A 576716-nucleotide genomic window follows, 5' to 3' on the forward strand; every position below is an offset into this window, starting at 1 on the left:
TACTTTAAATTCTTTACGAGGCATATTGCCTATCTCCATTTCACTTAGTTCTTTGACTGTGACTTTGTTCTGTCCTTTCATTTGGTACATAAGCCTCTGTCTCCTCATTTTATCTAACTCTCTGTGTTTGTTCCTATACATGAGAAAGGTCAGGTACATCTCCTGATCTTGGCCTTATGAAGAAGAGGTCCTGTGGTATCCTATAACAAAATATCCCCAGTTCAACAAAACCAGGCACTTCAGGGGAGTCTTCTATATGGGTTCCGTGCAACCTGCTATTGTGGCTGAGCCTCGTTTGCCTTCAGTCCAGTCACTGTAATGACCCACTTTGCTTTTTGTGGAGGTACAGGCAGGGTTTGGTTCCTGCCCTGCTAAGCAGCCTTTCTGGGGCTGCGGTGGGCTTGTAGTTGGGCAGTGTCAGCAGTCAGACCAGATACTGACTTCAGTCCGCCTGCCAGGGCTGCAGTCACACTAATTGGGAGGGTGATCTCGCTGCATTGCCATTTTTTTTTTCTTTTAAAGATCTAACTTATTTATTGGAGAGAGAGCAAGCGAGTGAGTGCATGCACACAGAGGGAGAGGGAGAAGCAGACTCCCTGTTGAGAAGAGAGCCCGATGTGGGGCTAGATCCTAGGACCCTGAGATCATGCCTCAAGACAAAGGCAGACACCTGACTGACTGAGCCACCCAGGTGCTCCTCACTGTATTGCCATTTGTAAGTTTTTTTATTATGTTAATCACTGTACAGTACATCCATAGTTTTTGATGTAGTGTTCCATGATTCATGGTTCTTATAAAACACCCAGTGCTCCATGCAATAAGTGCTCTCCTTAATACCTATCACTGGACTAACCCATCTCCCCCACCCTCTCCCCTCTAAAACCTACAGAATGTTTCCCAGAGTTCATAGTCTCTTATGGGCAGGGATCTTTAGGGGAATTCTCCAAGAACAAAAGAGCCGACAGGTACCATTTCGCTTCCCCTCTCACAGTGTAGATAGTGACTTGGGGAAACCAGTGTGAACACTCTCCACCTAGCTTGCTAACACTGCCATGTCCCACCCCTGCATTCCCTGCCAGATATGCTTCATCCAAGCTACTCCACATAGCGGACATTTCTCCAGAGCAGCTCCTGTCCCAGCATACCCTGCAAACAACCCCAGCAGAGACTGATGCCACTCCAGTAGGACTCCTGTCCTGGGAACAGGGGAAGATAACCCCACACATTGGTGAACCTGCAGTCCCAGCAGCCAAATTTTTTTTTTAAGATTTTGTTTATTTATTTGACAGAGATCACAGGTAGGCAGAGAGGCAGGCAGAGAAAGGGGGAAGCAGGCTCCCTGCCGAGCAGAGAGCCCGATGTGGGGCTTGATCCCAGGACCCTGGGATCATGACCTGAGCTGAAGGCAGAGGCTTTAACCTACACTGAGCCACCCAGGTGCCCCTCCCCCCAGCAGCCAAATCTTAATAAGGGCCCCTTCTAGTGCATGTTCTGAGATTAGTAAATAAACCTCCACATATGTCCCAGGAACTTTTCAAAATGCTGCTTCTGTGCTCTGTCTCAGTAGGGTTGTTTATTATGCTGTCTCTTTAAGGGCAGACACTCTGCTTTCTGTAGCCCTCAGGCTCACCCAGAGCTAAACACACTGATGTTTAGAGTACCTGGAGTTAAGGGGCACCTGAGTGGCTCAGTTGATTAAGTGTCTGACTCTTGGTTTCAACCTGGGTCATGATCTCAGGGCCATGAGATCCAGCCCTGCATCAGGCTCTGTACTCAATACAGAGTCTGCTTGTCCCTTTCCCTCCCTCCTGCCCCTCCCCCTGGTACCTAGAGTTAAAGTACCTAGAGTTAAACCCTGCTGATTTTACAAACGTTAAGCCCCACTGGTTTTCAAAGCCAGGTGTTCAGTGGACTCCTCTTGCCAGTGTGGGACCCCCTTGCCCGGGGTTCCTGTTGTGGGATCTGCTCCTATCCCTTCTCTGTGCATGTGCTGTCCTTCCCATCTGTTAGTCTCACCAGGGTATTTGGTTCTCAGGGTGTGTCTGCCCATCCTACCCTTCCCAGTGTAGCCTCCTGTCTGTGACCAAGTATGGAAAGGTTGTTCTGCTAGTCTAGTCTAGCCTTTGGGTTGTTTTCAGAGTTGGCTGCACATGTGCAGCAGTTATGATGACGTGTCCTTGGGAAAGCTGAGCTCCAGCTCCTTTTCTGCCATCTTCCTTGAAGTCCATTTACTTTAATTTGTGTTTCCTCCAGAAGAAGAACACCTCGCTATATATGCTGGGCCGTGTTGCTTACTCTTCTGAATTGTCTATTCTTAGCATGTTCTTATTGCTCTATTAGAATTATCAATTGTAAGAAGTTTTTAAATGTTACAGAGACTAATCCTTTAAATGGCACAAATAATCAGTTTTCCCAAACTTACATAGTTTCACTTTGTTTATAGTATTTTGCTATCATGAAGATCTGATATTTGTGTAAACATATCCATCTTTTCATATCAGCTTTAGCTCAATTAGAAATTCTTTCTCCGTTATAGGTGGTATTTTATTTTAAGTGATCTTAAGTTTTTTTTACTTTTTTACTTAACTTAAGTTTACTTTATTTAACTTTACTTAACTTAAGATACTTAAGTATCTTTAAGTGATAGATGCATTTTATCAGAATGCATTTAAAACAAGAAAAAACAAGACCAACTACATACTATTCTGCCCTCAAGAACCCAGTTTAAATATAAAGATCCTTGTAGGTTAAAAGTAAAGAAATGCAGAAATATACCATGCTAACATTAATACGAAGAAAGCAGGGGTTGATGTACTGATAGCAAACAAAACTGAATTCAGAAAAAGGACAGCTATCAGGGATAATGGGGGGAATTACATAATGAAGAAGGTAACAATTCTGTAAAAAGGGATAAAAATGCTCTATGGATGAGTTTAACAACAAATCATAAAAATACATGAGGCAAAAATTTATAGCACTGGAAGGAGAAGTAGACAAATCCACTATTACAGTTGGAGACATCAGCATCTCTCTTTTGGCACCTAGAGATCCAGCAGGAATGAAATCAGTAACGATAAAGATGACCTGATCGGCACTATCAATCAACTTGACCTAACGGATATTCATAAAATATTCAATAATAGCAGAATACACATTCTTTCTAGGATTACATGGAACATAAACCAAGATGAACCCCAAATGGTCATACTGGTATGAGATAATAACAAAAGGAACTGGGTGTGTAGGGTTTATGGCAGTTGTCTATAATATGTTTACAATTTTTCACTAATCTAAAACTTCTAAAATCAAAAGTTATATTAAAATTATATATGAGAATTTAAAGGTATATTTAGGATTTTTAATATTCATATTTAGACACATTGCACATAGAAAAATCATAACACTGGATTAAAAAAATTTTTTTTAAGATTTTATTTATTTATTTGACAGAGAGAGATCACAGATGGAGAGGCAGGCAGATAGAGAGAGAGAGAGGGAAGCAGGCTCCCTGTCGAGCAGAGAGTCCGATGCGGGCTCGATCCCAGGACCCTGAGATCACAACCTGAGCCGAAGGCAGCGGCTTAACCCACTGGGCCACCCAGGCGCCCCAAAAATTTTTTTTTAAATGTACAAAATACTAAGTTAAAATTTAAATTTGTTATATATTTAGGAAGAAATGTAATTAAGTTACAAGATATAAAATTATTTTTTTTACATTAGCAAATATATGTCTTTTAACTGACGAAACAGATAATTTGTCTGCATCAGGGTTTAATTGTTAATTATTACAAAATATATTTCAGTGCTTTATTATTTTAACTATAAATGAAATGAATAATCTGAGAAAATATTTTTGATACATCTACTATGTTCCTTAATTTTCTTTTGATGCTTTCTTTAACACAAGAATTTAAAGATTAATATCAATGTTCATTAATAGTAGCAGGCAGTTTCATGAATATCAAATGGAACTATGAAGGATTATAAAGGATTTAATGTGAACTGCTAAAATGCATTCAACAATAAGAAAAATATCGCATGGAATGTCACCTAACATTTCAAATTATTATTTGTTGCAAGCCATTAAGAAACCAGTGAATAAACTATTTCATATAATGGGAGTATAAATATTTCATGACAAAAGTCACTGGTCACCTGCTGATGAATGATGATGTCAGCACATCCTCCCAGCCAGGTTCAAGGGGCTCTATGGCTTAATGTTTGCCTGATTTGACTATGAGGAGCTTTAATAAAGTTCATAGTCCTTCATGCAGAGGGCACAAATTAGTATTACCCTTCTGCAAAAATAATTTAATATTTAGTACTCTGGGACAATATTTTATCTTCGAGTACAATTCAAGTCTACTTAGAATACTTGGGAGTATGTAACTTGTTGAAAAATCTCAATCTTGGCATGTTTTTATGATTTTAGTACAAGAATTAAGAATTGTTTCGTAGGGGCGCCTGGGTGGCTCAGTGGGTTAAGCCTCTGCCTTAGGTTCAGGTCATGATCTCAGGGTCGTGGAATCGAGCCCCACGTCAGGCTCTCTGCTCAGCGGGAAGCCTGCTCCCCACGATCCCCACCTCCCCTACCGCCGTCTCCTTGCCTATTTGTGATCTCTCTCTGTCAAATAAATAAATAAAATCTTTAAAAAAATTGTTTCATAGATCAGACACATGCTATTGTTATTTTCTGAGGGTAACCAAATTAGTGAATATTATCAAAACACTCTTTTTCTGAGTCAGAAAAAGAAACATATTATATTTTTATTTTCAGTCATTGCTTTGCTGTCATTTATCCCTCATAAACAAAATTGTTGGCTTTTTGAAAATTTGCAAATTGCTTTGTTATTGCTGTGCAAAATATGATCAAGTTTGAAACCCTTATTTCATTCTTTGTATTTGTTACATATTTGATATAACTTATTCCTGTGGATGTAAACTAATCAATTTTAACTGCATTGAGTTTTAACCCTCATTGTGTTTACTGCATTCTGTCCTGTACTGCAGTTATTTGAGACATGGACATTTCCAGGCAGGGCATTTTTGTACATTTTGGAATCCTCCCCTCAGACACAGAATCCTGACATTGTAGGTATTTAATCATGATAAAAACTCTTGTACCTCTTGTATGTTTAACAGTGGCTCTCCCTCTGTCTTCCTTTTTTTTTTTTAAAGATTTTATTTATTTATTTATTTATTTGACAGAGATCACAAGCAGCAGAGAGGCAGGCAGAGAGAGAGATGAAGGGAAGCAGGCTCCCTGTTGAGCAGAGAGCCCAACGCAGGGCTGGATCCAGGACCTAGCATCATGACCTGAGCTGAAGGGAGAGGCTTTAGCCTACTGAGCCACCCAGGCACCCCTCCCTCTTCCTTCTTTAGGTCTCTCTATATAGCCTCTATAGAGAGGCTCCTGAATTCCCCCCTCTCTCTACTTATCCCCCTCCTCTTTCTCCCCTCCCCTCCCCTTCTCTTCCCTTCCCTTCCCTTTCCTTTTATCTTCTATGAGTAAGACATTTTACTATGAGCTGTGGAGCAGAGTTTCTCAGCAGCTCAGTGGTACACTGTGCAAGCCTGATAGAGAAGTCAGAAAATACTGACCTCAGCGCTTGGGATGGACGGGTGGGGCTTAGGGCTTCCGGAGACTCTGTCCAGTCACTTCCAGATTAAAGTAGGCTTGTCGCTAGCTTCTTTGAGAAAGATGGGCATGAGATGAAGTTAAATTCTACCCCCTTGTTGGCAGTGAGCACATCGATGATAATGAACACTCCCTGCTTATCTACAGGGTGCTGAGGATGACCACGAAGGGTTCCACCACGTGGCTGTCCACCTCAGTGGCCAGTGGCAGTGCGCACACAATCCATTACAGAAGGGCTGGGAGTTTCTTAAGGGCTTCCCCTTCCCAGGGCCCACAGAGCTTGCCACTCAGGCCAAGGTGCTGCTAAATGGAGGCCAGGGAACAGGGAGGCTGAGTGGGGCTCCTGACGGATGACTCTCAAGGTGGTCACTGCCAATTCTTGTCCTCACCTATACTGATGAGCTGGCCCTTGGCAGGGGGTAGCCCTCACACTGGCTTCCCGTTGGCGGTGGAGTGGCTACTCCTACAACGCTTGCGTGTTCTCGGGATCAAGAATCACTATTTAGAAATCTTGACCATGTAAAACTTTGATGATATCCAGATCCATGCCCCTTGTTAAAAGAAAGTGCAACACGAAGTCATTAAAGACTGACATTTTTAAGTAATTTCAACTTGGGAAATGTATTAAATGATTTTTTTTAGATTTTTTATTTATTTATTTGACAGAGAGAGAGAGAACAAGTAGACGGAGAGGCAGGCAGAGAGAGAGAGAGGGAGAGAGGGAAGCAGGCTCCCTGCTGAGCAGAGAGCCCGATGCGGGACTCGATTCCAGGACCCTGAGATCATGACCTGAGCCGAAGGCAGCGGCTTAACCCACTGAGCCACCCAGGCGCCCGTATTAAATGATTTTTAAATAAACAACTCGAAGTTTTATCACCTACCTCTGAAAAAAGTTTATAATAGACAAGAACTAACAAAAATGTGAAGAGATCACAACTAAAAAGTTGGGGAAAATTAATTTAGCTATTCAAAACATAAACCCTAATTTTTAAAAAATGTTCACAAGAAGCTCAAGTTTCTCCTTTAAAAATTGAATTCATGATTTACTATTTCCCTTATGACTCTATAGCTAATTATTCTTATCATAATTATTTAATTATTTAACAGTTGGTTGATCTTTTCTCCAAACCAATATGGCTAGGTTTGAGAGAACTTCATAAACTGAAATGTCTGCAGGAAAGTATGATGCTAGAAGTATCTAGGGGCTATAGAGATGCAGACAGCTGAGCAACTGCATTTAGCTGGGGAATCAGGAAAAGCATGAGGAGGAGGGGAAAGAAATTAAGGGAAAAGACAAATAGACAAGAGGAAAAAAAAAAAACAACCCTTGCTTTAAATAGAAAGACTTATGCAAAAACATAGAAGCAGATATTAACTTTGTCCATTTTGATTGATTTCCGTGCCCTCATCTTCCATTTCCCTTCACCCCCCAAATCTGATTTCTGTCCCTCACTGATGTACTAAAAGTGCTTTTGGAAATTTTTCAGTAGCTTTTCTTTTCTAATGAACAATCTTCAGACTACATTCTGTTTGATCTCTGGGGCAGACGACACAGTGACTATTCTGTCTTTTCACTTGAAATTCATGACAGCATTTTCTCCTGGCTGTCCTCTTGTCTGACCTGCCTCCATCCTTCGTGCGCTTTTTTTGGCTGCCTGCTCTGTTTCTCCAGGCTGAGTCCAAAGAGGTCCTCCTCTCTTCCCTCTGTACACCCTCTCTTTGAGCTTCCTTGTCCCTTCCGTGGTGTGAAAGACGACCGGCTGCCTTCTATTGAGTTTCGTGTCCCTTCCAGATCTCTCAGCTAAACCTCGGATCCCTTCATTCTGTTGCTAAGTAGACATCTCCATTGTGCACACTCAGGGCAATCAAGTCACAAATTAATATTCCTGTATTGCAACACATAATCATCAGCCCAAGCTAGAAATTCTGCAGACATCTTTCCTTCTCTTGATCTCTAAATATTATTCCCTAAGTCCAGCAGGTAATGCGTTCTTACCGGCGTGATCTCTGAAATCTGCTTCCTTGTGCCACTTTTTTTTTTAATCTAAAAATGAGAAAAATATAGTTTATGAAAATTTAATATATGGAGTTACATTAGAGGGGGAGAACGCAGACCTTATGTTAGCTGGCCATAAGTCTATGTGTAGTATCTGAGTTTTTCATAGAAAATAGTGCGATTTACAAAGCCATCTATGAAAAACCCACCGCAAATATCATTCTCAATGGAGAAAAACTGAAAGCTTTTCCGCTAAGGTCAGGAACACGGCAGGGATGTCCGTTATCCCCACTGCTATTCAACATAGTACTAGAAGTCCTAGCCTCAGCAATCAGACAACAAAAGGAAATTAAAGGCATCCAAATCGGCAAAGAAGAAGTCAAACTATCACTCTTCGCAGATGATATGATACTCTATGTGGAAAACCCAAAAGACTCCACTCCAAAACTGCTAGAACTTGTACAGGAATTCAGTAAAGTGTCAGGATATAAAATCAATGCACAGAAATCAGTTGCATTTCTCTACACCAACAACAAGACAGAAGAAAGAGAAATTAAGGAGTCCATCCCATTTACAATTGCGCCCAAAACTATAAGATACCTAGGAATAAACCTAACCAAAGAGACTAAGAATCTCTACTCAGAAAACTATAAAGTACTCATGAAAGAAATTGAGGAAGACACAAAGAAATGGAAAAATGTTCCATGCTCCTGGATTGGAAGAATAAATATTGTGAAAATGTCTATGCTACCTAAAGCAATCTACACATTTAATGCAATTCCTATCAAAGTACCATCCATTTTTTTCAAAGAAATGGAACAAATAATCCTAAAATTTATATGGAACCAGAAAAGACCTCGAATAGCCAAAGGAATATTGAAAAAGAAAGCCAAAGTTGGTGGCATCACAATTCCGGACTTCAAGCTCTATTACAAAGCTGTCATCATCAAGACAGCATGGTACTGGCACAAAAACAGACACATAGATCAATGGAACAGAATAGAGAGCCCAGAAATGGACCCTCAACTCTATGGTCAACTCATCTTCGACAAAGCAGGAAAGAATGTCCAATGGAACAAAGACAGCCTCTTCAATAAATGGTGTTGGGAAAATTGGACAGCCACATGCAGAAAAATGAAATTGGATCATTTCCTTACACCACACACGAAAATAGACTCAAAATGGATGAAGGATCTCAATGTGAGAAAGGAATCCATCAAAATCCTCGAGGAAAACACAGGCAGCAACCTCTTCGACGTCAGCCGCAGCAACATCTTCCTAGGAACATCACCAAAGGCAAGGGAAGCAAGGGCAAAAATGAACTATTGGGATTTCATCAAGATCAAAAGCTTTTGCACAGCAAAGGAAACAGTGAACAAAACCAAAAGACAACTGACAGAATGGGAGAAGATATTTGCAAATGACATATCAGATAAAGGGCTAGTGTCCAAAATCTATAAAGAACTTAGCAAACTCAACACCCAAAGAACAAATAATCCAATCAAGAAATGGGCAGAGGACATGAACAGACATTTCTGCAAAGAAGACATCCAGATGGCCAACAGACACATGAAAAAGTGCTCCACATCACTCGGCATCAGGGAAATACAAATCAAAACCACCATGAGATATCACCTCACACCAGTCAGAATGGCTAAAATTAACAAGTCGGGAAATGACAGATGCTGGCGAGGATGCGGAGAAAGGGGAACCCTCCTACACTGTTGGTGGGAATGCAAGCTGGTGCAACCACTCTGGAAAACAGCATGGAGGTTCCTCAAAATGTTGAAAATAGAACTACCCTATGACCCTGCAATTGCACTGCTGGGTATTTACCCTAAAGATACAAACATAGTGATCCGAAGGGGCACGTGCACCCGAATGTTTATAGCAGCAATGTCTACAATAGCCAAACTATGGAAAGAACCTAGATGTCCATCTACAGACGAATGGATAAAGAAGATGTGGTATATATACACAATGGAATACTATGCAGCCATCAAAAGAAATGAAATCTTGCCATTTGCGACGACGTGGATGGAACTAGAGGGTATCATGCTTAGCGAAATAAGTCAATCGGAGAAAGACAACTATCATATGATCTCCCTGATATGAGGGAGAGGAGATGCAACATGGGGGGTCGAGGGGGTAGGAGAAGAGTAAATGAAACAAGATGGGATTGGGAGGGAGACAAACCATAAGTGACTCTTAATCTCACAAAACAAACTGAGGGTTGATGGGGGGAGGGGGTTGGGAGAGGGGGTGGGGTTATGGATATTGGGGAGGGTATGTGCTATGGTGAGTGTTGTGAAGTGTGTAAACCTGTCGATTCGCAGACCTGTACCCCTGGGGATAAAAATATATGTTTATAAAGCTGTAAAAAAAAAAAAAAAAAAAAAGGATGAATCCCCAAGTTTTGTAGCAACATGGATGGGACTGGAAGAGATTATGCTGAGTGAAATAAGTCAAGCAGAGAGAGTCAGTTATCATATGGTTTCACTTATTTGTGGAGCATAACAAATAGCATGGAGGACAAGGGGAGATGGAGAGGAGAAGGGAGTTGAGGGAAATTGGAAGGGGAGGTGAACCATGAGAGACTATGGACTCTGAAAAACGATCTGAGAATTTTGAAGGGGTGGGTGGTGGGAGGTTGGGGGCACCAGGTGGTGGGTATTGTAGAGGGCACGGATTGCATGGAGCACTGGGTGTGGTGCAAAAATAATGAATACTGTTATGCTGAAAAAAAATAAAAAAATTAAAAAGTGGAAAAAAAAAAAAAAAGAAAATAGTGCGATTTACATAATCTCAAAGGGTTAATAATGATGCCTTAAATCATTGCTTTGTTCTCAGTATTCTGAGCAGCTTACATGCTCCAAGATGCGTTTGATGTAGTCAATTTTATAAAAATAATTCTTTAAATTCAAAAATATTTGCAGTTTTTATAAGGGAAAGGGGGCAGCCTATTAAAATCTTTCGTATGACACAGAGGTTTGCTATTTAACTAAGGCAAATTACTTAAAGAGTTGGAGAACTGTTAAAAAATGCAGTGTCCCTGGGGTGTCTGGGTGGCTCAGTTGGTTAAGTGTCCAACTCTTGGTTTCAGCTTAAGTCATGATCTCAGGTTCATGAGATCTAGCCCCACGATAAGCTCTGTGCTGGGCATGGAGCCTGCTTAATTATCTCTCTCCTTCTGCCCATACCCCTGCTCGTGAGTGCTCTCTCTCTCTAAAATAAATAAATGAATCTTAAAAAAAAAAAATGCAGTGTTCCAAATTGTTGACCTTTTGGGTAAATTATTGTCACAGGTAAATGTTAGATAAGTTATGCAGCATATTTTTAAAATATGTTTTTGTATATAATATAATAATATGTAATATATAATTTTGTATCAATAATATGTAAATATAGAATAGAGGATATAATTTTGTATATATACTATATATAAGTATATATTATATAATATATACATAGAAATATATATGTATATGTAATATAATTTTATATATATAAAAAAATTTTTTTAATATTTTTTGTAGTGGGTGTTTAGACACCATTAAAGTATAGATGACATTTTAGCACTTTAAAAATAACTTATTTAAACAGTTGAAACTCTTCTGTTATAGAAATATTGTTTTAAAAATGTACTCGAGAGTGTTTTTGTCATCATGTGGGAATTTGGCTGGAAAAAAAAAATATGCATAGGTCTCCTATGTACCAAGTCCACAGAATTGAAAAACTTGGGAATATCATAGTCAAATAAATAGTCCCCATATATTTTAAAGCTATTACTAAAATAAGACTTTCTGATCAGGGTATCATTGAATAAAAAGTTTCAACACATAAGCTTTGAATAATTAATGGATTGGACTGAAACATAAATGTAGTGACTGGGTGAAAACCCAGTGAGCCTCTTTTATTGGATGTGTCTATTTTGGTGTATTTTCAACCTCAATAGACACTAAAAGCAGTACCAAAACAAACCAACACAATAACTACATCTTTGACCATCTGTCTCAGGAAGTATTAAGGCAAAATTTCAAAGCTAATAAAGCACATTTGATTACATTGCCCTCCCAAGAATATCAATAAATATATTCAGCAATGTAAAGTACATAAGGTTGCTAGATTTTAGTAACAGATTATAAAAATAGTATTTTAGGGAAAATTAAAGCATTTTATCAAAATAAAATATACTTGAGATATTGTTTCTTACTTTTTAAATTTCCATACTCATGTCTTATCAAAATAAAATATAGTTGAGATATTCCTTATTTCCTACTTTTTAATTTCCATATTTATATGGTACAGTGTCCAATTATATTAATATGTTGGGATTATAATAAATACAGATCATTTCTGAATTACACTAAATATATATTGGAGCCTCTACTCATTTTTATTGTACAAATGGAAGGGTACAGAAAATATGGATGTTGCTATCATCTCTGAGAAATGTTAAAAGCCCTTCATAAGATCGGATACCTTATGGCTTCTTTCCCTATAGTCTAGCTCCCCAAGTCCTGGCTTGCTAGGTAGATATCAAGTCTACCATTAGGACATACAACCACTTCTCCCCACAATTTGTATATCCTACCTGACCCTCAAACTTCTCTGTCCGTTCGTTTTGATCATTCTCTGTCTTACCAGGGATATCACTTTTTTGATACGGTTCTATTCCAGTCAAGATATTCTGCATGCATTTATCCTTGTTCTAGAAATGTTTGGGTTGGTTTGGTTTTGTCCGTTTTACTTCCTCCAATTACAGCAAGCTTCACTCTTCTCCACCAATCCATGAACCTCTATATTGCATGTGAAAGTAATCTCCTATATTACACACATTGTCTTTATTTTCTTAGGGTGTATTTTATTCTCACTTACTTGGGGCTTTCCAAAAAGATCTCTCAAGTAGAATTGTGCATTTATGCCAAACAATCAAATATTTTACTTTCTGTACAGTACACATTACCCCCGCCCATATATCCCTATGAGGAACCTAGTGATCAATTTTGTGGCTGTCTCCTACTATTTCACAGACAGTAACAGAGCCATGGATATTATCAATCTCTAAAAACGTTACATAGAAGTGTAACCTATCTGATTAATGTGCAGTAGATTAAAATGAAATATTTTTTTAAAATCTACATTCATTAGGTATCATAAAGACTTTAAAGGCCACATAAACTAACAAGAAACTTTACTCTGAAGGTTGTTCTTTAGGAAACATTCAGCTAAAGTAAAGCTCCCCCCACCACGCCATATTTGAAAATGGTTTTATGTGTATATAAGCAATACAGATGAATTTTAGAAAAGTTTGAAAGTACATAAAAATATGCAAAAGAGGATACAAATTACCCATGAGCCCACATTTCCCAAATAACCATTAATAATTATTTATTATTAAATTATTATGTATAATTATTTAATACACATCTGATTTTATATGCAAAATTATATCACATGATATAACTGTATATATTTTCTTACTTTCAACACCATATTTTTTGTATTCTTCTAGAATAAAATAAAGGTACAGAAATAATCAGGTTTCAGCAGTATATCTGGAAATGATAGTAACTGAATACTTCCATAAATAATTTACCTATAATTCTGTCATTGGGCTAAGAGGTGTGCTTGGCAAACACACATTGCACAGGAACAGTCAGAAAAACAGGCAGGTTTGTGAACAGGATCATCTTGAAAGTGAAGTCATTATGCTTTATGTTATTTTTGTTAAAAATGCTATGCAAAATATATTCAGTCACAGCCAAGGATATTTTCAAGGGAAGGCAGTTGGATGGGGTGTGACTAAGTACACACAACTCAATCTTCTTAGGTGCTAAAAAAGGAAAAAAAAAGAAAAAAGAAAAACAGGAGAGAGAATCTTCAGTATATGACTTAAACTCGATAAACAGGGTGCATATGATTGATAATGAGAAAGAGGGGAACTCTAGAATAATCTCATCAGTTATTTGAAGTACGAGGTGGCTGTATCACTAGAGTGTCTGCCTTTATTTTCCTTTCTTTAGACTTTCTTTTTCCTAACCAAGCAAACATTTCTTTTTAAATGAAGGTAATACATGTAACTGATCTGACTTTGCTACTACAGCATTTGCGTTAAATGACTCAGTCAGTACTAATGTTTCTACAAAAATGCAAATGTACATACTTTTTCTTTCATTAATTTTTCTTTCATTATGCTTCAGCTTAAGTCAGAACCAAGGGAAAGATAATTGGTGCAAACCAAATGCTTGACTTTTCTCTTAAATATAGGTGAGAAATGGAAGAGTCAAGCAAGCACAGCCCTTAGGGAGAAAGATGTTGCTTGGAATCCTGCCAAGGCTCTGTGATGACTAGCTAGGTGAGATTGGGCTGGTTACCTAACTCCTCGAAACTCTTAATTTTCTCATCTCCAAAACAAAGCTGGGACTGCCTAAACTGAAAGGTTGTTTTAAGAACTAAAAATTACACTTCTGTCAGTAGTTGCTTACCAAAGGACAGTTGTAGCTATCACTGTTACATTGTCCAAAGTAAAATTAAATTTAAAAATACTGAATGTGGGGGTGCCTGGGTGGCTCAGTGGGTTAAGCCGCTGCCTTCGAGCTCAGGTCATGATCTCAGAGTCCTGGGATCCAGCCCCATATCGGGCTCTCTGCTCAGCAGGGAGCCTGCTTCCTCCTCTCTCTCTGCCTGCCTCTCTGCCTGCTTGTGATCTCTCTGACAAATAAATAAATAAAATCTTTAAAAAAAAATACTGAATGTGTATTTTGTGATTGTGTCTAGTGTAGATGTTTAAATTAGAAAACTTAATCTAACATTCACTTTTGAAAATGTGAATCACTGGGTACCTGGGTGGCTTTGTCGGTTAAGTATCCAGCTCTTGGTTTCAGCTCAGATCATGATCTCAGGGTGATGAGATGAAGCCCCGCATTGGGATTCTTGCTCAGCATGGAGTCAGCTTGAGATTTTCTTGCTTCCTCTCCCTCTGCCCCTCCCCCTGCTCACACATGCTCTCTCTAAATAAATAAATAAATAAATAAATAAATAAAATTTTTTTATAAATAAACTAAAAATCTGAATCATTTTGGAAAAGTGTGGTTATCCTAGTAACTTTTATCAATTCTCCACCAACTCTTTGTAGATGAGTCAACCCAAGCAAAATGGCCCATGGGTTCATCATTAGAAGAAATACTGTAGTGTCTGTTAGTAAACACGGTAGAGGAGAAATGTGTAGCTCAAGGCCCTATTTTTTAAAATATTTTATTTATTTATTTGACAGATAGAGATCACAAGTAGGCAGAGATGCAGACAGAGAGAGAGAGGCGGGGGGGGGGGGGGAAGCAGGCTCCCTGCTGAGCAGAGACCCCCTCCCCCAATGCGAGGCTCGATCCCAGGACCCTGGGAACATGACCTGAGCTGAAGGCAGAGGCTTTAACCCACTAAGTCACCCAGGCGCCCTCAAGGCCCTATTTTGAGTCACTTGCCAATTTATCTTTCCAGTATTTATTTAATATTTATATATGCCAGGCTCTTAGAGTCTGACTTTATTCAAACTTCTGGGCCTCCCTGACTACTAATCCCTTTCATGTGTCCTATCTCTGGGCTACTCATTGCTCCTAAGGCTCACTTACCTCTTCCCTCTGTCTGGAATTCTCCATTTTTTAACTAATGAAAACCTGTCATTGGTTTATAGTCAAGCTCAAATATCTACTTTCTCATGATGCTTTTCTTGGTCATTCCTATCCTGGGATGGGTAGTAAAATGAAGGGATAGAACTAGGGTAGATGAGGTAGATTGATGTTTAATATAACAGTATCCCTGCCTTAAAGGAGCTCACATCAAGTTTCTACCACTAATGTAGGGCTTATAACATAATTCTTTGTACTCACTTGTGTATGTGTGTGTTTGGGGATCCTGTCATTGTGAGGAGCAAATGCCATAATGGATAAAACACTCTTCCGTTCCATCCTGATACCGTGATTCGTGGTAAATGTTCTAGAAATACTTGATGAATGAAGGCGTGAATGAGGGAAAGACTGCCAGGTGCTTCTTGGTGACCTCTTTCAATTACAGTGACTCCAGAGAGGAATGAGGAACATAAAACAAGGAAAGTAATCTTTTTGGTGTAATGAGGATTCTGTGGTTCTGGAAGAGAGATAATTTATCAGCATTAAAGTCACGCACAATGTCAATCAGCTTCATGGAGAGACCATGTGAGGTGGATTGATGACAAAAGATTAATCAAGCAGCTGCTATAGGGCAAGATTAGTTTGCTGATTTCAAGCCAGGGTGACAGATAGATACAAAGGTAAAGCAGCACACTCCGTGAGGCACTCGGGTATTATTCCTGTGGCTGGAAAGTGACCTTAGCAAAATACATGAAAGTAAAAAACTGTTAATTGGGGAAAAATATATACACCTTCAAAAAGAAAAAAAAAAAAAACAAAACTAGGCCCTGATAAGAAATGATTTAGCTAATAAACACATAAATAAATTTATTAAGTTGTTGGCATTATTCTGGCTGATGCAGTATCTTTGTATAAGACAGAATGCCATGGACAGTGTCACCTATTTATTACCAATGTTTATGGGAGTCAATGTTTTCCAGGCATGCAGATAACTAGCAATAATAGGCATGGGTTTTCAGTAATCACCAGTATCAAAATATCAATTGCTTTTGGAAAACTTAAGTTCAGGTTGATATGATAAGTAAATGTTTCTTGATCCTGGAAGCCAGGTTTCTCATGATTAGAGAGAAATTATAAGCTGGTTCTATATTCTATAAAGCAAACCAGGAAGCCTTCTACCTATATTTTTAAAATCATCATTATGATGCCATGGATTCAACAGTGATGTGCTGTGATATACAAGCACAAAACACAGAAAGTAGGTTAGAATGAGCTCTGTAGTGCTGATTTGAGTTGGAGTGATCAGTGTGAACCCATGATTAGCTTAATACACATATAGATGGATAAAGAAGCAATGACAGAAATATATCGATACATGGGTTAGTATACTGGCTGCGTCCTATGTGAGAACCTGTGAGCAATGACATCCCAGTAACAATGAGCAAACCCGTTATCAAGATTTTGATTTTTAAAGATTTCATTTTATTTATTTAAGAAAGAGAGCACAAGCAGGGGGAGGGGTAGAGGAAAAAGGAGAAGCAGGCTCCCCGCTGATTGTCATGACCTGAGCCAAATGCAGGTGCTTCACCAACTGAGCCACCCAGGTGCCCCAAGATTTTGATTTTTAAACATCATTCTTCAATGAAAGGAAACAGGACTTCTTGAAGAAATGTATCATGCTGTGGCTGAGACAGGAAATACACATGATCATTCTGGGTCACACTGAATTCCCCCAATCGAATATAGAATGGAAACATAGTAACTGTACAGTGGAGAAACCTTGCAAACACACTTTAACCAACTGATGAAAGGTACACAAGCAGTATCAATGGTACTAGCATGGATCCCTTGAATATGAGGTGATAAGAACACTTAACCTCTATGGTATTCTTACCAGTAACCCATGACCCCAGTCTAATCAAGTGAAAAGCATCAGACAAATCCAAATTGAGGGAATTTCTACAGAAGACCCAAAAGTACTCATCAAACTCTCAAGGTCTAAAACACAAAGAAGAGGATTCTCAGAATAGAAGAGACCAAGGAGATATGGCAACTAAATGTAATAAATTATCCAGAACTAGATACTAAAACATGAAAATACATTAATGGAAAAGCAAGTAAATTCCAAACAAAGTCTGGGGTTTAGTTAATAGTAACATGCTAGCGCTGGTTTCTTAGTTTTGATGAATGGACCACAGTGATGCAAGATGGCAACATTAAGGGGAACTAAGGTGAAGGATATAGGGAAACTAGTACATTGGAAAAACTTTTATGCAAATCACAAACTATTCCAAAATGGAATATACTTGGAAAATGGAATATACTTGGAAAAAAAAATCCGAGTTGATTTCCTAATAAATAAAGAGACCAGTGAGGCTTCTATCTGTAGTTTTTAAATTATGATGTCATGGATTTAACAGGGATGTGTTATAATATATTTCAGGCATTATTCTTTTGATACCTCAGTTTTCCCATTTTCAGCCAATGTGAATATACTCCAGTTGGTTCCTGAAAACTTTCGACTTGATCTCAGTAATTATAACAGCTTCCTTGTTTTCTGTTGTGATACCGTGTTCCAGGGGCATCTTATATAATTCCTTCCCTAGGCTTGGAATAAGTCATTTTTTCAAGGAGCATGGATGTCTTTTAGTAGAAAATGGTATTAGGTACTACAAATGGTGTAAATGGGGCTGGGGGACGCTGACTTTTAATAGATTATTCATTATGTCTAAGCTATCAGCGTGTAGAACTGAAAAAATTGCATATTTTATGGAAAATACAAAATAAAACAAATCACAGTGCAGCTCCCAATTCAAATTGAGAACCACCAGGTTTTTTACTTACCCTCTGATTTTAAATATGTATCACTTTGCCTCAATGCTTTCCCAACACCACCAGCATAATCATTCATTTGCTTCATGCAACAGTATATACACAACATTCTCAGAATAGCAACGTCAATACTAGCATCAACAATGTGATTAGTGAAGGCAGTGCAGGCAGTTTTTTGCAATTATTTTTGTCTTTATGAGATATCCCACTGGAGAGGATAAGCCAGAATTATCTGTTTTAAAATAAATTGAAATAATGCAACTCTGAGTAGATTTATTTTCTTCTTTCTCTCCATCCTGATTTTCTGTCCCTAGAGGAAGTATTCCTCCTCCTAGGTAAATGCTAGTGTGCTGCACACTCGTCTCTGCTTGGCTTGCTCTCATATAGTATGTCCATGGTGATCGCTCCATGCTGGTACATAAAGGTACCCCTCTTTACTTGAATGACTGCTCAGCACCTCATTGTATAGATAGCCCATAGCTTAGTAAGATAGCTTCCCCTTGATGGACATTTGGGCTGTTTTGTGGCTTGTGGTGATAAATAATACTGGAATAAAAAGCTTTGTGTATGTATCTTTGGTAATTCTGGCCATGGCCATTTTTAGGCTAGGAAACGAAAAGTATGATTTCAGGGTCAAATGGTACATTTCACTTTTGCTGTTTTGTTCCCATGGTAATTTTTCACCTACACTGTTTCTCCAGGTCCCAGAGGTCTGACTCCGGCCTCCATATTCATGCCAGGATTTTCAATCTAAAATGCAAATCAGGTCATTTCTCCCCTTTGCTTATGGACTTCCATCATTTCTGCATCTCGAGGACATGAAGATGGACCTGTTGGGTGAGTCAGTTTGTAGCCATCCCTTCATTGCTTTGCTTTCTGGCCTCATTTCCAGCACATCCCCCAGTGCAACCCATACAGTCATGGTGAACTTTCAGAAGTTGCCAAAAAGACATATGTCTTCTCATGTGTTGCACATAATTTTTTCTCCACCTGATAATCTCTCCACATCCATAAACATTCTGTTCAACTTCTCTGTCTCTGTGAGTTCTTCCTAAATTTCCCTCACATCAGAATTAGCCTTCCTATTTTTCACACATGGCATTTAGTGCCTCCCTCTGTTGGAATCTTGATCACATTTTTTAGCAACTCCTTATGAATTAGAATTTTCTATCATGTGCCAAAACTGTGCTGAAAGTTTACGTAGACTCTCTCAGAACAGCAAGACTAAGTACGTGTCCAGGGTAATGCAGCCAGAAAGTGAAGGGCTTGTCATCTAGAAGCCCGAGGCTTTTTAAAAGTACACTGCACTGCTTTTCTAAGTATTGTGGATTCTTCCAGTTTACTTTTCTGCTTCCAGACCTCTCATTGCACCTGAAGCTCATCAGCTCCGTAGATTTTAATGGCGACAGCATAGTCTCTGAAATCAGCCAGGCGTGAGTTTTAGCCCTAACTCTGGCTTTAACATTTACTAGGACTACAACCTTGAATACGAATTTAACCTTTAGATGAGTTTCTTGATGTATCACAAATGTTCTGTAGACCCGGTGAGGTCTACATAGGGCTTCTGCACCACTCCAGCTCCTTGGTGGGGAATCTTCTGGTGTGCGCAGGGATTTTGCTTTGCTCACTTTTATTTCTCCAGCCCTTAGACAATAAACACATGGCAGGTGCTCATTATGTAATTATTTGAGTGTGCATCATCTATTGAAAAGCTCATTCCCAAGCATACTTGCTCGTCCCAGGTTCCTTTCCCCAGCTGAAGGCATTACCGACCTTCCGAAGACTGCGGCTGCTTTTTAGAGCAGTCAGGCTTCGAACTCGGGGGATATCCCTGACCTGAAGTATGAGGCACACTCTCCATGCCTCCCCAGCAGCTGAAGAGCCTGCCCTGTCAGCTTTGGCCCAGCAGTGCTCTTTCCCTTGCTCCTCCTCCTCTCTCTTCTGTATGATCCACTGCAATCCGGCCCCATCTCACCTGACTTTCTGAAAGGCCAGTCTTTAGCCTCAGCCCCTGCTTTTCCTGGTCCACAGCGACAAACCAGCCCCTGACTCTCACTCCCCAGAATGTGCCCTTTCTAAAAGTGTCATATCTGATGATACTATTACAGATTATACATCAGTCACGAGTTTAAAAAAAAAATCACCATGATTGTGTGTGTGTGTGTGTATGTGTGTGTGTGTTTACTCGATATCCCAAGCACTTAAATTGATATGCCCCAACCTGACTTCTGTTCTTATCTACCTCTCCACTCCCATGTTTGTGCCTCCAAACAGCTCAGCAATGTGTGCTTTATACTGCACTCTTCGGACACCATTTTTTCTACCTACTAAACTATATCTATCTGTATTTATCTCTTCTCATTGAAAAAGCTCCACAAAGCCCCCTTTGTTCCTTGATTCATTGACTCTCTGTGGCCATATTATGACACAGTGTGTGAGGGTTTTGAGTAGAAGGTTATGACTTACTCATCTGGGGATTCCCCCCACAGCACCAGGGCCTTTCCCAAAGCAGAACTGAGTTGACTTCGAAGGGTTAGAGATTTGGGAAGTGGTGGGGAATCTTAGAGATCTTCTGATACGATACCTTCATTTGTATGAGTAAATTGCAGCTCAGAAAACTGTGAAAATATTTACTTAAAATAGCCCAAAAGCAATAAAATCGAGTGTATGTGTATGTGTGTATGGTTTTTTGTTTTCTCAGCTAGTAATAACCTTTTAAATTTTTCATTCTGATGTAGCAGGATCTTTTACCTTACAAATGCTCCAAAGAAACACTCTGGTAGGGCGCCTGGGTGGCTCAGTTGGTTAAGCAACTGCCTTCGGCTCAGGTCATGATCCTGGAGTCCCGGGATCGAGTCCCGCCTCAGGCTCCCAGCTCCACGGGGAGTCTGCTTCTCCCTCTCACCTTCTCCTCGCTCATGCTCTCTCTCACTGTCTCAAATAAATAAATAAAATGTTTAAAAAAAAAAAAAAAGAAACACTCTGGTAATTGTTCCCTCTAATAGGAGGTATAACTCGAGTCATAATTATGAAATGGTTAAGAGGACCAGACACTCAGGACTAAAAGTGAAAGTGCCAGCCCTACCATTATTAGACACATTTTTATTTTTATTTAAAAAACTTTTTTTTTTTAGAAGGAGCAAGAGTTGGGAGGTGGGGGGTGGCAGAGGGAGAGAGAGGGAGAGAGAGAGTCTGAAGCAGGCTCCATGATAAAGACCTGAGATCATGACCTCATCTGACATTGTAGTTGGATGCTCGACCGACTGAGCCGTCCAGGCACTCCAGCCACACTTTTATTCGTGACTGTTTTGTCTTCAGCGTTCTCGATTATCATTTCTGTTATTTATGATACACATAATCTGCTACAACCCCACTTGCCTTCCTTGGTAACCAAGTCCAAATGCTTTCCCTCTTGGAACATCTTAAAGACAGGTATGACAGGAGGAAATATCTAGAGGTGTTTATGTAGAGGGATAGAGGTATACAGAGAAAGATCATTCAGATTTAGAAAATAAAATGGGGGCTCTCATTAACTGGACAAAGTAGAAACTAAAAAAATACCCAGATTCCTATCTCAGAAAAATACATTTAAGTTATCACCTGTGGTTCTGTTAGCCAAGGTGTCATCATGGTGGTGAGATGAACCCGAAAACTTCTCCTGAATCTAAACTGAGGGTGGCATTACCTCACAGGCGAGCTCAAGTCTTTTAGTTTTGAGAGTAAAAGTTGCTAATTCTCTCTGTGCATCAAGCAGAGCTTCCCTTGTTGCCCAGTTAGGTGATGAGTTTCATGATTTGGTGGGTTTTGAAATTTTAATTTAACTTAAGTTCAGCTTGAATTTTATGTGGTCTATTTATTGTCTTACAAGAGAAGCGGAATGCTGTCTACAGCCTTGTTTTTTTGTGCTGACAGAAAAGACAAAAAGAAAAACATTTCAACTCCCACTTGACTCCCAAGACCAAAGTCTTCTACACCGTGATGACAAATGTATGATACTGTAATCCAATTACTTACAATTACGTTGTTTTTTGTCAGAACGCTCTGTGGTGCAATGTCACAGCAAAGTGGGTAAGTACCAACAACCACAAAAAGATGTGACATTAAAAACAAAACTCAGAACTTAAAAAGAAAACACTCTGGAGAAAAGCACTCTGAAGTTTTAGCAGGGATGATGAAATGTCATTTACAAATTACAAATACAGGTAATTGGTGATATGTTGTATAAGGAGGCCTGAAGGGGTAAGGGTAGTGCATATGTCAAAAACACGTCTAACCAGGTGAGGCCCTCATAAGAATTCCACTTAACCTAAGCCATTCTGCTCTTTTCCCAAACGTTGCACTGCGTGAACATGGACACTTGCTGTATTCTTTTGAAAATGTAACGGGAAACTCAACTTCAGTTTCCTTAACCTTCAAGGAGAATCTTTACCTGTAATGATTGCTCAGAAGCTTAATGAACTCCTCTGACCCAGCTTTCCAGGCCCTCAAACAGTAGCATCCAACCAATAGCATCCAAAGAAGTGTAAAGATTTAAACAAGCTTTCTCTCACCGTTTAATCCATTAGTGGATTGCATTTACTGTGGACAGCAGGAGACCTCAGGCCACAGAGAGGAAATCAGAAACCTGTCTTTCCCAGCTGCCAGGGTCACTTTCTGGGGGTTCGCACAGACTCCATCCATCTGCTGAAATGACCTCGCCACGGTGCCCCTGGAGGAACACACCAGAGCCTGGACACTTGCTAGGATAATCCGCGTTCTTCTTCCCAGTCCACACAACCATGGACACCATCAAGGCAGCGCTGAAGTCTTCAGGGGGGTGAAACGGAGATGGGTGAATATTCCAGAGCCCCAGCTAAGAAAAGATGTGCCTGAAAAATACCCCCTTTTCTCGCAGCTCCTGTGCCCACTGCCCCAAGCACTGCTTGTTCTCCTTTGTCAGCCCCTGAACGCGTCAGGTTATTCTCCGGAAGTGGGCCACAGCACACAGAGAAAGTGTCCCCCAGAATGGGCTGCTAGAAAGAAAGGAGGCTTCAGTGTCTCTCCCCGCTTTGCACTCCACGCAGTTCTTACTCCTAGTCCTGCCTCGTGCCTTTCAAACAACGTACTGGACCCCCCACTCCACCCCCCCCACCCCCCCCAAGTTCTCATTTCTCAGGCTCTTCCCCATCCCGCTCATTACCCTCAACTTTGCTATTTAAATGAACTTTTCGGTCCTCCCTCTTTTTCCAAGGATGTTATCTCTGCCCTGGGTCTCTTCCCCTGCCTTCCCTCCTCCAATTCTCTCCTCCTCGGTGCCGGCCTTTTAAACCTGCTGGGGCTGCCCTTTGCCTTCTTGTCTCCTCCTCTGCCTCTCCGGGCCCCTTCACCTCATCCATTCCTGTCTCAGGCTCTCCAGATTCCCGGGCTGTTTGCTGGTGAGAAATCTTTGCTGCAGCGAGGACCGGAGTCCCCCGCGCGCAGCCCAGTGGCAGAAGAGGGCGAGGCTGGGAGAAGGGCAAGGGCTGTCGGGGAGCGAGGCAGCCGGTCCTCCCCGCAAGCCTGCAAGAATGCGGCAGGGGGCCGGGGGCCTGGGGAGCCACTAACTCCCCGAGCCCCTGATCCAGGCTTGCGCACCCCGCCCGCGGGGCCGATTTCCTGCCCAGTGCGGCGGAGACACCGAGGCGCCGGGAGAAGCGGAGAAAGGGGCGCAGGGGGTGCCCATCACCGGAGTAGGTCCCTCCGCGAGCCGGGGGAGAACAGAGGAGGGAGTGGGCGAGTGGTGAGCAGGGAAAGCCCGGCTCCAGCCCGGCCGCGGAGCGTGGGCGCGCGGGGAGCGCCGGCGGGGTGCAGCCGGCCGAGCGGGGGGCGAGGGGCGCGCGGAGGTAGCGCGGCGCTCGGGGAGGGGCGCGCGGGTGCGGGCGTGCGGGCCGGGCGCGCGTGCGGCGGCCGCGGCGCAGTGTCGGTGTGTGTGCGCGAAGGCGAGCCGCGGGCCGGGCGAGGGAGGCGAGGACAGGGCGCATGTCTCGTCCCGGCGAGCAGCCACTAGACACGCCACCACCATCTTCTGCATGTGCAACATTTGCAGCCGGACAGGAAACCGCTCTCAGGGCTATGGAGACTGCGGGAAAAAGCCGGCAGCTCGCGATGGATTGCTGAAGGGGAGCAGTCATAATCGCCAACCACCTACATCTCTCTCCTGTCCTTTTTTTTCTTTTCTTTCTTTTTTTTTTTTTTTTTTTTTTTTTTGTTGTTTTTAATTTTAGCGCCATCGTCGTCAATGCCTCTCTGAACAGCCTTTCGCAAGCGTGTGAGAGAAAGAGCGCGCACCAGGGAGAGGAGAAAAGAAGATGAGGATTATTTGCAGACAGATTGTCTTGTTGTTTTCTGGATTTTGGGGACTCGCCATGGGAGCCTTTCCGAGCAGCGTGCAGATAGGTAAGCTCTGCCCGGTGCGGTGTGCATGTGGGTGTCTGGGGCAGGTATCCGAAAGTGAGTTAAATGAGTTGCCGGTGAGCAATTCGGGGAGACCTTCGGCGGCTCCCTTTACCTCTGCCTCTCCCTTCGCGTCGCCCCTGTGCACAAGACTGCCTCTTCGGGCGCTGGTTCAGTTGGAATATGCACACCCTGCCCACCCGTTCCTTCTCCTCGCCATGCTCCCACTGCCACCTTGGGTTCAAGTCGCTTAAGTGGGGTTGGAATAAGTTGGAAAAAAAAAACCAAAACAAAACAAAACAAAAAACCTCCGTGGGGTTCGATTATATTGAATGTGCTGTCTCTTCTCATTCTTCTCCCTAGAGCATGAAGGGATGTCGAGTTTGTTGGGTTTTTAAAATTATTATTCTGTATTTTCAACACGCTTCTTCCCATGCTGAGCTTCTCCACTTTCTGCTCATTCCAGAAAGACACTGTTCGGGCAAAAAGCATTTCCACCCGCACCCCCCTGTCTTTGCTCGCTGTTGGTTAACCGATTCCAAAGTTAAATCCCTTTTCCGTGAAACGTTCTCTCCTTTTATTTTGTTTTCCTCTTGAGTCTCTCTTGCTCCTGTTCCTCCCGCTGGACTCCGCTGCCAGCGACCCTACCCATCGGTGGCTTTCCTTGCTGATCTCCTCTCCTGTCTTTTTACGGGACGCAGCTATTGGATTTCTTCCAGCCAGGCTCAGCCTCAACACTGCATCATTTCTCGTGAACTGTGCAACAAAACGGGGCTCATTAGGCTGAGTCCAGGAACCGCAGGAAAACAAAGTTCATGTCTCCTCTCCCATTCGTGTCACCACATCCCTTGATTTCTGCATTTTAATGCAAACCCTCTGTTCTGTTCATCTGCATGCCTCTTAGACAGAAATGCCCTCAGCTTGGCTGATGGAGCAGTGTGCTGGGAATCATGGGGAGGGCAAGAGGGAGGAAGGAAAACACGCTCAGTGGTCTCAGAGGTCATTGTGATCATGACAGATTGGGACACTAAAGCGCTGAGCTGTCCTAAAGACTAAAATACTAAGCATACACCTTAGGGACAAAGGGCGCTCCCAAGATGTGGCAGGGAAAGCTTCCTAATCCTGTGTGTTGCCGAATGCCGGTGGATTTGACAGTGCTGGGGGGTGGGTATTGCATTTCCAAGAGGAAACACCAAATATGCTTTTCCTGCTGTTTTTAATAGGTGGTCTCTTCATCCGAAACACAGACCAGGAATACACGGCTTTTCGATTAGCAATTTTCCTTCATAACACCAGCCCCAATGCGTCGGAAGCTCCTTTTAATTTGGTACCTCATGTGGACAACATTGAGACAGCCAACAGTTTTGCTGTGACAAATGCTTGTAAGTAAAACACAAGTTCTGGCTAAATTAGAAGAGAATTAAAATGAAGCAATAGAGTTCCCCTCCTCTCCTTTATTATATTATTTTAAAAATGGTTTTTGAAAGAAATGCAAGATTCCCACAGTTGACTGGTTCCAGAACAAGTCAGAGTTAAAAAAAAAAAAAAAGTGTGAGTGTGTGTGTGTGTATGAATGATTTAGTCTCGGGGATATTCAGCAGTCTTTCTCCCTTCTCTTCTTCCTTCCTTATTTATTTATTTATTTTTATTCTTGTCTGGATACTTCAAGTTGATTTCTCCTGCCACATTTCAGTGGTATTCCTGTTACCTGAATGTCAAGTTAGTGATAATTGAACTCCGTCTAGTTTTTTATTCTGTTCCTTTGTGTCTTCGTATTTACTTCTCCCTTGAGGAAGCCTGTGCCTTGCCTTTAAGGAAGAGACATGCTCTCCTGCCCTGGGGAGGGCGAAGGAAGTCTTGCTGAGAGTGAGGCAGAGGGGAGCATTGGTGTGGAGGATAGATACTCGGGTCGGTTGGTTGACGCTGCAGATGATCTGGTGATGTCACTTGAGGCTGCCTTGCTCTTATATCCTGGGTTGTAAATGTCTCTTACTATCACGTAATGCATCTGTCCTGTGGCTAGAGCTCCATGAATCCTTACCTTGGTGCCAAATCATGTTAGTCCACAATCCACCTGAATTCAGGAAACAACCCAGCTTGCTCTGTCATCCCGCTCAGTGGACTGAGCCAGTGACCTCACCTCATGCTGTAATACAGAGACCGTGGCACTGTGCTCCCTCACCAAAATACAGTCTAACTTAGTGTAAAAAAATATAATCAATGATATATTTACTTGAAACTCTCTAAAATGTAATCAATCAGTAGAGTATTCACATAGCATTTTCATTCTGAAAACACATTTCAAATATCTCCTCAGCTTGACGTGCTAATTTACTACTGTTCAGAAATTTTTGTGTTAAGATAATGTCTCTAGATTATGTAAAATGCGTAGGGATAGATTCTATATAAAATTTTGCATTGCAGTAATAGTGTTTCATTTGATTTGTATTTTTGTGATACCAAGTAGAGTCCATTTTGATTTTAAAAGTCCTGTCAGCACAAGAAACAAGTCAGTCATATAGAAAATAGAGTTTTTAAATATTTGGAGGATATCTGTTTCATTGATTTAATTATTTTAATTCATATTTATTTGCCATTAACTCGTCTAACAGATACCATGATCGCTTTCCGAAATTTTTGGCACCCAACTCTTACTTGATTTTAGAACCTGGTTTCCTAAGGAGGTCCAAGCATTTGACATTTTGTAAACTGCTGCGGTAATGTTACTTTGCAGAAATTCTATAGTTGCTCTGAACATTATTTAATTAGGAAAGATCATTTGTTGTGTTTAGTGAGAAAATCTACATTATAGCAGGAGGGAATCACCGTTCAGCAGAAACATACATGAATTAGAGCTGTCTTTGGGATAGTTCTTTTTGTGGGTTTTATCAGATATTAGTTTTCTGTTTCAAGTTTTGAAAGGGATGTCAACATTGCAAGTAGTTTTAGATATAAAGTATTCTGCTTAGTACCTGAATATATTTATTTTTTAAGTAGTTTTTTTTTTATCTCTCCTGAGAGTCTATCAACAAAACATTACTAAGTTTAAAAATAACTCAGGATCCAAATATATGAGATGGTACTTCGTCAGCAGTAAACTACTATTTAAATATTAATCTTTATTACTAAATTTTGGAAAGACTTTCTTTAAAATGGCACGTATATTACTTTTATGTTATCTTGGTTTTACAAATTAAGTTCTTAAGTATTCTAAAGTTTATATTGTGACTTCCATCTATAGAAACTATAAAACACTGATCTTTTCTTTCTCCATATCATTTGTTAATCTCCTTCAGGATAATGTTAATGGCATTATTTTATTTATGTTTTGAAAATATTATATAAAGTGTTAGTGGTAAAGCACACATGGGAAATTGAGATGAAGCTGCACACAAATGAAAAAGTAGAAGATATAAAAATAAAAATATGTTATTCTTTAACGTGTTGGGATTGAGAAAGTTGAAACTAGCTAAACTTTGAGGCTACTGATTTTGAATCCAGGCGTAGTACAATGTTAACAATATCATATTTTTCCATAATCACAAGTAATAGATTTTGTGTATGCTTAAAATATTAAAAAAAATAAATTGTAAATGAGGAAAAAACATTTTCTAGTGAAGAAAAGGACTTTTTTTTTTTTTTTTTTTGACAAATGAGTGTGCCAAATGTCCTCAAGGCAAATCTTAGTAGAACTTGGGGGAAAAAATCCAGTTGTCAGAGAGCGTGGGTCAAGGGATTGGTGTTTTTTAAGTGGACTGACTGGGAGCATATACATGTACGATTTTCCAGTCTGATTAAAGGTGAAATGTAAGCACTAAGTATGAGGCAGACTCATCTATCAAGTTCTCTGCCTTTGGGTACAAAAGGATAAAAATAGTATTCTGAAAGATTAGTATGGAACTCATTCCTCAGAGTGATACAGACTGGATTTTTAAATTTTTCATGTTAGATTAAATATAAAGATATAATATATGACTGGCTAGATTTACTTTAATTGTGATTTACCTACAGCGGGTTCTTGTCAAACCGTGGGATCTGGTCTGTCTGTGAATAAGGGCCATTAAAAGGCTGTGTATACTCACAAGACAGAAAAGCAGATTAAAGAAGGAAGAGTGTTGGTCATCTGCTAGACAGATATAATTTTCTGCTGCTGCTTCTACCTCAGAATTAATTTAGCACTCTAAGAATACTTTGGACAATCTGAACATTCTGTGTTCACTTTGCATACTATGTAAGTCCAGACCTGATTAACTCGAACGTACCACTTTGGGTATAAATCCCAACTTCCTGAGGGAGGACAAATAATTTTGGCTTATGTTTTATTTTGTCTTTAATAATATTTGGTAATAATCAATGTTAATCATTAATATTAATACTGTTTTCCTTTTAAACTGTTCACATCATTGGAAAGTCACATGACAATATAAAACTGAATTTATAAGAAATACAGATAATATAAAATTATGACCTATTACAATAACAATAAATAATAGGTATAATAAATAGCCCAAGTATTCAAATTTCACTATCATTTTGTCCTCTAGATCACTAATTCTATCTTCTCTCTCAGTTACCCTAGCTGCTAGAGAATTTAGATTAGATTGGAATTCATTGAGAGCATTTTTAAAATCTTCACTGGTGGCTTTCACTTCTTCCCGAATCGATTCCATTTTGTCATTCAAATTTCAAAATGTAATTGAAAGTATACCTTCCTTTGTTGTGGTTCATCTGAAGTATAAGGTATAGCAAAATGGATATTTGATAAATAAATTCAATATGGCAGTGCTCTTTTAAGAAAGTGCCATACAGTTGACCCAAATTAGCTATCCTTACAAACAGACATGCTATTTAAATTGGATATGTCCTTTGCAAAACACTTGAGACAATCTCAAAGCATGTTGTTTTCTTGTATTTTCAGTAGTTAATGAATGGAAGATTTTGTTTTGGAGGATGTTGTATATTAAATCCGACCATAAGCAATAACCAAAACACTAAAGTAGTCTATCACCAGATGTTTTCAAAGATAAAAATATTGGCGCCATAACAATTATTAGTTTAGTCCAGTTGCATCAGAAATCCTTCCTTCGGTAAGACAGCACCTTTGCAATGTAATCCACAAATATTCAGTTTCTGAAATGATTCATAAGTTTCAGATGGGCAATAGGAAATGCATAATAAAACAGATCAAATACTGTATTATAACTTCGGTGAAATAATAAAAGAATCTTATGACATATTTTCAACTTTTTTAACTTGGAAGAACCATTCGGTTAATACTTTTTTTTTTTTAATGATGTTTTAATCTTACTCTCCTTTCTCTGTCTAAGGTGTATCTATTTAGAGGTTTAAAAAAATAGTGGATTTTAAAATTGTAATAATCCCAAATAGAATGGGTATTATACCCTCATCGTGGTGGAAAAGTCATTCTTTTTAGAGTTAAATAATAGTTCTGTTTGTGGCCAGTTTCTTTGTCAGCTCTAAATATCCAGGGTGAGTGCTACTTGTAAAGGTAGGTTGGTCTGTAAAATATACGTGTTCAGTTAATCTAAATATGTTGAAAATGGGACACTATATCCAGTAGGCTCTACAGGCATTTCCACTTATGCAGTAGGTACTTGATAAAAATTTATTGAATATAAATGATACTTTCTCTTCACTCTACTTCAACAGTGTTTAAATAATTGTACAGTTTTCCATTTGAGGGGCATGAAGCCCTGAAAAGACATTCTAAGAGTTTACATTGGGCTGATATAATAATCTTAAACATGCTAAAAGTAAAATTCTGCTAGTTTGACTTGCAGAGTTGTTGACAGAGAATATAATTATTAAATACTGTTTGACTTTGGATTATTTCTTATGGAAATGAATGAAGTGAACTTACATGACTGTCTTTAAGTTTCTTTATTTTGAATTGATAGCAAAATTCTGTGTTGATTTGAAAAAATTCTATGATGCTCTTTCTTTCTTCCTCTTAATTTTCTATCATGAGATTATAGACAAAGATGAGTCATATTCCTATAGTTTGTCCCCTTCTTAAGGGATAAGAAAGTACATAATTTGCATTGCTGTATTTCAAAATTTTCACAGGATTAAGCTTTCATAAAATTATTAGGAAAAATCCATAAACTTTATTTCTACCAGATTATTCCAAGGGCTGTTTATTTCCTGAAGAGGAAATTATTTTGTGGCATTAGGAGATACTTAGAGATCTTATTTACAGAATTTTATTATTGTTCAGGAATTTAAAATGAAGAATAAATACGGCATGCCTTACATTTTATGACGACACATACTTTTTAAACTGCTTTTGTATATATGATTTTATCTGACCTCAAACGAGTATGAGAAGGAGACACTCTGAGAAGTGTATTGCGAATAGAGTATACATCATTATTTTGGTAGTTAAGCTAGCTTTAGCTCAAAGGAGTCACTTGACTTGGCAAAGACCAGGTAGCTGATATGCTGCAAGCCAGGGTTTGAACTTTGGTCTTCTAAATATTATCCTAAGTTCTTTTACAAGGACTCCGGTGGCGTGAAAAATACATCTATATTGAGATTACTTAAGAAAGTGAAAAGAATCACCATTTATCTTTTTCTCTAATTTACTTGCACTGTTTTGAAGAAAATAGGGCAAGATGCTTCTGGGCAACTTATTCATTAATCATATGACAGTGAGTGATACAGCAAAGGCTGAAGTCATATTATGTAATGAATTTTTCCATCCATTCACTAGATTAAATAATGAATGTAACTATGTATTCATTAAACCTGTTTATCAAGGGCAAGTGTATTTAAGACCCTGTGCTAGGAGCAAGGGTAGGAGAGCCTGTAGGGATAGTTGCTGCCCTCAAGGAGCTGATAGCCCAATGGAAAAGACAGACGAGTCCGTTAGTACAGTGGCAATGAGGCAAAGTGCCCGGACAGAGGAACAGAGAGCTGGGACAGAGATGACCATGGGAATAGTGCCAGACATGGCCTGGCATCCCAGGTGAGGTCAGCGGATCTGGCTGTTAAGGCTCTTGTTGAGTCATTTGAGAAGGAAAAAGGAAGGGGAGGCCAGTCGGCTAGGAGCAGCACAGGATGTGGCCCTAAGGTGTGGGAGAGCCGGGTGTATTTGAGCCCCTGAAGAGGGTTTGGTCTGGCTGGCTCTAGCACCCAGTGCGAGGGGAAGGAGAGGGGGACGGTCTGTGGACCCACGGAGGATCTTGTCGCTGCTGTAAGGAGACTCTTCTGAATGAAAAGGGGGCCCATCAGTGACGTAAAACACAACAGTGACCTACAGGATCAGATTTACATTTTACAAAGAATCGGCTGGTTGTGGGAAGGAGAATGAATTGGAAGGGGACAACGCGGCAGGAAAAGGCAAGTCAGTGGAGTCTTGAAGTCATACAGTTTAGTATGGTACATGCTTGAGGAAAAGTAGATGCCCTGAGGAGAGAGAAAAGATCCAAGAATACAGACTGTTGACAGAACTTAGTGATGGGTTGGGGACGCCTGCGGGGCTCAGTTGGTTAAACGTCTTTCTTCGGCTCAGGTCATGATCCTAGGGTCCTGGAATCTAGCCCCACACGGGGCTCCCTGCTCAGCAGGGAGCCTGCTTCTCCCTCTCCCTCTGCTGCTCCCCCTGCTTGTTCACTCTCTCTCTCTCTCTCTGACAAGTAATAAATAAAATCTTAAAAAAAAAAAGAATTTAGTGATGGGTTGGTATCTTTGTGGGTGAGGAGAAAGGAAGTGTGGTAAGAATTCAAGATGAGTTCTCTGATTTCTAACTTGGGGAGATGACTCGGGGCTGTTTCTGTTGACTGTTCCCCACAGGAGGGGAAGCAGCTCGGAAAGCAGGAGGTGAGGTTGTCAGAAGTCCGGACGTGGCGGGTGACGAGACACTGAGCGGAGCTCTGCCCACCTCTGCCCTAGACAGCGGGGCGGGTGCGTGTGCAGCTGCGGGGCTCAGTGGGAACGGAAGACGGGCATTTGGGGGTGCCTGCAGAGCTGTGGAGGTGGCGAGACCACCCACCAGAGCAAGAAGAGTAGAACTGCTGAGTGCAAAGTCCTAGGAAGTACCTTTACTTTGAGGGGCAGCAAGAGATAGGAGACTGAAGGACGAGGGGTCAGGAAGTTCTGAGGAAAATGAGACAAGAGCAATTTCACAGGCGTCAAGAGGTGAGAAAGCATTTCCAGTAAATAGTGAAAAGCCTTGTCAAAGCCTGCAAAATTTAAATAACGAATTGCGAGGATACTTGATCTTTAACATCAGGCTTCTTTTCTCTTTAGAGTGGTCTTTTGCGTTTTGACCAGATTTTTTTTTAAAAAGCAGCCTTTATTAATTCCATGTAGATTCTGTTAATAATACTCTTCTGTATGTAGGGGCCTAGCATATTCCCCTGTTTTCCTTAGAGGTGGGGAGATAGTCTTCCCTGGGCTTTTGAACCAGATGGGCTTGAATTTGCAGTCTGATAGTGGGGAAGTTACTTAACACTTCTGAGCCTCAGTTTCTAAATCTGTAGGGAAATAATATGTACGCATGTGAATTTTATGAATATTAGAAAAGTGTTTGGGAAATAGAATGCAGTTAGAACGCAATTTAGTTGTGTTAACATTTTCTGCGATACGGAGCATTTATCTCTGAGCTGATCTAACTTCAGAAGAGTTACATTTTCTGTTTATATTTTGAGAAAGCAATGCATGTGTTTGAATACCTATATTTTGTAGATATTTCATAAGAATATTTTTTACCTCTCATTGAATTGCTAGTTTTAATTTATGTACGCAAATCGAAATTCCTATTTTTCAAAAGTATTTTCACGTCCTAAGAGAGGGTGTCTTTATCTGGAGTCTGTGGGTGATTCAGAGAGAGCATTTGTTCATGGATGTATTAAAGAGGTTGATAATTAATTAACTAAACACAAAAATTAATTAAACACAAAAATTTTGTGTTCTTAAGCAGTGTGCGTGTGTGTGTGTGTGTGTGTGTGTGTGTGTGTGTGTGTGTCTAAACTTTTGGAAGACTTCTCAGTAAATCCCAGTCACAAAAAAAGGCCCAGGACCACAGCCTACACGTAAATTAGAAATAAACAAACAGTACTTTCCCTACTTTATCATTTATTTATCATTTATTTATCATTTATCAAACATTCCCTACTTTATCATTTTAGAAGCCAGTTGGATTTTATCCTTGAAGCTAACCAGGAATCCTTCCATAATATCCATCTCCATTAGCTTCTCTCTTGACATAGAAAATAATCAGTGCGTCCTGGCTGGAAACATGCTTGGCTTGGTCCTCTGCCTCTCAGACTGTCCTCCTATTATTTTTATTCCTTCTCTTACTATCCGAGGTTCTACACATTCCGCATCAGTTCCTATTTTTGTCATGATTTATCTTTTCCCTCACTATCCCCACTCCTGGAACACTGTGTTCTTGAAGGTCAGCACTGACTTACAGATTGGCAAGTCCAGTTGTTATTCCCCGGTCTTCCTTGTCCATTGGCGGTTGGCGAGATCCGGCGTGGCTGCCGACTTCCTGGCCTTTGACGCCCCTTCCTCCTCTGTGAGAGTAGTGACTGCAGGAGGGGCTGACGGTGTGCCGGGCCCTTCTGGGAGTTACCTCAAGCCTAACACAACTCTGAGAAGCCAGCATTATTGTGATTATCATCATCACTTTACATGCAGAGAGAGAAAAGATCTGTGGTTAGGGAGATTTGCCTGACGTAAAGGATCCGGGCCTTCAGTTAGTAAAGTCAGTTTTGCCTGCCATTCATACCGCAGCAGCTTGCAGCATGGTGTCCCGGCCCTCTGTGACAGCAGCCAGGCGCTCTTCTTTTAAATAGAAGGATGTTTTTCTCAAAGCTACCTCTTTCCTGGAACAACTGTGATTCACCCCCACGGATCCGTGTTGCGTTTCACATTGGACATCTCAGATTCTTCTGTGCGATTTGCAGTGTGGCCCACAAACGAGAGCGGTCTTGTTCTATTGACGCCCGCATTCCTGTCGGCTGCCGGAGCTGAGTCCTGAAGGCCACCCGGTGGCCTCTGTTAAGTGCCGTGCAAACAGGATCGGTCCCTTCGTCAGTTGGCCAACCTACCTATTTTATTTCTCTTTATAGGAATCATATTTGGTTTCAGGGTAACCTGTTCAAAACATACTTTCCCAAGTACTTCACTGTAAGATTGGTTTAACTCTCAGGCATTTTCTTTTAGGTTTTCTCTGGCTCGTTTTGGGGTTCCAAAAAAACACAGTGTTGACTGTGTTTTTAAAGAACATTAACCAAGTCAAAATTGCTCCACCATCTTAGTGCCAACACTTATTCCTGACTTAATAAAACTACTAGGATCACAAATAAAGAGTTATCTTAGAAATAAATGGTAAGAAAGAAAATGTGACATTGAGTGCTTTCCTCAAATAATAGCCATGTTTCTCCAGATGCAGGACAAAGTACACAGTCAGCTGTAGGTCGTGCTGGCTTACCTTTGTTGCTTATATGCTTCTTCTAAAATTAGCAGGTTTTCACCAGGAACTTCAAATATATTATGCCCTTGTGTTCTTCCCATTTTCCCATTTTTGTCTTTTTTTGAACAAACATATACTTGTAAAAATTTCAGATAACTCAGAAATCTTAAAAAGCCAAAGTGTTTTGTAATCCTACCCCTTAGAGATAATCACAGTGCAGACCCAAGTAGGGAGACAAGAGTACTGAAAACACACGAAGCTAATATATGTATATCTAAAGATAAAGGCATTTTAAAAAAATGGTAACGTTCTGTGCTTGCATGTTATTAATGGTTTGTCTCGCATACCTTAACAAATCAGCATGTCAGAGCCGTCTCATTTTCTTCTACTGCTACGTCATACGTCATCATGCAGTCACTATGATCAGCGTACTCCGTACCCTCTGGATCAACATTTGTGTGGTTCCCACATTTCTGATACGACAAACAAAACAGCAGAAGAACTGTTTATGTACCTGTGCGATCATTCCTATGGGACCAATTCCTGGTAATGAAATTTACTCTATTAAATAATGTGGGGTTTTGTTTTTAATAGATATTATCAATTTCTTCTCCTCAAAAACAAACTGCTACTTAAATTTACAACCACCAAAATGTGAGAATAATTCTTTCTCTATGACCTGCCAACACTAAGCCATTATGTCTCTTGAATCTTCACTTGTCCTGATGGGTAGAAATGATATCTAATTGCTCCTTTCATTTGCATGTTTCTTACTAATAGTGAGGCTGAGAATATTTTCTTCTATTTAGAAAATCTGTGTCCTTCTTTGGGGTTCTCCTCCTTTGCCAATATTTTCTTCTTCATCTGTGGGTGCACTTTATGTACTGTAAAAAATTAACCCTTTGTTGTCCATGTTAAGGACTATTTTTCTACCGTGCCTTTGGCTTCCAGCTCCGCGTATGATGCCTTTTATCATACAAACATTTTAAATTTTTATGTAGTCAGAGCTCAGTTATTTTCTTTACAGCTTATGGGTTTTTGGTTATACTTATAAAGGTATTCCTAACCTTAAATGTATAAATATATTGTCCCACATTTTTTCTAGTACTTTTATGATTTTGGGCATTATATTCATAACACTAACTCTTTGGGGATTTTTTTTTCTTATGTCTGTTAGGAACTTCCATTTATTTATTTTGATACTATTTCTTTGGATGAGTTATTCTTTGACAGCTGCTTTGCACAGATACATTTGTGCAAATCTCCTGCTCTTCCTGGACTGAATTTGAGCTTGGACTGGAGGCCTGCATTTTCTCTCTTCCCATGTTCTCCTGTTTGTTGTTCCTCACGTACCTTTCCTGTCTGGCTCTGGTGGTCACACTACTAGTTTTGATATTTTTATCATCCTGCTTTCTTGCTCCTCTTACTTCCTACTTTTTTTTCCTTCAAGTTTGTCACTCACCATCTGACCGAAGGACATCACCAGCATGTGTCACAAACATTCTCACCCTTCTCTGTTTCTGTCCCAGCATTCTACTGCAGTCGGTGGTCCTTTTCTCTTGATTTCAGAATTATCCTCCTGCTTTGACTGTACTTCCCTCCGTCCACTCGACGTACTGGAGCCAGGGCAGCTCCTCTGAACTTAAAAATCAGAGGCCATCTCTTCCTTTCTTGAAGCTTCCAAAGGGTCTTATTCTCGTAGAGTAAGATTGTAAGTCTAGTATGCTCCTACACCATCTGCCTCTTGCCCACCTCTTTGCCTTGTCTACTGTGTTGGAGTCCCCTCGGGTCTTCTTTTTGGTTCTTTAACCTTCTTTAACCCTTTCTTTTCTCTATGTCTTGTACTTGTGTTCCTTTTTTTTTTTTTTTTTTGACTCTTCCTATGCAGTTATTTGCTTCACTGGCTTGTTCTGAACCTTAGGGACTCAAGTCAAAATCACCACATCAGAGAAGCCTTCCTGATCAACCTCTCTGGAGTAAACCCTTTCCCTCCCAAATTCTAGCTACTCTGCACTGCATTACCAACCCTAGGATCATCTTTGCTTTGATCACAATCTGTAATTATTATTTCTACTTGTTTACTTATTTATCATCTATATTCCCTGCTTGAAGATCAATTCCCAAAACCAAGGGCTTCCTCTGCTTTAAGTGATACATCCTCATTACCTTGCCCAGTGCCTGACACAAAGTAAGTCAATGAATGTCTTTGAATAAATGAGTGAGCAATATGTGATGAATTTTCCTGTTGCTCAACTTTGGGGCATCCTTCAGACAGCTAAGACTATTTTATATGTTATTTTAGAAAAAAATCAAGGAGAGAGGGGCACCTGGGTGGCTCAGTAGGTTAAAGCCTCTGCTTTCAGCTCAGGTCATGATCCTGGGGTCCTGGGATCGAGTCCCGCATCGGGCTCTCTGCTCAGCGGGGAGCCTGCTTCCTCCTCTCTCTCTCTGCCTGCATCTCTCCTACTTGTGATCTCTGTCTGTCAAATAAATAAATAAAATCTTTAAAAAAAATCAGGGCGCCTGGGTGGCTCAGTGGGTTAAGCCTCTGCCTTCGGCTCAGGTCATGATCTCAGGATCCTGGGATCGAGCCCCACATCGGGCTCTCTGCTCCGCGGGGAGCCTGCTTCCTCCTCTCTCTCTGCCTGCCTCTCTGCCTCCTTGTGATTTCTGTCTGTCAAATAAATAAATAAATCTTAAAAAAAAATTAAAAAAAAAATCAAGGAGAGAATATGAAGGCAGTGAGGTAGTAGATCCAAAATAATTGTTACATATTTTCCTTATCATAAGTGTGGGTTTTTTTTTTTTTTTCTATTTGTTTCCATTAGATCTAAGTATGGGATGGGCTAAGTGAGGGAGAAAATAAGTCCTATAAGGAGGAAAGTGGGACTGTTAATGCAAATTAGCATACATTGGGCTGGTCAGATAGCACTTTGATAAATGTGTATATGGTAGAAGGGAACTCCTAGGTGCTTATACCATGTGGTGTCTGCTGACAAACTCACTAGAAAATGCTGATACAATCCACTTTCAAAGTAGAAGAAAGCCTGTTTGGGGAGCCAGGTGAACTAGTAAGCACACTCAGGAGAATCCCATCTGTTCAGACACTGACTGCTTGTTTGCACTTCTTCAAGTTCATGAAACCAGAAAACTTGTGAAAATAGGAGGCTGAAGTCAACTGCATTATGTTGTTCCTGCCAGTTCTTCGTTATCTCCACTGCACCTTCAGTAGTAAATTTCACAGTTTGCTAGTTGCTCTAACCCTGCTCCCTTCCTTTTCGAAACTAGTCTATCCTTGGTTAAATTATTTAATTTTCAGCTATGTACACAGTCTTTCCCAGATAAGACTGAAAGGCATTTCACCACTCCTCTGCTCCAAAGATGTATGAAATTAAGAGATTCTTTTGCTTCTGAGAAACATCCATGCTTCTTCCTTTCTTAATGGAAAACTTGTAAGTCAGACTCTTTGTCTTTTTCCTCTGTTAACCAGGGAGCTCAATTCCATTTTTACTGTTGAGTTACAGGACTCCCCACTTTAAACATTTTGCTTTGTTTTTATATCTGATTTTCCTGAAATCATATATATCATATAAATAATATATGATAGGGTTATATTAAATATGGTATAAACGTGTGTGAGGTAAATATACCTTGTAAGGCTATGCATGTTATTTTAGGAGAGGAGCATAAAGACACAGGAGCTATAAATTTAAAAACCTAGTTGATGCCTACTATCCCATCCAATATTGATGGTCAGCTTTTGCTTGAATACTCAGATTTCCTGTTTAGTACTTTCGGTATTTTGTGTATGCTTTGGGAAAAGATTTATACCAAGTGGGTAGGTAGCTAGATAGGTGTAGGTAGGTAGATGGTCTCTCAACTCCAGTAGACTTCAGGTTCCTTGAGAACAAGGATGATAGCTTGTGATTCCTCTGCTCCTAGGGCCAGTCACAGTGCGTGGAACATTTCTTTTCCCAACTCAGTAATTGTTTGCCGATGGAATATAAGAGGAAGGAGAGAGAAGGAGGAGCGTCTTTCTTTCTTTTCTTTCTTTTTTTTTTTATTTATTCATTTGAGAGAGACAGAGAGAGTGAGTGAGAGCATGGTCAGGGGGAAGGACAGAGGGAGAAGGACTATGCAGGACTCAATCCCAGGACCCTGAGATCATGACTTAAAATGAAGGTAGATGCTTAACTGACTGAGTCACCCAGATGTCCCAAGAGCTTATTTCTTCTTTGCATATTTGTCACAATGAATTCTTAGCCAGAATTGAATAACAAAACACAAGTCTAGCTCCTCTGTGTGACTCAAACCCTTCACATTTTTTAAAAAGCTTATCACATGTCCCCTTTGTACTACTTTTCCCAAGCTAAATATCATTTCTTTATATAACTTGATTTCTAAGACCTTTAACATCTAAGTTCTGACATTCTAAATAGCCTTTGGATTTATCATAATTTCATTAAAATATCTTGGCTTGAATTAGCCCCATACTCCTGTTATGATCTGTCCAGAACTAAACTCTACATTTTTGGAATCCATGGTCATGATCTAACATGAGCTAAGAGAGAATATTAATTTCAGTTACTTAGACATTTTACATATAAAATATATATACATATAGAACCCAAATTCTTTGGGTTTTAGTCCGTTACAACATTAGTCTGTTTGTGTTAATAAGTTCATGGTCAAAACTTAAAAGTCTGCTTTTTCCTTTTTTTCACATAAATTGCTATAAATCAGCCTCTCTGTAATGCATTTTGAGAAATACTAAATGAGGGCGCCTGGATGGTTCAGTTGGTTAAGCATCTGGTTCTTGGTTTTGGCTTAGGTGACGATCTCAGGGTCACAAGATTGAGCTCTGCCCTGGGCTCTGTACTGAGCTGAAGCTTACTTAAAATCCTCTCTTCTCTTTTCCTCTGCCCCTCCCCACTTGTGTTCTCTCTCTCTCTAAAAATAATAGTAGGTAGATAAGTAAATAAATAAAAATAAGAGTTGTGAATATTTTGAATTCATGAATATAGGAAAATCTCTAGTTATGAAAATGCTCATTAAAGCATTATTACTTAGTGATATTTAGTTGAGAAATGGTTAAATTAATTGAAATCCAGGCAGACTGTTTAAGGCGGAATGTCAGTTATGAGAATCCTCTGTCTGACTTGAGCCAATAGTTCTGAGTTCAGGAATTCTTATGCAAGTAGAGACTCTCTCTGCCTGCCTTTTTTTTTTTTTTTTCTTTTTTCTTTTTCTTTCTTTGTGTTACTTTGTTTTCTTACACAAGAGCCAGGGTCATAATAGGAAGGGAAAAAAAAGTATTCTAGTCAGATGTAAAAAAAGATGTCCTCAACCTATAGTAATTACTTATTTGTGGAATTGCTGGAACTAGCTAATGATTTCTTAAAATCATCATTTGTGTAGAAGAACACAGATCTCCTGGTTCTGGCTGATAGCTAGGGTGAGCTAGGTTCCATGTTTGTCCTAGAGGAGTATACTCTCCAGACTCTGCAGATATTTGGAATTCTAATCAAGGAATGACATGGAAATCACTGTTTTTGCCCTACCCCCTTCATCTTTCCTTTCATCCTCCCCAGCACAGAAGGCCTTGTGGGAAGATTCAGAAATTATGGGATAATCCACTTGGGTCTTGAAAGATGCATGAGATTCTGTCATGTTGTAAAGAGAGACCAAAATATTCTGGGTGGACAAAGGAGCATCATGGGAAAAAGAGTAGAGGTGTATGGACATCTCTGGGGACTAGTAACGAGGGGGGAAGTGGAGGCACCCCCTCCAGAGGGGGTCTGTAGAGTGGGAGATTAAGAGAGGATGCAGTTAGCTCTGCAGAAGCAGAGATGAGCCTTGCAGTTGCCTGGGGAGCTAGGATGAGGGCCAGAAGACAGCAAGACCATTTTAAGCAGTTTATGGCATAATTATATTTATGTTTTAGAAAGAATTCTAGAGGCACTGTTAATCATTCAAGTATATAGCAAAACATGGTTCCTTTCTCTCACCCAGTACACTAAGAAACCATTTCGTAGACAGGAAATACTGTATTGCTACTTGACTTCTATTTGTAGAACCCATTATTGTATGTAATTCTGCTCACTATTTTCCATTGAGAACTGTTACTTCCAGCAAAAATAATACTCAGCTTAACATCTCAAACATGTGTCTTCAGACTGCAAACCAAGTCTTTTATGATAATAGGCAGGTTGGAAAAGAGCTGGGGTTTCTGGGAAGAAAAAAATGAATAAATAAACATCATTTATGATATAGAGTAAAGGCAATTCTGTCTCCTTAAGGATCATTGTAGTTACTGATGGAGCACTGCATATCCCATTCCAGATTAAATCTCCAACTACCCCCCCTTGTGACTACTCTTCTTTTGTTATGTCTCTTGGTAGAGGTTTATTTAGTTCTGTTGGCTCAGATAACCATCTCTACTAAAACTGGACCTTGCCACTCAGTCACAAGCCAGTAAGAACTGGCTTTTAAAAAGTGAGTTGAGAGGTGCCTGGGTGGCTCAGTTGGTCAAACATCTGACTCTTGGTTTTGGCTCATATCATGATCTTGGGGGTGTGGGATTGAGTCCCGAGTCAGGCTCTGCATTCACCAGGGAGTCTGCTTCAGACTCTCTCTCTCCCTCTCTCTCTGCCCCTCCTCCTATTCCCCAACAAAATAAATAAATAAACCTAAAAAATTAAAAACTAAAAAGTTAGTGAGTTGAATAATTTTAAGACTAAAATAATAATTAGTACAAGTGCCACCACACATGTATGTATGGACAGCATATATGCATACAGATAGACACACAGAGCTTAACAAAGGAAAAAAATAGGGAAACAATAACATGTATACTTTGTAAGGTAATGGTTTTTTTCATTGCCTTCAAAGTAATGAATAATAAACATTCCGGTATATATTTTTGCCCGATACTACTTACGGATTTATTTCTTTTTTGAAAATAAAATACAGCAAAATCACACACTATTTCAGAACAACTTTGTAAATTACTTTCTGTCTTGTTCTGTATAGTACAGCATATACATTAAAATTTGTACGCATATATAATAAACACACGCCCTTAGCATTTGTTGCGTGTTGTTGTCACAAAATCTGATAATGATTATACGTCATGAAAATATACATGACTGTACAAATAAGCCTCATTTTACAGAAGTGATAAAATCACAGATTAGAAATCCAAGTGTGGATATTTTATTCAGAGACAAGTGTCACTAAAATATTTTTATTTTTTATTTTCAAAACAACAATGTCTTTACCTTCCTCACATTTTTTGCTTTGTTTTATTTCAATGGGAAGTTTTTCAGTCAGTGTCTGTTAGAGTCTTGTGCTGTTAAGTCATCTGTGTGTGGCCAGAGTGCTGTCTGTGAGGCAGAAGAGGGCGAAACTACTGAACAGCATGATTTAGAGACTTTCGGTGTGTGGGGTCTGAGAAGCGCACTCTCTGTGATTCCAATTCCATGAGAACCACCATGTGCAGAAGACATTGAAGGAGATAATACCGAAATATAATGATTATTTTTCTTTGGTGTTAGTATACAGTTATTATTTTTAACTTATTTTCCTGAGTTTTCTACATGTTTACAAAAAATATACATCTATGCTTCTCTGGCTAATAATATCTAAACAGAAGTAAATGTAGCAGCCTTTCCACCAAGTCTTGAGTTTGCCTTGCTCTGTCTAAATGGGCAGACAATCCAGGGAGCTCTGTAGACATTTTAGCCAATACAGGTCTTGTTGTCAGAATATCACGTCCACTTAGCAGTTGCTGGTTTAACCTCTTTGTTTACACTCTTTGATTATTTTTAGATGAAAATATCAGCTTCCATTAATTAATTAAAAGTATCAAATTAAGTCATTTGAAAGAATCAAGGGAACAGTTGGTCACTACGAGCATATTTCATTACTACTTGAAATATGAAACTTATATTAGACTTGCATATAATATGCTCAATTCCACAGAAAGGACAGTAGCTCCATGTGGGAGCTGATAGCTCTCAGATATCTAGTCACTTTCTCAGGTCAGTCCTTTCCGAGTACCTTATTAGGCTCCACTGGGCTGTGATCCCATGGCATCCTGAGCCTAGCTTGCTGTGTTACATAATCATTCTCCATCTGGAATGTGAGGTCCTGAGTCCTGAAATGCCATTGAATTTGTGAACAAAGCCATAGTGGTTGGCTTATGGCACAACCCCTGGCACATAAAAGCGCTATACTGATACCCACTGAATGTATGAGAATGAAGGGATTTTTTAAAAGATTTTATTTATTTATTTATTTGAAAGAGAGAGAGAGCATGAGCAGGAGGAGGAGCAGAGGGAGAGGGAGAAGCAGACTCTATGCTGAGGAGGGAGCTGGACCCCAGGGTCCTGGGATCATGACCTGAACAGATGTTCAACCAGCTGAGCCAGCCAGGTTTCCCCCCCTCCCAAAATAAGTCTTTTTAAACATTTTTATCTGGTTCTTTTCATTTCTTTGTATGTATTTGCACGTGGTTAATTCAATAAATATTTCATTAACCATTTAATAGACCTTAACCATTAACCTAGGAACAATGATTCATTCTTTATCCAGATTTTTTTTTTTCTTTTAAGATTTTATTTATTTGTTTGAGACAGACAGAGAGAGCACAAGGGACGGGAGGAGCAGAGGGAGAGGGAGAAGCAGTCCTTGGGGCTCAGTCCCAGGACCCTGAGATCATGACATGAGCCAAAGGCACTTAACTGACTGAGCCAGGCACCCATGGAGTGACTTTTTTTATTTTATTATTTTTTAAAATTTTAATTTCAGTGTAATTAATGCACAATATTACCTTGGTTTCAGGTGTGCAATATAGTGGTTCAACAATCCTGTATATTACTGATCATCAAGATACAGCTCATCTTATTTTTTTTTTTAATTTTAATTCCCATATAGTTAACATGCAGTGTTATATTCGGAGAATGGAGCACTTTTTAACTGATGGTTAGATATTAGCATTTTAATTCAAAATTTGGGCACCCATTTAAGGAATTAGGGCAGACTCTATGTTAGTAACTGTGGGGTCTATTAAAAAAATGAAAACAGTTTTTTATGGACTTCCATATGAGTAGGTGACTGGTCAAGGATTGTAAGGATTCTTGCTCATTAAAGCACATTGTGTCCGGGAGGTAGAGGTAAGAGTCCTGGAATGAGAGTCTCCAGGTGAGAATGGACAGCCGTACAGGTGGCTCTGCACCCTCCTTCTGAGTTCACGTGCCCCCCCGAGGACTGCTTTGGACCACTGACAGAGCCCGATGCTGCCCACGGACAGGGCTGTCCCAGCCCTCCACTGAGAAGTCTGATCCAAGCCACAGCAGTGCATTCTCCTTCTACCCCACCCTCCTGCTCTGCACAGTGCTGGACCCACTAGACTCCTCACTTCTCCTCTGTTTCAGAGGCAGTTTTCATGTGTCTGGTGTGCTAAGCAGGATTCACTCGGGGGACACAGGCCTCGGAGCCTCTAAGGAGTGTGTCTAGTGATGACCACTGACAATCTGAAGGCGGTGTGACATAGGCTACGATTACACAGGCGCCCTGCCGGCCGTGGTGTATGCATAATGTCCCTCAAAAGGCATTTCCTCTTTTCTCTCTCAGGGGTCAGAAGGACAGTTCCCACAACTCTTACAGGGCCAGGATAGTAGACAGAAGAAAAGGGCTGCCTTATGCAGACTTACTTGATTAATGAAGCAAAATTGGATCGATTTACTTAGATGCTTAAATTTGTGTGGAAAGAATAAAACCAAATCTTTGTCTACCGCAGGTATACTCAAAACCTGTGAATCTGTTGAGGTGCCTGGGGGCTCAGTGGGTTAAGCATCTGATTTCGGCTCAGGTCATGATCTCAGGGTCGTGGGATGGAGCCCCGCATCCGGCTTCATGCTAAGTGGGGAGTCTGCTTGGGATTTTCTCTCTCCTTCTGCCCCTCCTGCAGCTCATGTGCGTGCGCGTGCTCTCTCTCTCTCCCTCTCTCAAATAAATAAATACATATGATCTTTAAAAACCAGCCAGCCTATGAGCCTGCACCACCCATATAGTCTCAGCACAGCCACTCATCGCCGCGGTCTTCTATGTCCTTCCATGTCTGTATGTGTCTGCTACTGCATTGTTCTGCCCTTGTTAATATGCAGCTGTGTAAGTGTCCACTTGTCACCTTAATTGAATGTTTTTTGACACCTGTCTTTCCTCCTCCACTGTGCCACACATATTATTGGAAAGAAATATTAGATGTGATATTGGACCGTAAAAACCTGATAATCTTCTGGAAAGGCAGAAGTAACTTAATATGAAACAAGGGAATAAGTAGGCGTTCCATTAGAAGGAGCTGTGTACGGCATAATCGCCGAGGAAGGACTATCAGGAGAGACCAGACTTTATAAACAGCAACCTTAGTAAGGTGGAATTTAATCTTGTCATAAAAGGAATGAGGAAGAAGAGGAGGGGGCGTAAAACAGGGTTGAAGAGAGTGAGCACAGGCTAAGCTGCAGAAGTATGGGATGGCACAGGACAGCCTCTTGCTGGATCTGAGTGGAGATGGGGTGGGGGGACCTTATAAATTCATTACTTTAGGAGCTGAGACAAGAATCTGAACAGGGAAGGTTTGCGCGGGGGACTGGTGTTATGGGAAGGGGAGTGCCAGGACTGTCACTCAGGTATGGGCACGCAGCATCAACTGAGAGGATCAAGGAGGTAGATCCAAGAATGTAAAATGAACCAAATTAAAGGCTCGCTCATCAGTCATCAGCCCGCAGTGTTCTGGATTCTCTTGAGTCTGTAGTTTTAACTGACATTCCATCTTCTCTTCTCAGAAGATCTTCGCTAGACGTCTGTTTCTGCCTCTCACTCTCCAGCCTGTGCTCTTTCACTTACACTCAGTTTCAGAGACCAGAGCACTGCTTTGAACCTCTTTCCAGCTTCTTCCCATCAGTAGAAATACGTGTATCGGGGCACCTGGGTGGCACAGTGGGTTAAGCCTCTGCCTTCAGCTCAGGTCATGATCTCAGAGTCCTGGAATCGAGCCCCATATCGGGCTCTATGCTCAGCGGGGAGCCTGCTTCCCCCTTTCTCTCTGCCTGCCTCTCTGCCTACTTGTGACCTCTCTCTTTCTGTCAAATACATAAAATCTTTAAAAAAAGAAAAGAAAAGAAAAGAAAAGAAACACTTGTATCCTTCCATCATGTAGGGAGAGCTTCCTTAGGCTCTGGGTTTGGTTCCCACTGTGTTGCTCAAAAACTATGTGAATTTTCAAAAGGTTCATCAACTATACTGAGTTTCAGGATTCTAAATTATAAATCAAGGGGTGGGGGGGGAATCTTACCTTGCCTTTAATTAGAAACATAAAGCAGTGCATTAAAATACATTATGTAAAGTGTTTAAGTCCTCTGAGGATTAGTGTAACCACAGTCATCCCTGAAATAATACTGTGTTTCATTCACTCAGCCTCCTGGGCACCAGATGGCAGACCAGTGGTTAAAGGTGGTGAAGGAAAAGGGGCTTCGGGATCATGACTGAGAAGAGGTTGGAAGTAGCATATGAAATGCAGGTGGAATGAGAGACCCAGAGCAATTTTATGCATTCATTTTGGATCTAATTGAGTTAGAAATTTCTGTCTGATGGAGGACTTCTGTATGGAGTTGAATATTCAAGTAGCTGTAGAAAGATCTGGGCTAAAGATATGGGTTTTAGAATTACCAGCAGGTAGGTAAGAGTCAAAGCTGTAAACAAGGAGATTGTTGAAATGTATCCAGTTAGCATTAAACAAAATCAGGATTTCCAAGGAAGATCAACAACATGAGAAGAAAGATACAAACTGTGTCTGTTTGGCCCACAAAACTTTAACAAGTTTGAGAAAAAAGAACAGACAAAAAGTAGTTTCTGAGGCACCATGAAAGAACACACATCATGGCATATGTTTCGGATAAGGGTGGGGAGTGTGAACTGAAATGTCCTTGACTGGGGGCGGGGGGGGACTTTCCTGTTCGCAGATCACGTGCTCAGGCAATCTCTCCAACACCTCAGCTCCTTGCCATGGTTCTCCTGTGGGGTCCATGTTGTATTTTCTATATCATGGGAAATACTGGTTGCGGGGGTGCCCGTAATGACTAAAGGACCTTAGTTTTAATGTGTGCAGTCTAAATATAGGAACTTTACAATCCATTTTATGGATTTCTGTTTGAAAATGACCTTTAAACTCAAGATTCCTTTTCTTAAAAAGGAATGTGCTTTTTTTTTTCTTTTCTCTCTCTTTTTTACTGACAATATTACCATTTCTTAGAGGTTTTATAGTTTGGTACTTAGTACTCTTGAAAATGGTTTCTTTCTTTTTTTTTTTTTTTTTTAAGATTTTATTTATTTATTTGACAGAGATCACAAGTAGGCAGAGAGGCAGGCAGAGACAGAGAGGAGGAAGCAGGCTCCCTGCTGAGCAGAGAGCCTATGCAGGGTTCGATCCCAGGACCCTGGGATCATGACCTGAGCTGAAGGCAGAGGCTTTAATCCACTGAGCCACCCAGGCACCCCTGAAAATTGTTTTTGCCACTTCCTAGACATCATGACCTCAGGCAGGTTTCTAAACTCCTCTGAGCCTCCATTTCCTGATCTGCAGGGACTGTAGTAGGAACCTGAAGGGTCTGCCGTGAATCTTGAGGGAGATGTTGCCTGCAAGGTGCCTGGTATAGAGCCTACATGTGCATCAACCCAACCGTGGCCGTGACAGCTTTGCTGTCTGCCCAGTGCCCCTCAGCCAGGAAGTGGGCTCACATCCAAACCTTCTGAGCCCAGATTCCATATGTTGTTGTCCCCTTTTCACCAAGGACTACTTACACATGCTTAAGACTTACTCTGTTTAGTATCTCTGATTCTAGCAGTCCCCAAATTTCCTTGGTTTCCTCTATGGCTTATCACATAATATGTAGGATATTCTCTTTTGGACTGACTGCATGATTCTGAAAAGAAAACATTGTCAGTTATATTCTAGGTATGGGAGAATGTCAGAAAAGCTTTTGAAAATTCACTAGAAGGTACAATCTATAGAGCTTGCGCTGATATTTTATTAAATGATTTTTGGGCAGGTCCTTTGGGGTGGACCTTGACAAGAGTAGAAACCTTTGTCTACATACCTATGATAGTAAGACCTCATATATGTGTAGTACTTCACAGTGTTTCAGAAATGAGGCATAGGGGCACCTGGGTGGCTCAGTCAGTTGTGTCTAACTCTTGATTTCAACTCAGGTAATAATCTCAGGGTCGTGAGATCAAACCCCACATAGGGCTCTGTAGGGCTGGGCGTGGGGTCTGTTTGAGATCCTCTCTGTCCCTCTCCCTCTGCCCCTTCCCCCATTCATGCTCACTCTATTAAAAAAAAAAAATCTGTGTGTGTGTGTGTGTGTGTGTGTGTGTGTGTGTGTGTGTGTGTGTGTATAGAGAGAGAGCTAGATATAGGTATTCATAGGCACTGAGAAATTAATTGATATTCAGAGCTTCTGACAACTATATTGACAGTTAAACTGCGATTAGCATCTTTTTCTTAAAGATCCACAATCAAATATAGGACTCTTATATTTAAATATTACCTAAAATAATGATACCAGGACTTAGAAAATAAATTATCTTTAATTTTCTTTGGAGTCCAAAATAGAACTGGGGGAATTAACCTCTGCCTAGGAAACTAATAGCTTAAAAGTAAAATAAAATGTCAGTATTTGAATTATAATCATGCAAAGAAAGTTTAGTATAAATACACAATTTTTAACTTGGAAGCAAAAGCCGGATTTGAAGGGGAAAGGCATTATAAAGACCTGTCATAGTGCTGATAAATGATAGCCCCACAGTAAGTGTCAAGTGCGAGAACGTACATTAAAAATTTCATTGGTTTTACTTTAGGAAGAAAGGCTAGGTGAAATTGAAATAGAAATTGTGGAAATTACATTTTTGACCAAGGAAAATACTATGAGGGACATTTTAAAATTTCCGTGGGAATCGCAGGGATGAGTCTTGTCCTGGCTCATGCCATTTCACAGATCGTTAGTGTTCCGAGTGGAGGCTGCTCCGTGTCACCTGCCTAGCTATATGTGGCACTGACCTCACCATCATGCACAGGAAACCATGTCAGTGGCCGCGGGGAGATTTTGGCCTTGCCTTTGAAGACTTTCAAACTAATTCTCACACTTTTACTTGCAACCTAGCTGTCACAGTTAAACGAACCCTATTTACATAAATATTCTCACCTTCTTCAATTCAGTTATTAAGCAATCCCCCTCATGGAATGTCTAGTAGTGTAAAATGTTCACATTTATTAAAGACAGGAATGTTCATGAAATGAACATTTTAAGGCAACAAGGAACACAATCTGTGAACATGTGGATAGTATAATTCACTGTTTCCCATATAATTGCTTGCTCTTTTCATTTTATCCCTCAAGAATACTTTGCCATTTTTCATTTTTTTCAGGATCAGCATCTTTTCGACTTCCACGTGACTTTTTATTCAGAGTCTTATTTACTTTCTTTGCCCTACCTGACACCTGTACCAAATCAAAACCTCCTCTACGTTCATCCTTCCCCTTGGATATAATGATTAGGTACCTGTACACTGTCATGGCTGACATGGCAAAGACTGTCCCCTCCCCTTTTCCTAGCATCCTCAGGCTTACCCAACCCATAGTCCGCAAAGTCTAGTCTCATTTAGTACGCGCCATATGGTGATGCTTCCGCGCTGTTGTGAAAGTCATTGTAAACATGTGCCTTTGAAAAGGATGCTTATTTAATCCATGAACTCTTTTTAAAGAGAAATCTTGAAACAATGACACGGGATGACAGTATCTCTCAACAGTGATTTGTTTCAAGTAAACCACCAAGAAGCTCAGGTCCAAGTGTACTTGTCTAGAATTGAAGCAGTGCCCTATCTGTCATGACCATCCGGTTCCCCTCCCTGTGATGTGTTTGGATCTGACCACACAGTCGTTCGGTTTCTTGACTTTGCAGTTGGTTATCATAGGACAACGGCCTCAACATGTATTTACTATATAATGATGCTGTGTTGTTTTTTTTTTTTTACTCTAAAATCTTAAATACAGAGACAGAAAAGAATATAGAACATTTTTAAGATTAAAATTCTACAAAATGCAGTTTAATTTTGATATTTGTACTCCATAATATTGTTGAGAATATCACCAACCATTTGAAAATATTTCTCATGAAACTAGATCATCTTAATGGTACAAAGTATGAATAGAAGCTTTGTGGCCCTTAACACTAGAAAAGGAAATACGGAATTAATTTTAGTGCATTTTATGATATTAAAAATAGAATGCTATGTCTCTCACCTTTAAACAATCCTTTTGCTTGCAAAAGTATTATATAACATTTTATTAAAATTTCTATTTTAAAAGTAATTCTTTTAAATTGAATTGAATTTCTCTGGGGACTAGGAATCTCTGGATTTTGTGCATATTATGTGACGTGAATCATGTCAAAAAGCATTTGCGTTTGTTAACACCATGATTTATAATATTTACTGAAAGTCTGTCCAGTGCATCATACTGTCCTAGGCACTACCAAGGATTCAAAGAAAAGCCAGATAGATGCTCTGCCTACATGAAGTATTAAATGAACAAGGAGGAATACACGTACATAGATGACCATTCGTAGACAGTGGTGGATCCTGCTGTTTGCTGCCTCCTAAGGACGGAAAAGTTCCCAGGCAGGAACATGTGGCTTCACGTCTTAAACCCAGGCAGATACTTTAATAACTTGTATTTGAAAGTCATTATAGCATATTGTTGTTCTATAAGGTAGGTTAAAAAAAATGCAATTTGAACATGATGATTCTTAAAACCTAATCCATCTGATGGGGCACCTGGGTGGCTCAGTTGCTTGAGCATCTGCCTTCCACTCAGGTCATGCTTGGGGTCCTGGGATTGAGTCCCGAGTTGGGCTCGCTGCTCAGCAGGAAGTCTGCTTCTCCCTCTCTCTCTGCCTGTCCCCCCACTCTCGCTCTCTCAAATAAGTAATATCTAAAAAAAGAGGAAAAAAAGCTAACCCATATGAGAATGATCATGAAGGAAGATGGTTCGTCACCAGTGAAATACTAGTTCCAATTCAGAGGACGGTCTGAGATTCTGAATGCTTACACTGGTATTTTTGCTACTGAGGTGTCACGTAAGTTTGAACTCATTTCACTGAGTCACCTGGTAACTGATATAGGTTGCTTGTTTCTGGAAGAACTCGAATAGTCAGTCATTATGCCGGAGTGGGAGCGTGAAGCTCTTCCCCCAGAGCGCTGCTGAGGCTTGCATTGGAACAGGAATGGAAGTACTGGTGGTGATTGACAGGACACCAAAGGCAGCAGAGAGACCATGCTGTCAGGGACATCCATGAGGGCTCTGGGCCAGGGGCTGTCCACACCCACCCCCCACCACAGACTGTGTCTGCAGCTACCCAGAATCGGCCGAACACCTGTTGCTCTAAATCATACTATTTTATTCCATAAATAGCACAGAGTCATTTTAAAACATATATGGTATAAGTTCAGAGTACTGATATTATCATACAGTTTTTCAGGAATCTGCACCCTAGAGAATGGGTTTTTCCTTTATATTTTCTTGGTGCATATCATCTGTTTCCCTGTCTAAATAGCATCTGCTCATTTAGCCTGTCTTTCCACTAAACATCACTCCTACTTCGTTACCTGAGTGCTTCAAAGTCTCTTCGCTGCTCTCTGACTTTCACACTTTCTCCTCCATTGGATCTCTTAAGTTCACGTGCTTTTTTCTCTGTACTTCTGCCCCGTGCGAGGGATCGCTTTCTCTCTTTACCCGTCTTTCTGTCTTTCAGTGGGTTATTAAAACTCACTCCCTTCTCTTTCTCTGACTTTTCCAGGATAACATTCATTGTTCCCTTCCTTTTTCGATCACCTTTTACCTTGTTTATTAGTGAAGTGGCTCACATGTCCTTTCTGTTCCCTGTTCTCAGTTTGCAAATCAGCGTAGTGCACCTAGTAGTTAATCAGCGAGTGTTTACTAAATACTCAGTATTGCACTAAAATGTGTGAATTTTCTCTGAAAACAGTAAACCAGTGAGAATCAAAGAAATCCCCGTTAAATAAAGCAGGAAGTACGTCTTAGGCCCCTCTTATTTGGAAAGGGCCTACTTACTCCATGACATTAACTCCGCGGGGAGGAGGGAGTGTTTGGGCTTCGGCAGTCCTAATGCAGCTTTCTTTCTCCTCTCACTCCTGAATCCAGTGCATATGCGTTAAGTCCACCGATTTCGCTTTGGAAGAAAAGTTAGGGGATAAAACATTTACTAAGGGGACGAGTCCCTGAACAAGTACAGAATATGTTTTCAAAATTCAGTTGAAGCAGTTTCATGGATAAGGGACACTCATGGCCATGTTTGAGCAGTATACGTGACAGGGACCCAGGCCTCTGGCCCCACAAGGATCTCTGCCCCTTTTGTGGGGTAGGTAGCCTCAGCCTTTTCTGGGCTTTACAGCATTTGTGATAGTAAATTCAAAGAGTCTTATCTTAGGAAAGTTGAGGACCTCCCCCGACATTCAGTATAACATTTTACTTCAAAATCATACTGTATGTTTTTAATTTGCAATGTTAATGCCGTCGTATTATTATTCGTATTTAAACTATAGCCTTGCTCATCACAGGCTGGTAAACTGAAGATACTTATGAATCAGGTAGTTCCTGTCACCAAAAAAGGGAAAGTGCTCTCCTCAATTCCAGCGTGCCCTTCTGATACAGCTGGGGCTTTGAATCCAGTCTCTTTAATCTGAGGCCAAACTTCTGTAGTAACCTTGCTAATACGAAGAGAGCAGAGGATCGTAGAGTTGAAGAAAGCAATCAAGATGATGTTTTCTACATAACCTTCCATTTCTAGACTGCATCTTAATTTTCACTTAAATGCGAAAAAGAAAACGAGTGCCCTTTTCCTAGGTCCTCATGTTAGGTCCCCCAATAATGGGTCCGTGATTAAAGGAGCGAGACTGATACAAAGCAAAGGTCAAGCAGAGCTTTATTTCGCTCAAGCATCAAGAATCAAACTGAACATTCGGGGCCGCGCCTCTTACAGAGAGGGCGACCCCTCTCTGCTTCACAGACTAGCTTTTAAGGGCAAAGGCCATGCGGTTGGGCCTGGCCATGCACAGGTGGCCAGTGAGATTGTAACACACAGAGAAAGCTGCACAGTCATGTTAGGTCACACATAAGTGACCAGTTGAATTACAATTTACCCTCATAGATATTTGAACTAGCCTATCACCTTGGTCAGAATTGGCGCCCAAAAGGGGCCCAGAGGGCGAGGCCCATACTCCTTGGTAACTAGGGAGACAGTATGCGGATCAGATGTCTCCATCTTGCCTGACCCACCCTTGTATTTGGGCTTTGTTACCTGGGACTGGTTTCCGGGACTTCTATTTAAGTAAGTCCCCTAGGGGAAGAGGGGCAGGGACAGTTTAAGTTTTAAACAACAAAGTTATTGTTTAACCGGATGGAAGCGCTCTGGCTAAATAGGTCCTTACACTCATACTACTTACGTGTCATGCGATGTCATGCGACAGGTGCCATCACTTGCTAAATTCCATTACCAGGTACTATGAGTGTTAAAAATGTTTGGCATTTTGTGGAAATTTAAAAAAAATAAATAAATCAGGGGCACCTGGGTGGCTCAGTCATCAAGCGTCTGCCTTTGACTCAGGTCATGGTCCCAGGGTCCTGGGATGGAGCCCCGCATCGGGCTCTCTGCTCAGCGGAAGTCTGCTTCTCCCTCTCCTCCCTGCTTGTGTTCTCTCTCACTATCTCTGTCTTTTCTTTCTCTCTCAAATAAATAAATGAATTCTTTTTAAAAAATCATTAGAATTATTGCAATAAGTGATGAGAATATACAGCATCAACATTTATATTAATAACTACATTTTAGCTTTTCAGGAATAATCTGGGATTTATTTCTGACCAAGAGTCTGATGCAGATGTTTCCCTAACATTCAGAAAAGGAAAGTAAAGAGAAGACATTCTCTGACTTAAGAAGTTGGGTGTTTCATAACAATTTCAAACCCACAAAAATGAGAAAAAAATTATATTTTCCTTGTATTCTGTAAATTCCTTAGCAACACGTTTATACTTGTTGCTTTGTTTTGATAAATCTTTTTAATTATCACGGTAATGTGCCTGTAGCAGGCAATTTGAAAACTACAGTTATAACAAACAAAACAATTAAAATCACAGTAATCCTATTACCAATTGATAAAAATTTACATACTGGTTTTTCTTATTTTAAAAATATTTATAATATTTATTATGTTATTTAGGATTAACTTTTATTTTAGGCATTATCCTAATAAATATTATTCAAAAATACTATTTTAATGATCACAAAGTAATTTAGTTTATGGGGTGCCTGGGTGGCTTAGTAGGTTAAGCCTCTGCCTTCGGCTCAGGTCATGATCCCAGGGTCCTGGGATTGAGCCCCGAATTGGGCTCTCTGCTTGGCGGGGAGGCTGCTTCCTCCTCTCTCTCTGTCTGCCTCTCTGCCTACTTGTGATCTCTGCCTGTCAAATAAATAAATAATATCTTTTAAAAAATTTAGTTTATGGATGATCATTTATTTAATGATTTTGTTTTTAAATGTCTAATATTGTTTTAGTGTTTAACAATTATAAGTAACACTTTGACCATATTTCTACTTATTTCCTTTGGGTATGTTTCCAGAAGAAAAATTACTGATGAAGGAGCATGCGTATTTTTTTTATTTAAAAAAAAATTTTTTTTTGTATTGAAGTAGAGTTGATGCACAATGTTATATTAGTTTCAGGCAAACAGCATAGTAATTTGGCACGTTCTGCTGTGCTCATGACCAGTGTAGCTGCCATCTGTCACCATGCAACCCTATTACAATACCATCGACTACGTTCCCTGTGCTGTGTCTTTCATCCCCATGACTTACTCATTCCACAACTGGAAGCCTGTGCCTGCTACCCCCTTTCACCCATTTTGCTCATCCTCCAGCCTCCCTTCCCTCTAGTAACCGTCAGTTCGTTCTCTGTATTTATGGTTCTGTTTCTGCTTTTTGCTTGTTTCATTTGTTTTGCTTCTTTAGATGGAAGGAGAATACAAGTGAAACCATATGGCATTTGTCTTTCTCTATCTGACTTAGTTCACGCAACATAATAGCTTCTAGGTCCATCCATGTTGCTGCAAATGGCAAGACCTCATTCTTTTTATGACTGAATAATAATCCATCATATATATATATGAATGACACATCTTCTCTATTGATTCATCAGTTGGTGGACACATAGGCTGCTAATGTATCCTAGCTATTGTAAATAATCCTGCAATAAACATAAGAGTGCATGTATCTTTTCAAATTAGTGTTTTTGTTTCCTTTGGGTAAATACCTAGTAGAATTACTAGATTGCATGGTATTTCTGTTTCTAATTTTTTGAGAAACCTCCATACTGTTGGAGCAGCATATTGTAAAGGTTCTCAGTATACACCGTGAAATTGCTTTCTCTGTAGACATCCATGGCTCTCAGTAGTGTGTGCTGATGCCCTTTCCATCACAATGTATATTAACTTTTTCTCAATTAGGTAGATGACTAGTGATAGCAAAGTATTTTCATTTTGTTTTGCTTTCTTTGTAATATATTTCTTAAAATTACATTTCATTTGCTTAATTTTTAGTTTTCACTTAACATGTAAAAATAAATTAGATTAAATCAATATTTTGAAGCTTCAAACAGAGCATGTTTTATGACGTTATTCTTATCCTAATTATTATTTTTATGCCAAATCACTATGTTTAGATTCATGGAGCATTGCCTTACAAGTTTTTAATAAACACTTGCAGAAGTTTACAAGAGTATTTATCCAATACCTGTCATGAAAACATTGATGAAAGTAAAAGTAGAATAAAATAGAACTTTGACTTATCATTTAAGTCTAGAACTTTATTAGCATTTAATGAGTAAGTGATATAAGCATAATTATTCCCTGTGTTTAATACAGTTCTGAAATTAGTGACTATGTTAACTTTCTACCTGAGAGTTATAGAATTTAGATCTAGCAATTTAACCTAAATTATTCTGTGATATTAGCCTTTTTTCTCTCAACTCACCTTAGCTATTATTCTCCCTTCTGATGTTACTTTCCAGCTCAGTCTGGTCACTGATGTTCATTATAGCAGTTACTTGAGCAGAAAATTGAGAAGAATTTTCCTGCTTAATGACTTAGCTAAGACTAGTATAGAGAGATTTAAATGGCAACAGACTTGGCAGGTAAGACATCTCAGATTTTTTTTTTTCTTTTTTTAATCTCTGAAGAATCCTTGAGTACAGCAAGATCGATCATATCTCATGAACACAGGTGCAACCATAGAATATCATTCTGTGTCGGTCATGTGATTCCTGAGGGCCCCGTGCTGATGTCACTCACCTGTTTGAATTCCAGCCCACGTCAAGTTAGTCACCTGTCCATCCTTCGGTACCTTGTGGCAGGAAAAAGTTCTCCAGCCCATGTTGTGTTACTCGGCCACCAAGCAGTGCTGCCTGTAGTTTCTTTATTTCAAGATGGAGAACAGCTCTTTCTGACCTTTGTGCTTTCACAGGAGCCCACATGTGAAGGAGAAGGGGTAGCAGCAGGCAGGCTGAGAGCACAGCTGGGTTAAACTCAGTCACCTGTCGCTCTTGATGGAAACCCGTTATTCATTAAACAACCTTGTACGCTCTATCTCCGTTAAACATTCGAGTGAGTGACTTGGGTCCATGTAGTTGGGGCCCTTCTCACATCCTTGGAAGGTTAAAGGGTGACCTTGGTTCTTAAGTGGGAACCTAAATCTTGACTCATGTGAAGCCTCAAAGGTGTTTACCTAGTATATACTGTCAGCTTCTCAGTTTTTATGCAAAATTTTCAAAATTGTATGGCTCCAGCAGCCCTTTGTGCCTTTTTACCCCCAACTCCAATATTCCAGTAAAAAATAAAAAACCAAAAAATCCAGAAAACCCAAGATGTGTCTAAATTAATCAAGACTGTATGTCGTAGGTGTTGAGGTGGGCTTCCTGTTGGATATACTAAGTTTGCATGACTTTATTGAATAAGTAACTTCTGGCTTAATGTCTTATGTCTAGTTCTGATGTAGAGCCTCACATTCTATAACTATTCAGGTAATTTGTTTGAATGAAAGTAAGACATCTTCTCTTTCTTCCTCTGATTTTTGTTTTGGATATATGTCACATTTCAGTGCAATATGTTTGCCATGTTCACCGTATTGTCTGCTTCTTGCTTTCTGAAAATATGGTGGTCAGCATTCAGGGCAGTTATACCCATGTCGAGGAGGAACGTGAAAAAGCCAAGATCCTACAGGATCCTTGACAAACTCTTCCCTTTAGAAAAGTTGACCTCTTTCAACTGCCAGCACTCTAAATAGTTACTTCCCTGGTTAGAAAGCTCTTGTCTCTTCTGTTTTGATTCTGAGGATTTGTTCAGGGATTTTTAAGATATGCTGCCATATGCTTTACTGAGGGGCTAATGTCCTAGGTGCTCCTCCTTTCCTGGTTTCCTCCGGTGTAGCAGCATCCTAGTACCATCGTAGTAGTGCTCGCAGTAATGGCGGCCGTAGGATGGAAACAACAGTGTGCTAGATGCAGCTGTTCCTGCCACCCTTTAACTGAGTCAGCGATATGCCTGTATCAGACGTGGAAGTAACTGTGAGAAGAGCTCTGCATATACACATTTCCAAAGGACATTATTGAGAGCCGGGTTTTAAAACTACCTCACCTACTTCAAGGGCAGGAAAAAAGAATGAGGAGAAGGGATTCCTGAGGTGTGTTTTGGAGGCAGTGACTTCCATGCCATGAGATCCCGTATCCCCCACTTCCCCCTCGGAGCTCCATCACGCTTACTGGTGTCTGATGGTTGAGTCTAACTTTTTATCCTTTTAGAAAATCAGAATCTTATTTGCATAATTGAAAAGGCTATTTCCAGGAAGTATGTTAAGAGCACATTGGGATAAGATAAATGTAAGGTAAAGACACTGTGTTGATGCCGACTCTTAGAAACTGATAGCCCTAGCCTTGAATCATCACAGGTTCCAGGCAGTAGCTTCCCTAGGCCGGGAGAAGAACGCTGGCCCTTGGCCCTGGGCTCATGAACCCGGTGCAGGGTGCCCTGTGGAAGAAGCAGGTGGCTGTTCCGAGAGGCCCTGGTAACAAGGCCTCCGTAGATGTGCCGCGTGAGGCTTAAGCCCTGGTGGCCCCCAGGGGAAACAAACTCCTAGCTGAAGACTGACACCCCACCCCTCAGAGAATTTCTGCCGCAACAGGGCTGAGGGGAAGGAGAGAGGACAGATAGGAAGAACCCTGACTCTAGCGGTCCCTCACCGCGAGCCCCACTCACACACTCCTTGCAGCCCCGGAGTAACTCACCGCGGCTCCCAGTTCCCAGTTCAAAGAATAAGAAAATGGCAACAGCATCCATTGAAACATGATAGGAAAACAAAAAAGACAACATTATTTCAGAACAAATGACAGGAATGGATGGAACTGCCTAGATTCAGAGGTGAAGAACATAAAAAACAAAAGCAATGAAGAATATCACGGTGACGCTGTGGAATTTCTCTTAAAAATGATGAAAAGGAATACAGCATGAGAAGACTAGTAAGAACTGTGCATTTAAATGTATATCCTAGAAATTGCAGGGGGTAAGGAGCAGGTTTTTGAACTTGTAAGAAAATTAAAGAGACCATGAATTCTATGAAATGAATCACAGGAATAAAGAAAGAAGAAACCATGAGAGATTACAGGGAGCTGGCAAAATTGAGGAAACCATTTGATGAGAAAAGTGAAAATATTTCAAAATCAAAACAACCTGCATTAGCAATTTCAAGGAGTGGAATTAACATTTTTTGAAAAACCAAGTAAAATATCAGGAGGATAGAATGCAGAAAATAGTACCCAGTGTAGAGCTACAGAACCCAGATAAGGAGAGAGTGGATATTCTAGCTATTGAATATAATGTTGGTCAAATACATAAATAATTACCCCTTCTGAAGAAAGGAAAAATTGGAGCAAAAAAATATGCAAAAATGAATACAAGAAGACTTATCTGGAATAACATTCACATGACTCTCTGTACAGAAAGAGCTTTTTATATTCTAAGAAAATATATTTCAATAAACAAAGTTTTACCAAATTCTTTATTTATTTATTTGAGAGAGAGAGAGAGAGAGAGAGAGAGAGAATGAGAGCATGAGAAGGGAGAGATCAGAGGGAGAAGCAGACTTCCCGCCGAGCAGGGAGCCCGATGCAGGGCTCAATCCCAGGACTCCAGGATCATGACCTGAGCCGAAGGCAGTTGCTTAACCAACTGAGCCACCCAGGTGCCCCAAGTTTTACCAAATTCTTAAACTTGGTAGGAAACATGTTACTAAAATCTGGAGATAAATATAATTATTTAAGTAATGATTAGTCATGAAGCTCTATTATTTTTGTTGAGAAATGGAAGCAGGTGTAATCCTTGAAAGAAAGTGGAAAAATAATGTTATACTGAATATAATTCACTGTTACAAAAAAACAAACCCTCCCCAACCAAAAAAAAGCAATACGTTACCAAAAGGGACACTAGGGAGGAAGTAAAAGAGTGGAGTGAGGTGTGCTCACGGATACTGTGAATGGCTGAAATCCATGCACTGAGAAACAGCCATGTGATTTAGACGTGAAAAGATGACCACTGTTTCATTTCCCCTCCGCATTACTAGTGGGGAAAAGGCTAAAGCATAAAATAAGCCCTATCACAAGTGATAGAACATAGAAGACACATTAAGGAAATTGAAGAAATAAAAAATATAAAATAAGATGAAAAATTGAACATTTCTGTTCTAATAATAAAATTTATTATTCCCAATTATTAAAAATATTTCTTATATTGCATAAAAACTATATTCTGTACTCTAAAGAGGACAAACTATCTTCTTTAAATTTAAAATTAAATATTTGCAAACATATCAAGGAATGCAAAAACTAGCCAGGAAAGGAGGGAGGAAGAAGAAGACAGATTCTGAAGAGAGAGGAGGGAGGGTAGAAAGGAGAAAAGGAGAAAATTGCAATGAGAAAACTAATATAGATGCACTACTTTTTGAAGCTTTCAGTCCATGCATGGTAGCTCATTTCATCTTTTCAATACCCCCATGAGCAGGTACTACTGTTCTTGCTGTGGGCACAGCCAGCCTGCGGCATAGAGAGCTAAGGATGTTGCCTTGGGTGTCAGAGCGGGCGCTGGGGGGCTCAGCCTGTGGGGGTGAGGGTGCAGCCTACAGGCAGTGCCCTGATCATGCTGTAGTGCTCCCCAAAGTTGACTTCATGTAAAACATTCAACAGGGTAAGAGAAGTTACTCGCTGCTCACAACTGTAGAAATTATAGGTCACAAAGAAGTTCTTATAAATCTTTGGACATCACACATACTGACATTCAGAAAGCAAAAACTGTAAGGTAGTTGAGGAAGAAATCAGTATAAATGCATCGGTAGTAACAGACCATCCTAGATCAGGCAGGTGAGAAGTAAAGCTACAATGTATTTAAAAATGTAATTAATTTTTTAGTTTATCTCAGCTAAACATCCCTGAGAAGGTTTCCCCATTTTCATTTATAAAGTCTTTGAGTCTTTCAGTATAGAACTTAAAATCTTTCAGAAAATTATGTGTGTTACTAAAATTATTTCATCTAGTTCTTGGCCTTAGATTATATCTTAATAATGTTTATTATCATTCTATTGGTCTGATAGTTCTGCTATTTGACAGAAAAGGTTAAAGATAGAAATCAAGCACTTCGGCTTTCTTTTTGGTATGCATTAGCATTGGCCCATGAATGTGACCCTTTTTGCCTTGTCTAATAACTAAAAATATCCTATCAAAAGCAACATGCCTATTTATAACAATTTAGCCAAATTTTAAAAAGGATAAAATTTTAGCCTTGTGAGATTTCATACATAGGTTTTATCAGATCCTAGTAGTGGAAGTTTACATTGATTTAATCTTTCTGACAGCAATCTTATTATATGCATCAAGAACTTTACATTTTCCTAACCTTGACCTGTAAGTTAATAAATTATTTCAGCAACACAGTAGATTTCAGCATTATTTATAATACTGAAAATGCAAATGCATCCTAACTGTAGCAATATAGCAAAGTGATTACTGAAATAATAAATCCCTCATACACTTGACTCAGATGAAGTCATTAAAAGGATGATGCTAATAGTTTTGAATTATCTACGGAAATAGCTGTGAAAGAAGATATTAAGATAAAAGATCAGAATCTTAAAAACTTGTATATAAAATGATCTCAACCATATAAACAATTATATGAAGAGAAAACATTTAGAAAAAGATGCCAGCTTGTATTCCCTGAATCTTTCTGCGTTTGGGGAGGATAAATGAATGATGTTTCACTTAACCGTTTTATATCTACAAGTGTTCCAAAATTATAATTTGAAAATAGTAGAAATACTTCCTTTTACTTATATTTGTAAGTCTCTTCTCTTTGGCGGATTATGCATTCTTCCTTTTCATGATGGAGGCCTTGGAAAGTTCAGATCTCAAGAAGAGTATATTTTCAGAGGAATGGGACTTGCAGATGAAATAAAACAACTCGCCCTGTTTTCATGTCATGGGAATTCCTGGAGTCTGCACTCAGAGCAAAGTCCTGAGTATGGAAAATAGGACACCTGTTACAACACCATTCAAGTTTTAAACATTTTATTATGGGACAGCCAAATGAAACGAAAATCATGTTTCCATCAGTGAAAAAGTATTGACCACAAAATAAATCTCTTAAGCGTCCAGACACAGAAAAACTTCAGATTTTGACTGGGAAATATCAACATTTAGTACATCAGAATCTCTGGATGTAGTGGAGAGGCACTTTGAAAAATTTTTGAATTCAAGGACTTCAACTCTGAAATGTTGATCCACTTGGTCTGGGGTAGGGCACAGGAGCTAGATTGTGAGGAGAACTCTCAGGCCGTTTATTCAGATGGACTATGAAGCACAGTCACATTAAACCAACGAACAAACCAGCTTTCTTTTCTCTCTTGTTCGTATGATATTTTTTATAGTTTTATTGAAGTATGATTGACATACAGTTGACATATAATTGCATACAATGACACATATTCAATTGTGCACATATGTAAACACCCATGAAACAATCTCCATCTTAAAGACAAACAACATGGGGGCGCCTGGGTGGCTCAGTGGGTTAAGCCTCTGCCTTCGGCTCAAGTCATGATCCCAGCATCCTGGGATCGAGCCCCGCATTGGGCTCTCTGCTCAGCAGGGAGCCTGCTTTCCTTCCTCTCTCTCTGCCTGCCTCTCTGCCTACTTGTGATCTCTGTCTGTCAAATAAATAAATAAAATCTAAAAAAATTTTTAAAAAGGTATATCACCAGTAAAAATTTTCTCAGGATCATTGATTTTAAAGAATTCCATAGTCTCTTGATTATTATAGACTTGCAATAACCTTAAAATGTACGTCTTCAGTCATCTTTTCAAAGTTGGTTTAACTATTCTACCAATTTAGTTATTAATCAGATCCCAAAATGTCCTTTCAGAAACACCCAGAAATGTTTGATCAGGTATCTGGGCATCCTGTGGTCTAATCGAGTTCACACATAAACTTAGCCATCATCCTCACTCAGGAAAAAATACAAAACCTGAATAACTCAGTATCTGCTAACAAAATTGAATTTTAGTAACTAATCTTCCTACCAGGAATCCTCCATTCCTATATCTTTTCCTGGTAAATCCTACTAAACACGTAGGAAGAACTAGTGCTGATTTTATACAGATTCTTCTAGAAAATTAAAGAGGCCGAAGGATTTACCAACCCATTCTAAAATGCTGTCATTACTCTGATATCAAAATAATCAAAGATATTATAGTAAATTAAAATTACAGACCAGTGCCAAATACCAATGCAACATTTATCACACTTTTAGAAAATCATATATAACAATATGTAAAATGGATAATCCATCAATATCAAGTAGATTTTATCCCAGAAATGTAAGTTTGGCTTAACATTTGAAAATTAATCAATGTAATTTGCCACATTAAACAAAAAAGAAAAATCATATGATCATCTCAACATATACAGAAAAATTATTTGACCTGGGCCAACATTTCCTGATCAAAATTCTTAGTAAGCTAAACTTTCATATTACAAGTGGCTTTCTCTGTAGAATTCTCAGAAAAGAGATCATTCGTGAATATTCTCATCAGAATTAGACAGTATGTGAATAATACAGAATCTTCCATAGGCTTCTCTTACCACAAAATCTTATCAGGCAGACTTGGGTAGATCTAGTCTATTAACACAGATGGGCATTTGAGGGAACATTTTGCAATTTGATCAATTGAAGTCAGAAATGTATTTTAAAAATCCAGATCTTAAAACTTTTATATTTAAAAAATGAAACAGCAGGCAAATCGGCCTTTCACAATTAATTTTTCTTATGAATTTTCAAGCAGCTGATTAAATACAAGAAGAAAAAAGTAATTCCAGTTAACTTTGGTAAACACAGAAATTTAAAGAAGATGAATGTTTCTGCCTAATTAATAATCAATGAAAATACTATTCTAAAAGGACCATCAATACTATTTTCTTCAAATAATGTCACACCTTGACTTGGAACCAACGTCTTTGAAACACATAGTTAAACTGAGTGAGCTGAAGTGTGTCAGCACTTACATTCTGAATCTGTGGTTCCCTAGTCTGCATCACAGTCATCTGAGATACGCACAGAAATACTCAGATACACAGAACTCGGAAACTTGGGTGAGGAATTGGAAAGCCGGAGAGAGAAACACACAAGAATGTCTTGTTTTAGAAAAATATCCACGTAATTTTGGTGACCAGTCATGTTTGAGAACCACTATTCTAAATAACCACCTGGGATGTTCTTCCCTAATAGAGACCTGTATTTTGGCTTCATTAGATAACCAAAGGGAGCTTCTCATATCCACCCCAATGGCTCATGACACTTCAATAACACTCCACATTGTGTCCACATCACTGCATTTCTTTCTTCTGCACACTTCTGTTTGGAGTTGCATCAGTTGGACTCAGTAGATAGTAACAATTTTAGTAGCCTGTTGTCATTTGTCATTCCTCTATCAGCTTCACTGTAATGAGAATTGCTGCAATGCCAAAAAAATGAATAATGCTAGCCTTTGGGCTAATTAATGGGACTCTTGTCACTTTATGTCCAATATAGTAATTAAATATTGCTGATGAAACAGGTCCAAATTTCACACACAGTGTGGGCCATTTTACAGACCTTTAACTTAATTTGGGGCTTTCTAGAACATTGATGCTGGACTTGTCTGTTCCGCAAAGGAGGGGGATAACTTTCTTGTGCTAATTTTCTTGATATTTTAAAATTATTATCAGATATAAGGACATCTCTTCCATGAGGGCCAGTAAGCCAGTTACTAAAAACCCTGTACCCATAAAAAAGGATGGGGGTTGAATGGTATCTCAAGAGAAATACAGTCTCACTGCATTGAGAAGAGGACTCGATGATTTTATTTAAATCAATAATGAGCATATAAATCATAATCAGGTTCTAAATCATTTTAAGTTGAAATACAGGTGGATAGCAGAAGGAAGAAGAATAGATTGAGAGCATACTGGGGGAGAAAGACACCTGGGAGATCTGACCAGACCCTCATCAGGTTGTCTGTCTAAACTGACCATCGGTGGGCTGGCTGCCCACGGACTTGACATATGTCTAGAAGCTTCTATTTAATACAGGCTTCCAGTGTAACTAATATTATAATACGATTCCTACCTCTGATTTTTTTTTTAAATAGATGTTCCTTTATTTGTGTTTAATCTGAATGAGAACAGGAATAGACTTAGTTTTCCAGATGATGTGAAGCTAACAGCTCATTTCTGACGCCTCGTTTTGGAGAAGTGTGGCCTTTCTTCCCCTAGGAAAGTCGGAGCTTTTGTTTTTTTTGACTGTAGTACGGGGTCATGCGCTTTTAGACAGTCCTCTTCCTGGGTGAACCTGGTAGGGTCGGTCCTAGGATAGAAACACACCCAGAAAGTGAGAATATTTGCAAGGGTGGAAGAAGAAAAGTCAGGAAACAGGGAGTCAAGAAAAGCACCATAGAGGTAACGTATGGAAATCTTAAAAAAATGAGCAAAACCAGGGGGTTTGGAAAGGTGGTGCGGGCTCTGTTTTTGTTGTGGTGTCACTTAACTCATTTCACTTTGTGGAACAAATTATGGCCTGAAAGCAGTAAGAACAGTAATGTTCTATGTATAGGATAAGGTGTGTTAATATTCTGTTAACATTATGAACTATCTTGTCTACTGATCCTGGCTTCTGAGTTAAGTTTAGTAAAGGGGAAGACCAACAGTTCCAGCGTCAGACTGGTAAAATTGCTAGTCACCTGACTCGCACAGGGCCACACCACCAGGAGGTTGTCCCCGTCCAGGCTGTTCTTCCACGCAGGAGAGGCAGAGCAGCTGAAGTAATGCGTGTACATTTCTCACAATGACTGAGTAAGTCCTCAGGGGAAGTGATGGGTCTGAGTACTAGGAAGTCCCCAAACCACAAGGGCTCATAACCAGACCCCCAAGTACAAGCTCATGGCCACAGCTCTTCCTCCTGGTCCTTTGTCCCACTCTCACAAAGTCCTCTTAACATCCTCCTTTGGGACTTCTCCAAGCAGGACTACCTGGATGATTTATACTTTGACCCCTAACTTCTATTTACTGAATGTGCGTCTGTGTTTTCTCTTTCTAGCGTCACTGAGAAAAGGGTGGGTGCCTGAGCCTGGCAGCCAGCAGGGGGCTTGTGCCACTACAACTTCCTAGAGACTTTTTTTTTTTTTTCAGTCGGCAAACAGGGAGGCAGCCACATCACATCGCTGTCCAGGTACTCTGTCCGCAGCATCATTACCAAGCTCTCTTTTCCCTTTCTACATAGGCTTTTTTTTTTTAAATAATACAGTTACAATTTACAAGATTCTTCTCCTTTATAAACAAGACTGTTATTGTTACCTTAATACAGTGGGTTTCTTCTCTTGATTCTTTGGGTAATACCACTTAATGGGCATAACTGTGTAAATAACATTGTGACAAAGGGAGGATTTCTGTATCGCTAAGACTTTCAGAGTTACATCTATTCTTTTTGTACAATAAGAGATAATTTCTGATACTTTCAGATTTTTAAAGTTCTTTCCGCCGGTCATAACATTTCTAATTAGTGTAGGTACTGAGATCCCTTGCAGCAATTAGTTTATCAGAAATAGGTGTGTGTTTACTGTTTTACAGCGATGTTTTCTTCAAAAAAAAGAGTATCATTATGTGTTTTATATGCGTAATCATCCTAAGAGGAAGCAGCTTTGATGTACAAAGGGAAAAATGATGTGCCGGACTCCATTGGCAAATGGGAGAGCCTCGCTCAGAAGATGCGTCCTTCCTGCTGCAGCGCATAGACGCGCGTCTGCGGAGCGGACGTGACAGTTGAACGAAGTGGCTTAGAGTCCTAACTTCAAACTGCCACTTGACCTGTACAGTTATGAAGATGGGCTTCTCTCTCCAGGAAGCAAACGCAGTGTATGTTAATGACTGTGAACCCAGAAAGCTAATAGAGGCCACAGAAAATGTGTAGAGAGCCCAGGAGACAACAGTGGCAGCTCAGTAGTTAACTCCAGAACAAGCAAGTCTGCCCTGAGGAAATAGTTACAGTTAATTGACAGAAGCTTAACCTTTCCACTCTCTGTTCATCAGTAACAGTCAAGCTTTGTAAAAGTTACTCAAACTCTTCAGAAACATTTTTACAAATATTAGGACACTTTTTTTCTTTTCCTTAGTTAACAAAGGAAATAGCATGATTCTTAGATGCATTCTCGGTCTCCCAATGATTTGTACTCAATACTATTGGCAGGGAACTACCAGCCTTATCGTTCGAAGTGATTACAAAACGTGGAGGATGGGTGCATGGTGACAGTGAAAGCCATTGCTGAGGCAGGCCTCTTTCATTTGTCGCTACTAAACCATCTTTCCAGATCCCTTGGAAAATCAGCGCAGGTGTGCCTCCGAGGATCCTGACTGCTGTAACGCCTTTCAGGTTCACAATCAGCCACCCGCGAGTGGCATCCAATAATATTTCTCATTTTCGTCTGATTATCATCGTGTGTTCAGCTGTCATGTTGCCGGATGCACATACTCGGTGACCACACACTGCTCAGGAATTTGCGGAGGGGACACAGCAGTCTGAAATCAAGTCAAAGGACTAGCACCGGACTTTTTTTTTTACGTAGAACTTTGAAGTGCAAGGGCCACTCTAGGTCCTGGAAAACAAACAAACAAACAACAACAACAACAACAACAACAAAAAACCCAAAACTAGAAAGGCATTGTAAAAATAAATACCAAGTGTGAATGAATAGCAATAAATAGAGCCCAGTACTTTAGGATAAAATCTTCAAAATTGATTTTATTTACCTAGGAGACATCTATTGCCTTTTCATTGTGGCTCTCTTGATGTTGTCAGTCAGTTTGACATGACACCTTTCTTGTGAACTTGTCAGAGTCAGGAGTCTTCACATTTGCACCTTGACAATTTGCATGACTAAGATAATCCATCCGAGTAAGTACAGCTGCATCCCGCTGCTTCCACTTTTCAAGATTCACTCTTCATAGTACCTATTTGTTACAACTCTGACATATTCTTGAGACATCCCAGTAAATAGTAATTCTGATTTCAAGAAAATGAGCATCTAGGGCGCCTGGGTGGCTCAGTGGGTTAAGCCGCTGCCTTCGGCTCAGGTCATGATCTCAGGGTCCTGGGATCGAGTCCCGCATCGGGTTCTCTGCTCGGCAGAGATCCTGCTTCCCTCTCTCTCTCTCTGCCTGCCTCTCCATCTACTTGTGATCTCTCTCTGTCAAATAAATAAATAAAATCTTTTAAAAAAAAATGAGCATCTAGATGTCAGTCAACAACCGTTTTCTCTTTCCTTGGAACCAGCGGTGTGTTAGTATCCAGGTACCGGAATAGCTTCATGAGCTGAGGATGGAATTAGGGTATAGGCATCGTGGCTGAGTCCAAAAAGAAGGCTCTCCTCCTCAGGAAAGAGAACATTTTTCCTTGAATATTTATGTCCTCCTCAACACAGCAAGTTTATTCTGCATTTATTTCTATATTTGAAGAACAAAATAGTTGCTTTATCTGTATACAGTTTGTAAATACTGGCATTTTATCACATAGAGTTTCTTCATAGTCATTCTCTTTATAGGATCTATGTTTAGAAGGTGTGCTGAACTGCAAAAGACTGTATATATCACGTAATCATAATGCTTCACCGTGCTTTGGACAGTCACGAAATAGAGGCCAGGGACCAGGAAGAAACTGTGGATCACAGGACATAGAGAAAATGTGAATTTCATTCTTAGAAATAGTAGAATCTGTTTATCAGTTGCTCTTGGTAAACTCTTCCTCTGTAGGGAACTTTTTCCTTCCAAGGTTATAATTTAAACAACAGTTACAGAATCAATGAGTAAGTCCTGGCATTTATAGTGTGGGATGGGAAAACCAACATGTAAAAATGCACAACCACTTATTAGACTTTCTAACTGAGATTTGGCATAAATTTTGTATTCTATTTCATAAGTGCACAAGCAGCAATTTATTTAAGAGTCTAAATCAAAGTAGGCTATCTGAAAGGAATTTCAGTTGTATATGCAAAATTAGAGGAAGTTAAACATGAAAAGGAAAAGTAAGATTCAGATATTTAAAGAATATACAGATGGAAGCTTTTTTGTCATCAAAAATAGTTTTAGATTTTATTATATCTTTTAAGTTAATTAATTTTATCATTGAATACATTTCTCAGTTTTAAATGTTATTTTTAGAGAAAATGCTAACTAGCATATTTCATATATAGAATAAAAAAAGGAATATTGCTATGAGTGTCATATAGTCTCAACTTACAAAATGTTTGAGTATCTGGTCCTTCCTAGTTTCCAAGTCATCGGTAGTATTACTGGATTATGTATAGAAATTGATAGGAGATATATATATACATATATATATATGTATATATATATATATATTTCAATGTTCAAACCATGTGGCAGACATTATCATCATGCCCCAGAAAGAGTAAATGTATTCACAATTTATATACATAGTGTCATAAACTTTCAACTTACCATTAACAGAAATATTTCCAGTGATAAAAACATTTTTTAAGCTTTAGAAGAAAATCAGCAAACCTAGTGTTATAACAGAGAGACTGCAGTTTCTGAATTTTTTAATAAATAGGTTGAATTTATTATTTTTACTGTTGACTTTTGGGAATTGAAATGTGTTGAAAATTGCACTGTGTGCTGTGCAAGTATCTAGAAACCGGAAGCACTCATGTAGAGGGAGGATGCTAGGTTTGGATTAAGTTATCATTTATAAATGAGCATCATGATTTTTCACAGAGGGGTGTCTTTAATGCAACAAGATATTTAAATAAATTACAAATATTTGAGCTGAATAAATATTCAAGTTCATTTTTTGGGTTTAAGTCACACTGAGAGGGATGAAATAGGTCTTGGGATGAGTTTGCTACTTGCCATGAGTTTATAGGATAAAAAAGATGGAAGAACTGCATTATTACTTTTCATCCTGAATAGATTTTTTCCTTTTAAAACTCATCTGCAATGCAAAAATGAGGTTCAGAATAACAAGCAACTTACCTTTAAACAGGGTTGTTTTTTTTTTTTTAAGATTTTATTTATTTGACAGAGATCACAAGTAGGCAGAGAGAGAGAGGAGGAAGCAGGCTCCCTGCTGAGGGGAGAGCCCAATGTGGGGCTCAATCCCAAGAACCTGGGATCATGACCTGAACCGAAGGCAAAGGCTTTAACCCACTGAGCCACCCAGGCGCCCCTAAACAGAGTATTTTAAATGATCTGGAATTTTTAAATGATCTATTGTGTTAGAAAGGAAAATCTGGAGCTTGTCTAGAAAAGAAAAGAGAAGTGCACTCTTGTAGGTAAAGAGAAATAGACATGACATTAAGGGTTGACGTCCATGGGACCAACTGGTGGACGTCTGTGAATCCACTATGAATAATTTCATGCAGAAGGAAAGGGTGAGAAGGGCAAATTACTCATAAATTAAAAAATAGGTCAAAGAAATTATTTTGGCAGTGACATTTGTCATTGTCTGTATAAGAAGAAATTTATAGGAATATAGGATTCCGGTCTGAAGTGAAAAAAGATGCCCTTAGAAGTTTCTAAGAGAGGTTTTTTTTTGGGAAGGTAGTACATTGTAACAAACTCATCATTTTCTCCTTAAATGTGAATTGAAAAGATCAGTAGGTCATCACAACTGCTGTTAAAATGGAATTCTTCCATGCCAAGATGATAGACTGAATTCATCTTTTAATTTCTCCTCCCAAAAGCATTGCAAAATAATATTCAAATAATAAAAAGACATTAAGTCCACACTGATGAAGACAGTGGGAAAAGGCCATTAGTGGATGCTAGAATGTTCACAGACAGGAGGTTAAGAGGGAGCCAATGAACTTGGCCGAATTCTGAGGAGACGCAGGAAACAAAACTACCTGGGGTTTCAGAATAGTCCTTGACTCCTCCCCGAACCCTGTGTGACTGCTGCAGTGGGCTCTTTACCCAGATGACATCTACATCACCCTCCAAGCATTTCCTTGTTGACAGATCCTAGCCGTCAGCACTGAGGCTACAAGTGTCAAAGTCTTACTTAGGAAGACTCCTTCACTTCTCAGGAGGGAGCATTTGACTCAGACCTGAGCAGTCAGATATGATGACATTTTGAGAGACCTCTGGGGAAGGTTATCTCCCTGTGAATAAGGAGAGTACTAGGAGAAGCCACCCATCTTCTGCACCATATTCATTGCTTCTACTTAGGATACGTGGACTTGTATAGCCATTTGTGACTAAGGGACAAGTCTGTGAGCCTCTGTGCTAAATGACATCATTGAAATTACTGAATTAACCCAGGAGTAACTTATGCCCACATCTATAGATGTTCCACATTGTAAAAGCCACTTTATTTAAATATTCCGTTACTTGAGGCCCAAAGTCTTCTGACGGATAGACAGCCTCAAGTAAAGCTTGTCAGTTGACAAGCTTTCCTGTGCACCGAGCCCCAGGCACGTTTGTATTGCCCAGTTCTAAAATATGAACACATAGGGCAAGGGTTACCAGGCGTTTAAGGAAAGCCTCAGGGGGCACCTGGGTGACTCAGTGGGTTAGAGCGTCTGCCTTCGGCTCAGGTCATGACCCCAGCGTCCTGGGATCGAGCCCCACATCAGGCTCTCTGCTGAGCGGGGAGCCTGCTTCCTCCTCTCTCTCTCTGCCTGCCTCTCCGCCTACTTGTGACCTCTGTCTGTCAAATAAATAAATAAAATCTTTAAAAAAAAAAAAAAAAGGAAAGCCTCAGGATTGTAAGAATATCAGAAAAATTGCAACAAACATAAATTTAAAGCTAAAACCTCTAATTAGTATCCTCAGAAAATTCATTGCCTCTCAGAAATCATCTAAGAGACTAAAAACACAAACTAAGTAAATAATATGTGATATGTGCATCTTGTTTGAATTCTGATTCAAATAGTCTTTTGAGGGAAAAAAATGATGTTGAGATAAATAGGAAAACACAAATATGTGCTAAATGTTAGATGAAATTAGAGAATTGTGTTAGTCAGGAAAAAGGCATCACATTACGTGCTGAAAATACCAATATTTTAAGGAAATTAATGCTTAATTCCTTGTACAGGCTGATGTATAAATTGATAAAAGAACATTATGTCTGGATTTGCTTTTCAATATAATCCAGCTGAGACAGGGTGAGAAAGTAATATAGTAAATAGTAAGTAATATATAGTAACATATAGTAAATATAGTAATATATATATATATATAGTATATATAGTAATTAGAAATAATATAGTAAATTCTTGGTAACTGTTTAATATAGATGATGAGATATGGGAGTTACAAGAATATTTTTTTAAAACATAGTTGCTCCTAAGGGAAAGGACTGAGAAGGTTAAGAAAAGAAAGAAGAGATTTTCTGGTCATTTTAGGGCTTTCTATACTATTTGATTTTTTTAAATCATACATTTCTATAAAAAACAAATCTTAACGAATTCATTGTTCCAGCACAACTGTGAGGTTGAGGTAATAAGATTGCCAACCACACAAAGTGTGTGCGTGCACGTGTGCCAAATGAATATTAAAAATAAGAACTCAATCTAGTTGACAAGGGTAGAAGAATGTGATGTGGTAAATCAGGCAAGACATACCTAGGCACATGAGATTTTTTTCGAGTCCTAAAGAAATATTGGTGTGTGCATATTGGCTAGAAATTGATTAGAAATTTGGCAATTGACTATATTATCTTCTCTCACTGTAAAATTGTCAGTTTAATGGATGAAGACTGAGTCAGGTTAAGTTGAATAACTTGCCCCCGTTCACAAATTTCTGAATGTCAAAACTAGAAGTCAGACCCAGAACTACCTATCTCTTCCCCCATGCTTCTCCCTCTGAAACAATGCAAGTGAGAAATAAAGACATCGAGGGTGGCATTTCATGAGGATGAAAGGTGTGGACATGGGTGCAGTGACAGACGTGCAGCTGTCGGGGGGGAGTAGGCTGGAAGTGAGAGGCGGGCAGACCACTGCGGAGAGTTCAAGTTTGGGAGGGAAGAAGAGGATGAAGCCATAGTTACCAGGCCACGTAGTATTCACTTCATGAAGGAGTAGTGAATTTTCGAGGAGGAAAAAAGTTTTACTCTACCCATTCTGAAGTAGATTTAAAAAAAAAAAAATGGAATGTATTACATAACAGAACAAATGCTGCATAACAAAGGGATCCATTGTAGGAAGATACGGTGATAAAAGCAAAGTAGATGGGAGAAAGCGCAATTTCAGAGAAGATGGTGGTTAAGAAACAGGTAAAAGGAGTTCTGGGCTGAGACTCAGGTTCTCCCAGAGTCCGTGGGAGAGCCACCCACGTTCCTAAACCCCACCCGATGAGAGCTCACGGTGCCTTTCATGCCTGACTGCCCGCTTCTTGACCATCGTGACACATACAGCAAAATGTAAATAAAACAGTATCGAGAAACTTGTGAACAAAAGCAGTTTTGCCAAAACTCTCTACATAGCAGATAATTTAAAATTCCCTAATACCTAGATAAAGAGACACTGAATACCGGTCATTATTATAAACTCATGTATTTGAGAATGAAAAATTTTAAAACAAATTAACTGTCTAAACCCCGTAAACTCTTCATATCAAATTCATCAATAGAGTAAACCAGTTTTTATTACAGAGAAGTTTATATATTCCCAGCTCATAGTTTTCCACTTCAAAAGTTATTTGGTTAAGAAGATGCACTGTGAAGCTCTCTACATCGACAGTGAGATCTCCTTTTAGTGACTCATAACTGGGATTCTCCATCGATTTCTTCAACAAATATTTATAGCAAATCTGTGTTCTAGGCAGTGGGACTCTACGGGCAAATAAGGTACAGTCTCAAGGAACTCACAGTTTCTTGTGGAAAATGAGCACATGAACTTCAAATTGATGTCTTTGTGACCTGACATTGAAGCACAGAGGATGCTAGGAGGTGCAGAGCTCAAGTACTCCTTTGTCTTTGCTTGTAGGGTAGTGGGGAGAAGAACAGTTTTACAGCCAGACACAGCAGGTGGTGAGTTGTGTGGTTACTTACTATCACGCCATGATACTCCACACCTTGCAGTGTCCTTAGGAAGACTGAAGGGCAGGCAGTGTGCTTCACGAGCGGTATGGAGCCCATTGGGGAGTCCGTGCTTATTCCACGCTCAACAGATAATGTAGTGAGTGCCTAGCATGTGTGAGGAACTCCTCAAGATGTCAGGGAAACCAGAGAGAACAAGGCAACTGAGGGTTTTTGGAGCTGGGATTCTGCCAACATGAGTGGTTAGGGGAGGTCTCTAGGTCAAGACCATTTTCAGCAGAGATGTGAATGCCTAGGAGTCAGACAGTGAAAAACAGGAAAGAGAATGTCTGCACCAAAGACCCAGGGATTGAAATGAGCCTGTTGATTTTGAAACTGGCCAGAAACCAATGTTTCCAGCTGGACCACAGTGTGGCAAGCAGGTAAGTGGCACAAAGTGAGAGATCCAGGAGGTGGGAGCATATAGGAATTCTCAAAACCAGGCTGAAGGGTTTTGATTTGTATCCCAACTTGGGATATGAGCAGGAAAGCAACATAATTGGATGCATACCTTAAAATGAATACTTCTGCTAGGTTATATACAAGTTGTAGCTTTGGTACAGATTGACGTTAATACTGTCTGGCACTTTCTTCTGTAGCAGAACCAGTCTCTTCTGTTTGTAAAATAACCTGCTGAAACTAGCAATTAACAATCTTATTTTGTGAAACTTGTGTGATTCAATTAGCCCTCCGTACAAGACAGCAGTATTCTGGCCAGTCTTCAGAAAAGAAATCATTGCAGAACCAAGTGGTTAAATCAGATAAGGTGTCAAAGGATCTCAAATACAATTATTTTGTGAGTTGAGAAATAAGCTCAATTTTAATCTTTTTTTTTAATATGTACCCCACAACAGAATCAATTGGGTGATTCTCATTTTGTTTAATGATGCCCCAAGGATCCAAATGTTTGATTCCTTTTCAAAAAGGATAAGCAATTATAAGAAGTGCTTTCAATTAATTTATTCAAATTTAAACTGGCACTATTTGAGAGATAATTTGGAAATATTTGGGAGATAATTCAAAAGGAATTAATTTGAGGTAATGACAAAGGGTACCTGCCCGTACTTTAATTTACCAAATATTTTAAACTTTAGCAACTTCTAAAAAGAAAAAATATGGTCTGAATTTTATGAAGAGATAGTTTTAAAATTGGCTTGTCCTCTTTTTCATTAGTTAGAATTAAGGTTAAAAAAATTGATCTTATGAGAAGCAGATCATAATATAACCAATTTATTCACTTCTCGGTTCTTTGCTCAAGATCAAAAAGTACTACCGTGGTATGAACACAGAACAATGACCTCTTTTGGTGCTTCAGTATTTATCTGCTCCTTTCTAATGCATCAGTATTACAAACAGATGCATTGTTGTAATAATCTTTGGTTTTAGCATTAAATAAAAGATCAAATGTTAGTAGCATGGGCCCCCCAGGAGGGAAAGTAGGTGCTAACCTTTGCAGAATGAGTTGTTAGTACTTAGAATGAAGGCCTCTTGGCCTCCTGTGAGTCATGAACTTTTCTAGAAATGTCTTCCTTTAGCTTAGAGAATGAATCATTGAAAATTCTTTTATATGTTTGAATTAGTAAAATATTTCAGTTTGAATTATTTATCTGAATACTTTGGAAGTTCTTCAGTGGCACAAAAAGAATAAAAGCTTTGATTGTGGGATAAGAATCACGAACTAACCATTATATGGCCTTACTGTGTTCCAGGCACCATTCTAAGTGCTTTGCACAGAGAAACTTGAGACTCACTGCCTTCTAAGATCCTTTTTGTTCCCATTTGACATACACTGAGCCCCTGAGAGTTTCAGTTACCTGTCCTCATTGTACCCGTATTAAATGGCAGAGCCATGATATGCACCTAGCCAGGCTGGCTCTGATTCAAGGGTTTTAACCATCAGTCCCTACTGGAGGTGTCTTGGCCATGGAGAGTGGCCAGTGGTTAAGAGCAGGTGGGATGCTGCAAGGAGCCCGGGCAGAGTACAAGGCCCCGGGAGCTGGAAACGAAAGGAGCCCAGGAAGGAGGAAGCACAGCGTGAAGTGAAAGCATTTGGCTGAGTGTAATATCTCAGCAAATCATTTAGTAACTCCTGTTTTTAATGGAGCCAAAGTAAAACACATAAAGTCCTGCTAATTTCTCAATTTCTCACTTGGATTTTAAAAACCCTCTCTGGGAAACAGTTTATGTCAAAATGACTCCATGAGCATTCAGACAAAATTAGGAGTGTTACTACATTGCATCTATCGGTGAGATGCTTCCTACAATGGATTTAATGCTCATAAAACATTTTCACGGAAAGAAAGTATGCCAGGCTTGTTCCCTGTGCCATTTATCGAAGAACACTTATGCTTGCTTGCACACAGGTATGTGATGGATGGATGCTTTTGGCCAGGAAGGGTCTTAGTCATAGCTTTCATTTGGACAAGAAATAACAACTAGTGATCAGTCAAGTGAAATTCGGTTATTCATCAAAACCTAGTGCCTTTCCATCTTATTTTTGAATCTGTGTTATTTTAATGCAATGCACGATTTTAATGAGGCAAGATTGATAGCTATGAATAGGTAAGGTTGTGAACCTAAGTCACTTTGGACCAGGACTTGAGATTTTGTAAAATCTAGACACTAATGACAATGTATTAATAACCATTGTTTCTCTCTCTCAAGGGGCAAAAAGTGAAAGAAACCATTTTGGTCGAATATAACTTTCAGAGAACAATTAATTTCCATCAATTATACCTTATTTTTCACTAACCCATTCAAACAATATTTATTGAATATTTTTTATGTGCCAACTACTATGTTAGTGCTAAAAATATATTTCCATAAAGCTTTATGATGTCCTTTCCCAACTACCTATGGAAAACTGGGGGGACAGCTGGCCAGAAATAAACTATATTTTATCAGTGATTCATGATACAGATATTAATCTGAGTGTATTCCTTCATGATTTCTGAATTAACTGGTTATAAGACAGATATACTAGAAAATGTAATCTTAAAAAATAAATAAATATAGATAGATAAAATTGAGGCAGTGCTTGGTATGGAGTAAGCTCTCAATAAATGTTTGCTGCTATTTTTTGTTGGTATTTTTATTACTGAAGAGAATTCCTTAATACTTGATATGTGTTGTTTTGATCATTTGTAATTAGTTATTCATGGAAGAATAACTTTGTTTTGTATAATAAATGTTGTGGTAACCTTACCTAATCACCTAAAATTAAATCAATTTTTTTAACCTCTTAACCTGATCATCTTTCTGCCTTACATAAAACAGTGTTCGGTTTCCTCCTTTGTTTGATTTTGCTTCTGAACATCTCTTTTGACTTTTAAAAGAAATCGTGCTTTTTTTGGTCATGCTTAAACTGTCAGGTTCCTAAGCATCTTCCTGAATTAATTACCTGCTGTCTCCACTGAGTATCAAAACACATGGTCTCCAGATCAGTCAGTCTCTTCATTTGCTCACGTGAGAGCATGAAGCGAAAGACAGGAGGTGTTTCCTACAACAGGCTTCTCCAACTATGGCGCAGATCCTTTCAGAGCCACATATCATAACCACATGTCTTCACAGCCACTCTGAATACACACACACCACAGACAAGATCATTCCGATTCATAATATTTTCTATTAAACAAAGCCCAGAAACCTATGTACCTTGTGCTGGAATTTTTTTCCTCCCAGAAGAGAAACAAATTTGATGGCAAAGTACCACTTAGAAAACATCCTATACTGCCCTTCTCTGGATTTAACGTTCCGTGGAGGGTAGGATATAAACTATCCTGGTTGAGAAACATAGAGTTGATGACTAAAAAGGGCAGTGGGGTAGGATGGAGATGAAGTTGTAAGGACTGGCTAAAATCCAAATCATTTTGGGAAGAAATGGCCTCCTGCAGTTGGTTGTTTTTGTTTTTGTTCTTGTTTTTCCCATTTTAATTACATAAATAATCCTGTTAAGGTCTGAAAATATTAAAGGAGAATTAAGTCTCAAAATTAGAGCTTTTGAGCTCTACCTTATTCTAGTTTTCTCTAGGCCACCCACAATTTGTTTTAATTTTCAAGTAAAAAAGGGTTTATAAACAACCCCAGTAAAACTATAGTTCTAATAAAAATGCATGTTAATCAACGATTTATGTGTATCTCATTGATCAGTTCTTCACTTTTTTTTTTTTTTTTTTTTTTGCTATCCAGTTGTGGTTAAAAAGGTGAATAAGACATTGGGGCACCTGGGTGGCTCAGTGGGTTAAGCCTCTGCCTTCAGCTTAGGTCATGATCTCAGGGTCCTGGGATCGAGCCCCGCATCAGGCTCTCTGCTTGGTGGGGAGCCTGCTTCCTCCCCTCTCTGCCTGCTGCTCTGCCTGCTTATAGTCTCTCTCTCTCTCTCTGCTAAATAAATAAATTAAATCTTTAAAAAAAAAGTTGCCTCTATAAAAAAAAAAAAAGGTGAATAAGACATGAATTCTTTTTTTTTTTTTAAAGATTTTATTTATTTATTTGACAGACAGAGATCACAAGTAGACAGAGAGGCAGGCAGAGAGAGAGAGGAGGAAGCAGGCTCCCTGCTGAGCAGAGAGCCCGATGCGGGACTCGATCCCGGGACCCCGAGATCATGACCTGAGCTGAAGGCAGTGGCTTAACCCACTGAGCCACCCAGGCGCCCCAAGACATGAATTCTTAATCCCATCATTTTTCCTGAGGTTCATTGATCTGTTTCTAACCTTCCACTGGAAATGGTCAACTAGATGTCCCAGGCACCACAGTGTCCAAAAAAATTCAGCCTACCTTCATTTACTGTTCTTCTTAGAGTGTGTACTTTTCAGTTATGCCAGATAACTTGGGGCCATTTTTATATTTCCCACCCTGCTACATTTAACCAGTCACCAAATCCTGATTATTCCTGCTATAGTATCCCACAGTTTCTTTCTTGTTCTCTCTCCTCTTTTCCACTCTTACAGATTCTGTCCTAATTTAGACATTCTCTCTACCCTGGACTATTACAATGAGCTTTTTATGTGTACCAGCTTTACATTAATGTCTCTGGCCTTCAGTCTGTACTCCACACCAGAGTTAAGATATCTAATTATGTATATTATTATATATGTATATGTAATCATATAATAATAATACATATATAATCATGAAATAATAGAATAGATCAATGAAAGCAGTATCTGGCTCTTTGAAAAGATTAACAAAATTGATAAATCTCTAACCAGACTCATCAAAAAAAAAAAAAAAAGAAAGAGAAAAGAGAAAGGACTCAAACAAAATTACAAATGAAAAAGAAGAAATAACAACCAACACTATAAAATTCAATTATTAGAGATTATTATCAAAAACTATATGCCAACAAATTGGATAACCTAGAAGAAATGGATAAATTCTTAGAAATATATAGCCTAACAAAATTTAACCAGGAAAAAATAGAAAATTGGAGAGACCAATTACCAGCAAAGAGATTGAATCAGTAATCAGAAAACTCCAAACAAACAAAAGTCCAGGACGAGATGGCTTCATAGGTGTCTACCAGATATTAGAGGAAGAGTGAATAGCTATTCTTCTGAATGTATTCCAAAACTAGAAGAGGAAGAAGGACTTCCAAATTCATTCTGTGAGGTCAGGATTACCTTGAGACCAATCCAGATAAAAACTCCACTGAAAAAGAACCACAGGCCAATATCCCTGATAAACATGAATAAAAAAATCCACAACAGAATACTGACAAACAGAAACCACAGTACATTTAAAAAAGCATTCACCCTGAGTGCTGTGAAGTGTGTAAACCTGGCGATTCACAGACCTGTACCCCTGGGGATAAAAATACATTATATGTTTATAAAAAAATTAAAAAAATTAATAAATTTAAAAAAAAAAGCATTCACCCTGATCAAGTGGGATTTATTTCCGGGATGCAAGTGTGGTTCATAAGTCAATCAACGTGATCTATCACATCAATAAGAAAAATGATAAAAACCATATGATCATTTCAATAGATGCAGAAAAAGCATTTGACAAAGTACAACATCCATCCATGATAGAGCATCCATTCATGCCTCAACAAAGTAGGCACAGAGGGAACAAACTCAACATAATAAAGGCCTTATATAAAAAAAACCCACAGGGAGCATCTTACCAATAGTGAAAAACTCAGTGCTTTCCCTAAGGTCAGGAACAAGACGAGGATGACCGTTTTTACTGCTTTATCCAACATGATGCCAGAAATCCTAGCCACAGAAATCAGACAAGAAAAAGAAATAAAAGGCATCCATATTGGTAAGGAAGAAGTAAAACTTTCAGTATTTGCAGATAGCATGATATATAGAAAATCCTAAATACTCTACAAAAAGCTACTCAAACTGATAAATGAATTCAGTAAAGTCCCAGGATGAAAATCAATGTGCAGAAATCTCTTGCCTTTCTATACAGTAATAATGAAGCAGCAGAAAGAGAAATTAAGAAAATGATCCCATTTACAATTGCATGAAATATAACAAAATACCTAAGAATATACCTAACCAAAAGATGAAAGACCTATACCCTGAAAACTATAAAACATTGATGAAAGAAATCGAAGATGACACAAAGAAATAAAAAGACATTCCGTGCTCATTTGGAAGAACAAATACTGCTAGAATTTCTATACACCCCAAAGCAATCTACATATTTAATACGATCTTTGTCAAAATACCAACAGCATTTTTCACAGAACTAGAAGAAGTAATTCTAAAATTTTATGGAACCACAAAAGATCCCCAATAGTCAAAGCAATCTTGAAAAAGCAGAAGCTAGAAGCATCACAATTGCAGTCTTTACATTATATGACAAAGCTGTAGTAATCAAAACAGTATGGAACTGGCAAAGTAACAAACTTCTGCTTGGTGAAGGAGACCATCAACAAAACTGAAAGGCAGCCTGTCGTCACTCATCATGAAAACGCAGATCAAAGCCACAATGAGATATCACCTCACCCCTGTCAGAATGGCTAAAATCAACAACACAAGAAACAGCTGTTAGTGAGGATGTGGAGAAAAAGAAACACTTGTTCACTGTTGGCAGGAATGCAGACTGGTACAGCCACTCTGGAAAACAGCATGGAGGTTCCTCAAAAAGTTAAAACTAGAACTACCCTATGATCCAGTAATCGTGCTACTAGATATTTTCCCCAAAAAGACTAATCCAAAGAGATAAATGCATGTTTATTGCAGCTTTTTTTTTTTACAATAGCCAAGATATGGAAGCAGTCCAAGTGTCTATCTATAGAAGAGCGGACAAAGAAGATGTGGCAAATACACACACACACACACACACACACACACACACACACACAGAATGAAATAGTTCTCAGCCATAAAAAGAATGAAAATCTTGCCATTTGCATTGACATGGATGGATCCAGAGACTATAATGTTAAGTGAGATAAGTCAGAGAAAAACAAATAGATATGTGGAATTTAAGAAACAAACGAGCAAAGGAAAAATTTTAAAGTGAGAGAAAGACAAACCGAGAAACAGACTCTGAACTAGAGAATACACTAATGATCACCAGAGGGGAGGGGGATGGGTAAAATGGGTGATGGGGATGAAGGAGGGCACTTGCTGCGACGAGCACTGGGTGTTGAATGAAATTGTTGACTCTAATACTTGAAACTGATATCACACTGTATGTATGTTAACCATATTGTAATTAAAATAAAAATAAAATAATTGCATATATAATATATATTCTGATATGTATGAAGTAGCTTTTATATACATCAGGACTAACCACAGTGCATTGTACTTCATGGCTAACCTGTTGGTCTCCCCGGCTATAATCTTTTATCAAACTCTGAGATCAGAGACTGTGTGTATGTGTACATTCTTCTCTGTATCGGATACCTGGCTGGCTGCCTGCTCAGCTTAGGTAGATACTGTTCGTCAGTGAGTAGACATTCTGTGTCAAAATGTTGTGTATGCCACATGATTCCGTGTTGTCCATCTTTACTCATTCTTGAAGAACTCTCTCTTGTGGCACCAAAGGTGTACATTTTGTGGAGTTGTTTCTATAAGCTGCTGACCCTGCGTGAGTGGATCTGTTTTATGGATTTTAAATAGATGTCTGTGTTTCTATACCCAATGGGAGGGTTGTTCGAAAAACGCCCTGTGGACTCCCAACCCATCTTTATATTAGATGGGTATAGTAAGTATAAAGCATACTAAAAATTTAAGATAAAGAATGAGTAATTAGCATGTACCATTTATTGAGTAAATTTACTTCTAAATTCTGGGAAAGTGACCAAGAACCTTGAGATATATTGTCCCTCTGTATTCAATTAGAGCATGCACATAAAATCCTTCTGTTGTTTCTTTTTATGTTGATTTATTTTAAGGTAATTTAATTCCCATGGATACTTTACTGTGATCTTTTTAAATATCCTACATTTTCAGAATATTGTAAAGTTCCTCCATAGCCAGTGCATATATTGCCTCATTTTAAACAAATTGAGACCCTATGCATTATCAGACTGATTTTCCAGATGAGGAATGATGTGCACCCAGAAAGGGGAAGGGTCTGTCTAAGACCAGCAGAGCTAGGAGGTGTTAAGATGATCTAGATTGACTTTAAGATTAGTTGTACTTCTATTAAACAATAATCAGCTTCTGAGCAGTTGAAAGTCTATATGGCAAACATAATTTTGGTGATAAAAACTTCAGTTCTGAATACTTTTGTGTGTTACATGCATTACTGTTGTTTATTATAAACCTCTGACAACCTTAGCTAAAACTCCCAAAGCTGAATTTGTAATAACCAGAATGTCTTTCTCTCATGGCAGCTACTAGTCACATGAGTACTTCTGTTCTAACTAGACAAACACACCTGGGATCAAAGCCAGTGCCTTCTGTAATTTGTTTTCTATTTCTGCTATAACAGATTACCACAAATTTAGTGGCTTAAAAAGCAAAACCTCATTTTCTTACAATTCCAGAGATCAGAAATCTGGTAGGCATCTCACTGGGCTAACAGTGAATTGTCAGGAGGGCTTCATCCCTTTCTGGAAGCTGTAGGGGAGAGCCCTTTCCCTGCCTTCTCCAGCTTTCAGGGCCATCTGCATTCCTTGGCCTGTGGTCCTGGTTTCCATCTTCAAAGATACCAACAGTGCATTTCTTGTGCCTTTCTTTCATAGATCCATGTCCCTCCCTGACCACAGCTGGTAAAGAATCCTTGTTTTTATGCATTTGTGTGATTAGATAAGCCCTCCTGGAATAATGCAGGGTAATCTCCTGTCCCAAAGTCTTCAACATTGTCGTTTGTGCAAGGCCATTTTTGTGCTCTAAGATAACATCATCACAGTTTCCAGGAATCAAAATACAAAGATGTTTGTGAGACTGTTTTTCTGCCTACCATGACGCCTCTTACCGAAACAGAAGTGGCTTCGAGAAGGATGAGGCGTCATTAAGAACAACATATACAAGAGACAGTGAGCAGAGTTTTCTTTGTTTTTTGTTTGTTTAGTTTTGGTTTTTTACTTTGATAATAGACCAAATGGCTTCAGAAAAAGAATTTAAATAATTTGGGGCTTAATTGTGTAGTCACTGTCATTTTAGGGGAAGAAAAGGTAGACAAGATAATCATTGTAAAATCACCTACTTTTAAGGAAATATCTATTAATGTTAGTAAAGTTCTATTCCATTATTACAGTTGATCTTTAGGGTCTCAGTAAAACTGTACATCTCCAGACTCCACGTCCCCTGGGTGCTGACTCAGGAGGCTTCTGTGTGAGCTTGGATTTCTGCTTTTTAACAAACATATCGGGTGATTCTGATGACTGTGTCCATTTACTGCCACCCTCCAAGAAATGCTGCTGTAATGTTTATTTCTTTACCACTGGAGCTAGAATGGCTGACTCACTCTCACTGGAATTTGAAGCTCTTCTCTTGGAGAACATATATTATTCAAAAGTGACATTTAGTATGAGATAGCACAAACTCGAATTTCAAGCTAATGTAAATAGAGTGATTGGAGCTTATGAAAAATACAATTTTTCAAATCCTTTACTACACTTTTTTTGGTCATTTAAGCTTTGTATGCAATTAAATTGAGTTGTATCATCATAATTTTTGCCCTTATTCAAAATACAGTCTTTGATTCTCCAGTCTACACATAAAACAAGGTGAAATGCTATGGGAGGATCACAAGAGGATTCTCAGTAGCCTTATCTTTAGAAAGCATATTTGATCTCATCCATTCTGCTTTAAAGCTAAGCAGGAAGGCAATTCTCGATGTTAATAGAAAAACAAAGCTAGTACAGCTCATAAGTTACTAAACAAAATATGCTTTAATGTTACTATATTTAGTTTACTATAAATAGAATATAAATTGAAGGACACTTTTTTTAAAGATTTTATTTATTTGACAGATAGAAAGCACAAGAAGGGAGGTGGAGAGGGAGAAGCCCCATGCAGGGCTTGATCCAAGGACCCTAAGGTCATGACCTGAGGTGAGGGCAGATGCTTAACTGACTGAGCCACCCAGGCACCCCTGAAGGACACTTTCTAATGCTAAGGCCCCACTATGAAACTCCTGCAGGTAGACAAGTCCAGTGGTTCAGCAGAAACAGTTTGACTTTTTTTTTTTAATTAAAGATTTTATTTATTTATTTGACAGAGAGAGATCACAAGCAGGCAGAGAGGCAGACAGAGAGAGAGGAGGAAGCAGGCTCCCTGCTGAGCAGAGAGCCCGATGCAGGACTCGATCCCAGGACCCTGAGATCATGACCTGAGCCGAAAGCAGAGGTTTAACCCACTGAGTCACCCAGGCGCCCAACAGTTTGACTTCTTAACATAGAATTCAGAACTCTCCAATGCAAAGCTCAATATTGATCTGTAATGGCGATGCTAATGGTATCCTCAAAGTCAGACACTTGGTTATAACTTTATTTTACTGAATTATCACCTGGTATTTTAACTCAGAGTTGCAGCCATCCCCATGAGTTAGTTCACCTACAAGTACTGTAAGAAACAATACGTAAATTAACTAAAGGACTAATTACTAGGAAAATGAAATTACTTTTTTCCCATTTTTGATTACTTTCAATGCTGTAAAATTTGTGTTTTCTACTCCTGTATCTTACCAATTTTTATAACACACAGTACAGATATGTCATTTATTAAATACCAGAATTTATTCAACAATTTATTTTTAGAATGTGTCATTTCCTTATAGCCAAACTGAACTCTCCTAATTGTAAATGAATTGGATCCTTCACTTGAGTTCCCTGTATTCTAATACACCCCTTCACTCTCAACTTGAACGTGGCTGAGAAAATCTACACCATCAGCCTCCTCACCTTTCCAGCCTTGCTGCATTCCACTTCCCTGTGCCCACCTAAGTTCTAACTGCTGTGATTCAGTGGGTGAAGCCATGTTCTCTGTACCTCCTCTGCACCTGTGCACATGCTTTCTGTGCCAAAACACTCCGCTCTTTCTCCACATCTTGCCTGGACACCTACAGGTCTTCAGCTCTCACTGTTTCCTGCAGGAAGCCCTCTGTTTCATACCACGCCCAGATTAGGGCCTCACCTACATTTTCCTGTGGCCTTATCGTCTTACCTGTCTCACTCTACTGTATCTGCCTACCTTGTCCCTCCACCAGAAGCTTGTGGAAGTTAGCACCCAAGAGTAACTGGAGAAGAGGTGTCCTATGTGCTGAAACCACACGGGCAGACGCGGACGCCTGACTCCAAGGAGCTGACAAACTCAGGTACAGAAATAACGTGTAAACACAGACTGAAGGTCCTAAGGTCAGTAGCATGAGTAGAGAACTATACATACGCAAGTCAGCGTGCACAGAGACACGTGCCCTGCCCTTTACATTGAAGTCGGAAAATATAAAACCAGAAGGAACCCCTGTTTAAAATGATTTGAGGGGCGCCTGGGTGGCTCAGTGGGTTAAGCCGCTGCCTTCGGCTCAGGTCATGATCTCAGGGTCCTGGGATCGAGCCCCGCGTCAGGCTCTCTGCTCAGCAGGGAGCCTGCTTCCTCCTTTCTCTCTCTCTGCCTGCCTCTCTGCCTACTTGTGATCTCTCTCTGTCAAATAAATAAATAAAATCTTTAAAAAATAAATAAATAAATAAAATAAAATGATTTGAAAAAGGGGAATGTCTTCTTCTATATGAAAAAGTAGCAGTTTTACTCTTCACTCCTCCTTTTGCGAATTTTATGAATCGTAACAAGATAGCAGCTCCTAATTTGCCACTTTCGGGTTTTTTTCCACATTCATCTCACATGAAATGACTCTGTTTATTTTCAAGTTCTCAGTTTTACTTAAAAATAAATATGGACACATTTGTTTAATTAATTAAAGATAAAAAAATATTGAAAACACATGATTTAAATATCGCTGTATTCAGAATTTTTGTCACTGATGAGACTGTTCCTTAAAGTTATGCACATCAAATTACCAGATAAAATAAATATAGTTTTAAAGGCTTGACCTTTTATTTTGTTTACTTATTTATTTTTAAAGATTTTTTATTTATTTGCCAGATAGAGAGAGAGAGAGAATATAAGCAGGAGGGAGGGGCAGAGGAAGAGGGAGAAGCAGATTCCCAGCTGACCAGGGAGTCCGATGCGGGGCTCAATCCCAGGACCCTGGGATCATGACCTGAGCTGAAGGCAGATGCTTAACCCACTGAGCCACCCAGGCGCCACTAAACATTTTAAATAGGAGATTTATATCTAACATTTAAAAATTTAAGTGCATTTTTATGTGTTTCTGGATTTTTTTTCATGTACTGAGATTCAAAGACAGAAACTTAACAGTCATCTGCATATGCAACCAATTATATGTTACATTGTATATTTGAAGTATAATATGTTACTTACCTGAAATATGTGTAAAGCATGGAGAAAGTGAGAGTATACGTAGAAATGGAGAATTAACATTTTAAATATTTATCTCCTCTAATAGTGAAATATTCTACCAATGTGTTGAAATCATGTTTATGGAATATGGGTAGATGGATGGATGGATGGGTAGATAGATAACCTATATATTCCAGCATGTATTAATGTTTTACCATGAAGTCAATCAATTTTACCATTGATTTTAGCAATGTTCGACTAGGATGGGATTAGGAAAGCAGAGGATATGTGTGTATGAGTGTGTGGAAAGGGAGAGTGCGGCTTTCAAATTTATTTAAAGTAGTGAAGTTCACAGCTCTGTAGCTTTATGGCTACTAGATGATTTAGAAACCTGTCTGCTCAGGATGATTTCTGTGTTGGCTTAGTTCAAAGGAAGAGGATGGAGCCGATAACCTCTGAAGATAGTCGTAACCCTTTGGCCAAATATAAGCTATAATTCAGTCATGGACAGAAATTATGAATTTCTGTGCGGTTGGACAACATGGCTCTGGTATGCCAGCAAATTTGAAATTGTCTGCATAAGCAGTGAACCCAATTATTATAGTATTTCCATTAAGTTACACATTATACCTGAGATGCCTTTATACATTATTAATATGGTTGTGGATTAAAAAGGTGCATCATCAGAAGGAAAAGCTACTTTCCAGGTTTACGAAAGGGACATTGGGAGAAGAAAAGGAAAGTTTAGTATCCCTACCAGGCAATATAAAACAAATCTTTTACTCCATGAAAAGTAAAACAAACGCTGATTCAGGCAGAAGCTTAGTTGTAAAATCGAAACCTCATCTTACAGATGAAAGTATTAGCATTCTCTTCCTAATCCTCAGAGACTTGTAAAGAATTGAAGATATAAGTGCCTATGTGGAAAAGGAAATCCCTGTATGGAGACCATTTTTAAAGTACGAAAAGAACTCCTCGGGGGATATGTTCCTACAGTAGCTGACAGGCAGAGGGTTCATGTTCAAGATTTTCATTATACCTGAAACTCGGAAATTGAGTCAATTAATGGCACAGGCTTTGGGTTGGTTCCTACTTTCAAGTAATTAGATATGAATTGATGGCAACACAGGGCAAATTACCATGAATAATTGCTTCCCCCTTGTGCTGTTGCCGTCTTCGTAAAAAGCTGCTGCCATTTATTTATATGAAAAAACAGAAAATGTTGTGCAATTTTTGTGACCCATTCTTCTTTTAAAAAGATATTTTATTTATTTATTTGACAGAGAGCGAGAGATCTCAAGTAGGCAGAACATCAGGCAGAGAGAAAGGGGGAAGCAGGCTCCCTGCCAAGCAGAGAGCCAGATGCAGGGCTCGATCCCAGGACCCTGAGATCATGACCTGAGCTGAAGGCAGAGGCTTAACCCACTGAGCCACCCAAGTGCCCCTTTGTAACCCATTCTTAACAGAAATCTGCACATTTTGAATTCCACAAAAAGGTACTTACTGGAGTCATCTGTTTATTGACATGGTCAAAGAACAGTGGTTCCAATATTTAGGATTCAAAGCACAATCTCTTGATGAGTAAGTAGATTTAACTAATCTCTACAGTTTCTCTGTTGCTTAATTTTTTTTTTTTAAGATTTTTATTTATTTGTCAGAGAGAGAGGAGAGCGAGCGAGCACAGGCACACAGAATGGCAGGCAGAGGGAGAAGCAGGCTCCCCGCCAAACAAGGAGCCCGATGCAGGACCCGATCCCAGGACGCCGGGATCACGACCCGAGCCGAAGGCAGCTGCTCAACCAACTGAGCCACCCAGGCGTCCCTGTTGCTTAATTTTTAATAGAAGACTTTGAAGTAACATAACATGACACTTAAAAATTCTATCCTAAGGGTCGTACTCTTCCCCATTTGGAATTCAATTTTTATCTTTGTCCTGTTTCCTTACAAACAAGGATCATCAAACAGTAGATTCCATACCCAGTTAGCTTCAGTGTTTCCTGGGATCTTGAACTCAAAAAACCCATCTCTGTAATGTTTGATTGCCTATAATAGTTCGTAGGAATGGCTTACCATGTACTGTCTTTTATTCTTTCTGAACCTAAAAAAACTTTTTTTTTTAAATTTGGGGAATCACAGTTTTTGGGGAATGTGGACATTTACATACCCTGACATTAATAGCATTTCAGTTATCCAATTTTTAAAATGTAGATATATTCCAGATATTCCACATATTTTCATGTGTTCCTAGGCTGATGTAGTAAGCCTAATGGTAGAATTACAGCATCTGTGCAAAACCATATCAGTGCACTCCAGTCCTCTCACATCAGTCTTTTCACATGTATAAATGTATTAATTTATGCAACAAGTATTGAACAAACACCAGTGAACCAAGTAAATATGTTAGGCATAATGAATGTATTCATAAATAGAGAATATCCTTTTAAAATCTTTTAAAATTTAAAATCTTAGGGCACCTGGGTGGCTCAGTGGGTTAAGCCTCTGCCTTCAGCTCAAGTCCTGATCCCAGGGTTCTGGGATCGAGCCCTGCATCCAGCTCTCTGCTCAGCAGAGAGCCTGCTTCCCCCTCTCTCTCTGCCTGCCTCTCTGCCTACTTGCAATCTCTGTGTTTCAAATAAATAAATAAAATCTTTTAAAAAATTTTAAAATCTTTAAAATTCTTTTAAAATTATTATAAAATATATGATAACATTAAATATTGGAAAGAATAAAAGGAAATAGTTGAGTGCTTACACTGCTGATGGATATAAAAATCATTCGACTCCGTGTATAAGAACACTTCGTAGTGAATGATATAATTAAAAATCTACATGCTGTTCCCTCAGAACCAGCTCTTTGGGTCTACTCCAGAAAAATAACTATACAAGTACACGGAAGGCAGTTTCAATATTTTACTGCAGACTTATTTGTAAAGAAAACAGAGGAGCGAACCAAGTGTCCTTCCATCAATAATGGCTGAATAAACCATTTCATACTCATACATTGCAGTACTTTGCAACAATATAAGAGTAGAATAAGTTTCTGTTGGTTTATTGACTATGTTCATTAGTTAGCTCCTATGTTAAAAGAATCTACAAAAGATAAATCAAGGTATCTACCAGATGTATGGATACATACATGCTCAGAAAGAAGTCAGATAATGTATCCAAGAACTGCTCAGCACAGTTACTTGTGAAGAAAGAATGGGTCATGTGGGTATGGGAAAAGTGGACCTTAGCACTCTCTCTCTCTCATATGATACCATAATATTTGTGAAATTGAAAACAAATATAAAAATAAAATTTAGTGTGATGGACATAATTATGGGATCACTGACACATAATGTCAGTGAAAACCAAGAAGTGACTAATTTAGGCTAGCTCTAGAGCAAAGAAACAGTTCACATTACTGGGGTCAACAGATACTCATGAAGTTCGTATACATCCTTGTGTGCATTACCTTCCAAAATACGTTACCACGTTATATCTTCATTAACGTTTTCATGGAGACATGATAGAGGGTTTGTGAGTTTTTCCCACAGTAGAATTTCCGACATTGCCATTTAGATACTGTTTATCCCAAGGTCTCCCTGTGAGCAGCTGCAGGAAACCTCTTCCACTCCCCTCTCCACAGAGCCCTGACAGCCCATGCTCCTTTGTCTTTGGCATCCACCATTCTGGTCCTATGAATCTCACACAGCCCTCTCTTGTCCAAAGCTTCTGCACGTCACACACGGTCTTCCTACTGCAGTGTCATTTGGGAGTTCATGTAACCTAGCCCCTAGTCTGCTTGTCCCGTGAAGAAAAGCTCTACCTGGAATTCTGGCCACTGAAACTCTTGACGTCGTTATGCACTGTATCTGCAAAACATTGTACTAGGTGCTGTGGGGACCAGATGAGTCAGACACACTCCCATCTTCAGAGGCTTCATTTCTAAGAGAGGGGAAGAGACAGACCAAAAGTGTGCTAACGTGTAAATGTAGAAATAGAAGTATGTAAAGAAGACATTGCTCTCACGGGGATATGGTTACGGCAAGGATGGAAAAAGATTGATGGCAACATTAATTTGTTTTGTTTGATTCTGGTTGACACACAATGTTACATTAATTTCAGGTATACAACATAGTGGTTCAACTTCTATACCTGACTTTATTCACTCTAAGTGTATCTACAATGTCACCATGCAATGCTATTAAAATATCATTGACTATATTTCCTATGTTATGCCTTTTATTTCTGTGACTGGCTTACTGCATAACAGAAAGCCTGTGTCTCCACTGCCCTTTACCCGTTTTGCCCATCTTCCTCACCTCTTCCATCTGGCGACCACCAGTCTGTTCTCTTTATAAGTCTGATTCTGGTTTTTGTTTGTTTATTCAGTTGCCTTTTTTAGACTCCACATGAGTAAAATCATGTGGTGTTTGTCTTTCTCAGTCTGACTTATTTCACTTAGCATAATGCTCTCTAGGCCCATCCACGTTATCACAAAACACAATCTCATTGTTTTTTAAGGCTGCTCATATTCATATTGTATATAGAACACACCTTCCTAATCCACTTTTCTACTGGTGGACCCTTGGGTTGCCAGCATATCTTGGCTATTGCTACAGTAAACGTAGGGTACATATATCTTTTTGAATTAGTGTTTTCATTTTGTTTGGCTTAATACCCAGTAGTAAAATTACTGGATCATCTGGTATTTCTATTTTTAATTTTTTGAAGACTCTTGATACTGTTCTGCACAGTGGCTGCACCAGTTTACATTCCACCAACAGTGCAGGAAGTTCCCCTTTCTCCACATGCTCACCAACACTTGGTATTTCTTCTTTTTTTTATTTTAGCCATTCTGACAGTGTTAGGTGGTATCTCATTGTGGTTTTGATTTGCAGTCCCTTGATGATGAATGATGTTGAGCATCTTTTTATGTGTCTGTTGGCCATCTATAAGTCTTCTTTGGAAAAATGGTTCTTCAGGTCCTCTGCCCATTTTTTAATCTGGTGGTTTGTTTGTTTGTTTGTTTGTTTGTTTTTTGTTTGTTTGTTTTTTGATGTTGAGTTTGTAAGTTCTTTATACATTCTGGATATTAACCCTTTATCAGATATATCATTTGCAAGTATCTTTTCCCATTTAGTGGGCTGACCTTTTGTTGATGATTTCCTTCACTGTGCAAAAGCTTTTTATTTTGATGTAGTCCCAATAGTTTACTTTTCCTTTTGTTTCCCTTGCCTCAGGAGACATATCTAGAGAAATGTTGCTACAGCTGATGTCAGAGGAATTACTGCCTATGCTGCTCTGTTCTAGGATTTTTATCATTTCAGGTTTCACATTTAGGTCTTTCATCCATTTTGAGCTTATTTTTTTGTATGATGTTAGGAAGCAATCCAGTTTCATTCTTTTGCATGTGGCTGTCCAGTTTTCCCAACACCATTTGTTAAAGAGACTATCTTTTCCCCCTTTATATTCCCTTGCCTCATTTGTCATACAGTAATTGACCGTATAGGCATAGGTTTATTTTTGGGCTGTCTGTCCTGTTCCATGAATCTATGTGTCTGTTTTTGTGCCAATACCATACTGGTTTTTTGTTTGTTTTTTAGTACCATACAGTTTAGATTACTGTGGCTTTGTAACGTATCTTGAAATCCAGACTACTTGTTTTCCTTTCTCAAGATTGCTTTGGATACTTGGGTTCTTTTTTGGTACTATACAAATTTTAGGATTATTTGTTCTAGTTCTGTGAGAAGTATTGTTGGTATTTTGGTAAGGATTGCATTAAATCTTGCTCTGGGTAGGCATTTTAATAATATTTGTCCTTCGAATCCATGAGCATGGAATATCTTTCCATTTGTTTGTGTCATCTTCGATTTCTTTGATCAGTGTTTCATAATTTTCAGAGCGCATGTCTTTTACCTCCTTCATTAAGTTTATTTCTAAGTATTTTTATTCTTTGGTGCAGTTGTAAATGGAATCGCTTTCTAAATTTCTCTTTCTGCTTTTATATTATATTGGTGTATAGAAACACTATTAATTTCTGGGTATTAATTTTCGTATCCTCTGGCTTTACTGAGTTCATTTATAAGTTCTAGTAGTTTTTTTTGTGGAAAATTTAGGATTTTCTAAATGCAGTATCATATAATCTACAAATAGTGACAGTTTACGTTCTTTATGGATGCCTTTTATTTTGTTGTTGTTGTTGTTGTCTGATTGCTCTGGCTGTGACAGCCAGTACTATGTTGAATAAAAGTAATGAGAGTGGGCATCTTGTCTTGTTTCTGAGCTGAGAGGAAAAGTTCCTGGTTTTTCACCGTTGAGTACGATGTTAGCGGGGGCTTTGATATATGGTCCTCATTGTGTTCAGTATATTCCAAGTCCCCTTTGTTGGGAGTTTTTATCATGAACAGATGTTGAATTTTGCTGGGTGCTTTTTCTGTATATATTGAGATGATGATATGATCTTTTATCAGAGAAGATGATATTTTAAGTACTCATTTTAAAAGAGCAAGTAATGCTTTTTCTAGGTCCTGAAGGAGGAGCTAAGTAGTTTAGCTCAAGAGAATACATTTTAAAAACCAGAGAAATGTTGAATACTTCAGTATTGCTAGAGAAAAGAAGTCTTGGGGAGTAGAAGGAAGTGAACTTTTCCCTTTGCCTATCTGTTGTTGATATTTGGCTGTTCATATAAATATAAATAAATTACTCAAGTGACATGTTTTTGAAGAAAAACATGAATTCAGTTTTTAAATTCAGTTATTCTAACCACAGAATTCATAAAGCACAAAAGTAGCTCTATGTTACTGAAAAATAAATACATGTGAAAAATCATTGGGTTAAGATAAAATTATTGCTTTCACTATCTGCAGATGAGTGGCAAATGAGTGAGCCAATCTTTCTAATTTTTATTTATCTTTAAAATAGTTGCTAAGTTAATAATCAAGCTCTAAAACCTTAAAGACAAAGTGCTTCTCATCAATCAGCTTAACTCTCTGGTGTGTGCTCTGGTCAGTGACGGAGAAGGGCAAAGTGATAACCACAGTCCTTCCATGCACTCTTGATACTTCTCTCATTAACCCAGCGACTGGTTAACTGGGCAACAGTACCGTGAGGTGGCATTCTCCTAATTTTCCTGTAGCAGGAAACTTTCCTAATGAGCTTCATGACCAGTTCATAAAATACCATCAAATTAAGAAGATACTGAAAATAGGAAGTAATTAACACAATAGAACTAGCAGTTTTTTTTCAAAAGGTGTTTGCAAATTCAAACAAAGAAGCAGTTTATCCAGGTAATCCATCCTGAAACGAAAATGAAGCAAACTTCAATTCAGAACCTGGAGAACATGCTGGGTGTTTAACTGTCTTTTAAAATATATTTTAATATGTAATCTATTTTATATTTTAAATGTAATCTAGTTCACCACACACAGAGTCCTTATCTTTCATACCTAGTTTTCCCTTTGAACTTAAAAAAATAACACAGCCATGCGAGGATTTAAAGAGGATAACATTTGAGCTAAGACCTGAGTGAGAGGAAGGAACTAGCATGCAAAGATGTTCAGCAAGAATTCTGGGTTCAGGAATCGGCCACTGTGGCTGGTGTGCATGGACACCGGGGATACTCCTAAATGGTCAGGTCACAGGGGCAGGTAGACAGTGAAAGTAATTGCACATCATGGGCAGAAATCTGGATGTGTTACAGTGCCATCCCCTGTTTGCGCCTCCCACCAGCCTGTCTTTATGGTCAGTGAGTGCAGAGACCTCTGCTCCGTCTATCATGGATGCTTCACATTGTGCCTGGCACAAAGGAGACACTAAATAAATGTTTGTTGGATCAGATGATAGATGAGCAACCTGTTTTATTTAACTTGGCACTTCCATATGTAATTCCTATTCAGTGTGCTCTGAAAACTATGGTAGCGTATATATTTCATAGCCTAGGATCAAGCTCATGTTAAGCAGGATTTGGGTCACTAACACTAATAAGAAAGCCCTCAATGAATAAATGTAAAATTCAGGTGGGGGCCCAATTATGCTCCCGCTTTTAGATAAATCTATCTCAGCATTGATTATGATGTTTCTCTTCTCACTTAGAACTGTAATGGGCTTTGCCCATTATCATTAGCAAGCAAGCATTTCATAAGATGAAAGAGAGCGGTAATAGTTGAAAATTGTTCTTGCCTGTTTTATTCGCTCTAATTCTGTACTTAATTGGGGAAGCTAATGCTTGCTTTCAGTTTTCTATTCATAATTGTTGCCTCGTGAAAGCAGTGTGGTTTTGACACTTCTCGTAAGCAGCACTGACTTTATACTCAGCATTCATTTAAGCAACTCTCACAGCCTGTTGCTGCGTGAATAGGTTCTACGTGTTGTCTCCAAAATTTACCTCTGAACTCCAGCTTTTGAGATTAATTTCCAAGTGTTTTTCCACAGAAGCTCTTGTTGAAATTACCATTCAGACTGATGTCAGTGAAACACATTGAGAGATTATGGCTGGACGAGACTCTGAATAAGCCATTCCCAGATAATTTCCTCAAATATCTTCAGGCTAAAAGCATTTTATTTGTAGAAATAAATAAAAGGGAGCTAATATTTAATCATGAAGGGTAAGATGGAAGGTTTTGGAAGAATGGAAGGGTCATAAGTGAGCAGAAAATTGTAGTTAATTTTCCCACTTGAAGAGATTCCAACCCTGAATCATCAGAATGCCTTGGAGAATATTTTTTTAAAAGGAGAGAGTGAGAGAGATTTGGAGACTCCACGAAGGAAATTCTGATTTAGCTGATGTATTAGTCACAGCTCTCCAAAAAAACAACCAAATGAATGTGTGTTATATATAGCGGAAGAGATTTATTTTAAGGAATTGTCTCACATGATTATGGAGCCCAGCAAAGCCAAAGTGTGCGGGCTGGACAGGCGGGCTGAAGACCCTGGGAGAGACATGTTGCAGTTCATTTTCAGAAGGTGTCTGCTCCCAGAAGTCCCTCTTCACTGATGGGGGTCAGTCCTTGTTCTACTAAGGCCTTCAACTGATTGGACAAGGCCCACTCACGTACAACAGAAATAAGCTGCTTTATTCAAAGTCCATTGATTTAAATGTTAATCTTGATTTAAAAAAACACCCTCACAGAAACAGCCAGAAGAATTTTTGATGAATTATCTGGCAGCCGTGGCCCAGCCAAGCTCACACATAAGAGGAACCATCACGAATCCGCCCCATGTCCACTTGGCATCTACATGCATCCCTAAGTCATACTTAATCTTCGACTAAAGATAAAAACAAGCTCATACTTGTGCCTAACACGACACAGCTATCCTGCACACCCCTGCAAACAGCGAACACTTTCCCAAGAAATAATGCTAAGTCCTTGAGTGATATCTGCTCTTCTCCTTGTTGTCCTGTGGTTGAGACACTATGGTGTAAAGTGAGTAATACTGAAATGCTGTGATAAGAAATCTGTATATTTTATGTGACAGGATAGGATAGGAGAGGACAGAAAATAAAGATTTTCTATATAAATATAGACACAGACACAAATATATTCATAACAAAATAAGGAAAGTGCTCCTGACAGCTCTTTGTTTCTCTAACTGGTCACGTGGTCATAGCTAGTATCTTTCCTCTACCCACACCTCCGCTGGTGCTGGTTCTTTACCTGGGGCAGTGAAGGCAGTGACCCAGACCTCCGTTCCTGAGACATAGATATGTGGGTATTGTGTGATACACCCATGCACGTTTTATAGCAGCTTCTAACTAAAGCCAGATTTCTTCTTGACTTAAATGCTGCTTTCAATATGTTAAGAAGGAAGTACCATTAAAGGCAGAAAACAGTAAACGGATTGGATTATTCCATTTTTCATCACTTTCCAGGATGGAATCCCTCAGTGGCCAGAACAGAACATTTCTTTGAAATCTCTAATTTTAGCAACAAATGCATGCAAAACCTCCATAAAATTTTATTTGCTTTAAATAATAGTGGTTTTTAATTACTTTCTATGGAGTAAAATGAACACTTCAAGGATCATATGCTGCTCTTTTCATCTCATGCTCTAAGTAATTCTGGTCTCATTGGAAACTCCCGTATAAACAATGTGCTCAGAAGGCTATAGTTAAAATCTAACTACTTAGCAGTGGGATTTAAGCAGATAGCAACCAGCTCACTTCTTGGATAGAGTTGTGATCAGTCCTGCTCCCACTTAAAATTCCAGCCTTGAACGTTACCTAATCCTGTGCTCAAAAAGCAGTTATGCTCACATTATTTTCTGTCTCACACTTTTAACTCAGTGCTGTTGTTGGCTCAGATGATTAATTAACCAACACTCCAACTTAGAGAACAGAGCTTGGTATCCTAACACTAATATCTAGGAAATGAATGTCATCTTCTCAGTAATGAATGACTTGGACCAGTGATGTAGTTGTCTTTGGCAAAAACTGTATGCTTCAACTGATGATGCATGCTCCTGGTGTGAGGAATGACAAAACCCTCACCCCTCACATAAAAATATCCCGGAAGCCATCCATTATTTCTGATAGGTCAAACACATCCTATTCAGAGGGGGGAGAAATCTATCATCTAATATTAATTGTACCCCTGAAATCCATGAGCCATTCATAATAATGGTAGGTCTTAGGTTTTTCTGGTCTTAGAATTCTAAGGAAGTGAATTAACAAGCTAAAATTAAAACATTTAAGGTGGAGTATAAGAAATAAGAAAAGCCCTATTTTTCTCTGGGTCCATTAAAATGTGTATTAATTTTTTAGGCCTTTCACTTAACGACATTTAATACAAATTTAAGACATAAATGTTATTAATTTTGCAAATGAATCACATGGCTCCTAAAATAATAAGACCTTAGTTAATATTAATAATTGTTTTCTCTCCTCCTGCTCATAATTGATGTGAAACAGCAAATAACTAGCTTAATTTGCACTTTAAAAATGTATATTTTGAATGAAAGATGTGTGATAACAGAGAAAATGTACTCAAACTTGGAAATGAGTTTAAACCTAAGGCTTCTGAAGGCCAAATGAACGTTCTTTATAAAATAATATATAGTCCTCTTTCTAGAAACTTTGTAAGTTTAATTTGTGAATCAGTTATGAAATATCTTCATCAGTTTATAAGTATAAAGTACATTATTCATTGGAATATAAAAGAAAAGCCTTTGCTTGATTACCATCATCTTTATCACATAATATATAATATTTTGATTTGACATTTTGAGCACAATTTTGGAAGATACATGGTTGTTCAGTACAATATTCTTTGAAAACAAGGTGGAGAAAAATTAGAGCCTTCAGGACCTAAAGAGTGAAAAAAGGGGAAAGCAGATGATACTGGGGAAAAAGGGGTGGGGGAATACATGCATATTCTTGGAATGGGGGTTTGCCACACAGAATGTTTCAAGGAAAGCCCAGTGTCAGAGTATGATACATTTTATGTCCTCACAATAGTCTTGGCTGAAGAATTGTACCGATGGTATTTTACAGATAGGGAGCATTGGCGTTGTGTAATTTGTCCACCATGGCTCAGTCACAACTGTACACAGTCCTGGTGTCCTATGTCTCAGTCATTTATTTGGAGGAAGGAATTTGCTTTCAGTTCAGTTGCCTAAACAAAATTATACGAAGATTATGTCATCTTAGAGTGACCACACTGATAGAGAAAATAAAACAAAAGCAAAAGACCCTTAGATGATTCCTTTCCTGAGTAAAATAAGGTAAATAATGTAACATAGAAACAGAAGTCTATATTTCTCCATCTGATTTTAAGGACAAAGGAAAAAAATGAGGCTCACTAAACCCTGTCTATTCTGAAGGTGGGCACTTTGGAAATAGCATGAATGTGTTTTAGAATTGTTAATATTGTTTAAATTGATGTATCACTGTTTTTTTTTTAATATATTTTATTTATTTGTCAGAGAGCACAGCAGGGGCAGCGCAGAGGGAGGAAGAAGCAGGCTCCCCACTGAGCAGGGAGCCCGATGCAGGGCTCGATCCCAGGACCCTGAGATCATGACCTGAGCGGAAGGCAGACACCTAACCAGCTGAGCCCCCCCAGGTGCCCTGATGTATCACACTTTTTAATGCACCAGAAAACAATGCATTCACAGATGTTCTCATAAGGAAAGTTTTTTTTTTTTTTAAGTCTCTATCTTAGTAAGTTTCCTTAGAAGGATTTTTTGATATTTGGTATATGCTTTTTTTTTCCTATTAGTCATTTAAAGATTTGGAACTTTCAATAACTGTATTGGTTCTTCTTGTGACTATATATATATATATATATATATATATATATATATATATTTATTATTATTATTATTACTATTATGATATATAATAGTAATAATATGAATGATCTCCTAGCTTAAAAAAGGACAATATTCTGGTGTATCTGTGTGGTGGCATTTATGACGTCTGTATTGATTACTTGCCACAGATTCTTTGAGTCTGTGGTTTTTTCACCAAAATCCTGGCTACAACAAAAGAGAGAAAAGAAGGAGGGAAGGAAAGGAAAGAGGAAGGGATGGAGGGAGGGGGGAAAAGAGAAGAAGAAAGAAAGAAAAAAATTAAAGAGGGTTCCTCTTCGTCACTCAGCCAGAATGTTGAATATGCTACAGTCTGTCTATACTCAGAAATGTGATGACACTTCATTAAAGTGAGGTTCGCAGCCAAAGCTCTGATTTTCAAAATAAAATATAAACTTGAAATGAATCTATGATCCAGCTTACCAGACTTAGCCCCTGGCTTGAGTCCCCACCAAACTGCCGTCTGATAGCAGCACGTATGATGGCAAACCGGATGGACTTGCCATTTTGAGGGTCCACACTGTCTAGTATGAGCTGTATCCAAGTAGCTGCACCCGTACCACCTGTCATCCCAGCCAGTGGAAGAGTCTAGTAACGGGAGAGTGTGCAGAGACAAGTTGTAAGTTTGTCTGCTAATATTTCTTACTTACATAAGAGAGAGAAGCCACGTATGGAAAATTCTGACTTAACGTGTGATCAGAAAAGTCTCGAAGTGGATGAGATTGGACGGAGAGTGGGAGGGTGACGGCAGAGAAGGGCTAACCACTGTGGGAAGGCGGGGAGGCGGGAAGGCAGCGTGTGCGTCCGGAGAGCCGGAATGAAGATGAAGCTGGCTGCCAGTTACAGGTGGGAAAGCAGGAGGGCCTGGTCTGCGGGCAACGGGGGCCAGACTGAAGATTCTTGAGAGGTAAATGAATGCAAACCTAGCACAATAGAAAATGAAGGGTTTTCATTAGAAAAGTCACATAAGCTGAATGTTTTTTTAAAAAAGTGAACAAGGCAATAGTAGGAATCTTAGGCAGAAAGCAGTAAGAAAAGGCACTCCAAGCCGAGAAATAAAATTGAAGCTGTAGGAGAGAAATGCTGGAAAGCCAGAGCCAAGTGGTGGCAGAAGAAATGGGGAGGAAAATTTAAAAAATAAAAAATAAAAGGAAACGGGGATTTGAGTAGCCCTGTGAGGCATCCGTGTACAAGAATCAGCGTGTTTGGGGGCGCCTGGGTGGCTCAGTGGGTTAAGACTCTGCCTTTGGCTCGGGTCATGATCCCAGAGTCCTGGGCTCCAGCCTCACATCGGGCTCTCTGCTCAGCGGGGAGCCTGCTTCCCCCTCTCTCTCTGCCTGCAGCTCTGCCTACTTGTGATCTCTCTCTCTGTCAAATAAATAAATAAAATCTTAAAAAAAAAAAAAAAGAATCAGTGTGTTTGTTGCTGTCCTTTAGGGACAAGGCACCACTAAGTGCTGGGAAATCAGTATTCAAATAAGATGTAGACAAGGGCTCTCTGGACTGTGGAGTGTGGTGGAGAAGGCAGCCCATGTGTGTTAGTAGTGGTCCTAACGTGCCCGGCCCTTCCACGTGTCCACAAGTCAGGGCGCTCCAGGCGGAAGGCAGAGAGCGGCGCACGGACGCCCCTTATTCCCTTGTGTTTTGCTCAATTGCTGTTCATCCACAGTGAAGTTTGTTTGTTTGTTTTCTTTACAAATTAACGGTTGGTGGCAACTCTACAATCAGCAAGCTTATTAGCTCTTTTTCCAACAGCATGTGCTCACTTTCTATCTATGCATTAGATTTTGGTAATTCTTGCAATACTTCAGACTTTTTTGTTTTACTGTATTTATTATGGATCTGTGATCAGTGACTTTTGGTGTTACTCTAGTAATTGTTTTGGGGTGCCACAAACCGCGCCCATATAAGACTCCAGACGAGTCTGTAAACCCTGTGTTCCAGCTGCTCCACCAACCCACTCTTAGCCCTTTTCTCTCCCTTGCATTGGGCCTCCCTAGTCCCTGAGACACAACAGTATTGAACATGGGCCGGTTAACAACCCTACAATGGCCTCTAAGTGTTCAAGTGAAAGGAAGAATGGCACATCTCTCACTTTCAACATAAGCTAGAAATGATTGAGCTCAGTGAGGAAGGCATGTTGATAGTGAAGAGTGTCGAAAAGTGAGGCCTCTTGGGCCAAATAGTTAGCCAAGTTGTGAACGCAAAGAGAAGGTTCTTGAAAGAAATTGAAAGTGCCACTCCAGCGAATGCACGGATGATAAGAGAATGAAACAACAGCCTTAGGGAGCCTGGGTGGCTCAGTCAGTTGAGCGTCCGACTCTTGATTTTGACTCACATCATGATGTCACGGTCGGGAGATCGAGCCCTCTGTCGGGCTCTGCGCTCAGCCTGGAGTCTGCTTCAGATTCTCTCTCTCCTTCTGCCCCTCCCTACACCCACTTTCTCTCTCTCTAAAATAAAAAAAGGAAGGGAGGGAGGAAGAAAGGAAGGAAACAAGTCAAACAGCCTTATTGCAGTACGGAGAAAGTTCTAGTGGTCTGGATAGATCATCATACCAGCCAGTGTTCCCTTAAACCAAACCCTAATCCAGAGCAAGACTCTACCTCTCTTCAGTTTTGTGAAGGCTGAGAGAGAAGAAGCTGCAGAAGGAAAGTGTGAAGTGAGCAGAGATTGCGCATGAGGTTTAAGGAAAGAAGCCGTCTTCATGACATGAAAATGCAAGATGAAGCAGCAAGTGCTGATGTAGAAGCTGCAGGGAGTTCTCCAGAAGGTCTAGCTCAGAGAATTGATGAAGGTGGTTACACCAGACAAGAAAGAGATTTTTGATGTAGATGGAGCAGCCTTCTATGGGGAGAAGCTGCCATCTAGAACTCTCCTAGCTAGAGAGGAGAAGTGTATGCCTTGCTTCAAAGGACAGGGTGACCGTCCTGTGAGGGGCTCCTGCAGCCGGTGACTGTAAGTTGAGCCAGTGCTCGCGTACCGTTCTGAACACCCTGGGGCCATTAAGAATTATGCTCAGTCTCGGCCTGTATTCCACAAACGCTGCCGCAATGACAGCACATCTGTTTATAACATCATTTCCAGCATATTTTAAGTCCACTGTTTAGACCTACTACTCAAAAAAAAAAAAAAAAAGATCCCTTTCAAAATGTTATTGTTCACGGACCATGCACTCAGTCATCCCAGAGCTCCGGTGGGGACGAATGTTCTCATGGCTGCTGATGCATGTGTTCCACCGTCCGTGATCGAGGAGCTGTTTCAGTTCCCAAGTCTTCCTGTTGAAGAGACACACGTCAGAAGGCTGTAGCTGGCGTAGACCGCGATTGCTCCGATGTGTCTGGGCAACGTAAAGAGAAAACCTGGAAAGGATTCACCTGTCCGGATGCCAGTAAAAGCATTCATGATTTCTGCAGGTGGTCAAAACATCAACATTAAAAAGGGTTTCACAGCTGAGGATTCCCACCCTCAGGGGAGACTCGGAGGGGTCAGGAGCTCCGGGCGGGAGGCGGCTGCAGACGGGGTGGGCACAGCGAGGGCGCTCGAGTCAGACGCGGGTCCTGGACAAGGGCCGGGCGGCGGCCGTCTCGCGAGCAAACTCAGAGGAGGAGGAGGTGCTGCTCGGGGCTGGGCAGAGACGGTGGTTTTTCCGGCTGGAACCTCCCAGGGAAGGCGCCGCGCAGGTGGTTGAAACGGCAGCAGGGGGCTCAGTGTCACGTCGGCTCTGCTGATGGAGCCGCGCCGGGTCTGAGCGGGGGACCCCCGTCTGGAAAGAAGTTCTCCTGCTGCAGAAGGCGCTCGGCCGGCCTCCGGGGCGGCAGGAAGGAACTCGATCCTGACGGGAGAGCGGATCCGCGCAGCCGTTGCCTGGTCGTCTTGGGAGCCCGCCGCGGCCGCCCGGCCTTCTGCAGCCCGCAGCCCGGCCCAGAGGCGCCCTCAGCGCTGCGGGGGGACCCCCGCCCGCCCGGAGCTCAGGACCCACAGCCAGCGCAGATGATGGGTAGTATTTATTAGCAAGGAATGTACATTGTAGGTTTTTTTAAGGTAATACTGTTACACACTTATTAGGTTACAGTAGAGGGTAGACATAATGTATAGCTCTGGAAACCAGAACATTCATTTGACTTGCTCTCTTGCAATATCCCCTTTATTGTGGTGGCCTGGAACCAAGCCTGCTCCATGTCCAATCCTGCTATGCCTGGATTCCTGGAGAGCCAGGGCCGGGGAGCTGCTCCTGGGCAGGAAAGAGAAAGGCCGTGTGAAGAAGGGGAAACAGTACCCAGGTCTTCGAATAATTTTCGATCTTTGCTTATCAGGATGACTTGCAATTCATTCATTATGGGAGACTTGGCGACTGAAGAAGAATCAATGATAACTAAGTTTCCAAACTTGGAGAATGACTGTGATCTCAGGAAATAAACATCTCTTAGAGGGTGCTATAGTTCTCAGGGATGATGGTGACTTCTGAGGCAGCCGTGTGGCGGGGGGAGATGCCAACCCAAAAGCACGGTTGTGGGGATAGGGAGGGCTCAGAATCAGACAGAGACTCACTAAGACATTCCCAGACACTCTCATGCCCACGTTTCCCCTTAAAACTGCAGTTCAGCACAGCTGATCCCTAATGTTTCTAACCGTGGTTTTAAAATGATCTTTATCAATTTTGTAGTTCTCTTTGCTTCCTCCTCGTTTTTGTCAGCAGCACCAATGGAAGCATTTGTTTATAAATAAGTGAAGTTTTAAGTCACCATCCAAGAGTGATTTCATGTGCAGCACTAAGTAGAGAATAAGCCTCATGAAGAATTCAGGTAGTTCCCTTAGTTTATTTCCACCTCAGACCTCTTTGTCTCTCTCTCTCTCCCATAAAATATATATATATAGTGTGTGTGTGTGTGCGTGCATATATGTATATACACATACATATACCATCTACGTTTGTGGGTGTGTACATGTATATGCATAAATATTTCATGATATAGTAGCTGGCACATTTTATACATCTTCAGGGTCCAGAGAAATGAGAAAAATACGATGAAAATAAAGTGGAAGAGGAGATCCCTGCATTCAGCAATATGCATCCATGAACATGCAACGGGATTGTGTCCTGTGCCGGGGACACAGTGGTTACTGGAATAGAGAGTTGTGTTCTCATGGTGCTTACCTTTCATTCGTTATTCCTTCAACAGAGGTGCGTTCTGTGTGTCTGCTGTGAGCAAGGCATTCTGCTAGCAGAAAGGCAGATGGTAAACCCGTAACACAGACAATGTATCATTAGCAGAGATGGCGGAGCTAGGAAGAAGAAGGCTCAGGTGCTGTTTCTGTCGGGGAATCCGACCTACTCTAGGTGATCGTGGAAGGTTTCTCCAAGGAAGGGTCATGCAAGCTGACACCCAGACAATGACTTACCCAGTAGATTAATTGTGGCAAGAACATTTGAGGCAGATGAACAGCAGTGCTGGAGAGAGAGAGAGAGAGAGTGCGTTAGGTAAGGAGATGGAGAACAGATGTTTAGATTCTCCCCTTTAAGTTACATTTAACGAGATTATTTGCCATTTTAAGTTGAGAAATGTATTTTATGGTGAGGGTATTGAGTGTGTCGGCCATTACTCATGACCCTGGTTATTTGAGTGAGGGCACAAAGAGAGGTGGGATTTCGTTAAATTGGAGACATCTTCTTTGAGCAAACGGAAGGAGTCTATGAAACACTTCCACCTCATTTAAGAGACAACAGAAATGCTTTGGTGGCTTTCTCTAAGTCCCCGCCATCCTCTACCTGTTTCCTGATGCAAAAAATCAAGGCTCTAGCAGCTACCAAAAACCAAATGCCCAGGAAAGTGCTTGAGTTCTGTGCTCCCTTCCTGACGCGATTTATGACATAGTAGTTGGTGTCTCGGTTCTCCTGTAAAACCACACGATTATGAATTAAACTAAATTTTGTTTTGTAAATAAACCTCTAAAATTCTGTATCAAATTATTTTCTTAAGCATGTTTACTTTACCAAAGTAAATCATAATAGATACCAAAAGAATATCACTTTCAAGAGTGAGGTTTTTGTTTTTTTGTTCTTCAAATACATTGTCTCTCCTTCTCCTAAGTGTCAGCCAGTCCTATGATAAAACCCCTTCACGCAGCCAGCCCAGAACTTTGTGCTTCCAAGTCCAGCCTCTCTAGCAACTACCTTTTGCAGAGTCTGACCTCTCCAGATTGTGACCACGGTAGCTTCTCCAGGAAGCAAGATTATTGCTTAACTTCGAAACTTAGTCCTCACTGAAGAGCCATCGCGTTTCTGCGGGCAGCTCCTGGGCTACAAGACTGTAATCAGTGCTTATCCTTACACTGTGGCTAACCCCTTATCTAGAGCCGCCTTCTGCCATCCCTGGAGGAAGAATCATCTTATTGGCATTTCCCCTCATGCCTATCATTGTATCTTTTTTCTTCAAAGTCAGAGAGAGGGAGTGGAAGACTGAGAGAGATTGAAGAAATGCATTGTCTCCATGCCCCTTGATCCCATGGGTTTTCTGCCCTGTCAGCAGGAGAGTTTACCCTGATTTCCCTGGCAACCCCGTGACTCCTGCCCTTGGCAAGTTTACACTTAGCTTCCCCCTAGATTTAATAGTGTTGACCTTATTTTTCCTAACTCAGCTTACGTTCACTTGCTGAGAAGCTACTCTTCCCTCCCCACTCCCCCTTTTGAAGGATATGACAGTTTTTGGAAAGCTTTAATATTTGACTAGTCTGCAGTACTTGTGTGGTAAAATTTGCTCTGTGTGGGTTAATATATTAAGTAGCAGTCTGTCAGTTACATCCTCTTGGAAATTAACAGATGATGACGGGGCTACTCTTAATAGAGTTAGGGGACGAGGAGCTGAGTAGAACTGCTGGCATAGAAACGGTTTTCCTGAAACAGTATTCTCACAACTGCTGTGATCAAGATGCTTAAAATCACAGAAATATGTAAGTCTCAGAGAAAAAGATATGTGAATGCCGTATCCCAGAACTTTGAGAATATCCCCCGCCTACCATGGGTGTCAGTTTCCTGGCAGTGCCAGGGATCGATCCAGGTGACCTTTTCCAGAGCTAGAAAAAAATTCACATCCCAGACCCCAGTCATTTTTAATAAAGGCAGAGTTATTAAAGAATCATAATCAACTTCAAGATTAAATATTTAAACTATGTGGGTTAATTAATTTTCCTATCAGTCTTCTCTTTCTCTCTGCGAACGTGTGTGTTTTATTTTCAGTTTTTATTTCCTCATCTTTGAAATGAGAATGTTGAACTTGCCTTTGAATCCTGAGGTTTAAATGGAGATAAGTTAGTCAGAACCGGGCTCTCTAGGATGCCGTGTGGATGTGTGTAGGTGTGGGTGTGTGCGTCTATGTCAGGAAGGAATCCTTGTTACCGTATTCTTATACACAAATAACTGATGGTATCAGTTCTCTTCAGTGTTAAGGACTTTTTTTTTTTAATTTTTTTTTTTATTTTTTTTCAGCATAACAGTATTCATTATTTTTGCACCACACCCAGTGCTCCATGCAATCCGTGCCCTCTACAATACCCACCACCTGGTGCCCCCAACCTCCCACCCCCCACCCCTTCAAAATTCTCAGATCGTTTTTCAGAGTCCATAGTCTCTCATGGTTCACCTCCCCTTCCAATTTCCCTCAACTCCCTTCTCCTCTCCATCTCCCCTTGTCCTCCATGCTATTTGTTATGCTCCACAAATAAGTGAAACCATATGATAATTGACTCTCTCTGCTTGACTTATTTCACTCAGCATAATCTCTTCCAGTCCCGTCCATGTTGCTACAAAACTTGGGAATTCATCCTTTCTTTCTTTTTTTTTTTTTTTTTACAGCTTTATAAACATATATTTTTATCCCCAGGGGTACAGGTCTGCGAATCGCCAGGTTTACACACTTCACAACACTCACCATAGCACATACCCTCCCCGATATCCATAACCCCACCCCCTCTCCCAACCCCCTCCCCTCATTAACCCTCAGTTTGTTTTGTGAGATTAAGAGTCACTTATGGTTTGTTTCCCTCCCAATCCCATCTTGTTTCATTTACTCTTCTCCTACCCCCTCGACCCCCCATGTTGCATCTCCTCTCCCTCATATCAGGGAGATCATATGATAGTTGTCTTTCTCTGATTGACTTATTTCGCTAAGCATGATACCCTCTAGTTCCATCCACGTCGTCACAAATGGCAAGATTTCATTTCTTTTGATGGCTGCATAGTATTCCATTGTGTATATATACCACATCTTCTTTATCCATTCGTCTGTAGATGGACATCTAGGTTCTTTCCATAGTTTGGCTATTGTAGACATTGCTGCTATAAACATTCGGGTGCACGTGCCCCTTCGGATCACTACGTTTGTATCTTTAGGGTAAATACCCAGCAGTGCAATTGCAGGGTCATAGGGTAGTTCTATTTTCAACATTTTGAGGAACCTCCATGCTGTTTTCCAGAGTGGTTGCACCAGCTTGCATTCCCACCAACAGTGTAGGAGGGTTCCCCTTTCTCCGCATCCTCGCCAGCATCTGTCATTTCCTGACTTGTTAATTTTAGCCATTCTGACTGGTGTGAGGTGATATCTCATGGTGGTTTTGATTTGTATTTCCCTGATGCCGAGTGATATGGAGCACTTTTTCATGTGTCTGTTGGCCATCTGGATGTCTTCTTTGCAGAAATGTCTGTTCATGTCCTCTGCCCATTTCTTGATTGGATTATTTGTTCTTTGGGTGTTGAGTTTGCTAAGTTCTTTATAGATTTTGGACACTAGCCCTTTATCTGATATGTCATTTGCAAATATCTTCTCCCATTCTGTCAGTTGTCTTTTGGTTTTGTTCACTGTTTCCTTTGCTGTGCAAAAGCTTTTGATCTTGATAAAATCCCAAAAGTTCATTTTTGCCCTTGCTTCCCTTGCCTTTGGTGATGTTCCTAGGAAGATGTTGCTGCGGCTGACGTCGAAGAGGTTGCTGCCTGTGTTCTCCTCGAGGATTTTGATGGATTCCTTTCTCACATTGAGATCCTTCATCCATTTTGAGTCTATTTTCGTGTGTGGTGTAAGGAAATGATCCAATTTCATTTTTCTGCATGTGGCTGTCCAATTTTCCCAACACCATTTATTGAAGAGGCTGTCTTTGTTCCATTGGACATTCTTTCCTGCTTTGTCGAAGATGAGTTGACCATAGAGTTGAGGGTCCATTTCTGGGCTCTCTATTCTGTTCCATTGATCTATGTGTCTGTTTTTGTGCCAGTACCATGCTGTCTTGAGGATGACAGCTTTGTAATAGAGCTTGAAGTCCGGAATTGTGATGCCACCAACTTTGGCTTTCTTTTTCAATATTCCTTTGGCTATTCGAGGTCTTTTCTGGTTCCATATAAATTTTAGGATTATTTGTTCCATTTCTTTGAAAAAAATGGATGGTACTTTGATAGGAATTGCATTAAATGGGTAGATTGCTTTAGGTAGCATAGACATTTTCACAATATTTATTCTTCCAATCCAGGAGCATGGAACATTTTTCCATTTCTTTGTGTCTTCCTCAATTTCTTTCATGAGTACTTTATAGTTTTCTGAGTAGAGATTCTTAGTCTCTTTGGTTAGGTTTATTCCTAGGTATCTTATAGTTTTGGGCGCAATTGTAAATGGGATGGACTCCTTAATTTCTCTTTCTTCTGTCTTGTTGTTGGTGTAGAGAAATGCAACTGATTTCTGTGCATTGATTTTATATCCTGACTCTTTACTGAATTCCTGTACAAGTTCTAGCAGTTTTGGAGTGGAGTCTTTTGGGTTTTCCACATAGAGTATCATATCATCTGCGAAGAGTGATAGTTTGACTTCTTCTTTGCCGATTTGGATGCCTTTAATTTCCTTTTGTTGTCTGATTGCTGAGGCTAGGACTTCTAGTACTATGTTGAATAGCAGTGGTGATAACGGACATCCCTGCCGTGTTCCTGACCTTAGCGGAAAAGCTTTCAGTTTTTCTCCATTGAGAATGATATTTGCGGTGGGTTTTTCATAGATGGCTTTGATAATATTGAGGTATGTGCCGTCTATCCCTACACTTTGAAGAGTTTTGATCAGGAGGGATGCTGTACTTTGTCAAATGCTTTTTCAGCATCTATGGAGAGTATCATATGATTCTTGTTCTTTCTTTTATTAATGTGTTGTATCACATTGATTGATTTGCGGATGTTGAACCAGCCTTGCAGCCCTGGAATAAATCCCACTTGGTCGTGGTGAATAATCCTTTTAATGTACTGTTGAATCCTATTGGCTAGTATTTTGGCGAGAATTTTTGCATCTGTGTTCATCAAGGATATTGGTCTGTAGTTCTCTTTTTTGTTGGGATCCTTGTCTGGTTTTGGGATCAAGGTGATGCTGGCCTCATAAAATGAGTTTGGAAGTTTTCCTTCTATTGCTATTTTTTGGAACAGTTTCAGGAGAATAGGAATTAGTTCTTCTTTAAATGTTTGGTAGAATTCACCCAGGAAGCCGTCTGGCCCTGGGCTTTTGTTTGTTTGGAGATTTTTGATGACTGTTTCAATCTCCTTACTGCTTATGGGTCTGTTCAGGCTTTCTATTTCTTCCTGGTTCAGTTGTGGTAGTTTATATGTCTCTAGGAATGCATCCATTTCTTCCAGATTGTCCAATTTGTTGGCGTAGAGTTGCTCATAGTATGTTCTTATAATTGTCCGTATTTCTTTGGTGTTCGTTGTGATCTCTCCTCTTTCATTCATTTTATTTATTTGGGTCCTTTCTCTTTTCTTTTTGATAAGTCTGGCCAGGGGTTTATCAATCTTATTAATTCTTTCAAAGAACCAGCTCCTAGTTTCGTTGATTTGTTCTATTGTTTTTTTGGTTTCTATTTCATTGATTTCTGCTCTGATCTTTATGATTTCTCTTCTCCTGCTGGGTTTAGGGTTTCTTTCTTGTTCTTTCTCCAGCTCCTTTAGGTGTAGGGTTAGGTTGTGTACCTGAGACCTCTCTTGTTTCTTGAGAAAGGCTTGTACCGCTATATATTTTCCTCTCAGGACTGCCTTTGTTGTGTCCCACAGATTCTGAACCGTTGTGTTTTCATTATCATTTGTTTCCATAAATTTTTTCAATTCTTCTTTGATTTCCTGGTTGACCCATTCATTCTTTAGAAGGATGCTGTTTAGTCTCCATGTATTTGGGTTCTTTCTAAATTTCCTCTTGTTATTGAGTTCTAGCTTTAGAGCATTGTGGTCTGAAAATATGCAGGGAATGATCCCAATCTTTTGATACCGGTTGAGACTTGATTTAGGACCAAGAATGTGATCTATTCTGGAGAATGTTCCATGTGCACTAGAGAAGAATGTGTATTCTGTTGCTTTGGGATGATCTGTCCATTTCAGTGAGGGGAGTGTTAAAATCCCCTACTATTATTGTATTCTTGTCGATGTGTTTCTTTGATTTTGTTATTAATTGGTTTATATAGTTGGCTGCTCCCACGTTAGGGGCATAGATATTTAAAATTGTTAGATCTTCTTGTTGGACAGTTCCTTTGAGTATGATATAGTGTCCTTCCTCATCTCTTATTATAATCTTTGGCTTAAAATCTAATTGATCTGATATAAGGATTGCCACTCCTGCTTTCTTCTGATGTCCATTAGCATGGTAAATTCTTTTCCACCCCCTCACTTTAAACCTGGAGGTGTCTTCGGGTGTAAGATGAGTTTCTTGTAGGCAACATATAGATGGTTTTTGTTTTTTTATCCATTCTGATACCCTGTGTCTTTTGATTGGGGCATTTAGCCCATTAACATTCAGGGTAAGCATTGAGAGATATGAATTTAGTGCCATTGTATTGCCTGTAAGGTGACTGTTATTGTATATTGTCTCTGTTTCTTTCTGATCTACTACTTTGAGGGTCTCTCTTTGCTTAGAGGACCCTTTTCAATATTTCCTGTAGAGCTGGTTTGGTATTTGCAAATCCTTTCAGTTTTTGTTTGTCCTTGAAGCTTTTAATCTCTCCTTCTATTTTCAATGATAGCCTAGCTGGATATAGTATTCTTGGCTGCATGTTTTTCTCATTTAGTACTCTGAATATATCATGCCAGCTCTTTCTGGCCTGCCAGGTCTCTGTAGATAAGTCTGCTGCCAATCTAATATTTTTACCATTGTACGTTACAGACTTCTTTTCCCGGGCTGCTTTCAGGATCTTTTCTTTGTCACTAAGACTTGTCAATTTTACTATTAGGTGACGGGGTGTAGACCTATTCTTATTGATTTTGAGGGGGGTTCTCTGAACCTCCTGGATTTTGATGCTTGTTCCCTTTGCCATATTGGGGAAATTCTCTCCAATAATTCTCTCCAATATACCTTCTGCTCCCCTCTCTGTTTCCTCTTCTTCTGGAATCCCAATTATTCTAATGTTGTTTCGTCTTATGGTGTCACTTATCTCTCGAATTCTCCCCTCGTGGTCCAGTAGCTGTTTGTCCCTCTTTTGCTCAGCTTCTTTATTCTCTGTCATTTGGTCTTCTATATCGCTAATTCTTTCTTCTGCCTCATTTATCCTAGCAGTGAGAGCCTCCATTTTATTATGCACCTCATTAATAGCTTTTTTGATTTCAACTTGGTTAGATTTTAGTTCTTTTATTTCTCCAGAAAGGGCTTTTATATCTCCCGAGAGGGTTGCTTTAATATCTTCCATGCCTTTTTCAAGCCCGGCTAGAACCTTGAGAATCATCATTCTGAACTCTATATCTGACATATTACCAATGTCTGTATTGATTAGGTCCCTAGCCTTTGGTATTGCCTCTTGTTCTTTTTTTTGTTGTGAATTTTTCCGCCTTGTCATTTTGTCCAGATAAGAGTTTATGAAGGAGCAAGTAAAATACTAAAAGGGTGGCAACAACCCCAGGAAAATATGCTTTAGCCAAATCAGAAGAGATCCTGAATTGTGAGGGGGGAGAAAGGGGATAAAAAGGGGTTCAGAAAGAAAGAAAAAAAAAACTATTAAAAAAAAAGAAAGCCGATAAAGAAAAAATATAAAAAGAGGAAAAAATATATATATATTAGATAAACTATTTAAAAAACGTTAAAAAAAGAAAACGGTAAAAGTTAAAAAAAATTTAGCAGAAGAAGAGAAAAAGAAAAAAAAATTGAAAAAGAAAAAAAAAAATTAAATTAACTGCAAGGCTAAAAAATCATGGGGAGAAAGCCATGAGTTCCGTGCTTTGCTTTCTTCTCCTCTGGAATTCCGCCGCTCTCCTTGGTAGGTGAACTTGGTCCTGGCTGGGTTTCCCGTAGATCTTCTGGGGGAGGGGCCCGTTGTAGTGATTCTCAAGCGTCTCTGCCCCAGGCGGAGTTGCACCGCCCTTACCCGGGGCCGCGCTGAGTCATCCGCTCGGGTTCGCTTTCGGGAGCTTTTGTTCCCTGAGCGCTCCCCGTAGAGTCCGGAGGACGGGAATGAAGATGGCGGCCTCCCGGTCTCCGGCCCGGAGGAGCCGAGAGCCCGGGGCCCCACTCCTCAGTGCGCCCTCAGAGAACAGCGCCAAATGACTCCCGTCACCCTGGCCTCCGGCCGCGCTCCGAGCCGACCGAGCCTGCGACCGGTTCAAGGCAACCCTGAGCTGAGAGTCACTCCTCGGCTCTGTCTCTGCAGCCGGCTTCCCCGTTCTAATACCGGTAAGCTCTGCGACACTGAGACACCCCAGATCCTTCTGACCTGCGGGACCTGAGGCCGCGCTTACCCCGCCTGGGCTTCACCCCAGTTAAGCCTCTGGAGCGATGTCCCTCAGCGGAACAGACTTTTAAAAGTCCTGATTTTGCTCCGTTGCTCTGCCGCTCGCCGGGAGCCGGCCCCTCTCCCCGCGGTCTATCTTCCCGTCGCTTTGGATTCACTTCTCCGCCAGTCCTACCTTGCAGAAAGTGGTTGATTTTCTGTTTCTGGAATTGCTGTTCTTCTTCTCTTCAATCTCCCGTTGGATTTGTAGGTGTTTGCAATCTTTAGATAAGCTATTTAGCTGATCTCCCGCTACCCGAAGTAGTCTCAGCCTGCTACTTCTCCGCCATCTTGACTCGTGTGTTAAGGACTTTTTAAAGTCATCCTTAAAATATAAATTGATACCTTTCCTGGGGTCAGTGTCACGTATGTTACACCGTATGTTACTATTGTCCTTGGACAGCCAAGGGCAGGCAGTGGGAGGTCAGGAAGCTGAGTGGTAGGACCCTGAGGGAAATAAGCAAAATTGGTTGCTTCCTGGACAGTTTGTACTGACTTGGGAGTAAACAGTTTGGGGGCTAAGACAAAGATGACAGGAAAATTGCCTAGTCCCTGTCTGTTGAGAGTTTTTATTTCTCCAGTTATTTAGTTCACTAGTTAGTTAGCTCTTTAGTGTAAGCCTAGCCTGCTAAGTACAGACGGAGGTGATCGGGGTACAGACTTTTGTAAGTTACATTGGCCCAGTTAGAGAGACCGTCAGTGTGCCTGCTGAGCGTGACAAAATTGAGCAATCAAAAATCAATAAGTAAACTTCCCAGTAGTGATGTTTAAGTATGGAGAACAAAAGCAATACAGAGAAAGAGATTTCCTGCAAAGAAGTAAGAAATACAGTCATTTCTTTTGTTTATGTTAGCCAGAAGGAGAAGTTAAATTTCCATATGAAAACCAAACTTGAGTTCCACAAAGATGTCTGGATAGTAAACACTATGCTTGATTTAATTGAAAGTTAGCTCTAAAGCACTGGGCCTCAATGTCGTCATCCGTAAAATGAAGAAAATAATAGTATTATGTCATAGGACTATGTAGATGATTAAATGAATTATTCTTTTTTTATTGAAATGTATTTCAAAATTCCAGCACATAATGTTAAATAATAGATATATAAATACATTATCACTAGCTTATAAAACCACGCATTAAAGAGAATATCTAAAATCGACACAGAGTTACCAGGCAACTTGGTGCTGACCTAACTGAAAGGTAGCTCATCTCTAAGATGTAACAGAATCATGTTGGTGATACTGATGATGATGAGAACTAGAATGTCAGTCATCATTTATTGAGCACCTCTTGTGGGCTCGATCTGTGCCCAGAATCCTTATATATGTAATCACTTGTTCTAAAAAAAAAACAGATAAAGAATCCCGCTGCACATGGCATTTGTTGAGTGACGTCTCGGTCTAAAGCACCACTGTAAACATTCTTATTATTGGAAACACTTCACGTCCAGTGAAGCCTGTGCCCCCAAGGCACCCAGTGCTATGGGAGAGACATAACAGGACTGGGAGAGGCTGAATATTCAGGGAAACTTTAGAGCCCCCCACTTGACTGTTTTCAAATGTAAATAACATGTAAGATCAACCCAGGGGAAAAACCTGTCTTAACTTGCCCCTTGGAAATCTAAATCAAAAGGATAGAATCTCGCCCCCATTTAACTGCTTAACTCAGAAGAGTCATTTGTCTAAGGGTTTTCATAACATTTTGGTAACTCATTATTTCAGCTTTAAATTTTTACCCCAAGAGATATGGAATTCTGAAACTGGAGGCTTTGCATTCTGTAGGTCAGTCAGTGCACAAGGCCATCATCCAAAATGCAGTGATCTCACCTGTAACGTATCAAGAGTAATTTCTCATTTCTAAAATAATGCAAATAATATAAGTCACTAAGCTAATTTATAGTATTTTTCTTTCAGCTAAATAATGTAGTCTTGAGGACTGCTGAAATATAGAAATATACATGAGACATGCAAAAGAAGATTATAGCCTTTTTAGTGTATATCGTGCTTCTTGGAAAAAAAATAAAACATAACCCAGATTCTAGACTTATAGTATTCTGCTATTAAATAAGTTGGACATTATCTGCCTCCCACTTCACTGAAAGCATGAATTTCAAAGCTTTAGCTATTTCTATACCATTTTATGTTATTAATATTAATACATTGGGAAAAATATATATATTAATACATTGGGTTTTTAAAATATTTTCCATCAGCCAGTGATTAAGTCATAACCAAATAAAATAAAGGACCAGAATCAAGTCATCATTTGAAAAGAGCAAAAATATAGTGATGAAGTTTGCTACTTACTCTGCTGCAAACTGAACTACTTGTGTATGTTATGAAAACATTATTTATGACTACATTCTTGATCTGATCAATATGCAGTTTATCCAAAGAAGTGGCAGGTGACATCTGGCTAAGGGAAAAGAAGAACATTTCTTGGTGTTTAGAATTTCTAAAAATAGCTATTAAAAAAAATTCAATCACTGGTTTTGATTTAAAAGAGCAAAATTTTTAGAATTTTTTTGGGGGGTGTTGTTTCAAGTTTTTATTTAAAATCTAGTTAGTTAACATTGGTCTCAGGAACAGAATTTAGTGGTGCAGTGTAACACCCAATGCTCATCACAAGTGCCCTCCTTAAATGTCTGATTGTAGAGCAGTCTGTGTCTTAAGCTCCAGAACATAAGAAACAGAGCATGTCCGCGTGTCAGTATTCCTAGACCTGATTTCCTCGATGGCCAGAGAATCTGGCATTTCTTCCTGTGTGTCCATGCTTCCTACTCAGAAAACTCTGACGGTGTTCTTCTCAGTGTGGTGTTCACGCTGGCTTACCTGTTTGTTCATTGTAAACCCTGACACAGTACCTTGTATTTACTTCCTTCCTCCCTCCCTTTCCTCCCTCCCTTCTTTCCTTCCATCCCCCCTTCCTTAATTCCTCCCTCCCTCCTTCCCTCCCACCAGAAGCATGTTCTTGGAGACTGCTAACCCAGACCCCTACCTTGTTCCTGACTGCTGTATCGTACTCTGTGTCGGGATTCACTTCTTTTTGCCCATCCCTTCTTCCACTTGCTAACTCTGGGCTGATCCTATGTCTGAATATAGTGTCCTATAATCTAAGAATCTAAAAGTTAACTGCCTGTAGAAAATGACTTTTCTTAGAAAACATTTACTGAGAGCCAGCTCGGTGCCAAGTCGTCTTCCAGGTACTGAAGATACATCCGAGACAAGGCAGACAGAAATCCTGTCTCCAGGAGTTTATATTTTATTCGGTTGCTTAAAGGAGTCAAACTTGGAGCCAACTCTTATTTGTATTGTCCATGGTGTTTGTTTCTGAGTTCAATTTAGAGCACTTTTAAAAAATCCTAAGGCAGGGGCACCTGGGTGGCTCAGTGGGTTAAGCCTCTGCCTTCAGCTCCGGTCATGATCCCAGGGTCCTGGGATCGAGCCCCGCATCGGGCTCTCTGCTCAGCGGGGAGCCTGCTTCCTCCTCTCTTTCTCTGCCTGCCTCTCTGCCTGCTTGTGATCTCTGTCTGTCAGATAAATAAAGTCTTTTAAAAAAATTCTAAAGCATTTTTAAGTTGTAGCTCCCGTTCACTTTGGAAACTATTTTTATCTATATGCTCTGTCCATTAAATTAATAAAACGGAGGAATTATGTTAACCATGTCTTAAATAGAATGTTGTAATCTTAGAAGTAAATAAGATACTCTCTCTGTGTATATGTGTATGTTTATGTATTAAAAACAATTTTTTAGGAAGTTTTTTTACTTCTATGTGTGTAACCTTGGGTATATTAACTTTTACTAAATTTAATTTTCTTATCTGAAAATGTGGATGATAGGCTCTATTTAACAGTTCTATTGCAATGATTGGAAATAGGAAAAATGCCCAGTAACCAGCCACTTAGTACTCCCAAACATCTACACAGATGCGGAATCTAGGGACTGAGGTTAACACGGGAACTTCCGTGAGGGCGCCTGGCTGGTGAGCGGCAGTCCTGAACTCAGCATCTTGCTTTTTTTTTTTTTTTTTTTTTTTAAAGATTTCATTTATTTATTTGACAGAGAGAGATCACAAGTAGACGGAGAGGCAGGCAGAGAGAGAGAGAGAGGGAAGCAGGCACCCCACCGAGCAGGGAGCCCGATGCGGGACCCGATCCCAGGACCCCGAGATCATGACCTGAGCCGAAGGCAGCGGCCCAATCCACTGAGCCACCCAGGTGCCCCTCAGCATCTTGCTTTATCTCCAGCTATCAAACTCTGATGACTGCTAACTTGTACACACGAAAATGCCGTCTATTCATTTAATTTAGACTGAAAAATCGTTTTAAAAATTGTATACATTTCCCGCTTATGTATGTCCTCGCAAAATGCTGTGTTGGCATCTTAGGTTTTTCAGTTTGGTTTTGTTCTGTTTTGTTTTTAAAAAGCACGCTTAGTGGGGTGCCCGGGTGGCTCAGTGGGTGAAGCGTCTGCCTCCATCTCAGGTCATGTTCTCAGGGCCCTGGGATCGAGTTCTGCATTGGGCTCCTGCTTCTCGCTCTCCCTCTGCCTGCCGCTCCCCCTGCTTGTGCTCTCTCTGTCAAATAAATAAAATCTTAAAAAATTTAAAAAATAGCCCAGTTGCAGACCTTGTATGTCTGCCATGCACTTCCAGCCATTCTCATCTCTGCTCTAACAGCGTCTACCACTCTGTTCTGAGAATCATCCTCAGTTCACAGAGTGGCTGCGTGGCCACCGTCTCTGCTCTCCTCTACCTTGCTTTCTTCCCTCTTCTTGTTGGGTTCCTTATGTTTTTATCCTCACCGAGAAGTGTGTGTGTGTTGGGGGGGGTATCTTTTCTTGTCTTGCTTCTCCCACTTTCCTTACCTTAATTTGAAAGGACTGGTCTTTCCCAAACAGTGCCACTCAGTCAGGGTTTCTCTACTAACCTTTAGCAGACTAATCCATGACTGAGTTCAGAGCACAGTCGAAAAGTCCTCTCCTCTTTTTTTTTTTTTTAAGATTTTATTTATTTATTTGACAGACAGAGATCACAGGTAGGCAGAGAGACAGGCAGAGAGAGAGGAGGAAGCAAGTTCCCTGCTGAGCAGAGAGCCCGATGCGGGGCTGGATCCCAGGACCCTGGGATCATGACCTGAGCCAAAGGCAGAGGCTTTAACCCACTGAGCCACCCAGGCACCCCTAAGTCCTCTCCTCTTTATAGTTACATTTATTTGTTTTAATTTCCTGACAAAGGACAGCCATTCCTTTGACAGGAAATGGGAATTCAGATTTTTTTTTTAATTATTTTTTGCCTAGGTGCCATCCCTTAAACTTGAGGATTTTGGAAACCAAATTCTAGGGGTCTGAAGTATTCAAACTAATTTCGCTCAGCTGTTGACGTGTGAACACTTTGAACATCAGATAGCGCTGGTTTCTGGTCCGGAGTGTTGCATCTTCTGGTTTGAAGTCTTTAGTCCATGCTGTTGCCCTCTGGATGAGGGCAAACAAACTCTTTTTAGAGTGACCGGAAAGACTGACCCCTTTGGCATTTCAGTTCTCCTGATGAAATGTCTAGCTCCCCAAAGAAGCCAGTCTTCCTGACATGTCTGGATGTTTACATTGGCCGCCCCTGCCGGCTGGTGTGCTGAGTTTTCACTGTCTCTTTCCTCTCCCAACTCTCGGTTTACTCACACCTGCTACTCAGGAGTTCCTTTGTCTGTGAAACTGCTTCCAAGCCCCAAAGACTTGTTAGGCACTTGGCCTCGGTTCATCCAGAACCCCCGTACGCCCTCCTAGTAAGACTTTTCACTTCCATTTCTAATGCCTTTCTCCACCTGGCTGGACTACGACCCTATGGGCAAGGTCCCGTCTAATTCTCACTAGTTCTCACGTCTAATTCCACAGAGCTTACCAATGAGGGAGGACTGCAGAAAATACAGATTGAGTCAGTTAAACCGTTTGTCTCTAATGTGCAAATAGTTCTGTTGTATATGGTCACTATACCAGACTTGTGTGCTTCCTAGGTGCACCCAGAATGTGTATTAAAGGTGCTTAAAATTTGATAATGTAAGCATTCCGTAGTTTGTGAGATACTACTTCTTGTTAAAATTTAATTTATTGTGGGGCGCCTGGGTGGCTCAGTGGGTTAAAGCCGCTGCCTTCGGCTCAGGTCATGATCCCGGGGTCCTGGGATCGAGCCCCGCGTCTGGCTCTCTGCTCAGCGGGGAGCCTGCTTCCTCCTCTCTCTCTCTCTCTGCCTGCCTCTCAGCCTATCTCTATCTGTCAAATAAATAAATAAAATCTTTAAAAAAATTTTAATTTATTGAAATGCTCAGAGCTGATAAGGACTTTTAAAGTGTATTTTACTCCGCATGGAAGGCGGTATCTGTCCTGCTAACATAGTTTATGTTCCAAAGTGACTATCGTTTATGGTTTCTAGCATACTTAGTAGTTTATTATTTTCTGGAAAAAAAATTAAAAACAAGCCCTGAGAACACAGTGAGGGACTTTTTGGCGATGTGTGAAAAGGCACCTGAAGGTAGTTATTAACCTGCATTGGAAGACAGCATCCCTTTGAAAAGCTGATAAAAGCTTTGGGCTCTCTCTCTTTGCTCTGGAAAAATGCCCAAATGCACATATACTCACCAATTTTGCCTACCATTTTAGGACTCTTGCGTTTCACTCAAGAAAAGTAGGTTAAGAAACCCTAAGCTAAGATCAGCCTGAAAAAAGTATGGACTCAGCCAGCCGAGAGGCGGGACAAGGGTGGAAGGACCGTGTATTCAAGATGGTCAGGGAGCGTGAGCCTCAGAAAAGCAGAATGCACGCGCTTTCTGGACCTCGGGGAGCTCCTCCCTAACTCAAATGCTCCCTGACACGATGACTGGAATTGTTTGGAACTCAGACACTTGTGCTCCTTCATTCATCTGCTCATCCAGCTGGGGGCTTGGCTAGGGCCTGAGGGTGGGGGGAGGGGCAGCTGTAGAGGCCTTGCTATTACTGTAGGCAGGGCAGTGCCTTGTGTTCCCCAAGCTCCAGAAATAAGGAAATACCATTCTACAAATAATGAAAATGAATCCATCTGTGTAGAGGTTTCTGCTAACGTGGCACCGATTTTAACCCAGCAGCCATTTTTCATCTATCATCCCTGGTGCTATTATGGGCAAATAAATGAAGTCTTTAATGAATTTTAGAACCATAAAATATAATTTAATTATTTGAAAATTATTAATGCGACGTATAAACAGTGCAATAATAGTGTAAGGTTATGGTTTAAAGCATCTTAACAGTGCCCAAGATAGAATGAATATTTTTATAGAAACTTAATGAAAACTGTGGCATCTCTTCATTCCCCTGAAATTCTGTTTATATGCACATAGGGAAGCCTCAAATTAAGATAACAGTCTCGCGTGAGCTCCAGGAGAGCTCAGGTGGGGCTGGAGGGAATTTTCACCCTCCATGCCATTTACTGAGACTCAGACTTGAGTCTGTTTCCCTAGTAACGTGGAACTGCTTCCCAATGAGACACCAAGGGAGACTCTGATCAAATCAGTGTGGACGGAATTGCAGCCTCGAGGAAACTGCAGTGAGAACCCAGGAAAACTTTTTGCATGTCGTCTGTCAGAAAACCAGAGCGAATGTGCATAGACTAAACGGCCACCTTGGGAATGAGGGTATAGCACTGTGTGCGTAGAGTGCTGTTAGCAGTCGTCCTTGGTGATGACACTGGACGCTAATTCTGGCGCACGTGCAGGTGTGACTGAAAGTCTGATTTGTGAACAACGGGCCCTTTCAGTCTGCACATCCATGCTATGCTTCGCCTCTGCAGCTGCAACTGCTACTTGCAGAAGATGCTGCTGATCAGAGGATGTCCATTTCGATGTGAAGTCGGGCCCGAATCTTTGCCCAGAAGAGCACCCCGTTCCTGCATTTCTTGCATCCACTGGGTCTGTCCGTGCGGGTCGTCCTAACTTCCTTCAGCTGCATCGTACTGTTTGCCCGCGCACACAGAGCTCCCCCCCACCCTGAGTCCACCTGTCTTCCTTCCTACCCTTTATTAATGCCAAAACAGTCAAGAGTTGTGTTTTCAGGAATAGCACTTAAACTCTGGGCATTTGTTTTCTCTTCTGTGATCCGTTCATTCAGAAAATCTTTACTGGAGAGCCTCTCTTTTCCCAGGTGCTGCGTGTGAAGGATGGAGCAGGAAGAAGGCAAACGGCTCTCCCGCAGCCTGTTCCTGGGTGCTCCAAACTTGCTCTCTGATTTTATTACTTTTTAAAGGTTTTTAAACTATTCATTAGAGAGAGAGATAGAGCAGGGGAGGAACAGAGGGAGAGGGACAAGCAGACTTGATGCTAGGAGCTCAATGCAGGGCTCAATCCCACAACTCTGAGATCATGACCTGAGCCAAAACCAAGACTGCGCCACGCAGGTGCCCCCTGCTATTTGATTTTAAAGATAACCTACAAGGCCTGTTGATAGAGTCACTCAGGAAATGAGCAGTGCTCTCTGAGACAAGATCATATTGCGTGATAATCTCGCCATTTGAGTGTGACCCTCACTTCAGGTATCATAGGCTGTCCGGGTCATTTGGGTATGGATACAACATTGACCTTTCACTGCTCCGGTTCTTAAGCCGTGCTCTGTTTCCCAGTCCATTCTGCCAGAAGTGATACCGTAAGTTTTTCTTTATATTGACACCTCAGCTTTCTATCTCTTTCATCTCCTGTATTAAAGTGTACATGTTGTGAAGGCAGGGGCTGCGTTTATGTCTCTCTGTTTTCCTTGATAAACCTTGCACAGACCCTAGCGTACATACAGTAGGTGCTGTTCTGTGGGGACAGGAGTGTGTTCCTGCATTGATCCTGCAGGGTCTCTGCACTAGCTCCTCCTGCCTGAGACACTTGTCCCATGGGTATCCACGTGGCTCACTCCCTCACCCCTTCCCTCAGTTGGAGAGCATCTCATCAGAGAAGCTCATCCTAACCACCCTTTTTGCATTAGAAATTGCATAGCTGGCCACTGCTGCCCACACTTCCCTTTCTTCTTACCCTGAGTTTTCATTCTTCCGAACATGGTTCACCCTCTGGCATATTTGTCTATCATCGGTCTTCAACCACCAATGAAGGGGAAGGTGGGAACTTTGTTCAGTCACTGTTTTATTCCCAGAGCCTGGAGCAGTTCCTAGGACCTAGCGGGACACTCAATAAATGTTTGCTGAGTGAACAAATGGAAAACTATTACAAATGCGTGCACATCGTGTGCTGCCTCACAAAGCATAGAGATGTGACGGTCTGTCACAGGACGTGGGCAGAACAGGAGGAGGGCAGCCAGGGCCGCTCCTAGAAGTATCCCTCTGAGAGGATGACACAGATCACGGTGGCAAAAACATTTTTGACAACCACTGACCTGATGTGATGTATTAATTATATAACTGCAGAGAGAGGAATGAATCAGCTCATTTCGGGTAAAACACTTGAACCTTTGGTAGGTTCCAGAATTTTACCATATTGTCTTCATCTTCTTTACTAAGTGAGACTGTTGCTTTGGCAATCATGGGCCTATGCCGGGCACATCCTACTAGGCCAGAGTAAATCATTCTTATTACTAGTTTCCCTCTCAGGTGACCTAATTACTTCCCTCCATATTGGAGCCTCACTGCCAACAAAGGCGTGTAAATCCCATGTGACACTAAGGTGCTAGCAGATCTTCAGTGAATACATTTATGCACAAGGTCGAGCTAGGGGGCCATCCTCAACTCTTCTCTCCTCCTCACCACAAAATCCAAGCATTCAAAATGGTAAGTCAGCTCTGTCCAGAAAACCATCCTCTTCTTTTGGTTCCCACTGATATTAATGAGCTGAGGCCACCATCGCCTCTTGAGACCCACGCGTGACTTCCTCTCTGGTTTTCCTGCCTCTGGTCTGGCTCCTGTCCAGTGCATTCTCCTAACAACACAAATATAAATGCAGATGTGTATCGGCTTCTCCTTATCTTCAAAGCAAAGTCAGAGTCTTCGGCACGGCACGAGACAACCATCATGCGTGGACACCTGCTCGTTTCCAACTTCCCATCTACTCCCAGTCCCTTTGAGTTGCAGTGATTTTTGAATTACCTAGAAAATCCCTGAAGATATATTCTTCCCTGACTCTGAACTTTGCACACGTTATTCTTATACTTTGTAAAACTTCTCTCCCACTTTTAGTGGGGTTTATTCCCATTTCTGGTTTCATTCTGAAGACTGTTGTAGCCAGAGTTTTCCTGGTCCCCTGAGACTGAATTAGGCATCTTTTATCTGTGCATATTTGTCGAAATGTGGTCATCCCTCTCTTAGGGTTTAAAACGCAGAGTGCTGAAATGCTTTTCTTCCTTCGCTCTTTCCCCACTGGCCTACAAGTATGCCTTCTGTGCTCAGCATGGTGCTTGGTACACAACAGATGTTCAGCTTTGTTTGTGGAATGGGTTCGTTCTTAACTGCAACGCCAGTGTGTTTGTATGCACGGGGGTGGTGCAGGATGAGGATCCATATTATATCTACTTAGAAATCACTTTTGGAAGTTTACAGATCCTTCAAGACGGCTAGAGGCTTCAGAATATGTACCTGTGTGATTTTAAAGTAAAGCATTACTTTATCTCAAAGCAGAGTGTATCCATTACATGTTGATCAAGAATTCCATTCCATCGTAAAAAAGAGAGTTGTGTGTGTTCATATGAATGTGAAATGAGGTCTATTTAAGATAGTGGCTGGTACTTTCAGCAGGTGTGAAGCAAACATAATTTTTAACCTCCTTGAATGCAATTAAATAGTGTGGGGTGAGTCATTAAGATCGCACCTTCACTTAGCCTCTTCCACCCGGAAACTGTTAATTGTTAGATGTGTGACAGCACCAGAAAATGAAGAAATTAATAAGTATAATTCACATTCAGACCTGATACTATGGAATTTTAAGACAACTTCCCCTAAAGTTAGTGTGTGACTTAAAACTGGTAATTCTTCTGTTTATATTTTTACTGAAAAGTAAATATTTGATAACAGAAATATACTAATTTTTATCTAGCCACTTACATTCTCATATGAATACTTTTTTTCTAGTCATTGAAGACAAGTTACCTTATCACTGTCTACACCTTGAAGATAAACCACAAGTTCCAACTCATTATATATAAAATAAGACAATTGAAAATAGAATTTAATATCCAGGTATTGAGATGATTCTGGAGCAAAATAAGAAAATACAAAGATACAGGGATAAATATAATTATAAGACATTTTAAATGCACATTTATATATAATCAGAAAACAAAGCATATAATAATAATAAAGATAATAAGAAAACCAAAGAATGAGAAACATACACAACTAATGGCTAATGGAAAAGGGAATGGAAATAAACTCACACGATAAAATATTTTTTAATGTAATAACAAATCACAGTAATAATAAAAAATACGGTGGTTTTTAAAATGTTATTGAGATGTAATTGACATATCGTACTGTGTAATTGTGAGGGGTTCCATCTGTTGATCTGAGACACGTGTATTGCAGTATGATGACCAACATAGCTCTCACTAACACCTGTGCCACGTCCCATCATCATCATTTCTTCTCTATGACAGGAAAAACTAAGTAAAATCTCTTAGTGACTTTGAAATGTACAATACTGAATTGTTGTCTATAATCTCGATTCTGTGTGTTGTATCTCTAGGAATTATGTATCTGCTGGTTGCAACTTTGTGTCCTTAAATAGCATCTCCCCAGTTTTTCCATCCTTCACCTCTGGTAACCACCGTTGTATTCTGTTTTTATGAGTTTGGGTTTTTGGTTATTTTTTTTTTAATTGCACATATATGTGATATCATACAGTATTTGTCTTTCTCTGACTACTCTAATTTAGCATAACGCTTTCAAAGTCCATCCAGTTGTTCCAGTGGTAGGATTTCTCTTTTTCATGGCTGAGTATTACTCTGCTGTGTGTGTGTGTGCGTGCGTGCGCGCGCATGCGCGCACACACAAGATATACATAGATAGCTGTAGATACAGATATCTCACCTCTTCTTTATCCATTTGTCTGCTGATAGATACTTAGGTTGTTGCCGTATCTTAGGTATTATGAATAATGCTGCAAAAATACAGAAATGCAGATATCTCTTCTCTGTCCTAGTTTTATTTCCCTCCATATACAGGCATGCCTCAGCAGTATTGAGGGTTCTTTTCCGGACCACTGCTCTAAAGCAAGTCAGATTACTCTTTTGGTTTCCCAGTGCATATGGAAGTTATGTTTCTGCTGTACTATAGTCTATTAAATATGCAATAGCATTATGTCTGAAAATCAACATTCATATCTCAATTTTAAAAGACGTTTATTGCTGAAAAATGCTAACCATCACCTGAGCTTTCAGCGAGTTGGGGTCTTTTTGCTGGTGGAGGATTTTACCTGATGTTGATGTCTGCTGACTGGTCAGGTGGTGGCTGCCGAAGACCGGGGTGCCCATGGCAATTTCCTTAAATAACACAACAGTGAAGCTTGCCCCACTGATTGTTCCGTTTATGAACATTTCTCTATAGAATGCAAGTCTGGTTGATATCATTTTACCCACAACAGAACCTCTTTCGAGAATTAGAGACTTCGTAACTCTGCCTCTGCCTTATCAACTTAGTTTGTGTTGTATTCCACATGCTTCGTTGTATTCAACAAATCTCGTAGTATTTTTACAAGTAGATTCCATCTGGAGAAACCACATTTTTTGCTCATCCCTAAGAAGCAACTCCTCATCTGTTCAGGTTTGATCACAAGATTGCAGCATTTCTGTCCCATCTTCAGGCTCCCTTTCTGATTCTAGCTCTTTTTGCTGTTTTCACTGCATCTGTAGCTACTTCACTGAAGTCTTGAACCCCTTAAAGTCATTGCTGAGGGTTGGAATCAACTTCTTCCAAACTCGCGTTAATGTTGATATGTTGACCATGAATCTTGAATTTTTTTACTGACATCCAGACAGGTGAATTCTTTCCAGAAGGTTTTCATTTTCCCTTGCCCAAACACATCAGAGCAATTGCAGTCTATGCCAGCTATAGCCTTATGACATGTATCTCTTAAACAGTAAGACTCGAGGTTGAAACTTCTCCATCCACGGACTACAGAAGGGATGTTGAACTGGCAGACCCAAGAACAACACTGATCTCATCAGACGTCCCCACCGGAGCTCTGGGGCAACCGGGTGCCTTGTCCGCAAACAAGAACGTTTTGAAAGGGATCTTTTTTCCTAGCAATTGATCTCAGTAATGGGCTTAAAATATTCAGTAATATTCATGTTACAAACAAAGGTGCTGTCACCCAGGCCTTGCGGCGGCGTTTGTGGAATACAGGCCGAGACTGAGCATAATTCTTAATGGCCCCAGGGTGTTCAGAACGGTACGTGAGCACTGGCTCAACTTACAGTCACCGGCTGCAGGAGCCCCTCACAGGATGGTCACCCTGTCCTTTGAAGCAAGGCATACACTTCTCCTCTCTAGCTAGGAGAGTTCTAGATGGCAGCTTCTCCCCATAGAAGGCTGCTCCATCTACATCAAAAATCTCTTTCTTGTCTGGTGTAACCACCTTCATCAATTCTCTGAACTAGACCTTCTGGAGAACTCCCTGCAGCTTCTACATCAGCACTTGCTTCATCTTGCATTTTCATGTCATGAAGACGGCTTCTTTCCTTAAACCTCATGCGCAATCTCTGCTCACTTCACACTTTCCTTCTGCAGCTGCTTCTCTCTCAGCCTTCACAAAACTGAAGAGAGGTAGAGTCTTGCTCTGGATTAGGGTTTGGTTTAAGGGAACACTGTGTCTGGTTTGATCTTCTATCCAGACCACTAGAACTTTCTCCGTACTGCAATAAGGCTGCTATATATATATATATATTTTTTTTATCATTTGTATGATTTCATTGGACTAGCTAGCACTTTAAATTTCCTTCAAGAACTTTCTCTTGGCATTCACAACTTAGCTAACTATTTGGCACAAGAGGTCTGGCTTTTGGCTTATCTCAGCTTTCAAAATGCCCTCATCACTGAGCTTCATCATTTCTAGCTTTTGGTTGTAAATGAAAGATGTGCAACTCTTCCTTTCACTTGAACACTTAGAGACCATTGTGGTGTTATTAATTGACCTAATTCCAATATTGTTGTGTCTCAGGGAAGAGGGAGGCCTGAGGAGAAGGAGAAAAATGGGGGAAGGGGCAATTGGTAGAGCAATCAACACCAATGTCAAGGAACCAAGACCAGTGTCAAAGATCTTCTTTCCTGTGTTTTCTTCTAGGAGTTTTATAGTATCAGATCTTATCTTTGCGTCTTTAATCCATTTTGAGTAAGTTTTTCAATCTAATATGACATCAGGGTTCAGTTTCAAAGTTCTGCATGTGGTTATGAGTTTTCCCAATACCATGTCTTAAAGAGATTATCCTTTCCCCATTGAGTGTTCCTGCCCCCCCCCTTGTCAACTATTACCTGACCATAAATGTGAGAGTTTGTTTCTGGGCTCTCGATTCTGTTCCTTTGGTCTCTATGTCTAATGTATGGCAGCACCATACTCTCGAAATTACTTTAGCTCTTTAGTATTATAGTATGAAATCAGGAGGTGTGATGCCGCCATCTTTGTTCTTTCTCATGATTGTTTTGAAGATTTGGGATCTTTTGTGGATTCATTCAAATTTTAGGATAGTTTTATTTCTACGCTTATGGAAAATGCCATTGGAATTTTGATAGGAATTGCATGGAATCTATAGATGCCTTTGAGTAGTACGTGCCTTTTAACCATATTATTTTTTTGTGATCCATAAACACAGAATCTCCTTCCATTTTTTTTGTGTCTTCTTCAATTTCTTTCTTCCAAGTCTTGTCATCTTCATTGTATGGCTCTTGCCCTTCCTTGGTTAAATTTATTCCTAAAATTTTATTTTTTTTAAAGATTTATTTATTTATTTGACAGACAGAGATCACAAGTAGGCAGAGAGGCAGGCAGAGAAAGAGGGGAAGCAGGCCCCCTGCTGAGCAGAGAGCCCGATGCAGGGCTCTATCCCAGGACCCTGAGATCATGACCTGAGCCGAAGACAGAGGCTTAACCCACTGAGCCACCCAGGAGTCCCTATTTTATTGTTTTTGATGCTATTATGAATGTCATTTTTTTCTTTAAGAGAGAGAGAGGAGGTGGGTGGGGGAGAGGCAGAGGGAGAGAGAGAATCTTAATCAGACTCCCCCCCACCAGCCTGATGTGGAGCTCAGTCTCATGACCCTGAGATCATGAGTGAGCCAAAATCAAGAGTTGGACGCTCAACTGACTGTGTCCCCTAGACGCCCCATGAATGTTGCAGGTTTTAAAATTTTTTTTGCAGACGTTTTGTTGTTAGTATTTACTTGTTAGTGCTACTGATTTCTGTATGTTTATTTTATAGAGATGATACTGATACCTTTATATTGATAGTTTAATAGGAGTTCTTTTGTAGGTTATAATCTTTTAATCTCTGCTTGCTTTTGGAACTCTATCTTTGATTTTTAGCAGTTTTGTTATCATGTGTCTTAGAGGAGGTTTTTTTTTGTATTGAGATAATTGTTAGCTTCCTGAAGTTGGATGTCCAGTTCTGCCTCTAGGTTTGGGAAGTTGTCAAATAAACTTTCTGCCCCCTTTACTGTCTCTTGTTCTGGATCCCTGATTAGTCTAATATTTGTTCTTCTGATAGAATCCCATAGATCACATAGATGTTCTCTTTTCTGCACTTTTTTCCTCTGTTCTTCTCTAAATGGGTTATTTCAAAATTCCTATCCTCGAAATCACCTATTCTGTCTTCCATTTGCTCTGCTCACTGCAGATGTGCTCTGTTGGATTTTTCATTTCATTCATTGAAATCTTCAGCTCCAGAATTTGTGTGTGTGTGTTTTTTAATGATTTTTTTCAGTTGTCTTTTTCAGTTTTCTTGTAGTTCATTGAGTTTTTCAAAGAATTCTTCATCAGCTAGCTCATAAAATTTCACTGCTTTGAGCTTAGTTATTGGAGAATTATTATCATTAGTGATAATATGTTTCCTTGACATTTCATGTTCTTTGTATTTTTAACACTGCTGCCTCTGCATTTGAAATAACAAAAGTCTCTACTAGTTGCCTTAAGGTATGGGTATTCTGTTCATTGGTGCTGTTTTGATCTGGGATTTTCTGTCTTTCTATGAGTACACGCCACTCTTCTCGCTCCCTATTGTGGCAGAACTCCTCGGTTTTTATGTCTTCTCTGGGCCTTACAACTTAGTCAGGCCACTAGAAACCTCTCTTTTATTTTCCAGAAGGTGGCGCTATAGCTCAAGTCCGTGGTTTCTCCGCAGCCCACAGACCCTGGCCTGCTTCTGCTTGCTCTCCCTGCCTCTCACTAGCCGCACAGGAGTGCACCCGGGGGCCCACTCAGTGTGTGTTTAGCAGTTGGGCATTGAGGGTGCCTGCAGAACAAGTGGGGAGATCCTCAAGTGAGGGACTCCCAAGGGCTCATGGGAGGACTCCTTGCAGAAGTCCTGAGTGCAAACAGCGGGGACCTCATCCCTATGATGCTCTTTGATATCCTTATCTGCCTCTTAGCCCATCTCCTTCCTGTTCCCAGTCATGGAGGCCCTGCCCCAGTACTCTGGGTGTTGCTGGAGAGAAAGGGCAATCACTTACCACTCTCCTTTTCCTTGATGGAATTGGTCACCATCACCTGATAGTTCAGCTCTGTGTGTTGTTGCAGTGGAAGAGATCAACACTAGGAAGGTTATTCCTACCATCTCCACTGCTTCCACATGTATGTGTATATACATGGTTTTCTCCAATGGCATGTGAGGACCTCCCCTTGAGAAGCTGGACTTCTGAGATGTCTTTCTCACCCATTGCTGCCCAGGTCAGTGCTCCCCGGGTCTTTTCCTGATGTTGGCTAAAGGGGTTGTGCTATTCCACCAGCTCTAGGGCCTGAGCGGGGAAGGGTCCCCCTAGACAGAAAAGTGGCCAGTGTGCTTAAAACCCACAAAGTGCCCAGAAGATGGGGGACTTGAGAAGCCTAATTAGGAACTCAGTCTTCATCTTAATAAATGTAGAAGCTTTTCAAGCACTTGGAAAGAAAATGAGCACATTTACATTTTTAAAAGATCACTCTGGATTGAATGTAGAGAAAGGACTGGAGGAGGACATGGATGTTCGCTCAGAGTTTCTTAAGTTGCCTAAGAAAGAAAGATGTGGACGAGAGGGGCAAAGCCTCTTTAGCAACTACAACAAACAAGACGACAAGACGAAGGATGTAAAGAGAAATGTGTGATGAAGAACTTTATAAAGAAAACTAAAACATATCAGAAAGACACAGAAGGGGACCTGAACAAGAGGAAAGACATGTCTTTCTTTTGTATTAGATTACATGATATTATAAAAATGTCAGTTCTCCCTAAATTAATTTATAAACTTAATACAATCTTATCAAAATACCAGCAGGGTTTTGTTTTTTTTTTTAATGTAAGACAAACTGATAATCAAGTTCATATGGAAAAACAAACATCTAAGAAGAAGCAGGAAAACACTGAAAAAAAAAAATCTTATGAAGCGATATCAGCTACCCCCCTAGATACAAGGGGATAAAGATGTACTTCAAAATATCCATAATTAAATTAGTGTGGTGCTGGCATGGGAGAACACAGTGAGACCAGGAAACAGAATGGAAAACCCAGAAATAGATCGAAGTATGTAAGGAAGTTTACTCTGTGAGATAGGTGACATCTTTGGGGTATTACTAGGGCAAAGCTGAACTTCTAAAGTAATGATTGTAGAGCATCTGGGTAACCATTTGGAAAAAAATAAAATTTGGTACATTTCTCATACCTTTTACCAGAGTAAACTCCAAACAGATCAGGAATTTAAGCAGAAAAAAATGAAAACATATAAGAACTAGGAGAATAAAGAGATAAATTTCTCTTTATTCTCAGTTTGGGAAAATACTTTCCAGAGGAAATGATAAAATATTTCCAGAGGAAATAAAAGAAGACATTGATAAATTGGACTACATGAAAATTTAAAAAAAAAACACACAATATCATAGACAATTGACAAACTAGAGGAAAATATTTGCAACATGTGACACAAAGGGCTAATATTGGTTTTTTGGGTTTTTTTTTTTAAGATTTTATTTATTTTACAGAGAGAGATCACAGGTAGGCAGAGAGGCAAGCAGAGAGAGAGAGAGAGGAGGAAGCAGGCTCCCTGCCAAGCAGAGAGCCCAATGCGGGACTCGATCCCAGGACCCTGATATCATGACCTGAGCTAAAGGCAGAGGCTTAACCCACTGAGCCACCCAGGTGCCCCAGGGCTAATATTCTTAATATATAAATAACTCTTAAAACCAAAGAGAAAGAGATCAAAACCCAATGGTAAAATATGAAATAGACTTGAGTAGAAGAAGCTCACATATATTTTTTTAAAAAGATAAAAGTGATTCTTTATACATTTTTTGAAAGTTCAAACATAAATAGAGAAATACAAATTAAAATAATGTCATTTCTCAACCATCATATGGATAAAAACTAAAAAGTATGACAACATATCCTCTTGGTAAGCCTATGGTTAAACAGGGACTCTCCTGGATTGTTAGTGAGAATAAGAACTGGCACAGTCCTTCTGGTGGGAGAGTTAACAATATATAACAAGACTGTACATGTGCTTGTCATTTGATCCAGCAGTCCCACTTCTGGGAATCTGTTCTGAAAGATACACCTCCAACAGTAGGTTTGCACAAGGTTCTTCCCTACAGCGTTATTTGATTTGTACAATATTGGAAACAACTTAAATGCTTGTACACAGGAGAGTGTTTGATTAAAATATGGTACATCTCCCCAGCAGAGTACTAAGAAACTGTGGAAAAGAATGAGGAAGACCTCAATCAAATAATATAGGGTAATTTCCAAGACATATCATTAACGTTAAAAAAGTGTGGTATACAGACTGCCAGGTATGACCACTGGGAGAGGATGGAGGCTGCTGTGTCACACGAACAGTGCCCACGCAGAGGGAGCGATGCAGAGAGGGGACACAGGGTTATTGCTGGGTGTGCCCTTACTTTCTCCCGTGCCTGTCCAGGTTCACGCCCATAGCCCCCTTGCAGAAATGCTTGAGGACCTACTGTCTTTCACCAGATGAGTCCACTGTCCAGGGGACTGGTTCCTCATCTCACTCAGGCTTATGCCAAGATGTAAAATTTGGTGCAGATGTCTGAGCCTTAATGCTTCAAAGTATAGTAGACCTTTCAGTAGATGCTGGGGTGATTACTAGTGATTATTAGTGATTGAGAAGTCCCAAAATATGGTGGGACCATTGCAAAGTCAGTTGACCTAAGGGTAAATGTAACAATATGTGAATTATGCTTGTTCAACACATTGCCAGTGAGACAAATGAAAAGGCCAAAGATCCAAGACCACTGTTACCAGATCAGTATCCTGTTCGGCCAAGTAAGGCTTGGAGAAGGTTAGCAGAGGTGCTAATCCCGTGGAAATTGGAATAGGTGTGATGTTAGCTGTAGATGCTGTGATTGCTGAATTTAAGAAACAGTCCAAAACTGTGTTGACCCCCCAAAGAATTGCTTAGGTTGCTGTGATTTCTGCAAACAAAGAAATTGTCAATATCATTTCTGATACGGTAGAAAAGATTGAAAGGAAGGATGTAATCCCAAATAAAGAAGGAAAACACTGAATGATCAATCATAAATTATTAAGTCGAGGTTTCTCCATACTTTGTATACATCAAAACCTCAGAAATGTGAACGTCTATGTTATATTGAGTGAAAAGAAGATGTCTAGTGTCTGGTCCATTACACCTGCCCTTGAAATTGCCAGTGCTCCTTGTGCTAAAGATGTTAATGAACAAGCTCTAAATTCACACATTTTGAATAGGCCAAAAGGTGGTCTTCAGATTAGAGTAGTCAGATCTCCAGGTTTTGGTGACAGCAGAAAAACCTACTTAAACACATGGCTATTGGTGTTGGCAGTTCGATGTTCAGAGATCTTGATGATCTTGATGATGTTCAGCTTTATGACTTAGGAAAAGATGGAAATGTCACTATGACCAAAGGTGAATCCATGTGCTAGAAAGGAAAAGATAATGGGCTCAAATTGAAAGACCTATGCAGGAAATCCCTGAGCAGTGGCATGCCATAACCAACAGTCATAAAAAGGAAACACTGAATGAAGATCTTGAAACACTCGCAGATGGAGTCACTCTGTGAAGATTGGTGGGACAAGTGATGTGGAAGCGAATGGAAAGAATGAGCTGTGGGTGCCCTCAAAGCTGCAGTGGGGTGCTGTGGAAGAAGGCATTGTTCTGCGAGGGGGTCTGAGACTCACTAATTCCAGCAAATGAAGATTTTTTTTTAGATTTTTTTTTTTAAATTCATTTGAGAGAGATACAGAGACAGAGACAGCACAGGCAGGGGAAGAGGCAGAGGGAGAGGGAGAAGCAGACTCCCCACTGAGCAGAGAGCTCACCATGGGGCTCTATCCCAAGACCTAGAGATCATGTCCTGATCCGAAGGCAGACGCTTAACCATCTGAGCCACCCAGGTGCCCCAGTATTTTTTAATAATACAGAAATGTTTAAAAGAACACTCAAAATTTTGCAAAGATTATTGCTAGGAATGTAGATGTTGAAGGATGATCAATAGTTGAGACAACTATGCTAAGTTCCTCCAAAGTAGTTTGTGATGCTCTGCTTGGAGATTCTGCAAATGTGGTGGAGAAAGGAATCATTGATCCAGCAAAGGTTATAGGAGCTGTTTTATTGGTAAGTGGAATGGTCAGGGAGGAATATGTTCTGCTCCCTACAATGGTGCTACAGCAATGCTAATAAACTCTGACAGGATGCTTGGGGCAATGTTTCACACCAATAATTTCAGAGAAGTCAGTTAAAGAAAATGAAAAGGCTGGCTGATGTTAAGAAATTCACTATAATCATCAGTTTCTAGTTTCCATTGACAGTATATCATGATTTACCACTGTCATTGTCCATGCCTACAGATAATTTAATTTATTTTGTATTTTTTAATACGAGGTTATTTACACATTCACCAAAAAACATGCTGGGAAAGTGTCTACATCTGCTAGTCTTTAGGTTCAGAGAAAGGGGGTGTGAAAATACACGCTTACCCCTAACCTCTGCAAAGGAAATATAGAAAAACAAACCGTAAACTAATGAGACTGGTTGGCAATGTAAGCTGGTTAGGAGTGGCGATTAAAGAATGTGAAAGGAGTGAAACTTCCCTTAGTTTTCTGAGTAACACTGCCTTTTAGGACATATGCCAAAGCATAAAGAAATAAAACCAACCAGGATTTGGGGAGCCCAAAATAGAATACAAAAAAATACAAATGTACCTAACTATGTTATAAATGAACGACACACCTTATGGAAGGAGGTAGAGAAGAAAAGAATTAACTTGAATAATGGGGGAAAACAATATTTTGTTTGCATACCATATGCAAATATATACTCCACATCAGCCCTGTACTGTATTTTCTAAATTTGTTTTTAACAAATATATTAACTAGAGACTCTGAAGTCCTTTCTGTGCAGACTAAGATTTAGCAGAGAGGTAAATATATCGTAAGTAATGAGAGACAGGTTACAAATAAAAAAAGGGGAAAAGCTGGAAGGAGCCCTCTGGTATTGGACTGAAACTGGAGGAGTAAGTATGGACCCATGGCTTTAATGTATGGACAGAGTCTTAGGTACAGAAAGAAATACAAACGTGAGTGTGTGTGTGTGTGTGTGTGTGTCCATACATGTATTTCCTGAGAGCACCTAGAGGCGAGAACATTTCTATAGCTGTGAACGCTCCTGGCATCCAGATCTTAATTTCTGGATACCATTCTACAATTAAAGGAAAATGACTTTTAGAAAAAAGGCAGATTACAGGTAATACAGAGAAAATTTAGGATGAGACAGCATCATCTTGTGGTGTCAGAAAGCAAAGGAGTACTTACAGAGTGACAGGCTGAGGCATGCGAGAAGGATTCAGGAGCCAACTTGAAGAAACTGTTGATGGGAAAATCTGGGATGATGTGAGCAAAACAACAAATAACGGTCATAATATAAAACAAGCATTGAATACAATAAATATCCCTGAGTCCCAACTGGTATCAGTAAATAATTGAATAAATAAATAAATGGGGGAGAAGAGATAGCTCTTCTTTACAATTCAGCCACAATGAATAATGGAGAAGGAAGGATGCGAACAGAAAATCACCGTTAGGCAAACGACAGTAATAATTGTTGCAGGAAAGAATTATTATTATTACTTTTTAAATAGCTCCCTCTTTCACGAGAAATGCAGGTGCCATCTACTTCTTTTTTTTTTTAAGATTTTTATTTATTTACTTGACAGACAGAGATCACAAGTAGGCAGAGAGGCAGGCAGAGAGAGGGGGGGAAGCAGGCTCCCTGCAGAGCAGAGAGACCGATGCGATGCGGGGCTTGATCTCACGACCCTGGGATCATGACCTGAGTCGAAAACAGAAGCCTTAACCCACTGAGCCACCCAGGCGCCCCGCAGGAAAGAATTATTGATGATGCTAAAATTAATAGGTGAAATTGTGATGAGAAACAGGATATTTGAATCATCTCTGGGTACTTCTCCACAAAATACTTCTTAATTATTAAGGGAAAAATTATAACTTGCCCATGGAGAAACCTGGCAAACACCATCCTGACCAGGTGACTGAAGTTGACACCCCCAGGTCATACAGCCTGCCAGCATCGCACACCTGCACATGGAGACATGTCTGTCGTATTTCTGCTGTGTGCAAAGATGTCAGACCCCTAAGTTAGGAGACACTGCAGAAGAGAGAAGGAGGAAGAGAAAGGATAGCTTTGGAGTGTGGTTTGGGTTAAGAGGTCAACATTGCAGACAGAAGTAGAAGAAGTAAACGGGAAGAAAAACAGTAAAACAATCAATGCAAGCTGTAAAGGGTATGTTCTAGAGAGAGCAGAAGGCGCTTTAGAGAAAGACACTCATTGTGATGCTTGGTAATCCTGTTAGGCATGGCTGTATAACTTCCTGAGGGTCTTAAAACCTTCCCCGAGATTTCCATTGTAAATGAAGTCTTTTTGACTAATTAGTCCTTTTTATTTGGCATGTTAAGTTACTTGGGGAGGGCTGTCAAACAAATGGTGATAACCCTTAGGTTATGTTGCTTGGGTAGATGCTCTGTTCTAGAAATCCTGTGAAATTCCTAAAGTTTTAATATGTTCTGGTATAAGGTCATCACTTGACATTCTAATTATTAAAGTATTATGTGTCATGAGAAAAAGAAAAGAAAGACAGCCACACAGGTGGATAGTCCTGCCATTTATTAACCAGAGCAGGAGACCAAGTTTTAATAAGAATTATCCTCTAACTTGGAAAGACTATCATTTATTAATACTGTCATCCCAAACAGGTGGCATATCTTTACTGATGTTGTCTTATTTTTTGTTTTGTTCTGTTTTGTTTATTTTATCAAATGCATCCATGAGGAAGCTAGTTTTTGACTGACAAAATTTCACAGTTGGCAGGCCAGTTCACCTTGGAATACTTTGTCTTCATGAGACCTGGGGCCAATGGGTGAGGAGTCCTGTTCCCCCTGGTTTATTCTTTGTAGTAAAAAATGAGACCTGGGGCCAATGGGTGAGGAACCCTGTTCCCCCTGGTTTATTCTTTTTTTTTTTTTAAGATTTTATTCACTTATCTGACAGAGAGAGATCACAAGTAGACAGAGAGGCAGGCAGAGAGAGAGAGAGAGAGAGAGGGAAGCAGGCTCCCCACTGAGCAGAGAGCCCGATGCGGGACTCGATCCCAGGACCCTGAGATCATGACCTGAGCCGAAGGCAGCGGCTTAACCCACTGAGCCACCCAGGCGCCCCCCCCCACGGTTTATTCTTTGAAGTAAAAAGAAGTTTATTCTTTGTAGTACTTCACTGGCTTGCTCTTTGCAGCTTGTGTTATCTGTAGGAAGCAATGGTAGCCTCATGCGAGGCCTCTAAAAGGAATTTTGGTCCTCACAGTATTAATATCAAAAAAATTTCTGACCCCTGAACCCACTATCTCAGGAAGTTTTCTATTTGAAACGTGTAAAAGGGAAGTGGTACAAGATAAAAAATAATCCAGAATCCAAAGTCTTTCATGGTTTGTCCCATTCTCTGATCCCGACCCCCGCTTCAGTTTTCCCTCCCTTCCCCTGAGGTTCTCCACACTATTCTTTATGTTCCACATATGAGTGAAACCATATGATAATTGTCTTTCTCTGCTTGACTTATTTCGTTCAGCATAATCTCTTCCAGTCCCGTCCATGTCCATGCAAATGGTAGGTTACAGAAGGGAGGAGGGTGGGAGATGGGGTAATGGGGTGATGGGTATTAAGGAGGCCATGTGTGGTGATGAGCTCTGGGTATTAAATGCAACTAATGAATCATCGAACACTACATCAAGAACTAATGATGTTGGGCCCCTGGGTGGCTCAGTGGGTTAAGCCTCTGCTTTCTGCTCAGGTCATGATCCCAGGGTCCTGGGATCAAGGCCTGCATGGGGCTCTCCACTCAGCAGGGAGGCTGCTTCCTCATTTCTCTCTGCCTGCCTCTCTGCCTACTTATGATCTCTCTCTTTCTCTCTGTCAAATAAATAAATAAAATCTTTTTTAAAAAAACCTAATATGTTAACTATGTTGGCTAACAGAACATAAAACAATAATAATAAATAATCTAAAAACAACAACAACAACACCCAGCACAGAATTTAAAAAGAAAGAAAAAATAATAATACTGTCAAAAAAATGAAGACTGACTTCAAAACTTTCAATAGCTTCTAATTGCTCTTGGGATAAAGACCAAAATTCTAACCAAAAAACAACACAAAAAACTACAAGAGCAATATTTTGAAATTCTGAAAATAGTCAGGAATGATTCAGCTGTTTAAATCAGAAAATGTATTATGGGTTTAAAAGAAATCTTTTCTAATCACGGTTCTTATTGCTTTTATTTTCTGTAATAAAAAAGGTATAATCGGGACGCCTGGGTGGCTCAGTTGGTTAAGCAGCTGCCTTCCGCTCAGGTCATGATCCCAGCATCCTGGGATCGAGTCCCACATCGGGCTCCTTGCTCATCAGGGAGCCTGCTTCTCCCTCTGCCTCTGCCTGCCATTCTGTCTGCCTGTGCTTGCTCTCTCTCCCTCTCTCTCTCTCTGAAAAATAAATAAATAAAATCTTAAAAAAAAAAAAAGGTATAATCATGGCAAAGATAACCAGTGCAGAAGATAAAACAAGTAGATTTTTATTCCAGTTAGACTGTTTTTGCTAAAGTCCGGTTCCTTAGTATTTGGGTCCATGAAATAATGGGCTAAATTATGAAGAGTTCCATCTACATCTTATTTAGAAAAGGTTACATTTAATTATAACATCCTTGTGCAAGATAATGAAAATTAAACTCATGATGTCAACTAATCAAAAGTTGGATTTTTCTTTTATGCACAACAGGAAATATTTGCAGGTACCTTTCTATGCTGAAGTGTCTGGAGGGAAGAAATAGGACTTAGACCCATTAAACGTTGGTTCAAATTCCAGGGTGACCAGTTAGCCAGTAACAGGTCTGTGAGCCTTGAACATGGGTACAAATATAAGCCTCATTTTCCTAGGGAAAAAAAAATGGGGTAAAGGACTCACCTCACAGGATTCGTGGAGAATTAGTTGGAAGAGTTGCAGTACTGAGTACTGTATACTGTATACAGTGTACATGGGTTTTTTTTTTAAAGCAAATGAATTAAGTTTAGCTGATAGTGAACACATAAGTGGGCTATCTTTTCATTTTTCTTTACTATTGTTTCTAGGGAAATAAAAACTAAAGTCATCAGTACTGAGGTCTCAGAATTATTTGTCATAGAACGTCTTTTTCTTGGCCACACTATTAAGCAAATATCAGTTAATCTATTTATTTGAAGATCATAAATCCCAATATCGGGAACCAATGCTGAAGCAGACAGAATCATCCTAAAAGCTACACAACGTATTTCATTTGTGTGACTCGAATGTTTTTGCCTCATTTGGTTCAAAGATCTGTTCCACAGATAAAATTATGAAGAGAAGAAAGTGTTCCTTCCTGTGATGTAGCATATGTGTGTTTTAGTTTGCCCAGACTTTTGCTCATGTTATAGAACTTAATTTATATGAAGTTTATCTCTATATTCCTCTTGGGAAATAATATGAAAGTGAACAAAATAACAGCCACTCTTTGAAAATAAAATACTCTTCTTACAGTCTGAGCAGTATCGCGTGGATGATGATACAGGGAAGTGAAGAGAGGGTATTTCAGAAGAGTAAACATTGCTTGAGCATGTTCTGTGATTTCAACGGTATAGGCTATCTTGTTGCTACATTTTTAAGATGTGACACCTGTCCTTAGGATTTGGAACCAGGAAGGTCTGGCAAGGCAATTTACCAAAACATGGGATATTGGGCAAATTAGGAAGATCTCTGTAAATGGCCAACTCGCCATCTGAAAATGGAGACACCGTGATGTTTACTTTGCAAAGTTGTGAAAATTAAATGTAAAACATTGTGAAAATAATTGTCAGAAAATGTCAGTGCTTCTTTCCATCACAGCATTTTTAATGTAATATCTTTTATTTTATCACTTTTTAATTATTTATTTGCATGTGGTTGACCCACAATGTTACATTAGTTCTGGGTGGACAATAGAGTGATTCCACTTTCGTGTCTGTTACGCTGTGCTCACAAGTGTAGCTGCTATCTGTCCCAGCAATGTTTGAGAAGATTCCATTTTAAAATACATCAGTGTTTGAGGTTATATATAATAACGTAGATATAAATGGCTATTATGATGAATAATTAGAAAAATGGGTTCAGTTTGTTCTCATTTATCAAGAAATCCAACCTCACTAAATAAATACATATTTTGCTCTATGTACCCCCTTGGCCAACATCCTCTAAGACATTGGAAAGCAGGGTGGAATTTTCCTGCCATGGTAAAGAACTGGCTTATCTAATTCATGTTAAACTGTGCAAAGTAGATTTTCCAGATACAAAAGGGAAAACCTTCAGATAGTGAAGATAAACTCAAGGGAAGTGAAAAGATCTACAGCTGTATTCTTATACATATGTTGTCAGCTCTTTAATTTACTGGTATTTTCATCTTATTTAGAATGAGAAGGTATCATAGAAATGGAAAAGGGATAAATAATGCAGAAGTTCCACCGACATGCATGCAAATTACAAAGTCAGCTCATATTTACTTCCCAGTGAGAAGATTATCCCAACACTTTAGCCAATCCTAGTTGTTGGGCATAATTTTAAAAAGTCGTATTACTTGTACCTTTTACCATACGTAATGAATCTTTTTAATATGGACTTCTTTTTTCCTTTTTTTCCAAGGGGTTATGATTTTTTTTTAAGTCTAGCTGACATATGTTATATTAGTTTCAGATGTATAACATAGTGATTCAGCATTTTATACATTACAAAGTACTCGCCACAGTAATCCATCTGGCACAATACAAAGTTATTACGGTCTTATTGACGGCATTCCCTATGCTGTACTTAACTTCTCACTGTCTCATTTATTTTATAACTGGAAGTTCGTACCTCTTAATTCCCTACACCTCTTTCCCCTTTTCCCCCACCCAGCTCCCCTCTCGCAACCACTAGTTTGCTTTCTGTATTTATGAGTCTGTTTCTATGTTGTTTTGTTTGTTGTGTTTTTTAGATTCCACATAAGTGAAATTATATGGTATTTATCTTTCTTTGTCTGACTTATTTCACTTAGCATAGTAACCTCTAGCTCCATCCACAAATGACAAGATCTCATTTCTTTTTTAGAGTTGAGTAATATTCCATTGTTTATGTACACCACATCATTTTATCAATTCATCTATCGATGAACACGGGTTGCTTCCATATCTTGGCTAGTGTAAATAATACTGCAATGAACATAGGATGCATGTGTCTTTAAGAATTAGCATTTTTTAGGGGCACCTGGGTGGCTCAGGGGGTTAAGCCTCTGCTTTCAGCTCAGGTCATGATCTCAGGGTGCTGGGAATGAGCCCCACATTGGGCTCTCTGCTCGGCAGGGAGCCTGCTTACCCCCTTCTCTCTGCCTGCCTCTCTGCCTACTTGTGATCTCTCTCTTTGTGTCAAATAAGTAAATAAAATCTTTAAAAAAAAAAAGAATTAGCATTTTTTAGGTTTTTTTGATAAATACCCAGAAGTGGAAGGAACCTCCATGCTCTTTTCCACAGCATTTGCCTCAGTTGACATTTCCACCCACAGAGCACAAGGATTCCCTTCCTCCAACTCCTTGCTGACACTCGTTTCCTGTCTTCTTGATGCTAGCCATCCTGAAAGATGTGAGGCAATATTTCATTGTGGTTTTGATTTGCATTTCCTTCAAGATTACTCATGTGTCTGTGGCCATCTGTAGGTCTTCTTTGGAAGAATCTCTATTCAGATGTTCTGCCCATTTTTTAATCCGATTGTTTTTATGGTGTTGAGTTGTATGGGTTTTTAATATATTTTGGATATTAACCCCTTGTCAGACATATCATTTGCAAATATTTTTTCGCATTCAGTAGGTTTCTTTTCATTTTGTTGATGGCTTCCTTCACTGTACAAAAGCTTTTTAATTTGTTATAGTCCCAATTGTTGGTTTATTTTTGTTGCCCTTGCCTGAAGAAACAGATCTAAGAAAGTATTACAAAGACCAATGTCCAAGAGTTTATTGCCTGTATTTCCTTTTAGGTGAGTTTTTTTTTTTTTTTTTTCTTTCCTTTTTTTAACATAGAGAAAGCTTTGAGTGCATTATCTATAAACATATCATCGTAGTCCAGATTTAAAAGTATGTTTGGCCTCAGGCCATTCCGCATAACTAGGAAGTGCTCAGAAAGTGTGAGCATAGTGTAAAAAAAAAGGAAATAAAATTTTTTTTTTGAAAGAGGAGCACTGGAAAAAATGACTTCATAAAGAGAAACCATACATCAAATTTAAAAATATTTTAGAAAGGTAAATATTATTGTCTTTTTCAACATATAATGAGCTGTTGAGTTTCCTGATGGGGATATAAAAATAAGTATTAATCTTTAGAAATCTAAGTAGAGGGACGCCTGGGTGGCTCAGTTGGTTAAGCAGCTGCCTTCGGCTCAGGTCATGATCCCAGCGTCCTGGGATCGAGTCCCACATCGGGCTCCTTGCTTGGCGGGGAGCCTGCTTCTCCCTCTGCCTCTGCCTGCCATTCTGTCTGCCTGTGCTTGCTCTCTCTCCCTCTCTCTCTCTGACAAATTAAAAAAAAAAAAAAAAGAAATCTAAGTAGAGCTCTTCTACTAAGTAACAGGTTGCTACTACACTGTAAGATGGAAGAAATATTCTGAACACATTGAATCGTGTGCATATGGACACACCCGCAAAGGAAATTTACAAAATGAAATCATTTGTCAAAATGATAGGATTATGGGATCGTCTTCAAATTTTCCTCTAATGCTTTTATAAATAAGAGTCATGCTTAGTTTACAAAAACACCATCAAGTATTATACATTCCAATTTTGCTGCAAGTGTTCGTTCTCTCCTGCATGATCTGCAGGGGATAGAATCTTTCAATAAATTTTCAACAACCTGCTTCTCTGCCTCATACTAGAAGCTTTTTAATTTAAGGTTGTTGTTAAATTACTCAGAGAAAATAGTTCAGGAATTATTAATTAATTTATGCTAATTAAGAGCATAAAATATTTTAAAGATGCACAAACAGAACCAGAATAAAATTAAAAGTGGCTTGAGGCCATTGAAGTAACAAAAGGACAACTTAAAAATTATTAGAACTGACCCAGAGGAAGGGTGGTGAGTAAGCTGTGGGAAAGAATTACGTGGGTGCTGGCAGGCTTCGCACGAGCGTTGTCCTTCACTGCACCATGTGCTGAACTCACTGTCTTTGTTACCATCACAGTATAGAAACCGCCAGCCTCAGAAAGGCCTGGAGACTACAAGATTTAGGATTTACAAAATATTATTAGAGCCTCTTGTGTGTGAGAATTGTAGAAATTATGTCTCAACTTCCAAAGTGAAATTTACAGAAACATACTTATTTAGAGGTGACATTTGAAAAAACTAAAATTAATTTTTATTATTATTTTGGGGGTTGAATAAGTCTCTTAAGGGATTTTATTTTACTTTTTAAAATTTTTTATTTGAATATAGTTGACACATAATGTGACGTTAGTTTTAGGTGTACAACATAGTGACTCAACATCTCTATATATTATGCTGTACTGACGACAAGTGTAGCTACCATCTGTCATCATACACTGACTGTATTCCCTCTGCTGTATCTTTTATTCCCACGACTTACTCCTTCCATAACCCGGAAGCCTGTACCTGCCACAACCCTTCCCCCATTTTGCCCACTCCCCCCGCCTCTCCACTGCCCATTCCCTCTGGCAACCAGCAGTCTGTTCTGGGTATTTTACAGGTCTGATTCTGCTCTTTGTTTTTGCTTTTTAGTAATTAACTATCTCAAGCTTATTTTAGTAATTTTTAAACTAAGAATTACAAAAAGTAATCAGCAAATGCTTTAAACTTTGAAGAGCAAATAGAAAGAAAATTAACATATAATTGAGACTCGAAGTTATTGGTGCAATTTTTTTTTTAAAGATTTTATTTATTTATTTGACAGAGAGAGATCACAAGTAGGCAGAGAGGCAGGCAGAGAGAGAGGAAGGGAAGCAAAGCAGGCTCCCTGCTGAGCAGAGAGCCCGATGCGGGACTCGATCCCAGGACCCCGAGATCATGACCTGAGCCGAAGGCAGCGGCTTAACCCACTGAGCCACCCAGGCGCCCGATTGGTGCAATTTTTATATTAAAAAAATTGTAGTAGGGTTGCCTGGCTGGTTCAGTCGGTGGAGCATGTGACTCTTGATCTCAGGGTTGTGAGTTTGAGTCCCATGTTGTATGTAGAAATTTCTTAAAAATAAACTCTTTAAAAAATAAAATATACTAGAGAATATGTGTCATAAAATTAGACTGAATTCAGTTTCTTAGTATCTTAATCTGATACCACCTTTTTTTTTTTTTTTTTTAGAGAGAGAGAGATAGGGAGGGGGAGAGACAGGGGGAGAGAGAGAATCATAAGCAGACTCCACGCTTAGCACAGGGCCTGATGCAGGGCTCACTCTCACAACACTGAGGTCATGACTAAGCTGAAATCAAGTCAGCTGCTCAACCATCTGAGCCACCCAGATGTCTCTGATACCATTTCTATATGATCCAGTTGACTGCTTTTCTTACAGTCAATAGGAGGAAAGGTCCCCATAGAAAAACAACGATAGAATCTTCTGACACAAATTCGCAATAATCACCTCAGCAGTTGATCCTTGTGTCTAGATATTATCAGACATTAGATTGGTATAATTATAAAATAAAATTAATTGTCATACAAATATAGATGGTTCATATGCAATAAACCCATGTTAGGAGATGTATTTCCAAGAAAATATTTTATTTAAATTCATCAGGAGTCTATTTTGTTCAAACCAGACAGACCAATGCAGATATTTATTGAAATGCATTATCATCTGCCTTAGAAATGTAAAACAGTTCTATGCTACAGAAGAGCTCTGCACCCCTAAGCAAGTTTCAGGCTTTAAGTTGGAACAGACCCAGATGTGTGTGTGTGTGTGTGTGTGTGTGTGTGTGTGTGTGTCGGCGGTGGGGGTGGGGTGGCTGTATTCTGACATGGTCAGCAGGTGTTTCTGAGAGCCTTCTATTAGGGAAGAGTCCAGATTAGGTTCCCTACTGCACACAAAAGGTTAACAGTCGAACCATCTGCGTTTTTGCTTTCTCGTGTAATGCATTCACAATCAGACAGCTCAGACTTGCGGCAATCAAGGGCAGACTTGATGACAATCACGATCACAATCGATGGCTGTACAATTCTTATTTAAAAAAAAAAAAGTCTGATACACAAATACTGTATTTCACAGAGAATTTCTGAAGAGTGCTCTGTCAAACAAGTCTGATCTTTGGATTGAGGCCAAACGAAATATGGCAGTTACATATTAACTAAACCTTGGCACCCTAGAGAGCTGCCAGCCAGGACAATGGTTATAATTAAACCAGTAGATCCGTTCATTACACTCGCTTTAGGCATGCTGTTGAGGATATTTCTTTTATTTATTCATTTTAAAGATTTTATTTATTTATTTGTCAGAGAGATAGAGCACAAGTAGGGAGAGGGGCAGGCAGAAGGAGAAGCAGACTCCCACTGAGCTGGGAGCCCAATGCGGGGTTCGATCCCAGGATCCTGAGATCATGACCTGAGCCAAAGCCCGAAGCTTAACCCACTAAACCACCCAGGCGTCCTGAGTGTATTTCTTTTATATCACTGCCTTCCCTGCATGACGTCTGATGTTTTCAACATCCTTTTTTAAGAACTTAACATTAGAGAAAATGTTTCTTCCACCCATGAAATGGTACGTTTTGTCCCTACTGGAAGTAAGACTGTGTCACTATCCATGTTCCCTTTTTGTTTTGATGGCCAGCAAGCCTACAGATAGATGTTTTACTTCCATTAATAGTCAATGGATTAGCAGGAGAAATCCAGTCAGGAAGAGATCATTCACGTCAAGATGAGAGAATCAAGGAGAGCTGCACAGAAGGTACTGGATTCGAGCCAGGCCTTAGAATATGGAACATATTGGGACATTAGACAGGCATAAGGGATTCAATATAATCCTATTCTAGTTAGAAGAGGGTAAGCTGTAGGGACAAAAACACTCAAACATTTAAGAACTGATAAAAGAGAAGTCATCTCCCCAGTGGGGGATGGGCTTTCCTCAACGTGGTCTTTGATGACCCAGGATCCTTCCCTCTCGTTGTGGTAGCACCTTGTGAAGCACCCCCATCATCTGCTGTTCGCCGGCAGGAAAGTAGTGCAAGCCACACCTGAGAGGTGCAGCGGGTCAAGCCTGCAAGTGACTCACGTCGGACTTGCTCACTCGGTCCCCAAGTAGCCTAGTGAGGCCCAGAGGCATAGCACACCTCGGTTTCCGGAGGAAGAGGAGGACTGCACCACAGATATTAAAAATAATGAATTAAACTTAAAATGCAAGTAGTCTTGCACATAGTAAAAAAAAATTATTTTTCTATTAGACAGGGATGGAAATTTCTTATAAATTTTTTATCCATTACAACAATCTCTTTTTCCACTTATGCAAGAACTTCAGCTGTATTCTCAAGGGTTTCAGATATATCGGCCGGGCCGGGCACCATTCAGTACTGTGGAACCTATTCTAGCTATGATTAAGTGTCAATTTCAGGGGCACCTGGGTGGCTCAGTCAGTTGAGCGTCTGCCTCTTGGCCTAGGTTCAGGTCATGGTCTCGGGATGGTGAGATGAAGCCCTGTGTCGGGCTCTGCACCGGCGGGGAGTCTACAGGAGATTCTCTCTGCCCCTGCCCCACTCCCACCCTGCCATCATCACTTGCGCTCCACCTCTCTCTCAAAACCAAAACAAAACACCCAGCATGGAAAATTTAGTTTCCTAAATTTAAATTGATTACAGTCACTGAAAACCTAAAACGTCTGTACTGTACTAGAATGTGATGTCCAGGGACTCCGGTCAGGATAGAATGGGTGGGCAGTTTCCCAGAGACCTCTGGAATGGATAGATGTGTGTATTCCAGCTGTACGTGCTACCAGCATATCAGTGCACCCCAGTGTCCTCCCCTGGAGAAGAATCCTTGTATTTGACATCAATACCACTTTCTCTATACATGTCATATCATGAGGCTTCATAACTCAGCGGGGATATCTGTGTGAAGCAGAGAGCAAAAATTATGTAAAAATGGGGAATGGTTGAAAAATTCACACTCAGATGGACTGTAATTCAGTACTGAACTAGAGAAGATACTGCATTATAATGTAAATTACCTTGATGCATTGCTTTCAAAAAAGTAAATTGTTCTCACTTTTTACCACTTGATAGGCAGTTGCTCTAATCCATAAAATAAGAAACTGAATCTTTGCCTTTTCCTGCTCTCTGTAATCCTTATTATTCAGTTTTACATAGATATTTATTTTAGCAAAATTCTCCATGATAATTTATTCACTAATCTGTGGAATATCCAAGACGAGTGAATATTTTCCCCCTTATTTTGAAAATGAGGTTGGCATTATCTTTTACCCCATAGAATGAGGCTGTGCAGTCCCCTGAGCCACCTTTTTAAAATTAATTTTTCCATGCCAGATCGTGGCAAGCTTGATGACAGGTAATTTTCTGTGTGACCAAAAATACAGCGTATTTACTTAACAAAAGGTAAAAAGAAAAGAAATGTAAGTGGGAATCTTGCTTTTAGCTACGATACTTTAGTAGTTACCCTCTTAACTCTTCATTACAAATCCTTAAAGAATATGAAATAAAACTAGCCTTCACTATCTTCTAAGGTCAGAATCTACCCAAGACAGATTCTATCTAATTAACCCAATAACATGTTTCTGAATTCCTAAAAAGACATCATCGTGAATTAGTTTCTTTTCTTGCAAAAGTACAGTAGTCATTCTGGAGAAAAGAAATACAAATGCCAGTGATTTTCCCTACTTGCAGATCATCCTGGTAAGACAAACAATACCGACTAAAATATGCAAATACAGGCATTGTTCTCCTGAAAAGAGATGGGTTATTGCTTTTGTGTGTACTAAAGTGAAAACTGAAGTTACATGCTATGGTTCATCTCAGATGTATACCCTATATGTGAACACAGTAAATGTAGCCTTACAATATTTTGAATATTGATACCAATGTACATAATTCACTATCATCACTCAAGTATGTAGAATACATGTGTGGCACCAACTGAGGGAGAAATCAGTTGAGCTTTGCCAAGATTTCAAGAGTGTAATTATTTAAATGGGCACGATTAGATCAGTGGTGTAATTTGCAGGTGACCAATACCAGTGTGAGACTCCGTGTGGAAGTCCAACCACGAGTACCATGAATAACAGTCCCTCCCACCTCAGTGAAGATGCTTTGCATAAAGCCTGAGTCCGCAGATTGGTTGGTTGGTTGGATGGATGGATGGATGCGTGGATGGATGGCCTGGCAAATGGATGTTTGTGGCAGGTTAGGAAGATGTCAAAGATTTTGAAGCCAATGTAAATAATAAGGGGAAAAAAACTTATCACTGAACCATGGTAACACACGTAGAAAAAAATGAGGAAACTGTATTCGGCCCAGTGCAGATGGAGCAATCAGCTCACACACAAACATGCTCTTAAAGGCACATGATGCAGTGAAAATATTAACTATCAGTGTCACTGATCTTTTAAAAACATGGAAAGGGCGCCTGGGTGGTTCAGTCAGTTAAGCCTCTGCCTTTGGCTCAGGTCATGATCTCAGGGTCCTGGGATCGAGCCCCGCATCGGGCTCTCTGCTCAGCGGGGAGCCTGCTTCCCCCCTCTCCCTCTGCCTGCCTCTCTGCCTACTTGTGATCTCTCTCTCTCTCTCTGTGTCAAATAAATAAATAAAATTTTAAAAGAACGTATGGAAGATGTCACAGGTTGTGATATAACAGAATGCCATTATTCATAAAGACTTAGAGATTAGATCTTCAGAGATAGCATATGTATCTTTTGGGGGATTATTAATATTAAAATGGGTAGGCAAGTCTCTCTGCCTCTGTGCCTCTCTCTGTCTCTCTCTGTCTCTCTCTCTCTCTATATATATGTATATGTACCTTTTGCATACTCTCCACTGCAGTGAGAGAGCAATTCATTGAAAGAAATTTGAAAAGCAAAGAGTTAAAAAGGCCATACACCTAAAATAGAGTTGATTATTTTCTTACCAAATCATATGCATATTCAGGGTCCTAAGTATGGTCTTCTTTAGTTTTGGTGGTAGTGGCTGTATTATGAACTCACACCTCTCAAAAGGAGCTAACACGAAGGGCTGACTTCACTGTCCACACGGACCCGGCGGGAGGCGAGGGAACGCATACGTGCCTTTCCGCCCCGTTGCTCCGTTGGCCCCTCATTCCTTTGAGCTACGAGGGTGTTGAAATGGAAAGATTCGTGTTTGCTGCGGCTCCTCGAGCAGAATTCTTGTCCGTTTCAATCAGCCGCCTACTGAGGAGTTTGGAACCAGCGCGGGGACACACGGTGAGGAGTTACACATGAATGAGCTTATATCACGGGATGTCACTGAGCTCCATGTCTGAGGCATTAACAGTGTTGCAGCCCTAATTCTTGAACAGGTAATCTCTCCTCTTTCTTTCTCTTCCTTCCCTCTCTGTCTCTTTCTGTCTTATTTTTTTCAAGTCTTTATTTAAATTCCAGTTAGTTAACATACAGTGTAATACTGGTTTCAGGTATAGGATTTAGTGATTCATCACTTACATACAACACCCAGGGCTCCCCACAATAAGATCTGAGGAATTCTTTTTGAGTCATTTTTAGGCAGTTGGCTAATGACAATTCAATGGTATTGATTTCTAGAACAGGCAAGCTGAACCTCTTCAGGCATAGGTACCTGACCTTGGTACTCACTTATTAAACTATAAGTTTAAGAAGTGCTGCAAAGAGTGCAGTTTTAACCCAAAGGGTAACAATGACTGTGTCATTCTCTATCTTCCCTGACACTCACCACGTCCGCTGTAGAGAACTGTGATCAGCGTTAGGAGTTACCAGACCAACCAGGTAACTAGAAAGCTTTCCCAAGAGTGGCGATGTTTCGGGAGTTTAGGGTTCCTGTGCGCACACCCCTCAGCAAACCAGCAATTCTCTCTCGTGTGTGTGTGTGTGTGTGTGTGCTCCTGAGTTTTGCAAAGATCAGCAGCAGTTCGTCAGAGAATACTGAGCAGGCAGAAAGGCACGTGTCGTTGTGAACCATTTAGAGGGGTCAGCGAGCCAATGTAGTTCTCAGGGTGTGGCACAGTGGGCAGCAGGCACAGAACCAGCGCTCGAGAAGGACTTTCCTTGTAAATAAGCACACATGATCAGTTCGTCCTGAAAACTAATGAGGAAGCCCTCATCACGCATGGCAGTTTTTTCCCTGAGGGGCTTGAGTAAAGGGAGGTAACTGCACGCAGTAAGGCATTTCTTTTCCTTCACCAGCGAGTCAGATGAGCTGTGGCTAAGTGGGAGGGAGAAAATTGTTGATGGACAAAAAAAAAAAAATTGTTGATGGACTTGGCCGGGATAATGTTCCAGACAATGACTGTTGAAACTACAAATGTGGAGGGTTTCTTGTTTTGTACAGTATTATTCACGGCAACTAGCGTCCTTTAAAGCAGCATTTGCTCACATCACTATAAAAATCTGACGATCAGTCTTTCGCTCAGCTTCTTTCATTTTAAGATTGCTCGTAAGCAGAACTGACGATTTAATGTGTTGCAAAATATATTCGCTCGCCATCTGTGAAAAGGGCCTCTTCCGATTTTCTACACCAACAGTGCAAAATTGTGTCACTGGGCCACATTGGGCCTCAGACGAGCTTTTTCTTCTGCCAATGGTCATTATTTCATTTTAATTATAGGCTAATACTTTTAAGTTGTGAGCTTCATAAAATGCCAGGCTTCTGGCTGTTCCCAGCACTCTCTGAGATGCCACACGGCTGGGCTTCCATGTCCACACAGCAGTCTTTGGTGAGAGCAGAGTCCCGGCAAGCTGCTGGCCTCACTTGGCCAGGAAATTCCCAGCTTTCCCAGAGCCTCGTGCTACCCCGCACAATGCTTGAGCTGTGTTTTCATGAAGTAGACTTGAAAGGAAAGCGAAGTGTTGCTTGTGTCCATGATTATATCCACAGGAAAAAAGAAAATATTAAGCCTAGCAAATTTGGGATTTTTCAAAAAAAATAAAAATGTGTGTGTCTTGGTGAAAATGGTGGAGGAGTGAACAACAGAAGGCCGTGTCTCGAGAGCACACTGCATACTGTCAGTGAGGACCAAGTAGAGTAAGAAGTGGCTGGGCTTGACTGAAAACCAAGTTGTTTGACTCACATTTTACCAGGGTGGTCCTTAAGGCCTTTATGTTTTGAGCCAACGTTAGTGCACCTCTTGGTTCGTCTACTGTCATGTGACTTCAGGTCTCTGAGAAGCATGCAGAAAGGTTGGGTAGATAAACCTCCAACCTGTGTACTGTCGGACGGGCCACATCACAGATGCTGGGCTGCAGGACACTGGCCGCTCCTCTGGAATGTTGTTCTAATCCCTCTAGGACTATCAGGAACCAAGTATATTTGAGGATTGCCTGGATAGGAGCTAGCCACTGACTCACTAGCCTCTGGTCTTTATCTGTAGTTTCAAACAGAAGGAGAGGCTGGTTTCTGGAGGTCAAGTGGGGATGGGGCAGTCTGACTCGAAGAACACGTTTCCACAGGCGGTACTGCCTGGTTTAGGTCCTTCTTGACATTGGACAATTGTTTCTGGAATGGGGACCCACTCCCAGTTTTTCCTCAACTGATTGTAGTGAGATTTGGGCTCTATGTTTAGGGGCTCTTTACACTTAGGTAATGCCTTGCTAATTAAGGGACCCCTTGAAGTTCACTGGGAAAGTAACCTTTGTAGGGACAGATCACTACAGAAGGTAGAATGATTTAAAGACAGAGAAAATTCCATTTCTTCTGTTAGTGCATTAGACTTATTTCTGAGCACTGTTAACAAGCAGGAACTCTCCATCCCCTCTTCTTCCTCTCTGCCTGAATTTTCATTTTTCTCTTCCCTGCTCACATATGGGCGGAGGAAATCAACAGATTCAAAGACTCTCAGAGTTTAATTTCTGTTCTCAGCATAACATCCGGGAACATGTGTTGTGTTGTTTACAAAAATAATCTATGAACCTTGACTCAAACAGGCACATTAAGGAATATTCTATAATTGGATTTCTTTCATTGATTCTACAAATATTTATTAATGGTGAAAAGCGCTGTGCAAAGTGCTGCAGACAGATCCCTGCAGAAAGCCCCACCCTAGTGGAGTTTACAATCAAATAGAAAATAAAAACTTAATTAAACAAGTAATTGCACAAATTACTTGTGCAATTATTGATCCTGACCTTTATATTTTTCACTCTCCTGCCTGGAATACTCTGCCTCAGCTATTAGACAGTGAGCTAATTCCCAGCCTCCCCATCACCAGTGTTGGACATGAAGAGCTTCCCTCGTGCAGGATATGCTGCATCTGAGATGTTGGGGAGCCTTTGCTCTTGAGCTGAGAGACCGCGTCACTCTGTGGAAGAGCCAGCTGTTCCCTTCGTGCATTCAAAATAAAGCTTTTTCTCCTAATTGTCAAGATAACAAATGTCAATACTAGTAAACTTGCTATAAGCTTGAAATTACGAAAGAATACATAAGAATTTCCTCTACCCATTGCTCAAAGACAACTCGTCTTGATGTCTTGGCACATATTCTCCCACTGCCTTTCTTAATTTGAAATAATACTGTGAAATCTTTCAATATTGTGATGTTTGGAAGTTTCTAACTTCTTTCCACTACTGTATTTTTGAGATGAGACACCTCTGTGTACTCGTCTTTGCAGATCGCTTCCTAGAAGCTACTTGCTAGAAGCTACCTGGTGTAAAAGATTTTAAGATTGCTCATAGGTATTTATGTCCTGTGTTCCTTTTTTTTTTTTTTTTTAAGATTTATTTATTTTTTTTGAGGGAGAGATGGAGTGAGCATGAACAGGGGCAGGAGCAGAGGGAAAGAGACAGGCAGACTCCCCGCTGAGCATGGGGCTGGATCCCAGCACCCTGGGATCATGACCCGAGCCAAGGTCAGACACTTAACCGACTGAGCTTCCCAGGCACTCCAAAATATCTTGTGTTCCTTACAGGTTACACCAATTCGTGTTTCCATCAGCAGTAAACAGAAGTTCCTTTTACTTCATGCCTTTACCATTATTGACTGTTCTTTCTTTAAAATCTTCTCTAATTTCAAAAGTTAAAATAGTATCATTTAATTTGCATTTTCCTTGCAATTGTATGTCAATTTGGTTATAGCTGTGTACAGTCTATGTGTTTTATGAGGATATCCTATGTATACTATGTGTCCATTGAATGACACACATGGAAAACTAAACATTTAAGTAAATATTTAAAAATTTAAACTTTTCAACCAAATTTGCATGCTTTTTTAACCTCCTTTAATAATGAAATCATATCACCACCAAACATACTATAGTCACACAGTTAGATTTGTCACTTCTATAAATCAACTTATTTAAATGAATATTTTAAAAGATTTTTCACTTAAACATTAAAACTTTTAGAGCTATAAAAGCTCAGTTATGGTGATTCTGCAATTCAATTTCAGGAAAAAAAAAAAAACTGGACCCTGAAATCTGTCAATGAATAAGTTTGAACAGATAGAAGGATGAAAAAAGAAAGAGGGGGAGAAAATCTTTCTAATTACTCACAAACGTCTCAGCAGTGAGCAATCATGAGAAAGGAAATGCTGGAAAGTACTTGACATTTAAATGTCAATTTAATCAAATTATGCAATTTTTAAAATGTGGCTGAGTGTAATGGGCTCTTTAAATTGTTTAAACCATGCCTTTTTCTAAAATGGTCCAGAGACTGAGCACTTAGCTTCCTTAAGCTGCCTTTTGAACTAATATCCTTAAAGAATGATGTACTGAATTGTATCATTACACTTTTACAATGAAAACATAAATTTTGCTATTTTTCAAGAATAAAAGATATCAACATATCTAATGAAAACTAGTGATTGGTCAGCATTTGAAGTAACTTAATAACATGATGTTCAACGGGCACATGAGAAAGTTAGGATGTATAAATTCTAAGGGAAATTATTCCCTTAATTTTAGTAGAGATTAACCTCAACCCTAACTCCCTCTTCCTCCCTGGTCTGGACAATTCACTGGAAAACTGGACAATTCACTAGAAAACTAATAATTATCTCACTCAGACTTCCCAACACTATCAGTTTTTTATAGAACTATGAGAAATAGGTAGGAAATGATCAGAAAAAGATACTCAGGAAAATAGTTGACCCAGTTTAGCCCCAAAGCTCAGTAACATTTGAGCTCTGGGTCTGAACACTAATGATACAGAAGTAGACTTTTCTGCCTAGCTTGGTAGTCAAATATAATTAATATGTCACTGGAGAAAGACAGAACTCTGTATTTGATCACACTGTTGTCCCAAAAATAATAAAAAGGACGTCTGCAGGTACACTTAAGAGCTCCACATTTGGAGATCAGTGTCTGCATTTGGTTGTCATCTCTCCTACTCATTTCTGCAAACTTGGATAGATCTTTTCTTTCTGATCTATAGTTCCCTCATTTATAATATGTGAATAGTTGATACTTTGTGGGATATGTATGAGGATTAAATGTGATAATACAGAGAGTGATTAGAACAGTGCTTGAACAATTTAAGCGCTCAAATTTTCGCTATTTTTTTTTTAAAGATTTTATTTATTTATTTGACAGAGAGAAATCACAAGTAAGCAGAGAGGCAGGCAGAGAGAGAGGAGGAAGCAGGCTCCCTGCTGAGCAGAAAGCCCTATGTGGGGCTCGAACCCAGGACCTGGGATCATGACCTGAGCCGAAGGCAGCGGCTTAACCCACTGAGCCACCCAGGCGCCCCAAATTTTCGCTATTTTTAAGTCTTCTTGGTAGCAAGAAACAGAAACAGAAATTCTAGCTCTTTTAAGTAAAAGAAGAATTCCTTTAAAAGTTACTAAGTTACTTTCCAGAACTGCCAGGAGACCTGATTACCTAGATCTAGGAGAATAAGACATGACCATTGCCCACATGGACCACAAAATGGTCCAGTGAGGACAAACGTGCCATTACACAGCATACAGCCTCTTGCAGCAGACACTTGCTGGGGCTAAAACCATCACCATAGTCAGCGTCCTGTGGTTGCTCCTTCTACACATCATTAATGCCTACACGGATTGGCAGAATCCTGATCCTGACCTGTATTAATCGTGAATCCCAAACCACAGTTTATTTGTAGAGGGGAATTAGTATAAAGAATTTTTGGGAGAAGAAAATTAAGTCCTAAAAGGCATGCAAGAGGACTCTAAGGTGTCCTGAATTATCAAGTGCAAAAGAATAGCAACAGTCCCAAGGCTGAGGAAGAGCGAACAATAAGAATTAGAGACTACGAGAAGGTGCCTTGCCAAGGTTGAAATTGACGTCTTCGAAGCGAGTGTAGCTACCATGGGAAATTGCAGGCTGCAGGTGGCAAAGAAACTTGCCCGAGGTCTCGGGCCAGGGCTGGTTTCCATAAGCGGCCAGAACGCATCTGTGGATGGGGGATGTGAAGCAGCAGAATCGGATCTCTGGAAGCATTCAAAGCTGCCACTGAGTGGAGGGGGTGTGGGTCTATAGCAGTAGCCATGTGTTGCTGGAGGGTTCTGGTGGTATGGAGATGCTTGGAAGCCTCTGGAAGGGACAGTGTGGCCTGGGATGTGGTCGGAGCTTCTCAGGACCCCTGCATAGAAAAATAACAAAGGAGGACCACAGGCCAAAGGAATGTCTGCTCATCATCCCTTGGTAGGTTAATCCGGTGCCTTCCGTTGATGAAGGCTTGCATCCCACCATCCGGCAAAGGAAAATGTTAACAGCATCCAGCATCACAAAGCAGGATACAGAGCCAATATTACGCAAAAAGAAAAGTAATTTTGGAGCTGAGGGAGGTAAGTTGATCATTGGCACATGAGTCCACAGCTTAGTTGCCAAGGATGCTGGGAAAACAATATGCGGCATTTTCAGGCTCCAAGACTCATGAGATGATGAATTCCCAGAACACAGGCAAGCATTTCAGAGATCAGGCAGCCAAAAAGAATGACTAACATCTGCCTCGTTCTCTCTATTAATCACATAGTTACTTTATAATTTATGCACCGTGTTCACCTTTGTTATCTCAGCTGATGTGTCAAAGTGTCCAGATTGTGTATGCCACATTTAAACATCTTCTCTATAGCTTGGGCTTCATATCATCTTCTTTCTTGTGCATAAGTCAATGTCTAAGAGTAAGTTCAGAATACGGGCAAACTATCCTGAAGGTCAGCATCGCTGTATGTTTCAGAGTCCAGCCAGCTTCATACATTTGCATCTCATTGATACAGAGTTGTCAAAGTCTCAGCAAACAATCATAACCAGTGGTATCTTCAGCACGGCACTATTGGAGGAAATGCTGCTTTAGGTAAGATACCATATTAGTATATGGCACACAGGGATGGACGTGAGAAGACCGCACATGTATGTGATGCATGTATGAAACTAGTTTATTTGCAAATAGATGTTAATAGACTCCTCCATAATATGGAATTGATCTATTCGTTTTATCTTTAAGAATTTTTTCTTCCCATTACTTGGTTTTTCTTTGGTTTCCAATGCCTTGTGTTTTTCTCTGGCTTGATGCCCCCTGCAGCATTTGATACTAATGACACCCTCTCTGTTTTTGAAGTGCTTTTGTTCTGTTGGATTCCATGAGATGACATTATATTTTGTCCTTATTCTCAATGCCTTTCTTGCTAAGGTTACTTTGCTAGCCACTCTCTAAGTGCTTCTCCTAAATGTTTGTGTCTGCTCCTCTGAATTCAGAGGCCATTTATTTTTTATAAATCCAAAATTTCTGTCTCCAGCTTTGAATGTATCTGCCCAGTTGCCTTATTGGGTATGCACATCCGAAGTTGGAGATAGAAATTTCTGCAAGCATCTCAAATTCAGGCTGTCCAAAGCTGGACTCACTAGCCCTTATAGCTTTAGTCCACCTTGGTGAACACAACAGCCGGCATTCAGCCAGTTGCTTTAGTGAGAGACTGAGACATCAGTTTTGCCTCATATTCAAGTGTAATTAATCACCAAAGTCTGTCACTTCCACTTGCTACATTATGTCTTGAGTCCCTGTATTTCTCTCCCTCCTCATGGATCCAGAATTCTAACCTAGCAGCAGTTTTTCCCTGCCTTACTACGATACTGATCAAGTTCACCAGGATCTCTTCCTAGCCCACACAGCAGCTTGCCTTCTAAAATAACAGATTAGATTATTCTCCCTGTATGCTTCAGAACAGGAAGGTGGTTTCCCATCCGCCTTAGAATGAAGTCCCAAATCCATACTCTCATTACATTATTCTCTAAGACCTGGCTCTCTACTTCCTTTTCAGCCTCATCATTCACTCGCCATATCTCTGCCCTCTCTAGGCACCAAACAAAGTCATCTTCAGTTTTTTTATATCTCTTTGTAGTTTCCAGCTATTGTATCTGAAAATGTGTTTCCATACTTGTGAGTGCTGTACTCCTAGTTAACACTCCAACTGAACGCATATCCTCAGAGCATCCTTACTCCTCCCCCGCTTTTAAAAGCATTTATTCCACTTGTCTTCATTTGTTCAATGTGAGAGTAGAGGTCATATGTGAATTCTTTACTGGGACGCCCCCTGCACCACTTAGCACATTGCCCAGCTCAGAGTCAATGCTCAATATTGTTGAAATAAATATTCTAGCCTTGGTGGGGTTAAATGCTATCATATAAAGTTCTAATTGGCATATTCCCTAAGTTGTGGAATATATTTTACTTAGTTTTATTGTCTCAGCTTTTAACAAAGGACCTGAAACACACTACACAAATGAGTAATTAATATGCTGACTTAATACATAGCTACTCAAACACAAAATAGTATTCAAAACAACTAGCTTTTAGATTAAATCCCTAGAAACTTTATCCCATAATGTTTGTGAGTATTATATAAAAAAGAAAGAAAAAAAGAAGAGAAAAACCAAGTTGCAAAACAAAAATCTGCCTAAAGTTGCAATACATAGTGGACAGTGGCTTGTATGTTTATCTGCCTGTAAGTGACTAGATGACATAAACAACTCATTTGTCTTAATCATTAGAGGAAAAAGGAAAACAGTTTATATAGCATGAAAGCACTACTGATTAAATATTTGAGTAATTAAAATGTGCTCAGACCCGTAATGAAAGTCTGCAGAAGTATTTGTCATCTCGCTGAGCACAACGATTTCATGAAATACGGTTGAAATGCTACTGGCACACGGGATAACATATTCTTTCCTTGCTCACAGATCACATCCTTGCTCTATAAATGTTAAACCTCTATTAATTTATAGGTAGGATCTTACTGTTGTGTTTTTCCTCTCATTTGAATGGGCTTTTTATCTTTACTTTCTGTCTAAGCCAAGGATGTCTGCTTTACTTAGTATCTCAACGCCTTGGGCAGTGACTATGTACCTTGAGGATTCACTTTCCTCCTCTGTAAAATGAGATATTCTACCTCGATAGACAGCCATGAAATTCCATAATCCAGGAAATCCATGGTGTCTCTGTCCGTTGATCTCTGTTGGTTTGCAGAACACCTGGGAGCTTCTTGGGTGTCATCTGCAGCCTGCCCTTGGACATGGAGGGCAGGGAGAGACAGAAAAAAAGGGGCAGACTTCAATAATAAATTTTTTTAAAAGAAACAAAAGAAATAATACAAGAGGAAAAAAAAAGAAAAAAGAAAAGAAAAGGGCAGACCATTTCAGATTGGTGGGTGGCAGGGTTAATGAGCAAGGGAACGTACCTTCGAGGCTTGTCTTGGGTGTCCACAGATAAACAGATAGTCCCACCTGCCTTCCAGAATCTTAAAGGTTTCTGTAGCGGGTTCAGTCACGTATACTGTTCAGATGCTCTCAACATCACATCACTGTCTCAAGGTCATGTTCTTGGGGCAGCTTCAGGGAGCAGGGATGGCAAGTGGAACACATATTCCAAGGACAGGGAGGGGGTGAGGAATCTCTGATCTCCCCCAGGACCAGCTCATGGGTCAACCATTGGTCACATCCTCTTGATGACTTCCCCCCCAACGATCTCTTCAACACTTGGCATTAATTACTTTATATGTATAACAAAACTTTATATTGCATAATTGCCTTTTCCTTGGATAGAATGAATAAGCTCTTCATTTTATTTGCTAAGAAACAGACATACATAAATTTCAATTTTTTTCCAAAAGTCTGTGTTCTAATATAAAATCTGGTTTTTTTGGTCATAAGAGATTTTAACTATTCTAAGAAAAGTTAATAGGAAAAAATGCTATTTTAATGTAAAAGCAGGGAAACATGTACTCAAGTTTTAATGCTTTTAAAAGGACTGTGATTATAGTGATTATTGTTGCACCAAGTCATATTCTATTATTTCTCAAAACCCAAAAGTGTTTTCTGTTTTCATCTCTCTCTCTCTCTCTCTCTCACACACACACACACACACACACGCAGTCAGAACAATTATTAATAGTGTTCTTTGAATAGTGAATCATGGTTTAACAGCATAGGGAATGAAATAGTATTTTTATTAGACATCATTCTGTTCTATAATGTCCTAATAATTTAGAAGGATGAAGTAAAGTGATTTATAAACCAGGGTGTATTTAACTATGAAATCTCTGGAAAAAGTTCTGAGCGTTCAAAAAGCTTAAAAATGTAACCTTGACAAAGTAGCCAGAGTGGTTCATTATTTCTATTTTTGTGTTTTCCTTCTTCATGTGTGGCCCCAAGGTTTGACAATTGTTTTTTGAAATTTGGATATAGACACAATAACATATCACAACATAAAGGTTTCCCCATTCTAGAATATAAAATTAGAACCAGAAGTCAGGCACTAGTAAAAAATCATAAAACAACTGGTTTAATTATATGTTGTGAGATACATACTATAGATCTATATATCTATATACACTATAGATACTATAAAAATAGTATCTATTTTTATGTACACAGAAACTACACCATGAAGTTAGTTGTTCAGTATTTCCATCTAGTCATGGTTACCTGTAAATTCTCTTCCAAGATTTTATGCAGTGCATTTTAGAAAGGCACCATTACCCACCCCCCAGAAAAAGGCATAAGAAGCATTGGATACTATAATCTTACTTGTCTGAGTTATATGTGTATTTGTCCTTTTTAAATGACAGCTGAAGTTTGGTTTGCGTTAAGAGGTGGCTTTTTAAGAGAAAGCAATTTTCCATAATCCTTTAGGACCTCCGATTTCCATGAAGTATACATATTCTTATATTACCTTTTCCACTAGCAATCAAGGTGTAATGACCCAAACGTCCTCAGCAGAGCAAGACAGAAGAAATGTCTAACCAGTCATTTTCCTTCAAGGGGTAGAGTAGAATGAACTTTGGAATCAGACTTGGGCTAAAAATTGCCCTTTCCCCACTTAAATGTATAAACTTACACAAGTTGCATAACTTCACCAAATTTCATTTTCAACAATGAAAAAGAAAAATGGGGAGAATAATACCTATCTTATAGGCCTGCCGTGAAGTTTGATTGAGGTCATGCATACAAAATGACTATGGCAGAACCAGACCCACAGTAGATACTCACTAGTTGTAAGGTTTTCTTCCCACGCCCTTGCCCAGGTAGCTCCCTGGATGTTTTCTCCATGCTCTGGATGTGGCACTAGAATGCTGGGTGTGGAGCTTTAGCCTAAAGCACAAAGCAGAGAGTTGGTAATGGGTTACTAGTGTATAAGCTGTGACCTCGAAGGACATTGAATGTCAATTCTCTTTGCTAAATGGTCCCATCTTAAATACAACGGGGCAGTGTTTTCTTTTATCAAAACACAATTTTACATGTTAGATTTGCTTTTGATGGCTGTTCGTTGCACTTAAAAGATTAGGCAAATAGCTTCACAGATCTCGAATACCTTTCACACCCAACCCCACTTTGCCTCTGTTCATTCAGCAAATATTTAATGACCACCAACTCTGTGCCAAGCGTTATGCTGAATGCTGGAGATGGAAAAGCAGGATGAGAGAAGCGGTCAGTCCTTGCCGTTATGTCCTGGTAGGACAGACAGGCATGAAACACATGTCAAAATTCTGCACCCAGAGCAAGGAATGACACTCCAGTTATTCTACTGGGGAAGCACCATATTCATGAGAACAGTTGTTTGTGAACCCCACTCCCATAGCTGTCAGATATTATTCCATTCCATTTTTAGTTGAGGTTATCCACATCCATGATGTATTGAAATGATTTTCAGGAAGACAGTTGTGTCTCCTCTGATGAAGAAAAGCTTTCAACATATTATTTAGACCCTTGAAGAAGTTTCTCGAGCATACAAAAAACTCTGCTGCAATTACACCTTTCAGTTATATAGTATAAAATACAGATGATGAAGCGAATGTTTCCATTAAGGAGCCACTTAGAGGTGAAACTATGTTCCAAATCCTTCAATACCGAACAGTGTATCACTGGGTGTCTTGGACCTCTGCAGTCTTCTCTATGGCTGGAAGTTGACAACTGAAGAACCAAACACACCTGTTAGGATTTAGGTGCCCTTTGGAATTGGTTTCCTCCTCTCCTCTCGACTTCTTTCCTTCTAAAGACTTACTTGTTGGAGTCCTTATGGTTATATATTAGGAGTATAAAAGAATCATATGATCTTCATAGCACCCAGATTACTGCTAGGACAGCCAGTTTTACACAGAATGGAACCTTGCTTCTTGTGCTGAGTGTTGCAAATAGCCTTCTGCTTATTCCTTTATAGGCCTTGGAAGCAAAATGAGCCATGTGTTTCCATTATGATGGCCTGACTCTGGAAAGAAATGTGCAAACAAGCCTGTATATTTTTACTGAGCTCTCAATTAGTTTAATTTAGAATTAAAATATGCTTTCTAGCTGAGATGTCACAAAGCTGAAGGGGGAGCATGTGAGGGCTGTGCAAGTGATTATATCTCATTGTGGTCTTTGACGGCATTGTCCAGAAGCATCTTCAGAGAAGACATCTGAGAAAGTGGAAGTACTTAATTGTGATAGAATCAAAGTGAAATATTTTTGTGGTATTTGCATTTCAACTTGTCATTTATAGTGATTAGCTTCAGTAACTTTATGTACTGTAGCTAACCACCACTTACAAGTCTAAGAAAATTAGCTTTTACATATTAATAATCTATGATAATGTCTTAAGGGCATAAATTAATGAATTCTGGGCCCAGCATGCTCTATCCACCATCTGATTGAGCCTTTTCAAATCCAGATATGAGGAGTTCATCATTTTCATATCAAATAATCAGAGAAAGAGGGAAGATGCTTAACTAGTATGTCCTGACTTTGTAAGGTTTTCCAATACACTGTTGGCATTTTAAGAGACATTATTTTAAAAATCATATGTGACAAGGTGTCTTTTTGAAGAAAGATACATGGCAGGATTAAAAAAAAAAAAAAAGGTAGAAATTAGGTAGACACAAGGTGACAACAGTACCAGGACAGGCGAGGGCCAGGCGAGGAAGCATTGCACACACAGCTCAGGGTCCGCTGTGCTGGAGGGACTCCCCACCTCACCATATTCCAGCCAAGTCAGAATTAAGTGTATAGAAATGATAATAGAACATCATCACGATGAAAGCATAAAATATAGATGATTTTGTCAATGGTGAGAGAACGGTCTCATTACCCAAGTGTTAAACTGTTTAAAAAAATTAATGTGTAGTTAAGATTATAATTATTTTCCTTATCAGGAATCATGAAATGTCTATGTCATAATAGTGGGCAGTTTTCAGGAACTAAGCTTTAATTAAAAACAAATGGGGAGGGGTACCTGTGTGGCTCAGTCATTAAGCATCTGCCTTTGGCCCAGGTCGTGATCCCAGGGTCCTGGGATCAAGCTCTGCATCAGGCTCTCAGTTCAGCAGGAGGCTTGCTTCTTCCTCTCCTGCTCCCCCTGCTTGTGTTCCCCCCTCACTATTTTTTCTCTCTGTGCCAAATAAATAAATAAATAATCTTTTAAACAAAAAACAAATGGTGAGCGGATGTCCAGTCAAAAGAGAAGGGAGGATGCCCCTAGAGACCAAAAGTAAGTTACCTAGACTGTGGGGTGGGGGGACTTAGCCTCCAGAGTCCACTCAGCAACAAGGAAGTAGATTTTTGTGGTTACCAGCCAGTTGTTCCACACTCTCCCAGTCTCTCTTCTGTCCTTACTGCCTTTACCGGAGACCGTGATTACATTCACTCCGCCTGCATTCATGGAGCACTTTCCATATGCCCATTCCAGAGCCTGAGGTTGCCTCAGCGGATGGGCTGTCAGATTCCCTCTTCTTGCAGAACTCCTGACATCCTGAAGAAAAGAGGTAAATAAGCCATCAAATAAGTAAGGTAATTTCAAATAGTGGTAAGGGCTAAGCACAATATAAAATAAGGTCACGAGCAAGAGAGTGACTGGAGCTGTGGGAATCTCATTTCTTAGAGGAGTCAGGGAGAGGCTGTTAGGGAGTTGACATTTTCACTGGGACAGAAATGGTGGGAAGTGCAGCCAAGGGACAGTCAGGCCAGAAAGAGCAGTTAGAGCCAAGGCCCTAAAGTGGATGAGAAGGTATTTAAGTAACAGAAAAAGGGAGAGTCTGGCTTAGTCTAGTGGGTGAGGGGGGCAATGGTGGATGAGTTTAGGGAAGACAAAATCATTAGAGCTTTTAAGGCCACACGGAATTCATTAAATCGGATGAAAAGCCACTGGAACTTTAAGTCGGGATGGAGTGCCATCTTACCACACTCTCTGCTGAGTGGTCAATGATTAGGAAGGAATAAAACTGGGAACAGGAAGTACAGTCTGGAGACTTTACTAGTAGACTGGGCAGGACAGTGGCAGCATAATAGGGATACAGAGGAGTGAGTAGATTTTGATATATTTTAGGTATTTTAGAGATGAAACCATCAAGATTTGTCATGATTTCAATGTGGAGTAGAAGGAAGGTCAGAATCAATAATATTTTCACAGATGGTCATGCTTTTTATTTGGATGGGGGAAAACAGACACAAGATTCTGGAAGAAAAATAAAGGGTCCTGTTTTGGCCCAGCTGGGTCTCAGGTGCCAAAAAGACAACAAAGGAGAGATGCCAAGTATTGATGCTTGGGTCTAAACTCATAAGAAAGAACAAAGCTGGGATGCCTGGGTGGCTCAGTTGGTTGGACGACTGCCTTCGGCTCAGGTCATGATCCTGGAGTCCCGGGATCGAGTCCCGCATCAGGCTCCTAGCTCCATGGGGAGTCTGCTTCTCCCTCTGACCTTCTCCTTGCTCATGCTGTCTCTCACTGTCTCTCTCTCAAATAAGTAAATAAAATCTTAAAAAAAAAAAAAGAAAGAACAAAGCTGAAGTTATTAATCAGGGCATTCTTGGCGCATGAATGATATTTGAAGTCCTAGAAATAGATGACATTATCTAAAGCGTATAGAAGAAGTGCTCTCCCATTACTTAAAGATTGGTCAGACAGGGAGATGCAAGCCAGGAAACTGAGAACAAGCGTTCAGATAAGAGGAAATGCAGGAAAGAGTACTGTTGGGTAAACCAAGAGAAGATTTTGCTTCAGGGAGGAAAGTTGTAAACTCCTCATTATTATTCCCTTTGGTTACTCTTCTCATGTTGTGCCTGAAGGAAATCATGGATTTCTAAATTGTTGCCACCTCTAGTGCATATTTCCATATTTTGCCTTCTGTCAATATTCATTTAATCTTTCACTTTGTTTTGTCATACCACTCAGTAAGGTTTTACAGGGCACCTACCATGGCCCACATGCTGTGTTGTGTGTGTTAGGTTGGATATTGTTGTGGCTAAAATAGGAAGGGTTCCTTATTATCAGGCGGTTTGTAAGATATTTTATGTGCTCTTGGTTTCCTCTCCTACCCTCTGCAATTATTTGTAATGTGTGCCACTTTTCGACAGCTTTATGGAATCTCACTGTTGCAACCTTGCCTCTCATATTGATGCAAGTAGGAAACTATCAACCACACACATCTCAGCTTATCTTTTAATCTGTGAACTCCATGGAATGAAGTACCTTCCCTACACCTGCTCATCTCATTCAAGGACAGCTTTGTATGTGCCCTTTGGCCCAATACATTCTGTCTTTCTGGACCTTCTTTAATTATTACCCCTTTCTCTTCTGTATCCTTTCTCCTTCTCTGATGGCTCCATTCCTCAACCAGTAAACATGCTCATATTTGTCATATCCTCTCTCTCTGTCTCTATCTCTCACTCAGATAGACGATAAATATATGTCACTCTGTAGTCATGTTTCCTTGAAGACAAATTTAGCATTACATCGTTAATGAAGACCACGTCTTATTGGTATCTAATCCAATTGTTACTAGGATCATGAACCTAAAGATTTATTATTGGGAACTTACTCTTACTTATATTCTAGGATTATCTTTTAGAAGTTGGTATGTCCAGGGGCATTTGGGTGGCTCAGACTGTTAAGCGTCTGCCTTTGGCTCAGGTCATGATCTCAGGGTCCTCGGATCGAGTCCTGCATTTGGCTCCTTGCTCAGTGTGGATTCTGCTTCTCCCTCTCCCTCTGTCCCTCCTCTGGTTCACAAGCTTTCAGGGACTCTTCAAATAAATAAAATATTCTAAAGAAAGAAATTGGTACATCCAATAACAGGATCTCTATAGTACATGTTTGCACAGGGCATAGCATTTTGATGTTTTGGTGATAGGTTTTTGTTTTTTTTCAAAGTACCTAATAACCAAATGCCATATAGTGACTCTGTCCTCCAACTACTATGTTTATATCCAAGCAACTGGCATATATTTGTTTCCCTAACATTTCTAGATATTATTTGACTCTGATGTGGTTTAAATATGATCTTTAATCAGAAATAGAAATATTGGCAACCTACTTGTTGGTTTCTATATCTTTAATCACTATTCAAACCTAACTTGCATAGACAAGTAATATTTCCTTCAATCCATCTGCCCTATGGCCTATGGGCTAAGCTTAGGACTCCTCTGTGCTTCCTCATAACCTCTGCCTATCACTTACTGTGTTCACTATCTTGAAGTATCAATTTGTATCTGGCTACTTAGAATGTGAACCTCTTCTCAGTGGAAAACACTGTATTAATTGTATTTTGTTAGAAATGCTTAACACAGTGGCTGGAATAAATTAGGCAGCATATAAGCATTTGTTGAATGAAACGATGAGTGGTAGTGTTAAATCTACCTTTTTTTTTTTTTTTGCAATACATTCTTTCTACTACAGATTGATTAAACACCAACAAACACTTTTTACACTGCTTTATGCAGTTTACCCAAACCAGGAAACAGTTCTGTATACGTTGAAAAATGTATAGCTTAATCATGCAAATTCAAATATCTACAAGGCTGGAGATAAATAGATACATAGATATATAGTTTTGGGGTTTTTTTGTAGGCTGCATATCCAACATGGGGCTTGGACTCATGAACCTGAGGTTGAGAGTCCCATGCTCTATGACTGATCTGGCAGGCACCCTCACAGGGCTCGTTTTTATTATTTTTTTTAATATTTTATTGATTTATTTAACAGAGAGAGACAGAGAGGTCACAAGTAGACAGAGAGGCAGGCGGGGGTTGGGGGGGAAACAGGCTCCCCACTGAGCAGAGAGCCTGATGTGGGGCTCGATCCCAGGACCCTGAGATCATGACCTGAGCTGAAGGCAGAGGTTTAACCCACTGAGCCACCCAGGTGCCCCAGGGCTAGGTTATTAACAGAAGTACCTGGAGTGGCATAGTAGAAATAGGAAGTGGTTGGGTTTGCAGCCCAGCAGACATCTAAAGTTCCAAACCCAGCAGAGAACTCCAGTAAGATGGGAGTTTAAGGATGTTGGATTTAGGATGTAGTTGGTCATCAGCACACTTGATGAGAGTGGTTCTGGTGGCTGGGAAGTAGACGAGCCAAATCAAATGAGTTGGAAAACAGTGTAAGTAGAAAACCTTGTCAACAAAAGTGCCTGGAGAAGGGTAGGAGGGTAAGAAGCGGTAGGTGTAGAAGGTTGTTTGATAAAATGAAGGACAGCTGGGCTTATTTTCAGAAGTCGTATAGGGCGGAGGAAGCCTGTGGAGGCAGGAGAAAGGGAAGAGCATCCGATGGGGCACTGGCCTGTGCTCTTCCTACCTGCGCAGCGGTGGTCGGTGAAATTCAGCATATCACTTGGATTTATGTCCCATGACTTGAGAAACACTGAGCTAAGACCATGTCGTTTGATTTACATGTGACGGAGGGCTATAAATCATCACAAATTATATGACAAATTGACTTGGCTTGGCATCTGGAGTGTGGCATCTGGAACAGAATGGGGTGAAAGATGAAAAGACAGATCTAATTAATTGACACCATCAGGTAAAAGATGAATGAATTATTACGATGTGTTTATATTATGTGTTTATTTACATAATAACTTGATCTTAGTGATCTCATTAGTGAAGCAGAATATAGAATATGTGCTTAAAATTTTGATTGGATTATTTCCTTGGAAGTCTTATCCTGATTAGTGTTTGTATCCCAAAATATGTATCCATCTAATATCATCACATCTATATAGTGACTAAGCATTACATTAAAATTCAGCTTGCTCCCCTCTTATGTATGCATTTCTGAACACATTGATACTTACCTTATTTTATTTTCATTAATTCGTGTATGCATACAGATAGTTCAAGAAGTTCCATTGTTTGAATAATTATCTGTATACTAAGCAACAATAGACATCATAAGACATAATCAAGTGAATTTTGATTTGAGTGTTTGCAAAAGCTAGATTTCTAAAACTAAATCTGGAAATAATTATCTGTTAAAATTGGAATCTATTGATCAAATAAAATACTATCTAAGGGATCATATAGAGATAATATTGAACATTCGATTGACCATCTATCCACATACATAGGAAACCCAATAACCCTCACCTACCAAGCATATAATTCGAGATTCAACAGACCAAAAAAAAAATAATAATAATAATCAAATGAGTACTACTAAACCTGGACATTTGCAAAGGGAAACTAAAATGTGAGTGACAAAATACAGCCAAAAGCAAAGTTATTAGTCTAAGACTTCTTACATTTCTAAGTAAGTGTATTAGGAGAATGACAGGTGGCTGTGAAAAAGAGCAGTTAGATAGATATTTATGATGATGCAAATGAAGAAAGCAGACAGAAGATGATTAAATATCAGAAAATACTGTTTATTGAGGAACAAGTGGAATAAATTAAGTTAAAATGCTATAGCAAGCACCAGAGTAGTGGAAAGTCATAATGATTACATTGAAAAGAACACAGTAGGAAAGAAAAAATAATCAAGGAACTTTGTATATTAGTTGTTTTGGGCCTTCTTAAATAGCATAATACTATTTGCACATAAAATTTGATGTTGGAAGCAGTTCAATATTTGAAATAGAGGAAATCAGAAGTGCTGTTCGGCTTTTTGGGGGGAAAGGGGTGCCACCCTTTCCTGTCTCATCAAAGGTTCTCCTGCAAAGCTAATGAAGTCCTCTTAGGAAACTTGTGGGGTTCCTCGAAATGGAGTTTGGAAACCAAAACTTGACAAATGTATGGTTTTAAAATGCCATAACAAAGAATTAAGTATTTACATAATTATACTATGTATAATTATACATGCATATAATATATTATATGTATAACTGTCTTAAAGTACATGACTTGCTTACATTTTCTTTTCTTTTTTAAAGATTTATTTATTTATTTTTAAAAGAGTGGGTGCTCACCCTGGGGGGAGGGACAAAGGGAAAGGGAGAGAGAAACTCCAGCAGACTCCCTGCTAAGCCCGGAGCCCAACAAGGGGCTCAATCCCACGACTGAAGCCTTAAGCCACAGTCAGACACCCAACTAACTGTGCCACCCAGGTGCCCGCTGTTTGCTTAACAGTTTCTTGAACAACCACTAAAATCTGTGTTATGTTCAGCACCAAACTGAAAGCCAGTATCTTAGTTTTGAGTTCTAAAGCTCTTCAACTTTTTTCAATAAAGTGAAACAAAAATTATTTGAACCAGATTATTTGCTGACTAAAGATTAAGAGTGGGCCCTCAACTTGCATGAAAATCAAGGGAACAGGACAATATGAAAACTTTATAAGGAAGCCAAGGGACTCCTAGTTATACACTAAATGTACAGCAGTTACATAAATACATCCAAAGCCTTGGTGGAACTTTCGCACGGTTAACAGCTGATCCAGCAACTTGATTCATCGGAGAAGATCTCTCAAGTTATAGAAATTAATTGAATTGAAACACCAGGTACCCAAATGTTACATCATGCTGTTTCTTATACCTTGAAAGAAAATTTCAGCCAGTCACACTGTCAGAACAAGTCTTCCAGTTGGTCAGATTACTTAGGTGATCAAATTGTAGTTCCTGGGCGAGCATAGAATTAGAATTGGATGTTCTTCCTTCATGGAATTTCTTTATAAAATCTACTTACAGGGCACCTGGGTGGCTCAGTCAGTTAAGCATCTGCCTTAGGTTCAGGTCATGATCTCAGGGCCCTGGGATCGAGCCCCGCATTGGGCTCCCTCCTCAGTGGGGAACCTGCTTCTCCATCTACTCCCTGCTTGTGCTCTCTCTCCTTATCTCTGTCTCTCTCTCAAGTGAATAAAATCTTTCAAAAAAAAAAAAAATCTACCACTTACTAATTATCTCCTGTATAGGGTCATGGTTTTGTATGCATTATCTTATTTAATCTTTGGCATATTATGTATTTATAATTGAGACAATTAAGATAAAATAACTTAGCCAAGGTCACCTGGCTAACAAGTAAAAGCACTAGGATTTAAACTGTTTAGCTGAGTTTGCAGTCATTCTCTTCTATTTTAAAGTCTAGTCTATCCTAGTATTGTCCATTTGAATATAGATGCTGGTCCCTTAGTTAGGTGTTACTTTTTCCAGAACTTATACAATATCTCTTAGAGCATATTGTCTACAAAAGACCAGAAGCATCCATTTTCTGTTAGTTGGTACCTTCTGCTATAGTTATATTGCTCAGACTCTATCCCTAATTTCAGAGGTATAATAAACAAGAACAGAAGAAACACTGCCAGGTTTTATTAATTTATCTTATTTAATTATGTCTCATAATTTCCTAAAACCTGGATATTGTAGAATATGGGTATAAATGTTATTAGGATAATTTTTTTCCAAAAGCCTATTATTGCTTCAACAAAGCAAAATCTAATTTCTTTGTATCACAATGAACTACTCCTAATACCTCTAGATTATCTAATATCCTCGGCTTCTTTATAAACTTAGCAATTAAAAGTAGTAACCAAAATCAGAAAACACCATTTTCGAGAATTAAGGACATTTTAAACTAGCGGTATAAGACAAAGAAAAATGGGACCTTTCACCATATGTGGTAAGCTATAAGAATTTGGAATTCAGTGATGCTTTCCTTCTTAAACAGAAAAAGTATTTTTTTTAAAGATTTTATTTATTTATTTGACAGAGAGAAATCACAAGTAAGCAGAGAGGCAGGCAGAGAGAGAGGAGGAAGCAGGCTCCCTGCTGAGCAGAAAGCCCGATGTGGGGCTCGAACCCAGGACCTGGGATCATGACCTGAGCCGAAGGCAGCGGCTTAACCCACTGAGCCACCCAGGCGCCCCCAGAAAAAGTATTTTTTTAATGCAAGCCTGTATCCTTTAAAAGGTAAATTAGAAAAAGTTACCCAAGTTTGGACTAGGATTCAGTCATGCTGAAGGAGGGATCAAAATGATGCTAGGAAAGAATCTTGAGAAGAGGTGTTTGTGTGTGTGTGTGTGTGTTTGTTTCTCTTTATGTATTTGTCTCATTGTCCTTGCAACAACTAGGAGCATAGAAAGGAAAGACAGAAGGAGGCTGTGCACCTGTTCACCGCAGGTTCTTACTGCAAGAGGACTTGGTTCTGTTGGGTTTTGAAATTGTCTTGTCTTCGCTTTATAGCCTACCTATAAGCTGCACAGCTCGTCACAATTCCGCCAAGTATCCAGAGCACCCCAGTAGTGATTTTCCAGATAGCTTAACTTGTGTTCAAAGGTGGTTCTGGAGAACTCTAAGGTTATGAGGGGGAAAAAAGGACAACTGCCACTGCAAAAAACAAAAAAGCCACAAAGTAACGAATTTAGGTAGATTTATCTCCGTTTTATTTTAGTTCTTGTTCTTTCATTTGGAGCATATTCCTCTGTCTTCTCCTTTTGTTCGACTCCGCGTGTTTGTTTCAGTGAGTTAGGCGGACGACTACCTTTCCTAAAGTCGAAGGAGTGATCCCATGGAAGGTTGTCCCCAGTGTAGACTCTGTGTTGGGGGTCCCCGGTGGGATGGCTGCAGGTGAGGTGGGCACTGGCTGCGGTGGTCCCCCCGACTCTCTGCACTGAGGGTGCCCCGGGGGGGGGAGGTACTGCAGAAGCGGGATGCCTGCCCCTCCGGGAACTCGGCATAGGGCCGCGTAGGGCGGCGTAGGGCGTGCCCTGGTGGGGCCGCTGTCTGGAGCCCGAGGAGTGCTGGGCGCCTTTTCCACCTTCTCTCGTTGGCTGGGGGCGCCCCGCCGTGCGCCACGCCGGGCCCTCGTAGGTGAGACGCCTGGGAATGGCTGTGGGCTGGGGGCGCACTGCGGCGGCAGGCCAGCCCGGCGGCCCCGACCCTGCTCCGTGGCATCGAGGTGGAGGGGGAACGGAAAGCGTGGGGCTCGCCGGCCTCTGTCCCAGGGTTGTTCCGGCAGCTTCCCCCGCTGTTCAGTGGAGCTCTAAGGCTGGATCGTTTGTATGCTAGCTGCTCTTTTAAACTGCGGGGTTTTTTCCTGTGCCCGAGGGCATCTGGGGCTAGAGCCAGGGCTCGCGGAGGCAGCAGGCCGGCCGCGGCGCCGGAACCCGGTTCCCGTCAGCACCAGGCGCTCGCCAGGTGGACGCCAGTGTAAACAGTGGCGCTCGCCAGCCTCTGGAGCTGGAGAGGTTCCAGCAGCTCCCCCGCTGCTTGGCAGGGTTCTAGGGCTGAGGCCTTTCTGTGCCGGTTGCTCCTTCACACCCGGCCTCTGTCCGCGCCCTGCAGGGCACACGGGTCGGCTCCGGGTCCCTCCGTGCTCGCACAGCCGGGGCTTCCCCGTGTCAGCGCCTCCTCTCTGTCCCTTTCTGCCTGGGGTCCCTCTGGCCTCTGGGCAGGAGCGGCTCCCCGGCTCTCAGTTCTCCTCGCGGAGGAGCGGCTGTCCAGGTCAGTGTAGACGCGAGGGGCGGGGCGAGCGCGGGCTCTTCCTGCGGCGCCATCTTGCGCCGGAAGTGCAGATTGGCTCCTTGTGGAAGGACGCTCGTGGCCCCGGGTTACCTCACCCGGTGCAGGGCTGTGGGTGCGTGAGGACGCCTTCGTTGAGGACAGAATTAATTATACACTTCAGTTTTACTCTTTCCTGATGTTACATTACAGATGTCCGCATGATTCAGACTTCTTTTAGCCTCAAAACGGTTGATGTGGAAGTCAACAGGTTGAGGGTGTGCTCACAGTTGTGTGGTTTTTTTCTTTTCTTTCAGTCTGTTCCCAGTATTCTAGAGGAGTTTTTGCGATTTTCGGACTCTATGATAAGAGGTCGGTACATACCTTGACCTCATTCTGCAGCGCCTTACACATCTCCCTCATCACGCCCAGTTTCCCCACGGAGGGCGAGAGCCAGTTCGTGCTGCAGCTGCGGCCGTCCTTACGGGGCGCGCTCCTGAGCCTGCTGGACCACTACGAGTGGAATTGCTTCGTCTTCCTGTACGACACGGACCGGGGTAAGTCCGGCGCGGCCCGGCGCGGCTCCGCGGGTGCGGCTTGCGGAAGTGTTTTGAGCCACGGTGTGGCTGGAATCAGAAATGGGCGATGCGTATCACTAGTGAACTTAGCCTGACTGGGCCACAGTTCGTCATTAAACAAGCTTCAGACGCGCCGGGTTATGGGTGAGCAAACCATGCTCTGTCACGTAGCCGAAATAACAGTGATTCTGTGAAAGTGTCCGTGATGATATTTCAGGTATGATCAGGAAGTAAACAGGTCTTTTACCTCAAGTGCAGATGATTTAAGGTCATCTTAATGATGATTTAAGGTCTTGGAAGATCTTAAGAAAGTTGCAGATTGACGTTTGTGTCTAATTCTGTGTATCTCAAATTTTATTTAAAAAGAGAAAGTAGCAGGTGGAAGCATAGCATTGAGTTTGAAGTGTAGAATTTTTTTTTAATTAAATTCCGTTAGCCAGCATAGAGTACATCATTAGTTTCAGGTGTCGTGTTGAAATGTAACCTTGAGTACTTGAGGCGTCGTGTCAGTGCAGTACAGATTTGGTGGGAACGCTTGTGCTCTAGCAACCGTTACTTCATCAGGCTGTGGAGATTAGTAAGTGACACTGTACAACTCAGGCATTGGAAAAACGGGGTGAAGAATGTAGGATTATTAACAGTCCATTCATTTGTGGGCCTGTTGAGATACTTTGACTTTACAGTGTGAGACCTAACTTAAGAAGTTCCCATATTCATTCTTTTTTTCTTTTCTTTTCTTTCTTTCTTTTAATTTAGTGACTAGAATGGTAGCAACATATTACATTACAATTTAAACAGCAAGAAAACCCCTGTGGGGTTTTGTCTTCAATCTTTTTTCCTTAAAGACTTTGATTTTTTATCAAAAGTTGGAATAATTGAACTGGCAACATCTTAAGAATATCCTTGAATAGAATTCTATCTGCAAAGTTTATAAGATAATAAATATAAGACAATAAACAAGCAGGATAAGTCTTGAAAATATGATTACCTTCAAAAGTCCAAACATAATTTCCTATACTCAGAGATGGTATATATCATATAAGATGTCACAGTGGTGGTCTTAGTACATTGCTTATATTAGCATTCTTGGTAAATTTCCCTTTCTGTAACACATTCAGAAAATTTAATATCAGTGTTTTTGGGTTTTTTTGGTTTTTGGTTTTTGGTTTTTGTTTTTTTTTGCATGGTTGCAGCATGCAGTAATTCTCATTTGGAAATAAGGGAACCTACCCGTATCTCATGATAACATTTTCCAATAGCTAATTATCCAAAGCATTCTGCAGAATATATTCTAGGTTGGAGAAATGATCATTCTGTACATTTCTAACTTTTGGAAAAATCCTTAAGCAAGAGGACACTGATAATTGAATCATAATACAACTGAAAACAGCAATGAGATACCACTACATATCTATCAAAATGGCCAAAATCCAGATCACTGACAGCACCAAATGATGATGAGGATGTGGAGCAACAGGAGCTCTCATTCATTGTTGGCGGGAGTGCAAAATGGTACAGCCACTTTGGAAGACAGTTTGGCAGTTTCTTACAAAACTACGCTCTTGCCATGTGATCCAACAGTCCCACTTCTTGGTATTTTACTAACCGGAGGTGAAAAATTATGTCCACACAAAAAACCCACACACAGATGTTTAGAGCAGCTTTATTCATAATTGCCAAAATTGGAAAGCAACCAAAATGCCCTTCAGTAGGTGAATGGATAAACTGTGGTTCATCCAAATAGTGGAATATTGTTCGGAGCTAAAAGGAAATGAGCAATCAGCGCATAAAAAAACATGGAGGGACCTTAAATACATCTTCCTGCTAAGTGAAGGAAGCCCATCTGAAAAGACTACATGCTGTATGATTCCAACTGTTGGAAAAGGCAAAACTATGAAGATAGGAAAAAGATTAGTATTTTCCATAGGTTAAGGGGAAGGAGGGATGAATAGATGGAGCATAGAGGATTTTCAGGCAGTGAAACTATTCACTACAATTCTGTAATGGTAGACACGTCATTATACATTTGCTCAAACACATGGAATGTCCAAAACCAAGAGTGAAGCCTAGTGTAAGCCATGGACTTTCGGTGATAATAATGTGCTGATGTAGGTTTATCATTTGTAAAATATGAATGTCAAATGCAAAAAAAAAAAAATTATACTTCATTAAGTTAACTTAATGTGTTAAAAGATTGAATCATAATGCCAGGAAATATATACTGGGATCTGGATAAGATGGTTTTTAATGACACAGCCCAGTTCACCACTTTGGGCAGAAAATCCTTATTTTATGATGTCTTGATCTCACAGAAATATGGGTGGGACCTCTGTCTTGCTTTCTGCCTCTGTGCCTGAGTAAATCAGTCTCCGGCAAGGAGAATGGTGTAGGCATTCACGTGTTAGCCTCCCTACAGAGATTAAAAGTGGTGCCTTGCTTTTGTACTAGTTGGTACTTTCCAGGATCCTCACCCTTGCATAGCACATCAGATACTCCAACCCTGAGCCACGTCCCATCACCTCATTCCAGGGATCTGTCTAGTATAAATATACATACTTCATTATTTCAAGTATCTTTTTCTGGCTAAATTTAGGGTTTAAGTCCTTCATGGTACAAGCACTGTTTCTTCTAATATGGCATCTTGTCATCTATAACTTACTTACTGGCTTGCTGCACAAAGCCTGCTTTTTCATTGTTGTCTCCCTGGAGTGTAACTGTCCTGTTGTATTGTGTTTTAAAGTTCTTTTTTTTAAGATTTTACTTATTTATTTAGAAATTGCACAAGGCGGGAGGGGCAAAGGAAGAGGGAGTGGGAGAATCTCAAGGAGATTCCTTGCTGAGTGCAGGTACTGGGCCTCATTCTCAAGACCCTAAAATCATGACCTGAGCTGAAATAAAGAGTTGGGGATTTAACCAGCTGAGCCAGCCAGGTGCCTCATAACTGTCCAGTTTTTAACCAGTTGGTGCAAGTCACTCTCTCAGATTTCCTAATTTTCTCCAGTATTTGCTGCAGGATGAACAGCTAGTCCTTTGTATGGCCTTCTGTTACAGTAACCCAAGCCATTTGCAAAAGAGACACCTTTCTACCAAGTGGTAATTGCATGAATGACAAAATATCAGGAAGATGGCTATTTAAGTTGTTTTTTCCTGAAGTGTATTTGACATACAATGTTATATGAGTTTCAGGTGTACAACGTAGTGATTCAACAGTTCTGTGCATTGCTGAGTGTTCACCATAAGTGTAGTCACCATCTGTCACCAGACAGTGTTATTACAATGTTGACTCTACTCCCTACGCTGTACTTTTCATCACGGTGACTGACTTATTTTAGATTTGGGAATGTGTGGCCTTCCCTGAATGTTGAGATGGTTCACCCTACCATGGCATGATGCTGCTTCCCAATATTCTTGGTCTTAATTAAGTATTCAAAAAAGACAGTAACATTTTTTTCTCCCTTTGAAACTGTTGTGCTTATAAGTTTAGGATCACAAGACCAATTTATTTCCTCTTATTTACTGGGCTTAAGATTTTGTGTCACTGTCACCAACTTTGGCATGAACTTCAGTTGTGAACATGATTGCTTTCTGTCATAAACATAGTTGGCTAAGAGTCACCCATATTTTCACATCATGCAGAAAAAAGCACTTATCAACATTAAAGATAAGAATTTTTTTAATGTTCAAAACCAAGTGTAAAGAAATAAGATTTTGGTGCTTTTCTCTGATCTTGTACCATAAACTATTTAAACACTTTTCATGTTACAAGTACTGCCTTAATAGGACCCTGAATTTCTTCACCAACTTGAGTGAAAATGTCTTTCTGATGCATCCGAAATCCTTATTTTGGAATATGTATTTTCATTGATCTCCTCAGTTACTTCTGAAACCTTAATCTCCGTAGTGATATAATGATCTCATAAAACACAAGAGCCTCACTCTGTCATAACTTAAAGTAATGTTTTCATGTTGATTCTCGGTCAGTAAAAAGAAGGATGCTTTCTTTCCTCTGTCAGACTTATATTCAAGTTCTGTTCTGCTGTTCAGGAGCTGCATGAACCTACCCATATTTTTGTCTACATCTTCTAGGAAGACAGAAATACAGAGAAGGCGGAAAGTTAAACTCATTGTCTCTAAAGCCCATTCATTCTTTTACAAGGTTTGTTGTTTTTTTTTAAATTTTATGTTCTCAATAGTCTATTCCTAACCTGGAAATGGTGGTAGTAGGCAGCATCCGAGAAAGATAGTAGGCGGCATCAGCAGTCTCTGTACCAGGTGACTCCCTGCTTCTTTTCATTTGACTGCCTCTCAAAGAAGAAAACAAAAGTGTTCATTCATTTATTCATTTAGTTTATCCATTGTCATTCAGTAAAAATTTTTTGCTCAGTTTTTCTGTATCGGGCGCCTTGATAGGTACTAAGATGCAGTGGACAAGCAGGACAGTACTGAAAGTAAGTTAACTCACTTGGTATGGCTTCATTAGGAAAGAGTACACAAGATTCTACCTAACAGCCAGGAGCTTGCCTTTGATACATAGTTTAATGTTTTTACAATTTTAATTTGGAACAAAACTTCAGTAAGATTTTTGAGTTGATAAATTTAAGGCTAATGAGTACTTAAAATGTGACTTATGAACCTGAGGATCTGAATTTTAAATTTTAATTTTAATTGGTTAATTTAAGTAGACACATTTGCCTAATGGCTACTGTATGGGACAAAACAGTGTATCTAAACAACGAGTTCATTTGGAATAACAGATTGCACTTTGAGTGAAACATCTAAATCTTTTCTTGACTCATGTAGGAAAAGAACTTAGAGAACATTCTGTACAGATCCTTTTTATAGTAATTTTCACATTGCATTGTGTATACATTTACATATCTTTTCTTCTCCCAGAAATGGTCTTTTGCCAGTAATTATTATACCTTACTACGTTTATACCTTTTGTATGTAGCATAGTAACCACTGATAAGCATACCATAACCATGAAATGGACTAATGAATTCATCAAGTGAAGTCCTTGACATTTGGTATCAAATAATTTTAGTGCTCTAATAACTAATCATTTAATTCATATTTTATTAATGATACCATATTTTGTTTTATTTTTGATAATACCATATTTTGATAATACCATTTTGATAGTACCACTAGTCAGAGTTCATAGACTAGTCAAAATGAAAAATTCTCCTATGGGGTGGTCCTTGAATTAAATGCAGTTTTCTTATCATGAAAAAATGTGGAGGAGCCTGAAAAATAGCATTCTTGATTTGAATATAATTAAGCTAAATATTTATAGCATTTTAAAATAATCTGTATTTTTGGTAGTATGAAACCTTGAAAATCTTTTCAAATCTACTTAAAGGGAAGTCATTTTCCTTCAGTGAAAAAGACGTTAATTTAAGTACTATAAGCAGCGGTTATTTTCCCGTTTGAAATAGATCTTTTCAAAGGAAAATATTTTTTACTTGTGTCTCTTGCCCAGAATTGTATATACTTATGATGCATTTTTGGCCATTCCCAACACCACTGGTCACAAGGTGTATTTATGATCAACGGAGAGTTGAGGAGACATAAACCTAACATTTTAAAAATTCTAATGATCCCTGTCAGTGATTTCCAGAGAACTGATAATGAAAGCCAGCAGTTTTGGTCTCACATCCAGAGTAACCAGTGGCTGGCACTGACCATGTTTTACTTCTTCCTCCTTCTCTTTAATGCTTAATGTTCAATATTTTATCACATCAGTGCTTTCCAGCCTAGCAGTGTTATTTCACAGGTTGCTGAATATCTTGTATTCAGTATCTGAAATAATATTATAACATTATGTAAATTTTCCCTAGGAGAGATACATTTGGCAAGGCATAGAGTAGAAAACTTAACTTTGGTTTGTTTTAGCTTATTTCCTTTGGCCTTTTTTTTTAGCTTTTTTTTTTCCCCCTTTTTACAAAAATATATTCTACACATAGCATAACATACTTTGAAAAACCTAGGAAACAGCGTTGGGGGCTGGCATAATGTACATGTGCAGCTCCCCTGTGCTGAACAAGGAGGGAAGGCAGATGGAAAGACACCTTTGTATGGGGAGGGCAGGGATCTTGCTGTTTCATTTTTACTTTTTGGGTTTTGCTGCATACATTCTTTTTTTTAATAAATGACCTTAAATCCTTTTGCAAAAAGTCAAGATCTGCATAACAGAAAGAGGAACAAATGAAGAGGCATAAAATCCCCTTCAGTGATACTTCTCTTACTTCCCAGTAAATAAGGCTGAATGAAATGCTCCAGAGAACTCTCCTCTCTTCCCTTTGGGTTCTCAACTCCAGTTCTGTATTTCTTCTTTTACTTTTTGCCTCCTTCTCTTCCTGCTCTCGGAAACTAATTGGGATAGGCAGCATGATTCCAGGAAACTGGGAGCCTCAGCTCTCTGTCAGTCATTACCAGTTACGGACTTGTGGTAAACTCACAGCCAGAAATAAGGTAGGGGAGCAGGTACCTCCAAGGAATATGGCATAACGACTTCAGTTCACCTCAAAACAGTATTACTGGTTCTGCTCCCTCTTTGAAATTCCTTTCAGAGAGGTGTGAGTTGGGGAAGATTTTCAGGGGTGACTGGACACCTGTCATCTGGGCTCGACACCACTCAGAGGAACGATCAGTGTGGAGTGTTGCTTACAAGCACCCATCTCCAGTCTCCAGTTCCCATATGTGCTAATGTCACGCCAGCACACGTCTGCCATTAATTGTGCCACTTAAAATGCTTATGGTCCATTTTTCTTATTAAAAACAAAATTAGGGGCGCCTGTGTGGCTCAGTGGGTTAAAGCCTCTGCCTTCGGCTCAGGTCGTGATCCCAGGGTCCTGGGATTGAGCCCCGCATTGGGCTCTCTGCTCAGCAGGGAGCCTGCTTCCTCCTCTCTCTCTCTCTCTGCCTGCCTCTGCCTACTTGTGATCTCTGTCTGTCAAATAAATAAATAAAATCTTAAAAAAAATAATAATAATAAAAATAAAAACAAAATTAGAATCACAGTCGCAAAACAGATAATTGATGTATGAATTCAAAAGAAGTAAGAATCTTTCAGTTCCTAACTAGGTGCCATCCAAGAAGGGATTTAAAAAAATTTATGTTTAATTCTTCATATATTAAGCCCCATTTTCCATTTGTTTCCTAACCCCACGGGGGATGAACTTTGACGTCTAAAACCCCCACGCAGGTGAAGAAGATTCCCTTTCTATAAATGTCCCGTGATGAACCTTGGGCAATTATCTGTGTTTATAGTGAACTCATTAGGATTTAGACTGTTTTTAGAGCTCATCCCAATACTTTTGGTTACTGATTTTCCTGACATTTATAGTCCGGCTGACAATGCCAAATACTTAATTGTTGCCAGTTGCCAAGTGTAAGGACCACCCGTTCTACCAGGAGGAGAACAACACTTAACTGTATCTTTCAAGCATGTATCACTGCCTTCCTGCTGGAACCTGGCCAGTGGGAAAGCAAAGAAAAAAAAAAAAAAACCTGTATAAAAATAGCAATAGAGCTTCCTATAGAGATTGTGGCTTGTAATTGAAGGAGAAAAAGTAATCAGAGCTGGCAAAATGGCCCTGCTCCCTTCACAGCATCTCTTAGTGTCAACTGCAGTGTTTCTTCTCTGCCCTCATTAACCCAGATTCCATAGGCTGCTTCCACCATGGGTTATGAAGGGGAGCAGTGGGGTAAGGGGCAAGTGGATGGGATAAAGGCGCATGGGTGGGTGTTCTCATTAAGAGGGTTATGTGTCCAATCCCTTTTCCCTGGTTAGAGGAGGCAGAGGGAGGCACATGCCTGTTACCTCCTGCTTTCCCTGGTTACAGAAAGGAGAGGTTGAGGGCAAATGCTAGAAGTCATATCCTAAAATCTACAAGGAGAATGAATCAGAGCCACACTGCCAGACAAGGGGATTATCAAAGAACAATGAAGTAAAGCTACAAGGAGGGTCGTCTGAGGAGGGGTCAGAGCAAGGAGCAGAAAAGTAAGCAGTGTGAACAGATTAGAGAAGGTCTGGAGAAGGACAGAAGCCCGCGTTTGCTTTTGTGTACCAGCAGCCTTCTAGACATTCATGTGGAAGGTTAAAGAGGCCTGAGTGGAATGCAGGGAAAATAGACATGTAGCCTTCCATGAATGTTTTTGCCAGGTCCATGCAGTTGTCTGCTGGGAGGCACTAGACACATTGTTTGGCTCGGTGACACAGCCCCTGTCTAGATGTCCTTCCTTTCCCATTTGCTACCTGTTGTTGGTGTTCGGTCTGAATGGAAGAGCAGAGCAGATCTTGGAAGACCTTTGGGGATCCTCCTCACTGGAAAGGTGATTGTGCTCCCCCCCCCCATTGAAATTCAAAATTCAAACAAACAAATTACTAACTATTATATGGGAGTCCATCCAAATTCTGTCCACCCCCCCCCATGGAGACCCATATTAATGCTTTTATTGAAACATTAAATTTGCTTAGAAAATGTTGTCATGATAGAATCCTGAGCATAGACACAACCTGTCAGTTGAGTTACTGAGTCAGGCCTGAGGACTGCGGGGGCCAGAGGGAGACAGACATGCTCCTTGAGGATCCTTAGATTGGCAAAATGTGGATGTAATATATGAACAGTTTTCTTACCCTAAAAAAACAGATGGCAAAGATTTCTCACTGGCTCCATCTTTACAGTGACCCACACCTTTCTAAAGCAGTAAGTTTGCAAATGACTTGTAATTTTCTGACAACTTCATTTAAAAAAAAAGAAAAAGTTGCTTATCTGAAGATATGGGGGAAGATCTTTCTTTTCAACCTCCGACTGAACAGATTGTCTCAAGATAATGTATATTGTTTCTATGAACTGTTCCTTCTCTTATAAAAATGGAACAACTGTGTATGTAATGACAATGCACAATCAAGTTTAAATCCTTGTAGTGCTAAACTTCTGTCAGAGGTAAGGTTCACTGAAGTGATGTGCCCTGTAGCTTATCACCACGTTCTAACGTGGTATCATGGCTATGGAAGGAGTTACTATTTGTTATGGTGAAAAGTAGTCGTTAGATGTAAGTTGAGGCTATGGCAGGTCTGCCAGTCTTTTGCCTGTCCAAAGAGTAGTTCCAGCATTATTTGAGTCCTGTAACCCAGAAGCTGTCCATGGAGGATGGTGGCACACAATGGAAAGTGACTGGCTTCAGATCGCAGCTGTACCGCTGATTACACGTCTGACCTTGCGTAGGTTTCCTAAAATTGCTGGATGTCTGTGATCATCCCGGTCACCAAGAGTTGTATGTAAAGTGCTCACACAGTTCCTGGCACATAACGAAGTCTGTTTGTTTCAGGTGCTCTATTACTCATTATTATTATTATTGTTAGCAGTATTATTACTGTACTAATACCTTAGCAGTTGATGCTTAAATGCCAATAAATATTTATCATTTTAGTATCATTAATCCTTAATCTAATATATTTGGTTAATATTTTATATTGTATGACATACACCTTTTTTTTTTTAAGATTTTATTTATTTATTTGACAGAGAGATCACAAGTAGGCAGAGAGGCAGGCAGAGAGAGGGGGAAGCAGGCTCCCTGCTGAGCAGAGAGCCTGATGAGGGGCTCAATCCCAGAACCCTGGGATCATGACCTGTGCCGAAGACAGAGGCTTTAACCTACTGAGCCACCCAGGCGCCTCCAAGACATACACCTTTTTAATACAGGGATATATCTGAGTATAAATGCTAAATTGATGAAAACACAAACAGGCATAAATTTGTGGTTTCTTGAGGTTCATTTCCTCCATAAACTTCCCTTACTCTGACTTCTCTTAAAATGCTGGCATTCCCCCCTAGGTCTGTCCTCATGTTGCCTCTGTTGCCCATGGCCCACTCCTGATTAGAAAGATCTTAGGAAGGCATTACCCTTCCTCTAACATCCACATTCCTTAAAAGGTGCTGCCCCGCCCATCTCCTGATTACTTCTCCCGGCTTGTTAGGTCATCTGCATCTACTGAAACACCCAGCCCCAGTGGAAATGGCCTTTTCTAGATTCTGAGCACATTAGATGCTTTTGGCTTGTCTTGTCGCTGTGCACTTGGCATTCCCTCAGCCTCAAACATGAAGAGCCCAGCTCTGTTTCCGTGTGATGCGTAGTACTCATCCTTCAGTTCTGAGCATGATGTCTTTCAAGAAGTCTTTTTCTGCACATCTGCCCTGGAGTGATAAACCTCTTTCATGTGCTCCTGTTGCATTTTGTGTTATTTGCCCCAAACACAGGATTCTGTTCAATTCTTCTGTGCTTTTGTCACCAGACTCTTTGAGGTCTGTAAGAGCAGGGACTTGTCTTTCTCATTGGGAGTCCCTGAACAAGGATTGGACCTACCATTTAGTCACACTCAGTAAATATGAATGGATGAATCTTAGGGTCTCATCTTCACTGTATTTAGATAGAGCTCAGTCCTCACCCGTGAACCAGACTTGTTTTCATAGTAACCATTGGAAGTCCCATTGTATCTAAAATCTCAACATTTCAACAGTGCATCTATCAACTGCCCCCTGAAACTTGCTCCTTTTCATATGTTTCTGTCTTAGAAGGTGTACTCTGCCTTGCATGCTAGAAAAGGAAGAAGCTTCCTTACTCCTTTTTCTCCCTCATGCAGTCCTAGCCAAACCACTCATCAACTTTGCCAAATGTGTGCCTCATAGAAATATGCCCAAAGCATCCTCTTCTCCGTGGAAGTGCGTGGAAGAGAGATTTGAGGATAGCATTGGAGCCTCTGCCCAGACCTACTTCATTGTCCTGCATCAACCAGCTTTCTTCCTTGGCTCCACTGGGAGCCTCTCGAATCAGTCTCCTATGTACTTTGCCAGGGTGAGTGATCTGCAACATAGACCTCACATATGTCACTTCTGTGCCCTCGCATCTTCAGAAGGATCCAGAGATTGTCCATTTCACTTACCAAATACTTGTCAGGAAGACTTCTGTATGTATTTGGAAAGAATAATTTCAGAAGATACTTGTGTGATGTTATATTTCTAAGGAAAATGCTATGGAAGCTGATTTCTATCTTAGGTTGTGTATCCATAGGGAGAGTTTAGACTTCAAATAATAACAAAAACAAAGTAACAGTATACATAGGCACATAGGTATCAGTGTGAATGTATGTGTTTGTATGAGGTACACATAATGTGGAGCTGTTACTATCGCTGCTGTGGAAGCTTCATCACCTTCCTGCAGTCCAGCTTCTATTGTCGCTACATGTCGTCGACATGTGGCTTCACGTTAAGGTCCATGGTGGCTACTGAAGCCCCAGTCATGTCCACATTCCAGTCAGCCGGAAGGGGAGAGGAGGGAAAGTAGAACCACACCACCTCTGTGTACTATACGTGTCATTATCACATGTAATTACATGTGATTACACATGCAATTTTGTGACAAGGTTATACTGGCTTTCTGGAATATGCTGCAGAATATTACATTTTTTTTCTGTTTTCCGGTTGAATCTGTAGAATGGTAAGATTAACTCCTCCTCATAAGTTTGATAAAACATGCCTTAAAATATTTGGGCATGACGTCTGAAGAATTTTTTTAAACCACGCTTCATTTTCTTTCCTGATTCAGAAGCCTATTCACATTTTTCATGTATCCCTGTGTTACATTTGTTCAGATACACAACACGCATTGGTAGGAGGAACTTAATGGGTTCTGGCAGCAAATGTATTCTCTATGATACAGCTCTTTGAAACCTCTTAGAACTTTCTTCATGTTCCAATACGTGTTCAATTTTAATAATATTTCATGTAGTCTTAGCAAGAGTATTCACTTTCTTCTTCTTTTTGGAGGGTGGGGCACTGTTGCATTCTAAGTAATCATTTTATGTTGTTGTTTGAATCTTCTGTGTCTTTACTAAATTTCTGATTGCTTGACCTAATTGAGAGATAGAAGTTCCTGGAAATCTCCCACTTTAGTCTTAGATTTATCAATTTCTTATTGTACTTCTATAGATTTTTGCTTTATATGTGATACGTTTTCATATAAAATTCTTTAGACTTTTTAGTGTTTTCCTCATAAACTGAAACTTTTTATACCATATAATAAACCTTGCTCCCCTTAACGATGCTTTCTGTCTTGAGGTCTGTTTTTTTCAACATTAATATAGCTACCCAAGCTTTCTTTTGGCTCATATTTTTCAAGTATATCTTTTACCATCTTTTTAGTTTCAACTTTCCTGCATCCTTACATTTTAGGCATATCTTTTTGGCAGCATAACTACCATTATGCATGGGGTAATTTTCTTGTGTGTTGCATATTTAATTCTCCCCAAACCCAGAAGGTGAGTAGAATTATTATCCTATTTTATTCCCGAGACAGTTAAAACTTAGAGAATTTAATTAAATCACCCAAAGTCACCTAGCATCCAGTAACAGAGCTGGGACTTAGCTACTTCTCTCAGTCAACAAACGCATGCCTTTAGCCTCTGTGTTCCACTACATCCCAGGAAAGCTTAACTTATGTTCATTATGAGGGAGAATGATCTCTACTAAGAGTGAGCAAACTAGGAAACTTTTTGTAAAGAGCCAGACAGAAAACACTTGAGGCTTTTCAGACCATATGGTTTCTGTCTCAACTTCTCAACTCTGATATGGGAGTGAAAACCAGCCATTGATAATACAGTAGTGAAGGAGCATACCTGTGTCCTAATAAAACTATATATGGACACTGAAATTTGAATTTCACATCATATTCATGTGTCACAAATTCCTCTTTTTATTTCCCTCTCTCCTTTGAAACATTTTAAAAAGTAGAAACCATTCATACCTTACAAACTATACAAAGGCAGATAGTAGGTCAGATTTGGCCTGCGGGCTGTAGTTTGCAATATGTATGCAGATTTATATATATATATATTTTTTAAGTACAATTTTTAACATTGTATTGTTTAGTAGTTTGAACCTGGGTTTAGTGTAAAATTCGTTAATGTGTTAGAAGCAGTTTTCCAACTGCATGAGTAAATGCACACACATGTGTGAGCCTGCACTGCTTCCCAAGATAGCCCTTACTCATGTTCCTTTGGGAAATATTATAATTTAAAGTCTGTAGTACATGAACCAAACCTGCTTCAATAAATTTTTGTTTAGGGGGCGCCCGGGTAGCTCAGTGGGTTAAGCTGCTGCCTTCGGCTCAGGTCATGATCTCAGGGTCCTGGGATCGAGTCCCGCATCGGGTTCTCTGCTCAGCAGGGAGCCTGCTTCCCTCTCTCTCTCTCTCTCTGCCTGCCTCTCTGTCTACTTGTGATCTCTCTCTGTCAAATAAATAAATAAAATCTTAAAAAAAAATTAAAAAAAATTTAAAAAATAAAGTTTTGTTTAAAATCAAAGTTATAATTTTTCTGACAATTATTTTCTATGTGATTTTGTAATTGGTTAATGGCTAGAATAACCTTGTGATCTATCAAAACATTGGCATTGTCTCCATCTTGTATTGCACTAGTTTATTTTGGAAATATGTGTGTGCCACAGGTATTTTTGTTTGCTTCATTGACCACTTTTTTATATCCTAGCTCTACCTGTATGCTACCTGCCAACAGACTGTAGAATAGCAAACAAAAGGGTGTAAAGAGAAGTATTTGGGATCACGGTGACGGGACTAGTTGTTGAAACACGTTTAGAGATCGTTTTCCATCGTGTGGTATAAGTGTGGAGCTGTGCTACATGGAGCAGGGGCAGAAGTACAAACTGAATGGAGGGCTAGGGTAAATAGCAGGTTGAAAATAATAGAAAATTCTAATACTCTTTGGGGGAGAACAAAAAGAATGTGAAGAAATAGGATTTTTTAGAAAAAACGAGAGAGAGAAGAGAGCACTCTAAGTATAGCAGGCAGCACAAACCGAAGCTTGGGAGTGAGGAGTGCATGAACTTTTGCAGGTGCTGCGAGGTCCTTTGGACTCAAACCTTTGGCACAAGGGGAGGTGGAAGTAGAGGCCGGAAGTGTTTCATTGTGTTCGGTAGGGTTACCTGTTAGTCTCATGCCACTGTGTATTTACTTAAACTACCTTCCAAAACTCCTAAGACAGTTGGGAACATAACTTGATCAGTCCATGACAGACTAGATAAGGTCTACTGAATGAATGGAATAACACCAGAAGATGTTGGTATCTAAACATAGTAGTTATCATCCTGTAAGAGGTTACAGTCTTAGGGTTTTCTGGGGTTTATTTTAAGGATTTTATTCTGTTTTGATAGATGCCTGATTAAGATCATAACAAACAAGTTTCTTCCTGTATTTATAGGAAAACAGCATAAGCACTTATCTATCATAGCCTGTAGCTTTAATTTGGAAAGCGGAGAAAATAATTTTGTATATGATACTGCTTTGGGCCTTTTACATTTTTGCCTACCGCTACCCCGCCCAAAAGGATTCCATGTCATGAGTATTTTATTTTTTTTTTTAAAGATTTTATTTATCTGACAGAGAGAGATCACAAGTGGGCAGACAGGCAAGCAGAGAGAGAGAGAGGAGGAAGCAGGCTCCCTGCAGAGCAGAGAGCCCAATGTGGGACTCGATCCCAGGACCCTGAGATCATGACCTGAGCTGAAGGCAGAGGCTTAACCACTGAGCCACCCAGGTGCCCCCCATGTCATGAGTATTTTAGATGAGAGCACATTACTCTCTCTTTCTCTCTCACTTCATTGGGGATCTGTTAGCTCTTTTCTTGTGAATTTTAGGAAAAGCTATTTAAGAGATACATTTCTATCAATTCTAACTTAGGAAGGATTTGAACTATGACTCACTTAAAAAATTTGTCTACTTGTAAAATGTTTTTTTTTTTTTTTTAATTTATTTATTTGACAGAGAGAGATCACAAGTAGACGGAGAGGAAGGCAGAGAGAGAGAGAGAGGGAAGCAGGGTTCTCGCTGAGCAGAGAGCCCGATGCGGGACTCGATCCCAGGACCCCGAGATCATGACCTGAGCCGAAGGCAGCGGCTTAACCCACTGAGCCACCCAGGCGCCCCTGTTGTGTTTTTTTTTTAAAGTAGGCTCCATGCCCAAAGTGGAGCCCAAGGTGGGACATGAACTCACGACCCTTAGATCATGACCTGAGCTGCTATCAAGAGTCAGGTACTTAAGTGACTGAACCACCCAGGTGCCTGCACTTGTAACATATCTTAAAATGCCCCCAAACACAACCTTAAGAGGCCAATTCAGAAATAGAGTATGAAATTAAAACTAACATTTTATCCTTGATAAATTCTAATGAAATTATTTTTCTGTAGTCTCGTATTAAACTTGATGATTTATGTTAATCGATGTGTACATTTTTTACCTGAAACGTGTTAGTTGAAGCACTTCGGATACTTCATTTTGTGAATTTTATATTATCTGTTTTAGATATTTGCATTATCTGTTTTCACCAATCATTTGGGAAATAAATGTTACATAGAATCAATGTCCACATGCCCATTAAGTCTAAAAATAGAGCTTCCCTATGCCCCTGCAATTGCACTCCTGGGTATTTACCCCAGAGATACAGATGTAGTGAAAAGAAGGGCCATCTGTACTCCAATGTTTATAGCAGCAATGGCCACAATAGCTAAACTGTGGAAAGAACCAAGATGCCCTTCAACAGACAAATGGATAAAGAAGATGTGGTCCATATATACAATGGAGTATTATGCCTCCATCAGAAAGGATGAATACCCAACTTCTATATCAACATGGATGGGACTGGAGGAGATTATGCTGAGTGAAATAAATCAAGCAGAAAGAGGCAGTTATCATATGGTTTCACTTACTTGTGGAGCATAAGAAATAACACAGAAGACATTAGAAGAAGGAAAGGAAAAGTGAATTGGGGGAAATAGGAGGAGGAGACAAACCATGAGAGACTGTGGATTCTGAGAAACAAACTGAGGGTTTTGGAGGGGAGAGGGGCAGGGCTTGGGTGAGCCTGGTGGTGGGTATTAAGGAGGGCACAGATTGCATGGAGCACTGGGTGTGGTGCATAAACAATGAATCTTGGAACACTGAAAATATAAAATTGAAAGAAAAAAAAAAGAATCAATGTCCACATGCCCATTAAGTCTAAAAAAAATGGTTTAGACAGGAACTGTAGATTGTATCTTAAGGAGTTAGCATATTTTAAACAGTCAATTTGCTGTTCAACTACAATGATAAGTTTGAGTTGTGTTTGTCCATATTAAGTGTATATTGCTTCCATGTTACTCTAGTTGGGGAATGGCAGGTTGTTTTTAAAAGAAGAACAGGGGGAAAAATATTTAAAGAGCATTCTTAGTTTCTTAAGAAGCAGTCTTCTTCATAGCACCTGGACTGCAGATTACTGTTTCCTGTCTAAAAACATGAGAACAAGGTAGGTTTATTCTTAGTAGATACAAGGGACTTTTTTTTTAAGATTTATTTATTTATTTATATTGAGAGAGACAGAATGAGGAGAGGGGCAGAGGGAAAGGGAGAGAGAGTCCCCAGCAGACTCCCTGCTGAGCACAGAGCCTGATGCAGTGCTCAATCCTACAACCCTGAGATCATGACCTGAGCCAAAATCAAGAATCGGATGTTCCACTGACTTTATTGGCCAGCCACCCCTAGATCCAAGATACTATTAAAGTATGACATGCTGTTGTCAGAATGAGGCCAATACTACCTATTGGACCAGATGTTACTATAGCCAAGGAGTTCAGCCCCAAGAAGTGTGTGACTGATGGTGCCTTCAGTCCTATCACTATATAGAGTCTGATATACCCTTTAGAGGGAGAAGACCATTAGAGCAGTGCATAAAGCACTTTGCACTTTGAGAACCCTTGAAAGTGGATTCAGAGAGCATCCCATGTTGGAAAAGGTCATGATGAAGCTGAATTCAGTACAGATTAACATTAACATGGGGTGCAGAGTAGAACAGATTATGGAAGAGTCAAAATTTTTCTGATCCAACATCGAACAGTACTCCTGCTCCCGTTCAGCACTGTAATTTGTACAGGATATTTAAATTAAAAAGCATAATTTTAAAAAATAGCAATAGTAGAATTGTTGATACAAATAGCAAGAGTTAAGGTGCTGGTAATTAACGTTCATGAGACAAATCAGAAAGAGCTTAAAGAAGTGCCGGGACCAGCATATTGCTAAAGAAATTACTGATGAGAACATGAACTGCTTAGTTGAAATCAGTGTGGAATGGATGGAGCTGAGGAGCGTAGTCAGGTCTAAAGTTACTGCCCTTGGTCACGCATAATCACTAGAATTTACCAGTTACCACAGATCATCAGTGTTTTGAAGCTTTCATTCCTAACCTGTAGAACAAGAGTTGGCAAACAGCAGCTGGTGGACCAAATCAGGCGGACAGCCTTTTACTGCAAGTACACACAGCCACATTCGCTCATTATGCATCCTTGGTGGCTGCTTTCACCCTGCAGTGCAGAGTTGGAGAGTTGCCACAGAGACAGCATGCCCTGTGAAGCCTAAGGGGCTTTGCAGAAGCTTGCCCAGCCCTGACCTAGCAACTTTGTTGAAAATTGATTACTTCAATAGAATTCTCTTAACATAAAATGGATATTTAAGTTTGTTCTGTGTATCCATTCCTTGCTAAGTGAACCACATTTGCAGAATACAAAAATATCTCTTAAAAACTATTCATAAAAGTAACTCAGTAAATATTTGTCAAGTTGATTTGAGGATCTGTGCAAGAATATGAATATGAGTACCATAGAAACAGTATTATAAGTCCATAATATCATGGACACAGATGCTTTCTCCTGGTATATTACATTCCTGAACTAACAAAGTCTTCGTTTTCGTATCTTTTACAGTAATAATGAAATACTCCTTTCAGTTACTGGATAAATAGAACCAAAGTCTTTGTTGTTAAAGAATGGTATTTCTCTCTCTTGAGGATACCCTAAAATCATAGGCCTGTTCAAAGTCTCTGACATAAAGTATCAAAACTAGGGATTATACTAAATGCCAGTTGTTGGTATGCCATTATGCATACGTGTCTCTATAGAAAAACAAAACAATTTCCCAAGCATCAGAAGTTTTTATTGTTTATATATATGCATATATTAACCTTAGCACAGAGTCCACTGTTTATATATATATGTATATAAATAGTAAAAAATACATATATTCATATATGTAGTAATTGAAGTAAAACTACATAAAATGAGTTTTCCCTTACCTCACATCATATTTAGTTTTTTGTTGGTTTTAATGCCACCTTATGATTTATGTTAACTAGGTAATAGATAAGAAATTAATCTTGGAAGTTAATCTTGGAACAATTGCAATTTAGTAGCAGCACTTTTAACTTGAATTAGACTTATTTCCAAAACCCTAATTAGGTATATGGCTTAATTTTGTTGGATAGCTTGCATACTTACTGACTTTGTATATGGCTTAATTTTGTTGGATAGCTTTGTATATGGCTTAATATTGTTGGATAGCTTGCATACTTTGTATATGGCTTAATTTTGTTGGATAGCTTGCATACTTACTGACTCAGATAAAAAGTAGATCAGAGAGACTGTCATCTCTAAGCTGGATTGTTACCATAGACTGTTTTTTTAATATTAAAAAGATAGTCTCTTCAATAAATGGTGCTGGGAAAATTGGACAGCTATGTATAAAAGAATGAAACTCAACCATTCTCTTACACCATACACGAAGATAAACTCAAATGGATAAAAGACCTCAACATGAGGCAGGAATCTATCAAAATCCTAGAGGAAAACATCCTCGACATTGGCCACAGCAACTTCTTTCAAGACATGTCTCCAAAGGCAAAGGAAACAAAAGTGAAAATGAACTTTTGGGACTTCATTAAGATCAAAAGCTTCTGCACAACAAAGGAAACAGTCAACAAAACAAAGGGGCAACCCACGGAATGCGAGAAGATATTCGCAAATAACACTATAGTCAAAGGGCTGATATCCAAGATCTATAAAGAACTCCTCAAACTCGGGGTGCCTGGGTGGCTCAGTGGGTTAAAGCCTCTGCCTTTGGCTCAGGTCATGATCCCAGGATCCTGGGATGGAGCCCCACATTGGGCTCTCTGCTCAGCAGGGAGCCTACCTCCTCCTCTCTCTCTCTGCCTGCTTCTCTGCCTACTTGTGATCTCTCTCTCTGTCAAATAAATAAATAAAATCTTAAAAAAAAAAAAGAACTCCTCAAACTCAACACACACCAAACAGATAATTACGTCTAAAAATGGGCAGAAGACATGAACAGACACTTCTTCAAAGAAGACCTGCAAATGGCTAACAGGCACATGAAAAAATGTTCATCATCATTAGCCATCAGGGAGATTCAAACCAAAACAACATTGAGATACCATCTTGCACCAGTTCGAACGGCCAAAATTAATAAGACCGTAAACAACAAGTGTTGGAGAGGATGTGGAGAAAGGGGAACCCTCTTATACTGTTGGTGGGAATGCAAGTTGGTGTAGCCACTTTGGAGAACAGTGTGGAGCTTCCTTAAGAAATGAAAAACAGAGCTTCCCTATGACTCTGCAATTGCACTACTGGGTATTTACCCCAAAGATACAATGTAGTGAAAAGAAGGGCCATCTGTGTTCATAGCCGCAATGGCCACAGTCACCACACTGTGGAAAGAACCAAGATGCCCTTCAACGGATGAATGGATAAAGAAGAAGATACGGTCCATATATACAATGGAGTATTATGCCTCCATCAGAAAGGATGAATACCCAACCTTTATATCAACATGGATGGGACTGGAGGAGATTATGCTGAGTGAAGTAAGTCAAGCAGAGAGAGTCAAGTATCATATGGTTTCACTTACTTGTGGAGCATAAGGAATAACCTGGAGGACATTGGGAGATGGAGAGAAGTGAGTTGGGGGAAATTGGAGGGGGAGACAAACCATGAGAAGCTGTGGACTCTGAGAAACAAACTGAGGGTTTTGGAGGGAAGGGGGATGGAGGGTTGGGTGATCCTGGTGGTGGGTATTAAGAAGGGCACGTATTGGGGCGCCTGGGTGGCTCAGTGGGTTAAGCTGCTGCCTTCAGCTCAGGTCATGATCCCAGGTCCTGGGTTCAAGCCCCATATCGGGCTTTCTGCTCGGCGGGGAGTCTGCTTCCTCTTCTCTCTCTGCCTGCCTCTCTGCCTGCCTCTCTGCCTGCCTCTCTGCCTACTTGTGATTTCTCTCTGTCAAATAAATGGATAAAATCTTAAAAAAAAAAAAAAAAAGAAGGGCACGTATTGCATGGAGCACTGGGTGTGGTGCATAAAGAGTGAATTTTGGAACATTGAAAAGAAATAAAATGGAAAAAGTATATATATAGTATGTAAGTATTAACACACTACTGCAAAGTAATGGACCGAATAAGAAATAAGATGGCAAATCAAGTATGTCTCAAAGCAAGCAATATTCTAAAACCTATGGGATACAGCAAAAGCAGATGTTAGGGTGAAATTTACACTATAAAGCTTGTGTTAGGAAAAAAAACTCAAATAAACAACAATACACCACAGGAACTAGAAAAAGAAGGAACTTAGCTGAAATTTATCATTGTCAGAAATGAATGGAAGACTTCAGGGAGACCCTTATCTCAGAGATAAGAGAATAAAACAATCCATCAGAAATGAAGAATGCAGTAACGGATCATGGAAACAGGCCTGCTGCAAGAAACAGCAGCCTAGAAGAAGCAGAGGAATGAATTAGTGATCCAGAAAACACTAGTAGAGGAAAGAAATAACAAAGAAAATTCAGATAAATGAAATAGAGACTAGAATAAACAATAATATAACATTGAAAGTAACAACCAGTTCAGTCCCCCCCCCCCAAAAAAACGCAAAATTGGCAGTAATCTAACTGCATTAACTAAGAAGAAACAAGCCAAAAAAGCAAAATGAGAACTGCAAGAGAAAATAGTACAAGAAATGACCAAAGACATAACAGAGTATGGTAATAGATTAAGCAATTATATACTAACAAATCAGATAACTTAGAAAAACATAAAGGTAGTTCCTAAAAATGTACAAGTTACCATGCTTTAGTTGTGAATCCAATAAATGGGAAATCTTCTTAGACCAATAACAAGAATGAAAGGTGAATTAGGAAGCAGAAATCTCCTAGCATAGAAAATCCCCAGACCATGAGGCTTCACTGGTAAATTCTACCAAGTATATAAAAAAATGACTATCTTTATCAAAATCTTACAAATAATGGAATAGAGGGAATACATTCAAAATCATTCCATGAGGCCTGTATTGCCCTGATACCAAAGCAGAATAAAAATAATACAAGAACAAAAAAATTATAATAAAAATACAAGAACAAAAATGTCTAGTTTGTCTGTTTCCTTCCCCAGATTAGGGAAGTTTTCTGGTATTATTTTCTCACATAAACCTTCTGCTCTTTTTCTCTTCTTCTGGAACTCCTGTCATACCAGGGTTAGGATGTTTGATGGAATCACTGAGTTCTCCCAAGTGTATTCTTGTGTTCCATAATTCTTTCTTTTTTTTTTTGAAGATTTTATTTATTTGAGAGAGAGCACATAAGCGGGGTGGGGGTGGCGGGGGCAGAGGGAGAGGGAGAAGCAGACCCCTCACTGAGCTGGGAGCCTGATGCGGGACTTGATCCCAGGACCATGGGATCATGACCCAAGCTAAAGGCAGACGCTTAACGGACTGAGCCACCAGGTGCCCCACCATAATTCTTTCTCTTTTGTTCAGCTTCATTATCTTTCATTACTTTGTCTTCTGGATCAGATTCATTCCTCTGCTTCTTCTAGGCTGCTGTTTCCATGATCAGTTACTGCATTCTTCGTCTCTCACTGATTCTGTTTTATTCTCTTATCTCTGTAGTAAGGGCTTCCCTAAAGTCTTTCACTCATTTCTCAAGCCCAGTGAGTGTGCTTATGATCGTTGCTTTAAATTTTCCGTCAGATGTTACTTACATCTGTTTTGCTTAGATCTCTGGCTGTGGCCTTATCTTGTTCTCTGATTTGGGATAAATTCCTCCATCTTGGTATTTTGTCCAAGTCTCTTCCTCCTTCTCTGTGTTAGAAAAGCCTGTTACGTCTCCTACTCCTGAAAACAACGGCCTTCTGAAGAAGAGGCCCAGGGCCTGGCCCTTCAGGGAGTGTCTCAGGTGTGCGCTGCACACGCTCTGCGGCTGTGGTTTGGCTGCTCTGGCCTTCGGGCCCGCGGTCTGCACGGGTTCTCCTTGCCCGCTGTGGGCAGTGTTTGGTCCCTGGCCCGAATGTGGTGAGTTTTAATGAGGTGTGCTCGGGTCTGTTTGTGAAATGAGACCTGTCAGCACCTCCACCAGAACTGAGGCCTTGCAGAACTCCCTGGTTGGGAGACGTGGTGTGGGCAGGGGTTTCTGTTTGTCTTCTGGAGGAGGGGCCCGCCGCTCTGCGACGGAGGCAGGCTTGACCGGGAAGGGCTTTCCCGGCAGTGTGTGGGGTGGGGCGTGGGACCCGGTATAAGCGGGGTACGCAGCCAGTGTGGGCGCTGTGCTGTTTACTGCAGGTGGGTCTGTGTTTATGCTGAGGGGCGGGGAGGGAAATGGGGCCAGCAGGTGCCTTTGTACCCAGAGAGGCGTCTCTGTAATGCTGCCTCTCAGGGATGCACTCCAAGAAGAGCAAATGAAAATCTTCCTGCCAGTGCCCCAGGCATTTCTCAGGTTGCAATTTCCACACTGTGTTCCCTTGGGTTGTTTGCCTGCTCTCTCTCCAGCAATACGGAAGTGCCCTCTGTGTTCTATCCCAGCCAAACCCACTGGCCTTTAAAACTCCCGGCCTTGCGCCCCACTGGTTGCAAGAAGTCACGGAATTCAGCCCCTCTCATTTTTGACGCCAGTGACTTGGGGGAACCATTCTCCTTGTGCATTCCCTTTTGTGCTCCTCTCTCACCCTTTTTTGCATCCAGGGCTCCCTCTCCTCCACAGCAGCCACAATCCCTTTCTGCCCTAAACCATGTCTCTGCACTTCTACCTTCTTTGATAGGGCCTCTTCTCTCCCTTTAGGTGTGGACTTATTCTGGCAGTCTTCGAGCTGATTTCTGGGGTATAGTTCATCTGTTCCCTCGTTGCAGTTATGGGATGAGAGGAGCTTAGGGTTCAGCTGCTCTGCCACCATCTTGTTATATTGTCTACTATAGCTTCTTAACTGATTTCTGTGCTCCCATCCGTTCCCCAGTCTGTGCCTTTCAAATGAAATAACCAGAGTGAACCTTTTAGAACCAGCAGATCACATTTCTCTCCCCACAGCTAACTAATGTCTTCCAAATCACAGTGTCCCATCAGAGTTCTCATGATGCCATGCCAGGCACATCCCTCAGGGCCTTTGTACATGCCCTTTTTCCTGGAATATTCTTTCTGCAGATGTAAAAAGACTTCACCCCTCTTCTCCTTTAAGTCTTTATTGAATGTTACATTCTTAGTGAGATTCTCTCTGACCACTTCTATTCTCCTTGCTAATATCCCCATTCTTCTTTTCTGTTTTAATTTTCTCTACAGCAAGCACCACTACCCTACATTCTATATGTTTTACTTAACATAGGCTCCATTATAACAGGCATTTTTGTTTATTTATTCACTGCTGTACTTCAGGGTCTTCATAAAGAAGATGCATATGTATGGTACATATGTATCAAATGAAATTTGGTAAATGAATTTAAAAATTGGCAAGAATAATAATGAAAGCAAAAAAGGACTGGAGCATGCATAACAGTCTCGTAGCTATTACAGGGAAGGATGGTCTTGAGTTCCGTAGGCCCAGGAATGAATGACCAGAGTACTTTGTATCTAGGATATGTATGGGGTCCATGGAGTATCTGACATTCCCATCACTTATTAAGCTGTTTATACTTGAACTAGGGCTTTTTAAAAATAATTTTACCTCTTAACAGGTGTTGACGTTGTATAAACATGTTGTGGTATGCTCTTAAAATTCTAGAAGAAGGGGGGAAAACTCTTTAACATATATTGTTCTAATTTCTCCAGAGTAAGGTTTAAGCCCAATGTGTTTCTTTTTTTTTCTTTTTTTTTTTAAAGATCTTATTTATTTGACAGATAGATCACAAGTAGGCAGAGAGGCAGGCAGAGAGAGGAAGGGAAGCAGGCTCCCTGCTGAGCAGAGAGCCAGACGTGGGGCTCGATCCCAGGACCCTGGGATCATGACCTGAGCCAAAGGCAGAGGCTTTAACCCACTGAGCCACCCAGGCACCCCAAGCCCAATGTGTTTCTAATGACCTTTGTACATTTTTTGGATAAATCAGAAGCGTATGCCACACAAAATGCAAATGGGAAAAGAAAAGTATGGACAAGGAGAAAAGCTCATAGATTATAGTTATTATGAAAAAATTGCTTTCAAATTGTACCTGTGTATCTTCAAGAATTTATAGTCTTATAATAATAGCAAGGACTTCTGTAGTGCTTACCATCAATGGGCATGGTTCTAAAAGCTTTACATATATAAACTCACTTCATCTTCACAGGATTTCTGAGGTATGTGATATCATTTCCATTTTATAGTGAGAAAATTGAGGTTTTATAGAGGTTTAATAATCTGTCCAAGATTATACAGTAAGTAGTAGATCGAGGCGTCAAATCCAGGCAGTTTAATTTCAAAACCTCTGCTTGTCACTACTGTATTATGCTGCCAATGAGGACCTCCCCCCCTTTTTTTTTTTTTAAAGATTTTATTTATTTATTTGAGAGAGAGACAGTGAGAAAGAGCATGAGCGAGAAGGTCAGAGGGAGAAGCAGACTCCCCATGGAGCTGGGAGCCCGATGCGGGACTCGATCCCGGGACTCCGGGATCATGACCTGAGCCGAAGGCAGTCGTCCAACCAACTGAGCCACCCAGGCGTCCCAGGACCTCCCCCTTTAATTTGAATCAGAGGTAGCCAAAGAAGATAGAGTACAACAGTGCTGGACACTTGATATATATCACTCTGTAGCACTGGGCAATCCCAGCAGTTCCTGAAAGGCTCAAAAAAAGAACCAGTCCCAGATCCAAATATCTCAGCTTTAGAAATTTATTTCGGCGTGGACATCTGAGTCCTGCAGCTGCTATGTTTGGTCTTTGTGTGGCCACAGGTGTTGGCTGTACTGCTAGGGCACATAATGGAGGATGACAAGGCAAGCATAGTGGGGACTGCCAGCCCCAGGAGGTAATGCCAAGTTTAATACTGAAAGTCAAACATAGGCACGTGCCAATTTTCTTATAAATGCATTTTTATTGAAGAAAAACAAAGATGTCTTCTAAAAAACATCATCTGTGGATGGATAAAGGATATATTGGCATAGCAAACAGTAGCATTAGGGGGCTTAAGAAATAAAATTTCATTTAAAAACTGGGGGTTGAGAGTGATGAAATCAGACAGTTATGTCAAGGAATGACCACTTGAATATCAAGTAAACAATAATCAGAATCTACATAGTTCTAGGATCTCAGAGTGCTTAGGTTTTCATGTAAAAATTTTTTCTTAAAAAAGAAAATCAAAGAAATAAACCACATCCAGAACCTTAAAAAAACAAAACAAGAATACACCTGGCACTTTCTGTGAATAGATGCTTCAGTGACCATAACATGTGATGCTTTGGTGAGAGGGGCCTAGAGCCTTCCTTAGGTGGGTTGAGTCATTCACCTGAATTGAACAAATGCTTGTGGATGATCAGATACACGCACTAGCTCGATGACTTAGACTTGGATAGCAAAGAGAAGTCAGAACACAGATCACTGTAATGGAAAGTGCACTCGGTAAGTAACAGAATCACCAAGACAATGTTGTCACTCAAGGGAAGAAGACCCTGTATTAGATTTGAGAGCCAGACGGGCCCTAAGTAGAAGTTAGGATTTGAAATGGTGTCTAATAAGTTAATTTAGGCTTTCAACCAGAAGAGAGGGAAGGCATTCCGGGGAGAGGAAATTGAGTGATAAAAGGGAAGACGTGGATAGGTAAGTTTCAACATGATTAGCAAGCTGTCCACTTTTTCTGGAGTATAAGGTCAGTAACCTGAGAAGCTCAGAGTCTAGTAAGGGAGCTCTGAGCCCAGGGACAAGGACTAGCTCTTGTTCTGACTCATATAGCAGGTGTTTAGTTAATGTTAGGTGAAAGGAAATGGCAGGTAGGTGAATTGTTAGGTGGAACAGAATGTATAATGGTATATGCACAGATAGCCCTTATGCAGTGTGAACTATATTCTAAGGGAGGCACATCAAAGGCAGCAGAGGTAGGTCATTTTGCCTACAGAGTCTGGGGAGGCTTCAGGATGGTTGATGCTGGAGCTGAGTGGATCCTAAAAACTGAGAGGTTTCTAGATGAAGTGGGGGAGAAGGGTGTTTCTTTTAGGGAGCAGTGTGTACAAGAATGTGATCTGTCATGCAAATGGTAAATGACTGTGGCTCCAGAGAGGGTCTGCAGGAGAGGACTGGCTGAGAGAAGGGTGCTTGGGATGGATGAGAACAGATAGTGCCACCTGTGGACACCGTACCAGAGATCCTGGGTCCTGTGTCCTACGTATATGGGAGCCAGCATTTATTTTATTATTTTTATTTTTTTTAAATATTTTATTTATTTATTTGACAGAGAGAGATCACAAGTAGACAGAGAGGCAGGCAGAGAGAGAGGTAGGGAACCAGGCTCCCTGCTGAGCAGAGAGCCCCATGCGGGACTCGATCCCAGGACCCTGAGATCATGACCTGAGCCGAAGGCAGCGGCTTAACCCACTGAGCCACCCAGGCGCCCCATATTTTAAAGGAAAGTAGTGGCATGGGAAAAGTTTATACTTCAGAAATGTAACACTAAAGCGGTATGGAGAATGACCTGGGGTGGTGAGACTCTGCAGGCAAGAAAAACCAACCAGGAAATTACAGTGTGACATGTAAACAAGAAGATGAGCACACTAAAACCTATATCCATAAATGCTAAAAAGATGTCAAGTACATGAATCACCATAGTAGGCTGGCTTTAGTCAAAGTTTATCGTGTGGGATTTGGAACCAGATTTTATTTTAAAAGATTTTCATTCCTGTTTTAACTTAAAAGTAACAAGTTACTTTATCTCAGGGATTCCTACTATGTATTAGAATATCTACAAAAGATGCTGGTGATAATATCAATGTATTCATTTTCTTTATGTCGTTATACATTATGTTACTGTGTGGTGTATCTACACGATACATATTTATTGCATGGATGATAAAGTACTCTAGTTTGCTCTAGCCTTGTAATGCATCTAGTATCTTGATGCAGGGAGAGTTTAGTAGGTGATGACGCCATGATTACCTCCTAACATCCCTTCTTTAAGGTGACTCTTCTGATTTGGCCATTTAGCAATTTTATGGAAAAAAAATAATTCCTTCTCAAGACTTTAATGTGTGAAGTGTGATTACCAGTATCACTTCCCATTTACTGATGGTATATTTTTGTCAGATTTTATATATATTCTCTCTTAGTTTGTCTAGATAAATGTATTTGTGTAATTTAGATAAGTTTAGGTACTTGATCAAATTTTCTCAACCTCTTCACCTATCTGCCCAAAATTCATCTTGAGTATTTTAGTACATGGTTTAAAAATATTCTCCCATTTAAAATCAGTTTTTAAATAAATAAAATCATCCAAATTTTTCTTATTTCCAGGATTCTACCTAGTCCCGGATAAAGACATAAAATGGGGTTAGTTCATTCCATTACAAATTGACCTAAGCTTTCCCTGTGGTGAGCGGTTCTTCTCCTTTTCTCTATTAAATCCCTATTATTTTCTCCAAAACTCTTATTCCAAATGTTTTTCCAGTTTTCAGAAATAGCAAGATGGACTTTTCTTCCCCTTGACTCTCTGGAGATCAGGATACTTTTATTGAGGCCAATTGACATGAGCTCTCTCACTTTTCTATCAACATTGAAATGATCTGGATAGTCATTCATTTCCTCTGTGTTCTTTCTACCTTCAAGAAATCATCCTTGACTTAATTCAGGGCTAACCCTGTCCATGAGACCATGTTTTCCCTCATACTTGAAGATGTCTCTCTTCCATTATCTACTCCTTCTTTGACCATTAGCTTATCTCTTTCTGTCTATACAAATGACCAAAGTCTCCCCAAACTGTAAACAGTCACGCACTACCCTTTATAATCTGAACAGTCCTGAGCCCTTGTGCAAAGTCTCTCTTCATTACATTCTGTGGAATATAGTCCACAGAGTTCTCACTACGTCTTCATCCTGCAGCTGTTTGTGGTTTAGGTTCTGCCTGCTCCTACCCTACTCCACAGAACTTAACTTTTTCAAAAATTAAACTTCAGCTTTCGAAACCCAAAGATGTTCCTGATAGTTCATACTCTTAAATGCTTCCTGTTTTTTATCCTCTTAAATCCCTCTTTGGTACCTGACACTCTTTTGCGCTATTTTTTGAAATACTGTGTTTTCAAGATCATCTTCGATGGTGTGTGTTGTCTGCCTTATGTTCCTGAGCCTAGGCATAAGTACCTTTCCTGCTGAGTCCTTACTACTCAGCTCTGCTCTCGCAGCATTCTCTCTGGAGCCAGTGCCATTTCTGCTGTTGTTCTAACTGTAATTTTGATCTGAATGATTCCTGGATCCCAGTCTGTGAGCTCATGCTAAAGCTTCAGTCCCTGTTGTCAAACAGGTTCCTCTAAGAAGGTACAGTGAACGCTTTTATATAAACCAAATGCTGATTTATACAGCTTGTATACAGACACTGATATATTTAGAGTAAGGGTTCATGATGAAATGCATTTGTTTCAGAAGAAAAGTGTGTATGCCACGTGGAATATGCACACACACAAATTTGTGTAGGGTGTGTATGGGTCTTTGTTGTATTATTTTTATTCTTAAACTTTCTTCGAAGTTAAAGTTATTTCCAAAAAATAATTGTAAAAAAATAAGTGGGATATAACTAAAGTTGTACTGAGAGGAAATTTCATAGCTATGAAGACATTTATCATAAAATAAAAGAAGTAAATACAAATAAACTTTCAACTTAAGAGACAGAGTAAGGGAGGGAGACACACGTTATAGGCCTAAATTAAACATTCAGAAAAAAATGAGTAATGCAGACAAGGGTAAAAGTGAGCATACACAAGTAAGAAAGCTACAGGGACTTCTCACTTAGCTGTTCATTACTAAATAGGTCCCCATTATCTCCTCCACCTCTCCTGCTCTTCCTTCTTCTCCTCCTTTTATTCTTCCTTTTTTCCCCCTTCCTTTCTTTCCTTCTTTCTGCTTTAAACGTGCTTTTCTCCAAGTTTGCTCTCAAAATTGTACTTTCTTTAAAGTGCAAGGTATTAAAAGATACCTAATGGAGAGACATGACCTAGTTTGGAAATTGGAGAAAGTCTTTTCTGAGGCAGTGATGTGGGAGCCATCATTTAAAGGGTAAGTAAAGATTCTCAAGGCAAAAGTTCAGGAAAAGGTAGAAGAGAAGCAGGGATAAAGGTTTAACAAGAAAAAAAGCAAAATGAACATTCTCAAGAAAGTAAATTAAGTCCAAAGTAGGTAGAGCAGAGGGAGAAAGAAGAGATAACTCTAAAAGAAAAATAGCAGTGGTCCAAAAAAAGTAAGCTGTGTAACCATTTAGGAAAGCAACAAAGAAATAGCAGCTATATATTAATTTCATATAAAGCAAGTACTTTTACTAAAAAGTTAACCAATTCTGTAATAGTCAAATTCATAATTAAATTCAAACCATGATGTTTAAACCATAAAATAGTACATTAAATGAATATATAATAAAAAAGCTATCAAAATAAGGAAAAAAATTTTAAATATTACTTTTGGTTTTACAGACAGTAGAAAAGTATAGGGGATATTTGAATAATATATTTAATGTGTTTGTTTAAGAAACAAAATTAATTATAAGAGAAAATATTCTTTTATTTTCTTTTATGAATTTTTCATGGAACATTTATGAAAATAAGCTATATATTAAGTCCATATATGCAATGAAAACTAATAGATTAAAAAATAATTTCAATAAGGAAAGCCATATTTGTTGTAACAGAACATACTATATAGAGAATATAAAATATATGTATAAAATATATAGAAGTAAAAATATAGAAATATAAAATATTAAAATTTTTATATAATAGAAATATAAAATATATATTCTATATAGAAAATATATAGAAGTAAAAACAATTCAAATAAAAATTTATGTGAGTTTATAAAATAAAAATCTGGAAAAAGAACTTGTAGCAAAGAGGAAATAAAAAAAATTCAATGTCAAGCTCTGAAAAATAATGAAAAGGGGCACCTGTGTGGCTCAGTTGGTTAAGCATCTGACTTTGGCTCAGGTTATGATCTCGGGGTCCTGGGTTGAAGTCTGGCATCTGCATAGACCTCCACGCTCAGCGGAGAGTCCGCTTCTTCTTCTCCCTTTGCTCCTCGCCCTGCTCCTGCTCGCTTGCTCACTGTCTCTCAAATAAATAAAATAAAATCTTTGAAAAAAAATAAAAATAATGAAAACAATAAAATCTCAAAGGTGAACCAGAGCTATACTGAGATGTAAATTATAGCCTTAAATACTTTATTAAATAGTACAAGATTAAAATAACTTGACTACATACACAGCCTATTATATATACAATAAAAATGGTATTGAAGAGAAACTGGAAACATAACATACCAAAGATAAAAGCAGAAATTGAAGAAGTAGAAAAGCATTGAACTGTTAATGTCAAGAACTGATTTCTTCAAAAAGACAAATATGTTTTAACTCTTATCTGCAGATAGTATTAATATCCAAGGCTAATGAAAAAAATTTAACTTGCATTGGATGATAGATGAGAAGATGGCAGAAAGTAGATGCCTCCTTACCAGATGTGAAAATTTATAAGACTCAGACATTCAGAATACATACATTTGAGCCAAAATGTAGACAGCAATAAGTGAGAATATTATGTGTCTGGTCAACAAGTACAAGGATAATTTTCAACTTTACATGAGTCAATTAAGTTGAAATACCACGTACATCAAATTGGAAAAGGTCTTCTGCCGATAACGATTTTTAGCTCTGATGAGCATTTAGGAATTAGGCTCTCTTAAATATTGTCCCTGGTAGTTCTGTTCATGCCAGTTTTCTTGAGAAAATTAGGCAGTAGAGATCAAAACCTATACTCAGAACTTCACTTGTCAAAATTTTCCTAAGGAAATAATCTGAAATTTGCATGAGGACTAATAACTGAAAATGCAACAGAAATAAGATAAATGTTTTTAATTATTTAATAATAATTTTCATTGGGTATTTATTGAATCTTACAGTACATGCCAAGTGAGCATTTTATGAATAGTATCTCACAGTTTCATCATAAAATTACTGTTTTTCCCATTTAAGGAAAAAGAAACATTTAGAGAAGCCAAGAATGTTGTCCCAAATCATATGAGTGAATCAATGATCCAAGAATTGTTATTCTGACAATAAAATCTCACTTAATCACAATGTTAAAATACTCATCATTGTGGGGCGCCTGGGTGGCTTAGTGGATTAAAGCCTCTCCCTTTGGCTCAGGTCATGATCCCATGGTCTTGGGATGAAGCCCTGTGTCAGGCTCTCTGCTCAGTGGGGAGTCTACTTCTCCCCACTGCCCCCCGTCTGGCTCTCTGCCTACCTGTGATCTCTGTCTGTCAAACAAATGAATAATATCTTAAAAAAAAAAAAATACTCATCGCGGGGCACCTGAGTGGCTCAGTGGGTTAAGCCTCTGCCTTCAGCTCAGGTCATGATCTCAGGGTCCTGGGATCGAGTCCCACATCAGGCTGTCTGCTTGGCGGGGAGCCTGCTTCCCCTCTCTCTGCGCCTACTTGTGATCTCTCTCTCTCTCTCTCTGTCAAATAAGTAAAAAAAAAAAAATCTTTTAAAAAAAAATACTTGGGGGCGCCTGGGTGGCTCAGTGGGTTAAGCCGCTGCCTTCAGCTCAGGTCATGATCTCAGGGTCCTGGGATCGAGCCCCGCATCGGGCTCTCTGCTCGGCAGGGAGCCTGCTTCCTCCTCTCTCTCTGCCTGCCTCTCTGCCTGCTTGTGATCTCTGTCTGTCAAATAAATAAATAAATAAATAAAATCTTTAAAAAAAAAATAAAAATAAAAAAAAATACTTGTCGCTTATGACAGCAAGAGAAATATAAATATCTTAAATATACATCACCAGGATTTCAAAAGTTGTATTGAATCCATATACTATGTAGAAATGATTAATAATATTTTAGGAATATATCAAACTTGTCTCAACATTAACAAGAAGAAAAATTGGTGGGAAAACCAGTATATTCTTTGTGAGATAGATAGATAGATGATAGATAGATAGATAGATCTATACACCAGATAGCCTACAATTGAATTCTAGGTCTACCACTAACCTTATAGGGTTATGCAAATTCAATGAGATAATTTATGTAAACTCCTTAACTGCTTATCAGAATGCCAGACACATAGTAAATTTCAAAAAAGCATACACATCTCCAATGTCAACTATGCTCTCCCTGGTCTCTGAGAACTAGGTCAAGCTGCTTGGCTTGGAAGGTCTCAATGATTTTCAAACAGATCTGAGGACCTTAAGAGTTTCCCTACTCCTGCATTCAACATGCCACCCTTTCCCATGTGGCAGAGGGCCAGATGGGAAACCACTCTCACTAAACATTGTGAGTGGACTTTACTGAAGTACTTGGGGTTGCAGAGAGTGGTAATACCAAGTACCACCAGTTTAAAATAATAATTATCAGTAATCTCCAATCATATTTTAGACATGCCTATTGCACGATTTTCTACTACCACCACGCTAACTAGTCATCCTGTCCCTGCATCCACACAGCACCTTGTCTCATCCAAGGAGGACAGTGTGAGGCTTTCTCAGAGGCTTTAGTGCCAGCCAGCAGCTAGCATGTAAGCACACACCCGCCACACAGAATGTTACACATGAAAACCATGTACCAAGTGTCATCAGTGCTGCTTGTCTTTGGAATTGAGCTTATAGATGATTTTAATTTTTCCTCTATACTTTATCTTGTAATTTTTCTTCAGTGAATAAATAGTGCTTATAGAATTTGAAAAATAATAATGTTCTTTTTAAAGATTTTATTTATTTGCGAGAGAGAGAACAAGTGAGGTGGGGCAGAGGCAGAGGGAGAAGCAGACTCCCAGCTGAGCAAGGAGCCTGATATGGGACTTGATCCCAGGGCCCCAGGCTATGACCGGAGCCAAAGGCAGCCTCTTAACTGACTGAGCCGCCCAAGCACCCAGCAATGCTTTAGAATAAAGGGAGATGGTACATAATAAATTTAAGGAAATATTTTTTTGGAGCACATGTTTTGTTTTGTTGTTAATTGCCACTTAGTTACATGTTTAAGTTAGCTAGAACTTTTTATTTACACGGAATAATTTACGAAGTAACCCAATAATGGCCCGCAAATGACAGTATGAAAGTGCTTCGCTTCCCAGGGAGATGAAGCATTCTACTAAATCCGTATGTCTTGCCTTTCGATAAGGAAAAGCGATACTCATATGATTAAACTAAGTCCCCCTTCATTTTAATACATAACCATTCAGGGGGCGCCTGGTGGCTCAGTGGGTTAAGCCTCTGCCTTCGGCTCAGGTCATGGTCCCAGGGTCCTGGGATCGAGCCCCGAATCGGGCTCTCTGCTCGGCAGGGAGCCTGCTTCCTCCTCTCTCTGCCTGCTTGTGGTCCCTGTCTGTCAAATAAATAAATAAATAAAATATTTAAAATACATAACCATTCAGGAAAATCCTTAAAGTTGTTTGAATGGTGTCCAAAGTAACACATTATTCAAATAATACAGATGTTTTTAAGATCCCAGATATCATCAGGATGAAGCCCGTGTTCACTGAAGTATGAGAGAAGAGCTGGGAAAGTTCAGTTTCTAGAACCTATTCCGTGTTGTACAGTGACAGCTGCTCACTCCCTCGGTTTAGTCAGGAGCAACGGCGTACAACAACAATCCCCAAAGCATGATTTGTTCTGGCTCTTCACTTGAAAGTAACAGGAAGTGAGAACAGCTGGCAGATGGGTGTTTTCATGGGTCTGAGGGCAAGAATGCCTAAAACTCGGGAAGGGACGGGGACCCAGAACTGAAAACCCACGGGGCTAGGCAGTGCGAACCCCTTCTACTTCATTCATATTTTCAGTCACAGTTGCTGTGTTTCAGGGGAGGTCAAGGACCATCACTCCACCAATAATGATTCGTGAGACTAAGCCAGACGGAATGGGGTTAGATCCTCTTAGTTTTTATTCTAAATTTGTAGAAAAGAGAATTCATTTGGCCCAGATTTGGGAAGGAATTCCCTTTGTCCAAATACCTAAATTCAGTAGAATCTTCATGTATAGTTTATTCCACTCATGCTTTTAATAGCCTTCTAGTTTTGGGTACCTGACATCATTTCATTATAAATTCAGGGATTCTGTCTTGTAGGTTGGATGTTCAGAAAATGGGATCATTGTGTGTAATATGTGGATCTCTAAAGATGCTTTTTGCAAAGATGCATGCACATCTTTGACAAATGCCTTTCTGGTTTTATTAAGCAAATGCAAATAAAATCTTTAAAACACTAAGCAAAAGGGGAGATATTTAAGACACCAGTCAAACATAGGAAAACATTATTAAAAATCCCATCAATTTTACAGAATGTAGAGCTCAGCTCATGCTCTATTTATAAGATCATGGTAAGCTATCTACTTAAAAAAGAATAATATTCACATTTACATGCAATAGCTCACATTTACTGCATTTAAATCCAGTCATAATTTGAAAGCTATGGAATGTCTTCTTTCAGTGTGGCTTCGTCTGACTCAAGTGGTTTCTTAAAGCAACGTAAGCATTAGGAGAATGACGTTACATAGCTGTGGCTGCTCCTGGGTTTACCCTAGCTGCCGGCCTCAGTGGCCTCCTCCATGTGGTCTTCCCCCTGCTGTAAAAGCCTTCTAAAAATCCTTTTATTGGGAATATACACTTGACCACTTACCAAGAACAGGGGGAGAAAAGCCACGTTTATAGAATACCTTTGTAATTGAGGTGTGACAGAGGCTCTGTTGCTTGAAGAAGAAAAGCAGTAGACTGGAATAACAAACATGAAATATTCCAGTCTGATAGATTAGATTTAGTAAGATCAGATTTAAATAAATTTAATTAGATCAGATTTAATAATCTGATAGATTATTAAAACAAAATAATGACCTGATTCCTAGATCAGTGTTAAAATTGATCCTCTATTCAAGTAGCTGGTAACTGCTGATCTTTATTTGTACTGATTTCATTATAGGTATTTTAAAATTGGCATTTTTCTCTCTCTAGTGTAACATTGCAAGGGCCCTGGCAGGGAGGGTGCTCTCACCTCTTGTGTCCACGGTTCTGCCACTGCATGTGCTCATCCCGTCTGTGCACACTCCTGTACAATTGGAGTCTGAATTTTGTTTTTACAGGAGTTTCTGGATAAAAAAATTGCATACCTAATTTTATTTTGTTTTATAATTTCTGGGGTACATCTCATTTTGGTGATTATTTTGGCTTATGGAAAGTTAAGGTCAATAACTCTATATAGAATTATTGTTAGTTCCTAGAAGGAAAAAACAACTGTTCTCTTATTGGTGTTCTTTTCATTTATAGCTGTGTTTAATTCAACTCACAGTTCTTTTAAAAATCAGTTGTAAGGGGCGCCTGAGTGGCTCAGTGGGTTAAGCCTCTGCCTTCGGCTCGGGTCATGATTCCAGGGTCCTGGGATCGAGGCCCGCATCGGGCTCTCTGCTCAGCGGGGATCCTGCTTCCTCCTCTCTCTCTGCCTGCCTCTCTGCCTACTTGTGATCTCTATCTGTCAAATAAATAAATAAAATCTTTAAAAAAAAATCAGTTATAATCCCACAAGAATCAGATAGGCAATAAATATCCAGAGGAACTTCTTACCTTTGAAGTTCTAGTGAACTCAAGGAAAAATCGTATCCAGATGGGCTAGGAAGAATGGTTAGAAAAAGAACCCACCCCCCCACCTCAAAAGAGACATTTATTTATTATTGCGGGTTTCTTTTACAAGTAACAAAAGGTATTAGGTTCTTTAAGAAATTTTTGCTTTAAGAGTCAGAGGAGACAGTACCCTTTTGTTAATTGGAAAATAAACAAATCTGAAGCAGAAGATGATGCCCAGGAAAACTCAGTGTGTTTTCAGAGCATAGACGAAAGCTTGTAAACTCTTCCCCTTGCTGAATTTAAGACCTGTGGTGATCAGATCACACACGGCACATTTGGCTTGGGTCTGACTTATCTTTTCAGTCCCCACATCAGTTACCCTCAACCTGCAAAGTTCAGATTTTTTTCCCACAGAGAAATTTATCTGGCCTGTGCTTGGTTCCCTCTGGGCAATTGTAGATACTTACTAAATAATCTCATAAATGTATCAGTGCTGACTTTTTAATGCATGATGCAGAGTAAATATACAGCCTGCCAAGATATGTATTTTGTTATTAACAGTATCTTAGAAACAATATCCATTTCCCAAAGAAATTATCAAATTTATGAGACTTTTTAAAATGTGTGCTTTCGTTTCAATAATCCTAACAAAATTAGTTGAGTTTTATTGAGTTTCCCCTTATAACCAAGTGGTGCATGATTTCCCTTACACTGACGTCAAACCATAGTCAAAGTTAGAGGGGTCAGTGTTTAAGGTGGCACTTCTCATACTCAGATTCATAGGTTCCTGGAGACCTGAAGTACTCATTCAGGTCCATGGTTTCTCAAGTTTGGGAAAGAATCACGACCTTAACTTGAGGCCTGAATTGATTAGAGAGGGGCAGAGTATGGATTAGGCACGCTTGTTGGTAGATCTTTGTGTCCTCAGATCATACCAAGTAACATCCCACTTCTCCTCTGCACAAGACCAGCCTGACAGACGGGAGGGGCAGTGCTGGTGTGCTATGGAAATGTTAAGGACTTTGGGTTCAGACAGCCCTGACTCAGGTTTGGTTTCCAGCTTCCACACTTACTGGCTGCTTAAACCTCAGGTTGGGCTGAGGATTGAATGAAATAATAAACACAAAGTTATATCAGTACTCAGTACCTGGCCCATAATAGCTGTTTAATAAAGGTTATGCACTCTTTATGCACTCATAAATTAGCTTAAAATCAAGAGCTTCTGATACTAAACTCTGTGCTTTTACCTTTATAATGCTGCCCTGGGAAAACGTGTCAAGAGTAGAATAATTCAAGGATTGTCTTTTACAGTGTCTCTCTCTTCTTTTCCCAAATATTTAACTCTCAAAGAAGAAAAGACAATATATGACTAACACTGACTTCACCATTGCAGTTGACTAAAAGGCATTTTGATCTTACCTAACACGAACAATTTAATATAAGCAGTTCCCAAACTCTTGGAAAAGTTTAAATCCAAAATTCAGGGAACACAAAGTCACACAATCTTCTTGTTTCCAGAGTCACTTTCAGTCTTAGCTCCACACAGCTGTTACACTGGGAATTATCCAATTGCACACAGATAGATCTCTTTCCATTCATTCGAATAATTCTGAATTCCTTTCAGAGGAAGCATAATGGCCAGTGCAGAAGTATAAAGACTCAATAACGGTCATCCTAAGAAAGGATTCAACCAGCTCCAACAGCTGCTCATCAGAAACGCTGCAAAGCTTCCTTTATCATCCATATGTTTCTGGCTGACAGTTGAAATTTCAAATTATATTGGATATTTTTTATTCAGCCATAGTATTAAAATATTTTCTCAGTTGTGCTATTCGAAATATTCCAAGCCTTGGAAAAAGAGATGAAATAGCTTCCAGTTGTGTGGGTGTGTGTGGGTGTGTGTACAAAAGAGTAAAAAATTGTACCAGTCTGTATATAATTGAAACAATAAGGTATAAGGTCAAGAGACAAAGTTAATTTGAGAACAGGCACCAGCAGCTAGCTTCACATTACTGAACTATGTGAGACTCCATTGAAATGGATTATTTATTTAAATGTTGATTCAAATGCAGCAAAATTATGTGAGCATAGTGGACTTGAATACAAGTCTGCCTGGATCTATGTACTGATTTTACCTCTCGTATCTATGTGACCTCACGTGTCAGATCTTCTGCCTTCCCCGTAGAGTTCTTTTAGAAGATTGAGTCCATCTATGGCAAGTGCTTAGAGCAAGTGCCTAAGTCATCATAAGCACTAAGTTAGAGTTGTCATTATTAGTATTAGTAATGTTATCACAGAAATTTATCTCTGTATTGGTTTAGCAAGGTGATTGTAGTACAGTTTGGTGACCTTGTAATCAGGATTAATTTCGAAGACTATCCTGTAGACATCACAACATTTCTGTAATTTACATAACAGCCTAGATAAATAGCTATTAAAAATGCACTTTTGATAATAAAATTTTTAATTCCACTTGAATATGATCATTTTACTATTTAAATGACATGAGTGCACGAGTCTGGCACATCTTCTTTATCTCTGTTATCCTGTTAATTAGCACAGTGCTAGGCATGTGTGGCCACTCAGTCAGTATGTGTTCAGTGAATGAGCCGTTGAGTAAGTAGCGGGCATTGACTTAGACTTCTTGAAGTTTCTTAGGCTTTTTTGTGCAAATCATCTTTTCCACTATACCACAATAAAGTAGCAATTTTCCATTAGTAAGTTAGGCAAAGTTTAAATATTACAAGTATTTCTTGCACATAAAGGTCTAACCATGGTCATTTTTCTGGGATAAAAAAAGACCTATAAAAAAACAAAGTATAGGGGTGCCTGGGTGGCTCGGTGGGTTAACGCCTCTGCCTTCGGCTCGGGTCATGATCCCAGGGTCCTGGGATGGAGCCCCACATCGGGGGGGGGTCTCTGCTCCGCGGGGAGCCTGCTTCCCTTCCTCTCTCTCTCTGCGTGCCTCTCTGCCTGCTTGTGATCTCTGTCTGTCAGATAAACAAAATCTTAAAAAAAAAAAAAAACAAAGTATAACCTCTTTTGCAGGGAAAACAATTATCTTTAAAAAAAGGTCCCGTCACTTACTGGGAGGACCGCAGCTGTGATTCTCAAGTAAGGATGCTGATTCAGTGGCGGGGCGGAAATCTGTAGTCTCAGGCATCCTAGATGATCCTGGACACCATGCTTTGGGAGACTCTGCAGAAATAATAGTGAAATCTCTTCTGTATGGAGCCCATGCTTAATGTGCTATCTATCGTTTCAGTGCTTTATGTAGTTCACTAATTTAATGCCTCAGTATACCCATACGCCAGAGTTCAGACCAGGCCATCTGCTTCAGAAGCCTGTGTTCTTGTTGTTGCATACTTACTATAAGGTATTGTGGCTCAGATAATTATCTAGATTCTCTGAACTTCAAGTTCTTTCTTTGAAAATTCAAAATTTGGGACACCTGGGTGGCTCAGTGAGCTAAGTGTCTGCCTTCAGCTCAGGTCATGATCTCGGGGTCCTGGGATAGAGCCCCGTTGGGCTCCCTGCTCGTAAGGAAGCCTGCTTCTCCCTCTTCCTCTGATCCTCCTCCCCCTGCTCATGCTCTCATTCTCTCTCTCAAATAAATAAAATCTTTATAAGAGAAAAGGACATTCAAAATCTATTCATTTGGGGTAAGGAATAAATAAAGTGAGGTTTACTAGTACATATTGAAAGTGTTTTGCATACATGTATAAAGTACGCATTTATTAATTATTGCAATTAGATGCATCAGTGGTGTCAGTTTGAAAGGCAATACATTTCATTTTCAGTATGAAATGGGGAATGAGAAAGACATTACAGAAAGGTTGGAATGAAAAAAGTGATAAACAGAAAGAACCTTAATTAAGATTAATTTAACTTATTGCTATGAAGTACCAAAGGAATGTAAATTGTTTCTGGGGAAGTTGTGACTAGTGATCACCACTGAACATTTCTGAAGCATGACCTCATCGTATGTGGTTGTATCTTGCACTTACAGTATTTTTTTCTAGTTACAGTCCTTCCCATAGGAAACTTGCAGTATAAATCAAGCCATGCTCCTATCTTTAAACAGCAACAAAAAATTACTTCTTTCACATTTAACGTCTGATAGCTAACTTCTCTTGTCTGCTTTTTAATCTAATACTAAAATCAAGTAGCTGAAGCAGAAGGAAGTAGTGTAGACCTCTTGTCAGTGGTCTCAATTGACTTGTATACAGGCATTCATGCCTAGAATGAAATATTTGCTATTGACCAGCTACTAACGACAATGTTTTATAAAACAGCACTGCCCTTGTTATGACATTATTGAGTTGAATCTTTTCTTTACAGTAGATCATCTCAAGTTCTGGTGGAAGTGAGGCAGTAAATTTTTCCTTTTTGGGTTCATTCATTATAACAAATTCCAGAATCTAACCATTTGAGCATAGTAGATTTTACTTATCAATATATTATTGATTGGTAAAAAAATTTATCTTTATAACACTTTATTTAACTTCTCCCTCTGTGATTTTTTTAAGTGAAGGGATAGTATACTAAACAGAATGTTAGATGGAGTATGATAATTCCTTCATTCATTTAAGCAGAAACGGTCATATGCTGAGGGTGTGTTATGTAGTGTGCTACATTCTGTGGATGAAACAGTAAATAAGATACAGTGCATACTCTAGTCTTCTCTTCTAATTCAGTAGGGGGGAAAAGTCTTGCCCAAGGGCAAGGACTTTTATTAAATGAGGTTTGTTTGCTTTTTCGTAAGGTAAGCTTAAAAGTAATGTTGCTATTACTCTGCAAGAAAAGCTCTGTTAGAATCTTTAATCTACAAAACAGTGGTTTTAATTGAACCACTAGCAATTCACTGAGAATCAGCCTGTAAACATGCTGTTACGGCGCATCTTGGACTTTCGGAAAAGAGAAACGGACTCCTTCACACACAGAGAGAATTTCTCAGTGAGGAGGTAAACAGAAAGCAATCAGAGTCAACACTCACCCCCTTACAGATAGATTCATTGTTCTCTTACTCTCTCAGCTTCTCAGAAAATAGCTGAAAAGCATTCTTTTTCTCAGTGCACACTGTAAACATTACAGTGATTTCCATTCCTGTTCTGGTCAAAAGCACAGACAGACTCTAACCTGTTAGGTAGTTCAAGCCAAAGACAACTAATTGAATACTGGCCTCAGTTTAATTCCACAACTGTTAAATCTATTTTTCTGTGATTTAAGGAGTATAAAGGCATTCGACTCTTTAAGCTCATACTCAAAATCATTAGCAAATGTTTACATAAAGCTCTGTAATGTAAATTTGAGCAGACATAGTAAATGAGCAATGGTGATTATTTTTCCCCAATCAGTTAAAAGTACATAAAGCCTCATTGTTTGTGTCGGCTGTATTAGACCCTCTGAAGGATACAGGAAATTTGAAACATTGTTCCTGTAGTCAAAGAGTTCCAAGAAATTTTAAACAAGGAAAACATTTTGTAAACAACATAAGCCAGTCCACAAGAGGTGAAGAATTCTGTACATCAAGCTGTTGTACGAATTTGGGAACAGAAAGCTGGTAAAGACTAGGACAGTCATGCAGCGTCAGTGATGTCACGTAAGTTTAATATTTTCACCTGTTGCTTAGGTAGTGTTTGTAGAGTAAAAAGATGACTGTGACAGTGTCCCTGGTCTTGGAGGTTTTGTTTGTTTCATTATCTGTTTTATTAGCATTAGCACTAAAAATATAATGTCTTTACCATAATCTACTTCTATTTAATGAATAGGAATAGATTTACCATCCATTTCAAAGAAGAGATTCTCCCCCCACATCCAAGAAGGAGAGGCACATGGCGTTAGTCCATATTTGATCAGTAACACTAATACTACTATCGTTGATAGTCAAATAATATCCAATAAAAAATGGAATGATTGCATCGCCAAAATATTATTTTAGAAATTTGGTGTGCTATATTAAAATGACATTAAAATCTTCTAAACTAGCTTATAAAACTCTTTGTGATCATTCTAAAATTAATGGAATTAATGTGGTCTACATCACTGTTACCTTCAGTGAGAGGCTGCAAATGTCCATGCAGTAAATGGTAGGAAAAGAAAGGCTTTCCAGTGTTAGTCAATATTGGTATGACTGGTTGGATTAAAAACTAGGAATCAGCTCCTGGCATTAGGATACTCTGTTGAAGCCCTAGAAAATTCTTATACTTCTGACAATAATATTCATATAAAGACTAGACAGTGACATGAATATTATGTTAAAAAAATTAAAAGGTGAATGGTGGAATTGTCAAGCCAAAGGGAATTAGGCTTTAGGACTAAAATGTCCACAATCCAATGTGGGTGCTAGACAATTCTAGCCACATAGAAGTAGATGAAAGTATTTAATAGGTTCTATCCTGATTCTGAGGGTAAAATCTAACCCAAATGTAAATAAGCTTTTTTTTTTTTAACAAAGAATGTAAACTCTGTAGCTTTATAAATACGACTTTTATCAAGACCAAAAAGACATAAAAGTCATGCAAGACAAATTAAGATGTTCCTTCTTTGATGTGATGAAGTACAGATCTACAAGAACAGCAACGGGCTTCTATCAGGTGAACCGAACCCGTAAAAGGCCACCAAGGGTAGAATATTCTGGTGCTACAAGGTTTATGTGAGATCCCAGCCTGCTGAGGAAGCTTTCTGTAACTACTCAAGCCCCCAGTGACTTTGTATCTTTTCTCTAAACTCACCTAGAACATGAAGAATACAGCACCATGTGTAGCACATCTGGATGCCAAGGAAAAGGCATCTGTAAGCCAATGATCAGAGAATTCAGAGACAGAGTGTGTTTGTCCTGCTGCTCGGCTTTCTTCTTCCAACATCATCCCCTCAGAGCCGAACCTGGAGTGCCCTTCCCCGAGGCGCCCTCTGACCCTAAGCAGTTCCACCTCGTTGGACCTTGGTGTCTAGCCTGGAAAATAATTAGTGCCAGTCTTACACTTGGCTCATTACAGTGCCAACAATTCAGATGCTGTTCCTGAAATTACTCAAAAGGAAAATACAAGTTAATATTCTGACCTGTTGAAGTGAAATATAAGCTTTCACAAGCAGATTCTCTAAATGAATGTCTTTAATTCCACTGATGCTTAGAGTGACTTTACTGACCAAAAGAAGTAGCACAAAAAAATTTGCTAAGTGAAGTCATTGTGGCGTTAACAGTCCTAAATGTCAGTTTGAAAAATAGGCCGCTGCTTCTGAAGCACTCCTGTTTAAAACAGAGTGCAGTGACACTGATGGATGAGCGGGGCGGTCTGAGTCACACAAGGGGACTTTATGCTTCTGCGAGTGAGGAGGAAAATGCAGAATCTTTTCTCTCTCACACTCACACAGCTATGAAATGCGGTTAGCTATTCAAAATGCAAAACTGTCTACTAAAATCTGAGAGAAGATCATCCATTGTTTCTTTCCACCCGCATGGGTAAGAACCACAGGCTGGTTGGGTACTTCTCCAAATTTCTTTATTCTGTCTCCCCTTTTACATCTTTTTGCTATATAAACCGTTTTCTCTAGCTAACCTGTCAGAGAGACATCTGTTACCTTTATAGAAGCCAATGCACATGGGTGTGTCACGCTTTGGTTTTCCAGTGCCAACATTCGGAGACAAGTCTTTCTACTGCACTTTGTCTGGAAACTGTCTTTAACTCTGCCCCTCACTAGGGGCACATGTGTTACCCACCCTCAACTTCAGACACTGGTAGCAGGTGATCTATGAGCCTAGTTATCTTCTCCCGTGCTGCAAAAAATGACATGCTACTTCTGCGGCTCCCTTGCCAGCTTTTAAACTACCCTGTCAAGCACAGAGAATTAAGAAAAAAATATGAAGCATCCATAATATAACCTTAATGCCCCTGTGCACCATTCTTCCATTACTTTTCACCTTTCTGCCTCAAGCCAGGGAACTAAAAGGATTAGATGGAATGCTATAAATTGAAATGTGTGACAGTCCATGGAGGCCTTAGTCCAGCTTTGCAAGATACAGGAGAATTATCATGTTGCTACTGATACCTTAAATTTAAGGCTTTGATGTATCAAAAAAGTTTTGTGAGATTAAAAAAAAAAAAAAACGGTGGTGGAAGGAGCCAAGGCCTGAAAAGGCGAGTTAAAATTATGGTCATTGCCTGTGAAATCATGTATACTTCCATTGACTGCTTATGCGACTGGATCCGTTGCTTGCTTCTCTGCCCCCAAAGAACCTGGGCCATCCACGGCAAAACCCTCTTCATAGTGACAGCGTTCTGTCGTACGTATCCTCCCCTGGGGTCCATGTCAGCAGATCCAGTGGCCTCTGTGAGTGTTGTCCTCCAACCGAGTGGATGATGAGCTCCGCTGTTCCAACCCTGAAAGTGCCGAGGGAGCTTCCAGCCCAGATGGTCTTCTTGCTGAGTTTGCCTGAGGCGTGTTCTGTTTTGTTTTGCTCCTCCCTTACATTGACTCATTTAATATAGGATATATCTGAGGCGATTTGGTGTGAGCCAACAAAAAATAATGATAAAGTTGAATTATTAATTATTAGTTAAAAAAACCAAAGACAGTTACCAAAGTAAAGGTATTTTCCTCAGCGTTAAAGAGAAAAAATTGTGCTAAGTATTTATATGTATCAATACTAACAGGTCCAAGCATACTCTGTTTTTTTACTTGGTCTCAAAAAAACAGTGATTTTGCATTTAATACACCTCATACATGTTTCTATAGAAGACATTGGAATTGTTTTTCTGATTCACTTTTTAAAGGTTGAAATATTATGATAGATTCAGTATATACATGTCGTTAAGGGAGGGTACCCTCATTTTTCTTCTGAATTCTTCGTGGTGGGTTTTCTTCACCAGTCACTGAATGTACCTTGGAGCACCAAGCCCTAAACCTGTCCAGTCTTCTCACCTACTTGGAATATGTGTCTGCACAAAGACTTGCTCCTAGTAATATTAACCACTCAAGGATCTTTTCAGATGTTCAAAAGGATGGACCTGGCTCCATTTAGAGAGAGTCTTTCATCATGTAATGTACAGGACAGTGATATATCCAGTGTCTAAAGATACTATAGCAGTGTGAATTTTGCTCTCTGTTGGCTATCCATTTGAAATTAATATTCATAGAGATTTAATTCCAGAATGAATTACATTTGGGCAATGTCATCAATGTCCTGAAACACTAAAGCTTAGTAAAAGGATTTATCCCCATGTGATCAGTTAGAGATGTAGAGAAGGCTGAAGAGATTCTCAGGGAGTATATCAAGTAGGAAAGTTGGTTCACATGGAAGCAACCGGTGTTGCCTGAAATGGATAGAGAAGCAGCACTGTCACGTCCCCTTAGGTAGCTGAGTGCTTGGAAAGCAGGATTTGTAAATGCCATATGTTAAAGACATTAGAAACAATTTTAGGGATGCTAAAGAGTAAAATATCCTTGGTTCTTCTCATCTGAAGAACTTTATAGAACTATTTTGTCTGTAGGAGGAAAGTCAACAGCAGACTGTGGAATATGAATAAGTAGACATAATGCACATCAAGAAATAAACTGGCATCAAAATTGAGAACTTAAATTATTTTAAAAATATTTTAAATATATTCAGACATAAAAAGTAGTTTATAAGGAGAATGACCATAATCAAATATGCAAGTTATTTTGCCCAAGTTTTTCAGAAGAGTTCCTACGAGAAGAAAATATTTTTAGATTAACAGCGAAAACCCTCACACTTTACAAGCAAAATTTTTAGACTTTTATATCATAACACTTTTAGAGATTTCTTATCAAGAATAAATTAGGTCCTTTTCAATATGGGAAACTTAACACAGCACTTAATCATAACTTTAATACATATTCAGTCACCCCAATATAATTATACATTCATTATCTATATTTTGATGATGTTAAGTATTTAAAATTAGTAAGGCATACTTTTAGCATACCCGAAGGCATTTTTTTAGATTTTCCAAAAATTATCAATAAGAGGGAGGACAGACACTTAATGACTATACCTACTATTTTTCTGGGATCTATTTCATTTTAATTTTTAATTGAAATTCTTTTTTTTTTTAAGATTTTATTTATTTATTTGACAGACAGAGATCACAAGTAGGCAGAGAGGCAGGCAGAGAGAGAGGGAAGCAGGCTCCCCGCTGAGTGGAGAGCCCAGTACCGGGGCTCTATCCCAGGACCCTGAGATCATGACCTGAGCTGAAGGCAGAGGCTTTAACTCACTGAGCCACCCCGGCACCCTTTAATTGAAATTCTTATCTAAACTATTCAGTTCAGGGGTGCTTGGGTGTCAGTGGGTTAAAACCTCTGCCTTCCGCTCAGGTCATGATCTCAGGGTCCTGGGATCGAGCCCCACATCGGGCTCTCCGCTCAGCAGGGAGCCTGCTTCCCTCTCTGCCTACTTACGATCTCTGTCAAATAAATAAATAAAATCTTAAAAAAAAAACTATTCAGTTCAGCAAGTATGATTTAATGTGGTAAGACATGGTCTTCAGGTGGTTTATCGTCTGGAGCAGGAGACAGACAAACTGATACTGAAAGTCCTACACAGGCATGTGTTTGGCTGTGCCGGTTTACCAGCTGTAGTTTGTCTGACCTAAAAATGTAGGCTGTGTATCATCCCTGTTGTGTACACCAGAATTAAATTATTGAGACTTCAATCAAAAGAGTCAAAGTTCTATCGGATTGTCAAAAATTCCCTTTATTCCTTTATTTAAGGAGAAGCATACATTATTCACGGAAAAAACACATCCTGTGCCAGCAGGCTAGTAAATCTCATAATCTCATTAAAGTCACTTCAGTTCAGTTCAGGAAACTTTTATAGAGAACTACCGTATGCTGGGCACCATGCTGACTCCTGGAGATGTAAATAGAAGTGAGAGTGGGCTCCTACTCCCTAGGGTACTGAGGTTAAGACAAAGGCAGAGGTAAGTGAGGTCCAGCAAGTCTCGCCAGTGCATACCTGAGGCCAGTGCTATTTAACTTTCAAAGATAAACAGCCAGCAACAAGGATGCCACACAGACCCTGTCCCACTACTTCCTCAGGCGTAAAGAGAGGAAGAGGAACAGTGCAGAATGCCGATGTCTGGACACAGTCCTGCGGATTCCATCTCCTGCAAGGAGCTAGTGCCCTAGAATCCAACAGTAAGGAGCTCAGAAAGTGCATGTAACATCCCTTCTGAAAGGGTTTTGAGAACTCGATGATGCAGACAGACACTCTGCTACCTCTCTTGAAATTGACCTTTATACATTCTTAACAAAGTCAGAATGGATGCTTCCAGATCTGAAAGCCTCCTATAAGGTTTCCCTTCCCATTGGGAATTTGGAAACTCTGCTTCAGTGAGGAGAGGAGTGTGTCTGCTCTGCTGAAGGCTTTGTAGCTCTGGCAGAGACAGAAGGTCACATCATTTAGGGGAATGAAAATGAGGCTATGAATACACAGGCAGATAATTTCACTTCTGTCTATCAGCTCTCCAAAGAGAGAGAGATGCCTAAAGTGCTCTTTGAACACAAAAAAGGATTCCTACCCAGCTGCGGTGAAGCTCCATGGGAAGAAGTGGAGAGAAACATTCCCAGAGTAAGTGATGTCCCAGTCTTCAAGTGTTAGTAGTTAACCTGGAGCAGCAGGAACACAAGGATCACGGAGGGGAGAATTTCATGAGCTAGGACACAGAGATAGAGGAATGATAATTCAGCAAATCAGGGAGCCCTAAATGTAGCAGGCAGTTCAGAAAATGTATATTCTAAAGGGTAATAACAATCTCTCTCAATTTTTTAAATGATCTCTTTATTGTCAGCCAATTAATTCAGAACTTCAACACCTGCTTATAAACTGTTACAGCAGATGTTTGGAGATATAACTTATCTTAGAAGAGGTCAAGGCAGAGTACGAACATTCAGTTTCACAAATAGTATGGGTGTCTGTGATGTACTGGGCAGTACTTTCCTCTCCCACCAGAATGAATGCTCCATGACACAGGGCTCTTGTCCTGTTCGCAGCTCTGTCTTCAGCAGCTACAACAGCAGGTCTTATGTATACAGTTACGGTTATATGATGATAGAGTATAAAATGGGGTTCAGTGGTCCACGAGGCAGATCTGCTGCCTGTCCTCATGGAGTTGGCATACTAGCACAGGGGTTTCAACCTAGGATGGTGGAGAGGGTATTACAAACTTTTGTGGAGAAAAAAAAATATGATGTTTATTTTCCCTAACCTGTAAGTGAAATTCAGCATTCAATTTAATTATAAACATAGGCCACAAACCATATAGGTATTAACAGTACCTGTGACTTTGTCACCATTAAAAATCACAGATAATTTCATATTCTATTTCAGTATTTTAAATATCTGAGAATGTAGTTTTTGCTTGTCATGATTTTTTTTTTTAAGATTTTACTTATTTATTTGTATTGGGCGGGGAGCCCAACATGAGGCTTAATCCCAGGACCCTGAGATCATGACCTGAGCCAAAGACAGATGCTTAACTGACTGAGCCACCCAGGCACCCCTGGCTTGTCATGATTTTTAAGTTGTTTGCTATTGACATACCGCTAGGTTTTATTGCTTCTGTGTTAATAAAGAAGTAAGTATATTATGGTATCAATTTAGTTTTTAGTACTTTGAAGTTACATTTCAATATAAGTGTTTTATTTTGTTATCCTAGATAGTTTATGCATTTGAAAACAGTGTTTTAAGAACAGAGCTACAGAATATTACACCAGAATATTACACACATTCATGGCACCAAAATCGTTAAGAACTCCAGGTCTAGGGATGTCATTATTAAAGATTTTTATTTATTTATTTTGAGAGAGAGAGAGAGAGAGAACACGAGAGGGGAGGTCAGAGGGAGAAGCAGACTCCCCATGGAGCTGGGAGGTTGTGGGACTCGATCCCAGGACTCTGGGACTATGACCTGAGCTGAAGGCAGTTGCTCAACCAACTAAGCCACCCAGGCACCCTGGGGACGTCATTATTATTCAATGATAAGGCTCATGCACTGAGTGGAGAAGCACAAGCTGTTATCCCAGCACATGGAGGGTAGCTGGAGTGGTCTTGGAAGGATGGCCAGAGAAGGCAGGCCTCCGCTCCCCCTGAAAAAGTAGCAGGAAAATCTGACGTGTTCCAGAACTGGTGGAACTTTGTCAAGAAAGGAACTGGAGCTGCTGTGTGTGAGGAAGTGGGTGTTCGGGGGTGTTTGAAGAGTGTATTTAACTGGGGCCAAGTTAAATAAGACTCAGGAGAGTTTGTGCTGTATTCTAAGGATGATGGGAAGCTACTTGTGAGTTTTAAAAACTGAACGTAGGAAGATCACTCTGGAGACAGCTGATTCTAGGAGGGGCACAGAGTCAGCAGGGAGAGGAATCATTTGGGAAGATTGTGGGAGACCTGCATTGTCATTAGAAAAATACGGAAAAAAAGAAAACTAACATGGTTCTAGAACACCAATGTTTATTCTGTTTTTATACTCAACTTGCCTACTATCCTTAATAGTAGAAGCACAGGCTTTACTGCTGTTGCCTAATGCAAACCATGTGCATATCTTTTGGTGTCTCATGTAATTCCAAGTAAGTTAGAGGACCTTAGTTGTAAGGTGTTCAGCAAACAACGAATAGCATTTTAGCTGAAAGTCTGTGAGAAAGATGGTCAGCCAACTGTGTGCTGTAGGACCCTTTTCCCTCTTCTAATCATTATTCTAAGCTTCCAATTTGGACGTAGTGATTTCTTGATAAGCTATATCATTTTAAAGGACATTTATATCAGCTGCTTCTATTTTAATTTTATCTTTAGCCAAATCCTCTCTTTTCTGTACTGTTCGTTCCTCAGGATGCAATTCAGTGTTTTCACTGATTCCAGCCAACTTATCCATTATCCTCAAATCAAATGGAGTACACTCTTTGGCAAGAATATCCAAAATCTTGCTCTTTATAGCATGTGTTCACTTATGGGTACTTTCTATTGATTAAATGTTAAACTGTTGTGTTCTTCCCAAACCCTTCAAAATTTTTTACGTAGAATCATTCTTATATGGGATTTTTATACATCATCTATAATTTTTTTTATTATATATGTTGGAGACAGTGGGTGAGCTCTGGAAACTGTGAGCTGGCCTGTTAAAAGCATCTAGATTCCACTGTAACACCCTTCACGAATATCAGTCCCCACTGTAGTCCTACATTTCCAAAACTTGGTAAACACTGTGATTACATACATTTACCTGCAACCATTCTCTCTTTGTGTGAAGATTTCCATCAGGGTTCTAATTTCTCCATCGTCCTGTGAGGTATAAGAGAAGACAAGTAAGTAGTATCAACACATGAGAACTGAAGAAAATAACGAGAAAGAAAAATTATCTTTCTTACAAAATAAAGTGACTTTAAGTAAATAAAGTCTACTTTCCTCTGAATACTTTTTAAGGATATTTATTTTTTTTTTTTAGAGTGCTGCATGAGCAGCAGGAGGGGCAGAGAGAGGGTGGGGAAGAGAGAATCTCATGCAGAATCTGCACCAAGCCTAGAGCCCGATGCTGGGCTCGGTCCCACGACCCTGAGATCCTGACCTGAGCCAAAATCAAGCATCAGACCCTCCACCAACTAAGCCACAGGTGCCCCTGAACATTTTTAAAGCTGTTATACCAAACTTATACAGAGCAATAGATTAATACTTTCATAGCTACTCTTGGTTTTGTCTTATAAAAAGCTGATGAAAGTTTTTTATTTTTTTGAGTACAGGTGACACACAATGTTACATTAGTTTGTGGAAACATAGTGGTTCAACATTTCTGTACCTTAGGCTGTGCTCACCTCGAGTGTAGCTACCATCCGTCAGCATGCAGCACTATTACAATAGCCTTGACTATATTCTCTCTGCTGTGCCTTTTATCCTGTGACTTACTCAGTCCAAGACTGGAATCCTGTATCTCCCACTCCTCCTCCCTCATTTTACCCATTCTCCCACTGCCCTCACTTCTGGTAACCATCAGTTTATTCTCTGTATTTATGGGTCTGATTCTGCTTTTCGTTTACTTATTCATTTGTTTTTTAGATTCCACATATAAGTGAAACTATATGGTATCTGTCTTTCTCTGACTTATTCCACTTAGCATAATACCCTCTTGGTCCATCCTTGTTATTGCAAATTGCTTCCATATCTTGGCTTTTGTAAATAATGCTACAGTACACATAGGGGTGCATATATCTTTTCAAATTAGTGGTTTTGTTTCCTTTGGGTAAATACCTAGTAGTGGAATTTTTGGATCATAAGGTATTTCCACCTTTAATTTTTTGAGGAACCTCCATACTGCTTTCCACAGTGACTGTAACAAATGATATTCCCACCAATAGTTCATGAGGGTTCCTCTTTCTCCAACATCCTTTTTAATGCTTGATAATTCTTGTCTTTTTTATTTTAGCCATTCTGACAGGTATGAGGTGATATCCTGTTGTGCTTTTGATTTGCGTTTCCCTGATGCTGATGATGAACATCTTTTCATGTGACTGTTGGCCATCCCTGTGTCTTCTTTGGAAAAGTGTCTGTTTGGGTCCTCTGCCCACTTTTTTTTTAACTTAACTTTTTTCAGTGTTCCAAAATTCATTGTTTATGCACCACACCCAGTGCTCCATGCAAGCTATGCCTTCCTTAATACCCACCACCTGGCTCAGCCAATCCCCCACTCTGCTCCCCTCCAAAACCCTCAGTTTGTTTCTCAGAGCCTACAATCTCTCATGGTTTGTCTCCCCCTCCGATTTCCCCCAACTCACTTCTCCTCTCCATCTCCCAATGTCCTCCGTGTTATTCCTTATGCTGCACAAATAAGTGAAACCATATGATATTTGACTCACTCTCTTTGACTTCATTCAGCATAATCTCCTCCAGACCCATCCATGTTGATACAAAAGTTGGGTATTCATCCTTTCTCATGGAGGCATAATATATATCGACCACATCTTCTTTATCCATTCGTCTGTTGAAAGGCATTTTGGCTCTTTCCACAGTTTGGCTGTTGTGGTCATTGCTGCTATGAACATTGGGGTACAGATGGCCCTTCTTTTCACTACATCTGTATCTTTGGGGTAAATACCAGTAGTGCAATTGCAGAATCATAGGGTAGTTCTTTTTTTAATTTCTTTTTTTTTTTTTTAAAGATTTTATTTATTTATTTGACAGACAGAGATCACAAGTAGGCAGAGAGAGAGAGGAAGGGAAGCAGGCTCCCTGCTGAGCAGAGAGCCCGATGCGGGGCTCCATCCCAGGACCCTGGGATCATGACCTGAGCTGAAGGCAGCGGCTTTAACCCACTGAGCCACCCAGGCGCCCCTTTTTTTAATTTCTTAAGGAAACTCCACAGTTTCCCAAAGTGGCTGCACTGACTTGCACTCCCATCAGCAGTATAAGACGGTTCCCCTTTCTCCACATCCTCTCCAACACTTGTTGTTTACTGTCTTATTAATTTTGGCCATTCAGACTGGTGCAAGGTGGTATCTCAATGTGGTTTTGATTTGAATCTCCCTGATGGCTAATGATGATGAACATTTTTTCACGTGTCTGTTAGTCATTTATATGTCTTCTTTGAAGAAATGTCTGTTCATGTCTGCTGCCCATTTTTTGATGTGATTATCTGTTTGGTGTGTGTTGAATTTGAGGAGTTCTTCATAGATCTTGGATATCAGCCCTTTGTCTGTAGTGTCATTTATGAATATCTTCTCACATTCCATGGGTTGCCTCTTTGTTTTGTTGACTATTTCCTTTTATGTGCAGAAGCTTTTGATCTTGATGAAGTCCCAAAAGTTCATTTTCACTTTTGTTTCCTTTGCCTTTGGAGACATGTCTTGAAAGAAGTTGTGGTGGCCAGTGTCGAGGAGGTTACTGCCCATGTTCTCCTCTAGGATTTTGATAGATTCCTGCCTCATGTTGAGGTCTTTTATCCATTTCGAGTTTATCTTTGTGTATGGTTTAAGAGAATGGTTGAATTTCATTCTTCTATACATAGCTGTCCAATTTTCCCAGCACCATTTATTGAAGAGACTGTCTTTTTTCCCCCTATATATTTTTTTCCTACTTCGTCGAAGATTATTTGACCATAGCATTGAGGGTCCATATCTGGGCTCTCTACTCTGTTCTGCTGGTCTATGTGTCTGTTTTTGTGCCAGTACCATGCTGTCTTGGTGATCACAGCTTATAGTAAAGCTTGAAATCAGGTGATACGATGCCCCCAGTTTCGTTTTTCTTTTTCAACATTTCCTTAGCAATTCAGGGTCTCTTCTGGTTCCATACAAATTTTAGGATTGTTTTTTCCAGCTCTTTGAAAAATTCTGGTGTAATTTTGATCCGGATGGCTTTGAAAGTATGGATTACTCTAGATAGTATAGACATTTGAACAATGTTTATTTTTCCAGTCCATGAGCATGGAATGCTCATCCATCTTTTTGTGGCTTCTTCAATTTCTTTCCTCAACTTCATAAAATATGTCTATGAAAAACCCACAGCGAATATCATTCTCAATGGGAAAAAGCTGACAGCATTTCCTTTGAGGTTAGGAACAAGACAAGGATGTCCATTCTTGCCACTGTTGTTCACCATAGTACCAGAAGTCCCAGCAACAGCAATCAGACAACAAAAAGAAATAATAGGTATTCAAATTGGCAAAGAAGTCAATCTCTCTCTCCTCAGATGACATGGCACTTTATATGGAAAACTCAAAAGACTCTACCCCCAAACTACTAGAACTCATACAGCAATTCAGTAATGTGGCAGGATACAAAATCAATGTACAGAAATCAGTTGCATTCTTATATACTAACAATGAACATATAGAAAGGGAAATTAGAGAATCAATTCCATTTACTGTAGCTCCAAGAACCATAAGATACCTGGGAATAAACCTAACCAAAGAGGTAAAGGATCTGTACTGGATGAAATCCGCCCACTTTTTAATTAGATTATTTGTTCTCCTGGTGTGGGCATGAGGAAGTTTTTCATATACTTTGGATATTAGCCCCTTACTGGAAATACTGTTCACACATATGTTCTCCCACTCAGTAGATTGCCATCTGTTTTGTTGATGGTTTCCAGTTTTTATAATTTGCCTTTCTTTCCCAATGTAAACTTTGATATCTTATTTTGATAATGGGAAGAAAGAACCCTAAAGTAAATCAGAAATTGTGCAGAATGCATTAGAAGCCTTGACATATAAGAAATACTAAAGAATTTGTGTTTGGATGAGAAATAGGACACAAAGCTGACTAGCAATACAAGGTCACAGAATAAAGGTTTAATGAGTGGTATGGACTATTGAGAAGATAATTATGATATATGTGTACCTAAAAAAAAACAAAGTGGGTTTTTTTTCCTACATATACAAATAATCACAAAACTTGATTATATAGTGAGATTTGGGCCTGTGAGTATCCTCTGACTCTCAGTTTACCCCTGCACAGAGTCTCAGTTCTTCTCTTTTTTTCCTTAGAATACCACCACCATATTAAAATTTATTCTTGGGACGCCTGGGTGGCTCAGTTGGTTAAGCAGCTGCCTTTGGCTCAGGTCATGATCCCAGCGTCCTGGGATCGAGTCCCACATCGGGCTCCTTGCTCAGCAGGGAGCCTGCTTCTCCCTCTGCCTCTGCCTGCCATTCTGTCTGCCTGTGCTCACTCGCTCTCCCTCTCTCTCTCTGACAAAATAAATAAATAAAAATCTTTAAAAAAAAAATAAATAAAAAATAAAATAAAATTTATTCTGCAATTTCACTCTTAATCCATCCTAATTAGTCCTGTCTCTAATATCCTTCCAATTTAACTCATGCTTTCTTCCCATAATCTGGCTACATATCACCCGTCACTTAAATCAGCTTAATTATACCATGTTTTTGAAACTGTAATGGACTCCTTTGTATTTTGCTCGTTTCTCCATCTTAGGACTTGTAATCAGCACCACACCATTGACAATTAATTATAGACCAAGTTCTACTCTTTACTGCTGGCTTCAGTCACTCCCCAGAAAGAATGTAAATTTCCATGTTACCATGCCTTCTAGTGTACAACATGGAGCTTCATGCATTTGTTTTGGTGATTGCTGACTAAAATTTAAACAACAAAAATCACTTGAATTCTTGGAACAGGGTAATGCTAACTTTGAATTCTTTCTCCTCTACTGATTTATTTAACCAGTATTTATAGAGAACCTGCTGTGTCCCAGGAACTCCATCTATTCTAGATTGAGTAACAGAAGCAAAATAAATCCAACCACATAGCCACAACACCACATGTACAACAACAACACCTTCTATACCCATGGAACTTGCATTCATATAAAATAGGTAGATGATAAGAAGGATATGCCAGTGTTCAGTGATTCTTCAGTTGCATATAACACCCAGTGTTCATCACAACATGTTCCTTCTTGATACCCTTCACCCAGTTACCCCATCCCCCACCGCCTTCCCCTCTGTAACCCTCAGTTTGTTTCCTGGAGTCCAGAGTCTCTCATGGTTTGTCTCACTCTCTGATTTCTTCCCATTCAGTTTCCCCTCCCTTCCCCTGTGGTCCTCCACACTATTCCTTATGTTCTACATATGACTAAAACCATATGGTAATTGTCTTTCTCTGCTTGACTTATTTCACTTAGCATAATCCCCTCCATTTCCATCCATGTTGGCACAATTAACTGAACATATTTAAGTAAATAAATAAATAATATATAATAATAAATTTAAAAAAATTTTTTAAGAAGCAGCAGTAGAAAATTGCAGAGGACTCTTACCTGAAAATAAAACAAAGATTCCTTAAAAGTCTTTAAATTTTTTTTATTTTTCTCTCATTCAATAAATTTATTTATGATTTAAAAAAAACCTAATAGCCAGATAATAGTTTGGCAAGGAAAAAATATAATAGTAAATCAGGGAACAGGCATATGAAGGAGGGTGAAGTCACCTGTGGAGGTAACTCGGAGGAAGGCTTAAAGGAAGTGAGGGGGAGTTTATCCTGAGAACATCTGTGGGAAAGCTTTCAGGCAGAAAAATTAGTTGCAAATACCTCACTGAGAAAGCACCTTCCTTTGAGTTCTTAAGGAATAGTGACAAAGTAAAGTGGCAAGAAAGTGAGAAAAAGGAGGAGAAGAATAGGAAATCAGCTCAAAGAGGTAATAGATGCTTTATTACATGGGACTTTGCATGGATTCATTTTGAGTGAAAATAGAAATGATGTAATCTGACTTACATTTTAACAGGATATCTCTCATTACTGAAAATGGGACTGGGCAGAAACATGAGGACATTTAGGAGTCTGTGTCAGTAATCCAGGCAAGAAATTCACAGACTGGCACTGTGAGTGGTCAGAAGTGGTCAAATTCAGAATATATTTTGAAGGTAGAGCCAATATTATGGGGTGTGAGAGAAAGGGCAGAATCACCAGTGACATCAACCTTCTAGGCTCTAGCAACCAGAGATGGTATTGTCATTACTGAGAGGAGGGCAGACAGAAGAACAATTGTGGGGAGTGAAGGAGAGCTTAGATTCTGACATGTTAATTTTGAGGTGCTTATTAAATCACCAAGTGGAGATGATAAGTAGGTCTAGAATTCAGAGGAGAGGGCCAGGCTGAAGATGTAAATGTGGGCATTAGTCATATTGAGATGGTATTTAAAGACATCTCTGAAGACTATCAGCGCCTAGACAACAAGGACAGAAATGAAAGAGAAATTGAAATCATGAATTCTGCTCTGAGGCACTGTGATCTATAGAGATAGATTAGATGAAAAGAAACCAGCAAAGAGACTGAGAAATGAGTGGACAGAAAGAAAGAAAACTAGGTGAGTGTGGTAGTTCTAGATGCCTATCATCCCATGGTTGTAAAGAAGAGTGATCAACTGGGTAAAATTAGGTCTCAGAGATTCCCATTGGTTTTAACATGGTGGTCATTGGTGACCTTCACAACAACAGTTTCACTGGAAGGAGTGAAAACTTAATTTCAGTGTGATCAATAAAGCACAGAAAGAGGGAAATTGAAGACAGCAAAAATAAAGGACTCCTTCAAGGAGTTTTGCTATAAAGCAAAGAATAGAAATGAACAGTAGCTGGAGGTAAACTGGGATTAAAATATAGGAGAAACGGCAGCATATCTATTAGCTGATAAATGATCAGCAGAGAGGGAAAAAATGGTGATGCTGGAGACAAAGGAGAACATTTCTATAGATGTCCTTGAATAGGCAGGGTCAGAAGGGAACTAGGTTATGCAGAGAGTACTGGGTCTTACCTAGGAGCACAGATCATGAACCCATAGTAATAGAAGAGAATGTAGAATATTTGTACACAGAGATGTGTGAGTAGTATAATGGTACTTATATGGCTTGTGAAAATTCTTTTCTAAAAGATTCAATTTTAGGTAAAACTGAAGTTATGGTCATCTGCTAAAATTGAGAATATGGAAAAGTGGTGGTATATTTGAGGAAAGAGAAGAAGAGATTTAAATATCATCTAAGTACAAAAAAGAATGGATTAGGGAGGTAGAGTATTATTCTCAGACATCATTAAAAGGAGATGAGTTGATATGGCTGTGACTTTTTAATCTAGCTACATTCTACTCTGTAGATGTAGGCTCAAAGTGATGAAGAATTAGATTCCATCTGGGCTGGAATTTTGTTACATGAATATGATAAACTCAAGAGAGATAAAGGAGTCAAGGATGTATATACAAGTGTATAAAAAAGTATGAAATCTTGCCATTTGCAATGACATTGGAGCTATAGAGTATAATGCTAAGTGAAATAAGTCATAGAAAGACAAATGCCAATGATTTTACTCACATGTGGAATTTAAGAAACAAAACAATGAGCAAAAGAAAAAAAAAAAACAAAAAAAAACAAGAAACAAATTCTGAAGTCCAGAGAACACCCTGATGTTGAGCAGAGAGGAGGTGGGCCAGGGGCGGGAGAGAAGGGGAGCAGACAGTTGATGGGGATGAAGGAGGACACTTATCGTGATGAGCACCAAGGTGATATATGGAAGCGCTGAATCACTGTACTGTACACCTGTAGCTAATATTACAGTGTGTTAATTAACTGGAATTAAAATTAAAAATTTAATTAAAAAACTAAAAAGGAAACTGTAGGTCAAAAAATTTGTTGAACTGACTGAGGTCATCCAACAAGTAAAAGGCAGAGCTGTGATTTAAACCCAGGTCTGACTGAAGAGCCTGTGCTCAGATGTGTTATTATGACATATAAATAAAATCTAGCTAGATGTGACATTTCCTAGCTCAGATCTCTGTTCCTTCTCCACCTCTTTCACTGGAACCAGCCCTACATAGAACTGCTACATCTTTTTCTCCCACCTCCTGTGGCCCTGCCCTCATCTCCTCCAGAGAAGGCAAGAAGACACCAAAAAGCAATAAGGGATAGAGCAAAAACAATAGGAACAATGGACTGATGGCTCGGGGGGGGGGGGGGGGGGGGGACGGTCAAAGGATTGTTGGAGTACAGCTCTAGAAGGAATTGGTTAGAAGGACAGGAGGTAAATTTAGAGAGTGACTGATCAAAGTTGACATGATAGAGGGGTTGCAGTTTTTAATCAATGTTAAGACTATTGCTATTGGAGTGAATGGCTACAGTGTGATTGGGTAGTCAAGATCACTGGGGAAAAAGAAGCCTATGTTAATTTTGGGATCACAGTTTACTAACTATAACTTTTGGCAAATAACTTACACTTTCTTACCCTCAGTTTTTTTCTTTTCACTATGTTGTTCCCCAGGGGGAGAAAAACCTTTCATTTGAAAACTTTGAGTCCTAAGTAATAGTAGCTACTACTGCTTACTGTCTGCGGCGCGCAAGCACAGTGCTCACTATTACCATGGTTAACTAGGGAATAAATTTTCAGGAGGTTGACTTTGATTTAGAATAAGAAAAAACTTTGTAACAATAAGTGTACTAGAAGTGGAATTGAGTTTGTTGGTAGATAATTTTGCTTCTGATCACTGGAGTTGTTCAAGGGAAGATTTCATGATAACTAACTAAAGTAGTCTGTAATATTGAAAGTGTGATACTTAGGTATGAGTCACAGGGAGGGACACCTGTGGAATAGCAGTCTTATAAGGCAAGGTTGAAGAGAAGGCCAGCATCTGGGGTGCCACTTGGAACAGAACAAGGCAGGCAATTAGTGGAGATCCAAGAAAGAGAAGGACTTAAGAAAGGCCCAGATGGGCAGATGGCCTGCCTGGGTCCAGATGGACAGACACTTCCCCATCAAGGAGATTCATCAGTCTGGTCAATGACCCAAAACAAACTTACAGGGCATCTGAGTTTCAGAGACTATCAGTGGAAGGATGGTGCAGAAGAACAGAAAGCAGCTAGACAGAGGGTGGTGTTCCATCTGCTGCTGTTAGATAAGCAGCAAGAACAAAGCCAGAATGGCCAAGTGCTGGACAAGGAGCTTCTTCAGTGCATTCTTTTCTTTTCTTTTTTTTAAAGATTTTATTTATTTATTTGACAGAGATCACAAGTAGGCAGAGAGGCAGGCGGAGAGAGGAGGAAGCAGGCTCCCCGCTGAGCAGAGAGCCCGATACGGGCTCAGTCCCAGGACCCTGAGATCGTGACCTGAGCCGAAGGCAGAGGCGTAACCCACTGAGCCACCCAGACACCCCCACTGCATTCTTGTTTAAGAGCTGAGGCAGTCTCCATTAGATTTAGAACACTCTGACAGAAGTAGTACCTAAGGCCTACATTAATAACAGACAAAATCCAGGCACTTAGTTCATCTTACCAGTGACCCTAGATGTCAAGAGGTAGAAAGCAGTAGCTAATGGAAATCTGGGCCCAAAATGGAAAAAAAAAAAAAAAAGGTCTGAGATACAATTAAGCCTATCAATACAGGCAGTTTTTAACCATAAATATATTTTACTATATTACAATAATAAGGTATTTTCTCTCTTCTTGAAGCTATTGAAAGGTTTTCTAGATACTACTTATTAAAACAAAAAGATATTTTTACCGTATGATTTCACTCATATGTGGAATCTAAAAAACAAATGAGTAAACAAAAAGCAGAATCAGATATATAGATGTGGTGAACAAATTAATGACTGTCAAAGGGAAGAGGGGTAAAGGGTTGTGAGAGGTACAGGATTCTAGTTATGGAATGAATAACTCATGGGCACAGAAGCCACAGCACAGAGTATACAGTCTGGTGCTGCGATAGTTCTGTGTATGGTCACAGGTGGTAGTTACACTTGAGATGAGCACAGTATACTATACAGACAAGGGTAATCACTGTGCTGTACACCTGAAAATAATGTAACTATGTATCAGCTGTACTCAAAAAAAGTTTTCAAGAAACTTTTATAAATAAAAATGTTGGGTATTTCTCTAATGTTTACCAAGATTGTTTTTCTTTACAAGCATATTAGATACAATTTTCTTACTGAATTACATCCGGCATGTTAATTAATTTTAAAACTTATATCATTGAAAAATTATTTTTGCTTTGCCTGTTCAAAGTAGATTATTTGGTAGCTGTATTTTATTAACATGTTTATGACACATATTAGGAATCTACACATTATAGATACTATGTAGCTGTATGAACATACTACACACACAGGCATATGCACATATGGTAGAATCTTAAAATGGTAATACTCACTGCATCATTTTATTTAGGAAAAATTTTTTAGAGTCCGCATAACAAAAGAGCCTGGGCTTTGGCCTTCAGATAGAAAATAGGGTTGAATTTTGGCATTGTCATTTACTAGCTGTATCAATTTTTGCACGTTTCTTACATTTGCTAAAACTTAGCTTACTCATCTGTTAAGTGGGATGAATCGCTCCTACTTTATTGGGTTGTTGTTAGTGTCCATAGCTAATGCATCTTGTTTAGGATTTAATTATATATCACCTTCCTGGTCTAGGAGTCTTTTCCTTTTAACTGAATTTCTCTGTTTCTTCCAGTATATGCAAATATATTCAAAACAACTATCTTCCTCTAGCTTCAGGTATTGCTGTTTTGTTTGTTCTTTATTTTCATTTTGACCCCCTCACCCATTTCTTCTATCCCTCATCTTCCACCTCTGGCAAGCACCAATGTATTCTTATTATCTATGAGATAGGGTTTTTTTAGGATTTGTTTTGGATTGTTTAGAGTTTACATGTAAGAAAGATCATACTATGTTTTTCTCTTATCTGACTTGTTCTACTTAGTCTGATGCCTTCAGGGTACATCTGTGTTGTCACAGATACATATGCATAGATGTGTACATACCATACGTCATATATGTAAGAATCTTATGAATGATATAGTAAGTGTAACAAGTTATTTATTATACATGCTAATGTGAAAGTAAGATCACACAGAAAAGTTAATTATTTGTTTTAACTTTATTAAGGCTTAATTGAGGTAATTAAATCCCTACACTTTTCTGAGCAATATTTTAGATCACTGTTCATGAACAGCTAAATAAATTGAAGTGCCATTTCCATCATATAATTGTTAATTAGTTAAGCAACACACATTGTATATCTTCTGGATAAAGAATAGTCTATGAGTTCCTAACGAGTTTTATTTGAGGCTTCAAAAATGTGCAAAATGTGGTCCTAGTCTCAGGGTAAGCTAACAGTACAGTTGGTGGATTAAATAAGTAGATGATTCTGACTGGTGCTGTACCAAAGAAAACCAAAGAGCTATGGTGACTGATATCTTGAGGTTACAATGAGAATACCTCTCTCTTGTATGTTTGACATTTCCTGGATTTAAAAAAGTCTAAAAGCATATCTGAAGATGAGAAGGATATGGAATTAGAGCATAAAAAAATTACCAAACTTGTTTGTTTGCTACATTTGGAGACTTTATTGCAGGTGGCATTGTTACCTCCCCAATTTGATGTGACATTTATTTGTGGTGTAGATTGGTGATCTACTGACTTGTTCATACATTACACACATCATAAGTGTTAATGAAACATCCTAATTAGTAAATCCACATGCTATAACTTCTTAAAATAATTTCACTTAGACTTTGAAGAATATAAACCTGATTATTAGAGGCATATTATGATTTAAAGCTATCTTCAGTTTTTCAGGGCATCTGGGTGGCTCAGTCGGTTGAATGTCCAAGCCTTGATTTTGCCCCAGGTCATGATCTCAGGGTCATGGGATCTAGCCGTGTGTTGGGCTCCAGCTCAGCATGGAGTTTGCTTGTCCCTCTCCTTCGCTCTTCCCCTGCTTGCAAGTGTGTGTATGCTATCTCTTAAACACAAAAACAAACAAAAAAACTATCTTCAGTTTTCCCTAATAAATAAACACGATTTTCTGATTGTTACATATTGTTGGTTCCTTTTAATTAGAACACACACACCCCACCCCCCACCACACACACACTAGATGATTCTAAAGAAATGACATGTTTCCTTAAAGGAAAAAAGCAGAATTGCCTTTTCAAAGGTATTTTAAGCCATGAATTATATTGAAAAAGAGAGAAAATATATTTTAGTTGTGTACGCTTGCACAGAACAATGACAGTAGACACGAGGAGAATTTGGTAAGGATTGTTAGAGATGTCAAGAGGGTAACCAAGTTATAGCCAACTGTAATTGGTTGCAAGAAGGAGAAAACTATTATTTAAATAATTTTTACGTGGATGATTGCACAATTTTAAAATCCCAAGACCATGGTAGTAGCTGGTGGTAAGTTAATGGCCTTCATTTTTTAACCACTAGCTGCCTCTTTGAATGGTTGAAAAGCATGCTTTACTTGAAAACTATTCCTATATGAAAACCACTAGGGAAATGTATTTGATGTGAAGATCATTGCCTAGGTATTTTCAATTAAATGACTAGAACACAGTAGTATGCTTTTTTTCAAGGAGAACATAAAAATGACTCCATGGGGGAAAAAAAAAAACAGAAACTACTTTGATGTGTGAGTGTATAATAGAAATAAATATACACTTATAGGTTATCTGTATCTTCCTAAGCTAAAGCAGCTGATTTCGGATACAGAATTTTTAAATTTGAAGTAGTTTTATATTAGATTGAGAATTTGATTGCTAATACTTTAATACTTTTTTGCATTTTTAACTTTAAGCTGGCTTTTCTCATTCTTTTTCTGTGATGCTGCTGTTGTAATGTGATATCTATTTATGACATTAGGAATGAGTAAGAATGCTAATAAGGAATCAGAGTAGTGTTTTATTAAAAAATATATATTATTTATTTAATGTGTCATCTGTAAGAAGTTATTAGGGAACAGAAAATACATCATTCATGGAGCACCTGGGTGGCTCAGTGGGTTAAGCCTCTGCCTTCAGCTCAAGTCATGATCCCAGGGTCCTGGGATCGAGCCCCGGTACCGGGCTCCGTGCTCTGCAAGGAGCCTGCTTTCTCCTCTCTCTCTCTCTGCCTGCCTCTCTGCCTACTTGTGATCTCTGTCTGTCAAATAAATAAATAAAATCTTTAAAAAAAAAAAAAAAGAAAAGCATATACATCATTCATGATCTCATAAGATGACCCACTTGCCTGAAATTGATGACTAAGGGGGAAAACATGAACAATTAAGTCTAGAACGGCTTTTAAGGCACTCTGAATCTTCAAAATGCCCAAGTATTGTGAAGGTTAAGTTGATAGGAAGAAATTACAAAAGCAGTGAAAAATGGCTACAAGAAAAAGAAACTGTATCAGAAGCCAAACTTTGGAATAACGGAAGCAAAAAACAAAGGCACAGTCAGCATTGTCATAAGATAAATGGCTCAATTAAAGGAATACAATGTAAAAGTCAAAACCAGAAAAATTCTAGTATGTTAAAGGTCAATATATGTGAGCAGCTGCTTTTCCCTCTGGCTCTGGGGTTTCCTAACTATAGTAATTGCTCTTAGCTTGGGGGGTTAACCCATCTATAGACATTTACATTTTAATGTGGATTTGTGAAAATTTTAAAAGCCTTCTAGACACAAAGTGTATATTTCATTATTGAAGGACAGAATGTCAGACTATGTTAAGGTTACTTTGTGGCAGAGAGCCTTCCTTGGTAACTCATAAATGTGGCCTAACTGGAAACCAAAGGCCTGACCTAAGAGTTCCATTTAATCGAGAAATACAGGGGGAAAATGACATTATTGAAGAAGCAAAGATGAAAAGGAAAAAATTAAGCCTTAAAATAGTACAGAACCAAAGCAGTTTGTAATTGGAGAAGATGAAGTCAGAGCTATCCTGATTTTTTAATTCAATAAAAGTAATTCATCTATCTTTTTTCCTTGCCCTCCTTAGACCAATAATTCTGATATATATTTTTTAAATTTAAAACATTGAAACTTCTAGTTAAATAAAAACTGCACTTCTTTATTCACCACTATTTCCTCTAATGCCTTCCTTAAAATTACAGGCAAAAAGGTAAATGGTAAGGTTTTAGTAAGGTAAGGTAAATGGCCATAAGCCTACATGAACTGTGGGAATGGAGGGCAGTGAAATTGGGGGGTAGAGATTGTCAAGCGGGAGATTCCAAGGATTTGACTTAGCAGAACAGAGGGACCTGGTGCCCAGTGGAAGAGGAAGATAGACCAAAGGAGGGACAACTCAGAAGCACAGACTCCACCTCTTACAAAGGTTCAAGAATGAAGGCACCAATTCTATTGAAAAGAGAATACCTTTGGGGCTGGAAATAGGTACATTGGTTAAAGTCTACTTAAGAAAAAAATAGATAACTAAAAACTCATACTCCCCATTCCTTTCCTAAGTCAGGTAACTGGCATTTACCTATCTCCTACCCCATGCAAATCTGGATGTGTACTTTCTAAAGAGAATAAAACAAAAATATTCTGGGCTGGAGGACATGAAGCAGAGTTTAGGGAAGGTATGCCATGATGAAAACAGGCTGTGAAATGAAGTTCTCCATATTGAATGGCAATCCTCTTCTAGTCAGTGATTTAGAACCTTATTTATAAATATTAACACATATCCCTTGATTTATAAAATTTGTAAAATGCCCCAACTAGAAAATTATTTACCCAAACAAAGCCAAAAGGAAAATAATATCGGAGTAAAGAGATTTCAGTTCAGGAAGACAATATGTCAAAACACATTTGTTCAGAGATGAAATGATGCTATGTATACATAAAGCAAGAACAGGAGACTAAGGAAAAGGAATATTCAGAAAACAACAGAAACAAAGAGCTCTCAAAAAAAATAAAATGACAAAAACACAAAAAGAAATGTAAAAAAGAAGTATAACTTGGCAACATCTGTTAGAAGGTGCACCCAAAAGGCAAAAAAAGAAAAATAGGAGGGAAAAACAAGAAATTTAGATCAGTATGACAGATCAGTATATGACTCCCAATGTCCAAATAAGAAGTATTCCTAAAAGAGAGCAAACTAAAAATTTCATAGACTCCCACTATAAGAATTTCCCAACTGGGGCCCCTGAGTGGCTCAGTCAGTTGAGTGTCCAACTCTTGGTTTGGGCTCAGGTCATGATCTTGAACTGAGCACGGAGTCTGCTTGAGTCTCCCCCCTCCCCCCCGCCCCTGCTCATGCTTTCTCATTCATAGATAGATAGATAAGAAGAGAGAGGAGAGGAGAAAAAAAAAGAAAAGAATTGAATTTCCAGACTGAACAGACAGTTCAGCACAATGAATGGGAGGAAAAACGCTAGTCTTATTCATGTCTTCATATGATTTAAGAACACTGAGGATGAAGAGTAGATGTTAACAGCTTCCAGCGTGGGTAATCAAGTGGCCCAATACAAATAACCAGGAATGAAATAACATTGTGTATTGATCTTATCCCTAATTACGGCGATTATAGTAGGAGGAAGGAAATGGAGGTAAGGTAGGTGGGTGTATATTGAAAAGAATCCAGACAGCTCGGTCTTCATCTTTCATGGCAAAAAGTCAGTAGATAATATTTAACACTGCAAAAAAGGCCAAGAAAATAGCAGTAGAAGTATGATATTCAAAACGTGTATACATCCAGATATTCAGAATTCAGTCAGAAACTGTCAGGAGTTACCAGGGCTTTGAAAGGATTTTTGTTCTACTCTACCACTAATTATTGAGTTTCACTCTGTTCATTATTATTCAGAGACTTTGGTTAATTATAAAATAGCTTTCCTTATTCTTTCCCCACTCTGACCACTTTTGCTCACATTTTTGCTCACATTTTTTGGATTCTTTACTTACCTCCTTAATTTTCTTATCTTCTATTTAACTTCAGATATCTATTTCTTTTTAACTGTTCTCAATGTTAATTTTGTTTGGTTTATTTCAGGTTTTATGTTATCAGTTCTATTGGTGCTGTCTTATTCTGCTTAATTTTAAAAATAGCTATTAGTTTAATTATTTTTTAAAATCTGTTAAATGTAATTAAGGAGATATATCCGCCTCTACATTTCTACAATGTTGGTCATCTTTATATGTGTGTGCCCGAAGGATTTTCCTTGGATCTCATATTACCGTTTTCTATTTATTCATCCATGAGTTCTATTTGTTGATCTTCGTTTTGGGTTTCTATCGATCTTGAAAAGCTACTTTAATACTCACCCCCCCACACACTAAGTGTTATATACAATTAATGAATCACTGAACTCTACCTCTGAAACTAATAATATACTATATGTTAATTAATTGAATTTAAATTAAAAAAAAAAAAAAAAGAAAACTCACCCCATAGTCCTGGTTGAAATAGAAATTCCTACCCAGGGGTGCCTGGGTGGCACAGTCATTTCAAGTGTCTGACTCTTGGTTTTAGCTCAGGTCATAATCTCAGAGTCCTGAGATCAAGCCCTGCAAGGGACTCCACACTCAGCAGGGAATCTGCCTGAGATTGTCTCTCTCTCCTTCTGCCTCTTCCACTCATGCTCTCTCTCAAATAAATAACTCTTAAAAAAATAAATCCTTCCAAGTCAAGGACCAATAAAGGGTGGGGGGTAGCTTTTAATTATGTTTTTTCCTTATGGCCTAAGATCTCAGAGTCTCTTTTCTCTGGATCCAAGAGCAGAAGGCAGACTGGGAGAAAAAATGCAATTAGAGATCCATTTTCTTTTCTTTTTTTAAAGATTTTATTTATTTATTTGACAGAGATCACAAATAAGCAGAGAGGCAGGCAGGGGGTGGGGCGGGGGAGGGAAGCAGGCTCCCCACCAAACAAAGAGCCCAATGCGGGGCCTGATCCCAGGACCCTGGGATCATGACCTGAGGTGAAGGGAGAGGCTTAACCCACTGAGCCACCCAGGCGCCCCTAAAGATCAATTTTCACTGGAAAAAGTTATGGTACTAAATTCAGGATGTGTAACAATCTCTGTCCTTCTCTGTTGTCACTTGATCTAAAGTATTTTAATTATGATAAAGAAATAGGGGAATGGCAAGATACTCTCTTCCCTGTAATTCACTCCTTTCTCCAGAAACTACAAAACCAGATAGTTGGCAGATAATACACAAATTTAAAGTAAACTGATAAAGTTTTTTGATCAGAAGTATATTTTAGTCCATCTTCTCCCCAAATATGAATAAATGCCAGTGTGTAGCTTGCCTCCCAAGTAGTAAAATACATATTCAGTCTCTATCCCCTGAAATTTAAAATAAGTGCCAGGTTTAAAATATGTTGACTAATAAAAAATAAAATATTAGTAATAAATGGGGAACAAAAAGTCTACACCTAATTCATAATACAACAGCAAATGCATTTAATTAATTCTGAGGAAAAAAGTTTCACAAATTCATGGCATAAATGCACAAATTTAAAATTTCTTTTCCTATAATGATCAAATAAAGGTGACCTTAAATCACTTAGGCATCATTTCTAATAGTTTGTAAAGCAGTTGCAGGGATTTGAGGATAAGCTCTGTTACCTGTTAACAGGAATGTGCAGCTCACTGAGTTCCACGTTTTCTCAGTCTGTTCTACTGATTCCTCACCATTGACCTGCACAGATGAGGACAGGTCTCCTTTTGCTTTCCCTCAAGGCCTTCATCTGTCCGGCTTGGAGTTCAGTTGGGGCTTTCATGGTAGAGCAAAACTCAAACAACATAACTTCTGTATGCTTTCTTTTCCACCTGAAATAAAAGCAGTAATAATAACCATGTGTATTATAGGAAGTAGATTGATTCCTTCAAAAACATAGGGACTTAATAAATGTGAGGCATTATATGAATGTCACTAATACATTTCTTTTAAGAATTTAAATGTAAAGGCAGTTCAGGAGAAGTATTTTTGTTCCGTACAGAGGAAGATACTGTTTGTTGGGACACTGTTGGCTAGTAGAATTTGCTAACCATATGGACAACAGTGTTGTGGGGAGGGGGGCAGTTACAGTCATATAACGAGTTTTGCCTGGAAGATAGCTTGCCAGTCATTAACCACTTTCTTTGCTCCGACGGTGGGGGAGCAGAAGGGGGAGCTAGGTCTCAGCCTGACTGAGAGCCAGGGTCCATGCTGTTCTCACTGGGCATCCCGCCATCTATGGAAGGTGATTTCCAATGAAGCTCATGGAATGACACTTACCACACAAATCAGTTTAGTCAGCCTGTCAAAGTAAAAGCCCACCTTTAGAAATCTATTCCATTAGGTCCAAGAGCCATCAGTTCTTCCTGGGGCTAAGAAAGGTGAACATCCCTGTGAATCCTAACTTAACCAAGCAACATTTCATGAGGATGAGTGGTCAAGGCATGGGGGAAAAGAAATTTCCTGAGGGACTTTATAAAAATATATCTGTCTCCTGCCTCCTTCCTGAGGCCCAGCAGAAGGTCTGAAGAAGTTGTATGTAAATGTTACAGCTTTCCTGGGTATTCAAGTAAACATGCACTATCTCCCCGTCACTTTTCAGAGTTCCACCTGACACCTGAAGACAAGAATCAGCAGACTTTTTTGCATAAACCACAATAAGGAAAAAGCAAATGTTTGTGTGCTGCATTCTTGAGAATTATTTTTATGAGAAAGTGCAATATCTACAGTTGTGTTTAAGCATGTTTAAATGATTATTTGCTTTCTTTTAAGATTGCTATTTCTTTTTTTTTTTTTAAGATTTTATTTGTTTATTTGTCAGAGAGAGCACAAGCAGGCAAAGTGGCAGGCAGAGAGAGAGGAAGGAAAGCAGGCTCCCCACTGAGCAAGGAGCCCGATGCGGGACTCTATCCCAGGACTCTGGGATCTTGACCTGAGCCGAAGGCAGGGGCTTAACCCACTGAGCCACCCAGGCATCCCAAGGTTGCTATTTCTGAATAGTGATCCCAATACCACAACTTTTAGCAAATCACAGTGAGATCTTACAGATTTGAGAAGAGGCGGGAGGAGAATGAGTTCTTTGGGAATGATAAGTTGTGTTTTTACTAGAGTGCAGTCACCCCTTTTCCAAACTATAAAATTACCCATGCAGGGCTTCCTAGGTGGTAAGAGGAGAAAGGAGGCCACTGTGGTGACAGGTGGTTGAGAGGGAATGCAGCAGCACCCCTCAGAGAGTCTGTGGTGAGGGGACTGTGTTAATAACATGATGCAATTCAGTTTTCCTTCAAGAGTCTTAGCCTGTAACAGACAGAAATGAATAGTCTTTCTCCAACCTATCTCAGAGGCAGAAGCAGGGGACTTTTAATCCATTTTTTTATTCCTTTCTCTCTTCCCCATCTCTTCCATTCTTTTGGTGTGTCAGGTTCCAAATGTCCCATGTCCAGAGGCAGCCTGTGGTCGCAGCGACTTCCAAGACTCCATGTGGCAGTGAGCAAAGGGATGACCAGAATTGCACTGGCTAGGGAGGTTTCTCTTAATTTCCACCTATGAATGAGACAGAGACATTATTGGTATGCTTTATCTTTTTTTTTTTTTTTTTTTTAATGAGACTCAGAATCATTTGCCTGGTAAAATATAGGAGACCCAGTTAAATCTGAATTTCAGATTAACAATGAATAACTCTTTTTGAAAAACATAGTCCAAATGTTGCATGGAACATACTAAACTATTTTATATTTATCTGAAATTCAGATTTGAATGAGCATCCTGTGTTTTTACTGACGATGTGTGACAACATTACACTCAGACCACAGTACAAAGCTAAGCTGTGACAGAGCAGGTAGGTGACATCCAGAGTTTGTACTTACTCTCCTTAGTAAGGGCCTCTGCTGGGCCAGAGTTCGTAAAGATCATCATCTTCATGGTGCCCATCATGTCTTCTGTCCCTAGCTCATTTTGCTTCCCCTGAGCTTCCCACATGTTCCAGAAAGAGAAACTGTGGGCTGGGGTTTCAGAGTAAGCTGTTTCCCTGGTCCACCCAGAACGGGCACCTGGACTGCTGGGAGAGTGTGGAGGAGGGAAAAGGAAAACACCCACAGCAGACTTTGAAGATCTTACTGTTTTGCCAAGGACCAACTCTGTTACATGAAAATTTTTTTATTTACCCACAAGCATTTCTTTGTTTTCTCCACATTATTACATTGCCCTTTGCTTTCTCTGCCCTTCCCCATGTAAAATACAGGGGTTCATTCAGATTTATTTCGTAAACACACAGATAAACCAGACTCCATGGGTATGTCATGAACAATTGGCTACAGAGAATTTGAAAAGTTTGATTAAATGGAACGTCTAGAAACTCTGTTCCAGCCATCTCATTATCCAGATTGGAATACTGAGACCTAGACAAGGTTTGACTTGTCCTTACAACTCCCTGGCGCCGTCTTCCAGTGTGATGTAAAGGAACATGCCACCTACCATCACCTTTGTCGTTTCAGCAAATCTATATAATCATTGTGAACCTTTTCCCTCCTTACTGAAGCTGTGATAATAATACCCTGCTTGGGTTTTAGAGTAAATTACATAAGAACATGGATATCAAATGACTAATACAGCATAAAAACTCAGTGTCCCCTCCTTTCCTCTCCTTATCCCTTATAGGACCGTGTCACAGCTACATAATGTTACAACCCAAATTACAACTCCAGGCTTCTGGTTCTTACCTTCTTTGAAAATCATGTTTCTCATAAACAGATAATTTCATAGATGCAGGACAGGAAGATTAGGGTAGAGTGCTTTAGTTCTTATTTAAAAGATGATTACAAAAAAAAAAAATAGGAATGACTAGCTGGCCTCTTCATGTAGGCTAGAAAATAAATACCAGAGTTAACATGAAGACTGAGACATTCCATTTTTTTAAAAGGGTAGGAAGAAAGAGAGGAAGGAAGGAGTAGCATAAAGCCACATCTGGCTTATTCATATTCGGATAACGGGCTAATTGGAGGTCCTCAATAAGGAAGATTTCATCCATTATATAATTTCTTTTATATTTAGCAGTGCTATGTAGAGCTTGAAATATTTTCAGGAATTGAAAGGTTCTAATAAAATTCATCTGTTGATACTGAATCACTGAAGTGCCAAAAATAGTTCTGCAAAATAAAGAAAATTTCTAGAAAGAGTTGAAGGCAGAAACATTCCTGATTTATACTTTACAGATGACTCTAAGTAGATAAGCAATCAATATTTTTCCCCAGGAGGTGCATGGTGTGGGGATTAATCAGTTCCAGCTCTAGGTGGGATCTAGGAAGGCCCCAAACCAATAAGGTCAGTAAACAGGTAGGGTCAGAAGCCTTATAACCTTATAAGGCTTTGAATGCACACTCCGCCACTCATTAGCTATGGAATATTTGGACACTTTAAGCCCATCTAACTCCTTCTTTCCTTATTGGTATAAAGTGAAATTCTAATAGTGTCTGCTTCATAAGATACTGTGAACAATCCTTCTCTCAGAAAATGCTAAATGCCTAGTATGTGCCTGGCCTTGTGTTCAAAATGTTGAGGAAACGTGAATACAAAGTAGACATTTACAGACTATAAGAACCGTGAAGGAAACTGGGAGGACTTTTCCCTTCTTCCCTTCTAGGTCCCTTGACTGCCCTAGTAACTAAATTGACATAAAACATTGACAGGAGAAAAATTTAATTTTGAAAATATTGGAGCTCATGGAAATATGAAACTCAAAGAAAGTAGCTTTTATATCTTTTAGACAATGACAAAAGAAATAAGTCTGGGCTTGGGGTAGTAAATTAGTAAAGAAGTAACAGCAGACTCCTATAACTGGAGCTGTCCAGTGGAAGGTGTGACTTCAGCTATTGCTTGACTTAGAGTCTGAAACTCTGTCATCAGAACTCTCTTTACCCCTTTCTCAGTGAGCAAAAAGGAATGTTGGTAGCCCCAGACTCAACATATCTACCTGTTCATGCTAACAAAAAGTTTTTTCTTCTTGCTGGGGCACACAAGTCCCTGACTGGCCGAGCTCAGGTCACATGCTGATCTCACAGTGATACTGTGGCTAGGGCAGCGTATTGTAGTTTGTCCTTGGTAGAGACTCCCCATGAACTGGCAGAGATTTTCCATAGCAGGAGTAAGAGGAAAAGCTAGATGGAAATATATGACAAGAGATGTTCCCACTGATTGCTCTGTACTTATTTCTGTATATACTGCGTGCATTCGTAAGAATCCAAGGCTGAGGAATGTATCTAATTTTGTTGTTCCCCTTGTGTATACACTTAAAATGGTAGTAACGGGTAACATTTGTTATTTGCCTACTATCTGCCTCTCCACTAGGAATTTTACATCTGTTTTCTGGTTTTAATCCTACAACAGCCTTACCATTATTACCATTTTACAAATCAAGTCACTGGATTTTCAGAGAGGTTCATCTGCTCAAGGCACACAGAAAGCAACAATTGCTGCAAAAGAATTTATCCTACTTACTGGCACAGACCACGCCATTTTAATTTCTGTAAATGGTCAGTATGCACACAACACTGTCGTTGATAAGTAGAGCGCACATCGAGAGCAATGTCAACAATGATGATCCACAGATGTATTATGAATAAGTAAAAATAACATTAATTACTAACATTTACTGGACACTTACTGTGCATCAGCCACTAATATTCATTTTCTCTAGAGCAGCCACAAAGATTATTTTTTCACTATAAATTGGATCAGACCATCCCATTTAAAACTCTTCATTTATTCGACTCTGCACTTAAAATGAAACCTAAACTTTTTACTGTGGGTTAAGAGGCCTTGCTTCCCTCACTAACCTCAGCTGACACCCTCCCTCCTCTTGCTCATTTTGCAACATATTGAGCTCTTTTTCAGTTCAGCACATTTGTATTTGCTGTTTCATCCTCTGAAAAGATTTTGTCTTTGTTGTTTTTTGCAGGGCTGTTTCTTTCATTATTCAGGTCACAATGAGGCTTCCAGGAACACCTGTCTAAAGCAACCCAACCTCCACCCCCCAGGACCCTTACTCTCTCACTTCTCTGTCCCCCTGAAAGGAGGAAGTAAATCTCCCATGTGAAAGGTATCCTCCCTGTACCAGGAGGAAAGAAAGTAGACATTCTCATTGCCAGAGACAGGGAATTCATGGATGAGGATGTATAAACAAACCTTTTCCCCCTTTTGGCTTAAACCAGTGTCATGAATCAAGCATTCCTGTCTAATAAGCCAATGCAATTTAAAATCAGTTCTAGAAGTATATGCATTCATTTTGGGCAGAAATTTGCTGTTCTCCAGAGCAGATCCTTTACTCAGTTTGTAAAAAGGCCTTCAAAGATAATCAGCTAAGATAAGAAGTGTCACTATTAAGATTCTTTCATCTCGGGGCGCCTGGGTGGCTCAGTGGGTTAAGCCGCTGCCTTCGGCTCAGGTCATGATCCCGGGTCCTGGGATCGAGCCCCTCATTGGGTTCTCTGCTCAGCAGGGAGCCTGCTTCCTCCTCTCTCTCTGCCTGTCTCTCTGCTTACTTGTGATTTCTCTCTGTCAAATAAATAAATAAAATCTTTAAAAAAAAAAAAAGATTCTTTCATCTCATAGAAAGGTGAATGGGTATGTCCTTCCCTTCCTAGAGCCCTCTGCCCTTGCTACTCTTCATCTGTCCTCTCATCCTGACCTCCTTCACATGCCACATCACTTCCATTTTGAGAACTCTCTGGGTCATCTCGGTCATCCAGCCCATCTGCTCTTGATGCTGCTCCAGCTGCTCCAGCTAAAAGCTGATTTAGAAACTTAGATTCACTCACAGGTATATTTAAGAGGGTTATATGAATGAAAAACGACCAAAAAAAAAAAAAAAACCAAAACATAACTTTTGCGGGTGAGTCCTAAGAGGATTTCTTCTTCCTTATTTCCAAAGCATTGACAGAGTTGGGAGTTTGGACATCATTCCTGCTGTACGTGATTTTTCAGTAAATATTTTAGGAAGTCAGATAGCTTCAAGGAGTATATAATTTTAATGGGAAAATGTCAGACCTTCTTATGAAATCTCTATCACTTTAAAGTTGATTGAGTTTACTAATGCACCAAAATATTTATCCATGTTTCTAGGAATGTCTTAAGATGAAACTCCTCCTAATGTCCAGTAGCCCACTCCCATACCACACATACCAATCTAGGTGTGAGTGAGAGACAGCTTGATATAGCAAGAGTCAGCATAGCATAATGCAGAAAGTGTAAATATTGGATGTTCTGTATGTAGGGTCCCTGCCCACTCATCCTACATCTGTGACATTGGGCCAGGCTCTTCACTTCCCTACTTAGGAAAATAATACATACCCTTTAAGGTATTCTATATTTAGAAATATGACATGTGTGATTTCTCATAGGGTCTTACATATATTGTAAGTAATCAGTAAATACATTAAGTATTATGCACCTGCTTTTTTTTTTTTCTGCTCAGTTCTATTTTTATTGGATATAAACTAAGTGCCTATCAGCTCATGAATGGATAGGTAAAATATGGTCTGTCTATACAACCAAATCGTATTCAGTGTAAGAAGGAATGAAATACACTTGGGACACTTGGGTGGCTCAGTGGGTTAAGCATCTGCCTTCAGCTCAGGTCATGATCCCAGAGTCCTGGGATCGAGCCCCTCATCAGGCTCTCTGCTCAGCAGGGAGCCTGCTTTCCCCCCGCCTCTCTGCCTGCCTCTCTGCCTACTTGTGCTCTCTGCCTGTCAAATAAATAAATAAAATCTAAAAAAAAAAAAAAAAAAGAAAAGAAAAAGAAATACTGACACTTGCTACAACATGGATAAACTTTGAAAATACTGCGCTGAAAGTGAAAGAAGCCAGAGACAAAAGACCACATATGGCATGATTCCATTTATATTAAATGTTCAGAATAGGCAGACTATAGAAAAAAACGATTAGTGGTTGCCAGGGGCTGTGAAGAAGAAGGAGTAACTGACCACTGAATTTTTTTATGGAATGATGAGTATTTTCTGCAATTACAGAGTGTTGATAGTTGTACAACATTATAAATATATTAAAAATCTATTAAGTATATACTTTAAAAGAGTGAATCTTATAGTATGTGGAATACATTTTTTTTTTTTAAGATAGCATGTTCAGGAAAAGCAACATCACTTCAGTGCTTAGATAACCAAAATGTTATGGAATATTTATAGAGTTTACCTAAAAACATGTATCACATTCAAATTATTTTTAAATACAATAAAATAAAAGTAGTAGCTGCTTCTCCTCTCGAAAATTTCCCACAATCACAAGCAGCAAAATTAGAAATAGTCATAAAATCCATTATTGGTGAAATTAAAAAACAACAGAAACCTTAAAACAAAACAATTATTTATAAAAATTTATCCTAAGTGGTATCAAGCAGGGTTGTGGTGGAAGACAACGTAGAAAAGACATCAAAGCTGTAGATCTCAGAACCAGAAAACCATGTGTCTTAAAGTTAGAGGCACAAACTGAGGTATAACCTAAACTCGTTGCCAGAGTTAATTAACTGCATACATAGCATGGTAGTGAGGGCTTCCGTACACTCAGTTCTGGGACTGGAGGAGTCATTGCTAAGTAAGGACTGACACAGTCTGTATTTGCAAGGAGTCAGATCCCCACAGCTAGCAGAGGAGGGGTTCTGGTGGAGAAGAGGCTTTACATTGTCAGTAATTTAGCCTCTCTGTTTCTCCACTGGATGGGAAGAAGTACAAGGTAAAGAAGCACATAGGCAAAATCCAGGCTATTAAGGAAAATTTCTGCTTTCCTAGAAAAGAGCTCCACCCATCCCTCTCCAATACATATTGCCTACAAATAGCTACTTCAGGAAAAACTGGTCTCTTTCAGAAGTTAATAATCAAAAAGGGTACATGGGGGTGGGGTGGAGAATTGGATGAAATAAATAACAACTAAAAAATATGCAGCAACAAATTGAGTCGAGCAAAACTTATGGCAAACATTTTAACTTGATGTGAGCACTTAAATGAAGCAAGAACACAAAGCAGCAATACAGATTCTCAAGACCAGAGTTCAAGAAAGTAGTGTCTGTATGTATGAATGAAATGAATGAATGAATGAATCAGAAATAAAAATTGGACTGGATATTGCTGAAAGTACAGTATATGTCATCAAAAATGAGCAAAATAAAATGGTTAAACTAAAGATTTTTAAGAAATTAGGTAACAGATTGCAGTTACCAAAGACAGACCCAGAAAATACACCAAATGCATAATTAGAGTCCCAAGAATTGGGAGGAAAGGGTGGAGTTTGGTTTGGTGCCTAATGAGATAGAAATGCCTGTGCCGCCCTTATAAGGAGATGTTTCTTAGACAGCTAGAAGTATAGGTCTGTAACTCAGGAGACAGGTGAATGTAACTACTTGACTACATTGTTTTCACACTTGCAGAGTGGCCTGGATAACCTCCTGCATGACAGTAATCTGCATGTCACCTTGGCTGGTGATATTTCCACCCATTATAACCACTTATATTTAAAGGTAAATAGCGTACATTATTTTTCTCCAAATATTCATTTAATATTTTATTACACATGATAATAGTGACAGTTCAGATGGGTAACATTCTCAGAATGGGCACAAACTTCCTCTTTATGAATGCAGAATGCCTGCTGAGAGCAGTTTCAGGACAAATGCAACTCTCACATGCTGACATCTTCCCTTCACGTGTACTGAGGAGGGTATAATGGAAATCAGATGGCCAAAGAGCAAGCAGCAGGACAGAAAAAGCAGCAAAGGAGGCCTTGGCTAATAGCCCCACATAAGTGACCTCTACTCAGTGATGTCGACATGTGTTTGTTTAATATAGGCCTCTGAAAATTGCTACAAGTTTGATACGGGATTTTAGAAGTCATAGCTTTGAAAACTAAACTCTTTCTGTTTTAAATCTAATTGTTTTATGATTTTATAAGAGAGCCACGCTATGTGAATTAGCTTAGATTTCATGACCATGCATTTTAGACAAGGAAATTAGGACAATGGAAGAAACTTTTCCCTTCGTCTTTCTGAAGTACGTGGTTTAAGGACCTAAAAAGCAGCCATTCAAATTTGGATGCTGTCAGTTTATTTTAGTATATAATTTGTCCCTTGAGGTTTGGTGAAACATTTTATGGTTTCAGGAAGAACTAGGGCAGGTTAGGGCAGAAAAGTAGAAGGGGATTATTACGTATTTGTTTGCTCTGATTGTCACACTGGGTAGGATTCAAGAACCTTTGGTCTAAAATGCTACTATCTAGTGTTGGACCCTGGCTCTCCCTCTTACTATTTATGTGACTGTGTGCAAGGCAGTTAATGTCTCTGTACTCACTTTTCCCATCCATTGAAATGAGAATGATCATGGACCTATTTGGGTGACAATTAAGTCTTATAATTAACTCATAGCAGTGTTCAACATACAGCGTGCCCTCAATTTTTTTTTCTTTTTTCCAAGTTTTTATTTAAATTCCAATTAGGTAACCTATACACTTAACTAGTTTTATATTTTATAACATGCATACATTACTATATATCATCATATGTAAGCCTCTCAACAATGTAATGAAGTTAAGTAGATATGATTATCCCTCTTATGGGTTGAATTTTGTCTCCTTAAAAAGAAATGATATGTTGATAACCCTCAGAACCTGACTTTATTTGGATATAGGGTCATTGTGGATGCAGTTAGTTAAGATGAGGTCCTAGGGTACCCTTCTTCCAGTATGACTAGGTTCTTATAAAGATGACAGTCATATTAAGACAGAGACACAAAAGGAGAATATCATGTGACAACAAGGATGGAGATTGAAGGTATGCAGCTCCAAGCTAAGGGACACCAAAAATCATTAGCAAATCAGCAGAAGCTAGGAAGAGGTAAGGAAAGATTTCCCCTCCAGGCTCTCAGGGGTAATACAACCCGAAGACACCTTGATTGTGGACTTCACAGGTCCAGAATTGTGGAACGATACATTTCTGTTGTTTAAAGCCCCCAAGTTTGTGGCAGTTTTATTATCACAGCCTGAGGAAACTAATACAGTCCCCATCTTGCAAATAAAGAAATTCAGGCGTCCAAAGACTCATCCAAAATCACACATTTAGTAGGCAAAGGAACCTATGTGTTTTGTGTCTTTCCATCATCCCTTCCTTCGTCCCAGGTACGCTCTTCCAGCTAACCCTTTCTCACCCCTGCCAGGCACGCCCATGCTGTGTCTTTCATCTGAGGGAAGAAATAGTATCGGTTGACTGTTCCTCCATGCCCAGCATCACACAGGGCAGTGTTCATGTGCGGTTTTCTCGCAAGCTGAAATAAGTCCTCCTCCTTTTTCCTTCCGTGAAAATCCTCATCTTTCAGCTGCGGAGACAAACACCCCAAGTCCAAGTGTTTCATCCACCTAGTCAGAACTACTCCTTTCTTCCCTGCCCATTTCCACATCTATCAGTCTTTATCCCATTTAGCCCTCATGTCACGCAGCTGTGTCCGTAGATGACGGGTAGCCTGTAGCAGTCTGTCAACCTCACTGAAGTTTAAGTTTCTTAAAGTCAGGACTATAAATATAATAGTCCTTTAAGGAACAATAGATTAATACTTTGGGAATTTTATTTAGACCTCACAATTCAGAAACATAGCTTTTGCTACATATGTTTACGCTGCATGAAATCTCTGTTCTACTCTCCAGCCTGGAAATTGATCAGTGAGTGGACCATTAGGGATGAAAGGAAGATGGCCAAGATGTTAGGTGAGGCCTGGATCTCCAGTAGTCATTTTTGTCGTTGTTGTTTGAATTGGCTCTCCATTTACACCGCTGGTTCACCCTCTCCTTCCACCTTGGGCCTTCTGTTCAATTTGAAATCTCATGGAATCTTTTTTTTTTTTTAAGATTTTATTTATTTATTTGACAGAGAGATCACAAGTAGGCAGAGAGGAAGGCAGGGGGGGGGGGGAAGCAGGCTTCCCTTTGAGCAGAGAGCCCCATGCAGGCTCCATCCCAGGACCCTGAGATCACGACTGGGCCGAAGGCAGAGGCTTAACCCACTGAGCCACCCAGGTGCCCCTTGAAATCTCACTGAATCTTTAGAAGGCCCTGAACTAAGAGCTCACTTCCTCTTCATACTCAATAAAATGGTGAAATGGAAATTTAGACTAACAAGTTGCATTGCACAAAATGTTTTCAAAAACAATATGCTAGAAAAATGAAAAAGTCAAAATGTCAATGATTTAATTAAAATTGTTTTGAAGTTCTTTAATTTCAGAAGTATCACTCCTAAAGAAATTTCAGGTGGGTCTTACTAATTTGAATTGTGAAATTTTTACTTCTTTTTTTTTTTTTAAAGATTTTATTTATTTATTTGACAGACAGAGATCACAAGCAGGCAGAGAGGCAGGCAGAGAGAGAGGAAGGGAATCAGGCTCCCCGCCGAGCAGAGAGCCCGACGCAGGACTCGATCCCAGGACCCCGGGATCATGACCTGAGCCGAAGGCAGCGGCTTAACCCACTGAGCCACCCAGGCGCCCAAATTTTTACTTCTTATATGCAATTTCTTCATAAAATTTATGTTAAGAAATCACATTCGTGCACGCACAACACACCATATTAGGCCCGTGGCTGGCACAGCCATGACTTATCATATTAAGCACAATCTGGATGATTTTACTGCTGCTCTGAGGTCTCCCCCTAATGCAGCAGAGCTATTGCATGCTGTAGATGAGCTAGTCTCAGCTTTGTTAGCCATGAGGTTCCCAGAGCTGGGAAAATCCTGTGCTAGAGAACAATTTGCATTACAAAGGGACGGTAATACCTAGAGCTTAAGCGGAACGGAAATGCTTAGCTTTAAGCCAAGCCATCCCTTTGTAGACATAATGTTATTTTAACTCCTGTAGCATCTTTCATTCTTCAAGGTAATAAGGTACTTGACAAATAATATAAATATTATTTCATGACTGGTTTGCAGTAATAACCAAGATAAAGTTTAAATGCCAGATCGAAGACTTTGCTGGGAGTGCTGCTTCAGGCCTCCTCCAAAGGAAAGCAGAATGGGTCTTTGAGAAAAAGAAAAGAAGCTGAAGTTTATTGACCTTTCTGTTTTCTTTTGGTTTGATTTTAGAAGATTATTTCTCAGCGTGGGAAACTTACATTCTTCCTGTAAGTGTTTATACGTATGCACATCAGGGTCCGATCTTCAATTCTTGGGAAGGAAACATGTTTGAACCTCTTTTGTACTTGTATAGCATTTAGCATAATGTTGGCAAATAGGATGCATGGGAAATGCATTTTTTTTAATCTTATTTGCTCACATTGTTTTTCTGTGTCCTTGTAAGCTTATGTACATTTTGTTGTGTTTTAGTAAGTGAGTAACTAAGGTGTGATGAACTAGAATTTAAAATATCCTCTTCATATGATAATACAGTTTGATGGTAGGGAAAAGGGTGGAACCATTTGAAAAAAAAAAGAAGATGAAGTTATTATGTCCCAAAAGTATGTTACCCAAATGGATTTTTTATGGGAATGTATATTTGGGAATTACTCACAAAGCTTGCATACGGTATGAATGTTGAATAAATATAGTTTTGTTGGTCAGTCCCTTTCTCCTGCCTTTAATACAAATGATGCTTCTGAACATTTCTACTTTGATAATGTTCTTAATACTCTGTGCTTTTCAGTCCTTATAAGCTGCGCTCAGTATTTTCTTTCTTTTCAGAATGACAGTGGCTGAGCAACATATTAACTCTCTCTTGGTTCAATCCCATTTCATATTTCCCCATTAATCTTGTTTAGGATTTCTGTCAGAGTTTTCTCAAAGGCACTGTGATAAAGCAGGATCCTTATCACTGCTTACAAAACTTCATTTGGAATCACAGTGTCTGTTGGTAGATTCATATATGTCCTCCCAACAGAATAAACCAGCACTAGTTTTGACTTATTAGAGCACAGATCTTAAATTGCAGAATTAGTTGGAGCCCATAGAGGGGGATTTCTTTTTTTTCTTTTCTTGCTATAATCACTTAGCTCCTCTACAAGAACAGTCAAGAGTTCTGTAGTTATTAGGCTCTTGCAGATAAAATAAGATACTCAGCTAAAAAGAGAAGAGGTCAAAAAAATGGGGGAGAGAGGACAAAACAAATTTTAGAAACATGGATAAGAAGCTTGAGGAACTAACTGCTGGTGTGAACTTGAGAAAACAGGTGGTGCAAAGTGGTTTTGCAAGATGGAGTGGAGCCAGCTGATGGAAATAGTAGGGGTGTCATTTTCCCAGTATTATTGTGATTACTGCTATCCTGCTTGAAACCTGATCAATGAATCTTAAATTAAATGTTAGTCTCCCAAGTTCTGGCATATTCCGCAAAATATAATAGCACCTGTGGATATTGCAGCTGGAGCGGACAATAGTTTAAAGCGCCAGCTAACTGTTAAGTCCTACGCGGTTTACATCTGAAGGATATTTCTGAGATAGGATTTTTTTAAATTATTATTTTAACTAATACATGACTTATGGGCTGAATTGTCACCACAGAATTCATATGTTGAAGTTCTAGCCCACCAAACCTCAGACTGTAACCATATGTAGAGATAAGGTGGTTTCAGAGGTAATTAAGTTAAAATAAGACCACTGCGTGGGCCCTAACCCAGTCTGATTGGTGTCCCTATAAGGAGATTTGGACACATAAGAGAGACACCAGGGATCCACAGAGGGAAGGGCACACAATTAACATAGGGAGAGCAGCCATCTGCTTGCCAAGGAGGGGAGCCTCAGAAGAAACCAAATCTGTAGATATCTTGATCCCAAACTTTCAGCTTCCAGAACTGTGAAAAAAACATGTATGTTCTTTAAACCATCCAGCCTGTGGCATTCTGTTACAGCAGTCCTAGGAAACTAATAGGTGATTTGTATGGTTTTTAAAAGTCAGGTAGTTTAGTGAGGCTTAAAAACTTCCCATAGTCTTCTGCTCCACCCCTGCTTATCCCACGTCCCACATCCCAAAGGTAACCACTTCAGCTCTTTCCTTTTGCTTCCTTTTGTACCTCCTTATATTTAAATAGCATTTCATGTTATCTCTTAAATTTTTCATTAGGCAACATCTACTGACTTCCTACTAAGAAAGCTTATTCCAGTATCACAGACACATCTATCTATCTGTCTGTATCCCCCATCTTCACAAGATACACCCATCACAATATTTGGTGTTTTGATTTCTATGCTTGTTGAAATATTATTCATAGTTGAGCCATGCAGAGCACTATGGTTATAATTGTACAGTATTTTTTCCCCTGGAGTTAATAATTGCCTCATACATTGTGTACAAATAACAAGTTAGTTATTTCCCCAGGAACATCTTCCAATAAACCAAGGGTAGCCTCATTTTGGAGAGATCTCTATAATCATCTGAAGGCTACGTAATCTGCTTCCAATGTTTCCTTAAACCCTTGGATCTCTTCATGTCATGCCCCGTCTGGTGATGGTAGGTGTGATGCCGAGGTCAGTATAATGATGTGTCTAGGGAGCAATGGTGGCATTTTGAGTGGTGCAGACTCCATCAGCTCTTGATTCCGGTCTTATCGGAGAATGGGGCCATATCCATTGTTAGTCATTGAGGCCAGTGAGTGACTCAGATAGTTCATTGGCAGCCACAATTTGTGGTCTTCAAGAGAAGTAGGACTAATTTAGCAGATCTATAATTTTCCAAGTGTCAGACCAAAAATCCCAGTCATTGGTAACTTCCCCATGAGTCAGTAAAAATGTAACAAAGTTCATGGAGGGGAACTTTAGCCAGTGCTATGAGAATGAACTTGAGTTCTGCCCACTGGGCAAGGTGAGCACATCTATTTTTTAATTCTTCGTGGCCAGCAATGACTTTATACAGATACAACACAACAGCAGATATGATAGGGTTTCAACCTAACTGAACCACCAGTGGACGAGGCCCAGGCAATTAGAAGAACTGCAGTGAACTAGCAATTAAACAACAACAACAACAACAACAACAAAAAACATGGAGACAAATGAAAATGAAGGCATAACATTCGAGATGCAGTAAAAGCTGTTTTAAGAGGAAAGATTACAGCAATATAGGCCAACCTCAAGAAAGAAGAAAAATCTGAAACAACCTAACCTCACACCTGAAAGAACTAGGAAAAAAGAACAAACCAAACCCCAAGCCAGTAGAAGGAAGGAAATAATAAAGATTAAAGCCAAAATAAGTGAAATAGAGATACAGTAGAACAAATCAATGAAATCGGGAGCTGATTCTGTGAGAAGATCCACAAAATTGATAAACCTTTAAGCAGACTCATCAAGAAAAAGAGAGGATTCAAATATGTGAAATCAGAAATGAAGGAGAAGAAATAACAACCAAGAACACAGAAATAGAAAGGATCACAAGAGAATATTATGAAAAATTATATGCCAGCAAGTTAGACTACTAACAAGAAATGGACAAATTCCTAGAATTATCTCCCAAAACTGAATCAAGAAAAAATAGAAAATTTGAACAGACCAATTACTAGTGATCAAATTGAATCAGTAATCAAAAATTCCCAAGAAACGAAAGTCCAGAACCAGAGGGCTTCACAGGCAAATTCTAACAACTATTTAAGGAAGGGTTCATAGCTATTCTTCTCAAACTACTCCCAGGAAAATGGAAGAGCGAGGAAAGCTTCAGATTCACTCTGCAAGGCCAGGGCCAGCTTATTACTGATACTAAATCCCGCACGAGAAGAGAAGAGAACTGCAGAGAATTACAGGCCAGTATCTCTGATGAACATAGATACAAAAGTCCCTAACAAAATATTAGCAAACTGAATCCAAAAGCACATTTAAAAAATGATTCACCATGATCAAGGAAAAAAAAGAAAAGAAAAGAAACTTGTCCATGGGTCATCTGTGGTTTCAGATTAGAGTTCGTCTGTTTCAGGAAAATCTATCCAAAAGGGCCGAAGCTCCCTTTCAGGGGAAAAAAAACAAAAACAAACAAACAAACAACAAAAAAACCAGTCTTAAACCTTTTATAATCTTTTCCTGAATGGATCTCAGTTTGTCATGATAAAATGCAGAAAGGGCTAAGCCTGATGATAGACTGTTCTTCCTTAATAGGTATCCCATGCCCTCTCTCAGTCTTCCCAACAAACCAGTCAAGTTTGTAATAATTTATTTGGTTTCTGCCTAGACTAGCCGCAGATTTCTGTCCTTTCTCCCTCAGTGAGAGTACCCAGCTCTGAAACCATCATGCGAAAGGCAGAACAATCTTCTTCCCGCACAGAATGAATGTTAGTAATGTGTATTACCCTGGGCAGACCTGGGACCAGATACCGGATTGGCAAGGGAGTCTCCTATCTGGAATAGAGTTAGCCACAACCAGGGCACTATTTGGGCGGCTGTCTTTGAACCTACTTCCTGTTACCCCTAAAGCGGAGGATCATTTACTGCCTGGTTGGCCATACAATGTCATCAACATCTTTGCTCCTGATTTCTATGCATTTTCTTCACATCCTTTCAGTCAGCCTGTGAGACCCTTGTCCTTCTGCTTCTGGAGAGCCATATCTCTCAGCATCCCATCCTCACTGCGGAAACTGTAAACAGTTGTAATGGGTCTGAGATTTTACCCTATCTGTAAGCTAAGCAGTCTTCCTGCTACATTTTCATGGATGCTGGAAGAAGGCAAAAGTTTCTTGGTCAAAGGTGAAGGACAGTTTGAAAGACAGCTTCCAGAGTAGCTATGGTATCATTTCGTGTCATGTGTCCAAGTCCTAATTTCCAGAAGCTGAAACAAGGAGCGTCAGGTGACAGGTGCCTACAGAGGAGTTTGCCTCTAAAGAGAGGAGCACGGAGCTTCGGGTTCCCCAGTCTTTTATCAGGAACGGTAGGTATGCCTGCCCTGTGCTCCAGAGGGAGACGCTGTCTTGATCTTCCAAAACTATAAACAAACCCAGTTTTTGCCCCAGAGAGAGATGCTGTCTCTGTTTTTCCAAGGCTGTTTGCTGTACAAATATCCAGGAAAAGATGGTCTGGAACAAAGGCAGTCAGTCTCACAAGACATGCATAAGTTTGAGAGACCATGAAGAATTGTCTCCCAACAATTGGTACAAGATAAACAATCATTCTAGAATTAATGTTCTGAGTAAATTGTGTCACAATTCTTGCCTTTCATTTCTGGGAGATGTCCCTATTGTTTCTTTGGTAATGTCCTCATCTTCAGTTCTCTGTCTCCCTTTCTAAAGTCCTGACTGTTCGACATGGTTTTCAGGGTTAATCTTCTCATTTTCTTATGTTACCTCTGTTTTTTCTCCTTCTCTATCTGTTCTACTTTATGGAAGACTTTCTCAACTTTCTCTTCTAACTTAGTTACTAAATTTTTAATTTCTGCTGTAATTTTTAAATTTTCTAAATTTAGGTTTCTTCTTTTAAGTTTCTGAATGGTTCTCTTCAAAACTTACTCCTTTTTGTTTCATGGGTGTGGTATCTTTTCCTAGTTCTCTGAGCATACCAGTTGTGATGACTTTTTGTCTTCCAAGTCTTCTTCTGCATTGCCATTTTTCCTTTAAGTTCCTTTTGGTTAGTTTTATTCTGTATTTTTAATAATCATAAGGGCTTTCTTGAAATCTGTGATGTTCCTCACCTGTTCAGCCTTCTATGAGACTGAGAGCACCAGAAATCAGACTGGAAGCTCTTACTTGAATAGTTGGAGCTTGTCAGGCAGTTGGCCTCACTATGGGATGATGGGGTAGAAACCTAGCTATTCCTGCTTTCTACTTCTTTCCACTTGCATTAGTCAGTATCCCCAGAGAGAAATCATCAATTTTTTGCTTACGGTATATAACCCTGGCTGCCAAAATTCTTGGAAATGAAGGGACTGAAATTCTTTAGCTCTCAATAAATAGACTTTCATGTCATCCACTCTGTTCAGTTCAGTACCCTTACCCACAGCTCTGCTAGTGTCTTCCCGGTCAGTAAACCACCTGTATCTTGCCAGGATTAAAGAGAGAATCTGGATGCCTGACACATTCTCTTTCTCCTCCTTAGCCCTGCCAGTTTTCAGCCTTCAGAAGTACTGGGGATCTCTAAATCCTGAGACATTCTGGCATTTTACAGCATTAGCCTTGATTCTTGCTTCTTCTATTTTAGACACACAGCTTTCAGCTTTCCCTGCTAGAATGAGTGTCACCACCTGTCCATCTGCTTTCCAGCTTCCAATCCTGTCTCAGTATCTCTAGCATGCTCTCGTATCTTCTCCAGCTTTCTTTGATTTGTGGAATTTTTAACCTTAGTTTTATCTCATTACAGAGCAAGCAAAAATACACATTTGTACCCAATACACCATATTTAACTATGATAGACTTTTAAGGAGCTGCAAAGAAGTGCATTAGGAAAGGATTCTGACTTCCCATAGGTGAAATGGGAATTTCCTATGTTAACCATACATCATTGTTGGTAAAGCTTCAGAGATGTCAGTTACGAAGTTTTTAAGGTCAGCAGTTGTTTCCAAATGTCCTAGCAAAATAACTAGCCTGCCACTTAAAAGCATTTAGGCTTCCGTAATTCCAAAGTGCCTGCTTAAAATCTTAACAGATTCCCAAAACATTCACTCAAACCAAGAATTCACAAAATATAGCCATAGTAAAATAATGACATTTTGTTATATACAAGTGTTAAAAATAATTAAAGAATGCGATTTAGGTGATAAAATGAACTTTATTTAATCCTCAGTTAAGAGGGCAGTCCTTCTTCCCAGGGGTTCTGGGAGTGGAACAGTGGAACAGAAGATAGGAAGCTTTTATAGGGTAAAGAATAAAGGACCAGGCAGAGAAAAACAGAAAATGAACAAGGAACAAGGAAGTAAGTATAGAGCATAGACCTGGTTTGGCGTTTGAAGGCTGGTTGATTGGAGGTACCATGTTTGCAGTCCAGCAGAACGTTATCAGGGATAGGAAAGCTCCCTCCAAGTTTCCGTTTGCAGAATTGGCACCCCAGACAGACATGGCTCCATCTTGGGCCTAGAAATGTCTTTCAACACAAGATACCAATGCTAGTGGCATTGTCTAATGGGTATTTATTAAATTACATGGCTGACTGATTCCTAATTAAGCAGAATAGAAAATATTTTGTAGAAAAAAAAATCCAGAAAAATTACCCTGAAGTTGAATTTTATTTCAGAAATTTTTCTGTTACAGCAGCTTGTCTTAAAATCAATCTACATCACTTTGTAAGTTTACTAAAATATCCTATAATTTTATTTTACTGTCAGAGGATAATAGAGAAGAAAATGGTGTGGCTATTCTGGGACTGCTGTCTTTCATAAAAAGGGATCTATAATGAGAGCTAAAAAAAAAATGTTGAATTTTTTTCCATTCATCAGTGCTTTACAGCTAGGGGAGAGATAGAGCTTTATGATATTACTGCTGATTATTTTATGTTTTTCCTCATGAGAAGGACAGAAGAGAAATTAATGGTGGTACCAAAAGGAAAAATATGCATTTAGAAAATCTCCTTACCTCTTATTATACTTCACAGGTATTTGTAAATCAACAGTTCCTAGTTAAATCATAGAGTATTAACTAAATTTGCTTTCTTATGTATGTAGAGATTAAATAATGCCAAAAAAAGTTGGTATGTTTCAGGTGTAATGAAGAATTTTAGTGCACGTATTAAAAAACCATGAGGCAATTGCTTCTCCTATGTGGTACTTGATTAAGATATCATCAGTGAAACAGGGCTGCTCTTTGAGTTGGGATTTGTATCATGACACTATTTTTAGTCATTAAAAATAGACCTGCAAGATTTTTATTTTCTCTGGACGGTTGACATCACAAATGTGAATTAAATCAGATGAGTCATTTTTAAATACAAGTGAAGGGGAACAACTCCGGATATTTCTTTTTTTTTTTTTTTAAAGATTTTATTTATTTATTTGACAGAGAGAGATCACAAGTAGATGGAGAGGCAGGCAGAGAGAGAGAGAGAGAGAGGGAAGCAGGCTCCCCGCCGAGCAGAGAGCCCGATGCGGGACTCGATCCCAGGACCCTGAGATCATGACCTGAGCCGAAGGCAGCGGCTTAACCCACTGAGCGACCCAGGCGCCCAACTCCGGATATTTCAAACCTGTTTCTCTTCCTCCTCCACAGAACCTAATTTGTTTCTTTTTTTTTTTTTTAAAGATTTTATTTTTATTTATTTGACAGAGAGATCACAAGTAGATGGAGAGGCAGGCAGAGAGAGAGAGAGAGGGAAGCAGGCTCCCTGCTGAGCAGAGAGCCCGATGCGGGACTCGATCCCAGGACCCTGAGATCATGACCTGAGTCGAAGGCAGCGGCTTAACCCACTGAGCCACCCAGGCGCCCCCTAATTTGTTTTTTTTTTTTTTAATGTTTTTTTTTTAAAGATTTTTTTTTTTAATTTGTCAGAGAGAGAGGGAGAGAGAGCGAGTGCAAGCAGACAGAATGGCAGGCAGAGGCAGAGGGAGAAGCAGGCTCCCCGCCGAGCAAGGAGCCCGATGCGGGACTCGATCCCAGGACGCCGGGATCATGACCTGAGCCGAAGGCAGCTGCCTAACCAACTGAGCCACCCAGGCGTCCCCCTAATTTGTTTCTTAACTAAGGGAGTGCCTGTAGGCATTTGTAGACGGGGAATAAAATCTCCCAACCTGTTTTGTTCTATGTAAGAGCCACCGCATTCACAGTGAATCCAGAATGATTTTCAAAGGTGGACCAATGACATAGCCAAGCGTACATTTCTCATGAGTGAAAAACCATGGTTGGCACAGGAACCACCACTGACCCTGTATGTAGTATGTGCCCAGGGGATTCCGTATGTCGGGAATACTCCCTACACACTATTGGCAGTTCCTGCCCAAGACGGCCAATACAGAGTACCACTGAAGCTCCCCAAATGGATGAAAATCATAATTAGCAGAACTTGTACTTCTCAGTCACAATTCAAAATTCAAAATAAGGAGAGAGCCAGTCAGCAGACCTTCTGAAAGATAAAGGGCTGGTAAGACAAATCCCAGTGTTTTCATAAAGATAGTGTAAGGCTTTCAGATCTTCAATTTTTCTCTGGTCCGTGGTCTGATTTTCTCACACGTGGTGTCACAGAATTTCTAGAGGGTCATAGCACAGTTCTAGAGGAGCGGTTTATCTGAAAGCATCACAGCCCGTCTTTGGGGATTGCCTCTTGTTCTTGCAGGGTCAAGATGTGATTTCTGACATGAGACTGTAAATTCAGCCACCTTGAGTCCAACAGATGTTCAGAGACCGTTTTCAGATTTAGTGCTGAGGAGAGCTTGCCGACACTGCAGAGTGAGACTGGAGACTGAGGAGGACAGGTGGAGTTCCCTGTGTTCCCAGATGTATCCATAGGAGGCTGAAGAGTTACAGAACCACCTAGCGTAGTAGCTCCATTTACTGTGTGCTATGTACACTGACACATGTACACACACACACACACAAACCTGATCTCTAACTCTCCCCAGATCCCGCTATAACTCTTTCACAGATGAGACTAGCGGAGCTCTTGAAGTCTTCATAATGTGTGGAAGACCATCGAGTTAGTGAGGTGGAGACAGAGTCACGCTGACAGTATATCAGAAGCACCAGGTCCCTTGGAAGCTGATGGCCCGCCTTCTGGTAATGCAGGAGCAATAACGAGTTCTTGGGCAGGAGCTCCACAGAGTCGAGAAATGTTTCCTCATGTTTCATCTTCTCAGTCAGTCTGTCACAACTTGAGAAGACTTCACAGGAGGGCTGTGGAATGATTTTAATTATGAGCCTCAGCTGCCACTGACAAAAGTGGCAATGACTGCTGTCTTCCATGAGCAGCCCCTGCAATTGCGTGTGTAAAGGGAAGGGACTTTGCAGGTGGCTCACGGTGAATTATGATCAGTTCCCCACAGAGAAGGAGCCCTAGTTCTGAGGGAACGTTAGAAGACCTGCTCCCCCGGTCCATGTCATCGTGTACTCACGGAGGTGCTGCCGTCTGTTTGGGAACATGTTTGAAGGAAAGGGAAAGATGTATCCGACCCATTAGAACTAGTTTCACTTTCTTTCTATAAAAACTGAAGGGAGGGAAGCAGAAAGCTCTTTTATCCACATGTACATATAAGCTTCAAGTTAGGGACTCAGAGAGAGAGAAGTAGAGAGAGGGCTGAGCTGGGGATAGGACCGGACATCCACATGTGCCCTTGAGAATGGAGGAAGGTCAAAAAGAGGGCCCGAGAATTGATTTTGGTTGCTGTGAACTAAAACTAGCAGACTAGTAGACCTGGTTAAAACCAAAAGAAATGACTGATTCTGATTGAGAGGGTAGAGAAGACATTTTCAGAAAACTGATTTGTCTGTTCCTCTTCCCTTCTCCTTAGAAATCTTTATACAGTCCTGTTTCCTGCTATGTAAAATCCGAACTCCTCAGCCTGACAGCCAAGCTCTCCCATCCCCATGCTCTTAATGATTACCCCATTCTGCGTGTTGAGAAATTCAGTGGTGACTTTTCTAACTGGGCAGCGAGGGCACAGATTGGTGTTTTAGAAATACCGCTGGCAGCAGGTGGAGCATGTATGAAAAGAAATGAAAACTCCAGACTGGAGTTCACAAGTTAGGAAACATGTGTAGTGATTTAGTCTCAAAGATGAAGAGGATGTGAGTGCACATAGTCAAAGTGAGAATGGGAATTGCATTGGGCTTGGTTTTTAAAAGACTGACTGGGACTTAGTGCAGCTCTCCCAGATTCAGGATGACTTGTCTCCAGGCTCTTGGGATAAAACCTGGAGAACCCACCTAAGATGAGGACTTGGAAAGAGAAAAGCAGACTCCTCCTTCCTGGTTCACAGAGCCCACAGAGTTGGTAATGGGACTAGTGTCACGTGACAAGCTACATCTCAGCAGGTTTCCTGGCCTTACAGATGAGTGGCCAGGTGTGGGGGCTCTTCCTTTCAGGGTGGAAGAAGTGTTTCAGGTACCGCAGTCTTAAGTGTTGTTCACTTGAAGTTTTACTGACTCAGTTGGACATGAGTGTAACATTTAACAGGATAACCAGAAGCTTATATTATAAGACTCGTTGTCTGCACTTTTCTGTTCAGGATCTGATCCTGTTTTCCTCGTCTCTGGGGCATTCTCTTCTCTTCTTTTCTATTATTTATCCATGGTCTTAACAGACAGTCTTACTAAATATTGCCGAGAACTACCTTGGAAACTACTTCAACGAAAAGTATGCATACCACTTGTAGCTAATGGTCTTCTTTGCCTTTGTGTTAGGCTCTTTAAAGAGATTGGCTGAACGCACATTTGTATGTACACACACACATACTCTGTTTTGCTTCTCTGTCACTGGGTAACCACCCCAAATTTAGTGGCTTAAAAAAAGCATTTATTATTGTTAATGACTTTTTGTGGTGACTTGCTCAGTTGGGCAATCCATTATCTCCCTGTGATGAAGGTTGGGGCTCTGGTCCTTTGGTGACCTGACTGGGTGAGAAGGTGCAACATGGCTCATCCACAGGACTGGCAAGTTGATCCTAGCTGTCAGTTGAGATCTCAGCTGGGTCCGTTAACCAGTATGCCTTGGTTCTTCCCTTTGTATCTTTCTTAAAACATGGCAGCTGCATTCTAAGAAGGAGTGTTTCAAAGGACAAATCCCAGTGCTCAAGACTTAGCAAGAGTTCAGTTGCACCTTTCTTGGAAATATCCCATTGGCCATGGTGGTAGTCACAAGATCCACACAAATTCAAGGGGAGGACAAGTAAGTTCTACCTCTTGATGTGAAGAGCAGCATGAGCTTATGGAGGGAAAGGATTGCTAGGGCTACCTTTAGAGATTCTTTTTTTTTTTTTTTAAGATTTTATTTATTTGTCAGAGAGAGGAGAGCAAGCGAGCACAGGCAGACAGAATGGCAGGCAGAGGCAGAGGGAGAAGCAGGCTCCCCGCCAAGCAAGGAGCCCAATGTGGGACTCGATCCCAGGACGCTGGGATCATGACCTGAGCCGAAGGCAGCTGCTTAACCAACTGAGCCACCCAGGCGTCCCACCTTTAGAGATTCTTAACACATGCATGCACACTTGTATAAACAGTGTTAAAATAGATATGTTTAAATTAAACATAAACCTTCTGCATTATAATTTTCACACATAATAATCCATATTCACATACTGTCCCTGATTTATCAACTGAATTTATAACCATGATGAAGTGGTGTGAATGTTTAAGTGGAAGCCTCTGATAATTTGAGAGTTGTCCACAGATTCGGCTATAGAAAATCAAGGAATTAGTGACCACTGAAATAATGGGACAGGACTGCCATGTTTGGTTATACAGCTTGTACACTGCACAAGATTGGCTCCATTCACAGAGACTACTGTATGAATGCAGTTAACTGAGAGAAAAATGAGAAGAGAAAGTAGTGTAAGGAAAGTGTAGGGGAGAGAATGAATTCCATTTTGGACACACTGGGCTCGAAGTGCCTGTTCAACATCTATGTCCAAGTATGTGATAGATAGTAGGAAGCATTCATTTGGAGCAAAGTAAGACAGGGAAATAGATGAGATCATCAAAGGACAACAGGTTTGGAAAGAAGAGGCAGAGCCAGAAACAATAACCTTGTAATGTATGAGACAGAGCGATGGGAACCAGCAAAGCATTCGGAGACAGAGTGGCCAGAAAGCTGCCACAACAGGACACGTATCTGCTAGGATGAGACAGATCAGTAAAAGCCACTTAAAAAAAAAAAAAAAAAAAAAAAAAAAAACAACCATAAAAATCTCTACTAAAACTTTCCATCACCATCTTTACACAAGTTCTCTGAGTCTCCCAGAGACAAGGCAGTAATTCACAGTAAAGCGGCATTTTCTCTCTGGCTTTCCTCCTGCTGCATAGTATCCAGGATGACCTGAAATAATGACGAGTTTGCCTTGTGTTGTGCTTTGCAGTTTACAGAGCTTGTTCACTTCCTTCATCCAATTTGTTCTCTACCATCAGCCTCCGAAGTACACGGGGCAGGTATTAGTACCTTCATTTCATAGGCTTCATAGGCGAGCAAACTGAAGCCAGGAGTACTGATGAGTCCCAAGGGGAGCTCTGTCCTCTTGACTCCTACCTCCATTCTGTTTCCACTGAGCCACTCCACTAAATTAAAGATCAAGTCCTTGTTTTTCATTTGTTTGCGCAGGCGCGGGTTATCTAAACTGGGAGTTTCCCGTCTCGGAGTGAAGGGTCCTGGCAAGATGTGGCAGCAGCCGGGACTCTAGGGTGGCTGACATCTGGCCCTCCTGTGCATTTTTGTGGCCGTGCATTCCACTCCCTCTTTCTGCAGCGTGAATTTCAGAGTATGTGTTACTTTCTTCCACACCGTGAAGAAAATTAATCGGTTCTCTCTGCCTTTAGGAATACATTTGCACAAAGCTTAAAACCAGGAAATCAAACGTGTTTTATTGATAGAACACCTTTCATTATTTTTTCACCTCCCAAATTTATGTAATTATAAAACATATTCTTAATAGTTTAACAATACTATTTGCATTGAATTCCCACATCTTTCAGCCAGACCTTTTTTTTTTTTTTAGCACTGCCCCATCAAAACTTTATTCTGAAGTTGTTCACTGCTTTACCCTGTATTCCTTTTTTTTTCCCTTAAGATTTAATTAATTTATTTGACAGAGAAAGAGAGACACAGCTAGAGAGGGAGAGGAAGAAGCAGGCTTCCCACTGAGCAGGGAGTCCGATGCAGGACTGGATCACAGCACCTTGAGATCATGACCTGAGTCGAAGGCAGATGCCCAGTGACTGAGCCCCCACGCGCCCCGCCCTGTATTTGTAGGCAGGATGCGTCGTCCGCATCGCTCGCGTGGCAGTATGTATTGACCGTTAGCAGGTACCAGACACTGTAATACTCTTGAGTTACAACAGCGTTACCACCCGGAAATAACAGGTGTTACTGGCTGAGCATTATTTCAACTATTTCTGGATAAATATAGATCAATTTATAAACATAGCTATATATTTATAGATATATTTTCTGTAGATTTTTGGTTATATTTTCATACCCCTATTCCATATCTCAGTCCTTCCATCTCTTTGTAGTGTCTAAATTACTCAAGACAATCATTATCAACCTTGTGAATTAATTTGTAACAATGTGAAAGATGTGTATCTATGTATTGTGAGGGAGAGGAGGATGCAAATAACCTCACAACTGAGCTCAAACAGTAATGATATTTTTTATATAAAATTAAGTTATTTTACTGAATGCCTTAGAAGGTAAGGAAATGTAGAATGATGAACTTCTAATAAATTTCTTTATGATAAGTGGTATTACTTCTTCTTCTTTTTTTTTTTTTTTGTTTATTTGACAGAGAGAGAGAGATCACAAGTAGGCAGAGAGGCAGGCAGAGAGAGAGGAAGGGAAGCAGGCTCCCTGCTGAGCAGATAGCCCGATGCGGGGCTCGATCCCAGGACTCCGGGATCATGACCTGAGCTGAAGGCAGAGGCTTTAACCCACTGAGCCACCCAGGCGCCCCGTGGTATTACTTCTTATAAGACTTTTTTAATATGGAGATAAAGACTGAACGATCTTAAGAAGCGAGAGTAATTACTGTTGTTTTTTGCTTTGTGTTAGCTACCTATTTCTGTTTTTAAAGGAGCCAACTGCTCTGTGTTATGTAAGATGTGGAATCTCTTATATTTTGCCCAGCCATCTTCCAGTTCTGTGTATTACATTATTATTTTTACATGATCAATATTTATTACATTTATTTTGTTTTTCGATATAGTTCCTGTCCATTAAGTCTCAATTATTTATTTTAATGGAATCAGTGGTCATCAACAATCATTTTACTATGCCTTTTTTTTTCTAAAATATTTTACTTCCTATGTTGATCAGTTGATTGTGTCAAGATGGTCAATATGTAAAGGATAATTGTAATAAAAATTAATTGCCATGGCCTTGGAAATACAAGATATTATGCTACGTCAGGAGGAACAGCTAAGAGTAAATTATAGTTAGGTAAAATGAGAGGAAGAATGGAAGAACCAACACTGTTCCCAAAGTTGCTGCCTTTTATGCCTCTGTGCTATACATGTGTATGCACACGCACACGCAGTCCATCCTGCATATCTCAGTCTTTCAGTCCTTTTTTTAATATCTCAGTTATCCAAGATAATAATTATTAACATGGTAAATTAATTTGTGCAAATATAATGGAAGGCCAGTGGGAAAGGATGTGAGGACAAATGAGGTTTCAGGGCCCATATTGTCCTGCACATGCTGCCCATACCCCTGGGGTATGTACTACAAAGTTCTGACACTTCCCCTTCTGAAACCAACACACACACACACAGTGCCTACTAAACAGAGAGTGACGCAGTGGCTCGGGGCTGTACTCTGGCCCCACTAATGACAAGTGTTTTGGAATAGCAACGCTAGTGTTCTCTGTGGGAAGCATGCTAGCATTTTAAGGATAAGAAGACAAAAAAGGTCGTTAAGTGAATCAGAGAAATTATGGGAAAATGTGGCTTTCACCTAGAAATATGCAGTGAATCGTAAAGAGTTATTTAAAGAAACTTTCAGATCTGAGTATCGCTGTCCTGCTGCATAAAGACCTTCTCTTACCACTGTGCTGTGTGGCATGAGCCGGTAAGTCCAATTCCCTGCGGTTCAGACGGACACGCAGGCCTGCAGCAGGCTGATGTATAACAAAGAGCAAACCTATTCAGGCTGACTGTTCAAATGTCAGCCTGCTACAAATAGTCTCCAGGAAATTTTAACGTCACCCTAGTAAATGCAGCGTTCATTAGTATAGTGCATTTGATTCGTAAGTTTTCTGATCGATATATGGACAAGATAGGGAGATAATTCAGATTTCCAATAGTTCATGTTTCAGTATAAAATGCAAAGTGAGTCTAACATTCTAGAAATGTTAATATGAAGTTGAAAATCCCAAAGAGCTGAAACACTTTACTCTTTATTCCATACCCTTTATAATGTATTTAGGGGCACTTGGGTGGCTTAGTGGGTTAAGCAGGAGACTCTTGGATTCAACTCAGGTCATGATCTCAGGGTCTTGAGATGGAGCCAGGTTTGGGCCCTGTGCTCAGTGGGGAGTCTCCCTGAGATTCTTTCTCTCCCTCCCCCTCTGCCCCTCTGCCTGCTCACATGCTCTACCTTCCTAAAATAAATAAATAAGGTCTTTTAAAAAGCAGAAAAATATATTCAATCATTTACTCTAATAGTTTATTTAATTTTATTATTAAACATTGTAATTATTTAGAAATTTGTGCAAAACAAATAAAAGAGATTACCACATTTAAGTAGAAAATTTTATTAATCAATTAAAATATCCTCTGATCAGATGTGTAAAATTTGATTTATGCATGAGCGATACATGTATTGCATGACATAACCTTTACTACCTTTTCTACTATTTGTAGAACATTACATTATAAATCGAACAAAGCTCCAAATCCACTAAAACATAGGTGTATGTAATGTGGTATTTATTTAAATTACACTCGGCTATGATTTTCCATTCTCATTTTCTGTTATAATTAAGAAATAATGTTATGATTGCAGCAGCAGGCAGACCCCAAAATGGTACTGAAATGTAACCATGAGCATCTAAGTGAATATCTGTAAACCTGTGCGCTTTTATTAACTGATTATCGTGATAACATTTGGGATTAATTATCAGTTTAGCCATTTGGATTCCCAGGTGATACATATTAAATGCCATTATTCTTTGATAGTTTTCAACCAACATGGAAAAAAGTAAAAGTCATTCGATTAGAAGAGCAGAGACCATTGGTGATACTTGAGAGAACAGCGTCAGCTTAAGTGGGGGCTAGAAATGAAGTGGACTGCAGGAAACCGAATCCAGCAGATAAACCCTAGTCATTTGAGAAATTTAGTAATGAAAGAAAGAAGAGAAATAACACAGTGATTGACTAGGTTAAAAGAGAAAAGGATAGAACGGTCTATTAAGAAGAAAGGAGTTTTGAATTTGAGAGCAAAAGGTACAGAGTCAGTAAAAGGAGATTTTTAATATACCGGAGAAGAGGATAAAGTGGTAACAAAAATGTGTTGTGAATTAACAGAATTTCAGTTCAATAATTGTTTCCTTAGCTTTTCTTAATAGTAAAGAGTTGAAGCCCCTAGGCTGGTAGAGAAGGAAAGTCATTAGTCCTGACAGCAGGGGACTCTTGAAGGAGTGATTTTATTGTGCTCCCCTCCCCTCTTCCCTTAACCAGACCCAAAGCAAGAAAGGGGGAGAAGAGGGAGGAGAAAATACCGGATGCTGACTTGCTCTTTTTTTTTTTTTAAAGACTTCATTTATTTATTTTTTAGAGAGAGGGAGCGAGCATGAGCACAGGCAGACAGAGTGGTAGGCAGAGGCAGAGGGAGAAGCAGGCTCCCCACTGAGCAAGGAGCCCGATGTGGGACTCGATCCCAGGACGCCGGGATCATGACCTGAGCCGAAGGCAGCCGTTTAACCAACTGAGCCACCCAGGCGTCCCTGACTTGCTCTTTTTGACTCATTTTCTTGTGGGCACTAGGGGGAGGAGCTAACATGGGGACCACCTCATTTAATTTCCGTGAGATGTCTGCCTGTGGGGACATTAAATTTGGGGGTGGCCGACACAAAGCTTTAAGTCATTTAGCTGGGAATAACTATGAGTGAACCAGTGATAGGAAGAGCACAGATCTAGTCCTCCCCATCAGGCCATCCTCCCTCTGTTGACTCTGCCTCCCTCCCTTTACTGATGTTCCTCCTTCGTATTACCAGTGCTTTTCTTCACCTAAGGCTTCAGCTTCAGAGCACTCATTGCCAATGCTGTCTCTGCAGTCATATTAAGTCAATGACACCCAACCTCAATTTCCCATAGTAATCACTTGGGGAGTTTGGAAATCCCACACCAGGAGGTTCAGATTCAGAAGGTGTCCTGTAGAGCCAGGTATATTCCCTTTTAACGAGCACAGGAACATCACGCTTTTTTTTTTTTTAAAGATTTTATGTATGTATGTATGTATGTATGTATGTATTTGAGAGAGAGCAAGAGGGAGAGAGAAAGAGCTTAAGTGAGGTGAGGGGCGGGGGTGGGGGTGGTGGGAGCGGCTCCCCACTGAGCAGGCAGCCCGACACGGGGCTCCATCCAGGGACTCTAGGATATGACTGAGCTGAAGGCAGACACCCAGTCAGCTGAGCCACCCAGGCGCCCCTGAACATCACACTTTGAGAAACAGTCCTAAGTGATACACAAAGATAAGGCACCGTGTGTGTGTGCACGTGTGCATTGCTTCTCAGACTGGTAACTCTTATTCTATATTTTTTATGTATGGTAATCCATGTTCCAAACAGTATTTGCATAGTACTCTTAAAGTAGCAGCAGGATGATTTCGGGTGGCAGAGTGAAAATTAGTGCTTCCCACTAGCGAGGATGTTCCCACAGACACTTAGGACCACACCAGATCTTCACATGCTGATCCAAGATGGCAACTAGAGTCATGGGCATTAGCGAGAAGGAAATAGACCTAATCCTTCCATTATTAAAGAACGGATAAAGAGCGCAGCCTAGAGTCAAGGTTTGGAGAGTACTTAAAGGATATGCGTACAGATAGATGTCCTTTATCTTAGGTAGATCAGCAGGGCCAACTGCTGAAGGTGAGATTAGCCCAGGACAGAGGGACAGTAAGTCCTGGAATCAGAAGGGAAGAGAGAGGCGGCACACCGTGGAACTCAGAATCGATGAACGCGTTCTGTACTATCATGAAATAAGTTCTTCCAGTGTGAAGAGATTTTTCAAATCACGAATTGCTCAATTTTCTGTGTTTTCTTATGTTCTAGTAGGATATTTATCCTTATTGTCTTTTAATTAAGTTGAAAATATAGCAGATTTGCATGTTAGCACATTAAAATTTCCAAATAAGAACTCTCATCACGAGTTGCAGGCTAGGTGAGGAAACGTGACAGTGATCAATTCTGTTTCTGTTGCAATCACTTATCTTCCCAGTGCACTCGTAACGGGGCTCAAGAGATAAAGCCCACTCTGTTCCTCTCATCTGAAGGCACTTTATTTAGATTGGTTTCAAAATTATTGACCTATTTCTGGCAATTTTAAAAATTCACATTAAGGTTTTGAGCATTAGAATAAGCTAAACTTTGATAAGAAGCTGATTACAAACCTCAATAAAAGGTGCAGATTTAAAAAATGAGTATTTAACACTGGCGTGACTTTCTAATAAAGATGGAATCACCTAATCAAATAATTACAGTTTTCTTTTTGTGAATTAAAATGTTTTCAGTTTTAAATTGAGATCTGGGAGTTCTTTTCTTCTGAGTAGTAAGTGGTCAGGTGAGCCTGGTCCTTCATGACAGTGTGGCGCGGGTGCCCCCCTGGGACCAGAGGCCCCCTTTTACTCTGCGTGAAGTCGTGGGGTCCCTTCTGCTGTGGGGTTGGCAGACCCACCTGCTGCTTTGTAGTTGCTGGTCTCATAGTCCCCATGCTCACAGCGACAGGCTTGCCTGCTTGGTTCTGGTCCTGCAGAATGATCTGAGGAAGATGGGCTAGACAGAAGCAGAAGGGCTTACACTTATCTGACCCCTGCAACCGTGTCCAGTCTGAGCACTGTAAAAAGTACCACTGTTCTCCTGAGGACAGGATGGTGGCTGCTGGCAGACCCGGGGACCTGACCCCTCTATGAAATGGACATTTGGGCTCCGCTCCCACCATGCTTCTGGTGCTTGCTCCCTGCAGCTGTATCTCATCTGCTTCCTGGTGTCTGTGGTGCCCCCACACCCATCACACAGACCGGTCTGTCCTGCTGCCCCATGCGTGTGCCTGCTGTCCACTGCCATGCCTGGTGCCCTTCCTTTCTAATGTTAGCAGGACAGATGTATGGCAGTTCTACTCACTACAAAATAAGGGAAGTTATTTCCGTTGAACTTTCACAGAGGCATATCTGGAGCTCTTGAATTACAGCTACTACTTTCTTCTGCTTATAAATCAGAATTCTAGAACATTTTAACAAAAGTAGTGTTTTATGTGAATCCAGCATATCTAATCGCACACTGTTGACCAGCAGTTGTGAGCAAATAGAATTTCTTGGGGGCCTTCTGTAATATGCATTAACAGTTTTTATAGTTACCGTAATTGTTGTCTTCTAGAGAAATGTGTCTGCAGTATATTTTTAACCAGAATATTATAGCTATAATCATCCTATAAAAAAATTTCTAAAGTATATTTTTAAATACAATCAACTTTTCCTAAGTTATTTTGTTAATATTATTTTCTTATAAAATTTCATTAATAAGCTAAAGGAAATGTAAACCTGGTCCTGTCTCATCTAAATTTTTGACAGAAGCTGAATTAGGTCTGCAGTAAGTAGGCCTTTTAAGATTGTTATCATTGCCAAAACAAAAATTACATGTTTTAAAACAGTTAATAGTTGACAAGTTATTCTAGATATATATTATTATATTTCACACAGTTTTTACTTACTTTGAATAGTAAAGTCCCTTAGTACTTTCATTTATTTTGAAGTCAATACATTTTTATTTTAATAAATTGAACTGAACTTTTCAGCTATTATAGACTCTTGAACACGAGCTTTTCCTCATTGATACTATTTAAAATCTTTAATAACCAGATTACTACCCACAACAAAGTGGGTCGTATTACTGGCACTAAACTGTAAATACTCTTTCTGTAAACAGTGTTCCGAAAGTACATTATTTCTGTTTAAAATTTCAAGACTGTCCCTCAAAACTGACAGCATAACTTATGGGGGAGCTTAATAAGTATAATATGATAGGGGAACATGAAATGATTTGTTTTGACAGAAATCTCCAAGTATACCTACAGCATGTGTGCGTAGCATTTTAGGGTGCCCCACTAACAGAGTAATGAGCTCTGACCCATCATGTCGTACTGGTGGTGAAGGGCCATGCTCCCACACGCCTCCGAGCTTTGAATAGTGCAGTTTCTTCGCTACAGTCACCAAAATCACTTCAAAGGAATCTCTGGATTTCTGCACATCTTCTGTAAGGTTGACTTTTGACATCAAAAAGAACAAATATCTTATAGACTCAAAATATGGTGAAAAATGTGCATTTGTTATAAAGCCAGTCTTATAGAGAAATTGGAATCTGAACTGCTTCTCTGTTTCAGTGTGCGTGTGGTTTCATCTGTTATTAACCAAACGGTTTGACCTTTCCTTACATTTTGGGCTTTTTCATAATCAACCATCCTAAATCCTCAAAAAATATACCACTGCCCTCCATGACTTATGGAAAACTCTAAAAGCAAGCAAAGGAGTCAGCCTGTGGAGGCTTGCTTATTTATTAAGAAACCCTACAAATTTGAATTTCATTGTGGGCTTCGTTAAGCTTCCAGTTTATTCCATAGCAAAATCCAGATGATTAGCATTCCACCGCTGTTTTAGTGGATTCTTTTTAGCCCTCCTTTCTTAACAACGTGGTTTCTCATTCGTAAAGTCAAAGAAATGAGCATTCAGGTTTTTGAACTAAAAAGGGGAAGCTGAATGGATATTCCAAGAAAAGTCCTTAAATCTTAGATTCACTCTTGTCTCTATGTATAAAACCTTAACCCCAGCACCTCTTCTTTCATTTATATCATATTTAGGCCATATATGTACTATCTTTATACCGTGTATATACCATGCATATCCATCGATCTATCCTGCATCTTTATCCATTCATCTGTCAACAGACACCGCTTCCCTATCTTGGCTGTTGTAAATAATGCTGCAGGAAACATAGGAGTGCATATATCTTTTCAAATTAGTGTTTTGTTTCCTTTGGGTAAATACCCAGTAGTGGAATTACTGGATCATATTGTATTTCTCTTTTTAATTTTCATGGAACCTCCATGCTGTTTTCCACAGTGGCTGCACCACTTTGCATTCCCACCAACAGTGTAAGAGGCTCCCTTTCTCCACATCCTCGCCAACATTTGATATTTCTTGTGTTAGCCCTTCTGACAGGTATGAGGTAATATCGCACTGTAGTTTTGATTTGCATTTCCCTGATTATTAGTACTGTTAAGCAAGTTTTAATGGGTCTGCTGGCCCTCTGCATGTCTTCTTTTAAAAAAAAATGTCTCAGGGCACCTGGGTGGCTCAGTGGGTTAAGCCTCTGCCTTCAGCTCAAGTCATGATCCCAGGGTCCTGGGATCGAGCCCCGCATTGGGCTCTCTGCTCATCAGGGAGCCTGCTTCCTCCTCTCTCTGTGCCTGCCTCTCTGCTTCGTTGTGCTCTCTCTCTCTCTCAAATAAATAAATAAAATCTTAAAAAAAAAATGTCTCTTCAGGTCCTCTTCCCATTTTTAATTTGTTTTCCTGGTGTTGAGTTGTATAAATTCTTCATACATTTTGGATGTTAACTCTTTATCAGATGTATCACTGTAAATATTTTCTTCCATTCAGTAGGTTGCATTTTTGTTTTGTAGATGGTTTCCTTCACTGTGCAGGAGCTTTTTATTTTGGTGTAATCCCAATAGTTTATTTTTGCTTGTGTTTTCCTTGCTTCTAGAAAAGTGTTTCTATGGACAGTGTCAAAGAGATTGCTGCCTATGTTTTCTTCTAGGAGTTTTATGGTTTCAGGTCTCACAATAAGGTCTTTAATCTATTTTGAGTTTATGTTCATGTAAGAAGGTGCTCCAGTTTCATTCTTCTGCTTGTGGCTGTCCAGTTTTTCCAACATCATTTGTTGAAGAGACTGTCTTTTCCCCATTGTGTATTCTTACCTCTCTGTCATAAATTAATTGACTATGTAATTGTAGGTTTATTTCTTTGCCCTCTATTCTGTTCTGTTGATCTGTGTGTCTGTTTTTGTACTAGTACCATACTGTTTCGTTTAGTACAGCTTTGTAGTATATTTTAATGATCGATAATTCTTATTGCATATCTGTCCTTAGAAGAATGTGGTGCTAAGGAAAAAGAGTACAAAATTTTTTGATAATCCTTAAGAGCCTTCTTAAAAGATTTACTTATTTTAATGGGAACTCAATAGGAATATCCTTATTTTGTTCTTTTTCTTCCTTTGCTCTATTCTGCAAAAGAGTTGATGGGAGTTCACATCCTCTGGGAGACTGTAGACTTCCTCCTCAGCTTTGCCCTGTCCAGATTCCCCCAAGGACAATGACAGTGTTCTCAAAGACATGAGAAAGGATATTTTTAGATCCTTCTGTGTCAGCAGCCAGCTCTTCCCGTAACTAACTCTTTATCTTGGGCAAGTCCTGTAGGCACTCTGGCTTAGCTTTTGTCCCCATCAGAATTTTGATTAAATTGTCCTGTGATTCCTTCCAGCTGTAAAATGCTTCAATTCAACAACAGATTAGAACTGGAAGTGAAGTAGATTAAGTTGGTTAAGCATCTGCCTTCGGCTTGGGCCATGATCTCAGGATCCTGGGATTGAACTCCAAGTTGAGCCCCAAATCAGGCTCCCTGCTCAGCAAGGAGTCTGTTTTTCCCCCTCCCTTTGCCCCTCCCCCTGCTCATGGTCTCTCTCTCTCTCTCAAATAAATAAATGAAATCTTAAAAAAAAATAATTAGACATTAACTCTGTGTGCCTCATAGGGTCACTTGATCTTCAAATCCACTAGTTTAAGTTTTGTAAAAAATACTATTATGTTTATTTGTTAACACTTTTAATTTGGTTTGAAAAATATAAAAATAAAAAATAAATAAAAAAAAGAAAAATATAAAAATAGGCAATAAACATGAAAATTCAATACCTAACGTATCAGAGTATGATCAGACATACTCATATGTCTAAAATTTAATTAGCCTTTTTAGGAATAGAATCCACTGAACCCATTCTGTTAGTCTAAATGCATTACACCTTTCAGTGTCTTCCCAAATCAAGGAAGTTTGACTTGATTTCCATTGGAATTCCAATGCAGTTCCAATAATCTTGGTCGCAACATCCTGCAAACACTGGAGAGCCAGAATTCTCTGATCTCGAATATTAGATTCTAGTTCCTGACCCCCAGTTCTAGACATCTTACAGAATTTCTAATATTATCCTAACTTTCTAAAATTAAAAAAAAAAAAAAAAAGAAATGTTGATAGGATCATTGTAACTCCTCAGGGACATGGATTAACATCTGCCCAGATAAGAAGGAGAAAAGCAATGAAGATGACTCAGGACTGCCTGGACAGCCAGGACCTCTTCACAGACCATCCCTCTGGACTTGCACCTGACTTCTCCCCCTGGGCATTTTTTCTGTTCGTGTTTTTTGTTACCTCTCAGTTACAACACCGGAGGAGTGGGGAAACTAGGAGCTGCTTGTGCACAGTGCCTTCTTTATCTCTGTTTTCCCCCAGGACCTGCCCTGGGAGCCGGCCCATACATCTGGGCTTGCCTGCACAGTTCTGTTTTGCACCTGATAGCCCAGCAAGCGTAACTGTAATGGTGTCCCCTTTTACTGTTGAAAGGGTCTGAGTTTGTATGATAAGTTGTATAGTCACTCTACTTATAATAAGGAATCAAAGTTAAATATTGTTGGGCTAGAAAATTAATGAGATGTATATACCCCCCACCTTCCAATTCGTATAAAGTGACCAATCCAGTGTGAATGAGTTGGAGATACAGGTCACCTTCAGCGATGCTTGGAAAGATTTCAGATTATGCCATGGATAAATAGTCTACTATTAAGCATGCCAAATGGTTTTCTTTTTTATTCTTCTCTTCTGACCTCATCATATTCCAAGAGCCTCTTCAAATGTAATATTAAGACCCAGTAAATTATGAATTCTAGTGAGAGCTATGTTTTACAACTGTATATCCCAGACCCTAAACGCCCTTGAAGGGAATAAAATGAAAATTAATGAATTGCAGAGCGATTGTAAAGCAGGACCTTTCGCATCAGGAACAAACTATTCAGTAACAACTTTTAATAAGGTGCATAATGTAGTCTTTGTAACTTCTAGAACTTAGAGTACTGGGAAAATGCATTAAGAATATAAATATTTCTCCAAGGATCCTAAAAGTTAAACTATTCCATGAACTGTTTTTCTGTATCTAGCATTCTTTAAAAATAATATTCACTGTAATGCTATCCAGAGATCACTACTGTTACTATTACCGGTGCTAGCCAGAAGCCATTATTGCTGCTGCTAGTACTGTTGCCATGTTCCACACATGTGCACGCGCGCGCACACACACACACACAGCATCTCTCAAACCTATATAAAGAAGGCTGTCCACATCTCAACAGTTGACAGAAGGCAGTCGGTAGACATAGTACAGTGTAGGGTTAAAAGCATAGATGAGGTGATGAAGTAGGCATGCCGTGTGCAGGCTCTGGTAATCCATTGCTGTGCAGTCACTCACCCCACACCTAACTGACAGCATGTTAGATCACCTTCCATGGTCCCAGAGATGGCTGGGCTCAGCGAGGTAGGTGGTTCTTGCTCGCGGGTCTCCTGTGTAGTTGTGCAGTGAGATGGTCATTGGGGTGGGAGTGGTCTCGAGACTGTCTTGTTCACGTGTCTAGTGGATGGTCGGGGCTGTGAGCTGAAGCTTCGTGTGTGGTGGCCAGCTGTCACCGTCCCCTGGTAACCTGAGCACTGGCTGTTGGGCTTTATGGCTCCATGGTAGTCAGCGTCCCCAGGGGACAGGAGGAAGCCCTATCAACTTTCATGATCTAACCCTAGAAATCACACCGTCACTGGTCCACTGGAGCCAAGGGGAGGGAACTTGGACCCCCACCATTCAGTGTGGGAGGAGGCTCAGTTTCATGTCGAGTGAGGATGGATGAGAAGGGAGATTTTAGCGCAGCTCTCTCAGAGAAGACTCTGCCACCAAGGTTGCTAATTATGTTTTGTCATCTCAAAAAGTGTGGGTGAATACCTAATACGTATTAAACTTGTTTGGGGGATTAAATAAGAAAAATCCATGCAAAGTCCTTCACACATAGTAAGTAAGCCATCAGATGTTAGCTGTGGTATATGTGATTCCTTCTTAGAGGGATTGCTTTCGTTTGTCAAGGCAAAGAAGAAAGATAATTTTCATTCACTATTCAGTGTGTTTACCTGCAAAATGAATGATAAGTGGTTTCTGACAATAGTATTTGAATATCTTGGAAATCTACACATACTATTTCTTTTGTATGTGTATTTCCTTGTCATTAATTCTAAAAATTAGAAAATTTATGTTTGGGGGTTGCCTGGGTGGCTCAGTGGGTTGAGCCTCTGCCTTCAGCTCAGGTCATGATCTCAGGGTCCTGGGATCAAGCCCTGCATTGGGCGCTCTGCTCAGCGGGGAGCCTGCTTCCCCCCGCACCCCACCTGCCTCTCTGCCTACTTGTGATCTCTCTCTGTCAAATAAAAAATAAAACCTTTAAAAAAAATTATGTTTGGAATTTGGAAAACAAAGGCCATTTTAAAATAATTGATTTTTCTGATGTCCATTGTACATAAATTGTTTTGACCATACCTCTAGTTAATTTGGAAGAAGAGGTATTGACTAAAGTAACCCAGAAAGTATTTCCACATGTATTCACATCTTAATTCTTAAAAAAAAAATGGAACTGAGATGGTTTTATTACATAATGATGGCATATATGCATAATATAATATGGAGTATACATATATGGAATTACACATGTATATGTAGTTACACAGGTATGTCTATACATTATGTCTATATCTAAATATCACACACATGCACATATCTGTAACTTTAAAAGAAGTAGAAGCCAAGAGCATGGAAAGGAAGGAAAAATAAGTATGCAAACAAGGACTGATAGAATTATAATGATTGAACATCATATTTGCCCTAAACTGCTTGGTAATCAGTGTATGGGGGAGGGAGGAGATGATTAATTGTGGTCATTCTTGCTACTGCAAAATACTGCGTTTATAAGTTCTCCAGGAGGGAACATCCTGATGATGAATCATAAAGACAGGTTAAATGAGACCTTTTTCAGATAACACTGAATAAAATATATTTTTTCTAAAGAGGTAAAGATGTTTATAACAGATGAAAAAACAGTCTAGTGTTACTTACTGTAAAGATTCTCCATAAATGTTGAAGCCTTCGGGGCACCTGGATGGCTCAGTCGGTTAAGTGTCTGCCTTAGGCTCAGGTCATGATCCCAGAGTCCTGGGATGGAACCCCACGCTGGGCTCCTTGCTTAGTGGGGAGTCTGCTTCTCCCTCTATTCCTTCCCCTTCTCGTGTGTGTGTGCTCGCTCTCCCACTCTCTCCCTCCCATTAAATGAATAAACTCTTAAAAGAAGTTGAAGGTCTTCCATACAACATACCTTGTGAACTCCGTTCCATATCTGGGCTGGGCTGAGCTGGTACAAGCCAGTAAGCAGTCTGGCCCAGGCTGTAATGTAAAATGTACAGGCAACTAAAGGGGGAGACTAACTGCTTTATCTGTATCAGCATTTGATAAAAGGATGGTGGATTATTCAATAATATATTTAATGAGGGCCCAAGATATTGATTTATTTTTATGTGTGACTGAGTCAGCATCATGTGTTTAAAGAACCAGATGATCACATGGCTGGCTAAGATATTTTATTTCAGATATTGAAAAACTTACAGAAAACATAGTCTCATCTCCTTGTGGAAAAATATTTGTAGGCAAAGTCTAGGATGTTTCCTACAAAACATCTTTGTATCTTCGGGTCAAACATGTTCATACTTGTGGGATTGTGACCCCAACACCCTGTATCATATGGAGACATACTTAGATTTGGTAAATTTTAAACAACAGATATTATAACCAACCCATTTGAGAGGTGCCTGGGTGGCTCAGTCAGTTAAGCATCCGACTCTTGATTTCAGCTCAGACCATGATCTCAGGGTCGTGGGATCGAGCCCTATGTCCGGCACCGCACTCAGCAGGGATTCTCCCTGAGATTCTGTTTCCCTCTCTCTCTCCCATGCTCTCTCCCTCTCTCAAATAAATAAATAAATCTCAAAAAAAAAAAAAAATCTGATCCATTTGAGCCATCGTAAATCCCCCATAGATGTCCCTATAGAATCTGGTATGGACCATGTAACCATCTGATGTGCCCGCCCGCATGGGCAAGCTGGAAGGTGTACTCATGTAATTTAATGAGTAGACATGCATGCAGAATAAAGTTTTATAGAATTAGCCAATTGAATTTTGGGTAATGTCTATCCAAATAATACTTCTAAGTGTGACTTTTTTGGTGCGGTGGGGGGTCAAATAAGCCAGGCTTTGTGGCAGCGATCAGAAAAGCCTTTGTATTTCTAGACCTTACCTGGTTTGTATCACTAACATAATGGAAAACATTTGATTATTATTTATTAGAAAACCTTTGTCTAAAATGTAAAAAAAAGAATGCAAGATTACTAAGGTATAACCACAAAATAAAGAGGGCCAAGATACAGTGCCTTCTTTATACTCTTTGAAATTATAAACTGTTGTTAGGTTTTAAATTTTTTTTTTTAAAGATTTTATTTATTTATTTGACAGAGATCACAAGTAGAGAGAGAGGCAGGCGGAGAGAGAGGAGGGAGCAGGCTCCCTGCTGAGCAGAGAGCCCGATGCGGGACTCGATCCCAGGACCCTGAGATCATGACCTGAGCCGAAGGCAGCGGCTTAACCCACTGAGCCACCCAGGCGCCCCAGGTTTTAAATTTTGAAGCAGTATTAAAATGCAGTGTATTTGAAAGTAGTGATATCTGAGGACATAAGGTTAGCCTAGGCTTTTTCTGATAGAAGGAAAAAAAAGAAAGGATAACACAGTGAAAGTTACAAACTGTCTCATGCAATTTTTGGAATTTAATATGAAGGTGAGAGATGTAACAGGATAGGTAGAAAAAGTACACCTATAAGTTTCTTCTACTAAACGTATATTTCTTTGGATTCAAAGCTACTAACATTAGATGCCATCCTGGTGGGAGACGCATGACGTGCTCTAACAGGGTAATTGGTGTGGTCTGGATGTTTGTGTCTCCTCTGTTGCATCCCACGGCCAAACTTGTATGTTGAAATCTTAACTCTGTGATAAGAGGTGGAGCATTTTGAAGGTGACAGGTTATGGCAGTGGAGCCCTCATGATTGGGATTAGTTTCTTTTAATAAAAGAAACCCCAGAGAGCCGGCCTGTCCCTTCCCCCTTCCACTCTGTGAGGTTACCGTGAGAGACAGCCACCAGTAGGTAAGTTGGCCCATCCCATGAGCCAAGATCTTATCTTCCCAGTGCCATCATCTGAGACTTTCCACCCTCTAGAACTGCTAGAAGTCAACATTTGCTGTTTATAAACCACCTAGTTTGTGGTATTTTTGTAATAGCAGCCCAGATGGACTAAAGCCGTAATCAATAACTGCTTAATAATGGAACTGCTTTAAAAAGGTGTGAGTAGAGCCTAGAGACACCAATGAGAAAAGGGAGGGAGCTATATCGCAGAGCTAGCAAGAGCTGGGAGCCTTTACCACCATACACCTGAGTGGGTAAGGAAGTGGGGGATGTGTCTGTTTTATATAGAGAGTTTGACTGTATGGAGAATGCTGAGTGAAAGGGACTATGGCCCCTTATTTAAGGGATGCCATCACCCACACTGACTTGGCAGGAAAGGAATCGTGCAAAGAATACACTGATGTCACTCACCTCCAGCCCTTAGGTGTGTGGCATAGGATTTCTTTTAATCCCTTCAACCAGAAGCCAGAGATCATGGATGTGGACCATACTGATCAGCCTTCTTGACCATCAGCATTGGGAAGCGTGGCAAAAAATGAGCTGATCTGGATGTACCATCAGTAGAATTCATAAGAAGTCACCTAGCATAAACTCTGAGCAGATATAACCAGCAAAATGGAAATCTATATTTTGAATATATACAGGTATGCCTTTTGTAAGACGAATAGCTAATTGAGAATTCAAATGGCTAATTTGGCACGCGTGCTGTGTAGCCTGCAGAAATAGTGAGCAGCAGCATGGCCAGCACCATCTTTAGCGTAGAATGATGGATCAGACAAGAGAGGACCCGTGTATAAGCCCTGGATATGGAGAGCGCCTGACTGTATGAACCTGGAGGCAGCTGTCCCAGGACTAATTAAGCCAGAACAACCCGCATGTCACCCAACAGTGGTGATCCCAACCCTTCTGTTACCTTGACCCTTGAAGACAGCTCACGGGACATCAACATCTCAGACTTTTTGCACTCACAATTAGCCCTAATAATCCAACACTAGTACTTCCTTCAGGAATTTATCATTCTTCATTTTCTCTTAACAAGTAGAGCTTCACAAAAAGAACTATTCTAAAAAGATTTTAACCTAATGAATTACTCAGTGTTTTTTTTTTCCCTGTAGTGTGTATGGTTAACTGCCTTGTTAGCCTTTGCAGTTGTAAAAGGATGGTACCAGTGTTTTAAAGCAAACAGAACTGCCTTAGCATTATGAATATCTACTGACATGTAATGCAGAACTCCTTCCATGTTCCCTTCTTTAAAAAAAAACAAAGCAAAACAAAACAGTTGAAATGGAGCATTAGAAGCCAAATATACATCACAATATTGTTTACAAGAGCAAAAAAGGGAACAATGTCAACAGGGAGATAAGTGAGCTGTAGAGAAGCCTCATGTCACAATAGTAAGCAGCCCTTAACGTGGTGCTTGTTAAGTTTTGAATAGCATAGACAAGTGTTTTATGGAAGAAAAGTTTACATACAATATTAGAATTCTTCTTGGGGGAATATAAATGAAAAGAACGGAGAAAAATTCAACAAATATTAATAGATAGCTTTGGATGGTAGATGCATGGGTTTTTTTTCTACTTTATGTCTGACTCTTGCATGCGAGTGCTCTCTCCATCTCTCTCTCTCTCTCCACACACACACACACACACACACACACACACACACGAATTGCTTTTATAAATAAGAAAATGTTAAACAGCTATACTTTTTTAAAAAATCTGTGGAAACCTTTAAAAAGTTATTTAGTTATAAGAAGTATGCTTACAGATTTTAAACTACTTCTCAAACTCTCGATCTCGACATTATAGGTAGGATGGTTAGACAACAAGGCATAAAAAAGAAGCAAGTAAATGAGAAGGTGTACTTTTTTGAGCAAAGTCTCTTTTTATAAATTCTGTGCTGATTTGCCATCTGAGACCTTGTTGAGTGATCTGAGAAATGTTTGATTACCTGATCGGGGCAAGAAAGACCCAAGACAAAGCCTGTCATGGATGAGAAGGTATGCCATCTCACACTTCATCTGCTCTCAGTTCTAACTGCACATTAAAACTGAGATCAGAGCTCTTGAGGCACAAGAAAGACAAATTGGCAACAAGCACATTTATTTTATATGGTTACGTCTCTCAAATAGTACATTTGGTTTATCTTTAAGATATTCTTCATTTAGATGCAGCTACTACATTATTGAAGAGCCTTTAAAATTTTTAGGCTGATGCTTAAATTTAAAGACTTAAGTAAAGGCAAAAGGAAAGAAAACCACTAAGGAAAGGAGAAGTTAGTTTCATTTTATATGCAATTTTAAGTATTCATGGAAGGGATTTTGGATGGAAAGAGAACATTCCAGTACTACTTACTTTCTGTTTATAAAAGCCAAATAGCTATATTGCAATTTAGTAAGAATATGTTATCCATTAAACACAAACGTGATTTGTTACATTTTAGCTTTTTTTTGTATTCCTCATCAAGTTATCAGTGAGCATGGATTTGATCTGAATTACATTTTAAAAGATTGTATTTTTAAGTAATCTCTACACCAAACATGGGGCTCAAACTCAACCCCAAGATCGAGAGTTGTGTGCTACACCAACTGAGCCAGCCCAAGTGCCCCTGAATTACATTTTAAAATGAAAAATTAATATATTGTATACAATAAACAAAAATGGAAATAACCTAAATGTTACATAAAATACGAGGCACCATGCAATGGCATACTGTGTTACCATTAATAATTATGCAACTCTATATTTATTGACCTAAAAAGATACATATGATCTATTATTGAAGATAAATGGAGTTATAAAAAGCAGTGAGTAGATATGATATTCTTCCCTGCAGGACAGTGCTGCACTGATGATTGACCAATAGCAAATGAGTTGTTAAATATATTGCATATTATCTCTATAGGTACAGTAGATCTCATTTTGTAAAGTAAAATGTAATAAATGTAAATAATCTAAGTGTAGCAAGATGATAAAATGATACAGGAGAGATGGAAGGGGAGAGACAGAATAAGAGGAAAGAGAGGGAAAATGGAGTGGAGGATGAGAGACGGAGACAGACTGAGAAAGAGAGAGAGAGGGAAAGAAAGACAGGGAGAGACAGAGAGATAGACTTCCAGGTCCTCATTTCACAGGTGACTTTTTATACCCTCTATTCCTCCAGTACTGATTTCGCAACTGACTTCTTACAGGGGGCCCATCATTTCTTCTCCCTAAGACTCAGTTCCCTTAAATGTTTATAAAGGGAGAGTTGAGTTCTATCTTTAAAATTCTGTGATTGCTAAACATGAGAAGAGCACTCAGCCACATTCAGTAAGTGCTCAGCCATCTCCAGAAATTTTAAATTATTTTTCTACTGGGCTAGTTCATCTAAAAACACACCTTCCCATTCTCTGGGTCACTTGTGATCATCAGCTTACATTTGGTAGAAGAATAACACTTGTCTTGCACTTAGTCCAATAGTGTATGAAAAATGGTGTCATGAGACCATGGAATTATATTTTCCAGGAATAGATGTCCCATGACTTTGGATTTTACTCTTCTCTCTTCTGGATCCAAAGGAAGACAGGAGACATGATTGGCTAGATTTGTATTCATATTGTTTTATGAAAGGATCTAGATTAGATTAGGACCTAGATTAGGAGAGGCAGACCCTTTCCTTATTCTGTGTTATAAAAGGAATTTATCATGAGGGTTCTTTCTTAAATAAGGGATGTTAAGAATATTTTTTTAAAATACATGATTCTGCAGTCTAAATATAAAAATTCATGTCTGAGACTTATATCCTTGGTGATCACCTTTCTTTAGATTCCCTTCCTCAAATGGCAGTTGTAGAGCAGGATTTTTAATAGGAAGCAGTGAAATTCAGGAAAGTATACTAGTTTGGAGTCAGGAGACCTGTCTGATTTTCTACCGTACCTAACACATATCTTGGTAAAGCATTTTTGGTGGATGGAGGGGCATTCATATTCTCAAAGTCAAGAGTTTGGACTATGTTATCCCTCAAGTCTCTGGGCTGCAACTAGTCTGTGAGGGTTTAGATTAGCATGCTAGGGGAATTGGAATGCAGAAGCTTTCCATTTCCAATTACAGGGAGAGTTTATATGTTTTATGTAAAACATATACCTACGGCATAGCTGACATTCTATTACAAAATTCAGAATCCCAGTTTATACTCTTCTGCATACAGAACCACCCCACATGTACAAAGAGGTGAGTCCCAAAGAAAAATAAAAATCCTTTTAACTCTAGAGTTCTTCAATTTAATTTTTTAATGCTTTTTTTCCTTATTGTACTGAAATAGGTACTTAAGGGTGGTCAGTCGATGGAAATTGCTAGAATTATTAAACTTAGAAAGGGGTATCATAAATAAAGCTAACCATGCTTAAGGAGGTTAACAGTGTTTGGGGAAATATCCCATATAGATACTCCTTTAACTCTGAGTATCTAACTGCAAATGGATGTATTTTTCAGAAATGAACTATAATGTATGTTCACAAATACCCAGCACTAAAATCAGATCTTATTAGACAATAAGAAGCTTTCAACAAAACAATAGTTGAATTTAAGTATTGTAATTATATTAATATTATTTTGAACCCTGAGGGAACATTCAGAAATTAAAATAGAGAACTTAACTCAAATTTCACATTTTAAAAAGGTACATAATGAAGAAATGTGCCCTGACTTTATGAATTAATGTATGGAATGCCTTATAATAACTACACAAATAAAATCAAACTCGCTAGCACAATTAATTTGATTAGTGACATTAGTTTTGTCAAAATGAACCTGGAAAACCATGAATTTCAATCAAATGTCAGTGATACGTAGTTTAGCTTATTGACTCAGAGAGAAGCAGACTGATTTCCTGATTTATTGCCATATTCTAAGTATTTGATGTAAAAATGAATAGTTCAGTCTGATTTTTCAGCCTGAATTAACACATGTGGCTCAGATTTGTTACAAATATAAAACTGTGCACAGATGTTTCAATATCCATTTTAATTTTCAGGCAAATTTATTCTAATTAAAAATGCAGGTGCTTTTTGGTTTTACTATCATAATAACTGTTCAGAACACCACTCCCTAACCCCTGCATCAGCAGAAGCCACCCCATACCATGATTCGAATAGAATTTGTGAAATGATGACCTTGTAGGGTTTTGTGACTCTAGGAGGGAAGATCTTCGGCAAGCATGTAGATAGATCTAAGTAGTAATGCAAAAGCCTTCTCTCCAGATTCGACCTAATTCTGTGATTTAATGTTTGATATCCTTAGAGAAGACAGTTGTTGTATGTATGTCCTGAGCAGTCCCATCAGTAACCAAACTGAACCAGAGGGCAGCATTTGTAAACTGTTGCGAAGGAATCCACTGTGTTCATTATTGTAATCTTCTCATTTGGTGTAACGTTTGGCGCAGATCTGCCGGAGACTGCTTGGGGCAGGGTGGCGTGGGACAGGCGCGTCTCTTCTCTGTGAGGCTGGAGTGAAAGCCCAGAGCACACATCCCTAGCTTCTATGGCCGAAGCCATACACAGCGCTCCTGGGAGATCCCCCTGGTACCTGGAACACTTCGTAGGCAGGGATATTCCTAGGTCAAAAATGAATCCTTAATAGGGGAATAAAATTAATCCAAACAGAAGGGAATTAAGTGTTCAGTATATTACAGACGGTATCATTGAGGAAAATAAAAGGCAGACTTTAACATCAGACTGAACGAGGCTCTGCCAATTAATAGCAAAGCAATCTTAGCCAAGAATTTAACTTCTCCTTCATCCAGTTTGCTTTACATAAAATGAAGATAATAAAACTAACACCGTGCCCATAAAGCACTTAATATGATATCTGCTTCAGATTAGGTAGGGCTTCAATAACTTATAGGTATTTTTATTATCTTTATTATTATTATATTTAATCAGGTGGGGGAGGGGTATGACATAAAATAGGCAGAATTTTTACCCTTGCTGTGCAGTTCAGTCTCATTCTAGATTTTTTCCTTTGTGTTGAGACCAAACTAGGGAAACAAAAGTGAATAAGAATTCATGTCATGCTTAAAGAGAACTAGACAGATAAAAATAAGCAATTACGAATTATTAAAATCCAACATCTTCAGATCAGCAGCTGTGCCTCACTGTATACTTAGTACTTTCAAAAACAGCATATAGTGCTTGCTTGATCAATAATTTATTAATTAATTCAGTGAGATATGAGCTGTAATTACTGTACAAACACCTAGGGAAATTTAAAGAGAAAAGACAACTCCCTCTGAAAGGTCAGAGAAGTCTTCTTTTATTTTTCTTTTATTTTAATTCCAATATAGTTAACATACAGTTTAATATTAGTTTCAGGTGAATGATATAGTGGTTCACTTCCATACTTCACCCACCCATGTATCACTCCTTAATCCCCATCACCTGTCGCCCTATCCCCCACCCACCCACCTTCCCTCTTGTAACCATTAGTGTGTTCTCTAGAGTTAAGAGTCTGTTTCTTGGTTTGCCTCTCTTTTCTCCCCATTGTTTATTTGTTTTGTTTCTTAAATTCCACATATGAGTGAAATCATATGGTATTTTTCTTTGACTTACTTTTGTTAACATAATACTCTCTAGCTCCATCCATTTTGTTGCAGATAGCAAGATTTCATTCTTTTTATGGATGAATGATCTTCCATTGTATATATACACATATTTTTTAGCCATTCATGAGTCGATGGACACTTGGGCTGCTTCCATAATTTAGCTATTGTGAATAATGGTGCTATAAAACACAGGTGTGTGTATCTGTTTGGATGAGTGTTTTGCATTTTGGAGGTAAATACCCAGTAGTGTGATTACTGTATTGTAGGGTAGCTCTATTTTTTAACTTTCTGAGGAAGCTCCATACTATTTTCCACAGTGGCTGTACCAGCTTGCATTCCCATCCACAGTGTAAGAGGGTTCCCCCTTCTACACATCCTCACCAACACCTGTTGTTTCTTGTGTTTTCAGTTAGCCATTCTGACAGGTGTGAGAAGATATCTCATTGTAGTTTTGATTTGCATTTCCCTGATGAGTTATGTTGAGCATCTTTTCATGTCTGTTGGCCATCTGACTGTCTTTTTTGAAGACCTTTTGTTCATGTCTTCTGCCTATTTTAATTGTATTATTTATCTTTTGGGTGTTGAGTTGTAGAAGTTCTTCAATATTTTGGATACTAACCCTTTATCAGATATGTCATTTGCAAACATCTCCCATTTTGTGGGTTGCCTTTTAGTTTTATTGGCTATCCTACTCTGTACAGAAGATTTTTATTTTGATGTAGTCCCAGTAAGAGAAGTTTTCTAAAATGACCTAAAGCTGAGACTTAAAGTAAAAGTAGAAGTTGCAAGTGAGGCTGAAGAATACAGACTTCCTCAGCTCAAGGAATAGCCATCAGAACACAGTAAGCAAGAGAGAAAGAACCTGGTTTATTTGGCGAACTGCCAGTCTTCAGTGTGACTTGAGCAATGTGTAGCTCAGAGAGACAGTGAGAGAAATTGGTGTGGAAAAATAAGTGCTCCTCCCACCACCACCCCCAGTCATTTCTGTCCTATTCTTCCTTCATTTTTCTTCATAGAACTTACCACCTCTTTTGTTATGCTTTAAGTTTTGTGTATTTGCTTATTGTCTGCCTTAGTCTTGGAGTGTAAGCTTCATGGAGATGGCATATGTTACTGTTTTGGTTGTTCCTGTATCTGCAGATCCTGGAGCAATGGTCTGGCATACAGTAGACACTCAGTAAATATTCACTGAATGAAAATGAAAGAATAAGTAGGGACGTGTTTATGGAGGATCTTAAATACAGTATTTTAGGAGAAGTATCAGCAATGACATGACTTGATGGTGGAGGGTAGAGAAAAGTGATAAGTCCGAGAGTATCCCTTGGGTTTCTGACTAAACCGACTGAGTTCTTGGCTAGTGACCAAATATGTAATTCAAGAATAAGACTTAAGTTTTTGTTTTCGTCTTTGAGAGGGTATGGGATGTTGAGTTATACGTTATGAGTCTCCTAGAGTCATGGGGAGGAATTCCCTCAACTACCCAGAATTCACAAAGTACATCCCTCAAAGGGACAAAAGCATTCTACATTCACTCTGCCATGGAGAATAAAAGGATTTTTCTTAACAGCTATGGAGCAGATTACTATATGTAATAAAATCCTATATTCACCATCTTCATTGCATAGAAGTCAAAAGTGGTTGATTAAGAAATTGAAATACCTTGCCTTAGAACCAGATAGTTGAAATGAAAAACACAGTTGTTGCATTTGAAAGTAGCTGAGTTGACCACTGAATCCATCATTTGTCACTTGGCATGCTGTTCAAGAAATCACTCTTTCTTTAGATGATCACCTCAGTGTCATTTCCCCACTAAAGAAATTTAATAGTGAGTAATCAAATGTATTCACTCTCAGTCACTGACATGAGTTTACAATTACTTCTTGGAATTGAGCGAGCCTCAGTGGGATATAAAAATTAGGCTAATCATATGGTGAATACTTACTTCATCCTGTGTTTGTTCCCGCTAGGAACAGAAATTGTCTTGATAATTGTATGCAAATCCTTTCACCAGAATCATCTAAAGAAAATTATGTACTGCTACTCCTTTTCTAAAGAAAAGACAAAAGTAACGTTTTAAAATATCACTTTCAAATCAACCAAAATGAATGGTTTTGGCTTTGTGTGCAGAAGCCAGATCCAAATTAATATTATTTACAGTACACAGTCTGGCATGTGAGGGTAACAAACTGATATTTAATATGTTGTGTAACACTTCTGTGTGTTTTGTTGCTAGTGATTGCTTTCATGATTAATTAATGAGATCTATTGGACTCAGACTTCAACATAGGGTAGAATAAATTAATTGGGTCTCTTCAGAACGAGCATTCTATACGGAGCATTGGCTGTCCTCAACCAGTGAACCAGCTTTTCAGGGTTAGCTGAGGATTTGTTTTTATAAACCAAAAGTATTTCTGTGTTTAGCATTTAGAATAGAATTTTTTCTAAAATGGATTTCAGATTTCCTTTAATACTGAATTTTTTTGAGGCTTATTTCAGCCTTTGTTAATGACTCAAGATGGTTGCTGTAAAGATTGATAATGGAAAGTGTAGAGCAATTTCCACAGATACCCTAAGGAATGCTGAGATGTGCAAGGCTCTTGGCTCCTACAACTCATGACCTCCCTTGGGCCTGTTTTGGGAGTTTTTGCATTTACCTGCCACATTATTTTTGCATCTAAATGCATAAATTAAGTAGTTTTCAGGCCACTCTAATTCCTTTGAATATTACTGACCATCAATTCAGAAACCATTTCTAATGAAACAGAAGACATTGCTGAAATTCGAATATTTTAGACTAACAGAAATGACAGCCTCATATGGTTCCAACCTGATAAAATGAAAATCTCCTGGCTCTTCAGTGGGTGAGTACAGAATGAGGGGGAAAGGATAGAATTTGGAGAGAAGTGAGCAACTGACATTGTCCTTTCTTCCTGTTTGTTTGAGAACTATTGTAGATTGGAGGAATTACTGCATTACTGAATTACTGCATTACATTAGATTCATTTTAGTAGCCTCCTGTTTGGTTCCCTTTCCTCCTTTATTTGAGTCCATCATTATAAATGCTAATATTATGGAAGTAATTTTATAATCTGTCTCGTATCTGCTCCAAAACCTCCATGTTTCTCTGTGGCCCCCAAAGTAAAATTTAACTTTCCATTTTTAATTATTCAAATACATTCATTGAGTGGCTTTTAGTCACCAGGCGCTCTTCTCACACAGTGAGCAGCATGAAACTTGCCTCCCTGCATGAGCTTGCCCTCTAGTGGGGGCAACAGATGATACACAAGATGAATAAAATGCATAGTATATTAGGTGATGATGCTAGGGAGAAAATACCACAAAGAAGGTAGTGTGTCAGCTCGGGACAACAACATTGACACAGTGGAGAATGAGATGGGGATGCCCTCCTTGAAGAGGGCAGGTGGGTTAAAGACCTGACGGAGGTGAAAGGATGAGCCTCCCAGACCCGCCTTGCAGAGCGCACTGCAGGGCAAAGGCTGGTGGAGAACAGAACTGGAGGGAGGGCAGTTCGCCGGCTGTGTCTGAGAGCAAGTGAGCTGCAGATGAGGTCAGAGAGGTGGCAGGCCGTGTGCAAGCAACGAGAGGGCTGTGAGCTCTGAGTAGGCTGGTCTGCTGGCTCAGAGCCGTGCTGTCACCAGTCTGAAGGGGGCAAAGGCAGAGCAAGGACACCTGTCTCAGGAGAGGGCTACAGATTGCGGACAAGAGAGGGCGCTGGTTTGCACGTGGGTGGCGGCCATAGTGGTATTTGGGAAGGACATTCGATTCTCTGAGTGCTTTGGAGGAGCGCACTGACAAGACTACGCTAACATGCTAGCTGTGTTCCTGAGAAGAAGAGGGACCCCGGCAACACAGCCTTGACCTTACTTTCCAGTCTCATCTGCAGCTCTCCTTGTCCCCTAACACGGGGTTCAAGAGCCCCTCCACTTGAGAATGGGGACCTGAGTTCACATCGTAGTTCTGCCACTTGCTAGGGCTACCATCACATAGCTCACCCTTATCTCTGTTCCTTCATCTACCGGGTGGGGATGATCAGACCTACTTCACAGGGCTGTCCTGAGGTCCAGCTGAATTGTCAAAGGGTCATAAAGCTTAGTATCTTTCTGAACCCACCACACCACAAACCAGTCTCTTGACAATTAATAATCTGTGAGGCATTCCTCAAGCTTCCTGCCACTCAGCCCTTAGCTCCTGTGCTCCTCACCATCTCCGTCCTTCAGACCATCTTCACCTGTCATTCTCTCTGCAGAGAAGTCCTCTCTCTGAGGGCCTCTGTCCCTCCTCTCAATTCAACACTTTGCTTTCCCAAAGCATTACCATGTGGAGGAAGTTTAACGTACAAAATTAGGTCTTAAGTACTTTAAAGTTTTAATATGAGACAAACATTATTTGGTTGCCTCTTAATTCACAGATCTGCATTTTAATCTCCTTATAAAGATACAATACTTAGAGCACCTGGGTGGGTCAGTCAGTTGAACGTCTGACTCTTGATTTTGGCGCAGGTCGTGACCTCAAGGTCCTGGGATTCAGCCCTGCATTGGGCTTCAAGCTCTGTGGGAGTCTGCCTGGGTTTCGCTCTCCTTCTGTCCCTCCCCACCCTCCTAAAATAGATAAATTAAAAAAAAAAAAAAAGATACAGTGGTTGCATTTAGTACAAATTCAAATTGTGAATTTTTTATAGTGTGATATAAAAAATATATAATCAGAACTGTGACTTTTACATAGTGTGATATTTAAAATTGATAAAATCTCAACTTAGGAGCAAAATAATGACCATATAGAAATCATTCCAGACATTTATTCTGATTAGGAAACTAGTGTTTAGTTATTGGAGTTTAAAATTATTTAAAATTTTCAGGAATGCCTTTCTTACGTGAAAAGAGATTGTCGTCCACTATGAAAAGATACTAATAAATGCTCATAGTGCTGAGGAGATAGATGATTCTGGGGGCAAACTTGCAAAGATAACCAGTTTATTCTTAGAGACTATTCAAAATCTACAGAGACGGTCTTTAGAAAAATGGATGCCTGTAGCAAGAGAGAAAATTGGGTTTCTCAAGCCTGTGTTAATCTAGCTTACTGGTTTGGGTGAGGAAGGAGGTGGCTGCCAGGCCTTATCACCAGAAGTCACTTGACATCGGAAATCCAAGTAGAAAAGTATGTGCTTCTTCAGGATATCATAAAAGACCTAATTGCCCTCTGAAAACAGGATTAAATGACCACCAATAGAACAGATTGATGTCACGCCCAAATCCTCGTCCTCCATATCCCGATGTTACATGGATCACCACTAAGCAGAGTCATCCTTCCCCCGTCTAGCATCCACTCCCCTTCCCCTGTCATCTCAGCTGGGTGACTTCAGTATGGGCTCCGAATGGGCTTTCCTGTTTCCTGTTAACTCCATCTCCTGTATTCCCACACCTCAGCTGAATGGTTGTTCTGCAGCACATTTGTCATTCTCTTCCTGAAGTCCTTGAGGAATAAAGACCAAATTCTGTGATATCAGAGAAAGCCCTAATGACACAACCTTTGCCTGTTTCTCTCTGCTGCCTTTGGACCCCTTCCCACAGTCCACACCAAATCTGTCCATATCCTCCTTGTTCTTCAGAACACATGAGGTAAACTGAAGTGTTTGAGGTTCCCAGATGTGACCTGTCATGCTGCTTCTCACTGCCGAGCCTTGTAACATTCTGACTCCTGTCTGTGAAATTCCCTCTAATTCATTCGTGCATTCAGACAACTCTTTGCTGAGCATCCACTGAGCACAGGGACAGTCTCTAACTTCATGGAGCCTACAGTAGAGGGCAAAGACCTAATCGGATCATCATTCAAATACATAGAAAGTGAGCTAAAAATCTTGGAAACAAATGTACGGAAAACTATGAGAGCTTGAAGAGCTAAGGGGGAAAGTGATCTAGTCAGGGTTAAGTGATGTTTGCAGTGAGCTCTGAAAGATGAAAGAAAGCAAAAGTGGAAGGAAGCAGTTTTTTTTTTTTTTTTAAAGGGAATAGCAGCTTTTTGCAAAGGTACTAAGGTAGAAGATGTGTGGTACCTTCTAGAACATCTGAGAAGGGCAGTGTTGCTGGACGATAAAAAACAAGACATTAATGGTCTAAAATAATACTGGAAAGAGGGAGGAGACAAATATGATTTGGGTATGTATCAGAGAAGAGTAAGAAAATATGGGGCACTGCAGGGAAGTCCATAGAGTTTCTGTCTATAAAAATGAATCTAGTATGGAAACAAGTGATTATATAAATAATAGGTTCAGGCATTCTTTGTGTTGAAATGAAATTTTCCAGTGGCCTTGTTCTAGAAAAGCCCAAGAGAATGAAGAAAAACATGGTGTTAGAGCATGTCTGGAGGGAGGTGTTCAGGGCCTTGAACCTGTGGCAGATGGTTGAAAATACTTGCAGTACACCTGTATTCATGAGGGTTAGGCTCATTTGCAACTAACAGGAACTTTAAAGAGTTAGATGACCAGATTTACCTGTAAGATGGCATCTGAATTAAATATGCACATGGAGTGTCGGGTTCAGGAAACAATAAATGTTCTTGTCAGAAAATACTAGAGGCTTTAGGGAAAATCCAGGACCCAGAATGACCATCTTTAAAGATGGATTTTCTGTTTTTACTGTTGATTATAGACAAGGGAAAACTCAAGACTTTCCATCTCTGTCAGGTTTGCGTGTTTGGCCTCAAACTGCGTAAGTTAGAAGATCTTTGTTTATTATCACTCTGCCCTTCTTGAATTCTTTTTTTTTTTTTTAAAGATTTTATTTATTTATTTAACAGAGATCACAAGCAGGCAGAGAGGCAGGCAGAGAGAGAGAGGAGGAAGCAGGCTCCCCGCTGAGCAGAGAGCCCGATGTGGGGCTCGATCTCAGGACCCTGGGATCATGACCCGAGCTGAAGGCAGAGACTTTAACCCACTGAGCCACCCAGGCGCCCCCCCTTCTTGAATTCTTTTTTTTTTTTTTTTTAAAGATTTTTTTTATTTATTTATTTGACAGAGAGCACAAGCAGGCAGAGAGGCAGGTAGAGAAAGAGGAGGAAGCAGGCTCCCTGCGGAGCAGAGAGCCCGATGCGGGGCTCGATCCCAGGACCCTGAGATCATGTCCTGAGCCGAAGGCAGTGGCTTAACCCACTGAGCCACCCAGGCGCTCCCCCCTTCTTGAATTCTTGAATTCTTGAATTCTTGAATTCTTGAACTGTGCATAGAATAAATGCTGTAGTCACAGCTGCAGATCATTTTAACTGAGCTGCAAGGTTGGTTACTCCTCCTGTGTGCTGAGACCTTGGAGTCCAGACAGGAGGCTTTGAACAGGTTGTTTTGGTGCTAAGCTGCTTTGGAACGAGTCCAAACTAAAGGGCTGCTAAATCCGTTTGGCAGTTCCAGCATGGTGGCACTCAGTGCAATGCGGCCTCTGTCACCTCCATCCCTCTCAGACTTAGGTTAATACGTAGCACGGCGCATACTTCCAGGCCTACATGCTAGTGTATGGGGTGCCGGGAGTTGTGCCCAGACTGGAGACATCGGTAGTGCCGCGGTGGGTGCCTGCGTACCGGTTCCCAAGGTTGATGGGAGGGCTGGTACTTGGAGTAAGAACCCGCCACCGCTGCGTCCCTTTGCCGCTTCTCCTTTGGAAGCTCATCAACACTCCCCTCTCCCCAACCATGGGACAGACCCAGTCCTCTCTTTCCACGCTGGTTCCCACCACTCCGACCTTGATGATTCTCTGTCCCGCCCTTATCCTGCTGGTTCCCACAACGTAGGAGCTTCTCCATCCCATGTGCATCATCATGGTCCACCCTTCATGGCATTACTTCATTCTCCTGATGAGACTCCTTAGGAATGTCTGCACTCTCACCTCTTCTCATCTTCTCCTCAGTTTCTTAGCTGTCCGAAACACGACTTCTGTACTTAGCATTCACTGCTCAATGTACCCGTGAACTTCTAATTAAAAAGCACTATGAGCACTTTTCAGTCTTGATCGAAGGGAAGTCTTTTTAACAGCTTATCAGTAACTCTCTTCTGTTTGAAATTATATGCACCCTGACATAAATTTCTCCTGATTCTCCTCCTGCTCCTCTGTGTACAGATAGTTGAATCAAATAACTCTCGAAAGAGAGAACATCAAATAAAATAAAACCCAGCTCGTGTTGCTAGTAGCCACATCTCTGGATGGTGCTACTCATCCAAAATAGGTCATTCCCCATGGATGATAGAAACATTGTCGCTGTGCATGGATGCGGTCATTCGGGACAGCTTGCATCACTGTTATCAATTACCAGCATAATTGATAATATCATCACATCGCATAAAAACATTTTAAGCAGTGTTTTTATGTATAACCAATAGTGTTCTTTAACAACTATGAAAAGCCTTTAATTACTTACTATAATATAGTACTGTGATTTTCTCCATGGTACACTTTCACCACTATTCTGATAAAATTATTTTGGTGGTTTATACAGTACTGTCATTTGTGTAATGGTTAGTTATTTAGTAAGTGACTAGATAGTGAATTCCTTGTAGAAACCAGAATCTTGTCTTTATCTTGGCAAACCTTAAAGGATCTTGGATATAGTAGGTTTTTAGTAAATTATATTGAATTAAAATGTTAGGCAGCTTTTCTAAAGTCAAAGCGAGACTTAAAAGATCCTTTACAGTAGCAAAGTCTCCGTTAGTCTTTTGATATGCACCAAACCCTGCAGTATTCATAGCCAACAATATCACATTACAGATTTTCTAATAACTAGGAGATAGAAATCATAGCCGGATGTAGAATTAGTATGACATGACTTGTGATTTTCTAGTTTATGTAACAGCCAAGTTACATAACCTTAGACTCAACAGCAGTATTTTCTCCCAACTCACAACATATTCCCAACTATCTTGGCAAATAAATAAGACACACACATCTGAGTAACACTGAACAAGAGAGTATATGAAAATCAAACATAGCTTATAAAAGAATTCCAGCTTCCAGCCTATAACTGCATGTCCTTTGCACTGCACTGCAAAGATGCCATTTATTTCTGACTATGATTAATGGTTCTTCTTAGCAGCCAACTTTCTTTGCCATTTAACAAAGATTGTGTCCTAGGGTTTTCTTTTATTTCAGTTCTCGTGTCATTTGTAAATTAGACAAATTGTATAACAAAAATTTGAATTTGAATTACAGTTTGGTTTATTAGTGTGAATCTTGAAGTATCTCTTACACAACTGGGAACATACATTAATTTCATCAGAAGGTTTGTGGCTGTACAATCTGTAAAGGTCCTATAGGCAGGAAAATAACAACGTGGATGCCTAGTAGTGATGTGAAGCCTGATAACCACATGATGCCAAAAATAAAAAAAAAAATAAAGTAAAAAGGCAATATATAAAGAACACCGCCAAGCTGTGAATTGATCCTAGGGCACAGGACGACTACTTTGATGTGTGTGGTTAGTATTTATCATTTTTTTTTCAACATGCAAAAAAAAATCAAATGATATGTCTTTGAATTATTTTGGCATGACACTAAATAAAAGGAGAAAGAGGGAAAGTAAGATGTCAATTGGAATTTTTTAAAAGAACATGTTCATAGGTGTCAAAAATGAATAAAAGGAACATTGCCTTGCTTCCTATCAGAGAGCAAGTCCCTGTAACAGAATAAATGAGGCCTGAGCATGTACACGAAGAGAGCACTCAGACCATCCTGTTACCTAGGTATCAGACAGCAAACAAGGGGAAGAGTCCTGGGCTTGGGGTGGGGGCTAAGGGGAATCTAAGTCAGATCCAAAAAGACGGTTACAGGCATGCGTTACAAAAGGGAAGACTAAATGGAGCACTAGATAGACCAGAATAATTACAGAGTAATTAACATGCCCTCTGTCTTCCTCTGGGGGGAATTTTTTTTCATTTAGATAAAAATGAATCCTGACTGCTACAGTATTTAATTTGGCAGGATACCAGGTAATTTATATTTCAAATATGATCTCATCATCGGTTCCATCTGTTGATATTAACCAAGCAACCGTAACGTTTGAAGCTCTGCCTTGTAGAAAATTTACCTGAAAATCAGAATCCTTGAATCTGAGAGACTCATACCAATCAGAAACCTGAGTAAATGCCCTCTTATCTTACAAGTGTGTGCATTCATTTAAGTCTTCACTTTTAATCCACCCTGTTCTACACTCTGACTCCAGGGATCAAGGAAGGCAGAAACCACAGTCAGCTGCCATAGGATGAGCTCAAATCAGTGCTAGACCTTCTTAAAGAGGACCAGCATTTTTTTCCTTTTCATGCTAAGCAGCAAGTGGAAAAAAATCACTGGTTACCAGGCTCTGATTCTAACCTGTTCCTATTTATTGGCTATTCATAGTTTCAAAGACTTTTCCCTTCTTCTTATAAGCCAGTTAAAAACTGAGAGCTGGAAAAAGCAAGACTTCTAGGACAGTGTTGGCCTGAAGAAACACTCTAGGAGCTGTGTTCCTAAGTTTGCCCTAGCTTCCCTAACCCAGACCCCGAGACCTTTGACTGGGCTGGTTGGTACAGGGAGATAAGGACCAACAAGAGGGCACAGACCCCCCCATTCTCTGGAGGACTGTCTCCAGCTAGCGAACATTCCCTTTTTCAGCAAGCTTGGGTGAGTCTTCTCAACCTTCAGGACCCAGCGCAAGTTGTTCCTCATCTTGCTGATGCCCCAGCGGGCAGATTTAACCAAACCTTCTTTGGGCCCACAATGGACATTGAGTACAGCTTTCATTACAGTATCTTAAACTGAGTTGCATTTGTTTATTTGAATGTCTTTCCTCCTCTACTAGATTATGAGTTTGAGTGCCTGGTGCCTCGCCTAGTAGCCGTTCAGTTCACCCGCTTTCTGCATGACTCCTGCTAAAGAGGCGAAGCGTTAAATAATGCCTTCTCCCCAAAAGAGGTGGGGGTTGGGGGAAAGATAACAATGGCTCCTCTGTTCACAATAATGGATCCTCAGCACACACTGCTGCGTTAGATTTTAATATCCTCCTTTCCATAGCCGAGCCCAAAGTGTCGCTACCGCCTCGCTCAAGGGGAGCACCTGTTCAAAACAGATGTTCAAAATTAATTCTGTCCAGCGAGTAGAATTAACAAAAATAATTTATGAAATTTTTATTGCTTACAGTAGTACTGAGTTTGGTTTTTGGTTTATTTCATGAATATGTCTAAAGCAATGTGATGTTCTCTCTACTAGAGGGATTGTGAGAGTTTATTCAAGGCAGGCTGTTCTTCCTTCATCCAAGAAATATTTTTAAGGGGTGTTGCCCCCAAATAAAAGAACAACCACTCAGATCTTTAAATTTCTCAGCATTTATTGTATATTTGCAGCATAAAAATGTTGACATAGACTCAGTGCCTGCATAAGTTATTAAGGAGGAGGAGAGAAAGTATGTTTTTAGTAACCCTTCTGGATTTCTTTCCTCACTAGGGTACTCAATACTTCAAGCTATTATGGAAAAAGCAGGACAAAATGGTTGGCATGTCAGCGCTATATGTGTGGAAAATTTTAATGATGTCAGCTATAGGCAACTTCTAGAAGAACTTGACAGACGACAAGAGAAGAAATTTGTAATAGACTGTGAGATAGAGAGGCTTCAAAACATATTAGAACAGGTAAGTCCTGGATTTTATATTATTATTACCCTAGACCTTCTACAAAAAGTTGACTTTTGATTTACTTTTCTCCCATCAGTACTTTCTCCAAACCATTCAGTCTGAAGTACGGAGTTCAGGCATTTTCATTCCATGATTCATCTCTAAGACTAAATCGTAATCCTTTATCACCAAAGGCCATTTTGGTTCATAGGTCTCAGTACAGTGAGGAGCACTATTTCTCACACATTTTAAAGACCTACCACATAGTAAGGACCTTTTGTGAATCACCAAGAGCTCTTGGCCTCCTACGTTCATAAATAGAAGTTTTGAAGATTAATGCCATCGAGAATCTTAGAGAGTTTTAGTATTCATGACTGTGTGCCTTTTGTAACCTTTAGAAAAAGCGCTACATGAGAACGAACATGAAATAGTAAAGCATGAAATAAAACCAAGTTAAATGGCATACTTCTTCTAGATGTGTAGCTCATCTTCTTCTGATGTTTTAAGTGCAATGCCATCACAGTGAGGATGGTTTTCAACTCTCTTCACAAATGAGTCTTTCAACAAATACTCGTTGATTTGATTTGAAGTAGATAGGAAAAGGTAAAATTGAGCTTTGTTATTGTGTTAAATGATAGGAAAATCTCATCAAATAAAGGGTATCATTTGCCTTCCTCCTCACCCCACATCTCCATAAGCTTCAAGTCGTATTTGGCCAAAATTGCGGTGAATGAATGCCACCTAGTGGTTTTGGGAATGTTTGCTCCTGCCTTATCTATAGTAAGCCATTCGATCTGAGACAGTACTGTAGTAGCAAGATGTTTTGTTACTTTGCTGTGTACAGTATGCATGATAATATGATTGGATTTGTAGAAGTAAACTTAGCAATTTGTAGCTTTATTTAGAACAAGAACTTAAGTACTCAACTAGAAAAATCAAAACTGAAATATGTTTTAGAGATTCCTGTTTCATATTGAAGAGCCCTACACGAAATGCCTTCCAGTTTCCCTCAACCTTATCAGAATTTATAACAGTTAAAAGTAAAAAAGCATGGCGTATTTCTTTTCAAGGTCTTGTGAAGCCAGTCTATACTGTAAGAGGAAATGACAGTATTCAGTTTGTTAATTTTCATGGAAGAAGAAAAAAATCTTGATTGAAGAACTATGTTTATATTATATTGGAAGACAGTCATTATAACCCTGTATGTCACTTAGGTTTATTCCTAAGGGACTCCAAAAAAATCATTAAGGTTGCAACTATTCAAGGTATCTAGAAATTTTCAGCATGTATTTATGGAATCCAAGGAAAAACTTTCTGACTTGTCATTTCAGCTCCAACTCTGACTTTCTTAAGACACTCATTTCAGCTTAAACTGTGCTCTCCCTCCCTCTCACGGCTACCCGTGTTGAGAGTTTGAGTTGTTTGATATGAACAAATGAAGCTTTGTAAATACCTCCTCAGGAATCCCACAGAGCAGTTAGTTCTGAGAACTCCCAGAATTGCCAGGTTCCTGTCAGAGGGAAGGAAGGCTCAGAAAGACCCTCCACTTAGCACCTGTGCTTAAAAGACTGTGTCTGGAGAAGGCAGTGCAGGGCCTACAGCCCACTTACTCATTTCAGAGGCTTAGCTAGTTTCTAAGAAGAATATCGGAGTACCCCAGTGCTTTGGATAAACTCTTGCCTTAAATAAAATCTTGGCAGGGGAAATGATAGCTTTGCTTTTTTTTTTTTTTTGTCATCTCAAAAGCGTTTTTTATATTCTTAGCCTTGAGATATGACTAACATATAATGTTGTATGAGTTTAATGTGACAGTGTGGTAATTTGATAAATAATAGATCTCAAAGTGTTTACCACAGCAGGGCAGGCGAATGAACAATTCTTTCTCTTCACGTGGCTACCATTTTTGATGACAGGAGGGATGAGAATATTTAAGATCTACTCTCCTGACAACTTCCAGATACCTAATACAGTATTGTTAACTGTGGTCACTGTGCTGTACAATAGATCCCCCAGAACTTAGAAAATGGAGTGTCTGCCTTTTCTGTGTCTCTCCTTGCTGAATTCTAAAAGGTTTCTTTTCTCCCGTGACTGCATAGTAATCATGAGACTTTTTCCCTTTAAAATGCCTTTCAAGTATAAACCGAATCAGTTGTACCGTATCTACTATATTATGAGAATATAGTGTACTCGAAATTGTTCTATAAAGGGGCACCTGGGTGGCTCCGTGGGGTGGGTCTCTGCCTTCGGCTCGGGGCATGGTCTCAGAGTCCTGGGATTGAGCCCCACATTGGGCTTCCTGCTCAAGCCAGGAGCCTGCTTCCCCCTCTCTCTGCCTACCTCTCTGCCTACTTGTGATCTCTGTCAAAAAAATAAATCTTTTAAAAATAAATAAATACATAAATAAAATAAATTGTTCTATATAGTTTTCCCTAAGAAAAGATGTTTTCCTGATCCTGAACATGATTTTTTTTAACTACTGATACTTTAATTCCTTATAACTCTAGGCTAAATCATTTTAAATACTCCTTGGTTTTACTCTTGACTCATCCAAACACAAGAGCTGGTCCAAACTGTGTCAAGAGTTTCTACATGTTACCCCTGTATTTCTGCAGTCTCTTTAATAGTTGAGATAACAGTGGAAGACAATTTCACCAATGCCTTTTTTTAAAAAGTAAAATGCTAAATAATCTTGACTAAAAAAAATGCTTTTGAAAAGAAGTAGCCATCTTTCAGAAGATGATGAAGTTAATATGATGAAGATAAGGGGATGTGTTGGTAGATTCTAGAAAGATGAGCACACTTAATATTGGCATGCTACCAATAACAACTTTGTGGATATTTTAATTTGTATCATTTTTCAAAAACATAATGGAAATAGCTTCCACAGTTTTCTCTTAAAATCTGTAAATGGACAACTGTGTTTGGAGAACCACTTCATCTTCTGCACATGTTTTCCAAATTATTGTTGTGCCACAAACTGTTTAGTTCTTATAAGTGTATTACTGTTTGTTCTTTTAGCATCTCTTTTCTTTAATCACTGCCCAGAAGAGTTAGATAATGTATCAGAGGTTTCAAATTAATTACAATTTGTTGTTCTAAGAATTTTACAATATCTTTTTAACTTAATTACAAATATTCTAAGGCAGTGGATCTCAAACAGTAGTAGGCTTAAGAACCACCTGAGATGAGGTGTCAGCCTTGCTAAAAATGCAGAATTTTGTCCATATCTTTAGATAGTTTGCTTGAAAAAGTCTGGCCTGGGACCCAAAACACTACCATAAAAACAAAATTGTAACTAGAAATCTGTGATAAGTACAACACAGCTAAGATGTCCATTAAAGCTAAAGTTCTTTCTATAAAGGGTGAGTAAATTAGTGTTTCATATCTATAGTTTTAAATGTGTGCTTTACTTTTATTTTTTTGAGTTTCAGTGGGTTTATTTTTTTAGTATTTCAAGTTTTTATTTAAATTCTAGTTAGTTAACATATAGTGCAATATAGTTTCCGGAGTAGAATTCAGTGATTCATCACTTATATAATATATAATACCCAGTGCTCATCACAGATGCCCTCCTTAATGCCTGTCACCCTCCAGCCCATCCCCTACCTACTTCCCTCCAGCAACCCTCAGTTTGTTCTCTGTAGTTAACAGTCTGTTTTATGCTCTGCCTTCCTCTCCTTTTGTTTTCTTTCCCCTATGTTCTTCTGTTTTATTTCTTAAATTCCCATACGAGTGAAATCTTAAAGTATTTACCTTTCTCTAACTGCCTTATTTCAGTTTGCATTGTACTCTCTAGCTCCATCCATGCTGTTGCAAATGGCAGGATTCATTCTTTTTTATGGCTGAGTAATATTTGTGTGTTTGTGTGTGTGTGTGTGTGTGTGTTTACACCACATCTTTATCCATTCATCAATCGATGGACACTTAAGCTGAATAAATAGTTTCGTTATTGTAGATATAATGCTGCTGTAATCATCAGGCTGCATATATTCTTTTCAATCAATCTCTTCGTATCCTTCAGATAAATACCCAGTAGTGCAATTGCTGGGTCGTAGGGTAGCTCTATTTTCAACTTTTTGAAGAACCTCCATGCTGTTTTCCAGAGTGGCTGCACCAGCTTGCATTCCCACCAACAGCGTAGGAGGTTCCCCTTTCTCCACATCCTTGCCAACACCTGTTAGTTTCTTGTGTTGTTGAATTTAGCCACTCTTACAGGTGTGAGGTAGCATCTCACTTTTTTTTATTTGTATTTCCCCGATGATGAGTGATGTTGAACATTTTTTATGTGTCTGTTAGCCATCTGTATATCTTTTTTGGAAAAATATCTACTCATGTCTTCTGCCCACTTCTTAACTGGGTTATTTGTTTTGGGGGTATTGAATTTGATAAGTTTTTTATAGATTTTTTATACTAACCCTTTATCAGATATGCCATTTGCACATATGTTCTCCCATTCTGAAGTTGCCTTTTAGTTTTGTTGATTGGTTCCTTTGCTGTGCAGAAGTTTTTATCTTGATGAAGTCCCAATAGTTCATTTTTGCTTTTGTATCCCATGCCTTTGGAGACGTGTCTACTAAGAACTTGCTGCAGCTGATGTCAAAGAGGTTGCTACCTGTGTTCTCCTCTAGGAATTTGATGGTTTCCTGTCTCACATTTAGGTCTTTCATCCATTTTGAATTTATTTTGGGGTATGGTATAGGAAGGTGATCCAGTTCCATTCTTCTGCATGTGGCTGTCCAATTTTCCTAACACTACTTGTTAAAGAGACTGTCTTTTTCCATTGGATATTCTTTCCTGCTTTATTGAAGATTAGTTGACCATATAGTTGTGGGTCCATTTCTGGTTTCTCTCTTCTGTTCCATTGATCTCTGTGGCTGTTTTGTGCTGGTATCATACTGTCTTGATGACTACAGCTTTGTAATATAGCTTGAACTCCAGAATCATGATGACTCCAGCTTTGGTTTTATTTTTTAAGATTGCTTTGGCTGTTTGGGGTCTTTCGTGGCTCCATACAAATTTTAGGATTGTTTTTTCTAGCTTTTTGAAAAGTGTTGATGGTATTTTGATAGGGACTGCATTGAATTTGTGATTGCTTTGGGTAGCATAGACATTTTAACAATATATGTTCTTCAAGTCAATGAGCATGGAGTGTTTTTCTATTGCTTTGTGTCTTCCTCAATTTCTTTCATAAGTGCTCTGTGGTTTTCAGAGTACAGCTCTTTTACATATTTGGTTGGGTTTATTCCTAGGTATCTTACGGGTTTTGGTGCAGTTGTAAATGGGATTAATTCCTTGATTTCTTTTTCTGCTGCTATGTTATTGGTATATAGAAATGCAACAGATTTCTATATGTTGATTTTGTATCCTTAACTTTACTGAATTTGTGAATGTGTTCTAGCAATTATTTGGTGGAGTCCTTCAAGTTTTGTATATAGAGTATCATGTCGTCTGTGAATAGCGAGTTTGACTTCTTCCTTGATGATTTGGATGCCTTGAATTTCTTTTAGTTTTCTGATTGCTATGGCTAGGATTTCTAGTACTACATTAAATAACAATGGTGTACAGTGGACATCATGTGTTGTTCTGACCATACTGGAGAAGCTCTCCGTTTTCTCCCACTGGGGATGATACTAGCTGTGGATCTCCCACATACGATGTTGAGTTACTTTCCTCTTTCCCTACTTTGTTGACGGTTTTTATCAAGAATGGTTACTGTACTTTGTCAGATGCTTTTTCTGCATCTATTTAGAGGATCACATGGTTCCTGTCCTTTCTTTTACTAATGTGGTATGTCACACTGATTGACTCACAGAGTGAACCACACCCTTGCAGCCCAGGAATAAATCCCACTTGATTGTGGTGAATAATTATCTTAATGTACTGTTGGATTTGATTTGTTAGTATCTTGTTGAGAATTTTTGCATCCATGTTCATCAGGAATATTGGCCTGTAATTCTCCTCTGTAGTGGGGTCTTTGGTTTTGGAATCAGGGTAATGTTGGCCTCCTAGAATGAGTTTGGAAGTCTTCCTTCCTTGGATTGCTGTTTAAAATAGCAGTTAGCCATTCCAACATCTCAGAACATGAGTTTCAAAACAACTATTTGAGAATGTAGTTTAATATATATTGATTTTTCTATCCTAAATTACACCATAGGAAAAAATGGAAGAATTTATATAAATATTACCTACTGAGCTAGAAGGTAGTAGAAATGTAACAAAACTACAAAGTTAGATCTACTGTCATATTGTTTGTATGAGGCCACAATAAAACAATTTGGCATTTTTGGCCTTCTGACCCCATTGGGCAGTTTGGTTCACTCACCTACAGAAAATAATTCAGGGGGAAAAAAAAAACAAAAAACACCTAAAAGTACTTTTTGAATATTTGTTGAGTTCGTGATCAGTTATTAAAAGTGTCAATTTTTACTTTAATATTCCTCACTCTACACTTGTGGTATTCATCTTACCTAGTTTTCTTCCTCTAACAACAATCAATTATTTCCTAATATAGCTAAAAATAACATAGCTGGAATCAAGAATTGCTTTCATATCAAAATTAGTGCTTTATAGTGGGAGCCTTTTTATATTTTATTTTCGTATATATCCATTGATTTTAAATCCTGAACTCGATTACTTGCAGAGTCCTGATAAAGTCAAAGACCTTACCAATTGAATATTGAACTCCCAGTCAGATTCATATGTTTAACCCAGTGGCAAAAAGGCTACAACAGATTTTATCTTAACTGTCTTCTTAGCCTCAAAAATTATTTGAGCAAAATAGCACTTAAGGGTATTGGTTGCTCACACATTTTACTCCACCATGGGGGGAAAAAAAAGCAAGGGTCACACAGGTATATTTCTGTGTTCCTATAGTCTGTGAAACCCTTCTCTTATAACTCCCAGCTCATCCTCTGGAATATAGGCATTACACAAGTGGTGGGGTAGCTTGTACTCTCTGCTACCTCTTTTTTTTGCTCATTGGGCTTATATCCCCAAAATTATAATGTTTCCAAAAGAGGTGAATATTTTCACTTTTGAAGAAATGGATAAGAAATCTTCCATTGTTTATTTTTAAAAAGTAAATGGAATGATTTAATGTTTGTGATTCTACTTCTCTTTACTCTGAATAAGGAGCATTAGACCAAGATGATCTTAGAAAATCTTGATCGCTCTAGAAGTCAATAACGCTATTTCCAGTAAAAACTTCCTGATCATTGCATTTGATCCTGAAGCAGTTATAATTTTTACACATGGGATTCACCTTGAAAGGAAGCATAGAGTAAAAGCTCAGTCAGGTTGCCCTTTCTGTACATTGATTCATCCTATGAATATTTGTTGACTGCCCCCTTCAGGTGTGGCGCCAGGCCCTGCTGAAGATAAAGTGATGAGCAAAACAGAGGCATTTTCTCTTCTGATTAGGAACTCTACTCTGGCTAACTAAGGTTTAAACCAAAAGCATTTGCTAAAATCCTGCTAAAACGCATTCTTTCCTTGAGAAACATGGTACGTAGAAAGTGATCAAGGATTTCATAATGCCTTGGGGATTTTGTTACGAGTACGGTTCTTACTGAATACATTATGGTATCAGAGGCATTCAGGGGAGACCTGGAACTCTACTGGCCCTGGAACACGCCATGGGTATATGTAAGGAGCCCTACCAAGTCCATGTCGGGAGAAGATGACAGGGACTAACCTTGCAGGATGAAACAGCTATTAACCAAAGAGCTGAGAAAGTGGCCCATAGGCATCTCGAACTGCCTGTTTATTGCACATCTCAAACGTAATTGGTGCCTCTTTCAGCAATATTCCCCCTTCCACTTTATAAAAGGGAAATTGGGGTTTCCATTAGACTCAGTGGGACTCAGATAATTGGCAAAACCAGCGACCTTCCCATGTGTTGCAAATTAATAAGAAAAGCCTAAAAACCACAGTGACCTCTCAGAGGTTTATTGTCTCACCAGAGGAAACCAATAATCCTGCCTCGGGCACAATCAGTTGGAAAGAGGGAAATTTCTCACACACGGAAATGTGGTCACTTGCACCTAAGTGGTGAGAAGTGCACAAGGTCCCAGTTAATTTAATCTAAGTCCAATCCTGCCTCCCCGTCCGAGTGAGACGTTAGGTGCAGATGGTCATTTGGCAGCTTGCCAAATGTATGCCCCCAGATAATGTCTGTTTATCTAGAATCTGCATTTATACATTTTCAGACATCTCTAACATAAATGACTACACTAAATCTAGAGTTCCAGCCACCTCCACTTCCAAAAACATCTCTGACTTTGAATAAAGCATTAAAAAGAGCCTGCCCCCATATGCCCTAATGGGTTGAGTCATTATCTAGAAGGAAAGGAACATTCTGTTTACTTTCTGATAACCATAGGGTCATTTTTTTCCCTCACACTAACACCCCGCCCCCAAAAGAAAATCCTTAAAAACAAAAGTACAAGAGACAGAGGAGACAAAAAGAAGCACAGAGACAAGAAAAGCTAGCTTCAGTCATGAGGAATAGTCACTACAGAAAGGGCCTCATCACCGGGGAAAATGGCTTTGATTATTTGAATGGTGTCTGGAAAGATGAAGCCGCGTGCATTACGACAGCAGCAGAGACAGGACGGTCTGCACTTTATTTCTGATGCCCCCATTCAACACCTGTGTGCCGGACATCATTCCAGGCACAAGGGCGCTGTGCAAAGATGAGCAGAGCTGGCCCTGCACTGGGCGCGCACACACCCAAGTTGGGAGCTCAGAAGTGGAGTGCGGAATGGCTGTCCACGCAGTTCTTGATGGCTTCGGAATCAGAAACATTACAGCAGGTGTCAGGAACTCAGGGAATGTGGTGACTCAGTATAATCCAGGCAGGCCTCACAGGGAAAACAGACACTTACCGTTGAAAACGCATTGCATTTTCCCAGGAACAGTGTGGAGGGGTAAGGATAGTCCAGACAGAAACAACCTAAAAGGCAAAGAGTTCTGGAAAAGCCCAGAATGAGGACACTCCTTCTGTGTGATAAAAATTGGCTGGGGAGCAAAGGCAGAAATGGGAGCTGAGCAATAATCAAAGATAATGCTGCAAAGACTCGAGGTAGCCAGCATATGGATTCCTCCTATTGTGTTTAGCTACCTGTCTTTCTTGTAGAACTCGTATCTCCCTCAGAGCAGGGTCTGTACTTACCTTTACCAGTATATCCCCAGTGATATGAACGGGTATCAAAAATAATTGTTGAATAAATGAAAGTCAATCTCAATGAGCTTCATTTGAAGACACAGGCAGGTGGGATCTTGTTTCTGTGTTTCAAGGACGAGCAGCCAGAAGCCCTTTAAAGTTCTGGAAGTAAGCCGTCCATTCCCTGAGAAGCTTTCTTGTCCAGAAGACCTCCCCCGCCAACGATGGTGGGAAATCAAGGCTTTCTGGTGTTTGTTGTATTGGCTGAAAAAGCACAAAAGTTTCATTTCCATATATTAATGTAACAATGAGTGAGATGCAGTGGGAACAAACCGGGCACTCAAAGAAATTACTACAGCAGAGAAATCATATCAGCAATTTCCCACACAGGGGCACTTGGCAAAGCTTGCTGAATTGCCTCCTTATAAAGCTGCTTTGTCATCTTGAGCTCTGCTCAGTCAGGAGCTGCAACGAAGTAAGGGGAAACTTAAAAGACAGAAGGTTATGTTTAAAACTGGGAAGTTTACTTCTTTGATCTTACTTTTTAGCTGAACTGATTTGAATGCGCAAATCCCATCACAATGCACTGGGTTTGTTGTTTTCACAGAAAACAGAAACATCTTTACAGATCTCATTCAGACTAGTGCAAATGGAATTTGGTGGGAGTTAGAAAGGGCTCTCTAATTGACTGACTCTTAGTAACCATAACCATGGTTGCTGGAATTCCTCATTTTCTTACAAAGTTTAAAAAAATTTAAAGAAGGGAAAAGTAAAGAAAGCAAAGGATGTAAGTTTTTTGAAGAGGAAGGAAAATACGGTTGTGAGAATGCTAGTACTTTTTTCTTGGAAGAATTTGTGGATTCTAGGCATTGATTGTGTTCAACTAAATTTGTTCTGGTTGATGCTCCAAGAATACTGCTTAGAATAATTTCCATTATTGTTGTTGACACAGACATTCAAAAACTCAGTTTCTTTTGAAAAAAAGGACAATCTGCTTGACAATTTTAGAGAAATAAGTTAGTTTTTCTAGCCTTAAGTAGAAAGCAGCTGCATAGACTTACCTACTATAGTTTAGAGAAAGGCAAGTAATACCTCTTATTAAGTAGAAAATAGAGGATAACTTCATAATTTATTTCATCTACTCTTTAAAGATTTAAAAGGCAGTGAGATTAACAGGAAGCAATGCAGCCAACTATACCTTTGAGGGCACTCTTCTGAGTCTTGTAAACAAATATAACCACGCTTTATAAACTCTGGAGTGTTTAGAGTCAACATTTGGGTGGTAGAGTGCCTTCCCTGCCAATGAATGAAGGGACACATCTTCTTTTTTTTTTTTTTTTTTTAAAGATTTTTATTTATTTATTTGACAGAGATCACAGTAGACAGAGGCAGGCAGAGAGAGAGAGAGGGAAGCAGGCTCCCTGCTGAGCAGAGAGCCCGATGCGGGACTCGATCCCAGGACCCTGAGATCATGACCTGAGCCGAAGGCAGTGGCTTAACCCACTGAGCCACCCAGGCGCCCGGGACACATCTTCTTAATCAGTGTGATTTGGTTAGAAAGGTAATAACACAAATCCATTCTGAACCCTCCCCATGATTGTACACAACTTCCCTAGTGATCATCTAGATTTTTTCTGAACTCCTATACAACTAGTGCCAAGATTAAGTTGAGATTATGGAAGGAAATTTAAATGGTGTACTTTTTACCATAAAAAAAAAAAAAAAGAAAAAAGAGGGAGAATAAATTCCACATGATCACTGGTAAATGGAAGAAAGATCAAGATTGTACATAGTGAGTTTTTATTTTTTTTAAGGTTTGTTTGGTTCCCCCCCCCCAGAGTCACATGTATACCCCATGATTCTTATGTTCTTCGAAGTCCAGGTTTATGCTGTCTCTGTACTTACCCTATGTCTTTTCCTTCACAACCACAAAATCTATACTGGAAAAATACGTTTTGAATTTTGTTCTTTTAGTTAATTGTGTGGTTATTTTGGCTGATTGTTATCATAATGTAAATTTGAAGGTCAAATGTTTTAATATACTATAATGACATAATAGTATAAATATCTTGCCAGTAACACAAAGAAACTCGTCTTACTGTGTCTGCCCACCCCACCCTACCATTTTCCTTTCTTATGCATGTACATAGCATTCACCCATTTGCTCATTTATTCAGTACCTACCAATTTCCGAGCACTGTCTATAAAGTTAAATCAATTGTAGTCCATCCCTTGAAGGAATTTCAAATGTAAAGGAAAAGAGAAGAACACAAGCAAATAATGTAGCACCATGCAGACAGGCGTAATAAAGCACATTACTGAAAGATGAGTCAGAATTCCCCCGGAAGAAACTCTGGGACCGGGCATTCAAGGCAGATGGCAGTGGGAGAGCAGAGCCCTGGGTTGGAGCCACATGTTTGGGGAAAGCAAATGCATATGTTTGGAACATTAGCTACACGGGAAATGAGAAGGTGCTCCGGGCAAATTGAAGACAGATTACAGAGGGCCCCGTAGGGTCTCCTCAGTAGTTTTATATTCCTCATAACATTTTGATGGCATTGGGTATTTTTAGACATGATCTGATCAATTCATATTTTAAGAACAATAATTCTTGTGACAACTTAGAGAATGGGCTGAAAGGGGGGCGGATTACTGACCAGTAGTGTGCCAAGTAAGCAGTGGTTCTTAGTCTTCATTTTCATGTCTCATGTATACCAGTATTTCATTTCATCTATTTGGAATCTACATAACAGATACTTATTGAAGGCTTGTCAACGACCAGGCAGTCTCCAAGATCCCTGAAGTCCCTGCTCCATGGAGCCTATATTTTAATGAGGGAGACACAAAATAAACAAGTAAATACGTAATGCCAAGTTGGGATCATGAGAAATTCTTAAAGGTATTTATTAATATCTACTTTGCCAAGCATCACGATAGGCACTTAATTTAGAGATTCATAATCACCATTACTTTTGTTAATATTTTGAGAAGTTTAACTGACCTGACTAAGGTTTAAAAAAAAAAGGAGGGGGAAATCTCCTTTGGTGAATTTAGTGGTGTTATTAGTTATGAATAACAGTCTTTGTAGGAATAAAATACCTGCACAGTGAGCTTGCTAGGCACATACAACATACCAACACCAAGTAGGAGAATCTCCTTTTTTAGGAACATGCATATTATTCCTGCTTTGTTTCTCTTAGTTATATATAACCTTTCATTTGCTTGTTTTTTCAAGTAATTTCTGAGGTAGTCGATTGAACAAAGGTAAAGAGTTTACACAGAAAAGATTTTACTTGTGTATGAAGATAGGGGCTCTGCTTTGTCCTCACTCTGAATCCACTTCATAGGAACATGGTCCTGTAGCACTGAGCTGTTGGAAATAAAACAAGTAAGCTTAACAGCCAAGAAAACATTCTCCTGAAATAAAAGTAAGGAGAGTGACTCTGGGGTCTTTGTCTTCTATATTTAACCACAATTTTATCTGTTGAGTAGAATTATGAACAGGCAAATTTTAGAACTCATGACCAAAAAGTTACTAGCTGACGTTATTAAATAGCAAGGTGCTGCCACAATTATTATGGACAGAACATACCTTCAGTACGCCTCAAATGGTTGAACTGACTTATTATTGTGGGTAAAGATGATCGACACTGAAGAGAAGTAAGAAAACACCACTAAAGCAATTAAAGTGTGAAATGGTTGTGAAATTTAAGGAAAGTAGTGAGTACAGAGTAAAGCTATAGGAAAGATGTCCTTAAACAACCTTTTAAAACTGTTCTCTAGAGCGACATGCTCTATCTGGCTCCTGGGATTTCCGTGTACATTAGCATATTAAAGTCTCTAAAAATTCCTATAGCAAAGCAACCTCAAACCTTATTTAACCTGGTGTTCCCTGCAAAAGTGTCTACAGAATCTCTCTCTATTTCTCTCTCTCTCTCTCTGCAGTCACTTCTTTGCATTTTATTTGCCTAAAAAATACAGGAAAATAAAACGATTCCAAGAAAATAAAGGAAGTTTTGAATTAAGGAAAATGAGGGAGAAAGGAATGCTCTGATGATAATATTTCAAATACATAATGATAAGGAAAAGAAATATAAAATCAAGGGGATAGTGGGGGGAACATGTAAACAGGAGACACAGAAAGTATCTCATACAGGTCCCTACACTACAAAGTCACAGCGTTAGAGATTCTCCGGTTGGGTGGATCTTAGAGGACGTCCATCCCATAAATAGTGCCTTCACACGGTGCTTCTGCAAGCCATGTTCAAACATAGTTGACATATAATTCAGACGCCCCCTCATAATTATCTGTCCCTTGGAAACGTGTGGCAATACATGACCTTTGAAGATAACTTCTATTCCCATCACCACCAACCCCACCAGGCCCTTAAGTTTTCTTTGTAACCCATGAATAGATGTTTATCCATTGATGACCTATCCGATTAGGGACATGAAATATTCTGATTAATAGAAAGTTAACCACTTACGGAATTCCTGTTCTTAAAAAGAACACCATAGAATGTACTTAAAACTGTACTGTACATGGGTGAACATTTAATTGGTCACTTTGAGCTTGTCCTGTGAGTAGAATTATCTATTGGATTGAGTTGGATTTATAGTAAAGGTAGGCTGTATACCTCAACTATCATTTTAGATACACATCTGGTAAAGTACAAACCATATAAAACTGAATCCAAGTTATTTAAGCTTTCCTGCTAATTGGCTTTCTTGTGGATATATAAAGAACTTGCACACCTAAACTTGGATATGTTAAATTTTACCTGCTCGCTCTCCATCTGTGTGGCCGTGTCCCAGTCTGCTGCAGAATGGGACTGGGGAAACCTTGCATATGTGATGTTATTCAAATAAGCAATATGTTCAAACAGGAGATTAGTTGAAGAAAAGGAACTTTACTTCATTATGAAAAAGCTGGTTTTTCTCATCAACACGTTTGGCATTCATGAACTATCTAATATGATAAAGTCACTGTCATAAATATCTGTTATTCATTTTCTGCTTATGAAAAATATATAAAAATTGGCCAAAATTAAACCATTTTTCTGATTGCTATGGCCTAGGGAAGGCAACAGTGTATAATTAAAACATATATATATATATATATACACATACATACATACATACACACAAATTATAGTCAAAACATCTGGGCTGGAGTCCCAACTTCATTACTTAATGACTGTACCTATTTAATGTGTTTGTTTATGAAAAAGCAAAGGACTACCCCCTCCACCTATATCTCATTAGAATTATTTTTTATATTGCTTCTTAGAAAATATCTCTTTAGTTAAAAGCAGGGCGCTCACTGGTTCTTTCAAGCTATTATGTGCATTTCACATTCATAATTACAAATTCCGTAGAGCCTCTGTGCCTCTTTGCAAATATTTTCAATCACTAAATTAAAATGCTGTTAAATCAGAATGGATCTTTGCTAAGAGATGGTCATCATTAGCATGATGAGAATCATATTATTCAAGCTCTGTGGACGTAGAATTCTGGAACCACCATAATAGGCAGAGAGAGAAGGATATGCTCTCCACTGTGCTTTTCTGTAGCTCTTGGCAGTTACCATGATGAGATGAGTCCTGAAGCAAGAAATAAATACCTGAATTTCAGCACTTAGTTTTCAGTCATTGTTTTACAACCACATTCAAATCACATCACTAATAGGGCCTTCAGTGTAGAGAGGTGTATACAAAGTGATCTACCATCTTTGTTCTGAAGGGATGAAATTAAAGGTGTTTTGCAGTTGTTGTTGGTTTTTTTTTTTTTTTTTTTAACATTTGGAATATAGTCGAAGAGAGAGACCAGTACTAAGAATGGTTGTTCTTAAGATATATAAAGACAGTATGAAAGGGAAGATCATATGTTGGGAATAAGAAGGAGGTATTAAATAAAGGTACCGATTCATTCCTATTTCCCTATATAAGAGGTTTAACCTTTCCCACCAAATTTAGATATCCAAATAAAAGCATGGTGTTTTATGCAACTTGAGTCTTTGACTATAGACAGTGGTTAGGGACTCAGAATATGATGTATGTGTGTTGCATTATAGGGATGAAAAGCTTGGCACAGTTAGCCAACAAAAGTGTTTTGTACCCTTATTAATTTTCCTGCCACATTTGTCATTTCTTTTTTTATTTGTAGACTGTCTTAGTTTGGTTTCTGCAGAAGCAGACCTCAAGACAAAGATTTATGTCTAATCAGTCAGTTTGGGAGGTAAAAAACACACTAGAAGGGCAGTGGAGAAATTCAGTCAATTAAAGGTGTATTTAGGGAGCACCTGGGTGGCTCAGTGGGTTAAAGCCTCTGCCTTCAGCTCAGGTCATGATCCCAGAGTCCTGGGATCGATCGAGCCCCACATCGGGCTCTCTGCTTAGCAGGGAGCCTGCTTCCCTCTCTCTCTCTCTCCCTGCCTGCCTCTCTGCCTACTTGTGATCCCTGTCTGTTAAATAAATTTTAAAAATCTTAAAAAAAAAAAAAATTAAAAAGAAAAAAAAAGGTGCATTTATCCCGAAATTACCACGTGGGTAACGGAGGCTTAATCTCATTTGAAATTAATGTAAATTACTGGAAGATTATTGTAAATGTCACTTGAAATTAGTGTAAATAGAACACACATGTCACAATCCTCTCTCTGGCAAGGGCATTGGAATATTTGTGCACCGGCTCCTGTCAGTCACTGTGGGAGGAAGGCATCCACTCCCTGGCACTTCCGACCTGGCCTTCTGCCCCTCCCCACCATGAGCAAAGTGGGCTCTGGGTCCAGAGCAGACCCTAAAGTCACAGAACTCCAGGTGCCAGGCATTACAGCAGCATGTGCTGAACCGGTCAGAGAAGAGCCTTAGTGGGTGACCAGTTGTGTATCTGACACTCACTGGTGGTGCAGACAAAGGACTTGATGCCTGAGAAGGCCTCTATCCCTTCTACTTCTAGTACATCTTCTACTGGAAGTCAGCAGTCCCTTGGGCACTTCCACGGAGAGATCACACCACTGCTTTGAGAGGCAGCCATCCTTTCATGGGCAATGCTCTTCTACTCCCTTTTCCCTAAAAATGAGTTTGTCCTATTTAGAAAGTTTTATAATTTCTACCATCTCCAAGTGTATGTGTGTGCGGACCCCCTATCACTTAAAACATCTGATGAGCGCTGTCCTTCCATCTTCTCCCTGAATCTCTTCTCACACGAAGTAGCCTCATTCCTTTGCTTCTGGGGTTATTTTCCTCTCTCTGTCTTTGAATCACACCCCCAGAAGGAAAAGTCCTGCTGTTTTCTTAGGAGGCTGTAACTCAGCAGTCCGTTTGCAAAAGCCCTTTGCCTTATATTTTTCTTTTGGTGAAACTGAGGTAAACTAACTCAACAAACTAAACAAGCTAAAGCTTGAGTTTTTATCTATAATAAAATACTTTGAAGCATTCTGAAAAATCAACATTCGAGGGACATCTGGGAGTTTGGGATTTCTGTAGATACAAAGGACTGGGGAGAGTGACAGGACATCTCCAGCATTTACTGGGCTTTGTGTCCCCAACACCATCAAACGCTGGCCTGCCCTGCTCCTGTCGCAGAATTCTCTGGAATGTGGTAACAGGCAGGAGAGGAATTTCCAGCTGACTTATAAATTCAAAGTAGAAGGAAAACCAAAATCATTCATATTTGGGTGTGCTGTTGCAGGCTTCTAGCTTGAGGACAGTTCAATATCATGATCATGGCTTTGTAATAGTAGTTCGAAGTAATACACAGCACCCCTCCTCTGGAAAGACCCCCGAATGCTTTATAAACCATTGGTATGTAAAGGATTCGCATAAAATTGGATTGTGGGTTAAAGGCCAGACTCTCATCATTTACAGGCCTCAAAATGATCTTAATATACTGTGTTTGTGGCATTTATATGCTAACTTCTGTATTCATCCATTCAATCAATATTTAACATCTGTTCTGTCTTTCAAATTACCTTGTTCTCCCAGCTGAATGATACCACTTCTTAAAATCCATGGCATTCCCTTTACTTTACTCTGCATTTCAGTCAATTCTGTGTGAGGCTTATCACCTTAAGAGATTAATTAAACACCCTTATAGCAGCAGCACCAGCTTACTTATGTCTATAAGCCTTCAATCTGCTTACCCTAAATTTATACATAGGACACATTTATTCAACTCAGTTTATTTAAAGGTAGGCCAAGGTGGGAAAGTCTCTTGGATTCATTCTTCCTTAATTTTAATAGAAGAGTAAAGATTTAGAAGTCACAGTCATAGAGATTAGGCCGTAATTTGTTAACAAAACAGTGCGGTGGCTGCATCTGGCGTTATTAGTGCACTGAGGCCAGATTTTAGAATTGAATCATTTGACCAACACCATAGATATTTCTAAGCAACTCTTTGTTTCCTAAAAAAACAAACAAGAAAAAATAATCAAAGGAATCAATTAGTCCCTTTTCTTAAGCGTTTTATTCTTGGAAAAATGGGCTCCTTGGAAAGTGTATGATCTGTGGAACTTGTATATCCTTCCTAACCCGTTCTTTAGAACTCTGAATGGACACTTAATCATCATTCTTTGTTCATTTGCATCCTCTGGTTTTTTTGTGTTTTTTTAAGATGAAAAAAATAGAGATGCAGAGTCTCTACTCCCAACATTTTTCTGTCTTATGAAAGGCCGTAATTAATTATTGGAACCAAGGCCTCAACGTAGGCATGTTTCCCCCTTAACAACTGGCCCAAACCCACTTGTCCATCACTGTGGGAGGGCTTCTGGGGGTGGGGGGCATCCATTTCCTGGCACTTCTGACCTGGCCTCCCGCCCCTCCCCACCATGAGCAAAGTGGGCTTTGGGGACCAGAGGACACCCTAAGGTCATGGGACTCTGGGTGCTGGCCGTTACAGCTGCAGGTGCTGAACCGATCAGAGAGAGGCCTTGGGGGCGGCCAGCCCTGTCTCTGACAGTCAGCGGTGCTGCAGACATACCCATGCTGTAATATATCCTTGTATCTTTCACCTCACTGTTTATTTTCCCTCTTTATAAAGAATAAAATCGGAAATGCAGAGACACAAGGTTTGGCCTGCTTCCAAAGTCAAGTCACTCAGATTTGTTGTTTTTGAGTTTCTCGTTTGGTTGGGTTGTTTGTTTGTTTGGGGTGGGGTTGTTTTCTGTTCTGTTTTTGTTTTTACACATGAGACCGTCTGCACTTGGGTTGAGATGATGATGGCCAAGTCAAACCATACCTGTGACACTGTTTCACACAACCATAAAAAAATAAATTATTTAGCTTAACCAAACAGCACTGTGGGTGCAGGACACTTTCCTATAGAGTATTGGAGTATCCACTGGATTTTTATTGATGTTGTTCACAAAGAAACTTCCATCTAGTGTTACATGCTTGGCAGAGGGCCCAAGACCTGGCCTTAACCCCTGGCCCACCGTGGTCAGAGGCTGTAAGGGCCTCAGCAGTTTCTGCAGCACCTTTGTTTTTCCCCAGCAAGGATCTGGCTTGGCAAAACGGGGTTCTGTCTGGCTTCCCCAGCCAGGTGAATAAATCGTCTGCTCACCGCTCCCCGAGGCCCCCAATGCCCATCACGCCAATGCACACCAAGCTCAGCAAGGTCTTTTCTGCCAGGACTGTTGTCACTTTTACTTGTATTATAAGTCGTGAAAACTTCTTATATAAGGTTGAACTTACAGGCAGTCAAGAAGGTACGGTTGTTTCCTTGTGGAAGCACCAAAGGCAGAATTTTTACTGGTCCCACATCTTTTTAACATTTACAAGAGTTAGCTTTTCACAATGTTTTTAGAAGAAGGGAGAGGGTATGGAGTGTAGCCATGGAGAAATCACACACTGAGAGCCTTGAGAGAGAAGAGGCGGGCTGAGTGTGGGGGATTGGGGAGAGTGAGGAGGCTGACCCCATCACGCTGGAGAAGGTTTCAGGGAAAGCTCAAGAGAGAAGCAATGAACTGTCCGAGGGCGGCAGTCCCTGCTGAGGTCCCATAGAGGGAGCTCTGGCCACTTTGCGACAGTGTGTCCTGAGTACCAGCCATCAAGTGTTCCTTAATAATTATCTTTTGCACAAGCTCCACCTCCGATTCCCAGAGAATTCCAGGGCTCTGGCCTCCTCAGCCTGGGCTAAATCAATCAGGTTTGGGTTACCCGGTATGATGACTAGTTACACAGTTTCTTTCCTGGCCTTTCTTTGCAATCCCATCTACACATGGCTTGTCTTCGTCTGTATGGTGAGACTGTCGAGGGCTGTTCAGTTTTAGATTAACTGTGGACTAGATGAATCAGGCAAGAGGAAAGCTGGAGACACGCTGTGTAAAACATTGCACACGCAAAGGAAAGCTTCCTGGAGAGTAAAGAACATTTCAGGAGCCAAGAAGGACTCTGGAGGGGACTGCGCCCATATAAGCTGCCAGATTGGACAGCCTGACTCGGGGGCTAATGGTCACCCAAGAACAGGAACTTGGGGCGCAGCCAAGGCAGTAAGTTCAACCTCAATCCGATCGAAAGCCACACTCTTGAAGGGTGATACCGCAATCACGAAGGGGACTAGAAAACCACCTGCTACCTGGACGAGGAGTCAGCGAGTGTGTTCCACCGGAGCCGGGCTCCGTGTGGTAGGGCAGATACATCCTATGGCAAGTGGTCATCACAACCTTCTGTAGGCAGATTGTGAACTGAATTTAATTTGTACCACACGCTGTGAGGTGGGAATCAGTGACAGCAACATTGCAGTACCTGTTAGAGGCAAACACAGATATCTTTGAAGGGATGTTTTCAGGGATGTGGGTGGAGAATTTCCCAGAATTGTTGAAGGGAAATCTTCATACTCTGGAAACACAACAAATCCCAAACAATATAAAAAATACTAAGGTAAAAATCCAAACTCCATTGTAGTGAAACTGCAGAGCCATCAGGATAAGGGAAGGTCTTAGCTGTGACCAGAAAGCAATGATGAGATGAGCAGACACTCATTTCACCAGTGGCCTTGTGTGCAAAGCTCTGTTTTTGAGCACATTTTGTATTTTCTGGATTTTAAAAGGGTTTTCCTTTATTTTATACACAAGTCACCTATTTACAAAGAATTATTTTTTGAGGATATTAAAATGCTGAAAGCAATTTAATTTTTTTCTTTGGTGATTGAAGTACACGAAACTCATACATCATGTAGTGCCCTTTGAGGAACCAGTGAAGTTACCACACTGCTCACTGGTATCTGTCATTAGATTTTCTCTCATTGAAGAAATTGTCGATTTTATAGAAAATAAGAGTTTTAACTTCTAATGCAATTTTATTTCTGTGATAGAAATTTCTGAATTTCTAATTCCTGAAACATTCCTAGAAACAGTCTTAGAAAAAAAAATTAATGAATCGGGGCACCTGGGTGGCTCAGTGGGTTAAAGCCTCTGCCTTCAGCTCAGGTCGTGATCCCAGGGTCCTGGGATCGAGCCCCGCATTGGGCTCTCTGCTCAGCAGGGAGCCTGCTTCCTCCTCTCTCTCTGCCTGCCTTTCTGCCTACTTGTGATCTCTGTCAAATAAATAAAATCTCTAAAAAAAATTAATGAATCTAACAGAGAAAAAGTCTCTTGATGATGTTTTGTCTTTATTCTTTTGATTATAATAAAATACTGCTCTATTCATATGCAGGTGGGAATTAACTAAGTACTCTAGTTTTAGAAGCATCTAAACACAGGTACTTTGCCTTACAGAAACCTTGCTTGCTGCTCAGGACAAAAGTCCAGTCTACTCATAGAAAATCATTCTTAACAGTGGAAGACACTTAACAGCATATCATACATTTCTATAAATTACCAACAAATTAAGGATGTCTATCTTCTTTGGACCAAAATAATTTTAAGTTTCTTACGTTAGTGTATGTTCTTTTTTAGAATATATGTATGAACTATCAGTTTGTTTCACAACCATCTCCTCCTCTTCGAGGGAATAACAGTGTAGTTTTTTAAACAAGGTTTACTGATTGAAGGATCATTTATATAGCATGACTGAAATTAGAATTTTTTTTTTTACTTTAATCACTTAATTTTTTTACTTTAATCACTTAATTTTTAAGGTGGCTTAGGAATTTCTTCTAATTACAAGGAAAAGTGTAACATTTTTTTCATCATGTTTCCACATGGAATTAGGCTAAACTAGCTAAGATTCTATGTTTAAATATATTCTTCAGTAAAGTTAAATTGGTTTTCTCTTGTTTCCTTCCATTTTCACAGATTGTGAGTGTTGGGAAGCATGTAAAAGGCTACCATTACATCATTGCAAACTTGGTAAGAGCTCTCTGTTTTCTGTTATTCAGAAGAATTGCTCAAGAGTTCCAGATTATTTTAACTGTGCCTTAAAATAACATTTCAGTAAATGAATAAATCACAGTACTTACTAAGCTTTTTATAACCCCTAGGATAATGTACGATAATTTGGTACGGTGGTCATTGTATTTCTAATGTGCAATTCAGTGTATGTTGATGCGGACTATCTTGACATCTGCCAAAGGGACCTTTAAAGTAACTATGACATTTGCTTTACTACGATATCACCTGCAAATTAAATAATGGTCTTTCCTCTATAACTGATAAATGTACCACTGTATGGCTCAAGATTGCCAATTCTTAGGATATCACAAGGATGATGGAACTAATGACCCATGTCCTCTGATTTTAAGAAAAGCAGGATTGAAATGGCTATTAAGGAGGTCTTTTGATTGCAAGTAATCCATATTTTTAAAATTATGTCAGCTTTTCATGTATATACATGGTTATTAAGCAAAGTACATACATTAGTATAAAATGCTGAAAGTCCTAAGACAACTCCTTCTGGATTTCTTGCCAAGGCTCACCAAGTATTTCTTGTAAACTGTGCGGTGTAGAGGGCACGTGAGCTATGCAGAACACCATTCTCCTTGCTTCATTAGAAGGCCATCAGCCCCAAGGGCTTCATCTCAGATGTGGTTTATTTTAGAGAAGTTAAGAATGTTTTCTCCTTTTTCTCTTCTCCTACCACATATTTCTTTGGTGAGGATCTTTTGCTTAAGACAGGAAAAGAACCGAAAGCTGCAAAAAAGATTCAGATTTATCCATTCCCCTCCTATAGTGAGTGGGTCATCACCCTCTGAGACTGGAATTTTTAGTGGACGGATCACACTGTGGAATTGAGATATTAACGTTCAACGAAAGACTGTCAAATTCTAATGGTAAAAGATTACCATAAGTTACCATCAGTAACTTGTGCATACCTGTGTTATAATAGTGTTAATTATGCTTTCTCAACTTACTCATTTATCTCTAAATAACTGTGACTTCCAAAACCAGAATGAATTTTGCTTCATTGGGCCAATCAATAGCTTTTTCTTGGGAACTATTGCATAGGATTCCCGAATAGGAAGTAAATCCATTATCAAAAGAAAGATTATATTAATGTAGTTAATGTTGAAAGACTGAATGATTTCCTCCTAAGATCAGGAACAGACAAGGATACCCCCTGATCCTTTATGTTGAACATTGTACTGAAGCTTCTAGCAAGAAAAAGAAATAAAAGGCATTTGGATTGAAAAAAAAGTATTTTGTGAATAGACAATACTAGGAAATCTAATAAAAATAAGGAATCTAATAAACAAGTAATCTTAATTATATTCTTAAGGAATCTAATTTTAAAAATCTAATAGGAGAACTAATAAGTAGATTTAGCAGGGTTTCAGGATCTAAGGTCAGTATAAAAAAAATTCTGCATTTCTGTACACTAGCAGCTGACATTCTGAGAGTGAGGTTAAGAGAAAAATTCCATTTATAACTCCCAGTTACAGTCTACAATTAATGAGAAACTGCTACTTCAATTCAGCAGGACCATTCAATTGGAGGAACCTAGATGGTAAGATAGGAAATCCCCGAAATTCCCTCCTCCCCCAGATACATACACAGAGTAGTCCCTCTAAGAGAAATCGAGAAAGTAGTTCAGTGACTCCTACACATCAGGCAACTAAGAAAATAACCCACATTGAAATGGATAGGAAAGGCTTAAACACACTCTTTCCATAAAAACTATACCCAGCACAGTGCCATACCATCAAGAGGGCATCCCCATTCTCCATGAGCAGCAGAGGATGTGGACCATACGTTCGGCACCCTATCACTCAAAAGACAGACCCCCAAAACACCTACCTCTGAAAGCCGATTAGTTATACACTCACAAGACCCACAGGACTACGGAAACCATTCTTCTTTTTTTTTTTTTTTAAAGATTTTATTTATTTATTTGACAGACAGAGATCACAAGTAGGCAGAGAGGCAGGCAGAGAGAGAGAGAGAAAGGGAAGCAGACTCCCTGCTGAGCAGAGAGCCCAATGCGGGGCTCGATCCCAGGACCCTGAGATCATGACCTGAGCCGAAGGCAGAGGCTTTAACCCACCGAGCCGCCCAGGCACCCCTATAGAAACCATTCTTAATGGGCTCACATTCACTATTAACTATCCCCACAGGCCTTGTTAGCACAGAGAGAGTAGGCAAAAATGCCCATCTCTAGTCTTTCCCTGGAAGGAAATTGACTACCTACTTTCCAGTCTGCTGTGGAGAGTCCATATGCAAGAGCCTGGCTGCATGCATTAAGAAGATGGCTGTGACTCCCCATGGAGCGCAGGGGAGCTAGTGGGCATTTCTGTCACCTTCTCCCTCTGGCTCACTCCCACTGTAAAACCAGGTCATCAGCCCCTCTGTAGAAGAAGAGTGAACACATGCCTGGTGCCCTACCTTTACTGTTGCCGCTCAGGGGTGACTGCATCTGATCGCCGGCGGAGCTTGCATTCACAAATCCCACAGGCCTGTAGCTAACAGTGAGGTGGTTCTTACCAGCGATGCGTGAGGGTGCTCACCCGGGTATCCCCCAGGGCTCCACGTAGAGGGAACTGGCAAGTCTTTCCCTGAAGCGGGTTTGACTATGTATTTCACAGACTGCTTCCTGAGAGTCAGTCTTACAGTCAGCCTGCATCTAGGTGCTGACTGTGATCCTTTTGGGACACTGTCAGGTCCCTCAACTACTAGGAACCACTAAAAAAAAAAAAAAAAAGTCTGTTTGAGTAATCACACAGATTTAAAAGACAACCAACAGTTTAGCCTGTGCTGATTTGATGAGGCTCATCTTCTATATGACACCAGTGGTCAAGACTGGTAGAGCTGTCTGTATTATCTACTATGCAGAACCCACAGAGGGAATAAGAAAAATGGAAAAAAAAAATGGGGAAATACATTCCAAACAAAAGAACAAAATAAATCTCTAGAGACAAATCTTAATGAAGTGGAGATAAGTGATTTACACAATAGAACTCAAAATAACAGTCATAAAGATGCTTGTTAAGGTCAGGAGAGCAAGGCATTAACAAAGTAAGCATTTCAACAAAGAGGTAGGTTTTTTGTTGTTGTTGTTTTTGTTTTCTAACAGAAATCATGGAGCTGAAGAATATAGTAACTAACTACAAAATTCAGTAGAGGTGTTCAGCAGCAGACTAGAATAGGTGGAAAGAAAGATTAACCAAATGAAGGTAGGGAGTGGAATCTATCCAATCAGAGAAGCAAAAAAGAAAAAAAAAAATGAAAGGGAAGATAGCTTAAAGGACTTAGAATACACCATCATGGACCAACGGACATATTATAGGGCTCCCAAAAGGAGAAGAGAGACAAAGGAGCAGAAAGCTTCTTCAAAGAAGTAATGGCTAAAAACTTCCCTAATCTGGGGAAAGTCATAAAAGTCCAATTCTAGGAAGACCAAAGAATACAGATAAGCTGCATCTTAAGAGATACACACAAAGACACATTGCAGTTAAGTTATTCACAAATTAAAGACCAGGAGAGCATCTTAAAGCAGCAAGAGGAAAATAACTTGTTATTTACAAGGGAACTAACGCAGGACCATCAGCAGAAGCTTTATAAGCAAGAAGGGAGACGGATAGTATATTCAAAGTACTGATAGGAAAAAAAACAGCTAACCGAGGATACTCTACCTGGCAAAGTTTTCCTTGAGAACTGAAGGAGAAATAAAGAATTTTCCAGACAAGAAGAGACTAAAGAGTTGATCATGAGTGCTTTTACAAGAAGTGTTAATGTTTCAAGCTGGAATTAAAGGACATAAATTAGCAACATAAAAATATATGAAAGTATAAAATCACTGCTAACAGTTAAGTATATAGAAAAATTCAGAAAACTCCAATATTGTCATAGTGGCACGTAAATAACTTCTAACTCTAATATAAAGGTTAAAAAACTTAAATATTAGAAATAATTATAACTATAATAATTTCTTAATGTATACACAATGTAAAAGTTGTAAATTGTTGCCATCAAAAACAAAATGGGGAAGAAATGTGTAGAATTACAGAGCTTTTGAATGCATTCAGTTTAGTTGTTACCAACCTAAAATAGACTGTTGTGACTCTTAAGATGTTTTATTAAAGCCTCATGATAACCACAAAGCAAAAACTTATAGAAGAAACACAAAACATGAAGAGAAAGGAATCAAAACCTACCACCTCAGAAAATCGAATCACAAAAGAAGAGAGCAAGAGAGAGAAAAAGGAGTAAAGGAACTACAAATCAGCTTGAAAACAATTCACAAAATGTCAGTAGTAAATCTCTTCCTACCAGGAGAGGAGGGGCAAGATGGCAGAGAAGGAGGAGACCCTGTTTCAACCGGTTCCCTAAAGTGAGCTAATTATCTATCAGAACACTCTGAACACCCATGAAATCAGCCTGAGATGTAGGATTATACGCTTCTGGATCTCTACGGGGGCAGAAGACACCAGCGGAGAGCTAAAGTGTACTGGGACCGATTGGACTGATATCGAAGGATAAATAGAAGGGGGAGGGAGCCACCAGAAGCGACCCATTGCAAAGTAATACCCCAGTACGAAAGTGCCCTGTGGTTGGGACCAGCAGTAACTTGGAGTCTGGTTAAAAGCACTCAAAAAGAGCAAAAGATCTTAAGGGGCAGCTGGTGGAATTGGGTGGTCAGGGGCACAGGCCTAAGCCCACAGTCCCAGGATGGCCACCACTGGCGACCACCCCTGCCAGAGAGAGTGAGGCAGAGCCGGGGTTGCGCAGCTTGCACCACGGCTCGGCTGGGCATACTCCCGCCCCACGCATGAGGGAGTCTGGTGACGGCACCAGCCTGCGCTCCCTGGAACTTTTGCACACTGCGCGAACAGGGTCTGACCCACTCCCTGCCACAACCTGAGAAAACTCTGTGCAGGCGCTAGCCATCGATCTCTAGGACTGGCCGAGTCACCATCCTGCAGTGGCAACCTGAGGTCTGGACCCCAGACGACAGTCCCAGCAAAGGCAGCCACCAGAAGCGGGCTCCCTGGACCAGTATCGCTCACGGTTTTAGTAGCAGAGACAAGCAGGTGCTTCGGGCGACCCCAGGACGGTGGCTGGGGATGTGCACTGCCTGTGGGAGTTTGCATGGCTCAGCGGAGCTGGCAAAGGAGAGTCTGTGTGTTCTGGACCACCCAGAGGGGAGCAGACTGAGGCTTCTCTCAGATGGAGGTCTGGGTGCAGTTTGTTTTCCACTGAACCTCCGAAAAGCTGCAGAAAGCCCCCAAAAAGAAAAAAAAAACCTCAAGAGAACAAAAGCCTGAAAAACCAGCTTCCAGAGCCCAGCCCCTTGATAGGGGGTCAGGAGGACTCAACCCAAGCAAGACTGACTGAAAAACAACGAGGCAGCACTCCCCCCAAAGCCAGCCAAAAGAACGAGAGGACAATCACCACAGGGTCCCCATAAAGCTGTAAAACCCCAATATCAGGGGAAAACAATATATTAAGCTCCCGGTGTTGCCCTAAAACCTGTATATTTCATAGATACAACTTTAATTTTTAATTTGTTCTCACTATTCTTGTTCTTTTTAATTTTTTTTAAACATTTTATTTATTTATTTGAGAGAGAGAGAGACAGTGAGAGAGAGCATGAGCGAGGAGAAGGTCAGAGGGAGAAGAAGACTCCCCGTGGAGCTGGGAGCCTGATGCGGGACTAGATCCCGGGACTCCAGGATCATGACCTGAGCTGAAGGCAGTCGCTTAACCAACTGAGCCACCCAGGCGCCCCTCTTTTTAATTTTTTTAACCTACTTACCATTACAACTAGAGGTTTAATACAATATATTCCATAATAACCTTTTAACTTGAACGTTTTGCATACATATACCTGTGTTTTTCTTTTCTTTTTTTTAAAAATATACATATAGATGTAAGCTTCAAGGTAATCCTCTTCCCCTAATCAATACTACCCCTATACATAAACCAATTTTAATCTCCCTTTATCTCTGGAAAGTTGAGTCCTTTAACAAAGATATCAAGATACACCCAGGAAGAACTGAAATAACCTTCCTCATTCCACATGGAACCTTCCACATGGAGGATTTATAACCCTCCTCCCATCTTTGTCTCCTGTCAGTGTTTCTGTATATTTGTTTTTGTTCTGGTATTATATAAATCTTATCCTTGGGGTCATTTGACTGTTTTTTTTTTTTTTCTTTACATTTACTTTTGTCAGTCTTTTTGTTTGTCTGTTTTTGTTTGTATACCTTATAAATCTTATCTTTGGGGCCCGTTCTGGCTGGATCTTTTTTTTTTTCCCCCCTGTCTCTTTCTCTCTCTCATTTTTACTTTTTTCTTTGTTTTTGGTGGTGACTTCCAATTGCTCAGAAGCATTCCAGGGTGCACCTTGCCTGGATCATGGTTGATATAATCAGCTACACATCCCCTCAACCACCTCTCACCAAAATGACTAGGAGGAGGAACACCTAATAGAGGAAAAATTCAGAGACTGTGTCCTCTCCATCAGAGCTGTTGGGTATGGACATAAACATTATGTTGGAAAGGGAATTCAGAGTAACAATTATCCTGGGAATGGCTAGGTTGGAGAAAACCATTAGTGACAGCATGGAATCCATTAGGGCAGAAGTGAAAGCTGCCCAGGAAGAAGTTAAAAATGCTACCAATGAGATCCAATCTAACCTAAATACTCCCAACAGCTAGGGTAACCAAGGCAGAATATGGAATTAGTGATCTAGATGACAAACTGATAGAGAAAAAGGATCTGGTAGAGGCCTGGAACAAACAGCTTAGAAGCCATAAGCAGAATTAGGGAAATAAATGACACCATGAAACGTTCCAACGTCATAATTATTGGGATCCCTGCGGGGGGAGGAGAAAGAAAAGATTAGAAGATAGAGTTTGACAAATTCTCCATGAAAATTTTCCCAGTCTGGGGAATGGAACCAGCATTCGTGTCCTAGAGGTAGGAAGAACATCCCCCAAGATCAGTGAATCTAGAAAGACCTCGAGGCACTTGATTGTGAGACTGACAAATCATAATTTTAGACAAGAGCTTTTGAGAGCAACTAGGGGGAAGATATTCCTTACATACAGGGGAAGGTCCATCAGAATAACGTCAGACCTGTCCCACAGAAACCTGGCAAGCCAGAAAGAGCTGGCAAGCCATATTCAGGGCACTAAATGAGAAAAACATGCAGCCAAGAATACTTTATCCAGCAAGGCTGACATTCAGAATGCATGGGGAGATAAGGAGCTTCCAAGACTGGCAAGGTTTAGAAGAGTATGTGACCACCAAGCTGGCACTACAAGAAATACTAAGGGGGTTTCTATAAAGGAAGAAAGAACCCAAGAGTGTCATAGAACAGAAAATTACAGAAACAATCTATAGAAACAAGGACTTCATAGGCAACATGATGTCAATAAAAACGTATCTTTCAATAATCACTCTCAAGGTGAACAGCCTAAACACTCCCATAAAATGGCACAGAATTGCAGATTGGATGAAATGACAGGATCCATCCTTAAGTTGTTTACAAGAGACCCATTTGGAACATTAGGATACATTCAGACTGAAAGTGAAGGAATGGAGAAGCATTTTTCATGCCACTGGGCCTGAAAAGAAAGCTGGGGTAGCAATTCTCATATCAGATAAATTAGATTTTAAACTAAAGACTGTCGTCAGATAAAGAAGAACACTACATCATTCTTAATGGGTCTATCCACCAAGAAGATCTAACAATTGTAAATATTTATGCCTCCAATATGGGAGCAGCCAACTACAACTGTTAATAAAGATAAAGAGTCATATTGATATGAATACATTAATAGTAGGGGATCTTAACACAGTGCTCTCAGTAATACATCATCCAAGCAGAAGATCAGTAAATAAGAGCATTGAATGACACATTGGACCAGATGGACCTCATAGATCTATACAGAACATTCCACCCTAAAACAACAGAATACTTACTCTTCTCGAGCACACATGGATCTTTCTCCAGAATAGACCACATAGTAGGTCACAAATCAGGGCCCAACCAATACCAAAAGATTGAGATTGTTCCCTGCATATTCTCAGACCACAGTACTTTGAAACTGGAACTCAGTCACAAGAAGAAGTTTGGAAGGAATTCAAACACTTGGAAGCTAAAGACCACTTTGCTTAAGAATGTTTGGATCAACCAGGAAATCAAAGAAGAACTTAAATGATTAATGGAAACCGATGAATGAACACACTTCAGTCCAAAACCTATGGGGGGAAATACATAACCTCCCTCAAAATACAAATACAAACCTCCCTCAAAAAAATTGAAAAATCCAGAATACACCAGCTCTCTTTACACGTTAAAGAACTGGAGAATCAACAACAAATTAAGCCACCCACACACACAGGAAGGGAAATAATCAAGATTAGAGCAGAGATCAATGAGATGGAAACTAGAGATACAGTAGAACACATCAACAGCACTAGAAGCTGGTTTTTTGAAAGAATCAATAAGATCGATAAACCATTGGCCAAACTAATCCAAAAGAAAAGAAAGAGGACCCAAATTATTAAAATTATGAATGAAAAGGGAGAGATCATGACTAACACCAAGGAAACAATCATCAGAAATTATTATCAACAGTTATATGCCAATAAGGTAAGCAACCTAGACAAAATGGATGCATTCCTGGAAACCTATAAACTTCCGAAACTGAATCAGGAAGAAATTGACAATCTGAATAGACCAATATCTAGTAAGGAGATTGAATCAGCGATCAAAAACCTCCCAAAAAACAAGAGCCCAGGACCTGATGGATTCCTTGGAGAATTCTAGCAAACATTCAAAGACGAAATAATACCTATTTTCCTGAAGCTATTTCAAAAAATAGAAACAGAAGGAAAACTTCTAGACTCTTTTTATGAAGCCAGTATTACCCTGATCCCCAAACCAGGCAAAGACCCCACCAAAAGGGAGAATTTCAGACCAATATCCCTGCTGAATATGGATCCCAAGATTCTCAACAAGATCCCAGCTAACAGGATCCAACAGTACATTAAAAAGATTATCCACCGTGACCAGGTGGGATGTATCCATGGGATCCAAGGGTGGTCCAACATTTGCGAATCAATCAATGTGATAGAACAAATAAATAAGAGAGAAGAACCACATGGTTCTCTGAATTAATGCAGAAAAAGCATTTGACAAGAAAAAGCATCCGTTCCTGATTAAAACCTTTCAATGTATAGGGATAGAAGGAACATTCCTGAACTTCATAAAAATCTATCTATGGAAAACCCACAGCAAATATCATCCTCACGGGGCAAAAGCTGATAGCTTTCCCTTGGTGATCAGGAACACACCAAGGATGTCCATTCTCACCACTGTTGTTCATCATAAAACTAGAAGTCCCAGCAACAGCAATCAGACAACAAAGGGAAATAAAAGGTATTCAAATTGGCAAAGAGGTCAAACTCTCTCTCTTCACAGATGACATGATATTTTATGTGGAAAACCCAAAAGACTCCAACCCCAAACTACTAGAACTCATACAGCAATTCAGTAATGTGGCAGAATACAAAATCAATGTACAGAAATCACTTGCTTTCTTATACACTAACAATGAAAATACAGAAAAGGAAACTTAGAGAATTGATTCCATTTACTATAGCACCAAGAACCATAAGATATCTGGGAATAAACCTAACCAAAGAGGTAAATATCTGTACTTGAACTACAGAACACTCATGAATGAAATTGAAGAAGACAAAGAAAGATGGAAAGAGCATTCCAGGCTCATGGATTGGATAGAATAAACATTGGAAAGAATAAACATTGTTAAAATGTCTATACTGCCTAGAGTAATCTATACTTTCAATGCCATCCCGATCAAAACCCCACCAGCATTTTTCAAAGAGCTGGAACAAACAATCCTAAAATTTTGTATGGAACCAGAAGAGACCCTGAATTGCTAAGGAAATGTTGAAAAAGAAAAAAATGGGGGCATCACATTGTCTGATTTCAAGCTTTACTGCAGAGTTGTGATCACCAAGGCAGCTCAGTACTGGTACAAAAACAGACACATAGACCAGTGGAACAGGGTAGAGACAGCAGATATGGACCCTCAGCTCTATGGTCAAATAATCTTTGACAAAGCAGAAAAAAATACCCAGTGGAAGAAAGACAGTCTTTTCAATAAATGGTGCTGGGAAAATTGGACAGCTATGTGTAGAAGAATGATACTTGACCATTCTCTTACATCATACACAAAGATAAACTTGAAATAGATAAAAGACTTCAACCTGAGGCAGTAATCTGTCAGAATCCTAGAGGAGAACATAGGCAGTAACATCTTCAACATCGGCCACAGCAACTTCTTTCAAGACATGTCTCCAAAGGCAAAAGAAGCAAAAGCTAAAGTGAATTTTTGGGACTTCATCAATATCAAAAGCTTCTGCACAGCAAAGGAAACAGTCAGCGAAACAAAGAGGCAACCCACGGAATGGGAGAAGATATTCACAAGTGACACTACAGACAAAAGGCTGATATCCAAGATCTATAAAGAACTCAAACTCAACACACACCAAACAGATAGTCACATCAAAAAATGGGCAACAGACATGAACAGACACTTCTCCAAAGAAGACATAAAAATGGCTAACAGAAAATATGTTCATCATCATTAGCCGTCAGGGAGATTGAAATCAAAACCACATTGGGATACCACCTTACACCAGTTAGAATGGCCACAATCAACAAGACAAGAAACAACAAGTGTTGGAGAGGGTGTGGAGGAAGGGGAACCCTCTTACACTCTTGCTGAATGAATGCAAGTTGGTGCAGCCACTTTGGAAAACAGTGTTGAGATTCCTTAAGAAATTAAAAATAGAGCTACCCTATGACCCTGCAGTTGCACTATTGGGTATTTACCCCAAAGATACAGAGGCACTGAACAGAAGTGTACCCCATATATAAGTACCCCAATGTTCATAGCAGCAATGGGCACAATCGCCAACCTGTGGAAAGAGCCAAGATGCCCTTCAACAGACGAGTGGATAAAGAAGATATCGTCCATATATACAGTGGAGTATTATGCCTCCATCAGAAAGGATGAACACCCACTTTTGTATCAACATGGACAGGACTGGAAGAGCTGATGCTGAGTGAAATAAGTGAAACAAGCAGAGAGAGTCCATTATCATATGGTTCACTTACTTGTGCAGCATAAGGAATAACATGGAGGACGTTGGGAGCTGGAGAGGAGAAGTGAGTTGGCAAAATCGGAGGGGGAGATGAACCATGAGAGATTGTGGACTCTGAGAAACAAACTGAGGGCTTTGGAAGGATGGGGAGTTGGGGAATGGGTGAGCCAGGTGGTGGGTATTAAGGAGGGCACGGATTGCATGGAGCACTGGGTGTGGTGCATAAACAATGAATTTTGGAACACTGAAAATAAAATAAAATTAAACTTAAAAAAATCTATTCCTACCAACAGCTGTTTAAATGTAAATGGACTATATACTCCAATCAGAAGACATAGAATGGCTGAATGAATTTAAAACAGAAGGAAAGAAAGAGACAAAAAAAGAAAAAAAGAAAAGACCTAACTCTCTTCTGCCTACAGAGACTCATTTCTGCTTTAAGTATACAATCAGACTGAAAGTGAAAGAAGGGAAGAAAGACCATGCAAATGGAAACTGAGGAAAGAAGGAGTAGTTATGGTTATATCAGACAAATTGACTTGAAGCCAGAAACTATAAAAAAAAAAAGCCAAAGAATATCATTTTTAATGATAAAGGAGTTAATTCATCAATAAAATACAACATTTGGGGGCGCCTGGGTGGCTCAGTGGGTTAGGCCTCTGCCTTCGGCTCAGGTCATGATCCCAGGGTCCTGGAATCGAGCCCTGCATCAGGCTCTCTGCTCAGTGGGGAGCCTGCTTCCTTCCTCTCTCTCTGCCTGCCTCTCTGCCTACTTGTGATCTCTGTCTGTCAAATAAATAAATAAAATCTTAAAAAAAAAAAACAAATTAAAGTGCATTTGTAAATACTTTTGCACTCAACAAGCAGAACACCTAAATATATAATAAAGCAAATATCAACAAATCTGAAAACAGAAATAGACTGCAACCCAGAAATAGTAGGGAGTTTCAACACGCCATTTTCTTCTTTTTTAAAAATTAAATTCAAGTTAGTTAGCATACAGTGTATTATTAGTTTCAGGGTAGGCTTTAGTGATTTATCAGTTGTATATAACACCCAGTGCTCATTACATCAAGTGCCCTCCTTAATGCCTCTTACTCAGTTACTCCTTTCCCCCACCCATTTCCCTTCCAGCAGCCCTCAGTTTATTCCCTGTAGTTAAGAGTCTCTTACGGTTTGCCCCTCTTTCTGTTTTATCTTATCTTATTTTTCCTTCCATTCCCCTATGATCATCTGTTTTGTGTCTTAAATTCCACACACAAGTGAAATCATACAGTAATTGTCTTTCTCTGACTGACTTAACTTAGCGTAATATACTCTGGTTCCATCCACGTCCTTACAAATGGCAAGATTTCATTCTTTTTTATTGCTGGGTAATACTCCATTTCCATATTTATATATAGGGGTGTGTGTGTATACTTATGTATACACACAAACACACCCCACATTTACTTTATCCATTCATCTGTCAATAGACATCTGGGCTCTTTCTATAGTTTGGCTACTGTGGATATTGCTGCTATAAACATCGGGGTGCACGTGTTCCTTTGAATCACTATTTTTGTATTCTTTGGATAAATTCCTAATAGTTCTGTTGCTGAGTCATAGGGTAGTTCTATTTTTAGCTTTTTGAGGATCCTCCATACTTTTTTCTAGAGTGGCTGCACTAATTGGCATTTCCACCAACAGTATAAGAGGTTCCCCTTTCTCTGCATCCTCACCAACATCTGTTGTTTAATTTTAACCCTTCTGACAGGCGTCAGGTGGTATCTCATGGTGGTTTGTTTGTTTTTTGTTTTTTTTTTAAAGGTTTTATTTATTTATTTGACAGAGAGAGACACAGTGAGAGAGGGAACACAAGCAGGGGGAGTGGGAGAGGGAGAAGCAGGCTCCCTGCTGAGCAGGCAGCCCGATGTGAGGCTCGATCCCAGGACCCTGGGATCATGACCTGATCCGAAGACAGACACTTAATGACTGAGCCACCCAGGTGTCCCTCTCATTGTGGTTTTGATTTGCATTTCCCTAATGATCAGTGATGTTGAGCATTTTTTCATGTGTCTGTTGGCCATTTGTCTGTCTTTAGAGAAATATCTGTTCATGTCTTATGCCCAGTTCTTGACTGGATTTTTTGTTTCAATACCCCATTTTTAATAATGGCTAGATCCTTGACTCAATATTCAATAAGGAGACATGGATTTAAACTGCCTGTTGGACCGCATGGACCTAACAGACAGCTACAGAGTATCCCATGTAACAGGAAAAAAAATGCATTTTTTTTTTCAAGCACATATGGAACATCCTATAGGATGGATCCTATGTTAGGCCACAAAACAAGTCTTCATCAATTTAAGATCATACTTCCTTTCTAACCATATAGATATGAAGCTAGAAATCAGTTACCAGGAGAATATTCAGAAATCTGCAAATATATGGAGACTAAACAAATGCTTCTGTACAACCAGTGGCTTTAATAAGAAATTAAAGAAAAAATAGAAAAGTACCTTGAGACAAGTGAAAATGGAAATATAACATACTAGAACATGTGAAATGGAGCAAAAGCAGGTCTGAGAAGGAAGTTTACAATGATAAATGCCTATATTAAGATAAAAGAGAAATCAAACTAAATTTATACCTCAAGGAACTAGAAAAAGTAGAACAAACTAAGCTCAAAGTTAGTAAAAGAAAGGAAAAATAAAGGTCAGAGTGAATATAAATGAAATAGAGACCAAAAAGACAATAAATAAATGAAACTGAGAAGTGGTTTTATGAAAAGATAAAATTGAGCAATCTTTAGGTAGACTAAGGAAAAAAAACACTTAAAAATGTAAAGAGATACATTACAACTCACATGATGCAAATACAAAGGATGGTAAGAAAGTGCTATAAGCAATTATACACCAACACATTAGAACACTAGAAGAACCAAATAAATTCCAAGTACACAACCTACTCTGCATGCATTATGATGAAAAAGGAAGACCAACTAACAAGTAAGGAGTTCAAATCAGTAATCAAAACACTCCCATCAAAAATGTCTAGGACCAGATGGCTTCTTGGGCAAATTCTACCAAACACTAAAAGAAGAATTAATACCAATCCTTTTGAAATTAATCCAACAAATAGAAGAGGAAGGAACACTTCCAAAATCATTTTAAAAAGCCAGTGTTACATTGATAGCAAAGTCAGACAAGGACACTACCAAAATTAATTAATTGAAGCCTTATATTCCTGATGAATGTAGATGCATAAGTCATCAACAAATTATTAGCAGATCAAATTCAATAGTATATTAAAGAGATCATACCAATATCAAGAGTGATTTATCCCAGAGATGCAAAGATGGCTCAAAGTCCCCAACTTAGTCACCGTGATACATTAACAAAAGAATAAATATGTTATTTTTATACATAAATAAATACATTAACAGAAGAATAAAAACCACATGGTCATCTCATTGGATGCAGGAAATGCATTTGACAAAATTCAACATCATCTCATGATAAAAACTGGGTCTAGGAGGAACATACCTCAACATAACAAAAGCCATGTATGTCAAGCCCACATCTAATATCATACCCAATGTTGAAAAGCTGTAAAAGCTTCTCCTCTAAGGTCAGGAACAAGACAAGGTTGTCAGTCTCACCACTTTTTTTCAATGTAGTACCACATGTTCCAGCCAGAGCGATTAAGCAAGAAAAGAAGTAAAAGATATCCAAATTGGAAAGGAATACATAAAATTTTAGATGATAAAATATTATATATAGAAACCTTAATGAGTCCACCACAAATCTAATAGAATAAATGACTTCATTAAAGTTGTAGAATACAAAATCAATAAATAAAACTCAGCTGTGTTTCTATACAGTAACAACAAACTCTCACAAAGAGAAATTAAGGAAACAGTCTTGTTTACAAAAGCATCAGAGACTTTATATAAGTATTTAGGAATGAATTTAATCAAGGAGGTGAAAGATCTATACAGTGAAAACGCTAAGACATGGATGAAAGAAGACACAGATAAACAAAAATATATTGTGTGTTCATAGAATGGAAATATTAATATTGTTAAAATTCCCATACTCCCCAAAGCAGTCTACAGATTGAATGCAACCCTATCAAGATTAAAGGAGCATATTCCACAGAGATAGAAAAAATAATCCTAAAATATGTATGGAGCCACAAAAGACCTGGAATGGGTAAAGCCATCTACAAAGCTGGAGGCATCACCTCCTGATTCAAACTATATTACCAAGCTATGATAATCAAAACAGCATGATTTTGGAATAAAAGCAGACAAACCAGATCAGTGGAACAGAATATAGAGCCCAGGGATACACCCTGGCATACATGGTCAATTAACTTTCCTCAGAGGAGCCAAGAGTATACTATGGGAAAAGGAGAGTCTCTTCAGTAAATGCTATTGGGAAAACTAAATATTTACATGCAGACTGAGCCTTATCTTACACCGTGCACAAAAATTAATTCAGACATGGCTTGAATTCTTCAACATGAGACGTGAAATTGTAACGCTCCTAGAAAGAAGCCTCAGAAATAATCCCTTTGACATTGATTCTGGCAGTGCTTTTTTGGACTGGACTCCAAAAGCACAGGAACAAAAAGCAAAAATAAACAAGTGGACCACAACAAAATAAAAAGCTTCTACCTAGCAAAGGAAGCCATCAACAAGATGAAAAGGCAACTTACAGAATGGGAGAAAATATTTGCAAACCACATGTCTAATAAGGGGTTAATATCCAAAATGCACAAGGAATTTTTACAACTCAGTAGCAAAAACAACAACAACAGCAACAAATACCTCAATGAAAGAATGGGTGGGGGTGGGGGGGGCACCTGAGTAGCTCAGTTGGTTAGGCATCTGCCTTCAGCTTAGGTCACAATCCTCAGGGGGTCCTGGGATGAAACCCTACATCAGGCTCCCTGCTCAATGGGGAGTCTGCTTCTCCCTCTGGCTCTCCCTCTAGTTTCTGCACGCTCTTGCTCTCTCTCAAATAAGTGAAATCTTTTTAAGAAATAAAGAATAAAAATGGGCAAAGGACTGTTTTAACAAGACACACAGATGGCCAGCAGTACATGAAAAGGTGCTCAGCATCACTAATCATGAGGGAAATGCTAATCAAAGCTACAATGAGATATTAGCTCACACCTGTTAGCATAGCTATTTTCTAAAGGGAAGAACCAAATGCTGGTAAGGGTGTAGAAAAATGGGAGTCCCTTTGCGCTGTTGGTGGAAATGGGAACTGATGCAGCCCTTATGGAAAACAATATGGAGATCCTTCACAAAATTAAAAATAGCAATCCCAACTTCTACGTATATATCTGAAGGAAAAAAATCTGTATCAGAAAGATATCTATATCCCTGTGTTCATTGTAGCATTATTCACAGTAGTCAAAGTACAGAAACAGGGGGTGCCTGGGTGGCTCACTGGGTTAAAGCCTCTGCCTTCGGCTCAGGTCATGATCCCAGGGTCCTGGGATGGAGCCCCGCATCGGGCTCTCTGCTCTGCAGGGAGCCTGCTTCCTCCTCTCTCTCTCTCTGCCTGCCTCTCTGCCTACTTGTGATCTCTCTCTGTCAAATAAATAAATAAAATCTTTAAAAAAAAAAAAAGTACAGAAACAGTCTAGGTGTCCATCAACAGATGAATGGATAATATGTATATATATATACATCAGCCATAAAAAAGAAACTTCACCATTTCTGATAACATGGATGAACCAGGATGGCATAATGCTAAGTGAAAAAAAGACAAGAGTAAGACAAACACAGCATGACCTCACTTATATTGGGAATGTTTTAAAGAAATCTAACTCACAGATTAACTCCTGGAGAATACAGTGTTTCTAGCCAGGAGCTGGAGGGTGGGGAACATAGGAAGAAGTTGGTAAAAGGGTACAAATTTTCAGTTATGAGCTAAATGTGGTCTTGGAATCAAAGATGTAACAGGGAGGCCATAGCTTATACTACTGTGTTTTGTCATTGAAATTTGCCAAGAGAATAGAACTTAAGGGTTCTCTCGAAAAGAGAAAAAAATAAAGGTAAACATGTGAGGTGACGGATATGTTAATTAAATCGATGGGGGGAACACTTTCACAAGGTGTATGTGTGTCAAATCAACGGGTTGTACACTTCAGATACATTACAAGTGTACTGGGCAGTTATACCTCAGTAAAACTGAAGAAAAGACTGATTTAACAGCAGTAGCAAGAACTGATTTCTAAAATAACAATTCTTGGGGCACCTGAGTGGTTCAGTCATTAAGTGTTTGCCTTTGGCTCAGGTCATAATCTCAGGGTCCTGGGATGGAGCCCAGTGTCAGGCTCCCTGTTCAGTGGGGAGTCTGCTTCTCCTTCTCCCGCTTCTTGTGTTCCCTCTCTCACTATCTCTCTGTCAAATAAATAAATAAAATCTTTAAATAAATAAATAAGCAAACAAATAAAATAAAAATTCTTTCTGGTTACTGGTGGCTACTAGCAGTCCAGATGGTAGAAAATACTCTGTAGTCAAAACATTGAAAAAGCAGAAGGTATGAAGGCCAACTTGTATTTACCGAAAAGAGAATGAAGCAAGGCAGATATTACACATCAGTTGTGCTGCCTAAAATATATCGTGAATTTACAGGCATTTTTGCCAAAATCAAGGAACTCCCTTATTTAAGCAGGTTTATTTCCACAGGAACCTGAATTTCATTATGGATATTTTGGGGGGATTCTTTTCAAATGATAATCCTCTAAACCAAGAAACAAAACAAGTAATGTCCCGATATTGACTTCTTAATGGCCATTACATCCTTTGCCTGAAATATCAAAGGCAGATTCCACATATTTAAATAAAATAATATTCCATTTCATTATGAGTAAGGATGCAAATGGGTTGTGAAAGCTCATCAGCACTACTCAGAACTGTGTTTTCATTATCCATAAGTTAAATTTAACTATGATTCAATCTCATGCATCTTTCTATGTTGATGAAATGGGAATAGATTGATGTTTCCGTTCCCTTTGCCGCTCCTGCAGTGTGCTGGGACCTCACCTCCCCATACAGGAGCCAAAAGAAACAAGGATCCCTTTACTTCATGACTCAAACGTGACCCTGCTGGGGGTCCAGGACGACCCGCAGGGACTTGAGGCCATCCAGATCGCATGAGCTGGGCTTGATACGCAAGTGCAGAGACTTGCCCCTCCCAGATTCCTGAAAATTTTCTGTGATATCACTGCCATTGTCATTAACAATGGCATCTTAAGGACGAGTAAAATTTGTAAGAAAGGAAAGCTCACTCTTTTCTGTGTCCTGTTTTCGGTTTGTATGTGGAAAAGTTGTACTTGTACATGCCTGTCATCTAGAGTACTGGTGGAAGCATGTGGTATCTCATTAGATTAAATTCTGTTCTAGAAATTGCCAAGATACTTAGAAGCAGGAAAACTTTATTTGGTTCACTATAGTCTGTTTTTCAGAAATTTAAGTAAGAAAAATACATCCTGTCTTTGCCCACCAACTTCCTCTTTTCCAGTTCTTTGTTTACTTTGCTCCCGGATTTGTTGCTGTTTTGTTGTGTTGTTGTTGTTGAAGACAGGAATGACCATACCATTTCCCAGCTTAAATTATTCCTTCAGCTCCCAGCTGCAAATGCAGTAAAAGGATTTGGAGCTCTGTGAAAGGGAAAGACCCTGAGATCCCTCCAACTCTCCCTGTGGACGCCTGTCCTCTCCCCTCTTCTTAAAACTGCCTGGGGTTCTCAAAGGACATACTGCCATTGCCCATTTGTCACCACCTCCTACTGGACCAGCACACTGCACTGTCAAGAGCCTTAAGGGTGGAGTAGTGACACTGTTGTCGCTAAGGCACAAAACCCTTCCAGTTTTCTCCTTCCTGACCCCAGATCCTCTCTGCCACTCCACCCCCCACATGCCCCTTCTCAAAACCAGACTGGTTCCTAGACACCTGATACCTCCTTTACGTTCACAGGTTTAGCTTTGTCTCCTTGGGAGGCAATCTTTAGTCCACCCAATCCTGACACACAGTCCCTTCTTCCAGAAAGCTGTCCGTATGCACTTAATCGGATAGTGGCTCTTCTGGGCTCACAGGTCACCACAGGTACCAATAATATAGAATGCAATTATTTTTTTTCATCCATAAAATCATTATTTTACCTCTCCTCTGTACCAAGTATTGTCCATCACCCTTTCACCCAGCTGCAAACAAGACATCACTAGCACATGGCAAGCTCTTTAGGGGAAGAAACAATGTCAAATCTGACCTCCTGAAAAGTGCTCTTACCTTCCCTCCCTCTTTGTTGAAGCAGCCAACTGCCTATCCTCCAGCACCCAGCTTGTGTTTATGTTGTTGCTGTAATTGTTCCAATTAACCCTCAACGTAGATATTTATTCTGTAGACTGCAAAGTGGGGTTCAGGGTAATTTGCCCAAGATCACAGATCCTCAGTCTCCAAAGCAGGAATGAAACTCTGCCCTGTCTGATTGCAAAGAATAAATAAAATCAAAATTAGTAAATACCCAATTGAGCCACAAAGTGAACATGCATTCGAATATCTCCTGTACCCCCTTTGAGGGGGATCCGGCCTTACAGACATTCTCTGTATCTGTATTCAGAGCTTTCTTCTCCCATCCTCCCGCAGTCAGAGTATTTAAATATGGCCCCAGAGCAACAAGAAACTGTTGACATTTTGCACCTGTGAGGCAAATTCTTAAAATCTTGCTGTCATTTAGGTTTCTAATTTTTTAAAAATATATTCCGTTCACATTTAGGAAAACACCTGGCTCTTTCATGAAGTAGTATAAAATTACGGAATGATCAGAGTATATCATTAAAGATTAACCACAGCTCTTGCTTACCTGTCCCTCACCTCACCACACAGAAGCACACAGACACACACCATCCATGCCTTGTTTGGAAGGTAAGGAAGTTAAGATACAGACAGTTAAGTGACGTGTCCACATGTCAGCGTCTGGTTGATGTCAGAATGGGAACTAAAACTCAGTTCTCCATATTTACAGACTAGCACGTTTTTACTCAGGGGCAAGGACCCCACTCAAGATTCCATGAACTTGAAGACTTTGTTTTACCTTTTCCCTTGTGCTTACTGTATTTTTAACTTTTCTACATTGAGCACGTCTGATTCTACCATCTATAGACTTGGTCACCCAAAATGGGTATTTTGTCAATTACTTAACAACCTGGCTTTTAAAAGATGTTAAAAGGAAACCTCTCCCATTCTACTTAGCAGCCCTTCTGTCTCAATATGATTTCATCGTCCTTTGAGTTTGAAATAAAAAACAACAGAAATGTAATCAGAATTAGTCACACCCTAAAGGGCAAGCATTTTTTAAGCACCTGTGATGTGAATGGATATCAGTAGTCAGAGGGATATCTGAAGTCCTGCCATTTACTTCCTGATTTCCTGTGGCTTCTTTACCCCCAGCAGATGTATGAACTGTCAGTGGAGTTAAAAGGAAAATCAAGTTGAAAGTTAATCTTTCCTTAGGGTGTCAGTATATTATAGAGAGAGACTATATATACCGTTTACTTAGTTACTAATGACTGATTTCACACACACAGACACACACACACTCTGTAGAACTACAAGTTTACAACAGTGTCTTCTAGAACCATCACTCCACAGCACTCTCTGGGTCGGAACTGAAGTCTCAATAGGCACGAAGGTAACTGTTTCCAAGAAAATGACTTCACAGCCTAGATCATATCACTTTTCTATAGAAAACTGTTTGAAAGTGTATGAAAGGAAAAATATTGCTTGTACTCAAACAGACATAGCTAAAATTAACTGAGCCACCCACCACTCATTGAGGTCAGAACCGAAAGAAGCTTAAAATCCGATGTGGTGATATTTTTTTCCTTCACCTTCAGCCTAGCAGGATGGCATCAGAGAAATGTGGATATCAGTGAGACTTCACATCAGATGGTTTTTCCGAAGGCTTCAGCTTAGCCTGTGTGTCTTGCAGCTGTGGGAGATGCTGTGGAAGGAAGCATGGCAGGTCTTCTGTTTCAGCCACACTGAAAGAATCTAATAATGTCATCAATTAGCAACTAATGCAATAGTTGAATCGCTGTGGCTTTCAGAAAACTGGGATTTTATTTATTTTTTTTCCCCTGCCCATGGGTCTGCCCTGTTTTCTCATAGACGCAAACAAATGTTCAGCTGACATTTTACTAGCCAGAGATTGATGGACAGTGCTTTTCCCATTTCAGAAACATAGATTTGCTTTCTGGTGTCTGGTTTCTCTTCCAGTTAAATGAGAATGTTACTGATGTGCCATCAAATTAGCTGGCACATAATGGGCAGGAGATAAATATTTGTCGAGGGAATTAATTAATAACAACTATCTTTTACTGAATTCAAACCAGATGTGCCAGCGACTTTAGCATTGTCATTCTCATTTTGCGCATGGGAACCCCAAGGCCAAGAAGTTTCAGAGGTGGATTCAGGGCGTGGATAGTTTCCGACAGTATCACCCAGTCTCTTCTAGGGACATTGTTGATAAATACCACAATTAAAAACACACATACTTGGGTAAGAATCCACAGGAGCACAAGGCAAAGAAGGCCAAGGCAAGAGTCATCTTGGCTCTACTATGTGTTTCCTACATGATCTTCAGTAGTTTTTCTTTAATCAGCTGAGCCTTGGTTACCTTATTTGTAAGATAAGTCTAATAATAGGATGAATCTCAATGTCTCATTAGGAGAACCAAACTAGATCATCTGTGTCAAGTGCCCAGCACATAAGCAGCCCCCCTCAGTATTAGCTATAAGTACACATTGCTGGGGCTTCCTGTAGCAACTTCGCTTGTCAGTAGACTGGGCTGTTTCTTCCTAGACAGCAGTGTGCATACAGAACCTGCTTGGTTGGTAACAAAACATAGACATTTCCGAAATGAGAGAGCGGCAACACCAGGTCCTGGTCTTCTCCCTGACGGTTGCGCCCATCCCTGTGCTAACTGCAGTGTCACTGCTGCATAGTTCACTTTTGCCAAAAAAATAGAAAGCAGAACACTTTGCCTTAAGTTCACTACACAATTGAATCAAATTCACATTAAAAAAAAACTTGGGGTGCCTGGGTGGCTCAGTCAGTGAAGTGTCAGCCTTTAGCTCAGGTCATGATCCTGGGGTCCTGGGATTGGGGTCTTGGGATCGAGCCCCAAGTCACGGGGCTCCCTGCTCCGTGGAAGTCTGCCCCCACCCCACTTGTTCTCTCTCTCTCTCTCAAAAAAAAAAAAAAAAAATATATATATATATATATATATATATATATATGCGCTTAAAATTGTAAATATCTTTACTAAATACTAAGAGGAAAAAAAAGCAAATACAGATGCTAGAAACTCACGGCCATGTGTGCACACACGTTTGTGTTGGAGGGGGGATTACATTCTCTGAGCCAATAGCTTTGATTTTATTAATTCAGTTACCTAATAAGGTTTTTTTTCCCTCTTATAATTGCCCATTTGTTTTAGATTTTGTATTGAATGTTTATTTTTGTAAGGCACCTTAAATACTTAGCAGAAAAAAAAACAGGCCAGGTATTAAAAAATAGGGAAGGAGGAAGGGGAAAATAAACAACTTTCCAATATTTTTGAAACTCGGAACTACCTGTGGACTGAGAGAGAACACCCTTGCCTCAGCCCACCTGGTGAACGCCATTTTGTTTCCCACCACACAGAAGTCCACGAATGGCTTGTCTTGCTTTCTTCTCTTCCATTACCATGTCCCAGGACTTTGAGCATTGTAGTGACTCATATAATCGAAGTTTTTAACTCTCCCTGGCTCAAATTATTGGCTCCATCTGCTTTTAGACCACTGTGTAATTAAACTGAACCCCCCTAAAAGTTTGCTACCCATCACAGACTCAAACTATCATAATACCTTGATATCTTCTTCACGTAAGACACATTTCTGCATACCTATATCAGAGGGCAATTGAGCCCTCAACCAGAGACTTTTTGATGGTATCATTTTCATCTCCTATATCTGCCTCCATGCTTCATAAAAGGCATTCAGAGGCATTCAAGAAATACTTGTTAAATGGAATTGAACTGAAAATATTTTTGTCCTCATGTATTAGATTTTGGATGACAGAATTTAACAGCTAAATTAGGCATAATTGAACCCTCCACCTGTTTCCAGCCATTGCTTTATCAGAAATCTAGATAGATACACATGTTGGTTATTAACTTACCTAATGTTGGTTATTAACCTATGTTACCATTGAAGAGCTGTAACATATAATGAACCAAACAAACTGTCATGTTGATTTCTTACAGGGTTTCAAGGATATTTCTCTTGAGAGATTTATACACGGTGGAGCCAATGTTACGGGATTCCAGTTGGTCGATTTTAACACACCTATGGTAACCAAACTAATGGATCGTTGGAAGAAACTAGACCAGAGAGAGTATCCGGGATCTGAGACTCCTCCAAAGGTATGAGTTTACAGCAGGAGAGCCAAAGCAAGAAGGCAGAGTGCCACCTTGCTTGATTGTGGCTAGGTTGTGTGTGTATCCTGTGACTCAAATTTTTCAGCACTCTACCCGCATCTGCAAATGACCCACCGTGACAGTGGATTTGGGGTCATAAACTAATTTTAGCAAGTAGTCAGATGGACAGATGTGGGATCCATGAATGAGGAGGATCAAATGCACTTCCTTTAATTGTACTTGATTTTTTTGGTGTCTCATCAAAGATGTAAAACATGATTTCTGATCTCTCGTGACTCCCTGCCTGAAGCAAAAGCAGTCTTCCGGAATAAAGGTATTCCACAAGATAGGCCTAGCGAGTCTTTCCAGTCAGATGTCTTTCTGCCCCCTTTCTGGTGAGCCAAACTGAACTGCCCTACATTTTCCCTCCTTCCCAGTCCCTGTGCTCTTGCTTCAACCTCCACTGCCCTCCACTTCATTTCCGTCTGTCAAATCCAACCACCTCCTGAGCGTTTATCTCAAACACTACTTTCTCTATGAAACCTTTCCTTAGATTTCCAGAAAATATCAGCTGTGTAATCTCTGTAATATTTGACTGAGTTATTCTCCCCAAGGATTTAACGTAATTTTTTTGTGTACTTCTTGTTCCCCTTCCCTGAAGTCCTTTGGAGCAGTATGGTCTGGGACACATCCTTCTTGTCCTTGCCATTCCCAGCCAGTGTCCAGCACACTTTGCACAGAGCTCACAGATACCATATGCTGTTTCATTCTTTTATTTTTTTAAAGATTTTATTTATTTGACAGAGTGAGAGAGATCACAAGTAGGCAGAGAGGCAGGTAGGAGGGGGGGGTGGCAGGCTCCCTGCCGAGCAGAGAGCCCACTGCGGGGCTGGATCCCAGGACCCTGAGATCATGACCTGAGCCAAAGGCAGAGGCTTTAACCCACTGAGCCACCCAGGCGCCCTGTGCTATTTCCTTTTTGCAACCACCACAGGAAATAGTATTCTCTGGTTTGGTTTGGATTGGTTTGGTTTGGTTTGGTTTGGTTTTGCTCTGTTTTGTGCCCCATATCTGAAAAATGTATACATTCCCCTAAGACTGTGAGTGGCAGAGTTAGAATTCATGGAGCTCTTTCTTCTCAAAGCGAGGACTCCTGGTGCTGCACTATGATTCTGCCAGACTCCATCTTGTTATCTACAAACCTCGGTAAACAGAGCTCACTTCACCATTGAAATCACTGGTTGAAGCAGGAAATAACTTTCGGCTAAGACCTTGGTTTTACCCTGCCCTAAAATGAAGCATTTATTCAATAAGAATGTTCTAGATGCCATCCAGAATTGTGCACCCATAAATATAAGTTCTTGGACTTTAACTCAGTAAGACATGCGGAAGGGAATTAAATCCCTTGAAAAGGTAAGACCTGTTTAAACTACTGCCTCTTTCATGTCTCAGCCCTGTGACCTGTCAGAGGCTTTTGCTGCTCCAGCCGGCTGTCTGCTTTTCTCTGCCTCACTCTGTATGAAAATCAGTCCTTTTTTCTAGTTCACGTGTTTCACACAAGTGGATGGACTTCTTAAAACACAGCAGGTGCATTTGCTTTTTGGTGCTATCTCTTCCCAGCTTTTTCCTCCCTAGTAAAAAAGCGACAGTGTTTTTCTCTTTTTTCCTTTCTTGATCCTAAAATAGTCTTCTCATGCCTTTTATGTCTTTAGTAGTTCTCCTTTATTTCTTGTTTTTATTTTCTTACTTTAGAAAACAAAACAAAACGACTTGGTGGCTTTTTCTACTCAGGTGTGCTTGGTCCATGCAGGGGAGGACGTATGTTCCTGTTTGGCTTTGCACTGTGCTTAAGCACCTTCATTGCCGTCAGCCTCCCCATCCCAGTGGTGAGGGTGTAAGTCTATCCATAAGTCTCTTTTGTCACGTCTTTGAAGAATGTATTGCAAGGCTGTTTATTGACATGTCTCACACACATGTTTCTGATGAAGCTTTTTAACTAGGTTCTCTACCACTGAAAGATTTATCTTCTTTATCTCATCCACATTTCAGCCTCTCTTCCTCAGAATGCCAGCTGGTGTGCCTACTGATCCTATGGCCTAAGTTTGCTTCCTGCAGTTGAATTTCAAACAGTTGTTTTTCTCTTGCAAGGCCCGAAGCAAGGAGACCATCCTCCATATTCCATAGCACAGAGCTACCTTTGGCACAGGCTTAGAATGTGTTCCTCCCCAAGAACTGACCATATGGGTTTCCTAAAACAGATCGTGCGGGGTTTTGGTCATGATTAGCAGTCCGTGCTCTGCCGTGCTTCGGAAAATTGTGCCCTCTTTTCCACGTGTTCAGGAAGTCCCGTAGTCAAACTATGCACATATTCCCTGGTCCTTTTATGAAATTTTCAGCTTATACAAGTTACATTTTCTTCTCTTTTTCCTCTGAGTAGTGCCTTTCCTAGGCTGAGTAATTTTTCCCACTGGCTTTGTCTCTTCTCCCAGAGAAATGAGGGGGAGTTGTCGGAAAGCACATGGCATGTACTGCATTCTGCACTTTGGCCCTGGGTTACAGTAGAAATGTGGGGTAATGACTCAGCACTGCTGCACACACTCACAGCAGGTGTGGGCAGAGTGATGCTCTTTCCTGTGGACTGCAGTGACCAGTGTTAAATCGGTAGGTGTTATTTCTGGCATCTTAAATCTAAGAAGCGGTCAACATTCCCACATTCTTCTGAGAAACCAAACTGGCATACACACGTCAAGTCAGTAAGTACATACTGATCTCCAGGAGCCTTGCTCGGCATTTCAGAAGAGGCATCCCTGGGACTCATCCACAGCGTGTGACCACAAGGCAGCCGGAGGCATCATGCACTTAGCCAGTTAGACTTCTCTCCTCCTACTCACACACAACAGAAAGAGGCCTTGCTTTTCTCAGCTGATGGAAAACTGTATTAGAATTTCTGAAGACTGGAAGAGATGATGCTGAGTGAAATAAGTCGAGCAGAGAGAGTCAATTATCATATGGTTTCACTGATTTGTGGAGCATAACAAATAACATGGAGGACATGGGGAGATGGAGAGGAGAAGGGAGTTGAGGGAAATTGGAAGGGGAGGTGAACCATGAGAGACTATGGACTCTGAAAAACAACCTGAGGGTTTTGAAGGGGTAGGAGGGTGGGAGGTTGGGGGAGCCAGGTGGTGGGTATTAAGGAGGGCACGGACTGCATGGAGCACTGGGTGTGGTGCATAAACAATGAATTCTGTTACGCTGAAAGGGGGGGGATTTAATAAATTAATAAATTAAAATTAAAATTAAATAAAATTTTTTTAAAAAGCAACCCACAGAATGGGAGAAGATATCTCTTAATGACAATACAGACAATGGGCTGATATCCAGAATTTATAAATCAACACAAACAAAACAGATAATCACGTCAAAAAATGGGCAGAAGACTTGAACAGACACTTCTCCAATGAAGACATACAAATGGCTAACAGACACGTGAAAAAATGTTCATCACTAGCCATCAGGGAGATTCAAATTAAAACCACATGGAGATACCACCTTACACCAGTTAGAATGGCCAAAATTAGCAAGACAGGAAACAACATGTGTTGGAGGGGATGTGGAGAAAGGGGAACCCTCTTACACTGTTGGTGGGAATGCAAGTTGGTGCAGCCTCTTTGGAGAACAGTGTGGAGATTCCTCAAGAAATTAAAAATAGAGCTTCCCTATGACCCTGCAATTGCACTACTGGGGATTTACCACAAAGATACAGATGTAGTGAGAAGAAGGGCCATCTGTACCCCAATGTTCACAGCAGCAATTGCCACAGTCACCAAACTGTGGAAAGAACCAAGATGCCCTTCAGCGTACAAATGGATAAGGAAGATGTGGTCCATATACACTATGGAGTATTATGCCTCCATCAGAAAGGATGAATCTCCCACTTAGTATCAACATGGACGGGACTGGAAGAGATTATTCTGAGTGAAATAAGTCTAGCAGAGAGAGTCAGTTATCATATGGTTTCACTTACTTGTGGAGCATAAGAAATAACACGGAGGACATGGGAAGCTGGAGAGGAGAAGGGAGTTGGGGGAAATTGGACGAACCATGAGAGACTGTGGAATCTGAGAAACAAACTGAGGGTTTTGGAGGAGTAGGGGTGTGGGGTTGGGTGAGCCTGGTGGTGGGTATTATGGAGGGCACGTATTGCATGGAGCACTGGGTGTGGTACATAAACAATGAATTCTGGAATTAAAAAAAAAAGAATTCCTGGGACGCCTGGGTGGCTCAGTTGGTTGGACGACTGCCTTTGGCTCAGGTCATGATCCTGGAGTCCCGGGATCGAGTCCCGCATCGGGCTCCCAGCTCCATGGGGAGTCTGCTTCTCTCTCTGACCTCCTAGCTCATGCTCTTTCTCACTGTCTCTCTCTCAAATAAATAATAAATAAAATCTTAAAAAAAAAAAAAAAAAAAAGAATTCCTGAAGAGTGTGTTTTCTCCTTTTTAAATCCCCGTCTTGATCTCAGCTCACATCTCAATCAGGGTCTCAGGCTCCTGAGTTTAAACCCCACATTGGGCTCCACTCTGCACATGGTGCCTACTTAAAAAAAAAAAAAAAATCAGAGGGGTACGATTTGGTATACATTATGTGTAATAAAATGGTAATAGAGGGCGCCTGGGTGGCTCAGTGGGTTAAAGCCTCTGCCTTCGGCTCAGGTCATGATCCCAGGGTCCTGGGATCGAGGCCCGCATCAGGCTCTCTGCTCAGCGGGGAGCCTGCATCCTCCTCTCTCTCTCTGCCTACCTCTCTGCCTACTTGTGATCTCTCTCTCTGTCAAATAAATAAATAAAAATCTTTTAAAAAAAATGGTAATAGAAATTTATGAAGCCAGGGGCGCCTGGGTGGCTCAGTGGGTTAAGCCTCTGCCTTCGGCTCAGGTCATGATCTCAGGGTCCTGGGATCGAGTTCCGCATCGGGCTCTCTGCTCGGCAGGGAGCCTGCTTCCACCTCTCTCTCTCTGCCTGCCTCTCTGCCTACTTGTGATCTCTCTCTGTCAAATCAATAAATAAAATCTTAAAAAAAAAATTTATGAAGCTAGGGTCAATTAATTATCAGTAATTTGACTATTCTTCAGGCAGGAGGGTGCTTAATGTCGTAAGCACAAGCTCCCCCTGCCCCGTTTCCAGGTTGATAAGACTATCATTCACCAATATAACTACTTTCATTTTGTTAGTACACATCTGCTCTGACTTATGATGGAGTCCTTGTGATGGCCGAAACGTTCCGCAATCTTAGAAGGCAGAAAATTGATATTTCAAGGAGAGGAAATGCTGGGGATTGTCTGGCAAATCCCGCTGCTCCCTGGGGCCAGGGGATTGACATGGAGAGGACGCTCAAACAGGTAACTCACAATTTTGGTTAAGTGCAGTTTATCATAGTCCTGTTTAAGTGGCATATTCAAGAAAATGGAATAATTTATTGGAGAATAAATATATATTACAGTTGCCATTTCAATAGGTTAAGCCATTAGCATTTTTGAGACATTTCTAAATACAATACTGAGTAGAATATTGTTTATATATGTTAAATATATATGATGAACTAGGTTACGTGCCAGTATAGACAACCCCAAGTCCCAAAGGCTTTGAACAAGAGTGTTTCTCACTCAAACACACATTAGATTTGGAGGGGTATTCAGGGACCAAGGCTGACAGCAGCTACCATCCACAGTGCCACAAAGGGAAATCAGGTTATGGAAGGTTTCAAATTGGCAATTAAACACTGTGGCCCAGTGGTGGCACTCATCACAGCTGTTTACAACTCACTTATTTTAGTCACATAGGCCTACATAACTACAAGGGCTGTGGGAATTACAGCCTATCTTGGGGCCAGAAAGTATAATATCCAGAAATATTTTTTAAACATTGCTAATGACTACCTCAGTAGATCTCTATAAATTGCCTTGTAACCTTGGATTAAGTAAATTGTTTATTTTGCTTTGTTTGGGTTACATTAACACTGGTTTTCAAATGATTAATGGAATATATGTGTATTTTTAATATTAACATTTTAAACATGATGAATGTTCAGATTCTAAGTAAAAATGAATTAAAAGGAAATTTGGAATAAAGTAAACTCGAATTTTTTAATATGTTTATATTTTAAACTTCTTAATTTTAATATTAGCAAAGAGAAATATGATCTAGTGTGATTAGCAGGACTATTTAATGTATTATGTGGACACATAAATAGAACCAAAAAGTAACTACGAATGAACCGTATTTCCTTTCCTATAGGCAACACTTCAGTATTAAAGAAGTATTCTTTATCACATAACAAAACATATTCCTCTTTCAAGTATAGAGCAGAATTGCTTGTATCCCTTTGATTTACATCTTTAAGCTTATATCCCAGCAGTTCAAATACTCTTTGGTTTTTTAGTGAGTTATTTATAGTTTATAGTTCCATACTCAATGTGTTGTTATAAGCCTGGCAGATGAAGTTAAGATTTCTGGAAGCAAAATGGCCCATGAGTATATGTATGGGTTTTATTTTTCATTTATAGGTTCGCATTCAAGGACTGACAGGGAACGTTCAATTTGACCACTACGGACGTAGGGTCAATTACACAATGGATGTGTTTGAGCTGAAGAGCACAGGGCCCAGGAAGGTGAGATACACTCAACCCATTTTCCTAGTTTGCATTTGACATACTTAAAGGCTTACAGGTAAAAAGTAGCTGGATATTCTGCATTTGTTTTTTAAATGTGAGTACTTACAAATTGTAATTTTTTATAATCTATGCTGAAATAATTTCTTGTGTCATATAATTGGTATGTAATAATGTGCCAAAGCTGAAACAAAACTAACTTATATGCTGTTTGCATCCTTTATCCAAAGTGGAAGCAATACTTTAAAAAAAAAAAAAAAGGCTTAGCAAAGAGAATCCCAGAAAACAAAATTTATTGTGCAAGAAAGCACACCTTGCAGGTAAGAGACCTACTCACCTCCACACAGTTATTTATAAACTCATCAGAGAGAACAAAGGAAGCTACTTCTAAGGAGTGAGCGTACTGAGAATTGACTAAATGTTCTTGACATAAGCAAGTAAACACTTGCCAATGAGCAAAAGAAAGAGCAGGTAGAAGATGAGATGATTCTCACTTGCCTAGTTGGGGGAGAGAAACACCTGGGAAACTCTCCTTGGGGGATTGGGGAGGTTGGATGGGGAAGCTGCTAGATTCCTGGATTTCGGAGGTTCTCTCTGCTGGTGATAGGACATGACCAGGCAGGTCCATGGTCTTCCGAACATCCAACCTGATGTAATGGAACCATACAATCCCACCCCATAACTGGCATCAACACTTTATACATAGCATATGAAATATTTAACATTCTTTTTCTGTAGGATTAGATAGGATGCTCAAGGAAAAACATGGTAAGTTACCTTTTCTAAGAATTGTCCAAAATTTTTAAAAAACTTTATCATATGTGATTTTCTGCTATAATGTAATAATGATAGCTGTGACATTTGTGAATTGTCTGCTGTGTCCCAAACACCAGACTTGGTATAATTTAATCCTCACAACAAACCTGTAATGTGAGTAGCATTTTTCCAATGAGAAAATTACAGTCCGACAGGTTATAGTTACTTGTCTAAGGCTTGTAAATGAGAAAATAAGGGTTTTAATTCAGGTGTGTCTGTCCCCGGAACGATTCTGTATCATCATCCGACCCGAGCAGAACCTGCTGTAAAGGAGTTTACTTACCAGTGGGGTAGAATCTAAGTTCCATGACAGTTAAAAGAGAAGGCATATGGGAACTCTAAAGAGGAAGAGATTACTTGTAGCTGGAGAAAACAAATCAAAGAAGGCTGCATGGAAGAGGTAGGCTTTAACATTGACCAGCACGTTTGTGTTTGGGCAGGTAGACATGGAAGCTAGAAGGCGTAAGAACTTGAAGCGAGTCAGGGAGGCAGGACAGTTGAAGTCACAGATGGGAAAGGTCAGAGGCTCTCCTAGTTATGTTTTGCTCTAGTGTGTCATGGGACATGCTTTTGGGTGTGCGAGGAGAGATTTGGAGCTGCCATGAAAACCATCCCTGACTTTCCAGCCTCTCAGTGACATCTCCTTGAGCTTAGTCTGCCAGTTAATACAGGGATGCAGCTCAGGGAGCTCAGGAGACAGGTGGCTGTCTCCCCCAAAGACCCTGCCCGCAGCAGGGCAATGAGATGTGCTCCCAGAAGAAATGTAGTGAGTTCCACATCTATACCGACTTTACCCACTCTGTCCACTCACGGCCAGCAACAGGACAGAAGGAGGCCCATTTGGGGCAAAATCCTTCTGGCCGCTCTGGAGCAGATAGAGTACTCCCCAGGCCCCTAAAAACACGAGCTCACTGGCAGGCGGAGCCAGGACCATCCTGCCACACACTGGACTTCGCAAATTGGCCAGTGAAACAGAAGCTTCCTGAAATGCAAAAAAAGTTCCATAATTCATAAAACTGTAAGTCCCAAAAGCAAAATGACCTCTATATAAAAGAAAGAATAATGTAAAAAGGAGAATGGTGGTTAAAAACGGTCATATCAAGGGAGTTGTTTATGGCACTGATCCTTCTGTGGCCTGATGGTCAGGACAATTAAGGGTTTTTGAGGGGAAGTTAAAGAGTGTGAGTGAGGAGAGTGAGGAAGGTCTTTGCACTCAGCTGACACCCATCTAAGACTCTTACAAGAAATACAAAGTGTAAAACCGTGTAGACTCATCTATCTTTGTTTTTCTGTGGCAGCGATCAACTTGAGCATTCTGTCAGGAATATAAGCTTAAAAATGAGCTACCGCGAGAAATGCGCTGCTGATGAAGCTCGGCAGTATGTCTGAAAAGTGAGCAATCGTTCTTGTAAATTGAACACTTGCCAACAAGAGAACTGTCTCTGAAAATAGATCAGAGAGTCTGCCCATCAGATTGTCTGACTTCTGTAACAGGAGCACTGACTGAGGGACTCATCCCAGCTCTTTCCTGGGTCCTGGCTCCTGAGTGAGATAGAGTCTTCCCCGCCCAGTGGCCCCCATGGGATGCCCTAAAACCCAATGTGCATGCTTGCAGGAGCTCTTCACTGTAAACATTTTGTGTTGAGAGCAGATGATATGCCATGCACAGAAATGGAAAATCAATGTGCATTTTTATATTAAATCTTCACAACAACGTGAAAGTGAGATATATCTTTTCTCATTTTAAAGAAGAGGAAAAAGTAAGGCTCTGAGAAACCAAGGAACCTGTCCAGGGATGTTCAGCTCAAAGGACATAGGAGAGAGAGGTAGAAACCATGGCTCACCTAGCTTCAGAGCTCACAGTCTTGATGGCTGTGACATACTGTCAGACCCGGAGCCCCTGAGAGTTCTCTTTAGGGTGGAGATGAGAATTCAGCCGTGTTGCGCGAGGCAGGTCTGGTCCTGTCAGCCCTCCAAGGAACAAGCTCTGAGTAGAACAGGGGCTCCTCCTGAACACAGTCCCTCCATTGCAGGCAAGGGCCACTGTAAATACAGAGATGGCTACGCCTTGTGTGCTGGCATTTATGCACAGTTCAGGAGTCCCAAGAAGACAAATATGTTTCTGACTAAACCTCCAGTTTAGTGATTTGAACACTAACATTTTTGCTCTAGCGTTCCAGAAGTATTCTTTTTTTTTTTTAATTAATTTTTTATTTTTTCAGCATAACAGTATTCATTATTTTTGTACCACACCCAGTGCTCCATGCAATCCGTGCCCTCTACAATACCCACCACCTGGTGCCCCCAACCTCCCACCCCCCACCCCTTCAAAATTCTCAGATCGTTTTTCAGAGTCCATAGTCTCTCATGGTTCACCTCCCCTTCCAATTTCCCTCAACTCCCTTCTCCTCTCCATCTCCCCTTGTCCTCCATGCTATTTATTATGCTCCACAAATAAGTGAAACCATATGATAATTGACTCTCTCTGCTTGACTTATTTCACTCAGCATAATCTCTTCCAGTCCCGTCCATGTTGCTACAAAACTTGGGTATTCATCCTTTCTTTTTTCTTTTTCTTTTTTTTTTTTACAGCTTTATAAACATATATTTTTATCCCCAGGGGTACAGGTCTGCGAATCGCCAGGTTTACACACTTCACAGCACTCACCATAGCACATACCCTCCCCAATATCCATAACCCCACCCCCCTCTCCCAACCCCCTCCCCCCATCAACCCTCAGTTTGTTTTGTGAGGTTAAGAGTCTCTTATGGTTTGTCTCCCTCCCAATCCCATCTTGTTTCATTTACTCTTCTCCTACCCCCTCAACCCCCCATGTTGCATCTCCTCTCCCTCATATCAGGGAGATCATATGATAGTTGTCTTTCTCCGATTGACTTATTTCGCTAAGCATGATACCCTCTAGTTCCATCCACGTCGTCGCAAATGGCAAGATTTCATTTCTTTTGATGGCTGCATAGTATTCCATTGTGTATATATACCACATCTTCTTTATCCATTCGTCTGTAGATGGACATCTAGGTTCTTTCCATAGTTTGGCTATTGTAGACATTGCTGCTATAAACATTCGGGTGCACGTGCCCCTTCGGATCACTACGTTTGTATCTTTAGGGTAAATACCCAGCAGTGCAATTGCAGGGTCACAGGGTAGTTCTATTTTCAACATTTTGAGGAACCTCCATGCTGTTTTCCAGAGTGGTTGCACCAGCTTGCATTCCCACCAACAGTGTAGGAGGGTTCCCCTTTCTCCGCATCCTCGCCAGCATCTGTCATTTCCTGACTTGTTAATTTTAGCCATTCTGACTGGTGTGAGGTGATATCTCATGGTGGTTTTGATTTGCATTTCCCTGATGCCGAGTGATGTGGAGCACTTTTTCATGTGTCTGTTGGCCATCTGGATGTCTTCTTTGCAGAAATGTCTGTTCATGTCCTCTGCCCATTTCTTGATAGGATTATTTGTTCTTTGGGTGTTGAGTTTGCTAAGTTCTTTATAGATTTTGGACACTAGCCCTTTATCTGATATGTCATTTGCAAATATCTTCTCCCATTCTGTCAGTTGTCTTTTGGTTTTGTTCACTGTTTCCTTTGCTGTGCAAAAGCTTTTGATCTTGATAAAATCCCAAAAGTTAATTTTTGCCCTTGCTTCCCTTGCCTTTGGTGATGTTCCTAGGAAGATGTTGCTGCGGCTGAGGTCGAAGAGGTTGTTGCCTGTGTTCTCCTCGAGGATTTTGATGGATTCCTTTCTCACATTGAGATCCTTCATCCATTTTGAGTCTATTTTCGTGTGTGGTGTAAGGAAATGATCCAATTTCATTTTTCTGCATGTGGCTGTCCAATTTTCCCAACACCATTTATTGAAGAGGCTGTCTTTGTTCCATTGGACATTCTTTCCTGCTTTGTCGAAGATGAGTTGACCATAGAGTTGAGGGTCCATTTCTGGGCTCTCTATTCTGTTCCATTGATCTATGTGTCTGTTTTTGTGCCAGTACCATGCTGTCTTGATGATGACAGCTTTGTAATAGAGCTTGAAGTCCGGAATTGTGATGCCACCAACTTTGGCTTTCTTTTTCAATATTCCTTTGGCTATTCGAGGTCTTTTCTGGTTCCATATAAATTTTAGGATTATTTGTTCCATTTCTTTGAAAAAAATGGATGGTACTTTGATAGGAATTGCATTAAATGTGTAGATTGCTTTAGGTAGCATAGACATTTTCACAATATTTGTTCTTCCAATCCAGGAGCATGGAACATTTTTCCATTTCTTTGTGTCTTCCTCAATTTCTTTCATGAGTACTTTATAGTTTTCTGAGTATAGATTCTTAGTCTCTTTGGTTAGGTTTATTCCTAGGTATCTTATAGTTTTGGGTGCAATTGTAAATGGGATGGACTCCTTAATTTCTCTTTCTTCTGTCTTGTTGTTGGTTTAGAGAAGTGCAACTGATTTCTGTGCATTGATTTTATATCCTGACACTTTCCTGAATTCCTGTACAAGTTCTAGCAGTTTTGGAGTGGAGTCTTTTGGGTTTTCCACATAGAGTATCATATCATCTGCGAAGAGTGATAGTTTGACTTCTTCTTTGCCGATTTGGATGCCTTTAATTTCCTTTTGTTGTCTGATTGCTGAGGCTAGGACTTCTAGTACTATGTTGAATAGCAGTGGTGATAACGGACATCCCTGCCGTGTTCCTGACCTTAGCGGAAAAGCTTTCAGTTTTTCTCCATTGAGAATGATATTTGCGGTGGGTTTTTCATAGATGGCTTTGATAATATTGAGGTATGTGCCCTCTATCCCTACACTTTGAAGAGTTTTGATCAGGAAGGGATGCTGTACTTTATCAAATGCTTTTTCAGCATCTATGGAGAGTATCATATGGTTCTTGTTCTTTCTTTTATTAATGTGTTGTATCACTCCAGAAGTATTCTTCACCCAGTTTCTGTCTCTAGGAAAAATGCCCACTTCCCTGTCTGATTAAATGAGACCAGGCATGGGGAAAGTTCTTAGTGCATTGTAAAGTGTTGTGAAGAACTAGAGAGAAACCCCATCTCACGTGAGGTTCCAGGTCCAAACTTTAGGATTCCTTTCTTCAGGAAGTGACCCTCTGATTGACTCACCTCCCAGTGCATCTCTGGCCCAGTGGGACCTAGCGTGAATGGTCCCATACCCCAAACCATGGCCTCTTTTTTCCACAGAATTGCAAGTAGATGCAAGGGAAACACATACAGTTGAGTAGAATTTTGCTCTTTAGTTCAGCTTGTCAGCACTTCTAAATAATTTATGTTTTAAGGGTAGACAGTTGTGAAGCTGTTTTAAATGCAGAATGTCAAGGTCTTGCCAACATCTGAAGACTCTTCAGAATATCCCAAATCTGTGAATTTTCCATTGTGGGAATTCATTAATAAAGAAAAATACCTTTCCCAGAGAATGGGTTGCTGAGATCTGGAGGTTGGCTGCCTTGGAACCAAGTGGCTAAGTTATTTTCATGTCATGTAAATCATCATGAGGAAAGGAGAGTTACCAGGAGGCAACTGACATGTTGTTGTTGTTTTATTTTGTAAATACCTGTAGGAATTAAAGCTGTATGAGGATGTATGTACATCTCAAAGGCATACTTGTTTTTAAATTAACTTTTTCACTGAGTTATTAAATAAATATTAGCTACCAATAGTTTCATATGAACACTTGAAAACTGGTGCTGAATTGATAGATGTTCATAATTGCATATCAAACTAAGAGCTACAGAAAACCATACTAATGAAAAATTCATTTCCTCCAACTCTTCTGTGGTTATGTCTGCGACATTTGTGATGGACAGTGCCTCTTTCTGACACATTACTGCTTACTACATTCACAAATACTGACACGACAGTCAAGAAACCTGAAGGAAGCCAGGAGAGAGTCCCAAAACCTATTAGAACGAACAGCAAATACAGACCAGTAAACAATTACATACATTGTATTGGAGACAGGAGTTTGATCAGGTGTATCCAGAAATTCGAGAAAGGAGTTTGGCGTGCATTCATTGGACACACACTGGGGGGGCTTGTGGAGCCTCACAGCCAAGTGTGTGGACTTGGTGTCTTAGAGAACTCAGTTGGGAACTCTGCCCCCTCTGGAGCGTGCATGCAGTGTATGTAACCTGCTGTTATTTAGGTCCTCATCTCCAACGTGTGGGTCACAGTTGCACCTACTTCTACATTTGCTGTGTGTATAAACTCTTTTTAATTTTTTTAAGATCTTATTTCTTTATTTGTCAGAGAGAGAGAACAAGCAGGAGGGGAGCAGCAGGCAGAAGGAGAAGCGGGGAGCCTAAAGCGGGACTCGATCCCAGGACCCTGGGATCATGACCCGAACTGAAGGCAGAGGCTTCAGCAACTGAGCCACCCAGGCTCTGTAAACTTTTAGATGCATATTTAGACTCTGTCCCAGAGCAAACAGTTAAGTGGTAGCCGTTCCTAGTACTTAGTAGTCGGCACGATACAAAGAACCCTCAGTTTCCTTTAGGACCCCATTAGAGTTTACTATTTTGTAAAGTACCAACTAAGTGCTAAATATATTTTACAGAAAGGACTTTGTTTCTCCTCTAAGTGAGAAAGTAATATAAGGATTTAAAAATTTTTTAAATACAAATTTAAGTGTCATCTTTACAAGTGAAAATATTATTCATTAATATTAACCTCTGATGTATTTAGCATTTTAGAAATGGTTAGATTTTTACCCAGTGGCTAGGTTTTGTAAAACCCCAAATTCTTTCTATATTGCCTTATAAATGCAAGTCTTTTTTGCTTAAAAATATTCTGTACAGGGCGCCTGGTGGCTCAGTGGGTTAAGCCGCTGCCTTCGGCTCAGGTCATGATCTCAGGGTCCTAGGATCGAGTCCCGCATCGGGCTCTCTGCTCAGCAGGGAGCCTGCTTCCCCCTCTCTCTCTCTCTCTCTCTCTGCCTGCCTCTCCGTCTACTTGTGATCTCTCTCTGTCAAATAAATAAATAAAATCTTTAAAAAATATATATATATTCTGTACATATTCCCTTTATGGTGAAACCTGTAACATCATTGATAAAATCATGTAACTTAATTTTAGAGGGTGCCAGTCAATCCCACTAGAAGAGAGGATCGACATAAAATGGGATTCTGTCTGTATCCATATTCTTTCCGGAACGTCTCCTTCCCCAATGTTTTGGCTGCTCCAAGACTGTAAATTGTAAAGTTGCCAAATGTACAACCAGGCAGTATCTGGCTCATCATCAATTAAGAAGGCTTCCAAAGCCTCCTTTTTGTCTCTTTTTTTTTTTTTTTTAATTTTATTTATTTATTTGTCAGAGAGAGAGGAGCGAGAGTGAGCACAGGCAGACAGAGTGGCAGGCAGAGGCAGAGGGAGAAGCAGGCTCCCTGCCAAGCAAGGAGCCCGATGCGGGACTCGATCCCAGGATACCGGGATCATGACCCGAGCTGAAGGCAGCTGCTTAACCAACTGAGCCACCCAGGCGTCCCTTTTTGTCTCTTTTTAAAGTTTGTTTGCTTACTTATTAATACTCCTCATGGTTCCGGAAAGAACTAGAGAAAACTGTTCTAAAATGTGTTTTCAAGAATTTTCTCTGTTTGGCAGGTCGGTTACTGGAATGACATGGATAAATTGGTCTTGATTCAAGATGTGCCCACTCTTGGCAATGACACAGCAGCTATTGAGAACAGAACGGTGGTTGTAACCACAATTATGGTAAGTTTTGGTCTATGCTTTATGCTGTTCCGTCTTGTCCACAGGCAGTTTTAAGTCCCCAGCTTTGGTGAATGGCGTGAGAGCTGCATCATAGCTGGGACGACATGGGTGTTCTGATCCACAAAAGTCTGTTGAGGTTTTGAATAGGTTTGCCCTTACCTTTGAATACATTCAGTACCTTCATTTGTATTATCTTTTGTTGCAATGTTGTTCTTGGAAAGACGCTCAGATGTTAAAGATGGAAACTGTCACACCCTAGTTAGAAATGGATGAAATGCTAACATTCCAAAGGACAAAAGAATGAACATGAAGACTCAGCAACCAGTCACATAAAAACATGTGGTAATAAACACCACATTATTGTTGTTATGCTGTTTTTTATGACATCAGTGTAATAATAGTTGATAGTGTTAAAACTGATCACTTTCAAGGAGTTTAATCATTGAATAATGATATGCATTGTCTTTATAATAGTGGGGCTATGAATGTAAAGATTTAAATGAGCATGTTTTATACAGCTAAATGCTTTAGAAATAAATTTTGTTCTCTATTTTTAATGTGAAAATGGTGTTCTGCACCGATTATTTTTCTCATTGACCAATGACAAATACACAATAAACTTATCGGACTTCTAAGACTTAAGGAAAGTATGATTGCTCCATTCTGTCACGTCATAAAGTGAAAACGACTCTAAATTTTAAGGAAGTGTTTTCAAAGAGATCGTAAAGACATTACCTTCCCAGTCATAGAAAACTGCTGAAGTCAAGCACGCCCTTTTGAGGGCACGCTGGTCGAAGGAGATCAACAATCGGTGACCTATAGCCTCAGCTCCGTCTCGTTTGGCAGAACACGTTTTTAATTATTTACAAAGGCCTTACTCTAAATAAAGTGGAAATACTTTATGTTATTTAGCTTTTAGCTTATGTAATTTCGGTTTTTAGTAACGTCAAGTTATTTCCAAAACTTTGGGCACCGAGGTCAAAGCATGAAAATGCCAGAGAGAAGCATTCATATGTTGCAGTGAGCAGCCTCTGTGCCATGTTACTCCTCTGAGACTTGCTGGGAACTTGATTTTAGAATTCAAGCCGACCGACAGCAGTTTTTGTGTAAGAATGCAAAATACACTCCTTCTAGCTTAATTGTGTAATGGTTGCATGGGACTTGAAAAGCAGTATATATATACATATATATTTCTTTTCCTAAAAAGACACAGTAATGGAAAGTCATACTTCAGTACAGTCCTCCTCTTTTCAGCCTCTGATGAAGAATCCTATTTTAAGAGATTGATCAAGAAAGAAATGAGTTCCACGCTGTTCGACCATTCCTAACTAAGGCTCAAGTCTTGTTCTCCTGTAGTAAATTTAAGCTAATTTTTCATGTGGGATTCTTCTTGGATGACCAACTCTGGACTACCAGAAAAAAAATTTTTTTTTTTAAGTTCTGTGACTTTTCTGAGATACTAGAACAAAAGAAGAATTAATCCTCATGTTTCTCAAGAAAATACATAGATGTTGAAAGAGAATCACTTAGCAATTCTGACAAATCGATTCCCCTATCCTGAAATAAGGTCATTGTACATAAAGCTGGAATTACATCACTCCTAATTCCAAGTGAAGGTTTTCTAAAAGTAAATATCTATGAATTTGTGTGCTTGTTTTCTGAATATGCCCAGTTTGTTTTCTTTAAAGGTTTTTTGCAATTTTGCCTGTTCTGTGTGAAATAAAGTGTCTGAATGTGCATTATAGGTATAATGTAGAGAATCTTCTTTCCATCCCTGTTATTAAGGGGGCTGGAGATAGAATTCTTAAAACCAAAATATTGAATCAGTTTGCAGCATGGCTGGTTTTCAGAAAGCATGCTACCAAAACAGTTAAAATGATTGAGAAATTAGTTGTTTCCTTTATATATGAAGAATATTCTGTAAAGCTGTTGTTTGACAATGATATCATCAATATTTTTGCTATCAAAATAGCGCAGTACTAGTATTTGTCTTTTGTATAAAAATGTAATCTTCATATAATAATACCTCTTTGGGCTTTGCAATTGCATAATCATTCAGTAATTAAAAAAAGAATACCAGAATCCTTTCCCTAAACGTGTTCCTTGTATTTGCTGTGTTGAAAATGGTTGTCCGGGACCTATGAAGCTCCACATCTCATTCATGTTGAAAGAAATAATGTTACCTTGTAGACAAATGAGGTATTGGCACCTGCATGTAATAATCTCCCAAATTCAGCTGGGTAGACATCATTCGTATGTGCAAGACAGCTCTCTAGACACACAAGGTTGAGAGAGTTGCCACCCTGGAAATCACGCACTTTGATCAAAATTGATATGGTATTGCTGTTCTTCCCATTTGTCTTTCCTTGGTGTATATTGTTATTTATATGTTGATACATTGTAACGATATATGCTGTTGTTAAATAAAATTGATTGAGAAATTCATTTATTCATCCATAAATATTTATTAAGCGTCTGCTGTGTGCTGGGCACCACTGTAAGCCCAGGGACATGCTAGAGAACGAGACCAACAACAGTCCTGCACTCAAATGAGTTTCTATTCCAGTGAAAGAAAGCAGAAAACAAACAATAGATATGTAGACTAGATATCATTCTGAAATAAAATGGGGCTCCAGCTTCCTGTACTTTTGAAATTTATTTTTTTCTTCTGACAATATTGTCTATCAATAACATGGTCTTCATTTTAATGTCTCATTTATTCTACCTGAATACGGTCATGCTGACTGTTAACTTGGCTAAATCCAAATGAAAGTACCACTGGCAGCCGCCTCCCATGAGATCGTGACTACAAGAGTGAAAGGTCTAAAGTTTTGAGTTCAGATGTTGTTTTCTGTCTTTAAGACGTAGTGACTAAAAATTTGATAAAGCTATAATTGTATATGAGACTGTGAGTCCTACTAACTTTCTCCGTCCTCAGTAATAGTTTCTGTCAGCCGCTGAAGGAAGCCAGATCTGAGTCGTGCAGTGTGCATTGGCTCAGCGATCGAGGGGAAGGCAGCGTGCAGGAGGGAGATGTGTAATCTCAGTCCTCTGGCTGCTGAACTCTCGGAAAAGGAGAGATAAAGCAGTATTTCAGCTGAGCCCATTTCCCCCCAGATGTTCATGACTGAAGCTAAACGATGCTTATGATGCATTACTCAGCTAAGACGCTATTTCTTACCATCTTATGAATGTTAACAATCCTTTAGGAAGATTTTCCATAAATCCACTGTATTCCCTGCAGTATTAGAATTATGTTAAAAACCTGAAAGCAGTTTTACTTATCACAGTCGATCTTTCCAGAGGTTACTTTCTTATACCTTTTCATTAGATGTTTGATATTGTATCTTCTCTAAGTAGAATTTTATAGCTGCCCTCCACGTGTATACATGTGCATATACAATACACACATACTTTTTATATCATATGTACATATGTATACAAAAATAGATATACTTGTTTTCCTCCTTGCACTAAATATTAATTTTCCCCATGCATACACCTGCCTCCAAAGGGCTAAGTACTCAACTTGTTTTGAATTACCTTCTTTTGAATAAATGTAAAGCTGTATAGCCATCCAATTTCCTTTTTTTCTCTGAATTGAATAATAACCTGTTAATTCTCCTTTTACGAATTTTTATCCATGGGATAAATTATCTAAATCCAGTAAGATTCTTTGGAGAAAGGCAAATATACACACAGCAAATAACTTTGGTTAGTATTACTGATTTTATTACTTTAACTGTTTTCGATAGTATTTGAAATCATTATATTTTTTGTTTAGAAAATCTTAAAGCCTTCCTAATAAGTGTCTATTTCAACAAGTTTTGCTAAATACAAATAATCTGAAAAAATCCTCAGTAGGAAAATACTTTATTGATTGAAAATCATCTTAATTCATTTACACAAACATTTCCTTAAGCAAGCCCTAATGTAGCAGGTTTAGACAGAGATTGATTTCTTTCCTGAAATAGCAGAGCAGATGTGGAACACTACCCATTATGGAAATGTTAGTAATAAACTCATAATCACTAAGAAGTAATGCATTTAAAATAACTTCTGAGGAATTACCATTCCGCAGAGCACAGAGTTGATATTAAGGATGGTAGGTTAGACTTTTAGGGCAGAAGTAAGAGGTTATTTTCCACATCTCTGATCATTCCATTTTTATTCACAGTTATTTACCTGAACTCCATAAGGGCTCCTTACCGAAGATGCCCCACAAATCCTCCTTAGCAATTGGCTAGGACTCTTTTCTATCATATTGAAAAGATTTGGCATTTTCTTCACCTGTAGTAGCCCCAAACATTTGTATTAAATCCTTTCCAAATATGCAGGTCAGAAGGGCTACTTGTGGGCAAAATTATCGGGCTGGGTTGGTGCAAAGGAGGAGGTAGGGAGAACATTTAGGATCTGCCACTTGTATTAAAATATGAAAGAAAAGCAAAATGAGACACACTTGAAGAAAGTGAGGAGAGCCGAGCAATCAGGAGAGCTTTTGTTCAAGAAAAGCCTGGTCTTTCTCTCTGCCTGTTCTCCCACGTCCCCAAGCATGACCGTCTTATTTCTCTCACGCTGCATGCCTCGCTCATCTGAGTCTCGGTAATTGCACATGGCCCTGGTTATGCAAACGGTCTGGCTCAGTTTCTAGTCAACGTCTTCAGTAAGCTGAAGGTTTTCTAATACTTCCAGATACTTTGTTGGTCTCTTTGGCAGGAAAACAAAGACCCTGATGGGCCCATGCTGCCCAAAAAGGGAATTGAAAAAAAAAAAGAAGAAAAGAAAACACCAGATACATTTTTTTATTCAGATTTACAGATGTCTATTTCAGAAGAGATGGCCTCGCATTTAATAATTACTTCCCTTTTGAAGACCTGAATCAGAAGTTCTAACATAATTACTTCACCATGGTATTCCCATTTAGGGAGCAGTGATGTGCCAGGAAATCTTTTTATTCATGGAGTGCCTTATAGGTACCAGACGATATGAGGAGATAGGGAAAGGTTTTATCTACACTGTGTACCCACAGTTTCATAGAACATATATCATTTACACATAATACAGACATTCATGTCCTTAAACTTGTCCCCTCCCTGGTTAAATCATATGAAATCTCGAAGAGTTACACGCATTTTGACAAATGCGTTGGTAGCTTCAACAGTTTCCAGATACTTCAAACTACAGATTTAGTTCCCACATTGGCTACTTCTGTGAACTTGAACAATTTACTTGCCCTCTCTGAGATTTGAATGTTCCCCCTGCAAAAGGGAAGTGCCTACCTCAAAATATCAGTGTGAAAAGGAAGTGAAGGGCACAATTAAAGAACTTAGCATGATTTCCGATCCAGAGCGTGCCCTAAGTAAGTAGAGCTGTTCTTGTTTTTCACTCCTGTATTTCATGATTGTCCCCCTCACTCTTACTCCTTTGTCCTTATTACAAAGAATTACAATCTTAATCACAAGAGGACAAGAGGCACATTTTACTTATTTTTGTACCTCCTAGTTTCCAGCCAACTGCCTGGCACACAGTGGGTGCTTAGTAAATGTTTGAGTACATAATATAAGTGCAGCTTTTAATAAAGCAAATTGTTCACTGTATAATGTAGAGGGAATTTAGCAAATGAGGTGGGATTTCTAGCTAAAGAAACATGCACACAAGGTAATACTGTCCTACATATATTTGAGGGCTGAAATTCTGAAGTGTTCAAGTATTCCAGACACTTTAGAAGTGACCTTCAATCTTAGTACTGCATGTGAGCCATAGTTGTACAACTTTACAAAACTCTAAAGTTTCTTACAGCGAAAGTTATAAGTGATAACTATACAGCCATTTCAGTTACAGTTTTAAGCATTTTACAAATGTGTGGATCTTGCTTTTCTCTACATATACTTCCACATTTTAATTAGCTGTCATAAGAAAAAGAGAACGAAAGGATTAGCTCATTTTAACTACTAATATTTTATATCTTAGGCATTAACACTGCTTTGCAACAACTCACCACATTTATAATTTTCAAAACCCTTTATATTTGGAGGATGTTTTCCGTAAGCTACTAAATAATTGTCATCTATCTGAAGAAGAGGCAATTAGTTATCTTAACTTTATAGGTGGAGAAACTTTCTTTACCCAAGTCCGGTGTTATTACATGCATCAATTTCAAAGAAAGGAGAGAGTTCCGGGTCCTTTAACTATGTTAGCCTAAGGCAGAATTACTCGAGGACCAACCCTAGACAATGGCGCATGGTAGAGTTATTTAGGGCATCTCGATGAGAAAGTTATGGATCATGCAATTTACATTTTTTTAAGTTTCTTAAAGTAGTTTCTATATTTACAAAGTACTTAAAATCAGAACTTGTATATACTGCTATGTTATGCAAAGTAAAATACTGTCTAATCTAGAGTTTTAGGAGCAAGTTCAACTTCCCCAAATCCACATGTGCTGGGAGAGAAGAATTTTGTGTGAAAATTGCTCAGTGGATGTTATGTTACAATGTTATAAAATATAAATCCATGATCTCAGTGACATTGTGGCTAAAGGTGGCCACTCCTTGTCTGCGAATCTGAGGTGTGACCAGCCGGTCTACCTTGCATGTTCACCGGGCCTATCTTTTGGTGGCTTTAGGTTCCATTTATAAAATCAGGTGCTTGCTTGCTAATGTGTCTCTTAGTTCATGGCCTTTAAATGGTTGGGTTTAGGGGTGCGTGTGTGCATGTGTGTGTGTACGTGTGTGCTTTAACTAAAAACTGTCTAGTTATTGTTAGCCACAAGTAAGTCTTTAAATTTTATAAGGATTTTCACAGTAATTCTTCATCCTATTTTCTATCTTACTTCAAAAACTAAACAGGAATATCACTTGAAGTGTGTGACTGTCACAATTGGGGGGATTATTAGCTTGCTTTGAAGACATATTTTATAATAGAATAAAACTTCATGGACCACAACCCTCATTAAAGCCAAAAATACTGGACAGTTTTAGGAAAGCCACTTTAAGGCAAATAAGTATGTAAAATGTTTTAAATTATGAGTTCATTTCTTCATTGAACCTTGCTAGTGCCTGCTCTGAGAAGGGCATCCAGCGAAATGCTAGAGAGCAGAGCAAAATCATTGAGCTCCTTTGCTAAAGAAGATTGTAGTTCAACATGGCTTTAAAAGATGCAAAATATGGAGACCCGTGACCTTGAATAACTACTAGATGGTCTCTAATTTCATGAGCTATTTTAGAAATAACTAATTTCATTGCCAAAGATGATAGACTTATCCTTCCCTTGACAGTTACTAATACCTACTTTTCATGTCGCGGTCACGGTGCTCCGTATGTAACAGTCACTGGGTAGAAAACTGTTTTAAAGGTTTCCCTTTTAGTACCCAATATAAAGCAACTGAATATACTCCTTAGTGTATTTATAAATTCGTCTGTTTTATTATTGATTTCTAGCCACACAAAATCAGTGTGTATATTAAATATAATCTTGTCAAATTCTGCAGCTGAAAAGTTACATAAAGACTTTCGAATGTTTTGTAATTTCTCCTTTACAGTTCTACTTCTCTCATTATAGGAATCCCCATATGTTATGTACAAGAAAAATCACGAAATGTTTGAAGGAAATGACAAGTATGAAGGATACTGTGTAGATTTGGCATCTGAAATTGCAAAGCATATTGGTATCAAGTATAAAATTGCCATTGTCCCTGATGGAAAGTACGGAGCAAGGGATGCAGACACAAAAATCTGGAATGGGATGGTAGGCGAACTTGTTTACGGGGTAAGCAAATCAATTTATTGAAGGATTTACTTACATAAACCTGAAAGTTTTTATCACCTGGGCATATATCCATTTCTTAAGACCTGTTACTTTTTTTTTTTTTTAACAAATTTGCAGTTACATTCAAAGAGGCATATATGATGTTCAGATGTTTCTAGAGAAATGAATTAGAATTCATTATGGTGCAATTCCCAAATAATGAGAGAAGCTAATACCTCATAATTTCAAAATCAGGAAAGAGAAAAATTTGGGATATGATGTTCTATTTTTTAGAAAAATTGACTTCAGTGTCTGTGATGATGATTCTCGAAAGCCTAATGCTGCTATACCATAGCCATGTTGTTTTTAAGAACTGCAAAACAAATCTTTTATGAATGTTACTTGATAATGGAAGGAGCATATTTTCCCCAACAGCATAAAGGTGGACCTTATTGTAACTAGTTACTTATGTCCCTGTTGCTTGTGGTTACTGGTAGATACCATTTACATAATTGATAAAGCAATCATTAAGCTACTTTAGCATCTATAAAATATTCAGCAATAATAGGAGATTCTTAGAGTTCTGCTGAACACAGTAAGTTTAAACTTTATGCAATGCCATCATTTTCTGAGACGTAGCCAAACGCAAAAACCAGAACGTATTTCGTAGCAGGCCTCACATGCATACACGTCAAGCCCTTCCCTTTACTGGATGCTGAGTATACACATTTATAGCCAAGAGCAAATTCAATGTAGACATTCCTGCCTGAATGAGAGCAAGATCATTTTCATCAGCAATCCCTGCGAAGTATCAAACTGAAACCAGCAGTTACCAAATGCTGGTAATGCATGGTAGTTCCAGAATCCAGACACCAAACCTAGAGCTTACATAAGCTATAGTCATCAAATAATCGATAAGTCACACACACCTGAAATGTATATAGAGGTGTCCTGTAAGCCAATCCATAGTTCACAGATTCCACCTTCAAAGCACACTCTCTGAGTCATCCTCCTCACAAGACCCCTTTGAAATCATTACATGAGAGTCCTCCTTCCCTAGAAGAGAATAAGGATGGAATGATGGAGAGCATAACTGAAGTCTGGAGAGAGGCTCCCTTTCCAAGCCTGAACTACAAGTGGATAGTTTCTTGATTCTGTATCCTGCATTTCAGACCCCAAAGCCACATACTTTCTCCAGCCAGTCTGATACAGTAGCTATAACCTCAGCAGAAGAGGAAGTTGTTTGGCATTAAAGACCAATCATTTGGTTTTATAGCCATTTGAAAAGAACTGACTAGTTCGTTGTCCTAAGTGAAGAAAAGTTTTGCAGTTTTAAAAAAATCAAGAAGTGTTTTATCACAGTGCTCATGAACGGTTTGATAGTGAGACTTATGTTCCAAAGAAAAAGGATTCCTAAACCATGGGTCCCTTGGTAATATTTTAAACTTTTGATAATACTTTTAGTTTTTGAGACAGTAAGTAGATTTTTTTTTTTTTTTAGATTTTATTTATTTATTTGACACAGAGAATGAGCACAAGGGAGGGCGGGGGAGTGGCAGGCAGACAGGTTGAAGCAAGGTCCCCGCTGAGCAGGGAGCTTAATGCGGAACTCGATCCCAGGACCCTGGGATCATGGCCTGAGCTGAAGGCAGCCACTTAACTGACTGAGCCACCGAGGCGCCCCGACTATATATAGATTATAAATGTAAACATTATTCAACTTGTTAGAACTACAGTAATTTATTTCCTTCAGAAAACACTATTGGGTATTTCATCTCCAAAAATCCTACTTGAATTACCAATTAGTCATGGATGGTGTAACTAACCTGAGTAACTTCCTACACTGTAACTTCCTACAGTGAGTAACTTCCTACAGTGGTTATTATATATCTCTCCTCCGGAGTCCATGCCCATTGGGCAGCCCAGCCTCACCCCTTTGCAAGGGCTCTGACCACATTGTTCAAGTAACAGAAACAAGTGATATTCGGAGATTGGCATCATCAACAAAGAGTTACAGCCATAGCACATGTCACAGAAACACATAGTCCCAAGGTCAAGCAGTTCTCAGAGAAGATAGCAGAGTGCTTATTAATACGCAGTGTATTCAGTCCTCAGTTCATTTGAGAGGGGTCAGATTCTCTCATCTCTGTCACTTGACGTTTTCCCAAAAGGAACCTTTCATGTCTCTTAACACTTTCTGCAGATTTGGTGCTTTTCATCCTGGTGTCTGCCAAGTCTGCACTTCTTAATGTTTGTACTTTCTTACTGCTAATCCGTAGAACAAATGCCCAGTGTCCAGGGCCCAAGGGGAAGCTCCATCCATTCTCTCCTTTCCAACAAAGCCCATTAGACCGTAAAATTATTCACTTTGAACCTGTTATTATTACTGCTTCTTTATTCTTCACACACTTTGTTACTGGCGTTGTTACGAGGAAGTGTTCTGGGACACACGCATGACCTCAGCACACCAGCTGGTGGAGGCCCCAGAGCACAGGACCACACTCCTCCCCACTCCCCAGCTGCTCAGGTCCTTCCCACCTGTGGCCCCCATGCGCCAAGTCCAAGTCCTGTCCACCGCGTTCTGTGCGCATTCTGCTGGGCCCTACCATACTCGTGTGCATGGATTTTAATCCAGGGAAGTATTTCCCCAAGCACCTTCCGGGTCCTGCCAGCACCAGCGTTCCCTGTGGTCTGGGTCACAGCGCAGGCTCATGAGCCTCACTCTGGCTCTCGAGAACCCAAATGTTAGCCAGCTCTTGCGGGAGATACTCGACCCCCAGGACTCACTGAGAGGTCGTGAAACCAGACCCATGATGTAACATCTCCACTCTGAGCAGAGAAAGCCCAGGTGTATCTTCTCTGTTTCACTGGCCTCTTTCAAAACACGACTTTCAGACTTCAAAAGTGTCCCCATCAACCTTCGCGTCACCACCCTGATCCAGCATTCGCCCCTTGTTCCCCAGGCGGGAGGCACCTCGGTTTCTTTCCATGTTGCTTTCGTTTATCAGTGGTAACTCGTGTCAATACAACTTTGCCTAAGAACACAACACCAAACAGCTTAGTTCACAAAAGGTGGCATTTCCCATCAGTGACAGTTTGTGTTACTCATTTGTGCTGTGACAGTGGACCAACATCATGTACGATACCAACTAAAGCTGAAAGGAGTTCTAAGTACAAGAATAAAATTTGTTTGATTGAGACTCATCATATGATATGAGAAGAATTTTTCTGAGCATGAAACCAAAGGCTGAAAACAGAAAAAAAGATAGTCCCATATAGCTACAACAAAATTAAATACTCCTATATTGCAGTGGAGTACCGTGAACTGAGTTATGTAAACAAAACCATTACTGAATAGGGATAATATTTGCAACGTGTACGGAAAATAAAAATTAATTTCTGGAATAAATTTTAAAGCACTTACAAATTAGTAAGTAAAAAGTGAATACACCATATGGAAAATAGGGGCAGAGTATGACAAGCCAGAGAAAATGGCTATTTGTTTTATAAAATGTTTTATAAAAATAAATTCAGATTACTGCAAAGAGATCTAGCTTGCCGTGGAGCAATTGGCAAAGATAGATGAGAATAAAGATACACATGGCTGGCCAGCATTCCTAGTGGCAAGTGCTTTCCATACAGTGTGATGATGGTAGAAATTCGCATGATCTTCCCGGAAAAAAGTTGCACAAAACGTATCGTGGCCATTGCAAGGATTGTTCCCATTTAGACCAGCGAACCCATTTCTAGAAATTCATCTTAAATGGTTACGGAATATACCAGGGCTTGTCTTCAGAGATGTTCACATCATCGAAGTTGGAAATTGTGTAAACCTGGAAACAGCATAAGTTTCTCCTAAAATAATAAGTAGGTTGAGCAAATTGTGATATTTTCCCATGATAAAATACTTGCAATCTTTGATTCTTAATATGTATGATAAGATGAAAAGGAGTTCATCATAACCTTCTGAGTAGAGAAATTACAAACAGTAGTGTTTCATATTACCCCACTTCAGAATAGAGAAATATGATTGCTCAAACCACGTCTAGCAGGGCCTATCTGAAGAACGAGCAAGAGCAGGTGAAGGGAATGGAGGTAATTCTGTTTTTACATCTCATTTTTCTATAGCTAGTTCATAGATCACTTGTGTAATGAAAATTATACAAATAATAAAATGGCAAAAATGATAACCTCCCAGCAGTGAATCTGACTTTCATAAATGTGGGCGTTTATGAGGTAAGCTAAGTTCATTCCCTCAGAGGGCTCTTAGAGTTAGCGCTCAGCCCCACAGTGGGCAGCCTCGTGGCTATTGTACCCTCCCCGCACCAGCCCACCGCAGCGCCCTGGGATGGAACTGCCAGCTGGCCTGTGAGCCTGAGGGTCTATAGGAATCCCTGGGAGATGTCAGCCCCTCCAGGAGCATGCCTGGCCGTGTTTCAGATTCCACTTTAATGCCAGACATGTTCTTTTCAAAATGAACAATCAAATAACCTTTTTGTACCTGCAGATCACTTAACAGTTTACAGTGTTTTCACGACCCTTTATTCCATTCACTTTTTGAGATGGCATGATTGATGGAAGACACGCGAGCCCCGATCAAGATGGGCCGTGATGTGTACACCTGAGTCTCACTCAGCTCCATCATCTAGAGAACAATGATAAACGGGATTAGTGTAGTGTTAAGTGAGAGGCCGTTTAAAATACTTAGTTCAGAGCCAGATATATAGTCCCTCAGTAAATGCTCACTAGGATTTTATTTAATTTTCCAAGAGAGAGAATCACAGTGATACAATGAGGCAAACAGGAAAGTGTCTTCACTGGGGAGACATGGAAAATGGGCTTGGAAAAATGGCTGAGTCACAGAACAAAAACAGAAACTGGTGTCTTATAGATCATAAGAGCTGAGAATTGAATCCACTGTTTTCCGAACGCTGTGTTAGAAATTCAGAGTATAAAATCAAAGTATGTGGCTAGGGAGAAATAAATGCCAATTTTCAGATTTTTGTGTGTGCGCTGGATTGGAAAATGTCCTCAAACAGCGGGTATCTTCCATCCTATGAACACAGACTATAGGGTAGGTTTTCCTATAACTGGAAAGTTATAAAAAAGGACTGTTAGAAATTTGCATTCATAATATTAAGGACGGCCAAGTAATGAGTCAGTGGCACCGTTCCAAATGAAACAGAAAATGCTGCAACCATAATGGCAATTCCGGCCAAGAAATTCAGAAATCCAGCCATATGGGAAGTCCGTTCAGGCTCATCCTCCGGCTCGGCCCATGTCCTTAAAGACGAAGACTGTTATCTGAGTTCAAGTACATTTTTGCTTCTATCCACTCTTTCCCTGTGTCTCTTCCTCTCATCTAACCGCCAGCACCAATAAAAATATTTCATGCACTTGCACGGGGTATATTCTCTTGGGAAAACAATCTACTGTTCACCTTCTGTTTATCACCGTTCACACTCAGCTAGCTGTCGGGCTTCCCCTTCAAGATGTAGAGTGAATGCATAACTCGCTAGTTTTGAGTGGATCGACCCCGCGCCAGCCGCTTCATGAAGTGCGCTAACCTGTGTGTTTTCATGTGTCTCTTCTCTTCTAGAAAGCAGAGATTGCTATCGCCCCTCTGACAATCACTTTGGTCCGAGAGGAGGTCATTGACTTCTCTAAGCCCTTCATGAGTTTGGGCATATCTATCATGATCAAAAAGCCTCAGAAATCTAAACCGGGAGTGTTTTCCTTCTTGGATCCTCTGGCCTATGAGATCTGGATGTGCATAGTGTTTGCCTACATTGGTGTCAGCGTGGTCTTATTCCTAGTTAGCAGGTTTAGTCCGTATGAATGGCACACAGAAGAGCCAGAGGATGGAAAGGAAGGACCCAGCGACCAGCCTCCCAATGAGTTCGGCATCTTTAACAGCCTCTGGTTTTCCCTGGGTGCCTTCATGCAGCAAGGATGTGACATTTCACCCAGGTTAGTTTGAAAACTCTTCGCTTCCTCACTGCCCCGTCATTCTCAGTGTTGTGCAGGCTGGCTCCACACTTTCTTCTCCCGGGGGAGGGGAGAAAGGTGCAATTCCCAAATTAATCTGAGTACCACCATGGCCAGTTTTTCCAAGTTAGCACCAGAGGTGGACACATCACAAAGATGAACTTTCCCAGCGGAGAAGTAACATATGCAACCACTCCGCAGTCTCCAAAATCACGTAGTGTTAGTATTGCCTTCAGTGGTCTGACAGGTGGAAACGAAAATCTAAATTGTCAGACTAAGATTTCATTTTCATTTTGTCTCCTTTTCAAAATCAGAATTTTTTGTTACTGTTGCTGTTGTTCCTTTTTTATAAAAATTAATTTTGACCTCAGTTTATACCCCACATACCTTATGGGGGATTTCTGCTGTAGACTTTACCTGATGCCTGAGTCAGTATAGTAGGTACCAGATATCCATTGTTCTGTGTAACAAAACGTGAACTAAGTAAGTTAGTTAGTGGGCAAACTCAGCAGTGTCAATACAGTGTTGGTTTAATAGACCTGTTTTTCAGTATCTGTGGAGTCATGACTCACTTCCTTTGGATGCCACTAAGACATTTTTCAGTTATGTTTGCCAGGAATGCAGCCAGTCTCCTATTGCAAGAAAAATACCAACCTTCTCCCACAGAAAAAATAACTGCAAGTAGGAGAAGGCTATGAACTGAACTTAAATATGTGACTTAGATTAGCATCGCAAATACACAGATTTTTTAAAGAAATGTATGCTTTCTCAAAAAGAGACATTTTAGGCACAATGCAGTCTGTGTTCCTAAAGACCCCGGAAAACTCTAAATGATGTGTTTAAATTGCAATAACATAGAAAACTGAGTCAGTAACTCTGAATTAATCAAATGAAAAGAAAGCAAAAGCAAGTCATGGGATGGTTTTGAAAACCACGATGAAGCAGGTGCTAAGTTAAAACTGACAGGTGCTACTTAATAATAATGGTTAAAAAGGGAGAATTTGAAAGTTAAAAATGTCATGGAAAATAGGAAATTTTTTTCTTACAGTTAAAAAAAAAAAAATGTTTAAAAACAATTTGTCCCAGGGATTTGAAGTCTGATGGTTCCAGGGAGTGAATTCAATGATAAAATTACCTGGATTTTTTATTCATTCCATCCTCACTGTTCCTCTGCACCCACCTTACCCACACATCCCTGACACCAGGGAAAGGATGTGGAGAGAACTTTTTTCTTTTGAGGTTTAGTGTCTGTTTTTTAATGGCATCCCCCAGTGCACTGAGAAGTCACACACTGTGCTCTCATGTTGGCAATGGCAGAGAGAACCTGTTTAGGGCAGAAAGTAAAGATGTGTTTGCAGATAGCCCATCCTCAGCTCAGATCAGAAATGAAATATCAGACAGACAAAACGATCTCCAGCGGTGGTCACTCTGAAAGGAAAATGTGCTTTATCTTATCCATGTTTAGATCCCTCTCAGGTCGAATTGTTGGAGGTGTTTGGTGGTTCTTTACGCTCATCATTATCTCATCCTACACCGCTAACCTCGCTGCTTTCCTGACGGTGGAGCGAATGGTCTCCCCTATAGAAAGTGCGGAAGATCTGGCCAAACAAACGGAAATTGCCTATGGAACCCTGGACTCAGGGTCAACAAAAGAATTCTTCAGAGTAAGTTAAGGGAAAAACTAACCATGAAATGTTCATAATATTGAAACTCTGGCAGTTTTCTGCCAACCATTATATTATGGGCTCTAGCTGTTCGTACGTTTTGCAAATATAATAGTAATGCTATGTTTACTGCTAATACTTCTACTTGGGAATTATAATCACTTCAGTTTGTAAAAGCTAATTGATTTATTCACATTGCAATAGAGACCTGGGGAAAAGTAACAACAAAAAGGTAATTAAGACAACTTCAGAGTGTAACTTATCCAGAAGGTTCCAGTTTTGATAATGCTGTGATGATACTGCATCTGGGAAGATTATAATTTAGATGTGTTTGGGCGTTAAGGGCATAACAATGAAAGCAAGGGTTTTTTGTTTTGTCTCAAGAACACATTAACTTGCCACATTTGAAACCCAAAATCTTAATCGCAGCTTATACTTCCTTCTGTGAGGTAGAGCCTGTAATCTGTTCCATAACAATGGATTTCAAAGCACAACATTTGCTTTCTCACAGAATAATGGTAACAGAACTGTTAAATTCTGGACACCTTCGCAAGATATTATGTGTGCCATTTTCTCTGCTTTTACAGATAGAGTTGTTCAAACTGTTACAATTTCATATATGGATGCAGGTACCTGGGGTTTAAAAGTTTCTGGTTTTTTAGTTGTTTGTTCCACTATGAGGATGTATTTTTGATCGGTGAAACTCTTTTACTCTGCTTGTACTTAAATCCAGAGATATGCACTTGATAATGTCTGGTCAGAGATAAGGATTCATTTTGTGACTTCAGAACCATAACATTAAAGGACAGTCAGAGTGACAATTTCACAAATATTTACCCAAGTAATAATGAGGATATTTTACATTTAATTTCAATTGCTTACAGGTTAGATGTTTACTAATTTAGGAGACAGGAATTTTATTTCCCTGTTTTCTAAGCTTTCATGTAAAACTAATGACAGCCCTTTGAAGTAAGGGTGTGCTTACAAACACAGTACTGGGAGAGCACATTGTCATTCAAATGTATATGCTTATCATTTTGCCACTTAGCTTGGAAAAAAACAAAACACCCTACTCTTTAAGCCAGCCTTTAACTGTCATGTACTTGAAGTTCATAAGAGATTTCTCTTTTTTAAGAGGATCTAACTACATGTGTTTACATAATACTGAGTTAAAAACAAACCAATCAAAAGTTTTGTCAAACCCATCATTGGGCATTGTTTACAAAAGAAACCAGGCAGTGAACAATGTCCTTGTCAACAATTTAGATAGAGCCTTGCTAGTAGATATAATGAAACATTTACAATAATTATAAAGTATTTGCAGATTTTTCGAGAACTGTAAGTAATGCTCGTGACAATAGATTTTACTAACAGTATTCCCTGGATAAACTTAACTCACCAAATTTTTAAAACTTACGGAGTGTATCCCAGTCTCTAAAGCTTCCTGATAGAAGTATACTGCTTGAACACATTTTAGCACAATTATAGTACCTTGCCAGAAATCTGTAAATTTCTGACTCCTTCCACCCAAAACTAAGTAAGTAAAATTCAGTAACTTTGCCTAGAAACCATTATGCATAGGCATCAAAATGGAATACACTTGCATTTTACCGAGCAATGGTGACCGAATTTCATGTAAATAAGGTAAATATTTGCAGGTTCATCATTCTGCCTTGAGTGATAAAGGGAGAAAGAAATGTCATGTTGATGCCCTGAAAAAAAAAATCAGAAATAACTTACTGTACAGCTCTTTGGCATCGAGTACACAGAAAATGTTTATTTCTAATCTTTATAGAGTTTTTAAAAAGTGTTCCAAATTCTAAAATCTGGTGAGGGAGATAAGAGACCATATTGATAAGAAGTAGAGGACGAAGGGGAGCTGCTTGCTGGATTTACAGAGCCTTTCCTGCGGGCCACGCCCATCACCATGGCCCGTTCTCTCTGCCCACCCCCCGCACCCCCAAAATGGCAGCTTTAAAATGGGAAGATTTTTTTTATAAAGTATTTACTGTTGCAGAACGGTCTGAACCCTAATGGGACAGGAAAATAATTTTCCCTGGCAGCACTCTCTCAGGAAGGCGTGAACGTGGGTTCTCTGATAAAAACCTCATTCATTCCCTAGGCCCTGTCCTCCCTCCCGGCCCACAGATGATGGCCTGGTTTAAATAAACCATTTTGTCTGACAGGTGGAGGCAGTGGAATGTGAAGAGTGTTTTCGTACCTGTCAGAACTGTTTTCTCGTAGGAACGCAGTAATGGTACATCTATCAGCTCCATTAAACTGCCTCAGGCAGTGACCCGAACCCATGCTTCCCAAAAATGTTGCAGTCACAAATCGGCTGGAGAAGGATCTAGGCCGTGGGGGGAGATTAATCCGAATGTGACTGTTGCCTTAGTTTTGGCCCCGTTATGAAACTTAGTGTGTTCTGTGTTCTGTGCACCTCGTGAATCATGAACGTGGAGGCGTTGAAGGGCTGTCTGGACCTGTCCCTGACAGCAGCCTTGCTGGTGAGGTGTTCAGACGCTACTGTGCCCCTGAGGCTCACGCGCTGATGGGCCCTGCAGCTCCGCCTTCATACCGCGGCTGCTGTGGTCATCCGTCACTCTGCCGGGGCGTAAATGAGGTGGATGACTGTCTCAGGGCTTAGAAGATTATCAAATACTACAAACCGCGGCCTTGCCACCTAAGCTGCTGGAAGCAGGGACCTGGCAACAATGTTAATGTTAACTAGAACGCCTGACATTTGTACCTGTTTTCTATTAAAAACTGGAAAGGCGGGAATACTTAATTTTTGAGCAGTTTAAAGGACAGCACATTTTTAAAACTCCCAAGAGTTATTTTCAGTAATAAAATAGTGCTTTAAATCAGCAAGTTTCCTATGTTGAACCTCACAACAAGGAAAGAAATAATTGTGAGATTATTTTTCTAATATAAAAAAAATAATGACTTTTGTATTATCTTGGCTTATGACTTTCAGTGTATTTACTCCCCCAGCCTGATTTTTAAAAAGATAATTACAGCTGAAGATTTTAGGGACTTAGAATCCCATTATCACTGTATTTGGGAGTTTGCTGGAACTGCAGAAATTCCCCTTTTAGCCTGTCTCATCAAATTTACAAGGCTTTGCTTGCCCTCGCTCCTTAACACTCACCTCTTGTGGTCACAAATAAGGCACGGGAATATTATTTCCAGTTCTTCCCTACTTGAATGCCCCCAGTACTCCCTTCCCCAAGTGAATGTGACCTTATCTCTGCCATGCACCTTGAAATCAGAATCAGAATTTCTAAACATTCGTAGAGTGACAGTGTGATTTTTTTCCCCGAAGGAGTTGCTTTATTTCTCTTTTTTCCACCGGGTGCTGTATCTTTACAATTTCTTTTATACATAATGTTTTGCTAAGTGTGGCCCAACTACACTGTGGATTCCTCTTTCCTCTGAACTTTAAAGGAATTAATTTAACTTCTTTTGCATTTCTGGTATATGTAATTCAATATATTTAAACAAATGCAACAGTAATTTCCTTCACATTAGTATTATACAAATGGACTTCTAAAAAGTATCCGGGGCCTAAAGGTACTTTATTCCTTTGAAAAGGAGTAATTAAATTATCTTCCTAATTACCAACCCGTAAAAATACTTTTTCCACCCTGCTGTGTTAGTTTTGTTTAGTGGTTCCAATTCCTTTAAGTAACATGCTAAACAGTAACTGGAAAATTGCCAGATAACTAGCTGGACTCTCATATTCTTCAAAAATTTCAAAAAATATTCCATTCAAAATAATAGGTTTTATTTCTTCTGTTTTTAATATAGTACACATGACAAAGTACGCAATGTTTGTGGAATGCTGTATCTTTTTAGGTAAAAGTCTCAAGTTATCAGTATATTTTGAAGAGTGATTATACACCTGGGCGCCTGGGTGGCTCAGTGGGTTAAGCCGCTGCCTTCGGCTCAGGTCATGATCTCGGGGTCCTGGAATCGAGTACCGCATCGGGCTCTCTGCTCAGCAGGGAGCCTGCTTCCTCCTCTCTCTCTCTCTGCTTGCCTCTCTGTCTACTTGTGATCTCTCTCTGTCAAATAAATAAATAAAATCTTTAAAAAAAAAAAGTGATTATCCACCAAAAGGACGTCGTTTACCAACATTTCTCTAAATGGAAATAATCAGAATAAGTGTTAAGGACATCTGTATCTGGTGATTGAGACAGTTTATGATTTTCAGAGTTTGGAACTCATCGTAAAATGGCAGAGTTCATTCTCTGGAAGATGATTGTGTTATTGAAGATGGACTGATTGGGGCCAGGCGACATGGCCTCCCTAGTGGATCCCACAGATGCGGGTGCTGAGCCCAGACTCTCCTCTGTCCTAGACGCACATAGAATCTTTGCGATTTCATTTAGTAGTTGGTATGCAGTTTCCTAACGTAAGGATTTCTATAACCAGAGGTAACCTGTCGTTACATACGCACACATGCACACACACCCCGCAAGCTCTATATCATGGCAGTATTTTTTTTTTAATTTTTTTTTTATTTTATTTTTTTATGTGATAGAGAGAGAGAGATCACAAGTAGGCAGAGAGGCAGGCAGAGAGAGAGGGGAAAGCAGGCTCCCGGCTGAGCAGAGAGCCCGATGTGGGGCTCGATCCCAGGACCCTGAGATCATGACCTGAGCCGAAGGCAGTGGCTTAACCCACTGAGCCACCCAGGCGCCCCTCATGGCAGTATTTTTAAGTGTTAATAACATGAAGACATTCATAGGACAATACAGGATGTCTATTTTCCATCATGATATTCACTAGCATTTGAATATCCAGTAACATTGAATATCTGGGTTTTTTATTAGTGTCCAAGTATGCAAATCTCTTACTGTTACATAGGATGTTGATTACAAAGTTTCCATCTTCTGAAACCAAAATTTTAAATACAACATTTATTGGTTTCTTTCTTGGTTAAATGAATCGTTTGATTTTGCCTCAAAACATGTCTTCTTAAGTTTGCTCTTCAGGATATTTGTTGATTATTGAAGATCCATCTCTTACTGGACTCTATATTCTGGTAAACAAAGGAGGGTCCATATAAAACACATATTCATGCTACTTGAGATTTTCCCTCGTGCTTATTTGGATCAAGATGCAAAATCTCAGCATCTTGTTATTGAACAGATGCCCTTGCACCACAGAAGTCCGTGTACCATTGTAGTATCGAACATCGAACGGGGCAGGTTTCTCGACCTCATTAAATACATGCCTGGGGACATTTGAGTTCATTTAGATGTATTTTCACCTTTAAAATGTCTGTATGGATGAAAAAATAGAAGAGGAATTCAGAGACCAGCGGAAGGGTCTAGGTAAACTAAATAGTGGGACTAAAGTAGATGGAGCCCAAATAGACAGAAATAAATAGGTTTCTTGGCTGAGGTCAAGGTATTAGAAAGACTAACTCTCCAAAATATATCCTAGGAAAACAAGAATCGCCTTTCTTTTCAGCTTTTTTAACTTTTTACTTGGAGAAAACTTATTCTTTTTTTTTTTTTTTAATTCATTTATTTGACAGAGATCACAACTAGGCAGAGAGGCAGGCAGAGAGAGGGGGGAAAACAGGCTCCCCACCAAGCAGGGAGCCCAATGCGGGGCTCGATCCCAGGACCCTGGGACCATGACCCGAGCCGAAGGCAGAGGCTTAACCCACTGAGCCACCCAGGTGCCCCAAGAAAACTTATTCTTGAAGTGTCATTGACATAGGATGTCAGATTAGTTTCAGGTATGGGGTATAGTGATGCGTCACTTCCATCCATCGCCTGGGGCTCCTGACCATAAGTGTGCTCACTGTCTGTCCCCCCGCCCCGCATTGTCAGGCCCTTCCTGACCCTGTTCCCTGGGTGGCACTTGTCATCTCCGTGGCATTTATCGTATAACCAGAAGTCTGTACCTGTGGAGGAGGAATCACTTCTCTTTAAAGTCAGTGGATATTCTGTTTGGAGATTTTATGAGAAAAAGCCCACGACTGTCTGTTGGATCCAGCGTTTGCCTCTTGGGTTATGGACGTTTGGGTTTGAAGCCCACTATGTCTGGTCCTCAGTACGTGCTCAGCTACTGGCTTGATCTGACCATCTTTCGTATACATCTTAGAACGCTTCATATTAAAACTTGGAGGCATGAAAAAAGATAAAAATGAAAACAGTATAGCAGCACTCCTTATCAGTTATCATTCAGGCACAGAATTAAAGGGAGTTTTGCAGAGCTGGCCCCTTCCCGGTTTACCGTGACTGTGATAGCGGGCATGATTTTGTATGTCCCGCACTCTATGACATCCTGCCTTTAAAAATAACGATAATACGTTGTTCTTTAGGCAGCTGAGTAGGGCAATCATCTATGACCAGAGGGACCTGCTTGCTCCAGTATCACTTCTGAATGTCTGCTGTTTCTCTGACGTCCTTAACTGTAAAACAGTTTTCTAACGGGAGAGGAACAGGTTAGCCAGGCAGACCAGAGTTTCAGGACCAGGAAAAGGTACTTTAAAAAGGCTTTCTCCTTGTCTGGTTCGGTCACTATTAACATGCTGTTCCCTTCTCTCCTGAATTTAATTTTATTTGCATTTCCTCCAGAGGTCAAAAATAGCAGTGTACGAAAAGATGTGGACCTACATGCGATCCGCAGAACCGTCAGTGTTCACTCGGACGACCGCGGAGGGAGTAGCTCGGGTCCGAAAATCCAAAGGCAAATTCGCCTTCCTCCTGGAGTCCACTATGAACGAGTACATCGAGCAGCGAAAGCCGTGTGACACAATGAAAGTGGGAGGAAATCTGGATTCCAAAGGCTACGGAGTAGCTACACCCAAGGGTTCTTCATTAAGGTGGGTGGGATAGTATAACAATGTAACATGTGTTGTTATAATATTCCACCTTCCCTGATGTCCCCGACACAGTGATTTTGTTTTGTGTGTGAACATGGTATGTTCGTTTTTGGTTTTGTTTTGTTTTGTTTTTTTTCTTTTTCTCCATTTCATACGTTTTGATCAGCAGTCAGGTAATTTTTTTTTTTAAATTTTGGAATAATTAATCGTAGTTGACCTGTATATCTTTTAAGGCCATATAAAAACCAAACTGGTTGAACACTAGCTGCTTCCAGTGGGCCTGAAACATGGGTAGCGACGCTTCCGTGTCTCATCAACTTTTTTTGGTCACTCAAATCTGCACTCTCCTTTTATCAGCTACCGATTCTACATTTTATCATGACTTTTTTTTTTTAAATTCTGCCTGCCCACTAGTTTCTGAGTATGAAGAAATCAGCCTCTTCCTAACAAACCACTTTTTTTTTTTCCATTTCAGTGTTTCATTGATTATGGCATCATTATATTTTAGATTACCCCGAGGTTGTATTGGTGCTAACTTTGTAACCACATCTATTCATAGACGGAATCACGATCAGCGGGAAGCTGGGCTCTGATTCTATGGGGCTTACTCCAGTCACACTCTCGCCCGTTGCAAAGGGAGTGTGCTGTCAGTAAGATCTGTACAATTAGACCCGATGACAGTCCATAACTGTTCACACACAGACCCCTGCAATGTGATCTGTGAGCACAGCATCTCACATATGGATTGCTTGGAAAATCCACATGTGCTAAAGATGAGACTTTCATTCTTAAGGAAATGTTGGTAAAATCTGCCCTTTTTGCCCTTTTGGCCCTGGACATAGGGAATTTCACATGTTTATGCCCAGGATGCAGAATATCCTATTTTCCTTAAGCAGTAAAGGCTACTGGTGAATTGCTGGGTCTAGAGCAGGCCGAGGTCAGCAGTGACTGACAAGTCACTCCGGTCACAGTGCTGCTTAGAAGGGATTCGTACAAAGCACAGATTCCAGAAGAAATCAGAATCTTTGCTAAAGGACTTAACCACGAACCCGGTCTTGAGAAGTGATGTCTCTGGTAAGCCTTTGAAACCTGAAAGTAATGAGACCTGTACTGCTAGCCAGTAGGAATGAAAGCGGTATAAAGACGATGTGATTGTTCTCACTGTTTGGAAAAGGGAACTGCAGTGTGTTTTGGATATGTGTGTTGGGGGTGGGGTGAGGGGGTGACACAGTTCCGAGAAACAGACAGGAACCCTGGAAAGATTGGGTTAACCCAGTATTTATTGTTTGCAAGCAACACTGTAATAATTAGGAGTTTTATGGTGTGTCCAAAAGGGACCATTTTAAAAGGAGAGGGAACAAAATGAGCCAGTAAAGACAGACTTGGGTATGGACTTTGGCAGGAAATCACGTTTCTTTGCACATACGTCTCATACGAAACTGGAGGAATGTCCAGGGAGAAAGCCAGACCGATAAATAACCCTTGATAAAATTCTCCCCCGGAACGTTCCAGCCATTCAGAAGCTCAGAGTGGCATCAGAGTGTTTGGCCTTCGAGGGTCTGTTTTGTAAGACGCGATAGGAGACATGTGTCATTTCAGCAAAGCCAAGGAGCAAAGAAATCTCTATTGACACAGGAGTTGTAAGGGCGCCCTCATGTAACTAATTTAAAAGGGCGAGAAGGGGAGAAAGCAATGGTGGCTGATATGTAGATCAGTGTTCAGACTATTGATCACATTCACTGGATGTCGCTTTTGCTCTTAATTAGTTCTCTGTGGATGTAGCTGCCTTGTCCTCTGTCTTGTGTCTCCTGATAAAGTCAAGTTCCAGGGACTGCATTTGGCCCTCAGTTACGGGTGCGCCTGACTCCCATTGATGGCAAGAGAGTTCCCTCTTAAATGTGCCACTTTGTCAAATCCACACTACGGGGATTGTTTGGGGAGACGCTGAAGGGCTTCATCTGTCTAGAACTGGATAATAATCCGCTCTTGGCTTCCCCCTCTTTTCCTGTCCTTCCCTGGCTCTTGTTAATGAGGCAATTGTTAAACTCCGCTTCCTGGAGGAGAGTTTGTTTCTGTACTTTGTTTGATATACGCCACTATTTCCTGTGTAAGCAGCCACTGCATGCCAAAACCACAGTCACTTTGTCCCGTCAGGAACACTGGAAGAGCACGGACGGCTAATGGCATGCACCTTACCCCCCCTCCTCACTTCCCCACCCCCGGCCCACTACGCGGGAGGCTCATTAAGCTTAAATTCTCATTCTTACTCAATGAGGAGCCTTCTGTTTGAACAGAGGCAGCCTCGTATAGAGCTGGACCAGTGGGCACCTTCTGTATAAATGATTTAGTTTGTAGGAACATACTCAAAAGAACTGCATTCATCACAGCGAGATCACAAGGGTACATCTGCATGGAGAGCGCCCTTGCAACCTTTCTGCCTTATTTGTTCAGTAGACTGCTTTCCTCTAGGAGCTATCTTTTTTTTAACTAAGTCTTTGCTTTAGTAGTTTTGGATACAGTGAGATTTGGTCTGTTTCATTGTCCTGCTCACAAACTGCTGTCATGATTTGCTGGGCAGCATGAGTCTTGAAGAACAGGAAAATGGTGATCTTTCCTGCTGCGTCAGCCGGAGCACAAAACACAGACAAATGGCTGACAGTCTTCCAGTGGTCTAGGGAGTCTCACGTTTCCGGTGCTTCACAGTCAGTGTCCCAGAAAAGAGGAAGACTGGGATGTAGAATCGGGATGGAAAGCCGAAACTCTGGTCTCGACTCTAGACTTTCAAACAAATGCCGTGTGGGTGGTGACAGAGACTCTCTCTGTGCCTGGGGTAGAAAGCACTGCAACAGGGAGGACCAGCGCCCGATTTCACGGGAGAGGAGTAACGCATAGGGCTCCTCGTTGTTGGAAGAGACTTTATTTCAGACTTGCGTTCGTGAGGTTTACAGAAAGCTTTCAGTTATAGAGAAGGGCAGTAACCGTGCTCAGAAATTATTGAGTTTCTGGTACTTGGACACAGATTCGTCAAGTTTGAGGTCATAGAAGAATACTAGGACTGTTGATGCCGTTGAACAGAGCCTCTTTAGATCTTACTGTAATAAAGTTTGCAGTGCAGTGTGAGTAAGTTCACGAGCGATCGCAGGTGAGTGTGTCTGTGAGCTCTACCGGTCAGCGAGAGGACCCAAATCTTACCGGCATAGTTAGTTATTTTCCAAAGTCATCTTCTGAAGAAAACTTTTAGTTCCCATTGTGAGATGAAAAGGTAAAATCTCCTCTTTTATATTATCTCTCAACTCTCCCCACACTCTACTATTCTCTAAAATCTTCTTTTCATATGCACGATACCATTTATACTACTCTCAGCGTCCTGGCTTCCTTATCGTTCCTTCTCCAGCACCCTGACAACCCGATACAGTCGTGGAATCTGTCCTCTGGCTGAGCGACGTTTAAGACCTGTGCTTCAGACAGCGCCGCTGTGCGGTGCGGAGCGTAGATGAAAGAGGAGTGTGTCCATGGTGACTCCAGTGCACACCAGAGACCTGCCTGTACTCTAGTAGTTAGTGGACAGGAGATGTGCTTGCTGCAGTGCATATTGTAGTCCTTATTGAGCAGGAGAGCCGTGCGCTCCACTGACAAAATCCTGTCTTCACTGTCTCACCCACGTTGTCTGGTTGCTCCGCTGTCTGCTATGCAACAAGTAAAACGGACACGCTTGCAGGGAACCCTAACTTAGTTACCGCAGAGGTTCCCTCGTCCCAAATAGCTGTGAGATGGGAGTACCCCCTTTGAAGATACTCACAGTCCACAGTATCTGCGAGTGGTGCCTCCAGGGAACATAGCGAAGGATCCCGACTGAAGACTCCCCCGGCCTCTGTAAGAATCTGTAGATTTGACCCTAGTGTTCAAAGCCAAGTTTGAGGGGGGGAAAAAAAGGCCAACAAACACTAGTCTCCTACCTTCTATTATTCAACAGTGATAATTTTATTCAGATTTTGCCTTCTCTAATAATATTGGCGAGACTGGGTCTAAAATAAGACAAGCGCTCTGTCACCCACCCCACCCCTAAAGTGATGTTTCAGAAGAAAGCAGTTCCAAAAGGACTTGATCAGTACTTGAGATCTGGGCAAATGGAGGCCTGGTTGGACCTGCTGTCCTCCTGTCCCAGGAGCCCATGACAGCAGGAGCAAGACCTCTGAAACCAGGCACGTGAGGCTCAGTCCACAGCGGCCAGCTCTAAGCCGGGGCCACAGCGTTGGGGGTAGCACAGCTTTCATCGGCCCTCTTCTTTACATGTTGAGTGCAGTCCCCAGCCCATGTCTACATCTCCATCAGCATGGGCAGCATCCTCTGTAGGGCCAATCATGTTGGAGGATCGTTCAGGGCATGTGTATTAAACTTTGTATTCAAATCCACATATGAAAAAATATATGATCCTTAAGGAACCACTTTCTCATGTGAAATTAGTGATAGGTGTTTACTCATCAGTCGGAGGGTATTTGCAAGGTTTGGGAACAAGGGGCCTGCTGGATGTTGTCCGCGAGAATAGAGTTGGTGTCTGTTTCAGGGTTAGCAGCAAGTCGCTGTTAGCACCTGAGGCAGACTTGAGAAAAGCTAACAGGTACAGAAAGGGAAGCCTCAGTGCTAATAATTCCTGAGCAGCACTTGGCCTTGAGTGAATAAATTTTTCACTTGTTTTCAGGAAATGAATTGCAGTAGATTAGTACATAATTTTTTTTAAATTTTAACTGTTATGGAAGAAGAGGTTTCTGCATGTGCTGCATATGAATACCCTTCATTCTTCTTGATGCTATATTAAGAGATGCTGCAGGTGACTTAGTCCTTGTGATCCCTTACAACTTGGAATAATAGCTGGACTAGGGATTAGAACACACGCACCCCCCACGTCCATCATACCGGCACACAAGCACACGAACCCGGCTGTGATGTGCTTAATCGCTTACCTGGTTTCCTCCCAGAGATGCTGATGTTTATTGCAGGGATCGGGCACTACTGCATCACCAACTGAGATGCACATGGTACGGTTACCAATAGTACATGCATCCGAGGGGGAAATAATCCCCTTTCCCGTCCATATACTCCATCCTTCCCTTCCTTTCTCGATGTCCAGTCCAGTAGGAAACCTGAAACTTTTCCACTGCCTTTAGAAATTCTACTTTTTTCGATTAGGTCTTGCCAGTGCTTGAAGGATGACTGAAAACACAGCTCCCAGGAAGAAGAAAAAGAATGTGGCATTTTTCTGCATTTCTTTAAGATTTACCAGGCATTAAACATGTTTGCCATTCTCCCTACTTAGTAAAAAAGAAAATGCCAATATGATTTGCCATCACATATTTGCCAGCTCATTCAACAGATGGCCCCTGGGGTCCCCTCTGAGAATTTGCTAGTTGTTGTCAAGTTGCTCCCTTCAAGTTCGGCTCTGTGACTGCCATAGGTAACACTACATCGAGATGTTTCTAAATTTAATGTTTAGCTGTGTGCTGCTACTCACCATGACACGTAGAAACCATGTTTTAGTAACTTGTCTCAGAAAGTGGGTCATTCGTGGTCATTTTAGTTTCAACCACTTCAAAGAGAATTAAATATAAGGAGATAAAAATGCTATAAATGAGGTTCACCAGGCCAAGCCTTCACACCCTGATCGGAGGAGACACCAACACTGGACGTCAATTGTGACAGTTCTGAGAAAAGTGAGAATCCCATGTTCTTTAGTCCCATGTAATTGCCTTATAAGCAAATCCTATAGAGAAAGAGAACCTCCAGAGAGAACATGTATATCCTGTGTAATTCAAATCGACTCAGTGATACCACAATTAATGTGAGTGCCAAACCTGTAGCCAACCAAGTCACGTGGCCTTGACCCACATGTGCCAAGAGTACTTAGGAGATACAGTGTTTTGTCTAAGACCAGAGTTTGTCAGCTGCTAAGTGGATGAACGTATCCTCACATTAATAATATAAGTGTTGTTGTCTTGCCAGTGCCCTTGGGGGGGGGGGTCTTTCCTCAGACTTGGCATTTCTGGCTTGACCCCTGGAGAACCCATACGTGGGCTTCCACCCAGCACTGCAGAACCCTCAGACACTTGCTTTGTTGTTCCCTCGTGTCCCCCTGTCAGCCCGAGCACTAGAGCTGCCATTGTGTCTGGAAGCCATTCTGTAGAGTGAGAGTGAGCACTGGCGATGCCAGAATCTAGAAGGGGGCCCAACTAAGAAACCCTACTAAGAAAATCAGGTCTGGGTAGTCAAAGCAAAGAATCGAAAAGGATGGGGGGAGAAGGGTAAGGACAGGACAGAAAGGAAATGTGGCCCCAGGAATCTTAGAGCTGGGAAAATAGCAGTGGCCGCAGAGGTCCTGCTTTACAGGGAATCAGACACATTGGTGTGGCCCATGCCTGGGTTTGCTGCCGCCGGTTAAAGTCTCAGCTGTAGGCCAAGCACCCCCCACCAGAGAAATTGCTGGTGTGAAACGTGTCTCTGCTGGGTGTGAGGCAGCTTCTGCCCATGGCTGCAAAGCTCCTCTCTGGGCCTGTCTGTGCCCAGTTATAAGAGAAACTGTCCGATAGTGTTCTTTCCTAGAAGACCTCAGGCTGTAGAACCATGAATTTTATAGATAGTAAATGCCCTTGTTGCTCACAAACCAGGAGCCGCTGTTGATTTATCCTCAGAAGACCAGCAAGGTGAAGTGATAGGGGGGTTTCTTGTTGTTTTTGCTTTTTCGTGCATTGCTTGTATAGGATTCTGTTCTCCAGGCCTCTCTTCCTAAAGGGAAGGCTGCAAAGACGGTCAGCGCAGGCAGCTGCAGAAGGGGTCAGTCAAGTTGTCAGACAGGTCCCAGCTCTTACTCCTCTCGGCAGGTCGGTAGGAGCAAGACGAGAAGCGCTATCATCCCACAGTACCAGATTCCTACCCCTGACTGTCCCGAGTCCCTCTTACCTGAGACCATGGAGATAGGGTGGAGAGGGATTGCACGAGAGAGAGAATTTTTCCATGCTTGGGATAATCAGACGTGTAAAGAGTATTTCAGACATGCATATGTGCACAGGACTTTGGAGGGAGCATGGTAATCAGGTTTACCACGAAACTCCAAAATGCCTGTAATAAACTGAGTATGTAGCTCACTTTACTGTGGACATGTCATATTCTCCTAAATGTAGAATTCTGTGCAATATGTTTTAATGCAGTTCTATCCTAATGATAAACTTCTACTTAGTGCATCATAAGTAACTAATGGTTTTCCATAAAAATGAAACTGTTTCAGCAGAGCATATGGGAAACCAGCCAACCACAACTTGAGACATTATTATTTTCCTTTTGTCTCTAAAGATAATATCAGCCAAGATTGGGCTGGGTTTGTGATTCATACTTAAGGAAGGGAAGATAAAATAGCTTGGCAGATAATTGGAATGAGCTGGAAAATAGTGAAGACTCTGGTTTAGAATTCTATTGTTTTAATTTAGCTAAGAATGAGAAACAGCAGTTCATTTATTTTAATGTTTGGTCCCCCACCCCCAATTCAGTCCAATAACACTTGTTTTCAGAATGAAATAACAGAATTTGAGATAACTTTGCCACAAATACCATATCCCTTACATCCTCGCAGCACCGAAACACAAAACCCCCAGCCTCAGCCCCAGGCCCTCTCAGAAACAGCCTTGTATTAATTCTGAGAATATCTTGTGACTGATAATCATACGAACAGAAGTTAGAAATACTTTGTTTATCCTCCGTGATACCAGAAAAGTCTATTTTACGATTGAAAGTAGTTTATTTTAAATGGACAGATTCCATACTCTCTGGAAACCTAAAAAGCCATTGTTAGGGCTCACCACTACACTTCATACAAACTTTATGAGACGATTTTCCTTGTGCTTCCTTAGTATCACATGACTCAACAGCGTAGACAAATTAAAGGCATAAAAATAATCCCAGCGTCAGTTCTGCCTTTCCAAGTTTATAATTCCCAGACGTGGGAGAAATCTGTCATTTTAAATACCACTGACCATGCAAGGTCCTGTCTCATCATGTTGAAATAAAGTAGTCTTTATTTAGCTTACCTTTCCACCCCTCCCTAGGGTACTCAGGAAAGAAACTGACACACAGATAATTTTTTACAGCATTATTATTCAGTCTTTCTTCTCTAAGCATTCAATCTTTGCAAGTTAGCCAAAATAAGAATTAAAGCGGAGTCAGTTAATCATATGTGACACGAACAGCTCTCTACTTTGAAAGAGAAAAGGAGTGTGTGGGACCTCTCACCACAGAGAAAAGATGGTGTGAACTCTGTGGAGACCTACGCACAAGATCTCTGCTCTTACAGAGAACGTTTGCTTCCTCTTTGGGGCTGACAGATACGCACCTTCTGAACATCCGTTTTCAAAATGGCAACAGGCCAGAATCCCATTAGTAACTGAGAGAAGCTCTTCTCAGATACCCAGCCCCCTATTCTTCTGTCTTTTCAGGTATTTGCAACTAAAACAAAACAAAACAAAAAAAATCATAAAAGCATTTATTAGTGAATATAGCTGCTCTAAGTTGTTGGTGCCTTTCATATGGAAAGGAAATTTTTTTAAATAGGCCAGAGAAATAGAAAAGTTAGGATGAAACCAAGGATCCAGACCCCTAAGTCGGTACCATAACCTTTGGCTTCTACTCGAGGCCAGGTGGAGGGAACTAGAAGTCAACAGGGTCCAAGAAGAGCTCACCTCAGTGGTCTCCCAGAGTAAAACACAAAGAGCAAAGGCTAACAGAAAAAAGTTGCTTTCTTTTAAATGATACAGCAATGTTAACATTGTAGAAGGCAAAGAACCAGTTCATATATGACCTAATTGATGTTCTTTTTAATCTGTTCACTTTTAAGAGGTGATGTTTAAGTTTGGCTTGATGATAGAACTCTAAAAATTACTGAGCAGTATATTTCTTAAGTGAGACAATAATAGTGACAGTGAGGCCTGAGCGCTTTTTACCCACCCCCACATCGTTCTTTTTACTTGCTCTTTTTCACCCTCCTATGATGTCATTCTGTTAAGAGGAAGAGCCTGTCAGTTGGCGACGTTAAGTGACTTGCCCACAGTGCCACAGCTGAGACTGGAACAGAAATCTTCTGACTCTCTCTAGTGCTCTTATGGGGAAAGAACAAAAGACAACTTTTTAACATAGATACAATTTAATTTCAAAACTTAACAGTTTCTGTGATTCTCCCGTGTTGTGTTTCAACAATATCCATAATTTCAAAGTGTATTGAGAGTACCCCATAGAGCTCAAGGAACTGTTTATATTAGAAAAAAAAAAAAAAAACAAAAAAAAACAAATAATTCTGGCTAAGTTGAAGAAATTACACAGGAGTAGATTTCAGGTCAGCATAAAAATTTTACAACAATTAAAACTGGTCCAAAAGTGGGAGGGAATTGGCTAAGATCCCCAACATCAGAATTGCTTGAGTGGAAACAGAAGAGTTTCCCACTTTCAGAGTCTAAGAATCTGTGTCACGTCCTGCACTATCTTTAGCAAAGCAACCAAAGAATTCCCTTACACCTCTTTGAAGTTGCTGACAATAAGACTGGGGAGAAATTCATTCCCAAAACCTCAATACAAGCTCATCTGGTTTTGGAATTAAATAAGTCACATCTTCAGTAAATAGCTACTTTTTATCACATTCTGTCTACACTGTGAAATAGAAAGATATTTAAGGAAAGCACTTCTCTTTAAGAACCACAGAGCTAGAGATAGACGCAGGTCTTGTTTTCCTCCCTGTACAGACATTTAAAATTATATACTGACGTCAAACTTTGGGCAAGGTACAAATCTGACAAAGTTTGCTGGGTTGTAAAAGGGGAAAAAGCAGCAAAAGTGAGGCATGTGCCTATGGAAGGACTTGCTTTTGTTTATTTATTTTTTAGAACAGCATTATGCTTCCCTATCTAGATAATGATAAAAACTAATCCATGTAATATGGTATCCCATGGCATTTCAATATAAAATACTTGAGAGCATAATTTTCAAGGGCCCCTGATAACATCAGCAGCATCGGTTGCTACTTCATTTATTTTTTTCATTTTTGCCCTTATCACAGTTAGCAGCCCATTTATGCTCTGAAGCTTGTAGACTGCGCGCCACTGGAATTTCAGCCAGTCCACGCCATGTCCCCACAGTTCTTATTCATAGACTTTCCCATTGTTTCAGAATATAAAGATACATCCTTCAAAACCTTGTCGTTTAGGTGACTTTCATGGATGAAGTAGGTGTTTTATTTAAAAAAAAAAATACTTTTTCTCTGTTTATAACACAGCTTCACAATTTCCAAGTGTATTATTATAGGAAAAAAGGAAATTCCCTATTTCTGTGTGTGTGTGTGTGTGTGTGTGTGTGTGTGTGTGTGTATGTATGTATGTATGTATTCGGGATTTATGGAGTTCAGCGGATAAAAGGCTGGTTTGTCAAAATGGACATTTTTGAAATACTCCTTCAAGATAATGAACGAAGTTAAGGTTCCCAAGTAAGAACAAGAGGACAAACACGTGTATTTATCATTGGAGAAGCTTTACGCTTTTGTGTGTGCATCATGTAGCTTCGAGGGGCTCAAAGCCCAGAGGGTGATGGTGACAGACGGATAGTGTAGAACCTTCCATACAGTGGTTTTTCCCTGCACATTTTCATAATGGCCATTAGAGTAACGATTACCCCATCCTTCATTTCGACGCCTCTGGAATATATGGTGACAACCCAAGGTTCCACAGTACATCCATTTTCTCACCTGATGTCATTTTACTTGATCAAGAATTTTAATAAATTACCCAAAGTTAAATAACAATAGCACATGATCTTGTATGGGTTCAGGCTCATTCTCGGTCTCCACTTCCCTTCATGTCTCATGGAACTCAATCAATTGTCTGGTATTTGATCTTTCTTTTTGGGAGCCAGTCACTGAAATTATGCCAAAGGGTGACTAGAAATGGACTCTAAGCTCAGTTAACTAGACGGGAGTCTTAAAAAAAGACGTCATTCAAACAAGAAAAGATTGTATCAGATGCCACGTAAATGAAAAATGAAACAAATTCAACAACTCCTACCCACCAAGCGCATGTATATGAATGTATTTGCCCCCACAAATCCTTGGTGCTAGTGCCTCTGTCTTCACCTAGACAGATGTGGCCCCTGAAGCTCAGGAGGAGAAGGAGCCCATCATTCTCCCGTCCCCAAATCCATGCCCCTTTCATGTGCTGCCTTCTTTCTCTCCAGAGATCCCAGAAGCCCTACTTAGCTAGAGGTACACAGTACGGGAGAAAACCTCTCTGTCCTACGTGTGATTCCCTGTTTTGATCAAATAGAGCAAGTACCTAGTTTTGGATACTCTCTCCAACTTTCCTAACCCTCCCCTTGTCTGACCCCTTAGGGTTTGGTCGGGGGGTTTTTTGCATGTTTGCAGTAATTCTCGTTAATACCAAATTCACTACTGCCCTCCGCACAGTGCGGGCTTGTAGCACCATCCGTTTAGCCTCAAAAACACCAGGAAGCTCAGGGAAACGGGTTGAGGGCACACAGCATGCCTCTCTCTCTCTTTAAGGAGCTCAGGTCCACCTCACCCCACGCTCTCCCTGATTCACCCACCCAATGTGCTCTGCTCTACGCCAGGCTTCAGTTCATCCAAGCCCTGACACAACAGACTGATAAGAGCAGACTTTTGTCCCTCTTACACAGCGTATGTTCATTCCCCTTTGGCTTAATCCTCAAAATGAATTTGAAGCTCATTTCAATGAACTCCCCAGGATATCAGACAGTTGGTAGTGTCTTGTGAGACCTGAGGAAAGGGTTGGCCAGAACTGAACTTGACTTTAATACAGGACCATGTTCTATTATTGTTTAACTTTGGGTATTTCTCCCCTAGGAGGAGGACAGAGGAGAACTAACGAGCTCCAGGACCAAGGTAAGAGGGGAGTTTTCTTTCAAAAGAATGGGTTCCATCCATTTGAAGGAAACCCCTCCCCCACCTATTTTTTAATCCCTTTTTCTTTATAAATTTTATTTTTTAACCCACACCTTAGGAAACCAGCTTGCCACCTGTGTGTAATAGTTACTTGAACATCCCCTTACAAATGTTATAGCAGGAAGTAGTAAACACCATCACACAAGTCCTATCAGTTACATGCTAATGCGTCTAAAGTTCTCCATCATCATTAACTATCAGTGCCAGTCTTGCATTATGGATCAGTCTCTTGCACAGGCCTGAAGAAATTGCCATCAGCCGTTTATTTCTCTCTGTAGAATACGGATGGTAACTGATAACCAAACCATAATGGGTGATGGGATTACAAAAATATTAAAATTAAAAATCCAAAGTGTTTCTATAAAAATTTATTATTCTTAAGAAATTTTTTTATTTAAAAATTTTATATTAATAGAAGCAGCTGATCAAATGAAAAGGATACGGCATGTGGAATATGCACAGGCCAGACTCTGGGTGGGCAGCAGTATAGACGTGATGAGATGTTTAAGGTGCCATATGAAGCCTGGGGAGGAAAACGAGGAAGGGGAGTGGACGCTGTGCTGAGTGTTTCTCCGTGCTGAGAGCGCCTTCCTGGGCACCCCTCCCAAGCAGTTTCCACTGTTACTGCTCACCTTCTGTGTCACTGTCCCTGGAAGTCGTCGGTATTCCATCCTTTTGGTACTGTGTGTCGCATTGGTCCTTCCAGGCGAAAAACAAGTGAATAAATCAAAAAGCATCCAGAATTTGAGCTATCGTCCGAAAGATGGAACCCGACAGGGGTGGGGGGGGGGGCACGAAGGGACAGCGTCCAGACCCTCTGCGGCAATCCTTCTGTCATCCTTGCCCTCCAAGGAGGCCAGGTCTTGTGATTCAAATAGATTTTAGGGAAGCTTGCGGCTCAGACAACTGAGCTACTTGAGGCTCAAGAAAAAGGGGATCCTAGGAAGCAGGGGAAATGTTCAGAAAGAAGGAGAATTCAGGTGATTTGTTGCCAATAAATCATCACCGTCTTTCAGAGACAGTTCTGGGCATTTTGTTACAAGCCTGTTTAGAATCACCTTCAGGTTGGATTTTCAAGGTTTTTTAAGGAAAAAGATCTCTTCAAACAGATCTGTTTTTATTGGAGACTGTTGTCCTAGGAGCGGGAGCCACAGTAGCCATCTGATTAGGAACGGCTGTGAGAGGACGCGCATGAGATGGGAACTTGATTTCAGTGCCAGCATACCCTACTTTGGAACTAATGCTATTGCCAGTGATCACCAAGTACCGGCCTCTTAGCAGGTCATGCATTTTGTTGTCAGAAGTCAGAACCTAATTTTTGTGTTCTCACTCCCTGACTCCCTTAGTGAAACACACGGGATATGTTGGAGACACATAATTCACTCCTGAATTTGAAGATGCCGGATGTATGGTTCGCCTGAGCAGTCGCGCACAGAAGGGAAAGCATTCCGGTGGTGTTTCGTGAACCGTGTCCACAGCGACGTTAGTCTGTCAGGCAGATCTGTTGTGCGATCTGAATTTCAGGAAACGCTTCCTGGTGGTCTTGTGCAGGGAAAGAACTGGGGTAGTTCGCAGTGACTTGGTTCTGTTAGGTAACCTGAGCTTGAGATGAAACACCGTCTTCAGCTTTTTGCTCTGTAAAGTGAAAAATACTGATCCCATATTGGTTGCATTCGGTTTATTATGTCTGTGAAAACCAATGAATGGAAGTGCCCAGGCTGGTAGCTTAAGAAATACTCAGGTACTCCTGGCCAGGAGCAAGTGACTGAAGGGCTGTGTGCTGTGTTCTCGAATTTGAAGCAATTGCCGGGGAAACCGTTTTCAGAATTCACAGTTCTGGGTTTTGTTTTTTAATAAAAATAAGTGAGGGGCTATAATTCTGTTTTGAAATATGGCCGTGAGCCCTGCTGCCCTCAGAGATGAGCAGCTTCGTGTCTCCCTTTGAAGGGCATAAACTGAAAAGCTGTAAAGACACACGGACTTAGAATTCTTAGGGTTTGGTTAGTTTTGAAGAACAGCAAGAGCCATCTGTCCTCCTAGTTGGGTGGTTCACAGCTTCCTCAGGTTCCCGGTAGCTTCGCATCCCTTCTTCTAGACGACCCGTTTTCCTCCCTCCTCATTTATGCTCTTCTCCCACCTCACCAAAATCCAAGCCAAAAGTTAGCGTAGATGAGACGAGAGCGATTAAAGACATTTTACATTCTATCCAAATCCTAGGCTGCCGCAAAGGAATCAGGCACCCAGAATGAAAGAGAAACTGAAACTTTAACTTTTTAAGAGTTTGTAGGGAGTCTGGTGGTGGGTATCAAGGAGGGCACGGATTGCATGGAGCACTGGGTGTGGTGCATAAACAATGGATCTCGGAACACTGAAAAAAATAAATTTAGAAAAAGAAAGAATTTGTAGGGAAATTTAAAATATTTGTAGATATTTATTAGACATAGTCAACTAAGTGCATATTTAAATACACAAAATAAATCTTAATCAGGTTAAACCACACAGCATTGGCATTTAAATTGTTGATGACAAATGCAGTTGTTAATTTCTCTGATGTACTGAGTTATACTATTCTCAGTAGTAAATTTAGTAACAGGAGAATTCAATAAAAGTGACATGTTTTATTTGCTACTCATAAATAGGTTAGAACAAAATGATAAGAATACCATTATCTGGGATTTAGTTGTAAGTATCTGATTTCACCTGATACTTACAAGCTTGTATCTGATTTTATCAATTAGTACTTTTTCCTTGCCTGGATACACAAAGTGAGCTGGTAATCCCTTTATTTTAACCATCTATAATCTCACTGAAATACCATCTTAGGTATTTTGTTTATACGACAGACAAAATTGTTGGCCATTATTCATAAAAACAACTAGTGTCAGTAACTCGTCCTGTCCCTCTTACCGTCATTTAATAGACGGTTTGGGAGCATTTTGTTTTATTTTGTTCTGCTTTAAAACCCTCTCCATACTGGGTGTTCCCAAAATCCCTTAGGTGGCATGGTCAGAGGACCCCCTCTGATGATTCAGCTCTGGATTCTTTCATTTTAATAGGCTGCTTAAAAAGTAGCACCTTAAGTTAATCATGGAGATATCAGCCCTCCCTGTAGTCACTGCGTGGCTCCTGTAGTTCTCGCCCTGCCTTGGAACCAAGCAGGGTGTAAAATGCCATGAAACATAGTCGCTGTGCCCCACCGGGAAGGACGTTCAGAGATGGCAACACTGTGACGTCATGTAGGACTCCAAGTAAATGGAGCGCTTCAGACAACAGATATTTAAAGAAGGAGATCAGTTGAGTCTAGAGTATCTGGGAAAGACCTCCTAAAAAAGGTTAGATGTACCAGTTGATAAATATTAGTTGAATGAATAAGTCCATGAGTGATTATTGGAAAATGGTAAGAACTTTAGAAAAGCAAAGGGCAGGGGATGTGAGGGGGAGAAATTTCTGGTGAAGGTTCTGTTATGAGATTGGCATGGATTGTGAATAAAATGTCTTTGGGACTCTAAGGAATCTAGCCTGGAGAAGGCAGAGAAGGTCTGTTTGGGGAATTAGGGTGGTTAAGAGGCTGGGCTTCTGTGGTAGAAGGACTCGGGTTCCAATCCCACCTTTGGCATTTACCAGCCATGTGGATTCAGTAAGGAATTGGTGGGAATGTGAGAACTTGGGACAGAGCCTGGCTCAGTCAAATATAATGGAGTCATACTTTAAAGGTATACCTATAAGCTGAATTGTTAGGAAGCTTTGGATGTCAGGAAAATTAGAACAAAGTCGTATCTTGGAAACAGCCACGAGGCCCCGAAGATTTTCAATAAAGCAGTGTAAACACGCAGTCATGAGTCTTCTGACTCTGGGTAGCTGAGAACAGATGCAGAGTCTGCGGATCTGTCTCAGGAGATAAAGGCTTTGACTCAGGTGTCACCTGTATAATAGAAATGAACATATAAATTTGAGAGACACCTTTTCAGAAAAAAAAGTTCTTAATGGCTACTTAGCTGTAGGAAAGGAATGGGAATGAAAATTTGAAGATGAGATTGAGTTTCTGTGATTGGGCTTTGTTGTTACTTGTGTTTACTTTTCTATTTCTTCTGTGAACGTTTTCTGATCCATTATACTGAAGCTTCTTTATGATGACATGTTTAGGATCCCTCATTACCTGTCCTAAAAGATCAGATCGTAAGTCATTAGGAATCTAGTATGTATCAAAATAGACCCATTTTATTCCAACCTTAGGAAGGAACACTGATCACGATCTAATCAAATCAAGTCAATATAAAGTTTATTGGTACGGCTTTTCATGGTACCGCTTTTTAAGGAGCGTTATCTACTATTCTTCTTGGATATTTACGAAGTGTCAGTTTCAGCTGATAAGACTGTAGGCCTCAGAAGTCTTATCTCAGCTCAAGAAGTATTTAGCCAGAGGGGACAGAACTTGCTGGGAATGTATCAGTCAAAACTTAATGAGAGATTCCCCCCCAGCAAGCCTGATGAATGGGGTGTGGGGGAGAAAATCCTCCTTGGAGAGCCAGAGTAGGGAGGAACGCGGAGTTTAGCTACACAGGCAAGGAGACCCACAGAAAGCAAAGTTTGACTGTGAGAGAGAGCACTGGACCAGGAGGCTGTGGACCACCAATCCCCACTGGGTCTTGGTGAGCTAGGCACCTGACTTGCTGTAGACCCCAGTGACCTATGAGAAGGTTTGCAACTCCCCTCCGACCCCCATCCTGACTCACAAATGCTAGGATTCTAGTTCTTTAAGGCAGCTGATGGAAGTTTTTAACAGTGAGCCAAGGAAGGAAACGGGGAACTTGGTTGTTGAGCATTCTGGAAATCCTATAAAGTGAATAAAGAACAGGTCTAAGAGAAGAAGGAATCCCAAGTCAGGGACAGCGCAGAGGGCATCTAGCAAATCTGAAAGCCCTGTGCTGCTCGACAGCCCACACGCAGTGAATGGTGACTGCCACCACCTCTATTTCTGAAACTGTACTTCAGTAACAATCACTTAACAGGAGATTCACAGAGAACTGTTAGCACTTCACAGTCTAGAGGTAGTGACAGTCCCATCTTGAAACATGCTCCCTGTTGTATGATTCCAAAACAGAAACTGATCATAAAAACAGGGTGGCTTGGGTGGGGACTGGAGCTGGTATCTCGAACAGCACCCCAAGGCCAGCACAAGTCAAATAAAATTGATACGATTTAATATGAATAATTGATAGTTAACCAATATTATGTAAGGGTTACCAAAAGTATCTTTGGACAGTTTTTATTTTTAACTGTTATCAGTGTCACATACAGTCCTTTAAGAAGCCTGCACCTGGGGGCACCCGGGTGGCTCATTAGGTTAAGTGTCTGACTCTTGATCTCAGTTCAGCTCTTGATCTCAGGGTAGGGAGTTCAAACCCTGCACTGGGCTGCACGCTGGGTGCGGAGCCTACTTAAAAATTTTTTTTAAAAATCAAGAACCCCTGCCCATGATGTGTTTGTAGAATGATCACAAATTGAGGCGCGTAGCTTGCAAGTTCCTTAGTCTTAAAACCTCCTCTCTGTTAAAATTCTGGAGCAACCATGGGTCACAGAGATCTTTTTATGTCCTTCCCTTAATAGACATACTTGGAAGTGGTCATTAATTAATTTTAAAATAAGTGTTCCTACAATCTGGAAGAGAGATTTTTTTTTATCTGCTTCACGATTCCCTTTCCAGGTTTTGCGAATCCCCAGAAATCGTTACGCCAGTCTCTCCATAGCCTTCACGAGCTTCTAAAAGAGGTCCCTGACCCAAAGGAGGATAGAAGATTCTACTCTGTGACCTAAAATTGACAAAATCATGAAACTAAACTGCATGAAATGTTTGTAAGGATTACATTTTTTAAAAAGTTTAACACTAAAAATGAAATTTTTTCCTTCATCACAGTCTTTAGCTGGTGCTCTAAATTACCAGCAGAATCCTCACAAAAATCACAGTTTCTTCAAAGAATCACGTTCCTCAGACCTAGGCCTCAAATAGCAATTAGTCATGCAAATTCCAAGGAACACAGACTTTAGGGGCACCTGGGGGGCTCAGTCAGCTAAGCATCTGCTTTGGCTCAGGTCTTGATCCCAGGACCCTGAGATGGAGCCCCACGTTGGGCTCCCTGCTCAGCGGGGAGTCTGCTTCTCCTTATCCCTCTGCTGCTCCCCCTGCTCGTGCTCATGCTCCCTCTCTCTCTTTCTCTCTCAAATAAGTAAATAAAATCTGCAGAAAACACACACTTTAGAAACTATTTCTGGAATCTAACCCAGTATCTACGCAATTTATTTAGTTTTCTTTGACTCACTTGAAGTATGAAACGCAGAGGACTCTGCGCACTAAATTAACTACATATATGCCATTCAGAATCTAAAACAAAGACAATGGATCCTTCCTTATCAAAGTGGTTTTCAGAGGCTCATTATACATCATGTTGGGTCTGAATTGTCTGTACATTGAAAAAAATTTTCTCTCCTAATTTTGGTATCAAGTTATTGGTTGATAGTGCCATTTTCATGCAAATCTTACCTGTCGCTGTGTAAACCAACTGGAATTAAAACTTAGTACCTTTTCTGAAAACATGTGCATATATATGCAGAGCAGTTTAGCCCAAATCCTGTCTTTGGAAAGAAATGCACAAATCCAGTGAAGCAAAAGAGCCGCGCGCTTGTTTCCTGGGGGGATAATTTGGGAAGAAAGCTAACAGCACAGCTGCAAGTTAAATGGAAAACCTAGGGGAGCGTTTATAATGCTGACAACCAGTTACTCTTCCAAGGCCACACACAGCCAAGCAAGGGCAGAACGGTGGACAGGGACGCCTTTCCTTAAGATCAGATCCTCACCTGCTTATCAGAGGACAGCCTGCTGATTTGTATTTGCTTATTATATTTTCTTGCCTGATAAACTAGCTCTTTCTCAGTCAGTTATTCATAGACTTTATACAAAATTCTGGGCTTGTTGTCATTTCTCGTTTCGTGGCTGATTTCCTCCAAACACCTTTACTTGGGGGGAATATCATTAAACTGCAAAAGTAAAACCCCATATGTCCTGTGCTCCTCTCTTCCCATCTCCTCTTGCTCTACTGGGGTAAACTTTCCTGTATGCAGCCCTCATGACAGTAGTGACAATTGCCACCATCATTTAATAAGAGAACCAGCAGTCTGTGGAATAATCTGAAAAACTATTCATTTCTCATGAAATTACTATTTTCTTACTACAGTGGTCCTAGAAATTCTTCTGCATGTACTTATCTCCTGCATCACAAAGTCTAAATCAAAGGAGTTTTCCAATCTGGAATTTTATGGGTTTTTTGTTTGTTTGTTTTGTTTTTTAAGATTTTACTTATTTGACAGAGAGAGACACAGCAAGAGAGGGAACACTAGCAGGGGGAGTGGGAGAGGGGAGAAGCAGGCTGGGCTCCATCCCAAGCCCCTGGGATCATGACCTGAGTGGATTAACCAAGAGCCACCCAGGCACCCCTGGAATTTTAGTTTAAATGCAAAAAAGGAATTCAGTAAAGATGTGGTGTGATGAAAGACTTTTTAAATTGCATTTTTTTCTTAATTCCTTCAGAAATGAAAAGGACTTTTTTCTTAGGGTCTCTACTACTTGTTGGGGGGGGGAATGTAGTTGCCAGCCCTGAAAATTCTTTTCCTAAAAACAGAGGTATACACACACACACACACACACACACACTTTTTTTTTTAATGGCCTACTTAGCAGAACTAAAGTCTACCCACCATCACATTCATTTAATTCAGCCTAAGGGGAAAAGCTCACCTTGTCTATGTAAATATGTGTGAAACAGCCAGTCTTCTCTCCAGGCCTCTGAGAGTTCTATTAACCTCCTGCAGATCCTGTCTGATGGGGGAGGCCTACTAATTGATGCATTACTCATACTTCTCTGCCTGACCTGTTCCCTTCAAATAAGGCAGAACCTTTGCAGAAGCCCAGTACATCATCCCTTGTCCTCCAGCCTGTGACTAGAGACATAAAACCAGGTGGGCCAAAGCCAACCACATCATCAGGAGCAATAAATGCTTTACTGACATCCTTAAGAGCAATTCCTAGATTCTACCTCTTTTTTATTTTTTTTTTTGGATCCAAAATAAAATGTTGATTTGCATAAAACAGATCTTTTAGGCATAATATTATAAAATAATATAAAATTAGAAAAAGTAATATAAAATTGGAAAATAATTGAGAAGGCTTTTTTGTTTGTATTTACTTATTATTAAAATATCACTTACTGTAGAAAATTTTGGGTGGGTGGGGAAGCATAGAAAGGAAAATGCAATCCAAACTAATCCTAATCCGTACGTCCAGAGATAGCTCTTTGTTGGATTTTTTTCCTCAATATTTTTCCATTAATGTTTCTGTCTCTAAATATATATTTTTATTCTTAAATTAAAATTAAGTGAATATACAAATTATTTCTTTTTTTCACTTAACATTACATTGTAATCATTTTTACTGGTCATTAAAAACTTAAAATGGGGGGCGCCTGGGTGGCTCAGTGGGTTAAGCCGCTGCCTTCGGCTCAGGTCATGATCTCAGGGTCCTGGGATCGAGCCCCGTGTTGGGCTCTCTGCTCAGCAGGGAGCCTGTTTCCCTCTCTCTCTGCCTGCCTCTCTGCCTACTTGTGATTTCTCTCTGTCAAATAAATAAAATCTTTAAAAAAAAAAAAAAACAAAACTTCAAATGGTCGTAAAGCCTTCAGCCATATGAATTAGGGGTGCTTATCAATACCATCAACCCGGGGAGCTTTGTAAAAATGTAGACACAGTGCCTCTGATTCAGAGGGACCTGACCCAGCAGTGTTAGGCATGGGCATCTGTATTTGTGATGGTAACTCTCTACTCAAATCAAGCTTGAGAACCACTGCTGGGTCTCCCCACATCTACTTCCTTCTCCTCTTCTGGTAGGCACACAAATTGCCTGCCATGTTTGCTACAGAAACATACTGTGAGGTTCATTCAATTACTCCCATCAACATCATTGATTAACTTTATTAGACTTGGTTCCTCAAAAGAGAATTATTATTAACCAGTAATATTTAGCCAATTAACGTAGTTCTCAACATTATCAGTAATTTCCAAGGACAAGAACTGTGTTTAAGCTTTTGTTGTGCAGTCATCTAACTTCATTTTTTAGTTCTTAATTCTGTCACCAGTGGAGGAGGACACCCATCTTATTTAGTTCTTGACTGTTTTGCACATTATCTTTACTTTTGTCTTTCCTAACACGAGTGGCAGAGAATTAAACTGGCATCATTTTAATTCACAGTAATTTAATTGCAAGCCAAGACTAATGCTTTTTATATGATTTGCATGATCTTCTGCATAAATCATCTACTAACATCCTTTGTGGATTTTAAAGGGATTTTCTTACCTGTTGACACAATGTCTTGTAGATTCACAGTTTTTAAGTTTTTAAAAAACAGACTAAGATTAATTGGAGACTATGAAAAAAAATTTGCTGGCATCATTCAAGTAAATATTCTGGACATTAGAACCCCATGATATTTAAATTTTACAGAGTTTAGGGGCACCTGGCTGTCTCAGTCAATAGAACTCGACTCTTGATCTCAGGGTTATAAGTTCGATTACTTAGAAATAAAATCTTCATATACCAATATCTATACCTACATATATATGTAGAGAGAGTGTGTTAGTTTAGTATGGAGAGAGCTTTCCCGTTAAGAGAGCACAGGCCTAAAAGTGATGAGACTTTCTCATGTGCATATAACTAATAGATCCTTTCCTGTAACGATAATAAAGCAGTAGCAAAATCACAATGTATGTTCAAATATACTGCACCATCACTGCCAGCAATGAAATACTGATCCTATTAAGTAAAACGGAATTGAGTTTTTTTTTTAAATCAGACTAAATACGATATTGCAAGTTATTTGTTCTACAAACTACATATGCCCTAAATACCCCATGTGCAGATGTTAACTAAGGCTAGGGCTGGTGTATCAGTCCTTTCTAATAATATTCTTAAATCCAGGGAATCATAAAAAACATTGATTAAACTTAAACTTTAAAAATGTTCCTATTATAAACTTCAAAAATGACAAATATTTTGTCAGATGTACATTTAATTTTTTTTTAAAGATTTTTATTTATTTGAGAGAGAGAGCGAAAGAGAGAGAGTGTGAGAGGGGGGAGGATCAGAGGGAGAAACAGACTCCCTGCTGGGCAGGGAGCCCAATGCGGGACTCCAGGATCACAACCCAAGCCGAAGGCAGGCGCCCAACCAACTGAGCCACCCATGGGTCCCCAGATGTACATTTTAAAACCTCACCATCAGAAAAATTACAAGCGATACGGTCCAGGAGTAAATATAATGAGTAAAGAATAAAAGCATATCTAAACATACAGAAATGAATGATAAATTATTTATGAAAGGGTGGAAGAGATGGGTATCTTCACCCAAATTAAGATGCTTTTAACAAGAAAATCTCCGCACTAGATGACTTTACCCAATATCAATAAGTAGAAGTTCAGGTCTTAGTTCCCATTCTTGAGCTTCTGTTGTATGTGGTCTTAACAAGAGTCTCATTAACAAGAACGGGTCCTGGAAGTTATGGCTAAAAACCCTTTTCATTATCTCAAGCTCAGTGGAAGGAAATTTCAGGAATAAAAAACCTTGGGCAGTTTTCTTGAGCTTCTGGAGTTTGACTCAAAGATCATTCTCCTTCCACCCTACATCAAGTACCCCACCATCTCACCGCTATTAAAAAGCCAACTTGGAAAGGGTTTTTCTTACCTAGAATTCCCCAAAGGTACAAAAAGCAAGAAGTAAGTTACCTGAGTCCTACTTCACTCTATGGAAGGTCCTTTTCAACACACCAGGGCTCTCAGTTGTGGTTTACGCCCCTGCAGCAAGAATGTGGTCATTGACTCTTTCTTCTTCTCCTTTCATTTTTAAATGACAACAGTCTACTAGGTTGAGTTGATCTGTAAACCTGCCTTTTATAGGACAAGAAGAGTAATCAGTGTAAGGAACGGCACACATTTCTCTTCTAACACTCATCTTCTTGGCGGACCACTACTTTGGCTTCTCTGAGGCTTCCTCAGGACCAGAATATCCCTGATCATTAATCTGCGTTTCTGAACTTGACTCTGATACCTCTGTTTGAAGTGTAGGACGGGGATTGCAAAGCAATAGTAAAATGTGCTGTAGTGAGAGTCTGCTTCCTGTGTCCCTCATTTACCCCCCAGTACTTGTGACTTCCCTAAGCATGCCTCTGCTTCCTCCTTCAGGGTTTCTTTTTCTCTTGCCTAAGTAAAAAAAGAAGGAAAAAAAAAAACTTTTAAATCTATTCCAGCAAAATGAGTGAAGAAGTAAGTTTATGTATTTTTTAAGTCACTTGATGATTCTTAGAATTAATAACATGTAAAAGCAACGTGTTTCATAAAATAGGGCAGATGTTCTAATGTGGTTTATGCTAGTTGAGATGGCAATCTCCAGGTCGGTCGACCTGATTATATACAGAAATGACGTCTGTAGTCAGTTGTAGAAAACAGGCAGTTTTCACGTGCAGAAAAATCTTGACTACCTGAAGACTCTTTCTGAATATTAATTACCAGGGGCCTCCCATGCATCCTAAGAGAAAAGTAAATGTACATTTAATAATATTAGGCAGACTTTATCAAGGGGCTGCATGTTTTTGGAAGGAAAAAGGTGATTTGTGAACTGGGCAGTGACTTACCTATTGGTCAGGTGTATCATATAAACCAGATATTGCTGGTTACACACACACACACACACACACACACGGATAGCGGTGTGAAACTGAACTGTTTTTACATGGCCTATTAGATGGTCTTAGAAAGACAATGTCTTAGAATAATTTTGTAGAAAACTTTATTCCAAATGGTTTTCTCAACATGAAGCTTTTTTTCCTTATCCATTCCTTTATTTTGCTTTTTGTTTTCTCCTGTGCTGTGGAACTGTCTTTGGATATGGCTAAAAACCCTGTTAAATAACCCTCTCATGAAATGACTTCGGTTTTATCCAAGGAATGGTCTAAACCAACTCATAAAATTATTGGGATGCCAGTTCATTAAAACATCTCAGATGAATGTTTCAGGCTAAAATAAAGTGGAATATAAAAATAATTTTCTCCAAAATAAAAAATTGGAGTCGTCCAGCTTAAATCACTAGAAGACAAATTTAGTTTGTTGTAGGTGCAAAATAAATTAAAACAACTTTCTCCCAATGACATTTTTTTTTTAAATAGGTCTCTCTTCAGTGAATATTCATTCATTCTTGCATTTCGGTCTGGTCCTTTTGGTGATTAAACCAACCACCTGATACTGCTCACTTTGGGAAGTATATGCATTATTTTAGGCCACCAGTGTGGCACTTAGGAAGGTGGGAGCGGCTGATTATTCAATTAGCATTTCATAAGTGGCGGAACAGTTAATACTCTCAAAGTGCATGGTTTACTCGCGGGAAGTGTTTATTCTCCAAGTGGATCAGACTGTCACAACATTGGAGAATGAACATTGTTTACATAAAATTTGATAAACACATTTTAAGAAAAGAAGCACTTCCACAGGCTGATGGCTGGTGAAATATGTAACCCTTTTTACTAGTCGACAGCCATTTCACTTGCAAATCAGTTTTCAAGTGCTGTTCGTTAATACGGGGCTGTCATGTTTTATTTTTAACTCGTACAGCATTAAACCATCAGCAGACTCCGTTTTTATCAGCTAGCATAGCCCTAACTCTCCATATAGAAGCCACTCCCTCACTTTAACAGAAATTTCATGAAATGGTGGGAAGTCCTCTTGAAGGACATAATGGCTCATTTAAAAACTGTAACCTGGAGGCAAGTAAGAAACCACATACCTGGCAGGCAGAAGCCTGTGACACATTTTTAACCCTTTCAGACATTCATTAGAATCTGCTCCCTTCTTCCCTGGTAGAGATACCCAAGGAGGCGACTGAATCTTGAGTCTGCAAAGTTCCGATCCCATGCAGCCCAGCTTCCTGGGCTTCAGTTCCTTAATTTCAGCAGTGGAATTGGCCATGCCAGCCCAGTTTCTAAATAGCATCCAAACCCTTCAAGAATCAACACCAAACTCAAATATAAGACCTTTTCCCTGAGGGCTGCTACTCCCTTTCTCTTGACCATTCTGTGACTTCTAGCACAGGAAACCGAACCCAGCGTGCCAATCCTAGATTCTGAGACCAGTGAAATAAAACATGAATAAAACTAAACTCCCGCAAACAATAAAGGGAACCAAAATTCAGCTGGACTCTTTGTGGTCATGAAGTCCGTTCACAAAAATGAATGAATGGCTCCTTTTTTGGTTCGGAATGCTGTTCCATGTTTCCTTCTGGGAATGCATTTTCATCTCGGTGTCTTCAGCTGTTGACATTCTTAGAGGCAGAGGAGCTCAAGGCACTGTTCTTCCTGTTTACTGCTCTTTTGCAAAAGAAAGAAAAATCTATGTCATTGGTTGATAATAGCGTCATTTATTGGAATAAATGAACTCTGAGAATGAGCAGCACCAAGTAACCCCGTGTTTCACATGCTTTGAAATTAGTCCCCACTGCCTTCGGTTTGGACTCTGGTGGACAGGGCTGCAGGACCGCAAAATGAGAGGTTTATTTAGCGCCTGGGAGAAGCTTCTAAAAGAGCTTAAGTCCTCATTCCTTCTAACATCTTAACAGCTGTGCAGTTTCTTACAAAATATGTTTTATCGTTTCAAGAAATGCTGTTAACCTCGCAGTTTTAAAACTGAATGAACAAGGCCTCTTGGACAAATTGAAAAACAAATGGTGGTACGACAAAGGAGAATGTGGCAGCGGGGGAGGTGACTCCAAGGTCAGCCTCAATGTCACCAAAAGCGGGTAAACAGTATGTATAGTAATAGGTGCATCTGCTGGGAGACGCAGCTTGGACCCCCCCCCCCCGCCACCCCTAGAATTGCCAGTCCAGTCCCTTTGAAACCCAAGTATGCAATTACTGTCAAAGCAAAAATATTCGCAGCCATTACCAATTTGGGGGACACACAAACAAACTTCATTACAAAAGTGCCTGCACCTCTCTGGCTTCACAGAGGTCGTGGGTCAGACCCTGTAGTCCTGCAAACCCCCTTGTAGAAAGCAGGAAGGGATCCAAGCCTTTGAAAGGGCAATTCAGTGATGGGAGGAGGGCAGACACCAAGGGGAACTCTGTCTCCTTTGGCTTGCCCGCTTGTGCTGAGACCCCTACAAAGTGTTTTGAGTAACAGCAATGACTTGACACCACCTGGACCTGCCTAGAATACCTTCCAGAAATCCATGTCTCCACCCAGAACCCTCACACTTCATTACATACCAAGTTAAATCAGAGATGGTCATGTGAACTAGAATTTTTTGCCTTCGTAAATGGAGCAAATCACAAAATGATCAACTCCAAAAACAAGACCCGTTCAAGCTCGTCTCCATTCAAAAACACCAGCCACATATTCACTTAAGGAGTATTAACTCTTTATATTTTGGCGCCCTAACTTGCCTACAGTGTTCTGACAGTTTCCATAAAAGCATAAGTAAATAAATATTTATATGCAGAGGAAATTATTTAAATTTACACTCGTAATCTATTTTCCATGCAAATTAGAAATAGAAGAAAACATGCTCTGATAGCACCAAAGAAAAGCAAAAATTTTCTAGTCCATTAGAAAAATTTTGCTCACAAATATTTACTTTTATCACCAGTGTAAGAGAAGTACAACAGTGCTTAACATTCCACAAAGATGATTAACAAAGTCCTATTTTAGTGTCCATTCCAGAGAAAAATAACCAGAGCAGAAACATACGCACAATGGAAAAGTCTGTGTAAGAAAATTCACTTCTGTTTATTTCACTGAGGGGCTGGACAGCTCAGTCGGCTTTTAATCTGTTTGTATCCCATCGATTGTTTGGTACCAAACGGACACTAAATATTTGTTGTCAAAAAACATATGTAAATGTAACCTTGTAGCTCTCAAGAGTAGATCTGTTGTCCCCATTGGTACGCGGTAAGTTACTTCACCAAACATGAGCTACAAAGTGATACATTCCGAAACGGTACCTCGGATCTTAAATGTTATAAGAATCAACATAAAATAGTCCCCCCAAATGATATCATAATATGTTCTGTGTCCCCTCAGAAGTTCTGTTTTCATACTAAAAACCATTCCTTGTAGGTTGTTGACTGATGGACTACCGCTGAGCAAATAGGTGATCACCATTTAAGTGTTAATAACGCCCAACTCTGAGTTTGTGAGAAAAGGCGGTATTTTAAATGCCCTCACCTAACTTACGAGGCACTTGCTGTTTCATTTTTGTTTTGTACCTCCTACAGGTGACTAGTTTTCTTTTTTAAAGTCATCTCACCCCTCCCGTGGCGCCTGATCTTCCTCAGAGGAGGTGACATAAGGAGGAGAAGGGCTCAGTTGGAGAACAAAGATAGTTTTTGAGCTTTTGCTGAGTATGAAGCCAAGGCAGGAGAGAAATTAAATGACGCCAGTTCCGTGTAGGGGGGGATATGGTCATTCAGAGGCCCCGGCCCAAGCATGCTGAAATCTGACGTTGTCTGACTTTCAAATACAAACTCTTGTTGGGAGAAAACTCAGCTTTCTAGTAGTGATTCATCTCACAGAGGGGGAAAATCATGGAAAGCCCCACCCCACCCACCCATGAATGGGTTCCTTTGAGGAGACAGACAGGACACCCGCCTGCCATTGTCCAGCCTTTCATTCAGCCGCAAATTATTAAGTTTCTGCTTTCAGCGGGCCACGCTCCATATTTGTGGGGGAAAAGAGAATTCTCTTTTTCTCAAGGAGCTCATGATTTAGTAGACCTGAAAACTGAACTGAGTCACTAGTCAGTGACTTCTAGTCACAACCTGTGGCTACAAAATAATTCGTATCCCCTCTCACCGAGAGTCTTTCCCAGAGCGTGAAGTTCTGACCCAGCTGCCCTCAGCCGAGGCTTCCTGCTGAAATGTAAACATTGAAGGAAAGAAGTGAGAAAAAGGGTCCTGCATCTTAAAAAATAATAAAGTAGAAAGGCAGGATTTGGGGTATCCAAATCCATTTTTTTAAATTTACTTAATAATATTAGGGCAATGTGGTCTTTTCTATGATTAGAAGAAATTCATACTTACTCTTGTGAATAACGTAATAGAAGTTTACCAGTTGGCAGTAAACCAATTTAAAAATATCATTGCAATGTGTAAAACTCATTTTCCTCCCTGATGAATCTGATATGGTTTAGTCAGAGCACAGACTGTACACAGAATTTTATGTCCGTTTTTGATGTGAGTTACTTACTCCTGGTTCTAGCTGGAAATTTTGGCAAGGCCTGTAATCATTAATGATCTATAAAATTGATTTTTTTTGTTTTATACCTTATTTTCCTTTATGCATATAAAAACAGGCACACTCAGGAATGTGGACATTCGTATAAAACTTACTTCGTAAATGTGATTACCAAATCATGTCTTCTTTAGGAATTATATTAGATCACATGATACCCGTTTCCAGTTTAGCACTTTGAAGACTGTAGCCCATTCCGGACTTTAAAGTAGGTCGTAAGTGGCCTTCTCCCCTTTACCACAGCCATAGATGCCAAGGCAAGAATGAAGGGATTATTACCAAAAGTATGAGTTCATAAGCAGGAAAAAAATGTGGCAAACAAAAGCCAGCGATCTCCCAGGAACACATTCCTTGCTCAGTGCCCAGTACTCTGCCAGTTGACCCTTGAGTTTGGTTCCCAATGAATATCTTAAATTCAAAATTCTAATCTACTCAGAGCCCCTAAAACCAGCTCCTGTGGTGGAGACCAGAAGGAACAAAGAGGCAAGGGGAGAAGTGAAGGGAGAAGGGGAAAGGTAGAATCTTAAGGACATCCCTTCCAGAAGAAACTGAAAGAAACTCTGCTTTCTTTTCCTTCCCTTTGCAGCATTCAGCATGAAGTCCTCCTCCCGGAGCACCCTAGTCGAGAAGTGCAGTGTAGGCTCATAGAATACACCTGTGCACATATTAGAAAGGCTTTTGGTGGGGACCTCAACACTCTTAAGAGTATCAATTAAAGGAAAAGCTTGCTCTGGGTTCAAAATAATTTAAATACAGCAGCCCTGCAGAGCACCTATTCTGAGTCAAATACTTGGTAACTGCTGTCCCACAAGGACGAATGAGACAAGGCTTTTATTCCCAAGTAGTTCACAACTCATCAAGCGACCTGGGGTGGGGTTTTGTAATCACTTCATGAATGTCGGTCATGGTGTATAGGTAGTAAAGCCCACATTGGGACCAGACTCCCCAAACACCCCAGTTTACCAAAATCTTCATCCTACTCAACCCCCAAACTCGGCATTTATTAGAAAGTGTTAAATTGTGCTCATACTAGATTTTGTTCCAAAACACTATGTCATTTTCTAGCAATGCGGCAAATGCATATTACTTCTTAAATGGAACGAGTCTTATTAAAATGTTACAACATAGATATAAAAAATTAAATCATAATGAGAAAACAGTTAAAAAGACAAACTTAACACCTCAGAAACTTTTTCTCAGAACGAACAGTTCAACAACAACATAACAACAGAAAAAGTTTTGGCTTAATGGTTAATCAGAAAATGCAGTTAACCAGAAACCATTTCTTGACTCTTCCGTTGTGAATGTTTTTAATTGCACAAGCTATCAAGTCAGACTGTTACAAACCCTGATTCAGCTACTTCCTTGCTGTGTGGCTAGATGATTTAATCTCTCCATGCCTTTGTTTCCTCATTTGTAAAATGCAGATTATCATAGTATCCAAACATATAAAATGCTTCCGACACCTGCTGGAACCTAGTAAGGGCTCCATCAGTGTTAGCTGGCATCATCACCATCATCATTACTGTATTGCCTAGTTGTGCAGCTAAGTTAGATTTATGGAATTAATCCCCTAGCAAATCAATGCACGTCGTGTCTCTCCAAGTGCACTCAATATTTCCTAGAAAAAGTGAGGTGTTGGGAGACAGAGCCAGACAAAATGATTGGGGCAGCCTTAGAAATGTCAAGAGAAATTCAATGAATCTCTCTCCGAATATTTGTAAAAGCAAAGAGAAGCAGAAACCAGCCAAGCACAGAAACAGAACAAGGGATGTCAGGAGTTACCACTCCCCATCCATCCTCTTGGACTTTTACTTTATACAACAGAGGTGTTCACATGGGAATGAAAACCGAGGGAGTTCTTAGATTCCTTGGAACACTGAGACGGTGATGACTGGCCTTTTCCTCCTTGAGACTCCCTATATAACATTGAGTACCGAAAGACTCAAATATGGTAGAAAAGTGAGGTTTTATAGGACTAGAGTTTGTTCATAAAAACCTCGGTTCCCCTGAGCCTGTCATGGATCTGGTGGGAAGCATCCGTGGAGTACATTCTAGTCCCTCCCCTTTGTACGCACGGCATGTTAATGTGATAGACTCGAGATAGTGATATTATTTAGGTGAAATACCACAATCCAGAACTAGAGTGTCTGCATGGGCTGCTACTTTCACGATTCACGTCTCTGTCTTCTAAGGACCTTCCTGGACCCTTTGTCAGTACTGCGTGCGCCCTCCTTCTCTTCCAACCCGTGTAGACCTGCTTTTACGGCATAGAGTAAATGCCTCCAGCTGAACCCCAGTGTAGGGAGAGCCCAAACCAGTGTGAGCCAGGTTCTCTGCACACCAGCCTGTCCATCTGCAGCCACTGCCGTTCATTTCGAAAGGGGGTGGGCATGCGGAGCTTGCAAATCTTGCATGACTCCCACCGTCCTGCTGGGAACCTTGTAAACGCTCCAGCAGCGCTCTCCAGGCCAATAGTTTTGGGTTCACAGTAATTGCATACGTTTTATTTACCCCTCCTCCCTAGCAGTATGCACCTGTTACCTAAAGTGATGGAGCAGGCCCCAGCCGCCGGCCTGGTTCTCCACCTGGGCCTCCGCACGAGACACAGCGCCTCCTGTGGCCTCTGCTCCGTCACTTTGCCATGCGATTCTAATGTAGTTTGACTTGAATAACATAAAATAACATATATAATGTTATTTATGTTATTTTCCACGTGAAGAACTCCTGTAAACCTTGCCGTTTTGAAACTCAGTGAGGCAGGCGTCTTAGACAAGCTGAAAAACAAGTGGTGGTACGATAAAGGTGAATGTGGACCCAAGGACTCTGGAAGCAAGGTCAGTCGTCGCCCTCCGGGGCGCCCCCTTGTGTTCACAGAGCCGTAGCCGCGAGCGCTTGTCACAGGGCACGACCCACTCACCCGCCCCGCGTGGCCCATGCCGTCTCGGAAGACTGCAGCCCGCTCCCCCCTGCTCAGGCTTGGGTGCAAGCCCAGATTAACCGCAGGAGCACCTACAGGGACCAAAGTCCTCTAGGATCCTCAGGCTCACCTACCACTCATGCGAGTAGCGCTTCTGGGTTTCGTGTGTTTCGGAGGCGAGAGCCACGAAACATGTTGTTTGAGGACCCGGTGGGGTCTCCAGACAGGAAGTGGGGGACTGTCCGCTAGCCGTCCAGAGACGGAGGTTAACGTTCACCCTATGGCACTGGGAGGTTGTCTGCTGTCACTGTGTTGCCGAGCATTCCTCTTTAGTTGAAGAGGCCCCCTTACAGCTTTGCGCTGACGGATGTGCAGTGGACAGAGATGCTCTTACTAGATCAGCATTTGCAAATGATATCCTCAAGGTCAGATCTCTGCTTTGTGTATCCTTGTTAGTCGGTGCAGAGATCTAGAGACCTGATTCACTGAGTATGAGTAAACGGTGGTGCAGTTACGTTTCCATTCCAGTATATCAGTGAATATAGTTACCCGAGCAAAATTATAGACTGTAACGAGTGCCCAAAAGCCCTAGTTGAGGATTCTCGAAATCTTTATCTTTTTTAAAAGAAGAAAAATATTCGTTATTCTAAGACGCAAAACAAGTAAATGGCTTAAATAGGAGAGCCTCCATTCAGTTAAGAAAGAGACCAAGTAATGTCCCTGGATACATTTTCGGGGTTTATCCCTACATTTTAATCAGCTTTTTCCCTGTCTTTGAACCAGAGTGGAATGAGACAAGCTTGGCCAAATAATGAAACAACTATCTCAAATCCCTGTGTCAAGCCAGAGAAGCATAAATATTTAATGAGAGATTATTTTAAAAATGAAATGACCCTAAATTTTGGCCCAATTGGGTAATGTCATGGCTAATTGGACCGTCTACATAGTCCATCTTTTAAATTAAATACTCTCCTAATAAAAATATTTAAGTCTCTGAATCATAGTTTGTACAAAACCTACAGCCGGGAAGATGACAGCTACAGGACATCCTACAGGGAGTCTAACCCAAAATACTTTCTCAAATCACGTTATATAACATACGTATTTCCAGTCTATGAAAAAAATTCTGAAGTCTTGTTAAAATTTTAGTATCTTCTAATCTTATGTTTGAGTATTTCCAGATTTATTATGAGATAATATGTAATCTAAAGCTCTGGAGAATAATATGTCTGAACTATTAACTGATCAAGTATTTTTAAGTGGAAAGAGAATCTTTTTAATCAATAAAAATAGTCCTAAATTTGTCCATACAAAAGTAATTTATGTCTCAGTTAACCATGGTAATGTGTATATTTTTAAGTTACCTAACTGTGATGCATACATAGTTATTCCTAGTGTATAATATGTAAAAATGACACTTTGTAGAAGCTTTCCCATATACCTGTGACTGAACAAATAATGAGTTACCCTAGCACATTGTTTACATATATTTGGTAAAGCAACAGTAAAGAAAATGTGAAACTCTTAGCTAAAAAACAAAAACAAGACAAAAAACTTAGTTCCTTAAGTAGGAAATGTGAAGTGAAATTTATACAAGAGAAATTTCAGATATTGCAAGTGTAAGTAATGGCAGGAAACTCAAAAGACATCCCTTCCCATGTATCTGGGTTTTAAATATGCCATTTTCAAACTTAATAATCAAGCCCACTTCTGCCACCCTGTGTAAATATATAACTGCTTTGACATGGCTAGGCATAGTGGCTTTCACTGCATATTTAATAATGATAAAACATTACAAATTTTACTGAATGTAATTACACACAGTTTTATTGGTAATCATCATAATTTCACTTCTCCTGAGAGCTGTAAGCTTTCTGCTTAAATCCATAAACCTCCATCAGTGATTTATACATGTAAATAATTTCAGGTTGCATTAGGCATTTGCTTTAATTAGCTGTTTGGATTTCGTGTGTTCTTTTTGCCTTCCGGGTATGACATTTCCACAGCTAACTGAACTGTCTTTATCTCCCCCAGGACAAGACGAGCGCCTTGAGCCTCAGCAACGTAGCAGGCGTCTTCTACATTCTGGTTGGCGGCTTGGGCTTGGCAATGCTGGTGGCTTTGATAGAGTTCTGTTACAAGTCCAGGGCAGAGGCGAAGAGAATGAAGGTGGCAAAGAGTGCACAGACTTTTAACCCAACTTCCTCGCAGAATACTCAGAATTTAGCAACCTATAGAGAAGGTTACAACGTATATGGAACCGAAAGTATTAAAATTTAGGGGTAGGACTTAGGGCTTACTCCAGTGAGTGGGTGATGCATCCCGTCATTGAGTGTTGTGACCTGTCTGTCCGGTGGTGGCATTGCTTGCTTCTGATTACAGCTTGGATATTTTGGAAAAACGTCAGTGCAAAGTGGTTCAGTTTTCTTTGGCTGCGGATGCACTGTTCAAAACTGTATGTTACCAATAGATATCTGCATTGAAAGGGGCAGAAAGACAAAAACAAACCTCCAGGATTGCTCTGCAGAATGATCTGAACAGCATATCCTACCCGAAATTTGGAAGAAAATGGAAATCAGTTCTGGGTTTCCTTGTCTGTGTACCAGGCTAATTCTACTTGGAACAATCCAATTTTAGGAGAATTGCTCACAGATTCAGCATAAACCCATTTCAAGCTATCAAAGCTTTGACAGTTGCCTGTTTTGATATGATTACTTAATATGATTATGTATTTGCATAATCGTATTGATATGATTATGATTATGTATACAACTCCAAGCACCTACTAAGGGCTCAGAAAATTTTAGCTCCTATTCTGTTTCACATTAACCATCATTCTATATTTTTTAAGAGCAAAGCCCTGCTGTTTGCTCATCTGACAGTACCTTGAGCCAGACCTTTAGATGGGAGTGACTGTCAGAGTCTTGACTCCAGTTCGTATTTATTAGATGGGTTTCAGCTCTCACCTTCACAGTATCACTAAGGCGGATGTGCATTTTAGGCAAGTGGCACGTTCTCCCTCAAAACTGTCAGCAATGTATGTGTTCTTAGGAGGACACAGGAAAAGATAAAAATTGCAGTGAATTATTATGGCCTTTTTTTTTCTCATTTCAATTTTTTTTTTAATTTATTTTTTTTCAGTGTTCCATAATTCATTGTTTATGCACCACACCCAGTGCTCCATGCGATCCGTGCCCTCCTTAATACCCACCGCCAGGCTCACCCAACCCCCCATGCCCCTCTCCTCCAAAACCCTCATTTTGTCTCTCATGGTTCGTCTCCCCCTCTGATTTCCCCCAACTCACTTTTCCTTTCCTTCTCCCAATGTCCTCCGTGTTATTCTTTATGCTCCACAAGTAAGTGAAACTGTATAATTGACTCTCTCTGCTTGACTTCTAAGTAGACCAGAGCAGCCCCATTTACTCACATCCTCTCACTGTGTCACAATAAAACAGTGTAAATATTCAGTGAAATGTAGGAAATGGAAATATTTTTTTAAGAATCTAAGTGTACACTACTTTTTTCCTCAAATGATAGAAAGGAGTTTTAAAATAAGATCTGAAAGCATTTGTTATTGCTCTTCCTAAAATCAGGCCTCTAAGACCCATTTTCTAAACTTACATATAATAGGCAACTGACTAGGCTGCTCACTCTGATTTCAACGGTAAGTGAGCCTTTGAACCTGCAAGAGACATGCAGTGCTTGACATAGCCGAATATAATTTTCATAAGCTGTACATCTGAGGTTATACCAGGTAAATACCCTTGTTTTTGATATTTATTGTTACAAAAGCTATTGAAACACTTTGTTAATATCTTAAAACAAAGAACAAAAGCCATTCCCTTTTACCAAGATCTAGCTCTTGAGCTTTTTTTCCATAATCTAGAAATCAGTGGATGACTGAGTCTAACTGTACATAGATAAGCCCCACATGGTTCTTTCCCAATTTTATGTAAAAGAATCAAGAACAAGACCCTCCATTCACTCAGATCAGAATGTTTTGAGCCTGTCTCCTAATACCAAAACAAGCAAGGAAACTGTCGAGGTCTCTTGACCATTAGACAAATACTGTTACCTGAATAATTAGACAGTGGAGGAGAGATTATCCCAAACTGAGAAAAACAACTCGTGACAAGTTTTAAGAGTCAATTATTTGCATTTTATTCTGGAATGAATCTTATGTCTTAAGAAAAGGCTTTTCTGGTTTGGTTTGTTTTTTGTTGTTGTTCTGGTTTGGGGGGGTTGTTTTTGTTTTTTGGGTTTTTTGTTTTTTTTTACATTTTGATTTTTCTTTGGCAAAGCAAAAGCATTCCAACCATCAGCAAGGTCCAAGGGTAACGTTGCAAAGAAAAGAAAATTAGGAAATTCTAGAAACAAACACTCATGGATGCCAGTTAATTGACAAAACCTGGGAAGTTGCTAAAGAGAGTTAAATTCCCAGGTTATGTACATACAGTTTCATGTAATAATGTTTTTGGAGTCAGAACCTGGCGTTACAATGTTTCACAAATTGCCGCTACAGTTAGGGTTAAATTTCTAAGACAGTAAATTTCAAACAAAAACAAAGCATTCCTACCCATGACTTTTAAAAAACTTAATGGCATTCAGGGTGAATGAAACGATTTGCACCTAAGAAGACCGTTGGCCACAATTAACAAAAAAAATTTTTTTTTAAGATTTTTTTTTTTTTTTTTTTTTTTTTGGACAGATAGAGATCACAGGTAGGCAGTGAGGCAGGCAGAGAGAGAGAGGAGGAATCGGGCTGGCTCCCTGCCGAGCAGATGCGGGGCTCCATCCCAGGACCCTGGGATCATGACCTGAGCTGAAGGCAGAGGCTTTAACCCACTGAGCCACCCAGGCGCCCCAACAAAATTTTTAATAATCTAAATAATATTATCCTTAAATCCCAAAAACATACCCTGAAACCTTCAATATAGATAATATTTACTCTAAAAGTGATTATCCCTCACAGGAGCACTTACAACTGAGGTCATAGCCTTTTTTTTTTTTTTTTAAGATTTTATTTATTTATTTGACAGGCAGAGATCACAAGTAGGCAGAGAGACAGGCAGAGGCAGAGAGAGAGAGAGAGAGAAGCAGGCTCCCTGCTGAGAAAGGAGCCCGATGCGGAACTCCATCCCAGAGCCCTGGGATCATGACCTGAGCCGAAGGCAGCCGCTTAATCCACTGAGCCACCCAGGCGTCCCAGGGTCATAGCCTTTAACCTCAACAATCTAAATAGACCCAGACTACGTGTAAATTTATAAGAATGTTTTTCAGTCTGAGCAGCCTCAGTGGGTTCACAGCAAGCTGAATAGAAATGACATTTTATGGAAGAAGCAGGAGATATAAGTATAAGAAATAATAAGAATGAAGAATGCTAAGATTAAAGGGAAAATAGCTGTCAAAGATTTATTAACTATTCTATTCAGTTGCATTCTTCTACAGAAAAGGAAAGATTACTTAAGAGCATATGATTCCTGTTTGGGGTGTTTTCATTTCTTTGCAAAGGCAATCAAGAAAAGAAAGGAAACGAAAATAAATTTTATGGCAAGAGCCTTCTAAAAAAAATCCCTTCCAAAAATTATGCTTTTATTAATTGCATTTCTTCAAAAAAAAAAATGAAAACAAAACTAAACCAGTAAATTCTAAAAAAATATTTATCTATTTTACTTAATGTTAAATGTTGAAAATGAATCTGAGGTAACAAATTCAGACTTTGGTCTTGGTTCATTTTAATTTAGTGATGTGTAGTTTCTGTAGAGATTGTATCCTGACTTCTGACCTTTTTAGACTACTTGCTAAAGAAGAACTATGATAATGGCCTTGGTTTTTATCTCAGGTCATTAATTAGCAGTTTGATTTTATCAGGGTATCTGATCTCTAAACCTTTACATTATACCATTTTCTGCTCCCATCACTAATTTCATTATTTAATATACAGTTATTCTAATACTGAAGTTCCAGAGCAGGACTAATATAGGAATGGAATTCCTAAAGAATTAGGTAAACTTAAATTCACCACAGGGAATTAAGATATAACTTAGAGAAATAAATGATCTATGCCATAACAAACTTAGGCAATATCTTGTTTGCCTGCTTTTCCTCTTGAGTTAACATTAAAATTCAGTTATTACAAAAAATGTAAAGGCAAGAACAAGGAGTAATTAGATTTACATAATAACACTGCCTGTTTCTCTTCTGTGTAATATTGTTACCTCCTACTGACATAACATGACAGAGAACAGGAATTTAATGAGGATTTTGGAGACTGGACCCCATAACCTCTCAGTCTGAGAAGTCCCCCAGCAGTGAGTTGGTGAGGAAACATCCTCTCCTTCAGTGCTTGCCCTTGAAATGCTAAGAGCTTCCAAAAGTATCAGTCAGCTTCCAGGGTAGGCATTGGATAGACTTGATGTCACTGACTGTGCTGTTCTGGGTCATGTCTATACCTGGTGTGGGTGAATGAAGGTGTTTGTGGATAGATCTGTGTTCCGAAGACAGGAAGATCTGCCATGAATAGTCTATAGTTGGTTTCGACAACACATCCCAGTTTTGAGGATAATGCCCCCACCATAAAGACATATTCGAGCGAGAGCCAGAGACTCAGTTAAAAATGTTGTCTAACGTAGAAGAGATTTTTAAGCCAGACCACAAGTGCTAGGGTGTAGAGGACCCCAAGGGGAAAGCTTTGTCCCACCCAGATCGGCCAAACAAAACCTAGTTTGACGATTTCAAAATTAGTTCCGGAACAGGTAGGACTGCAAACCCTGGACCCAGTTCATTCTTTGCTATAGTTGAGCTTTCCTCTCCTGTAATGCACAGTTTTCACATGACCAAAAGAATATTGGGAAAAAATGCAGATGTCTAATTATTGATATCTTGGTGTTTGCTGTGTCGCCTTTTGTCAAAGAAACAGAAACATTGTAACAGTCTACACTCTCTCTGTTTCCTTTCCATGCGCCCAGCTGACCTTTTCTGAAGCCATAAGAAACAAAGCCAGATTATCCATCACTGGGAGCGTAGGTGAGAACGGCCGTGTTTTGACGCCCGACTGCCCCAAGGCTGTACACACGGGAACTACAATTAGACAGAGTTCAGGATTGGCTGTCATTGCATCGGACCTACCATAAAAACCAAAAACATAATTGAGTGCCTTAATCAAACTGTGTTGGTGACCGACGGGAGCGCAGCCCGGGGCGTGCTGAGCAGGTGCCCTGGACCCGGCCTCTGGCCTCCGCGTCCTGATGCTCCCACTTCCGCAGCAGCAACGCGTGCATGAGCTCAGCTCGGAAACCCAAACTCAGATTTTATATCAGGAAAACTCACAATTTAGGTTTTTCGGGGAGTGGGGTGGGGGGGAGCTGGGATGGGCATATTAACAGCAACAAATCTCACTCGAGTGGACTTAAAAACTAATCAGACTTGCGAGTTAGCGCATCCAAATGTGAAGTTCTTGCTCCAAAAGGCCTGTCTTCACCACAAGGGATAAACTAGCTAGAGAAGTCCGTGAACACGCTAACGTGCGTCTCCAGAACACCCACGTGGTCCGTGGATGACTCTCCAGCCGAGAAAACGCATCACGCACCTGTGGTCGGAAAGTAATCCACACTCATGTAAATCCTGTGAAAAAATTTAAAGGAAGTATTTACACTTACTTTGGAGAAAACAAATACTGAAACATGCTTGCTTTTTAACTGATGTAAATCCAGTAGAGGACAACACAATCCTTTTTTCTAACCATCTTAGGGAACAGTACATTGCAATAATTGATATAAATGCCATCACTGTAATAAACTTTAGAGACTTTTTTTTTTTTAATATAAAAGCCGTTGGTCATCTCCTTGTTGCCGTAACCTCCACTCTGTCACATGAGTCAGTGTCCACAGATCACGTTTGTCTCACTACCAGAAACACAAACATGAAGACAATGTTACCGTGAAATCGTCAATCCACGATGTAGAGTCAGAAGAGACTACGGGTCACTCATGGTATCGATCTTATTTATAATCTCATTCTGTGTACAAAATTGTGGTTTTTGTACCCACCAAAAAGAATAAAACAATGGACCTTCTTACACTATCTACAGAGCTTAAAGTTTGTTTCCTATTGTGAATAAAAATTATTTGAGAAATTGTAAGACTATGTAGGAGGGATTGTAGAAGTGTGGGCCATATCGGAACATGTAGCTAGCTCTTATTATTTCCATATAATAAGCTTACCCTCTTTTACGGATGTTTACCTTGTGATCAGGTGAAATTGTCACAGATGGCGTGTTTGAATTGGGGAACGATCCATTGTCATTAACAGCAACATACCTTGTAATCCTGTGTTGGAATTTTACTTGACTGTATTTTGCTGCATAAAATAATGTCTCTTGGGCTTCTCCCCCACCTTGTTCTGTTTAAATTGCTTGAAGGCACGGATAGTAGTTCGTGGTAGACCAAAAAAAAAAAAAAAAGAAGAAGAATTTGTCCTTGTTTTTTTCAACTGGAAATGGTGAAGAAAATTATACCGATGTTTGTTTCCCAAACCCACCTTTTGTTATGTGTGGATAAAATTAACATGGTTCAAAGGAAGGTTTGGATCATCTGAAATAATAAATGAGTACTAGAGTACAGCTAACCATCACCCTACGTAGAGATCTTGTCAGAAAGCACAAGTTAGGATGATTTTGGAAGTGTGGCCTTGAAGGACGAGTTCCATTTCCCCAGGTGGAGAAGGCATGGAGAGCCTTAGGGGTCCAACGCGGTGCGTGTCCATAGACTGTCAAAGGCATGCGTGCCCCTGGATGGGCAGCAGCGAGCACAGGCTGCGACATCATACAAGATAAAGTTGGAGAAGGTGAAGGACCAACCACCTTGCTTCTACTTTGGAGATTTCCACCCCCTCACCCCGCGATCTCGCAGTAAGAAACATCACGAAAAGCGCAGGTTTGACGATACATTCACATGCACGGTCCCCTCAGGAAAAGTCCCCGGCTCTGAAGTAGAGCAGATGAGTCCCTCTACGACCTGGTCCCTACTCCTCTCTCCCAGGCGTCTCTCCCCTGACCCAACCATCCCCACCCGCTCACCTCCAAAGCAGCACACAGGACACTGCATTCACTCTTTCCCAGGGCTGTCTCTTTTCCCTGACTAACTTGGACTCATCCTTCAGTACCAAATCGAATTGCACCTGCCCGAGGAAGGTTTCCATGATGACCCGCCACCCGCTGCCTCCGAGACCAAGTTAGGTGCCCTTCTCATGTTCTCTCCCCATCACAGCACTTGCCACGACCTGCATTGTACTTGCCTGTGTACTTGTCTGTATACTGTCTAGACTGTAAGCTCCTTGAGGGCAGGGACTGTGTCTGTCTCGTTCACAGTTGTATCCCCAGCACCCAGCACAGTGCCTGGCATATTGTAGGTGCTTAATAAATATTTGTCGAATGAATTAATGAACTGAATTGAATTAATTTGAGTGGAAGAAGAAAGTATCTTTCCTCATTAACAGTCCCTAGCATGCATGTTAAGTAAACAGGTCAAAACAAAGGCTGGGGGCACTGGGGTGGCTCAGTGGGTTGGGCCTCCGACTCTTGATTTCAGCCCAGGTCATGATGTCAGGGTTGTGAGATGGAGCCCCACACTGGGCTCTGTGCTGGGCATGGAGTCAGCTTGGTACTTTTCCTCCCTCTCTCTCTACACCCCCCCAACTCAAAAAAGCTGAAGGATGGTTGATTTCATGATGTCCATCTCACTGGTAGGACTGTGGCTAAGAAACAAAACAAAACAACATGACCTGTCTAATTTCTGATCAGAGGAGACATTATTCCATGTAATTGTACCTACCTATGGAATAATTTGTTTAGCTAAAGAAATTGTCTTAAGGTAATTAAATAACCCAAACCAGGATTCTGGCTTGGTTTTTACCTATTCTTCTAAAGAGCACTTTCATTTAAGTCTTGGAGTGGATAAGTGAAGCAACATTTAAAAAGTTATATTTCTCATAGTTTAATTTCTTCTTTTTTGTGTTGTTTTCTTTCTATATTAGTAATAGTATCATATAGTGAAATTTCTCTATTTCTCATGGAGTAATTCTGCCAAAACCAAAATCAGTACAATGGGACACCCTCTCCAGGCTCCAATCTGAGGAAATGCTATAAAGCTAGGTAATGTGATTTTAAAACATCTATGTTTAAGAACATTTAACTTAAATGTTCCATAAAGAACTAAATTATCAAGCAAGCAAGACTACCATCTAGTACCTAATTTCCTGAATCTGGTAAAACCACTTCTGAAGCTATATCAGCTGGTTAAATGTACACAATGACCGCATTTGAAAGCTATAAAGGACCCTCAGGGGAACCACTTGGTTACACTCAAGGTGATAGCTACTTATTAAAAATGCCAGCCCTACCCTTCCCAGTGCTAGCTTCAGGCTTGCTTTGGGCGGCTCCCTGGTCCCACCACCTGCTGACCGTCAACTCATCCATCCAGTCCCCTAAGGCAAAGCACACGGTAGGTATAAAATACATATTCGTCAAGGCATTAACACAACTTCAGCTATTACGTCAGTATGCACGGAAAAATCCATGCTCTACTAATTTTCCCAGAGAACAGAATATCCCAACTTGCAACACCCATGAAGTCCAACTAGAAATAAGCATTAAATGAAAGTGACGTTGGGGGAGTTTCTGAAAAGACAGACTGGAATTGTATGGATTCTTTTGTCTTAGCATGAGGCTGCATGAAAAGTGCGCCTTCCCAAGCACGTTCATAAACAGCTTTTCGTTTCAGGCAGTGTGGCAGGCTACCATGCTTAGCGGTTGTCAGACCAGATGCCAGTGTGGTAGGTGGAAGACGTATCGAGTTCCCAAACAGCTAGTACCAGTGGTCTTGTCGAAAGGGGACTGTGCTGCTTTAAGAAATGATGTCGATCAATTAGAGCGAAAGACGAAATTTGGAAACTATACCTCAAAAATAACGGAACTAAATTGTTTCCCATGAAACAGAATAACCTGTTGATTGATCATGCTTTGATTTTACTGTCTTTGGAGGAAACGGCAGGTGGGCAGGGGAGTGAAGGCAAATAAGAGATAAGGCAAAGGAGACATAAAGCAGAAAGTTGGCAAAAGGCCAGTAGTACAGCCCTCGGTGGCCCAAAGAACTAAGGAGAACAGGGCTGTTTGACAAATGATTTTCCACTGTTAGCTGTATAATGAATCTGATAAATTCCTCTTCCCACGACCTGCTTACAAATTTTCCTATGAGCTGCAGGCTGGTACTTGTGGTCAGATTAAAGGGAGTCAAGGAAAAAATTCTAAATCCCATATTTGGGTTGATGCTAGGCCAGAAATAACCCTAATAACATGTTTCCTTCCCACAGAAATGGGCAGAAATCTAGATTGGGACTTGTCCTTCCACATGGCAAAGAGGGAAGTCTTGTTCAAATGTTTTCTGGATCTGGAGAAGATGGTAGGTGTGAGAGGACCTCTATGATACATACATACATAAATATTTTATTTATTAATATTATAAATATTAAATTATTACTATATATATTATTATATATAATTAAATTCCTATATAAATATATAATTATAAATATTGTGAATATTAAATTATATAACATCTATATTTATTTGTATTATATTTATATCATATTACATAGTATATATATTTTCTTAATTTTATAGTATATATAAGAATAAATTTATATATTTATATATTTATCAATAATTTATTGACAAGTAATTTATATAATAAATGATAATATTGATATTAAATATAATATTATTTATATTATACCTATGTATTATTGTTATATAATTATAAATATTAAAATATAAACACAAATAAAATTTATAAATATTAAATTATAATACCTCAATCATGGCTCCCTTGAGGGGGTGACTTAGGATATTTGGAATCCTGGAATCCTGAACCCAATGGGAGCCTGCTCAAACAGATGATTATGATTTTCTTCTCCTTGTCTTTTCATTGGACCAACACTTCTAAAGTTCCTAAACATCTAGCAGCGGCTGAAAATTTCTAGAGACTTATTGCTCAAGCAGAATAGGTCTGTAGTCATGGCAATCAGAGTTTCAATATATGATTGAATGAACTGATTGGCTAAATGAATAAAGGACTGAGTGGAGACCCTCGGAAAAAGTTGTCAGGAGACGACGGTTTCTCCGGTTTCAGGAGAAAGTGAGTTCTCCAGCATAAACATGAATGCCCTCAACATTTGGTAACAAAGAAGAGATTTGGAACAACTTAAACCATAGCTGGCTTCTCCTAAAGAATGACCTAATCCTTCAGTCACCTAAAATTGGTATTTTTCAGACGTCTAAAGAGTTGAAATTGATGAGTTCCATCTGTCTGAGAAATTTCCCAGAAATGATTCCCAAAAATGATTCCCACTGGTATTCTGTCTGTAAATCTAAGCGCAATTACAGTGTGGTGGCTCCGTGAATCTTCCAAGACCACAGTCAGAGCAGGTGGCTTGTGGATTCTGGGCCTCAGACCTGCTCAGGATCTCTGAGGTTTGGTCCATTCGGCCTCCATCACTGCCTCTTTGTCCCAGCCTCACAGGGATACTGTCCCTCTCTCGTCCCACATTGCCCTTCAATACACTCCTGTGTTTCTCCTCCTCCTCCTCCCATTCATCTTCCCACTGTCCGCCTCTCTCCCTGACCTTGACACCATTCTCCCTAGTGCCCTCACTCCCAGCATCTTCAATCTGTCCCCCAGAGCATGGCCCAGTGCCCTGATGTCATCCCTCCACATACCACCAGCTTGGAAGGTAGAGGAATGACCATCCTGGCAGTCACACCTCTGACCCCAAGGGTACAAACCCTCCTTTTTTATGTGTATGCCCCCCACCATGCTGTCAAATGGACCACCCACGTGTCCATTGTGTCTGCTGGATTCTCGGCCACTGCTCCACATTCAACGATTTCGGCATTGGGCTCATTCTTACCCTGCACCCGAGTTCTAGTAACATCTTGACTGACTTCAAGGCTGGTGGAGGTACTTCATTTAAGCCCCAGCCCTGCAGTTTCTTGACTTCCCATCGGTCCCTGCCTGTGGGATTTAACTCACCCACACCAGCAGACACGTGGCCAATCTTAGGATCATTCACCTGTTCATCCTACTCCAAATGATGACTGACTTCCCTCCTTCCTTTCATACCCTAGTCACTGAAAAGAAAGAGCTTTCTCACATGGCCATAGTAACTGAACATTTCAATAGGGAACTAAACCAACCAATCTCTTCATTCTTTAGTTCTCCCCTAATTCTCTATTTATTCTTTCTCCATCTGTTTTATGTTCCTCATTTCCTCCAACCAAATTAACTGGTATTGCCCAGTGTTGTATCCTCCCCCTCATGTCTCATAGCCCATAATCCACCTGGTTGATCTGACCCGTCACAACCATGCATGCGCCACTCGCTCAGAAATCTCTCTTTTTCAATCGGTCCCACCCATCCAACCTCATATGGATCATTTCTTTTTGACTTCTCAGCTGAAACACCTCATCTTCTACTCTACATCCCTACCTCCTCTTAAATTCCCTGTCTCAGGCTCAGTACTGTCTACCTAATCTCACACATTATAGCAGGGGTGTCATTCTAGAAACCCCTTTCTGCATCTTTCTCACATCCAGCCAAACACATCTTAAATTTTTTGCCAAATACCTTCCTACTGCATCCTGTACCCTTCATCTCTACGAGAGCCAACATTTCAGAGACTCATGATTTCTCACTGTTGTTTCCACAATTGTCTCCCAGCAGGTCCCCTTTCTTCTTGTGCCCCTGGTATCTTCTTTGAGTCCATTCTCCACACAGCGGCGGGGGTGATTTTCCTAAACCACACATCTGACGCTGTCACCTTCCTGATTAAAACAACTCAGAGTGTGTCATAGGACACCTGTCAATATCTCTAGTATCTTCTCTCACTTTTTTTTTAAGATTTTATTTATTTATTTGACAGACAGAAATCACAAGTAGGCAGAGAGTCAGGCAGAGAGAGAGAGAGGGAAGCAGGCCCCCTGCTGAGCAGTGAGCCCCATGTGGGCCTCGATCCCGGAACCCTGCGATCATGACCCGAGCTGAAGTCAGAGGCCTAACCCACTGAATCACCCAGGTGCCCCTTCTCTCACTTTCCACTCCAATAACACCTAATTCCTGCCCACGGCTCCAGGTTTCTGGTGTCTCACGTTCTTTCCCTGCTAAGTTTGCTGATTACTACCTCTCCCCACAATGCCCCTGCCTCACACAGGGGTCTGAGCTGTGACCAGCAGAGCCCACTCTCACTCAGTTGAGCAGCAAGTGCATTCATTAGCAGATACTGGATAGTTCCCAGAATCTCTGGGAAGGACAGAGCATCTGGCTGAAGGCAAAGCAGGTGAGACCGATACCAAAATTACATCACTGATCCGCCCCCAAGCCATGTCCAGCTTCCAGAAGACATGTATGTAAGAAGCAGTGACACTGAGCAAGGAGCTTCTGTTTGTACGTCTCTGAGTCCAGGGTCTCCCCCACCCGTGCTGTTTCCTTCCTAGGAAACGGGCTCTATCACATCAAACCTCGGTCATGCTGCTCGCTTGCCTGGAATCTAGCAGCGAGGGAGACGTGGAAACTAAGCCCTGGCTTCCACCTAAGGGAAGCACAATTTGGAGAATACAAGAAGTCGAAAGGAGCTAAATGGGCGCATTTATCTCTCCTGTTTCTTTATGTCTAATACCTGCTTGTTCATCAAGAAGTGTTGTAGAAATCATCTCGGGCACAGAGCCCTGATCCCTGAGCTTGGAGATCACTCTTTTTCGTTTCCCTGGATCTTGTGCTCACCTCCGCGGAGACTTAGACCACTGTTTTCGCAATTATTTTTAGAAATGTCTCCACCTGATCTCTCCAGACTTAGGGCACTGACAGAAATGGGGAGTGCAGAGAAGGCGTTGTGAGCTGGAGAGCCAGACAAAGTGAGGCGGAAATCCTTGTTCTGCACTTACCGTTGGGCCCCTGGAAGACACCCGTGGCTTCGTCCGTAGAATGGGGACAAGAATACGGAGCATGTGATCTTTCTGTGAAGTCGAAAATGAATGTTTACAGATTGCTCATCACAGCAGGAGCTCAGTGGGAGCCCCGTAAACAAAGCTACGTCCGCTTCTGCTTCTGCCTACGAAACAGAAGAAGGGGGAAAAAGTTATTTTCTCAAAAGCCAAATAATGTATGCAATCATAACTTTTCTCGTGTGACTCAGAAAGTGGCTCCTGTAAACCGAATTCCCGAGAAGGACAAGTCCCTTCAAGGAGAAATGGGATACCCAGGTAGTTCCCCATCTTCAGCAGAGAGGAGGGCTGCGGGCCAGCTCCTGACATTGTGGGCAAGACCTGAGCTCAAATGTTAGCAGATTCTGAAAGGCCCAGCCAGTGTGGCTGTGACGCAGGTGGAAGTAGCGGAGGACACTGGACCGAGAGAAACTGAACTGACGCGTAAGACTTTTTTCATGACCCTCGACTGAGTGTTCAGAAGAAAGAGGGAGACAGGGAGGGGAGAGCCGGCACAGACACCCCCTTGATGGATGGAGCAGTGGTGAGGAAGGCCTACGGCACCTCCCGGGGCAGGGGCGCAGGGACACACCCAAATGCCCGGCCTGACTTCCCAGGCCGCTCTCCTACAAATCAGAAGTCTAGCGCCCCGAGGAGACCGGCAGATCTTTCTGTCTCCGCGGCAGGAAGACGTCCTTGCTTCTGGAGCAGGAGCCGGAGCCCTGGTCCTCTGTCCCCGCAGGAACTTCTCCCCCGAGCCAGACTCCAGTTTGCTTGAGGCGGTGGGAGGACGGAGGCTTCAGGACGTCGCACCCTGCGGGCTGGGAGGGGAAGGGAACCTGCCTGCCTGCGGCCGAGCTGGGGTCCGCAGAGGGGAGTGAGCGCGGGCGCGCGGGAAAGCGCGGGGCGGGGGGCGCGGTGGCGGCGGGGGCGGGGCGTCCGCGGGGCCGCGGGTGGGGCCGCACCGAGTTAACCTCTGGTTACCCGCGGGGCAGATCCCCGAGCAAGGGCTTCCGAGAGCTCCCGGGTCAGGGAACACATCCACCTTGCCGGAGGGCGGGTGACGCACCCCAGCTCGTCAGGGACGGGGGCTGCGGCACCGGGGAGCCGCCCAGACCCGGCTCCAGGCAGCCCCTCTCGGCCGCTCCTCTGTGACTTCGAAGACACCGAGGGACCAAGTGCGTCTCAGCTGTGCGCGCCCGGCCAGGGAGGGAGTCGGAGGAGGAGCGGCTCGTGGGAGCCTCTGACTCGTCGCCGAACCGGACGGAGGCGCTGGGAGCCGGGGGACCTGCCAGCCGCGCGGCCTGCAGTGCGGGGGCGTCTCGTGGGCGCCGGCGCTTGACCTGCGGCACCGGGCGCGGCGGCCAGCGTGGCGTTGCCGGGTTAGACGCCCCGCGGCGTCGTGGGGGATCCCACGTGTGCGGGAGGAACCACACTTTGGGGAACCAGAAGCGTCAGAGGGCTCTGTGTGAGGAGACAGACTCACAGAAGGAAGCCTCCCGAGTCTCCCCCGCGCGGTGGGTTCCATTTCTAGACGGGACTGCGCACTTTCGCGAACCATTACCGTTTTAAACCACTCACTCCTTCAAAAAGCGTTTATACTGGGTTTGAGCATGAAGAATAGGTTATTACTTTAAAGGAATCGAACTTCTCTTCCAGGGCCAATGAGGTCAATGAGGCATTTGCTGCAAGAGTGAAATTTAAGGCCGAACCCAAAAGTCAATAATCAAGGTAAATAACATTTTAAATATTTTTAAGCATCAGAATTTTTGTAAAATGTATCTAAAATTCAAATACATAGAAAATCTAGAGTTTCAGGTAAACCACCTGAGACGTCTAAAGAAAAAAAATGTGTCCCTTTTTACATGATTTTTTATGTTTGATGGTTAGCTTTATTGTAGAATATTAAGGTGGTCAAAAAAATATTGAAAATTTCAGGGCACCTGGGTGGCTCAGTGGTTTAAGCCTATGCCTTTAGCTCAGGTCATGATCTCAGGGTCCTGGGATCGAGCCCTACATCAGACTCTCTGCTTGGCCAGTAGCCTAATTCCCCCTCTCTCTCTCTGCCTGTCTGCCTGCCTACTTGTGATCTCTGTCTGCCAAATAAATGCATAAAATCTTTAAAAAATATATTGAAAATTTCCCCAAAAAAAGTAGACGTATTAAAACCCAAAATATTCATTTGGGTTTAACTACTTTGTATTAAAACAAAATTATCTAATGATTTAGTCTAATAAAGTCTAATAAAGCAGACTCATCAGGCTGTCTGCTCAGCGGGGAGCCTGCTTCCTCCTCTCTCTCTCTCTGCCTGCCTCTCTGCCTACTTGTGATCTCTGTCAAATAAATAAATAAAATCTTTAAAAATAAAAAGAGAGAGGAGGACGTAGACAGTTATCAGATGAGAAGAATCCTGGGGTCACCTACTTTTTTCTTGATCTGGCTACATAAGTCTATACTCTTTCAGTTTTAAGTCATAGAAAATCCAACTCAAACAACTTAATCATCCCACCCACGTGATAATGGGGGGGTGTTCTAAAATTAAACCCAGGATTTAATTTATCGAGGCTTGACTGAAACCACTGAAAGGCTTTTAGTAATGATGTTTCCACGCTGCACCATGAAGGACCACGGGGAAAGCAGCAGGTTCCGTTTGGAGGCAGAAGTAAGAGGGATTAAAAAGCCAAGGCCCAGCTTCTGTAGGAGTTTCTGTGGGAAAGATGAGGCAGGTCAGGTCGACACTCTAGGAGTGGCCAGTTTGAATATGGCAGCAGGACCTACACTCTAGGCCCTGTCTCTAGGTGTCTGGCTCCTGACACTGCGTTGATTTCAAGTAGGCAAGAATACTGGCTTGGTCTGTGCGAGTTTGATAAAGGAAGTCCTGGGGGTCTGAGCATTGGTTGGTTTGCATGTGAAAGGCCTGTTCCAGCCCAAGCCTGCACAGTCCCTGAGAACTGGCTAGTTGTGGGAGGAAGAGTCTCTCCCCAGATGACAAATGCCAGAGCATGAAGAAAATGGAAAATTAGAAGATATGATTCATGTAATTGACCTTGTGATGACAAATGGACAAATCACAGAATCCAAGAAAATGTAGAACAGGGAGAAAGTCATTGATTTGTAAGGCTGAAAATTCAGATTCATCGCCAGTATCAGGTGAGGTTTGATCCAGCAGTTCAAATGACATCCTCAAGGACTCAAATTCATCCTCCCTATTCAGTCTTCCCTGACAGGCTCCATGCAGAGACTTCCCAACTGCCCCCTTCCATGTAGCCAAAACAGCTTTATACCTGCCCAGACAGCTCATCTTTATGGAGAGCTAAGATGTCAATAGAAAGCGTGGAAGCTTATCTTTCACAGAAGGTCCAACAAATACACTGGTTTTGAATGGGTTATGCACTTGAATTTGAACCAACCATTGTCACAGGAGAATGGATATGTGGATGGCCTTGAGCCCATCATATCTACTCCTACAGTGTGACATCAAATTAACAAATTGACATCCCTCCTTGGACTCTGAAGATGAGAGATACAATGATTCCTGGGGAAAAAAAATTCAGTAAACTCAGGAAGGGGACATAGATGCTGGGCATCCAAAAGAATGTCCATTAATTAAAAATTTTCACATTCCTGGTACGAGTACTTTGGTCACAGTAGTAAAAGAGTCCAGAGTCCTCTTCCTCTCAGTAGAGACTAGCTTAGCTGGGCAGACAGCAACTTATACACAACTGTTTAATGTGTATTTTAAAAAGTGGAGTAGACAGATATCACCAGTTCGTTTGGTTACCTTACGCAGTCCTTTCACTAAAGCACCCTCTCTCACATCTTGGCCCACGTCAAACGTTCCATTTTAGCAGCACCCTTGGGATGAAGTGGGGGATTTTTAAAGGCCTCTACGGGGCGAGTATGTCAGAACGGAAATCTTTAAAAGCTTTCTTTTTTTTTTTTAAAGACTTTATTTATTTATTTGAGAGAGATCACAAGTAGACAGGCAGGCAGAGAGAGAGAGAGAGGAAAGCAGGCTTCTTGCTGAGCAGAGAGCCCGATGTGGGACTCGATCCCAGGACCCTGAGATCATGACCTGAGCCGAAGGCAGCGGCTTAACCCACTGAGCCACCCAGGCGCCCTCAGAACGGAAATCTTTATCATCTTGCTTATTTGCAGAACCATCAAAAGCACCATGAGATCTGGGGCGGGACACAGGTCATCTTTAATAGGAAAGAAAATCCTCTGGATGGTACCATTAGCTGAGAGGCTGCAAGGCCAAGCCCGGTCTGTCCCCAGCGCATTGTGTACCGTGCGACCCAACGAAGAGAGTCCCTGAACACACACTTGGCTGCCCGGGCCCACCCTGCGGTTAGGGAGCACTTCTCAGACAGGTGGTAATGAGTCATAAGCTGGGTAGACTGGCGTTTTAACATTTTAACTCGAAAGATCTTCAAGGAGACTTTGAAAGACATAGAGATACCCTTTTTTATATGATAAAATAGTCTAATTTTATTCAGTGAAATTAATTTCAGTATTTTAAAATTATGGTATTGAGGGATGGAAATGACAAAGTCCCTGGATCTGAAAAAGGTTTGCTCTGTTGATGGTCACTCTGGGATAGAAAATGAAAAGGTCAAGGGTGAAAGCCACATGATCAAGGCAAAGGGAAGGGAAATGCGTGAAGTGTTTGGAGAGCAGCTTGACAAATGTATTTTAGTGATGTGGGTAGGAGAACATCTTAAACAGGGCAAAGAACGTTTGAGGACATTACATTTGATTCAGAGGGAAGGGGGACTCGTGAGAGGGAAGACAAGTTTCTAGTATCTTTGAGCTGATTTGTAGTTTTAAGCTGACTAATAAGAAGGAGGCAGCTTAGACACACTGACGGCCTGCCACGCCCCAGCTGATAGAAGAGCATTGAGACCAGACCTGTGGTCCTTTCCAGAACTCTTGTCTTTTATGATCTCATGTTCTGTTAATTCTCAGGATGTAATGAAAGCAGTTCTTGGGGAAATCTATTCAGGAAGGGTCGGGCAGGGAGGATTAGAAAGGAAGAGGCAGGAAGCTTCTGGAATTGACAGTGAACGCCACTGTGCTAAGGACGACCTGGGAGGTTGGAGGCTGCAGATGGACTTTATATTGCAACTTACTCATTTTTTTATAGGTGAATGGGTCACATCAGAAAAATGGTAAAAAAAAAAAAATAATAATAATAATAGTAATGAAGGTATTTCCTGATGAAATTCATTAAGAAAGTTATTAGAACTTCTTTATCAAAATTCAAATTGTGTAATCATCGCCTTTTCTCATGTCTCGCTGGTCACGATGCCTCTCTGGATGGGGGTAAATTAATCTCTTGAGACTTCGGCAGCTAATTTAGCATTTAGCCACCTCCTCCCCACCCCTCCAACAGAAGATAGGTCTTCTCTGGTTGTCTCTTCGGTGTACATATGCTAAACCCTTTCTGATACTCACCCCAAAGTGATACATTCCACCTTCCTCCTCTGCGTTTTAATGAGGCCTCTAAACCCCCTGGTGTATACGTGTATGAAGGAGCACACAGGTCAGAAAGAAAGTTAGAGATTGAAAAAGCAAACAGGCAGTTAATATTCTGGGAGCTTTAGGAGGTACAACTTGTGGTCCGAGAAGAGCGACTGGAAAGCCTGGGTAAATTACAAGTGACATAATTTAAAAACAAACAAACAAAATATTGTGAAGGCCAGAAAGGCAGGAAAAGGTAGCTATTCATTTGAAATAAACTATTCTCAGAGCACTAGGATCTGCTTTTCTACTCAGGATAGAAGTGACGAAGCATGAAGAGGTAGAGGCATGAAAAGAGGGGAGAAGCAAAGCCAGATAAAATAGACAAATGAGGCAGAAGATGAGAGAAGAGAAGCAAGGAATTCTCTCCAGTTACAAAGACCGAGTGTTCAATTTGCAAGAAAAAGCCTGAGAGAATGCTCTGTCCCTGCAGATGGACGGGCCCCTCCTTCTTCTAACTCAGCATCTTGACTGAAGGGCATCCTCAGGAGCGGGCTGACCGCAGACTGAGTTTCCATGAACCCCCGGCCAACCTGTAGACCGGAGGAGCCCAGCCAGGACCCACGCCACCCACAGGAGGTCAGTCTCATTTCCTTTAAAACCCCGAGCAACAGGAGCCACGGAGCACTGGTGTGGCGACGAGAGAGGAGCTGCGAACCCCTGGGACGCATTCCAAGGGTGCCTGCCCTTTAGAAACCCAACAGCCAGGTTTTCGAGTGGAGGGACCAACCCAATCCACCCACACCTGGGGGAGGGTTAAGGAAAGCCAAGGCTCTTCAACCAAGGCCCTGGAAGACAGGAAGTGGCTGCTTGGAAAAAAAAAAAAAAATCTCCTCCAGGAACTTAAAGATTGCCCACCCAAAACGGTACGACTGTCTTCATGTTTGCTTCTAGGGAATTGCAGCCTACTGAGCTTCAGTCTAGACGCTGACGGCACCTTGCATTTAAGCAGCAGGTTAGAGGTTAGATAGGGTTTTAAAGCAAACTATGAGCACAGGCGGGGCAGGTGTCATGGTGCCCACTGTACAGATGAGGAGATGCCACCGTGGGGCGTGTGGAAGGACTGCTCACACATGGTCTGCAGCAGAGCTGCCCTCGCAAGCCCTGCGTATGACTGCACCGCACACTTTCCCTCCTTCTCCTCGGAGGCCTTACGGTCAATATTGGCATATCCTTTTTCAAGAATGTAACTGAATCGATGAGGCAATTTTTCCTTTCTTGTAAAAGTAGGGATAAAAGACTTAGCTCAAGAGTTGTTCTGGAGCGAATAAAATCATGTAGGAAGAGCCCCGAGCACAGTGCCTGCCCCAAATGGGAGCACTCACAGAGGAGGCGCTCTTCCAGGCTTAAAAAACCTCAGTCCTCAGAATGCTGATATCACTGGAAACGGTAAACTTTCAGATAGTTAGTATAGGCAGATTTCATTTCTACGGCAGAAGCATTTATTTTGGTTATAAAAAAATAACACTATTTCAAAGTCAAAGTAATGAAGCAGAAGTATATTTTCTCCTTAGAGGTCCCTAGTCCAATCTCACACATGGTGTCAAGACATTCTTAAATTAACAAGGAACAAATGCAGAATCCAGGTCGTATCTGCCAACAGAAGAGATGGATTAAAGCTACATTGTCAGCCCTGGAAATCAGAGAATACAAAGTGATCTCGCGTAGAGAGTCTCAAGATTAGTGCACAGGGGGACCACCTGGATTGTGGAAACAGCACCTGCAGGGGGACTGAAGGCAAGCCACCAGTGTAAAAGCAAGCCCTTGGTCTCAGAACACATACCCCAGGGACTAAAGATACAAAACTCTGTTCCTCAGGGAGGGGGTGGAGACAATATACACCAGACTTCCAGTGTTCCTTTTCTGAGTCTCAGACCCAGGAATAATACTCCATAGTACAGAGTAGGTCAGACAGTGTGTGGTAAGTGCATCCCTAATCCATTTACACACAGCTACTACCATCATCGTCATCATCACCACCTGACACAGAGGACATTCTCCCCCTCCCCCACCCCCAAGCCCACATAGCTACTAGAATTTATTTAAAAAGTAACCACTCATTGATTTAAAGCTCATGGACTACTGGTACCATTTCTATATCGGTACCATTTTTACTAGCTTCAACCTTCATTTACATTAAGATTTAAGTACATGGTTGAAATGACCATTTTTCTACTGAAACTAAGATCATGAATTCAAAGAAAAAAGGGAACTAAACCTTATGCAGCACGAGCAGCTTTGAAAGCATCAACAGCTAGAGGAATGAACTGCTTTTCGAAGTGACCCACCTTGGGCAAACTGCTATTCCCTGCATTATGTTTGGAGTCTCAGGTTAGAGATAGACACTGGGATAAAATACCTAAACATCTTCGTCACTCCCTACATTCAATATACTACACACGAATGTTACACAGTTAAAGGTTTTGGCCATTTAAGTAACTACCCATTTAAATATCTGAGGTTTTAATATTCTGAAATTACAACCAAAGCTCTCGAGGGGGAGTCAGGCTAGGAAAGGGTTTCTGCACCTCAGCAGTACTGCTGTTTTGTGCGGGACCATTTGGAGGTGGGAGCCCTCCTGTGCACGGCAGGACACAGGTAGGCCCGCTGGCCTCTACTGGCTCCATGCCAGTAGCTGACAAGCCAAAATATCTCTAGCTGTTGTCACACGTCTTCCGGGGGGCAGAATCACCCCCTGCTGGGAACCGAGCTAGAATTGTACATGGACTAACTGTCAACTCTGAGTGCACAGATGATACAAGACGCTATGTAATTTTACTCATTCAAAGAGTAGAACAAGGGTTTCTGCTATACTGTCTATGCTAGGGCCTGCCGCTGCTATGGAACACGCGACTTCAGTATACAGGAACCCACACTTAATTGTCTTTTTCCTATCCAAAACACAGACATTAAACAGGAGAAATACCAGAGCTAATCTTGCAACCATTTTTATATTACTGGATACAGAGAAAAATCTATGGTTTCCACACGTCCGCGCACCTTGGAACTGAGATCCATCAGGGCAAGTGTCCCTCCTTCTGAATTCGGAGTCTCTCCTTCTCCACTTGCAAGCGTTCCTTTTCAATCTGCAGCTTCTCCGACTCGAATTTCAAAAACTGCAGCCGATCTTTCTCCAGTTGCAAGCGTTCTCTCTCCAGTTTTAGCTTCTCTGCTTCTATGTCCTGCGGCTGAAGCACGGCCTTCTCCCCCTGGCCGAGTTCGTTCTCTGGGGCCGCTTTCTCCGCGCCCACGATCTGCAGCCTCAGCTTCTCGCGCTCGACTTGCAGCCGCTCCTTCTCCAGCTGCAGCCGCTCGTGCTCCAGGTCCAGGTGTCGCAGCCGCTCCTTCTCCACCTGCAGCCGCTCCTTCTCCACCTGCAGCCGCTCGGCCTCGATGTCCAGGCGCCGCTTCTCGAGCTCCAGCTTCTGTTTCTCGATGTTCACCAGCAGGTGGGGCTCGTCGTAGGCCGACCTGGACGGCGTGGAGTTCAGAGTAAAAAACTCGTCGATGTGGGGGAAGTCGGGGAGTTCGTTTTCCCTCCTGGAATCCGGTATGACGGATGACAACATTTCTTCCTCCTCCTCAATCTCAAACTAAAAGGAAAAAGCAACTTTCAGTTTTTATTTCGATTTCACCGTTGTTCATGTGTCTAAACGCATCCTTCAGAGTCTGTATTGTTTTGAGCCACAGAAAATCATTTCTTTTGAATTTTGAAAAATATTTATAATAAATTACCTGATGTCACTAATACAGCTGACCCTTGAACACTGTGGGTTTGAGCTGGGCGGGTCCACCTGTTCCCCAGGTTTTTTTTTGCTAAATACAGTACAGCCCTGGAAATGTATTTTCTCTTATGATTTTCTTTTCTGTAGCTTACATTAAGAATACCACACGTGATATATGTAACAAAAAACAGGAGGTCATCGAGTGTTTGTGTTACTGATAAGGCTGTGGGTCTACAGCGGGCTACTGGGAGTTAAGTTTGAGGGGCTGTGAAAACTTACGGCTTTTCCACTTGCAAAGCCAGTGCGCCCCCCTGCCGCCACCCCCCCCGTGTCGCTCAAGGGTCAACTGTATGCATCATTAAGAGAAACATGTTTAGGTTCAAAGACAGATTAATGACATGGAGGAAGAAAAAATGGAATGACTTTCTTAGGAACTACTTTTAAGTGAGCTTGACAACTGGGACCTTTACTGTTCCTGGACTACCCTGAACTCCAACATCAGAACTAAAGGAGCAAAAAGAGAACGAGGACTCCCGGGCTACTACTTACTTCGGGACTCTGGGGATCTCTTTCTTCCTCTTCCACTTTGACCTCAGTTAAGGATCCACCTGCGTCCCGGAAATCCGCCACGTTCTGCCAATCGAAATTCGTATCATTGCGGAATCCAATCTTTTCATCGATCTCTTCGGTGAGAGAGTCATCCAAGTCGGACGTGGGGAGGGGAAACCCCGAGCCGACCAGCTTAATGTTCGCCTTCATCCTCTTCCTCTTCATGAGGGCCCGCCAGTCCAGGTACCGCCGCTTCACCTCGGTCCCCGTCCTCTGCTCGCCCTCCCCGACGGCGTTCACACACTGCGCGATCTCCTCCCAGGCCATCCGCTTCATCACATTGATGGTCGTGTTGAGCTGCTTGGAAAAAATGACTTCTTTCCGTTTCGTGATTTCTTTCAAAAGGGTCTGAGTTTCTTGGACACTAAAATTGCTTTTCCTTTTCCTTTTCAACTGCTTCATTTTCCCAACGTAAGTGCAAAGAAGATGTGAAAAGCCGGGAAATGCGACAAAGCACAAGAACCAAGGGCACCCCCTGGTTGGCCCTTTGTTCACATCAGAGTCTTCGGCTCATCTCGGAGCACAGGCGGGCTGGATGATTCCTGGGGAGAAAGAGGTCAAAGCCGTCAGCCTGCAGCCTGCAGCGTCCACGCGGGGAGCCGTACCCCGGACCGAAGACAAGCACACAGCTCTGCTCTGGCTCTGACCCGACCGCCTCCCCGCGGTTCCCTCACCTGGGCTCCTGCCCTGGCGCCTGACCCCCACTTGTCACCCTGGGCCACCCCTGCTTCTCCACTCCCAGGCCATTCTCTCTTCCCACCCCACCGGCCGGCTTCCCGTCACCCGTCGTCACCCTCCTCCCCTGTTCCGGGCCTCTGTGCACATGGGTGCCTTGGCTGGGGAGGTGGGCACCTGCCAGGAATGAACGCCCTGCCTTCACATTAGATCCCAAGTCGCTGAATGAACATTCTAGAACACTGGTAAATGATCACATTTAATTAGTACTCTGGCCTACCATTCCTTATGTAATTTATATAAAAATATATATTTTCTACATATACTTATAAAAAAGGACAGAAGCAACGTGACTTATACATTGTCACACCAGCCCAAATGTACTTCTTGGTACCTATGTCGCAGCTCACTTCAGAGAACTACTGAAGTGCAAACTTGGCTTTTGCCTTCCTCTACCATCTGTTTCGGCACTAGTGGGGTCTGGGAGATGATAGCCCACTTGTTCCAAGGGAGGTATCCTCAATATGCAACAATATGCCTAACAAACAGGAAGTACAAATACAACTTAAAACAAGGTGATTAGGGTTGGAAAAAGACAGAAAATGAAATAAAGTAACTCAAGGAAGGTAAGCTAACAAAACAAACTTCAGTGGGCAAAGCATATGTTTAAAAGGAAAAGGCAGCCCCAGACAATATGGGCAAGAATCAGTTTGTGAAACTAAGTGAAGCCTTTAGATAAATTCCCCACCCTTGATTATGCCAAAAAACGTAAGAACCTAACAAGTCATAAAACATTGTGAAGAGAAAATTCTAAGTAAAAAGGCTTTGTTGCTACTGTAGTCTGTATGGACCAATGATGAGTACGTAGGTTATCAAAGACATATTTTCAGTATGGAATCAGCAAGTTAGATGTCCTTAAAAATAGAACAGAGAGCTAAAATAATATCAAATTCTGTATCATATTAAAAACAATGTATTCATGGCTTTTTGTTTCCAAAAGATAAAGAATGTTTCAGAGCACTTCAATAGCTTCTTGAACCAATTAAAAAGTGCCACCGTATTTTTAAGGTAAAAGCATGATAAAAATAAAAATATTTACCAGGAGATGAGATGAATAAACTACACACAGCGACACAGGGGCATACGTGCAGTAAATATTATGTTAGAGGATGGATATGGCTTAGCCCAACATTATTCCTGCGTACACGTATCTTAGATTTCCAGACAGTTTCGACGTAATTATGTGAAAACCTTTGACATCTTCTGATTACTGTAAGAAAGTGCCCAAATCAGTGCACCCTGAGCTGAAATTTGGTCGCGATTTTTGCACGGAGAGAAGCTAAGCTATGTGTCCAGGATCTTTTTTTTTTTTTTTCCCTGTTCTTTCCTTTGTATTTGGAGGCTTATATAACAGCTTGGGGTTCTGTCATCCACCACCTAATAACTTACTCAAATATTGATTGGGCTCCTCCTATGTGCCACGCACAAAGTCCCTGTTCCCAGTACTGGGGATAGAACACGTCACAGAGCGTGAAAAGATGCCATTTTAGATGTCAAATACTACCCCGTTTATATCGGTTGTGTTCCCTGTCTTTACCGAAGGGAATTGGGCAGCTGCAACCTCTAAAACCCCATAGATCTGGCATGCCCCAACACAGACAACTGCCATTTTCCCTGAAATCCCAGCGGACATTCCTTCCAGGATGGACATGGGTATAAGTAGTTCACTGATGTAATCCACCGAAGGCATAAAATAACTGGGGGCCTTGTTTATTCGCGGACTAACACTTGAGAATGAAGTTCCTAAATACTGTGTGATAAGACAGAATTAAGAGGTCCGAGGGAAATCAGGCGCCGTCAACTCTGGGTCCCCCCCCCCAATAATTTATATATATTTGTAAATTCGGTAGGCTGGTCAGAAAAAGAAAGCATCACAAAATATCCAAACTTTCCCAAGTCCCCCTCCTCCCCGCGCCCACATATTCTTCTAGGAAATTCACGTCCCTGCCGACCAGGATGCGCTCTTCTCTGAAACTTGCGGTAGGTAAGTGAAGTTTACTTAGGGGCCACCTGTTATCAGAATGAGAGGACACCTGTCCCCCGGCCCCGCCGCCTTCTGTGGGACCGCCCGGGAAGGGCCGCAGGGAAGACCCGGGGACTCGGAGCTCCCAGGAGGCCACCCCGGGGGAGGTGGCGCCCGCCCGCCTCTGCCACAGCGCGGCGGCCACACCTGCTGGGAGAGGTGGCGACCTGGACGGCAAGTCTTCTTTCTGTTTACTAAAGCAGAGTCCCGACTCGGTGCGCGGGAAAGTCCCGCAGCCTGGGTTCAGCGGCCACAGCCCTCCCACCCGCCCCGGGCGGGCTGCTACTTCTAGGAGCGTCGTGGTCCCGCTGCGACGCAGATGCAGGGCCAAGGCCGGCCCCGTGGGGACCGCCACCTGCCGCTGAGCCCCGCCGGGACCTTCCCCGCTGCGAGGGCACCCACCGTCCGCGGAGCTGCCGCCTCCTCCCGGACAGACTCTCTCACCTGCGACCCCGGCGGCACCTCCGCCCGATCGCCTCTGAGGGGCCTAGGAAAAAAGATGCTTGATTGATACCCCGCCCACTAACTTCGCCCGCCCCCTTGCCGCCACCCACTGGGTGGCGCAGCTGCCACTCGTTCTAGACGGTTCACCCATTGGTCCGGATGGTATTGCCATTCTGGCTGAGGGCCCGCCCCAGGTCTGGCCTCACAATGGGAATCGAGTCCCCAACCGGTTCCGGGTTAGTGCCCTGGAATCCGCCCCCTTGCGATTCGCGGCCTCCCATTCTGCGCTCAGGCGTTGGCGTGAGGGTCTGTCAGTCAAGTGAGCTCTAGAAACCGATTGGCTCCTGGCGATCAGCCTGCGGCGCTTTTCCGCCCGATTGGGTCCCTGGCCATCCCGCCTCCAAACTCTACCCCTGTCCTTGACCCTCACCTTTTAAAAGGGCGAAGAGGCGGGGGGGACCTTGGCGTTGTCCCAGGTACCTTCAGGGTTTGTTTCACCTTCTGCTCCAGCAAGTGGGGCTTAGTTTGGCCTCAGCGAAATGCCGGTGGTTTCCTCACACCTCAGCCGGTCCTCATCACACTTGCCTCCAGAGTCCCTGGACCTGTTGACCAGCTCTTTCTGGTTTCCCGCGCTCTGCGCCTTCCTCCCTGGCGGCCCAGTTCTGGCTGCCAGCCCCGGCTCTGGTGTCCCTGAGGGCTCTGTCTGTGGTCCCTTCTTCCCGCTGTCGCCTGGGCGTCCCTGGGCGCAGCCACACTCCTGACAGGAAGTGCAGACCGTCTCCCAGGAGCTGGGCTGCTTTTCCCTCTGGCTTCACTTCGGCTTCGTCTGCGAGCCACATGCCCCGCTTCGCCCTCTCTCCTTCCCCCACTTCTCCGCTCTCAGTCCCCAGCCTGGAGAGTGGCCCTGGGACTCCGTGTGCTCACCGCGGGGCCTCCGCCGGGAAAGGCCCGTCGCTGCCTCTTCCCTGCTGGGCGCGGGCTGGGGTGGCAGTTCTGTCAGAAGGTCAGAAGGAAGCCCGCCTTCGTCTCCGCTCGCCGGCCTCCTTCCAAGCGGTCTCTCGGATGTGGGCGGCCCGGCCGACCGACGCTCAGTCACATCTCAAGCTCTTGGGCGCCGGAGAACTTGTTTAGCCCGAGTGTTGTCCACGGCTGTACGCGGCCTCCCCTCTCTGTGCCTGTTCAATCCTGCTCCAGCCCTACCCCGGCGCGCTCCTCTCGGACAGCTCTTGTCCCCTGTGCCCTGTGGGTGGGTCTTTCTAGTTCTCTGCGGTCATTTCTCGGCCTACACGGGGCCTGGAGTGGAATAGGCGCGCGGAAGAGCTCTGGAGGATAAATAATGGAATATTCCGGATGAACGGTGAATGTTTTCCGGATTCCCGGAAGAACTCGCCCATAAAAGCGAAGTCCTTGTGAAATACACTCCTCGAGATGTGACGATCGGTTTAATCTTTCCGACTTTCACTGGCGAGTCTGTGTAAGAAGCATGCCTATACTTTTGCCTAAGTAGGACGAAAACGTGTTTTCTTGACAATTACAAGAACTTAGATTTTTATAATTTTGACTTTTGTTTGGGGTGGGTGTTTCTCGGGTGAGTGCGGAGAGAAGGTAAGAAAACTATCCATCCCAGTTATGACCCCTTTCTCTCTGTGCCCTTTCAGAGTATGTCCGCTTCTTGAGTCTGTTCATCGGCTTCATTAACACGGATAACACCTAGACCGCGGCAGTAAGTATTAAGAACCTTCTGCTCTCAGAGGAACTCTTGAAGGTTCCTGCAATCAAATCTCCATCTCTTTGCAAGGCCTTTTCCAGATAGCCTCACTATTTTTTCTCAGCTAGGACTTGCATGAGTGCATGTGGACCAACAAGTGGTCATGGAGGGTAATCCAAAATGCCTAATATTAGTACCCTGTTATGAACCTGATAGTCTGTTAACTTGATTTTTGTTTTTACTAATCTCAGACGAGACATAAGACCCCAAAGTTCTTACACACTTATTCTAGAACTGAGCTGTCCAACTGTTGTAGCCTCTAGCCGGAAATGGGGCTAGTAGAACTGAGTAACTGAAGTTTAGTTCTATTTAATTTTAATTAATTTTAATTTAAAAATAGAATTCAGTCAATTCAGTGACTGGAAATGTTTGGAAAACTTATGTGAATTATTAGTTATGTGAATATACTTTTTCAACTGTAAATTTTTAAAAAATCTAATTACAGATGGAATAGGGATGCCTGGCTGGCTTAAGGTGGTAGAGCCTGTGCCTCTTGATCCTGGGGTCAAGCGTATGTACATGCATACATACAGACAGACAGGATTTCTGATAAATTAGCATCTGAACTGAGAGGTACTGTAAGAATAAAATAAACACAGGATTTCAGAGATTTAGTTTAAAAATGTACAATGCCTCATTGATGATTTTCATACTGATTACAAGTTAAATGATAAAATTTTGCATACTTGGGTTAAGGAAAATATATTCTTAAAATGAATTTTGCCTGTGATTTGTTTTTGTACTTTTTCAAATGCGGCTAATACGAAATTTAATCTCATACATGTGGTTTGCATTGTATTTCTGTTAGACAGGCTGTTCTAGGTTGTGCGTGGCCACAGCTTATTAAAAGTCTCAGAATGAGAATGTAATCGTTAGCTAAAATATCTCTCTTTCACTACCTATTATTTAATCCAAGAGAAAGAAGAAAGTCACAAGTGCTGTCTTTCCTCCAAATGCGGTTTAGTTAAGAAACAAGTCCCCCGGTTCCCATGGTAGAACCTACATTATATATGAACAGTCACCGCATCACGCTATCTCTGCCCTCCCGGTTTGCCTCGCACGTGGCCTGCTTCCTCCTGGCTTGTGTGGTACTCTTATTCCGCAAAACCTTCTTTTTCCTGACAACCTGAGAACAGATCAACTTGGCCTTTCTCATAAGAGTTCTGTGCTTATACATACTCTGTTTAGATGTTCACTGGCCTCCCCTCCCTTTCTCCCACTGAGCGCTAGCACCTTGCACATTACCTATTGGGCTGACAGAAGTGTATTTGTTGACTTGAGCTGAACATTGACAAAGTAAAACTCACTGTATTTTGTCCTCTGTGATGTTCCACCAACTTACCTGCAATTTTCATCATCCCTCAGTTAAATTATCAGGGAGTATAAAATGATATTGAATGCCTTTTGGCACAAATTTCATGTTTCTAGAAACTTTTACATTGAATGGAAAGCCAGTGTGGTTCTTAGAGAAAGTGTTGTGGTTCTTTTCCTTTGGTTTTTCTCTTATAACTGGAAAAAATAGGAAATGTTAGAACACGGGCTTTTTAAAAATGGTACTTATAACAGCAAGAGGTAGGGAGAGCAGATTTTAATTTTGAAGATCATTCTGGTACCAAATCTTGAGAAGTTGATGGGTCCTGGTGTTCTGGCCAGCGTTGGCTGAGGCTGGATCACCACTTTTGTTTATGGTGGAAGGTCTGGTTCCTACTGGAGTAGCCTATGAAGTAGTGTGGGCCAGTGCTTATTAGGAAAGTCATTCATAATAGTTTCCCAGAAAATCACCTGTACAGGGAGTTGCCCTGTGGGAGAAACAGATCGATTCCAAATCTATTCTTGTGATTTGGAATGTGTGCCCTGGTCACTTTCTATTTGGAGTCCGTTTTAAAAATTCACTCTTGGTATATATACACTTTCGGTTTTTCTCTCCTGTTTGGCAGTCAGAGAGGCCTCTTGTTGAAAACAGTTTTAACGGTTTTGTGGGTTGACCATCTGTCTCTTTGAGTCCCCTGCAGAATGAGTTTTATTCATGCAAAATAGCCTACATTTTAAATTGCCCCATTCCAAATATATACCGAATGTGTAGTGAAATTGATCTGGCCCTTTTTTGCATTATATATCAACAGAAAAACTGCAGAAATGTCATTTTAGTAATAAAGATTAATCACATTGTTTTCTCAGTTTGAGAAATTACTGTGACTTTTTGTAACCTCTTGGTTGTTTTATGTGGATGCACATTCTTGAGTTCCTTCTATAAGAATTGTACTGAGTTTTGGAGCCGGGAACTCGTCAGTCACTGGCCAGTTCTCTTTCTTCATCTCATTTTGAAAATAATTATTGAATACTATTCCGTGCCAGCCACTGCCCTCAGGGCTTCCTCTGCATGAGTCTATTTCACTATTACAAGAACCCTCCTATTCCTTCCAGTTTGTAGGGGAGGGACCTGAGGCTGAATGCTGGGAAGTGTGTCTCCCAGGCTGCACAAGGGAACTGGCGTTTAAGCCCAGGTGGCCCCCACACTCACACCCCGTGCTGGGGGCTCACTCACAGCAGGTGTTACTGCTCCCTGCCAGGACATTTAAAAGTGGATGAACATTTAGAAAGATTATAGAAGAGTAGAGAGACAACGACTCCTCTCCACCACACACACCAAATACCATCTTTTCCCAAACATTTTTGGACTGTGTTATAAGCTCCTTAAAGGCAGGGATCATGTCCCTTGTCTCTTATCCCCAGCACGGACCTTGCATTCACTGTTTGTTCCCAAACGCGTTTTGATTTGGGCTTGTGGCATGGATGATGGTCGTAGAATCCCCTGGAGCCGTGGCCTTTGCCAGGAAATCCATCAGTGGTTAGGGTCTGACTGACAGCTGCTCTGTACTACACTGTCTGTTGCTTTTACTCACTTCTTCGCCATTTTCCATGGAGAACCTTCTGAATACAACAGCTGTATTGTCTCTAGGCAAAGTTTGTTCTTGACTTTTTTCCTGTTCTGATTATTTGTCTGTGAGGAGGAGTAATGGCTGTGGTCAGTACACATTAACAATAACACAGAGGTAAGTGGGATCCTGAGTTGGCATAGACAACTTGCCTTTGGTGACTCTGCTCATTTAATTGTTTTTCTTTAAGTGCTCTCTGTGCCCAGTGTGGGGATGGAACTCATGACCTCGAGATTAAGAGTCACAGGCTGTCCTGACTGAGCCAGTCAGATGCCACTCATTTAAATTTTTTAAGACAGGAGCTGTGATTGCTGGCGAGACTTTTTGGAAACAAGGAAAAAGGCTGAAGGGACACAGGGGGAAAAAAAAGCATTTCACAAGATCTAGTAACAGAGAGCACCTCAAATTTTAGCTTGTCTCCCATTCCCAAACACACACTTTCTTAATACTCTTGAGCGCGGTTCCCTGTCTGCAAGGCCAAGAAATGAGAGTACAGATTTAAACCATAGTTAACAAGGAGGTTATGGGGGATCCAGGTTATTTGCCATTTTTCAAAATGATTTCTAACTTCATAAAAAGATAAATCCAGAAGACTTTATAATCCTACTTCCTTTATAATCTCTGTCTTTTATTTCTGTCCTCACAATGTCATCCTTTTGGGTCTGTCTTACAAGAAAGAGTGGTTTGTGGCTCGTCTGGTCACTAAGCAGAGGTCGGCCTAAGACCACATCAGCAGGAGCCTGGCCCCCGGGTCTGGTTTCCCTTCCTTCTCCCGTGATCAGCTTCAGAGAATCCTGTTCTGCCACTTCAGAGAGCATATCAAACTATTTGATTTCTCAAAAACGTAATGATATGGAAGACAAAAGACAAAAAAACAGAAGATAAAATTCACCGATGTTGTCTCTTTTTCCAATTCCTCCCATCCCCTTCATTCCTAGCTGGAAAATACCATAGCTACACTTGCTCGCTGCCGACTAGGCACCAGACAGTAGTAAGTACTTCACTCATCTTGTCTTTTATAAGGGGCTTACAATTAGGGAAACTAAGGCATGGAATTGAGGATGCATCAGCATTTTACGAGAGAGGAAATGGAGGCTTGGGAGTTAGGAGGTTATCTATAGGTCACACAGCAAGGCTGTGGGGGTACTGAGACCCCCTGCACGGATCCAGCCCCTTGCTTCCCCAAACCCTTGTGAAGTCTTCCTCTCTGGGCAAGAAACGATTTTCCCAAGTTACGATTGAGCTGAAAAAACCTGAAAAAGGCAGAAAGCAGTGGCCCCTTACAGAGCTGTTGATAACCTACCAGCAACTCCTGTAGCATGAGCTGTAGGTCCAGACCTCCCTCACAGAGGCTCCATGCCATCCCTTTCCAGATCCTCTACCTTTTCCTGGTTTTGGTTCTTGAACTACCCTTAGCTCTCCACTGTGATCACTAACCTTCCTTTTTTTTTTTTAATTTTTTTTTATTAAGTTTTATATATTTTTTATAAACATTTAATGTATTTTTATCCCCAGGGGTACAGGTCTGTGAATCGCCAGGTTTGCACATTTCACAGCACTCACCATAGCACATACACTCCCCAATGTCCATATCCCCACCACCCTCTCCCGACCCCTTTCCCCTCAGCAACCTTCAGTCTGTTTTTTGAGATTGGGTCTTTTATGCTTTGTCTCCCTCCTGATCCCATCTTCTTTCATTTTTTTCTTTTCCTACCTCCCAAACCCCCCATGTTGCATCTCCACTTCCTCATATCAGGGAGATCATATGATAGTTGTCTTTCTCTGATTGACTTATTTCGCTAAGCATAATACCCTCTAGTTCTATCCACGTCATCGCAAATGGCAAGATTTCATTTCTTTTGATGGCTGCATAGTATTCCATTGTGTGTGTGTATATATATATATACCATATCTTCTTTATCCATTCATCTGTTGATGGACATCTAGGTTCTTTCCATAGTTTGGCTATTGTGGACATTGCTGCTGTAAACAGTCGGGTGCACGTGCCCCTTTGGAGCACCACGTTTGTATCTTTAGGGTATATACCCAGTAGTGCAATTGCTGGGTCATAGGGAAGCTGTGCGAATATCATTCTCAATGGGGAAAAACTGTCTTTTGCCATTGGACATTCTTTCCTGTTTTGTTGAAGAGTAGTTCACTATCGAGTTGAGGGTCCATTTCTGGGCTCTCTTTATTGTTCCATTGATCTTTGTGTCCGTTTTGTGCCAGTGCCATACTGCCTTGATGATTACAGCTTGGTAATAAACCTTGAAGTCTGGAATTGTGATGCCACCAACCTTGGCTTTCTTTTTCAACATTCCTGTGGCTATTCAAGGTCTTTTCTGATTCCATATAAATTTTAGAATTATTTGTTCCATTTCTTTGAAAAAAAAGGATGGTATTTTGATAGGGATTGCATTAAATGTGTAGATTGCTCTGGTAGCATAGACATTTGCACACTATTTGTTCGTCCAATCCATGAGCATGGAACATTTTCCCATTTCTTTGTGTCTTCCTCAATTTCTTTCATAAGTACTTTATAGTTTTATGAGTACAGATTCTTTGCCTCTTTGCCTCTTTTGGATAGGTTTATTCAGGGTATCTTATGGCTTTGGGTGCAATTGTAAATGGGATTGACTCCTTAATTTCTCTTTCTTCTGTCTTGCTGTTGGTGTCTAGAAATGCACCTGATTTCTGTGCATTGATTTTATATCCTGACACTTTACTGAATTCCTGTATGAGTTCTAGTAGATTTGGAGTGGAATCTTTTGGGTTTTCCACATAAAGTGTCCTATCATCTGCAAAGAGGGAGAGTTTGATTTCTTTTTCGCTGATTCGGATGTCTTTTATTTCTTTTTGTTGTCTGATTGCTGAGACTAGGACTTCTAGTACTATGTTGAATAGCAGTGGTGATAGTGGACATCCCTGTCGTGTTCCTGACCTTAAGAGAAAAGCTCTCAGTTTTTCCCCATTGAGAATGATATTCGCTGTGCGTTTTTCATAGATAGCTTTCATGATATTGAGGTATATACCCTCTATGCCTACATTGTGAAGAGTTTTGATCAAGAAAGGATGCTGTACTTTGTTAGATGCTTTTTCAGCCTCTACTAGGAGTATCATATGGTTCTTGTTTTTTCTTTTATTAATGTATTGTACAACATTGATTGATTCGTGGGTGTTGAACCAACCTTGCAGGCAAGGAATAAATCCCACTTGGTTGTGGTGAATAATCCTTTTAATGTACTGTTGGATCCTATTGGCTTGTATTTTGGTGAGCATTTTCACATTTGTGTTCATCAAGGATATTGGTCTCTAATTCTCCTTTTTGATGGGGTCTTTGTCTGGTTTTTGAGTTCAAGATAATGCTGGCCTCATAAAATGACTTAGGAGATTTTTCTTCCATTTCTATTTTTTGGAATAGTTTCAGGAGAATAGGTTTTAGTTCTTCTTTAAATGTTTGGTAGAATTCCCTTGGGAAGCCATCTGGCCCTGGGCTCTTGTTTGTTGGGAGGATTTTTGATGACTCTCCTTAATGTTTCCGGGTCAGTTCAAGTTTTCCATTTCTTACTGGTTCAGTTTTGGTAGTTTATACTTCTCTAGGAATGCATCCATTTCTTCCAGATTGTCAAATTTGCTGGTGTATAGTTGCTCATAATGTATTCTTATAATTCTTTGTATTTCTTTGGTGTTGGTTGTGATCTCTCCTCTTTCATTCATGATTTTATTTATTTGGGTCTTTTCTCTTTTCTTTTTAATAAGTTTGGCCAGGGGTTTATCAATTTTATTCATTCTTTCAAAGAACCAGCTCCTAGTTTTGTTGATCTGTTCTACTGTTCTTTTGGCTTCTATTACATTAATTTTTGCTCTGATCTTTATGATTTCTCTTCTCCTCCTGGGTTTAGGCTTTCTTTCCTGTTCTTTCTCCAGCTCCTTTAGGTGCAGGGTTAGGTTGTGTACTTGATACCTTTCTTGTTCCTGGAGAAAGGCTTGCATCACTCTATACTTTCCTCTCAGGACCGCCTTTGCTGTGTCCCAAAGATTTTGAACAGTTGTATTTTCATTTTCATTGGTTTCCATGAATTTTTTCAATTCTTCTTTAATTTCCTGGTTGACCCAATCGTTCTTTAGTGGGATGCTCTTTAGTCTCCATGTATTTGAGTTCTTTTCAACTTTCCTCATGTGATTGAGTTCTAGCTTCAGAGCACTGTGGTATCAAAATATGCAGAGAATGATCCCAACCTTTTGGTACCAGTTGAGACCTGATTTATGACCCAGGATGTGATCTATTCTGGAGAATGTTCCATGTGCACTAGAGAAGAATGTATATTCTGTTGCTTTAGGATGGAATGTTCTGAATATATCTGTGATGTCCATTGGTCCAGTGTATCATTTAAAGTCTTTATCTCCTTGTTGATCTTTTGCTTAGATAATCTGTCCATTTCAGTGAGGGGAGTGTTAAAGTCCCCTACTACTATTGATGTGTTTCTTTGTTGTTGTTATTAATTGGTTTATATATTTGTCTGCTTCCATGTTAGGGGCGTAGATATTTAAAATTGTTAGATCTTCTTGTTGGACAGACCCTTTGAGTATGATATAGTGTCCTTCCTCATCTCTTATTATAATCTTTGGCTTAAAATCTAATTGATCTGATATAAGGATTGCCACCCCAGCTTTCTTTTGATGTCCATTAGCATGGTAAATTGTTTTCCACCCCCTCACTTTAAATATGGAGGTTTCTTTGGGTCTAAAGTGAGTTTCTTATAGATAGTATATCGATGGGTTTTAGCTTTTTATGCATTCTGATACCCCGTGTCTCTTGATTGGGGCATTTAGCCCATTTACATTCAGGGTAACTATTGAAAGATACGAATTTAGTGCCATTGTAATGCCTGTAAGGTGACTGTTATTGTATATTGTCTCTGTTCCTTTCTGATCTTCTACTTTGAGGCTCTCTCTTTGCTTAGAGGACCCCTTTCAACATTTCCTGTAGGGCTGGTTTGGTGTTTGCAAATTCCTTTAATTTTTGTTTGTCCTGGAAGCTTTTTATCTCTTCTTCTATTTTTAATGACAGCCTAGCTGGATATAGTATTCTTGGCTGCATATTTTTCTCATTTAGTGCTCTGAATATATTATGCCAGTTCTTTCTGGCCTGCCAGGTCTCTATGGAAAAGTCTGCTGCCAGTCTAATATTTCTCCCATTGTATGTTACAGACTTCTTGACCTGAGCTACTTTCAGGATTTTCTCTTTGACACTAAGACTTGTAAGTTTTACTATTAGATGATGGGGTGTTGACCTATTTTTATTGATTTTCAGGGGAGTTCTCTGTGCCTCCTGGGTTTTGATGCTTGTTCCCTTTGCCATATTAGTGAAATTCTCTACCATAATTTGCTTCAATATACGTTTTGCTCCTCTCTGTTGTTCTTCTCCTTCTGGAATCCCAATTATTCTAATATTGTTTTGTATTCTGGTATCACTTATCTCGAATTCTCCCCTTGTGTCCAGAAGTTGTTTATCTCTCTTTTTCTCAGCTTCTTTATTCTCTATCATTTGGTCTTCTATACCACTAATTCTCTCTTCTGCCTCATTTATCCTAGCAGTAAGAGCCTCCATTTATTGATTGCACCTCATTGACAGCTTTTTTTTTTATTTCAACTTGCTTAGACTTTAGTTCTTTTATTCCTCCAGAAAGGATTTTATTTCTCCAGAAAGGGTTTCTCTAATATCTTCCATGCCTCTTTTGAGCCCAGCTAGCACCTTGAGAATCGTTGTTCTGAACTCTAGTTCTGACATATTACCAATGTCCGTATTGTTTAGGTCCCTAGCTGTCAGTACTGCCTCTTGTTTTTTTTTTTTTTTTTTTGTTGTTGTTGTTGTTGTTTGTTTGTTTGTTTTTGTGGTGAGTTTTTCTGCCTTGTCATTTTATCCAGATAAGAATGAATGAACGAGAGAATAAAATACTGAAAGGGTGGCATAGATCTCAGAAAAATGTACACTAACCAAATCAGAAGAGATCCAAAACCGGGGGGAGAAGAAAAGAGGAAAAAAGAAATTTAAAAAATACACACACACACACACACACACACATATATATACATATATATATATATATATATATATATATATATATATTAGACTGGTGAATAGAACAGAGCCACCCACTTGATTTTGGGTGTATTTTGGTCTCTTAGAAGAAACTACCCCCCAAAATTTTAAAGAAAGAAAAACTTACATATATACAAAAATAAGGATAAACTTGATCAAGGGATGGAATATCACTGTAAAGATGAAAATTTTAAAAAATATTCTAAAAAAGGAATTGATAAGTTGATTCAAAGATGAAAAAAAAAATAGAGAGAGAGATGGGAATGTGCTCAGGCTGGAGACTAGAACAAAGCCTTATGCTAGATTAGGGTATATTTTGATCTATTAGAAGGAATTTTATCCCAAAATTTTTTAGAAAAAAAAACCCATATGTATACAAAATATAAGTTAAATACAATGAAGGGATAAAATATGACCATAACAACGAAGGTTTAAAAAGATTTTTTTTTAGACAGGTATTGTTAAGATAAACTTGTCCTCTTTCCTCTTTTAATGTTTTTTAACAAGTTAAAAAATAGAATAAAAAAAATTTAAAAAACGTTATCTTTGGAAGACTAAAGGATCATGGGGAAAAAGCCATGAATTTTGTGCATTGCTTTCCCCTAACTCTGGAGTCCCATTGTTCTCATTGATCAGTGAACTTGGTCTTGGCTGGATGTTCTTGCTAATCTTCTGTGGGAGGGGCCTGTTGCAGTGATTCTCACGCCTTTGTCCGAGGCGGAATCGCACCGCTCTTGCCAGGGGCTGGGCTAAGTAATCTGCGCCGGTTGGCTCTAGGGAGCTTTTGTTCTCTGATCGCTTCCCATACCTCTTTGGAGGATGGGAATGAAGATGACGGCTGCCCTGTCTCCAGCCCAGAGGAGCCGAGAGCTCGGGCCCCACTCCTCAGTGCGCTCTCAGAGAAAAGCTGTCAATCCCTCCATCTCCCTGGTCTCCGGCCGGGCTCTGTGCTCACCTGGCCTGTGACTAAGAGTTTCTGTCTCTGGCGCACGGCCCCATTTGGAGTCTCCAAACCCATCAGATTCCTGCTGTGCTGCTCCTCCTGGGGAAGGAAGGTGAGTCTCCCTGGATCTGCCACTTGTGGGGGTCCCTGCTCAAAGAGTAGAGGCCTGACTGTGCCTCAGATCATGGTTTAAGGTAACCCTAATCTGAAAGCTCACTCCTTGGCTCCGTCTCTGCAGCTGGCTTCCTGGCTCTGATAACTGGGGGCTCTGCCACACATAGATACCCCCAATCTTTCTGTGACCCCATGGGACTTGAGACGACACTGTCTCTGTGAGCGCTCCCCCTCCCCTGCCTTAGCCTCTGCAACGATGTCCCTTAGTGGAGCAGACTTCTAAAAGTTCTGGTTTTGTGCTCTACTGCTCTACCGCTTGCTGGGAGCCAGTCCTTCCCCTGTGCTATCTTTCTGTCGCTTTGGATTCATTTCTCTGCACATCCTACCTTCCAGAAAGTGGTCGATTTTCTGTTCCTAGAATTGCTGCTCTTCTTTTCTTCTATCTCTTGTTGAGTTTGTAGGTGTTTGGAATGGTTTGATATCTATCTAGCTGAACTCCTGGGATCTGATGTCATTTCAGTCTGCTACTACACTATCTTCCCTCTCTTAGGTGTGTGTGGTTTTTGTTTTTGTTTCATTTGAGAGAGAAACTCTCTCTGAGAGAGAGAATTCTCTCTTAGAGAGAGAATCCCAAGCTGACACCCCTCTGAGTGCAGAGCTCTATCCCATGCTCTGAGCTGAAACCAAGATCAGATGCTTAACCACCTGACCCACCCAGATATCCCTTTTGAGGTACTTCTGAGACTCTACTAAGTGACCGAGACATCCAATTTGAAGTAATGTGTGAATAGACACAGTGGTCCAGGGGTCACTCTTTTCAGTACCAGCTACTTCAGAAGTGATGATCTTTAGGTTCATTTAGGAGGGGACTTTGTGAAGTCTAGACACATTTATGCTACAGAAGCAATGTGCTAAGTGGTAGTTGAGTTTTGGGGTAACCAGCAAAAATGCTTGTGAGGCCAGCTGTGCTTCAGCTGGGAAAATAACAGCTTCCATAATTCTCGGTCTCTCTCATAATTTTGTTTTGCTTGTTCGAATTTCACTTCCGTTTCTATTTCAGGATTTCAGTTCATCTCCACTGGCCATAATGACAGTTCTGGTGACAGAAAATATTCTTAGATACCAGAGAGGGGCTGGCTCACAGTACTTCTGTGGAGGCAGGAGCATGTACACATTGTCAGAACATGTGGATATATCACTGTACGTGGCAGGATGGGCTGTCCAAGTGTGGTTAAGGATCTTTGGTCATGGGATGGATGGGGGAATTATTCTGGATTATCTTGGTGTGCCCAGCTTAGTTATAGCAGTCTTTATAAGTAATGGAGTGGGGAGGAGAGTGTCAGAGGGATTGCGTGCGAGCAGATGGCCATCCACTACTGACCTTGAAGAGGAAAAGGGAACCAGGAGCTGAGGAACCCTTGAGAATCTAGAAAAGCAAGGAATTGGATTTTAACCCAGTGACTGTGGTTTTGGAATTCTGAACTCCAGAACCCTAAGAGGATAAATTTGGGTTGTCTTAAACCATCACCTTTGTGTTGTTAGAGCAGCCTTAGGAAACTAATTCACCTCCCGTATCTACATAACAGAAGTGAGCTTTACTAGAGCAATGGCTGGGAGATGCTTTTGATTTGTCCCGGAAAATTTCCATTTAACAACTCTTCCCTCACCCACTACAGCTTCTGTACTGTCTAGTGAGCAGAAGAACTCCACCATCATATTGAAAATGTACAAAATAACTATAGAAAGGAGAATCAGCCATCATTAAAACACCATAACACCATCAATGAAAGTAAAAATTCTACAAATAATTAGAGCAATCAAAAACCACAGCCAAGTCAGACCAACACATAAGATTCAATAATTACAACTTCTCCTCTAGGAAGTTGGGGGTTCCAGTGAGGAGCCTTTGCCCACACACACAGAGGAAGTGTGCAGTGTGGTGAAGTCAGCCGCCCATGACCTCATGATGTGCTCATTTTGGTTTATGAACTTCCAATTTTATTAACCCTTAATAACTCACTATGTAGGTGACTCAGAACTAGCCCTTGTCCATACAAAAAAGTAGAGCCTTTGAGCCACTAAGAACTGAGAAACAGCCCTGGGTTTGGGAATGCTTCTAAGACCAACAGTAAGAGACCAAGGTTTGAGAAATGGCTCACAGTCATTCTTCCTGCAAGTTTCATTTAATGAATTGGAGAGGGCATGTCCGTCCTGTGCGGAAGATGGACAGCTCTAGAGAGGGTTGAGGGGAGGTGAAAGAAAAGAATTTCCAAGTTTGGTTCCTGAGAGATGACCCCATTCATGACATAGATCACTGTACACTGGTTGTTTTTCTTGCAGCACCTTCATTTGAACTTTGTTTTGCATTCATCCATACATGTTTCAAAATGTGTTTCTGGAAGATAAGGAGTACTTATTATTACACCTCACACAAGTAACGAGTTTTGCCATCTAATCTAGGCATCGCAGTTAACCCACCAGGTAAAAATAACGTGGTTGTCATGTTATCTTTTTGAAAAATTCTGTAGAAAACGGATACCTGATGTTCCAAATGTTAACATGGGAGCCACCAAATCCCAGGAGTGGAAGGTCCCTGTAGAGATGGAGATCAAATCCTTGAATGTTTCTGTGTCCCAGCATCACAAAGAATTTCTTGTCTTCCCAGTTTCTTTAGTTTATTCTTATCACGGGATTTCAAGCCTCTTCATGCCTTGGTCCTTTGGGATACTCTCATGATCTCTTTCAAATTGTGACATGCAGTATTCTAGATAGGAAATGAGGTGTCCCCAGTAGCACCGTAACCAAATCATCTGCTGTTTTTCTCTTTCAATTGCCACATTTATTCCACAAAAATGTACTGGGGATTGACCATGTGAACAAACAAACAAAAATCTCTGTCCTCGTGGAGATCCACCCCCCCACCAACCTGTGTCACTGACTTAGAAACGTCTAAGTCCTGAATTTGCTTTGAACTTATTTAAAATTGACTCAGCCCGGTTCCTGTCAGTTTCATGCCCCAGTAAGTGGCTGATTGTCAGCGAGGTGCTTGTGTCTGTTCCACGTAGATGTTTTGAAAGTTTCCTTAGCTTACCATGTGTAAGAGCTGCTGTTCTGTCACAGTAAAAAGATCTCTAAATGAAAACATTTTTATCCACTTTTTACATTTTATGCTTTTTTTTGGTCATTCAACTCGCAATTTTTTTCGATTTCCTTTTTTTCCTTGTAAACAATAATATCAAATACAAATGAACAGAAGTTTGGTAAGGTTTCTTAGAAAACAAAGCAACAACAAAAACCCAAAAGACACAACCTCAGCACTGGGAGAGTAAGGAAAAGAAGAAATGATACGCAAATGCCAGAACCTCGCAATAGCTTTGTATCCCCTTGCCAAAGTGACAGCCACACACCATGGAGGACGGCTATTAAGAAGCAAAGCTCCCAGCTCTCTCCATGTTGGCCGCTTGATTACCTTTGTTTCCATTCATGCATGTGGACTGTGTACATTTATTTTAAATTATGCCATAAAGAAAGCCAAACATGATTTTTGTTTTGTGCAGAAAACAAAATGGTTTTTGCAGCCTCAGTGACTAACGTAATAACTGTTATTTCAAGACACTTTTCAAAAGCACAGGGCCCCACTTTTGCAGGGAGGCAAGGTCACCAAAGGTCGTTTGCTTCAGCATAAAAGAATCCACAGGGAGTTCCTTCCCACTAAGGAGAGACAGGCCCCACTGAACATTCTTTCGCGGCTGGTTGTGTTTCCCCAAATCTGATCAGTCTTTCTGGTTTTCGTTCTTCGGTGTTTTCTCAAAACCGTCTCATTCCATCTCCTTTGTGTTCTGATTCTCCATCTCTTTTGCCTGGAGAGAGGCAGGACCCCCAAATAATCCCGGCCTCGGCTCCGCCCGTTTGTGCACCGCTTCACAGCTCTCGTTGTGCAGCGGACGCCCGTCCTGTGACTCTTCCTCGAGCGCCTCCACCCGCGTCCTGCCACGCCGGCAGCTCCTGTGTCGCTTTTGAGCCTTTGCAGGGGACTTCATTGTGTTTTCTTATCCAGCTGAGTTCTTTATCCCTGCCTAGACCGTTGAGCTGGGAGTTTATACCTGTGAGGATTTTTGTCCATTTGTGTCACTTGCCTAGTGGAAAGGGGGGCGGGTCACATGGTGTCAGGCTGCGCTGCCTTGGAGCGGGAGGGGTCCCGGGTCTTTGGCAGGAAGGCGGATTAGGGTATCTTAGACGAGCCGGTGAGAAGAGTAGACAGGAGAGTCGAGTCCGCCTGCCCAGAAGGACGAGCTCCAGCTCAGGGACAGGTGTCAGGAGAGGTGTCACCAGGTGGGGTGGGGACGTGCCGGTGATGAGCTGAACGCTGTCAGGATTGCAGCAACACGACGCTGTGTGTTCAGAGCGGGTTTGGGCCCACTGTCGAAGCACAGTTAAGTCCGCCTGCTCAGGAGAAGGACCGGACACCCTCCGTGCTGCGTGAGATGTCGCGGACGGCGTAGCACAGACGGCCGCCTGCAGGTCGGAGTCGCGCCCCTGCCGGTTCCTTCTGTGCTTCTGCAGAGCTGTCGGGTGTGCTGGGGTCACCGCTGCGGACAGACTCCGATCTGAGGGGCCGGAAAATGGGGTTTTCCAAACACCCCGCAGCAGTACCTCCCGCCCGCACCCTTCCCGTGTGTGACCTCGCCGCAGCGCCGCTCAGAGAGGGAGTCCGAGTCTCCTCCGTGACTCTGGGCACGTCCGAGGCTGCCTTGATGGAAGCCAAACCCGAAACCGGCAGCGGCAGCAAGGAAACCAGCTGCGACGGGGCCGGGCCCGCTGTGGCCCGGGGCCTCGCGTTCTGCTCGGTGGGGCAGCGTCCGGCCGCCACAGCCCAGCGCGGCGGAGCCCGGGTGTGGGGAGACCCCCGGAGGCCGCGGGGCCCCGCAGACACGCCCGCAGGTGCGCAGCCGCACACGGGCCGGTGAGGAGCCCAGGAGCCCTGCTGAACCCGCACACCCTGCGCGGCGCGTGCTCCGTGGGTCACAGACGCCCAGAGGCAATCCTTCTGGAATCCACGGGATGCGGGAGGCAGACGCAGCGGTGGCGGTGACCGCGGAGCATGGGGTGCATGTCACATGGCCGCAGGGGACGGAGCCAGGCTCCCCGGCCGTAGCTGCCACCCCTGCCTCTGCAAGGGCCTCCTTCCGCCCCGCGTGGGCGGGCGCTGGTCCTTGCCCGCCTGCCTGCCCCGAGTGTCGGCCTTGTGCTGGCCTGAGTGCAGGAGGGCAAGGATGGGGGGGTGGTGGCCGGTCGGGAAGGCCGTGACGTCACTGCCCCTGGAAGGACGGCGGCCGTGGCCGGAATCCGACTGTGGGTGCCCCTCCCGTGGAGAGGGCTCTTTGCCACGGAAGCTCGCCCGGGGCTTCGAGATGGGTCAGGGGCCGCGCCTGCAGCCTCGGTGGTCGCTTCCAGTTTGGGTGGGATATCTTGTCGGAAACAGAAATTACCCCATTGTGTTATCTTTTTTTTTTTTTTTTTAAGATTTTATTTATTTATTTGACAGAGAGAGATCACAAGTAGGCAGAGAGGCAGGCAGAGAGAGAGGGGGAAGCAGGCTCCCCGCTGAGCTGAGAGCCCGATGTGGGGCTCGATCCCAGGACCCTGGGATCATGACCTGAGCCGAAGGCAGAGGCTTTAACCCACTGAGCCACCCAGGTGCCCCACCCCATTGTGTTATCTTAAAAAATCTTTTAAGCAATGACTAGCATTCTTCCTTCCAAATATAGTTTATATTTCAGCCCCATGTGATTGGAAAGCATCCCTACTTTTTTTTTTTTTCAGCAACAAAATGATTTTCCAATCATGTGAACAAATCAAAAACCCTTAAAGGGATCCTATGGCTCATTGTTTCTTGAAGAAGGTAATTTGAAAGAGGAAATAAAAATCAATTGTGCTTCTCTAAATAATAGAAAAGCAAAGGAGAAATTAAAAAAGCAGTAAACTTGTATTGGCTCTTTGTTTTTTATTTTTTTTTTAAGATTTTATTTATTTATTTGACAGAGAGAGATCACAAGTAGACAGAGGCAGGCGGAGAGGGAGAGAGGGAAGCAGGCTCCTTGCAGAGCAAAGAGCCCGACGCGGGACTCGATCCCAGGACCCTGAGATCATGACCTGAGCCGAAGGCAGTGGCTTAACCCACTGAGCCACCCAGGCGCCCCTGGCTCTTTGTTTTTATCTCTGTAGAGCAAGCATATTTTTTATTTACGGTCAGCTGGGAGACTCCTGATCTGCAGAATTGATCAGTGATGTAGCTCAATCATTCCCAAGCTTTGAGGCATTCCCCGTAATGAAGGAAAGGCTCACTTTTCCATAGTAATTCTCACAGATGATAACCTTATAATGTTGAACTGCAGCTGAATTTGTTCCACTAATAAGATAGAAAACATGCACCAAATAAAATTTCCAAACTGGGACTTCCCAGCACCCTCCCGATACTGAGCATTCCTATCAGTTCAGTAATCTGGTTGATCAAGCTTTTCTGAGAGAGGCAATGTGGTTTCAAGAAAACAGTCGTGGGTTCCGTCGTGAACTTGTCTCACCAGCTGTGTGTGTCTGGGCAAGGTGTGCCACCGTCTCGGCCTTGCTCACACGTCTCTTCCCTCCTGCCAGGGAGCTGGGGCATCTGTGTGACTGGGGGGGGGGGTTAATGGGATGTGCACATGGGCACCCGGCATGGTGCTCTCTGGTTCGTGGCTTTCCCCGCGTGTGTTGCTGTGATGTCCCTGTCAGAAGCTGGGTTAGCTGTGTTGCTGCTGTTGTCACTGACATCATCCTTGCTGCCGGTCTTTTTCTCTATTTCTTTTTTGAAGATTCTGTTTATTTATTTGAGAGAGAGCATGAGCAGGGGGGAAGTTGAGGGGAGGGGTCGAGGGAGAGGGAGAAGTAGAATGCCCATGGAGCAGGGAGCCCAATGCGGGGCTCCATCGTGGGACCCCAGGATCATGACCTGAGCCAAAGGCAGACGCTTCACTGACTGAGCCGCCCAGGAGCCCTGCTGTTGGCATTCTTACTCACACTGCTTGTTACTGCTGCTGGTGGGTGGGGCCACTGTTTCACCAGAGGCTCCTGCAAGGGGCAACCTGTATTGTCATTTTTCTTGGGTCCCCTTCTTCTAGATAAGCTTTCCTTGGGCTTGGCTAATGGAGACTTGACCCGCGCCAGTCCACCCCATACCTGCGCACAGCCGCTCAGGGGCCAGAAGAGCTCACAGAGGCCAGGCGGCCGTCGGTCCTCCTCCCACGTCCCCGGACCCCCTGCAAGCACACACCACACTTCCTGGAGACCCTTGATTCTTGTGTCTCTTATTTGACAGCCCCAGACTGTGTAGCTGTGCACGAACAGGAATCCTCATGACCTGCCCTTCCTTACGATGAACCTCCCAGTGAGTACAACCTCCCTCCCAAGCCTAGGGACCCTGCATCTAAAGATTCCAGGTTGCCTGTAGATGGTTTTCTCGTTTAGCACCTGCGAGTCTGTGACTGTGAAGTCCCCTCCTGTGTGGACTCCCAGGTCACCTCTGGGGCCAAGCTTGCCTTGAGGGTAGCACACAGCTGTGTGGACCCAGCCCAGCTATAAGATGGCTCTTCGATTTATCTTTCTAACGTGGTTAAAAAGGAATGAGGACAGAAAGGGGAAGGAAGAAAACAGTGCCCTGAATTTTATTCCCTTTAAGAAAAAATGTTTCAGCAAGTAGGCCATGTATATTTGCATCTTTAAAAAATTAAATCAATACAGTAATCAAACAAAAATCCATTAAGCTATGAGGTAGCAGAGCTACAAATCTATGCTGTTTTTGATGAATGCATTTAGTCAAGGGATAAAATGTTCAGAGGAAAGGCTAAACGAGTCCTTGGCTTTAAATAGATTTGCCCTTGCAAATGCCATTTGTATATACAGCCTTTACTGCTGAAAGACATGATGGTCAAGAATATAGTTCACTTTGCCACAAGATATCAGAACACTAACTGCCCTTTTGGAGAATGCTGAAGTGTTATCACTAAATGGTTACTGAACAGCCATGAGACAGCCTGTGCTCTCTTTGGTACTTTGGAACCACTGTAATTTTTATTTTATTTTATTTTATTTGTCACTGTACAGTACATCATTAATTTTTGATGTACTGTTCCATGATTCATTGTTTGCTTATAACACCCAGTGCTCCATGGAATCCGTGCCCTCCTTAATACCCACCACCAGGCTCACCCAACCCCCCCCACCCCTCCCCTCCAAAACCCTCAGTTTGTTTCTCAGAGTCCACAGTCTCTCATGGTTGGTCTCCCCTTCTGATTCCACCCCCCTTCATTTTTCCTTTCCTTCTCCTAATGTCCTCAGTGCTATTCCTTATGTTCCACAAATAAGTGAAATCATATAATAATTGACTTTCTCTGCTTGACTTATTTCACTCAGCATAATCTCCTCCAGACCCAACCATGTTGATGTAAAAGTTGCATATTCATCCTTTCTGTTGGCTGAATAATATTCCATTGTGTATATGGACCACATCTTTATCCCTTCGTCTGTTGAATGGTATGTTGGCTCCTTCCACAGTTTGGCTATTGTGACCACTGCTGCTATGAACATTGGGTGCATATGACACTTCCTTTAACTACATCTGTACCTTTGGGGTAAATACCCAGTAGTGCAATTGCTGGGTCATAGGGTAGCTCTATTTTTAACTTTTTGAGGAACTTCCATGCTGTTTTCCAAAGTGGCTGCACCAGTTTGCATTCCCACCAACAGTGTAAGAGGGTTCCCCTTTCTCCACATCCTCTCCAATGTTTGTTGTTTCTTGCCTTGTCGATTTTGGCCATTCTGACTGGTGTAAGGTGGTATCTCTATGTGGTTTTGGTTTGAATTTCCTTGATGGCTAATGATGTTAAGCACTTTTTCATGTGTTTGTTAGCCATTTGTATGTCTTCTTTGGAGAAGTGTCTGCTCATGTCTTCTCATTTTTTGACTTGATTATCTGTTTTTGGGGTGTTGAGTTTGAGAAGTTCTTTATAGATCTGGCAATCAGCCTTTGTCTTTAGTGTTATTTGCAAATATCTTCTCCCATTTCCTGGGTTGCCTCTTTGTTTTGTTGACATTTCTTTTGTTGTGCAGAAGCTTTTTATCTTGATGAAGTCCTAAAAGTTCATTTTCACGTTTGTTTCCCTTGCCTTTGGAGATGTATCTTGAAAGAAGTTGCTGTGGCTAATGTTGAAGAGGTTACTGTCTATGTTCTCCTCTAGAATTTTGTTTTTCTTCTTCTCAACATAGCACATACCCTCCCCAATGTCCATTACCCAGCTACCCCATTCCTCTCACCCTTCTCCCCTCCAGCAACCCTCAGTTTGTTTCCCGAGATTAAGAATCTCTTATGGTTTGTCTCCCTCTCTGGTTTCATTTTGTTTCATTTTTCCCTCCCTTCTCCTATAGTCCTCTGTCTTGTTTCTCAAATTCCTCATATCAGTGAGGTCATATGATAATTATCTTTCTCTTATTTCACTTAGCATAATACCCTCTAGTTCCATCCATGTCATTGCAAATGGCAAGATTTCATTTTTGATGGCTGCATAGTATTCCATTTGTGTGTGTGTGTGTGTGTGTGTGTGTGTGTGTGTATACCACATTTTCTTTTTCTTTATCTATTCATCTGTTGATGGACATATAGGCTCTTTCCATGGTTTGGCTATTTTGGACATTGCTGCTATAAACATTCAGGTCTATGTGCCCCTTCAGATCACTACATTTGTATCTTTAAGGTAAATACCCAGTAATGCAATTGCTGGGTCGTAGGGTAGCTCTATTTTCAACTTTTTGAGAAACCTCCATACTGTTTTCCAGAGTAGCTGTACCAGCTTGCACTCCCACCAACAGTGTAGGAGGGTTCCCCTTTCTCCACATCCTCTCCAACACCTGTCGTTTCCTGACTTGTTAATTTTAGCCATTCTGACTGGTGTGAGGTGGTATCTCACTGTGGTTTTGATTTGTATTTCCCTGGCGGAGCACTTTTTCATGTGTCTGTTGGCCATTTGGATGTCTTCTTTGCAGAAATGTCTGTTCATGTCTTCTGCCCATTTCTTGACCTTAGCCGCAGCAACTTCTTCCTAGACACATCGCCAAAGGCAAGGGAAGCAAGGGCAAAAATGAACTATTGGGACTTCATCAAGATAAAAAGCTTTTGCACAGCAAAGGAAAAGTCAACAAAACCAAGAGACAACTGACAGAATAGGAGAAGATATTTCCAAATGACATATAAGATAAAGGGCTAGTATCTAAAGCCTATAAAGAACTTATCAAACTCAACACCCAAAGAACAAGTAACTCCTTCAGGATTTTGATCGATTCCTGTCTCACACTGAGGTCATTCATTCATTTAGAGTTTATCTTTGTGTATGGTATAACACAAGGGTCGAGTTTCATTCTTCTATACATAGCTGTCCAATTTTCCCAGCACCATTTATTGAAAGAGACTATCTTTTTTCCACTGGTATTTTTCCTGCTTTGTTGAAGATTATTTGACCGTAGAATTGAGGGTCCGTATCTGGGCTCTCTATTCTGTTCCACTGTCTATGTGTCTGTTTTTGTGCCAGTACCATGCTGTCTTGGTGATCACAGCTTTGTAATATAGCTTGAAATCAGGCAATGTGATGTCCCAGTTTTGTTTTTCTTTTTCAACATTTCCTTGGCAATTCGGGGTCTTTTTGCTTCCATACAAATTTTAGGATTGTTTGTTCCAGCATTTTGAAAAATGCCATTGGTATTTTGATTAGGATGAGGTTAAAAGTATATAGATTACCCTGGGCAGCATAGTCATTTTAACGATTTTTAAAAAAATATTTTATTTATTTATTTGACAGAGAGAGATCACAAGTAGACAGAGAGGCAGGCAGAGAGAGACAGGGAAGCAGGGTCCCCGCTGAGCAGAGAGCCAAATGCAGGACTTGATCCCAGGACCCTGAGATCATGACCTGAGCTGAAGGCAGAGGCTTAACCCACTGAGTCACCCAGGTGTCCCTACGATGTTTTTTTTTTTTTTTCTGATCCATGAACATGGAATGTTTTTCCATCCTTTTGTGTCTTCTTCAGTGAACTACTATGATTTTAATTAGAGCAGTTCTTGTCCTTAGAAAGTTTTGAATGGAATACATATCAGGTATAACACAAATATATTGATTTATTTAATGTTAAGTATATAATTTATTGGATCATTGAGCAAAGCTACATTTAAAAAACTGTGTTACTTCATACTCTTCTTCTTATCTTTAAATCTGCACCCTGAGTTTAAAAGCCAGAGAATTGTATTTGAAAATAAATATACAACTTAAAGTTCAAAATTAGGGGTCCCTGAGTGGCTCAGTCAGTTAAATGTTCAACTCTTGACTTCAGCTCAGGTCGTAATCTTGAGGGTCATGAGATCGAGCCCTGCATTAGGCTCTATGTTGAGCATGGAGTCCGCTCTCCCTCTCCCTCACCCTCCACTCCTCCCAGCCTCTCTCTTTCTCCTTCAAATAAATAAATAAATAAATAAATAAAATAAAACTTAAAAAAAATAAATTTCAAAATTAGAGTTTCAACAATAAACCCTTCTGTGGTACTGTTCCAGACCTGACATTACTGGGAAGATTCTGCATATGTTAAACACACTGAATTCTCACAGTGACCATGTGGTGAGGACACAACTATTCTTCCCATTTTCCAGAGATAGAAACAGAGTCACTGAGGTAGTAAATAGCTTCGTGACAGAGTCTCGCTCCATATACCAAATTCCTAGTGATGGGAATTAAGGGTGGAGGAGGATTGACGTATTCAAATAAAAATAATTTCACATTGTAAAACTGATATGTAAACCTCTCAAATTGTCACAAATATGACTAAAGTACAATTAAAGGATAACTGAAAGTATAAGACAAACACCAGTTTTTAAAAAAATAACTTTTGGAAATAAAATTCTTATTATAGGTGTTTTCCTCATGAAGTACCTACTTTAACCCATTATGGACTAATGCATTAACAGACTCTCTGTAGCAGATTTCTTTAGACATGGGACATAGGTCAGAAAAAGAAAGCTAATGGAGGGGAAAAGGGTAATTAATGTGACCTGACAATTTGACCTGGAAATGGTCATAGGAAAGAGATGATTTAACTTCATTCATGATTTCACCACCTGGAGTAGTTACTCTTGATTATCCAACTGTTCTAATGTATTTAAATTTGTTTTGGCATCATTCTGGTATTGGTACAGATAAAATATGCAGGGTTCAAATACCTCATTTCATTATTTGGCTTTTTTTTAAAGATTTTATTTATTTGTTTGATAGAGATCACAAGTAGTCAGAGAGGCAGGCAGAGAGAGAGGAGGAAGCAGGCTCCCCGTGGAGCAGAGAGCCTGTTGCGGGGCTCTATCCCAGGACCCTAGGGTCATGACCTGAGCCGGAGGCAGAGGCTTTGCCCCACTGAGCCACCCAGGCGCCCCCTTTTTTTTTTTTTTTTAAACTCATCTCTCCTCCCAGGGGCTTGAACTCAACGACCCTGAGATCAAGAATCTCATGCTTTACTAACTGAACCTGCCGGTGTCCCTTGACAAGTATTTGTTAAGCACCTATCATGTACCCAGTAGTAGATACTTAAGATCCCTGCCTTGGGCGCCTGGGTGGCTCAGTGGGTTAAGCCTCTGCCTTCAGCTCGGGTCATGATATCAGCGTCCTCGGATCGAGCCCCACATCGGGCTCTCTGCTTGGCAGGGAGCCTGCTTCCTCCTCTCTCTCTGTCTGCCTCTCTGCCTACTTGTGATCTCTCTCTCTGTGTCAAATAAATAAATAAAATCTTTAAAAAAAAATCCCTGCCTTAATGTAACTTAAGCAGAAGAAAACATAAAATATAACTATACACTGTGTAATAATACACTGTACATGATATATACTATATATGTATGTATATAATATATGTATTTATATGTGCATAATCTGTGTATATTATATATATAATACAGTATATTAGAAGATGAGCAGTGGATAAAGGGAAGAACAGAGTGTCAGGGTTGGAGGCTCTGGGGACTGGGGTGGTGGCAGGTTTAGCGTGCTCGGGTAAGGTCAGCGTCGTTCACAAACGACATTTGTGCTGAGCTTTGAGGAGGGAGGGGGGAGCTGGGAGAGAGCCTTCCCGCAAAGGAAGCCCTCAGCATGGAAGCCCTGAGAAGGGGCCTCCTGTGCTGAGTGAGTGGAGGGGAGAATGTAGTAGGAGAGGAGGTCGGTAGGAGACAGTGGGTCTGCTGCACAGGCTTTGGTTTTCTTAGAGAAACTCGGAACCATCTGAAGGTTCTGGGCAGAAGAATGAAATGACCTGATCCACAGAGATCCAACAGGACCACTGTAGGGCTCTGAGTGGAAGTAGGGAGACTAGTCAGGAGGCTACTAGAATACTCTGCATAAGAGATGGCAATGGCCCAGGTCGGGGCAGAGGAGGAGGTGGTGATTCCGGTGGTTTTCTGAAGGTAGAGCTTATGGGAATTCCTGACGCATGGGACATAAGGTTGAGCAAGGCGAATTGAAGATGTCTGCAAAACCAACGTGAGGAAATGGAAGGACAATGTCTGGGTTGTAAGAAAGTGTAGTAGGAGTTGAGCGTTGGAAACCTTAGTTTTTTTGACGTCTGTTAGAAGTGACAGGAGATAATATGCAGGAATTTTGATGTAGGAACTTCAGAAGAGGTATGGATTAGAAGTATACGTTTGGAAGCCCTTGGCAAATGGATGGTCCTGACCCTGGATGAGATCACCCAGGGAGATGGTGTGGAGGGAGCAGATAGTCTCGAGCTGGTCCCCGGGGCACCCTCACTTCAGAAGATCCGAGACAAGGGAGGGAGCATGCATAGCAGACTGAGCTGGAGTGAGGCCACAGGAAAGCCAGAAGAGGGTGAGGTTCTAGAAGCCCCACAAGGAAAGTAAGAAGTGGCTGACAGGTCAGGCAGGAAAAGTATCTGGAGGCCACTGGTGCTCTTGACAGAAGCAGCTGTGGTGAAGTCATTGGCAGAAGCCTGAGCGAAGAAAGATAAGAAATGGACACATGCAGAGAAGTGGGGCAGTTGCTGGAAGGCATGTGGTGTCCCCATGTCTGTGTGCTGGTAGGGGTGATCCGTGGAGCTGGGAGATGGAAGGAGGAAGGATTGCCGAGGTGAAAGGAGGTGTAATCTCACAAGAACACGGCATCTACCACAGCCCCTCTCCTCTGTGGTTCGCTTTCCCAGGTACTGTGGTGGCCCGTGGCCAGAACCTGATGACCTTCCTCCTGATGAACTGACACTACCTCAGTGCCCACCCCGCGCATCTTGCCACGCAGGAGTTCTCCCATCTCCCAAGATCCCAGGAAGAACAGTGAGTCCAGTATAATGATATATTGAGAGAGAGACACACCATATTCTTTCATTACAGTGTATTGTTGTAGTTCTATTCTGTCACTAGTTATTCTTGTTAATCTCTTACTGTGCCTTCTTTATAAATGAAATTATATGTAGGGAAAAACACGATATACTAGGATTTGGTTTCAGGCCTCCCCTGGGGCTCTGGGAGTGTAGCGTTGGTGGATAGAGACAGAGGGATGCTGGTAGTGGGTAGGTGTGGTTGGTGGTGGGAATTTAGAGATGTTCTCATCAGACCACTTGTGCTGAGTTTTGATTTTGCCAAGCGTGACAGAGCAAGACAGGGGCAAAGGATTGGAGCATGTGATCCTGGGAGCCATCCGAAATCTGACAGTGGGACACAAGCAGTCTTTACTTCACCACGTAGTTTTACCTCACAGTTGGACGGAAAGGGGTTACAGAAGCAGAGCTTGGAGGGAACGTGGCTGCCACGCAGAGAGCAACACAAATGCAAGGCAGCAGGGGAGGAGAGGCGAGGCCGGGAGGGGCACGTGTGCGGTGAGAGAACACACGGTTGAGTCAGCTGTGGAGGTTGAGTGTTAAAAGTGGCGTCAGATCAATTCTCCCTCTCTGCTGCTGTAGCCTCTGTGGGATTTCTTGCTTCAGAGTTGATTTTCCGTCCTTGAATCTGTTATTTTGTGAAGGGCTTCGGCCAGCAGAATGCAGAAGTGGCGTCTGGGGTGTCCGAGGCCAGGTCTTGAGGCCTCGATGCTCTGCTGTGCCGGGGAGTCAGCCCCCTGGGGGAGAGGCCCTAGACACGGCCCTACACTAGCCAGTGCGGTAGACGCTAGCCACACGGGACTCCTCAGTCCTTGCCATGGGGCTGGTAGCTGAGAAACGGGCACTTTTGCTTCCAGCCATTTTCATCAGTATTATTTTCAGTGTAAATAGCCACGTGTGGCTGGCGCTTCCTGTGGTGGACTGCGCAGTCCTAGCGGAAACAGACACAGCGGCCACGTGAACCGGAATGGAGCATCCCACGGACAGCCAGCACCCTGGTGCCATGTGGGAGGCCCCCAGCCCGGGTGAACCCCTCCAGCCACCAGCGTGTGGAGCGGAGCCAAGGGGTCCCGCCTAACCCTGCAGCGGCAGGAGCAAGAAGGCTGTCTTCAGCCACTAAATTTTAGGTAGCTTGTCATGGGGACCTGGCCAGTAGGTGACTGGTGAAGACGTGGTGGCGAGAAGGGCCTGCCATCTAGCAAGGCCTGCCACACCTCCCTGCCTCGTGCCTTCCCCCTCACATGACAGTAACCGTTACTCCACAGAAGTCTTGACTGCACAGGCCCAGTGGAAGAAATGAAGGTGCTGGAAGTAGAACGGGTGAGGAGAAACCTTCTCACTTATTATGGACTAGGGTCTCCTGCTCAGAAAACCCCAGTGGCCCATGGAGGAACAAGGCAGAACCAGGATGTCTGGGCCCCGCTGCTGCATTTGAGGGCCTCTTCCTGGGAGTCCTGCTCCCTCCTCCTCCCCACAGGACACCTTCCTGTTCTGTTTTGTTTTGTTTTCCCTCAAAGTCCTGGCCTTGGTTTTCAGTGTAGCCCACTTAAGGCCAGTGGGGGCGGCTGGAGAGCTGGACAGAGCCAGGATTGTTTACAGCTGTTGGCCTGACTCCTCTGGCCTGACTCCTCTGAGAAGCACTGGTTTCTACTCCCAGCTCCAACTCCCTTGTTGCTGAGGTGCTGGCTCCGCATCCTATGGGTTCCCCGGTGCCCTTGGTCACAGGGAATTGATGCTTCTTGTCTCTGCTCTCCTTTACTGCCCCGATGCTGCATAAACGACATCTGCAGGGTCAAGGCAGGCCCGTGAATTATTAATGAAAGGGATCATTATACCTGAGTAGAATTTTTCCCTCCTGACCATCGTCATGCTTCCTTTCCAAATGTCCATCGGCTGACCTCCGCACCCTTTCTCAAGTCTGTGCTATTTTGGTGAGGATGTGTACTTGGGGAACAAATGAGAAATGGTACTCTCCCTCAACTGGCCAGGGGGAAAATGTTAAAGCTGTCCCCTGCACACTCTGTGACACATTGTGTAGGGCTGGATGTGGACTCCAGGGGAGGGGATTATTGAGAAGACTTTGTTCATTCCAAAATTTACACATTTTTCTGCATTACATTTTGTGCAAATAAAATATTCACTATATCTGAGAGTCCTTGTAGACTCCTAAGAGCCCTCACCCATTTTGGGGCTGTTCTAGGGTTCTGGGATCTTGGCTTGTCTCTGACCCTCTGCTCATGTGTATGCAGGAAAGTGGGCTTCATTCTTCATCTGGCATCAGCCACAGGAGCTGAGCTTGACCTTGAGAGCTATGGGTCAGGGAGCATAAGGGAATTCTCATCTGTGCAGGGCAGATGTGGAAGTCAAGGCAGAGTGGGGGAGGGATAAGGGAGAAGAGGAGAGAGAAAACCAAAAATGGGGCCAAAACCCCATCCAGAAAAACACTTCTGATTTTCTTGCTGTTATACCTCCATGCTTTGTACGGTCATGACACACGTCAGTGGGACAAGAAGCGGCAGTTGAATGAACAGATGACTAGAGGAGAATCTTGTGGTTGAACCTAGGGAGGAATCGTTAGGGCCAAGTCCAAGCTCTCTTGGGCATTAGCCATGGTTTACTTTGTCCCTCCATTCCCTCTGCCAAGGTAGAAGTGGTACTTCTTAGACTTAAAATTTTATCTCTAACTGTAGGATTTAAGACTGGTAGCATGGTGAAGGGTTAGGGGAAGTTGGTCCTGCTGAAACAAAGCAAGAAAAAATAGCAGAGGAGACACGAGCATTTTACTGAACATTTCCCCCAGCAGGCACTGTGTCAAGTGTGTCACACCCGCTGTCTTGATTCTCACAACATTTTGTGGGAGCTACAACCAGTAGCCTGGTTTTACTGATGAAGAAGCTGGGGCACAGACTTTGAAGTAACTCTGTCAAGTTAACGCAGCTTTTAAACCACTATCGGTGGTCGACTGAGAGCCTGCCTGTCCGCCTGAGCCACAGGTTTCCCGACTGGCTTACTGTTAAGAAGTAAGAAGTATTTGCAGTGCTTATGGAAAATATGAGTTCCCAGGACCGAATCTAGGCTTATTGAATCAAAATAACCAATAGGGAGGTCCTGGATTCTGTATCTTTAACTGGCACTCTAGATGATGGCTTTTTTTTTTAAAGCAAGTTTGAGGTACACTACGGACACTATATGCTCCTGGTGGCTATCCCATTACTAAAATTACTGGTTAGAGCTTCCATATGTCGCTTATCCATGGAAGAACTTTCAATGCTTTGAACTGTTGAATAATTTTCTGCATAAAAATTCCTAGAAACATGAGTATAGCTTGTGATTGTTAAGAGGAACATGAACTCTGTATTAATGGAAGAATACTATGGTTACATTTTATTTCTTTAGGAATACTATTTGTAAAAGAAACAAAAAATTCACTGATTTGTTTAAAGTTTGTTTAAAAAAGATCTATAAATAGTTTGAATTCCAATTAATGTTTCATAACATAAAAGGGTGGTTAATCTCTAAAAGGAAAACATTAAGGCTAATTGGATTTTTAAATCTGAAAAGCCCACAGGGAAAGCCTTTTCTTGATTAAAAAATTTAGCTCATTTTACAGCATATATTTTGGTCAGGGTTAGGGAAGGATAATTAACTTCCCATGGAAGATTCACTAATTAACACTAGAGCCAAATCAGGCTACACAAACCTTGAACTCGGAAGAAATGCAAAAATATTTATCAGGTGCAGTGCAGTGGAATCTAACACTATAAATACTAGGATGATCTGTTTAATATTAATGCCTACATTCTATTTTAAGTCCCACAGATTTCTTAATTTTTTTCCTGGATATTATTAAGTTCACTATCTTGGGTCTAGTTTCATCAAGCTTTGTAGAAGTCTTTAAGATTGCAAAATTTAATAAGTGCAAACAAATTTTATCCTGGAAACATGGTTTGTTGTTGTTGTTTTTTTTTAAGATTTTATTTATTTATTTGAGAGAGAGAGACAAAGTGAGAGAGCACATAGGAGGGGAGAAGGTCAGAGGGAGAAGCAGACTCCCCATGGAGCTGGGAGCCCGATGCGGGACTCGACCCCGGGACTCTGGGATCATGACCTGAGCCGATGGCAGTCGCCTAACCAACTGAGCCACCCAGGCACCCATGGAAACATGGGTTTTATACAAGTATTTAAAAATACAGACTGCAGTTTTAATTAATTAAGCCTCATCAATTGATTGGTTTAGTGCCACATTGCCTAAAAAACAGCAATTTTTAGTTTCAAAAACTTCAAAACACTTTATAAACATTATTTTGACTCTATGGTCATCGTGAAAGTGGTATTAATTTTTAGGATTATTATTTTTCTCTGTAAAATATACATATAAGTCAATGAAAATCTGCTTATTGGTTAAATTGCTCCAAGCAGTTTTTGCTAGAACATACTGGGTACTTCATTCTGTAAATGCGTGAGGCCTCGTAGCAGAGTAGTGACTGACGCTGAGTGATTGGAAAGGGGATAAACTGCTAGTTTAAGTGTCCTTTGCAATTTATTTTCTGTAAGTATGGAGATTACATTTTGTCCCTGAGGGGCTTTTCTCTCTCTCTGTCTCTCTTTTTTATTATGGGGGGCAGGGAGGACAAATTCAGGTAGATTTAGAATTGGGGAAGGAACTTCAAATGGCCGTATGTCAAACAGATTGTTAACCATTTTGTTTCATGACCTAAGAACAAAGCTTCCCTTCTTTTCTCCTTCTTTATTCCTTTCCTTTCTGTTCCATTCCTTTCCTTTCCCTTTCTTCCTTCCTTCCTTCTTTCTTTTGTGTGTATGTGTGAGAGAGCGAGAGAGAGCAAGCAAGCAGGGGGCAAAGGGAGAGGGAGAGAGAGAATCTTAAGCAGACTCCACACTGAGCACAGAGCTTGACGTGGGGCTTGATCTCACAACCCCAAGATCGTCACCTGAGCTGAGACCAGGAGTCAGATGCTTAACCAACTGAGCCACCTAGACGCTCCTACCTTGATGTTTCTAATAAGCCTTTGAGAATCTTCTGTGTAGGGGATTAAAGAGAAGGAATGATTCCAGGTTTGAGGGACAAAGGGAACAGCAGAAGCTGGAGGCAGATGGGGAATTGGAGGCAAGAAGAGACTGTTTGGAGCAGTTAGTCTGGACCAGTGGTTAACGGGAGTACCAGAGAGCCTTAGAAATTTGGAGAAGGCAGCTGGCCTTATGCAGTCCTGTGGGATAGGGACGGACTTGGGTTTTCAACGGTTGGGTTTCCGAGGAGGAACTCTGTTTCACCTGGACAGTAGTGCAGAGAGGAACCTGGGAGCCAAGGTCAGTGTCATTAGTAAACCACAGCTCACCACATAGGAAGGCCAGAGACATGATGGGAAATGGGCCTATGCAGAAAGCGGAAACATGACAGGAATTGGAACTGAGACATTTGTCCAGTGTGAACACGTGAACAATCTTTCCATGGTCCGAGTCCATCCTCGGGCTCCCTTCCCAGCTCCCCCTGGCGTCTGGGCTTATGAGCTTAGGGAGGAGGCCTATTGCCCAGAAGCTGGCTGTTGCATGTGTGCCTCGATCCAGGGAGGCAGGGATGGCCAGGTCCGGGGCCGTGCACAGCCTGCTGCCGTCTGCTGCTGTCATTTGTGGCTCAGGGACCTTTGGTTTCCTCTTCCTTAGCTCTCAGAGCCTGGGGGGCGGGGGCTCACACACCTGTGACTCCTCTGAAGTCTGAGGGGTGTTGTGCTCTCTCAGATGGGGGTGTCCGCCTTGAAGTACATGCAGGGCCCGTTCTCAGAGCTAGAGGTCCCTTCGGAAACCCTCCCCCCAAACTCCCACCACCACACCCTGGAACCCTGAGTCTGATCCGAGCACTCAGGGCATCTGGGGAATGGAGGTGGCGAGAAAATGAGCAGCTCAGCACCCACCTGCGCCCACTGCTTTCCTTTCCAGTAATCACAGGTACACGCAGAATGTGTTCTTTTCTGAGATGCATTTTAATAAATTATTATTTTACAGAATTGAAATGTTCACTACATGGTAATATGGTTCACATGGACCTGCAGAAATTCTGATTTTGTTTCTTGAAGCATATTGCAAAAGCCCACATTCCACTAATAGGGAAATGAAGAAACTTGTTTGCATACGCAGGGTTCAGTAGCCAGAGCACTGGCTCCCCCCATGCCGAGGATGTCACTGAACAATTGGGCTCTAATGGGGGATGAAAGTGGGTTGCATGTGCGCTAAGGAACTTTGCAGTCATTGTCTTATATGTGATCACCTTTGAAAGGAAGCACAGAATTAGATATAAAATTCACTGAGAACAAACAGTCCCTAAGCACTAAAAAAGCAGGTGGATAAATGACTGGGCCTGTAATTCTACTTCCAGGAACCAACTGTGCATATATGGCGCAGCCGTCCATGTTTTCCAACAGGGCTCCGCGTCTCGCTCTCAACAAATGCTTCAGTGTTAGCTCTTCCAAACACTAACAAAAACTACAGCGGTGTAAATCCCCTAACTCAGGCTTCTCAGACTTTGACCATGAGACAGGTCTCAGAAATTACAAAAAGAACACACACATTCATAACTGAAGTCTGATGTGGCAGCCTTCTAAGAGGTCAGATCCTGAAGTAGATCAAAATGATTTCCTTTGTCCATGGAAATAAGTTGCAAAATGTACAGCTATAATGGACCTACTCAGTAACAATATAGTTGTAACAAATCTTCTTTGTTTCACATATTGGGTCAACAGAATAGCAGTTTACTGGATGTCTAATTATATGCAGGCACTGTGCTAATTGCTAGGTCTAGAAATATGAATACACTGTCCCTATTCCTAAGAGCTTCCAGTTAAATGAGGAAGACAGACACATAAAGAAATATTTGCAGCACAACGTGATACTCAGAGAACTGTACTGTTACGCCAGCCGCCTTGTTTCCCTTGGAACCAACAGCATCATTTGGTGAACTAGTTAGACAGCTGTGGTGGGGAATGTTGTCCAAGTCAGCGGGACGAGTAGAGCTGCCTGGCTCATAGCATTATTCAGCAGCGGCGTCGTTACAGGGAGAGGGCATGCTCTAGCCAGTTAGACCGACAGCACAGGTGAAGCTCAACACTTAGATCGCTCTTACCATAAGGCTAATCTTCATTGATTTGTAAGCAAATCATCCTCTCATTACCCACCAAGGATGTGACTGCTTTGGTTTCTATTTCTGTATACTTTTTGAGGTCTTTATTAGAAGTGGTTTTAAGAGTCTGAAAACCCTAACTAATGACAAATGATTGAAAGACTTACTAAAATTTGGCTTTAGAATTCCTCTCCCAGAAAAATTGTGTTTGTAGCTTATGTTGATGGTGGTGGGGGGTGGTAGGGGAGGGAGGAGGCTTAAAAGGAGAAAGACCCAGCTGGGCTTTAGTTCAGAATGGATTTGTAAGAACTAGAGCAGGTTCGGGGATGAAAATGCCTGAAAGGCGAGAGAATTAGGATAGATTTTCTGAGGCACCTGTAAGAAAAGGCATGTAACCCCAGCCATTGTGGCAGGTTTTAAAGTGCTAAGCATTTCAACAGGAAGGAAAATAACACCTTGATTTTACAGGAAGGGGAGACATGCTACAGTTTGAAATACTTGTGGAGACAGGGGCGGGAAGTTAATGCCGGGAGGAAGCAGAGCTTTCTATGTGAGCAGTAATAAAATTTTTCAAAAATGAAGGCATTGAGCTCTTTATTCCTGAAAGAACTGAATTAGAAATTGGAAAAAAAAAATCATTTGTCAGGGTGAATCACCTGTCAGAGTGTTTTGGAATTTAGAGGGGCTTTGTCTCCAGCATGTCAGAAGCTGTGTTAGATTCTAAGGCTATTTTCAAGTTTGAATAGGAGTCTAGGATTTAGAAGTTATCTTTTGATCAATGCATAATAGTACCATCCTGTGATTATATTCCCTAGCGAGATATTAAATTTAATTAAACATTATTAGTACCATCCAACAGAATCAATTTATAAACACATCTAGGTTTTTAAGATATAAAGATACTCTTTTAAGTCATATACTCTTTAACTAGAATCATTGCATTTAACTAGACAGCAACATTTGCAGCAAAACAGGAACTAATTCAGGAGAAAATTTTAGGTGCTGGTCTCTCAGTGTCTATTCTCTGTGAAACAGATGTGCACCCACAGGAGAGAGGAGGAAAACGCCCTATTAGCAGTGCACTAAAAACATCAGCACCATTTATAGATTTTTCCTGAGTGATTAAAAAAAAAAAAGAATGAAGAACAGATTGTCTCCAATAAGACTGGTCCTAAACTGGCATAGTTGTAAGACTCTGGTCCTACTGAAACCTTGCGTGTGCAGAGCTACTGAGCTACTGAGATCAAGTTCCTTAGAATCTAAAATGCTCAATAAATCAGAGGAGGCAGTCATCAGTCATATGTCAGAAAACTAGAAAGATGGGAAGGTGTAAAGAGCATGTAGAAATCTTTGATTGTTGACTGCTGTATAGGACTTACGGGGTGGACCATCGGCCACAGGGCCCATCTGAGGACGTGTCTTACTCTAAATATGGCTTTGCAAAGGGGAGTCAAGTGATTTCTTACGTTGAATGGAAATCTGCTTCCCTATAAAGTCTAGCCTTTCTTTTTAGGTTGTCCTCCAGGGCTGCCCATGGAAGCCATTTCCAACTCTAAATATCAAAGACTTTCCAGACACAGGATCCAATTAAACTGAGAATGAGCACCTAACAGTAACATTACATAGTCCACACCAAACTTGATCGTTAGATTGTATTTACTGCTTCCCTATCTCGGAATGTCAATACATGCTTCTCTCTACTTGAGTCTGATTTTTGAACGGTGCCCCTTGAGCGAGGTATACCGTACTCATATCCAGTTGCTCTCGATACCAGATGTGGTCACTCTCAAAGCACACTCGCTTTCCAGAGTAGCAGATTGGATACTGCCGTGATAAAGACTTGCCACCCAGAACCAGAACTGAGTGTGCTGGGAAGGTAGTTAATTCTGATTATGCAAATATTCTTCCTACTGCTCAGTTTTTCAAGCAATAAATGAACAAAAGGTGCTCTACATTTGAATTCAAGTTTGTAGATCACTCTGGGAGTGCCCATTAACTTTGAACTGATCTCATATAAATGTTCAATTTAATCATCTTCATATATAATAATGCCAGAGACCTATTTTCAATTCTAGAAGATGTATTAGATTTTTGTGTGTGTGTGCATAATCTAAATGATAAAGGACTTAGAAATGTTTAACAATTTTTCCACAAGAACGAAAGCAATCTAGGTAATGAGCACAATTATTTTGTCTCTTACATTGCATTATTGGCTGAACAAGGATCATGAAGGAAAGCAGACTTTAGAGGAAAAAAAAAAAAAGACTTGGGGAAGAGGCCATAGATAAAGGGATGTGTTGTTTCCTCTGACCTAACTTTACAGACAGGAATACAGCAGCTCTTTCTGGGGGTTCTGAGAATAACCTTGAAAGATCAGATACTTGCCTGTCGGAGATCCAGAATGGAGTCAGGCCAGCACGACAGGCATGGTTCTCGGACAGTAAAGCCAGGGATCGGCAAGATGAGAAGGTTATAACCAGTTCAGTCACTTACCACGTGTGCATGTGGCTGGGTTCCTCGAGGGTGCGGGACACAGAGAACCATTTTGTCAATATGGCAGACAGATAATGAAAGTGCCACCTTTACAAGAAGATGTAAAATTAGAACAAGATCAGTCATGAATGGAGCCAAGCCCAGCCCAGCAGTCTGTGCCTGATGCCAAGGATCAAAGTAAAAAAAAACAGTAAATAAAGGAAGAATTTGGGCGTTGATGACTAGATGGAGTACTTTTCTTGCTGTTATAACTGACAAAGAGCACCCAGTTGTGGATGTAAAGGGACGGCAATGAGAAAAGCGTGATTAACAAGTCAAGTGCAGCAACTGTAGACAAAAGCCTCATGTGTTAGAAAGTGTTAAATCAAATGCAGAGGGAGCTTCCTAGGCCTTGTTTCTAGAAACATGACCAGGAAACAACAGCTAATGAGAAGATTGGCGGACATCAAGATGATCTAATAATGAAACAAGATCAGGAAGGGATTGTTTCGCCTTAGTTTTTCCTTTCTGGAAGAGATGAACAATTCCTAGAGTCAGTAATTAATATTTATTTTAAACATACTTTAATTATTTATATATGTTTAAGTTAACAGTTCAGTAAATCCAGGTAGGTCACCCACTGTGTTATGGTCTTTCCTAAATAATTTTTTCAAAGCCGCAAGTATACACACAAAAGCCTTCACACACACACACACACATGGGAAAGGGTAGAGCCCACTTAGGAGGGACGGCCCACAATTCTACAGAATACTTTTTATGCAACAGCCATCTGATTAGGGACAGTCCAATTTTGGAAATGCATGATCATGTAGTCTAATATTTTGTTCTATTTTGAAAAAATATATATATATTTGAAGCTTATGATTGCATAAACTTATATAGTATAGTAGAAGGACCTTTATTTAGGTTTATTTCTACTTTTATAACCTAAAATGGTTATATCTTTTAAACTAATGAAAGAAACATACTCTCTTGCAACACAGAATCATCCTACCTGAGAACAAGGATGATGATACTCTTTCTTTGTTTGGGTGAAAGATGATTAAGCATCTAAACAGATACAGCAGGTTGTGAATTTGAGCAACACCAAAAACATAGTCATTTAAAAAAAATTAGAAAATAAATCACTGACTAATTTACATAAGTTGTAAACCAACACAGTGCTTTATAGTTGATATATATCATCAAAGGAAACTGATATGGTACTAATTTAAATGTTGAAATTTCTTACTGCAACTCAAATTTGAACATATAAAAAATTACGAAATTCAACACAAGGACACACTGATCTAGAGGCCAGATTTCCTCCGTCCTCAATTATGTTGGAACCTGGCAAGGATACAGAAAAAGTATTTGAGGACCACCATCTTGGAAAACAAGAACTTCACTCAGAAGTTATGATAGACTCAGATTGGTTGTAACTTAGAACCAGTAATTAAATCAAGAATGTTAATTTACTGAGCCTGAGCCAGAAAATGAGAAAGATATGATACTGCTAGAAACTGAAACCAACGAACACTGAGAACTAATAGAATAAGCAATTTTAAAAGCATTTCAGTAACTGCCATTGGCATTATGGCATTATAGCATGGTACATTATGCTTTTAGTGAAGAGTTGAATCATAAAAAAAGTCAAGCCATGTGGAGTGTACAGCTTAGAAGCCTAGGGAAATACACAGCATTTTAGAAAAGTTTACCTAACCCCCCCAAAAAAAAAACAGAAAAAGGAAAAGGAAAAAAGGAAGGGCTGAAAAGAAGCTAAGCCAGGATCAGAAAGGGTAGGAATTCAGCAACTCTTACTCCTGTAGTAACGGGGTAGGCTTCTTACCTCTTTCTAATTAAAATTTCACTTCATCTAATATAATGTGCAAATAATCCATTTTCACTACCTTAAGAGATTTTCCCCACCTAGATAGTACAAATCTGTGAACACTGATTTGTTCTTACTAGTCTTTTATGGATAAAGTACTCTAAAGATCAAGACAGCAACGCCTACGAGTTTTATTTACAGATGAGAATACTAAGTGTTCTGGATTCTCCAAGATTCAGTTATATTCAGTATAATGTTTGGTGAATGTATTTTGTCTTTGAAGTTTCTGGCAACTGCTAAGTCATATATGCTTCCATTCATAGTGATTCTCTAACAGACGGTACATTTTATTTTACTAAGAGGTAAAGGCCTTGTTGCCAACTATTACGGTTAGCAGATTTACGGTAGGTTTCTAGAACTGGAATAGTTTTAGAATGTCTAAGCACATGCTCCTTTCAGAAATGGTTAGAAAACCATGGGTCTCTGTATTTATTGAACTGAATCACCTGACAGTAGAATTCCGTTAAGGCTCTTGGCATCGGAGCGACTTCCTCCCACTCCGACCTGCTGCTGTGGTAGACTTGGACTTCATCTGTGATTTCGTCTGGGGCGTAATCGCCACCCAAGATGTAAATTTTATCTTCAATCCCAACCGCGCCTGCGTTGAAGCCCGCACACTCAAAAGAGCCTTCCCCCTTCCAGACGCAAGTATCTGGACAAAAACTATACACCTTGTAGGTGGAAAGGTCACATATGTACAGTGTGCAGTTTACTGGGACAGCTTTGATCAGCGTTGCATGAAAAAACTGCCCGAACTCTGCTACTAGTTCAGACCACTGGTCAGTGGTCGCGTTGTATTTAAAAAAGCAGTCGAGGGACGGGTTAAAGGCATCTGTAATCTCTACCTCCGACCCAAGGACATAGATGACATTCTGGCATGCGCTGGCTTCGGGGTAGTATATGCCCCTGGGTAAGGGGCTAACAGACATCCATTCTTTGGAAAGAGGGTTGTAAGACTCAACGTCTAAGAGACTTTTAATGTCCTGAGACCCTCTGGTCTTTCCACCTATGACAAATAACCTGTCAAGAGCCAGAACTGACGTATGCATGGTTCTCGGGGTCTTCATAGTTGATACCAGGAAGAAATCGTTTTTAACCGGACAGTAGCACCAGGTTTGGTCGGTCGCGTCGTGGTAGGACTCTGCGATGTGAAGCCGCACAGTTCTGCAGCACGGCCCCTTGCAGCCCCCAGTCAGGAATATCTTCTCTCCGTAACTAGACAGACTAGACCCCGGCAGATCGATCAGGTGTGACTGTGGCAGTACTTTCCACGAGTCACTGTTGATGTTGTAGCAAAATGTGTATTGGTCGCCTCCGTTTTCCTCGGTTTTGTGCACAAAGATGTATTTCTCGGTGGTGGATGGCCGAGCGTCGGGGAAGAGTCCGCCAGAACCTTGCACGCACGTCATGGCATCCATGACCACGTCAAAACAGTTCGTGCTTTTGAGTAAACACTCCTCGTTGAGCAGACAGTCTCGAAGCGTCTCCTCAGATAACTGATGTAATCGGACTTTTTTAATCAAATAAGGCAGATGCTTTTGCCTTGATTCTAGGTTATGTTTGGTCCAACTAAGGACAACTTTCAGGACGGTTTCTTCCTCGGGGACATTTAAGTCATCTGATTCCAGACATTTTTGCAGGACTCCAAAATTCATCTCTAAGAAATCACTGGATTTAAATAGCAAGGAAAAGTGGTTCTGTACAAAGTAGAGGGCGTGATCGAACAAGCGAGGGGAGCCATAGCTGTCTGATATAGATAGTAACTGTAGACAGTTGACAAGGTTAATGCTTTTTATTAAAAAGTCACTGCAAGCTTTGGCCAGGAAGGAGACTTGAAGAAATGAGGACAACTGGAAGAACATTTCCACATTCTCATCTGTTATCTGTGTTTTCCCAGTATAGGCGTAGTCAAGGAACGCCTTCACAGCTTTGGAGGACAGATTTGTGATGGTGACACTCCCACCATCTCTCTCTCTCATGTTTACTTCAAACATAGCCCTGCAACAGTGAAAAACAGAGAAGAACACGTGGGAAGAGGTCATTCCATGCTAGCTGTCAACATTACCTTCCAGACGCTTCCTTGACCCTTAGGTTGATTTAAAATATATTTCAGACATGTCAAGTTTATCTTTATGAATTATCTAGAAGAGTTGTATACCGCATTGTTTATCTTTAAGACCTAAACATAACTCCCATACAACAAAATACATATGTGATAGCTGAGCTGTTGCAACTCATCCAAAGAAGACTGTAAGAAGAGTCACATTTGGTAAACTAATTAACTGCTCTTAAATATTATTCATAAAATTAGGGTAAAATCTCTCTAATGGCTGAATTTCCTTTTTTTTATGAGTTAATTAGTATCAACTCTGCAGGTGATAACTAGGAGTACTTAACATATATAATGTTTCTGAGTTTAGGGTTTAAAAGTATCTTGCACAGTAATTTTCAGCTTGGCAGCAGTGAAACATGGGGAAGGTGGAATGCTGTGAGGTATCACATGTCTCCAAGGAGTCTATGTGGGAAATCCACACACGAGATATATTTAAATACACGCCGAAGGAGACACATTCCATGTAGCACTTTAGGAACAAAAGGGAATGTGATTTCATGGAGCTAAACACCAACCCAAAAGGCTAAAAGTAAGTTTTCGAAGAGACAGCCACTGAGAGATGGAGGTGGTCCCCAGATTTAAGTTCTGAGTTCTTCTGAGCTGTAATTCATCCCCATCTGGCCAAGAGGATAGAGTCTAAGGAAGTGGGAACTTTAGGGGCTCAATTTAAGTGAAAATATAACTTATTTGTAAGTGTTTGGGCAGGAAACGAAGACGTATTTTACTCTTGGTTTTTGTAGACCAATCTTGCCACCCATCCTTCTATTGACTTCATATCCAGCATGATTCATTTTTACACAGACCTGCTATGGCGGTTGTTAGTGGACAGCGAGCGGAGACTGCGATTAAAGAGAAAGAGCTAAAGAAAGAACTAAGGAACCACCAGTAGCTGTACCTTTGGTAGGTCTGGACTGACTGGTGTGGGTTCTGGTTTAATACTGGTTTGCGTCTATACCATTATTGTCCAGGGTACCTGTGTGAGCAGTGCCCCGAAGTGCTCAAGTACTCTGTGGGGAACCAGTTTAGTTCTTAAGAGTCTGTTCTAGAGGGTAAGCAAAGCTATTTAGGAAGCACTAGTATCCGACTGAGAAGTACGAGGAGCCCTCCAAGTACGGGAACACCCCTCAGGACAAGGAAGGATGACACTTGCCCACTAGGCTACTGGGTTCTTAATCCACAAGTGGATATAGTTACACAAATTACGTACACGTTCTACATCATGTACGTATCTCAGTAATGTCAGCTGAGCAATATGAAACTGTGATGACAATTATATTGGATTATGAAGACATGGATCATCAGTTTAGGATAATATTAAGAGCCAGACCGCTAGAATCTGGCTTCCTAGGTGGGTGTCTGGCCATTGTCACTTACTAGCTGTGTGACCTTGGTGGGGAGGGCTTCATTGTACTCCCAGTTCCTCATCTGAAAATGGCGATACTTGTAGTGTCTGTTCCACCCAGTGTTTAGCGGCACCAGTGAGTTAATCAATGTAAAGTATTAGGTATAATCATCATTTTAGGAAAATGTTTTCTGTCAGATGCTGTACATTTTTAGTTTATCACCAGCTTCCACATTTTCTTTGAGAAGACACAAGTAAGGTCATATTTCTGTACTTCCTCCTGTTCATCCTTAAAGTATTCGGTTACCATCCATTTCAAATTTGCCATATTACCATAAAGTGGTTGTATAATATATGTGACTCCTCTTCAGTCTTCTGTGACTTTACATCTCATTTATAACTTTTATTTTCCAAAATCATCATAAAGTGCACTTCTCATGCATTGCACACTGCCCTGCTGTTTTACATTCTTCCTCCCAGTACTTCAGTGAACTTGATAACACAAATACTATGAATTAGTGGCCTCATCACTCAAGAGTGTAAATTATAGAATTTCAGTCTTGTTTCCATTTTTATATGAACTGAGTATTCCTTTAGTAAAATACTATATATAATAAAGGATCTAGGACATTATAACATGGACATTTGTGTTACGTCAAAGCAGGGAGAAGATTTTAATTGTTCTGTTTTTTGGGTTTTTTTTTTAAGATTTTTATTTATTTATTTGACAGGCAGAGATCACAAGCAGGCAGAGAGGCAGGCAGAGAGAGAGGAGGAAGCAGGCTCCCCACTGAGCAGAGAGCCCGATGCGAGGCTCAATCCCAGGACCCTAGGATCATGACCTGAGCCGAAGGCAGAGGCTTTAACCCACTGAGCCACCCAGGCACCTCTAATTGTTTTAACAGGAGTTTTAAAAAATTTAAAGCAGATCCATAATAGTTAGGAGTAGGATGAACAAAATACTGTGCAATGTTATGTGCAGATACCTTTAATAAATAAGCTCTACATGAAGACTAGAGGCCTGCAGTCCAAATGCTCACAGGAACTTCTTATTTCATTAACCTGATAGGGAAATCAACCTGGGTGTTTGCACCAGATTACGCCCATTTTTTGCTAGGTTTGGAAATAACAGTAATCATAGAGTGTTAGTTGAAAGTAGTGGACAGGTTCCTAAACAGTACATATACATTATTTCATTTAACACTCATAATGACTCGGTAAGTTAGGTTCTTATTTATTATCTTAATTTTTACAAATAAGGAACCCGAGACTTGAAGAAATTAAGTCACTTGTTTAAGGTCATGTCTGATAAGTGACAGAACCAGGATTTAGATTTAGGGCCTGTGTATTAAGAGGCCAGGTACTTAACCGTTAGAGCATCCAGCGTCCTGTCGGGAGGAGGTGGCAGAAGATGGGGGAGCAGAATGGAGCTACTAGGAAGAAAACCTGGAATGGAACAGAGCTGGGGAGAAACTGGTGGCACCACCGAGAGGCAGAGCACAGGGACAGTGAGGGGCCCAGTGGAGTTCAAAGAACAGCTTAGGTTACCAGAGAGAAGACATGAAAAGAACAGAGAAAGAACTAGTGTCTGGGTGGGGAGAAGGTGTCGCCTCCATGTCCCCAGTGATGTGGGACGCAGCACTGAGCCACTGCTCCCCACTCAAGCAGGAAAACCCCCAGGCACGGGAGTGCAGCGAGCAGTGACTATCAATACACTTTTGCTGATTCACTCCAGAGCAACAGGGGTGAGGTCTAATCAGATGCTGGTGGCAAAGTAGCAGTTTTAATTAAGGATTAAAATCAGTATAAGTTACCTTGCACCTAGTGTATTTGTATTTTAAATCTTACTCTGTTTTTATAAATTTTATTTACTAGAGATTTAAGTCCTGCTTATTTTGAATAAAAATTATTTCTATAACGGAACATAATGCAAATACTGTAATTAGGATTAAATTTATTGCAGTGAGACTGGGAGGGCTGAGGCCAGGATGTTACCAGGAGAGGTTCATGCATCTGACTAAGAGGACTCACAGGCCGGTATGACCTTGATGTGGTTGCCACGGTACTGAAGTCCTGCGTCTGGCACTTACCCTTGCAGAATCAGAAACCCACTGTCACCACAGGGGGTTCAAACAGTGTCATGACTAGGACATTCCCTGTAGGATGATCTATGGAGGAACCAAGTTCTATTCAAAAGGTTGCCTGGAATCAGAACAAGTTGGGATTTCTCCAGAAATGCTTCTGGAGGTACTTTTCCCATATAGGACTCTCTTTGTTAAAGAGAGAAGAAATCTTGAAATCCTCTGTGTGAGTCCTTCTCCCTTGTTTAGCGCACAGAACTCAGTTTTCCTCTCAAATTCATTTCCTTTGAATTATACTTCCATTTTTTAATCCATTTGTCCTCTCCTTTTTTCCTAAACAACACAGTGCAAGAACTCCCCCAAACAAAACTGGCTCTAGAGCAAAACAAATTTTTTTCCCTAGGGACCAGTGGTCCATACAACCTCAGGAAATGGTGACCTGGGAAGACCTGAACTATTAAAAAAGGTAGTCTTAGGGCGCCTGGGTGGCTCAGTCATTGGGCATCTGCCTTCAGCTTGGGTCTTGGTCCTGGGGACCTGGGATCGAGGCCCGAGTTGGACTCCCTGCTCCGTGGAAGGCCTGCTTCTCCCTCTCCCACTCCCTCTGCTTGTGTTTCCTCCCTCCCTCTCTCTCTCTCTTTCAAATAAATAATAAAAAATCTTAAAAAGAAAAAAGGTAGTCTTAAATTTTCATATTAAAAATTCACTAGTTAATCTAGGTTCAAATTAGTTTTTATTTTAAGAATTAAAAATTACCATTCCGTGCTCCTGTAGGGGAGAAATTCAGTAGTTATGAAACATAATAACACACAATCTGAGGCACACAGAGAAGGTGAAGTACCTGAAAAAGTCACTGCACGCTGCTAAGACACAGCGATGACATGGGATTATTTCATCTTTCATGATTATTTCGAAATCATAAAAGACATTTTGTTCTCTAAAATTCTGCAGTACACTTAAGATTTTCTGTCCATGATCTTCAGATACAAGGAAGTTGTTTTTCTTCTCAGGTGGAAGTCCGTTACGTGAGTTTCGTTGATTGAAATGATATGAATTATCCATAGCCAATTCCTTTTGTTCTTAGAACTGGAATGGAAAAGAAAAATCACTATTGTGGTAAGTCCGGATGACATTTCAGATCCAAAGTCTGTTCAGTGTCATTTATACTGAGAACAACTGTAACATAGTAAACTTGTTCTAAACATTTGTTTTCAGGACATTTAATAATAAATTTATTTTGAATTTTTGTAAATATTGAGATTCCTGGAATAAAAAGTACTATCTGATGGAAGGATACAGTTCAGGGCTATATAATTGTGTCAAATAGCACAATTTTAAAATTGTATGTGTAGCACACATAGGCTCTTACTACATGACTAGTCTTGTTATATGTAAGAGGTATTATTTACCCCGTAGTTATCACATGGCTGTATACCCAACACATCCCTGTCCCCTCCCATCCATTTTCTTCTGGCAGCAAAGAAAATGTTAAAATACTGATCTTGAAGCACAGATATATGCCTTCTGGGGTTCAGCTTTTCAGAGATAAACACCAAAAAGGACCAGAGTGTTAGACTGTATTAACTAGTTATGGCCTTTAGTAAGGAAAGAAAGGCAAACATCGGTCCAAGTTGGCCTATATGGTTGCCTTTTATTTCTTTTCCTTGTCTGATTGCTTGTGGCTAGGACTTCCAGTACTACATTGAATCAGAATGGTAAGACGGGACCTCCTTCTTTTATTCCTGACCTTAAAAAGTTCTCCATTTTCCCCCATTTAAGATGATACTAGCTGTGGGTTTTCATATATGGCCTTTATTATATGGAGGTATGTTCCCTCTAAACCTATTTTGTTGAGGGTTTTTATCATGACTGGATGTTGAACTTTGTCAAATGCTTTTTTCTGCATCTATTAAGGTGATCATATGGTTCTTATCTTCTCTTACTGATGTGATGTATGACGTTGACTGGTTTGTGAATATTGAACCACCCTGGCAACTCAGGGATAAATCCCTCTTGATCATGGTGAATGATTTTCCTAATGTATTATTGAATTTGGCTTGTTACTATTTTATCGAGATTTTTGCTTCTATTTTCATCAGGGATATTGACCTGTAGTTCTCTTTTTTAGTGGGCTCTTTATCCTGTTTTGCTATGAGGGTAATGCTGGCCTCATAGAGTGAATTTAGAAGTTTTCCTTCCTTTTCTGTTTCTTTTGGAATAGTTTGATAAGACAGGCATTAACTCTTCTTTAAATGTTCGGTATAATTCCTCTGTGAAGACAATCTGGTCCTGTACTTCTGTTTGTTGGGAGTTTTTTGATTACTGATTCAGTCTATTTGCTTTGGTCTGTTCAAGTTTCCTATTTCTTCCTGTACCAGTTTTGGTAATTTATATGTTTCTAGGAATTTATCCATTTCTTCCAGGTTGCCCAGTTTGGTGGCATAGTTTATCATTAAAATTCTCTTACGATTGTTTGTCTTTCTGTGGTGGTGGTTATTTCTCCCCTCTCATTTGTGATTTTGTTTGAGTCCTTTCTCTCTCTCTCTCTCTCTCCCTCTCTCTTAAGCCGAACTGTCCTATTTGAAAGCATGACAGAAAACAGTATAACTTTATTTTAAAAGGCCTTTTAAACATCAGATCAGAAATCCAAGATAGTTTAAGGCCAGAGCATTGTGACTTTCCCAAATTTAGTTCTCTGCACACAACTTTACCCCACCAAAAAGCAAGGAGGTGGGAAACAGAAAGGGAAAGAAGATTGGGAACTAAGGAAGCCAGAGAAATAGGGAACCTTGATCCTCTTAGTATGTTTTTATTCTGGTTATCTATTGCTTTGTAAATCACCAGCAAACTTCGTAGCTTGTGAGAATAATTTACTCTCTCTTATGGTTCTGTGGGTTTAGCTGGAGCTTCCTGCTTGAGGCTTTCATATGCTTAGAATCAGGTGGCAGCTCTGGCTGAAGTCATTTGAAGGCCTGACTAGGCTCCAGGTCCAATATGGTTCCTTTCCTCACATTTCCAATGCTTCAAATGGGATGCCTAGAACAGACAGGTCTCTGTCTGTCTTTGTGTGTGTCTCTCTCAATGCACTCTCTCCGAGTGGGCTAGCTTACACTTCCTCACAACATGGCGGTCTCGGGGTAGTTGGACTTCTTAGACGGTGGCTTGGTTCTCCCAGAGGGATTGTTTCAAGCCCAGGTGGAAGCTATACACACAGAAGTAGTCTGAATGGTCCCAGAGCATCAGTTAAAGCTCTAGTCTGGGACTGAGACCATCTACTGCCATGTTGTCCAATACAGTAATCATGCGCCATGTATTGCTATTTAAATTTAAATCATTGGATGAAATTAAATTAAAAATTTGGTTCTTTGGTTGCTCTGACCATATTTTAAGTACCAGTAGCCACATGTAGTGTGATGGTTACTTTTATGTGTCAGCATAAAAGTACGTAGCTAGGCATTATTTTTGGGGGTGTCTGTGAGGGCATTTGTGGATGCGATTATCATTTGAAGTGGGAAACTCAGTAAAGCATAGTGCCCTCGCTCATGTGATTGGGACTCATCCATTCCTTGTGAAAGCCAGACAGAACACAAGGCCAAGTAAGAAAGATTCTTTCTGTCTGCTGCACTGCGTTGGAGTTGGGGAGTTGGGCTTCTCCTGCCTTTGGACTGAGACTGAGGACTGTCCTTGTCCCACTGGCTCTCTTGCTGGCTCTCCTGGCAGCATGCCGGCTGCGGATCTCAGGGTATCTCAGACTCCGTGATCACAGAAGCCAGCTTCCTAGTGTCAATCTGTCTGTCTGTCCATCTCTCCAGCTGGTTCTGTTTGTCTGGAGAACTGCATTGTCACATACGGCAGCTATTACATTGTTCAGCAGAAATCTGAAATATTTTCATCATCACAGGAAGATCCACTGGACGGCTGCTGTACTGTGGAAAGGCCAGCGCGTACACACGTGCACGGGAGGGACAGCGAGCGTGTACAAGTGCGGGAGGGTAATAGGATGGGACTGGCAGTGTTCCTGGAAAAACAAGTTCCCTGCAGGGATTCTGTGAGCAGCGTTCTAAAGCAGCTGTAAGGAGGGAGACATAATGAGAGTGGGTGTCATGAAGGGAGAGAGATAATGAGAGGCTTGGGGGCAGTTCCGAAGAAAAGGAAGGCAGAAAAGAGTTGCACTAGTCAGAGTTCTCTGGAGAAACAGAACCAGTGAACCAATAGGCTACAAGCCTATTGTTTTTGTGTACAGAGGTGTACACACACACACATACTGGTACATATAGTCTGTGTGTGTGTGTGTGTGTGTGTGTGTGTGTGTGTGTGTGTCTATAAAAAATAAGGAATTGGAAAAAAAATAAGGAATTGATTCACAAAATTATGGAGGTCCCAAGATCTGTGGTTGGCAAGCAGAAACCCAGGATAGTCTGAAAGCTGACTGCCTGGAAACCTGGAAACACATGATTTTTTAATTTGAGTCCAAAGGCAGGAAATGGTTTTTTCTCAACTCAGCACTCAGATAAGTTTCCTCTTAGCAGTTTTGTCCTATGCAGGTCCTCAACTGATTGGGTGAGGCCCACCTTCACTAGGGAGGACAACCTGCTTCACTCAATCCATCTAGAAACACCCTTATAGAAATAGCGAATAATGTTTGACCAAATGTCTGGGAACCCTGTGGTCCAGTTCAGTTGATACAATACATTAATCACCACAACACTATAAATCTTTACTTAAGAATGTTGTTAATGTGTGACCTAAGGCAGAAAATATTTAAGGCCAAAGAGTGGGGTACACAGATAATTACATACGGCTGCCATCCCAAGAGTCATTCATCACCTCACAAGGCATGCCTCTAAGTCACTTGTAAAACTCCGTTTTTAAAGATTTTTTATTTTATTTATTTTTTTTTTATTTGACAGATCACAAGTAGGCAGAGAGGCAGGCAGAGAGAGACAGGAGGAGGCAGGCTCCCTGCTGAGCGGAGAGCCCAATGCGGGACTCGATCCCAGGACCCTGAGATCATGACCCGAGCCGAAGGCAGAGGCTTTAACCACTGAGCCACCCAGGCGTCCTGTAAAACTCTGTTTTTAAAAGTATGGATGTTTTTCCCTCCTTTTCTAGTAACTACAAATCATCCACCTTCCCAGGGGAATGATGTCATGTGAGGGAGCAGGACGAGCAGGGCTTCGGGATCGGACACATGGCTCCAGTGCTACTCCAGCACTTGACTTGGGATATAGTTGAGGCAAGGAGCTTATAGTCTTCGATTCCCATTTTTTTTCTTCTACTAAACATTTAATATAAAAGCCAAAGAAACCCTTTAATTGACACTGATCAGGAGGTTTACGTGCCTAATAAGCTGGTGGGGGAAGCAGCAGACTCTAAGAGCTCCTAAGGCATAAGAGAAAAGTCGAGCACATGCAGTGTCACTGTGGCATAGTTCATCTGGAGTGCCAGGACCGGGGATCAGGGGAGAGAAAGACACTGGTTGAGACCTGAGCCAGCCTCTGGCACTGACTCCAGAATGCTGGAAAGGAATATTTAAGGGGAGAGACCAGGGAGCATGTACAGTACACAAAACGGTACACAGAGCAGATAAGCAGCCTCATCTGGACTAGACAGACAGACATGATGTAATGCTGTGCGGAGGGTCACAGCACTTTCTCAAGCACACAAACCAGGCATATCTCCTGGGCTGTGTCTCCAGTCTGGCCGTGGGCTGGGCGCTGGTCATCTGTAGCAGCAATGCAGGGTCTCCCCACGGCTGCCTCAGGGGACCACAGGAGTGGCGGGGACACTCAGCGCACACAGCCTGCACACCTTTCGGAACTGCTCTAAAGCCTCATCCGTTTAGAAATGTACTAAATGCCTCTGGCAGAGGAACTTAGATGTAGATGGAAAGGTACCTTTCTCTCCTACAATCGTAGACTCTTCTTGGTTTTCAGAAGTTCAGAGTTTGGGATTATTGGTGCTGACAAGGCTCTGTGATCCCCACGGGACAATATAAAGCAGAAATTACTACCTTGGCCTCCAAGCCATTTAATCAAGGAGAGAGAGAGGAGGGGATGTGGCTAGATGCTGAAAACTCATTCCACAACACTTTTGTTCTGTATCTGATTATGTATGTGTGTGTGTGTGTCTGTACATACAAATTTAATTTTAATTTTAAAACATATCTTTTAATGGGCATTAAAAAAATCTCTATTTTTCAATTCTTCAGTGTGGCCATAATTACCAATGAAAACTACTGAAGTTTAAGTAGCATTCTGATCCCCCGCCCCCCGCCCCCCCCCATCACGCTATTCTTTTTGGTTTTCCCATCGAGATGCTCATATTTCCCAAGCCAGGCACTCAGAAGTCCTCCTGCACCAGCCATATCTATTTTAAAACCACTACCTTTTCTTTACCCCAACAGCCACTCTTTGAGATAAATGTGTCATTGTTCTCACTTGAATTGCCTCCACTCTGATCTTCCCTCTTCTGTAAACTTTTATTGAATATCTCCTGGGCTTCAAACCTGTGCAGGCATTGGGAATCTAAAGACAGAGGAGTCACAGGGTCCCTGCTCTTGCCGGTTCACGGGCTGGTGTGGAGAGAAAGAAGTAACAATGGGCGTCCCAGTAGAGATACGAAGAGTGTTATGGAGGCAGGAAAGAAGGACAAAGCTCGGACTTGATCCCAGGGGTGAGGAGGACAGAGCAGAGAGAGCACAGGTGGGAAGGACAGAGGAAGACATTGTGATGGTATTTGAGCTGTTAAAGAAAAATTAAAAGATGACTGATTACCAAAGAAGATGAGAAAGACATTTCCAAGAGAAAAAAGTGTAAGTGGAGAGGCATGGATGAAAGAGTTACCACAGCCTCTTGGGAGAAGCAGTGTTGAGGAGCAGATATGAGGCAGATAAAGCTGAAGTGCACAGGCTCATGCAAAGCTGCATACCATGCGAGGGGGCGTGGCTTTCATTCTAGAAGTAATGAGGAATATTTAGAAGGACTTGAAGTTGGAGAGGCACTACACCATGGCTTTACATTTTAGAAAGATCGTTCTGCTCAGAATACCAGCAGTAAATGACTAAGATGTGGCTCTTATTCTCATGGAGCTTACTATCTAAGGTGCACTGGCATGAGGAATGTCAATTTAAAAAGATGCAAACACTGGTTTTTGATTTGGGGATTTTTTTTGGATAAAAAATTGTTAGGTCACTGAGATGTGTCTATTACAACAAATAGGGTTATTTTAATTAATGCATATGAATTTTAATCCCAGTAACTCAAGCACATTTCTTTTTTTCCCCTAAAGCACATTTTTTTTTTAAAGATTTTATTTATTTATTTGACAGAGAGAAATCACAAGTAAGCAGAGAGGCAGGCAGAGAGAGAGGAGGAAGCAGGCTCCCTGCTGAGCAGAAAGCCCGATGCGGGGCTCGAACCCAGGACCTGGGATCATGACCTGAGCCAAAGGCAGCGGCTTAACCCACTGAGCCACCCAGGCGCCCTCTAAAGCACATTTCTTAATCTAAGTATTTATCTGTTGATTCTTTAGTGTTTTCTGCATAAAAATTACATCATTTGTAACAAATGGGGCTTGTTTTTTTTCTATTTTTTACAGATACTGTTTCTTTCTTTTACTACAGAAGTAGCTAAGACCTCCTGTACAATGTTTAATAAAGGCAATAATGGTTTGCAATACTTTTTAATATCAGTATATATAAGTGATTTATTGGCGTAAATCAACTATTGAAGCTTATAGTTCACAGGTCAAAGGTGAACCCAATGATATATGTATACAATAATTTTGTCTGTGACTAATAATATAAGTAAAAGAACTTAGTAGAAACTTTCAATTATCAGGGCGCCTGGATGGCTCAGTGGGTTAAAGCCTCCGCCTTCAGCTCAGGTCATGATCCCAGGGTCCTGGGATCGAGTCGACCCTGGGATCGAGTCCCACATTGGGCTCTCTGCTCTGCTCTCTGCTTCCCCTCCTCTCTCTGCCTGCCTCTCTGCCTACTTGTGATGTCTGTCTGTCAAATAAAAAAATAAAATCTTTAAAAAAAAGGTAACTTTCAAGTATCAAATTTATATATTTGCATTACGCACAGGTATTTATTTTGATGAAGTTGTTATAAGTTCAAGCCTGCCATGTTTACTCCATATAGAATGGCCAAGCAGAGAAGGTGAAATTTTCTATTTTCTTAACTTGGTTTGAGTACTTTTGTATATGTAGACTTTATTTAATCATGATAACGTTAAGTGCTATCAAAGAGAAAGGGTATGGGAAGGTTTATGAAGGGGATAGGGGAACTCAGTCCACAAGATAACTAAAGCCATTGAAACAGATAAAAATCAATCAAGGAAAATAAATAAAATTAGTAAAGAAGAGGTCCAAGAATGGAACACTGAGGATAACTAACCTTAAGGCATAGACCACTTAGTTGAAGAATTATTTGTGTATGAACAGCTACCTACCAGGTGATATCTAGATGAACTGAAAATATAGCAGAAAGTACAATTTGTGGAAGACACAGGTGACAAAGTTTGTTGGCTAAGAAGAACTCACAAAGAACAGGGACGGAAATGAAGGAAAAGGAGAGGTGGTGGAGGGCAAAGGAAGAGAATTTCTGTGTAGGAAATAGTCACACATCATCCAAAGCTGAGGTAAGAACTGAGAAAACACCACTGATGATTTTGGGGTGGGGTGAGGAGAGGCTACACTACAGTAGCTTAATGAGGAAATAATGGACACAATTTGTATAAATTATTTTTTAAAGAAGTTCAGTGAGGTAAGGACTTGAGGAATAGCTGAATTCTAGGAAATTTTGTTTTCTTTTATTTGAGACCTGAGCATGTTAATACACTGAGGAGAAAGTGGCACCAGGGAGGCAAATTTTGATCACTGATTACAACAGTCTAAATCTGCCATCTGTGTCTGTGTTACAAAGCAAATTTTTCTGGACCTTTTAACCAATAAATCAGAGAACAATACCATATGACAAAACTTCCATTTCTGTTAATAGGTAAACATTGGTAGGCAAATAAATGGTGAGAGACTCTTAACTTTTGTAGTTATAACGTGATATTCAAGCCTGAAGGCACCCCACATGATGTCAGTGGAGACCTCATGGAGAGGTAGCAACGATGTGCCCCTCCTTCTCCCAGCCACAGTGGTATCAGAGGACGCAAAGAGGGGAAACTTAACTCCAAACTCTGTCCAGCAGCCCTCCTCTCCCAGGTGTCCACAAAGATGGGGTGGAAAATCAGGACTTCCATCCCAACCTAGCAGTAATGAGGTGGTGACCTTAACTCAACAGAACAATTAAAAAAAAAACCAAACCAAAAAACCAAAAAACAAAAACCTAAAACACAGGATTTAAATATGATCTAGAATCTTACCACATAATATCCAATATATCCAAAATCAGGTATATGTCAATTTGAAAAGACAATCAAAAGATACGAACAGAGGGGCACCCGGGTGGCTCAGTTGGTTAAGTGGCTGCCTTCAGCTCGGGTCATGATTCCAGGGTCCTGGGATCGAGCCCTACATCAGGCTCCCTGCTCAGCAGAGAGCCTGCTTCTCTCTCTCCCCCTCTCCCTGATGCTCTGCTTACTTGTGCTCTCTAACTCTCTGTCAAATAAACAAATAAAATATTAAAAAAAAAAAGAGATGCAGAGATGACACAGATGTCAGAATTATCTACCCAGAATTTTAAAGCAGCTCTCACAGAGATGCCTCAATGAGTAATGGCAAAGTCTGTGTGATTTTTATTCTTTTCAGTCATTTGAGGTTTGTTTTGTGCATCAGGATATGGTTACTTGGTATATGTTCCATGACAGTTGAAAATACTGTGTGTTCTTTTGTTAGGTGGAGTTTTCTATTAATGTTGATTCGATTCTATTGATTGATGGTATTGTGTTCTGTGTCATTTCTTACTCTCTTCTTGTTCTATTAATTTAAGACAGGGAAATAGTAAAGTATCTAGCTGTTAAGTATATTTGTCTGTTTTTCTTAACAGTTCCATCAGTTTTTGCTTCACATATTTTGCAGCTCTGTTGTTTGGTACCTAGACAATTAGGTTTGCTGTGACTTCTTGGCGGATTGACATGTGATATTCCTCTCTGTCCCTCATAATTTTCCTTGCTGACATCCATTTTGTCTAGTATTGATATAACCATACCTGTTTACTTTTAATTAATGCTTGCATAGTATATTTTCAACCTGCTTGTTGACTTTGAACCTACTTCTATCATTCCATTTGAAGTGAATAACTTATAGGAATTGTATAAAATTGGATCATTTTTTGAAAATCTATTCTGCTAATCTCTTTTAACTGGCATATATAGACAATTTATATTTAGTACAATTATTGATGCATTAATACTTAGGTCTGCTTTTTGGTGGTTTTCTGTGATTTCTGTTTTTAATTAATTTATTTTTCTTCTTTCTGCCTTCCTATGAGTTACTTGGAGTAACTTTCTTTACTCAAATTCCTGTGAGTTTCTTTCTGCCTTTCCTATGAGATACTTAAGTTACTTAACCCTTTGCAGAATTCCATTTTGATTTAGCTATAGTGGCTATGAGTGTACCGCTTTGTATGGACTTTTTAGTGGTTGTTCTATGTATTACATTTATATGTGTGCATATATGTGTGTGTGTATAATATATGTTATAATAATATTTGTGCAAATATTTTACCAGTGTGAATAAAGTGTATAAACTTTACACTCTTTTACTTCCCTTTACACTCCCACATATCTTTCTTATTTAATCGTTTTAAATAATTCCTTACATATGCTGAGATCTACATTAGGCAGTGTTATAATTTTTGCTTCAACCTGAAGAAACTATGAGAAGGGCAAAATAAACTCAATAAAGTTATGTGAAAGGAAATGATAAAGAGCAGAACTCTATGATATTAAAAATGGAAAACCACAGAGGAAGTCAGTGAAAGTTCAATTCTTTGAAAAGTTCAATGAAATAGACAAACTTGAGCAAGATTAACAAGGAATGAAGGAAAGAAGACGTGCATTACTAATGTCAGGAATGAAATAGGGGAATCACTACAGACCTTGAAGATAATCAGAAGGAAAAGGAAAGGAATATTATAAACAACTCTACATGTAACAGTGTGATAGGACAGATGAAATGGACTAATTTCTCAAAGAACCCATGTATTACCATAACTCACTCAAGATGAAATATAAAATTTGAACAGCCCTGTAACTATTAAAGACATTGAATTTACCAGAAGTTTTTTAAAAAGTGAATACTAAATCTGTACAATTTCCTCCAGAATACAGAAGAGGATGGAACACTTCCCAAGTAAGTCAGTACTACTGTGGTGCCCCAGACAAAGACAATACAAAAACAAAGAAATAAACAAAACTAAATGGCAGGAGATGGAATGCTTTTTCTCTAAGATGATGAAAATGGCAAATATGTCCACTTTTTATTATTGCTATTCATCATAGTACTGGAAGTTCTTAGATCTCAATTCTTAGATCTATGATATTAAAAGCACAATCCATTAAACAGAGGAAAAATGCTAGTTGAATGTTACCAAATTGAAAACGTTTCCTCTGTGAAAGACCCTGTTAAGAAGAAAAGACAATCATAGCCTGGGAGAAAATATTTGCAAATGAAATCTGATAAAAGATTAATATCTACAATATATCTACAATATATAAGGAATTCTCAAAATCTATCAGTAAAAAAAAATTCAAATTAAATTCAATTAAATCCAATTAAAATTTAAAAATGGGCAGAAAATACAGAAATGAACACATGAAGGCATGTTCAATATCATTAGTCATGGAAATACAAAATTAAAACCACAATGAAATTGCACTACCTATCCATTAGAATGGCTAATAAAAAGATACTGATAATATCGAATGATTGAAAAGCCAGAGAGACACTGTATCATTCACATGTTGCTAATATAAATTATTTGGAAGTTTTTTAAAAAGCTAACCATGGCATGGTGACTCCATCTGGTCAGGGAACTCAGGGTGCAGTTTTGCCTGATTCAAGACCCCAAACAATGAGCCCTGCTGGCCTTAGAGCCTATTTTTGCCACCCAGCCTGGCAGGAAAGCTAATTCATAGCCCTGCTGACTGCTGAGTGCAGCCCCCAGCTTCACGCCACCAGGAAACCTGACCGGAGCATCTGGGAAACTGAGTAGCTCAGCAGCACTTGAGAGGAGTACCTAAGCAGGGTGCCTGCCCATCTGCAGAGCCCAGGTGGTGACCCCATCTGTCTAGGGAGCTCAGTGTGTTTTGCCTGACTCATGTCCCTGACTACCAAGTCCACCTGTCTGTGGAGGCTGTTATACAGCCCTTCCCCATGTGGGGAAGCAAATCTGAAGCTCTGCTTGGCACTGAAATTAGTCTCCAGCCCTGCCCAACGAGCAAGCCTAACCAGAACACCTGGGAAGCTATGTAGCCCAACCTACAGCTGAGCGTACAACAGCACCTGAGTGGAGCACCAAGCCAGTCGGTCTTTCCATCTGCAGAGCACAGCTGGTGGCACTGTCTGACCCAGGAGTTTGGTGGGTAGCTCTGCTGGATACAGATCCCCAAACATCAAGCTAAAGGGCCATGGAGACTGTCTTACAACTCCACTCAGGCAAGGAAGCATATTTGTAGCCCTTCCTAGCTGCTGAGTATAGCACCAGTCCTACCTGAGTAGGAAGTTTAGCCAGAGAATTCCTGCAGAGTGCATCCCACAGCTTCGTGTAGGCAGGAACCCACCAGCCAGAGGCACCCAGCCTGACCTCAGAGCTCAGGCAGCAGCCTTGCCCAAACAGAGACCCTGTCAGCAAGCCCCACCTGACCAAGGATGCTGCCTGCTGATCAGTCCAGAATCAAGGTGAACTGACTGGGGGAAGACCATTTCTGGAGAAGACAACCTGTAAAGTATGGAAGAGGAGACTGCTTACTCAAACGTGCAGATAACAACACAAAGAAGCAAGGATGATAAAGAATCAGATAAACATTGACATCACCATAGGGGAATAATAAAGCTCCAATAATTGACCTTAAAGAAATGGGAGATCTGTGAATTGTCTGCAAGTAATTCAGATTATTCCTCTTAAAGAAGTCCAGTTAACTACAAGAAAACACAAATAACTAAACAAAATTGGGGGAAATATGCATGAACAAAATGAGAAGTTCAATAAGAAATAGAAACCAAAAAAAGAAAGAAAGAAGAAAGAAAGAAACAAATCCTATAAGTGAAGAATCCAGTGACTTCCCTGAAGAATTCAATTGAGAACTTCAACAGTAGGGGCGCCTGGGTGGCTCGGGTTAAAGCCTCTGCCTTCGGCTCAGGTCATTATCTCAGGGTCCTGGGATCAAGCCCCACATTGGGCTCTCTGCTCAGCAGAGAGCCTGCTTCCTCCCTCTCTCTCTGCCTGCCTCTCTGCCTACTTGTGATCTCTGTCTGTCAAATAAATAAATAAAATCTTTTAAATTAAAAAAAAAAAAAAGAACTTCCAACAGCAGACTCCATCAAGCAGAAGAATCAGTGAACTATAAAATAGGGCACGTGAAATTTTCCAGTCAGAACAGCCAAAAGAGGGACGCCTGGGTGGCTCAGTTGGTTAAGCAGCTGCCTTCGGCTCAGGTCATGATCCCAGCGTCCTGGGATCGAGTCCCACATCGGGCTCCTTGCTCAGCGGGGAGCCTGCTTCTCCCTCTGCCTACCACTCTGTCTGCCTGTGCTCATGCTCGCTCCCTCTCTCTCTCTAACAAATAAATAAATAAAATCTTTAGAAAAAAAAAAAAAAAGAACAGCCAAAAGAAAGAAGAATTAAAAAGAGTAAAGAAAGCATACAGGACTCCTAGGACACCATTTAAAGAACAAATATGCATTGAAAGAATCCCAAAGAAGAAGAGAGCAGGGAAAAGGGGACAGAAAGTATTTAAAAACAATAATGGTTGAAAACTTCGCAAACATGAGGAGAGAAATGGATATCAGAATAATGACACCCAAAAGACCCCAAATAGATTGAATCCAAAAAGGGCTACATAGAGACACATTATAATTGTCAAAAGTCACAGACAAAGAATTTTGAAAGCATCAAAAGACTGACACATCACAGTGATGTGTGATCCCTACCATAAGACTATGGACAGATTTCTCAATAGCAACGTTTCAATCAGGAGAGAATGAGGTGATATATTCAAAGTACTGAAAGAGAAACAGAAGCTGTTAACTAAGAATAGTATAGCTGGTGAAGTAGTCTTTCAGAAATGAATGAGAGGTAAAGAATTTCTCAACAAATAAAAGCTAAGGAAGTTAATCAGCATTACATCTGCCTTACAAGCAATACTAAGGTAGTTTTTCAAGGAGAAATAAAATGATGCTAATTAACATCATAAAAATATATAAATGTTTGTAGAACTGGTAATAGTAAATATACAGTCAAAATCAGATTCTCCAATATTGTAATCGTATTCTCAAATATATAATTTATTTATAACTCTAGTTTCAACTATAATAATTTATTTTTTGATACATAATATAAAATATATGTAAACTGAGGAGTGCCTGGCTTGCTCAGTCAGTGGAGTATGTGACTCTTGATCTCAGGTTTGTGAGTGTGAGCCCCACAGTGGGTGCAGAGATTACTTAGAAATAAAATCCTGAAAATTCTCTATATATATATTCACATATACATATATATATGAACATATATACTGAAACATTAATAACTGGAACTGTGAGTGAGGGGAGAAGTAAAAATCTAAAGTTTATGTTAGTAAAATTGAGTTGTTATCAACTTAAAATATAATGTTATAGATAGATTTTATGTTAGCATCACAGTAGCCAAAAAAGAAAACCCTGAAGTGGTCACATAAAAGATTATGATAAAAGAATGACAAAATATTGCCGCAAAAAGTCATCAAACCACAAAGAAGCAACAAAGTATCTACAAAATAGAACACAGTTAACAAAATGGTAGTAGTAAGTCTTGACGTATTAACAATTTAAGTGTAAATGGATTAAATTCTCCAATCAAGAGACACAGGGTAACTGAATAGAGAAAAATACAAGATCCAATAATAAGCTGCCTATGAGAGATTCACTGTAGCTTTTTTATTTTATTTTTTAACTTATTTGTCAAAGAGAGAGCACAAAAGCAGGGAGAGCTGCAGGCAGAGGGAGAAGCAGGTTCCCTGCTAAGCAAGGAGCCTGATATGGAACTCAAACCCAGGACCCTAGGATCATAACCTGAGCCGAAGGCAGCCACTTAACCAACTGAGCCATGAAGGCATCCCTCCCTGTAGTTTTAAAAACACATGCAGACTGAGAGTGAAGGAAAGGGAAAAAAATATTTCACACAAATTGTAACCAAAAGAAAGCAGAGATGCTATACTCATATCAGACAAAAGAGACTTTAAAAATAGTCAAAAGAGATGAAGAAGGTCCTTATAAAATGATAATGGAGTCAATCCATTAAAAATACATAATTGTAAATGTTTATGCACCCAATATCAGAGAACCAAATATATAAAGCAAATACTAGCAGAACTGACAGAAATAAATAGCAATAAAATAATAACTGGAGACTTTAATATCCTACTCAGCAATGGATATACCATCCAGAGAATCAGTAAGGAAACAGTGGATTTGAATAACATTATAAATCACAAGGACCTAAGTGACATATACAGACACAGAACATTTTGTAGGATAGAGCCAATGTTAGGCCATAATACAAGTTGTAGCAAATATAAGAAGACTGAAATCACACCAACTATATTTTCTAGCAACAATCATATGAAAGCAGAAATCAATAATGGGAAAATTTGCAAATATATTCAAAAAAATTTTAAGTATTTTATTTGAGAGAGAAAGAGAGCAAAAGAGAGAGAAAGGGAGCATGGAGCCAGGGAAGGGGGGAAGGTTTGGGGGAGCAGAGGAGGAAGCAGACTCCCTGTTGAGCAGGGAACCCAACCTGAGCTGAAGGCAGTCCATAACCAACTGAGCCAGCATTACCATGATATCAAAGCCAGATAAGGCCACTACAAAAACAAGAGAAAAACAAAACAAAACAAAAAACCTTACAAGCCAATATCCCTGGTGACGAAAGATGCAAAAAGTCTCAACAAAGTTGTAGCAAACTGAATCCAACAGCACACCAAAAGGATAATACACCATGATCAATTAGGATTCATTCCTAGGAGGCAAGGATGAGTGAACATTTGCAAATCAGAAATTGTAATTTACCACATTAATTAAAAAGATGAAAGTCATATGATCATCCCAACAGATGGAGAAAAACATTTAAAAATTCAGCATCGATTCATGATAAAAATTCTCAATTGGGCATAGAAGCAAACTGGGCATAGAATTCTCAAGGCCATACATGACAACCCACAACTAACATCAAACTCAATGGTGAAAGGTTGAAAGTTTTTCCTCTAATATTAGGACCGAGTGAAGGTTGTCCACTTTCATCACTATTTAACACAGTACTGGAAGTTCTAGCCAGAGCAATGAGGCAAGAAAAACAAATAAATGGAATCAGAATTGGAAAGGAAAAAAGTAAAATTGTCTTTGTTTGCAGATGATGTTTTGTATACAGAAAATCCTAAAGACTACACAAAAAAACATGTAACAACTAATAAATGACTTCAGTGAAGCTCTAGGATACAAAATCAACATACAAAAATCAGTAACATTTCTATATACTAACAAATTAAAATTTAAAACAAAGAAAACAATCTCATTTACAACAGCATCAAAAACAATAAAATACTTAGGAGTAAATTTAACCAAGTAGGTCAATGACTTATAAATTGAAAACTATAAAACATTGTTGAAAGAAATTGGAGAAGATATAAATATATGGAAATATACCCTGTGTTCATGGATTGGAAAAATTAATATTATTAAAATGTCCGTGCTACCTAAACGCCTCTGTAAATTGAATGTAATCCCTATCAAGATACCTAAGGCATTTTTCATAAAAATAGAAAAATAATCTTAAAATTCGTAAAGAACTATCTACACAGCCAGAGTAATCCTGAGAAAGAACAGCAAGGCTAGATGCATCATACTTCCTGATTTTTTTAAAAGATTTTATTTACTTATTTGAGAGTGTGTACGAGAGAGAGCAGAAGAGGGTGATGGGGGAGGAAGGGGGAAGGGAGCAGCAGACTCTCCACTGAACAGGGAGCCTGATATGGGGCTTGATCCTGGAACCCTGAGATCCTGAGCCAAAGGCAGATGTTAAACTGACTGTGCCACCCAGGCACCCCTACACTTCCTGATTTTAAATTATATTACAAAGCTATAGTAATCGAGACAGTATGGCACTGGCATAAAGACAAACACATGGACTAATGGAAAAGAACTGAGAGACCAGAAGTAAATTCACACATAAATGGACAACTATTATTTAACAAGGATGGCATGAGTACTCAATGGTGAAAAGATGGTTTCTTCAATAAATCACACTAGGAAAATTGGATATTCACATGCAAAAGAATGGAACCGGACCCATATCTCACACTATTCACAACAATTAAGTCAGTTAAATACTTAAATGTGAGACCAAAAACTATAAAACTCCTAGAAGAAAAGTAGGGGATAAACTCCTTGACATTGGTAATAGCAATTATTTTGGGGGGGGGGTGGTGGATAAGACACGTAAGGCACAAGCAACAAAATAAAAAATAAAGAAGTGGGACTACATCAGCTACAAAATTTCTACATTATAAAATAAGTGATCAACCAAATGAAAGGTCAACCTACAGACTGGGAGAAAATATTCTTAACCCGCGCATCTGATAAGTTGTTAATATCCAAAATTTGTAAGGAACTTCTAGAACTCAAGAGCAAAAAAAAAAAAAAAAAAAAAAAAAAACAAACCTCCAAGTAATCCAATTAAAAATGGGCAGTGAACATGAATAGAAATTTTTCCAAAGCTATTCACTGGCTTAACAGGTACATGAGGTGATGCTCAGTGTCACTAATCATCAGGAAGAGGCTAATCAAAACCCCGAGATACAAACTCACACTTGTCAGTCTGGCTTTTGTCAAAAAGATAAGAGCAAGTGCTGTTGGGGATGTGAAGAAAAGGGAACCTTGTATACTTTGGGTGTGAATGAAAACTGGTGCAACCAATATAGAAAATAGTATGGCGGTTTCTCAAAAATTTTAAATGAAACTACAATATGATCTTAACCAATTCAGCTTCTAGGTGTGAACTGAAAGGACACTAAATCACTATCCTGAAGAGGCATCTATCTGCTGTGTTCCAGCAGCATATTCACAACAGCTGAGATAAGGAAATGACTTAAGTGTCTGTAGATTGATAAATGGATAAAGAAAATGTGAAATACACACACACACAGACACACACACAGTAGAGCATTAGCCATAAAAAAGAAGGAATCCTGCCATTTGCAACAGCACAGATGGACCTTGAGGGCATTATGCTAAGTGAAATAATAAATGTAGACTGTAGAATGTCACTTAAATGTGGAATCTTGAAGAAGAAAAAAAACCTCTTGGGAACAGAGAAAAGGTTGTAGTTTGCCAGAGGGGATGGGGGATAAGGGAACTGAGGGAAGGGGGTGAAACTACGAATTTCCAGTTATAAGAGAACTAAATGCTGGAGATGTAATGTACAGCATGAGGACTGCAGTTAACAATGCTGAGTTCTATATTTGGACGTTGCTCTGGGAATAAATCTTAAAAGCTATCAGCAGAAGACAACATTGTGCAAGGTGATGGATGTTAACTAAACTTATTGTGGTATTCATTCCATAATATTTACAAATATCAAGTCATTCTCTTGTACACCTAAAACTAACACAATGCTATATGTCAATTACATCTCAATAAAAATGGGGAACTAAGTACACATTATATTAGCCAATAATCACTGATATGAGCACATTTATCCTAGAGAAATACAAATCTGTACATGGTTTATCATAGCACTTAGAATTGTACGGTCAAAAACCATAAACATCCAAAATGTTGCTCAACATATGGACGAGTATACTGACTGTCGTACCTCCATACCATGGAATACTGCCCACCATTAAAAAGGAACAAGCCACTGATGTACATCACAACTTAGATGAATTTCAAGAGCATTATGATGAGTGAAAAAGGGCAATCTCAAAAGGTCACATACTGTATGTTTCCATTTCTAGAATGTTCTTGAAATGACAAAATGATAGAGATGGACAACATATTAGTGGTTTCCGGGGCTGAGGAATGTGGTGGGGGTGGAGGGGCAGGAATGCATAGGGAGACTTCTGCAGTGAATTGTAATAATCTGTGACTTGATCAGCTATAGGCATCTATACATGTGATAAAATGACATAGGACTGTCCCCACACAGTGCACCAGAATCAAGTTCCTGATTTTGATTTTAGGCAATAACCATGGAAGATGCTGCCTTGGTGAAACTGGGTGAAGGGCACCTGGGACTGCTTCATACTATTTTTGTAACTTCCTATATATATGTGATTATTTCAAAATAAAAATTAAAGACCACAAAATAGAACTGATATCCCAGTTTTGTTCTTGTTCAAAACACTTTAAAAATGCAAAGAAAACATTGTTTTCTTTTTTAGTGTAAGTAGTTCTTTTTTTTTTTTTTTAAGATTTATTAATTTACTTGAGAGAGAGTAAGCACAAGCAGGAAGGCCAGCGGTACACAGAGAACCCCAAGCAGACTCCACACCTGGTGTGGAGCCCAACCCCACGACCCACAGATCATGACCTGAGCCAAAATCAAGGGTCTGATGCTTAACCAACTGAGCCATCCAGGTGGCCTGTTCCTCGGTTTTCAAAAGAGAAGTTGAATGTAAAACAAAAAAGCTAAAAGGTATTCAAACCTGAGACTTTCAAAAGGATAAAAACTGTATTTCTACATAGTGATGTGAGTCTTGAGGAAATAAATTTTAAGAAACTTCAGCCACAAACACATTTTAATTAACTTTATTATCATTAAAAATATGTATTGAATTCGGATCTTGTGTTGGATTAAGTCTCTTTTGAGGCTCACTGTTCATTGAACCCAATGATAGAGATATAAAGAATTCTCATTTCTATAAATAGTAACAAAAAGCAAACTTTACTAGACATTTTTAAGTTTCAGAGCACCTAGGTGTCTCCGTCGGTTGAGCATCTGCCTTCGGTTCAGGTCATGATCCCAGGGTCCTGGGATCGAGCCCGAGTCAGGCTCCCCCTCAGTGGGGAGCCTACTTCTCCCTCTGCCTCTTACCCGGCTTGTGTGTGCACTCTCGCGCTCTCTCTTTCAAATAAATAAATAAAATCTTTAAAAAAAGAAAAAAAGAAAGAAAATTTTAAGTATCCTCAAATAAGTATTCTCAAACATAGTAGAGTCATATATAGATATTCACTTTTATGACACTGTTAAAAGATAAAGTCTGCCGTGTATATTCTGTACAGAATGAAAGAGCAAAGAAGCTGAAATCTTCCTTTTTTTTTTTTATTTAAAGATTTTATTTATTTATTTGACAGAGAGAAATCACAAGTAGGCAGAGAGGCAGGCAGAGAGAGAGGAGGAAGCAGGCTCCCTGCCAAGCAGAAAGCCCGATGCGGGGCTTGAACCCAGGACCTGGGATCATGACCTGAGCCGAAGGCAGTGGCTTAACCCACTGAGCCACCCAGGCGCCCCTGAAATCTTCATTTCTTAAATTTGGTCGGAGTAAATGTGCACTCATAGTAGTAGTGTATTTTGCATATAGCCAAGAATTCAGGACTCAAGGCTGAAGGAATATGGTCCTAAGTAGCCCATCACCATACTGTGGCCCCTATGGAGGCTCTCTGAGGCTTTAGCTTCCTTGTGTTCAAGGCAGACACACCAATACATCATACTGTTGTGATGCTTAAGCTATGTCATAAATAATAAATTAATATTGTTAGGTGGTGTATTAATATTAATGGTTAAACTCAGTAATAACATGTACTTAATAACATTATTGTTAAAACAATACTTAAATCTTGTTAAAAGATATGTACCCAGGTGCCCCTAATTTTTCACTAATTTTAAGACACATTTTTTCCACCCTAAACATATCTGAAATTGACAGGTATCTTACTGCTTCTGGCCAGGTAGCAACATGACCTATTTGTCCCTATGTGCATCAAACTGTGCATCAGAATGTGAAGAATGGGTATCCATGTCTTAAAAGACAGCCCTGGAGATAAAAACGGATAGTCATTTAAGAAATGATGTATCAGAGGCACCTGGGTCACTCGGTGGGTTAAGCCTTTGCCTTTGGCTCAGGTCATGATCTCAGGGTCCTGGGATCCAGCCCCGCATCGGGCTCTCTGCTCAGCGGGGAGCTTGCTTCCCCCCTCTCTCTCTGCCTGCCTCTCTGCCTACTTATGATCTGTCAAATAAATAAATAAATAAAATCTTAAAAAAAAAAGAAATGATGCATCACTAATGCTCTTGATAACAGAATATTATGTAGAAAAACATGGACTTCGAGATTCCGAGTTGCAAGTGAATTTGAAGCACTGGACTCTGAATGTGAAAATGTTTTAAGAGCATCTCAGCTAATTTTATGTGTGTACTGGGGTGATATACGAAAATTTTAAAAGGGCTTTCCTTGAGAATGAAAAATACCAGGCGATAAGGAGTTGTATCATAGCTGATGATGACAGTGTTTTCTTTCTTCGAAGCGCATGAGACAGCAGCGTGTAAGGGTGCATCGTAGCTTCAACAAAACTCCTTCCTGCTCAAAACACTGAATCAATTTTTAATACTATTGTCTCCTTCCTTTTAACATCTTCCATTAAAATTTGATTTAAATAATTGAATCAATAAAAGTACAACAATCAAGTCTGCAAGATTGATACAAAGTAACAACAGAAAATGCAAGTGCTTGACAGGAGAGCCGGATTCCACCGAGGCTGCACCAAGACTGGTCTGGGCTTTGATTCCGTCAGGCTCTCCAGTGATGCGAGTTTGGTCACTGGATTTCAAAACCGAGCGTGATTTCTGGCCTATCCTAATTAATATTTGTCACAGACTGCTAACTGTGTGCCAGGTAGGGAATTAGTCAGAAGGGATGGAAGATAGAGGCAGATGTGATCCTTGCTTTCCTGGTGGTTCCTATCTAGTGAGGAAGACTGATAAATTAGACATTGTTGCAAACACAGTGAAGAAACAGCTGGGAAAGGAACAGAAAGAACAATGGGGATATTCAGCTCTGTCAGGGAGTGACCCTGGTAACACTTACAGAGGGCTCACTCTATACTGCTGCTCCATATACTCTTGAGTCTTCAAAAGGAGTGTGTAAGTCAGATACTGCTACTGTCTGCACTTCACAGGAAAGGGAGCTGAGGCCTTAAGACCTTCTGCAGTTTGCTCAAGGTTATATGGCAGGTCCCAGGGAGCTGGCCCAGGACCATGTGGCTCCAGGAGATTTTGCTCTGGTTCACTACAGTCTCAGGGAGTGTCTTCCTCAGAAGGTGTCATTTAAGTGGACACCTGAATGATATCAGGACAAGAAGTTGGGGGGGAGAAATCCTGTATAAAGCCCTAATGTGGGAAGGAGTCCTTCTGTTTGAGGACATGAAAGAAGGCCAGCATCACTAGAATTCAGTTAAGGAGAGAAGAATGCAGGGGAAGTAGGACTCCAGAAGGTGGGCATCACCTCATGCGGGACCCGATAGGCCACAGGGGGCTGGAATTCCATTCTACGTGCAGTTGGGACCACAGAAGAATTTGCACTGTGCAGTGACATGGTCTGATTTATTTTTTAAAAATATATTTCTGGCTGATATGTGAAGAATTTTTTAAAAAAGGAGGTAAGAGAAATAGTGTCCAAGTTAATCATTTATTCAACAGATATTAAAAAGTTTACAGAGTAGCTGTTACTTTGGCAAGTACTGTTCTTACTACTGGGCGTACAGCCAAAACCAGTGGAGACAGGGTCCCCCACTCTGGAGTACACTCTAGAGTACCATGCACACAGGCGTGCACGCACACCCACACAACTACCGCCTCTCCTGCATCAACACATTCTCCCCTGCACTGGACAGATTCCATCAGCAGACACATTGTAGTATCCCCCATCTTTAAATATCAAACAAAAATCTGTCCTTTGAACTTCCATCACCCTCTACCGACCATCCCTGACCCAGAAAGTCTGTAGCAGCTTTCCATCCGGTGGCCATCTGAGCCCACTACCGTCCAGTCCTCTCACCCTACATCCTGCTGAGTCAGTGTCACCACACCGTGCTCTCATCTTCTCTCTCCACATTTTAGTTAACTCACGTCGCTAACTAGTCCCCCCTTCTTGAAACACGCATCTCTAGTTTCTGGAGCACAACGCTCTTGAAGATTCCGATCTTGCTGCCTTCTCCTACACTGTCTGGTCAGAAGCACATATGATGCAGTGATCAAGGGCGTGGACCTGGGAGACCTAGCTCTGAAGACCGGCTGCTTCAGAAGTGCTGACCGCAGGGAGGACTTAGGAAAACAATGTTGCCCCTTCTCCTGCAGGCTAGATAATGAATCAGTCTTGCCGGTGAGACCGGATGGTGGTTTAGACCAGAGTGTTAACAATGGAGAAGGAGAAATTTAGATGGTAGCTCTAGTTTAGAAGCAGAACCGATAGAATGGAGAATAGATTGGATATGCAAACTGAGGGGGGAAAGGTGGCAAGATTTCTTTCTTGGGTAACTGGTAGAATTTTAAAAATATATTTATTAAAGTCTTGAAAAGTTAAGCTTTGCAATGGAATAAAGTTGTAACCCAATAAGAAGCTAATGAACATTATCTCCCCTGCTCCCCCAAATTGACGAAACTTAGAGAATTTCATTTGATGCTTTTCCAATCAAATTGAAACCCGGGAGAGGTTATGTGATTTTCCCAAAGTCACACAGATAACTGGTGGTGGAACTGGAAAAAGAACACAGGTTTCTCAGAATCCCAATAAGAAGCGACAGCTCAGGATCTGGCAAGTTGACTATTACAAGCTTGCTGAACCCCTAACATTTCAGTCCTCTTTTCCCCCTCACCAATGCAATAAAAAAAAAAATCACAATAAAGTGTTTGGGATTCCTGAATATAGTTAGGCACACTTTATATTTCCTTAAGAAAAAAACAAGGGAAGTAAAGGTAGACAGAATATAAATACCAATGTTAGCTTATAAAATGAGTAAAATCTATTGTAAAAGTTCATCAAATCATGTGTATACTATTTGTAAAACGTAAGGTATGCGTTAGATTCCCTCTCAAGTAGTTTACATTCTGACACACATAAAAATAATTCGGGATAATAGATGTCATAAGGCTGTGTAAGAATAGTTGCCAAATGAATTAAACAGAATTAAAAAAAAAATACTCCGGGGTTGTCCTCAAGAAAAGGTCGGGTTTGCCCTAAGCCTTGAAGGACAAGTAAGAATTTACAAAGTAGACAGGGAAGGGGATTCCATTAAACAAACCTAAAAAGAATGTCCACCGTAGTACCAGGGATAGAAGGGAGTGGGGAGAGTGAGCTTGTACGGAGACATTCTCCTAGGTATGACATTTGAGCTGAGACCGGAATGACACAGGAACAAGAAATGTGATGACGGGAGGACAGAATATTCAAGGCAGAGAAAGCAAGTACGAATAACCACTGCACTATCTGTCTACGAGGCTCTACAGATGAATACACAGAGCTCAGTTCAATGCTAAAAGAATGGACTATGAATTCCTAAACCTGTGTTGAAATCGTCCCACAGATTTCTCTTTCTCATCTCTGATTCTCCATCAGTAACAATAATTACTACTGCACAGAGCATGGAAGTGTTTTGGAAACAGTGAAATTTAAAAAATCAGTTCAAAAAGCCAAGGGTGGAGAAGTTACCATATGCTTAGATACATAAAGTTAAAAATGGAGAACGGAGTTGTGATCATCGGGGACAGGAGAATTAGCGGGCACCGTATACTTCACGTACCTACACATTTTCACTTACTGCGGGGTTTTGGCACATGTTCCCTCTGCCTTGCCAGATTGTAAGCTCTCTGCAGGTGGCAAGCAGATCTTACATAGCGCCCCTGACACAGGCTCTTAGTAAGTATTACCCAAGTTGATCTATCAAGACACTACGTTACATCCCTTTGAGGATTTGTGCGTGTTGGGCGTTCAAAACCCCACCTACCTGCAAAGGATTGGAAGGGGCTTGTGAGATCAGGAAAACTTAACAGAAACAAGCATAGATAAAAACAGAATAGAAGCCATCTTAAAGAGGGTGGAAATAATCCTTAGGTCGCTGTGTGAATTACTACTGCTGGCCCTGGGCTGACGTCCCCTGGCCGCCAAAGGGCGGAGGGGACCGTCTACATCTCAGCGGATGGCACCTCATCTGCCGCGAAGTTGGGCATCGACAGGGCTCCGCAGAGGCCAGTACCGCAGGGGCTGTGGTCACGAGGGTCCCCCAGAGGCGTCCAGACGGCCCTCGGTCAGGCCTGGGAAAACAACCGAGCCAAGGCACGGAGCCCCCGAGGGAGGCTGCTGAGCTAAGTGCGCTCCGCCGCTCCTAGCGCCCCCGGTGCCCGGGCCACCGCACGGCCGCAGCGAGGGGTCCCAGGGCCGGCGGGGAGGCCAGGTCGGGGCGGCCGCGGGGCACAGCTCCGGGGGCCCCGAGCGGCGCGCTCCCCGTCGCCCATAGCCCTCCCCGACCCGGCACACGGACGAGCCAAGGGGCGGCCAGAGCCCCGGGGATCCCCTCCTCCGCGGGCCCCCCAGCACCGGGCGCTGCCATCCCACTCCTCCCTCAGACCCCAGAGCTCACCCACCTGCAACTGCAGTCTCCGAAGTCTCCACCCTAGTCTCGCTGCCTCCGCAGGCCTGACTGCGATTGGCCTGAACCGCTGTCCCGTTAGCGCTTCTCCGAGTGTGACTGGCGTAATTAGGGGGCTCTCGGCCTTGGTCCCTCCCTCTTCTCTCCGCGAGGCCCCGCCCCTCGTGACGTCACGAGCTGCCGCAGAGCGCGGAGCGCAGAGGCGGGCCTCCGTCTCCGCCCCTAGTCCATCTCTCCTGGAGACCGCGGCTGGGCCGGGGAAACCTGCGCGCCCGGTGGGCGGGGCGTCGTGCGCGTCGCCGTCCGCACCGCCCCCTCCGCCGCGACGCCGGGAAGAAGGGGGCGGGGCCACGCCAGCGTCCGCGCCATCAAAGCCGGCGTGGCGGCGAGGTCCTTTCTCGGTGCGTGGTCTCACCCGCCCCGCGGTCCCGCTTGGTACCGGCCATGGAGGGCGTGCGCTGGGCCTTTTCGTGCGGCACCTGGCTGCCGAGCCGCGCGGAGTGGCTGCTGGCCGTGCGGTCGATCCAGCCCGAGGAGAAGGAGCGCATCGGCCAGTTCGTCTTTGCCCGGGACGCTAAGGCGGCCATGGTACTACTCGGGTCTGGGGTGCGGAGGGCCCTTTGTGTGTCGGGGCGGGCTGGCGGCCGTGCGGCGAGTCCCGCGGGCAGCGTGTCTGCGGGCCACGTCGGCGCCCCGCCGCGCGACCCCGCGCCGCCTACCTGACGGCGCCCGGCACGGACAGGCCCCGGCACACCGCGACGGGGGCTTCGGGGTCGCGGGAGGAGGCCCGGGCCGGCCTTATCGTCCCGGAGAAGCCGGCCCGGCGGGGGGACGCCCCTCGGGCTTCCCTCCCCGATTGCGTCGCTCGGGGAACGCCGTTGTAAATGAAGTGTTGGTTGTGGTTAGGCCTTTCCAAGCAACAAAGGGAAAGTTGGATTTCAGAATTACCTCGGCCGCAGGGTGCAGTTTGAAGTCGCCTCTGGTGATCATCGCTTCCAAGACCGCCATTGCTCGAAAGTGCCCCGGATAGAAACACCTTTTCGTTTGGGCTGTGGACTAATAGTGTTTTGAAGGCAGAGTGGTGAATTTCTTTTTAACTTTTTTTATAGTTTGTAAGAAATTGTGTAATTCATAAAGTCATGCAGATTTTGAAAGTCTATGTTAGAATGGAAGGGGAGATACCTGGAAAGGTATTTTTTAAATTATTACAGACTTTGTCATTTCCTACTCTTGGGCATTTTTGTATGATTTGAGCAGTTTGTTTTTTCATAATTCATAGAAGTGGGACAGTGGAAGGGGTGTATGTGAAACAAGTCATGCATCGCTAATTATTGAAGCTGAGTGATAGGTGTATGGGATCTAGAAGTACTTGGACATATTCACAGAGATGTAGGTAGAATAGGTCTGTTCACTGGGAAATTTTTCATAATAGCTAAACTAGAGTCAGCCTAAAAGTCCAGTAATAGCGGGAGTCGTTCATCAAGAGGAGTATCTTGATACTGTGAAATATTAGACTACAGTTAAAAGGGACAGACCGGACTCATAGGTACAGACATGAAATAATCCCCAACATTTGCAAGTTATAAAGCTTAGGCCTGGTGCAGTCCTCCTTATAATAGGATCTCAAATATGTATCTACATTAAAAAAAAAAGGCATATCTAAATGAAAAGGTATATAGATACTTAGAAGAACAGAAAGATGCAGAATTGTTAACATTGGTTATTTGTTGAGGGGAGGGAATTGCTAAAGAGGGACTTTAACTTTTTCTTCTACTTTCTTAAGCATTGCTTAAATCTTAGTACAGCAAGTTTAATACTTAATATACTTTTAAACACTTAAAAATGAATTTATTTTAGAAACCACAAAAATAGACTTTGTATGTTACAGGCAGGGTATCTGAGTCTTTAGTAGACCTGAATACATACCACATGTTTTAATTCCTTAACAGGCTGGTCGTCTGATGATAAGGAAATTAGTTGCAGAGAAATTGAATATCCCTTGGAATAACATTCGTTTGCAAAGAACTGCAAAGGGAAAACCAGTTCTTGCAAAAGACTCCTTGAATCCCTACCCCAACTTCAACTTTAATGTCTCTCATCAAGGGGACTATGCGGTGCTCGCTGCTGAACCTGAGCTACAAGTTGGAATCGATGTAATGAAGACCAGTTTTCCAGGTAATGTTGCATTTTTTCAGTGCTAAGCGTCTTGTTTTCTCAGTTCTTATCTGTTCTGAAATCTCAGGCCAGGAGGTGGATTACAGATACTAAAGCTTAGGGAAAATGTGCTCAGTACTCAACGGTGGTGTATCTGAGAGAGCATGAATCTGAAAAGAGTGTGTTTCCCTTTTTCTGTGAACATCAACAGATTTCTATGTAAAGGCAAGATTCCCCATTACTGGGGATGCATGTAATGCTTTGCCTGGAGGCAAAGTGAAAATACGAGGGTTTTCTTTTTGGATTATACCTCAGCTTGTTAAATAAGACTAAATTTGAAACTGTTTTCCAAGATGGTCAAATTTTTTAAAGAACAGTTTTTAAATAGCTGTTTGTCTTTTATTTAACAGATGTTAAACCGAATTCATCAATTTTCAAGAGCATTTCATTCAGAAAACTTAATAATTATATTGTAAGAACTTTGTTTCACTCAAGTATTCTCCAATTATATTGTAAGAACTTTGTTTCACTCAAGTATTCTCCAGAATTCATCAGGAAGTTGTTTTGCTTAAAAAAAATCTCAATGGTGGGGCACCTGGGTGGCTCAGTGGGTTAAAGCCTCTGCCTTCAGCTCGGGTCATGATCCTGGGGTCCTGGGATCGAGCCCCACATCGGTCTCTCTGCTCGGCGGGGAGCCTGCTTCCTCCTCTCTCTCTCTGCCTGCCTCTCAGCCTACTTGTGATCTCTGTCTGTCAAATAAATAAATAAAATCTTAAAAAAAAAAACAAAAACCCTTAGACTTAAAAACTCCAGTGGCAACACCTCTCAGATCCCTTCCCTCTTCAGGAGCTTTGTACTGTCACTTTAAAAAAAAAAAAAAAAAAATCTCAATGGTGAAGTATATTCTAGCCCTTGGGTAGAGATTTGTGTTACATCTAAATACAGTTCAGTGCATCCCATTTACTACATTAGTGAAAACAAAGAGCAAGCAGTTAGTAAAATATTTAAGCTGCCTGTATTCTGCTTTAGAAATTCATAATTGGTGGGCTGTAGGAACTTTCCACATTGACTGTGGGGTTGAGCGTACCCAGACTGTATTAGCAGAGCACAGGTTCTCTTCACCGCTCTGTGATTTTCAGCGTCGCTCACATTGAGTGAGCGCTTCCTCTCTGCCAGCGCATTGTACCCGGTGCTATACAGAAAGTGTCCGATTTCATCCTTTCAGGGCACCCCCCCCCCCCCCCCCCCGTTAATGCGCTAGTACTGTTGGCAGGAGGTAAGGAACCAGCATCTTCCTAACTTCCGAGTGTGGCTTCCGCGTCTCGGCACTGTCTGCGCGCAGAATCTTCCATTGCCCTTAGTCTAGCAGATTTGTGTTAACTTCACCCACCCCTGTTTCTGCAGAGATGACCATGGACTGGTTGGCTGTCACCTCAGTCTCACTCTGTAAGGCTCTGTGAACCCTCTGTCCTAGCTAGATTCTTTAGTGATAGGCTCTTGTAAGAGACATTTTCTTCATGCCAGTAACCTGTCTCCGCTCCAGACGATTCGTCAGGATACGCGATTGTCACTCGTGGTCCTTACGAGCCGCACGAGAGCAAGAACTGTGAGCTCCTTCCGAGGTTGGTGGCTGCCCCAAGTCTCCGCCCCAACATTGTGTAGCGGTCACAGTACCCGCTAAGTATTTTGTCAGATGGATGCAGCTGTGCCATGTGCTGCCCCACTGGGGCTTCAGAGGACGAGGTGACTCTCCTCTCTCACTGTTGCAGTCAGTGTATTTACCTCGCGTTCTCCCACCACTTCTTTCTTCCTGACCTGCTCGTGAGCCTCTGCGCGAGAGCTTGGTTCTTAACTTCCCTCAGGAAGCTCTCTCATAGGAATGGGGGCTCGACCCAGAAATCCCTGGGTAAGCATCAAGGCATTTTTTTTAACCCCCTTAATATTGTTTACTACATTTCATATGAATATGCACATGGTTTTCTCTGGAGAGGATCGGCTTTTCAGCAGGATCATAGCTAATAAGGGGCCCCTGGGCAGCTCAGTCAGTGAAGCGTCTGCCTTCAGCTCAGGTCATGATCCCGGGGTCCTGGGATCAAGCCCCTCGTCGGGCTTCTTGCTCAGTGGGGCGTCTGCTTCTCCCTCTCCCTCTGCTTGCTTGTGTTCTCTCTCTCACAAATAAATAAAATATTAAAAAAAAAAAAAAAGGCAGCTTATTCAGAAAAGGTGAGCATGGGAACAAGCGCATATGCTTTTATAGCTTTCTTTTGTCCTGATTCCAAAAATCAGAAATCATCTGAGAGGCCACTGGTCCATACAGTGCAGTCAGCATGATTACAGTGACGGCTGGCTCGTCGGGTTAACACCTGCCTTGAAATTAGGCCTGTGAGACAGAGTTTATTACCGGTTGGCTTCATGAACAGTGTTGGCTTATGGTCGGTACTGGATAAACAAGTAATTGCTAATTGAAACTTTTAGTCATTGGTAAGGTAATTGAGCAAAAATTGAAAACTCGGTTTCCTGTTAATTGTATTTTATAAGAGCCCCCCCATACTTTTTTTGACTGATATTATTTGGCTGGTCTCAGTGTCCAGACCTTTTACTTTCTTTGCTTCATTGCCAAAGACCTGTTGATACATCTCACATGAGGAAGAGATCTTTTCCATTTGTCCCTAGTGTTGTGATCGTGTCCCTCATTTCTGAAGTATGTGTGCACACGGTTTCGTCACTCGGGGGAGTGCACACTGTTCTACTTCGCTGGCTTTCATTAGAATTGCTCTGTGTACCCAAGTCCGTGAGGCGAGCTGCCGAGTGATGGGAGGATACAGCTTCGTACCCTGTGTCAGACATCATTATTAGATCGTCTGCTCTCAAGATGGAGTCGGCCTTTGGCGCGTCGCGGGTACCTTGAAAGACTCCGTTCCGTGTTATCCTTCATTCTCCTGTCCCTGCCGAGTTACACGTAGGGACTTGCAGAGTCTTGCCTTCCAGCGGAAGCGGGTGCTTACCCTTGCTGTCCGGTCTCCTCCAGGGCTGCTGTGGGATGGCTGATGGATCTGGGGGCTCCAGGCCTCTTCCAGCCAGATGTCCGCAGTTGGGGACCCTGTTGCACCTGCCACTCGATTCTCTGCTTAATGGAGAAAAGAGCCTTACACCAAAGTAGCTCGTGCATGATTGGCACCCAAGAAATGACTATCAGGAGAAGAGGGATTAGAAGATATTGGGGACCCTGATGGAAGGAAGGTGCCAGTGCAGTACCTTTCTAACCCCGGTAGGGAAGGACTTCTGTAGGTCATCATTATAGCTTGCTACCCTCAATTGGGAAATTGGTTTTTGCTTCTTTTTTTTTTTTTTTTTGCTTCATTTTCTAATTTCTATCCAGCATTAAAGGCTTTTATAAGTATAAAAGAAAAGATAGTTTTATGAATTGTTTAATTTTGTTGTCATGTTTAAAAATAAGGCAGGATAAAATAGATATAATATAAAAATAATGACTTAAATTTGGGAAAAGACCAAAAGCAATTTTTTTTTTCCCCATGATTTTCCATTTTCAGATTTCCATTTTTATTATAAACATGGCTGGATATTAATTGGCGGGACAGAGTAACTATATTTTGAGATTTAAAACTAATTTAACAGCTTTGAAATGACTGCCAAAGAATTGCTCTCTAGAAGAGCTGCTCTATGAATTAAGTACAGTAAGTATAAAGTGAGAAGTGGTACTATAAGTAGGAAGGTGGTAGAGTCGGTCTGTTTCCATCATACCATTCCCTGCATTATTATAATTAGTTACCCCTTTTCACTTTTGTCCCCACGCGGGTAGTACATTTCTCTGTACAGAAGACAGTGGTCTTTAAAAATCCCTACAGTAGTTTTCTCAAAACTCTTGGGTTGGTTCTTAATAAGCCCAGTCACCTTAACATGACCCTATCGTCTTGATGTCATTTACCTCTCTCTCCACATTTCTGGTCGCTCTCCTTGCTCGGTACCATCCAAACTTATCTTTCATTACCTCCCGTGCAGCAGACGCTTTCCTGTTCAGAGTCCTTTTTTCTGCCTGTTCTTCTGCCCCGTCTTTTCTTGAGTAGCTGAGACCTGAAGGGTGAGACGGAGCGAGTACCTCCTTAGAAAAGATTCTCTGACCCTCTGTGGCCCTTCTGATTTGTGATTGTAGCTTAGTTACTGAATGTTGTTCTCCCGCACTGGAGAAGGTCAGGAACCATGGCTTACTTGTCTTCGCTGCCGCAGACCTGGGACTTACCTGAATGTGTGGCACAGAGCAGGTGCTCCATGAATATTTACTGCGTGTACAGAGGGTCGGGGTTCTAGGTTTTGCTGACTGTGTTTGTTGAAAAATAAAAAAATGAGTACACAGCCGCAACAGAAAATATTACTCATCTGAGATTCTAGCTAGAATATTAACTGTTCTGAATTACGATCACAAGTAGTTCTTCTCTGGGTCTTAATCCTCAACATCCACGGATCTACCAGCTGCTTCTCTCCTTCACACCCCCTTTCTCGGGTTCGGCTTTTATCCTTGTTGCTCGTACAGTCTGTTCCTCTGTTGTTTCCATGTAGACTGGTCTCTGTTCTCCTGGACCTGTGTTTTGCCGGATGTGCTTAAAGCATTTTTCTTAAGCTTGGAGACACAGCCTGCAGGCACCTTCAGTAAGTCACTCTTCCTTTTGTCCTCTGACCTCCTTACTTGGAGAACCAGGTCTTCGCCTGTAGGGAGCTTTCCCCCTGCCTGGATACACGCCAGGTCTTCGCTATGCAGAGGATTTGATGGGGTACGCAGTGTAGAGCTAGTGTTTACTGAGCAATTGGCTCAGTTCGTGATCTCAGGGTCATGAGTTCCTTCCCCACATCTGACTCTGCACTTGGTGTGGAGTCTGCTTGATATTCTCTCTCTCTCTCTCCCTTCTTTCCCCCTTGTGTGTGCGCTTGCACCTTCTCTCTCTTGCTGTCTCTCTCTTTCAAATAAATAGATTAAAAAAAAAGAAGAAGAAAAATAGATTAAGACGCTGGCCCAAGCTGACGGCTCAAAAATAGAAGGTCATGGCTTTGTAGCCACAATACCGAGCCCACATATCGAGCCACTGCTTCTCACTACTACATTTTGTTGATAGCTGTGTAAGGACTTGGCAGCACAAAAGTGTATAAAAAATTCTGTGAACTGGGTGAAATGAATTTAACATTTTTATGGAGGTATTGATTCCTTTTTTTTTTTTTTTTAAAGACTTTATTTGACAGAGAGAGATCACAGGTAGGCAGAGAGAGATGGGGAAGGAGGCTCCCCACTGAGCAGAGAGTCTGATGAGGGGCTTGATCCCAGGACCCTGAGATCATGACCTGAGCCAAAGGCAGAGGCTCAACCCACTGAGCAACCCTAGTGCCCCTGGAGGCACTGATGTCTTAAGAGGATGAGAAATACAGTGAGAGGAACTGGCTTTACCATTCTCTGCAAGCTGTGTTAGGCATTGTAAACAAAAGCGTGGTATCAGCAGAATAGTCAGCTAAGAGCATTAGAATTGTTTACATAGAGTAGTTCAGTGGATAAAGATCATTTATTAAATGGTACATTACTCTGATAACAAGAGTGATCAATAGTCAATAGCTTATTGACTATTTGAATTTTTTTGTGTAAACTACATATCCATACTTTCTAATCGTTATATAAAAGATCTTTACATATTATGGATATTAACAGTCTATTGACCAAATTTGTTGGATTTTTCCCATTCTATATTTCTTTTAACTTATATTTTTGGCCATATGAGTTTATTTTTTAATTAAATGCATCTCTCTTTTCCTTGATAAGTTCTGAATTGTCTTGTTTGGAAAAAATAATTAAATTGATGAAAGATTTACCCTACCCATAGAGTAGAGTCTACTAGATTTTGTTTTAAAATTATTTTTACATTTAAATCTTTTGTTCCTCTAGAATTTGTGTGTGTATTAGGTTTCACATTCTAACGGCTTAACAGTTCTGCCACCACCAGTGCTGGGTAGATCAGGGCCTAAACCTGGGAAGGGCTGGCGTTACTAAGAACCTTCTTAAGAAACGCTCACTCTAAGGTGGTTGTGCCCGTCGCTGCTGTGGCGTGTATGGAGTGGTGCTTCTGATACGGGTCGGGATGCTCCTTGCAAATGCAGACCCCACGACAGCCACCCCCCATCCGCTGGAACAGAACTTCTGAGAGCACAGGCGGCTTCTGTGCATCCGCACTGCTGGGGGGCGTGGCCGACGTGCTGACGTCGGGACGCTGTAGCGGACGCCACTGCAGGGGCAGCGGGGAGAGACGCGGCGCGCTCCCTGTTCGTAGTGCGGAACTCGCGAGAGCGCCGTCAGAGCCCGTCTCGCACTGCGGAGCGCCAGGAGAGCTAGCTTCTGACGGGCTAGAGCCCGGGGACCAGTCCGCTTCATCAGACGTCCGGAGGACGGCTTCCCGTCAGGCTCCCAAAGGCCGGAAGGAGCCACGAGGTCCGCGGAAGGCCGGTTTCAGTCAGCCCTCTCTCTCTCAAACGCGGGGCTGCGTTGTGGCGCCCTTGGTGGACGGAGGTTAATATGGCTACGGTGTAAAATGCTTGGAAGTCTCTGGGAAAAGCCCTCGGGCCTCCCTCGGTGAAGGGACGAGCTCGGGACGGAGGAGCCCCACACGACACCCGGGAGCGGGAGCTGGAGCGGCCGCAGCGAGGGCAGAGCTTCGGCGTCCTCGTGCTCGAGGGTTGCCGGCGCGTCCCTTGCGTGTTCCTCTGTCTCCCCGACTCCCCGTCCCCGTCCGAAGCTTCAGAGACCCCCCGAGACGTCCGTGCGTACCAGCGAGGAGGTGCTGGAGGCCCGTAGGGACGTTTGTCGCGGGCGTGGCTCTCAGTCCCAGGAGCGCAGCGGTGTGGCTGTGCGTGACGTGTGCCCTGGGGAGCGCGGGTGTCGGTTGCCAGGGCTCCTGGCGGAGGACGGCGAACTCCTGTGTCTGCCACGACAGAACTGTGTTCTGAGAGCCGCAAGTCAGCGTGTTGACGGCACCGCGCTCCCTTTCTTGTTCCAGAGAAGAATCCTTCGTCACCCCGTCCTGGTCCCCCGGCAGTCCCCGCCGTTCCTTGGCTTGTAGCTCCATCACTTTGGTTTTACCTTCATCTTCGCGCGGCCTTCTCTCCTGCATCCTCTGCCTCAGTGGTTCCCTCAGAAGGACGGCATCATTAGATACGGGGCCCACTCTGACCCAGTGTGACCTCTTCTTGGCTTGATAACATTTGCACCCTGTGCACGGAAGGGTCCATTTCCTAGGTTCTGGGTGGGCATGAGTTGGGGGAGACACTGTTCAACCCAGCACAGTCCATCCTCTGCCTCCCCCTTCCCCAGTTTATGTCTGTCCCACATAGAAAATAAAGTCATCCCATCCCAGCCTCTCCAGATCTCAGCCTATTCCATCCGACTCCAAGATCTCTTCTGAACATCCTCAACTCAGGAAGTTCAGATGTCATCATCTGAGTGATCTAAGTCAGGTAGAGGTGAGGCTGGGTATGCTCCCTGGTGGGGCAGTACTCCTCTTTTCTTCAGCGGGCCTGTTCAACTAGAAAACTGACCATCTTCTCCTGTGACTCCGTGGTGGAACAGGTGTAGGGTAGACTTTCCTGCTTCAAAGGGAAGAAGTTGGAAGATAAAAGGGAGGCATGGGTTCCAAGCAAGTGTGCAACCCAGCAGGGCAAATGACCTAAGGTTTCAAGGTCTACAACTAGTCCCTGGGGTCTCTATGCTCAGTGTTCTGGTCCCTGGGGCGGCCTCACCCTCCTGCCCCTCCACCTTGCCTTCAGGGTCCTTGAAAGCGCATTTATAGCGGCGCTTGAGTGGCTCAGTGGGTTAAGCCTCTGCCTTCAGCTCAGGTCATGATCCCAGAGTCCTGGAATCGAGCCCCACGTCGGGCTGTCTGCTCAGCGGGGAGCCTGCTTCCCCTTCTCTTTCTCTGCCTGCTGCTCTACCTATTTGTGATCTCTCTCTCTGTCAAATAAATAAATAAAATCTTAAAAAAAAAAAAAGATTCTCTAAAAGAAAGCACATTTACAGCCACAGAATCCTGTCCTGGCTCTGTAGGCCCATTTCCTATGTGTGTGCTGACACGTGTGTGTTGAAAAAAGAGCGTTCACAGAAACATGGAGAGCAGCCAGGGTTCAGGGCTGCCGACAGGGAGGGCTTCAGCCCAGGTAGCTGCCTTTCGGTCCAGTGTTTCTGCCCTACAGCACATCTGGGAAGGGTCCCCAGAGCTCCATTGTCTGGAAGCTGGGAGAGGCTTTGCCCATGAGCTTGTGAAACCCAGTAGGAGTCGCTCGTGCAGTTTGCTTTATTCTGGGTTTGTGTCTGGATAAATTCCCAAACAGGTAAGCTTGTAAATCACACATCATTGTGTACATACTAACTCAGATTTTAGAAATCTATCCCCTCCCATGGAAGCGAGAATGTAATCCAGTATCTAGAAAATGACACTACTGGAATTTCTAATATGACTTAATATCAAAAACTAAATGTTGTTTTTCTTACACGCAGTTGGACTTTGCTCAGCTCCTGCCCTCTCACACCCCAATAACCGATCCCTTTTCTTTAAGGAAGAAAGGTGAACTTCACCTGAGATGCTGGTCCAGATACACATTAGTGACCTTGTTTGGAGGATAGATTGATGTAGGTTGTGGCACTAATAGGATTTTTTCCCATAGGCTAGCAGCAGCAGCTGGAGGCACTTAATGTAAATTACTTGGTTGTAGGTTGTTACTGTATGTTTAATTGTTCAGTGAACTTCCCAGTTGCTCTGTAGTCTTGAGTAGCTGGTCATTGTGGAACGGTGAATAACTAATACTGCTTTTCCTGAAGTTTACGCTACAAGGGCGGGGGGATCTGGTTTCTGTAAACTTGGTTAGTCTAGAACAATGTTAGTTTTTGAGTCATTTTATCTTTATATGTAAATTCTTAAATATCCAGTATGATTAAATCGAAGATTGTATTAGGAAGATTTGCCAGATTATATGGCTGATAGTTGTGCTGCCTTTAGATAGTCTGAGAGACAGGTGTGTTGTTCTGGTATTTCATAGTGGTTTTTGTTTTTTTCCTTTAAATTCCAGTTTCCTAGACAGACTGTTCCCCACTATGTATTTCCACCACAGTGTCACACCGTGGCGCTGTCGTGCTTTGGCTGAATATTTACAAAATCCTCTTTTCCTGTTGCTCTCAAATCTCTTATTTTGTGGAATGGATAAAATGCTCTCAAAAGTATATGAAAACACACTCATTGGATACTTTTTTAGCTGTACATAATCAGTTTGTGATTGCTTTCAGTGATTGTGCTAGATTGCTTTTTATGTTAATCAGTTTGTTTTTTATTAGCTTGCATATTTAAATCTTTTTTCTTTCTTGATTGCCCCATCTTATTTAGTTAAAAAAATCAGAGGGCTTTTTGAAGGTTATGAAGAAACCAGCAAACAAAATGACAGTATAGTTGACAACAGGCATGTATTTTTAAATATGGCTTTTTGGGTAGTGTTCCATTAAAACTACAGTTCTACTCAAAATATGCAGTGCTGTCTCCCAAATCCAAGGTAGCTTTTCCACATTGTTATTGCTCTGTGCCAGGATCTGTTAAAGAGGAAACAGTTGTTGATTTATGTAGATAACAACACTTCCAGCATTTAAAATATCCAGTTTTTCTCTTGTCACTTTTGCAAGCCTGCTGTCTTAAGCGTGTTCTTTCTCAGGCCAGTATATACTAGTTCTGTTTGCTTTTTAACAAGACTGTGTTTATTCAGGGGCTTAAAGAAGGTGTTGAAGAGTAAGGGGTCCATGGCCTGAAGGAGAATCCCTTTCTCTGGGATCAGTTTACTATTTCAGTGCTGTTACATGAAATGACTTTATAGCTTTGCTGGGCTAATTTTAGGAAATAGCAGTCTTTTAACAATATGAATAGATACAGACAGTAAATATTAGTTGAATTCATAAAATGTGTTCAAAGGTATTCTTCTTGAGAGGAATAGAGTGCCAGGGAGTAGACAGATGAATTAAATGAGTCTGATGAACTTGAAAATAAATGAGTGTTTGTTTTGATTTGTAAGGGACCACATATCACTCATTGTAGGGTCATCAGAAATATTTTCTGTTTTAACAAGAAGAGACTGTTGACTGTTGAAGTGGGAATGGTAGGGGAATCATAAACAGTCGTGTGGAAGAATTGGCTTTTATGGGGTTCTGCCCTTGACAGAACTTTGGGAATGTTAGATGGTTACTGCAGGAGAAACTGTAAGCCCCTTGTGGAGGTGAGGGCGGGTCTGTTCTGCTCATTGGCATGTCCCTGGCATCTAGCACTGGGATGTTTTTCAGGGGAAAGGATTGTCATAGGAGCCCAGCTGTTGAATCCTTATGGGGTGAGTTAGCAATGAAATGCCAGGGAAAGGTTCAGCAGGGGGATTTGACATCTTTTTTCCCTAGACAAGTTTCTAATGCCCATAGAGAGTGTAGTGGCGGCTGTCACTTCAAGAGTGGTGGTCAGTCAGTTGGGCACGCAGATTTTAGAGCTGGGTATTTTGGAAATGGAAATTGGAGTTACAGTAGATAAACTATGTTATCACAATCTACAGAGGGACTGCCTTGACGAGAAGGTGGTATTTCTGCAAAATATGTAGTCTTGAAGGAAGGACATAGGGCATTAGGGCATTGGGAAGTAAACAAATAATGGCTAAGTTCATTTATTCATACAGTAGACATTTGTGGTTCATCTCCCTAGGGCCAGGCTCTCTGATGGGCCAGTTGGGCTGTCGGTGTGTGAGGCCAGGAACCAGGACTGATGTTTGTAACCATTAGGTCTCTACATGTCTGTGTAATATTTATACGTAATCTGCTTATTTGTACAGTAAGTAAATGAACGATGATAGAAACATCCTGCTTAGGGGTAAAGGTAGACAAACAACATAGTCATATTTTGGAAAAGTATAATATGAAAGGCACATGTTGTATTTTCAATTTGCATCTTAGCTCTTAATTCTGAGAATTGGATTCTCTGAGTTCTTCTATTATTCCTGTTGAGAATGTTCTGTAAAGAGGCACTAGGACTGGGTCTCAAGTTTCTTTTTTTTTTTTTTAAATGCACTTATTTCACAGGAGCGTCCCTGAAAAGACAGAAATTAAAATCTTTTTCTATTGGGGATGTCAAATTAGGAAACCTGTTTGAGAGAGCACTATTTTGAAGGAAATGAGCATATGTTAATTTTGCAAAGTGGTGACTTAAGAGTAATAACAAAGATCCTCAGCTTTCTCCTGGTTCTCAAAAACTTCTAATAAGGAAATTGCTTTTTTTTTTTCCTGTTCTGTAGCAAAAAAACGTAAATCCTAGAGAGTATCTTTTTTAAGAGTGTTTTTTATGGATTTCTGATACTTTACCACATATAGGAAATTTCCTCCTAGTTACTTAGAATTTATAGCTCATTTGGCTGCTAAGTTGTATCATATTTTCAGATGGCATCTATTGATATAACCATATGTGGTTTTTTTCCCCTTAATTATTTAATATTCCACAGAATTTCATGATTTCTTTTAAACTATGCTTCTGTTTATGGGCTAACCCCTGCTGGTCACTGAATCTTATTTTAATTCCCAGCTTTGATTTGCTGACATTTTGTTTAGGATTATTGTGATTATATTGTATTATTGTGATTATATTCAAAAGTAAGGTTGACCTGTAGCTTTCTCTTTGTGCTCTTTGACAGTTTTGGTTAACCGAATAGCTATTTTTAATTTTATATTTCCTCAATTGGCAGGTCGTGGTTCAATTCCAGAGTTCTTTCATATTATGAAAAGAAAGTTCACCAACAAAGAATGGGAAACGATCAGAAGCTTTAAGGATGAATGGACTCAACTTGACATGTTTTACAGGAACTGGGTATAATTTCTTTCTAATTATGAGAATAAAAGCCTAGGGTGATCCATTAGCCTCACTAAAAACAGAAGCAAAAGTCCTTTGGTTACCCACTAGTTCGTAGAGTGTTTGGAATAAATGGGTGACTACTTGGGAACTTCATGATTTTTATGCATCATTGCTAAAATCATATTTAAGAAAATTGAATATATATTAATTCTCAGAAGGTACCTGCTCTAAAGTTAAAACAAGACCTTTTATTTATTACTGTTTAATATTAAGTATTAAATTCTAAATAATATTTAATGTTTTTGTTTTCAAAGGAGCTCATACACATGAGGTCTTAACAAGCACTAATGTAGTATTTGCTACATGCCAGGAGACATATATTTAACAAACACTAATGTAATATGCTCTAATGTAACATATGTTCTTCACGTGGTAGTTCATTTAATTATCATGACAGTGCTGTGAGGAAGGTATCATTAGTATCTCCTGTTACATGTGACAGAATGGAGGCACCAAGAGATTAAATGATTGACCTTAAGATCACACATCTGGTTTGTCTCTTTGCTACTGTAAGTGTAAAAATAGTAATTTTTTTTTTTTTTTGAGATTTTATTTGAGAGAGAGAGAGAGAGAGAGAGCATGAGCCAGGTGGTGGGGGGGGGGCGCAGGGAAGCAGACAGAGAAGCAAACTCCCTGCTGACTGTGAACCCGGGACTCCCAAGATCATCACCTGAACCAGAGGCAGGTGCTCAGCCAACTGAGCCACGTAGGCGCCTCCCAAAATAGTAATAATTTACAGCCCTGATGTAGCATAGAGTTAAAACTCCAGTTGCGTTGGGCCTGTAAAGTTTATGAAAAATTTTGCTTGCTGAATGCTCTAATAGAAAATATCTCTGTATTTTAGGCACTGAAAGAAAGCTTCATAAAGGCCATTGGTGTTGGACTAGGCTTTGAATTGCAAAGGCTTGAATTCGATATATCCCCATTAAATCTGGATATTGGCCAAGTTTATAAGGAAACACGTTTGTTCCTGGATGGGGAAGAAGAAAAAGAATGGGCATTTGAAGTAAGAAATTTATCACACTAGCTCTAACTGTAAGATTATCCATATTGTGTGCATGTCTACGAGAAGAGTTTGGGGTCTGGTCATTGAAATGAGGCACTGCTGGAATCCACTGTTGGTGCTCTGAGCAGGGGTGAGGGAAGCTGTGAGAGCCTACAGATTTTAGGCTGATACTTGAAAGGTCAGTCACAGGGAGTTCAGTAAAATGGGAAGGGAAATCCCATGATAAGGGGATTTGAGAGAGAGAGTCCAGGTTAGACGACCACGATCATGTGGCCGTAATTAGCCGGGTTAAAGATTGTGGTCTCTCTCTATATTTGGTCTCTCACTAGCAGTTCTTGGTCATTAGAGAGAGGAACCCAACACAAACTCATTTAAGCCAAAAATGCAGTATTATGGGCTATTAGAGGAATTCACTTTACAGGGCTTCAGAAATAACTAGAATTCAGGACTAGAAAACTCAAGACATTTTTTGTCTTTTATTTTTTCCTTTCTTTATGACCCGGCTCAGTTTATTATAGACCAAAAATGCTAGCTTGGACATACTCAAGAATCCGTTATTTATTGTAACAAATACAGAGGACTTTCACTTAAATATTGTATTCCATACCTGGAAAAATAATCCTCTAGAAAAATGAAATCTTAGGTCAAGAGGGATGTCCTCTTTTATAGGCTCTCAATTTCCATAGAAGGTCACCACCAAAAAGTTCCAAATGATGAGGTTAGATGAAATAGAAATTCTTTGCATTGAAAGGAAAGTGCTTAAAGAATTAGAAGTATTAATATTTAGGAGAGATACATTTTCAGCTTTGCCATTTGAAAAAAATTATAAAATTTGAATATTTAAGTTCCAGCTTAAACTTTTGTCTTTGTTTAAAAATGGGCTACGTTATGAAGAAAATAACATGCACTCACTGCAGATGATTGATCTTTGTAATTTTTACACTAAACTATCTCCTAAAAAGATAAAATGTTCTTGCTCTCTTTTGGTTTGTTGGAGATTATAGGGAATTTCTGATATTCACAGTAATTTTATGGATAAAATTTGTAAGCTTAGGAGAAAGTCTTGAAAATTTAGAAAGTCTTCAGAAGTTAAATCTTAAATTCAGTAGCACTGAATGAACTTGGTTTAAGTAGGTAGCTAAGTTGCTGGTTTCCTTTTTTTTGTTTCATGTGCTATTTCTTGTATGAGTCGTCTTTGATAGAAAGGACGTAGCGGCAAAGTTCTCCCCTCACAGAGCTTCTGTTGCAGCGTCCCGCTGAGTGGGTGTACTGTGATTGAGTCACTCATTGTCAAGCGGTCTCTTCGTGTTTGTTGTGTCATGTTTCATATTTACATGGTGCTTATGAGGTCTCATTAGGTAGGAGGAAGCTGTATTTTGAAATCAGCGTCACTGAGTTGTGGCTTCTGGCGAGATGTATAGGTGGGTCGAGCGGGGCATCCTGGTGCCCTAGCAGATGGACAGAAGGCCGACTGGTGGTTGCCCGTAATTCCTTCTGATAGTCCCCTCAGGTGTAGACACCACAGAGCTCTTACCAAGTGGTCAGTGGTTTTGTAAAAGTGATTACAGCTGAAGTGTGCCTGCGTTAGGAAGTGCACGTGTCCGTGTATTCACAGTGAGGAAGGGAAGGCCGCGTATCAGTAAGGGCAGTTGTGTCTACAATTACAAATATTGTGAGCTTGCTTTTCATTAAAGGGAAAACACCTTTGACCAGTTCAGTCTTCTGACATTTCACTACTAAGTTTTTTCTTCTTTTAAACATATCTGTCCCTTACTCAATCTCATTTATTTTTTGCTAATTTGGGTACCTTAAGGTGTGAAGATACGAAGAAGATACCATTTCTGACTATAGTTTCCTATTTCAGACTGGTATCTTACGGAGGAATCCCTTAGTAAGTGGCTTTTCATTGGAAACTTTAATAGTTGGGGTGGTTTTATTTATAATTTGTATTATATTATTTACATATTATTATATATATATAATAAATATTATTTATATTGAGGTAACTGCAGTATCTTTATAAGCTATTAGAAACTATTAAAATCATCCAAACTATTACCTCAATATCTGTCCTATTCTAAGCCCCATCCCCACGTTTCAGACCTAGCAGAGGACAGAAAACCGCGTGTTCTTTCAGGCTTACCTGTGAGTTCCCACGGAGTTCCCACGGGCTGTACTCCATAGTTCACGAAATACTTACAAACCAGGGTTGCGGTCTGAGTTTTTTACGTGAGTGCTTGAAGTACGTCCAGAATAAACACCAGTGACGGCCGAGGGCTGTCTCGATGTGCCACCAGATAGGGCACTCCATCTAGTTCATTTTCTGGTTGAAAAAGCATAATCAGACCAAAGAAAAATGAGCAATGCTCTGTTAATAAAGGAGGGACAGTAATGGGGCCTGTATTTTAAAATGTTGTCGTAAAAGACACAAGGGCTAGCAAGACAGGACAACTGAAAGCAGACTTTGACCCTCGATGGGCTCTGGTGCTAGCAGGTGGGAATGCTGTAAGGGACATTCCTGGATTCAGTCACAAACATTGCAGTACAGGTGGTAGATTCAACTCTTGTCTCAATGTAAATTTCCTGAAGCTGTTAACTCGTGTGGTTACATGAGAGAATGTCCCAAGTAGGAAGTACATACTGAAGTATTATTCACAAGTAAGGGACCACAGTCCAGGTGACGTCATAAATGGGTCAGAGGAGGCAGGTGCCTGTGTATACAGAGAGAGAGGGAAAGGAGATTGAAAAATAAAGACCAAAGAACATCTGAGTTTGCACATTTAGTGATGTTATTAACTACTTTTTATTTTTCAGGAAAGCAAAATAGATGAGCACCATTTTGTTGCCGTGGCTCTTAGGAAACCGGATGGATCCAGACATCAGGGTGTAAGATTTTTAAGATTTCTCTTACTTCTTTCTAAAAAGCATGAATCAGTGTGGACTTTGTTCTTTATTGATGGAAACAGTCATCTGGTTTCTATCAGGTTAGAGGTGTCTGTTTAAGATTATGGATTTAGAAGTGTTTTTTTATTCTCAAATCCTTAATATCATCTTGGAATTCACAGAAAATTTTAAAGAGCCTATTACCTGTTTCTTCATATTCAAGAATATTACAAAGGAGAAATTTTGTTAGTATTGTCCTCATACTTCTATTTCCATAGAAACTCCAAATAGCCCCTGTCTTAGTCCCCTTAGCAGTGGTTTATTTCCGGGTGCCCTGGGGCTGTGTGGAATAGAAAGGTTCCAGCTGAGGGGTGCTGAGTAATGGCATTATCTGGCAGGTTGAACCCCCTCCCCCTTTTATAGCGATCTCCTGAATTATTCCCAGAGTTACAGGCTCACACGCATGGGGGCCGTGTGTCATGTTGGAGCAGAATACGGGGCTCTGTTCTTCCCATCACAGTCTGCGGTTGCTTGCTTCTGCTGTTAATTGTTACATGAGGAAATGAGACAGAAAGACCCTCCAGTCAAGGACCCTCGACCTCCACATACAGAGTTGTGATTCTGCGGAAATGATGTGTTAAAGAATCCTGGTAGAGTTAGAAGAATCGGAGCTGTGTGCATGTCCCTGTTTATAGGGAACCCGTATAAGACACCATAGTGGGACTGGAATAATAGCTCCGCACACAGACCCTGCCTCTGATCCGTTAGCCAAGGATTTAAAGTCTTCATAACTTAGTTACAGGGGACATTAACTTAGTTACACGCGGACGTTACCTGAAGCTGTTATGGCCCAGGTTACCCGTCCCTGTGGGTAAGTCTCAGCTTTACGCTGCAGAGCGCTGTAGGCTGTCTCTCAAGGACAAGCATGCTGTTAGGAAGACCCGGATTCTAGGCCCAAGCCTGCCATGTTAACCTGGGTGAGCTGGCAGTGTGCTGGATCTTCCTGAGCCTCAGTTTACCCATCTGTAAAATTGGGATAACAGTGCCATCAGCATAGCTGTGAGACATAAATCATGCAAAATTGTACTGGGCTTTGTTAGTGTACAGTATGAAATCCACGTCCCTGCCCTCAGAGAGGAGATGAGATGGTAAAGAAGGTCTCCACTGGGTTAGTTGTGAACGGGGGCTCTCTCTGAGAACCTGAAACCGAGGTCCTACTGAGTGCTGAATAAATCTTTTCCTGTAAAGGTACTCTGTGTTGATGGGAACTTTATCAGATCTGCCCTCAGGAGAGGTCTCAGAAGTTTGCATTATGGCCCACCTCATCAGAAAAACCTTGCTGCATATTAAAAGTGACATATTTTGGGGATCCTTTTAACTCATCTCTTAGAATTTTTGGATGTGTGTCTCAGAAAGCTACATTTGAAACAAATACCACAGGTTATGAACCAAAAAAGTTCGAGGGCCAGGTTATTTGTTAACTTTTCTTAATTATGTTGGCAACACTGACATGAGGGATGATTGCAGTTATCGAGAAATCCTGTTATGTTATAACTTAATATTACTGACCTGTAATAATTTGGTTTTGTTTCTCTTTTTCCTAATCATGAAGTTGATTGTAAGGTGAACATGCGGTAAAACAATGAGGTAATCTATTCTTCTCCCTTTTAGGTTCCATCTCCGGATGATTCGAAACCAACTCAGAGGCAGTTCACTATTCTCACCTTTAATGATTTAATATCATCTGCTGTTCCTATGACCCCTGAAGATCCTTCATTTTGGGACTGTTTTTGCTTCACAGAAGAAATTCCAATACGAAATGGTACAAAGTCATGATAGGATTCCCTGAGTAACAAAGGAAAATGAAAACTGTTTGTAATCTTCTGTATTCACTAAAAAAATAAATTCCTGGTAGTATCAAATTTTATTTCAAAAACCAGTTTTTAAAAAAAAAACAAGTTTTCCTATTAGAAATAGCAGGCTGTCAGTTGAGGATAGCTCACTAGAATATGTGTTTCCCTCTTCTCCCCCCCGCCCCCCCCCCCAATCGCACTGGGTTGACTCAAGGAGTAGAAAAGGTATCGGAATCCTAAAGTGGTAAGTGCTCTTTGTAGAAAAGAATAGAAAATGCAAATATGCAAAGAGGAAACAGTTAAACTCTTATCTATAACATTTAAACTCTTATACATCATGAATCCATATTAGTATACTTTTTTTCTTTAATGGAAACATAGCGTTGTGTTATCTTTTTATTGTCTTAACTGCTCATCTGGTCGTTGCCGTGCGTTTGTGGCATAATCGACAGGCGCTAGAGGCTTCTACCATACAGTAAATAACAGCCAGGATGCTTTTGACCAGAGGTAACAATGTCTGGCTGTAATGAACCTCAGTAGCCTGGGGCATTTCTCACTGACCTCACATACAGTGCACAGGCGCCCTTCGGGACACTTGGTTTGCCTGAGCCTGTTTGCCGGTTTTGCCTTCAACTTCTCTCCCTCATTGTAAGAGCCGCTCTTGTAACTTTCAGCTTCACATTCATAGACTTGCATCTGACCGGCAGTGAGGGCCGTGTCTCCTCTCACATCTCATTTCTGTCTGTGAAGAGGACTCCCCCAAGCCCCGCGTCTCCCCTCGGTTCCTGCTGACCCAGGTCCCTGAGAAAGCTGTTCTCCAGCAGTATCTGCCTCTGTGGGAAGTGGACTCTGGGTAAGGAGGAGACTGAGGCGCGGTAGGGGGTATGGCCGGGGCGGGGGTCGGGGGGACGTCCATCCCACTGCCTGAGGCCTAAGCGGGGTGCACCATGGCGCACGGATTCCTTGCCCCGGGTTGGGCGTTCTGATTGCAGTTTTTACAATGGGCATTGGTGCAGTGGTTGTCCTTGCAACCGTGTTGTGAGGTGTACGTGCTTATTTCTGTCCTTAAGAAAAATTCTGCAAGTGGTTCCCAAGGCTTGAGTGCTCTTAGAGCTTTGATAAGTAATGCCAGATTTCTCCCGAAAGGTGTGATTTCCACGTCCTTAGTGTCAGGTGTGTGACCAGCCATCACTCCCACTAATTTTCCCTGCTCAGCTATAGATAGGAGCCCTTTTTTAATTTAATCTTTGCCAATATAAGTGGAAAATGGTATCCTATTTTTTTAATTTGTATTTCTTTAATCATAAATGAGATTGATACATCATTGTTGTTATTGACTGTTTTTATTCCTTTTTTATGAGCCACTTGTTCATTGTCTTTGCGTCTTTTAAAATCTAGCAAATAGAACTTAAAGTGGGAACATAATATGTAAGATGCCAAGACTGTCCTGTCGACGACAGACTCTCTTTTCTGGCCGTAGTGCATGTCTTGGGGAGTGCAAGTCTTGTTACTGTTAAATATCAAGAAATGAAATGACGTCATTGTTTCTGTTACTAAAATTAAAAATTGTGTGTAAATTGTATAAAATTAGGTACTTCGCTCAGTAAAAAAAAAAAAAGGAATGTTTTGTAATTTTTTTTTTTATTTTATTAAGCATGCCCAAATATCCCAAGCGTAGTAAATAATGTGTTTTTAAAAGACCATATAGCATCTGGAATAGGAAACAGTGTTGTCCCTAGCATGAATGTAATGGTGAAGTGAAAACCTGTCATCTGTCTTGTCATGATAATAAAGCAGTTAACTTTCCTGAATTTTTATGAGCCAGGCACTGTGCTAGATTTCATGTTTTGTTTTTCTGTTTCTTGAAGTTACACAGTTCACAGGGTCAAATGGATCTATTGATTTGTTCATCTGAATGAAAAATACTACCCCCTTGACCTCATTCCCCACCTTCCTACCCCCCTCCCAGAGCAGGCTCAGAATTCTTGTTGCCATGCCTCTATCTTCCAATAATGTGCTTCTATCGCTTTTACTTGAATTTTTAACTGGAGGCACGAATTTCTAGTGTCAGGTTTGCTCCTCTGCTCCCAGTCCATTGGGCGCTTCCTTCCTGCTCCCCTTGCCTAGCGGAACTAGGTTGTAATTTCGCGCTCACGCTATTAGACTGATTTAGAAGATGATGTAACATTGTGCACGGCGGAGTGGTGGGGTGTTCCTCTCACCCCAGACTGCAGTTTTAGTTCCCTGAGTTAACAGTTGACTTTGTTGGCGTAGGTTCCTACAAGCTTACTGCTGATGTGACCGCAAACTCTGCTAGACGTAGGGACTTGTCAGTACTATCGATTTCATCTATTTTCTCAAAAAAATTGTTTCTGGGGTGATGTGTTTTGTCCAGTCTGGACTTGGTCCCTTCTGTGGCTGCTAGAGCCATCATCCTGAAATTGCCTTTCACTGTCCCTGGGGGTTGCTTGCCTCTCCCCTCCGTTGGATTCCCAGATTTCCCATGTCCTCTGTCTCCTGTCTTAGCATATCCTCAAGTAGCTTCCTAAGAACAACGGGGACATGGGAGATAACATTTCGAGACTTTATACGAGGAAGGGTCAGTGTCCTTAGTGATGTAAGAGTCTTGGCGGCTGCCGACACAGATGCTCTGTTCCCCTCACCACCAAAGCACAGTATTTGGACCTGCTAATTGTTGAATCCTCTGCTGCGCTGGGCCACAGTGCTGTTGATCCCTAACGATGTTTTGCTGAGTCCAAAACCATTATTTGCATTATACTGTACTGTTCAAGGTACATTGGTTTCTGTTAGTAGTTTCTTGCATAGGAACTGATGGATTGATTTGAGAAATGGGTCTTTGTAGGTATGTGTGCATTTTCATGTACCCCTTGCAATTTAAAACTCAGGAATCAAGTAGGTTTGGGTAAATTTTCAGTTAAATTTTTCATTATCCTTACTACTCAGTATCAGAAACCAGTTAGATTTGGGTAACCCAATAGCCCCTTCACCAGCTGAACTATTGCCATCCAAACTTGAAGAAGAAATAGGTTTATACGTAAGTATGTAGGTACATGCATTTTTTTTTTTTAAAGATTTTATTTATTTAGGGGCACCTGGGTGGCTCAGTGGGTTAAAGCCTCTGCCTTCGGCTCAGGTCATGATCCCAGGGTCCTGGGATCGAGTCCCGCATCGGGCTCTCTGCTCGGCAGGGAGCCTGCTTCCCTCTCTCTCTCTCTCTCTGCCTGCCTCTCTGTCTACTTGTGATCTCTGTCAAATAAATAAATAAAATCTTTTTTTTTAAATTCATTTATTTGACAGATCACAAATAGGCAGAGAGGCAGGCAGAGAGAGAGAAGAGGAAGCAGGCTCTCTGCTGAGCAGAGAGCCCGATGTAGGGCTCGATCCCAGGACCCTGAGATCATGACCTGAGCCGAAGGCAGTGGCTCAACCCACTGAGCCACCCAGGTGCCCCAGGTACATGCATTTTTGATCAAAAATACATCTGAAAACAGTTCATCAACCAGCACTCAAAGGGGAGATAGAGCTAATTTCATTTTATGGGGGAACTAAATATGTCATCATAGAGTTTGTAGATGTGAGGTTAGCAAAGGTCTTTGGACATATGTCCAGTTAATATCAAGTGGCTTCTCTGTCCCAAGGTATTCATTCATATGTAGACTGGCTCTCTCCCTTGGTAAGTGCTTCAGAAGTGTCGAGCTGGTCAACCCTCAGAACCTTCCAGAGTAGGGTGTATTATCCACATTTTATCGATGGGGGAATAAAAGGTAGCGTGACGTTAAGGACTTTGTTAAAAATCCTGCATCCGTGGAATAGCGGACTCAATATTTGGACCAGATAGGGTAGATACAGAGTCTGAACTCTAATCTACGGAATTCAGGGGCATGCCAGTAAGTGTTCTAACAAGCCCTCCCGGGGCAGGGAGGTTGCTGGGGGCCTTTACTGGTAGCTGGTGCTGATTTTATGAAAGAGTGCCACCTGGTAACGCTAGCTTAACTGCTGTTTTGCGGTATTTACTTCAGATTGCTCCCCGCCACACACGTGCAACTGAAGACCTCCCATGCTCTCCCCGCTTAGGCCTGCTCTCAGCAGGGACAGCCTCTCTCACCGGTCATTGTTTGCTCTGAACCCCTTAGGTATGTACCCTTATAGAATGTGTAGTGTCCTGTACTCAGGTCCTGTATTTTCCTGTTAGGGTGGAAACATCAGGATGGGATCTCTGGGTGTTATTTAGAATAAGTGTAACCATGTGGAATAACGAGCTCACTGGACCCAGACTCCTCAGGGTGGGCTGTGGTGTGTTAGCATCTGGGACAGGAAACAGTGTTGTCCCTAGCTGTTACATTTGCACACCTTCCAGCTCAAGATGGCCCAGTGCGGAGGGGTGAGGCCATGCAAGAAGGTGGGGATCCTGACAGCACCCTTCTTTCGTCTGTGGCTACTTTGTACTTTTCTGTGCTCCTGCTCGTGCAGGATAAGCAGGGAGCCCCCCCTTAAACCACTTTCCAGCCTTCACCCTGCTCAGTACGCCAGAGGTTCATTAATTACTTGAACTGTATTAACCAGAGTCCCCTTGCCCTGTTGGCTTTTGCAAACGGGAGAGGCCATTAGGCGAAGATGGGGCGGGAAGGAAGCGGTCAGGGTGTTTATTTCTCCCCCTGTCCCCCTGCCGGACGGTGGCCTAGGGCTGCTCTGGGCCTTCCCTGTCCTCCTCCACAGTCGGTTCTGGTGGTTTCAGCTCTGCCCTCAGCCCGGACGGGAAGCAGGCGAGCCGGCGATCATGCGAAGAAGCACGAGGAAGCTCCGCGAGGGCGGAGAGCGAGGAGCCTTTACGACTTCACAGAGCCGTGGCGCGCGCTGACGTCATCGCGCATAGCCGTCACAGAGCCGTGGCGCGCGCTGACGTCATCGTGCGTAGCCGTGTTCCCGTCTCACGGCGCCGGGACGGGTGAGCGCGGCGTTGAAGGTAGGGTGAGCGGGAGTCGGGTCCCCGCCGCTGCGTCATGGCGGTGTGCTGTCCCGCTTGCTCCTAGTTACCGTTCCGAGGTGGTTCATCTCTGCTTTACGCTGGCTGCGGCCTGGGTTCGCGCGCAGCGACGAGTAGCACGTACCCTGTACGACCCGCAGTTTCGGGCGGGCGCCGGGCCTCGGAGTTCGGCCTCGCCTGCAGGTGCCGACCTTTCAGGCTCAGGAGCCGCTCCTCACCTCGCCTCCTTGGCAGGGACGTCTCGCTCGTGCAGCTGCTCCATTTCTGCCGGGCGGCCTCCAGCCTCGTCCGCTCCCTCCGCGCCGGCCTCTGCGTGCGCCGTCGGTTTCCCGGGGCGGCCCTCAGTACGCCCGAACTCAGACCCGGAGCAGCACGGGAAACAGCCTCCGGGGGGTTCTGGATGGGCTGGCGCTTCTCTTGGACGGAGAGACTCGTAGCTTCCTTGCGGGTGGGAATGGACACCCGGGACTCCACGTTTGCTCGCGTTCTCACGAGTGCTGGTTGGGCGGGCCAGGGGCTGTGGCATGGCGTCACTGGCCATGGTGGGGGTTACAGAGACTGGATGGGTTGGGGGCGACGGCTGTTTTGGACATACACACGGGAAGCAGGAGGGATTGAAAGCAAGGGCGAGGTTAGGGCGAGCCATGGAAAACCTAAGGCAGCATTGGGGGGGCGTATCTTGTGTTGCGGCAGAAGCAGCCCCTCCAGTCCGAGGGACGTAGTCTTACCCCCCGCCGCCCCAGGCCACCAAGACAGAAGGTTTCAAGAACTTCCCCTAAGATAATTCTGTCATGAGGGATAAGAGCGATGCTCGGGTTGCAGGGCAGTCATCCATGTTTATTTCCTGGAACGTGACAGGCTGCCAGCACACCCCCAAACAATACAGGATCGGGGCCAAGGGAAGGTGCCTGTGCAGAAGAGTTGCAGGGTATCACTTCACACTGGGAGGAGTCTGGGGAACAAGTGTGGGACTGATTCTAAGACTATTAAACCAAGAGGGATGACCTAAGGCGCACCAGACATTGACACAGATGTACTCCCACAGGACATGTGAGAACCTGGGGATGGTGGTAATAGTGACCGGATGACTGCCTCCAGTCGAGGAGGTTGAAGTGTCAGAGCCTCCCTGGCATGCTGTGAAGGTAAGACTCCGAAGTCCGAGGGAGACGGGAATGTGGATCTTTTCCCACACAACTGCTCCTTTACCAGAAACCAGGTGGCTTACAGGAGCTGAAGCATACTCTCTCACAGTTCTGGAGGCCAGAAATCCAAAAATTGGCTTCTTTGGGCTGAGACGAAGGGGTCAGCAGAGCTGTCCTCTGGAGACTCAGGGCTCCAGGGACAGTCTGCTCCTCGCCTTGGGTAGCTCCGGGTGCTTGCCATCTTCCCTTGGCTTGAGTCCACATCACTCCAGCCTGTCTCCATGGATGCACTACCTCATCTTTTGTCAAATCTCCCTTTGCCTCTCTCTTAGAAGGATACTTGGGATTCCATTGAGGGCTCACCCAGATAATCCAGGATTCAAGATCCTTACATAAATCCCATGGATGAGACCCAGATCCCAGGTATTAGGATTTGATTTCTCTGATGGCCATTATCCAGCCTCCTACAAGATGTCCTTTAATAGGGAAATGGTTAGACGGTGCTAGCTGCATACCACGGGATTCTAACCAATGAGCGATGAAAAGGAACACACTATTGATACACGTTACAACCTGAACGAATCTCCACAGAATGATGCTGACGGGGAAAAAGCAAATCCTGGAAGGTTATGTGCCATATGATTCTATGCGTATAACATTCTTGGGATGACAATATTTGAGAAATGGCGAGCAGACCAGCGAGAGCCAGGTGGGAGGGTGGTGGGGATGGCTGTTGTCAGAGGACTCTCGGGATCCCAGTGGAGATGTCGATGTTGTTTCTTGAGTGTGTCACTATCAAAGTCCTGATGGTGACAGAGTTTTGTGGGCAGAGAGGACGGAGGATTCTGTAGTGTTTGACAGTCCCAGTCTCAGCAACCTCACACCCGCCCACCTACAGCTATTCGCACAGCTCTGGCTTGGGTCCTGTCCCTGCAGTGCAGCCTCGTGCTAACCGCGACACTGGTAAGCCACCTCCGCCCTCTCTCCCTTGGCAGAAGCATGGCTCCAGCCGTTCTCCCCTCTTTTCTGACGGGGGCCGTCCTCTGCGGCGGGTCGCTGTTTCTCCTGGCTGACGGGAAATGGTGAACTCCCACCTGCCACTGCCCTTGTACTCATTTTACCTTGTAGCACTGTTTGCCTGGGGATCCTTTCATCATCGTCTCTTAAATCCAAGTCCGCGCAGGGATTCTCTCCCACTTACCCGTAAGAGGGGCTTCTTACCTTGTTTATGAGTGATATTCACATCATAAAGCTCACAGTGACATCTCAAGCTCTGATTTAACTCATTGACACCATTTTACAGACATGGTAATTATTCCCTTTCTTTTTAAAAGATTTTATTTTTCTATTTGAGAGACTGCAAGCAGAGGGAGAAGCAGACACCCCATTGAGCAGGGAGCCCGATGCAGGACTCGATCCCAGGACACTGAGATCATGACCTGAGCCGAAGGCAGACACTTACCAGAAGGAGCCACCCTGGTGCCCCTATTCCTTTCTTGAAAAGATACTTTTTCCCCATGTGGCTGGAAGGACGTGGCTGGTTACTCTTTCCTCCTCCCACGCCCAGGGCCATGGCTTACCGACATCTCTGTTGTTTCCTCCTCATCTTCTTCAGTTGTAGAAGAGCCCTAGTCTTGGTCCTGGCACCTTGTCTGACTTCCAGCCATACCTACTCCTGTAAGAGCTCAGCTCCGACTTCTCACCTACAGGCCTGCTGGGGCCTCCAAGACTGGGTGGGTCTTTTGCCCACAGCTCTTAATGTCTCCAGACTCACAACTCCACCTGCCTACTGCACATGTCCTCCCCATCCTCTGGAGGCGCCCCCCCCCCCCCCCCGGCAATCTCATCTCCTCTCAGCAGACCCTTGTTCCCTCTGCGGCAGTCACTGTGCCCCCTCCTTGTTCTCTGAGCATGCTGGGCAAACTCCCGCCTCAGGGCTTTGCACTCACGTCACCTCTGTCTGGAATGTTCTCCCACGTAGCCACGACTCCTCATTCCCATCCTGCCTTTGCTCAGACATCACCTGATGAGCAGGGCCTTTCCCAACTACAATATCTGACTGAAAATGGCTCTTTGTCCTACCCCAACAGTTGCCCTCGCTTCCCAGATTCATTTCTCCTTGGTACTTCGCATCCCCCGTTTTCTTCCTTGCGTCCTGTCTGTCTGGTGCTGCGGTCCCTGCCAGGCTGTAGGTGCCCTGGCGTTTAAGGACCACAACAGCTCCATTCACTGCTCTGTCCCTGGCGTCCTGCAACCGTGCCTGGCTCATCGCAAGGCTCAGAAACCATTTGCTGAGGGAGTCGATGTTGGGATTTTGTATTCATTTGCAGGGCAGCCATAATAAAGTCCTATGGACTGGGTGACTTCAGCAACAAAAGTTTATTTTCTCACAGCTTAGATCGAGGTGTGAGCAGGGTGGGGTTCTGGCTTGGGGACCACCACCTTCTCGCTGTCCTCACACGCTCTTCCTTCTGTGTGCCGGTGCCTCCTCTCCTCTCGGAAGGACGCCGCTTATGTTAGATTCAAACCACCCTAATGACTCATTTGATCTTCATCACGCCTTTTAGGATCGATATCCAAACACAGTCACCAGGGTAGTTAGGATTTCAACGTGTGAGTTTTGGGCAAATTCATTCCGTAACAGGTTTCTCCATGGTACCTATGTAGGCTCTTCTCTGATGTGTTTTTTTCTGCTTCCTTTGCCCCCCCCCCCCGTTATGTGCCCACCCAGTGCTAATCCCATTTGCCCTTATCCCAAGTTGTAAGTATATTCTATGTATTTACTAGTATAGTGCTTGTCTCTTCCCTTTACCTCCAGATTCTCGGTTCCTGGCCTTGCGCTAACACTTGAATTACAGGGGTGCCTGGGTGGCTCAGTTGTTACGCGTCTGCCTTTGGCTCAGGTCATTTCTGGGGTCCTGGGATCGAGCCCTGCATCGGGCTCCTTGCTCAGCGGGAAGCCTGCTTCTCCCTCTCCCACTCCCCTTGCTATGTTCCCTCTCTCACTTGTGTGTCTCTTTGTCAAATAATAAAATCCTAAAAATAAAAAGCAAAAAAACAAAAAACAAAAGCACTTGAATTGCATTCTTAGCTTGAACATCAGGACCTCCCTCTAAGCTAAGTATGATTCCTCTCATTTCGAGAATATAAAACCTGAGGCTCGAAAGAGATTAAGTCATGTTTCTGAGGTCACAGGCCTAGTAAATGGGGTCATTCTGGTTTTAACTTGGCTCTCCTGAGCTCAAAAGCCCACTTTCTCTCCTGCCACATAGTCTTCCACCTTATATCTTAGAAGCAGTGGTACCTTTAAAGTTGGTGTCACATTTCAGGAAATGGGAGTAAATTTAGAATCTGAGTAATTATACCCACAGGTTGAATTTGAATCTCATATCTTTTTTTTTTTTTTTTTTAACTGCTGCAGTTTCTGTTATCCTTAATGATTATCTAAATTTATTCTTCCCTTTGCGAAATTTAGCAACTAAGAACACTAAGAAAGTTTGTTTCCTATTTAAGAGGTCAGAATTATACAATGAATTCATAATGTCAAGGCAATAGCTGTTATTTTATTCTAAAATATAGAGGAAAAGGTCATTGCTTTTGTTATAAGGGTTTAATATGTGTTCTTGATAACATGCCAGAGCTCTCGGTGAAAAACCATTGTAGGCTTTGAAAGTCAGTTATTTATAGTTAGGAGAATATCGTTCTCTATTTCAGTGCAGCCGATTGTTGAAAACAGAAATGAAAAATTCTTCTCCACAGATACTTGTATTTTAGAATGAACTTTGCTTTGAAAAGTATATCATGTTTGTGTTAAAAAGTTTATTTCCACTGCATACAAGTTGTGCAGTCATTAAATCGACAGGGACGTGGGTGTCAGTTCTTTTCATCTTGATCTGCAGATGGCAATACGACAGGTCCCCTTGTGGCTACTCAGACCTGATGAGCTCCAGTCTTCACTTGGTGCTTCCAGACCACTGCTCTGAGCTCATAGATGTTGATCGAGTGACCATGTCAGGGTTGTTTTAAGCTGACATCAGGGTACAAAGATGGCTTTTAAGTTGTGTATGAGGAAGCTGTTGGTTCTCGCTTCCTACATCTGCATAGCTCCTAAACATAGAAGACCAGACCCTCTTAGCCAAATAAATTTTGTTCAAAGCAAATGCAGCTTACAAAGGAGCTAAAGGCTTAGATAATAATCAATACTTTTGGAGTCTGATGTTGATTTAGGGACTTAAAATCAGTCTAGGATAGACCTGTAGACAGTAACATAACTGTAATGACAGATAACTAACAGAGAAACAGCCTGAATCTTCCAAGCATAAACTACTGATAGTTCCCTAGAAACCCCTCATATGTTAAGTCAACCATTAAGTTGAATGAAAGTATTTATCTTGTAGTTACATGGAAGAGATAAGCATACTATCTTAGCTAGTAAGGTTTGGTATATATCTTTGTTGTAGACCTGTTTTTCTTTAGTGATCAAAGAACTAATTTGAGGTCTGGTATTCAGGATTAAGATAAGTAACCTGAAGGAAATGAATTAAGACCACTTTAGAACTGTGCTAGACTAGAAAAGCCAGATCCTAGAGTCATGATAAAGATAGTTTGAACCTTCCTTTTCATCAGTAAAAAAGAGGACAATTCCTGGATGGCAGTCATCGTGTGGAAGAGAGTTTCTGGGTTTCCCTCCAAAAATGGCATGTGATTTTGAGTCAACCATACAGCCTCAGTGTATCTACTTTCATAGAAATGGTGGTTCCAATATCAATACGGTTGTCGCTTGGAATAGTCTGCAGAGCTGACATCCTTTCAGCTTTAGGCATGATGAATTTACTGAAGAGAAAACATGTTTACCTCCTTCTGAAACCTAACCACATTTGTGTTTAGAATGATCATTAAAAACAGTATTTCTAAAAATGGTTGATAAATTATAAGTCAAGATAAATTTTTTTGTGAAGTTATCAAATAGAAAGTGTTCCCAAAGCAGTTATTTTAAAATTTATAGGAAAATCAGTCTTCTGTGCCCTTAATGTGTTTATGTTATATCCTATTCATTTGTGTTTCATACTATTTGTGGGTGTGTGGGGGTGTGTGTGTGGAAAATGTGAAGTATTTGGTCATTTAAAAGCTTCAGTAATTTAGAAAAAGCCAACCAGAAACAAACGTAATACACTTCTGTCCAAAATAATCATGCAGATTTTCCATCATGAGAAATAGTTGATTTATTTCACATGAATTTTCTTTCCTCTTTCCTTTCCTTTTTAACAAGCCACATCATAGAAGATTTTTCTTTCTGATAACCTTGAGGCAGATTTGTCAGAGCACATGGCCCATATTTATGAGGAACTTAGGAAGTTAAGAAAGCCACTCAGATAAAAAGTTTTTTGGGGACTCATGATGGGTTTGGATTTTTCAACAACATTGTGTCAGGAAAGCTTTTGTTTACCAGGTTTGTTTTATAGAGTGCACTGTATTTTCTGGTTCTAAGAAGGAGTTTTAGCTGTCATAAAGTCAGTATTCTCCAATAAAAACTTTGAGCCTGTCATGTTCTTACCTACCAGAATTTTCTCCCTGGCAGACCAAATTAAATATTGCCATTGCCCTGCTTGAAAAGGAGGATTAGCTCCCTTTGATCTTGTAGGTTCAAGTATAAAATCCTTCACAGGGCATCCAGCACTCCAGTCCCAGCCCCTCTGGGTCTTCCTTCCTTGGCTGTCCCCACCACACTGCTGCTGAGCCACACCAGCTCCTCATGGCTCACCACAACCTCTAACTCTTCACTCTCTGCTGCTTCTGTCCTTGCCCTTTCCAGCTTCTCGGTCTCAGTTCCATTTGTAACCACTGCTCTCGAATGGGCTCTGGAGCTGCTCTGCAGTCCCACGTTTCTTGGGTCCACTCCCTGGGATGACTGTTCCACACCTCTCTTCCCCCCACTCAATACATCAGCCTCCATCCTTATTCTCAGCTTATTCCTTTGTTCCCTATTCCAGTGGAAAAAAAAAATCCTTTTGAGGAGACCTTCCCCAGCTACCCCATTGCTCCCTCCATCACATCCACCCATCGTGCCACACCTGTTCCCCTTCGCTCTGCCTTCCCTCCTGCTGCTAGAGAGAGATTGTCCATGCCCCTGCCTGAGGCCAGCCCCTCCCGCCTTGTATTAGATTCAGTTAGATTCATAAGATTCAATTCCTTCCCCCTTACTTTGGTATTTCTTACCTCCTGGGCATGTCCATATCCCCCTCTTTACTACCGCATCCCCCACAGCATAGAAACATGTTATGGCTCTTCCCATAAGAAGAAAATCCCTCTCTTGAGATCCCATCCCTCACCCTTAGATACCGTCCCATGTTTTTGTTCTCCTTTTCTGTCAGAACTGGAGATAAATTCATTATTTCCAGTTTCTCTCATCCATGGCCTCTAGAAGCTTCAAATCAGACTTCTTTTTTTCAAAGATAACAAAGACCATTTTGCTCCCTGTTTTGGGGGACAGTACTAGCCTTCATTCTTTATTCATAGTCTTTGTCTTACTTGACCTGTCAACATATTTAGCTCAGTGCAGATGCTCTCTGTTGGGGACTGACTGTTTGGGTCCTTCCCTCAATTTATATGTTAAAATTCTACTCCCCTCAATGTGATTATATCAGCAGGTGGGACATTATTAGATGTGTTCCTGAGGGTGCTGTCCTTATGGATGTGATTAGTGCCCTTGGAAGAAGAGACATGAAAGAGCTTGCCTCCTTTTTCTGCTTTTGCCACATGAGGACACAAGAAGAAATCTGCACCCCAGAAGAGAGCTCTCTCCAGAATCTGCCCACGCTGCTCCCTGATCTCAGACTTCCAGACTCCAGAACTGTGAGAAATAAATTTGTGTTTTTTAAGCCCCCATACCACATACGGTATTCTGTCAGATTAGCCATAACTGACTCAGTTGATGTGGCTTCCTCTATTGGCTTGCAGGATTCCCCATCAGTCGGGTCTCCTCTTCCATACTGTCCATGTTTACTCAGTCTCTCTGCTGGGTCCTCTTGTCTTCCCAAACCCTAAATGTTGGAAGCTCCCAGGTCTCAGTCCTCCCATCTCTTCTTTTCTCTGTTATCACTCTCTTAAGTACATTTTTCACTGATGATTCCCAAATCTCCCCCTGCAACCCAGCCCTCCCCCTGAACTCATCTCCTATTTCTCTACTTGACATCTTCTCTTGTAGGTCCTCCCATCATCTTAAATACATTATTTTTGAAATCAAAACCTTCACCCTCTAGAAACTGATTCCACTGTCATCTCTCCATAGTAAATATAAGTTTTGTTTTTCCAGGTGTTTGGTTTAAAAATCTTCGAGTTTTTTGGACTCCCTACTTTGTTTTCTACCCTACCCTCATATCCAGTCTATCAGCAGGTGCTGTTGGCCTTACCTTAAAAATACTTCAAGTCGGGGGACACCTGGGTGGCTCAGTTGGTTAAGCAGCTGCCTTCGGCTCAGGTCATGATTCCAGCATCCTGGGATCGAGTCCCACATTGGGCTCCTTGCTCGGCGGAGAGCCTGCTTCTCCCTCTGCCTCCGTCTGCCTGTGCTCGCTCTCTCTCCCTCTCTCTCTGACAAATAAATAAAATCTTAAAAAAAAAAATACTTCAAGTCAGGCTACTTTTCATCATTTCTGAAATTACCACCCTGGGCCAAGCTACCATCATTCTTCACCAAGAACATTGCAGCAGCCTTCTCATTGATACCCTGCTTTCTCCCTCTTTAACTTAGTTTGTTTTTTTTTAACACAAAACCAAAATAGTCCTTTAAAAACTGAAGTCTGAGTATGTGACTCTTCCACTCAAAACTCTGCAGTGTCTTCCACCTTGCCCAGACTAAAACCCAAAGTCATTACCACGGCTCAGGAAATCTTATCTGTCCACCCCTGGATACCTCTTTGATCATATTTTCTACTCGTTTCTTCTTCCCTTGCTCCACACCACCTGTATTACCTCTTTGCTGTTCTTCAAACCCACCAAGTTTTTATCTCAGAAACTTTGCAAGAAACTTGGCAAGCGTTTCCCAGCTGTACGCATGGATCACTTCCTTCCCTCCTCCTGGCCCTTGAGCAAATACTGTCTTACCACTAAGGCTTTCCCTGACCGCCCTGACTAAAAGTACACCTGTCCTAACTTCTATTTCCCATACTCATCCTGAGCTCATATATCATTTTGCTTATGTTTTTGTAAATTATCTCCTCCTCTATTCCTTCATTAAGGATTAGCTCCCCGAGGGTGGAGATTGTGGTATGTTCTGTGAATGGCTATATCTCTGTCGCTTTGAACTGGGCCCCACTAAATGCTTGTTGGAAGATTGAATACCTTTACCTTAAGTCTTTCCTCAGATGTCTTGAATGTTGTTTGCTTAGCAGTTTTTAAAAAATCTTTTTGTGACACAGCATTCTGTCAGAGAGATTTTCCTCTCTTATGAAAATAATAATCATCCCTCACAGAGTGTGCTTACTCTGATCTAAATGCTTTACCTACATTATTGGTTTATTTTACAGATGAGTTGACACAGGAGGTTTAAAATTACACAGGGAGTAAGTGGTGGAGCCAGGATATTTTAAACTCTAGGGGTATGGCTGTAAAGGCTGTGCTTTTAACCATAGTGCTGTGCTGCTTAGAGACCGAAGTCGTGTTAAGTAGGTCTGTAGAAAAGGTGGATAGAAACTTTGATTTGACTTATGGAAGCCAGCTCCTCTTCATGGTGGAGACAGTGTTGATTGGATATGGGTAAAGGAGTATGTGGACCTTCCAGGAAGAAAAAACTGAGTTATGATTCCATATTCTGGTGCACTGTTGTGTTGGAGAAAGATGAGGATTCTTACTGTCACAGTGAGAGCCTGGACCAGAAATCGCTGAGTTGTGCCAAGAAGCAAAGAGGGTGGCCTGCTTCCATGATGCAGCAAACCCTGGAGCTCGTGTTAACCAGGCCGGCGTGCTCTCCCGTCGGCACCTGGACAGGTGACCTGAAAAACTGGCTCAGGAAAGCTTGCAAAACTGGGCCTATGAGGGCAAGATATCATCTCAGTTGAGCCGTATAACCTTCGTCATAGAGCCTTTGGAGAACGTTTCCTTTGCAGAACTGGGGCCGCCTCAGTTTTCTCTTCAGTTCTTGCCATTGTTCCTAAAAAGCTTCCCTCACAGCTCGAAGCCCATAGTCACTAGCCCCTGAGATGACGGGCACTTTCTAACCTGGCTTGACAGCCCCACGCTGGGGCTGCCTTGTGCCTTGTGAATGTGCCTAGGTGAGGGGGTGATAGAGCTTGGATCCTCGGCGGCTGGGCCCCTTCTCTGAGCGCAGTGCTGGGGAGTGGGTTCCTCCATCCTCCAGGACTCTTACAGCTGTGCTGAGATGCTGTTGTACCCCTTAGAATAGCTGCTGAACCCCAAGTACCATGCTTCCAACACGGCCTGCTAATGCCACTTTTTAAATACCAGTTGCTGGGATGCCTGCGTGGCTCAGTCAGTCGAGCGTCTGCCTTCGGCTTAGGTCATGGGATCCTGGGTCCTGGGATCGAGCCCCGCATCAGGCTCCTTGCTCAGTAGGGAGCCTGCTTCTCTCTCTCTCTCCCTGCCTGCCTCTCTGCCTATTTGTCATCTCTGTCTGTCAAATAAATAAAACTTTAAATAAATATATTCATACATACATACATACATACCAGTTGCCATGAACTAGTGGGCAAACTGGGTTAGGACAAAACAAAAACCCACTGTTGATTTGATATATGAAAGAGGAAAGGATTTGAGAGATGTGGAATGAGTGAACTTCCTGTTGCATGGTTGGTAACTCGATGGTTGGTAACTCGGGCATAGCACAGGTAGGGGCCCATTAAGTGTACTCAAACCTGAAAGAGAGGTGACCAGACATGTTTCAGAATCCATCCCTAATGCTCCCTTTTTGATTTCCTTCAGGATAAATGTTAAACCACTGTAATAGCATTTCATGACCTTGATTGTAATTTATATGTTGTTATTCATTAGTTGATACCTCTGTCTCTCCCCAATAACCAGTAAATTCCTCAGCCATCTCTTGCTGGTCTACTTGTACTTGTCCTTGGCTTGTCCTTGTGCCTGGCTTGGTAAGACTCTTAATATATGCTTCATAATTGAACTAGTGATTGAGTGAGTACATGGGTGGACAAAGAATAATTTCTCCTTTTAGGTTATGTTATTGCTACTGGTTATATATTTTAACAAAAACTTTATCAAGAAATGGTGTTATAGGTCAGGAAAGGACAGGTGTTGGCGAGGATGTGGAGAAAGGGGAACCCTCCTCCACTGTTGGTGGGAATGCAGGCTGGTGCATCACTCTGGAAAACAGCATGGAGTTTCCTCAAAAAGTTGAAAATAGAACTACCCTATGACCCAGCAATCGCACTACTGGGTATTTACCCCAAAGATACAGATGTAGTGAAGTGAAGAGACACCTGCACCCCAATGTTTATAGCAGCGGTGTCCACAATAGCCAAACTGTGGAAAGAACCTAGATGTCCATTAACAGATGAATGGATAAAGAAGATGTGGTATATAATGGAATACTATGCAGCCATGAGGAGAAACGGAATCTTGCCATTAGAAATGACGTGGATGGAACTAGAGGGTTCCATATGCTGAGCGAAATAAGTCAATCAGAGGAAGGCAATTATCATATGATCTTTCAGATATGAGGAATTTGAGAAACAAGGCAGGGGATCATAGGGGAAGAGAGGAAAGAGATGAAACAAGATGAAACCAGAGAGGAAGACAAACCATAAGAAACTCTTAATCTCAGGAAACAAACTGAGGGTTGCTGGAGGGGAGTGGGGTAGGGGGATGGGGTTAATGGGTGATGGACATCAGGGAGGGTATGTGTTGTGGTGAGTGCTGTGAATTATGTAAGACTGATGATTCACAGACCTGTACCCCTGGGACAAATAATACATTATATATTAATAATAAAAAGAGGAAAGACAAAAATAAATAAATAAATAAGATGAAAAAAAAAGTTCCAACTTAAGCGAACCAGACAAATGCGAAAAATACAAGAGAAAAGGAGACAAAGGCACTTCTCCTGTGTCCATGACTAGTGTGTACAGGGATGGAGAATAAGTGTCAAGTGACTTTAATTTGTCAGAAGAATTTTATGGTCTCTTGTCTCGAAGAAATAAAAGTTTGGACTTGTAAAAAAAAGAAAAAAAGGTGGTGTTTTATTGAAAAGGATTTGTAGCAGATATTTGGGACAATCTTCAGAAACATGTTTAAAAAGATGCATCCTTTACACAAAGTAGATATCTAATATATATATATATGTTAAAGCAATTGAAGTGATTTTATGAAACAGAACAGAGCCCGTTAGAGTCTCATTTTTGCCACTGACCTGGAACAAGGAGGTTGACTTCTTAAAGTCCGTTCTGGCTCTTATGTTCTATAGTTTTATGAATTTATACCCACATATAAACTATGCATCTGTTTCCTGGTGAAATTAGTGAAGACAAGTAAAAACACCCAGCCCCCTCCAAGCAGAGCCTACTTCTCTGGCAAGAAAAGTGGGGAAGGAATTCTCTCTGTTAGGCTCTGTTGGAGATGGACTGTTTTGCCCTTGTGGCCCTAATCTCAGAAAAACCTATTGTTTGAACATTTGACTCATGATAGATAGAAATAGAAACCCATATACTTTCTGTTTCAAATGGATCTGACACCTTCAGAAAACCTCATAGATTGTGGAAAAGTTGCATGAGACAACAAAGAAATTGTAACATGACCTATTGTCTGATCTGGAGGGACTTAGGGCTCCATTGCTAAGGGAATAAAATAGTATCTTAGTAAACTGACATGTATGAGGATTAGTAAATTCCTCTACATTGTTAAAAATTTGCTGAAAACACCATAATAGCATTCCTTTGATTGTTAAGAAAAATTCTCCAACACATGTGAAATTGGTACTGTGTGGGACTTATTGCCACAACATCCTACATTGATTCACTTACTGATATTAATTATCCCATAGGGAAGTCTATGTATATATTCTGAAATGCTGCTGTTAGGACTGATCAGATTCTCAAGCCCATAGTTCTGCTTCCTGAAGCGAATGGACTGCTGTGCGTGTGGAGAGCAGAGCACAGGTGTGATATAATCAATAGGGCTTAGAGTCCTAATCAGATAAACCAGTGAATGTTTGGGTTATTTGTCACCTGAAGTCATTTTCAGAGCAAGAATGTGTTTTGCAGTAATAAGATTTGGGGTTCAGAAAGTCATGTATAAATGGGTCCTTAGGTTTGCATTAGAAAAGAAAATCTCCAGTTCTAAGAACTGTCAGGAAGGAGGGAGAACAGTCCCAGCCCCTAGGAGTAGTACCTGGGCCTCCAAGGATAAGCCAAGGGGAGAGAAGAGGTCTGCTTGGACTTGAGGAAACATCTGGGGAGCTTGGGAAGGTACACCTGCAGCAGATTAAGTTACTGACAGGGCAAACCAGCTTGGCCAGGTGTACTAACGTGCTATCACAGTTATATTTGAATGATCAACCAGTACAGCCCATTGTCCCATATTTGAGATGGGGGACCCCTGCTGAGGCTCCCAGTACTGTAACAGTATGGAAGTCTAGGGAGGCTGCCGTGGCGCACCTCACTGTGCATCATGTGCTATGCTGCTGAGAGCACTCAGTCCCATAACACCTGGGAAAGCTGTTATCTACCCAGATTTGCAATGGAATGTCCCGCAGGATGGGTGACAACCAAGATAAGTTCCTAAAGCCTTTAGTCTCCCTGTCCTCATGGCCGTAAAGCACTGACGGCCCCTGGTACTCAGGAGGCTGGGGCCTTAGCTTGGGCGAAAGCCCTTGCAACCGACCCGGACTCTTCTGTAGACGCAGCAGATAAAGTCTTTGGAAGAGCAGCTACTGTAGCCTCCTAATGGATGGAACAGCATATGGCCAAGGTTTGCCCTTGAAATGCAGTGACTTGGGTAACGCAGTAACAGCACATCCGAGTGGTTTTTTTTGGTGTAGTGTTTTGAGTTTTCTCTATATCAGATCATTTTATTTGCAAATAGGCAATTTTACTTTTTCCTTTCCAATTTGGATGTCTTTTATTTCTTTTTCTTGCCTGAGTGCTCTGGTAGGACTTTCAGTACCATGTTGAATAGAAGTGGAGAGAGTGGGCACCCTTGTCTTGCTCCTGATCTTGTAGCAAAAGCCTTCAGCTTTTACTGTTGAGTTTGATATTAGCTGTGGGCTTGTCATATGTGTCCTTTATTATGTTGAAGTAAATTACTTTTATATCTCATTTATTGAGGGTTTTGAATTTTAAATTCTTTGGGATCCATAATTATATGATTTTTATCTTTCATTCTATTACAGTGGTATATCACATTTATTGATTTGTGTATGTTGAACCATCTTTGCATCCCTGGACTATATCTCCACTTGATGATGTTATATGATCCTTTTGATGTGTTATTGAATTCACATCATTTTAATTAGAATTTTTGCATCTATGTTCATTAGGAATATTAGCCTATAATTTTCTGTTCTTATAGTGGCTTTGTCTGGCGTTAGTGTAAGGGTAGTGCTGAATGTCCTGTCCTTTTCTTTTTTTCTTTCTTCCTTTTTTTTTTTTTTTTTGGAAGACATTGTAAAGAGTTGATATTAATTCTTCTTTAAATGTTAGGTAGAATTTGCCAGTGAAGCCATCTGGTTCTGGGCTTTTCTTTGTTGGGAGGTTTTTTATTAGTGATTTAATCTTCTTAGCCATTATTGGTCTGTTCAGATTTTCTTTCTTTTTTCTTTTTTTTTTCTTTTTAATTAACATATAATGTACTGTTTGCCCCAGGGGTACAGGTCTGTGAATCATCGGTCTTACATAATTCACAGCACTCACGATAGCACATATCCTCCCCAATGTCCATAACCCAGCCACCCTAACCCTACCCTCCCACCCCCCCAGCAACCCTTAGTTTATTTCCTGAGATTAAGAGTCTCTTATGGTTTGTCTCCCTTCCTATCCCATCTTGTTTTTCCTTCCCTACCTCCCATGACCCCCTGCCCTGCCTCTCAACTTCCTCATATCAGGGAGATCATATGATAATTGTCTTTCTCTGATTGACTTATTTTGCTCAGCATAATACCCTGTAGTTCCATCCATGTCATTGCAAATGGCAAGCTTTCGTTTCTCTTGATGGCTGCATAGTATTCCATTGTGTGTGTGTGTGTGTGTGTGTGTGTGTGTGTGTGTGTGAGACATCTTCTTTATCCATTCATCTATTGATGGACATCTAGGCTGTTTCCATAGTTTGGCTATTGTGGACGTTGCTGCTATAAACATTCAGGTACAATGTTCAGATTTTCTCTTTCTTCACAATTGGTAGGTTACATGTTTCTGGCTTGTATGTTTATTTATTCCCTCTAGCTTGTCCAATAGACTCAATTCTTTTTTTTTTTTTTTTTTTAATTTTTGGAAAAGATTTTATTTATTTATTTATTTATTTATTTATTTATTTATTTATTAGAGAGAGAGAGAGAGTGTGTATGTGAGCATGTGAGAGGGTGGAGAGAGAGCAGCAGGCTCCCCACTCCACAGGGAGCCTGACACGGGGCTCTGACCTGAGCCAAAGGGAGCTGCTTAACCGACTGAGCCACCCAGGCATCCTTAAATATATTTATTTATTTTAGAAAGAGAGAGAGCTTGAGTGAGTAGCAGGGAGGGGCAGAGAGAGGGAGAGAGAGAATCTCAAGCCAACTCCTCCTTGATCACAGAGCCTGATGCAGGGCTCAAGCTCAGGACCCTGAGTTCATGACCTGAGATGAAATCAGGAGTCAGTTGTTTAACTGACTTGAGTCACCCAGGTGCCCCTTGCCCAAGTCATGAGAAAATGTTATTTGTCAGGCTAGAAGGAGGGAGAGGTCAGCATGAAGCAGCTGCAAAGGTACAGAGAGAGGAAACCGCTTGAACATTGGCTGCCTGTGTTGGGTGTAGGTGGATGAGGTAGAGGAGTAGTAGCTTCTAAGGTTCACAGTTCGGCTGCAAGGAAGGCCACAGTGGGATGTGAATGGTGCGTAGGGTCATGGTCATCAACAGTTTATTAGGGTAAGTGACTTGAGTTTTATTCTATAGATTATTAGAAGCCATTGGGAGGATTTTAAGCAGTGAATGACTTTGATGGTGAATAAACAGTGTATTATTGCTTAAAAGTATCCCCTCCAGCTTTGTCTGAGTCCCCTCTGACTCCAAAGGGGAGATTTAATGGAACTCTTCAATCAGGTGCTTCTTCCTTTCAGTGTACTCATTTGTTATTGGCAAATAGGTGAATTTCAAAATAGCTTATGTCTTAAAAAAGGAGATGAGCTTCTTTATTGACAGATCCACTCTTTCACTGTCAGATTACATGGAACTGACCCAGTTACCTGTTTATTGTTTTCCCCAACTTGGGACTGAATGCTCCTTGGGCACTTCCGTGGCTCAATAAAAATCTTTGGGAGTATTTACAGATCTCATAAATCTTAACGAGGCTGACTTAGAGATGAAAAAGTTCAAATAAAATGTATGAAAATAAAAAACCATCTCCCTGTCCAAAGATTAATGCTAATCCAAACAAACCATCCGGCTCAGCTTTGTGTAACCAGAAAGACTAGAGAAAGACACTGGTTACACGTTCCTGCTCAAACCTCAGGGCTTTTTCTGTTTGTTTGCTTATCTAATTAATTAATTGACTCATTGATTGATTTTATCCTAATACTGAAAACCCAATATGAACTATAGGGACCCTGTAAAATTAGACATAACCACAGGTATTGTTGTTTTATCTGATTTGCATTAGACTCATTTAGTTGGTTTATTTTTGTACAATATTCTTGTAAAGCCAGCCCAGCCTTTATCAGCTTTATGTGCAGAAACCCTATGAGGAACAATTCAAAAGTCATTTCTCCTCTGCTGGATTCACTGCTTAAAACACCACGTGTAGCTGAACTTGCTTAACAAAGTGTACACTTCAAAAAGAAATTCTGTATATGCATTGCAAAGCCGGAGGACAAAGACAAAGAGAAACCTGGGCCCGATCCAAGTGCTGGCTCCCAGACTAAGTCCCATGTGAAGAAGAGTTGCTGAGAGCGCTCTTTGGGCTGAGGCCTAGGTCCCTTCTGCGGTTGGGGAGGGAGGATTTGAGAAGTAAAAGTACAGTTTGGTGTCAGGGTGGTTAGGAAGAGAAACAGACAAAACTCTTAGTGAATGAAGTATTTATTTGGCAGTCCGAAGACACCACGGGTGTGGTTTGCAACCCTTGAGCTGACTGAAGAGGCTCGAAATCTGACCTGTACACTGCAAACCAACTATAAACCGGAGGATCAGAAGTTATATGTTTTTTTTTTTTTTTAATTTATTTATTTGTGAGCGAGAGCGAGAGCGTGCACAGGTAGGCAGAGTGGCAGGCAGAGGGAGAAGCAGGCTCCCTGCCGAGTAAGGAGCCCAATGCGAGACTCAATCCCAGGATGCCGGGATCACGACCTGAGCTGAAGGCAGCCCCTCAACTGACTGAGCCACCCAGGTGTCCCAGAAATTATATGTTTTTGAGTAAACATCTGAGTGTTTGCTTAGAGATAAACTTGAGATAGAGGCTTTTATTGGACTCTATACTTTGTTCCATTAAACAAAATATTTGTATGCATTTGAAAGAATTAATGAGTTACACGTTTTGCATAAAAAGTTGGATTTGTTGTTGAGAAGAGACTATCTTTTTCCTCCCTAATATTCACCAATAGATGATATCTATCAGTTTGGCAGACATATTAAGATTCTTTCATTTGCATGTGTCAGAAACGTAACTCTATCTAGTTAACAAAGGAAAACATGAGCTCTTGTAACCTGAGAAGGTGATGGGAGCTGACATAGGTTCTGTACCTACTACATGTGTGGTAAAAGCCTGTATTCTAGAATCTAGAATCTCAGATGGTCTGAGTCCCAATCCTGGCTTTGATGCTTTGATGCTTCTTAGCAGTTATGACTTGGGCCTCAGTTTTCTTATTTATGAAAGGAAGACAATAATGGCAGAAACGCTATAATGTGGCAAGAATTTTGTGAAATACTAGGTATAAAGTACTTAGAACAATGTTACCATTTCCTTAATCCTGACCATACCCCAATGAAGAAGGCATTGTTTTACAAAGGAATGAACAGACTTAGAAAACCTGAGTGATTTGCCCAGGGCCACCCAGCTAGCTGAGATGGGGCTGTCTTTCTACCTCTCCATGTTGGCTTCTGATCAGTGATAAACATGCTTTGAGAAGATTAATCTGGTGTAGGGTTGTAAAATGAGTCAGAAAGGAGGACAGAAAGCAGCCCATTCAGAAACCACAGCAAAAGTCCATCTCAGAAGTCATGAGGCTCTGAGTTTGAATAGCAGAAGCTGGAACACATAGGACAGAACCGATCTGGAAGATCCCTTGAGTTAGGTGGACTTAGCCCTGGGTTGTACCAGAAAGGAAAAAGGAATTGAAGTTGAGTGTGACTAGAACAGATGCCCAGCAGCTGGCCCAGTCCCCAGTGCCTGGCGCATAACAGATGCTCAATTAGGTTTTTGTTTTTGTTTTTCTGTGAATAAATAAGCATGAGACCTGGAGTCTCTAGGAGAATTGTGTTGAAGGGAAATTTGGAGAACAAGCAGGTTTGGGAGGGAGGCTGATGAGTTTCATTTGTGGGGCACTCCTTCGGAGAAGACAGTTGATATTAGGGGACCCCCTAAACAGCTGGGAATGGAACAGCAGGTGGATTTCAGAACCAGAGACAGAGACTTCTGAGTCTTCTCAGGGGACAGGAATTATGGAGCTGTATGATAAATGGAGATTTCCAGTGGAGAAAATACCCACAAGAGAAGAAAGTCAAAGGCAGGCCAATTAGGCAAGACTGATGAAGAGAAGCTTGACGGGTGGGTGGTTCAGGAGCACCCAGAGAGAGTGGAGGTGAGCCAGACACCACTCGGAGCGCAGGGAATCCTGTGTGCCCAGCAGCCCCTGTGGAGGGCCACGCAGCATGGGGTGGACAGAGTCCACAAGAACGGAAGATGAGGGCCATTAACCGGAGCCATTTCAACAAAATAATGGGAAAGGAAGTTAGATGTCACTGGGTAGAGGTGTGCATAGATGAGGTTTCTCAGCTGGTGGGGTTCTCTCGTTCCCGCTGGCCCAGATGCTGATAAATGTACCATCTTTCCAGACTGCACTTACTCAGAGGTGAGACTACTGTCGCCCCCAGGAGTACACTTTGTTTTTGAGGAGTGCTTGGCTCCAATTCCTATTCTGTCTGTCACTCTAATGAGGCTAGATAGAGCTTGAATTGGCCCCTGTGGGTCCTCTGGGCCTACCCTGGCCCTTTTCAAACCGCAGTCGTCCTCCAGGTTAAATGACCTTATGTCTTCTACTATCTGAGAAGGGCCAGAAAGAAAACAGAGAAGCCCACAAGGCAGGCAGGGAGATGTTCATAATATTTTCACCTCTCCCGTCAAGTGTTCATTTTCTTTCTTTTTTATTTGATTAACATATAATGTATTATTTGCCCCAGGGGTACAGATCTGTGAATCACCAGTCTTACACATTTCACAGAACTTACCATAGCACATACTCTCCCCAATGTCCATAACCCAATCACTCCATCCCTCCCTCCCTTCCCCCTGGCAACCCTCAATTTGTTTCATAAGATTAAGAGTCTCTTATGGTTTGTCTCCCTCCTGATCCTATCATGTTTCATTTTTTTCCCTCCCTACCCCCCCCCAACCCCTGACCCTGCCTCTCAAATTACTCATATCAGAGATCATATGATAATTGTCTTTCTTGGATTCACTTATTTTGCTTAGCATAATACCCTCTAGTTTCATCCATATCATTGTAAATGGCAAGATTTCCTTTCTTTTGATGGCTGCATAGTAGTCCATTGTATATATGAACCACATCTTCTTTATCCATTCATCTGTTGATGGACATCTAGGTTCTTCCCATAGTTTGGCTATTGTGAAAATTGCTGCCATAAACATTTGGGTACACTTCGGATCACTACATTTGTGTCTTTAGGTAAATACCCGGTAGTGTGATTGCTGGGTCATAGGGTAGCTCTATTTTCAACTTTATGAGGAACCTCCATGCTGTTTTCCAGAGTGGTTGCACCAGTTGGCATTCCCACCAAGAGTGTAGGAGGGTTCCCTTTTCTCTGCATCCTCGCCAACATCTTTCATTTCCTGACTTGTTAATTTTAGCCATTCTGAGTGGTGTGAGGTGGTATCTTACTGTCGTTTTGATTTGTATTTCCCTGATGCCCAGTGATGTGGAGCACTTTTTCATGTGTCTTTTGGCCATTTGGATGTCTTCTTTCCTGAAATATCTGTTTATGTCTTCTGCCCATTTCTTGATTGGATTATTTGTTCTTTGGGTGTTGAGTTTGATAAGGTCTTTCTAGATTTTGGATACTAGACCTTTATCCGATATGTCATTTGCGAATATCTTCTCCCATTCTGTCAGTTGTCTTTTGGTTTTGTTGACTGTTTCCTTTGCTGTGCAAAAGGTTTGATTTTGATGAAGTCCCAATAGTTCATTTTTGCCCTTGCTTCCCTTGCCTTTGGCAATGTCTCTAGGAAGAAGTTGGTGCGGCTGAGGTCCAAGAGCTTGCTGCCTGTGTTCTCAAGGATTTTGATGGATTCCTGTCTCACATTGAGTTCTTTCACCCATTTTGAGTCCATTTTTGTGTGTGCTGTAAGGAGGTGGTCTGGTTTCATTCGTCTGCATGTCTGTTCAATTTCCTCAACAACATTTGTTGAAGAGATCATCTTTTTTCCATTGGGCATTCTTTCCTGCTTTGTCGAAGATGAGTTGAACGTGGAGTTGAGGGTCTATTTCTGGGCTCTCTATTCTGTTCCATTGATCTTTGTGTCTGTTTTTCTGCCAGTACCATATTGTCTTGATGATTATAGCTTTGTAATAGAGCTTGGAGTGTGAATTTCGATGCCACCAACTTTGGCTTTCGTTTTCAACATTCCTCTAGCTATTCAGGGTCTTTTCTGATTCCATATAAATTTTAGGATTATTTCTTCCATTTTTTTTGAGGAAAATGGATGTTATTTTGATAGGAATTACATTAAATATGTAGATTGCTTTGGTAGCATAGACATTTTCACAATATTTGTTCTTCCAATCCATGAGCATGGGACCTTTTCCCATTTCTTTGTGTCTCCCTCAATTTCTTTCATGAGTACTTTATAGTTTCCTGAGTACAGATTCTTGGCCTCTTTGGTTAGGGTTATTCCTACGTATCTTGTACTTTTGGGTGCAATTGTAAATGGGATCGACTCCTTAATTTCTCTTTCTTCTGTTTTGCTGTTGGTGTATGGAAATGCACCTGATTTCTCTGCATTGATTTTATATACTGACACTTTACTGAATTCTTGTATGAGTTCTAGCAGTTTTGGAGTGGAATCTTTTGGGTTTTTCACATAGAGTATCATATCATCTGCAAAGAGTGAGAGTTTGACTTCTTTGCTGATTTGGATGCCTTTTATTTCTTTTTGTTGTCTGATTGCCGAGGCTAGGACTTCTAGTACTATGTTGAATAGCAGTGGTGATGGTGGACAACCCTGCCCTGTTCCTGACCTTAGCAGAAAAGCTCTCAGTTTTTCCCCATTGAGAATGATATTCGCTGTGGGTTTTTCATAGATAGCTTTGATGATATTGAGATATATACCCTCTGTGCCTATGCTGTGAAGAGGTTTGATCAAGAAAGGATGCTGTACTTTGTCAAATGCTTTTTCAGCATCTATTGCAAGTATCATATGGTTCTTGTTCTTTCTTTTATTAATATATTGTATCACACTGATTGATTTGTGGATGTTGAACCAACCTTGCAGCCGAGGAATAAATCCCACTTGGTTGTGGTGAATAATCCTTTTAATGTACTGTTGGATCCTATTGGCTAGTATTTTGGTGAGCATTTTCGCATCTGTGTTCATCAAGGATATTGATGAGGGTCTGTAATTCTCCTTTTTGATGGGGTCTTTGTCTGGTTTTGGGATTAAGGTAATGCTGGCCTCATAAAATGAATTTGGAAAATTTCCTTCCATTTCTATTTTTTGGAACAGTTTCAAGAGAGTAGGTATTAATTCTTTAAATGTTTGGTAGATTCCCCCGGGAAGCTGTCTGGCCCTGGGCTCTTGTTTGTTTTGGGATATTTTTGATGACTGCTTCAATCTCCTTACTGGTTATGGGTCTGTTCAGGTTTTCCATTTCTTCCTGGTTCAGTTTTGGTAGTTTATATGTCTCTAGGAATGCATCCATTTCTTTCAGATTGTCAATTTTGCTGGTATGTAGTTGCTTATAATATGTTCTTATAATTGTCTTTCTTTAGTGTTGGTTGTGATCTCTCCTCTTTCCTTCATGATTTTATTAATTTTTAAATAAAATTCTCTGTTTTGAAAAGTCTGGCTAGGGGTTTATCAATCTTACTAAATCTTGCAAAGAACCAGCTCCTAGTTGTGTTGATTTGTTCTACTGTTCTTTTGTTTTCTATTCCATTGATTTCTGCTCTGATTTTTTTTTAAGATTTTATTTACTTATTTGACAGAGAGAGATCACAAGTAGGCAGAGAGGCAGGCAGAGACAGAGAGGGGGAAGCAGGCTCCCCACTGAGCAGAGAGCCTGATATGGGGCTTGATCCCAGGACCCTGAGATCATGAACTGAGCTGAAGGCAGAGGCTCAAAACACTGAGCCACCCAGGCCCTCTCTGCTCTGATCTTTATTATTTCTTTTCTTCTACTGGGATTAGGCTTTCTTTGCTGTCCTTTCCCCAGCTTCTTTAGGTGTAGGGTTAGGTATGTACTTCAGCACTTTCTTGTTTCTTGAGAAAGGCTTGCATCACTCTATACTTTCCTCTCAGGACCGCCTTTGCTGTGTCCCAAAGATTTTGAACAGTTGTGTTTTCATTTTCATTTGTTTCCATGAATTTTTTCAATTCTTTAATTTCCTGGTTGCCCCATTTATTCTTTAGTAGGATGCTCTTTAGCCTCCATGTATTTGAATCCTTTCCTACTTTCCTTTTGTGATTGAGTTCTAGCTTCAGAACATTGTGGTCCAAAAATATGCAGGGAATGATCCCAATCTTTTGGTACTGGTTTAGACCTGATTTGTGACCCAGAATGTGATCTATTCTGGAGAATGTTACATGTGCACTAGAGAAGAGTATGTATTCTGTTGTTTTGGGATGGAATGTTCTGAATATATCTGTGATGTCCATCTGGTACAGTGTGTCATTTAAAGCCTTTATTTCCTTGTTGATCTTTTGCTCAGATGATCTGTCCATTTCAGTGAGGGGGGGTGTTAAAGTCCCCTACTATTGTATTGTTGTTGATGTGTTTCTTTGATTTCGTTATTAATTGGTTTATATAGTTGGCTGCTCCCATGTTAGGGGCATAGATATTTAAAATTGTTATATCTTCTTGTTGGACAGGCCCTTTAAGTATGATATAGTGTCCTTCCTCATCTCTTATTTTAGTCTTTCGCTTAAAATCTAATTGATCTCATATAAAGCTTGCCACCCCAGCTTTCTTTTGATGTCCATTAGCATGGTAAATTGTCTTCCACCCCTTCACTTTAAATCTGGAGGTGTCTTTGGGTCTAAAATGAGTTTCTTGTAGACAGTATATTGATGAATTTTGGTTTTTTATCCATTCTGATACCCTGTGTCTTTTGATTGGGGCATTTAGATTTAGCTCATTTACATTAGGGTAACTATTGAAAGATATGAATTTAGTGCCATTGTATTGCCTATAAATTGACTGTTGTTGTATATTGTCTCAGTTCCTTTCTGGTCTGTTACTTTTAGGCTCGCTCTTTGCTTAGAGGACCACTTTAAATATTTCTTGTAGGGCTGGTTTGGTGTTTGCATATTCTTTTAATTTTTGTTTGTCCTGGAAGCATTTTATCTCTCCTTCTATTTTCAATGACAGCCAAGCTGAATATAGTATTCTTGGCTGCATATTTTTCTCTTTTAGTGCTCTGAATATATCATGCCGGCCCTTTCTGGCCTGCCAGGTCTCTGTGGATAAGTCTGCTGCCAATCTAGTATTTCTACTGTTGTATGTTACAGATCTCTTGTCCCGAGCTGCTTTCAGGATTTTCTCTTTGTCACTGAGACTTGTATGTTTTACTATTAGATCACAGGGTGTGGACCTATTTTTATTGATTTTGAGGTGGGTTCTCTGTGCCTCCTGGATTTTGATGCTTGTTCCCTAGGCCAAATTAGGGGAATTATCTGGTATAATTTGCTCCGATATACCTTCTTCTCTTTCTTCTTCTTCTGGAATCCCAATTATTCTAATATTGTTTCATCTTACAGTATCACTAATCTCTCAAATTCTCCCCTCATGACCCAGTAGTTGTTTGTCTCTCTTTTGCTCAGCTTCTTTATTCTGTCTTTTGGTCTTCTGTATCACTAATTCTCTCTTCTGCCTCATTTATCCTAGCAGTAAGAGCCTCTGTTTTTTATTGCGCCTCAGTAATAGCTTTTTTTTAATTTCAATTTCATTAGATTTTAGTTCTTTTATTTATCCAGAAAGGGATTCTCTAATTAATCTTCCATGCTTTTTTCGAGCTCAGCTAGTGCCTTGATAATTGTCATTCTGAACTCTATTTCTGATGTATTACCAATGTCCGTATTGATTAGGTCCTTAGCTATCGGTACTGCCTCTTGTTCTTTTTTTTTTTTTTTTGTGGTGTTTTTTTCCACCTTGCCATTTTATCCAGATAGGAATAGATGAATGGGAGAACAAAATACTAAAAGGGTAACAACAACCCCAGAAAAATATACACTAACCAAATCAGAAGAGACCTGAAACCAGGGGGAGATGAAGAATGGGAAAGAAAAAATGAAAAAAGTGAAAAATTTATGTATGTATATATATGGGATAGAACTGAGGCACACACTTGATTTTGGGTGTATTTTGGTCTGTTAGAAGAAACTACCTCCCAAAATTTTAAAGAAAGAAAAACAATAAATAAATAAATATATGTGTGTGTGTGTGTGTGTGTGTGTTTGTGTGTGTGTGTACGGGTAAACGTGATGAAGGGGTGCAATGTTACTATAAAGATGAAAATTTAAAGATTCTAAAAGTGGAATTGATATGACAAGAAGCTGGCTGAAAAAGAAAAAGAGGAAAAAATGTGATCAGGCTGGAGACTAGAACAACGCTATGTGCTAGATTTGGGGTATATTTTGATCTATTAGAAGAAGTTGTATCCCAAAATTTTAAAGAAAAAGACCTATATGTATACAAGAAATAAGGTTAAATACAATGAAGGGATAAAATACGATTATAGTAATGAAAATTAAAGAATTTTAAAAAGTTATTGGTGAAATAGTTAAATATTAAAATAGGAAAGAGGAAAAATTAAAAAACAGAATAAGAAAAAATATAACTTAAATAATTTAACTTTGAAAGACTAAAAGATCATGGGAAAAAAGCCTTGAATTCTTTCTGTTGCTTTCCCCTGTTAGGGTCCGTGATCAAAGGAATGAGACTGATATAAAGCGAAAATCAAACAAAGCTTTATTTCACGCCAAGCATCAAAAATCAAACTGACCGGTCAGGGCTGTCTCTTACGAAAAGACGACGACGATGATCCTGACGAGGTCACTCCCAAGAAGGCCGCTCTGGACGAGGCTACTCCGCAGATGAGGCTGCTCCCCGGTTGGAGCCGCTCCCAAGAAGAGGCCACTCCCAAGAAGGCCGCTGCTGGTGAGGTCGCTCCCTGGACAGGGCCGCTCCCAAGAAGAGGCCACTCTGGAGGAAGCCGCTCCCAGGACGAGGCCGCTCCCAGTGATGAAGAGGCGATGACGACAGCGAAGATGACAAGGACGATAACACCGATGACACAGACTCTGCTCCCCATGATGCCACTCTGACAAGGCTGCTCCCCAGAGGAGGCCACCGCTCTGGACGAGGCCACTCACCGACGAGGCCACTCCCCGGTTGGAGCCACTCCCCGGTTGGAGCCGCTCCCAAGAAGGGGCCACTCTGGAGGAAGCCTCTCCCAATGACGAAGAGGCGATGACAACAGCGACGATGACGAGGAGGACAACACCAATGACACAGACTCTGCTCCCCATGACCCCACTCTGACAAGGCTGCTCTGGCGAGACTGCTTCCCAGATAAGGCTGCTCCGGCGAGGCCGCTCTGGAGGAAGCCTCTTTCCTGACGATGCTGCTCCCACAGGGCTGCTCACGGAGGAGGCCTCTTCCCAGACGAAGCCGCTCCCCTGAATGACACAGCTCCGGCGAGGCAGCGCCTCAGGGTTCCGGGCGAGGTTGCTGCAGTCTAGGCCGTTCCCCGCGGGGCTGCTGCTGAGGGTCGCAGTGTGTGGGCAGGGCCACTGGTGTCTCGGGGCCGCTGGCATCTGGACCGCTGGCGTCTCGACTGCTGGCGTCTGGACCACTGGCGTCTCGACCGCTGGCGTCTGGACCACTGGCAGCTCGGGGCCGCAGGCAGTGGGACCGCAGGCGGCGCTTATAGCTCTTACAAGAGCTGTTACAGCTCTTCTTCTGCTCCCGCCGACTCTTCTGCTGCTGTTGCTCCCTCCGACTCTTGTCCTTCTTCTTCCTTCTCCCCTCGACAGCCTCGCAGACCAACCTTTATGGCCCCTACACAGGCGGCCAATCGAATCCCAATTCACCCCAATGGATATACGCGCGTCCCACCGATTGGACGTCTCCACCCGGCCTGCCCGGCCCCTACATCCGGGGTCCACAGACCAGTTCCTCTGGGAGGGGCAGGCCCTTACACCCCTATCTCTGGAGTTCTGCGTTCTCCTCATTCAGTGAACTTGGTCTTGGCTGGAGGTTCTCACTGATCTTCTGGGGGAGGGGCCTGTTGCCGTGACTCTCAAGTGTTTTTGCCTGAGGCAGAATTGCACTTCCCTTGCCAGGGGCCGGGCTAAGTAAACTGCTTGGGTTCACGCTTGGTAGCTTTCGTTTCCTGAGTGCTTTCTGTACGGCTTTGGAGGACAGCAATGAAAATGGCGGCTGCCCAGTCTCCCACCAGAGGAGCCGAGAGCTTTGGTTCCCAGTCCTTAGTGTGCCATCAGAGAAAAGCAATCGATCCCACTTGTCTCCCCAGTCCTGGTCTCTGGCTGCATTCTGAGTTCACCCGGCCTGTGACCCAGGGTTTCCATCTTTGGCGTGCAGCCCTGTTTGGAGTTTCTGAACCCAGCATATTCCTGCTGCCTGCTCTCATGCTATTCCTCCCAGAAGAGGATGAGTCTCTCTGAATCTGCCACTTCTGGGGTCCCTGCTCGTAGAGCAGTGGCCCGACTGTGCCTCGGATCTTGGTTTAATGTAACCCTGAGCCTAGAGCCCCATTCTCGGTTCCGTCTCTGCAGTGGCTACCCCGCTATGATACTTGGGAGTTCTGCCACACTCAGCCACCCCCAGTCTTTCTGTGACCCTGCAGGTCCTGAGACCACACTGTCCCTGGGAGCACTCCACCCCCACTTAGCTTCTGGAGCGACGTTCCTCCGTGGAACAGACTTCTAAAAGTGCCAGTTTTGTGTGCCACTGCTCTGCCACTTGCCAGGAGCCAGCCCCTCCCCTGCGGTCTATCTTCCTGTCACTTTGGATTCACTTCTCTGCACATCCTACCTTCTGGAAAGTGGTCGATTTTCTGTTCCTAGAATTGCTGTTCTTCTTCTCTTCGATCTCCTGTTGAGTTTGTAGGTGTTCAGAATGGTTCGATAACCATCACACTGAGCTCCTGGGACCTGATGATATCTTTGTCTCCTAGTTCTCTACCATCTTGCTCCTTCTCTCAAACGTTCATTTTCATATTGTGTCTTTGACCAATCACACAAAAACCAGATAACAAATGAATGAGACCATGGGTCTCCCAGAGCAGCAGTATTAAAGGATTGTTTGTTAGGAGCGGGGAGGTTTTCACAGAGCCCTACGGTGTGTGGAAGAACCAGGTAGAAAAGATGGTCAGTTTGGGTGGATCATGCGGACTTCGACTTTCTGAATGGCACCATGTGTCAGTCCACGAGTATGTTGGAAGGAGGGTCTGTGGTTCAGGGGAGGGCAGTATCAGCCATTCGGTTGCCATTGTCTTGTTCCTCCTCTGTCATCAGTACCTGTTGACCACATCCCGCTCCCATTGCCTTTGCCGTGGCCCCCTCCATGTCTGCATTACTCTCACAGAGACACTCATGGGCCACCTGCCTTCCCTCCCCATGTCTCCTTTCTTTCTTGTTTATACCCTGCTCTCAGGTTAACCTTCTGGAAACGCAGCTTTATAAGACTCCCCACATCAGTGGCTTTGGAACACAATGATCGGTATTTGAAAAGCCATACGTCCAACAAAAGAGCATTTTTCTCATTTCTTGTTTTCCCCTCCATGACCTGCTCAACCTTTATGTGATGATAAAGGCTTCCTTTCCATCTCCCCCCTCCGACCTGATTCTGCAGTCCCCATAGCAGAAGCAACAGGGAGCAAGGAAGAACATCTTCTCTCTTTATTTCTAGAGGAATCCATTTTTTTCTTCCTTTACACATAAAAACACTCATGGCTACACAATAGGGTCTTTTACTCAGTTGAATGTTATTGAGGTTGTACGTAATATAGATTCATGTGGTTGGAGATGTGTTCATATATTTCTGTGTATCACAGTTCAGTGGAACAGCACCATGAAGAAAGAAAACATAACCCGCCATCCTTATTGCTATTTTAACAAAATGTTTTAAATTGTGTTTCTTCTGGTTAATGGTGTAGAAAGGAAAATAGGGAAAGTGCATGCATTTTACTAGAATGAGCCATCTGAGATCTATATAAATGGACCAAATGAGTTTGTTTGAATGTTCCCGTTCACACAGGATTACACATTCAAATAAAGCTGTGTACATTTATTTGAGTATGTAATCAAGGAGCTGAGCATAAGTGGCACTTATTTTCAAGTGTAACTTCCCTGGTTTACACATGTGGGTACCTCAGTGTGTTGTTAAGAGGCAGAAAGTGGTTCTTTCTATATGCATTTTATGCAGATTTTACAGCTTTTGCTATTGTTTATCAGCCCTCTACACCTCATGCCAAAAGCACCCGTACATATTAGCAATAATGCTGCTTTCAAAAAGAAGGTTGTATTCCCGTTTCTCAAGTTTTCTGAGTCTTCGAGAGAGTTCAAGTTCTCTTATTCCTTCATTTCTCATTCAACAAGTATTTGTGAGGCACTGTGATATTTGCTGGACTACAAGGATATATGAGTGATCAACCTAGGCATTTTACAGTGCCTGTTCTTCCTGGTCTTAGTAATGTTTGTTGGGAGGAATCTGTCATGGTTTATTACCCAAAGTGTTTTAGGCCATTGTCCTTTTTAGGCTAATGCTTGGTTCTTTGAAAATAGAAGTAGAAGCAGGCAAATGCTCGTGTTACCATGTGTGTGTGATGTGGTACACGAGTCCAAACGGGGACCCACATGTGTCAATATTTAAAAAGTCATTAGCCAAACTGAAAAGCTGTTTAAAACAGTGTTATCCATCTACCTTATTTCTCTCTCCACAATAGCTGGAAGGCCAAGTTTGAGTTGAGAATTCTTGGCTTCCTGAGAGTTCCATGCTGGGATGTGGCAGTGCTAGGGAGCTAGCCTCTGGTCCCAAGGCCCTGGCCAACGCCTGTGCCTGCTGCATACTTTTCACACACCCTTGATTCCATCTGCCCCAAGAGGAGATTTGCATTCTGGGCAGGCTCTGTGGTCCACACGTCCACCCTCTGTCCATGCTGCATGGACAGTTTTGCCAGACTGAGTGAAGAGAACTGAGCCTGACCTGGAAGCAGTTTGGGGCCACTGGGGAAGGAAATTTTGGGGTCCCTATACCTGGAAAGAGGTCCTGAAGAAGGGATGTGTGAGCTCTGGCCTTGCTGGTGGAACCACCACGTGGTTCTTCTGACTGCATGCACACAGCTGGACAGCTCGTGTCATCTACGTGCCTTGCTTCTTCAGCGCATGAGTGTTCACACCTTTCCTGTAGTCTTCTTGGCTTTTCTGCATGGCCATCACTGTAGGTGGGAGCATGAGAAAGAGAAGACCTCAGAGACAAACATGACTCTAACCTTCCTCCCTCCTTCTACCCAGCCTCATCCCCTTTATGGTGACACAGACCTCAGGGAAGTGAGCCACGCCTTGGGGGTAGGGTGGGGGGAGGGTTGTGTTCGCCTGAGTGCCATCAGTGTGTTTTGCACTAGGACAAAGCCCTGTGGGGATCCAAGAATTTTGATGACTCTTGCCTAAGCTGTTCCATTAATTCTAAGCAAATTGTGGGAAGGGGAGCGAGGTAGCAGCAGATGGAAAGATGCTGCTAGAGAAATACAACTACTGAGGGGTTTTCACAGTTGAAAAGGAGGTATTTTCATGTGTGTATTATTTAAAAATAATCTGAGTTATCAACAAAGAAAAATAGTTGATTAATACCTTCGTACTGAATAACTGAATGCTAGTAAATGCATATGCCATGTAATGCAAAGCTATAGAAATGTGTCTCCATAAAAAGTTGCATGAGTAGATGACTTGCATTAGCAAGATGGTGGTGATGGTGATGATGGTGATGATGATGATAGTGATGGTGGTGATGATGGTGGTGGTGGTAATGGTGGTGGTAATGATGATGGTGATCATTAACATTTATTGGGTGCTTACTCTGTGTCAGGCACTTTTGTAAGAATATACATTAACTCATTTAATCTTTCCAAAACCCTCAAGGCAGATACAATTAGTGACCCCATTTTGCAAATGAAAAATGAGGCACAGAGCTGTGTGGCAACTTGGACGTGTACTATAGGTTATAAATTTGGATGTAACTCCAGAGCCTCTACTTCTAACCACTGCACATAGAGACTGAAATGTCATCATCACTGAATTAAGAGTGTCTTCTTTTTGTTTTGGTTTGGTTCATTTTTATTTTTACCTGTTACAGAAATAAAAGAGTGGTGACCCACTTATCAATAAACATACTTACTGATTTTCTAGCATATCTCTAATAATACATTTTTCCCCCCAGGAAGTTTGTGGGCACCATGGTTTGTGTTTTACTTGTCCATTCCTCTTCCACTTTTGTGACTCCCCCCACCCCACTTACAATGCTAGTTTTGTCTCCACTGGGTCTCCATTTTGTCCTTAACCCCCATTAGACAGTGGGCTGGATGAGTGAATGAGAGCCCTGGGCCCGTCCTAGTCATTACAGTGTGTGATTAGACTAGTTACTGAAAAAAGCAGTTTTGATTAAAAAATATCTATTTGAAGGAAGATTAGAATCCAGGACTAAAATATTAACCCAATGGGAAGAAAAGGGATTGTCCCATGAAAAAAGCATAGCATTGATTTATATGGTACAACATATAAAGGAATTGTCTGACGAAGTCAGTCTCAGTGTTTCTTCTTCACTAAAGCAGATGACAATGACTTTGGAGATCTAGCCCTTCCTGTAATACAGTTTAATTTTCCTGAAATTGAGCTTTTGGTGTGTCATTCTAGTCCAAAGTACTTTAATAGGTCACTGTCGCTTATGGAATTAATTTCAGGCATTTACAACTCAGCAAAATATTCCTCAAACTCCTTTGTCATGGGAGTTTTACTATCTCCTTTTACTGCTTTTGTACGTGAGTCAGATGAAACTTGTTTCTTCTTACTCATTATGATTCCAATTTTTCCTCACCTTGAAATACCTCTTTTAGTCCCACTCTTGTCTTTATATATTCACATCTTACTCACTTCCAAGATTCAGCTCATATTTTTATAAAATGTTCCTTATTCTCCATGTGGAAATAATTTTTTGCACCTCTGAATTCCCAGGACTTGTCCTTATTTCTCTGATTACAAATGACATTCTAAGGGTGCCTGGGTAGCTCAGCATCTGACTCTTGATTTCGGCTCAGGTCATGATCTCAAGGTCTTGAAATAGAGCCCCATTTTGAGCTCTGAGCTCAGAATAGAGTCTTCTTGAGATTCTCTCTCTCTCTCTCTCTCCCTCTGCTTACCATTGTGCTCTCTAAATACATACATACATACATACATACAAATCTTTAGGGGAAAAAATGACATTCTTAACCCTGCTTGATAGGGCATTATTATCTCCATATTGACCTTTTGATATAGGACATATATCTAAATCATCTTCATATTTATTATAGCACTCAGCATGGCACCTTATACATATTAGGTACTGAAGTATATGCCATATTGAAATGAATGGATGACTGACTATGAACAGAGGTTCACAGATGTATCTGAAATAGATTTAAATCCTTTTCATATCTCTTTAATAAACACATCACAGTGGAGGCTCTAGTGACATCTAGAGACATTTATAGAACAAAGGAATTCATTCCTCCAGTTGGGTGTGTTAGCTCACAGTCTGGCTCATAGCTGAGCTCCTTTCCAGAAGCTACTTCACCCCTAGAATTGACCTTATCTGGAGAGAACTGGCATTCAGTGATTGGCTGAGTTGAAGTTCAAAGACTCTGCCCCCTTACCTCAGTCGGACATTTCTGAAGGGCCATCCCTGCTTTGAAGCATCCCATGGTTCTGACTGAGATCTCTTGCAAGTGAATCATGGTTCCACTTTTCCCACTGTCCAGTACTCATGAATGTGATTCCAGAGACAATCCACCAGTAGTTTCTTCTATGCAAATCTCCAATTTCCAACTCAGAGTCTGTTTCCTGGAGAACCAAATTTAAGATGCATGTTTCTTCACTGGATTATTTTCTAGAGCTCTTAAACTTTGGCACCATATATATCTGGGTTTGGAGCATGTTTTAATCCTGACTTTATCACCTACTAGATATGTGAACTTGGAATCTTATGTTCTTGTACCTGTTAGGATCAGATTTTCCTGTATATAATAAAAACACAAAATCAGTGCTGGCTAAATTATATTTAAAGAATCTTAAACGGGGAGATCAGAGTTATGGAATAGAGGAGTCCTCATAATATGAATAGGAACGAGTTCTATGATTCCTCACTGTATAGTGTGTTCCTTGTCTTCATGATCCAAAATGGCTGTTGGAGTTCCAGCAATCACATGAATTAACAGAGTGGATGAAGCAAGAATGGCATGTGCCCTCCCTTTTAAGAAGATTTCCTAGAAGTTTCATACAGTATTTTGTTGTATATCATAGGCTAAAACATATGTCATAGATATCCCTAAAACTGAAAATGTATCTGAAAAATGTAATCTTTCAACCATATGCATTGTAAAAGTGATGTTCTCTATAGAATGCTTTGCTCTAAGTGTTAGAAATAACTATATATTGACTAGACAGATAATGGTCAATAAATGGTCCAAAATCACTTCTTTTATTTCATAACTATTTTTATTATAAAACATTTAATATTTTAATAAGTAGCATTGTAGGTAATTCAGGAGTAATAGGAACTAATTATTAGTGAGCATTCTTTGTTAAATCCTAGTAGAATTGAGTGACTGAGATCTGAGACTTCCCTTCCTGTGATGCTGTCATAGGGCATTGTGATATGATTAACAGAATGATACTGATACATATTGGAAAGGAAAACACATTCCTTAAATTCAGGAAAAGAATATAAATGTGCACATGCTACTTAGAGCAGGGGAGACAGAAGTAAATTAGGACCTTAGTAGCAAAATGTCCTGGTCTTCAGGTCCTCACCGAAGTGTTGCCAATGGTAATATTCGGGGTGGGAATCCTGTGTGGTCCCTTGAGTAGCACCTTCTGCCTTTGAGTTTTGGGTTTGTTTGTAGAGTCTTGCCATCTGTTGACTATTCTGTAGATTTCCAGCTCCTTTCCCGCTTGCCAGCAAAATGCAATCTCAGCGTACTGTCAGAGTGCTCACTCAGAGTGCTATCCAAGGTCAGTTTTCCAGGACCAATTTTCCGGGCAGACCTATCCTTTCTCTGCCTCCCTAGACCATCTCTGTGAGTTTGAACAAGCAGAACTGGGAGGACTGGCTACAATAGAGTTCCGTCTCTAGACCTTCCCTCTGGAGTTTTGACCTTAGCTGCTGTGTGCCCATGTGAAACGTCAGGACAACCATCCCTCCTCCTCTTCTGCTCCAGACGGAGGTTTAATTGCTAAGTGGGATCAACCTACAGTTGCTTTTCAGTAAATTGCAGTGATTTTTATGGCTGTTCATCAGCGATATGTTTGTACTCTCTCTCTGAGATCGGTGTACCATATGTCAGCATGCTTTAGATGGAAGCCAAGCCGTGGATCTTTCTCTCTGCAGAATCTGCTTTACCGCACTCAGGCCCACCGGGATCAGATTCAGTGTTTTCTCTGTTGTCTCTTTAATTATTTTTTGGATGAGGCTTATTTGTCTCTTGGGGCTGTTTGGAATTCTTCCAAGACAATATATAAACACAACCATTGAAGATAATTGTGAACACTGACCTCTCCTCGGGACAAGAAAACTTCATTACAGGGTAGCTTTAAGTCGTTATGGTAAACAAATTGGCTTGGTTCTTGTACAGGAATCAGCGTGGAGTATGGAAACATCATTTGGCTTTGTCATTGGGCAGCCCTGGTTCTGAGTCTATCCTTTGCCACCTTTTAGCTTTATGATCTTAGGGAAATAAATTAATCTCTCCACATGTACTTCTTAGTATTAATAGTATTTCTGTAAGGATTTAATGAGATTTATAAAGCCTATCACATAGTGTCTGATATAGTAACTAACACCAAAGATGAACTTTTGTAATAGTATTATTCATTACTTATAAAAGAGGATTTTCTTCTAATTATAGCTTGGTTTCTTAAAAATAAGATTTTAAACACATGTTAAATCTGGTCATGACTTTTTGAGCATCAGCTGAGATAATCATGACTTTTTTTTTTTCTTTAGTTTATTGAGATGAGGAATTGTTCTAATATTTCTGAGGTGAATCATTCTTTTTTTTTTTTTAAAGATTTTATTTATTCATTTGACAGAGAGAGATCACAAGTAGGCAGAGAGGCAAGCAGGGAGAGAGGAAGAAGCAGGCTCCCCGCTGAGCAGAGAGCCCGATGCGGGGCTCGATCCCAGGACCCTGAGATCATGACCTGAGCCGAAGGCAGCGGCTTAACCCACTGAGCCACCCAGATGCCTCAAGGTGAATCATTCTTATATTCTTTGGATAAACCCTCTGCAGTTTATTATTATTAATTTTTTGAAGGTACTTTTAGATTTAATTAATGAACACAGTACTAGCTAACGTATTATTTAAGGATCTTTTCTACTACGTGTATAAACAGAACGGACCTAAAATGTTCTTTCTCTGATATTTCCTTTTCTGACAGTGGAATCAAGATTACGTTAACTTCATAAAAAGAGTTGGGCATCCTTTTTCCATTTAAATAATTATATATAAATTTACAATAAATTTATATATAAATTTATAGATTATATATAAATTTATACAAATATATAAAATAGTGAAGAATTATTCCTTGAAAATTTGGTAGAATTCTCCTTTAAGGCCAGGATAGCCTGGGTTTAGAGGAGAAACAGTCTGTGATTACCATTGTAATTCCTTTAATACTTAACTGCTCTCTTGAAATTCTCTTTCTTGCACCAATTTTTATATTTTATACATTTCTAGAAATGTTTCCATTTCATCTGTGTTTTCAAATTTATTAGTGTAAGCTGTTTGTAATAGTTTTTATTAATGTATAATGTATTATTTGTTTCAGGGGTACAGATCTATGATTCATTAGTCTTATACAATTCACAGCATTCACCATAGCACATACCCTCCCCAATGTCCATTACCTTGCCATCAAATCCTTCCCACGCTCTTCCCCTCCAGCAACCCTCAGTTTATTTCCCTGAGATCCAAGAGTCTCTTATGGTTTGTCTCCGTCTCTGGTTTCGTCTTGTTTCATTTTCCCCTCCCTTCCCCTATGATCCTCTGTCTTATTTCTCAAATTCCTCATATCAGGGAGATCATATGATAATTGTCTTTATCTGATTGACTTATTTTGTTCAGCATAATACCCTCTAGTTCCGTCCATATCATTGCCAAAGGCAAGATTTCATTTTTTGGTGGCTGCATAGTATTCCAGTTTTGTCATTTTAAAATTTCCGATATCCTCTTATTTTCCCTTTTTAATATTAACTTTGATTTAATTGCATCTTCCCCATATTCTCTTGCTTAATTTTGCTATAGGTATGTTTGGCTTATTATATTCATCTTTTCAAAGAACCAGCATTTAGTTTTGCTAATCTTCTGTTCTCACCTTTAATATTTCCTCCCTCCTTGTTTTTTTTTTATATAAATGTGTAATGATTGGTTGTTCTAAGCCCCAAATTCTTAAGATGAATACAAATCATTAGAAAAAACTTTTATTATGCAAGTTTCATACATGGATTTCTATGTATATTATTATATTATATGTTTTATGTTATTTATATTTAATTCTGTATTAGATTATATAACAAAATAGAAAATGTGTGAAATATATTATTAATATTAAAAATATAGAATAACATATAAAATATATACTAGATACTATTTTATATATTTTATGTACATATATACAGTAGAGGGGATGGAATAGTGATGTTTCATATACCTGCACACAGCCTTAGCAGTTCCATTTTGGACAATCTCAGCTCCTCTCTACCCTGCCTGCTTCTCTCCCCCTCCAGGTCGATTTGTAGCAAATCCCATACATCATAGCACTTACCCTACAAATGTCCACATGATAATCTCCAAATATAAAGGTTCTTTATTGAAATATAACCACAATGCCATTATCCTACCTAAAATGTTAAAAACTGAGTGGTATCTTTTTTGAACCTTTTATTTTTATTCATTTCACCTCAGAAAGGATACTTTATATGAAATCTATTAATATATTTATAAATAATATCCAACTCTGGTTTTGTTGCATGTCCCTGATGGTCCGTGATGTTGGGCATCTTATCCTATATATTGTTGGTGTAGCAGAAGATTATTCCTAAGCCATCTGTATGTCTTTCTTTAAGAAAGGTCTATTTAAAACCCCTTTGTCCATTTTGATAGGGTTATTTGATTTTTTTCTGTAGAGTTGTAGGAGTTCCCTATTTTAGAGATTAACCCTTTATCAGACAGACAGTTTGCCAATATTTTCTCCCACCCTACAGGCTGCCTTTTCCTTCTTTGATTGTTACCTTTGCCGTGCAGAAACTTTTTTTCTTTTAATGTCTATGCTATTAATGTTATATCCATCAAACTGTTGCCAAGACCGATGTCACGAGATGTTTTTCCTACGTTTTCTTTTAGGAGTTTTACAGTTTCGTGTGTTGCATCAAATTCTTTAATCAGTTTTGAGTTGATTTTGTGTATGATGTAAGGTAAGAATCCAATTTCACTTTTTCACACATGGATATCGGTTTTCCCAACACCATTTGCTGAAGACACTATCCTTTCCTCATTGTGTATTCTTGGCACCCTTGTTTGAAGATCAGTTGACTAAATATGTGTAGGTTATTTCTGGGTTCTCTGGTATGTTTAGTTGGTGTGTATGTCTGTCTTTATGACAGTACAATATTGTTTTAGGTACTGTAGCTTTTTAATATATTGTGAAATCAGGAAATGTGATATCTCCAGCTTTATTCTTCTTTCTCAAGATTGTTTTGGCTATTTGAGGTCCTCTGTGGGTCCATAAAAATTTTAAGATTGCTTTTTCTATTTCTGTGAAAAATGTTACTGAACCTTTAATAGGTATTGCAGTGGATCTAGATCTCTTTGGGTAGTATGACCATTTTAATAATATTAAGTCTTCCAATCTATGAACACTGGATATCTTTCCATTTATTTGTATTTTTAACTCATCAATGTATTGTAATTTTCAGTGTACAAGTCTTCTACCTCTGTAGTTAAGTTTATTCCTAAGTATTTTGTTCTTTTGATGAATCACACAGGAGATTCCTTTCTTACTTTCTTTTTTGGATAGTTCATTGTTAGAATATAGAAACATAACTGGTTGCTTTCATGTAGATTTGTATCCTGCAATATCACTGAATTTGCTTATTAGATCTAACAGTGTTTTGGAGAAATCTTTAAGGTTTTCTGCATATAAGATCATGTAATTTGTAAACAGAAGTAGTTCTGCTCCTTCCTTTCCTATTTGGATGCTTTTATTTCTTTTTATTTCCCAGTTTCGGTGGCTAGGACTTAGAGTACTGTGATGAATAGGAATGGCGGGAATGGATATCCCTGTCTTGTTCATGATCCAGGAGGAAAAGCTTCCCATTTTTACCATTGAGTATGCTGTTTGCTGTAGGCTTTCATACATGTACTTCCTTAAATTGATGTAATCTCCTTTTATTTCTAGTTTATTGAGAGTTTTTATCTAGAAAAGACATTCAGTTTTATCAGATAATTTTTCTGCCTCTATTGAGATAATCCTGTGATTTTCATCCTTCATTCTGTAAAATGACGTATCACATAGAATGATTTCCATATTCTTTGCATCCCAAGGATAAAGCCCTACTTGGCCGATGTATATTATTTTTTAAATGTGCTATTAAATTTGGTTTGCTGCTATTTTATTGAGGATTTTTGCATCTTTGCTCATCAAAGATAATGACCTGTAGTTTTCTTCTCATGTAGTCTTTTTATGACTTTGTTAATAGGGTAATGCTGATTTCATAAAATGAGTTTGGGAGTATTCTTTGCTGTTTAATTTTTTGGAAAGAGTTTGGGAAAGGCTGCTGTTAATTCTTCTTTAAATGTTTGGTGGAATTCAACAGTACAGACATCTGGTCCTGGGCTTTTCCCTCTTGGGAGATATTTTTTTTTTTTAAAGATTTTATTTATTTATTTGACAGAGAGAGATCACAAGCAGGCAGAGAGGCAGGCAGAGGGAGAGAGAGAGAGAGGGAAGCAGGCTCCCTGTTGAGCAGAGAGCCTGATGCGGGGCTCGATCCCAGGACCCCGAGATCATGACCTGAGCCGAAGGCAGCGGCTTAACCCACTGAGCCACCCAGGCGCCCCCCTCTTGGGAGATATTTGATGACTGATTCAATCTTCTTTCCAATTACAGGTTTGTTAAGATTTTCTATTTCTTCATGACTCAGTTTTGGTAGCTTGTATGTTTCTAGGAATGTGGCCATTTCTTCTAGGTGATCCAATTTGTTGACATGTAATTGTTCGCAAAAATCTCTTATCCCTTTTATTTCTGTGGCATCAAAACTGAGTGATATCTTGATATTAAATTTCCCCACTTGTCTGAGGAACTTTTTTTGATACAGTTTATTTGTTTGAATTAGTATGGAAAAATGTTCCCCATGTTGCAGTTTGTTAACTGTCTTTTAATTTACTTCTGAACTATGTATTCCCCTTCAGGTTTTTTCTTGCTATGCATTTGTTGAAGAAATTGAGTCGTTCATGTGGTTTAAATTGCCCTATAAGTTAATTTTTTTTGTTTTTCTTTCAAATTGTGGGCATTAGTCTCTAAATTTAATTTTGCTTTTAATTATGGAAATCAGTAGTTGCAAAGTAAATTCTACAAAACAAGATATATTAAGATAACTTAAACTTCTATCCCTGTCCTTTCTACCTTATTAATTTTCCCCTTCTTATAGTTAAGTATTTAAAAAGTGTTCTTATTTAGCCTTTCATTTACGTATATATATTTATAAGCACTCTCAGCTTTTACTGATTGCATCCCTGTTGTAGGATTTCATATGTCCCTCTGTGCCCTTCAATTCCTGTAAATTGGTAGATTATTTAGGGTGTGTATTCTCACCAGGGGTGATGTCACCTCCAAAAGGTTGAAAATTGGCTCTTTGGGAGTTAAGAAAAATCTTACTCTTTTTAGCTACATCTGCCCAATTTTAATACATTGTTTTTTATAATCACTAATATCAAAGTATTGAATTTCATACATGATTTTAACTTTCTTAGAAATATCCTATTTAGTCTTTTTCAAATACATAAATTTTTAAGTTCTATTTTGTTTTCATTTTTTAATCCTGTTGTATTATGGTCAGTATATATATAGTCTAAGTAATAATGATACCGGGCTTTTATTGGTGATTTCTTTTTTCTTAACACATGGCCTATTTTTGTATATGTTCCATGAGTGTCCTACTTTGTTAGTTATAGATTTTTTTTTTCCTATCGAGTTTTTACTTTTATTCCTGTATACTTAACATACAGTGTTTATATTAGTTTCAGGTGTACAATGTAGTGGTTCAGAATTCTATACATTACTCAGTGCTCATCATGGTAAGTATACTATATATGTAAGTATACAGTAAGTATACTGTAATTATACATAAGTATAATTTATGTTACATGTAAATCTCTTTGTGTGTGTGTGTGTGTTCCTGTGTATGTTAGCATCAGTATATTTATAATACTTCAAATCCTGATGTCTATTTATTTTTTGTCTCTTTTCATGTCTCATTTTCTGAGATGACTGTGTTAAATCTCCAATTATTATTACTCACTTATATATTTCTTTCTTTAATTATGTCATTGCTACTTGACATATTTTCAAGCACCGTTCCTAGGTACAATGATGTCAATAGGAGTATGTCATCTTGTTCTATCGTTTCTTTTACCAGCATGTAATATTCCTTTGTGCAGCTTTTTGCCTTCCTTATATCTTATCAGATAATAATATTGCTTTTTTCTCTTTCATATTTGCTTCATAATTAAAAAATCTTTTCATATTCAACCTTTGAAATTTTTCCAAGTTGTTTTGTCTCGAGAGTTTCTTATACACAACATATGATTGACTTCATATCATGTGTATATATATATATATATATATATATATATTTTTTTTTTTTTTTTTAAGATTTTATTTATTTACTTAAGACAGAGA

The 576716-nt window shown here is 40.8% G+C and overlaps 5 protein-coding genes and 2 long non-coding RNA genes across 24 annotated transcripts; 3 read left to right on the forward strand and 4 right to left on the reverse strand.

The window, feature by feature from the left end:
• Window positions 1–22642: 22642 nt before the first annotated feature.
• LOC125078611 (translation initiation factor IF-2-like) lies at window positions 22643–24240 on the reverse strand. Its single transcript, XM_047691535.1, has 2 exons — window positions 23458–24240; window positions 22643–22897 (listed from the first exon to the last, which is right to left on the reverse strand). Exons 1-2 carry the CDS (start codon window positions 24238–24240, stop codon window positions 22880–22882), a joined length of 801 nt encoding a protein of 266 aa, XP_047547491.1. The 3' UTR covers window positions 22643–22879.
• GRIA4 (glutamate ionotropic receptor AMPA type subunit 4) lies at window positions 23339–422114 on the forward strand. 11 transcript variants are annotated; one of them, XM_047690816.1, is made up of 17 exons: window positions 23339–23505; window positions 24334–24505; window positions 25726–25884; window positions 172008–172247; window positions 299608–299792; window positions 321170–321223; window positions 344765–344923; window positions 350149–350316; window positions 351481–351585; window positions 360026–360136; window positions 367694–367900; window positions 373479–373849; window positions 375333–375531; window positions 382131–382378; window positions 413473–413587; window positions 415705–415839; window positions 420639–422114. In XM_047690816.1, exons 2-17 carry the CDS (start codon window positions 24418–24420, stop codon window positions 420801–420803), a joined length of 2709 nt encoding a protein of 902 aa, XP_047546772.1. In that variant the 5' UTR covers window positions 23339–23505; window positions 24334–24417; the 3' UTR covers window positions 420804–422114. The 11 variants fall into 11 exon arrangements, with proteins under 11 accessions (XP_047546772.1, XP_047546771.1, XP_047546770.1 ...); XM_047690815.1 differs by lacking the exons at window positions 23339–23505; window positions 413473–413587 and adding exons at window positions 23687–23799; window positions 408118–408232; XM_047690814.1 differs by lacking the exon at window positions 23339–23505 and adding an exon at window positions 23687–23799.
• Window positions 32205–52249, reverse strand: LOC125078342 (uncharacterized). Of its 2 annotated transcripts, none has more exons than XR_007120866.1 (3): window positions 52138–52249; window positions 47825–47929; window positions 32205–33000 (listed from the first exon to the last, which is right to left on the reverse strand). It is a non-coding gene; the product is annotated as an uncharacterized LOC125078342 (long non-coding RNA). The 2 variants fall into 2 exon arrangements; XR_007120865.1 differs by lacking the exon at window positions 32205–33000 and adding an exon at window positions 41862–42411.
• A 13529-nt stretch (window positions 422115–435643) lies between the features above and the next one.
• On the reverse strand, window positions 435644–441854 carry MSANTD4 (Myb/SANT DNA binding domain containing 4 with coiled-coils). 4 transcript variants are annotated; one of them, XM_047690827.1, is made up of 3 exons: window positions 441761–441854; window positions 438499–439100; window positions 435644–437817 (listed from the first exon to the last, which is right to left on the reverse strand). In XM_047690827.1, exons 2-3 carry the CDS (start codon window positions 438958–438960, stop codon window positions 437242–437244), a joined length of 1038 nt encoding a protein of 345 aa, XP_047546783.1. In that variant the 5' UTR covers window positions 438961–439100; window positions 441761–441854; the 3' UTR covers window positions 435644–437241. The 4 variants fall into 4 exon arrangements, with proteins under 4 accessions (XP_047546783.1, XP_047546782.1, XP_047546784.1 ...); XM_047690826.1 differs by having other exon boundaries at window positions 441719–441850; XM_047690828.1 differs by lacking the exon at window positions 441761–441854 and adding an exon at window positions 441464–441710.
• A 350-nt stretch (window positions 441855–442204) lies between these two features.
• On the forward strand, window positions 442205–495289 carry LOC125079311 (uncharacterized). Of its 2 annotated transcripts, none has more exons than XR_007121085.1 (5): window positions 442205–442236; window positions 443419–443483; window positions 467893–468019; window positions 493540–493736; window positions 495095–495289. It is a non-coding gene; the product is annotated as an uncharacterized LOC125079311 (long non-coding RNA). The 2 variants fall into 2 exon arrangements; XR_007121084.1 differs by lacking the exon at window positions 442205–442236 and adding an exon at window positions 443123–443234.
• On the reverse strand, window positions 478899–511004 carry KBTBD3 (kelch repeat and BTB domain containing 3). Of its 3 annotated transcripts, none has more exons than XM_047692834.1 (4): window positions 510878–510990; window positions 497910–497989; window positions 485933–486177; window positions 478899–481553 (listed from the first exon to the last, which is right to left on the reverse strand). In XM_047692834.1, exons 3-4 carry the CDS (start codon window positions 486151–486153, stop codon window positions 479951–479953), a joined length of 1824 nt encoding a protein of 607 aa, XP_047548790.1. In that variant the 5' UTR covers window positions 486154–486177; window positions 497910–497989; window positions 510878–510990; the 3' UTR covers window positions 478899–479950. The 3 variants fall into 3 exon arrangements, with proteins under 3 accessions (XP_047548790.1, XP_047548788.1, XP_047548789.1); XM_047692832.1 differs by having other exon boundaries at window positions 497762–497989; XM_047692833.1 differs by lacking the exon at window positions 497910–497989 and having other exon boundaries at window positions 510878–511004.
• AASDHPPT (aminoadipate-semialdehyde dehydrogenase-phosphopantetheinyl transferase) lies at window positions 509973–532546 on the forward strand. Its single transcript, XM_047691536.1, has 10 exons — window positions 509973–510021; window positions 510348–510540; window positions 510623–510986; window positions 511069–511470; window positions 512832–513057; window positions 524827–524948; window positions 525838–525999; window positions 528814–528885; window positions 530554–530704; window positions 531424–532546. Exons 1-10 carry the CDS (start codon window positions 509973–509975, stop codon window positions 531525–531527), a joined length of 1845 nt encoding a protein of 614 aa, XP_047547492.1. The 3' UTR covers window positions 531528–532546.
• The last annotated feature ends 44170 nt before the right edge of the window (window positions 532547–576716 follow it).

The sequence above is a fragment of the Lutra lutra genome, chromosome 10 (assembly GCF_902655055.1).
Source record: "Lutra lutra chromosome 10, mLutLut1.2, whole genome shotgun sequence".
Lineage (NCBI taxonomy): Eukaryota > Metazoa > Chordata > Mammalia > Carnivora > Mustelidae > Lutra > Lutra lutra.

What these genes read in the sequence shown, in the direction of transcription:
- AASDHPPT (XM_047691536.1), top strand. Translation starts at nt 509,973, where the DNA reads ATGGAGAACGGAGTTGTGATCATCGGGGACAGGAGAATTAGCGGGCAC. An exon ending in AGGCGTCCAGACGGCCCTCG is followed by an intron (nt 510,541 to 510,622) that starts GTCAGGCCTGGG and finishes CGCCGCTCCTAG; the next exon opens with CGCCCCCGGTGCCCGGGCCA. An exon ending in AAAAAGAATGGGCATTTGAA is followed by an intron (nt 526,000 to 528,813) that starts GTAAGAAATTTA and finishes TTTATTTTTCAG; the next exon opens with GAAAGCAAAATAGATGAGCA.
- GRIA4 (XM_047690816.1), top strand. Translation starts at nt 24,418, where the DNA reads ATGAGGATTATTTGCAGACAGATTGTCTTGTTGTTTTCTGGATTTTGG. An exon ending in ATTACATCATTGCAAACTTG is followed by an intron (nt 321,224 to 344,764) that starts GTAAGAGCTCTC and finishes GATTTCTTACAG; the next exon opens with GGTTTCAAGGATATTTCTCT. An exon ending in TGGTTGTAACCACAATTATG is followed by an intron (nt 360,137 to 367,693) that starts GTAAGTTTTGGT and finishes CTCTCATTATAG; the next exon opens with GAATCCCCATATGTTATGTA.
- KBTBD3 (XM_047692833.1), bottom strand. Translation starts at nt 486,153, where the DNA reads ATGGATAATTCATATCATTTCAATCAACGAAACTCACGTAACGGACTT. An exon ending in GCGTGCAGTGACTTTTTCAG is followed by an intron (nt 481,554 to 485,932) that starts GTACTTCACCTT and finishes TCACTGTTGCAG; the next exon opens with GGCTATGTTTGAAGTAAACA.
- LOC125078611 (XM_047691535.1), bottom strand. Translation starts at nt 24,240, where the DNA reads ATGACTGCTCCCCTTCAGCAATCCATCGCGAGCTGCCGGCTTTTTCCC.
- MSANTD4 (XM_047690827.1), bottom strand. Translation starts at nt 438,960, where the DNA reads ATGAAGCAGTTGAAAAGGAAAAGGAAAAGCAATTTTAGTGTCCAAGAA. An exon ending in GAGATCCCCAGAGTCCCGAA is followed by an intron (nt 437,818 to 438,498) that starts GTAAGTAGTAGC and finishes TTTTCCTTTTAG; the next exon opens with TTTGAGATTGAGGAGGAGGA.